We start from the raw sequence: 576,716 nt of genomic DNA on the forward strand, positions 1-576,716 counted from the left end.
TTCTCTAATAACAATGGACCTTGATTTCTTAACCTGTAAAAAGCTTTATACCACTGTGATGTCTTCAGACTAATTGACAGTAATTCACCTCACCACCCTTAATTAGTAGCCTAATGGTAGTAATGTCATCCTACATTTATATAGCTTCTCTCATGAAGGCACCCTGAGAGCCATATAACGATACACATGATAGTATAGCATGTGTTAGCATATTACAGACATTTACCACATGGCATCCTTCTCAGATAGGTAAACCAGTGTTCTCCACATTTTAGAAATAGGGAAACTGAGTCACTGAGTGACATTAAGGCCATTTTCAAAAGCAGCCACTGATTATGGGGGGGGGCTGTGTGTTTGAGTTCTCAGCTGGACAATCTAAAAGAGCTGATATTTGGAAGTGCTGCGATCCCACAACTCCAGCCAAGATCAATGGGAGCTGCTCAGAACCTCTGAAAACCAGGTCCCACCATCCATATCACAGGTTGGGCATCCAAAACTTGTGAAGCCCCAAAAAAGGGTGGCCACGTTTGAAAATTTGGACCTCCCAGGAAGCCCATGGCAGAGTCAACACTAGCATTCGGAAGTTCCTGGCTACTCTTCCAGAGCCCAGCCTACTAAAACCACACTGCTTGATGGCGTCAGACGGGAATTGCACTGAAATGAAATGCACTGAAATGCAGCCAAATGGGGTAGCAGGTGACAGCCACCTGGCTCACAGCACACGAGTGATTTGGGTCAATGGCATCAAGTCAGACCCCCCCCCACCCCAGTCTCACAAAAATAAGTGCCATCGTGTCTTTAATATCCATGTTGTCTTGAAATGCACTGCCAAATGATCCACATGTGCCTAATAACATCAGGAGTGGATGTGACTCTGCCAGGGTATGAACCTGTAATTCTAGAAAACCTGTGGACATCAGGCCTGATGTTTGCGCAGTCTAAGCCATCTTCTTGGGGAGCAAATGTCTGATGGAATAAAGGGTTGGATGGAGTCAGTGATCCAACTTCTTGGCTGCTCTGTGGCAGTTCTGAACCACGAAGTCAACCCCAGTGGCCCTGAAGCCAAGGTAGGTGGCCACAAAAGGATCACCCCATTGTAAGGGTATCTCTCAGGGAAGTACAGCTGGTGCAAGGGCTTCTATGCCACCCCCTCCTTATGGCTGGTGGCAGAATCATGGCTGGGTGAGAGGAGACGTGGCCTTGGCATCACTAGGCCCCCCTGCTCCCCAGCTGCTGACAGACAGCACAGGCTCATGTATTGATTTCAGGGCTTGGCCAGGGCCACAGCTTGCATTACTGCATGCTGCATATATACCGAGGCCTCGCTTGGATAAGGGTAAATAATTCGTCTAAAGATAACGTTATAAATCACAGGTTTCAGAGGAGCAGCTGGGTTAGTCTGTATTTGCAAAAAGAAAAGGAGGACTTGTGGCACCTTAGAGACTAACAAATTTATTTGAGCATAAGCTTTCGTGAGCTACAGCTCACTACTAAAGCTGTAGCTCACGAAAGCTTATGCTCAAATAAATTTGTTAGTCTCTAAGGTGCCACAAGTCCTCCTTTTCTTGTTATAAATCATGTGCTGATGGCTTTAACAAAGAGCAATGTTTGACAACGAGGCCTGGACAATGGCTGTATTGTAGCTTTGCAAACCGTGTCTGACTGGTGGAGGCCAGTGCTCCTGTATCCAGCTGACCTTTCCAATCTCAACAGGACTCTGTACTGCAGTTAGTGTTTGCGTAACTCAAATAATTATGATAAAGCTGGGCCATTTTTCTGCAATATTTGTAAACGGCTTATTCTTGGAAGTGGATTTAGGACTAGTGAAAGGTGCTGGATTGAAAGCCCTGGAGACTGCAAACCCTCAGTTTATTCACAGACCTAGTACAGCAGGACAAAACTGAGTTAGCCTCTCAGTGGCATTCCAGGAGCTCTACAGATAACCTTGCATGGGTGATCCCCAATGCCCTGCTCCCCTCCCAGTCTAGCTGCAAGTCCTTCCTCCCGGTCAGGCAGAACACGGAGAACCCTTCCACTTAGTTCAGGCTTGAGCTCATATGTCTTTAGCAACAACCTCCAAAAATGACAATTCTCAAAAATCACAGCCCCTGCTTTCAGACTGTCCTCACAATGGCCATGATGGAGGTTCTCTGGAGAGCTGGAAATATCTGCTGCAGTAGTAGCTAATCAAAAGTAAACTAGTCCCACTGCATTCTCAGGATCTTGCCTTGGCGAATTGATTGGGTCTGACCCTCAGTTATCCCATTCCTGGCTTGGTGCAGATACTGAGGGAGCAGTCAGGGGAAATAGCTTTAAGCTGTCTTTGCATACCCCATATTCAGGTCCATGCCACTCTCAGTGTAAGTTAGAGTAGCCTCAAGTCTGCTTTAAAGTACATGGTGCTTCCCATGGAATATGACCCCTGGGAAGCAGAGAATGACAGCATCAGTGTGTTCTGACCACACCTTTGGCATGTTCCCAATCTGCCTCTGTACCAGTCTGCAACACCCTTACACCAGTTCTACTCCCTCTGGAGAGGCCTTCTGTGGGATGAATATTCTCAGAGGGATGCTTATGATTTTATGCCCCTTTATGCTGCCAGAGAGGCATAAAGGGACCTTCATGTCTGTTATAGCTGCTGCCAAGGCAATAGCACCGGTGTGGAAAAATGCAATACATATTTGTTAACTCTAGAGGGCGCCAATGAAAAGCAATGGAGAGAAGCATGAAGAATAACAAGATGGAAGAGCTAGTACCTTTTTGCAAGTTAATGTCAATACAAAATCATGATCCAAAGTGGCACAATTATTTCCTCAGGAAACATTTCCAGCCTTGAGCCTGCAGAGTGAAGATGTAGTGAGGACTCTGAAAAGGGCTTGAGAAACGAATCAAAACCTCTGAGAGAAACGAAAGCTAACCACCAATGAGGGCCAGGAAATGTCCAAGATGCTCATAGTTCCTTTCATGGCAAACAGCATCTGAAATGCTGTAGTGAGTTAAATGAAATAGTTGGATTGAAATCATAAAGGATAATACAAGAAGAGAGGAATTGCAAAGTGTGACAAAGGGCAAGAAGATCTAGTTTCAGTTTAGATCTATTTTCAGTTAATTCTTTGAAATTGAGGCCGTTTCTCATGTAAAAGTGGCTCAAATGGATCTTCTGCTAAAGGGCAGCAGAATTGCATTCCCTCCCAGCTGAGCTTCATTTGTCTTAATGGAACAGAAAAGCCCTCACTTACTGAGAGCTCCAATTTCAATGGAGCTCCAAAGTGTGGTTTTTCAGTGTGTGAATCCCATGTAGACAATTATTGCTTTTAGCCACCTTAGGAAGAGCCTAGTGAAACTACAGGGCAAGGATATTTCAGCTAACAGGCAGGGGACTGATTTTTCCCTCCCATCCCTTTAGCTTACTTTTAAATGTAGGTATCAAATTAGAGCTCAGAAAATTAAATAGCCATGCCAAGATTGCATGACCTATACCAAGTGGACTGTTATTAAATGCTGAACACCTTTGGCAGAGATTCACTGATAATGAGTTTTACTCCCCTCCATCCCTTTTCTCTCCAGAGAGACAGGATTGCTTGACTGAGGGGACTGGTAGTAAGACAGAGAACCAGCGATCTTAAACTTTATCAGAGGCTGGATCAGACCTTAATAGACAGATCATCTCATGGACACTTCCTCTGTCATTCACTGTTGAGTGGGCCACTCCTCCTCCCAGAAATTGCTTCTGTGGGAAAGTTCATATTCATGTACTTTTAATGTTCTCTAATGCAATAAGTGTTTTATCCCTCTATTTGTGCTTCTCTGCTGCCTGGCTGTTGCCAGGTTTCACATGCTTAACTGCCTCCTCCTACCTTCCCCCATTCTTTTCTTCCCCTAGGCATACTCCCTGTCCTTGGATGCCTCATTGCCTTCTCCTCCCCTCCCCTGGACATTCCTTTCCTGTTTCTAGCTGGCAGCTGCAGTCTCACTGCTGGCTGTAGACTTTCAGGGCAAATCTTGTTTCCTCATCCACTTGCTCCCATTAGATTGGCTCCTCCACCTTGTTTCCAGATGCTCCGGCTCTTCTTTGCAATCTGAACACCAATGGAAGCAAATAGAAACAAAAAGGAGAGCCAGCACCACATGCCCAGCTAGTTCTCAGTGGACCATCAGCCCTGGTCTTGGGAGTCAGGCCACAGCGTGGGAACCACTGATAACCATGGATGGATCCATTCAGCTCTGAACTGCTAGACATGCTCTGGCGCAGGTCAGCAGTGATGGAAAATTGCTACCATCTGTTCTGAAAAGGAAAAAAACTACCCCTAGAAATACTGAGATATTATAAAATCTCCTTTACTTTGGGGAAATGGATCGTAGGGTTTTTTTGGTCCTTTGTTTATTATTGTGCATTTACACATTTGTCTTTAGAGGATATGTGTTCACAATAGTATATTTTTAGAGCCTGACCCAACGCCCATTGAAGTCAATGGAAACACTTCAATGGATGAAGTCCCGAGACAGCATCTTTCACACTAAAAGCATTTCACAAGCTAACGGGATTGAGAGCACTAAGCCATTTCACAAAGGTACTGAAACAGACTCCTGACAACTTTCCATGACTAGGGACTTGATGAGAGTCTTCAAACCTGTTAAGGGCTGATATAACGAAGTTGGTGATTGGTTGTTCTCCATGTCCACTGAAGGTAGGACAAGCAATAATGGGCTTAATATACAGTAAGAGAGATTTAGGTTAGATATTAGGGAGAAAAAAATCTAATTATAAGGATAGTTAAACTTTGGAAATGGCTTTCGAGGGAGGCTATGGAGGTTTCTAATAACAGGTTGGACAAACACTTGTCAGGGAGGTCTAGGTGTACTTGGTCCTGCCTCAGAGCTGAGGGATGGACTAGCTAGATGACCTCTTGAGGACCTTCCAGCTCTACATTTCTATGATTTTATAACTTTATGTTCATTACCAATCTCTGAGCAATCCATCCCCCATGTCTCCAGCATTCAAAACTGGGATTTCCCTCCATTCTAATCCTGCCTCTGTCCCTGGCCTTGGACAAGTCGCTTAGCCGCTACATCTGTAAATTGAAGATAGTGGTTTACTTGCATACTACCCTCACAATGGTGATGTGATGCTTCGTTACCACTGGCATGTTCATACAGTGCTTTGAAAATATAGTGATATAAGCTGCTAAATTTATTAATTGTGATGTGGTCACCTAGCTACACACCATGGCTACTCAGATCTTCAGACAAGAAGCAAGTATAAAAATTTTGATAATCGTTCTCAAAGCACAGATCCAACTTACAGGAGCTAAAGGAGAATCTCCTTTATTTGCTATCAGCATGGGGCTTATGACACATAATAGAGTAATTCTGAGTCTATCCAATAGAGGGCAGTGGTACACATATAAACTAGCCAGTTTACTATAATAATGAAGGTTCCACAGAGAGCTCTGTTGATGTCTTCCTAGCTGATCATGTAAAAAATCTCCTTAGATCCTTTATAACCTGAAAATACTGGTAGCAAAGATTACCAGCTACACTCAACCTAAAATTCAGGGATGCCAAAAGGGACTAATAAATGTCTATATAGTTTACAGAGCTGCATTAACTACTCAAGAGTATTCCTAAACTCAGAGAACCGTAGCAAACTCAGCACACTAAAATCAGCACTGAGCTGCACTTAATTTCTCTGAAATTGTGCTTAATATTGTCGCCTTGAAGCTCCATAGACACTCATGTGAGAAATTGACTGGACTACTGTACAAGCAGTTTCCTTGGCGTAATTGCTGACAACCTGGGAAAATTGCACCCAAAAACTGAAAAAATAAAATTAAAAAATGTAAGTGTTTTTAAATCTTTTCTAGTTCAAATGTGTTTCTTATTTTTTAACACTGTATTGTTTTTGTCTTTCACATACCTCTTTACCATAAGGATGTAAAAAAAAGGGGGGGAGGGAAGTGCACAGTTAATGTGGTGTCAATTACCCCACCATGCCATAACATAAATTCTCTGCCTCTGTCGTCTGATATGCCAGACTGTGGCTGACATTCTTGGAATGTGGCATTTGATACTGTGCGGTTACTAAGAGAAATGTGCCTGAGTTTCATCAAACTTGCTTTCAGAGAGAAAGCGTGGTCTAGTGGTTAAGGCATAGGAGGACTTTGTAAACTCGAGCAGGTCACTTCCCTTCTCTGCATCTCAGTTTCCCCATCTGTAAAATGGGGATGATACTTATTTACCTCACAGGGATTCTTAGAGGTTCAATTCATTAATGCTTGCCAAGCACTTTAAGATTATCCAATGAAAGGCATTATGGACACATATGGTATTATTGTTGTTACTGTTATTATTTATTTATTGATGGTTTTCTTCTTCTGATCTGAATGCCACTTCCTTTTGCTTAGCACAAATGAACTCATTACTCTACGTAGGAGATAAAGGCTTTTCCATTAGCTCAGGTGCGGTCTATCTGTCACATGTCTGCATACAAACCTACTCAAGGACAATGGGGAAAGACCTGGGAGGGTAATACACATTGTGCTATTGTTCCAAGCAAGGGAATGCATTCTAACTATGTGAGTGTAAGGATGTTGCTTATACAGCCATAAAAATATCCTACAGGTATACGATGACAGGAGGAGCATGGTGGACAGGGTGGCTCAGAATTTTACTGCCCCATTTGCACTCTTTGAGCCTGGCTTCTGCTGGAGCTGTTGGTGCTGTTCACTTGTGGCTCAAACTCTTTCATGTAGGACACCCCAAAATGAAGGTCCCCAGAGTCAGTGGCTAATTCTGAACAATGTGGCCTGGAGTCATGGATTAGTGCTTTCACTGAGGTGTGAGGGGGAGGACAAAAGTGGTGACTGCCACACCCTGCAAGGAACTTGGAGGGAGGAGTTTGGAAGAGGCCCCAGGAAGTCAGTCTGTGTGCACATGGCTCGAATGCTAGTGGCAATTGCCGCATCTCTAAAAATAATTCTCTTACTAAAGAGCCAGTTTAGCTTTACAACTATGCAGTTTCCTTGTGTTACTGTCCAGCCAGCAGTACATGAGCCAGTGGAGACATAGGCTATGGCTATACTAACGAGCTTACAGCGGTGCAGCTGCACCAGCGTTGCTAGTGCGTCAACTTAATTACTCCAGCCCCCGCGAGTGGCGATTGCTATGCCAGCGAGAGAAGCTATCCACACTGGCACTTAGGTTGGTATAACTTACATCGCTCGGGGAGTGGCTCATTCACATCCCTGAACGACATAACTTATACGGACGTTACTGTAGTGTGTACGTAGCCTAAGTCATCCCTGAGGTAACTGTTGATGTCAATAGAGTTACTCCAGGAATGACGTTGGTCCATGATGCCTCGGGTAAATGAATGATTACACTGTATCTTTAATAAGAGAGTTTAGAATCTGGAGGCTCATATGATTCATCAGTGGCCATCTTGGAGCTCTTCCAGGAACACCAAACAGACAAGATGTAACTAGACCTGCTTCTGTGTACAGACTGCAGATACTGCCATTTCTGACTGTATAATATGTGTTGTTTGCAGTTCTGCTAACTCTCTTTTGTCCTATGACTGCAGAGGTGTTAACTACCCTCTTCATTTTAAGTGATTTCTTATAACATATTTAACCCCTTATGCTTAGCAATGTGTTTCACCTTGTATTTAGCTGTTATGCTCTGGTTACTCACTCCAGATCTGTAGAAGAGCTCTGTGAAGCTCCAAAGCTTGTCTCTTCCACCAGCAGAAGTTGGTCCGATACAAATATTAACTCAGAACTGCATGCACATATCTTCATGGTTTCAAAAACACTAGTGGTGGAGATAACAAAGGGTAATGCTGCACCTCATTAAAATAATTAATTAGTCATACAGTATGGGCTAAATTTTCAAATGAGCCTAGCACATTAATGACCCACCCGTGGCCTGCGTGCCTAAATGGGAGTTGAATATTTCCAAAAGTTTGGCCTCATTTGTGGGTTGTGAACACTTGAATACCTCAGGCTAAACTAAACTATCCAAAACCTAGCCCTAACTCCAACCCATACAGAAAGAGTCTTCTTTTTAAACCTTACGCTGCCGCTCTTCTTGGTTTTTCTTGTTCTCTCCAAGAGTTGTCTTTCCCTGGCACGTGACCACACTATGATGTTGTCATAGTTACACAGTAGTCAATGTTACAGTTAAGGTTACAAACCTGTTTCAGTGATGACCCTGTTTTCACCTACCTTATAACTTTCTGAAAAATTCACTTTCTGAAAGAGGTTACAGCGCTAAGAGGATCTGAATATTTCAGAGATGAGTTAATAAAGGTACAGAAGGCCTTTGTATCTTTATTTCCACTGTAATATAAAATGGAGAATTAAAGGATATTACTGAAGGCTGGGGGGGCTGGTTTTTGGAAAATAAATCTCCAGATTTATGCTGTTCACTAACTGTAACGTCTCCAATATGTTGCTGATATAAAGGATTTTTGAATTAATCGTTGCTGGCCAACAACTTTCAATTCATTGTTTGAGATGCGACACTGTTATTTTTCATTAATAACAGCAAATCTGTTTCATTCATTTTCTCAGGTATTCTAGAGACACCATAATGGTGACTTTTTTGGTTTTCTGGGCTGAGCGCTGGAGCTAAGAGGGGTAACTGGAATGCATGGTGTGTTGACAATCTGAGGGTGTGCAAACAACTAGCAATCTGGAATCACTTGGTAGGTAAAGCAGTCACTTGCTGACTTCTTCATCACCAATTGTCAGTTGGACCAATTGTTCCCTTCTGTGCGGCCAAACGTGTACTTTATCAGGCCCAGAGAATTGGTTTTGTGTATTAATCCACTCTCTGCACCTTACACCGTGCAGCACAGGTCTGTTGTTTTAGATCCTGTGCCCCTCGTGTGCCTGGAGTTCGCTCATGGCTCGCTATGGCAATGTATTGAAATCAGAAATAGAAAATCATGAAACAGGGGCTGCTGAAACCTTTATGCGTTTATGAACTGAAGGGTGGGTTGAACAGTATATAGGTTGGAGTTGGAGTATATAGCTTTTCCCTAGAAACCCAGGAAGGATGATGTTGTGGTTAAGGCACTGGGCCCTGATTCTGAAAACCTTGGTTCCATTCCTGAGTCAGCTAAAAATATGTGACCTTAATCTCTTCATAACTCAGTTCATAATACTTCCCTGCCTCTCATAAGGCACTTGGTTATTAAGGTGTCTATGCTGTATCAGTATCTATGTAGAAAGCTGAGTGTGGTCAGCTTAGGCCTTCCTCCTTTTGAGTGATATGAATTGAGTACCATGTCACTTGCTGTGGGGGGATGAATCACTTGATGATTATCTGTTCATTCCCTTGCGGGCACCTGGGATGGCCACTGTCAGGAGACTGGGCTAGCTGGACCTTTGGTATGACCCAGTATGGCTGTTCTTATGTACTGTTTTTGGGGCTTCTGGATAACACTTTGGAAACTGAAGCCACAGATTCGCTGCATAGATCTCATGGCACTTTTTCATGACTGTAAAGGTTTAGCTTAGTCAGAATAAACTGTCCATTGCTGTGTGCACATCATTTACCACACTCTGCTCCAAAGGTGGCTGATTCTGCATGGCATTGGATGCATTTCTAGTTTGTAGGTGCGATATAAACGTAGCAATTTATTATGCTTTTATATTCTTACACCTACTATTTGATGGGTTTGCTTCACATTTTAAAGGCCAGTGTCACACAGTCAGGTCTTGGAGAGTTGAGAGCTATGAGTCACACATTCTCTCTTCCTCCAGGAATGTTTTATACATTCCTGGTTTCCAAGCTAACCCGGTCACAAAAACAAACAAAAAGAAAAGGAGTACTTGTGGCACCTTAGAGACTAACAAATTTATTTGAGCATAAGCTTTCGTGAGCTACAGCTCACTTCACGAAACCTTATGCTCAAATAAATTTGTTAGTCTCTAAGGTGCCACAAGTACTCCTTTTCTTTTTGCGAATACAGACTAACATGGCTGCTACTCTGAATCAAAAACAAACGATACCTTAGCACTCTCTTAAGCAGAGGTGTCAAACACTGAGCCCACTTAGTATATTCATATGGCCTACAGATTCTGCAGAATCTAAGCTTTCTTTTTTAAAAGTGGTAAGTTTCTAGCCTTCATGGTTGAAGAAGAAGAATTATTAATTATAATAAAATAATAATAATAATAATTAATAATAATCTTCAAAATGTGAGCCATGTGTATCTGCTGAGAATTATCCCTAAGCCTGCAGGCAGCCTGAAACAATGGCTCTGAAAGCCAACCACACAACCTTCAATGTAATTTGTGTTGTTTTTAACTTTCAAACTTAATGATGCTGCCTCACGTACTAGCCTTAACTGTTTCGTCCCTGGATCCTGATCATTTTATCACAGGGAATCTGGGAGTTGCTGCAGGAAGTGAAGAATACTTTTCCCAGCTCCAGTTGCAACTCTGTGGTTGTCAGTAAGGCCTTCTGTGGTTGTCAGTAAGGCTTGTAAAGAGGTCCCAGCTAGGACTGGGACTGGGAACTGGAGCTCATACAGATAGCTCAGCATTTACAGGCCAAGCACAGTGAGAGAGTTAGTACCTTCTTACTAGCTAACAATAATACTGACTCCACCTTAGTTTTTATGGTTTCTTTTATTTAATAAGAAGCAATAGTTTTCACAAAATGAATCACAAAAAAAATCTGCTCTTGGGACCCGATATTTACACGCCCTGTCTATTGCGATGCTGTTAACAAAGCTCTGGGTGGAGGTCACTTCCAGAGGCAGCATGCTGGGCTAGATGAACCATTGCCTTGTGTGGTGAACCTTCTATTTCACTGTGCTTCAGATTGCACTGGTTCTGCTGTGGCGTGGCCAGAATTGATTATAACTGGGGTGCTCCAGTCACTCCAAAAGCCTTTCCCGTCCAAGTTCTTGCAGCGGACTGCCAGGATGTACACGGTGTCTGGCTTCACATCATAAACATAGTAGCTGGTCTGCTCACCCACATCAGGCTCTTGCTAATATGGAGAAAGAGAAAAACCTGTTTAAATTACTTTCATTTCACTTCCCAAGAACACGAGTAATTCCTTTTCCCCCTTTATTCTTCAATTAGGAGAAATAATTGAGAGGAAGAAAGATGATAATACTTAACACTCAGCATCTTCAAAGCATTTTTACATACATTAATTTATGCACGCAACAAGGAAACTGAGGCACAGCAAAGTGACTGTCTCAAGCCCATAAAAGAAATCAGTGTCAGCGCCAGGAAAAGAACACAGGAGGTCTTGGGACCCTGGACCAATAAACCACACACTGGAAGGACTCACCTGTTTAAATAAATATATTTCTTTTTTAAACAAATTTTGATTTATTTTCAAAAACCATTGTTTAGAATATTCCATGGTATATGGAATCACAGTCTGTCTTAAAGAGGAGGCACTCATTAAAGAAAACAACTGTGATCTATAGACAGAAGGAAACAGACTTCCATGCAACCTGAGTTCCAGCTTTGTCTCCTTTGTTTACCAGGGACCTCAACCCATCTAGAAATGTATAGCACACAGAGACATCTAGTGGCTGAATGATATACTGCAAGTAAAATATCATTAATGTAGTTTATCGAGCAAGCCCTTGGAAATCTACACCTACTCTGTGGGGTCTCAGAACTGTTCTTGAAACCATTTTTATTATAGTGTGACTGTCACATTGGTTGTGTCCACAGCTAATGCATTTGCAGGCAAAACTGCTGAAGACCATTTAGGACAAAACCCAGGTCAGCATGTATGAATCTGGCCAACACTGCATAAGTCAGTGGAGCTCCACCTGCATACAGGCTCCAAGACTCACGCAGTTTATAGCTGCTCAAAACTACTCTGGCTTGTCATAACTCAAGAGGAGCCGTTATGCCAGTGGAGAGTGCTGGAACACAGCATGCTCCAGCAATACCCCTGACACCTCCATACACTGGGCTGGGTGGGGGGCTAGGAAGACATGGCCTAGAGCTGATTATGCTGGCTCTGTGCCAGCCAAGGACTCCCCTATGCTGGAAGAATCTTTAGCTGGCCAGATAGGGCAGCTTAAGGGCCCTTGATGCCGCAAGAGGGGCTGAAAGGGGTAGGAGAGGGGAAGAAAGGGGTGGGAACGGGACAGAATCTGGCCATGAAGTTTGGTTCGTGAGTTGGGGTAGTCTTTTCTTCTGAAAGAATCATAGACATAAGAGAGGGTTCAGCTCGTTAGTCCACACTCCTGGCCAATGGCTATATTGTTTCCTAAAAGGGGCCTTTCTTTTCAGTCACTTTCAGTGCTCTTCCAGAGTGTATGTGTAACCCGGACACCTCCTGGTTGTGATGTTCTGTCCCCTCTAGTGACACAGAGATCACTTAGAGATTAATGAGTCTTCTAGAGCCTTAGCTAAGAGCCACATGGCTTTTAGCTCATGCAGTAAAGGCTCATGCATTTAGCTCCAGAGGTCCCAGATTCGATCCCGCCCACCAATGATCGGGGTCTGTTGGTGTTACATATGGTCAAATACTGAGCTCACAAGTCAATACCCTAGGATACTGACCACAGGGTCAGAGCCATCTCTGATGTAAGCCCAGTAAAGTCCATGGAGCTACACCAGGGATGACACAATTGCTTATTGTTTTGCTTTACTTGTGACAGCTCCTCTGCTGCTGTAGAACACCCTATCTTCTGAAAGTTCCTAGCCCACGTTCACATTTCCCAGGCAGTGTGCAGACTTCTGCGGCACAAGGTTCCTTGCAAACCAGGCATGGGTCCCCAGGGCTTTGGTAAGGAAAGCCCCACACCCGTTATACTACAGACGCAGCTCATGGAAGGCCAGGAAAGCAAAAGTAACTCACCTCCCATTCGCCACTCCCCTGTTCTTGGTACTGAAGTTCAAACACCAGTGGGAAATAGGAGGCTGCCACACCAGGTGGGTACCCCCATTCTACAGATAAGTGGGTACCAAATCCAGTGGCCTTCAGGCCCTCTGGTGGTTCAGTTTTAGCTATTAAAAAAAAAAAAGGAAGAAGAAGGTGAAAGGAGGGGCTAAACTCACATTGTGGGGACATGGGCGGAGGGTTGGCTACATGCCCATGTGTATGTGTGTGATCAGTGGTTTGTTCATGCTCTAGGGTAAAATTTTTGAAAGCTCCTGAGTGATTTAGATGGCTAGGTCCCATTTCCAAGTGACTTATACACTCCGGAGCCTAAAGCCCATAGGTTTTCAATGAGACTTTGGTGCCTACATCATTTTGAAAATGGGACTAGACTCCAGATCCTCCAAGGTATTTAGTCATGACTGAAATCAATGAGCGTTAGGTGCCAAAATACCTTGGAGGATCTAGGCCTTGGCACCTAAGTCACTTAGTTGTTTTTGAAGATTCCCCCCATCGCAAGAGGAGGAAATCACTAAAACAAATTTATTAGCATCTTCCCCATAGCAAAGAGTAATTCATCTACAATGGACGAGGAAACTGCCATCTCAGCAGTCTGGACAGGGAGTGCAGCTCCCATTTGAATTTTGGCTAAAGCCAGCATTGTGAGTCTTGTTCTTTAAAAGCAAACCAAAGTTTCTTTTGGCTGACAGTAATCAATATAACAGCTTCTCACCAGGAGCCCATGGCCACTAGCAGTAAAATTGCCCTGTGCTATCCTGTCTTAGTGGGCAGCACTTGTGAAAAGGATGTTCCTAAAATATCTGCCAGCATCACTGCTCAACATAGGAGTCGCTGCCAGCACAAGACTGGCCCTGAGGTTTTATGGGGATCCAAAGGAACTCCCCTCCTCCCAAGCCCAACCACTGAAAAAACCCAAGTGCTGGTGATGAGCACCACAAACCACGTTGACTTCAGCAGGCTCTTCCCAGAATCTGGCCCCAGGGCTCTTAGTTACATAACTACACAAGGGCCTATAACTTCACTTCCCCCAAGCAAAGCCCTCAATTCAGGAATGCCCTGAAGCACAGGTTTAAGTGCTGCTTTCCTGAATCAGGCCACTTTTCTCAATCAGGCCAACGTCTTCGAGGAAATGGGGTGGGGGAAATCCTGAGAAATCTCATTGGCCAATAGAGAAGAGCCCTCCATGTTACTAAGAGTAAGTCTCACTGTGAGGAAAGTCTTTAATATTAATGTAATTCTTCTAGGTACAATAGGGTGGAGAAGTATTATGACTGAGTAATCTACTGCACGTGCTTCTCAATTTGGGGGTGATTTTCCTGCTCCTCAGTCTGTAGTTGTGCTACAATTGCTGGTTTCTGGAGCTGCCTCCCAGAGTGTGGAAGAGAAGAGGCTGTTTGCTGCGGGATCAGAGGGGAGAGGTTTGTGTGTCGGAAGAAAGAACCCCTCCCTTGGGGGAGACAAACCGGTCTCAGTGCAGAAGTAACCACAGCAGTCCCTGGATGGAAATGTAAGAATGGCCATACATCCATATAAGAACTGGACCAACAATGGTCCAGCTAGCCCAGGAACCTGTCTTCTGACAGTGGCTGGTGCCAGATGCTTCAGTGGGAAGGAACATAATAGGGCAATTTTTGAGGAATCCATCCTGTTGTCCAGTCCCGGCTTGTGGCAAAAAGAAAGACTCCACTCCTATGGCACACTTGCTCTGTGTATGTATGTGTGTGTGTGTGTGTGTGTGTATGAGAGAGAGAGATTTGACTCCTATCGCACACTCACTTTGTGTGCGTGACTACTCTCACAGACTCTGTGTGTGTGTGTGTGTGTGAGTGTGTGTGTGTGTGAGAGAGAGAGAGAGACTCTTATCGCACATTTGCTCTGTGAGAGAGAAAAACTCTACTCCTATCGTACATTCGTTCTGCGTGTGTGTCATGCTCTCTCTCTCCCCCGCCCCAAACCTGGCATTGAATCAAGCAACAGCCACCAGCGGAGGAAAAGGCTGAGCTGTTTCACTCTGCAGCTGGGGGGATGGGTAGTTCACGCTGCTGTAGGCTGAATAAAAAAAGAGAAAAAAAGGCAGTTTATAGCGAGGAGAAGCTAGCAGCAAAGAGATGGGAGAGAGGGAAACTGGAGCCAATGTCGGGGCATTTTAACCACCACTGCCTTCGAAGGAGGCCCATTACATTCAGGAGCTGCCACCCACCCCCTGCTTGAGAGTTAACATGCTGTCCAAACAAAAAATATAGGAAGAAACAACTCTAGTCGTGGGCCTGTCGATGCAGCATATTTCTCGGTGTCAGGGGACGGGATTAGCACGCAGTAGTGCCCCAGCTGTATTTCATTACCGCTGGGTCTTGCCTGTGTAGATGAGAACAATCCGTATTAGAATCACGTTACAGTCCTTAATAGACATGGTTAGTGACCTGGCTTAGACCCATCTACAGCGCATGCTGCGTTAGATCCCGGTCCCCTGACACAATTCAGAAGGGACCTCTATCCGACCATCGCCCTCTCTGAATGTTCAGAGGCTCTAAGCTCACAGGTGTGACATGTTGACTTTCTAGAGTCTCATCCAATTGAAATCTGACTCATCCTGGCCCTTCCACAGGACACTCCGCAATTAGTTTACTTCCTGTTATCTCTGTGTTCTGCCTTAAACGCAAGGAGGAGGGGCCTGGTTCTCTGATTCTGGAGCTGCTGCTGTATGTGAGTAGCTCCCCATCGATTTCAGGGGAAGCGGCTCACGGGCAGGGGCTGCAGAACTGAGCCAGTGGCAAACAGCACATTCACAATGCAAGATCCACGCTGCATCGAAATGGAACAGGGCAGGTTTTATGGCACCCGGACAGAGTTCGAGATATTGCACTCCTGGGCCAATAATCCTCATTTGTCCCAACCCCTCCCCTCCAAAAAGTAATTGTTCTGTGGGAACCATTGTGGGGAAGGGAAAATAAGAAAGTAAAGCGTAGCTGCAGCAGGGCACGAATTGGGAGGCTGTGTTAAATCCAGCATGTGGTCTAGAGGGATGGGGAGAGAGCAGATACCGGGTGAAGGCCAAGATAAGCGAGTGGGATGCTTCGAAGTGTAAAAAGCCCTGTAAGGAAGGGGTCTGCACAGCACCTGCCCCTGGATGGAATCACACGAGATAAGGGAGGCCCAGAGGCTTTGCTCCCTGGCTCGATGACCCCTCTTCTGTTCAGTACCAGAGACTACTGGAGCTACACTGTTGGCTGAAGCTCCTTTGTTTATAATTAGAGGAGGGCCTGAGCAGCAACACTGGGATCTGACCTTCCCTGGGTTTTTGTTCACATTGTGCCAGTGGGGAGTTTGTGTTCACACTGGGCATGGATCCACAGTAGGAAAAAAAAGTGGTGTTTTACCATGTGTTAACTAGCACCCCACCACAGACAAGGCAATTGGTAGTTTTCACATGTGTTTGCAAGTCAAACCTCAGCATGCTAACATGTGAAAACTGAAAACTGGCTTGTACGCCCCAAGATTTTAACTCATGTTAATTATGATGGGCTTAGCTAACACATGGTAAAAACATCTTTGGTCCAAGTGAAGACAAGGGCTACGTGGTCAGAAATAGCCAGTCCCTGGTCTAATAACAGCACTTCTCTACAAAGGGCATTTGAAAGCTTCAGTCATAACTATCCCTTGCGACACCAAGGTGAAGTTGTATTATTCCTACTTTATAGATGGGGAAACAGACCCAGGACGTTTGGTTTGCATATGGGCACAGAGGGAAGCAATATCTCAATTTTTTCTGGCTCCCAGTGCTCGACTAAGGGGGGAGGGACAGCTCAGTGGTTTGAGCATTGGCCTACTAAACCCAGAGTTGTGAGTTCAATCCTTGAGGGGGCCATTTAGGGACCTGGGTCAAAAATTGGGGATTGGTCCTGCTTTGAGCAGGGGATTTGACTAGGTGACTCCTGAGGTCTCTTCCAACCCTGATATTCTATGATTCTAAGACCACTGAAGCATGACACCTTCCTCTAAGGCAGGGGTCAGCAATCTTTCAGAAGTGGTGTGCTGAGTCTTCATTTATTCATTCTAATTTAAGGTTTCACATGCCAGTAATACATTTTAATGTTTTTAGAAGGTCTCTTTCTGTAAGTCTTAAATATATAACTAAATTATTGTTGTATGTAGAGTAAATAAGGTTTTTAAAATGTTAAAGAAAAGGAGTACTTGTGGCACCTTAGAGACTAACAAATTTATTTGAGCATAAGCTATTCTGTAAAATGCTTAAGAAGCTTAATTTAAAATTAAATTAAAATGCAAAGCCCCGGACCAGTGACCAGGACCCGGGCAGTGTGAGTGCCACTGAAAATCAGCTCACGTGCCACCTTTGGCACGTGTGCCATAGGTTGTCTACCCGTGCTCTAAGGGCTTGATCCAAGCCTATTAACGTCATTAAGAGTCTCTCTGTCGACTCCAGTGGGCTCAGGATCAGGACACAAATGTGAATATTTGCTCTAATTTCCTCTCCACCATAAATACAATTAAACAAAGAACCAACCACCCAAACACGCCCTGACATGCACACCCCACACACCAATGTCTTCAGTGTTAACAATCAGCTTCTCTGAAATCTGGTTCCTAGCTTCCACCCAGATTTCATAGGTCAAGTACAGGCACAGGTTGGTGCGGCTGAAATAGCAGGAGTTGGGGCCACTGGTGACATAGTCTTTGCATTCTTCGGCTTCTGTTACTCCCCTAAACCAAGTGAACAAAGAGTGAGGAGACCGTCCCACCCAGAGATCTCTATGCAGGAAGACATACAATGCCCTCCCACCCCACTGTCCCCTGCACTTTTGACATGTTCCCAAAGGCAGATACTTTTTAAAGCTGCGATTTTTCTGGGTTCACTCTTTAGGCATGTGGATATCTCTAGGTAATTTTTCAACCCATTGCACTGCTGATGGAACATGCATGTGCTTTATCAACCACTGGGACGTCCATTCGGATGCTTGGAAAGGTGCATTTGGTGTGTCCAGCTGCAAACGCCCCAGCGCCTTTCGCCGAGGTATGCAGCACATTGTGCTGCTGGAGAGGCTGAAAGAGTAGTTAGCTCAAAGGACATCGCATTAGTGTGTGTGATTTAGATACACACTTAACAAGAGCTGGTGTGACTTATTTCTAACCACAGCATTCTAAAGGAGTAATCCAGACACCCGCAGTAACAACAAGAAGGCCAATGCTGGCGAATTTATCTATATGGGTGGAAAGCTACTTAGACAATTATTCTGATTCCCACCCGCCATCTGAGGGGACAGTACAGTGCAGCTACTAAAATAAATACTGCAGCCCACACCACTCACAATACATTAGAATAAAGGGAAAGAGGGGGAACTCCGTGCAGTGAATTATATAATGTCAAAAGAAGAGAGTTACATCCCCTTGCTGGATGCCGTGGAGTCCTCATAAACATACAGTAATTCAAGGATCATGTTTCATAGCTGGGATAAAGTTTTCATCCAGTTTTACCTACCTCATCTTGTATCTGAGGTGGAATGTTGTATTGGATGCAGCACCATCCTGTGGAGTCCAGTGGCATGACATGCACTTTGGATAAAGCACTAAGCACCGCAGGTGTAAGGAGGAAGAAGCTCCTAAAGAGTGCAAAGGGAGAACGGAGTGATATATCATCAAACAGATCGATGGCCATTTTCATTATGCCACCGGAACTAGGGAGCATCTTACTGGTAATCTTCAGAATGCTCTATGTAGGGAGGAGTTAACATTCAAAAAAGCCACAATAATCTTACTGCACTTCTTCTTGCATATCCGCCGAATATACATCTATACCCAGAGGGGGAACATTGCCTTTTTACACAGCCTAAACAGGAGATCTTCTCTGCCTAGCCTTCATCACAGCCAGGCTGTCTTCACCTCCAGCCTCTAGTTAGGTGTCTCGTGGAGTGATAATTCTAAGACTCTATTTTCAGGGGCTTATAATTTAGCTGTAAAATTTGCTCCAGGCTGGACCGTGGCAGGCACAGTCTCCACATGGGGTTTGTTTTGTTCTAACTCTAGAAGCAAACATCTATTTACCTATCTTGATGGATAAGAGTGCAAAAAAAGTATCACTCCAGTTATTTTTCTGCTATGCTTAAAATGAACATTTTATGTATTTGATGTGTTTATTTTTGTGCAGGCCCTGGGTCCATACAATGGAAAAGTAGCATTTGCTATCTGGGGCAGGAGGAAGCCAATGAAAGCCACAAAGGTATTTTATTTAGCAATGTGGCTTTCTGCACATACATGCTATGTTTATCTTCCCCCAGTGACTGTGAACACCTGGATTAAGGCCTCAGGATCTTGATACACATACTACTATTTTATAGCTATTTGTGGAGCTCTGACCCCCTTTGCACCTCAGGTAACAGAAACAGCTGTCAATACCCAACCCCATCTGCCTGGCCTTCCCACTGCCCAGAACCCTTTCTACCTGCTCTCCTGGGTACCCAAAGCCCCGCCACACCCTTCCCCTGCAGCATCCTCCAAGCCAGTGGGCAGGAGTGGGGAGACAAATGGAGAGAGAAGTCTCTACGTGCTGAAGACTGTAGCTTTGACCCTGCAAGTCCTTGCCCATCATGCAGCAGGTAGGTGCACTTCAGCGCAAATGGAAGCTACATGTCCAGGCAAGTCAGGCTGAGTACTAAGCATACTGCAAGGTAGCAAGCTCCAAGCCCTTGGTGTGCTTGCTCCTTTACTTATATGCACATGCAGGCAGGCTGTGGTCAGAGACCTGGGTCCAAGCATGACCCATCATGCTAATGAGCTGCTGACCTGCATGTTTCCCTCTCTGGCTTTGCTCCTGCTGTTAGGCAGGATAACATGGCAGCTGCACAGCGCTTATGTCATCCAGGATCAGTCTCCTCACACTGTCTAGCCTGCTCATCGCTTTCCACCTTCTGTTTAGATACAACACCCCATTTCTGCCCTGTGCTGGGATCAAGCCCTCTGTCACTAGCAAGACTTCATTGAATGTTACCCATACTTGGATTTAGCATTGGACACAATGTTGTAAGCTCTTCGGGGCCAGGGCAGGGCTGCATTTGTGCAGCACCTAGCACTGTGGAGTTGGGTCTATCATTGGGATCCTGAGGTGTGGCTGCAATACAAATAATAATAGAATGATTACATCCCTATGATTAAACTTATCTCAATTGCAAGCAGCAAGAAGTATCTCCAACGGCTAATAGCTGTGAATTCACCCCTCTTTTGCTTCTTAGTTTACGGTGCATAGATCTTGTATTTTACCTTTCGGTTCCAGGTGCCTGCCAGAGATCCTCATTATTACAGCCCAGATGAGGAAGTAGTAGTTAAGCATCCCTGCCATCTGGGGGAACATAATGGATTGAGCATATGGACAATTAAAAATGCAATGATATATCGAGAGGTCTGTCTCTAGCTTATTTAAACGTCCAGGGCTTCAGCTTCCTGATGATACAATGCACTGGAAGAAGCAAGCGCCTCTTGCTCCCCTCTGTGATTTGGTACATGATCGGTGAAAAGAAAAACTCAAGGACCGGCTAGCGTTTGGTGGCTCACTCACAAGTAGCTGACACATTGATGGGTCAGACGTCCCCCCTGACGCCTGTCAGGGGCAGGGGTTGGAGAACTAGTGTGGTGGTGATGACTCTCCCTATGGTTATGAGAGGCACTTCTCTGTTCTGAGCAACTGGCACTTTACCTGTGGCCCATTGTTCAGAGCAGAGGGCTGGGAGTTAGGACTGCTAGGGTCTGCTCCAAGCTCTAAGAATGACTTGTGATATGCCCCTGGGGAGCCCTTAATTGCTCTGTCACTCCTTTTCAAAAATGGTTATACTGGTCCTGGGGTGGTGGGAGGCACCATTGATATTGCCTTCCAGGGCATGAGATGCCTGGCAGAAAGGCGCTCCCTGACTGTCACAGGATAATGGAGCATGAGTTATGTTTATTGAGCAGAAAATTGAGGCCTCCTAACAGTGCCAAGGTTCAGCCACGTCACAGTAAAGGGGGGGATTGAGTTCAAGGGGAAAGAGCTCTCCGTTCCCTTGGTGTATGGTTAGGCAGATAAAATACTGTGCAGGGTTTTTCCTCTCTTTAATTGCTAGCTATGTTCTTGTGAGCACATGAGTTCCACAGGTTAATGTGTACAGTGACCCAGCTGCTGCTGCGTTGGGATCATTTCATCATTGGAAATGAGAGCAGATTGGCTGGACTTGTCCCATAGGTCCTCTCAGTGTTAGAGCTGAAGCTGCGCTAGCAACAGCCTTGTCCAGAAAACCAGCAGGTTGTAGCAGGCTTTCCCGGAGCAGTCTGGAAAGGGGATTTTTATCCTGACATCTGTGCTGCTCAGCCCACGCTTTGGACAAAGCCTCAGGTCTGTTGCAGCACATTATTTATGTGGCAGGGACCCTGGAATCATGTGGCATTGGCCTTCCCTCTCCCAGGGCTTCTCCCTCACTGCCTCCTCCCTGCTCAGTTCCAAGCAGTGCAAGGGTTTAGAATTTGGACTAGTGAAAATTCATCTTAAGATAAATATTGGCCTGTGGGAAAACAGCTTGGCCATTATAATGATTACAGCTTCATAGCACTAGATGTTTATCCATTCAAGGCGTATTCTATGTATGGAGATCATTGGTTTGTATATAATAATTTCTAATTGGCAAGGATTATCCCATAATCTGGTCTAATTGACAGAGCTCATAGGCACTGCCTAGTTGTCTGACAGCATAGAATTTAAAGACCGAACTCCTGCAGTGTAATCCTGGCACTCTTTCTATGTCCTTAGGCAAGTCACATCACTTTTCTGCCTCAGTTTCCCCGCCCCCCATAAAATGAAGCTAATACCTGCTTACACACCTCAGGGGGATGTTGTATGGGTTAATGTCCTTGCCGTAAAAGGCCTTGAAGATGAACCAGTGTATCTGCACCTGTGCGAGAACTGCTTTTAATATTTATTTAAACAGGCCTTTTTAATACTGGAGCCTTCCTGTGCTTGATTTGCCATTGGTGATCTTGCTTGTACAATGGGGGTCCACAGGAGTGGGGCTCATAATAATCAATGATAGTATAACTGAAATGGTGAATAATACTAGTGGGGTGGATGGGAGTCCAAGACATTGCACTCATTCTGTACAGTGGGCCAACTTCCAGGCTTAATGATGCTCCATGGGCTGGGTTATAAATGGAGGACCCCTACTCCCCTCAATCCAGCTTCAGAGTCAACAAACCAATAAGACTAATGATGAACAGGGGAGTCAACACTTCTGAGAGCTACTGTTTAGGCTGCCTGAAGCAGATATTCATAGAGTCATATAATATCAGGGTTGGAAGGGACCTTAGGAGGTCATCTAGTCCAACCCCCTGCTCAAAGCAGGACCAATCCCCAATTTTTGCCCCAGATCACTAACTGGCCCCCCTGAACTCACAACCTTTGGTTTAGAGGCCAATGCTCAAACCACTGAGATACCCCTCCCCAATAACTGCATCAGTTACCCTCAGTTCTCCCAACAGGATGAAATGAAAAAATTAGATTCTGCAGGCTCTAAGGAGGGCCACAGATACATCAGGTGGGCTGGGTGTCTTCCCTTCCCTATGCATTGGTGTTCTTCAGTGACCTGAAGAGGAGCTCAGAGTAAGACCAAAAGCTTGTCTCTCACCAACGGAAGCTGGTCCAATAAAAGAAATTACCTCACCCTCTTTGTCTCTCTAATATCCCTGCCTTATGTCCTAAATGCATAGTCACAAGTATGTCCTTAAGCATCATCCAAATGCATAGGGCTTTAAGGAAATATGCAGCGCACAGCTGGTTAATAATGTTTTACCACCATCTAGTGTGGTTCTGAGCCTGCAAATTGTTCAGCCACAGGATTCCCAGTGCAGACAGTGAGCATTCTGTGCATGGAGAGCTTGCAGGATCAGGCTCTTGATGGAGAATACTTTTGAAGTCTTTTAAAAAAGAAATTACAGCACCTGTCTACTGCCCCATTGCAACTAATGTGGAATGTCTTAACTCTGTACTTCCTGTCTGACCTGAATAATTGGCAGAGGATTAAAGCTCTCGTTGGGCATCACTGCCTTGGGGAAATCACTTGTAAATACCTCCCATTTGGTGACCCCTAGTCATTCCAAAGACAAATTATTTAGCTAGGGATAAAAATCAGTCCTGGCAAGGCTGCTTTAGCTGTAACCAGAAGAGGATGAACTCAGCTCTTCTCCCTGCCATTCAATTCAAGAAGCATCAGAATGATAAGCAATAACAGGAAAGAATCTCTTACTTACCTCAGGAGAAGGTCTCCAGTCTCCTTTCACTTGTTGCAATGAGTCTATATTCACCCTGCAGGTCAGTGTTGGCTCAGGACTATTGGTGGGCTGGGTTTAATTGCAGGGGTGTGGGAGGAAACAAACATCTTCTCCAGACTATTTTTAGTACCTGATTTTTTCCAAATTTCTTCTTTAAAAAGGGAACAAAATTGTTTCAAAGGAAACCAACTTGCCCTGAACCATTCTAGTGAAGAGCGCCACCTGTGAAGTTCTCTTGGTTCTTTTAGTCTAACAGGACTTCCCCTCATTAGGACAAAGACTTGTGGAGAGTCCCTGGCTTTAGGAAGTGCCTAGCTGGCACTCTGGCTGGCTCACTTTCACACAACTGCTAAAAAACAAAACCAGAAGTAGGAAATGACCAGCAATTTACAGGAATTGCACTGTATGTCTAGTGCATTAACCCCCTGTGTCACAGATGCTACTTACTGAGGGTCTCCTAACAGGGAGTATTATTCGTCAGGTAACTTTACTTGGCAGGAAAAGGGATGATTATGCATGGTTTTCCCTTCATGGGTGTCAAATTGGTTGTGTGGAGTGGGTTGCATTCCATATTTAGTCATAGCCCATAAATGGAAGCATAAATCTGGGACTCCCATACCACCTCCATCCACAGCTGAACACCTACTGATGTCAGTGGGAGGTTTGCATGGAGCTCACGGAGGGAATCGGGTCTCTATAAAGTAACAAAATGTTTAGTTAGTTATTTTTTAAGTATTCCATTGCCACATTCACTATCACTCAGTGGGAAAGCATACTCCTGGGTGTGCCCACTGCTATTTCTGCCCTTTTTTTTTTCTTCCTTCCCCAACCTCCTTTCTGTCTCTCTCTATTCTTCTCTCTGCATTTCCTTCCCTCCTTCTATTCTCAATTCCAACCCCTCCCCCACCTGGAATTTTTTCCTATCACCAATGTTATCAGTAACACAATTGTTAATGTTGACATGAGATTGTCATCATTTTAGTCAACACTCCAATGAGATTAATAGGGGGCAGAGAAGTTCATGTGTCTGAGAAATGTTCTTTCAGACTGACTGCAGAATCAGGCAGGCATTGACATCACTTTACCCTTGGTTTGCATTTGAAAAGTTTCCTTCATAAGCAGGAGGAATTTTTTTATTTTTAGTTTAAATAAAAGCTGAGATTCTGCCCACTCTGAATGCGTTATGGAGGCCACATGAACACACCAGGTGGGTTGAGTCTGACCCATCAGCTGTATGTTTGATGCATATGTTGCACTTGAACTTAGTCTGGTTTTACTCTGAAAAGCAACGCTATCCAAAGGCCATGAATGGGGCTCCATGTATATTGTCAAATGTGCTCAATTTACAGATAAAAATAATTTTTTTCTAACTGCAGCCATGGAAAGTCACTCTAGCTAAGGTACGTTATTTTCCCCTCTCCCATGATGCATAAAGGTGTAAGTTAGCCCCATCATCTTTGGGTTGCCTCATGGTAACTAATTGGAATTTAATTGGAATGATGTTTACAACAATGGTCCTCAACCAGGAGTACACGTACCGTTGGGGGTACTCAGAGATCTTCCAGGGGGTACCTCACCTCATCTAGATATTTGCCTAGTTTTACAACAGGCTACATAAAAAGCACTAACGAAGTCTGTACAAACTAAAATTAGTTTATATTGCTCTGTATACTATACACTGAACTGTAAGTACAATATTTATATTCCAATTGTTTTATTTTATAATATGGTAAAAAAGGAGAAAGTCAGCAATTTTTCAGTAATAGCATGCTGTGACACTTTTGTAGTTTTATGTCTGATTTTGTACCTTTTTAAATGAGGAGAAACTTGGGGATAGCCAAGACAAGTCAGATTCTTAAAAGGGGTACAGTAGTTGGCAAAGATTGAGAGCCACTGGTTTACACCAAGAAGCCAGCTCACTTTCCCTTAAGTGAGGAACTTTAAGTAAAAACAGAAGTGGAGCTGATTCTGAATGTAGGGAGAAAGTCTCCTGGCTGAGACAGGGCTATTTGTATTCAGGCAGTTCTCTGGGTAGAACTGCATTTCATATTGCCTAAAATAATCGTTCAAGAAAAAAAAACAACACAACTTGGGCACCCCAGAGACAGTTCTGCCTCGAGTCGCACTTTCACTGCCTCAGCAAAGAAGAGTTTGGGGCCTCCCTGCACTTTCTATTAGATCTTTGCTCACCTTCCAAAACCGCCACACAGTTCAACACAACTTGGCCAGGTTAGGCCAAGGACTGGAGCCCAGCTAGAATATCAACAGAGTCGTGTGGGGAAAAAGCTCTCTCCATGGTTGGAAGTTCCTAATGTTTGTGATTTCAAGTTGAATGCATACATCTAACAAAGAGTGAGTAAAATTGACCTGAATCAAAAATGGAGCTGGAAACCAAGCCCTGGCCTTTCGGGAATAAAACCTAAGGACTAATGCAGAGCCTGTTGATCCTGAACTGCCTTCATGCCAGTCCAGCATACTGTTGACATGCTATTGTGTCAGCATGGTTTTGAGTGTTTAACTTGTGTCAAATGGGTCCAGTTACCTGTGAGAAGTGGATTGTGGTTTAGGCACTGTGGGTAGCAACAAGCAGACCAAGTGTTAGGTCTTCACTGAGCTATTACTCCCCTAACGATCAGTCATACATCCACCCCTAATGCTCTAGAACAAACCGTGACTCATTGCATTGCGAATAGCCATCTTCCAACATCTGACTCAGTCGTGTTTCCAGCCCACCCATCTCTAATTTTAAATGAATGTCTGTATTACACTATTCTAAATTAGGGAAGTCATTGCTTTGAAATGAATAAAAATAATTGAGTAGTTTAAGGTGTCTGGAGAATGCAGTGCTGGGCAAAGGCAGTGACCCCATGAATTTTGGAGTGGAGTGCTGCTTCAGCTTTTAATATCCATGGAGAAAAAAGGGGGCTGGCAGATACAACTGGGTGAATAATCATTTCTCTCTCATTTTCTTGGAGGAGGAGATCTGAACGCAGACTGTTGTGAACACCTAACTTACAGTCGCTCCACATGCACCAACCATCTTGACTTAGTGGCACTTTGTGAGACAGACACCACCACAAGGACTGACCAGCAGCGATTAGGAGAGATACTTCCTGAAGCAATTTGTGACACTATGACGACACGTTGGACTCCTTGCCCCATCACATTTCCAGGGCCAACAATACACAAGTTTCACTTATCCCAGTACTTGGCCATCTCTACTCTTTTATTGATTCTCATCTCATTGATTATGTTCTGTAACCAGCCTGCACCCAATCAGAACACATAGCACAGCAGAGAGAGACTGTGTCTGCCACAGCCTCAGGAACAGCATGCATATCAAGAACACATGACTCATGGCATTAAGGCAATTGGAGAAAAGATAAAAGTTTCGACTAATTAATACCCAGAAACATGTGCTGATTAAAAATAATCTGTTTATTGCTTAAAGTTGTTCACATAATCGCTCTAAAGAATTAATATTTAGTCCATTGTGGGGGTAAGAGCCTTTATGAAAGGTCGATTTACTCTCCCACTGAATTATACTTAGAGATTTCATTACATGCTTTCCTCACATTGGTACACACAAAAAACAAGCACCACTTAAATAAATCAGGAAGGAGGAGTTGATGTTTAAGGTGAGATGCTCATTGAATACCCAGCAAAGAGGTGTCGTAGCAAATCCAGGTGCAGCCTCGTTTACCTGAAGGCCTAGGGAGACATTGAGGTTTTGGGATGCAGTGGGATAAAGCTGGCCAGCCAACTTAGACTGTGCTCTGAGTCCCCAACTCTGGAATACAGTGAAGAGAAGCCCCCGCACTTTGCTAAGCAGTTAGCTCTGGGAGTACCTGGGTATTACTGCAGGGAACATGACTGAACTTGAGTTAACTAGAGCTGTCAGTCATCACCTTCACTTCTGATTGTAAACTCCCACCCCTTCTGACTGGCCCTGAACATCATCGGTACGCTCATGGCTCCTGGAAGAGACAGGGAATCACACTGAGGGCTGGTCTACACTACTGCTTAAGTTGATGTAACTTATGTCGCTCAGGGATGTGAAAAAGACACATGCACATCCTGAGCGACGCAAGTTATCGCAACTTAAGCGCTGTTCACACCAGCGCTGTGTCGATGGGAGACGCTCTCTCGCCAACATAGCTTCTGCCTCTCGCGGAGGTGGAGTAATTATGCCGAAGGGAGAGCGCTCTCCCAGATGTGCTACAGTAGCAAAGCTGCATCGGTGCAGCTACATTGATGTAACACTGCAGTGTAGACTTGCCCTCAGATGTGACAAATAGGGGTGCAAGTGATGTGTGGTTCTGCCAGTGCAAGTTGATACAACTTACATGCTGAACAGCTGATGTTACTTACATTCTGCAGGACCAGAAGAGTGGGTTTGTCGCAGGAAAGGTAATCAACAAGAAGGCATATGGCAAAGTAGGGGAGGCCTATGTACTTTTCCTGCTACAACCCCACCCATTCTGTTCCCTCAAATGTCCACTGACTCACAGATGGTTAATTTACACCACCACTTACATCTCCACTGAATTTGCCCCAGATACCATCCTGAGATATCTTGTCCTTACAATGGCAGAGCGAGTAACATTACTGGTGCTCCGTACTCTTAAAACACAAGGGATTCTCAGTCCCAATATGTGGCATAGGCACGTGAATCCCATGTCCAGTACCAGGCACTCTGAGTCACTTCTTATGGTTTTGTACAAGCGCCCTGACTGGGAGTGCACCAGTTTTCACTTGTGCTCGGGTTTCAGGTTTGTGCTTTAACGTGAAGACTAGGGCTCGCACTGTCCTGCGATATGGTGCATTAATGAGACGGGAAGAGAGATGAAAAGCTTCTCGCTCAATATTTTCAGCCAGTGGGTGATCAATCTGAAAACAGCAAAGTGTAAAATTAGATCCTTATGTTTAATAAGGAGACCAACTGATTGAAATTGGAGTTCGGTGGTTTTCAGAGTTTCTTCATTAATCAGCTCCAATTCAAGGAAATCTACTTCCCATCACATGTGAAACAGGAAGAACAATTTAATTCCACGCAAGCAATTAAGGAACAAGGCAACTTGGTCAGTCGCAGGGAACTCACTCACATCTCCAGCTGGGAGGCAGTGCTTTGCCCTCACAACAGGACACTAATCTGCAACCAGCTTTGGGTATCAAGTTCAACTGCAATTACAAACTACAGTGCACTGTCTCCATAAATTTCACATTTGATCTTTCTGATATAAGGCACCTTGGATACTATTTTCAGCTCAATCCTAAAAGCAATTCTAAGACGCTCCAAATACTTGGGAGCTTTGCCTGGTGCTATAAAGGGAAATGCAGGCTGTGTGTGTGGAAGGAGGTGTAATTAAGAATGCAGAAAGGGATTTGCTAAATGTTAATTATGAAGTTATGTGCCAAGATCTGTAATTTGGCACAGCTTAGAAATGTTATAAATAAACAATAAAGGAAGAAATGAAACCTCCACTGTCCACCACACTTTTAATTTCACTTTTGCCTTTAGTGAGGGGGAATCTCCCACATTTTTTTTTGCAGCTGGGAGACTCCAAAACATTAGAGTGTTATTATTAGAGTATTATTCACCCCCCCAAGTCCTTGCCCCATTTTATCCCCCCTCTGCTACCCGTCTCCCAGTTGCCTGTGTCTTTGTACATCCCCTTCTGACCCACTTAGTCTTTGTACCCTGTTCCCACCTGCAGATTCCCCTCTCCATTGTTCTTGTACTCCCAATTCTTGGACTCCCTCCTTTCCCCGTGATTGTCTATACAGCCTACTGACCAATGCTGAAACAAACCATACCTCTCTGATGATAGCTGCATTCTGGGGAGATTCATGCCTATGGGGGAGCAGGCAATGTTTTCCTTGCCATCCTTTCATATGAATCCTGTTTGAAGAGGGCAGTTTCAATCTCTGCCCTGCCCTGCCACTGGTGTCTCTACACAGCACTGCCTATTTTTGAAGCGGCATGAATTGCCTTGGCAGAGGGTAGACTGTAGGCATCTTGTGCCACTGCAAACCCTGTCTGTTCATACCACCTGGCCCCTGTGCTAGAAACTGACACAGATCTGAAGGGCTGGATTTGAACAAGCCACCTAGTGTATTATGGAGCCTTTCTTTTTTTATCAGTCTCTTGAGTCATTCCCACAGAGACATCCCCACTTTAACCTACCATACCCCTATTCGAAGGAGACAGGTGAGAACTCCTTCAGAACATACCATTCACGCATTAACTGGCCAGAGTGTTTGTTTTTCTTAAGGCCAGATAAAGCTAAAGAACACATTACCTTTAACTTTGCCTTGTATCTCCTGATTGCCTACCACTTGACTTGCTATTTAAAGGATAATTAATGAATAAATTAAAAGGATAATTATGATGGAGTTTAATATACCAGGCAAACTAATCATTAAGCCTTACAGCATGTCTTGTTCATTCACTTAAAGATACCACAGGAATCTAGTATTTACCACCACTTTATATATTATTGACCCCTCTCTGTACATTTTTGCAATAAGTTTTAATTTACAAATACTTAATTACTGAAATACAATTTCCCTGAAACACAGAACAACCAAGAGGTCTTTGTGTAGGTTTTATAGCTAATAAATAGTAGAATGTATAATTTTTCATATTAACGTCCTCTTTCCCTTATACGATCTAAGCATAACAGACACACAGGTGTCCTGTTTGCAGAGTGTGTAAATGAGAGCAATGTCAGACTCATTTTCACCTTTCTTTTCAATAGCCAGAGTAATCTGGGCAAAGGAAAACTAACTCCTTTTGGAAAAAAAAAAACCAACAACAGATCTCTCAATGCAGCAGCTACGTATATATACTCTCCTTTAAGCTTAAAAAAAAAAAAAAAAAAAAGGAGTATCAAGAATATTACCTCTAGTTCCAGAGCATTGCAAAGTAGCTTCCATGCATTCTTCCTGAGAGTCTCTGTTTTGGGATCGCTCCTGACTTCTATCGATGGTTTGTTTGAATAATCTTTGATGAAAGTTCGCCACTCAGTGTAAACGTCTTTTGCAAGATTGGCCACGTCATGGTCTGAATATTTGCGCATCTTATTCACCGTGTGACCTGCCAAATAGAAACAGCAACAGAGTTCGTTCAACTTTGGTGGGTAGGTAAGCGTCATCCAGACCTGTCAGTGCACATTAGTGACAAAACAGCCACAAAGCATTGTATGTCAGACAGCTTCAGCAGAAAACTAAGCACTTGACACAAATGCAAATATGAAAACACTGGGGCCAACACTTGCAGAGTCCTTATTCGCTGATTCAGTGGTGGTTTTGCCTTAGTAACATCCTACGTGCTCGGTTATCCAGGTAAAATGGGAGTAGTGTTCCCTAGATCACAGAGGTGTGTAGTGAGGTGCTCAGACAATACAGGGCTATACGAGTACTTAGAAAGATGGTAAATCTAGTGTAAAGCCTTCAGAATTGGCTCACACAGAATAAAAATGTTTGCTAAAAAATTCTTTGGGGAAGCGAATGTTAGCTGATATTTGCAATGTTTTTACATTCAAGTGAAGAAGTAACGATTTCCTATTGTTTTCCAATCACCATCAGTGACGTTTCTCATGCCCACGGAAATGCACAGGGCGCTACTGCACCCACAAGGAAATGTGCCTTTTGAAAGGGGATATACTACCTAACATAGTGGCTTTCAACCTTTTTTCATTTGCAGATCCCTAAAAAATTCCAATTTAAAAAAAATTCAATTCAATAAAAATTCCACAGGTTGAAAACCACTGACATAACACGAAGCAGAAGGCACAGTTCCTCTTCTTCTGCTCCGTATTCATTTCTAACTGATAACACTATTGGCCAGAAGGTGTCACACTTACTCCTTGGGTTTCATAAAGTACAACTGTGCTTCATCCGTCACCGGTGCAGAGCTGATATAGGAAGGCTGAATGTGCTAAAGATGACAAATTAAATTACAAAATTCAGACCAGGAAGGCAAAGAGGGCCCTCTGCATGAAGATCTACTGCTTTTGCACAGAAACGAGGGGGGTCAGCCCTGGCCCTGCTATTCTCTCCCTCCAGTACATCTGGGTTGATCTCTGCAAGATCAGGATCTGCACAAAAAGAGAGCAGGGAACTGGTGGTCTCACATCACAACCTGTCCCCTGGTCCTGTGAAAATTAATCAAGTCATGGCGGTGTTGTAAGCATGTAACCCCCTCCATGTTGGGGATTCCTTGGGGAAGAAAGGAGGACCGAGGTAGTTGTAACTAAGGAGCAGGGCCTCTATGCTGATGGCTTGGGCCTCCAGCAGAGCCTGGGAACTTCTCTGGGTTTGCAGATGGGTCCCACATCTCATTCCACAGGGGAGCAACCACCCAAAACCAATCAAGGAGGAACTTTGTGGAGATTTCCTTCCCCTCAGTCCTTCTCCCACATATTTTACCATGGAAGGGAGTGACCCAGCCCTTGATTTTAAGCAGGTAACATCTAAGGGTTTGGCTACACTTGCAAGTTAGAGCCATTAAAGCAGCCTCGGGCACCCTTGCTCACTACCCATCCACACTGGCAAGGTACATAGAGTGCTCTGACTCCATGGCTAGAGCTCTCCTGGTACTCCAGCTCGGCGAGAAAATTAATGCTTGTTGCACCTTGGCTAAAATGCCCGGGAGTCAGTGTGAACGATATGTCGCATTACTGCGCTCTGAGGAGGCTCCGTCCCATAATCCCCTTAAGTCAAGTGACCACTCTTCTCATTAAGAAAAGTAGTACTTGTGGCACCTTAGAGACTAAAATTTATTTGAGCATAAGCTTTCGTGAGCTACAGCTCACTTCATCGGCTGTAGCTCACAAAAGCTTATGCTCAAATAAATTTGTTAGTCTCTAAGGTGCCACAAGTACTCCTTTTCTTTTTGCGAATACAGACTAACAATGCTGCTACCCTGAAACTCTTCTTATTGTTTGGAATCACTGAAGGAATGCGGATATGCCCTTTGAAAGCTCTGTTTCCGACAGCCAGCTGCTTATCTGCTCCGAGACAAAGCAACCATTACTGTGGAATGCTGTGTGAGAGAGAGAGAGGCAGGGGGGAGGAGGGGTCTACTGCTGTGTGAACTTACAAGACATGCTGACATTCAGCCCCCCCAAAAACCCACTCTTCCCCTCCACACACACACACACACACACACACACTCCCTGTCACACTCCACCCCAACCCCCCATTTGAAAAGCACGTTGCAGTCACTTGCATGCTGGGACAGCTACCACAATGCACTGCTCTCTGTGGCCGTTGCAAGAGCTGCTAATGTGGCCATGCCAGTGCGCTTGTAGCTGTCAAGTGTGGACAGACTGCAGCTCTTTCCCTACTGCGCTCTATGAAGGCTGGTTTAACTCAAAGCGCTCTACAGCTGCAAGCATAGTCATGCCCTAAATAACTGTGAATAATTCAAGGAGAACTCTTTCTTTGCTGTACTAAGAATTTTGCAGACCATGTAGCTACCTACCACCAGGATTTTATTTAACAATAAGGTAAAGTGCTTAGGACCATTACAGAAAAATACTGTCAACAATTCCCATGTGTATGGAAAAATCCAACAAGCAAAGGACACAAATCAATCTCATTTTCACACTCTAAATTAGATACAAAGTGCACCTATTTTTGTTGAAAGTAACACATCCTTAGAAGGTATTTTCTTCTTTAATTCCTCCAAAGCTTCGATCAAATTATCTTTAGACTGGCCAGGAAGCTCCAGGACAGATTTCCATCTTTTTATGTCTTCTACAACCACCACTCTCTGGGAAAGAGAAAAGTCATTAGGAAAGTGGAATATTCTTATTGCGAATAAAGATGTTGGCCTTCATCTCAGCTAATGGGGTTGTTATCGACACATGAATTATTGATCATGACATGAACCAGAGCACAGAATATGTGATGGTCCAAAATGATGGGTAATTGCTTGAGAGCAGCTCCCTGTTGTAAATCAGGACAGAAATATCTAGAGGGCAAAGTGAGATTCTTAATCTTATTCTGCCAAAAACAGGGCAATTAGCTGCAAACGTCTCCTAGAAAAAGAAGATAGTTACGCAAGTGTTCAGACTTTGGGAAGCCCACTGTATAAATGGCTGAATAATGAGGGGATGAGAGGGAGTGGATGGGGGAAGCAGCTAATTATAATACTGTTAATAGCAACTTAGTACCAGGCAGGGACTGAATCTGCCCTACTTCTGTTTTCAACTTTGGAAATCTCAGAGCAGGTAGAGAAAAGGAGCTAGGGAGCACCACAGAGGGACTGAAAGAAGCCAGTCAATAACGTATCTGGCTGGCATTTACATAGTGCCTTTCACCCCAAGCATCTTGCAGTGACGCTCCCAAATAAAAGATTATAAGAAGCCTGAGTCTTGTTACATGAAAGATGTAGTGCAAGACCTTTAACAATCGTTCAGCAATGGTTATGCAGCTGATAAGCTGTTTGTATCCTTCTCTGTCTTATATTTAGATTATACCTCTTTGGTACAAGGCAAAATTTTTCTGTTCTGTTTGCAAGCACATAGCACAATAAGGCCCTGATCCAAAACTGGGACACAAGTGCTATCACAATTAATAATAAAAATCTCTTGGTTGCAAAATAACCTGCAGGGGGAAAACAATGAAAAACTAAAGGAGTACTTGTGGCACCTTAGAGACTAACAAATTTATTAGAGCATAAGCTTTCGTGAGCTGCAGCTCACTTCATCGGATGCATACAGTGGAAAATAGAGTGGGAGATTTTATATACACAGAGAACATGAAACAATGGTATCCGTAAAAAGAAAAGGAGTACCATTGTTTCATGTTCTCTGTGTATATAAAATCTCCCCACTCTATTTTCCACTGTATGCATCCGATGAAGTGAGCTGTAGCTCACGAAAGCTTATGCTCTAATAAATTTGTTAGTCTCTAAGGTGCCACAAGTACTCCTTTTCTTTTTACAGATACAGACTAACATGACTGCTACTCTGAAACCAATGAAAAAACTGCCACTCAAGAAAGCGTGTAAGAAGGGAGGGGTGAAAAGCATGCACCTCTACCCACAGATTGTCCTTTTCAATTATCTATATCATGCCCAGATGCTACAGTGATGGGCACGTTAGAAATGCTCAGATACAGACTGACTAATGGATATGCAGGAATCGCTTCACTCACTGTTGAAATGCAAGTTACTCCTAATTTTTTTTTTTTTTAAACTTCTGCAATTAGGACCTGAATGGGAGAAAACACCACCCAATTCCCACTTCTAGCAAGATTAAAAGGGGAAGGGAAAGTGTTATGGTAATATAAATAATAAATTATTAATGGCCAATTGGCCTGTGTCTTTTCCCTCTCCCCATCAAGCATGGAGTTCTGCAAATCTTAAAGCCAGTTCAGTGTGGAGATTCAGGAAAATACATGTCTCAGAGAATCTCTGTCAAATGCTTTAATCCCATGCAGGGAGGGTGGTGTTGGATCCACCTATACATTCTAAATGTGTCTCAAAATGCATTCTTGCTGCCTATTTGAACAGTGTATGCACATTTTACATTCTTTAAATACAACATTTATAAATACAATCATGCGCCTGATTAATGGCACTCCTGGATGATGATTCCAGCATTAGTGTTGCTACTTGGAGTGTTATGACATCCCATATGTTTAGAATGACTTCATATAGTAACTGTACACTGTATTGATGTATTCTACAACTAATTATGAGTCCAAGTTTCAGCTACACTTTCTTAGCAGGTGCAAAATTATGAGCACAGAAATGCATATGTACAGGAATAGATACGCAATTACTCTGTATGAGCTGCAAAATCTATATGTACAGATTTACAGGCCACCTGAGACTGGCTGAAAGTTTGACCCTATGTTTGTGTCTTGGTGGTTTTTTGTTTTGTGTTTGTGATTAATCATAAAACTTTCTAAACAAATTCTAAATCTATTGGACTTTCTTCAAAAAGCTTATATCATGCAGAATCTTGTACTCATGTCACCAAATATCTGACCATTGTTTACAGAATGCCTCTCAATCTGATGGAGAGAGCCTATCCATTGTATTGTTTACTGACAGAGCACACACCACTGAACAGCAGCCATATGTGGGGAGGAATGGAGCAGCCATTCTGTGTCAACTTTACCTTACTGTTTTCAAGTAAGGAAATAAATCAATTGTAAAATTGAAGCCACAGGTAAACTTAGACCTGGGCTGATTGTAAATACCCAAGTTAGAATTTTGGCCAGAACAACAGGAGTAACACCACACCTTGCTAACATTTGCCAAAAGATCTTCAATGACCACACATTTATGTGACAAATAGTATTTCCAGCAATCCAGTGCCCCCTCGTGGTGTGGTGGAGCACTGGCTCAGTAGGGAGAGAAGTGTCACCTAAATGACAAACACCATTTCTGGCAGCAACCTGGGCTTCCTTTGGAGGATTTTCACTAAACTATTGACCATGTCTTAGCCTAGGAGATCTGATAAGATAAAGCCTGAAGTCTATAGAACAATTGCTACTGATCATCAGCCCCTTTAGCATCCTAGAGTGCAGGGACACCACTTACACTTCTAATTACAAAGAATTCCTAATGCTCAAGTGAAAGGGCTACACTAAACTGTGCCCAATTTTACAGGATACTGAATGGGACTGTTGCACGCTGGGTTCTGAAATACTGATTAGGGATGAAAATTTCACCCTAGAGCAGGGGCAGACAAACTTTTTGGCCTAAGGGCTGCATCAGGTTTCTGAAATTGTATGGAGGGCCGGTTAGGGGAGGCTGTGCCACCCTAAACAGCCAAGCATGGCCCAGCCCCCACCCTCTATCCGACCCCCACTGCTTCTTGCCCCCCGACAACCCCCCCGGGACTTCTGCCCCATCCAACCCCCCCTGCTCATAGATTCATAGATACTAAGGTCAGAAGGGACCATTATGATATAGTCTGACCTCCTGCACAATGCAGGCCACAGAATCTCACCCACCCACTCCTGCAAAAAACCTCACCTATGTCTGAGCTATTGAATTCCTCAAATCGTGGTTTAAAGACTTCAAGGAGCAGAGAATCCTCCAGCAAGTGACCCGTGCCCCATGCTACAGAGGAAGGCGAAAAACCTCCAGGGCCTCTTCCAATCTGCCCTGGAGGAGCTGGGGAGCCGGGGACTACGGGGCTGCCCAGCGGGGCTCGGGCGCCCGGGCTGGGCAGCAGCGACCTCCAAAGGGCACGGGAGGCCAGTTACACGGTTCTCCCAAACCTACACGCGTGGCCTGTCCCAGAAGTGACTTGCCTCGTAGTTCCCGGCGAAGGCGGTTCTCCCTCTGTTTCCTGACGGCCCCCTGGGGACCACTGCCCCATCCACGCCTCCTGCTCTCAGTCCCCTGACGGCCGCCAGACCCCCTCCCCCCCGCTGCCCCATGCAACCCCCCCTTTCCTGACTGCCCCCCCAGGATCCCTGCCCCATCCAACCACCCCTTCTCCCTGACCGCCCCTGGACCCCTCACCCCTAACTATCCCCTGCCCCTAACTGCCCTCCACCACCCCATTCAACCCCCCCTCCTTCCTGACTGTCTCCCCCAGGACCCCTGCCCCATCCACCCCCCTGCTCCCTGTCCCCGACCACCCCCCCCACCCAACCCCTCCCCTCCTTCCTGACTGCCCCTCCGGGACCCCTGCCCCCATTCAACCCCCCTGTTCCCAGCCCTTTGACTGCCCTGACCCCATCCACACCCCTGACCATCACCCAAACTCCTCTGCCCTCTATCCAACCCGCTCCCTGCCCCCTTACTGCGCTGCCTGGAGCACCAAGACAGGCAGCCGCGCAGCACAGAACACTGGGTCAGGCCAGGGGCTCTGCGGCCCCGCTGCCCAGAGCATTGAGCCATGCGGCGGGCGTGGCTGTGGGGAAGAGGGGACAGCAGGGGAGGGGCCGGGGATGAGCCTCCCAAGCCAGGAGCTCAGGGGCGGGGCAGGACTGTCTCATGGGCCCATCTCTGCCCTAGAGAAAGGGGTGGGAAGTAATCCCATGTTAGTGTTAATGGTCTGAAAGGAAATTCAGAGGGGGGCCCCACATCTAAGCATCAGATATGAATGACTTGGACTCACTAAAACTGTAACTTCATAACTCAGCAGGGTAAATCTAACACATTATCCTTTCAAGGCCCAAATCTGATGTTGCCTCAGTTTATGGTGTACATGCATTAGATGAGCTTAAAAACCAACATCCTATCTGCTTTAGACACACATTAAATGTTCCATGGCCTTTTTTGTAATAGGCCACTGCTCCAGTACATTTTCTTTCTCCTTGCTGTTGTGCTGAGTGTTTGTTGTCTTCTTGGCTGCTGTCCATCTCAGAGGCAGCAGCATTTCAGTGGTGCTGTACATACTCTCTCAAGTGCTCTGTGATCCTTTGGGACAGAAGTTGCTATGTAAACTACATCAGGCCTAAACTGAAAATACTATACTGATCTCTTATCCATCCATTCCCTTTGCCCTCCCCACTCTTACCTTCAGAGATTCTAGAGTGGCTTGCTTGTAAACCTTTGCTCCTGGATCTCTTTTCCTAGGGCTTTCTTGAGCTTTGGGTTTTCGTATCACAAATCTATCCATGATGGATACTTAAAGGTCTCCAAGTTTTTGGTTTCGTGCAGCAGCTGTTTCAGTGAGAAAACAGTTGTCCGTTTTCTTTTATGAAACTGTATTGGTAATATTGCTTTAACTTAAAGACAGATCGGTGACAGGAATAACAGCAAAAATAACCTGGGCACCCGAGCTGCAGGTAGATGGGGAAAAGGTGGGGGAGGGCTTTGATGGCAATGTTACACTGAGCCACAACTTCAATGAAGCTGCAGGGTACAAAAGACAATTGGGGGAAGTGGGGGGGGGCTTGGGCTGCTACTGGGGCTGGCTGGGAGCGCAGATCTGCGTGGCTGGAGATTTGGGGCGAGGCTGACCGGTACGCAAAGGGGCGGGGCTACGAGTTACAACATGCACCATGGGGACGGGCATGGGGTGCCCAGCTCATGCCCCAGGGGGAGGGGGGGAGTCGGGGGGCCCGGCCCGCGGGGGGGGAGAGGGAGGGAGGAAGGGAGTCGGGGGGCCCGGCCCGCGGGGGGGGGAGAGGGAGGGAGGAAGGGAGTCGGGGGGCCGGGCCCGCGGGGGGGGAGAGGGAGGGAGGAAGGGAGTCGGGGGGCCGGGCCCGCGGGGGGGGAGAGGGAGGGAGGAAGGGAGTCGGGGGGCCCGGCCCGCGGGGGGGGAGAGGGAGGGAGGAAGGGAGTCGGGGGGCCGGGCCCGCGGGGGGGGAGAGGGAGGGAGGAAGGGAGTCGGGGGGCCCGGCCCGCGGGGGGGAGAGGGAGGGAGGAAGGGAGTCGGGGGGCCCGGCCCGCGGGGGAGGGGAGAGGGGGGGAGGGAGGGAGTCGGGGGGCCCGGTCCGCGGGGGAGGGGAGAGGGGGGGAGGGAGTCGGGGGGCCCGGTCCGCGGGGGAGGGGAGAGGGGGGGAGGGAGGGAGTCGGGGGGCCCGGCCCGCGGGGGAGGGGAGAGGGGGGGAGGAAGGGAGTCGGGAGGCCCGGCCCGCGGGGGAGGGGGGAGGGAGTCGGGAGGCCCGGCCCGCGGGGGAGGGGGGGAGGGAGGGAGTCGGGGGGCCCGGCCCGCGGGGGGGGGAGAGGGAGGAAGGGAGTCGGGGGGCCCGGCCCGCGGGGGGGGGGGAGAGGGAGGGAGGAAGGGAGTCGGGGGGCCCGCGGGGGGGGAGAGGGAGGAAGGGAGTCGGGAGGCCCGGCCCGCGGGGGGGGAGAGGGAGGGAGGGAGTCGGGAGGCCCGGCCCGCGGGGGGGGAGAGGGAGGGAGGAAGGGAGTCGGGGGGCCGGGCCCGCGGGGGGGAGAGGGAGGGAGGAAGGGAGTCGGGGGGCCCGGCCCGCGGGGGAGGGGAGAGGGGGGGAGGGAGGGAGTCGGGGGGCCCGGCCCGCGGGGGAGGGGAGAGGGGGGGAGGAAGGGAGTCGGGAGGCCCGGCCCGCGGGGGAGGGGAGAGGGGGGGAGAGGGAGGGAGGAAGGGAGTCGGGGGGCCGGGCCCGCGGGGGGGAGAGGGAGGGAGGAAGGGAGTCGGGGGGCCCGGCCCGCGGGGGAGGGGAGAGGGGGGGGAGGGAGGGAGTCGGGGGGCCCGGCCCGCGGGGGGGGGGAGGAGGGGGGGAGGAAGGGAGTCGGGGGGCCGGGCCCGCGGGGGAGGGGAGAGGGGGGGAGTCGGGGGGCCCGGCCCGGGGGGAGGGGGGGAGGGAAGGGAGTCGGGGGGCCCGGCCCGCGGGGGAGGGGGGAGGGAGGAAGGGAGTCGGGGGGCCCGGCCCGCGGGGGAGGGGGGGAGAGGGAGGAAGGGAGTCGGGGGGGCCCGGCCCGCGGGGGGGGGAGAGGGAGGAAGGGAGTCGGGGGGCCGGGCCCGCGGGGGGGGGAGAGCAGGAGGAAGGGAGTCGGGGGGCCCGGCCCGCGGGGGGGGGGGAGGGAGGAGGGAGTCGGGGGGCCCGGCCCGCGGGGGGGGAGAGAGGGAGGAAGGGAGTCGGGGGGCCCGGCCGCGGGGGGGGAGGGAGGGGGAGGAAGGGAGTCGGGGGGCCCGGCCCGCGGGGGGGGGAGGGGAGGAAGGGAGTCGGGGGGCCCGGCCCGCGGGGGGGGGGAGAGGGAGGAAGGGAGTCGGGGGGCCCGGCCCGCGGGGGGGGGAGAGGGAGGAAGGGAGTCGGGGGGCCCGGCCCGCGGGGGGGGGAGAGGGAGGGAGGAGGGAGTCGGGGGGCCCGCGGGGGGGGGAGAGGGAGGGAGGAAGGGAGTCGGGGGGCCCGCGGGGGGGGGAGAGGGAGGGAGGAAGGGAGTCGGGGGGCCCGCGGGGGGGGGAGAGGGAGGGAGGAAGGGAGTCGGGGGGCCCGGCCCGCGGGGGGGGGAGAGGGAGGAAGGGAGTCGGGGGGCCCGGCCCGCGGGGGGGGGAGAGGGAGGGAGGAAGGGAGTCGGGGGGCCCGGCCCGCGGGGGGGGAGAGGGAGGGAGGAAGGGAGTCGGGGGGCCCGGCCCGCGGGGGGGGAGAGGGAGGGAGGAAGGGAGTCGGGGGGCCCGCGGGGGGGGGCGAGGGAGGAAGGGAGTCGGGAAGGCCCGGCCCGCGGGAGGGGAGAGGGGGGAGGAAGGAGGGAGGCCCGGCCCGCGGGGGAGGAAGGGGAGTCGGGGGGCCCGGCCCGCGGGGGAGGGGGGAGGGAGGGAGTCGGGGGGCCCGGCCCGCGGGGGGGGGGGAGGAAGGGAGTCGGGGGGCCCGGCCCGCGGGGGGGAGGGGAGGGAGGGAGGAAGGGAGTCGGGGGGCCCGGCCCGCGGGGGGGGAGAGGGAGGGAGGAAGGGAGTCGGGGGGCCGGCCCGGGGGGGGGAGAGGGAGGGAGGAAGGGAGTCGGGGGGCCCGGCCGCGGGGGAGGGAGGGAGTGGGGGGGCCCGGCCCGCGGGGGGGGCGGGGGGGAGAGGGAGGGAGGAAGGGAGTCGGGGGGCCCGGCCCGCGGGGGGGAGAGGGAGGAAGGGAGTCGGGGGCCCGGCCCGCGGGGGGGGAGGGAGGGAGGGCGGAAGGGAGTCGGGAGGCCCGGCCCGCGGGGGGGAGAGGGAGGGAGGGAGTCGGGGGGCCCGGCCCGCGGGGGGAGGGAGGGAGGAAGGGAGTCGGGGGGCCCGGCCCGCGGGGGAGGGGAGAGGGAGGGAGTCGGGGGGCCCGGCCCGCGGGGGAGGGGGGAGGAAGGGAGTCGGGAGGCCCGGCCCGCGGGGGGGAGAGGGAGGGAGGAAGGGAGTCGGGGGGCCCGGCCCGCGGGGGGGGGGGAGGGAGGGAGTCGGGGGGCCCGGCCCGCGGGGGGGGTGGGGGGAGGGAGGGAGCTGGGTGTCCGGCAGGGCAAGGCGTGGAGTGGCAGCGATGGGCGCGGTGTTCGGCTGCCCGGCGGGGTGGCGGGGCTCGGGCGCCCGGGCTGGGCAGCAGCGACCCCCAAAGACACGAGAGGCCAGTTACACGGTTCCTCGCGCGGCCCGTCCCGGAAGTGACTGGCCGGGTAGTTCCCGGCGAAGGCGGTTCTGCCTCTCCTGCCCCGCTCACCTCCGACCGGGAAACTGCGCCTCCCGTCAGGCCGCGCGGCGAGGGAACTCTCGCGATATCGCTCGAGCCCCGTCCTTCACCTGAGGGCCGGGAGTGGGAGAGGGAGGGGCAAGATGGCGGCGCCGCGGGGGAGGCTGGCGGGGCTGGGTCTCTTTCTGCTGCTCCTGGTCTGCAGGCGGAGCTGGGCGGCCGCGGGCTCCTCCGAGGCCTTTGACTCGGCGCTGGGGAGCACGGCGTCGTGCCACCGGGCCTGCCAGCTGACGTACCCCCTGCACACCTACCCCAAGGTAGGGGCCCCCGCCCGCCCGATCGAGCCTGTCAGGCTACGGGCCTCCCCTCCCCCAGCCGCTCCTGCGCTATGGGGCTCCCTTGGAGCCTTCCCCAAACCTTCCTCTAGGTCCAGGCCTCCCAGTGCCGTCCCCCGCCCGGCACGGAGCCAGACGCCGCCCCCGGCACTCTGGCCCCAAGGCGCAGGGCCTTCCGCCGGGGTCCCCCTGCTTCTCCCCAGCTGGGACCGTCCCTGATGTGATTCAAGTCAGTGAGGCTCTGTTGGCATGACAAGCTGGGCAAGTGTTGCCGGAAGATAAGAGAGACTCCTCGGGTATTTGTCGGGATGAGGGTGACCCGCTTCCCCCGCCCGATAGCTTCTGAGGCTTGTTCACCCTGGTCCATGGGTCGTTGGTGAGTCCTTATCTGGGAGCAGGTACTTCTAGGTGTGGGGCCCTCGGCCAGGAAGATCCCCCCCCCCCATACACACCAACCCCAAGACATGCCCGGTTCCTGTCGGGGGCCCCTTCCCACGGGATACAGATAGACTAGAACAGTGGTTCTCCAACTTTTGTACTGGTGACCCCTTTTGCATAGCAAGCCTCTGGGTGCGACCCCCCCTTGTACATTAAAAGCACTTTTAATATATTTAACACCATTAGAAATACTGGAGGCAAAGCGGGGTTTGGGGGGGAGGCTGACAGCTCGTGACCCCCCCCATGTAATAACCTTGTGAGCCCCTGCGGGGTCCTGAGCCCCCAGTTTCAGGACCCCTGGACTAGATGAGGCAATATCTCTTATTGGTTCAACTTTTATTGATGGAAGGTAAAAGCTTTGGAACTATACAGATCTCTTCTTCAGGTCTGGGAAAGGAAATAGACCTGAAGAAGAGCTCTGTGTAGCAATCAGTAATCTCTCTGTAAGGAGGGGGGACGAGGTGGTTGTTGTGGGGTTTCCATGTGCCCTGTTTTCTTCTCTCTCCTTCCCTCAAAGAAACAATACCAACTTGATTTGGGCTGCTCTGGCTTTAAAACCATACAAAATATCTTTGTGTGTTGACAAGTAAAAAGTCCTGAATTGTGACACTGATAAAACATTTGAATTATAGAGGATGAAGTCTGAAGAGTTGTAAAAAATAGCACTCCAAAAATGAGCACCCCCCTCCCCCCCCGGGTTCTACTTAACTTAGGCAGAAGTCTTTCATGGTATCTGTCTTTATAAAAGGAAGGTGTTGGAAAACTGTTCCCCCTAGCTCTGTTTCATGTTGAGGTTCAGCATCAGTTCAGGATTCCATAGAATTTTGAGTTACTGTTGGAATTTGGAAAATTCATTATTCTTTTCAGTCTTGTGAATTTTTGACTGGTAATACACTGCTGCAGATAGAGAGTAAAGTATAACAAGTTGAGTTCAAAATGTGGGGTGCACAAATAACAAATGAGGGACGGGAGTAATAGAGCAGAAAGTTTGAAGTGTGGAATTAATATTTGAGTCAGTAACTGTGATGTGTATACCTCAACAATGAGTGGAAGCAACAAAGACTTGCGTGGATGGAATGAAATGGATATCAAGAATATTGGACTTTATGTCCCATGTTGAGATGTCTAAGCAGGATACCAATTGTAAAAAAGGCCAAAGTTTGGGAATTGAATCATTGTAAAATTAAACATCTTTCTTCCTTAATTCCAACCCCAAATCTTTTCCTACTGCAGATCAAATTTCGGATGCCTGTGGTTTTAGTTGGAGGACTTTGCCAAGTTTTTGAAGGAAGTTGAGACTCTGGTGTTTCTTGTAGCCTTCAGAGTTTTTAAAAAAACTAAACACTTTGAGCTCATCATTACAGTATACATCATAAAGAGGCCAATAAAATGACGCACACAATTTTCTTCCTACTGAGTCTTTTGTGACTTAAACAATCCATCCTGTGTTGATTTTAAGCACTATCTACCACTAAGCCACCACATAGAAATAGAGGTGACAGGAAACTTTTATTTTGGAAACATTCATTGTTTGGTTTAACTCATGAAAGAGAAACTTTATTAAGACTTATCAGGATAATCTGTGTGTGCATCATACCTGCCAAAGCCAATTCAATATGAATGTCAACATCTGTGGCATATTTTCTGCAGTAGGATATTTCTATTACAGACAAAAATTAAAGTTGTTAGGCTTTATTTAAAAAAAAAATTGACCCAGTTTGGCAGTTGCTTTGATATTTTATACTGCAAAAACATATAGAACACCTGTGTCTGAAAGAAACACACATCAGTTTGTTTGCAAGGGGTTATGTGGTAAGGTGTGGTGTGTTTGCCTTGTTCCTTTAATAATTGATTCAAAGTTCTCTCTTCAACTATAAAGCAGATGGTGACAACCATAAGGATGAGGACAGAGCCAAAAGACCAGTCTTGAGTTTTCCTGTTAACAGATTCACATGGTGTCAAATGCAGAACAATGCTAATGGTTTACAACAACACTACAAACAGCTAGTTATGTTGGTCCTAACATATGAGAGAGACAAGGTAGGTGAGCTAATATCTTTTACTGGACCAGCTTCTGTTGGAGGAAGGTACAAACATTCAAACTACACAGTTCTTCAGGTCTGTGGAAAGAAGTCAGACGCTTTTTGAAAGCTTGTGCTTTCCACCAACAGAAATTTGTCCAGTAAAAGGTATTATCTTACCTATCTCATCTCTGACAAAATAGTTCCACAATGTGGAATATTTTTCTAACTCTCTATTTTTATTGCTTTGCTATTAAAAAAAAAAAAAAAAAAAAACAAGCAAAATTTCTAAGATACCAGGGAAGTAGGTACTTGCCTCATCTAAACACAGTTTTTCTATCAGAATGGTATAACTACTCTCGTTGGGGGCATGTTTTTTTATCTAAATAGTTATAATGTTACAACTCCTAGTTACGCTCATGCAACTTAGCATGGCTGTAGTTATACTAATACAAAGGTGCTGTATACCAGTGTAGCTTATTCCCCTTTCCATAAGGAAATAAGCTATACTTGTATGACTGTGACCACACTAAGAGGATTGTACTGCCTTAGCTACACCAGTACTGCTCTAGCTATACAACTTTTGTGGCTAGACAAGCCCTCAAATGAAGTCTACCTCACAGACCCCATTTCTCTGCCACCTGGTACTTCTAGCAATTAAAAGAGTGCGTTTCTCACAGCTAAGTGAGTATTTTCTTGTGAAACAAAATACTATAGCACTTCATTAATTATTGGGAGAAGCATTAAGTTGTTTTTTACTTTGAGTCTTCTGAATGCTACCATACTATAATCTTGTTTGGGGCACTATACAGAGAGCTCGATATAGTCCCTGCCCTGAAGAACTTAGTCTAAGACAGTAACATATGAAAGGAGAGAAAGAGGGTGACAATCAAATAGGAACATTGATATACATTTTTTAATACACTTGCTGTGTCTTAGTTTTGTAATTACATAAAGGAATACTCTTCTCTCTTTCCCTCAGCAAAGCCATTAAATAGTATGTTGACTGGCTATTTTGGCAAGTAAGTCGCCATGACACAGGAATAGTGCACCACAAAATATACTCTGATTACTTATTTTGACAACTCTTTTTACTTCTAATTATATCCCATAACAAATAATTGTTGTTTTGACAATATACTATTCACCTGCATTATTACTCCTCCCTGATAGCATTTGCCATTAAATCTTTGAGAGGTAAGGACTGCCAACTTTCTGTATGGATTAGTGAAGTGACGGTTAATAGGTTCTACCTCGATTCTTTAGCAGCTAGTACATTTATTTTTAAAGCTGTCATTTTTCAGAAATGTATTTTTGAACTTGCTGACTTTAGTGATCTGTCTATTCAAGGCCGGCTCCTTGCTGAATAAAGAACTATGTTCTGCTTGGACTAAGAAAGTCCATATCAAAGTTGCCCAACAGTTTTAAAGAACTGGAATTTGCTTTTGTTCCAGACTGTACAGACCTTGGTGTTTGGCTGCCTTCTAAGGTTTTCTTTTTGTTTGGCGTTTTTTGCTAGAACATTTTCCCAGGTAGCTTTTATAGTACTTAGAAAAGTAGTAATGTTTGCTTGTTGCTACCCTAGGTTCTTGGGTGGAGTATTTAGTAATCTCTTTAGCAACCCTGCTTTTCTTGTAACTTCCCAGGAAGAGGAACTGTATGCATGTCAGCGAGGCTGCAGACTGTTTTCTATTTGTCAGTTTGTGGATGATGGAATTGACTTGAATCGGACCAAACTGGAATGTGACTCTGGTAAGATAATTTTGTGCTCTTTCCACAAGATGTAATGTGAAGAGACAAATGAAGGGAAGAGTGGAAAAGTATAAAGGGATACTGTCAATTTGACTTTTTTAAAATTGATATTACTCTTTTAAAAAAAGTTTGATAGAGCACTCATTACAATTTCTCAAATTTTTAAAAGGGATTTCTGCTTTGTGAGCCTTTAAAACATAAGGTCCTTTTGGCCAAGGGAAAAACTTAGGTGATGTAACCATATTAGGTGTAAAATGGTTAGCTGACAATGTAATTTTCAAACTAATAGTGTCTCTTTTACTCCATGCAACATTGAGCAATGACATAACATAATAAATGACATCAGTTGCAATGATTTTCATAGCCCTATTTGTTGGGACTGTATGGGTTTGTATTTACTTCAGCTGAAATGTTTGATTTACAAAGCACAAATCTTGAACTGTATACTACGTCACTAATATGGCCTCATTCAACCTAAATTTACAATCTCTTTACTATGGAAAGAGAAACAAATCTTAATTACATTATCTGCCTTTCATATAGTTAAACAACTTGGGAGCTGGGTGTATGTCTTGTTGAATTAAGCCATTAAATATCAAACATTCATGAATAACTAATTGTTTTAAAGGATTAATTATCTGAAGATCAGATGAAGAATGTTGATAGTTAAAACTGTGAAAATACTTGTTAGAAATTATATACCAAGCTAGTATTTCTTTGCAGTTCTGTAGTACTTCCAGCCAAGGATCTTAAAAGCAATTGATAAACATTAAGGTTTGTATACTGAGATCAAAAGCGTGGTGCCAAGCAAGCGAGGCAGGAGAGGGAGCATCTCTCCCTAAGTGCCAACGGCACTAAAAAGAGGCTCAATTGTGTGCTGAAGGCAAAAGGGGCAGTGGCAAGCTCCAATAGCAGAGAGAGTTGGGGAAAGGCATGTTAGTACAATACAGAGCTGTGTTATATGAGCTGGGAATAGGCGAGAGCTGCAGAGAAGCAGTATCCTGTGCACAGCTGTGATGCTGGCATTTCTTTTCAATTGCCAAACCCCACATCAAGGGGGATCATAAAAAGGGGTAGTGCAGCAAAAGTCCAAATGTAGAGCTGAGTTTGGATTGTTGCCTCCTTTCCTGTACAGCATTTCCACCCTGGACTGTTGCCTTCTGCCTGTTCATTTGCAGTGGTCTTATAACACTGATTTTGTTCATTGCTTGGTGGCTGTCTTGTGCTTTGTGATGCACTTCCTGATCATTCTGTTCAGTTCTGTCTCTAGGTGCTTCTGTGGCTGCCAGTTGTCTGACTTTGTGACTGTTTTACCATAGGACTGTTGCTCAGGCTCCTGAGAACTCCACACTCAGATATTTGGCTGATTACTGTGCATTCCCTGCCAGGATTTTGTCTACCCTGTTTCCATAGTCTGCCCATTTCTGGTTCTATGCTTGTTCATTTTCCTCTCCTGTGAAGAAATAGATAGTACTAATTTTCAGTATGCACTTTTACTTGTCAAATCTGTTCTTTTTGTGCCTTCTGGCCTAAGCCTCCCAATACCCTAGTGAGAGAGGATTATCCCCACTTGACTTCTGTTCTCCGGTTCCCCAGATGCAGAGACTTTTTCCAAGGTCATACAGCAGGTGGGTGGCTAAGCCACAAATAGAATACAAATCTTCTGGCTTCTGTACTGCTAGTCCTTTATTTATTTTAAATATTGGATAAGGATATTTGGAAATAAGAGCAGAACTGACTTTATATTTTTGATAAAGCTTGAAATTGGTATAGAAAGTCTGACTGTACTCATGCAACACTGATGGGCAAACCCTCCCTTGTTCCCTGTTATGCCATGGCTCTCTGAAGTTTGATGGATTTCTCTGTTAGTTTACTTCCTTCTGGGATCCCAGTTCCATCCCCTGGAGCAAAACTTGAACTCTTCCATGGTATGTGGGAGGGAAGGCCATAGTCCTGTGGGAGGGTTTTATCAGAACTTGGGCTGATAATTCATGCCGTCTCTGGAACAAAATTCTTGCCTATTCTACTGGGTTGAGGCCGTGTTAATTTACGTCACTATGTTGGAATTTACTATACCAGTAATTGCTCTTACTTTATTTTGATTGTTTTTTGCTTTTCCTCATTTCTGTGATCAAATGCTATTGCTGCACTCAGCTTTTACGCATAACCCAGTTTTATGCCTATTTTAGATGGATCATCTAGATTGCATCAGCCCAAAGAACCCAGTACCAGCATTGGTACATTGCTCTCATATCATTCCTCAGGTGGGATTGGGAGTTTGTCACTTAAGTCCTGATCAGACAGTACCTACACCTTACACTCGTGCTTTCAGTTGCTGACTTAAAATGTGAAATTATTTTCCATTTTACACAACTTTTCTTCTTTGCAGCCTGTACCGAAGCATATTCCCAGTCCGATGAACAATATGCTTGCCATCTTGGGTGCCAGAATCAGCAGCCATTTGCTGCACTGAGACAAGAGCAAGTAAGCATGTAGCATATTTGTCAAATGCCACCTACTTGTTTTCTGCCGCTCACATTCTTTTTTTTCCCCCAAATTTAATGTGTGTGTGTGTGTGTGTGTGTGTGTGTGTAGAAAGACGGAGAGAAATTCTCTATTTAAAGACTAAAACTTTATTGTTAAATTGCTCTAATATGTACAGAACAAATTGAAAACCAGTTAGTGATGTGTTTACAGTTAATGTCCCTGATGCCAAGGATTCATCTCCTTTTCCCTCTGACACTGGTGAGATCATTCTGGAGTGACATGATGGACTCGGCACAGAGCTTCATAACTTCCTCATGGACCTTCTACCTTCAAGCCGATGATGGCAAAATAGTTATATTCCAGGTGCTTGCTTGCTTTTTTACTTTTACAAGGCATTGTGTGTCCTGGGGGTTAACTGTTGATCTCCTGCTTCTTCCAATCACAGAACAGTTAGTAGAGCAGTCTCAGAAAGTAACTGCATGCTTAATGTTTGGCAGCAGTCAGTCTATCTTTGTAGTGGTCACTGGATTTGCAATGTAGAAAGCAAAATTAACTTAAATGGGTAGTGTGTCACAAAATTTTCCCATTTCTTTTGCAAATGTAAATGATGCTTATGGGATGACTATAATTTTATGGTTAATTGAAGCTTTATGAAATACAAACAAGACCTTACAATTTTCATTATTGTTTTAGTCAAAGCCAGAAGTTCAATATATTCCACAGGACACCACAGATCTGAAAGAATCGTTGTCGAGCAAAACATCCTGTAAGTTGGTTTGGGTTCTTTCGAGTGCAAACGAAAATATTCATAACGTGCACAAGTCAAATCTTCCACAAAGGGAAAAGTGCATGTCATTATGGGCAGCCTGTCACTCTCACTGTCACCCTGTGTGCATTGCAACAAAGGCCACAGTTGTAAACTCCTTTTAAAATGTATTTTAAATACCATGGTATTTATGCCCTTGCCACGCTGGAATTAGAACCATTTTAAAGAAGCTGTCTACTATCAATGCCTTTGTATAGACAGGGACTATATGAGACTAGAGTTTTTAAACATAAATCTTGGGTGGTTTTTTTTTTTTTTTTTTAATGTAACCTTGTAACGGAGCTGTCATTGTGATATTTCAGCAGACCTACAGCCAGGAGGTTCACAGACACACAGAGGATTTTTTGAAGAGGAGGAAAGCAAGAGCTTTTTCAAATGTCTTTCTATGTATGTATCTTCTATTGTCTTATAAAAGCTTAAAGGGTAGGATGACATTCCTTCCCCATATATTTTACATCTCATAGACTAAATCAGAAAATCTCAAAATGACAGAACTGTATTCAAAAAAGATGATGTTTTGGAGGAGATGTTAAAAGGGAGATTCCAAGCACTTGTGTTAAAGAGCCATTGCTGGACCTATCCTTCATTTAAAAAAAAAAACAAAAAACCACACAAAAAAACGAAACACTAGATAGATTTTTTTTTTGGAATCCTGTTATAGTCTTGGCCTTCACAACATCCTCAGGCAAGGAGTTTCACAGGTTGACCTTGGGTTGTCAAAAAATACTTCCTTTTGTTTATTTTAAACCTGCTGCCTGTTAATTTCATTTGGTGGCCCGTAGTTCTTGTATTATGAGAAGGAGTAAGTAACATTTCTTTATTTACTTTCTCCACACCAGTCATGATTTTATAGCCCTCTATCATATCCCCCGCTTAGTCGTCTCTTCTCCAGGCTGAAAAGTCTTATTAATCTCTCCTCATAAGGCAGCAGTTCCATACCCCTAATAATTTTTGTTGCCCTTTTTCTGAACCGTTTCCAAGTCCAATATATCTTTTTTTTGAGATGGGGCAACCACATCTGCACGTAGTATTCAAGGTGTGGGTGTACAATGGGTTTATATAGAGGCAATATGATATTTTCTATCATATTATCTATCCCTTTCTTAATGATTCCCAACATTCTGTATGCTTTTTTGACTGTCATTGCACACTGAGTGGATGTTTTCAGAGAACTATCCACAATGACTCCAAGATCTTTCTTGAGTGATAACAGCTAATTTAGACCCTATCATTTTATATGTATAGTTGGGATTGTTTTCCAGTGTGCATTACTTTGCATTTATCAACATCAACTGTCAACAAAATGATTAGGAGTATGGAACAGTTTTCATATGATGGGAGATTAAAAGGACTGGGACGGATCACATCTCTTAGAAAAGAGATGACTAAAGGGAGATGTGATAGAGGTCCATAAAGTCATGAATGTTGTGGAGATAGTGAATAGGGAAATGTTGTTGTTTACCCCTTCACATAACACAAGAACTAAGGGTCACCAGATTAAATTAATAGGCAGCTGGTTTAAAACAAACAAAAGAAAATAATACTTCACACACTGCACAGTCAACCTGTGGAACTCAGTGCCCTGGGATGTTGTGAAAGCCAAAAGTGTAACTGGGTTGGGTCCGTCAGGAATGCAACCCCATGCTCCAGGTATCCCTAAACCTCCAGTTGCCAGAAGCTGGGACTGGATGACTGTGGGTGGATCACTCAGTTGTCATATTCTGTTCATTCCCTCTGAAGCATCTGGCACTGGCCACTGTCAGAAGACAGGATACTGGGCTAGATGGACCATTGGTCTGACAAGTATGGCCGTTACATTCTTTAGAATTGTGCTAACCATTTGGCTGCTATTTCCCTAGCATAATGAAGTTCTTAAGGCAGAAAGAGAGATTTAGCTGTCATGCATACAAAATGTAGTTAATGGAGAGATTTGTATGCTAAATACCTTAAAGCAGGAGTCAGCTTGGGATCTAGTAAAGAAACTGCCAGACTTGATTAGTTCTGCTTCTCTATCCTGTACCTGAAGACTGGTAACTAAGGTGGGGTGGGAGGCTGGTTTCCCAGACTTCTCCAGTGAAGCATTCAACTGAATGATCTAGACATGGGAACGCAGGTTGGTAAAGGTCAGCATATGTCTTTAAGAATATCCTGTTTTCTTAAACTGTTAAACAACTTTAACGATGTTCATTACATTTCAGAAATTCTGGTTGGATTTTAACTACTACACTTGTTTTCTCCGTACTGGTGCTACTCTGGATTTGTTGTGCTACCGTTGCAACAGCGGTACAGCAGTATGTTCCATCTGAGGTAATGCTAATTATTCTATAGCTTACAGCACCTTGCAGTTATTCATATTACTTATTGCCTGAAATGCTATAAGGTCTTGGATATAGAGCTGGTTTTTTGGTTCACTGGCAGTTCTGCAAAACTAAAAATAAAATATGCTAGAATCAAACTAAAAATGTTGGCAAATCACGTCAGTGTATTTTGATTTGGGTTTAACAAAATGTTTCCTCTGCCTCAAAATGAAGCAGTTTGTGTTGTGACATTTTAAAATAAAGATGACAAAAGAAATGTATGGTCTAGATTCACAGAATGGATGGAGAAGGTGGTGGGGGTGCCTCCCTTTATAATCTTTAGCTCAGTAGATGGGGCACTTAGCTGGGATGTGGGTCCCCTCTCTGCGTGCTCTGGAGCAGGGATTTGAACTTTGGTCTCCTATGTGGCAGAAGAGTGCCCTATTGGTATTTGGGGCAGGTTTCAATCTCTCAAAGTTGTTCAACTGTGTGTAAGTAAATTAGTCATTGGACCAAGGACATAAATGTGGGTCTCCCATCTCCAAGGTGAGTGCCCATAACCGTGAGGCTATAGTCATTCTCACTCTTTAGCCCAATGACTATTCAAGCATTTTGTTGAAGCTATTCCACTTTGTATATGTGACAGAGACAGTGAAATGACTGCAGTGTCATGATTAGGATTCTCATCTTGGAGGTGGGAAACCCAAGTTTGTGTCCTTATTCCAATAACTGTTTAATTACAGTGTTTACACACAGAGTGGAACATAGTTGCTCATAGTTATATGCCAGAAGCTGGGAATGGGCAACAGGGGATGGATCACTTCATTACCCATTCTGTTCATTCCCTCTGAAGCACCTGGCATTGGCCACTGTCGGGAAACAGGCTACTGGGCAAGAAGGACTGTTGGCCTGACCCTTTATGGCCTTTCTGTGTTGTTATGGCTAAGCATGTCTTGCATTCAGAACCTGTAATGATATGATCTTTTTAAAATAAGTTTAATTATTTCAGAAGTTGAGCATCTATGGAGACTTGGAGTACATGAATGAACAAAAACTGACCAGATACCCAGCTTCTGCTCTTGTTGTTGTTCGATGCAAGACTGATGAACACGAAGAAGCAGGACCTCTACCCACAAAAGTTAATCTGGCTCATTCAACAATTTAAATAGTTTAAAAGAATTTAATAGACTAATTCTAGCAGTTCTATCAACTCCTGGTGGTTTTTTATGGTTTCTTCAGATGCGGGGCTTAGTGGTCAGTGTTTAAATGCAAATAAAGTTACAGAATCAACAAATCAGTCTGTTACGGAATCCTTGTTTCACTCTAGTAGTGAAGAGAATGGCACATGTTTAATTTGCAGGGATTTTTTTTTTCTTCAAATATATGTAATTGCTTTCACTGGAGTTTGGAATGTGTCCTTTTTGCTTAACACAAACTGTAAGCATGCTCTCTACACTTCTACCATGGCACTTTCAATCAGTCATGTCTAACTGTTCTATGATTAAAGATCAGAATTAGCTCTGTAAAAGTAGGATATAAATTCTGAGTGGGCAGAAGATGCTTAGGTCAGGCATTTTCAGTTGTGAGGAACTAAGAACATTAATTATAGAACTATTTGCAGAAATTTTGTATTTTCCGTTCATCCGTTGGTATTGTATTATCCATTTGGGAAAAACCCTTTTCCCAAAAATAGAAATATATTTTTTCTACAGTTATCAATATGCAGAGCATTAATGAGGTACTGCAGGTTGAGCTCAGACTGTCAGAAATGCAAGCTTTTAATGACTCATGGACGTATCCTTTTACACACACAAAAGTGATGTGCTTATTTATTCGTTTGACAAACTTTAGCCTTAAACTCTTCAATAGCTTGTTAGGTTAGATCATACTTTTTTCTGAAGGAACTCTCTTTGCTGTATTGATTAGCTAATTGGGTCCAGTTGTTCCATTGTCAGAAAAAAATTGATTACTGAAAACTGAGACTAGATTTAGAAAAGTAGAATGACTGTAGCCTTTTGCTATGACTCTCAATTAACCATGATGCACTCAGTATGAGACTCATCTACAGCATCCCCCCCAATATATGCCACCTGATCACATTCTGCTACATTAGTAAATAACTAAAACAATTCAGTAACCATATGAGAGAATGTTGTTATAGCTAGTTTGTCCAGCACAGTTCTGTTCTTTACTACAGCAGCTATGATCTAGAGGTGCCTGCTAGGCATCTATAAGCAAGAAGGGACTGTGATGGTTTTCCTTACAAAGTCTCTTTGCAAATGTTTAGAAACTGGCCAAAATTCTATCTCCGAGCCTTAGCTTTTTTGAACTTTGTCTGATTATGTCTACATTCAGGTAAGAAGTAGGCCATAGAAATCTACTGGTTTTGCATAGCTTTTATACTCTAGCAAAAATTATACTTGAGATGTTCCAGAGAATAGTTCATTACATGAATTAAAACCAGAAGAATAATTTTAAGTTCTGTTGAGAGTGAAATTTAGAAAAGGGTGAGTTTCTAAAGTTTGAGGACTATATAGTTGTGGTTATAGATCATGTATTATGGGTCCATAATTAGAGTGCATACCACATACACTGTGGTGCTTGCTATATGTGTTAAGCATACACAGAGCTGCTACAAATAGGTGTTCTCTTCAAAACTGTGCACTGTACAATTTTGTCATGAAGGTGTAAGAAGTTCAGAATCTAATTTTTCAAGGGGTCTAGTGTGTTGTTGTATAAAACATTGAATTTAAGCCCAATTACATAGTAACTTTTGGTTGATGTGGCATTGAAAGAGGATCTGACTTACAACCATGAAAGTTGGAGTGAAATGCTGTTCTTAACATGATGTCTTTATTAAATACTTAGGTTATACAAGGGTCTCAAAATGTGATGGTTGGTTGTGCAGTGCTTTAAAAACACTTTCTTAATCTGATGCAGAAAAATAGCTTTTTCTATATGTGTAGTAGTAATCAGTCCTAAGACTCTCATTTTTATGCAGTTATGTACTTCAGACATCAGTATACAGCCTTGTTTAATGCAGAATGCTGATGTGCTAGTATCAAATGTAACTTGTGCAATGACAGTTTAAAATCTTTAGGTGCAAATGCAGACTCTACCAGTCTGTGGCTGGTATTCTTTGCACTAACTTTGTCTGCAGTGCAGTCTCTGAAAACATTTTAATTATCCCAAATCTTGACTTATAACTAGCATTGAATATAGCATCTATGTAGCATTGAATCTGTTTTCCATGTGATGTGTAAATGCTGGAAATACTGTTTATATAGCCTCACTGAAAGTATAATTGTCCAGTTGCCTGTTTCAATACTATGTATAGAACAGCTTTCATTATGTCAATGACTTTAATTTTTAACTCATGAGTGTAAAACTGTTTTTTCTTAACTTGTCTTTCTAAAGGTGGATGTTTTCAAATGTTTAAATTTTTAATTATATTTGGGTTAATCAACACCTTCTAGTTCTTATTTTGAGCTGTAATATCTGTTAAACTTCTGAAAACTAGAAATGAAAGGAAGAAAAAAAATCAACCAATAGATATAAATAAAAGTTCAAGTCTTGGGCCTTGCTGCTTACCTGAAACGTTACTATATGATGAATAGATGCTGAAGTCCAGGACTCAGTAACACTCTACCATGGTGACGCCTACAAAAGTTGAGTTCCTGTAATGAACTTCTCAAGGTATTAATTTCTATAATATAATTTCTATAGTCCAAAGAACCAGACTTTCACAGTATTATAAATTTCAGGTTTTATCCAGGTATATCTCCTGTTATCAGAATAAAATTAATGCCAGAAGTTCCTACTTTAAATACAGACTGCAATTCAGTCATCTTGGCATTTGTAAATACAGCAGTTTGTAAACGTTGTTGGAGCAGACCTAGGTCCTATTTACCAGTTTTTAAGATGGCAGAACAATCTCTATTCCACTTCCTTATTTTCAGATGCTCTGTTTTCTGAAACACTAATTTTGTGTGCAGTGATTTGGGTTTGGGCTCTGCCCAAAAATTAAAACTTTAGCAAATTGCTTTAAGATATGGTATATGAGGGACCAACTACTTCCTCACTTTCCTCTTCCCCATATTAATATACTTGTGACCTCTTCTTCTCTTTTGTTTTGAGAACTCAGAAACATCTAAACTTAGAAACTGGAATCCTAGCATGTCTGTTGCTCAATAAGCACTGTATGATTTAAGTTACAAAAGACTGATAATTCCTGCTCCCCATGGTACAGTGGCCATAGCTTAGTTATTTTACCATCAGAGTCCTAGGTGAATGGAAGTCATAAATTTATATGCTTATCTGTTCCACTGACTTTATTACTCTGCATCCATCTAGTTAGGGCTTGCATCGCCCTGCAAGGCTGGCAAATATTACCTTAGTAGATGGAGAAACTGAGGTACAAAGATTCTGATTTTGGCCAAAGGCAGTTCCTGATTGAGCTGTTTTATATATATAATCCCACTGCGTAAACGCAAGTGTTATCTAGTAGGCTACAGCAGAGAGTATGCTGGTCTCTGATTTCTTAGTGACTGAAAAAGAAGAAATGTTCTTGCTGGGTTTTTTGACTTAACAGCAGAATATGGAGCTATGAGTATTTGTTAACTCTGCTTTGGATTCTGAATGTGATCATGCGGAGTAGGATCATTCCAGTTATTCAGAATGATCCAAGAAGAGGATGTTGGATAACTAACCTCCCTGAGCACGTGCTGTCTGGGGATTTTACTAAATTCTTTTCATTCCTATTTTGACACTCTGCTTTTTTAAAAAGCTTATGTGACAAGAGCCAAGCGGGAGGACCTATTTTTATAGAGGCACATCCTTATCGTCTTACTCTCCTCAACAGCAGCTGTAAATTCTGCATGTGTTGTGGTCATAGGCAATTACACTCAGCATTACTGGGTACCAGAACATCTAATTGAAAATCCTTGTGCATTAACTTACACCACCATTTTAGGTCTAAACTTAGAAAGTTTAGCATATCCAAAACTGCAAGGAGACAGCATGCTTGTAGCTTTGTTTGTTCAACACAGTAGTCTTCCCAAAGAGGAACAGAAACCCTAATTGAGGATATTGCAAAACTCCTTAAACCACTGGATCAATATTTTGACTATGTGTGGTATTTTCATAAATGGTTTGTATGGTGTATCTTTAACAAACTTCTAGGGCACCGGTCTGCTTCTCCCTGCCAGAGTATGTTCTCCTAGAACAGTCATTTAGGCTGTAAATCTTGCAGAGGCAGGAACTAGCTCTTTATGCCTGTACAGTATCTATCATGTTGTTGAGACTGCAGGGGGAATCTTAAAACTATTAGGGGAGCATCAGGGTGAGCCACAGAGGCTGACCTAAGATGTGCTATGGGCCTGGAAATTTCAACATGGTAGGTAAAGGGTAGCCCAAGGTGCTTAAATATATGGAAACTGCTGCATCACCTAGCATCTCATCACAAATGAAGCGTGACCTTATCTCATTCAATGTTTGCTGTATGTTTGGGCCAAGCAATAAATCTTATGTGCCCAGAGTCTCTCAAGGCTGCTTTGGGTATGTTTGATCTAGAGAGCAAAGGACTGGAAAGAAAATTGAAGTTCCCTTATAATGATGACTACATCACCAAATCAATATTTGGATGATTAAGATACAGCTTAGCTTCCCCCTTGTCAAAGAACACTAATTCTGACTGGATCGACCCTACAGAAGAAAGCAGCTTCTCAAGACCTATGTTGGAAGTAATATTCTCCTTTCCTCTTAATGTGGCTAGTGCCTCAAGTGTCTCTCCTATTTGCATTTACCTCTGGCTTAAAACAGATTTTAGTTTTCTAATTCTTCTTTAGTTTGGAATCTTTCCTTTTCACTGCTAACCTTTGTGGAAATAGAGGCACAGCAACTAATTTTGCTTTAGTGCCTGTGAGGATGATTCATTTAGTTATTTCACTGTTTCAGATAACCATCCTCTGCCCTGGGCGCTATAACATTAAAACAGACCTTAACTTCATTTAATAAACTTCCATTGCAATAGCTGTGTCAATGCCTATCCCTAAATCACAATCCTAGTTCTAGCTCACTATCTAGGTGTCTCCTTATCACGTAACCCATCCTCCTTACATTTCCAAGAAGGTGACAGGCATACAGCATATCTGGAAAGTTAAATCCTGCTCCTGACAGGCTGTTGTACTCCATAAGTTCTGTTCTACTAAGTCGCTAGTGAAATAGCATGTGGGAGAGTTGAATAGTGGCAGTGCACTGAGCTGTTTGTTTTGTAGTTATTATTGTATGCTCACCTGTTTACCCAGAATTCACATGATGTACCTGCAATGCCAGGCAAAGCTCTGACCTCTCCTCTGCGCTGCTGCTGTCCCCATTATTTACCTTCTTTCCACTAACCACCAGCATTCCAGCCCCATTTCCATCCATAGCCCTCCTCCCTATCTCTGGGTTACCGCATTTCCTGATCAATCTCCCTTTCCCCCCCACATCACACACAGGCCCCACACCCCACCCACAGGTGAAATATGGTGATCTGCTCCCACAATAGAGATGGGATTTTGGAGGAAGGGAGATGTGTGCCTTGCCAGCTCCTATTCTTTTACCTCTTGCGGAGGAAGAAATGGTCAGATGATGGGCACCCTGTAAGACCTTAGACCTAAGCCAGTGTCCTATACTAGAATAAAACAAACACTAATTCCTTTTTCTTAAGTTGTTGGAGAAGGAAGTGGCATAGGCTCTCTTCCCTGACCCAGTGACTCCTTTCTGAAGCTGTGCTGGTGCCACCGAAGTTGGGTGGGTTTTGCAGACAACAGCAAAGCAGCATCTGTCTTTTTGATACTTGCACCTTTTGTTGGGCTCACGTCCACCCACAGGGAAAGATAAAGCCTGAGTCAAATAGCAGTGGAGTTAAAATGACGGGAAAGGAAGGGGTGGAAGGAAGATGCACAGGGAAAAGTTGTTCTGAAAGTTTTGAATATTTGGCTTAAATTAATTGGCTTTTTCTTTTAATCTTGCCATCAGTTCTTGGGTTTGTTTTCAAAGTCTATGCTGAAACTAGAAAAGGGGGGAAGAAAATTCCTGTTCCATTGGTTTGCTGTGTACTGCTGTCAAAAGCTATAGCAGAGGGGCTGGAGTATTATTTACGCTTTATAGAGCGTTTTACTACTTCAAAGTGTGGTCCCAATACAAACTGAGCCTCCCCGCCCCTCCAGTGTAGGTAAGTGTTATCCCTGTTTCATGGACTCTTAGCAGGCCTGATTCTCCTCTCGCTGGTTCTAACTCTGTTGTTTTTTTTGTTTTTTTTTGAAGGAGGATCCTCCTACTTTACACCAATGTAAAAGAGGAAAATCAGGCCTGCTAAGAGCCGCATTCTCAGAAGTGCTGTGCATCTTTGAAAATTCAGATCCTAAGGGAATGTACACAGCCACAAAACAGCCCAGGCTGGCCTGGGTCACCTGACTCAGGCTCGCAGGGCTAAAAAATTGCACTGTAGATATTTGGGCTGGGTGTGGCGCCCTGGCTCTGCGATTTCATGAGGGAGGAGGGTCTTTAATGGTGTCTTTGTTTTGGGGAAAGGATCTGTCCCTTTCCTACCTGCCACACACACATTTGTCCTTGGTTGCTTTAATCTCCCTTTCAGCTTGGGGCTGCGTATCATGGCACTGCCATCTTTTTCCTTTCTAGCACTTTCCCTCAAACCAAAGGGAGCGTCTCTCTCTGACAATGAAGGCAGAAAGATGAAAAATGGACTCAGATGGGCAAGGTCAGAAGGACGAGCTTTTCCAAAGTGCCTCTGGGCCTCTGCTCCCACGGCAGGCAGTGGGAGCTCTACAGACACTTCAGTGGGAGCAGAGTCAGGCCGGTGACAAGCACTTCCAGAAATCCCATGCCAATGCTCTGTGGCAGTCACCTAGTGTCTACTGAGTAGCAGCCGTGTTACTCTGTATTCGCAAAAAGAAAAGGAGTACTTGTGGCACCTTAGAGACTAACAAATTTATTAGAGCATAAGCTTTCGTGAGCTACTTTATTTATTTGAAATGCATCCGATGAAGTGAGCTGTAGCTCACGAAAGCTTATGCTCTAATAAATTTGTTAGTCTCTAAGGTGCCACAAGTACTCCTTTTCTTCTAGTGTCTACTGCACACAATAACTTCTAGGTTGTTTGTTAACCCAGTGACACTCAGCATTCTGGCTGGGGCCGGCTAATGCAGACAAACCGCAGCCTTTCCTGCAGCTCTGCCAAAGCTCCTCCCGCCCTGCCAGCCCAGCTCCAAGTGCAGCTTTAGTTGTGCTGAGCGGTGTGGTGTTTGCTCATGTGTCCACTAGGGCCCAGGCTATGACCACCCAACTCTCTCTCACTTCTGCCCAGAGACAGAGAAAAGGCTGATGCTGCCTCTCCTGCCATCCATCAGGCCCTGTATGTGTATGACTATAGATTAGAATGACTCTTTCCTGTCTACCTCTGTTTCTCTTAGTAACCAGGTAACACAGCAGCAGTGCCCTTCATGGTGTAGACTCGTATTAAAACAGAACCATCTGAAAGACGATCTGCCTGCAAATGGCATGGCTGAACCCTGTCCTGGAAGAAAATTCCAAGGCTTTTTCAACTACTATTAAGTAAAACATTGTGGCTATACCTAAATATGAACAGAACTCATCCTCAGGTAATTTTATCCCCTTTGATAAATGTAATGACTTTTTAAAGAATGCTGATATGCATTCAGTTTGTCTGGCCTCTTTCCTGCTGGTTGCTGTACAATATCTAGTAGTTTATACATAAAAATAATTCCTCCAAAAGAAAAATATTTATCTTAAATGCTGAAATTTTATTAGCGTTTGCTTTACAAATGGGTGAATGAGATGCAAAGACAATCTAGCAACCATTTTGTTAATGAAATATCTTCCACATTTTAAGATGAAACGTTCATTCTTTTTATATAAAGGTAATGAGATGTATAAAATGTATTCCCGTATAAAATGACACAGAAGCAGCAGAAGAATGTAACTAACAGTATTTGAAATTACCTGTAAACATTGCTTCTTTAAACTATGTATTTTATTTCTGTTTTTATAGAGAAATTTTGGTAGAATCTCATTTGATTCAACAAAGTTCTCCCCTGAAGAAAGAGGTAATTAACAAAGTATAATTGAGTGACTTGGTAAAGAAAGTAGAAATCAATAGATACATTCTTCTTATCCACATAATATAAAATATAAGTAATGTTTTACAGTCTCTTGAGTGGCTTTTCTTTAACTAATGATAGGAAAACTGTCGAGAATATAGGACTGATGGGTATAAACTGCCTTTTTCTGGTCTGGAAATGGCATGCTATTTGGTACATAGTACTGCATGCAACATCTTGTAGCAACGGAATCTTTTTGTGAAGGAAGAGACTCATGAAGAATGTCTAAACGCCCTGCAAGTTCTTCATGTATTTCAAAAAAACAATGTCCTATACTTATCTGGGTGACATCTGCATTGCCAACTTCAGCCATTGTTGTTGTCCACTTAAAAATTAAAATGTAAAAATAATAAAATTCAGTAGGAAATATTTGAAAGTCAGGAAGCAATAGCACTTTATTGCTGTCATTCTCACAGTGGTAACACTGGTTGCAATCATTATACTTCATGTTTGTAAACACTTTCCTGTCATAAACATACATTCTATTTTCACATGCTCATGATTTTCTGAAATGTTTGCCTTTGGAGATGAACGGTTCCCTGTGTACTCTGTACAAAGGTGAATTGTGTGTGTTTCAAATGGGGCCAAAATCTCAGCAGCAGTGGGACAAAGACCATGCTTTCATTCCTGTTTGTACACCACTGAGCACAGCTGGCATTTGACAAATTGCTAATTAAATGCAAACACTATGTTAATGCAACATTATGATTTTGCAGATAAACACTTGCGGTCAGAAAAAAATAAGGTGGAACATGCATTCTACTCCTTTGGACCGATGTCTTATGACAGTCTTTAATTATGTGACTACATTACTGTTTCTCAAACAGCATACTGAAATAAATTTTTCCCCCCCGATTACTTTAGAAACGTGTGATTCTATGGAAATGTGATGCTGAATTTGTAGACATAATACAGTGTATAGGGAACGGAGCTAAGGGTTTGTGTTCAGCTTTAACTTTTACATTTCCTGACTTTTGGGCACTTAACTGTGCAACCTTAAGGTTGTAAAAATACAGTTTTAGCATTTCATTTCCTAGGTTTTGCTTTGTTTTTTCTTTCTTTTTTTTTTTTAAATAGACTATTACAATGCCAACTCTCTAACTTTTTTTTTTTTCTGGTCTTTAAGTAGTCATTGTGAGGGTCTATTCTGTAACAATGTCTCATTAGTATTGGCTCTGTCTCTATAGCAGAATGTAACATGCTAGTGGTGAGTGTAGGAGTCTTGATGTTCTAAGGGAACATCCTGCTCCATTAGGACATAAAAATAGCTATACTGGGTCAGACTAATGGTCCATCTTGCCCAGTATCCAATCTTCCTACAATGACCTATGCCAGATGCTTCAGAAGGAATGAATTGAAGAGGGATTATTGAGTGATCCTTCCCCTGTCATTCAGTCCTGGTTTCTGTCAGTTACAGGTTTAGGGACACTCAGAGAATGGGGTTGCATCCCTGACTATCTTGACTAATAACCATTGAAGGACCTATCTTCCATGAATGTATCTAATGGCCTTCACAACATCCCCTGGCAATGAGTTCCACAGGTTGACTCTGTGTTGTTTTGTTTAAACCAGCTGCCTATTAATTTCATTGGGTGATCCCTAGTTCTTGTGTTATGTGAAGAGGTAAATAACACTTTTTCTCCATGCCATTCATGACTTTATAGACCTCTATCATATTCCCCTTTAGTTTTTAATCTGTCCTCATATGGAAGTTGTTCTATACCCCTAGTCATTTTTTTGCTTCTCTGTATCTTTTCCAATTCTAACATATTTTTGTTGAGATGGGGCAACCAGAACTTCACGTAGTATTTGTGATGTGGGGTACCATGGATTTAGATAGTGGCATTATAATCTTTTCTATTTTATTATCTATCCCTTTCCTTAATGGTTCCGAATATTCTGTTAGATTTTTTTGATGGCTGCTGCACATTGAACAGATGTTTTCAGAGAACTTCTGTGATGACTCCAAGATCTCTTTCTTGAGTGGGAACAACTAATTTAGACGCCATCTTTTTTATGTATGGTTGGGATTATGGTTTCCCACATGTGTTGTTTTGCATTTATCAACACTGAACTTCATGTGCCATTTTGTTGCCCAGGCACCTAATTTAGTGAGATCCCTTTGTAACTCTTCGCAATCAGCTTTGGACTTAACTATCTTGAGTAATTTTGTATTACCTGCAAACTTTGACACTTCACTATTTTCCCCTTTGTCCAGATCATTGATGAATAATTTGAGCAGCACTGGTCCCTATACAGATCCTTGGGGCACTCTGCTATTTACCTCTTTCCATTGATTGGTGAGGCATGATTTCCCTTTACAAAAGCCATTTTGACTCTTTCCCAACATTTTGTATTCATCAATGCGTCTGATAATTCTGTTCTTCACTACAGTTTCAACCAATTTGCCTGGTGCTGAAGTGAGGCTTACCAATCTGTAATTGCCAGGATTGCTCCTGAAGTCCTTTTTTAAAAATCAGCATTACATTAGCTGTCTTCCAGTTATCTGGTACAGAGGCTGATTTTAAGCATTGGGTTACACATCACAGTTAGTGATTCTGCAATTTCATATTTGAGTTCCTACAGAACTCAATACATCTAGTCCTGATGACTTATTACTACGGCGCAACCAAATTCACAGTCCATTTCGGTCAATTTCATGGTCATAGGATTTTAAACATCATAAATTGCTTGAATTCAGCTATTTTAAATCTGAAATTTCAGTGTTGTAATTGTAGGTGTCCTGACCCAAAAAGGAATGTGGGGGGGGGGTCACAAGGTTATTTTAAGGGGGGTTGTTGTACTGCTACTCTTACTTGTGCGCTGCTGCTGGTGGGGCACTGCTTTCAGAGCTGCCACTTTGCAGCTGCTCAGTTCTGAAGGCAGCGCAGAAATAAGGGTGGCAATACTGTGACCCTCCTAAAATAACCTTGCAACCCCCCCGCAACTCCCTTTTGGGTCAGGACCCCCAATTTGAGAACTGGTGATCTCCCCATGAAATCTGTATAATAAAGGGTAAAAGCACACAAAAGCCCAGATTCACGGTCTGTGACGCGTTTTTTATGGCAGAGAATTTGGTAGAGCCCTGCTTATTACTATTTAATTTAGCAGTTTGTTCCAAATCCGTCTCTATTGACACCTCAATCTGGGACAGCTCCTCAGATTTGTCATCTAAAAAGTACATCTCGAGTGTGGGATTTCCCTCACACCCTCTGCAGTGAACACTGATGCAAAGAATTCATTGATGTTGATGAGAGTTTTGCCATTCATTTAATGGGCCAGGATTTCTCCTGGGGATCTATTCCTAGCCCTGCCTCTGATTTTCTCTGTTATTTAACTCTCCTGTGCCTTAGTTACCCTCACCTGTAAAATGGCAATAGCTTGCTTTACTTTAGGTTTTATTAGAGTAGCACCCGTCACCTTTGTAAAGGACTTTGAGCTTCCTTGAGGAAAGATACTGTAGCGGAGCAAAGTTCTTCTTATTTCACAGTGCACTTGAATATGTTCGGTATAGTTTTGAATTTAACCTTTCATTCAGTTCTTGTGCATTATCGCCTCTGTTTCAACTTACTGTGTCACTGGTCTGCTGGCACTGACAGCATTACTAAGGAGTGCGTTGACAGAAAGAGAACACACAGACTAAATCCTTAACAACAGATTATGCTCATAGATTTTTGAGATATTAGAAGCAGAGCTGAGGTGTAAAAAGACTTTGGTGAATGTTCATATTAATTTTTAAACCTAAATTTGCTCCGACTGAGTTCAACTCCTTTTGTGTTCATTTTGCTGGAAATATTCTAGTGAACAAGCTTAGTTAGCACGAGTCAGCTCTTTGACGCGGGAAGCACCTTTTTGTTTTGTGTCTGTGCAGTGCGTACCACAATGAGGTCCTGGTCCGTGACAAGGGTTTCTAGGCAACACCACTATACAAATAATAAATACTAATAAGTAGTTATGAAACCAAATGTTAAGATCAGATGTTCACTGAAAGGACATTCTAAATAGTAACCAACAACAATGTGAATTCTCAATTTTAAATTATACTTGATGGTATGTGCACTTTTGTTGCTCAGCACCATAAGACAGCCAATCATGTAACAAAAATGATATCACATGATCCATGAAACTAACCAACACAGCACATGTTTTGAATTTCAAATATTTCCAGTTCTTCTTTGCTCAAAAACTTAGAGAATAACTTTGAATAATGAATGGATGTGAGAATTTTGCAGTCTGTTTGCTTAAACTGCAGTTTACAATGTTCAACTCACTTTAACCCCTGCTTGTCACTTGTGAATCCTCTGACATTTAGGTCCCTTTTATTGTCACAGATCGCTGCCATGAATGCAGGGCATGTTTAAGTTGTACTCGAAGATGCCTCTGTATCTCCATTATTGCACTGCTTGCACTCGGTGTCGTAGGTGCTGTCATTGGTTTTGCCATCACATTTGGACTCCCGCCACCCACTCAAGGTCAGTCTGGTATTTTTTTCTGTCTAAACAAGTTAGTGAACCTCCAGCCAAAGTGCTGCCATTTTTTCAATAAGTTAGACATAGAAGGCGCCATTTGAAACCTGGGGACGGGAGAGGAAGAGAAGGAGAGAGATGAATTTGCTCCATTCCAAACTCTTGTTGACGCCCACTAATCGGAATGTACACTTGTCCTTGGAGCTTTAATAGGATTGTTGTAAATCTCTAGTACTTTGTGTGGGTGGCGTAATCACATTTTAATACACTAGGCTGCTAGTGTTGAAGAGCATGTTAGCAGGTAGGATCCACGTATAAATGGACCGCTGGTCAGTTCCAAGGTGGCAACTGAATTCCTGAAGTTCTTAAGGTTTTTCTTCTGGTTAAAAACATCTTTTTGGTCTGGTCCTTGTGCTCTTGGTGAATGTGGAAATGTATGTTAGATCTGGTGACCAGAGAGCAATTGTGATAAATCAAGACGGGGTGGGAGGTATTAGGCACCTATATAAGACAAAGCCCCAAATATCAGGACTGTCCTTGTAAAATCTGATCACCCTAGTTAGATCAATCTGTATCTAAGCTCATTTATGTCCTGATTTCTTTTCAGTGAACCGTTTCTGTGTGACTTCAGTTAACCAGACTGGCTTTTTGTGTGATGACAGAGTAACCTGCCTTCCAGCCAGTAGGATCTGCAACAGAATCAGAGAGTGTATTAATGGAGAGGATGAGCAGGAGAAATTATGTAGTAAGCTTTTTTTTTTAAACATCTTCTCCCTGTGATGATTTCTCCAGTCCTCCTGTGCACGCTCCTCACAACCCCTGCTTTCCTCATGTTCCCCTATACTCAAAGTTCCCTACTTTAGCACAGAATAACTGAACAGAACTCTTCATAACCCAGCTGCTGAATGACCAGTTTGTTCAAGGCTGCACCAGGAGTCTGTGGAGAACCAGAAACAGAAGAGTCCAGGTCCCTTGATTTGCACTTGTGAGCCTTAATCATGAGGCCTCCCTCCTCCTTTGATGAAGTTATTCATAATATGATTAAATGGCCCTAGTGACAGAGCTTCGTGTTAGCATGTGGAAGATCTGGTTTTGATTTATGGGCAAGTCAGTGACAGAACAGATGGTCTTGTTAAAGCAGCAGACAGGGAACCAGGAGATCTGGTCTGTACATCTGGCTCTGCTGCAAACGTCCCATGAGACTTTGGGCAAGTCACTTACACGCTCAGTACCTCAGTTTCCCTATTTTTAAATGGGGAATAAGCACATTTCCCTCCACCTACCAGGGGGGTCATGTAGTTTAATATTTTTCACGTGCTTTGAGATATTTGCATGGAAGGAGAAAATAGAAGTGTAAGATAATTAATTGGTTTCTCAGCCATTATATTTATGTCCAACTGTTGTTGAGTGAAGTTAGGACATTTCACTATCTTCAGGTGTCTCATCTTGTAGATGATTTGCCCAATAGCCTTCCAGGATACTTGATCTTCCGCTGCAGCAACCCTGTGTACTGGATCTATGCTGATAAGAAGTGTAATGGCGCAAATGACTGTGGAGACTGTTCTGATGAAAAGGGGGCCTGTAAGTGAGCCACTTTTTTTCACTGATATAAACAATAGTTAAAGGGCTTGGTGTTTGTAAAGGGTGGTGGACTGACAACCTCAGAGACTGACATCCTCCTTTTACCCACAAGATAGATCAATGGTTCTCAAACTTTTGTACTGGTGACCCCTTTCACAAAGCAACCCTCCGAGTGTGATTTCCCCCTTATAAATTTAAAACACTTTTTTATATATTTAACACCATTATAAATGCTGGAGGCAAAGCTGGGTTTGGGGTGGAGACTGACAGATGGCAACCCCCCATGTAATAACCTCTCAACCCCCTGAAGGGTCCTAACCCCCAGTTTGAGAACCCCTGAGATAGATAGAATGTGAGTAACAACAGTGCAGACTTCTTCACGTCATCCCACAAAGCTACTTCAACCTTGCCCTTCATTCAGGCGCTATGACCCTCTCAGTCCTTGGTCTGTCTGCTGAGACTGTCAACAAGCATGCCAGATATGATGGTTTTGTTATGTAGACATCTGTTAAATGGCCACTGGATTGTCACCACCAGTTTAATGTCACATACGCTGCCAAGCAGACATCTGATGCTAATAACTCTTGATCACTAACAACTTGGGCCATATTCAGACTTACGACCTAGAGGTGAAAGGCTTCATAGCCCATTGCCAATCCCCTGAGCCATTCATTCTCTGGTGTACGCTGACTTTGGATTGATTTTGTCTCAAAGAATGACGGTAGCCAGCTGTGTAAATTCAAAACTAATGGCTGATTCTTATGAATGTTTACAGCAGCTTACTAAGTGACAGCTGGAATTTAACGCACCTAAAAAAGTGCCTATTTGAAAATTGAAGCTAAAGGTTAGGATTTTCAAAGCAGCCTAGGAAAAGTAGACACATCTTCCGCTGAAATTAATGGAATTGTGTGTCTAAATCACCTAGCCTGTTTTGAAAATCTCAGCCACAACATGCAGATCTGAACTGATGCATATCAGCAGCTGCATCTAGAGTAGCTAGCTTCAGATATACAGATAGTAACATTTGAGTAATGGCATTTGTATGTCATGAATGAACTGGCTGCTTCTCTCACCGATAGCTAACTGTCCCTGACTTCTGGAGTTAGTACTGACTAAGGGTCCCCTTTACATGGCAGGTTCGTGTACCCACCCATATCTACTGCCTCTAAGAAATTAGGTGGCTGCTTAAGGTTAAATATTCTGGTGCTGGGTGAAAGCTTTTCTTTCTTGTGCATTTTCGATGTCTATTAGGTGAGAGTTCAGATCTGCCAACATAAAGTCTAAAACGTAACATGAGAAAAGCAGAAGAGCCAATGGCCCCTGTTTTCTTTTCACCCTAGTGGCTAGCTGCCCTCCTTGTGGGACTCAGTGGTGGAGCTGCACACCGGTGTTTTACGAGTATTGCACCTGCATTCCCAAGGCCCTCTGCAGAGACAGAATCCAGCACTGCTCAGACTGGTCTGATGAGTATGCATGCAATAGATGAAGTACCTAGAGCCAAGAGGTACTTACGCCCCCTCAGGAGATGGTCTGCATTCTCACCTGCTAGTCTTCTCCTGCTGCTGCTTTAATACCCTGGGTTGAAGCTTTTGTTTGAAAATGGCACGGCCTAGTGGTTTCCTGACTACCATGCAACAGCACTGAAAGGAGGAGGAGTAGTACTATATATCAGACTCGGCAGAGGACTGGGAACTAGGAATCGCACAGTTCTAATCCTGTCTGTTGCTGACTCGCTGTGAGATCATGGGCAAGTCGCTCACCTTGCTATGTCTTGGTTTCCCCATCTGTAAAATGGGGATAATATTGCTCTATCTCCCACGGTGTGGTGATGGTAAACTAGTTACCACCTGTAAAGTACTTTGAAGATACAAAGTGCTACCTATGGGTTGAGGTTATGATTGTTGAGTTGTATATGCAAGTCTGCAGGGAGAGGAGGGAAATTACAGTAGACAGGGACTCTGTTTTTCTTTTCTTTTTTAGGGAAAAAAACGACAAATACAGATTAAATATCCACTAAAATAATAATAAAACCAAGAAGTGACCTCACACTCTTTTTGGTTTTGATAACAGCAGTTATTGCTAATTGATCACTAATCTGTTAGCATGAAAGGAGGAGAAATTCCCTGAGTCTTTTATAGCTCTAAACTATATGAAACCAGGTCACAAACTCTCATTGCTGTCTACCTGTTTAAAAAAATAAATCGTGATAAATATCCCCTGAAATTAAATTGGGTCTACTTCTTTTCTGCAGAACTATTTCTGATGTGAAAATGAGGGGGAATTTTAATATAAGGCTTTTAAAAATAAGTGATATAAAAATGTTACCTGTATTCTTCCATTAGTTTGTTATTGTGAGGGATGGAAACACCATTTGTTAGCAGTACTGCATACGTTGTGTTGTAGTGTCTCCTTTTGTGACTGATCCTAAAGCAGTCCTTCCAGGTGCATGTGTAAGACCCAGTTGCTCATCCCACAGTGAAATAGTAGTGGCTTTATAGGGGGTCGGTGGATAAGATGCGATGGTGGGCAAAGGGCCACCCCAAAAAGTGAGGTGAGCACAAAAGCGTATGTTAGAGTTGGGTAGAACAGTGTGAGCTCTGCACATGTGCAAGTGTTACATGGGAGCATTTCTAGCCCTGAACTTGGAGTGTCCATCATCATGTCCTTTCTGTGCTTCAGCACTTAGGAGCAGGACCTCTTCATAATCCCCAAGCAGAAAACCCAATGCTCTGTGGCAGAAACCAGATACCTAAATGAATGACCACAGCTACCAAGCAGAACACAGAAATAGCTACAATTTCAAACAGAGGGAATTGCAGAGAGGAGAAACCCACCTTACAAAACCACTTTGCCTGCAAAGCCATTCAGCAACAACCTACTAAAGGCTATCTGTCTGTCAGGCTTCCAGACTGGTCCCTCAGGTGGAATATTGTTTGTTTTGCCTGTATTATGTGTCTGAGTTGGATGGTCAGTTTATGATGGTAGGGACCTTATCTTCCTTTGTTTGTACATTGTTCAGCTAATAATAAGGGCCAGAACAGAGGGAGAAATGGAAACAAAGATTGAAGCAAGTTTTTTCCACCAAATGCATCCGATGAAGTGAGCTGTAGCTCACGAAAGCTTATGCTCTAATAAATTTGTTAGTCTCTAAGGTGCCACAAGTACTCCTTTTCTTTTTGCGAATACAGACTAACACGGCTGCTACTCTGAAACCTTTGGGGTGTGTGTGTCAGAATACTGGGCAACAACAGCAGTGCCCACACTGATCATTATATCACCAATTAAATCACCTCAAGCTAAGCGGGGAGATAGCTGTGCCTGTTTGACAGATTAGAATGGGCTGGGGAGAGGTAAAGCACTAATTAACCGAGGGAGTAGAACAAGACAGGAAGGAAGTGGCAAGGGAAACCAGAGAGAGAGAGGCGGGCTGTGAGAGCCCAGGCCTGAGAGAGATCTCCTCCCTTTCCTAGCCTTGGTAGCCTGAGCAATTATATATTATTGCACCTGAAAGATGATGGGGGAACACTGTAAATACACCATGGGTGATGTCTATGAGCGGAGAGTCTCCAAGCAGCCTGAGTGTGCAGAGAAAGACGGGAGTGGAGGGGACACCCTCTTACATGTGGGGATTTGTACAGATTAAGGTAAGATCCTGGACAGACAGAGAGCCTCCACGTGAAGGTTTGGCAGCCTGGATAATGGAGGAGAACCCGCAATGGCTGGCGGAACAACAAAAGAGAATGCAGAAGACCTTGCAAAGCTTCCAGTAGTGTCACCACCTGGAGAGACAAGTGTTGCTCGCCTGGCAGGCAGAACAGCAAAAAAGTCTGTATGACTTCATCCAAGAGCAAACGACTGTGCAGCAGCAGTGATGACAAAGGGCAGTGAGTCCCATAGCAGGGAATGGCAAATCCGTACAGGGACTGGCCTCTGTAAGATATGACTCAAATGCGTTAATTGGCATCTTTGGAAGGGTGGATATGAGCAGGGCTCAAACTACAAGATGGTGAAGGCAGCCATCTTGGATTGGGTGGGCCTGTCTGCTGAAAAGTATGACAGAAGTTCTAAGCTGTGAGATGGATGGGCCATCTGATGTCTGAGACTGGACACCCAAACTGTGGGGGAGATTAGGAATGTTCTGATTTTTGAGCCTCTCCAAGAGCATGCAGGTCTGGGTCAGACAGCATCAGCTAGGTACCTTAGATGAAGCAGTTAAACTGACAGAGGAGTTTGGGGAAGCAGGCTTCCCCAGGAAAGAAGGCCGACCATTTAGGGAATCAGATCCAGGAAAGAAGTGTGGGGAACCCCCTGCCTAGAAGTGTGTAGAGGAGAAGAGTCCAGAGAAGCTCTGACAAGTACTCATACATTTACCTATTACCAGAGTGGGAAGCGGGGACACTTGAAAAGAGGCTGTCCATACATGGAATGCAAGGTGTTTTGCCAAGGTCGGTAGTTGGGCTGGGATTCTCAGGCAGGTGAAAGAAAATAAACTGTCTACCATTTCTGTGATGGTGGGGAGGAAGAGTTAAAGGGGCCTGGTAGACACAGCCCCAGCTTGCTTTCTGGTCCAGCGGGCATTGTGTTGGATCATATTAAAGTAGTTCTGTATTAAAATCACAAATGAGTTTTTGATTCTTCATAGTTTAAATTCCAGGGTACTACTAATTAAGAAGTCTCTTGGTTTTTTGTACTGTTTCTCTCCCTCTATGTGTGAAACTTGCAAGCTGCTAATTGTGTTAGTACATTCTAAGACAGAGTCTGTTCTCAAAGCAATTCTTTGTAATAACTACTCACACACAGAAAGAAAAGGAGTACTTGATCACACACAGAGAGACTCAAAGCAATACTCTGTAACAGTAGAAACAGCACCCAGAGACTCCCCGCCCTTTTGTTGTATTCATCTTGCTTTAACAATTGTGATTAAAATAGAGAGAGAGGATGTATGTGGATGGATGCTTGGTGTGAATAATAACTGAATGATCAGGGAAGTGCCAGCCTAAGAATCCAGTGTCCATCGGCTGAAGAAGGCATCAAGTGGAAATAACCAGAGGACCCCCGGAGGGTAGACTGGAATCCACCCAACAGCCTCAAGAATGGGAAAACCAAAGAACAAGATAACATCTGGCAGCACGGAGCCATCAGGAATGTGCCATCTGCTGATTGATTCAGCAACAGCATGATGAAGCAATTCTCATAGACTGGCATAGGAAGAAATTCCTATAAAAATGGACTCTAGAAAGTGAGAACTTTGGGGTCTGATTCTGCAAACCAACTTCCAGGAGCATCAGATGTGCATCTGACAAGGCCCTGCTCCCTCCTCATGTCCAGGCCACCTGGCCAGTGGCTTGGCATGAGCAACTCTAAGGCTGGTAACTATGATAACAACCTTGCAGAACCTGTGTGTGTGTGTGTGTGTGTGTATGAATGAATGAATGTGTGAATAAATATGAGATTGAATGGAATGTTATAGCTATAACTAACTGCTTACTATGATTCTTTCTGTATTCACAATAAAGGTGGTATTTTGCCTTTTCCCCTTTAATAAGATCCTGCTGGTTTTTATTTTATTGGTATAACAATTGGTTAAACTCCACTGGATGGTTCCAGGTAGTCTGAAATTAGTGTGTGTCCATAGGGATAAATAGCACTGCCCTGTGGCAGAGGTAACCCAGAGGTCCATGGAAGGCTCACTTAGGTTACATCTCCCTATTGTGTTGGGCATGAACTGGAGGCCCTTCTTTTTGGGAAGACAAGCTGGCACTGGGGGGTCCCAGGTAGGGAAATACCTCTTGACAAGAAGAGACAAGAGAGTTACCCCAGAGACCGAGGGGGACAGGAAGGAAAACAAGGGGGAAGGTGTAGACACTACTAGACAAGAGAATGCAAGCCAAGACATAAGGGGAGAGCCCTGAGACACTGAAGGGGCAGGAATGGAAAATAAGGACATAGGCCCAGTGGGTAAAGATAACCTGAGCTCATTAATGTGGGTTGGGTAGCCTTTCGAACCACCTGACAGGTGCACCAAGGGGAAAAAGATCAGGTTAAGTTTGGCTGGATAGGAGAACCAGGGGCATGGGGGGGAGCCCACTGGCCCCACCACAAAGACAGAAGGGGGGAGAGTAGGACAAGGGGCACTCTGGAGGGCTAATGGAGTGAGGACCTGTGGGCCAGAACAGTGAGTGGAGGTTGCCCCACAATTCTAAGTGTGTTTTCTGTCAGTGGAGAAGGGCAGACCTTATAAGGAGGGCCTGGATAATCATCCTGAATACAGAGGAAGAACCCCACAAGGAAACCCTTTTGGTAAGAGAGGGAGAGCGTGGGGTAAGAAAACTCTTTGTCAGGTGAGTGGGGGCTGTGGAACACAGTGCTGGGAAACAGTGACAGTACCTGCACTTGGATCACCAATTAAATTCTCCCAGAGTAAAACTGGGGGACAAAACTGTGCCTAATTGACAGATTAGAATGGGTCAGATTTAGAGCAAGGAGGGGGAGAGCACCAGAGCCCAGAGAGAGCTCCTCCCTCTCCTGTCCCAGGCCTCAGGGGGTGAGGATTATATGTTGTTGTAGATAAGGTGGGGGGGGGGATGTAAATAAACCACAGGTGGGGTTTACAAGCAGAGTCTAGGCAGTCTGTGTACACAGAGCAAGATGGAAGCAGAGGGGATGCCCTGGGATGAAAGAATGAACCTCACTTTCTCTCTTCATTTAACTTGTTACTGCCAGTGTAAGCCTTGTGCTAGGATTTAAAGTATATTTAATCTCTTAGAAAGCTATAGTTGTGGAGTGGCAGCTTTCTCCTCTAAGGGCAACCACAGGATTAGGCTGTTACTGTATGGTTTGTACCAGGAAGTATCAAAGTGAGAAAATAAAACCTGTTCAGTAGCAGGCCTTGGAGAAGTGGGCCACAGAAAAATCAGGTGTCTTATCTGCTTCTCTGTGACACAGAACCCATTAACTGTTCACACATCAATGAAATAACTGTAGCCGGCTCAGTGGTTGAGACTTTCAAAGCAGTCTAAGAAGTTTACACAGGTGTCTTCCGCTGAAATTAAAGAAAGATGCAATCCCTTTAGACTGCTTTGAAAATCTCAGCCAGTGTATTCCTGATTAGGGATGTTAGGCTTGAAAGACGCACAGCTTTATAGTAAACACAATAGATCTATGCTTATAAGCCAGAAATAAGCATCAGTCAGTATTTTCCCTAGTCCCACCACCACCTCAGTTCATATGTCAGTCCATTCCTTTTCTCTGTGGCCTGTGCAATCTAAAACTATGGGTGTCCCCGTGACTTGTGTAAATGGAGAATGTTGATTGTTGTTTGCAGCTGGGTTACAGCAGTAGATCTGAAACATCCTTTGTAAAATGGCTTTACTGTTTTCTGACTCGTACTTTTATCTTGAATGACACAGTAAAAGACTATGTAATGGAACAGCTACTATAGCAACCTTTAAAGCTGTATTTGATAGCCTATCCCTGCAGAGTTGTAAAACCAAGCTATAATGGATGTCTTCCTTTCCCCGTTTGTAGAAAATGCTGCAGTGTATTTAGTGCCCCAGCTAAGAGGAAACGTGGTTAGAAAGCATTAGTTGCATAAGTAAATATTTTCACTTCAGAGCTTAAGAATTCCAGTCCAAGATCAAAACATTAATCAGAGATTCCTAGCTATTTGAATACTAATGGCAGATTAATAGGATTTGAAATACAGGTCATGCTCAGTAGTTTTGACTTGAAAATCACCCTAATTTAACACTTCAGTAAAGCTGATATTGGGTTGGTAAATTAAGCCTGTTTTATTTTAATAGTTATAATCATAGTTTGTGTTCCTCATATTAAACAAGGGAGTGTTCTGTGGCAATCTATGGGGAATAATATTTGCACACTTCTTAAGAGGAGTGAGGAGGATGTGGAGATAACACTACTGGCCCTTCTGTCCTACATATGAGCTCAGTCCAACTCCCCTTGAACTCAGTGGCATCTTGTTGACTTCAGTGGAAGATGGATCAGGTCCCAGTTGGGTTCTGAAGTCCTAGGCTGTTTGCTTATGGTATGCTTTTTGACAGCTTGAAGGTGCCCATAATGAAAAGTGTTTTACCTAAGGGTTTCATGCCTTTTTTTTCCCCCCAGTGTCATAGGTACAAGTGAGCTGCAGCTAATGTGCTGCATTCCAGGAAATAGAAAGGCAGCCTATTTTTTTTTAAGATAAAAATGGCTTGTTAATCACACAATACATTATTGGCCTGTGGAACTCATTGCCACAAGATACTGCAGAGGTCAAGAGTTTAGCCTGTTTCAAAAAATGGGTTTCAGAGTAGCAGCCGTGTTAGTCTGTATTCGCAAAAAAGAAAAGGAGTACTTGTGGCACCTTAGACTAATAAATTTATTTTATTAAATTAATTTATTAAAGTAATAAATAATAAAATAAATTTATTATTAAATTTGTTAGTTTCTAAGGTGCCACAAGTATTTTTCTTTTTTTCAAAAAATGGGTTGTCACTTCTATGGATGAGAACATCCAGAATTACTTTAGTAAGGATTAAAATAATCAGTGTTTGGAAGGGATATAAACCCTGATGTTGCAGGGCATAGACCAGTGACTAACTAAAGGGAGTTAGGAAAAATCTTACCCTGTAACTGTCTACCACTGGGTTTCTTGTACCTTCTTCTAAGTTTCTGATACTGGCCACTGTCAGAAACAGGATCCTGACCTTGATGGACCATTGTTTTGATCTTTCTAGGCAATTTTTATGTTTTTGTAAAAATATTGAGTAAGTAGTATAACACCTAAAAGTGTTCTATGTGTTTTATAGAACAAATAAGAACCAAGTGCCTCATTTTAGACAGATGGTACTGGGACTCTCTCCTGGATGGCACGTGCATGTAAACCTACTTTGTTTTTACAATCCTTTTGCTTTGTAGTGACTTGAGTGCAAATATGTCAGTAGAACAAACAAGCAGAGAATGTGGGTATACTGTATATTTCTGTCTTTTTAGCAGGATGAAATAAAGACCCCCCAAACAAAGAAACTCTTATAAATTCCAAGGATGCACTTCTTGAGTATGTCTGGCTTGAAAACAGCTGTTTGAAAGAATTACCAGAGAGATATCTAAGTGCTACTAGAAGAAACAAACTGAAGTAAAATTTTGGCCTTAATAATCATGCCACAATTTGCAGAAGTCATTAGTAATTCTGGGTGCCTCAACTTTTAGGTGCCTAACTTTAAAGTAAAAAAGAAAAGGAGGACTTGTGGCTCCTTAGAGACTAACAAATTTATTTGAGCACAAGCTTTCGTGAGCTACAGCTCATTTCATCGGAAGCTTATGCTCAAATAAATTTGTTAGTCTCTAAGGTGCCACAAGTACTCCTTTTCTTTTTTGCAAATACAGACTAACACGGCTGCTACTTTGAAACCTAACTTTAAAGTGTTAAGTTAGGCACCCACAATCACTACTGAAATTCTTAGCTTCAGTGTTTGTAGGACAGACAGACCTCAAGGTAACTAGAGTTAGGAGGTTCCACTGGATTTACATAGAATAATTGAGAACTGTTTTAGATGCAGCAGATCGATTCAACATGTTTTCAACACTATCCATAGATACATCAATACTTTTCTATATAAACGTTTCTAGATAGTGATAATTACATGCTTAAACAAGTTTCAATCCACAAAAGTCTCGTAACTGACAAGTGTAAAGTGCCATTGATTGGTTTGTAAAAAGAGAACATTAACTCTATAAACTCTACCACTGTAACTCAGAGTAAAATGTAGAGTTTAATCTTGAAACTCAAACTGCAATATTTTCCCCATTTTCATGTTACAATTTTGATTCCAAAGTAATTGTCTGTTGGAAATTAGCTGTTACTTAACTTTATATCTCACCCCTCCCATAAATTTATTCTCCTTTCTTTGTTAGGCTGTACCCACAGCATTTTGGGTACAGCTCACAGGGTGAGGTGTACATACTACCTACATAAGGATTTATATAGCACCATTACAATCAAACGACACTTTACAAACATAGATTAGTCAGACTCATATTTGCTACCATAGTGATGACTTCAAACTCTGGACGTCCACAATGCTTTCACACTAACAATAGGACCTGACTAACTAGAATCTCTCAACCCAAGTAAGTTTCAAGTTCTACACTACTGGTGTTATGTAGAGTGCTACTGAGCAGAAGAGAGGCAGTTGGGCTAAGTGATAACGAGTTTCTGCCACTGGGGATGCTATACAGAGCAAGACTTAAGGGGAACCATTTCCCTCAATGTGTTATGCATGTCACAGGCATTAGTTAAGGATGACAAAATTTATTTGAAAAAATTATGTATAGAAAATATACATTAGAATGATCATCGCTCCACCTCTTGGGTCTAGCACTCCCCTCTCCCAACACGAGTAGCTATAATTTGCTGCTATGCTACTGCTGTTTAAAAAATATCTGTCTCCTTTCTCCATACACAAATTCATACTGATATTTCTAACAACTTTACCACCAGGAAAAAAGGGAACTCTTTCTCTTAATCAATCAATAGGTATTCAACAAGTCCCAATCTTCCATGGTCAGGCACGTGTGTGTCTGCTTTGAAGTTCGTTCTTTCTCCTGTTCAGTTAAACCTTTCTCTTTATTTTTCTTTAATTGGTGGCTAGCTGCAGCCTCCTTTTTCAATAAAGGGAAATGGCAGTTTTGTACTTTATCCTTATAGAACTGCAAGTTTTCAGAAGCTTTTACTTTAGTCTGCACCAATGTGCACTTGACTGGTTCTTCTATCCTGCGTCTCTTTCCATCTACAAAAAAACCCAAAACACAGAGTTAAGCCTGTTCTCTAATTCAGTATGTGCTTGGCACAAAAGCTAGTCATCATTTGTTAAGCTATGTTTAATACACCTACAAATCCTTAATATTTAGAAATAAAATCAATTTTTCAATATTTGGTTGTATTTAATCAATACAACACATAAGATTGTTTTATATTACTCATTATTTTTTGTTGGGAAATATGCTAATCATATTACAAAGGGACGATTTTGTGCTTAACTTAATCACTTTGTACAAAGTCAGATGACCAAGTGAGAATGACCTGAGTCACCAGATTCCAGCTGCCTCAAGAACTAACCCCAAACCTACTGAGGCCAACAAACTCCTGTTGGTTTCAACGCACTTGAGCTCAAGCTGTCAGTGAGTTGGATTTACCCATGTCATATTCCATCAGATAAAAAAATATATATGCACTAAAAGCAAGGTCAATCACTTTTTAGATATTTTGTAACTTTAAAGATGTACAAGTGAAAAACGCTCAGTTTCACAAGTGGCTGCAGGTGTACATTCAATATGCCACTATTTGGTTTTGATTTTTTTAAATAAGTTTAGTGTAAAAATAATAAAGATTTAATGAACAAGTTATTCAGAACCTCACACAGTTACGTACAGAAGTGTTGAGCTGCCGTTCTGGACTTCAAGTTTTCCTTGGGCTTGATGGTTTTCACAGCCAACTGCTCCCACTGCAACACTGTCTGAAACATGATTTAAATAATTTTGAATGATTTTCTAAAGGAAATTATCATCAGAAACAACTCTACACCTTACTCTTTAGCTTTTTTATGCCTTATTACCCATCAGAGATGACTTATACAGCAACACTAGTTTTCAGTAAAAGCTTTTAGTATTAGCAACCTAAGTAAAATAGTCCCTCCTCCAATTCTTATGAATACTATCTTATCAAACAGGAATTCTGATGCATATATGAAGCAAGATGAAGGACCGTGGAGAAACGGAAAAACACCTGCAGGTAACATGTCCCCTTACAACGCTTCCATTGAAGTAGGAGTCTCTATGGTTGTGATTCTCCACTTACACACTGGAGCTTCTGTATGGGCAGCTTTAAGCTGCATTATAGAACACTGAGCCACGTTTGGATGATACGGCACGCACAGAAGCTGCACCAGTTTACCTAGACTGATTTAAAATCAATTTAATTAAACTAGTGCAACTTTCCTCCCACAGACATGGTATTAGACTTGGTCTACACTCAGAAGTCAGGTCAACATAGCTATCTCAGTCAGGGGTGTGAAAAAACTACACCCCAACAGATGTAACTATGCCAGCCTAATCCCAGGGTAGACGCAGCTATGTCAATGAATGAATACTTCCATCAACATAGCTACCGTTGTTCAGGGAGATGATGTTTCTATACCACCGCAGTTGCTGAAGGCTGTGTCTATGCTGTGCAGTTATGCTGGCATAGTTATCGAGATGTGGCTATGCCAATACAGTCTCTGTAGTATAGATATACCCCAGTCTGTTCCAATGAAATCCCTGCAATTGCAATTTCCCTAACAGAAGGGTAAACAAAGTGTGCCATACCATCCAAATGTGGCTCAGAGTTCTATAATGCAGCTTAAAGCTGCCCATACAGAAGCTCCAGCATGCAATGCTTCATTTTGCTTCAAGTGACCTCACTGGGTGCACGCAGAGACTTTACAGTCTGAGCACATTATTTGACAGAGTGAGAATACCTGCACTTTGCTTTATTCTCTGCAAATGTAGGTTTGATCCTGGCTGTCAGCAAACAGTCAATGCAACCTCTGGATACTTCCTCTGGCATGTAAGAATGCAGAACATGTTCATTCTCTAAGCTCTTTAACATCTGTTTTCTCAGAACTAAGTACTAAAAAGATATAGAACCTCACTGGGTGATGTGAAATGACTTGTGACTGAAAAGGACAAGTACTTTGGTTTGGTAGAAATTAAAAAAAAACAACAAAAACAAACAAACAAACGAACGTACCTGCTCTGCCCATCCCTCTGTTTTGCAGTTACTATGATCAAATTCTTTCAGAGGCACTTTTGAATGAACTAAGCTTATTTGGGTCTGGAGCTTTTGAATGACTGCCTTAACATCCTAGTGGAAAAAGGATATAAAGCAGACTGTGTAGAAGAGCATTTGATCATGCTGTATATATATATAACAGACTTGGGTGGAAACTCTGTTTTACCTTGAGACCTGTTTCAGAAATATCCAAATAATTCAGCTTCTTGAAAGAAAAAAGGTACCCAATTCCCATATCAGTGATTTCAGGGTTACCTATAAAATCAAAAAGATTAGATTAAGTTGCATGACTATAGAAGTGTGTCCTGCAAAACGGATTTTTTTAAAGTATTAAAATGTAGGTGTGGAAAAAAGACAATATAAATGTTATACTAGCAAGCAACCACTTATTTCCCTGGTAAATATTTTATAAGCAATTCTGGCACATTTATATTAACATGCTCCATGTTTTGAAAGTTATTTGAAACTGATTTTTTTTCCTCTTCAGAGCAAAGCTAAGCTTTCAATTAGGTTAAGCATTATAAATGTATAAGCCATACTTGTGCATATGTAAATACACATTTATTACACAAGAAAACTAATGTTCTTTTAAATGTAAGGTTTCAAAGTCAAGCACCAAAAGATAGGAAATGCCAGTGTTCAGGCTGCCTGTGCAACCGTAATCCAGGCCCCTGGGGCGTATGCATTACGATCCTGTGTTTAATTACATGGTTGCATAATTTTCATTCAGTGCACGGAATGGAGGCTGCTCACTTAATGAGCAACTATTCAATATTTTCTTTTCTCCTTGTTCAACGTGTGGCCCTATACTTGATTTACTGCATAATATTCAAACCTATTCTGAAGACAGAATTATTTTTCTCATGAGCTTTCCTATGGCACTCATCACAATAGTATGAGTGCTTTACACATTTGTTAATGTTCACATCCCTGTGAGAAGAGGGGGAATTATTATCCCCATTTTACAAATAAAGTACTGAGGCACAGAGATTAAGGTCAAAAGTATCCACGCCTTTTGTGTGGCTAATTTGAAACAACTAGGACCTGATATCTGAAACTATTTAGCATTATATAGCATTTATATAGTCAAAGCTCCCATTGACTTCAGTTGTAGCTGTGAATGCTCAGCACTTGTGTAAGACAGCCACAAGGGTCTCAGGTCAGGCACCCAGAGAATGAGGAACATGCAAGGAAGTAGTCACCTCTGAAAAGTCTGACTTTTAAATGACTTGTCCATTATTATCACACAGGGACAGAATCCAGTTCTCCAGCGCAGTATTCAACTACCTTAACTGAGAGACTGTCCTTTCTCTTTCTGTAGCCTCCTGCCTCATTCACTACACATCTTCCAACTTTTGCAAATGAAGCAGGAATTCGACGGACATCAGTCTCTTTCAAAATAAAACCCTGACTCATCCCCAGAGCAGGTTCAGACCATGCATTGAATGAGGCAGGGGTGCTGTGGGAAAAAAAATAGTAAGTGCTCATGTAATTAAAGACTATCATACTGCATACTCACAAGGGGGACAAATTAGGGTTACACAGACAGGAAACATCAGAATTAAGGCTAACTTTTGAGTGCTAGACTTTGCAACCTGAAGTGTTTTTTAAAGTAGCATTTTGTGTGCAATTTTTTAGGTTTCCGAAAATAGCAAAATGGAAAAAAAATTGAATCAGACAGCTTCCTCTTTCATACTGTCTGGTCCAGTGAGGGCAGCATTGAGACCACAGGGGAGACAGGCTCCCTGATCTCACTTCAGGTGCTTAGACCCAGCACGGCGCAAAGAAGCAATTGCAGGGAAGGTTCTGCTCAGCTCCAGGTTGAAGCATGCTCAGTGCAGATGCAATTGTAGGGAATTTAACTGCTAAATCTTCAAAAAGTGTTTAGTGAGCATGTGCAAACTATAATTTTTCAAAGGCTTATAACTTGGCCAAATTTGGGCAGATTTTCACATGGTCAGCAAAAGGGCCATCTCTCACCCTATCTTCCAAATTTCAGGTCTCTGTCCAGAGCATGGAGGTGATAGAGCTTTTCAAAGCAAAGGTAGCCAGAATTTTTTAACATGGGCAAAACAACATTTTTCCCTAGCCTTGTTCTTGGAAATGGCTGAATTATTCTGGCTGAAGTTTTCCAGAAGAAATCAGCCTAAATCAGAAACCGAGCACAGAATATTTCACCCCAAATGGATAAAGTTACGAGCAACTGAACACATGATAGGAAGTGACAGGAAACCTTCATAACAGGTGGTGCTGTGAGCCCCACCTATAATCAGTACCCTTTGTTAATGTCAAGTCCTGAAAGTTTTCTTTTGACGTTGTATGTGAGGCTAAGATGACGGTCACCTTAGTGCATGGCTACACTTGCAGTTGTAGAGCGCTTTGAGTTAAACCAGCCTTTCGAGAGCACAGTAGGGAAAGCGCTGCAGTCTGTCCACACTGACAGCTTCAAGCGCACTGGCATGGCCACATTTACGGCACTTCCAGCAGCGTTGGGAGCGGTGCATTATGGGCAGCTATCCCAGCATGCAAGCGGCTGCAATGTGCTTTTCAAATGGGGAGGGGGCTGGAGTTAGACAGGGAGTGTGTTGTGTGTATGTGGGTGGAGAGTGGGTTTTTGGGAGTCTGAGAGCATGTCAGCATGCTGTCTTGTAAGTTCAGACAGCAGCAGACCCCCCTTCACCCCCCATCTCCCTCTCACACAGCATTCCACACTAATGGCTTGCTTTGTCTCAGAGCAGATAAGCAGCCGGTTGTCAGAAATGGAGCTTTCAAAGGGCATTTCCGCATTTCTACAGCCGATTCCAAACAATGACAAGAATGGCCATTTGATTTAAGGGGATTATGAGACGTTTCCGGAAGCTGAACAGAGTGCAGTAAAGCAACACCTCATTCACACTCGTGCTGTGGCGCTCCAGCGAGGGCGCAGCAAATGTTATTCCACTCGCCGAGGTGGAGTACTAGCAGCGCTGTAGCTGCGGAGTCAGAGTGCTCTACGCGCCTTGCCAGTGTGGATGGGTAGTGAGCTAGTGTGCCTGGGGCTCCTTTATTGCGCAGTAACTTGCAAGTGTAGCCAAGCCCTTAGTCTTGTTCTCCGTGTAAAAAGTTTACATGTCGAATAGTGACCACCCTAGTAGAAAGACTAGACAAAGGAAGATACTGTCAGGTTCATGTCATATTTAGTAGTAGTAAAATACAAAACTTAGATTATAAATTTAGTACTGAGTCACTCAGCTTGGCTATTGATGAGTTCGAGTTCCATTTTGGAATGCATAAATGTTCATTCAAATGCTGTATTTATGCCAATCAAGGGCCTGATTCTGCTTTCACTGACTTCAGTGCAGCAGGATAAGGCTATAGGTGCAACATGTGGCTTCTGGTAAGTTGTCGATGAAGTCCTTGTTTGGACTCCTGATGTAGGGGCTAATTTTGAACAATTGTCTGCTTTCAATATTCACTAGGAGGAAACCTAGATGAGAAGTAACAATGTTTTTCTAAATTTAAATTATGAGGCACTTTCACGCACTTACAAGACAAATCTAATACAGACAGATTTTCAAGTCCCCTTTTCATCACTCGAACTGGAGCTGTCATTTTGCGAAGGCCTGCATCTGACAAACAATTATCCTTCAGGAGGAGCCGAGTTACACTAGGATAAGGAATGTAAAGTTAGTTTATAAAGGAATAATTTCAAAGTTTTTAGTAAAATTATTAGCATTTCATGTGAAAAGTCTACAATCTTCCCCAACACCTGCTCAATCTACTACTCCTTTGCTGATGTTAAAAGGACCAATAAAACAAGAGGTCTCTTTGGTATTTTCCCTGTTGCCTCTGAAGGCTCTGTTGAAGCAATTACCTAACAAACTATTGCCAAAGTTTCACTGACACCGGCAACAGTGGAACACAACAGCTTGAACAGGCAATAAGATTCTTTGTAACTTGAAGTTAAGGACAATTAGGCTTGTCAATTTCAACCCTATTCAAAATTGGAGAAAGAAAATCCTTGCTTGACATATAGGAAAGGACAAAATTGGTAGGAGATACAAGGAAGTATTGCAAACAAGAATAAATGAAATCCCAAAAAATTTATAGATACACTTCCACAGCATCCTTTTAAAACACAACCTTGAATCAAACGCATGGAAGTCTTATGTAGTAACAGTTATTAACTAATAAACATAATTAACCTATCTAATAAAGTTCCACAATTTTCTACCTTTTAGATCTCTGGTAGCTAAAAAAGACTGTTATATAAACGTTTTAGCAAACACATGCTGGACAAAATATGTAAATTAGGAATATCTCATGCTGACATACTGATTCAGTTAAAACGATTATTTTGATAATGTTTTCTCCCAAAAAATCAATAAGCAAATTTAATAGGGAGAGTCTACAAGAGTTGGAAACTAAGTTTTGCAATATATACTATATTAATAAGCTATATATTGAGTGTATACTATAAACAGAAAATGAAAAATATACAAAAAAATTGGTCTTTATGTTGGATAGAGTACTTTTATTTCAAACTTTCATAATTGTAGATCATGTCTTATGACTCAGTACATGCTTGGTATCATACAATTTGTGTTATTAGTTCTGATGTTTGCTTTTTTCACCTGAAGAAGAGAATTCATAAACAACTAAAAACCCCAATAAAAGTGTTTGTTGTCTGTAAAACTTTCCTTTAAAGAGACAGTGTGATTGTGATTCTGTGAATTTCTTGGTGATGGAAAAGAAAATGCTGGTCAGTTATACACATAAATAAATTGGTACCTAGACAGAGCTTCTTTGGTGATATGTTCTAGCAATTCATGGTTATCTCCAAGTTTACAACAGGAAAGATCCAAGCAGGTCAGCTCCCTGAAAGACTTAATTTCTTCAAGTTTTTCAGAAATAACCAGATATCTGTAAAGAGCAGAAAGCTATCAACGTTTAGATGCACTAACGGTACAGTTCTAGAAGGTGCCTATTCATATTGGCATAATGCCAGCTGCCATGTGAAAAATGCCCCAAATGAGCATGCTCTTTTTATTATCTACCTAGGCTGCAGTCCATGTGGAACACATGCTCACGCATTTACTCAGTGTCTTAGACCAACATTGTGGCTCTGATCTGACTCAAAAAGTACTTGCTCCATAACTAGTGACTTCAAATTGCAAAGATAGCTATTACAACTAGATCTCAAGCTATATCAGTCCAGTTCCGGCAGCACTGCTTGCCAAATGGTAAAATTGATGTTTCATGGCCAAAAACAAAAGCCTTGACTAGAGAAATAAAGAGGACACAAAGATTCTTCAACAGAAGTCATCTTTCACCCATGAAAAGGGCAGTTCATGAGTAGACTGGCAAGAAATGTGATCATTCTGAGGATGAAGTGACACCTGGTTCACCTGATGTTTTTTTATTAAAACTTTCCTATATTGCTCATGCCACCTTTGGCATCCAAGAATGATGTGCCTATATGATTTGATTTATACTGATTCATATTTAAGGGACTGAAAAGACCATAAACTGTGTGAATGTACAAAAAAACCCCCAACAAATTGTTATAGCATAGGAAGGTACTTCACCAGGGACAAGGTTTTAGAGGGGTATTATCCTATTTTAAGCCTTGTAGGGAAAAACTTTTCTTGTTGAGTTAGAACTTGTCCAGAGAAGAGTGGAGAGGGAGAACATCCCTGGTCAAGGTGTATTTAATATGGAGGGCATGCAACACCTCTAGATACAAATAGTAATAAAATGTAATACTAGTCTTCTGACTTCAAAACCTGTGATGTAATTACAAGGCTATCCTTTTCTCCCCCGTGCCTTGGGGGTACTGATACCCTTAAAATGAAATGCGATAGTAGACATGGAATAGCCCACTGGGACTGCGTGCTAGAAAGTTTTGCTGGCTATACGAGTCCAAATAAATGTTTAAATACTTACAGAGAAGGGTTTTTATTAGTTCAGACACAATTTAGTTATTAACATAACACCCGTGAGGTAGTTTAAGTTAGACAAGGTAGGTTAAGTTAGACAAGCTTGTCTCTCTCACCAACAGAAGGTCCAATAAAAGATATTACCTCACCTATCTTGTCTCTCTAATACCCTGGGACTGACATGGCTAAAACTATCCTGCACCATACAAATGCCAAATGTTAGCATGTTAAAAATAAAGCTGCAGGTTTTATCTTTCAATTCAGGTTGTAGAATGTGTTCGTGTGGATCTGGAGGATTAACTGGCAGTATTACGGGTTCTGTATTACACATAAGAATTAAATCAAGTGCTATTTACCAACAATACTTTATGGAGTGAACAAATATAATTTAATAATCCAAATCAAGAAAATGTTTATATTTAAATAAAAAAATTAAACACTTAAGCAACAACACTGGCGGAGACTCACATTTACGTTACTGAATGCACTTACCTATTCTGTAAACATAATGAACAAAGCACCAGACTTCCATAAGCCTCAGTAAATTTTTGTAGTGCTCTGAGTCCTGTAACTGGTTCTGTGAACTTTTGCCTTGCTTCTGCAGCAGAAAAAAGCTTTTCAGCAATCTGCTCTGGAAAGCCAATCAACGAATCAATATGATCAACATTGTCAGAAATGTAACCCAACACTAGACCGAAGAGAGACTTGGCTGAGTACCGGAGATTGCCCTCCTTAGTATAAGTAAAGATGAAATGATCTGTTCTCTCTCTCCTTGCGCTGTCATCTTCTCTGTTCATACAAAGCTCCACAGAGAATCCTTTGGAAAACAGTCTAAAAGGCCTTGGTTTTGGAGTGGCATTTTTTACAGTTCCAGAACCCTGATTTACCATATACAGGTGCCCATTTTCACGCACATATGTTGGGCCTGTATCCAAAAGGCTTTCTGACTTGAGGCAGTAAGACATTCCCCTTGACAGTTTCTGCAAAAACAAAATGATAGATGGATAAATAATTGAAACAAATGATACTATTTTGGAAATATATCAATTCCAAGTTAATTTCCTTTGGTGCCCTAGGCAGCACATTATAGTGTACCCATACCATACAGTGAAAGCTGCATATGATACATATACACCTCAGCTGCCAGCAAAACAAATATGGGGACTAGAACTCAGGACTTTTGCTTCAGAATGACAGGTCTTTTCCACACACAAGTACTCCTTGATCAACAGTACTAACATATTTCAGAGTAGCAGCCGTGTTTGTCTGTATTCACAAAAAGAAATGGAGGACTTGTGGCACCTTAGAAACTAACAAATTTATTTGAGCATAAGCTTTCCTGAGCTACAGCTCACTTCATTTGAGCTCACGCTCAAATAAATTTGTTAGTCTCTAAGGTGCCACACGTCCTCCTTTTCTTTTTGTGAGTACTAACATAGTGTTGATCGGATTGCATTCAGCCGAGCACACTGCTTGCTATACCTTACACACACTACTCAAAAAGAAAAGGAGGACTTGGGGCACCTTAGAGACTCACAAATTTATTTGAGCAGAAGCTTTTGTGAGCTACAGCTCATTACATTGCATAGGAACAGTCCTGTACTTTTGCACATGGGGCCTGCTCGTTAAAATGGTGATTCATGAGGACTGAGGCAAATTGCGAGAGCGCCACACAAGTTTGCCTCATGCACCATCGCCTTGCTCAACGCTGCGGGGTTTTCAGCGGCACTGCCATTACCCCGGCTGGGCCTGCAAAAAGGGGACACTGTCTGCAGGCACCCTGCCCTGGCAGCGGCATGCCCAGGGGTCGGCGTCTGCCCCTTTCGGCGGCGGCGGCGGCGGCACCTGGCTTTGTCTGACGCTGGGATGGGCTCGGCGCAGCCACCTGGCGGGTTTCTGGGATGCAACAGGCGCTGCGCGGCCCGGGGGGGCTCCGGCGCGGAGCCTTTCCCCAGCGCGGCGTCTGCCGCCCCTCCGCTCAGGGCCGTGCCGCTGGGCCCCCTCAGCCGCCCGGTGCCCTCATCGGCCGGGGGACGTTCGCGCCGCTCCAAGGCCTGGCCCCTTGCCGGGGTAGGTTCGTGCCCGCTCCTGGCGGGGCAGCGGCCCCTTCCCTGGGCCCGCCCCGCGGGGTCCGTCGCTCCGAGCGCGGGGCTCTCGCGGGCGCTGGGGAAGTTTGCCCGAACCCCGCGAGGCGCTCAGCCCGCAGCCCCGACCTACCTGCCCCCGCTCGGCGCGGCCGCTCGCAGGGCCGCGGCTCGACACAGGCCGGTCCCGCCCCGGGAGCGCCCCGGGGCCACAAAGGGGAGAGCGGGGGCGCGCCGGGGGAGCTGAGCGAGGGGAGCGCGCGCGCGGGCAGAGAGAGCCGGCGGGAGCGCGCGGCGTCTCCGCCCGAGACAAGAGGCGAGTCTCTGGGCCAAGGGCGGGGACCCAGGGGAGAGAGGGGCTGGGGTGACGGGGTAATAGAGGGGCGGGGGAGGGGCTGTGGGAGAGAGCCCGGAGTATGGGGGTGTGGGAGGGGGCTCTGGGATTTGGAGGGGATGTGGAAAAAGAAAAGGAGGACTTGTGGCACCTTCGGGACTAACACATTTATTAGAGCATAAGCTTTCGTGAGCTACAGCTCACTGCATCGGATGCATCGGGGCACTGGGAGGGGGCTTGCAGGGGACGTGGGGAGGCGCTGAGGGGACGTGGGGCATTGGGAGGGGCTCTGGGATTTGGAGGGGACGTGGGGGAGGCGCTGAGGGGATGTGGGGCATTGGGAGGGGCTCTGGGATTTGAAGGGGACGTGGGGAGGCGCTGAGGGGACGTGGGGCATTGGGAGGGGGCTCTGGGGAATTGGGAGGGGACGTGGGGCATTGGGAGGAGGCTCTGGGATTTGGAGGGGACGTGGGGCATTGGGAGGGGCTCTGGGGCATTGGGAGGGGACGTGGGGCATTGGGAGGAGGCTCTGGGATTTGGAGGGGACGTGGGGCATTGGGAGGGGGCTCTAGGATTTGGAGGGGACGTGGGGAGGCGCTGAGGGGACGTGGGGCATTGGGAGGGGCTCTGGGATTTGGAGGGGACGTGGGGCATTGGGAGGGGGCTCTGGGATTTGGAGGGGACGTGGGGCATTGGGGGGGCTCTGGGATTTGGAGGGGACGTGGGGCATTGGGAGGGGGCTCTGGGATTTGAAGGGGACGTGGGGAGGCGCTGAGGGGACGTGGGGCATTGGGAGGGGGCTCTGGGATTTGGAGGGGACGTGGGGAGGCGCTGAGGGGATGTGGGGCATTGGGAGGGGCTCTGGGATTTGAAGGGGGACGTGGGGAGGCGCTGAGGGGACGTGGGGCATTGGGAGGGGGCTCTGGGATTTGGAGGGGACGTGGGGCATTGGGAGGGGGCTCTGGGGAATTGGGGGGGACGTGGGGCATGGGAGGAGGCTCTGGGGCATTGGGAGGGGACGTGGGGCATTGGGAGGAGGCTCTGGGATTTGGAGGGGACGTGGGGAGGCGCTGAGGGGACGTGGGGCATTGGGAGGGGGCTCTGGGATTTGGAGGGGACGTTGGGCATTGGGAGGGGCTCTGGGATTTGGAGGGGACGTGGGGCATTGGGAGGGGGCTCTGGGATTTGGAGGGGACGTGGGGAGGCGCTGAGGGGATGTGGGGCATTGGGAGGGGCTCTGGGATTTGGAGGGGACGTGGGGCATTGGGAGGGGGCTCTGGGATTTGGAGGGGACGTTGGGCATTGGGAGGGGCTCTGGGATTTGGAGGGGACGTGGGGCATTGGGAGGGGGCTCTGGGATTTGGAGGGGACGTGGGGAGGCGCTGAGGGGATGTGGGGCATTGGAGGGGCTCTGGGATTTGGAGGGGACGTGGGGCATTGGGAGGGGGCTCTGGGATTTGGAGGGGACGTGGGGCATTGGGAGGGGCTCTGGGATTTGGAGGGGACGTGGGGCATTGGGAGGGGGCTCTGGGATTTGGAGGGGACGTGGGGAGGCGCTGAGGGGATGTGGGGCATTGGGAGGGGGCTCTGGGGAATTGGGAGGGGACGTGGGGCATTGGGAGGGGGCTCTGGGATTTGAAGGGGACGTGGGGAGGCGCTGAGGGGACGTGGGGCATTGGGAGGGGGCTCTGGGGAATTGGGAGGGGACGTGGGGCATTGGGAGGAGGCTCTGGGGCATTGGGAGGGGACGTGGGGCATTGGGAGGAGGCTCTGGGATTTGGAGGGGACGTGGGGAGGCGCTGAGGGGACGTGGGGCATTGGGAGGGGGCTGGGATTTGGAGGGGACGTGGGGCATTGGGAGGGGGCTCTAGGATTTGGAGGGGACGTGGGGCATTGGGAGGGGCTCTGGGATTTGGAGGGGACGTGGGGCATTGGGAGGGGGCTCTGGGATTTGAAGGGGACGTGGGGGGCGCTGAGGGGATGTGGGGCATGGGGGGGGCTCTGGGATTTGGAGGGGACGTGGGGCATTGGGAGGGGGCTCTAGGATTTGGAGGGGACGTGGGGCATTGGGAGGGGCTCTGGGATTTGGAGGGGACGTGGGGCATTGGGAGGGGCTCTGGGATTTGAAGGGGACGTGGGGAGGCGATGAGGGGACGTGGGGCATTGGGAGGGGGCTCTGGGATTTGGAGGGGACGTGGGGCATTGGGGGGGGCTCTGGGATTTGGAGGGGACGTGGGGAGGCGCTGGGGGATGTGGGGCATTGGGAGGGGCTCTGGGATTTGAAGGGGACGTGGGGAGGCGCTGAGGGGACGTGGGGCATTGGGAGGGGGCTCTGGGATTTGGAGGGGACGTGGGGCATTGGGAGGGGGCTCTGGGGAATTGGGAGGGGACGTGGGGCATTGGGAGGAGGCTCTGGGGCATTGGGAGGGGACGTGGGGCATTGGGAGGAGGCTCTGGGATTTGGAGGGGACGTGGGGAGGCGCTGAGGGGACGTGGGGCATTGGGAGGGGGCTCTGGGATTTGGAGGGGACGTTGGGCATTGGGAGGGGCTCTGGGATTTGGAGGGGACGTGGGGCATTGGGAGGGGCTCTAGGATTTGGAGGGGACGTGGGGCATTGGGAGGGGCTCTGGGATTTGGCGGGGCCGTGGGGCATTGGGAGGGGGCTCTGGGATTTGGAGTGGACGTTGGGCATTGGGAGGGGCTCTGGGATTTGGAGGGGACGTGGGGCATTGGGAGGGGGCTCTGGGATTTGGAGGGGACGTGGGGAGGCGCTGAGGGGATGTGGGGGCATTGGGAGGGGCTCTGGGATTTGGAGGGGACGTGGGGCATTGGGAGGGGGCTCTGGGATTTGGAGGGGACGTGGGGCATTGGGAGGGGCTCTGGGATTTGGAGGGGACGTGGGGTATTGGGAGGGGGCTCTGGGATTTGGAGGGGACGTGGGGAGGCGCTGAGGGGATGTGGGGCATTGGGAGGGGGCTCTGGGGAATTGGGAGGGGACGTGGGGCATTGGGAGGGGGCTCTGGGATTTGAAGGGGACGTGGGGAGGCGCTGAGGGGACGTGGGGCATTGGGAGGGGGCTCTGGGGACTTGGGAGGGGACGTGGGGCATTGGGAGGAGGCTCTGAGGGGACGTGGGGCATTGGGAGGAGGCTCTGGGATTTGGAGGGGACGTGGGGAGGCGCTGAGGGGACGTGGGGCATTGGGAGGGGCTCTGGGATTTGGAGGGGACGTGGGGCATTGGGAGGGGGCTCTAGGATTTGGAGGGGACGTGGGGCATTGGGAGGGGCTCTGGGATTTGGAGGGGACGTGGGGCATTGGGAGGGGGCTCTGGGATTTGAAGGGGACGTGGGGAGGCGCTGAGGGGACGTGGGGCATTGGGAGGGGGGCTCTGGGATTTGGAGGGGACGTGGGGCATTGGGAGGGGGGCTCTGGGATTTGGAGGGGACGTGGGGAGGCGCTGAGGGGATGTGGGGCATTGGGAGGGGCTCTGGGATTTGAAGGGGACGTGGGGAGGCGCTGAGGGGACGTGGGGCATTGGGAGGGGGCTCTGGGATTTGGAGGGGACGTGGGGCATTGGGAGGGGGCTCTGGGGAATTGGGAGGGGACGTGGGGCATTGGGAGGAGGCTCTGGGGCATTGGGAGGGGACGTGGGGCATTGGGAGGGGACGTGGGGCATTGGGAGGAGGCTCTGGGATTTGGAGGGGACGTGGGGAGGCGCTGAGGGGACGTGGGGCATTGGGAGGGGGCTCTGGGATTTGGAGGGGACGTTGGGCATTGGGAGGGGGGGCTCTGGGATTTGGAGGGGACGTGGGGCATTGGGAGGGGGCTCTGGGATTTGGAGGGGACGTGGGGAGGCGCTGAGGGGATGTGGGGCATTGGGAGGGGCTCTGGGATTTGGAGGGGACGTGGGGCATTGGGAGGGGGGCTCTGGGATTTGGAGGGGACGTGGGGCATTGGGAGGGGCTCTGGGATTTGGAGGGGACGTGGGGCATTGGGAGGGGGCTCTGGGATTTGGAGGGGACGTGGGGAGGCGCTGAGGGGATGTGGGGCATTGGGAGGGGGCTCTGGGGAATTGGGAGGGGACGTGGGGCATTGGGAGGGGGCTCTGGGATTTGAAGGGGACGTGGGGAGGCGCTGAGGGGACGTGGGGCATTGGGAGGGGGCTCTGGGGAATTGGGAGGGGACGTGGGGCATTGGGAGGAGGCTCTGGGGCATTGGGAGGGGACGTGGGGCATTGGGAGGAGGCTCTGGGATTTGGAGGGGACGTGGGGAGGCGCTGAGGGGACGTGGGGCATTGGGAGGGGCTCTGGGATTTGGAGGGGACGTGGGGCATTGGGAGGGGGCTCTAGGATTTGGAGGGGACGTGGGGCATTGGGAGGGGCTCTGGGATTTGGAGGGGACGTGGGGCATTGGGAGGGGGCTCTGGGATTTGAAGGGGACGTGGGGAGGCGCTGAGGGGACGTGGGGCATTGGGAGGGGGCTCTGGGATTTGGAGGGGACGTGGGGCATTGGGAGGGGGCTCTGGGATTTGGAGGGGACGTGGGGAGGCGCTGAGGGGATGTGGGGCATTGGGAGGGGCTCTGGGATTTGAAGGGGACGTGGGGAGGCGCTGAGGGGACGTGGGGCATTGGGAGGGGGCTCTGGGATTTGGAGGGGACGTGGGGCATTGGGAGGGGGCTCTGGGGAATTGGGAGGGGACGTGGGGCATTGGGAGGAGGCTCTGGGGCATTGGGAGGGGACGTGGGGCATTGGGAGGGGACGTGGGGCATTGGGAGGAGGCTCTGGGCTTTGGAGGGGACGTGGGGAGGCGCTGAGGGGACGTGGGGCATTGGGAGGGGGCTCTGGGATTTGGAGGGGACGTTGGGCATTGGGAGGGGCTCTGGGATTTGGAGGGGACGTGGGGCATTGGGAGGGGGGCTCTGGGATTTGGAGGGGACGTGGGGAGGCGCTGAGGGGATGTGGGGCATTGGGAGGGGCTCTGGGATTTGGAGGGGACGTGGGGCATTGGGAGGGGGCTCTGGGATTTGGAGGGGACGTGGGGCATTGGGAGGGGCTCTGGGATTTGGAGGGGACGGTGGGGCATTGGGAGGGGCTCTGGGATTTGGAGGGGACGTGGGGAGGCGCTGAGGGGATGTGGGGCATTGGGAGGGGCTCTCGGATTTGAAGGGGACGTGGGGAGGCGCTGAGGGGATGTGGGGCATTGGGAGGGGCTCTGGGGAATTGGGAGGGGACGTGGGGCATTGGGAGGGGGCTCTGGGATTTGGAGGGGACGTGGGGAGGCGCTGAGGGGACGTGGGGCATTGGGAGGGGGCTCTGGGGAATTGGGAGGGGACGTGGGGCATTGGGAGGAGGCTCTGGGGCATTGGGAGGGGACGTGGGGCATTGGGAGGGGACGTGGGGCATTGGGAGGAGGCTCTGGGGCATTGGGAGGGGACGTGGGGCATTGGGAGGAGGCTCTGGGATTTGGAGGGGACGTGGGGAGGCGCTGAGGGGACGTGGGGCATTGGGAGGGGCTCTGGGATTTGGAGGGGACGTGGGGCATTGGGAGGGGGCTCTGGGATTTGGAGGGGACGTGGGGCATTGGGAGGGGCTCTGGGATTTGGAGGGGACGTGGGGCATTGGGAGGGGGGCTCTGGGATTTGGAGGGGACGTGGGGAGGCGCTGAGGGGATGTGGGGCATTGGGAGGGGCTCTGGGATTTGGAGGGGACGTGGGGAGGCGCTGAGGGGACGTGGGGCATTGGGAGGGGGCTCTGGGATTTGGAGGGGACGTGGGGCATTGGGAGGGGCTCTGGGATTTGGAGGGGACGTGGGGAGGCGCTGAGGGGACGTGGGGCATTGGGAGGGGGCTCTGGGATTTGGAGGGGACGTGGGGCATTGGGAGGGGGCTCTGGGATTTGGAGGGGACGTGGGGCATTGGGAGGGGCTCTGGGATTTGGAGGGGACGTGGGGCATTGGGAGGGGGCTCTGGGATTTGGAGGGGACGTGGGGAGGCGCTGAGGGGATGTGGGGCATTGGGAGGGGCTCTGGGATTTGAAGGGGACGTGGGGAGGCGCTGAGGGGACGTGTGGCATTGGGAGGGGGCTCTGGGATTTGGAGGGGACGTGGGGCATTGGGAGGGGGCTCTGGGATTTGAAGGGGACGTGGGGAGGCGCTGAGGGGATGTGGGGCATTGGGAGGGGCTCTGGGATTTGAAGGGGACGTGGGGAGGCGCTGAGGGGATGTGGGGCATTGGGAGGGGGCTCTGGGATTTGAAGTGGACGTGGGGAGGCGCTGAGGGATGCCAGGAGATGATGGAGGAAAGTATAATTGCCCTGTACCTCATATTTTCCAAAGCTTGGACTAGTGTAAATTTAAATTAAGTGATGGACATCCTGTCCCATGGGAAATTATTCCAGAGTCACCCTCACCCTTTTAGGAAACCTTTTTTGTGATTCAGCCTAAATTATCATGTGCTCAGTTTCATCCCACTATTCTTAGACTCCTCCATTGACATCCCTAAATGATTCTTCTCCCTCTTTGTTGGTTACCCTTTCCCAACACTTGCAGGCGGTTATCCACCCTAGTCATTGTTCTATTAAATGTTCTTGAATAAGTCCTTCCAGTCTCCTAATTATTGTTGCCATTCCCTGAATTCCTTGCAAACTGTTTATATCTTTTTGGTGTTCCGCTCCCTACAACTGAATCTGTTATTTCTGTTGTCTCAGCAATGCCACATGGAGAGAATCTATCAGTTCCCTGTTCTGTGACATAATGCCTCTGTGTATTCAGCCCAAAATGACATTGACTTTTTTTAGATGTCTTATCACCCTGCCAGCTCACATATAACATTGTTCACTCTCATGACAAAGACCCAGGACCTGTACCCACATAGATCTCATTGCAGGATTAGAGTCCAAAATACCTACAATCGGGAAAGAAATAGTGAAACTGAAGAGATACCGAAGAAATAGGGGGAATACCAGAAGGGGAAAGGCATACTTTAACTTATAAAGATATTTATTGCAAGGCTTAACTATTTTTTGTAAAGTTCACTGGGATTCTTAGGTTCTATAGAAAAGCACAAAGTACTATAATTATATATTATCATTTATTAGGAGTTTGGTTACTTGGGCAGCACTACAGCAAACACTCATGATTTTAAAAAGTATTTTTACTTAAATCCTTGTCACTATATTTCTTAATTAGGACGTAGGAGTTTTTGACTATGTAAAATGCATTTTCAGTCTTTTCATAAAGAATACAATTAGAAATGCAAGCAGCTACTTTTACTTTAGAACTGGAACTATTTTGTGGGCAGCAGTGTGGTGTGGGGACTGTTTTGACTGTAACTCAAGAAATATCAGTGGTTGAATCATAGAGATTTTAAAAGAGACAGACTAGACTGTTGCTCATAAGAGTGTAACATGGTTTCTCTGAATTCCTGTTAGGGACTGAATTTGGCTGCTAGGCAACAAGAGGACAGACACTCCCATTCAGTGATATTATAAGAACCTTCTTTTGTTTTTTTTTTTAATCTCATGCAGGCTAACAAGAAAGGATGAAATCAACAGACCTGTGCCTTAGCTCTCGAGGGGCTGAAGTTGTTCTAGCCACATCAAGTGATGAAAAATACCCCCCTGAAAACATCATTGATGGGTAAGATTTGATTTTTGGTTCTTTATGTAAGTCAAGGTTGTTGGAGAAGTAAAGTGCTTTGGAGTCATTAACATTCAATTGTTCTTTCACTGGATTTTATGCTATTATGTTTTTATATTACATTACATTAAAAGAACATTAAGGTGGCAAAGTGAAGCACTCAAAAGTGAGGAATTACCAAAATTAAGGTTGCCAGTGCAACTTTACTTTAGTCCCTGTATGTATGTGCGTTATATGATACCGTATTTAATTACGTGACCACAAACTATTTTTCTACAGGACACGTGCCTTAATCAGTGCACAGGATGGACAGTACTCAGTTAATGCACAGCTATTCAATATTTGTTTTTATCCCTGTTGTTCAGTTTGTGGCCCTGTGCCTAATTTACTGCACGTTATTCAAAGCCTCCTCTGAAGACAGAATTATTATGCAGCCCCATGCTCTGGGTGTCCCTAAGCCTCAGGCTGCCAGATCCTGGGACTGGGCAATGGGATAGATCACTTGTTAATTGCCCTGTTCTGTTCACTGGCTACTGTTGGAAGATAGACTATTGGGTTAGATGGACCATTGGTCTGACCCGTTATGGCCATTCTTATGTTCTTATTAATTTCCTTATGGATTTTTCTGTGGTGCTCATCACTATAGTATCTGAATGCTTCACAAATAGTCCTTAATTTTCACAACATCCCTGTGAGATGAGGGGGCATTATTATCATCCCCATTTTACAGCTAGGGAATTGAGGCACACAGACAGTAAGGTAAAAAATGTCCAATAATTGTGGGTGCCTAATAGGAGACATCTGTGGCTTGATTTTTCAAAGTACTTAATATTTTATTGCACTTTATGTGTTCAGAGCACATCTTCCATTGACTTCAGTTGCAGCTGTGAGTGCTCAGTCCCAGGATCTAAAGTTGGCACCTAGAAAATGAGGAATCACAGTTGCCACCTGTGAAAAGTTTGGTTTAAGTGACTTGACGAGCATCACCTAGGAAATCTATGACAGAGGTAGGGATAGAATCCGTTTCTCCAGGGCAGCATTCATCTGCCTTAAATATAAGACCATCCTTTTTATTCCTACAGTCTTCCACTTCATTCACTAGACACCTTCAATGTCTGCAACAAATGAAGCAGGGATCCTACAGACAACAGCCTCCTTCACTGCACAGTGCTGATTCATTCCGAAAGCACCATCCATCTTGTGTGCTGAATGAGGCAGGGGTTCTGCAGAAAAATAGTATGTAGTCATGTAACTAAGACTGTATCCTAATGAGAGGGTCAGTCGTGGTGTAATGTGTAGGTATGAATTGTCTAACTGCCAGAAGTTGTTGTTGTTGTTATTGAGGGAATGGGAAATGCAGCAGAAAGGAGAAGGGAGGGAATGACAATGAAGCTAATCTAAATAGGATCTTTCTAGGTGAGAGTCACTCAAACCCAAATTTTAGACAGGCTGTTGAACTGAGTGGCCAATGAGAAGTCAGATTCAAGTATCTGGGAATAGTCTGTGATGAACAGACTTGCAAGTTGTAAAGGAAATAGAGGCTATTTGTAAGAGAAAGAGAAGATATGGTAAACATTGATATTGTAATGAATCTTCAGATGTATATTGTTCCTTTTCAGAGGAGTCTAAATAGAAATTACTTTGCAGATCTCATTCTTTCAAATATATTGTACTTAATGTAACAAATAAAAAGTTGTGTTGCTTTTTTTTAACAGAAGTTCAGAAACATTTTGGACAACAACAGGAATGTTCCCCCAGGAATTCATTATTAGTTTTCATAAATGTGTAAAAATCAGCAAACTCACAATTCAGTGTTACTTGGGTAAGAACGCAATGTATTTTCATGTTTTAATTTTCATAGTAGTATCACATTCTGCAGCTAATAGTTTAAAAAATAATCCACAAGAATGTAGCTAAAACAGCAAACCAGTGACCCTTTGAGTCCAGTATGTTGCATGGCCCAATTGGGGAAGCAGGATATGCTGGAGAAAGATAAACATCTTTCCTAATAGTGCATTATATATTATGATATATTGAGGAAGAGAATTATTTTTCCTGATTTGAGCTAGTGATTGATTTATGCCTTGAAGCATGAGGATAAATTGACCTGATAATTTTAACCTAGCTAATGTAAATTTATTGCACTATTTATCTTATAAATGATAATTAATAATTTGCTTCAAACACTTATGTAAATTAATTTTCATAAAAAGTATTTTCTCTTTATCTGTTTTGAATGTGTTGCTTTTTAATTTCATAGTATGAACTTCTATCTCCTTTGTTTACATTTTGTCAAATTTCTGTAATCATGTGAGAAAAGATATTATAAAAAAGAAAAAGTAGTACTGTGACCCGAGGAACTAGGAACTCAAGCTTTAGCTGATTTTGGGCAAATCGCTTAAACTTTCTTCTTCAGTTTCCCCACCTGTAAAATGAGGATGATGATAAGATTACCTATATACCCAACAGCATACTGTTAATGAACTAATGTTGGTAAAATTCTTTGAAGATGAAAAGTGATACATGATGTTAAGTACTGTTGTTATTAGTAAAACAGTAATATGAAACTAGGTAGACTTCAGTACTCAGTCTATACTGATTTCTTTTTAAATATATTTTAGTGCGGAGTTTGAGGATTGAGAAAAGCTTATCTAAAGATCCAGCAGATTTTGAAGTGTGTACTGAAAAAGGTAAGTAATCAAATGTGGAGCAGCTCTGATTGGGTGGAAATTATGTTGGCCTTTATCTATTTGCTCATTGTCTTAATATTTCTACACCTTTAGAAGAATAAAGTTTATAACATTTGTTTGGTATACTGGAAAAGATTGTGATTGGCTGTTTTTATTACTACGGACATAATCCATAAAAAAATGAATATTCCATTAATGTTACCAGAGTGATGTACTGGAAATCCACATTAAAATTATATGTGAAAAAACAGTGTGACCTGAAACAGTATAGCAATAGAACTGCTTTGTTGAGAGTTAAAATATTTTCCAGGGCACAACAATCTATATCAGGATAATGTTAAATTGGGTACTGCTGTGTGCTCCGTAGGTATTTGAGGATAGGGACAGAGGTTGATCTTTGTTTGCAAACTTTTACTCTTTTGTTAGTTTCTCTCAACCCTGAGTTTTGTAAATTTAGGTTTATATTTGAATGTTTATTATTTTAAAACTATCAGGAAACCCTGTTTTGTTGTTTAAAAAAAAAAAGAAAAAAAAGCATAAACTGTTGCGTTATGGGCCTAATCCATACAAGTACTTTCCTTATGTGAGTGGTCCCATTGATTTCAATAGGGCCCTACCAAATTCATGGCCATGAAAAACATGTCACGGACCATGAAATATGGTTTCCCACTGTGAAATATGGTCTTTTGTGTGCTTTTACCCTATACAAATTTCATAGGGGAGACCAGCGTTTCTCAAATTGAGGGTCTTGACCCAAAAGAGAGTTGCAGGGGGGTCGCAAGGTTATTTTAGGCAGGTCACGATATTGCCACCCTTACTTCTGCACTGCCTTCAGAGCTGAGCAGCTGGACAGCAACGTCTGTCGGCCGGATGCCCAGCTCTGAAGGCAGCGCCCCACCAGCAGCAGCGCAGAAGTAAGGGTGGCAATACCGTACCATGCAACCCTTATTTCTGCCTTCAGAGCGGGGCAGCCAGAGAGTGGTGGCTGTTGACTGAGGGCTCAGATCTGCAGGGAAGTAAGGGTGGCAATACTATACCAGGCCATCCTTACTTCTGCGCTGCTGCTGGCGGCAGCTCTGCCTTTGGAGCTGGGCTCCTGGCCAGCAGCTGCCTCTCTCCAGCTGCCCAGCTCCGAAGGCAGCACCACTGCCACCAGCAGCGCGGAAGTAAGGGTAGCAGTATCGCAACCCCCGTTATAATAACCTTGCAACCCCACCCCCAACAACTCCTTTTTGGGTCAGGACCTCTACAATTACAACACCATGAAATTGCAAATGTAAATAGCTGAAATCATGAAATTTGTCATTTTTAAAATCCTATGACCATGAAATTGACCAAAATGGACTGAATTTGGTAGGGCCCTATATATAAATGTTTGCAGGATTGGGCTCTCTCTGTGTTGGCTCCTTTGACATCAAGTGACAATGGTGGCATATTGAAAACTAGAATAGCAGAAAGTTTAAAATGTTACAGCTATATTTTATATCACAGAAATTGAGTCATATAGTTTTTGACATTTAATAATCCCTTGTCTAGAAGGACAAAGGCTTTGATCCTGCCAATGCTTATGAGCCCTAAAGTTAAGCATGTGCATAAGTGTTTGCTGGATTGGAGCCTTAGCCAGTCCACAAATAATACTAAACACTGAAAGTATAATGATGATGAGCTGTTTAAACTGTGTAACCATATGCCACATGTAAGAAAAATTGAAAACATTAAATCATGTGATAAGATTAAGTGTTCATTCCTGTGTCTTTGAATTATATTTAGTGTACTGAGGATGTTACGAAGAACTGTGCCTAACAATATGGGGTCTTGATCTCAGTTTGGCCTCTATGTCCTATTCAAACAGGAATAACTTAATTCTAATCTCAGCTACGTCACTGATTCACTCTGTGACCTGAGGTGGGCATTTAACCTCGCTCTCTGATTGCCCAGCTATAAAATAGGGCTATCTATTATTTATGTATGTATTATTTGTATTACCTATATTCAATAAATGACAATTGTGAGGATTAATTATTTGTACAGTACTTTGAAGATATAAATTAATATATATGTGCTAAAAGTAGTACTTGTACATTTTATCTAATACTCAAAAATTAAAAGCATATTTGAGTAGTATAGTGTAACGCAGTTTGTCCCATAGGAACATTTTAAAAACCAGTTTAATTGTTTGTATATTTAAATTGGAACATTAATAAAATGGTTTGTATTCTTTAATTAGATTGTTTAATAATTTTTGCATACTATGTAAACTCACAATCCTTAACTTCCAGGAACTTTCAAGTCCAGTGGAAACTTATCACAGCATTGTATATATATTAACTCATTGTGTGATATAAAATTTATTTTCTAGATTTACAATATACAGAAGGGGCGCTTCAAAGGGAAGAATTTTATGTGAGTACATTCAACATACAGCATTAGTGCCACATGTAATAGGGGTGAATAGACTAGATAAAAATGCCTTCAATTAGCGCAACTCAATACTTGTTATTTTAGAAATTTGGATACATCCCTAGGTCTTGGATATGAGCTTATACATTATGGTATAAAAATCCATATAGCTAGAGCTCCTAACTTTGCTAAATATCTATCCGAAGAAGTGTGGTAATCTCTCTTGGTCCAGCTGTTGTCTTCAAAGTTTCATGAGTTCCAGGTATTCAAAGGAAAGAGAAGGGCTATTTTGGATTCCTCTAACCCAAGAAAGCTCTGAAAATTGACAGGTAGAAATGTCTTGATCCTTCAGTTGTGTTTTAAATGTTAAATTTCTTTGCAGAAGCTTGTTGAACATTTATATTATTACAATGAAAATAATAAGCTCCTTTTCTCTTCTACAGCTTCCTGAATTCCAAGCTACCTACTTGCGATTCATCATCAAATCTGCCTTTGATCATTTTGTTTCAGTGCACACAGTGATGGCAGAAGGAGTAGCAGAAAATATTTAAGATCAAATTTACACAATTGCCTCAAATATTTTGTAATGATATTTGTAGCATAAAGGATATATTTATTATTCAAACATTATATTAAAATGGATTTTTAAAATATGGCTCCAGTATGTTCCCCCCTACCCAGCAATTTAATGTGTAATGTGTAACAACTATTAAATCTGGTAATACATTTGTAGTTTTCCAATGTAGAGTACAAATGAAGAATTGCTTTTTGCTTAACCACTTACGAGTATAATTGATTCCACTTCTGAATTGCAATATGTTGATATTAAGACTATTTAAGATGCATTGTTTTAAAATGCCATTGAATATTTGTTTCTCTGTAAAATATTTCCCTCACAGAAAAAAAAAGTGTGAAATATTCAAACTTGAGGCCATTTCCCCCAACCCTAAAAGAAGTCCTTCCAAAATTCATTAACATCAGCTGAGGACCCTAGGTAAGAAAAGAGGATGATTATAACTTCTATTGAAATATTTAAATACCAAGCTGAAGCCACTTGAGATGGTTTAATATATTTTAATTGCTCCAATTTAGCTCATTGCCTCTATAAATATTTTCTCAAATCAGGTCACAGCTGCCTTTGCTTTATGCTATGACTGTCATAAACAAATATTAATAGAACCAATGCTGATGTACATTAATACAAATTGTTTCATTCATAAACCTGCTGGAGTATGTGCAAGTGAACATTTAGAAAAGCTGCCTGTAAATAATAAATTTTTTTAAAAAAAAAAAAACGGATCAGTGTGCAATCATTTGTTTTGTTTGCTAATACACTACTCCAACATTCATCCAAGCCATTTGTATGGCTTTTAATTACTAATATTTTATAGATTTCAGTTTCAAAAAGTACTTCAGTGACTTGTTATAACACGTTGTACTATTGCTGTCTCAGTGATACTGAACACTATCTGAATCTGTTGGCACCAAGATGCATTACTAGTAAAGTTTCACTGATAAGGCCACATTTCAAATCTCAAAAGGATTAATCTTAGTCCTAAAGCAGGCAAAAAACTCCTGTTAATCTCGGTGGGAATTTTACCTTCATCAGAGCTGAAGGATTGGGCACTAAATTAGAGGTACGTTGAGTGGAATAAAATATATTTTTCTTCCCACTATTTATTTCATATTTTAATTACAAGAAATCTTGAGCTAATCAAAGTGTAGAGAATATAGACACAATTTATTTTCTGTTTAATAAGTTTTATTGTATCAGATGCTACCTAAACTAATTAAGGATGGGTGTATGAAAGCCATTACACATTTGGAGTAATATCAGGGATTTTTTTTTTTAGAGACAAGTAATTTCCCTATATGAAAAATTTTGGACCAAGGGAGTATAAACAGGGTAGTGATGAAATCTATAAAAACACTTTTGATTTTTGTACTCATTTTATTCTCTCTGTTTTTGTTTTACTTGTATTTCCTGTATGCTGACCTGTAGCTGATGGGTACATCTATGACTCCATATCTGGGCTAACATTCTTAGAGAGCTTTTCCATTAATTTCAAATGGTGTTGAATCAAGTCATATTGATATGATTCTTGAATAAGGTGTAACTCATACTATATCTTTGTCTACCCATTTCCTTTTTCTCTTGGGTGAGTATATATTCTTTTTAACCTCTGATTTCTGTAATTATTTTAAAATTAACAGCAGTAAAAATATATTTTAAAAAAGGCCAGAGCAAGTTGTTTAGTGACCACATTTTCCAGATAGACCACTTTATTCTTGGGGCTTCTGATTTGTTCACCTATTTTAGTTTTTCCAAGATTGCACGTATGTCCTGTGGAGAATGATTCCAAGGTCCCACTCCACCCTGTAAAGTAAATAAAATACAGGATTGTTCAGATATACTCTATGGGGGAGTCTCCAGTGGTGCATAGTTGGCATGGCCATCTCCTGCCACACCCACACAAAAGCCTTGGTGCAGGAGCAACCTGAGTGTGTTGCACTGCAACTCTGTTCAGCTGATAGATGAACCCTTGGGATCCATTTCCAGCTGTGCATAGGTTAGAGCAGCTTGCAGCAGACTCAGGTTAGAGAAGCCTGCACCATAGCCAGCTAGATAATCAGGGAGCCTTAAGTGGCTGCCTAATGGCCACCCTTTCTTCCGCACCAAGCAGAAACAGTACAGTAGAGAGTCTGTCCTAGAGTCTTGCATACAAACTTTTAGATATATATTAGTATAGTAAATTACACAGTAAAATAAGGTTTTAAGTGCTAGAAAGTTTTTAATGCTGAAACTTGAAAGATAATCTAAATTAAATAGAAGTAGATTCTTGTAACAGGCATGGTCTCCAGCTACCAGATAATTAGCACTTTATATCTATAAATACTAAACAAATATTAACTCAAACTTCAAAACAGCCTTGTGAGCTAGGTAAGTATTATTGTCCTCATTTTATACATGGGTAGACTTTTATGCAGAGGTTAAGGCCAGCCAACAAGTTGGGGAAACAGCTGGAGTTAGAATGTAGGGTTTCTTTGTTTCCAGCCCTGGGCTCAGTAGGTTCTCACTTTGTCCCTTTAGGAAGGACTACATAAATACTGAGGCAGAGCCAAGATACGCATCAAAAATATACATCAATGCCAAGAGTTTGTTCATTGAATAATGATTAGCAACAAAAATGTGCTTAAAGGTAACTGTAACATTATTAGAAATGGAACACAATGAAAAATGTTAATCATTTGCCCATCAAATATGCTATGGGATATTACATGGCTATTTTTAAAAGTTAAAACCACACTGTAATGTGATCAGAGTTCATTACCTTATAGACAACCTTTCCTCCTTGCACCAGATAAAGTCTTTCTGGCAGAGCTGCATATTTTGAACTGCTCAGGTTTTCCATAGTATCTAAAACCACTGGGCATAAAGGATTCTCTTTCAAAAGAAATTGTGCAGCCTTTTTTCGATCTTGAAGGTTTCGGTGATTTTTAATAACAATGTTGTTTTTAAAAGCCCATCCATCTTCCAAAAAAAAAAAAAAAGGGGGGGGGGAGAGTGATTATATATTGTGTGTGTACATGCCCCAAAAATCAAGTTAATAGAACGTTATCAAGGTTGCAAAGTCAAGTCCTCAGAAATGAAGAAATGCCAGAATTAGGATTGCCTGTGCAACCTTAATTTGGACCGCTTGAGCATATGCATTAATACAGTTTTCATTTACATGATCACATACCATTGAGAGCACAGGAGACACCATCCCCCTGCTCTGCTTAGGGTCCAGCATGGGTCTCAGCAGTCCGGAGCTGCATTTGCAGGGAAAGTCTTACTCAGCCCCAGGCTGGAACATGCCCACTTTAGAAAGGATCTTCAGAAATGTAGCTGCTGAAAATCTAAGAAGTCTCTATTGAGCATATGCAAACTGATTTTTTTTTTTTAAAAGGTTTATAACTTGGCCAAAGTTGGGTGGATTTTCACAGGGATGGCAAAAGGTATATCCCTCACACAAAAGCCACCCTGTGCCAAATTTCAAGTCTCTACTAAATCTGTAAAGAAAAGATTGCTGAATTTTTTTAATATGCGCACAATATATATATATATTTTTCCTAGCCTTGTTCTTGGAAACAACAAGCATTTTTCTGAAATTTAAAAAACCGCCAGCCTGAGAGAAGACATCCAGCATGGAAAATTTCAGCCCAAATAGATAAAGTTTGGCAAAGTTGTGAGCAACTGAAAAATAGTTTATAAAGGGAAGTGTCAGAGAAACTCAACAACAGCCAGGGTTGAGTTTATAACTAGCCCTGCCTGTAATATTATGCACGCTAATCTATATATGATATAATTCCAATAGCTATGTTAATAACATGAGTAACCAAAGAATTTGCAAAACGTTTAAACTTACAGGAAGGCAGTTGTAGCAAAGAGGCGTGGCCTCCCTCAGAGATTGACAGCAAGGGAGGGTTACACATGCCTACCCAGTGTATCAAGCCCTACATAAAGGAGACAGGAAGTGGGAAACTGAGTTCTCATACCACTCTGCCATTGACTCTGGAGTAAGTCACTTTACCCTATTTTTCATAACTGTCAACATAATTTTGGGAGGCTTCAATTTTTTGGAGCCCAGCTTGAGACCTACAGAACCAGATATTGATCAGAGCTTGATCACTGACAACTCCCACTGAGATAAATAGGATTCTGTGAGTGCTCAGCACTTTTGAAAATGAGAGCATAGGGTTGTCAAGTTGGGTACTCAAGATAAGTGGACCCTTCCAAACATGCAGACCTTCATTTATCTATGCCTCAGTTTCCCCATCTATAAAATAGAGATGATAATATGCACCTTATATAGATAAATATAGATTTAAAAGTGAAACTCTCTCTCTGTATGTATGGTAGGCTTATAATGAAAGGTGGCATCTGATTATCTAGCTGTGTGAGTATCTGATATAACCACAGGGATTTGTTAACCAGTGTAAAGTGTTAAATTGTAACACCCGTGACAGAGGGAATTAATTTTTGTAGATACAATTTGAAATATGGTGTGTGTGTGTGTATTTTTATATATATATATATATATATATATATATATATATATATAGAGAGAGAGAGAGAGAGAGAGAGAGAGAGGTTTCAGAGTAGCAGCCGAGTTAGTCTGTATCCGCAAAAAGAAAAGGAGTACTTTTGGCATCTTAGAGACTAACAAATTTATTTGAGCATAAGCTTTCGTGAGCTACAGCTAACTTCATCTGACGCATGCAGTGGAAAATACAGTGGGGAGATTTTATATACACAGAGAACATGAAACAGTGGGTGTTACCATACACACTGTAACAAGAGTGATCCGGTAAGGTGAGCTATTACCAGCAGGAGAGCGGCGGTGGGGGGAACCTTTTTTAGTGATAATCAAGGTGGGCCATTTCCAGCAATTGACAAGAACATGTGACGAACAGTGGGTGGGTGGGGGAAATAAACATGGGGAAATAGTTTTACTTTGTGTAATGACACATCAACTCCCAGTCTTTATTCAAATCTAAGTTAATTGTATCCAGTTTGCAAATTAATTCCAATTCAGTAGCCTCTCGTTGGAGTCTGTTTTTGAAACTACAATCCATCGGTGATCTTCTTGAAAACACCATCCTAGCCACTGTGGATGTAGAAGCCCTCTACACCAACATTCCACACAAATATGGACTACAAGCCGTCAGGAACAGTATCCCCGATAATGTCACGGCTAACCTGGTGGCTGAACTTTGTGACTTTGTCCTCACCCATAACTATTTCACATTTGGGGACAATGTATACCTTCAAATCAGCAGCACTGCGATGGGTACCCGCATGGCCCCACAGTATGCCAACGTTTTTATGACTGACTTAGAACAATGCTTCCTCAGCTCTCGTCCCCTAATGCCCCTACTCTACTTGCGCTACATTGATGACATCTTCATCATCTGGACCCATGGAAAAGAAGCTCTTGAGGAATTCCACCATGATTTCAACAATCTCCATCCCACCATCAACCTCAGCCTGGACCAGTCCACACAAGAGATCCACTTCCTGGACATTACGGTGCTAATAAGCGATGGTCACAAAACCACCACCCTATACCGGAAACCTATTGACCGCTATACTTACCTACATGCCTCCAGCTTTCATCCAGACCACACCACATGATCCATTGTCTACAGCCAAGCTCTATGATACAATCGCATTTGCTCCAACCCCTCAGACAGAGACAAACACCTATAAGATCTATATCATGCATTCTTACAACTACAATACCCACCTGCTGAAGTGAAGAAACCGAGTGACAGAGCCAGAAGAGTATCCAGAAGTTACCTACTACAGGACAGGCCCAACAAAGAAAATAACAGAACGCCACTAGCCATCACCTTCAGCCCCCAACTAAAACCTCTCCAATGCATCATCAAGGATCTACAACCTATCCTGAAGGACGACCCATCACTCTCACAGATCTTGGGAGACAGGCCAGTCCTTGCTTACAGACAGCCCCCCAACCTGAAGCAAATACTCCCCAGCAACCACACACCACACAACAAAAACACTAACCCAGGAACCTATCCTTGCAACAAAGCCCGTTGCCAACTGTGTCCACATATCTATTAAGGGGACACCATCATAGGGCCTAATCACATCAGCCACACTATCGGAGGCTCATTCACCTGCACATCTACCAATGTGATATATGCCATCATGTGCCCCTCTGCCATGTACATTGGCCAAACGGGACAGTCTCTACATAAAAGAATAAATGGACACAAATCAGAAGTCAAGATATATAACATTCAAAAACCAGTCAGAGAACACTTCAATCTCTTTGGTCACTCGATTACAGACCTAAAAGTGGCAATTCTTCAACAAAAAAGCTTCAAAAACAGACTCCAACGAGAGACTGCTGAATTGGAATTAATTTGCAAACTGGATACAATTAACTTAGGCGTGAATAAAGACTGGGAGTGGATGGGTCATTACACAAGGTAAAACTATTTCCCCATGTTTGTTTCCTCCCGACCCCCCCAGCACTGTTCCTCATACGTTCTTGTCAACTGCTGGAAATGGCTCACCTTGATTATCACTACAAAAGGTTCCCCCCTCCCCCCGCTCTTCCTGCTGGTTATAGCTCACCTTACCTGATCACTCTTGTTACAGTGTGTATTGTAACACCCACTGTTTCATGTTCTCTATGTATACAAAATCTCCCCACTGTATTTTCCACTGAATCCATCTGATGAAGTGAGCTGTACCTCACGAAAGCTTATGCTCAAATAAATTTGTTAATCTCTAAGGTGCAACAAGTACTCCTTTTCTTTTTGGTGTTTATATAGTTTCCAACGGATAGCCATCAGTGTACAGGAGTTCTAACAACTCCAGTGACTGGCTGCTACTCATTGCTGTTTCCGGTCCTCTAGTAACAGATTTCAGATCTCTGGAAGTGGAGTATGTTACTTAAAAATTTTAAACTGATTTTGAAAATTAAGTTAGTCTGTCTTTCTCATTAATATACTAACAATTGCTAACCCACACCCATCATTTTATTACTTCAAATTGGTATGGTGTAAATACTATTTAAATATTTTAAATGTAAAATGGGTAACATAAGCAAGCTTTTTTAAAAACTAGAGAATAAGTCCTTTTCAGCTGTTCCACAATTATTTAATAGACATAGGAATGTTGGAATGTTAGAATGTTGGTAAAGTGGAGAGATTGTGTTCTGCAAGGCCTTCTCTAGCCTGGATAAATGGTGTGGTTTTAGCTAAAATTGTAGTGTGGATAAAGCAGTACATATTTTTAATTAATATGTGCTAAACTGCTTAAATTAAAGCCTAAAGTCCTCCCTTTCACACATGTTAAAGGCAGTGTTCCTTGTCTATGATGGATTTCTAAAAACTAACATGTGCTGACTTCCTAGTCTAGACAAGGCCCCAATTTTTTTTTTTTTTTTTTTTTTTTTTTTTTTTTTTTTTAACAGTAATGGGAGATGTCAACGATCCTTCAGTTGACTGGGTATATGTCACCTCAGGACAGGATCCAGAGGTAAAATGTCTAGACATCATAAATGACTGCTTCTTGGAGCAGCTTGTTACGGAAGCAATAAGAGGAGAGTCCATTCTTGCTTTAGTTCTGAGTGGAGCACAGGATCTGGTCCAAGAGGTGAATACAGCTGAACTGCTCAGTAATAATGATCATAATATAATTAAATTTAACATAGTCACGGGGGAAATTACCACAGAAACCCACCACATTTAACTTCAAAAAGGGGAAACACACAAAAATTAGGAAGCTAGTTAAATAGAAGTTAAAAGGAACAGTCTCAGGGGTGAAATGCCTATAAATTGCATGGAAACTATTTAAAAACATCACAAGAGAGGCTCAAACTAAATATAGAGAACTCCCTCACAAAAGAACAGAGGACCAAAAAAATGCCACTCTGGCTAAACAGCAGAGTAAAAGAGGTGGTTAGAGGCAAAAAGGCATCCTTTAAAATTTAGAAGTTAAATCCTACTGAGTAAAATAAAAAAAGACCATAAACTGGCAAGTCAAATGTAAAAGCATAATTAGGCAGGCCAAGAAAAATTTGAAGAGCAACTAGCTAAAGACACAATAAAGTAAACAGTAGTAAGTTACCAGGACCAGATGGTAATCACCCAAGAGTTCTGAAAGAACTCAAATATGAAATTGCAGAACTACTAACTGTGGTCTGTACCATATAGCTTAAATCAGCATCTGTACCAGATGATTTGAGGGTAGCTAATGTGATGCTGATTATTAAAAAAGCTCCAGTGGTGATCCTGGCAATTACAGACCATTAAGCCTAACTTCAGTACCAGGCAAATTGATTGAAACAATAGCAAAGAACAGAATTATCACACAGATAAACACAATACGTTGGGAATGAGTCAACATCTTTTTTGTAGAGGGTAATCATACCTCACTAATCTATTAGTATTCTTTGAGGGTGTTAACTAGCATGTGGACAAGAGTGAGCCAGTAAATATAGTGTACTTGGACTTTCAGAAAGCCTTTGACAAGGTCGCACACCAATGGCTCTTAAGCAAAGTAAGCAGTCCTGAGATAAGAGAGAAGGTCCTCTCATGGATCAATAACTGGTTAAAAGGCAGGAAACAAAGGGTAGGAATAAATGGTCATTTTTCAGAATGTCAACGTGAAGACCGGGGTCCCCCAAGTATTTGTACTGGGACCAGTGTTGTTCAATATATTCACAAATAATCTGGAAAAAGGGGTGAGCAGTGAGATGACAAAATTTGCAGAAGATAGTTAAATCCAAAACTGATTGCGAAGAGTTACAAAGAGATCTCACTAAACTGGATAGCTGGGCAACAAAATGGAAGATGAAATTCAACGTTGATAATTGCAAAATAATGCACATTGAAAAATGTAATTTCAACTATACATACATAATGATGGGATCTAAATTAGCTGTTCCCACTCAAGAAAGAGATCTTGGAGTCATTGTGGATAGTTCTCTGAAAACAGCTGCTCAAGGTGCAGTGGCAGCCAAAAAAGCTAACAGAATGTTAGGACCATTAGTAAAGAGAGATAATAAGACAGAAAATATCATAATGCCACTATATAAATCTGTGGTACACCCATACTGAATACTGTAGGCAGTTCTGGTCAAAAAAGATATATTAAAATTGAAAAAGGTACAGAGAAGAGAAACAAAAATTATGAGTATGGAACAACTTCCATAAGAGGAGAGATTAAAAATTCTGGGACTGTTCATCTTGGAAGAGACAACTAAGGTGGAATATGATAAAAAAAAATCTATAGCATCATGAATGGTGTGGAGAAAGTGAATAAGGAAATGATTTACCTCTTCACATAGCACAAGAACTGGGGGTCATCTGTTGAAATTAATATGCAGATGGTTTAAAACAAACACAAGGAAGTACTTCACACAATGCAGTCAACCTGTGCAACTAGTTGCCATTGGATGTTGTGAAGGCCAAAACTAAAACTGAGTTAAAAAAAGCATTAGGTAAGTTTATGAATGATAGGTCCATCAATGGCTATTATCTCATGATCCCGGTGTCTTTATATTTCCAACTGCCAGAAGCTGGGACTGGACAACGGGATGGCTCACTCGAAATTGCCCTGTTCTCTTCTTTCCCTTTGAAGCATCTGGCACTGGCCACTGTTGGAAGACAGTATACTGGGCTAGATGGACTGCTGCTCTGATCCAGTACGGCCGTTCTGATGTGCTTATATGCAGCGATGAGCTGCCAGAAGCTGAAGAACTGGTTCCTTCAGTCACTCCGGGTCTTCGGCGGCACTGAAGGGCCTGCTGCCGAAGACCCAGAGTGACTGAAGGACCCGCCGCTGAAGTGCCACCGAAGACCCGGAGCGACTGAAGGACCTGCTGCCAAAGTGCCACCGCAGGGCCGCCGGATGAGCAGAAATTCTCAGGGGAGCCTCCCCAGCTGAGAGCTCAGGCGGGACAGACAGGACAGTCCCGTGGGCCGCAGTTTACTGAACCCCTTTAATAACCAATTCTAAACCAGCTTCAAAATGTAACAACTTGTTCGCATGAACTGGTGCGAACCGGCTCCAGCTCACCACTGCTTATATGCAGACTAAGATCAGGGCCCCAATCTAGAAAAGACTTACATGTGCTCAACTTTACACATGAGTATCTTCATATTATTTTTGACTGAACAACTTATGTGTAAAGTTTAAACATGTGCACAAGTGATTTCAGGATAAGGGCCCAAAACTGGTTCTTCACATTGACACTGTTACTTTGAATTTCAGTAGATTTTTTCCATTCTGTTTGCAGTTTCATTCTTCTCTCAAATATACTTTATTATTGAGTCAGAGTTTAAGGCCAGAAGGAAGGACCAGATCATCTACTCTAACCTCCTGTATATCACTGGCCACCAACACCATCCAGCACCCGGACACTAAACCCAACAACCGAAATAAGACGAAAGATTTAGAGCCCAGAGGTGACTAAATTATGTGCCCCAGGCAGAGAATAGGAGAGACGCAGGTGCACCAGTGCCTCAAACCCCTGCAGTGGCTGGGAAATGATTAAGTGATAGATACCTAGATAATCCTGGCAAGTGACCCACGCCCACACGTTGCAGGGAAGGCAACCCCTCCCCCCAAGGTCACCGCCAGTCTGACCTGGTGGAAAATTCCTTCCTGACCCCACATAGTGATCATTTAGACCCTGAGCTTGTGAGTAAGCGTTAGCCAGCCAAACCCTGAAAGAGAGAGACTGGTCTGGGCCCTGGCCATCCTCATCTAATGTTTCATCTCCAGCTTTGACCATCTCTGATGCTTTTGTGGCAGGAGATTTAAAAAAAAAAAACACAACACAGACTATACTGGGGGAAAAATATTCCTTCCTGACCCCTGCGGGTGGCCGACTGAAACCCTGAAGCATGAACTTTTAGGAATATAAAACATAAACCAGAAGTAAGCTCCAGAGTGGTTGAGCCCTTCCCCCTACCATGATTCGGACAGAAGGATCCATATCTTATGCTTCATCATACATTTCAATGTTTTGCTTTCTATACTGTACCTGTTGCATGAGCTTCTTCAATATAGATTATAAGGAAATCTGCTACGGAGTTAAAATCTTCAACAAGCTTGTTGAACTCGCTGAATTTGAAAAGAAATGAAGGTCAGGTGCAGCTTCCAAAATTCAGGACTAAAGGCCTGTTGTCTGTAACAGACATGAAATGATTTTTAAGTATCATGTTAATTGGGTGATGCAAGAAAGGACAGCGTTGGGGTTAAGGCCTGCACTCAAATCTGGGCTCCATTCTTAGCCTTGTGACACACTTCCTGTATTATCTTGGGCTAAGTCACTGATCACCTGATTTTTCAAAGGTGCTGAGCTCTTCTGAAAATCAGGCCATTAGTTTCTCTGTACCTCAGTATCAGTATGTAAAATAGGCATAGCAATGCTTTCCTTCTCCTACCCTGGCCCTGTCTGGTTTATTCAGACCCAATCCTACAATAAGTTTTATGAAGGCAGACTCCTATTCCCAGGCAAAGTCTCGATGGAGTCAATGGGGATCCATACAGGTGCAGGCATCTGTCCAAATGGAGTTCATTGCAGGATCCAAGCCTTAAATGTAAGCATTTTGGGGTGGCGGAGCTCTGTTTTACTAAATGTATGTACAGCAACTAGAACAATGGGCTCTCAATCTCACCTGAGATCTCTAAATGCTACTGTACAGCAAATTAGTATGAAAGTACTTTAAAATATATTCTGCATGTACCTTAAAGAATAAACCCCATGAAGGTCCAAACTTTCAAACCTGAAGGCCTAAATTTAGGCTCTGAAATACATTTGTAGGCACCTAATTACAACAGTCTTGATTTTTCAGAAATGTTGTGTTCCTACAGCTCCAGCTGATGTCAGGGGAAGGCAGAGATTCTGAAAATCAGTTCCTTTTTATTTAGATGTCTACATTTTGTTATAGGTGCTTAGTTATAGACATCCAGATCGGAAAACTTTAACCATATTTTTGATAATGTATCCCAGCCTTTCATGCTTTTAATGTGATTCAGCAATTTTCTTGTCCAGGCAGAACTCTAACTATTTGTTGTTATTATTTATTAAATAACTTCTGTACAAGTCACAGAAGTAAATATTTCCTGCCCCAGATTGCTTAGTGCTTAAGGGCCAGATCCCGCAAACATTTATGCATGGACCTAACAAAAAGCTTCTGCACAAATATTTACAGGAACACTTTCTTGTGTTTGCAGGACCTTGATTTAAGAGTGGTTTCAGAGTAGCAGCCGTGTTAGTCTGTATTCGCAAAAAGAAAAGGAGTACTTGTGGCACATTAGAGACTAACAAATTTATTTGAGCATAAGCTTTCGTGAACTACAGCTCACTTCATCGGAATGCCACAAGTACTCCATTTTATTTAAGAGTGCTTCCAAGGACTTAAAAACATCTATTTTAGTCCAGAGTCATATAATGTAATCTGAAAGTGTGCACGATCTCCTTATTGCCTGTGTTTAATTTCAAAATCTGATGGTATCATTTTATCCCACTCTAAAAAGGTCTAATCTTGGACCCACTTCTTAATACATTGCTCATATACCTGTCTGACGTGCAAACCATGTTATATCAATTTTGAAATTGTGTTTTTGGGGGTTTTAAGCCCTGGTTAATATACTGGATACTAGAGTGTTCTGGTTAATGATTAAGAATGTGTGCTACAAAGATTAAAAGTGGAGGACAAAGTACAAACCAAATTTTTCTCTCTCAGAAGTATTTTGTAAAAAATATCCATTTTCTGGACTTTAATCTGATTAATGATGGTGGTGTACAGGCTTTCTCCACTTGTGCATAACAGTATACTAAATATATTAAGTACATGGTTCTGGTTATATTTGCCTCTTCTTTCACAACGACAAGTTATCGTATTGGTTTTCAGTAAACAGATGCTTTCCCACAACGTCCATGACAGTAGGCCACAAATTTAATAGCTGTATGCATTAGAAAACTGTAATAGTGCAGTAGCAAAGACAAACATAGATTTTCTCTCAAACCACCAGAGTGTGTACATGGTTGAGAAACTCCAGTGTTAGAATGAGATATATATTTTTTTCTACTTAACAAATCTCTCTGAAGATAGTTACTTTTAATCTAAACCGCCTTGCAGATTCTGTAATTGAACCCTCTAACCATCATTTAGTCTCCCAATTGCCAGACAACATGTCTCAAACAGTTTGAATATAATGGTCTAGTTAATTTACCACCCTAACCATGAGGACTCAATTTATTTGGATGATTTTACTGACCTTGCATGAAGTCCAAGATGTGATGCATTTCATCCCTGAAGTCTGCCACTGGGGTGTTGGGAGCATTTTGTCCTTCAAATGCTTCATCTTCCAGCCTTTTCCACTTCACTTTCAAAACAAAAAGTAAATATTTCAAGCTGAAGAAAGTCGGACCCCAGTTCTCATAGCTGAACTTTGGATTCATGCCTATGCTGCTCTTTTGCCCCTGTTTTAGAATATATCTTTTCATCATTTCTGGAAACAGTATCATCAGCATTTTACCAATAGCAACACACAGAGATACATACAAAAGAATCAAGGTCTTCTGTATAATGACCCTGATTCTGAACATTTTGTCAGAGGCAGACAGCCTGCTTCCAAAAGGGAAACAGTGTAAGCGAGCTGGAGCAAAGGTAATGGAGGAGGGGAAATGAGGCTGTGGCTAAGAGAATAGTGGCTAGAAAGTCGTTCACGTGTCCGGCCACATTCTACCCTCTCACAGTCCCACTCATGTCAGTGCACAGGGTGTGAATGAGAACAGAATATAGTTCACTACTACACTGTATATCTTGAAAAAAAATCAGGATGTTCATTGCAATAAAGAATGTTTTATTACTGTTAATTGTATTAATGCACATTTAAGGCTTATTCCCAAATGCATTGCATGCATTACAAATGAGAGGACTGACTTATATACTGGATGCTTTTCTGGCAGAATAAAGGTAATAATAAATTGGGACCCAATCCTGAAAATAAACACTTGCTTTATTTTACTCACATAGGTTGTCCCACTGAAGTCACTGGGACTACTTGTGCTTAACGTTAAGTACATGAATACATTTCCAGGTTTGGGGCCTGCTGCCTTAGCTCTTATAAAACAGTTGACATTTTCAAAGCACTGTACAAACATTAGCTAATTAATCAATAAAGGCTCTATATGTTCAGCAAACATTCTATGATCCCCGATATCGTCATTAAAGATTTAACCCCTTCTTCTACAAACCCTTTCAACATAATTCCTGAAAGGAAGATGTATTTATATATGTCAGTGTGATATAAAAAACGCATCAACATGAGTTATGCAATTCACCCCAGTAGATCCTTGCATTCTGGAAACTGCTACATAGATTTAAAAAAACAAAACAAAACACTATTTTAAGCATGTTTTGAAGCTTACAAAAATATCAGGACTATTGCTTGAATCTCTCCTGCCCTGTTACTCCTTCCCTCCAGCCCCTACTCACCAAATATATAAAATCTAATCCTGACTCTCTGACTTTACAAGTGATGCGATACCAGAAACATTTCCCCCCCCCCCCTTTTTTTTTTTTTTTTTATAATCTGTAAAAATTCTTAAACGAGTTGTACCGCGTGAGCTGTGAAGCAGCAGCTGGCTGAGGGTCTGTACGTGTATGTAAAGGTTCTGTAGGCATGAGTGGGGGGAAGGGGGCGGTGACTTACCCAGCTCGCGCTGGGCACAGCTGCCTGGCACGCCGCCAGGTACTGCTTGCGCAGGTGGAAGGCGCAGGCAGGCAGGCAGGCAGGCAGGCAGACTGACTGACTGACTGCTCCCCGCTGAGCCCCTCCCCATAGCATGCACTACCTCTTTAAGAAAGCGAGCGAGCGAACAGCGGAGCTCCTGATTGGCTGGCGTTACCAATGTGGCTCTGGCCTGTTGCGGAGGGGAGGCGGGGGAAAGAGAGTAGCTGAGCTGTTGATTGGCTGGCGCCGCTCCGGGGCTCCTGTCTCTTTAACAGGGCGGAGCGAGGGGAGCCGTTAGTTTCTCGCTTCCGGCAACACAGCTCTGGCGTGGCGGCCTTGGCGCCTGCCGCTTGTCTGCTCAACGCCCGGCCGAGCTCTTGGAGGCCGCCGCCGCCAGGTGAGAGCTCTGGGCCGGACCGGCTTCTCGCGGGCCGCGGAGGGCCTCCCCCTGCTGGCGTGTGCAGGGCAGGCCGTGCTGGGGAGCCCGGGCCGGGTCCCGGGTAGGCGGGCTGGGCTGGGCGCCCGGGTGCTCTTCCCTTTTCCCCTGTGCCCGGATCCTTCCTCGCCTCCCCCGGCGGGTGCGTTTCGCGGGGATGCGACTAGGGGAGCTAACCCCGTCTCCCCCCGCCCCCCTGTGTCTCCCGCACGGCGGAGCCGCTCCCCGGAGATGTTCCGGGAACCTTGCCAGACTCGCCCCCCCCCCCCCCGACCTAAACCGAACGGACAAGACGTGACCCCGTCTGTGACTAGCCCGGGAGGGACTATGACAAGTCCCGAGCCTCCCGTGGGAGCTGCCTGTCCGTCCGTCCCTGCAGCGCTGGCTGCTGCTTGTGGCTTAGGGCGAGCCTGAAGATGCAGGGACCCTTGGAAAGGATGGAAACTGCCCTCTGCGTGTCCCCCTCCAGCTGTTCAATAATTTCTATATTTCTTAGTTGAGCATCTGCATACATACTCCAGAAATGAATTGCGCTCTATAACACGTGTATGAGGTAGCTGAAATCTATGGAAATACACCTTTTCTGGGGTGAAACTGACTGTCTAACTGTGCACAGGAACATTGTACAACAGGTTAGGACAGGAAATGAAGAATATCACATTAATATTAACTACAGTAGGAGGAAAAGAAAGGAAAATGTAACTAGCCAAAGTGGTATTTGGACAGGATGTTAGGAATAAACCCTTGCGCTGTGGTATTGGATCTTCATTACCACAAACATCAGAACTAGTTTTAAATCTCCTTTTACGCCTGAGTATAATGACATTGTAATATCTAAACTTCTATGTTTTTGCAGGAAATCTTAATACCCTACCTATACTATTCATGCCGAAGAGAGGGGGAAGCTACAAATACCTGTTTCATCAATGTATTGAGAGAAAAACTGCATTTAAAAATATTTTCAACCACTTATTTTTCATGTTAGATGTTTAACTTTTGATCTGCTATTCAGATATTTTAAAATTCTGAATACTTGTTCTAGAGCCTAGCGAATGAATGGCGACTGTGGATGATTTAAAGTTTCAAGGTAAAGTGTCAAATTACACTTGGGCCAAAACTTTCATGTTAAGAAAAATGAACAAATGACAGTTATTGATTCTTTTAAAGTGCTTGCAGCCTTTGGTTTGGTTCCCTGTGAATGTGAATTTAGGTAACACAAGTTTACACAAATAATGCCTTTAACTGTTTCACTCTTGCATAGCATCTTTTTAGATGAGCATCTCAAAGAACTTAAGTGATTAAATGTTATTTCTATCTTGACTGAAAACATTGGTTATACCCATGTAAATTTGGAGCTGAAGCTGAGCAGAACTGGCTCACTGGGTGCAGAGATGAGAACATTCTCACCTGTACATAGGATCAGACCTTGAAATGGACATAGTGTCAAACTTATTATTAAAGATAAAGCTTATTTCTAAATCAGATATCTTTGAGGGCTAAGGCGGTCTAATCATAAATCTGTTCTTCACAGGCAGCTGCATGCACCAGTGCAGGGCCCCACTTGACTGCTTGGGATATAAAGGTCTGTCCAGTGACTCTGACTGAAGGATGGGGAACTAAGTCTGTGATATATAGTTAGCACACAGAAGGCAGACTAGTTGGAGAGAAGACACAGCACTCCATTAACTGAAAGAGCACCCAGCTTAACCTGAGCTAGTTGGAGCTTTAGGAAACCATTCACACTGGGCATGCCCAGGCTAGTAACATGAATCCTAAGGTCTTGTCTACGCTACAGAGTTTTGTGGACAAAAGTCAGTTTTCATTGACAAAACAGTGGAGGTTTATACACTACTCTCTTGCTTTGCCAACAAAATAAAACCACCCCAGCAAGAGGTGTAGAAACAAAGTTGTATTGACAAAAGCTATGTATACACTGCGCATCTTAAAATGGTGCGGCTCTGCCACTGCAGCTGTGCTACTGTAAGGTGCGCTGTGTAGCCGCTCTTTATCCCTGGGAGAGCACTCTCCCAGCGACAAACTAAAGCCATCTCCACCGAGGGGTGATAGCTTTGTCACCAGGAGCATGCTCCCACTGACAAAGCACTGTCCACACCAGTGCTTTTCATCGTTAAAACTTTTGTTGTTCGGGGGGGCGGGGGCGTGGGCGTGTTTTTTCACATCCCTAAGCGACAAAAGTTTTAATGATAAAATTGTAAGTGTAGTCACTGCGCTTGGTTATGTCACTGTAAATGGCCTCCAGGAGGTGTTCCACAGTACCCATCCTGACTGCTCTGGCCAGCAGTTCAAACTCTACTGCCCTGTACCCAGGTACACAAGTGTCTGCCTCTCCCTCTTTAAAGGTCTGGGAATTTTTGAAATTCCACTTCCTATTTGCTTGGCATGGAGAGCTCACATCACATATTCACAGCTGACCATGGTGGCTCCACGCAGCAAACACTTTCCCGCTTGGAGCACACTTGAGTTGTTGGATCTGCTGGTGCTGTGGGGAGAGGAGGCTGTGCAGTCCCAGCTCCACTCCAGCCATAGGAACTTTATGGCATGTTGGATAAGGGCAACAAACAAGACACACATCAATGCCGTGCAAAGATAAAGGAGTTGAGGCAGATGTACCGAAAGGCAAGGGAATCAAACTGTTGCTCAGATGCTGCACTGAAGACCTGCTTCTATAGGGAGCTGGATGCCATCCTCAGCGGCAGTCCCAGCTCCATCACCAAGAGCCCCATGGACACTTCGGGGAGGCGGGAGACATCAGACTGGATTCAACCCTGAAAACGAAGTGGTGGATAAGGAGGTTGAGTTGGAGGATGAGATGTGACAGGCGACAGGCTGTCCTGTACAGTGGCAGGCCAGGACCTCTTCTTGACCCAGGAGGGTTCGAGCCAGTCCCAGCACTCCATCTCTGGCACACATGATGCAGGAGAGGGGAGCTCTGGTAAGTGATCTTTCTGAGTTGATGCTGCTCAGCTATATGAGGTATAGCTGTCCTTTTGCTTTGTTATATGCTATAAGTGAGCTAAGGGGTAGAAATATACACAACTAGCTGTGTCTGTGTGTGCTTCACATTCCCCTGTGCAGTTACGCAGTAGGGCGGATCAGTGTGTTAATGCACACCAAGATTTCATGAGAATCCTCCAGCGAGATCTCTGGGAAATTTTCCTGGAGGTACTTGCCAATCCTCTGCTGAAGGTTCCTTGGCAGAGCTGCTTTATTCCTTCCCCCATTGTAGGAAACTTTCCCACTCTAATTGTCAATCACTTGTGTAGGGACCAAAGTGGCAAACGGGCAACCAGCATAGGGACCAGGTCTGAAGCTGCATGCTTGCAGGAGATGTACCCTTGTATTCTTGCTTGCTTGCTTTCAGGAGTGAGATATTGGTTTCAGTGACCCCCTCGCACATGTAGAAAATGGTGGCAGAATTTACAATTTTGTCCCTAGTCATTTGCAGTGATCCCCTTAAAAAGCTAGATCCTTTGCCTATCTTTAGTGCCCCCTTTCACCCTCGCCCCTGGCTGAACTCACCATGTTTAGGGTGTTCCCTTAGCTATGTTCTTGCCAAGGGACGGTGAGAAACTGATTTGTATTTTAAAAGAGGTGTATTTTACTATCCTGATTTGATGCTGTCATGATTCGATGCTGTGAGTGCACTAACAATCATGCTTCTGTTTATTGTTTCTTGCGCTTCTGTAGATGCCTTCAGGAGAACCCCCTATGCCCAGGCGGAGTGGGTGAGGAGGAGCAAGGAAGACATGTTTTGAGAGGTGCTCCAATCCTTAGACACCGAAAAACAAGAACACAGGGTGTCGAGAGAGACTGTAAATGAAAATTATATAATACCCAGGACAGGAGGGAGAGCCAGGAGCAATTTTACAGCCAGAAGTGGATGATAAAAGTGATGGAGGAGCAAACGGAAATGTTGAAATCCCTAATTACACTGCAGGGGCTGTTGAAAAATGGTGTGAAACGCAATTGGAAGCCCATGGAATGATGGGACAGAAAAAACTGCATCATGGGCTATTGAGCCCATACCCATGTTGCACTGTGATCCACTCTGTCTTCCCACAACTCCTAGCCGCAGAAGGTAGCGAATAGCACAGTGGGATAGGTACCCTCAGTGTACTGCGCGCTCGCTCTCTCTCTCTCTCAGTGCTAGAGCATCAACTGGGGATGTGCTCCACTGACAGAAGGAGCGTTGTGTGAACATACACAAGCAATGTAATTATAGTGGTTTTGGATTGTTGGTGTAACTTGCATCTACTAAACTTTAGTGTAGACAAGGCCTAAGGATTGATGATATATCAGTCTTAAAATGAAGCTTTTTTTTTTTTTTTTAAAAAAAAAAAACAACCTTGAAAACCACCTTTTTGTTGTAATGTGCTTATTTTCAGAATTTGATGATGCAGCTAACTTGCTGGCAGGAAACCCAGATGCCACCACAATAAGTATTGATGAGCCTAATGAAAACCCCAAGAATCGGTATGGCCTTCTGCAAGACTCTAGGAGAGAGGAGGAGGATGAGTTACTGGGGACTGATGACTCAGATAAAACTGAGGTAATAATAACACATTTATAATGCCCCCGTAAACATGATGTATCTAAACTTTTACAACAGTCAACACTTTTATCAGGAAGGAGCAAGGAACTTCTTTGGTGGCTCTGTCACTTCTGATGAAAGTGCATACTTTAATTCCCACTTACACCTGTTATAAGGTGGCGACTGGAAGAAGCTCAGATGTAGTTGATTTCAAGAGACTTGGTGGTAATACAGCATAAGGGGTGGGATTGAGGTTTTTAGACTTGAAAGGCTAGTTGAACAAGACACTTAATTATTAATAGAAGTTATATTACTTGTAAACCTCCTGACCAAAAAGGAGGTAGGAATCTCAAAACTATTTGCACATCTAGAATATGCAACCCCATAGAAAATAACTTCTGCTGTTAACAAACACCAGAGAAAGAAAGGAAGAATAATGAGAAGTAAGAATTATTTCTAACTATGGTGTAAGTAATATTACTGGGCTTTAAATGACTTACTAAGTAAATTGGATGATTGTAATAATTCAATAGAAATTATCTTTCCTATCTTAAAGTTACTTGCAGGACAGAAGAAAAGTGCCCCCTTCTGGACATTTGAATACTACCAGACTTTCTTTGATGTGGATACATATCAGGTTTGTAATTGTTCTTCATATTAGATCTTACTTCACACAAAGGGAATTACAGCGATTTAACAGTTTTAACTGTGGACCAATATTTATAGATGCTTTATAGTTATTTCATAGTGCATTTTCTTATTTTCAGTAACATGATTGTATTTTTTTCCTAGGTCCTAGACAGAATAAAAGGCTCGGTTTTCCCAATACCAGGAAAAAACTTTGTAAGACTATATATACGCAGCAATCCAGATCTTTATGGTGTGTACCAGTTGTAACGTTAACATTATTTAATAGCTACATTATTGAAGTTCATTCTTTTGTTAAAATTAGTAAAAGGGTGGGGCGCAGTAGAACTATCTTGTTGTTAAATTGATTTGTTTCCATTTAAGGTCCATTTTGGATATGTGCCACATTAGTCTTTGCCATTGCCATTAGTGGTAATCTTTCAAATTTCTTCATCCATCTGGGTAAACCTGCATACCGGTATGTGCCTGAGTTCAGAAAAGGTGTGTAAGTAGTTCTCATTCTTGTTTCCTTATCTCTTACATTTTTCTTTTAAACAAATCTGTATGTAGAAGTCATAGCTTTGCTTTATCATAACTTTTTGATAACTGTCTCTTTCCACTTCCAGAGAGATGCAAAAATAATTAAAGTTGTAGATATATAGACATCTCTTGATAGTCTTCATGTAAGAAGTTAAATAGAATTTCAGCAAATGATACAGTAATAATCATTCAGCCCACTTAACAAAGGGCTTGATGTTCCTACTTCGTGATGGGATACAAAATCAGTAAAGAAAGTTTAATCATTATGTGTTGCTCTAATGAAGTTCAGAGAGTGGGGAAGTAATTGCCTGCCCTTTGGCTCTCATTTATATTGTGAAAGAGAATGCAATAAAAGAACACTTGTTTTTAAATGCATGACATATTTAAAGGAATTCTGTCAATTTAAAATAAATGAGTTTAAAAGGTATTACACCTTCTGAGCTCTCCTCCCGGTTTTTGTGGTCCTTAGTATTCTTTTTCTATTTTTTTAAGTGGGTTTTTCTTTCCACAGTTTCACACAAATGGCAAATTGAGTACCCACAGAAAATACTGAAACTGATGTCATTTTTATATAGTCAAAATAAAAACATTGAAAACAGAAAAATAACCTTTCTCCTATAATCTTAAGCACTAATTTATAATAGTGGTAGGCTTTTTTTTTAAAGACATAAATGCAAAAGTTGCCATTGTTCCTTAAAGTAATCTTAGTTGTTCCTAGTTGCACTACTTCTTCTTCTTTTCTTTTTTTTTTTTTGTAACGTTAGCTCTTTAAAGCAAAAAATTCAATTAATGATAGTGCTTACTGTTACTAAATCTCTTTAATGTCTCTTCACAGTGTCCATAGCTGCAACAGCTATCTATGCTTATGCTTGGCTGGTTCCTCTGGCTCTCTGGGGATTCCTTATGTGGAGAAATAGCAAAGTTATGAACATAGTCTCCTACTCGTTTCTTGAGATAGTGTGTGTCTATGGCTATTCGCTCTTTATTTATATTCCAACAGCTGTAAGTATGGCCTAGAGAGCATCATCAAATGTATTTTGAAACATCTCAAGAGTTTTTATTAAATGTTGTCTGAATGGAAAGTTTACATGGCTGTGTTGGTTGGTATATGTTTTTACCCGCCAAATGAAAAAATTGGCTGGAAAGTACATGACATTCATATGTGTATCCTGTGAGACATGAGTACTCTAACTCCTTAAATTATGTAACAGGCTGCCTATTCTGTATTTATGCCATTTATCTCTGTTAGATGGAATATTAGACCTGCTCATCTGTGTGATGTGTTCCTTCAGTGGCTGCAGCCTACAGGACATAGAATTGGCAACCTAAAAATGTCAACAGATTTTTTACCACTTACACTAGAATTCTTCGTTTTAGAGAATATCTCAGGGACTGGTAAATTCTTTCAAACCAGTGGAACTCTTTTTAAAGTGCTCTCACTGTAATCTTTAGTTCTTATTTATTACAGTTATTTCATTGGTTCCAGCTAGTAAGCCTTGGTACTGATACAGCTAGTGGAGAGTCTCCTTTTAGCTTGGGTGATAGAAGCCTTTATGTTTGGTGCCAAATGAAGCGTGAATAGTACCTGCTAACGGTTCTGATGAATGGATGTGATATATGGAGCTGTAATGCTATAAACAGTGACTTAAATAAATATATCTTGATATTTAATGAGGCGCGCTCTCTCTCTCTCTCTCTTTTTTTTTTTTTTTTTCTTTTTAAACAGATTTTGTGGATTATTCCACAAAAAGCTGTACGATGGATCTTGGTAATGTTTGCTCTGTGCCTTTCGGGGTCAGTTTTAGTAATGACATTTTGGCCTGCTGTTAGAGACGATAACCGAAGGATTGCACTGGCTACTATGGTGACTGTTGTACTTCTTCATGCCCTGCTTGCTATTGGTTGTTTGGTATGATAATGTTCTTTCTTAGCATCTAAAATATATATATATATATTATTTGCATTAAATCAATCTGTACAATAACAGCTTTATATTAAAATCAAGGAGGTTTGTGGAGCTTTTTGTTTAAGCAGATCTCTTGATAATTACAAAGCACAAATATAAGGATGCTATTCTAAAAAAAACTCAATACATGTGACAGGCATGAATATTCAAACATATCACAAATTTTTTTGTAGATCTCTTAGAGTTTCTACATAAAAGTAGCAATGATGCTTACATTTTTAGCATAAATTGTTCCTCATATAGCAGTCTTAAATATCCCTTGCATTTATGACAGCAACCTTTTAAAGGATTAATCTGTATCATATGCAATTAACACCTAATTCAGGTAAGTAAAAAGGTTATTCTTTTAAAGATGATCAAATGTTCAGTATATACTGTTTTTGTACATACTACTTAGCTTTGTAATTTCTAATTATGTGTAAGATGAAAAACTTGCTATCTCTGTAAACTAACTAGCTCCAGTAGAAAAACAGGAAAACCTAGTACCAAGTGTAATGAAGAGAACAAACTACTTCTAGTGTTTTTCCCCCCCCCCCTTTTCATACAAAGCTGAGAAGACATAGCTAGATTCTTTGCACCACAGGTTCAAACCTAAAAAGGTCTGTTAAACCCTTTAGCCTTCCAAAGTACATTAAATTCAGTACAATGCAAATTACAATGTATGGAGGTCATAATCCTAGCTCCAATGAAGTCAATAGGAGTTTTACCATTGACTTCAGAGGGGCCAGGATTTCACCAGCAATCTCCAGCAGAAGTTCAATGGGGCTTCTGTGTGGTGGGTATTTTTCCTCTCCAACAGTAATATTACAAGCAACCAAATAAACTGACATCAAGAGCCTTCCACAGAAACCCTTTGAATTAACAACAATGTGTGACTTTTCAAAAAGAGCTAAAATTTGCCTAAATGCTAAAACTGTATCTGCATAAAATATAACTTGTGAAAATGAACATGTCTTATTTCTAACTCATTCTTACTCCCATCTAATAATGTAGGCATACTTTTTTGATGCTCCTGACCTGAATGTTCTTATACCTACTGCAGCTGCTCCAAATGGAACAATAGTAGCAACAAAGACTCAGTAAAAAGGTAAGAATCAAATCTAAATTTTCAGCTCTAGTCACTTTTTTTCAAAAATCTTACCCATGTTAAGAAGACAAATGTCTGGGGCCATTTTTGCTGAACTTGTGTTACTGCAAGTAAGTTGGAAAGAGTCTGTGGGTCTTATTAGAAATGTTGTGCTGATCTGTACACTATACCATTCAGTATTCAATCATTTCCCTTTTTAATATATATTATGGCTATGAAAATAACTCTTCCTTAGATGCTTTACCTTTTCTTGAAGTTTACCCTCAGTAAACAAATATTGCCAAAAAAAAATTCGACTTAGTAAATATTTATCTCTGCTAAGAGTTTTATGTGGGGGAAAAACGATGTACTTGCTGAAGGGCTACTAGAGGTTATTTAAAAGTAAATACATATTGTGCAAACCAAATTCTTTTTTAAAAATAAATAAATAAATAAAATTAAGGGATAATAAATTGTACCTTTGTTTCATTATCATTCAAATCAGAAGTTAGACATTCCCCTAACCTAACTTCTACAGAATAGTTTTCAAAGCAGCAGCTTCTGTATATAGGGAGATTGATGTTCTCTCTGAACATGTTTTTCTTGGCATCTGAGGCATATGGACTGAATTCCTTGTGTGGGATGGTGTGAATTCTTGCTTCCTGATAGCCAGGGATACTGCCAATGCCATGGGAGCTGGTCCACGGAAGGCTGAAGACCAAAGGGGGGTGGGGTGGGTGGGTGAGAAAATTTAGTAGAGCATTAGTACTTATTGATTAGCCACTGGTTCTTAGACTTCTTTTCAATGTAGCCAGTTAATCCTAGCAACGATCAGACACAATCTAATTCTTACTTACCACGATTATCGATAATGAATAAACTGAAGATTTTACGTTCCTCCAAAAAGCAATTTATCCCAGTGACTAATTGAATTCTGCAATGCTACGGCAGAACCCTTTTTAGACACAAAAGCATGTACACTCTTTTTAATCTCTTATCTGTGGAGAATTTTCATATTGATTGGTCCTACTTCTGTTTTTCAGATTACAATGCCTGTATTCCCATCTGTACAGTAATTTTATTTTAGATATTTTTTTCACTGAAGAAAATGGAAATTGCAAAAATTGAAAGAGGAAGAGCCAGTACAGTTACATGACTCATGGACATCTAAATGCTCATCAGAACACTACTAGACTTCTAATACTGTTGACCTTATTCCTTTTACAGGGATTTTCTTTTTTCTTAATTTCTGCATACCTTGCACTCATTGCAGTGTATATCTCAGAATAAAATGCTCCAGAGGGTGGTTTTGAATTTTAGTTCTTTCACAGATGAGAGATGTTTGTTAATGATCTTTTTTCCAAAGAGCTTGTACAATTTCACTTCTGTCAGTCTATTGGGATTTTTCATATTTCAGATAATTTCATTTGACAAGACTAAATTACAAACCAGGATGGAGGAGAGAATTTTGCTGAGTTAGTTTTAAATCACACTTTTTAAAAATGTACTTTTGTTTTAAAAGATCATTTGAAGGTTGCACATCAAGCATTTAATGCCAGACTTAAGGTTTCCCATGCAACCTTTATTTGGCCCCTTTGTGTGTGTATGCATTGATGGTATGTGATTGTGTAATTAGTGACAATTTTCCACAGGACCTCTGCCTCATTCAGTGAACTCGGCAAATGGTTACTTTCACTATTTATTTTTATCCCTTACATTGCATTATTTAATGCACACAATCCAAGCCCTACGTTGAATATAAAATTAATAATCTCATCCTGGGGGTTTCTCTCACCATAGTGGGTATAGCTATTTTTTGAGACTGAGGTGAAAACTTCTGGTTTGAGGAGATATACCCATGATAAAAATAAGAATGTAGCTGCCATGGCTCGAGGAGTTAGACACACCTGCAGACATCATCTTGGAGGGGTAGCTGCTCGTGCCACCGTGGCTGTATTTCTGTTCATAGTGTACTAGCTTGAGAGCTGGGCATGGGTATGTCTCTCAAGATGGAAATTATACCTCCAGATTGAAATAGAGACAATCTCAGAGAGGCATATAAGGCATTCTGTGGGTAAGTGGTAATATTGTCCTTATTTTACAGATGCAGAGTTGAGCCAGAGTATAAAGCCAGAATTGTCAAGTGTTCCCTCTCTTTGGGTTCCCAATTTAAAACACCTAAGCTCTAATTTTTTCCTGAATACTTATTTGTATAGCAGCTCATGTGTTCAAAACATGGTTCTTGACTTCAGTTGCAGTTATGAGCATTCAGCACTTCAGTAAATCTGGAACTAGGTAACTCAGGCGCTCAGATTTTTGAAGGTTTACAGCTTGGCCAAATTTGGGAACTTTCACAAGGACTGCAAAAAGCACATTTCTGGCATCAGCATGACCTCCCTACCAAATTTCAAGTACCTGTTCCAAGGCATTAAAGTGTTTTAAACTTAAAGGGGAGGGGGGCCCCATACTCAACATGAGAAACTTGAGACTAAACAGTTTGGTAAAGTTATAAGCTAGAGCTAGCTCAGATTTGTTCAGCAAATAGTGAATGTGCCAAAACATGTAGTTTTTAGGCAATCAAATTTATTTGTGAATTCCACAATTATTTTTGACTGAATTTAAAAAAAAAAAAAAAGGGGGGGGGGAGGATAGAGAGACTTTTTAGAAGTTGAGTAGAAGTGACGTTTCTTTCTGAAATGTCAATTCAAGTCACGCTGAATGAAATTTTCAGTTTGTTGGTGAGGGGGAAAAAAATGAAAACTCAGATTGAAACTTTTTTCAGTTCAGCTACCGCACTGAAAAATCCATTATTCACTCAACTCTATTATAAACAACTACCAACACACGTAAATGGGTAATGGCAGGCAGCCTTGACTATAGGTGAGATTACCAGCTCCACCTATAACGAACTCCAGAGGTTATTTAAAATTAGGGCTGTCAATTAATCACAACTCACACAATTTAACTCAAAAAATTAATTGTGATTAAAAAAAAAATGAATCGCACTTAATAGAATACCCTTTGTTTAAATATTTTTGGAAGTTTTTCTACATTTTCAAATATATTGATATCTTACAACACAGAATATGTGTACAGTGCTACTTTATATTTTTTGATTACAAATATTTGCACTGTAAAAATGATAAACAAAAGAAATACTATTTTTCAATTCACCTCATACAAGTACTGTAGTGCAGTCTCTTTATTGTGAAAGTGTAACTTACAAATGTAGATTTGATGTTTTTTGTTGCATAACTTGACTCAAACAAAACAATGTAAAACTTTAGGGCCTGCAAGTCCACTCAGTCCTACTTCTTGTTCAGCCAATCACTAAGACAAAACAAGTTTATTTACATTTATGGGAGATACTCCTGCCTGCTTCTTATTTACAATGTCATCTGAAAGTGAGAATAGGCATTTGCATGGCACTTTTGTAGCTGGTGTTGCAAGGTATTTACGTGCCAGGTATGCTAAACATTTGTTTGCTTTGGCTACCGTTCCAGAGGACGTGCTTCCATGCTGAATATGCCCCCCCCCCCTTTTTTTTTTTAAAGAAAAGTTTTAATTAAATTGGTGACTGAACTCCTTGGGAGGGAATTGTATGTCTCCTATTCTGTTTTACCCGCATTCTGCCATATATTTCATGTTATAGCAGTCTCAGATGATGACTTAGCACATTTGTTTTAAGAACACTTTCACAGCAGATTTGACAAAAGGCAAAGGAGGTACCAATGTGACATTTCTAAAAATAGTTACAGCACTCCACTCAAGGTTTAAGAATCTGAAGTGCTGTCCCAAATCTGAGAGGGAAGAGGTGTGGAACATGCTTGCAGAAGTCTTAAAAGAGCAATACTCTGCTGGGGAAATTACAGAACCCAAATCACCAAAAAATCAACCTTCTGCTGGTGGCATCTGCCTCAGATGATGAAAATGAATATGTGTCGGTCCACTCTGCTTTGGATTGTTATTGAGCAGAACCTGTCATCAGCATGGACACATGTCCTCTGGAATGGTGGTTGAAGCAGGGAGGGACACGTGAATCTTTAGCACATCTGGCAGATAAATATCTTGCGATGCTGGCTACAACAGTGCCATCTGAGTGCCTGTTCTCACTTTCAGATGACATTGTAAACAAGAAGCGGGCAGTATTATCTCTTGCAAATTGTAACCAAACTTGTTTGTCTGAGTGATTGGCTGAAGATGGACTGAGTAGACATGTAGGCTCTAAAGTTTGACCTGGTTTTATTTTTGAATGCAGTTAATTTTTTTTACATAATTCTACATTTGTAAGTTCAACTTTCATGATAAAGAGATTGCACTACAATACTTGTATTAGGTGAATTGAAAAATACTATTTCTTTTTTTTTTAAATGCAAATATTTGTAATCAAAAATATAAAGTGAGCACTGTACACTCTGTATTCTGTATTGTAACTAAAATCTATCCTATCTATCTATATATTTGAAAATGTAGAAAACATTCTAAATATATATAAATAAATAGCATTCTATTATTAACCGCGTGCTTAATCGTGATTAGTTTTTTTTAACCACCAGACAGCCCTATTTAAAATCTAATAATCCTATGTGGGTGGTAGCTTTATTATGTTTTGTCAATAACGGTATGGATTAACCGACTAAGGACCAATTCAGGAGTTAAGAACTTCTGTGTTCTAACATCACCTCCTGTCAGTGTGGCCTTTGACAAAGGAAGATTTCTTATTCCTATATATATGTGTGTGTATATATACACATTTACAAGGATTTCTGTGTCTCAATCTTTGTTCGGTTTTCCCCATTTCTAAAATGAGGCAGGTGTTCTGAGGAAGGATTAATATTAAAGTTGGTAAAGTGCTAAGTATTTTTCTAGATAGATTGTACCACTCCTTGTGTAATTCACATACTGCAATGTAAACACTTCCTCTTCTAATCAGTAAATAGATACTCCTACAGCCTTAATTTACATACTATTGGATTTAAATTTGCAGTATTTTAAGTATAAGCTACTGCTAGAATGATAGTAGCTTTCCTCATTGCACACGTGCACTGGAATTAGCCATTAACTACAGAGGAAAAAATGGGCTTTCATAAAGTCATTCAAAAGTAATAGGTGCAGAATTGTTCAGATTTTTCTCTTTAAATTAAAAAAAAAAAACACCTTGTCCATAATCCGTGATTAGATGTACGATGGGCCACGTGGGGCCCTGGCTTTAAGTTTGCAGGTATTATATCATAGAATATCAGGGTTGGAAGGGACCTCAGGAGGTCATCTAGTCCAACCCCCTGCTCAAAGCAGGATGAATCCCCAAATTAGGCCCAGATCCCTAAATGGCCCCCTTAAGGATTGAGCTCACAACCCTGGGTTTAGCAGGCCAATGCTCAAACCACTGAGCTATCCCTCCCCCAAGTGTTTGTTGTTTGATGCACACTTGAACAGAAAAATGCTGTTTATGTATTAGACCACAAAAACGCAAGTTGATGTGTGTTTAGAAAAAGCAACAGGTGTGTAATAGAAGGCACTAGTTCACAACAGATAAATCTTGTTGGAAGAAGCCCCCACACTCTGTCTTTGTAGAAACAACATACTGATTGCAAGTGTTGTAGTGTCCTCCATTTCCTTTACTAGTTTTGATTTTTAACAAGGTACAGGGAAAAAAATTAAAATGTTTCCAGGTAATAGTCTGCTTATTCTAAGAAAAGTGTGTGCACATAGGGAATTGGCTCCTAAATTTTGGGGTCTGCTACGATTCCTTAGAATAACTCTACTGATTTCACTGAAGTTGCTTTAGATTTATGCTAGTCTGAGAGTAAAATTTGTCCCAAATGGTTTGTTCTGGATGTTTGACGAATACATCATTTATGCAACAAGATGTTTGTTCATATTATCAAGTTTAATGTCTAGCTGAAACTCCTAAGAGTCAAAACCACGAGGTATTAACAAGCCTAACGAGGTATTATCTTGGAACTTAAATAAGTATGTTAAATATAATTGGCATGTTGAAGCCATTGTCCTACTGTTGTTTGTGACAATTATGGAATGAGATCTTATTATGGGAGATCACAAGTCAGTTTCTGTGCTGTGTGAACTTAAGATTTCACTTTACTGAAGTGTTTGAGTAGCAGCCGTGTTAGTCTGTATTTGCAAAAAGAAAAGGAGTACTTATGGCACCTTAGAGACTAACAAATTTATTTGAGCATAAGCTTTCATGAGCTACAGCTCACTTCATGGGATGCATTCAGTGGAAAATTCAGGGGGGAGATTTATATACACAGAGAACATGAAACAATGGGTTTCACTGAATGCATCCGATGAAGTGAGCTGTAGCTCATAAAAGCTTATGCTCAAATAAATTTGTTAGTCTCTAAGGTGCCACGAGCACTCCTTTTCTTTTTACTGAAGTGTTAGTGTTATATATGTGGGCTTTTTTTTAAACAGCCATCCCCTGTTGTTCCTCTTTCAGCTTCACTCTGTCTTCACAAGTTTTTTTTTTTTAAACCACAGAAGTGCAGTGCCTTCAAACGGATCTGGTGGCTTAGGGTCATCCCATTACTCTTTTCACAACGTAGCCTCTTGTGTCCCCTTTAGCTGAGGAAAGAGCACAGGGCGACTGTAAGTTCCTCGCATAATGACAGGTTTCAGAGTAGTAGCCGTGTTAGTCTGTATTCGCAAAAAGAAAAGACGTACTTGTGGCACCTCAAAGACTAAAATTTATTAGAGCATAAGCTTTTGTGAGCTACAGCTCACTTCTACAGCAAACAGGGAAAGATTAAGAATGAGCTCTCAAAACTGGATACTCTCATAAAGAACCAACCTTCCACATAAACTTCCTTGGGGCTGGACTTTACAAAAACTAGACAAGCCATTTACAATACACTTAGCTTAGTGTCCTTTTTCTTTTGTAGAGAAGCAATCTAAACTACTATATGCCACAAGGGGCCACAATAGTGATTCCCGTAACCCACCCAACAATATTGTTAATCTATCCAACTATACTCTTAGCCCAGCAGAAGAATCTGTCCTATCTCGGGGCCTCTCCTTTTGCCCCTCCACCCCCACGAACATGATACAGTTCTGTGGAAACCTAGAATCCTATTTTCAACGTCTCAGACTCAAGGAATATTTCCAACACACCTCTGACAACATATTAACCCACAGAGACCTTCCTGCCAACACTACAAAAAGAAGGATTCTGGGTGGACTCCTCCTGAAGGTCAAAACAGCAGCCTGGACTTCTACATGGAGTACTTCCGCCGAAGTGCACGAGCTGAAATTGTGGAAAAGCAGCATCGCTTGCCCCATAACCTCAGCCATGCAGAACACAGTGCCATCCACAGCCTCAGAAACAACTCTGACATCATAATCAAAAAGGCTGACAAAGGAGGTGCTGTCGTCATCATGAATAGGTCGGAGTACGAACAAGAGGCGACTAGGCAGCTCTCCAACACCACATTACCCTCTGATCCCACTGAGGGTTACCAAGAAAGGCATCCGACGAAGTGAGCTGTAGCTCAGGAAAGCTTATGCTCCGATAAATTTGTTAGTCTCTAAGGTGCCACGAGTCCTCCTGTTCTTTTTGTAAGTGCCCCGGCTCACGAGCACTATTTAGGAAGGGCCAGCGGCAGGAGTGAGTAATGAGTTGTGTGTGTGAGACCACACGGGCTAAAAGAAAGCTCTGCAGCCCGGGACGGGGCCAGCCGCCCCCACCCACCCCAGTCACTGCTGGACTGGAGTCGCTTTGCCGACCCGAGCTAGCGGGGGACACACAGGAGGAGCAGCGCGCGAGGCACGCCGGGAGCCCCAGGACGGCTCGTGCCCCTACAGCGCAAGCTCGGTAGGGGCCCGCTTCAGTGGCTGTAGTTTCAGCTCCCTTGCCCTCGTCACTTCCGGTTGTGGGGGGGGGGTCCCTGCAGGGGACTGGCCTTTGGAGCGCCTGATGGGTGGCTCCAACAGGCAGCGAGATGAGCAGCCCCGGAGGCGGAAGTGGGGGCCTGAACGCTGGCGGCTTTGAATGGCGGCGGCAGCGGGACTCGTGCTGCGGGGACTATGAGGGCAGGCGGCGGCGAGCAGCAGGCGCTGCTCAGACAGGTGAGGGCCGCGCCCAGCGCCGTTCGCAGGCCCCCTCCCTGTGGCAGCGTTGTCGGGGCCACCGCCTCAGGCCTCGCCCCCGGGAAGGGGAGTAGGGGTCGTGGGTCCCCTAGGCCGAGCGACGGTCGCCCCGGGCTATTCTGCGGGGTAGATCCTACGGGAGCCGGGTGCACCCTGGCCTAGCCTGGTCCCGCGCGTCAGGGCCCCTGCCCGGGGCTCGGCCGGCTGGGCTGGTGCCCTGGACTGCACCGGGTGTGTGGAGCCCGCCCTGCGCACAGCGGGGACCTCTGGCCATTGGCGGGGCTGGCCGAAAGCATCGCAGTGCCCGCCGCCTGGGTGGGTCGGTAGGGGGCGGCGGGCCTTGATGCTAGTGCCCCGCTGGGTAATGCGGGCCTCGCAGCCGGCAGGGGGTGCGCGGTGACTGACAGCCCTTGGGGCGGATCCGGAACGTCACTTAACCACTGAGAGCTGCAATTCTGAAGGTGCCAAAGGGAGTTAAATGCCTGAATCCTATTGCGTTTCGCAAAAAGAAAAGGCGGACTTGTGGCACCTTAGAGACTAACAAATTTATTTGAGCATAAGCTTATGCTTAAATGAATTTGTTAGTCTCTAAGGTGCCACAAGTCCTCCTTTTCTTTTTGCGAATACAGACTAACACGGCTGCTACTCTGAAACCTGTCATTATTGCGTTTCAGTGGCTGTTAGGTGCCAAACTCAGGTTCTTGGAAATCCCAGCCTGAAAATTAACTTCAGGGCATAATGGGGACAATCAAAAGAGATCCTGCTTCATGAACAATGAATCATGGGTCCTTATTCTTTTTTGCTATTTGCCACTAATGTGCGCTTTCGTGTGAGCAGCAAGTCACAAGCAGCATTACCAGTTCTTTCCATTTTACTACAAACCTTGCTGGAGTTGACTGATTATGTGAGACTCTCATGGTATGTTATGCTACAAGTTGCACAGCTGCAGCACTGCAGTTATGCCACTGTAATGTAGGCATTTGCAATAGAAATATAAGGGATTTTTTCATTACTGGAATGTGTCCACCCCCACGAGCAGAGGTAGCTAGGTGGATGGAAGAATTCATGTGTTGACCTAGCTGCATTTATAGAGGGGGTTAGTTTGATGTAATTACGTCACAAGTGTGCAAATTTTTTCCCAGCCTTGAGTGACATAGGTTGACCAAAGTTTTAGGTATAGACCAATCCTTGGTTTTCCTTTTTAAAAAAAATCAAACCTGTATGTTTCTAACTCTCATGGTTGCAGGGTAAAGCTTGAAAACACGATGCAATTGCCACTTAAAAGTTGACAAACCAGAAGTCAACTAAAAAGAACCCCAAATGTATTATCTCTAAAATCTCATGAATTTTAGGTTAATCTCATGGTTTATTGGGACCAGATGCATGCTTTTTGAATGTTTGGTGTGGACAATATTGCACAAGTATCTGACGTCTCTGATAAATTGGGTTATGTGGTAGTTTGGCTGGTATTTGGTTTACAGAGACAGTATTTAAGATTTGTACTGTACTGCTACTCATGTTTTCCTTTGTTTTTTTAGGTTTTGGGTTGGAGAGTGGCTGCTAGTATTGCCTGGTCAATACTACTATTACCTCTGTGTACGGCAGTCTTCATAAGTATTAGCAGCATTGATTTGTTTCATCCTGTACAATGGATTTCAAGTAGGTATCCTTCCCTACACGTGAAACGTTTAACTTTCTGTGCAATTGTTAAAGTATTCTATTTCTGCTTGCTGCTTATGCTCTGATTAAATTAAAAATAACTATATTGGCAACGGCACTGTGCTGAAAACTGAGTTTTGGAGGGCTTGCGTAGCCTGGGGATCACTTTATTTCAAGACTGAATCAAGTCCTTAATTTTTAAATTCACCACTCTTACTGAACTCTGTTTTCCAATTATATTTCCCTGTGGAATCCTTTGTAAGTGGAAGTTCATCTCATAAATCACCTTCCACTGTCTGGTTTTCAAAGTGTTTAGTTCTTTGAACTATGTTGAGGTGCTCTATAGATCACTGGTGAACCAGAGTTTGGAGAACCAGAGCTCTAGGGATACTGGTTTACCTACATTTGAGACCTTTCTAAATTTGTGGGAACTGATGTGTAAATATGCTTTCCAATATATAATTTAACTTGGTGCTTAAATGATAAAGGCTGATACTTACCTTTATCAAAGGTTCAATGGTTTGTTAAAGTGTCTGAGGAAGGAGATAAATATATGCTACATATTGAATAGATTGCAAAAGGAAAACGTATGTTTACAGGAGTGGTGTTGACGGTCTCTAATAAACACCAACTGGAAAGCCTGGTAGTTGACATTCAGCCTTTCAGGGAGCTGTCATCTTCTCCTACCCTTCCGAAAAAGGAATAAACAAACAATAAGTAATTACCAAATAACTAATATCGTAAGCCTCTCTAGACGACAAAAGTTTTGCCAACACAAGTTTTGGCATACACCCTTCACAGTTAGTATATTGCATGTGTGTGTGCATACTTGACTCCTTGGGTTGGTGATGCAAGTACCCATTAGGAGTGCTTGTGTTGATGCGCAGTGCTGTATGGATAGGTATCCCAGTATATAACCTGCTGCTGTTCAGTACACTGTCTTTTGGGTAGTTTTGTCAATGCATGGTGGGGCAGAATGGAGTCTCACAAGGGTGACTGGGAGAAATGTGGTCAAATATCCATAATACAGTGTTATCCATCCCATAATATCTCTAGCCTATAATTTTAGCATCTATTTTCAATTTCCTGCGAACCTGTGTGGGACTTGTCACTGTCTGCCATCTCTGACAGAAGCATGGAGCCTGCACAGCTCTGCACTATTGTCATGACCATTGCAAGCATAGGATGCATGATACTCTAGTATTTGCAGAGTGGCAAGAACAAGTGTGGGGAGCCTGGTGATTTCCATGTGGTCAGTTTGCCTTGAGACATAGCAAGAACCAATTCAAGGTTCTTGGTAGTGTTCACCGAGCAGCTGCGGATGATGAAGTGCCACTTCTGGGCCCGAGAAATAAGTACTGACTGGTGGGATTGGATTGTAGTGCAGGTTTGGGAGATGAGCAGTGGCTATAGAACTGTTGGATGCAAAAGGCCACGTGCCTGGATCTGTGCACTGAGCTCTCCTCCCTACCCCTGTCATCCAACGCATGGACGCCAAACTGAGAACAGCACTGATAGTGGAGAAGTGAGTAATGATCACACTGTCAACTTGCAACTCTTTGGATTGCTACCAGTCAGTGGGAAGTAATTCTGGAGTAGACAAATCCACTGTGGGGGGTCATTGTCATGCAACTGTACAGAGCCATTAATCACCTCCTGCTGTGGAGGACATAGTGGATGGCTTTTCAGCTATGGACTTCCCAAACTGTGTTGGAGCAATAGACTGCACACACATCCCTATTTTGGTTGCAGAGCACCTCGGCTTTTAGTACATCAACAGAAAGGGCTAATTTTCCATGGTTTTCCAAGGATCACCGAGGACACTTCACTGACGTTGTTGGCTGGTCAGAGAAGGTGCACAATGTTCGTATCTTTAAGAATGCAGGACGGTTCACAGAGCTACAAACAGGGACCTTCTGTTCTGTCCAGCAGATTACCGTTGGCAATGTTGAAATGGCAGTAGGCATAGGATCCAGCCTATCCCTTCCTCCCTGACTCGTGAAGCCATTCGCTAGCCACCTTGACACCACCAAGGAAAGATTCAACTACAGGCTGAGCACATGCAGAATGAGAATTGAATGTGCTTTTGGTAGATTGAAAGGGTGCTGGCGTTTGTTTCCTCACCAGATTGGATTTCAGTGTGAAAAATATCCCAGTGGTTATAGCTGCCTGTTTGTGTCCTGCATGATATTTGTGAAGCAAAGGCCGGCGGGGGGGATTATTGCAGAGGTAGAAGGTTTAAGTGAACTGGCTGTCTGAGTTTGAACAGCCAGATGCAGGGCTGTTAAATGAGCTCAGTGAGGAGCTAGGTAGCATAAGGCAGCTTTGAAAGACCACTTCAGCAGCTAGCCTGTGCTGTGGTGTACTGTGCTCAACCAGGTGCTGCAGCTTGGGGATCTGTTAGGATTTGTGCTTGCTGCACATCTGTGCATATATCACTGACATTGCAGTTAATAATGTTGTGGTGCTTGCTGTACATTTTGTGATGACAGGTGATTTATGATGACGACTGGCACTGGCCCTATGGGTTGTGAGTGTACAACAGCACTACTTTCACTGCCAGCAGGCATTATCCACCAAATGTTAACTAATAAACATGAATAATTCTCAAAACAAGAGAGTTGTATTCAGTTACAAAAACAGCTACAAACAAAAAATCTGAAGAATTTAAAAGTAAATTCATTTTAACTTAAAATCATTTAGAATCTCAATAAACAAACAAGAGCAGGGAACACTGTCAGTTGTAGCTACGCATACATCAACTGTGGCTTTCCCAGGTCAGTGTATATGAAGCTGTGGTTGTCCATGCTTTCCCCCCAGTGTGAAATGGTAGGGGTAGGCATGCAGGCCTTGAGGCCATGGTGGGGAGGCATTGTGCTGCAATTGTCCACTGACTGAAATGGCACTTGAGCCTGGGATTGTTAAACTTGGAGACTGTATCTCTCAAGGCTCAACAGCTACATCACCAAGTAAAACACATAGAGGTACCATTGTCCATATAGTAGGAATGGAAAACGAAACTTAGGATTCAGAATTCCCCACTTCTTTTGCTCCCCTAGGTGTTTAAGTAAGACTTGCTTATTGTCACTCTTTCCTCGGAGTGCTTGTTCATGGCACCAGCTATGGTGCATATGACTCGCTAGGGGTGAGGGAAATAAGGAGGGAATTGCTCGGTTGCATGAAACTGAGTACAGAGCATTGGCACCCTTTTCCACAGGTGTTGGTGGTTGTTTTAGCTGATATCTCAGTCTTGAGGGTAACAAAGGCAGAGAACACAACTGATATTGGAATCCCAAAGCTTCCCGGGCCTGTATGCCTCTAGCCTCTTTATGACTTCTTGCTGAAGTCATCACCAAATGGCATGGGAAAGTGTTCTATCACAGAGGAAGAAATAAGACTGCCAACCCTAGAAACCTTCAGGAGAGGACTGCAGAGTACCTCCATGCAAGTTTCATTGAGAGCTCTCAGGAGATTCAAGGGACGTTCCTCTGTATGTAAACAAACTGCTTTGCATGGCCATCTTTGTCTCAGTCTAGAGGGGAATGAGAAGCAGATATCAGCTCTACATCTTTGTTGTATCACTACCTTTTTATAGTACAGGTAAATTTAATGCAATGGTTTTCAACCTTTTTTCACTTGTGGACCCTTAAAAATTTTTCAAATGAAAGTATGGACCCCTATGGAAATCTTGGACATAGTCTCACCCCACGGATCCACAGACCCCATGTTGAAAACCACTGAATTAATGAAAAGTCAGTAGCTGTGTCTTGCTAAGTTGGGGGTGCCATCAGTGTAATTGGAAAAATTTTTACATGCTTATCTGAGGTTTCTTCCCCTGCTTTGGGCCTACCTGTGCTCAACTGCAGGGACTGGTTGGACTGCGGTGGAGTCAAAAACAGGATCTGACTCACGACACAGCTGGACCCTCCTGTTCGCCTTTCTCTCATATTCCTTATTCACCACCTCCTTCTCTCTGTTCATGGTAGGTGACTCTGGAGCCTTAGAGGTATCCATGGTGGTGGTCAGGATAGTGTTGGGATCTCTCCCAATGATGGTATGCAGCTCTTTGTAAAAGCAGCAGGTCTGCAGCTCCACACCAAATCAATTGTTGACCTCCCTGGCCTTCTGGTATGCCTGCTCCAGTTCCTTGGCTTTCATGAGGCACTGTTGCTGGTCCTTGTCGTACCCCTTTACCTGCATCCCTCAAGCAATCTGCTTATAGATGTTGACATTTCTACAGCTGGTTCAGAGCTGTGCCTACACATCCTCTTCTCCCCATAGACTCAGGAGATCAAATGTCTGCTGTCTACTCCAGGTCAGAGCACGTCTGGAGTGTGTAGCTGGCATGGCTAGTTGGGCAGTTGTGCACAACAACGGAGAGCAGATAGGTGTGCTCACCAAGCTGGATAACCAGGGAAAAGACATTTCAGGAATTCTCTGGGGTTTTAAAGGGAGGGCTGGGGGAGCTTCCAGTCTGTGACCCGTGGGCAGTGGAATTCACAGTTGTGGCTGGAGTGGTCTGTTGGACATTGTGGGACAGCTGCTGGAGGATTATTAGGGTCAAAAGGTAATGCAGTGTGTACGCTGATGGTGCATCGAACCCAGTACATTGACCATGACTCAACACCGCTCAGGGGGCTGGTGTTGTTATATCAGCGCTTACATTTGTGGGAGATGGATTTAAGTGTAGACACGTGTGCAACTAGGTCCATGTAAGCTGCCTGGCACCGACCTAACTTTGTAGTATAGACCAGGCCTTAATTTTCATAGTAACATTTGTCTAGGTATGGGTGCTATTGCTGAAAAGGGAATTACTTCAACTATATTAGAAATACATGTATGTGTCCAAATTAAATTGCAACATTCTGTATTTTCATAAATGACAAATCCAATTACTAAGATACACAACATGCTTCATTGAAGTATGATTGTTTATCTAGAACCACTGTGCAGCTGCACATTACAAAATATTACGTTCTCAATGAAATAAGAACCTATTGATTGTGGTTATGCATTATGTACTTAGATGCTTAATAAAACATTTGCGAGTACCATAGCGTTATACTGTACTATTGCACCTTATGAACAATGTCTTCTCTTTCATTTTAGATTCATTCAATGATTGGTATACTTCCTATGTCATCTTTTGTATCCTCCTTATGTCAGTGGTGATACTGATAATAAGCATCTTCAATGTTGAATTTTATGCAGGTGGGTTATGAAAATTGCTGTCAACAAGATATTTAACCTTTTAGCTAAATGAGAGAACTGTCTTGAAGGATTTTGTTTTTATACTTTATGTATTGGCTTTATACAGTGTTGTATGGATTGATTGAAAGTGGAATGCCTTAAAGCTTATTTTAATTAGGTATCTAATGGTGGCTTCAGTGTTAGACACTTCATAATAGTCAAATTGACCTGCTCTGGTCAGAAACACTGAATTAAAAAAAACCCTGATCCTCTTTAAAATAACTATTTTAATTTTGGATTCTTCCATAAAATTTGGGTTCTGTATGTAGTCTCAACAATCCACTTGCATTTGGGGAGTTAGATCACCAGCGGTGAATGTAGTAGTGGAGCAGTGTCCCCTGGACAAGCTCCTCATCCAATTCAAAATTCTGTACAAGCTTGTTCCAGTGCTATATATTTCCATGTATTCATCAGCCATTTTGCTCTGCCCCACTAACATGACTGCACTTTGGAGTAGGAAGGGGATCTGCAGTTATCCTTGCTACTTTATACACCTGAAACTCTTTTCTATGTGCTGCCAAGTTACTTTATCTATTTATATCAGCTTATGGTTGATTATAACTAGTGTTCTGTGGTGTCAAAGGTATCACATGCAAATGAAACTGAAACTATGATTTTTATTTATCAGTAGATGATAATCCTCCATGATTTATTTTTTTTTATTTGCAGTTGTGCCTTCTATTCCCTGCTCTCGATTAGCACTGTTAGGAAAGATTATTCACCCACGGCAAGTTATCCATTCAGTTGTTCATGCTATAATGGGAATGCTGATGGCATGGTGTGCTGCAGTTATGACTAAGGGGAAGTTCCAGTTCCTTGCTTTACCCTGCACTGCTTCCGAAAGGTGACTTTTTTTTGGTTAATAATGGAACCAAGTATTGTGCAAGTAGTACCGTTTTGTATTAAAATGAGTTCACTGGACATTTCCTAGAAGAAATAACCCTTTAACTTCTAGCAAAAGACGAGCAATTGTGTGTCTATTCTGAAACTTGCTTTAGTTTGAGTACTGGAAGAAGAAGAGTACTTCAGTGAAAAATGACAAGTGATTAGTTTACAAACATTGCTGTGGATAATTTTTTTTTTTTTTAAGTTTGACCAGAAGCCCTGACCATCTAAGTTACTATGATTATTAACAGAAATGGACTATAGAATTGTAAAAATGTAGGACTAGAAGGGATCTCGATCTTCTAGTCAGCCCCCTACGCTGAGACTGGACCAGGAATACCTAGATGTTCCCTGATGTAGTTTGTCTAACCGGTTCTTAAAAATCTCCAGTGAGGGGGATTCCACAACCTTAATTGGTATACATTACACAAAAGAGACACAGTAGTGTGAATTCGTTTATAGTAAATTTCATTTACTATAGTACTGTGTATTCATATTTTAAAAAGTATGATGGGGAAATATTTAGTTTATACACCTCTACCCCGATATAACGCGAATTCGGATATAACGTGGTAAAGCATTTCCCCTCCTCTCACCCCCTCCCAGGCTTGCACAAGCCTGGGAGGGAGGGGGGAGAAGCGGAGCAGTGGCAAGCTCAGGGGAGGAGGCGAAGCAGAGGTGAGCTGGGGCGGGGGGGGCATGGAGAGGGCTGCAGCAAGTAACTGGGGGGGAGCGCAGAGGAACTGCTCCTTGCCACAGCTCGCCTCCGCTCCGCCTCCTCCCCCAAGCACTCTGCTTCTCTCTCCCTCCCTCCCTCCCAGTCTTGTCATGAATCAGCTGTTTGGCGCAGCAAGCCTGGGAGAGGGGTGGGGGGGAGAAGCGGAGCGGTGGCACGCTCTGGGGCGGAGGCGGAGCGGAGGTGAGCTGGGGTGGGGCGGGGAGCTGCCAAGGAGTGCTTTGCACCCACCAATTTTTCTCCCTGGGTGTTCCAGCCCTGGAGCACTCACAGAGTCGGCACCTATGGCAGCAGCATGTCTGGCTCAGACACGCTGCTCTGAGCGGCATGTTAAGGGGGCAGGGTGGGGAGCTGGATAAGGGACAGAGGGTCTTGGGGGGGCAGTCGGGACAGGGAGCGGGAGGGTTGGATGAGTCAGGGGTTTTGAGGGGTCTGTTAGGGGGTGAGAAGTAGGTGGGGTTTGGATGGGGGCGGGGCCAGGCTGTTTGGGGAGGCACAGCCTTCCCTACCCAGCCCTCTATAGCAGGTTTGATATAGTGAGGTTTCACATGTAACGCGGTAAGATTTTTTTGGCTTCCGAGGACCATGTTACATCGGGGTAGAGGTGTATATAAAAAAATTTCACAGCAAAATTACTAAGTATTTTATCATTGGTTATTTTATCATTATTTTAATTGGTTAAAAAGGTAGTAAAAGCATCCCAATCATTTAATAACTTAGGTTAATAATTAAATCAGTGTTTTAATATCATGCATTGCAAAGAGCTGCAAGAGACACATAAAGAGCTACTTGTGGCTCACGAGCCTCAGTCTGAGTGTCCGTGATCTAACCTAAATCTCCCTTGCTGCAGGTTCAATGCTGAAAAGGTCAAATGACCCCTCAGCTATAAAATGACCTAAGAACCTGTCTCCTGTTCTATATGGCATCTTCAATAGATCTTATTCCCCCTCACCCCATGATATACAAGTAGCAAGAACAGGTAATAGGACTAACAGCTTGGATAAAACTTGCTCTGGTATACGTCCCTCACTGATACTTGAGAATATTTTTCATTTACACCAATCAGATGAATAAAATCAAAGGTCTGCTTAACTAAAGTTAGAAGCTAAAATGAAGTCTAGAATAGTAATTTACAGTATTATAAGTTATTATAAATCATTTCTTTACTTTAGCCTAGATGGTGCTGTTCAACACATGTGCCTAAATGAGTATCACCTCTTCCTCCTGCTGTCTGGAGCTTTCATGGGCTACAGTTATAGTCTCTTGTACCTTGTTAACAATATGAACTATTTGCCTTTTCCAATCATACAGGTAAGAGACTAAAAATCTTTATAAAGATAAATATCTAATCAGCTCAAATGACAAAGGGTAAACTTAGAGGATTTGTTTTTTTATTGGTCTGTTTCCAGTATCAAAATATATGTGGGTGTCAATGGCCAAGCACTTGCATTCTTTTATTAAACCAATCTATTATAAAATTAACAAACAAGGCTTTCAGCTTAAATCCTAGCAAAGGTCCCTCCCCAGATCCCATAAAATCCTAATGTTAAAATAAACCAAAAATCTCTTAATGTTACAACCAAGGTAAAATTTACACAGCCCTGAAGCATGGTAAATTCTGGCTCAGGTGGACCACTGTGGGTAGTGAATTCCAGATGTGAGAATGCCCTGCCATTGAATTTAACTCCAGGAACTTGCATCAGGAGTGGCCTGTGTATTCTAAGCCTCATGATGTGGGGGAAAAACAAGCTTTCAGTGAACAGGTTACTAAACTAATTCAAGCATAAATCATAACCACTTGAATCACCCTCAGAAGCAAAAAGCCAGCATCAGTCACTGCTGTTGCATGTGCATAGTGCTTGTGGGCTGCTGTATTCTGCACGAGCTGAAGCTACTGGCTGCTCTTGAAGGGCACCTGAAGAGGTAGACTCTTGCTACTGCTACTACCTCAGAATCTAGGAGAAGCAATGGATCCCAGTTGATTTCTAGACCAACGCTTGGTCTAAACACAGGTGTACTGGTTTAACTGAAGGTTTCTTAAACAGATTTAGTTAAACTAAATCTGTTTATGTGCCATGTTTAAACTAAATTTAAGAGTATCAACACTGTTTTTGTGCTGGTTTGTCAGTAAATTTACACGTGCTTCCTAAAATAAAATCTGATAGTTTTAGAAGCTTGCAGTTTCATATTGGCAACTCTCCTTTTCTGAGATTGTTTATCTAAATGAGAAGGTAAATCTTGCATACATTTTATTGGTGAGACTTTTTTCAGTTTCCAAAGGAAATATGTAATATGACTATCTGCCTCTATTTCATGGTTTTGAAGGATTGTCATAAACTTAAAAATCATACTGTTGTCTGAATTTTTTCCTGCTTTTTAGTATAGAACACCCGAGGTTCTGATTAAGAGAATAGAGAAGAAACATACTTTCCTTTATTTGCAATTTACTTTGTGCATTTGACACAAATTAATTGGGTGGGTGAGAGTGTGTGTAGTCAATTTCCCTGTTTCTTCTGTGTGGTCAATTTTCTCTACTTGTGGGTTTGTTTGTCTCTCCCCTCCCCCCCCCCCACACACAGCAATACGGGAGGAAAAAAGATTGTACAGTCACATTTTCTTTCTGGTTTCAATTGCAGAAACTACAACTGGGGGACTCCGGAGTTACGGATAACACCCGAAACTACTTCTAATTAATCTTTTAAAATTGATTAGACTTCAGGTTGACTGCATTTGTTTGAGGACTTTATCATACTTGATTTTCTTTTGAATGCAGAATTCTTCAACTAATCTTCCTTTTTTTTTTTTTTTTTTTTTAGCAATACAAGTACTTACGTTTCAGAAGATCTTTGCCCCTTCTGGTTAAACGTAGTTGTGTGGAATCACTGTACTTGGTTAGAAACATCTGTGTTGCATATTATTTTTTTGGTAAGAGTTCTGACACTTTTTTTTCTTGTCCCTATATACTAAGAGAATTATTTAACCAATTTATTAATATTTATTATTCAGCCCTAAAAATAACTTGTCCAGGGTGCATAGGTTTTTTTTTATTAGGTAAGTAAAATAAGCATTTTTCACCATTATGGTGAAGTGTAGGTGAATGGCTTACTGGCTCAGCCACACAATCATGGCAATTTTGTATTTCACTTGCCATATTTATATTCTATAGGTAATGAAGGTACTTTGGAAATGCAAAGTATTCTAGATCACTTTTCACTGAAGATTCCAAAGTCTTGTACTGACATTTATCTTTGTAACAGCCCTGTGAAGTAGATGTGCATTAGCCCTGTTACAGAAGTCACTTGGATGAGACCCTTAGAGAAGCCATTAATAGATCTAGGAGTAGAATCCACATCTCCTGGTTTAGTCAGGAGCTTTAATCCTAAAAGACATCCATTCTTTCTGTAGTCAGTCTCTGAAAAATATCACCTTTTTCCACTATACACATGTTGCCAGTCTTCATTTGTGTATAATCTACCTTCATTCTGACATGAAAGTTCTTACTAGCCTTTTTTTGTACACTTCAAAGTTTTAGAGATCTATTTTACATGTCATTCTGTTACTACTTAGGTTACATTCCAAGAGCATGGATAAGTACCACAATGGATCTTCATACAGATAGGTAAGTAGTACAAATGACTGCCTTTTAGAATACAAGAAGGGAATATTTTTCCCTCACATCACATAAATGTATTCCGTATATATTCTCCTTCTCCCAATTTTTGTAGAATCTCTTTACTTATGACAATTCCTTGTTTAAAATGGCAAATGTTGGGAGCTTAACATCACTCTTAGTTGACTGAAGAGCTTTGGATCTTACAGAACTATCAGTGCTGACAAGTTAAAAGAACTAAATGGGTTTTTGATAAAATGTTTGTCCAAGTAACTAAATTTCTCATAGTAAGCTTTAATCCATAAATATTTTGTGTTGCAGAAGTCAACTATAAGCATTTTCCAATACTAAATGTGTTGGGAGATGTATCCAATTTTTTTTTTTTTCCCCTCCCCAGTAAACTTCATCCTCTTGACACACTTACTGGTCTTCTGGATCTATCCTTGCTCTACCATACCTGGTTATGTGGTATATTTCTTCTGATTACTTGGCACATTGCATGGCTACTCTTCAAAATCTATGCTACAGAGGTTAGTATTGGGTGACTGTTCTATGGGGATGACATCAATGTTGTGGGGAAAAAATGCTTATGTTTAAAAGCAATATTCAGTTTAAACCAGTGGTTCTCAAACATTACATAGCAGGCCCATGCTTTAATGCAGAGACTAGCTGATGGATATCTCCCATCTCTTTTTTTTGATTGTTTGAACCATTTTCCTTTCCCTTTCCAATAGCATAGCAAGGTTGTGGCATCTATAGACAACTACGGTTTAAATGGCAAACTAGTATTTGGAGAATATCTGTTTTTTTTTTTTTTTTTTTTTTTTATTGCAGTAGCTCAACTTGAAATGAGAGAGTATCATGTGCTCAGCCAACATTTGGTGATCTGTACCTTTTTAGAAACTTCAGACAAAGTCCCCAAAGTACATAACTCTGTAATGCAAATAACTTTGGTTTAACAGAATACAGGCTGAGCTATTGAAAAAGATTTCAAAGCATCTTGGGAATTAATACATTTTTCTCCTCTTTTTACTTAATTGTTAAACTTCAAATTAATATGGCTAAAAAGATTTATTTCAATATGACTCATAATGTATTTAAAGCTGAGATTATTCAATTTATTTATTTATTTCTATTCAATAAAAGAAATAGTGGAGTCCCAATGGTAAAGAATTGAAGTCTTATTCCTTGTTGTCTAGTTTAGATATTTTTTGGTAAGACAGCAAAGAATAAAAATCTCCCCCATCCACCCATAACATTACATTTTTTTTCGTAGACTTTGCTGAGCTGCAGCTTAGCAGGGGAAAAAAAAGGGCTGAGGTTTTAAAACCTAAAGCAGTGTTTTCTTAAAATATGGGGCAGGCATCTCAGTTGTTCAGAGTGTCCGCTTTCATTCAAAATCTCTAGCTGTTACGGAGATGGGGAAAACGTTCAAAATGTGACTCAACTATAACTGATGCAGTGATGGCTACCTGAATTTTCAGAGATCCTGGAATGATAGCTTTGAGATTTGAACTGCCCTATTTCAATGGGTGCTAGCTCAAATGCTAATGATTAAATATCTACATTAATCATTTTACTAGTCATAAAATCAAGTAAGACAAGAGAGGAGGTGTTGTATTATGAAAATGTAAAATATGGGCAGGCCTTTGACAACTTATGACAGGGCTGAAATGGATTGTATTTGGTTTCATGTTCCTGAATGGTAGTGTGGCTTCCAAAAGTTTGGGAAGTACTGACCTACAAACAAATTCAGAATGCAAAGAAGTTTTTCTACAAACATGGGCAGGAAGTTTTAGCAATATCAGAAGAGATATGTACTCCCCTTTACTTTGAGAACACTGGGAGAATTTGGACTTTATTTTTCAAAATATAAGTAACTTTTTTGTGATTAGAAGACTGTGCCAGGGTAATAACAGTAAGGCAAGCATGACAAAAATTGCAAGCCAAAGCAGTTTATTTTAATACAAACTACTTCAGAGACTCAAATAGGAAGATTAAAGTTTATTAATGAAATACAAAGATTCAGATGGATTTATAGAAGTCCTCCCTCTCAAGTCCTTCAGGAAAGCCAGGGATATTATTACTTCAGCTTTTAGTATAATTTTAAAATAATCACATTTTCCTATGCACCTTTGTAGAATCCTTAAGAATTCCACATAATGATTTATTGCTGCCCTGCTGAGAGTCTAAAACTGGCATTTTTTATTTCTCTATTGGTCTGTTTTAAGTCCACCCTAATTTCCAAATTGGAACTGTCTGAAGAAAGTGTCCCATTTATTAAAGGCATCAAAACATGCCTCTAGACCCTGAGGTTTCCTTATAAAATATTTTTTGGCTATTCAGCAGAAGAGATCACAGGGAAAGTTTGTTTATCCATAAAAGGTGATGTGGTGGGGTTTTTTTCAGGTTGTTCAGCTCACCAAAAGTAGCTGTACATACAGTTGAATGTAGTGTAAGCTGATAGGTCTCTAGAGCAATTCTTGAAGTCATTTTATTAGCTGTTTGTTTTTTTTTTAATGTGATAGAACTTAGTTTCTATTTAGAAATGGAGGGAAGAAAAAAAAAAAGGTTTTAAATCTGAAACTGCTAGGGAGTCTACGCCCAAACTGTACATCATATTTTAAATAAATCTAATGTGAGTAGAAGTACATTGATGGATACTTGTAATGGAATTAAATCAGCTTTGTGTTAGGATTTAAACATTTCCCTTCAACATTTGCAGTCTAAATGTTGTAGCATGAGAACCAGAAAGCCAAAAGTATCAAATGTGAGCATCAGAATGACAACTAAATTAGGTTATTTAAAACAAAGAATTTTTAACCTAAGAAGTTATAGAAATGTTAAAACTGACAGTGCCCCTTTAATGACCTTGAATCCTTAGGACACAGCTAACTATGTCTAACTTTGAGCTTGCTATTTGACCAATACAGTTTTAGGTTGATCTGCCCTTCTGGTAATGGGTTGTGCATCACTTCATGTTATGTCTGTGGCTTTTTCGTAAGACATAGTAAAATATGGGATGGTGTCCCTAATGTTTAACCACAAGGATTATTTGAAGGGTATTAAGATAAATTGAGTGACTCTTCTGATTCTTGTCAGTTTAAAAGTAGATATTGAAGTCCTTTTTTGCTGCATTAAAAACCACTGGCTCATTTAACAAGATGTCAAAGCTTTTGGGTATATAGTTTTGTAGCTTGTCAGGTTAGCAAATGACAAAAATTAACTTGACTGTGGTCTCTCACTAATGGTTTATTTCAGCATTTGTTCTGCATAATATAATTAGTGATGAACAAATTTAGTTGTTTTCTCTAATTTCAGGCACATCATTTTCCTGTTCAACCAACTTTTGCTGAGGAAACAGACCAATGCCTGCCTAAAATCTTAAACAGCAACCCTCCCCTTATTATAAAGGTATCTGAACTGCCACGTTGATATTACATGTGTATTCGCTAAGCCCTGGTCTATGCTACAGAGTTAGGTTGACGTAAGCTGCCTTGCATTGACCTAACTCTATAAGTATCTACACTAAAATGTAGCTCCCGCCGAGGTAACTCGCCCACAATGCCAACTTAACTCCACCTCCACGAGAGGCATAGTTCTTAGGTCGATGCAGTGTCAGCGTAAACATTGCATGGCTTACATCGACTGTTGCTGGCTTTCAGAAGCCGTCCCACAATGCCCCACACAGACAGTTCAATCAGTGCAAGTTCTCCTTGTGAAGATGCGCTCCACTGACGCAACGAGCGTAGAGTGGACACATAAAAGTGATTGAATTACTGTGGTGGCTGTACGTCGACGTAACTTAGGTCAATATAGTTTTGTAATGTAGATATACCCTAAGACTCCGACTGCAGATAATGGGAGACTTAAGTATAATTTTTGACTGCAGCACATGTTCCTTTAAAAAATCAGCCTAATTCAGAACAGTCAGAAACATTGTGCAGTGCTTAAGTTTCTGTCTGTAGGTTTCATAGTGATACCTTATGTTTGCTGTACAGGATCAGTGTTTAAGCTGAAGGAAGATTAATTTAGGTAGAAAGAAGCAGTTTCTGGTATTTTATATCACTTAGTCAATTGTATATGTACAATACTGTACACTTCTGTTAAAACAGAGCATATATGAAATTCCATTCACTTTGTGTTAACTGCTTTTCAAGCTTGTATCTTTATCAGGTGAATAGGCACTGTTCAGAATTACATGTACGAGATTAAATATATGTACATTTTTGTGTACTCAACACTTCTGATGCTGCTGCATATCTCCTATTGTTTATCCCTGTTTCCTATCTTCAAGACCCAACATTTCCTTGGATTTTCTGTCCTCAGTAAAAATATATATATTTCTAAAAAGGCAATAACACAAAAATTAACATTATTCACAAATTGTAATGGCAAACATCTTGTGAATTTAACCATGATAAATGTAGAACTTTGCGTTCTGAAGTGACAAATATAGTGCTTGAACCAATTTACTAAAAGTTGCTCTTATTTTGAGGTGTGAAGTCCTAAATTGGTGTGTTACAAATGATCTAGCTGAGAATATTTCCTTGCACGGGCAAGTGCTGTAGTTAATGATTTCAGAGACTTGTAGCTTATTTTAACACTACTGCTGAGATGCATTACAGCTCCCAGTGTTTCCAGTTCTATTACATTTTGGAAGAGGGCTTGCAGAAGAGAAGTGACCATCAACAGAATTTAACATGTGCAAACCCTAGTTTGTAATGATTCCTGAAATTGTAATCTCATGTTTATTAAAAGCGTAATTTATAACTGTATTTTGTTTATATCTGCAGGATTTGAGAAATCACACTGGTGATACTCAGACTCAGGCTGGGGAGCAGCAAGTGGCTCCTTAATGTGTCTCCTGCTGCTTTTTGCAGCACATGATATTAAATCACTGTGTGATATAATTATTAATCAATCAGGATGCTTATGTAGTATGAATATAGAGTATTATAGTAAATGAAACAATTAATTCAAACTACTGAGGCTCTTTTGGGTAATGTTGATTGCTAATTTGGCTCCTGAACCATTGAGGTCTGAGTATCACTGAATCACAGTATTTTGGGGCATCTATTTGGTCCTTGATAAATTTTCAGAAGAGCACTGTTAGAGGCCTGACACAATTTTTAAATAGCGTGACTAACCTTAAAATTATGCTTTCATTTCAATGTAAATTCCATGATTTCTGTCTTGTGTTTAACCACTAGAGCCAGAAACTGGCACTTTAGACTGCTCAATGACAAATGAAATGGCATAAAGTCTGCAAAGTTTTCTACAAAGTACTGATTCACTCAGCAGCCCCAATATGAAATGTAATCTTTTTCCAGCGGTCAAAGTGAGGGAATCATTCTCCCAGTGTTCAGCCTGATTAAATGTTTTTCAGTCATGTGACTGAATTTTGCCCACAGTTATGGTATCTGTGCATAAATCCCATTGACTTCATTAAGGATAGCATTTTTAAGAAGAATTCTGTGCTGAAATCCAAAAACAAAACCAGTAGATTTTGACTGAAGTGAGTATAAGTGATCAACTTGTTTTTGTAACTTATTAAAGCATTTTCCTCTTTTGTAGTTCTTGGCCTTACAGGACTTGATGTTACTTTCCCAGTATTCTCCTGTGCGACGACAAGAGGTCTTCAGCCTCAGTCAGCCAGGTATTGGTAAAATTAATTCTCCATGGCTATAAACTTTTAAGAACTGTTCTAATCGTAAGATTTTTTTTTTTTTAAATCTAATACTTTGAAGCATGCTTCATAAACCATGGGGACTTGTATATACAAAACCCTGGCATCAGTTTGGCATCATTTGGAGAAGCCTTGATATTGTTGTCTCCTCTACTAAACTCACCAAATACTAGTGCCTGGTGTTCGTTTGTTAAATGATAACTGTGAGGTGGGTCCTAGAGCAGGAGTGGCCAACCTGAGCCTGAGAAGGAGCCAGAATTTACCAATGTACATTGCCAAAGAGCCACAGTAATATGTCAGCAGCTCCCCACCCCGCTCCCAGCGCCTCCCCCCCACTGACAACCCCACCAATCAGCGCCTACCCCTCCCTTCCTCCACCTCCCAATCAGCTGTTTTGTGGCTTGCAGGAGGCTCAGGGGTGGGGGGGAGAGGAGTGAGGGGCACGGCAGGCTCAGGAGGAGGGATGGGAAGGGGTGGAATGGGGACAGGGCCTGTGGCAGAGCCAGGGGTTGAGCAGTGAGCACCCCCCAGCACACTGGAAAGTTGGTGCCTATAGCTCCAGCCCCAGAGTCGGTGCTTGTACAAGAAGCTGTATATTAACTTCTGAAGAGCCGCATGTGGCTCCGGAGCCACAGGTTGGCCACACCTGACCTACAGTATCAAAAGCAGAGTGGTATTGACATCACAGAACATAAGTTTAAACCAAATGATAGAATAACAGATGTGTATAAAAGCCTACTGTGAGGATGTGAGTGAGATGGAACCAAGCATAACAAATGAATCAACCCTGCTGCTGTGAAAGCAAACGGTTGCTGTGATATAAAATAAAGTGTATGAGACTCCTAACATACTAAGAGATGCTGTAGGAGGTCCATAAAAACTGTCTTGAGTCCACTGAGGAACTTTTGTTGCACCTCATCAGGCATTTTGGTGTTATGGACTAGCTTCAAATCTGTTTATTACCATAACTGACATCACTTTTTTGGTCGTCTTAAGTCTCAAACCTACTAAGCAACTAATGGCCCCAAATTCAGCCCTCCAATCTGCCCATGAAACTCTCATTGAGATTACTGGGAGCAGCAAGTGTGACTTGAAGGTAGAATTTGGGCAACTGTCTGTCACGTATCTGGTGACTAAAAACTCAGGGTGAAAATGCAGCATGGCTTTCCTAGGAACTTCATGTTTTAGATAATTCTCTAAGCTTGTACTAAAAGTAAAAGCAGAACATAAACACAATTATCAAAACAGGCTTGGTGGTACTTGTGACTTGAGTAGAGAGAGAACATCTGTTGTGCCTTCAAATAATTTTTCTGTGTTCTGGTAGGTGGGCATCCTCACAACTGGACAGCAATATCAAAAGAGTGCTTGAATCTTTTGAGTGACTTGACGCAGAAGCTGATTATGCAGCAGGAAGCTGCAGCTGCAAATGGGAGAGTGAAACAGCCATCTACAGGAGAAGTAGGAAGATCCCTGAGATCTCCAGGTATCTTTGTATGGGAGAAGATTCACAATAGCTGTTGTGGTGAGGTTTAAACCTGCATACCCCCAAAAGACATGCTATATTGCAAGGGGTAATGTAATAATACTAGTATAAATTAATATGGAGAACCAAGTGGGTAGTTGTACTGTTCTCAAGTATTAAGGGAATACTGTTAGCTTAAAAATAATTGTTTTTTAAACCTACTTTTGTTACAAGTAACACCAAAAAGAACTAAAACAGAAAACTTGGAGAGAGAAGACCTTTTCCAGTTTTCCTAGTGCACTTGATAGCACTCTTGTTGTTGTTTCCCCCCCCCCCCATATTTGTGTGGCTTAAGGAAGTCAAACTATTACTTCTTCTTTTTTTTACTAAGTGGTGGAACCTGTTGTAGAGAGGGCTAAAATCTTGCTGTAACCCATTTTCTGACTTTGGTGCTACCTATAATTTACTGTTGCTAGTTTAAGGTGGTAAAATTAGTCTTGTTCTAATGCTGTAGGAGTTTTAGGAACGTTTATGATTCAGTTAGTGTTGGTGTAGGAATGTGCAAATAACACTTAGACATGCTGTTTACCAAATTGTCTCGGAATAAGAACTGGAAGCACAAATATTGTACAGAAAATGTCAATCTGTATTGGTGTGTATTACCAAAAAAAAAAAAAATCCATGAAGGTCCCCCTTAGCTTTTGCAATTCTTAAATCCATAGATGAGATTGAATATAGACTAAAAAGTAAGGGTTTTGAATGTAATGGTGGTAATAGACTTCCAATGGAAACCGTATATCTTGCATTAAGAACTCTCACCAGAAATTGAGTGCTGAAATAGCTAAGGGAATAGCAATTTTAGGGGAGACACTAGTAGAAAAATGGGTTGACATATGCCAGCCTGTACGTCTCCATGCAATGTGTTCTTTATCACCAGAAGCAGCTGTTACAGAAGAAATGGCCTTCCAGACACAGAGGTCTAATGTCATTTCTAGAGCCCACATGCCTTCCCTGGTTAAATCATCCCTCTTGCCTCTAAAGGCATTGTCTACATCTGATCTTGGAAGCTCTTTTGGTTCACCTTTCAGTTCTCCTGCTCTAAATCACAAGGCTGGAATTCTGGATTTAAACTCTCCTTGGCATGGATCAGTCCAAAGTCCTCATGTTATGAGAAGAGGACCAAAGCTGTGGACATCAAGTTCAGGTGGGGACCTTCGGTTTCAATCCCCTCTCATCCTCCTCTCTTTAGATATAATTGGAATATTGTCTTGACTGCACAAATCCTTGTCTTTGGAGTTAAACGAGTGCTCTATGGGGAGGGTAGCTATTTTTCTCAAACTCTATTGGATTTCTCTTGTAGATCTGCAAATGAATGGCTCTCATCAAGCATCCTTCCCTGTGATCTCTGTTGCAAGAGCTGGTAATGAAGCAATACAACCAAGCTTTATTTATACATGGCTCCAGAACAAGCAAGAGCAGGTGGAGTAAAAATTTCATTACAAACCAGTTAAAACCAGCTCCTGTTTTTGTATGTAGCATGTAAGATTGGGGTTTTTGGTTTGTTTTTTTAAAAGGGAAACTTCATTTTATTGTATGATCTTTCTCCTCAGATTATCTGACCTAATCTTAATTTAAAAAAAAAAAAAATTTTAAAAACCACCCTAATTCTTCAAAACACTCTTATCTGTATAAAAAGTTTCGGTACTATAAGGTTATGGAAGGGTTAAATTGCATATCTGAGAGGTTGCGCGCGCGTGTGTATGTGTGTATATTTCTTAATCTTCAATTTTTCACTCTTTTACCCAGGTTAGGAGTTTCTTGTCAAAACGAGTGCTGATAATGTATTTCTTCAGCAAGGTAAGGATGAATGTATGTTTTGTGACAGCATTTGATTGGGTACACCAGAGAAACATGGGCAGAAGTGGGTTCTAATCCTGTATTAAGTGAACCCTCTAAATTTGGTAGTAACATTTCTAGAACATCTTTTATTCCAAGGTCTTACTGCATTTTACGTACAGTTGTACTGAAGCCTCCAATATTGGAATCATGTATAGAGGCATTACTGTTTTTTCACACAGGTAAACTGAGGTGCGTAAATTGCAATTTCCCCAAAGTCTCATATAGCATCAGGGCCAAAATTAGAATTTAGGAATCCTGACTTCATATCACTACACTAACTGCTAGATAACAGTCTCTAGTTATACCACTTAAAACCAGACTTCTCAGAGGATTGGTTCTTGTGATGTGGACAAACCACGGGAACTTTCCATAAATCCTTTTGTCAGAGATGGTCAACCTGCTAGAAACTTTTGTTTAAAAAATCTTAATATTGGCACAAAAGATTAAATAAAATAAATAGGTAGAGCTCAGCATTTTTTTAAACTGTAGATTTAGTTTAATTGACATACATGATCCAATAATGTGATAAAATTATTCAAAGGATTTCCCTTCATTCTGATTTTAATCTTTCATAAACTTAAATGAGCATTACCACTGGGCCAGGTCATGTCCCCCCATGTCTCTGCACAGAGGAACCCTCTGCATGCAGATCTCCTCTGTCTAGGATCAAGGGAGGGGTTCAGCTGCCTCATGGCAATTTTTATGCCTCCCAGTCCTGGCCCCACAGAGACCTTTGTGAAGTCTGGGGTAGAGACTGGGCTATATTGGGCCAGTCAGTGAGCTATGGCATGTACGTTGTCCCTCAAGCACAGTGCTTAATTTGTGCCAGGGCTGAGCCCCAGCACCTCTGGGCTTGGCAGTTCATAGCCCCGGCACCTCTGGGCTTGCTGTGTCTGTTAGGAAAGTAAAAAAAAAAAAAAAAAAAACCAACAAAAAAAAAACAAAACACAAAACTGCTTCAGCCCTGGCACCTCTTTCATTACAAATCAAGCACTGCTCAAGCCCCATTGAAGTTAGTCAGAACAGATTATATAGCCCTATTTTTTTGTGAAGTCCCCACTCATGGTTTTCATGGGCAACTGCAGTCAGGAAACTGGGGGTACCACTCGGGGGGCAGAGCTAATGTGTCTGTTCAGGGCTTTTAAATGGCCCTGGCCTCCCATGTAGCTCCTGAGAGCTGCCTGTTTTACAGGTGGGTCCTGCAGCCTTTTCTGTCAGGGTGGGAGGTGGTACATAAATACAAATAGCTTGCCAGATCCTGGGTTAGGTCTGCCCCGCATTTTGAAGCGTGGTTATTTTGTGCAGGCAGGCAGATCCCGTGGCGGACATTAGCTGCAATGGAGATGAGCGTGCTATATCTATTTAGAGCAGGCAAGTCCCTGTTAAATGGTTCAGTACCTACAGTAGATGTCAATAAAACTCTATAGCAAATCTTTTCCGGTGGGGACTACACTGTATAACTGTGTATACTGGGCATGCATTTATAGTCTTGTTAAAGAATGTATGGGGTCGTATTTGAAACAAAGAACTTTGGCTGGCTGACTGGGGCAAAAAAAAAAAAACCTATGTTTTTCTGAAATCTTATGCTTTCTCCTTAGCATCCAGAGGCCTTGATCCAGGCTGTCTTTTCTGATGCCCAAATGCACATTTGGGCATTAGAAGGTAAGCAACTTCCATTTGAATTTGTGTTCGTTATTCTGGGTTTGTGGTACAGCAGCAGAGGACGTCATGAAAGGGCCCCAATTCCAGACTTGCTGTATCCATTACTATGTAAATGGATTTAAATAAAGCTTTTCTATTGTAAGTATAACCCACACCCACACCCTGTGGCTGTTTGTCCACCTCTAGTGGCTGGACTATATAGATCGGACTCTGCTATTGACTTTGAGCTAGCAGACTTGGATCTCTTAGCTCAAGCAGTAGATGTCCATGGTTTTAGATCCAAAAATCCTGAGTTTAATCCCCACAGCTGATACCCATCTGGGGCAACAAGTTACTTCTGTTTTAGTGAAGCATATGCAACATTGAACTTGTAATATAAGACCCCAAAAGGAAACCCATTTTCAATTAAGGCGCTTGCTGTCAGTACTTTTCCCTGTTCAACACAGAACCCAGCACTATACTGGTTTCCTGTTGGATAATCTCAGAGCAGTGTGAGATGCTGTAATACTAAACAATAACGTAATCTTAAGAACACAAGCATCCTCTATACAAACATCGGAAGTCTGTGCCTGCCCCAAGAAATTTATATGCTGAGTTAAGACAAACAATAGGCGGAAGTAATGGAGGGAGGTGGAGTGGAGAGAACAAAGGTAACAGCGATGAAAACGCATGGTTGCATCAGATAGCTATTTGCCCAGTTGGGAGAGTTTTTTAAATAGAGACACATGAGCAATAGATATTGTAGCAATAATTCCTGCTGGCAATCTGCCTAGTCATGACCTACATAATTGACTGATTATTTATATTATGTTAGTACCTAGAAACCCCATTGTGCTAGGCTAGGCACTATACAGCAAACTAAAGACTGCAATCCCTGTGCTAGAAAACTGGCAATTTACATAAGATAAAATTCAAAAGACAAAGGGGACAAGGTTGAGTTCAGGGGGATAAGAACTATAAATTAAACATAGTTTGGCAGAAAAACAGATGTGACAGCTTGCCATTTACCTACCGGTGCCAGATGGAAGTGACTTGTGGGTATCATGGCAGAGGTAAGTTTTGAGAAGGGATTTAAAAGAATAAAGTGGAAGTTTTACCAATATGTGGAGGAAGTATTGCCCATGCAAAATGGGCAGTGTGGGTTAACTAACTGTTAATTGTTCCTAATGGGATAATGCTTGGTTAGAGCTATGGAGCTAGTTCTGGTGATCTCTAAGTGTATGACTTGCAAGGTGATGGGGAAGGCAGCAAAGGTAGATGGGCAGCTAAGGCAGCAAATCTGGGGATAGTTTATACCATGGAGCAAGTTAGAGCAGCCTCAGGACACCTGTAACCTGCACCTGGCTGCACTATACTTCAAGGGATCTCCCCCACACTAGTGGAATCGTCAGGTTGCAGATGCTGTAAGCTGCAGTGGGGGCCAGGATCCGGCCCATTAAACGCCTAGAATTGCAGCATGCTTGTTCCGTTTCTGGAGGCTAAATTAAGATTAGTTAGGTCTTGGTTATATTAGACTTAATATTAACTTCTTTCTTTGCTTGGAGGTCTATCTCGTTTGGTAGCAGCCTCATTTACTGAAGACCGATTTGGAGTTGTCCAAACTACACTGCCAGCTATTCTGAATACCTTACTGACTCTTCAGGAGGTGAGGATCCTTGACATCTCTTTAGTGCAACACTAGTTCAAGGGGGAAGTTTTCCTGTTCAGTTTCCTGTGTCTCACTGTGGCACTGCTGACTGACTATAAAATGAAACACTTCTGTCACCACTTAAAATGGCTTATCGTAATCTTCAGTTAAGCTAAACAAAGCACCAGAGTCCTTTTTTAGACTGAATAAATACCTCATTAGATCCTTCTTAACTGACATTGCTCTTGAAAAGTTTTTTAAATAAATTATACAAAATGCTCAATTATAAACATTGTCTCATGGAAGTAACTATTATTATAGTATCAACATAAGCATTTAGGATTTAATAGTCAGCTTGATCCCAGACATCCCTCACATATAACGTTCAGCATTTCAGTTTCAGAGCCAACAAATTTCAGGAGATCAAACCTGTTTCATGTTTCTCAGCAAATATTAGAGCATTACTTTAGAAGCAATTATCATATCACTACATGATGTATTTGGGAGTGTATTAATCACACAGATGTGTCTCCAAGGTAATGTTATGTGCCATTTATTATAATCGCTGTTCTGTCTTAATGGCAGATTCTCAGAATTTTAGAGAGAATTAAAATTCGTCAGCCTAAGACATTCCAAAAACGTGCAATGGAACTGCTTCCTTATTTCTAAAAGATGAGTCATGGCAAAGTTGGAATTCTTCCTTCTACTGCAGTGTTTGTACTATGTTCAGCATTTAAAGAATCCATAAATGGAGAATCTCATTTTATAAAGTCTGTTCCTGTATTTCCATTGGCCAAGATGCAGAAGGAATGCTGGGTCAAGCTGTCTCCAATCTTTTTTTACTCGTCAGTGGTGAAACTTCTGAATTTGCTGTTAGTCTCTTCGCTTTACTTGGCACAACCACCTGTGCTGCTAGAGTTTGTTTGAAATGGATTCAACAGAACAGTTCTTCTCATTCACTTGTCAATCCAGGTTGTAGATAAGCATTTCAAGCTGCCTCATGCTTCCAGCAAACCACCCAGGATTTCAGGAAGTCTGATGGACACCTCCTACAAAACGCTACGATTTGCGCTTAGAGCATCCCTGAAAACTTCGATATACCGGGTCACTACTACTTTTGGAGAACATCTAAAGTAAGGCCTTTTGTATTGGCAGCTACCTGCTTAGTTCTGTTTAAATGAATGTAATAACAAAGGCCACGTCTACACCAGCACTTATGTCGGCAAAACTTTTGTTGCTCAGGGGTGTGAAAAAACCACCCCTGAGCGACAGAAGTTTTGCCGGCATAAGCACTCGTGTGCACAGTACTATGTTGGCAGGAGATGCTTTTCCACTGCCATAGCTTTCGCTGCTCATTGAGCTGGTTTTATTATGTCAACAGGAGAGCTCTCTTCCGTTAGCATAACATGGCTACATGAGAGCTCTTACAGCAGCACTGGTGTAGCAGTTCAGTTATGCTGCTCTAAGCTTGTAAGTGTAGACATGGCCCAAGTGTACCCATCGAAAGCGAAGTCCCATGAATAAGACCTTTACAGGACATCAAGTAACAATTTCAGCTGTTGAAAACACAAAGGGAATTTTCCCAATTCCCCCTCCTAATGGTGATGAATGTGTAGTATTCACGTGGATAATCATCTGTAGAGTCCTAATAGCCCCCAAACATGGGGCTTTGACTGTCGGGCTCTGGCTGGCTGTGCTGGTCTTGTAAAAGCAATAGGCAGCCTCATTCCTAATTTGTGGACATGCGAGTTGATGGAAGTTGCATGAACTATGAGATCATCGTTCTTCTGTTGGCATTTGGCCACCGTGCTATTAACTTTGAAAGTAACGGTAACACATGAGCAACAACTACTTTATAAGGGATTTTTCCTTTGCAGACTTCAGATAGATGTATTTAAAATAGATTGTTTACATTGGGAGAAGAGTTGCATGAATTTGTTAAATACTAAAGGAGCTTATAAGTGAATTACTGTTTAGGATCTTGTTTAAAAGAACAAATACCTTTCAGTAATTAAAACTATTTAATACTTTCATACATGAGAGCAGGTTTAAGAAGAAGTATCCAACTCCAAATCTGAATTTGCTTGTCTTTGCCCTTAATATTTGAACGTAAGTTTTTATTATATAATACAGCTGGGTTTTCTAGATTTCTAATGGACTCCCAACTATTGATTTCAACTTGTACTTAAAATGTTTTGACACATGAGGCTTTGCTCTACAGTTGATGTAACATGTTAATGTACAATTTTATGCTTGTATTTTGTTCTAGTGCAGTTCAAGTGTCTGCAGAGCATAAGAAAAGACTTCAGCAGTTCTTGGAGTTCAAAGAATAGTTAAGTAAATTAAATAGGTTCTGTTGCTGATACTGCTACAGATGGACAGTACATGTTTAGCATTTTTGAACTGGAAGAAAGTGGGACTAATCAGTCTTCCTGTCTTGTTTGGTGGCCTTTTCAAAAAGTATATTTTAAATGTAAATTATGGAATTCAACTGTTAGCAGAATTACAGAAAACTTCTGTTTGGATCACTTTACTTGATCTTTTTGTATAATAAAGCTCTTTTTTTAAAATGTCTTTGTTTAAATATTCTTGGCAATTGAAGAAACCTCAGTTCTCATTTTATGAGATTAGTATCTGCTTTTGAGGAGAACAGGGTTAATCTGTCACTTGTTTACCAGGTATGTTTTGCCTGCCAGTTCATATTAAAGAATGAGGACCAGATTTGCAAAGGTGCTTAGGCACTTAAAGATGCAGATATGCCCCTTGTAACACTTACACTAGGCACCTATGTGCATCTTTAGGCAACTGTATACCTTTGTAGATCTGGCCCTTAGCATTCTTTAGTGCAAGTAGTTTGTGCTTTAAGTGATTCAAAAGTATGAATGTTGTGCTATCGGATAAAAGGGGCAACATTTCTGTCTGATGGCAAAATAGCTGCAAAACAAAATGTTGTGCAGAGAGCCATATCTAAAGAACACAAGCAAGTACTGTTTACTTTATAAATTATATAGTTTGAGAAACTAGCAACTTAGATTTTAGTTTCAAGAGGGTGCAGAATTGTTACTGATAAGTGGTTTTAAATTAAATTGATCTACATAAAGACATGTAGAAAACATTAAAGTTAGTAAAGCTTGCCTAGTGAATTTCCAAGTAGCAATTCTAAGGCTGTGCTGGATCATATTAAAGAGGTTATGTATTAAAATCACAAACGAGTTTGATTCCCCATAGTTTAAATTCCAGGGTATTACTAATTAAGAGGTCTCTTGGTTTTTGGTACTGTTTCTCTCCTTCTCTGTGTGAAACTTGCAAGCTGCTAATTGTGTCAGTACAGTCTAAGACAGAGTCCACTGTCCACTTAGAGGCCACTGAATGCATCTGATGAAGAGAGCTGTAGCTCATAAAAGCTTATGCTCAAATTTTAGTCTCTAAGGTGCCACAAATACTCCTTTTTTTCTTTTTGCAAATACAGACTAACATGGCTGCTACTCTGAAATCTGTTCTCACAGCAATTCTTTGTAACAACAACTACTCACACACAGAGACACTCAAAGCAATACTCTGTAACAACAGAAACAGCACCCAGAGACTCCCTGCCCTTTTGTTGTATTCATCTCGCTTTGTTAACAATTGTGATTAAAATAGAGATGGAGGATGTATGTGGATGGATGCTTGGTGTGGATAATAACTGAATGATCAGGGAAGTGCCAGCCTAAGAATCCAGTGTCCATCGCCTGAAGAAGGCATCAAGTGGAAATAACCAGAGGACCCCCGGATGGCAGACTGGAATCCACCCAATAGCCTCAAGAATGGGAGAACCAAAGAACAAGATAACATCTGGCAGCACGGAGCCGTCAGGAATGTGCCATCAGCTGATTGATTCAGCAATAGCATAATGAAGCAAGTCCCATAGACTTGCATAGGAAGAAATTCCTATAAAAATGGACTCTAGAAAGTGAGAACTTTGGGGTCTGATTCTGCAAACCAACTTCCAGGAGCATCAGATGTGCATCTGACAAGGCCCTGCTCCCTCCTCATGTCCAGGCCACCTGGCCAGTGGCTTGGCATGAGTAACTCTAAGGCTGGTAACTATGATAACAACCTTGCAGAACCTGTGTGTGTGTGTGTGTGTGTGTGTGTGTGTGTGTGTATGAATGAATGTGTGAATAAATATGAGATTGAATGGAATGTTATAGCTCTAACTAACTGCTTACTATTATTCTTTCTGTATTCACAATAAATGTGGCATTTTGCCTTTTCCCCTTTAAGATCCTGCAGGTTTTTATTTTATTGGTATAACAGCTCAACTCAAAGTTTGAATTGATAAACCTTTCTGTTAGAATGAAGAAAAGGAGTACTTGTGGCACCTTGGAGACTAACAAATTTATTTGAGCATAAGCTGTAACTCACGAAAGCTTATGCTCAAATAAATGTTAGTCTCTAAGGTGCCACAAGTCCTCCTTTTCTTTTTGCAAATACAGACTAACACGGCTGCTACTCTGAAATCTGTTAGAATGGTAAGCAAGATATATTTTGGTGATAGCATTTCATCCTTTTTGTTTTCCACGTGAGGCAGATATTGAAATGTATTTTGGTAGCTTCCGAGCATTAGTTAAATGTAAGCAAGCGTGTCATCACATTTGAAGGGACCGCACTACCTCTTAAATAGATTAATACACTTGTGTGCAGTTACTTTATCTTTACCAGTGCAGGCACCACACCACAAATATATGTAGTAAGAAATTCTGAGATGCAGCTGCAATATTTTCAGCAAAAAAGCAAACTGAAAACTTACAAAAGGGATTCAGGGTGATGGTGGTGGATGTAGGTTCAAGTCTTGTTTCCATTGGTTTAACTCCGTTCCCTTCAGTGGACATACCTGTCTTACACCAAAGTAACCAAGATTAGAACATGGCTCTAACACTAACTCTTATTTGCAAAGGAATTTGGATAGGACAGATCTTGCTCATGTAACTGGCTTTTAATAGTTCTGTTGGTGTGAGGAACAAGTGACTTGATGACAGGTAGCAAGTAATACATTCTGCAGTAACCCATTAGGGTTTTATGTTTAAAAAAACAAACTTGAGACATCCATGGTGCTCTTGGCATTTACTGTAAACTGATAACCTCAATTTAAGGACTTGATGTTTAAATCCCACATAATTTAAGGTTTCCGCTGAATTTAAGGTCTGCCTGGCATTTGGGCAGGATTTTTGTTCTTGCCTGTTTGGCTTTTTGTAATTTGACCTACTCATTTTTCATTATTACACAGTTTACCTGGGCCAAAATATGGTCTGGTAACTCAATGAGTTACATCTTAGTACTGACTTGTTCAAATGGTTTTGTTAAAAGTTTCAAACACTTAAAAATTCTGCACCTGTTTTTCTTGGCAGTACAGCAGGAAGGTGGACATGAGGTGTATGTGTGCTATGAGTTGTAACCAGTTGTATTATGGCTGATACCAGGAGTCTTAAAATGCAGACTTCTGTCTGAAACTAAATGTTTGAGAGATTTCAGAGTAGCAGCCGTGTTAGTCTGTATTCGCAAAAAGAAAAGGAGTACTTGGGGCACCTTAGAGACTAACAAATTTATTTGAGCATAAGCTTTCGTGAGCTACAGCTCACTTCATCAAATGCATCCGATGAAGTGAGCTGTAGCTCACGAAAGCTTATGCTCAAATAAATGTTAGTCTCTAAGGTGCCACAAGTACTCCTTTTCTTTTTGTAAATGTTTGAGGTGGGTCCCGCTTGTTTTGCAGTGGAGACTTGTCTTCCCCCAACTACTATTGAGTAGGATTTGCTGAACCCTGTGTGAACTAGCTGGAGAGGTATTTGCAAGGCAAGGACTGATTACTGTGTGATCTCTTTAAAAAGCTACAGCTCTCTGCTCAAAAGTATCTCTTTAAATGGTATCTCTTTAAAATCCATATGCCTACTCTAACAAACGGAAGTGGTGACTACTATATAGCCCAAAAGGACATGTGGGAGAACAGATTTGCTTTAATGTGTGGTTTTTGGTTTTTTGTTTTTGTTTTTAACTGCTTGATAATTACTACTTCCCTCAGGGCCTAACAGATCAACATTTACAGCCTTTTTATATACTATTGCCTCTAAATAAAAATAGCCTTTATTTGCTACCTGTGTCTGAAAGTAAATTGGGATTCTGTGTCCTGTCCATCACTGCAGCCTCAGTCTGCAGTGTGGTTAGTGGAGAAGAACTTGCAAAACGTTTCTACAATTGGTCTCGCCATTATTTCAATTCATATAAGGCAAACTGCATATAGCAAGTGGCTAGACCTGCTTCACTAAGTTGAGCTGTTGCCCTTTACTGTGTTGTCTGTTGAAAGTGAAAGTAAATCCAACCAAGTGGGGTTGGTTGTGAGAATTTTATGAACCCCGTCACCTTTCTAAAAAGGTTAACTATAGCAGAATGTCTGAAATGAGCTGGGTGCAGCTTTAACTAGCTTCTGTTGAAGTGCACAGTGTTCTTTTAAAATAAAGGTTGAAGTTCTGGGCCTATTATATAATCATTGAAGTGGGATTGTAAAATTAACTTTGCTATTTACAAACCTATGCATCTCCTCTTACTTTCCAACTTTGAAAAGGATCTGAATGAACAAAGTATCAATAGGGGATTAGTAGGCAAAGGTAGCTAAACTCTGAGATTTAGCTGGTTGGTCTGACACTTTTCTCTCTGGGAAAATTGGTGCATGATTTTTCAACCTCTGCTCAAAGCTGAAATACATCCTTGAAATGAAGTGGTCTCAGCCTTCCGAGTAGTGTTCTTGGACAGAGACTGCATTGAGCAAGGCACAATGTCTGTAACATACAAATAGCTTTTTGTGGAGCAGCCAGCTCCCAGCCGCTGAGAGGCATGCCTGGCTTCTAGGTCAGTGCCTCCTTCCATGATTAGTCCCTCAGACACAAACAGCTGCAGAGGCTATCCGCTGTCTTTCCCCTTCTGCCCTCTATTTTTCTCTACTTTTGACGTTTGTCTCTCTTTTTTAACTTTTCAAGTCTCAACCTCTGACCAATGAATTTGTTGTTTCTTCCCCAGTTCATCAACAATTGTAAACTTCCCTAAAGTAATGGAGTATACTGAGCAAAAGTGATGGGTCATACAACAACTTGTATTAGATGCATCAGAAAGCTCCCACGAGGTGTTAAAATGTCATGCATCAAATCTATTGTATGGTTCTTAAGCACCATTCACTGACTAATGTATTTGGTACATGGTGGTAATTCTGGGGAGAACTTGGTAGGATTTGGAGAGTTTATATAGCACCTTTCAAGCTGAAGGCAGTCAAAGGATGATACAAATTATATCTAAGGATCACTTTCCACTGTAATTCAGCCATGCATAGGATACCCAATGCTAAGCTAGCATAGTGTAATTTTGTGGGGGTGTTTTGGAGAAGGTTAGCTTAATTTAATGGTCTGTGTACTTGGTGAACAGGACAGCAGATAATTCTCTTCAAATCTTTTTGTTTACCAGCAGAGGTCAGTGCTCCAAACATATTTAGGAAAATAGCTAGATTGCAGGCTGATCTGCTTTTCAGTGGTGCTGGGGAAGGACTACTGAAAACTATCATGCCAAGCTTTATTTAAGGCCCCCATGCTGCAATGAGAATTTTGTAGGTGCATTCTTACAGCTGTGTAGAGCCCCACAGACTTCAGTAGGGCTGTTATGAGCTTATTCCTTCACCCGCTTACTTCTCTGGTCCTTCTCGCATGAACAGAGAGCAACCATACCCGAAGTCCAAAGGTTCAAACAATTTGATGTTTATTGGGGTGAACTTCCAGCAAGCATGATTCCAGTTTCCTTCCTTAGTGTCCCCCTTCCCAGCTCTGACACCACAGAGTCTTATCCATGTCTCTGTTCCCATTCTTGCCCCCCCCTTAGCAAAACATGATTCCAATTCCCCCCCATTCCCTGTTCCCAGACTATATTTGAGTTCTGCTTAGCTATACCTTAACCAATCATTTTCCTGAAATTTAACTAACCAATCCTAATATACTGTAACATGATTATTTAACCAATTATATCCCACCACCTTAATTAGTTTACACCCAGCAAAATTAATTATACAGCAGACAAACAGTCACAGAACCAGACAGAGATTATACAGACAAACTATAGGGAAATGGGGACTACAGTGACAGAACAACAAAGAAAAGAGGATTTCACGTCCCAGCTTTTGATAAGTGAGTTCTTGCCAGACAGGATGCTATCAAACTAAGTTTTCTTTTACATCTTCTAGGCACTTCCCTTTCTCTGGAGGTGATACGCACTATCAGGATAGGATTGTATTCCTAACAGCCCAATAGCACCTGATTTCAATGTGACTAGTTTGGAATGTGAGGATGTGACCGGTCGCTTCCTAGCTTATAGAAAAGGAGTACTTGTGGCACCTTAGAGACTAACAAATTTATTTGAGCATAAGCTTTCGTGAGCTACAGCTCACTTCATCGGATACATCCGATGAAGTGAGAGGTAGCTCACGAAAGCTTATGCTCAAATTTTAGTCTCTAAGGTGCCACAAGTACTCCTTTTCTTTTTGCGAATACAGACTAACACAGCTGCTACTCTGAAACCTGTTCCTAGTTTAGGACTGCTTCTGCTGCTTAGCCGATCTTAGCCTAAGCACAGGGCCTCAGACTGTCACAGTGAGAGAAGGCCCTTACAGCGACAGACTGTGATTTTTGATTCTTTCTTTTATACCTCTATAACTAGCTAAGTGATAAGAATTAAATTAGAGTACAGGCCTTTGACAGGCCTGAATATCTATATCCTAAGAAGGTCTCGGAATAGGTGCAGGAGCATGCATACAAGAAATTATAGACCAGTGACTATAACTTTGTTCCAGTGTCTTTCCAGGTATCAAATTATTAAACCATCAGTTTGCAAGAACCTAAAGAATAATAGGCTTATAAGAAATAGCCAGCATGGTTTTGGCAATGGTCATACCAAGCCAGCCTAATTTCCTATATGACAGGATTATTGGCCAGATCACATTTACAGCTTCCTCCCTATCTGTCTTGATTTTAGTAAGGCTTTTGACATAGTCCCATGTGACATTCTCATAGGCAAACTAGGGATAGGTGGTCTAGATGAAATTACTATAAAATGCATGCACAACTGGTTGAAAAGCTGTACTCAAAGAGTAGTTATCAATGGCTTGTCAAACTGGTGGGATGTTTCTAAAGCGGGCCCATAGGGGCGTGTCCTGGGTCTGATCCTATTTTAATATTAGTTACTTGGACACTGGAATAGTGAGTACACTTAAAATTTGCAGATGACACCAAGTTGTGAGATTTTGCTAACCCTTTGGAGGATAGGATTAGTGTTCAAACTGACCTTGACAAACTGGAGAATTGGTCTGAATTAAACAAGATGAAATTCAATAAAGACAAGTGCAATGTACTTCACTTAGGAAGAAAAAATCAAATACACAATGAGGAATAACTGTTAGGTAGTAGGAAGTACTGCTAAGAGGATTTCATGCTGTGAGTGGATCACAAATTGAATACCAGCCAACAAAGTGGTGCAGTAGCAAAAAATGCTAATATTTTTGGTGGTATTAGCAGGAGTGTTGTGTGTAAGACACAGGAGGTAATTCTCCTGCTTTCATGAGCACTTCTGAAGCCTCAGCTGGTGTGTCCATTTCTGGGCATCACACTTTAAGAAAGATATGGACAAGCTGGAGAGAGTCCAGAGGAAAGTAATAAAAATAAGTTTAGAAGATCTGACCTATGTTTAGTCTTGGGAAAAGACGATTGAGGGGGAACATAAGTCTTCATAGATGTTAAGTTTCAGAGTAGCAGCCGTGTTAGTCTGTATTCGCAAAAAGAAAAGGAGTACTTGTGGCACCTTAGAGACTAACAAATTTATTAGAGCATAAGCTTTCGTGAGCTACAGCTCACTTCATCAGATGCATCCGATGAAGTGAGCTGTAGCTCACGAAAGCTTATGCTCTAATAAATTTGTTAGTCTCTAAGGTGCCACAAGTACTCCTTTTCTTTTTGTGAATACAGACTAACACGGCTGCTACTCTGAAACCTGTCATTATGCTAACAGGATAATCAAGTTCTGGAATAGGTTTTTAAGGGAGGTTGTCATTTTAAGAACACTTTGGACAGACACCTATCAGGGATGGTCTAGGTTTACTTTGTCCTGCCTCAGCATATTGAGCTGGACTAGATGACCTTGTGAGGTCCCTTCCAACCCTTCGTTTCTGTGATTCTAGGATCTCATTGCAGGATTGGGACCTGAGTCCATATCTTTACATGCATATAAGTGAACAAACTTGAACCCTGTTTGCCACACCACTTTTATATTAACAAGGTCGTTCTAGGAAGAACTGGCAGCGCTGCCTATGGTTAAGGTTACCTAATGCTTTTCCCAGTATAGGACCCCATTTTTAGTTGGTTGTAACTTTGCCACACTAGAAGTTTTGGGTTGAAGAGACCAGGTGGATGAGGTAATACCCTTTTATTGGACCAACTTTTGTAGGTGACCGAGACAAGCTTTTGAGCTTATACAGAGCTCTTCAGGTCTGGGAAATGTACTCAATGTGTCTCAGGGAAATACCAGGTGGAACAGATTTAGCATAAGTAGTTAACACATTTCAAGGGACCATTCAAAATGAAGAGGCTCGTTAACACCCCTCCGGTCACAGGGCGGAAAGGAAGTGGGGAAGAAGTAGTTGTGGGGGTAGTGAGTTACAGATTAGACACACTGGATTTATGTCTTATTACAATATTCAGTCCATGATTTTTAGTGTCTAGCAAAGTTATGAAAAGTTCCCAGACTTGTCTTTTTGAAAGTGTCGTGCAGGTTTTCTTTAAGGGCCCTGACTGATAGGTCAGCTGTAGAGTGATTCGCAAAAAGAAAAGGAGTATTTGTGGCACCTTGAGATCTATCCGATGAAGTGAGCTGTAGCTCATGAAAGCTTATACTCAAATAAATTTGTTAGTTTCTAAGGTGCCACTCCTTTTCTTTTTGTGAATACAGACTAACACGGCTACTACTCTGTAACCAGAAGGGGACATCAAGCAGAAAGCCCACAACGTCCACTACTCCTCAAAGACGTTTAGGGAGTCAGTGGATACTCTCCAAGGGCAATCTGCTCAGAGGTATGATTGGACAAGGGAACAGAAATAGGCCCCACACTTGCAGAACATCTGTCCAACATCTTCCTCCTGGTGTGATGGGTGGCCATCTTGGCCAGTGCTAGGAGGAGGTTGATGGGGAGGTCCCATGATGTGATGGACCAATGGATGGGGTGTGCCTGGATCAGGAGGTGCAGGGAAAAGTGCAGCTGGAACCCCAGTAAGAGGTTCTGAAGGAGCCAGAAGAAGAGCTGCAACCTGATGCACTCTACATAAATGTCTGCCAGGGTCTCCCTCTTGCCACAAAAGGGGCAGGTGTCGGGAGTTTGTGAACCACATTGGGTACATGCCCATGCTTGCAGTTCCATGAAGGAGCTGCCAACTAATGTCCCCAATGGGCCATGGAACCTGGGTGCATTGGAAGGTGTGGAGTGAATGAGGTAGAGAACTGCAGAAAGAGAAAAGGTGGACTTGTGGTTCAGGCAGTTGAATGCTGCCCTGGAGAACTGGATTCTATTCCTGCCTCTGCTGCAGAGTTTGTGTGTGATGCTGGGCAGCTCCCATAAACCAAACTTTTCACAGGTGGCCACTGTGTATGCCTTGCAATTTAAAACCTGGTGTTTGATTTGCAGAAGTGCTGAGTGCTCACTACTGCACCCAAAGTCAATGGGGGCTGTGCTTTGAACCTATTAAGTGCTATACAGTACTAAGGCTATGTCTACACTAAGAAAAGGAGTACTTGGGGCACCTTAGAGACTAACAAATTTATTAGAGCATAAGCTTTCGTGAGCTACAGCTCACTTCATCGGATGCATCCGATGAAGTGAGCTGTAGCTCACGAAAGCTTATGCTCTAATAAATTTGTTAGTCTCTAAGGTGCCCCAAGTACTCCTTTTCTTTTTGCGAATATAGACTAACACGGCTGCTACTCTGAAACCTATGTCTACACTGTGCACCTTACAATGGTATAGCTATGCTGTTGTAAGACATGCAGCGTAGCCACTCTGTCACCAGGAGAGAGCTCTTCTGATGACAAAATAAAACCACCCCCAACAAGGGACGGTAGCTTTGTCAGCGGGAGAGTGTCTCCTGCCAATAAGCACCGTTCACACTGGTGCTTTTCGTTGTTAGAACTTCTGTCATCTGGGGGTGTGTGTTCCCATCCCTGAGCGACAAGTTTTAACAAAAGTGCAGTATAGATATTGCCTTAATATGCTGAAAATTCAGGTGCAATGTCTCAAGTTTTGCCCCCTAAACTTAGGGGACACCTTTGACAATTTTTGCTTTAATCTCTGTGCCTTAGATCCCCATCTGTAAAATGGGGATACTGCTACCCCTCACCTCACAGGGGGTATTGTGAAGATAGATTAACTCACATTCGTGAAGCACTCTGATGGTATGGTGATGAGCGCCATAGAAATGCCCAGCAGGGGATTAACATTTCTGCATTTACTGCATGCCATCCACACTCTGCACTGAATATGCTCAGTGTGTGGCCCTAATGCCAATGAGGAGAAAACAAAATATTAGAATCACCCATTCGGTGAGCATCATTCATCCTGTGTACTGCATGAGGCAGACGTCCTGTGGAAAAATATGCTATTCTTTAATTATAATGCATACACACGGGGTTGAATTAATGCAACCTTAATTCTAGCATTTCCTAACTTTTGAGGGTTTAACTATTTGCAGCTTCAATTTTCTTTTAAAGTAGGTAGTCGGTTTTGTTTTGCTTTTTTGTATGCATGATGGATCTACTGTGTGAGATGAATCTATAATTGCTTCAGAAATAACTAACATAGTTTTTGCATCCAAAGTACAGTAACCCTAAGTGAATGTGTTAGGTAGAATAGTCCTATTTATCTGGAATCCTGAACAGTTATCTGCCAAATTTCCAATAAAAAGGACCGAAGGAATCACACTGAGCCTTTGATCCTGGGAACCTGGCCACCTATTACATTTTTGGTATCTAAAGTGGATTGGAGATTTTTCTTTTGTTTTTCCAAGTCCAGGATACGTTGGCTACTAGTTCCATTTGAAGAGAGATTGGCTTTTGTAAGATAAAAATCACACTGATCTGGGGGACTTCTTTCTTTATTAAACAGATCTGTAAATTATGAAGGAACGGCTGAGCACACCACTAGTTAATGGGTGGTCAGTTTGACCTTGCTGTCTGAATTTAGGAGGTCATTTGAAAACCATTATAAGAAAGGACTCATGGTTTTTGTGCTGCCTTAAAGGGACATTATCAATCTTTAAAAATGAACCCATCTCCACAGATATCCCCTTTGGTTAAGAATTTGTCTGGCTTTGTTTTTTGTACTATTTGTGTTGCAGTAAATTTAAAATAAAAACAAGCCTGGATTTTTGCATGACATTGTAAATTAATTTGTGTGTGTGAATTAATAGCACATTTGAAAATGGGATTATTTATAACAGGGTTTTCATCTCTCCTGCAAGGAATGTTTTTTATTTTAAATAGAATCCTGATGGTATCATCTACTCACTGTAACAACTGTTAAAGCAGGGGGCGTTCTAAGGCATTTCAATCTCAAGCATATCCCTTTTAAAAATTTCAAAACTCACCCACCGTTTTTTCTTACAGAAGCAAAAGCAGGGCTTTCAGTATGGAAACCAGTGAATAAATCATATCTGTGAGTTTGCTCTTCAGAGTCTATTTTAAAGGTGACTTTTGTTTTAGTTCTTTTCCTCCAGAGAAAACCTACACAGTGAAACTGAGACCCCAGAGCATGGCTCGCATCTAAATAGAATATCTTGTGGAGATCCCCTTTTCTGTTTGCTTCAGACAACATCCCTGTGGCTACCATAGCAGTTGATTACTAGTGAAGGTGGTAATATAAGAAGAGTATTTTGGAGACAGTATTTTATCCATTGATTCCAGTGGACTCCTGTGGATTTCAGGGATCAGATCATAATAGGGCTGTCCATTGTGGGGGGAGGGGAAAAATTAATTGCATCATCCCCTTTTCATCTTCATTTAATGTACTTCCTCATCTATTTTTTGTTGTTTCCTGTTCCTCTGCCCCCTGTTACTTTCTGGTCCTATCCCCTTCAGATGCTTCCTTGTTCCCTTCTCTCATACTCTGATCTCAGGGAGCAGCTCCTGTTCCCTCCTCCTAGAACAGCAGCTTGAATCAGAGACTGCTGTGTTCCATCCTCCATTTTTACAGCTGCCCATACAGGTGTTGAGGCTCTTCATTGTAAAGAAGAACCTGGGTGCCTATAGAATAGGGTTCTCAAACTGGGAGTTGGGACCCCTCAGGGGGTCATGAGGTTATTACATGGTGGGTTGTGAACTGTCAGCATCCACCCCAAACCCTGCTTTGCCTCCAGCTTTTATAATGGTGTTTAAATATATTAAAAAGTGCTTTTCATTTATAAGGGGGGTTCGCATGCAAAGGCTTGGTAGGTGAAGGATCACCAGTATAAAAGTCTGAGAACCACTTCTGTAGAAGCATCTGGAAACGGAGGAACCAGCATCATGGCATTGATGACAGTTAGCCCCAGACCATCAGTAGCAGAACAGCTGCTGTAACCAAACTTGTTCGAACATCAATCTTTCTTCCCACCGTCATGAATGTTTTTTGTGTTGGGATCTGTGCTTTTCTATGGCCCTGGTCTACAGTGAAAGCATGATCAGTCAGCTGCACGTATATCGCGGTTGTTGCTAGCATAGCTTTCCTGGTCAATGGGGTCAGGGATTTGTTTTTGGTCTCAGAACCAAGTTACATCACTGCCATGTTAAGAGCATGCAGACTTCGGAAATGCATCATAATGAGAGAATTTAATTGTTTGGTCTTGATGTAATTTGAATAGGAGCAGGGTTACTCACAATCTAGCTCTAAGGGAGTATAGAGACAGCCCTGAGCAAGGGGTGGTTCCTATATTGCACCAACCCAGAAATAGCTTCAGCAAGCTTTCTGACAAACACCCCTCTGCATTGCTCTTCCCTCTCTTTTTCCTTTTTGCTGCTGAGAGGTGCTAGTTTACTATTATAATGGTCAGTTACTACCTCCCAGTAGCTGAATACTTGTGCTGTGGCACTAAGGCTGGGTCATCTTTGATCCATCTCCCTAATACAATCAATGAAACTGTTGCATGCAAATTAGCTGCAGAGTAAGGGTAGTGATTGGTTTAATTACCTCTGATCACAATGGTCGAGGGTCCTTGGCATGATGTAGATACATGCCTTACTGTAGCAGTGTTCCAGACGGGTGTGATTCATAAAGTCCAGATGGCTGAGAACTTAAAAATTGGACAGTAACAGACCACAAAACCCAGTGCTGATTCAACCTGGTGATATTCTAACAAAAAGAGCTCTCACCCATGCTAGTAGTGGCTTCCAGCATGTCACAGTGATGTTTTAGGCTTCAGAGTGAGTCACAGAATGACAATCCTGCAAATTTATTAGAGAGCGTCCAAGCTGGGTCAGCTACTCTGCCACTGAGTAGGGGAGGCAAGGTTCTGTTCATTCCCCATCCACATCCTCGCCCTTAGCCTCGGAAGGGAATAAGCAGACAAACAGCCCTACTCCTATGTGCCTGCACCTAAGAACCAAGTCACCCACACAGGGAGGTTTTTATCCCTTTCTGTGGCCACTTAGTCCAAATCACATTCTTGCTCCTATCAGATTAACTGAAGAGTTTTGGAAAGTAAAACTAAAATTCTACCCCAGACAGGGCCACACAGAACTTTATTGGGTGTTGGGGCAAACTGAGGACCCCCCTCCATGCAGAAAAATTACCACTGAGGTGAGGTCCTGGGAGGCGAATAGAGCAAGCCTGCCCTGTACTCACATCACAGTGGGGGCTCCTATCCAGGGTGCTGAGCCTGCCTGTCTACCATGGGGTCACTGCACCACCCAGGGTTGGTCCGGCCACCTCTCCATCATGAGGAAATTTGAGCACGTGGCATTGCGACCTGCCATGCAGCATTGTAGCACCACTCCGGTTCGTGCCAGGTTGCAGCACCAGTCAGTTTGGGAGCTCTCTCAAACAAGGGGCCTGAAGCAAACTACCCCTTCCCCCCACTTCTGACTACAGGCCAGCATTGCCTGTACTCTCAGGGAAAGGACGTCCTTCCCTTCTCTGCCACTCCAGGGACAATAATGGTGACTCCATCAGAGGTGGAGAGGAGGCAGAAAGGACAGGCCTGAGCCTGCAACCTTCATACACGAGTAGCCAGTCACACTCTGAACTCAGCCCTTAGCATCCAGACTTGTGAACTCAAGTGGCTGGTGGAAAAATCATCACTGAAATAACGGAGAGTGAGAGGGCCCAATGATTCACTTTCCTGAGGTGTATGAGGATGGGATTTGATGATCCAGATCAGGGAAAGAGTGACAGTGTTGGGGTGAGAAAGCATTCACAACACAAGCCTTGCATCCAGCAAAGTCATGGTGAACTAGTGCAGGAAAGAGTCTTACCAGTAGTAAATGCACTTGCTGCCCTTGCACTCCAGACCTAAAATATATTGTAATGTGCTTTTTGGAAGCAGCCAGTGGAGGATACTTGCACACTGTCTATGATGTGCAGGTGAACTGGAGTTCTCTGCACAGGCCCTGATTACTTTATGCAGTGTGGCAAGAGTGGGTGTGAACAAGCCTTTGTCATGGCAGCCATCGGTGTTTGCACTTTGGGTCTGACTCTCCTCTCACTCATGCTGGCCTCAGTGAAATTAATCTTGATTTACACCAGTGAGAGATCAGAATCAGGCCCAGCATCTGCAGGTTAGAGACCCCATCCTTATCCTTAAGGTGTCAGGCGTTTCCTGCAGTGGTCTCTAGGTATGGGACTCGCTTTCCCCTTGAATCCAGCCAAGTCCTTATCACACCTCTCTGGTAGAAAGAAGGGCCCTTTTAGACTGACATGTTGGCCCTATTTATTATTATTTATTACTTATCTCCTCCGCCCCCCTTTTTGCACTACATTCCCTCAGTTACTTTCATTGTAATGTTTTACTCTAGGGCACAGCTCAAGGAGCTCTGTGGGTTAAGGTGAGGGGGTCCTTTAATTGATAATTACATTATTAAGTATGTGGCGGCCTCTGCTGGTATTTTATTAGTCATTTCACACTTTGCATAAGCCAGTTCACGCATTGACTTTAGTGAAGTTGCATCCGCTTACACCGGGGCTGAATTTGGCCCAGTAACTTGAAATGTCATCACTGAACTGTCGAGAGAAAACAATCTGACTACAAGAACAAATATGCTTAAACCACACAACGGCTGGATGTAAGTGGCCCAGAGCAGGAAATTCACAATGAGCTCAGTACTGTAGCAGCCTCAATGTTAAATTTCCTTCTTTTCTTAGTTTAAAAAGATTCTTAACATCTAAAAAGAAAAATCAACATGAAAAGTTATAAAACCTGTGTTCCAGGAAAAACAGAGGAACAAGGTGCGTGAGGTAATATCTGTTATTGGACCAATTTTGGTTGGTGAGAAAACTCCCAGGAAAAATACAGTGTTGGTCTGGACCTTAGCTGGTGTGAATTGGTGTAGCTATACCATTTTATACCAGCTGAGGATCTGACCCTGTGTATTTAAGCTTAATGTAAACATTAGGCCTTTCCTTTTCTAAGGTCCAATATGATTTCCCCTTACATTGTGGTATGACTTAATATTGTAGTATGACTGGTATAGCTTGTCGTGCCACTAAGAACCTATTGAATTGGTGGCTGAGTAGTTGAACCTGCTATGTAGCTGTAAGTACAGAATACTAATATGTCTATCCCTGGAATGGATGGGTGCATGTGCGTGTGTACACACCCATGTGAGATTGTGTGGCCCTTGGTGCACATGTATGTAAAGATGCACACATGCACTTGTATGTCACTGTGTGCCAGTACGGGGGTGTGGTGCGCATGGGTGTGTGGTGTGTGCCAGTACTGGTGTGTGCTAGTACAGGTTTGTGGTGTGCATGGGTGTAGTATGTGCCAGTATGGGTGTGTGCCAGTCCGGGTTTGTGGTGTGCGGTGTGCACGGGTGTAGTGTATGCCAATATGGGTGTGTGCCAGTCCGGGTTTGTGGTGTGCAGTGTGCATGGGTGCAGTGTGTGCCAGTCTGGGTGTGCACGGGTGTAGCGTGTGTCAGTATGGGTGTGTGCCAGTATGGGTTTGTGGTGTGCGGTGTGCATGCGTGCAGTATGTGCCAGTCCGGGTGTGCGGTGTGCACGGGTGCAGCATGTGCCAGTCCGGGTGTGCGGTGTGCACGGGTGCAGCGTGTGCCAGTCCGGGTGACCGGTGTCCACAGGTGCCGCGTGTGCCAGTCCGGGTGTGCGGTGTGCACGGGTGCAGCGTGTGCCTGTGCGGTGTGCACGGGTGCAGCCTGTGCCAGTCCGGGTGTGCGGTGTGCACAGGTGCAGCGTGTGCCAGTCCGGGTGTGCGGTGTGCACAGGTGCAGCGTGTGCCAGTCCGGGTGTGCGGTGTGCACAGGTGCAGCGTGTGCCAGTCCGGGTGACTGGTGTCCACAGGTGCCGCGTGTGCCAGTCCGGGTGTGCGGTGTGCACGGGTGCAGCGTGTGCCTGTGCGGTGTGCAGGGGTGCAGCGTGTGCCAGTCCGGGTGTGCGGTGTGCGGTGTGCAGAGGTGCCGCATGTGCCAGTCCGGGTGTGCGGTGTGCACGGGTGCAGCCTGTGCCAGTCCGGGTGTGCGGTGTGCGGTGTCCACAGGTGCAGCCTGTGCCAGTCCGGGTGTGCGGTGTGCACGGGTGCAGCGTGTGCCAGTCCGGGTGACCGGTGTCCACAGGTGCCGCGTGTGCCAGTCCGGGTGTGTGGTGTGCACGGGTGCAGCGTGTGCTAGTCCGGGTGACCGGTGTCCACAGGTGCCGCGTGTGCCAGTCCGGGTGTGCGGTGTGCACAGGTGCAGCGTGTGCCAGTCCCGGTGTGCGGTGTGCACGGGTGCAGCCTGTGCCAGTCCGGGTGTGCGGTGTGCACGGGTGCAGCGTGTGCCTGTGCGGTGTGCAGGGGTGCAGCGTGTGCCAGTCCGGATGTGCGGTGTGTGGTGTGCACAGGTGCCGCGTGTGCCAGTCCGGGTGTGCGGTGTGCACGGGTGCAGCCTGTGCCAGTCCGGGTGTGCGGTGTGCGGTGTCCACAGGTGCAGCCTGTGCCAGTCCGGGTGTGCGGTGTGCATGGGTGCAGCGTGTGCCAGTCCGGGTGACCGGTGTCCACAGGTGCCGCGTGTGCCAGTCCGGGTGTGTGGTGTGCACGGGTGCAGCGTGTGCCAGTCCGGGTGACCGGTGTCCACAGGTGCCGCGTGTGCCAGTCTGGGTGTGCGGTGTGCACAGGTGCAGCGTGTGCCAGTCCCGGTGTGCGGTGTGCACGGGTGCAGCCTGTGCCAGTCCGGGTGTGCGGTGTGCACGGGTGCAGCCTGTGCCTGTGCGGTGTGCACGGGTGCAGCCTGTGCCAGTCCGGGTGTGCGGTGTGCACAGGTGCAGCGTGTGCCAGTCCGGGTGACCGGTGTCCACAGGTGCCGCGTGTGCCAGTCCGGGTGTGTGGTGTGCACGGGTGCAGCGTGTGCCAGTCCGGGTGACCGGTGTCCACAGGTGCCGCGTGTGCCAGTCCGGGTGTGCGGTGTGCACAGGTGCAGCGTGTGCCAGTCCGGGTGTGCGGTGTGCACGGGTGCAGCGTGTGCCTGTGCGGTGTGCACGGGTGCAGCCTGTGCCAGTCCGGGTGTGCGGTGTGCGGTGTGCAGAGGTGCAGCGTGTGCCAGTCCGGGTGACCGGTGTGCAGAGGTGCAGCGTGTGCCAGTCCGGGTGACCGGTGTCCACAGGTGCCGCATGTGCCAGTCCGGGTGTGCGGTGTGCACAGGTGCAGCGTGTGCCAGTCCGGGTGTGCGGTGTGCACGGGTGCAGCGTGTGCCTGTGCGGTGTGCATGGGTGCAGCCTGTGCCAGTCCGGGTGTGCGGTGTGCGGTGTGCGGTGTGCACGGGTGCAGCCTGTGCCAGTCCGGGTGTGCGGTGTGCGGTGTGCACAGGTGCAGCGTGTGCCAGTCCGGGTGTGCGGTGGGCGGTGTGCACGGGTGCAGCCTGTGCCAGTCCGGGTGTGCGGTGTGCAGTGTGCACGGGTGCAGCCTGTGCCAGTCCGGGTGTGCGGTGTGCGGTGTGCACAGGTGCAGCGTGTGCCAGTCCGGGTGTGCGGTGTGCGGTGTGCACAGGTGCAGCGTGTGCCAGTCCGGGTGTGCGGTGTGCACGGGTGCAGCGTGTGCCAGTCCGGGTGTGCGGTGTGCAGTGTGCACAGGTGCAGCCTTTGCCAGTCCGGGTGTGCGGTGTGCGGTGTGCACAGGTGCAGCGTGTGCCAGTCCGGGTGTGCAGTGTGCACGGGTGCAGCGTGTGCCAGTCCGGGTGTGCGGTGTGCAGTGTGCACAGGTGCAGCCTGTGCCAGTCCAGGTGTGCGGTGTGCGGTGTGCACAGGTGCAGCGTGTGCCAGTCCGGGTGTGCGGTGTGCACGGGTGCAGCGTGTGCCAGTCCGGGTGTGCGGTGTGCAGTGTGCACAGGTGCAGCCTGTGCCAGTCCGGGTGTGCGGTGTGCGGTGTGCACAGGTGCCGCGTGTGCCAGTCCGGGTGTGCGGTGTGCACGGGTGCAGCCTGTGCCAGTCCGGGTGTGCGGTGTGCAGTGTGCACAGGTGCAGCCTGTGCCAGTCCGGGTGTGCGGTGTGCGGTGTGCACAGGTGCAGCGTGTGCCAGTCCGGGTGTGCGGTGTGCACGGGTGCAGCGTGTGCCAGTCCGGGTGTGCGGTGTGCAGTGTGCACAGGTGCAGCCTTTGCCAGTCCGGGTGTGCGGTGTGCGGTGTGCACAGGTGCAGCGTGTGCCAGTCCGGGTGTGCAGTGTGCACGGGTGCAGCGTGTGCCAGTCCGGGTGTGCGGTGTGCAGTGTGCACAGGTGCAGCCTGTGCCAGTCCAGGTGTGCGGTGTGCGGTGTGCACAGGTGCAGCGTGTGCCAGTCCGGGTGTGCGGTGTGCACGGGTGCAGCGTGTGCCAGTCCGGGTGTGCGGTGTGCAGTGTGCACAGGTGCAGCCTGTGCCAGTCCGGGTGTGCGGTGTGCGGTGTGCACAGGTGCCGCGTGTGCCAGTCCGGGTGTGCGGTGTGCACGGGTGCAGCGTGTGCCAGTCCGGGTGTGCGGTGTGCAGTGTGCACAGGTGCAGCCTGTGCCAGTCCGGGTGTGCGGTGTGCGGTGTGCACAGGTGCAGCGTGTGCCAGTCCGGGTGTGCGGTGTGCACGGGTGCAGCGTGTGCCAGTCCGGGGGTGCGGTGTGCAGTGTGCACAGGTGCAGCCTTTGCCAGTCCGGGTGTGCGGTGTGCGGTGTGCACAGGTGCAGCGTGTGCCAGTCCGGGTGTGCAGTGTGCACGGGTGCAGCGTGTGCCAGTCCGGGTGTGCGGTGTGCAGTGTGCACAGGTGCAGCCTGTGCCAGTCCAGGTGTGCGGTGTGCACAGGTGCAGCGTGTGCCAGTCCGGGTGTGCGGTGTGCACGGGTGCAGCGTGTGCCAGTCCGGGTGTGCGGTGTGCAGTGTGCACAGGTGCAGCCTGTGCCAGTCCGGGTGTGCGGTGTGCGGTGTGCACAGGTGCCGCGTGTGCCAGTCCGGGTGTGCGGTGTGCACGGGTGCAGCCTGTGCCAGTCCGGGTGTGCGGTGTGCAGTGTGCACAGGTGCAGCCTGTGCCAGTCCGGGTGTGCGGTGTGCGGTGTGCACAGGTGCAGCGTGTGCCAGTCCGGGTGTGCGGTGTGCACGGGTGCAGCGTGTGCCAGTCCGGGTGTGCGGTGTGCAGTGTGCACAGGTGCAGCCTTTGCCAGTCCGGGTGTGCGGTGTGCGGTGTGCACAGGTGCAGCGTGTGCCAGTCCGGGTGTGCAGTGTGCACGGGTGCAGCGTGTGCCAGTCCGGGTGTGCGGTGTGCAGTGTGCACAGGTGCAGCCTGTGCCAGTCCGGGTGTGCGGTGTGCGGTGTGCACGGGTGCAGCCTGTGCCAGTCCGGGTGTGCGGTGTCCACGGGTGCCGCGTGTGCCAGTGCGGGTGTGCGGTGTCCACAGGTGCCGCGTGTGCCAGTCCGGGTGTGCGGTGTGCACGGGTGCCCCGGTACACCTGCGATACGGGTGCGCGTGTCCCCCCCTACTCACAGGCGGGGAGGGGGGGCGCGCGCCAGCCCCGCGGGATGCGCCGCACGTGCCGGTACCTGCGCGCCCCGCCCCGCGCCCCCGGCCTCACGCCGGCTCTCCAGCCTGTCAAGCCCCGACCGCTGGGGGGGGGGGCGGCCCAGCCCGCCCCCTCCCCGCCCTGACTGGCTCGGGGGCCGGGCAGGCTCCGGCGCCGCGGCAGGCCAATGGCCCGGGTTGCCGTCCGTCAGACAGCCGGCCCCGGAGGGGCGGGGGCTCGGGCTCGGCGGCGCGGCGCGGCGGGAGCTGGCGAGCGGCGGCCGGGAGGAGGAGGAGGAGGGAAGCCCGCTCGCTCGCTCGCTCCCCGCATCCCCAGGCCAGGTAGGAGAGCGCGTGGGGGGGGGCCCGGAGGCGTGAGGGGCTGGGCGGCGTCGGGCGCACGCTGCCCGAGCAGCTCGCCGCCGTCCAGTGACCTCTGCCGCCCCGGCTCCCGGGCTGGTGCCCCCCGCCGCGGCTCGGGTTCGCCTTTCCCCTGGCGGGCTCTGCCAGCGCGGCCCCCCCCCCCCCGGCGCGCTGCAGTGACCCCCGGGCAGCGGCTTAGCACGTCGTGAAAGCGAAGAGTTCGGAGACGCGCCGCACAAACGCCCTCCCCGGCGTTCTTTGCATTAACGCCACCGCTCTGGTGGTCGGGGCGGTTGCTGTTTGAATGGTTCAGCTGAGCGGAACCGGCCTGAGCAGATCATTCGGAGTTTGTCTTTCCCTTTCCCTGACAGCACCAGCGGCTGTCCCTGGGCAAATTAAAACAAGCAACCCCCCAGACCTAGCGTCCGTTTGAAAAGCTAAACTCCCCCCCCCCCCCTCCTCCTCCTCCTCCCAAACAGCCCCAGAGCCTTGAAAAGTGCCTTCCCACCCCTGTATTTATGATTCTGCGTGGGGAGAAAGCGCTGGCTTCCCTTCCTTTTACAACAATTCGGGGTTTGTCAGACTCGCCACCGGGAAAGATCTCACCGAGATGGTATTCATTAACCCTTTAGGGTTTCCCGGTTTGTAGTAACCTCTTCTTTTAAGTGACCCACTGGCTAGAATATAGGAAGGTACCTGATGTTAGACCATACGTTTGGAGGGGGGTTTTTACCTGTTGTTTCCATTGCTTTAAGAGTTAAAGAGGGGCAGCTTCCATGCCATTTGACACTCCTTGTGCTGTTTTATGTAGGAGATAAGCAAGGACCTTCCAGCAGAGGGACACAAATATGCACTATGAGGTTGCAGAGTTTCAGAAACCCAGTACCAGTGCAGCCTTCTTTGAAGCAATTGATAAATGCCAAGTAGTGCCTATGAAGGAACTGCCACAAGTGACTTGTTCGAACGCTGGTAAAGCTTTTTTGAATTCTCAGATGTCCTTTAAAATAACTGTCAACAACAGCGGCGACAATACAGAACCGCAGCAAAGTCCCCATGAAATGTCAGTGCCGCTGTTAGATCTCATCCCCAAAAGACCAAGCATATTTGAGAGGCTTCCAATCCTTCAGCGGACACAGGAGTTCCGATGTCCTAAAAGCTCCAAAGAGTATTTCCAGCAACAGAAACATCAAAGCGTGAAGGGTGAGTTATAAAATGTGTGAACGAAACAAACAAACAAACCCAACACACATTCATCTGTATCAACCTTTTTCTTTCTGGTCTTCAGGATATTTTCTGAAATGTTTATATAACGTTGCAAATTTATTTTCTTTCCACCTCTAAATGCAAGATAATGTAAACCAGACTTTGTCTGCAGATGGAGTGCATAGAGTTCTTGATATGTTTCAAGAAAATCTTGAGACCAGCATCCTCTTTAATTTCCTTGAGCAGCCTCTCCTCAGTTTTGGAAAACACACAGGGGATGGTCATTTAAACTGGGTCTGCTCACTGGGATGAACTGGGATAGGTCGTCTTATTTCACACTGTTCTTGTGGCTTAAGGTAAATGCCTAGTTCTATTAAATTGTTTGTTTGAATTTGTATGTTAGACACTGAGAAGGTGTGATTAACATGTATGTAAGCAGTGAGTCCTCAGACTCACGATTCCTGATGTCTGAGAGGGATTGTATAAAATCAATTTTTTTTTTTAGTTTAGAAATGCATCTTTTCATCCATCATTCTTAAAGAAGTTAATAACTAATGATATTACATTTGGTTGGAAGTTGGTTGTTTAAACCTGTCCACCTTTTGCTATTTGATTGTGTTAGTTTATCAAGGTTTAATTTTTAAAATATTCCACTCTCTAGATAATCACTCAAGATACATATCTGGTTTCTGAGAGAGTACAAGCATCTCATCCATGTTATAATACACCTACCCAGACAGACGTGCACAGTTTATTAGAGCAAAGGCAATCTTTTCGATAATGTTCACAAGGTGATTTCTCTTTGTATAAAAACCTATGGAAGTGTCCTCTATCTAGCTGGTGTAAGATACTTCCCACTAGGAATTGCATCTGTTTCTTTCCTTCCTATTGAAAAGTAAAGTAGACTGTTCACACGTGGACTAGAAATGTTCTCTTTCGTGAGCTTTTACGTAGGGTAATGGGCTGGCCACTATATTATTATTCTGAAGTGTCACTGACTCCAGTGAGCTTTAGTAGAGTGTCCATTTCTTCCAGCCTCAGGATGCATTCATTCATCCCAGTCTAATGCAAACTGGAGCAACAGATTATAAATAACCTTTATGTTCTCTAGAGCTTCGGCATTCCCCTTCTGATTAAAGATTTTCCCAAGTTCAGCAAGGGTGAAATTTGTATCTACTGCACACAGCCCAAATACATGGGATTTGCAACTTGGGGGGAGTGCACGTTGGGGGAACGCACAGAGCTCTAGCACAGCTATGCTGAAGTTTCTACTACAGGCTGTGGAAAGGACTGCATCCTGCCAGTCTCCCTTCCTCCCCCCCATTTGGGGTGCCACCAGGAACACCTTTGCTGCTTTCTCAGCTTGCCTGAAAGCCCACCCATTTATTCCCCCACAGCAAGCTGGTGTGGAACTCCCCTCTGAGGGGCTCTCAGTCCCCATATGGTTTCCCTACACCCCCTGTCCCCATGTTGAATAACAAAAGTTCCACTGTGTGTTGGCTTCCCTGCAGCAGAAAGAAGTGGGTCTGGAGAGAGGGACACACATTCATCTTACCTGATCACACTATCTTCCCTTTCCTCTCCAGTCATCACTGGAGTTTATTCCTGTTTGTAAAGCATCCGGTTTCTCCATTTAGGGTCCAAGCCTACACATCCTTAAGCATGTAAGTAACCTGTACTACCCACATGAGCAAAATTATCTACATACAGGATTGGGATTGGGCTCTTTGCCATGTCCACCTGGCGCATAATGCTGGCATATTGGATTTTTCCAGTCTGAGTGGTTCAGCTATGCTGTTGGTTAAGACTTTTTAGCACAGACCAGAAGCTGGGGACAGGGGAAATGAAATGTTGTTGGGATAGATTCTCATTGTTTTGAAGTGTCACTGACTCCAGTGAGCCTTAGTAGAGTGTCTATATCTTCCAACAAACTACAGTGTGCGTTCATTCATCTCAGTCAAATGGAAACTGAAGCAACAGATTATAAATAGTCTTCATGTTCTCTAAAGCTGTAGTGTTGTCCTTCTGATTAAAGATGCTCAGCTTGTGAAGTGACAGCAACTGCACACACACAGTTGTGCATTTTTCAAGTTCTCTTGCTGTGAGCCTCACGCTCGTCCAGTAATAATATTGACATTTCTAAAGCACCCACTGGACACTCCATAAGCAGGGAGATTGCGGTGCTGCTGTACCAACAATTGACTGCTAATAACAAGAGCCACCTTATAAAATTAAATAATAGAATATTCAAATAATATACTAAATTGCCATCATTTGGCTTTTTTTTAAATTGCAATCTATTCGCATCCAGACTTTGCCAATAGCCCTGCAAATAGGCTAATGGTTATAGGAAAAGACAGGTGTATGTGGACATGATATAAGAAACAACTAAGAAATCAGAATGAGGAGGAAAACAGTCAAATGTACCCTGCAAAGATTTTCAAGGGAGGAACTGGTGACAGCTTGATTTCAGACCATCACATAGCGGGTCTTCTGCACTTCAGTACTGCATATGGAATACTCCCTCTTCAGTCTGGGTTAGATTACAGAATACGCCTCCTGGTTTAGGTTTATCCCTTTTTGAAGGGTGGGAGCAGGGGGGAAGGTCCCTCTTACCGTGAGCATAAACCATTTTTATAGTTGTCTGTAAACATTTTGCCAAACATGGCTTTAATTTTTTTGTTTAAAAAAAAATTAAAAAAAGATACTGCCCCATTAACTAAAAGCACAGCGTTAAGGCAATTGTAATGAGAAGGAGCAGCCTGCTGTTGCAATGTGCTCTCTGTCATTCCTCTGCTGTTGCGTGGTATTAAGTCTTGATCCTGCAAACACTTCCATACCTGAGCAACTAGTCTAACTGAATTCAGAGCAACTGGCCATGTGAGTAAAGTTACTCAGATGTGTAAGTGTTTGCAGCCTGGGGTTGTCTATATTTCATCAAAAATGCAGACTTTTTAGAAAGGGAGCTTCAAATTTGTCCCTTTCTGGCAATGTTTTTTATTTTAAATGTGACATTTTGCCCAGCCTCTCTTTCGGTGTGATTGGCTGTGCTACGCACTAAGCCCTCCTTGTTTTACCTCTGATCTCAGTGGATTGCGAGCTGTAGTGTTTGCAACCAAACATTGTTTCCTTAGAGGCACTTGTGGTCCACTGGGCATAGAATAACTGTAATAAAAGGTATGACTTACTTTACAATATTTTCCCAGGGTTATGTGGTTTTGCTGTATTTAATTTACTTTAATGCTATAATATGTGATTTGCAGGGTAGCACAGGGCAAAATAATAATCAGTTACACAAAAAATACTTGAGGTTCAGGTAGGGAAGAAAAATTGCGACAAAATACATCAAAATCCTGTCCAATATGTGTGTAAAAAAAAAACAAAAACCCAATTACAGCAGTTTTGATCATTACAATGAAATGCTCTTTTTTGCAAGTTCATGTGATATATTGGATTCATGAGTCGTGTGTGTTAACTCATGAAACGATACTTGTCCTGTCCTTTGTGCCGTTAGGGAAAATACTCCCAACTGCACAAACCTTTTTGGGGGCTACTTCAGACAGTTATTTAAATTAAGAGACAGTAAAATAGTTTTAGCCTTCAGTATTTGGTCACTTCCTTGATGAGGGTCATAATTAAATGATTATTTAAGTAAAGCTACAGATTAACATAATGCTCTATACTAGCAAACTTGCACGTAAAAAAGAAAACAAGGGGCCAGATCTTGCAATACCGTACTCATGTAAGTAAACTGATGACTACAGTGGGCTTTCTTTCCTGGATAATTACAGATTTGCAGGACTGGGACAAAAGGTATAAGGTGGTGCAATATAACTAACCCGGTTATTATACAATATATTAGATATACTGATTGTTCTTACTGGGCCTGATCCTGTAACCCTCCCTCACATGAATGATCATCATTTACCCAAATAGTTCCATTGAAGAGAATGAGATTACTTGCATGATTGAAAATTACTCATTTGAGTTTGGTGGGTTGCAGTTTTGGTTCCATTTTGAATGACAATCTCCATATTTACTCAATTTCATATGTAGTATACAGGGGTGTTCTTTCTCACCTCATTCTGATTCCCATACAAACCCAGCCCACTTCACATTTGGGAGCATCGTAGTTTTGAATAATCTCTTACAATTAAATCTTACAAATCAAATAAATCTTTTTTTTTGTTTTGGGGTTTGTGAATAATGTATAATATAACATAACTCTCCTAATTTTATTTTATTTTATTTTTTATTTTATTTTATTATATTTTTCCCCCTCCTTCCTGGAAAAAAGGGGAGAAACTGCAGCTGAAATGACATTTGCTTTAGGTCATTTTAGGTAAATTTTTTTTTCTCAAATTAGCTAAAATTGTTATACATTTCCAAAAGAGAAAATAAGTTTTCAGTTATTTTCTGCAGAAGGAAATTCCTTTGTGGCTTGTTTTTTGAGATTGGAAGTCACTGAATCGAATGTGTCCCTTTCATAGATTTCTAAATGCTATTGCACAGTTTTAAAAAAAAAAAAAAGTGGATCTAATTGCATCCGATATTTAGGATTGCTTTTTTTATCTCGGGATGCTTAATGAAACACAGAATAATTAGCAAATAAAAAACAAAAGAACTAACTACCAATATGTTACGTAAAGCCATATACAGGAACTATAATGTAAAAGCATAAAGCTTTCTGGTTTAGAAATAAATGAGCTGTTAGAAAGATGATAGTAGATATCATTTAGCAATTATATATGATAATGAGCTGTAATTATTTCACTCAGAAAAAATGAACCTGATAATTAAAATGATACATTTTATAACCTCTTGTGTTCTACTTGAAGGAACGGATTTAAATGATTAATAGTTACTTATTATGGCTTTAAAATTTTATATTGACACATGAAATGAAAACTAGGTTTACCATGTATTTTGTTAAATGGGGTGAGAGGATTGTATTTTATTGTAAACTAAAAGACAGTTAATTTAGGATTTCAGTTCTGCAAGTACGAGTTACTTTGCTCTTCTGGGTCATCCTATTGACCTAATACTCAAACTGTTCTAAATTACTCAATTCTTAAATAGATCTAATGGCCTTTCCCATTTTAGGGTCCAATCCTGCAAACACCTACACTATGAGGTGTGTGCTGAATGATTTTTAGTAGATTTAAGACCCTGTTATAGGACTGTTGAAAGATTGTTTGTAAAACTGCTGAATTTAGAAAGAGAGGTGCATGCAGATGTCTTTTGCAAGAATGCACAAGCTGTCCTGTCTTTACACATATTCAGTCGTAAACTCTGACAGTTATTCCATAGGCTGTGGGAATACTTAAAACTATTAAATGCACCCCTCTTTGACAAATTTAAATGGGAAATAAAGTGTAAATTTTAAGATTGTGGGTAATTAACCATTGGAACAATTTACCCAGGGTTATGGTGGATTCTCTGTTGCTTACAATTTTTAAATCAAGATTGGATATTTTTGTAGAAGTTATGCTGTAGGAATTATTTTGGGAATGCTATGGCCTGTGTTATAAAAGAGGTCAGGCTAGATGATCACAGTGGTGCCTTCTGGCCTTGGAAATTATGAATAGTACTTTTCTTCTACAGAAAGATACACTTCCTTAACAATGAGCAAAGATATTCAGTTGGTTGCTATTTAATTGTATAGGATGAAATCCTGGCTCCATTGAAGTCAATGGAAGGTTTGCTATTGACTTTGATGCGGGGGGGGGTGTGTGTGTCAGTATTTCAGCCATAATAGTATTGTAGATATACCCTATGCTGTCAGGCGTGCTGAACAAGTATCAGCTCTTGCATTAAATATGTCGATAAACTTGGAAGTGAAATAATCGGGGAATGTGTCTGTCTGTCTGGCAGATTTAGGGTATTGTAAGTTAACTTCCATATTTGATCAATATTACGATTACAAAATAAATATTGTAGACATGTGAATATACCTCTGTTTTAGAGGGTTTTTTTTGAAACATTTAAAGATGCTGACTGGGCAATTAGAGAGGGATTAGGGATGCAAACTGTTGCATTTCATACTCCAGGTTTCTATCAGTATATGTCAACAGACCAGAGAAGTCAATAATCCAGCAGTCGTTTCACAGTGTACGGTAACTCCTTTTAATATAGGGCTGGTTTGTTTACTTTATTTTCCAGCACACTGATGCAACTTATAAATTTAAAAAAAAAAAAAGCTTGGATCAAAAGCAGGGGTGGTGTTTGCTAATTCTCATATAGTGCAATCTTACCCTAGAAATCTGAAAACAAGAGCAAAGATGTGTTTCTGAATATGACACAGCTGTTACCTTGTATCCTGAAAATCCTGAACATTGGAATGAAGTGGACAAAATGACTGGTTGAAGCACTAAAATGGCAGGAATCATTTTCAATGTGGCATGTTAAAAATCAAAGACCATGTCATCTAAATTCAATTCCAATTCTACCTTTCAGTTTCAACTTTGAAGAATAGTTGCCAAGATTTTTTTTTCTTCACTGTACTTTAAAGCATTCAGTATGTGAAACCCCAGAGGGTATCTCCTGCTTTCTGTTTGCAGAATCCATGCTTCACTAGTAACCTGGCACAGGGATTTTTTTTCTTTACTATGGTTAATTTAGGTTTATGAAATGATTATTCATCACTGATGATTATTGGGAAAAGTGAGCTGCTATAGGAAATAGACCTACATTCTGACTTTTAGCTTTTCAAATTCTGCCTTTTAGAAGTTGGGAATTGCAAGAACTTGCATATTCAGATCGTCAAAAGTGATGATCTCGTTGTCTGTCTCTCCTTTAGATCATTGTATTTGTGTAAATATAATAATGTGAAGTATGTTTGGCCTTTTGTTTCACAGTGCCCGAATATTTTTTTGGTGTTTTACACAATTAACTAATAAAATAATAATAATATTATTATTAAATAATAATAACAAGCATTGTAATAGAATAAATCTCATTGGCTTTGTCTTAAGGGTGAGCTAATGCAAAGCATTTCAAATAGCATTGGACTCTCTTGTATTCAAGGTTTTTCCAGTGAAGCAGGAGGAAGGATTTGTGGGTATGAGAATACATTAATCTTTCTGGAATAAGTAGAAAGCAAATATATTTTTTGTGTGGTGGTTTGCTTTTTTTGTGCACATTTAACCAGAGGAAAAAATGGTTTTAAGTAGACATAATCAGATACTGTAAAACACTTTTTAATACAGATCTCAATTGTTGTTTTAAGCTTTTAAGGGGCTGAAGATTTAGTTTATTTTGGAACATTGCTGAACTGTATGAAATGTGTCTCTGGGGGACCAGGTATTTTAATACCTAGTAGAAGTTTGCATAACAGTAGATGATGTATTTAGCCTGCTTTCCAATGCTGTAAATAAATTACACATGCTGCTTTAGACAGAGAGCATCCAATGTGTAAATCAAAGGCTAATTTTTTTAAATTAAGTAATATTTCGTAACTGAGATTTTTTTAAAAGATAAGAGTTAGATTATATGTGACAATACTCGAGCCAAGTAATTTCCCAGCACGACATGGAAGGCCTAAGATTATTTTAAATATGTGCCAGTGATTCATTGCTTTTTGATAATTTGATGTGGTTAAGTAGCTTAAATACTGAAGTCAACAACCCCTGAGGCAAAGAAAGATAATACACTTAGAATTCTATCTTAAAAATGAAATTTGATAGCTTCCGCTTTCTAAGCCTAGCCAACTTTCAGTGCAGTAAAAGGAAAATAGCAGTAAACGTATTAATTTAGTTATGTAATTTTTCTTATTTGCATGTATAACATAACATGCACTTTAGATAAGAAATAAAATAGTTTGAAAGAAAAGAAACAAAATGCTGTTAAATACTTCATGCTTAACACAACCCCAGTTCCTTTATAATAAGTTTAAATATTAATTCTATGGAATGTCAGATGCCTAAAGCTAGACATTAGTGATCTGCAGTTTCAAATATCTAGGAGTGGGTTTATGAAACAGGATATTTAACTGGGAGAGATGACTAGCACATTTCAGAGTTATCAGGACACAGACAACCGCGCATGATGACTTTTTAAAAAAAAAAAAGTCATAAAATAAAGAATATTGTTTTAGGTGCACAGGGCTTGAAAAATTTAGATTTAATTATTACTGTGGAAGAGTAGCAGTGATTTCTTATGCATTTAATTTTCAGATCTGCTTGTTTTGATTTCTTCTCCTGCCCCTCTCCAGAGCAGCTGGCTTTGATTTAACCTGAATCCTACACTGAGGGCAAATGATCAGTCACTCACTTACAATTATTGTATGTAGAGCTCTTCACTGGAACATCTTCGAAGTGGAGCACTACACGAAAAAGAGTACCAAATGGGACTGGAATAATGTTTGAGGAAGGCAGCACTCTGGGTTCAAAAGGCCTCAGTTCACCACAAAACAGATCTCTCCACTTATACTTCTTTGTGCAAATCCTGCTCTTTCCCCATCTGTATCTGGTGGGGTGGGATAAAAAGGAAATTGCCATTTTATTTCCCAGTGTTTTCCTGAAAGGATTTCCAGCATGGGATTTGCATAAAAGCTCAGGCCTGGTCTACACTATAGAGTTAGGTCGATGTAAACTTACATTGACCTAACTCTGTAAGCATCTATACTAAAATGTAGCTCTCACCGGTGTAACTCATCCACTACACTGATTTAATAACTCCACCTCCGCAAGAGGCTTAGCGCGTAGGTCCATGTAGTTAGGTTAAGGCAGTGTCCGTGCAGACACTTCATTGCTTACATCTACTGTAACTGACTTTCAGAAGCCATCCCACAATGCCTCACACTGACAGTTAAATTGGTGCAAGCGCTCCTGGTGAGAATGCACACTGCCGACACAAGCAGCGTAGTGTGGACATGCAAAAGTGATTTGATTACGGCGGTGGTTGTACATCGACGTAACTTTGGTCAACTTAATTTTGTAGCGTACGCTTGCCCTCCATGCTGGCCTAACTGCTCCCACTGAAATCAAAGGAAATTCTACCATTTACTTCAATGGGAGCAGAGTTGGGCCAGCGCTGAGTGCTTTTGAAAATTCCTCCCATATTCTCTTGAGAAACAGAGAACATAATATATGGCCCGGTCCTGCTCCTATGTCCACTTTAGTGACAACAGAAGCAGGCCTATATTGGGGCTCTGGGGTAAGGCAATCAGCAACTCCATGTTAAACATTTTATTTCCTGGTTGGGCCTCACATGGTCCTCTCAGGTCTTTTCCTCTGTGGATTGCATGCTGCTAGAAGAGCCTATGCACATACATTCAATCTGCAGTCAATACCTGGACCTAGTGAGACCCAGAGCCAGGGAAGAGGGAGAATGGGACAAGGGTCATGTCAGATGAAGTCAACTAGGCCATAGTAAATAGATACCATAGTAGAGGAGGATTAAGGGGTCCTGGGTTCTATCCGAGGCTCTGTCACTGAGTTGCTGGGGGACTTTGGGCAAGTCTATGTACACCTATCCTAGTTTCTCCATTCTGTAAGATGGGGATAATGGCAGTTGCCCTATTTTGTAGAGTGCTTTGAGTTATAGATGAAAAATGCTATGCGAGTGCAAAAGGTTATCTACTATCATTATCCAAAATGTTTCCAGAAAGGCGAGAGCTCCTGGTCAGACACCCCCCCCCCTCTTGTGCTTCCTGGTATCATCCGTCCAGCTCACTGCAAGAAGGAACCTGAGGGGGAGAAGACATTCGTCATGTCTAGTTCAATGCCCAGTAGTTCAAGTTGTTAGAAATGGAGTTAGAATTATTGCAAAGTGGATTTAAAATGGACGGAGATGGCCACTGGAGTATTCTTCTTGTTTACGGGAACTCTGCCCTCAGAGAAAGCTGGCAGCGTTGACTCCACTCCACCATCCCCTGGGTCCACTCCCCCTCTCTCCTAAAGGCTCAGGGGAGATGCAGCACACCTCAGCTCCGCTGGTGTAAGCTCTCTGAAGGACCGTATGCATGTGGTGTAATTCAGAGCTACCCCTCTGCAGCTCTAACTTGCACTGAAGCTGGACAGGTTTCAGAGTAGCAGCCGTGTTAGTCTGCATTCGCAAAAAGAAAAGGAGTACTTGTGGCACCTTAGAGACTAACAAATTTATTTGAGCATAAGCTTTCGCGAGCTACAGCTATAGCTGTAGCTCACGAAATCAAGTACTCCTTTTCTTGAAGCTGGACAGTTTGGGATGAGAGAGATGCTATCAGTTCCGTGATGACCTCATCGCTTAGTCTGAGCAAGGTTTGAATGCAGCTGAGAATCTGTTCGACTTGTTTCCTAAATAAAACACAGTATCAATCATCTCATTACCTCGATTCTTATACAACCTTGATTGCTGTAGTGTCAGTCTTCAGACTTGATTTACATTTAGTCAACAACTCAGAGGGAATAGTTCCACTTTTCATGACTTTGGTGTAAATCTGGCATAATTTCATTGATATCAATGTAGTTACTCCAGATTTTCATAAGAAATCAGTGAAATTAGTCGTGTAAATGATCAAGCCCAGACAATCTAATCTGCAAACATTCTTTTTGTGAGTATAGAATGAAATTAGCTTGAACTGAGCAAATGATTTGCAGCATATAATTTATTTGAGAATGTTATCTTTTATTTTCCTTCTGCAAACTGTCAACAAGCAGCTCATGGGTTTGTCTTGAAAGTGAGTTACTCGAAAATAATTGCTAAATGATTTCCTGAGTTACTTGAAAATAATTGCTGAATGGAGCTGTCGTAGAACAAATTCTGAAATTCAGGTTATGTTGGTTGGTTTTGATTGAACACATTAATCACATGATTCTTCCTCTTTAGTGCATGCTATCAGGGAGCTCTTAGACTGAGGTTACTTGTGTGAGATTGCTAGTTCAGAAATCATTCTTTCTGGATATTTACTTAAAATGTTCTGTTTCCACAAATATTTTTGCTAGTGTCCATTTTCGCTAGATGAGTCACAGAAAGCAAACATAAAGGGGCACAAACCTGGAAAGCCGATACAAAGCAATTCATGAACAGTGTTTTGAAACATTAATTCAGCTCTAAAATAAGAGTAAAGATGCAGCCACAAGCATTGTAATTCCAGCACTCCAAAGGCTCAGCGATGCCTCTCTGCAGATTAAGAGCCTTACTTTGGGAAAGTCAAGCTAAGAAATGTATGTATTAGAATGTACGTAGGGAATGTATTAGAACAGGATTTTGCAGACATTTGCATATAAGGAAATGTGACCTACTGCTTCACTATAACCCAGTATGACTTTCTCAGGATGGGAGTAATGGTCTTTAGGGATCTTTACTTTCTGGAGGTGGGGAGTGTTAATTTTTGTAGCCGTGTTTTGTATCAACTGCTGGAGGAGTTGCTGGGGGACCCACAAACCAAGAACACAAGTAGTTCAGCCATCACTGGAAGCAATAAAGGTGATTTTATATATAGTGTAGAGGCTTCACAGTAGGCAGATTGTCCTGAGATGTCAGGGAAACAGCTTCACAGTCTAAATAATATGAGACTCAAGAGAAAAGTTGCCATGAAAAATAACTCCCAGTTTATAATCAGCTTGGATTCAGGGAAAACTGAATCATGGTACCAACTACAAGTGCTTAATTTGTGCCATGGCTGAGCCCTGGCTCCTCTAGGCTTGGCAGTGCATAGCCCCGGCATCTCTGGGCTTGCTGCGTCAGTCATGAATGTAAAGAATTGCTTGAGCCCCAGTACCTCTTTCCTAATAAATTAAGCACTGCCAACTACTGTCAAAGAAAACAACAAGGGAGATTAGATGAAACCTCCACCGTTTTGATCAACCTACAAATGCAGTCTTAGCTTGTTGAGTAAACTAGTTGTACTTTAAAGCTAGATCCTAGAAGGACTGTCATGTGAGCCACCAAAGTGTTTCAGGCTCTGTAGCTCAAAGAAATACTATGTACATGGAGTAGCCACAAATTCTTCTGATGCACTATACCTCTGCTGCTATCAATCTAGGCTTCCTACTGCACCCATCACCGTGGAGCATGACAATGGATTTTCTGTGCTGGTATTGGGTATTTTAGTAAATGAGCCAGATTTCCAGTGCCCTCTATCTTCTCCCTGCTGGTTCCCCCTAAAGAAACACTTTCCCCATTGCCATCTTCCTGCCATTCCCTTTCTCCTCTGGTCTGCTACCTCATGGTATTATGAGGAGCCCTCAAAATCTTTCAGTATCCCAGTCTCCTACTATCTGACTCACTTAACAAATGTCAGTGGGAACCTCTTTCTCCTTCTTAAATGCAGTGTGTGCACAAGACATTGGAGGACGTGACCATATCTGTTTATCAAGAAAACTCTGAGAAGACCCACAATAGAAAACAGACAGACAAAAGTGACAGGAAAGTAGGAATGGGAGAGCCAGCAATGAATAGTTGGGCGTAGGGATTATTGATCTTATGTACAAAACAGTTGGATCTGTTTTATGGCATTCTGGAGACAAACCTTTGTTAACCCAGTATTGTCTCTTGAGGATAGAAAATGTCAGCCATTATTCTGAAGAAGGCAACAGCCTCACTGATATTTAATTAGGCTAGGATTGGAATTATTATTCTTTCTCAGAGCATTCCATCTTCCAAATATTAAGAGGCACTGGCAGCACAGAAGCCCTCTAGCACCACTGCCCTGTGTGTCTTATTCATGTCTCTGAGCTCCTAGATGAAACACAGACAGTGCCTGGTGAAGGTAAATCACACAGAAGCTTTGCATCAACGAAACCACTGAAGAAGATTTTGTAGCAGAATAGTCAAGATTTAACAAGGCAGCTATTTGCTAATGTGTAGAAGAATTGAAAGGATGATGCGAGCGGCACTTAAACCTCATTAAGAAGGAAGGACTCTAAAAATAGATCAAGCAGTGTGTGATTCAGAAAAGGAAGTGAACGTGTGCATGCAGTATAGAATGCGGTGTATGAGTGATGAAACCAAGTGTGAATTGCTTTAGTAATATGCTACATCGAGAGAATTAGGGTGATTCAGAAAAGGTGGATGGTAGAAGCAACATGCATTCAGCAATGTCACCTACACTCTCTTTTGGAACCTGATGTTGGCCGGAGACCACCATCAGCTAGTCCTACCAGAAGGTGCATACACCGCTGCTGCAGTAGAGCTCCAGCAAACGCAGCACCTCAGAATTCTCCATCCTGTCTCTCTGAGAAGCAGCATTGCTATCTAAGGCCATTTTTTGCAACTTTGCATGAGACTTCCCTTGGTACAGGAGACTGTGCCATGGCCATTCCTATATCAACTTCTCTGGGACTGCCCAAACACCAGCACTCTGCAACAGCTCTTTGTTTACTTTCTACAAGCCCTGATAACTTCCCACCACATCTCACAGCTCTTCTCTTGCTGTCTATTGTTGTTCAGGGCCTCTTCCCACAGTCACTGCAAGAGGCTCTTTTCTGAGGTGAGTCACAACTCCTCCATGTCTCACTGCTGTCTCCATTACAGTGAGCCATACCCTGTATTACGCATTCAGGCAAAACTTCAGTGAGATTCTGTCAGGAAAGAGTTAAAGAATGGAAATAGAGTCAGTGCCAATCAACATTTGTGCCATGCAAAATAGATCTAATCAAACAGAACTGATAGTTTTTTTTAACAAGATCACAGGAGTGGTAGATAAGGATAATTGTGCTGATATGTTATATTTGGACATCTGTAAGGTATTTGGCTTAGTGCCACATGACATTCTGGCATTATACAAAATCAATATGGCACATATTGAGTGGATTAAAAGCTGACTAATAAATATCAAGACCTAGATGTTAATCGGGAATTATCAAGCAGCTGTGATGTTTCTTGTGGGATTCTGCAGGGATCAGTTCTTGGCCCAATGCCATTCAGTATTTTTATCAATGACATGGAAGAAAATAGAAAATCATAGCTGATAAAGTTTGCCCGTGACCCCACAATTAGTGGAATGGTAAATAATAATGAGAAAAGACCATTGATCCAATGTGATCTGGATCACTTGGTTAGCTGGGAGCAATCAAACAATGTGCATGGGTCTTTGATTAGGAAGGAGAATGCAGGCCATACTTGTTGGATGGGAGACTGTGTTTTGGAAAGCAGCGACTCTGAAAAGGACTTGAGGATCATTGTAGATAACCAGCTGACCATGAGTTCCCAATATGATGTTGTGGAGGAAAGGAGTACCGTGATACTTGGATGTATTAATGGGAATAAGGAAATGATGTTAGCTCTGTATGCAGCATTGGTGAGACTTCTGCTGGAATACTGTGTCCAGGTCTGGTGTTTACACTTTAAAAAGAATTTTAAAAATTGGAGAAGTTTCTGTGAAGAGCTACAAGAACAATTTGTGGTCGAAGAAACCTGCCTTACAATGAGAGATTCAAGGACCTAGTTTGTAGAGAAGGTTAAGAGGCAGTTTAATCACTGTCTGGAAGTGAGTATCCAGGAAGAAGATATCTGATACTTAAGGGCCCTTTCATTTATCAAAGGCATAACTAGATCCAATGGCTAGAAAATGAAGCCCTCAAAGTCCAAACTGGAAACGAGACACATTTTTGACTGTAAAGGAACTAACCACTGGCACAGATTACCAAAGGATGTGGTGAACTTGCCATCATTTACAGACTTTAAATAAAGATTGGATGTCTTTCTCAAAGATGCAATCTAGTTCAACCACAAATTATTGTGTTCAATGCAGGAATCGCTAGGTAAAATGCTGTGTTAGGCAGGAGGCCAGACTAGGTGGTCATAATGGTCCCTTCTGGATAATCTAGGATGTAAGTGTTGCAGGATTTGACCAATTAAGATGCCCCAGCACATGGGTTGTAGACCTGACTTGACATGAGTAACTGAGGATGGGTGAGGCTTTATTTTTTGGGCGGCAGGATTAGGGAGGTAAATAAATCAGTAGGCTGGAAACAGAATGTCCGCAGTAGCTAAGATAAGGGGGAACACCAGGGAACCATTTACCATGGACAAAATAAGCCTGGCACATAGGATGAAGTAGAGGTGATTGTACAAGCACAGTGTGTGGACAGAGCATGCCGTACATGGATTGGTTCCTGCAGCGTATCCAAGCCAATCCAGAAACGTGTGATGCAGTGCATAATTAAGAATGCCTGTTTTGATAGCGTTGGTAAAAACGTAAATAAGGAAAAGTTCTGCTGTGTAACTTCAGATGTGTAATGTGCCTTATACCCACCCCCTATTCTTCTGTCTGATCACCTTAGTGTAGCTTTGCTGTATGACAGATAAAGGTACCTAAGTGATGACTGGGATTGCCTACAATGGCATATGGCCCATCGGCGACTACCAGGAGCAAAAATCTCCAACAGCCGCAGGCGGGACACTGGAAGGGGAGGGCTCTGAGTTACTACAGAGAATTCTTTGCCAGGTATCTGCCTGATGGGTCTTGCCCACATGCTCAGAGTCTAACTAATCAACATATTTGGGGCCAAGAAGGAATTTCCCCCCGGGTCAGATTGGCAGGGACCGTAGGGGTTTTTCCACCTTCCCCTGCAGCATGGGGCATGGGCTACTACTAAACTAGTGTGAATGGTGAATTCTCTGTAACTTGAAGTCTTTTAAAACCATGCTTTCAGGACTTCAGTAACTCAGCTTGAGGTTAAGGGGCTATTACAGGAGTGGGTGGGTAAGGTTCTTTGGCCTGCAGTGTGCAGGGGGTCAGACTAGATGATCACGATGGGTCCCTTCTTAAAGTCTATGAGTCTATGACTGTGGAGTTGAACTGATTTCATGGGTGCCAGAGAACTAGATAAAGTGTTCTCCCAGAACTGGATGAACTGTTCTAAATAAACTCATAGTTACTTTCATTTTGCAGAGCAAGCACTCTTGGAAGAGGGATCATCTCATGGGTCCTTCCCCTTTGCTTTCTCTGGCCAAACTCACTTCTGAAGTCAAAGGGGCTCTGCACATATTCAGGGCTTTGCCCGTGTGAATCCAGTTGCAGATTCAGGGTCTAATTTTAGACATGAAGTGATGAGTGATGGTGACAAAGTGTAGGGCAAGGATGGGCTCGGGAAAGTGGGGTTTCAGCACTAAGATCACACCATTGCTCATTGTAGGAATGTGTGCATCTTGACGATTCTGTTAGTAATTAATTTGTAATTATTCTATTTTGCTAAATAAATGTTTCTAACTATTACTGTATAACCTGTCCTCCAAGGCGCCTTCCTTTATGGGTGACTGAGCCTCCATGCTGGTTTCTTGCTGGGCTTCTCTCTTATGCAGACACCACCAGGAATCCCTACCAGTGCCAGATTTTGTGCAATAGTTTTGTGATGTGGCCCACTGTCCACCAGAGGCTGAGCTGAGACCAATTAAAACCTCATGCTGGGCTTGAAGCATGGACATATTGGAGAAAGCCACAGTTTTATCCTCTCATTGCCCCCTCTGACCAGAATATTGATGCTTTTCATCTGTCTTCCCTTTCTTTGCTTTCAGAAACTAACACACTCTTTCCTTTCTTCCCAGCCCAGAGATGGTAACATACTAACACAGTTATTACAGAAAACGTGGCCCTTTCTCTGGTATGGTGTTTTCTTTCTGTGGGGAGACTGAAATACTAACTCACAAATAATATCTTTAGAAGTCTTATTAGTCACACATTTTTAAGACATTCCAAAATCATACCACACTCCTTCTGAGCTTGTCTGTTGCTACCAATGATTCAAAGTTTGAAAACTCTCCTTTAGGTTTGATTTACATTTTGGTCTTAGGCACTTGTTATTCCTGGCACATGCAAATTCAGTTTCATTAAAGAAAAATCTGTTTTACAGCCACGCGACTCAGATCTGCTGCGCTTCTAATAATTGATGGCTGGTTTCCTTATTTCCTGCATTGTAGAAAAATAAGGACCTTGTTAGGCCCAAATAAGCCTTTATAAAGTCACAGTGTGAAACACTGGATTGAGGGTGTGCGGAACAGTTGTGGGCAGACTTTACAACGTCAAGCCACAGTTGATGGAGGCAGCCAAAGGAACGGACTGACACAAATTCAACTCAAATTTGGGTGAGGTCTTAGCTCCCTGGTCTTAGATTTATATCAGTGACACCTTTTCTTCCTGCTGGTGCCTAGGCCAGGAGCACATCTGTTTCTGTCTAGGTACTTAGCTGCTCTGAGTGCTCTGCGGTGTGGCTGTTGTGCCCCCTCAAATGCTGTTATGCTACCTAATGTTTATATTTACTATGTCTGCTCTCTTGCTCCAACAGACCAAGTGTGTGCTTTGGAATAAAGGGCCTGCCATTGGGAGTGCTATAGACTGAGAGTAAATACTTACAGAATATCTGCAAGTGGACAAATTAATATCAATCTGAACTGTCATCACGGGGTTTTTTGGGTGGTATCCGTGATTTATATTTTTGTGCTGGGCAAATGGCTGGCCTTTGATGCCTGCCACAAAGGTCTATGGGATGTGCAACGTGGTTTGCAGACTGGGGTCTGCCTTTCATGGCAGAATCTGTGCTTGTATTTTTATAAGGTCGCCAGTGAAATCGGATAATACCCACATTCATTGAAAACAATCCATCACTTTTAGCGAGTTGTAATGATGTTCAGGTAGGTGTCACCAGAAGGGGTAGCCCAACAAATGCCCACAGCCCCATCATCAGCACCACTCAACAGGCCTTCTGACGTAGGTGTAATTCTGGATTAGAGAGCTACTCGGTTTAAAAAAAAAAAATTAAAACAGCAGCATCATAAAGAAGGTTGGTTCTGAATATTTTGCCCATTTGGTCAGAACCCTCCTTGAACTGCATTTTTTTTAGACAAAGTAGCTGAGTGAAGTCATTTAAAGACTTGATTCTCAACAGTGCTAAGCAGTTGAAGTCAGTGGGAACTACAGCACCTCTGAAAGTTAGGCCTTTAAATTCTCTCAACTGAATCCTTTGACATTTAATGGTACATAGTTCAGGCTTTTTGTGATCCTCCTTTTATGGCACACAATGCACAGTTTACCTGTGGAACTCTTTGTCAGAGGATGTGGTGAAGGCCAACACTCTAACAGGATTCAAAAAAGAATTAGATAAATTCATGGAGGATAGGTCCATCAATGGCTATTAGCCAGGATGGGCGGGGATGGTGTCCCTAGCCTCTGTTTGCCAGAAGCTGGAAATGGGCGATAGAGGATGGATCACTTATTACTTGTTCTGTTCATTGCTTCTGGGGCACTTGGCATTGGCCACTGTCAGAAGACAGGATACTGGGCTAGATGGACCTTCGGTCTGACTCAGTATGGCCGTTCTTATGGCATTGCGTGTGCGTGTGTTGAAATATTATTATTTAATTCCTTCCACCCTGAGCTGCAGCATTCAGTGCAACTCCTTTCCAGGCAGACAGTTGCCTAGAACATTATGCCGGGTCATAATCCGCTGCTCCACCCAGGCGTCAGGACCTCTCAGAGTAAAGTTAGGACTGGGGTGGGGGAGCTGCCCGAAGAAAATGTACCACGTTTATTAATTCTACACTTTCAAGGCCTGAAACTCTCACACACGGACTTTCCTAGAGGGGGAACAAAAATGACCTACTCTAGGAAAATCCAGCAAAACTGGGAGGTCTGTCAGTTTCCCTAGCTTTCCCACAGCTTTAGTAGTGGAGCTCCGTTTGCTGCTATCAGCTGGAATGGAGCTGAGTCAGCATAGGATGTGTTAGATAGAGGGTCTAGGGGACTTAGGAATACTATAGCTCTACGGTCATGCAGTACTGACGAGTGGAGCTTTCTGGGGAAGAATAGCATCTTAAACTCTTGAAGCTAGGAAGTGAAGTGTGATATTTACGGAGTCTAGATGCAGCTGTGATTATCAATCACAGTTGTTAAAAATGATTTACCCCTCCATACAGCAGGACCAGGTTGCTGGTCTTTAGCGAGGTTTGGTCTGTGGTATCTGAGCATGGAGCTCAGAACTCCTGGAATTCTCCCTGAAACAGACCCTCTGCACAGCATTGGTCAGCTATATGACCTCTCGACTAAAGTTTTTCTCACTATATAAAATGTGGGTAATACCTGCCTCATGGAGGGATGAAGGGCAGGATAGCATCTCAGCATTATTGTGGAAGACATTAGGCTGTGGAAACTGAATTAATCTGCCTCACTGAGCGACCCCAATGCTAGCGTAGTGACAGTGGGGAGATCTCCAGGTAAGGAGAGACTTTGGCGCTGTTGCTTCCTTTTGGCATTGTTGGCACCAGAGGCGGGCCCAGCAGTGAAGAAGCGTGATGCCCTAGGGAAGAGTTTTGTAAAGCATGTGGCAATAGTGAGGGAGGGGACACTTGCTGACACACGGGGTAGCTCTTCTCCTGCAACCCCCCGGGAGTGTCTGGCATTCATTGGCCGGCTGTGGGGAGAGGTACTGATTGATCAGCAGTTCTCAGTTCCCTGGATTTAACCTGCAGTGGGGGTCATGTGGAGTCTTTTGGCTCCGTTCCAGCATCCCAACCCTACCCACCCAAACTAGGGATGGGAACCCAGCCTGACAGATGCCGTGGGTCTAGCCAATAGCCTGTTTGGAGGCCAGGAAGGAATTTTTTCTTCCATGGGCCAATTAGCAGAAGACCAGGGAGGTTTTTTTGTTTTTTTGCCTTCCTTGCAGCACCTTCAAGCCACAGTGGGTTAAGTAGGAATGTGCAGCCCTTGTAGGAACATGCTCGCAAGGGAGTGAGTGAAACGAGAGCGCTACACCCATGGGCACAATGGGACACCCTTGCCCAAGTTGGTGGCTGAAGCCGTAGGGTGGAATTGGTGTGATTGGGGTGGGGAGAGAGAATGTTGGGAACCTTCGAGTGGAGAAAGGGGAGTAGGAATTGGAGAAAGCAGCACCCCCTAGACACCCATGCATTTCGGCCAGGAATATGCAAGACCTCAGTATCTGTACAAAGAGGTGAAAGAGGATATAGAGGAAAAATCAGAGAAATATTTGTTTAAGGGGGGAAAAGTAAAAGCATTTTATTTTCTTTGCAAAACTTAACCCATTCAGAGTAGTTTCCCCGCCACCCCCTTCAATATTTATTAGTTACAATAATACCTTGTATTTCTACAGCATCTCTGTCAATGTGAAGAATCATAAAGCACTTTATATACTTTATATAGGTTTGATGCTTCAACACCTGTCCAGAGATGCTGAGCAGTTCTCAACTGCTGCTAACATCAGTGGGAGCTGGGGACCTTGCAGGATTGAGCCCTATGTGCCAAACTCCCTTCAGTCTCTGCTGAAAGGCAGATGGTACCAGAGGGCCCAGCAAGGTGGGAGAGGGTATCCTCAGTTGGTACAAACTCCTGATATTATCTTTGACGAGTAGATAGGATTTTGAGAGCCTGATGCTAAGCCTCTAAAATCACTGTCTGTCTTTCCATTGACTTCAGTGGGCTTGGGATCAGGCCTTTGGTTTTCATGGGCCCTGAACCAAGATCCCAGATCCAAACACTCCTGAAGTCTGGAGAAGTTTGACTCTGGAATGAACTTTGTAATTTGATTTGCTGTAGCTTTTGAGGTCTTGCCCCAAAAATCCTGCACCATAAATAGCAAAGCACACAGCTTATATACGTGGGAAGGAGGAGGGGCTGGGCTGGTTGCTGGAATTCAGAGCTGTGCTGGCAGAGTCTCCATATGCCAATCTGATGCTCAGATCCACTAAACTATTCAGTGGCGGTGCTGGATACTAAAGACCTCTTGCATGGTATTGGGACTTGTTAGCAGTCAGCAGCAGCAGCAATTCCATCCAGTGCACAAGTCAAGGTGGTTAATTTCCCCCCCTCTTTTAATAACCAAACATAACGGCTTCTCTGGGTTATGAGGGGTTTTTATAGCAGAGTTCCATGGTGGAGGAAACTGGTTTTCATTGTGCAGTTCCTGATATTGGTTTCAATCCAGGAACAGTGATGTTATTTAACAGGTGCCTTAAAGGCATAGTGCTTATTTAATCACCATCTACATATCAACATTATGTAAATTGGAATTGCTTAGGTACGCAATTAATTGTGAACCTTTTAAACATTTTTGAAGGCATAAGACAATACCTAAGTTCCCATTTTAAGGCTATCCAGGTCAAAGGACACACATGTTTTTATTTTCTTATTTGAGGTATAATGTGTTCAAGGCAGATTTATGGCACAACCTTTGTTTATTGACTTGTACTTTTCCACATGAAACTAATGGAACATGACAGATGATATTTATGAGGCATGTGTTTCTGATTAAATCATGTTGGACATTACAACCTGATAAAAGAGCAAATTTTAGAGGGCAGATTAATAGAAAAGGAGGCAGTATTGATTCGGAAGTTTGCACAGAACAAGACTGAATATTTATAGGCAAAATATGTGGTTATAAAACTCTAGAAGCTGAATAAAAAGGGCTAATAAGCTTTTCCTATGTGAAAAGTTTGATTTTGTTTTTCTTCGCTTTCCTTGCAATAGGCCATGACATGCCATTGGTTTTCAAGCAGAGCTCCTCAGTGGGAAATTCTGCTAAAAACTGGTGGCCTGGTATGTTCCGATAGCTTGACAAGTGTCTATTGCTATGATTGTATTCTGTATCATTCAAGATACCCAACTACCTAGTACATGTAAGCAGTATTTTAAGCAGCAAAGGACAATAAAGGAAACATTCTAAATTCTGCATACACTGATGCGGCTTGACGTATTCTCACCTCACTGGACAGGGCTTTGTGCAGGATTGCCCCGTTAGCATTAATGGGAATCACTTGGTGTAATATCATGTGCATCAGGATTGTAGTGTGCCCCATAGCATTTCCTGCACAGGTCAATTAAAGTATTTTGGAAATATAAGAAATGGAAACAGCATTGAGTTGGTTTTAGTATTATTGACTATTAAGCCTAAAGGGAAAGCAGATATCCACATTCTGCTTTCAGTTATTCAGGTGTAAATCTGGAATAATTCGATTGATTTCAGTCAGACTGGTGTAACTGAGAACAGAATTTGGCTTGGGGCTGCATTGCAGCATTTACACTGCTGACCTTTGGGCCCTTGTGGCTGAATCTGCAGAAGCCTGGATCCTTCAGAACTCTGCATCTTAAGTGATCTGGAAATGTGACTGCATAAGCATAGTGAGATGATTTTCAGTTCACCGCATAGTTTTTATTTTTTTAACCTCTGATCAATTTAGCTGCTTTGTATCAGCACGTACTGTAAGTATAAGAAAAAGGTTAAATACACTATTTTCAATGACTAAATGCATAGACTGTGCTGTGCTGATGCATAGACTTCCCTTCCAGTTACCTTTTCATCTTAAATACACGGGTTGTGTCACAGTAAAGGCTATGCTTTTTTTCTGCCGTGGATGCAGCATCCATTCTGCATGTTAAAGCCAGAATAGTAAAAGTGTGTTTTAAAGTGAATACACATGTAACATGAATGTAGGTTTAAAATATCTGAATGAATGTAATGCTTAAATATCCTCTGTCTATAGAAGATACACAAATTCCATGCTGACTCATGAGGTGGTGTCACTTAGATGACTGAGGTTAGTGGATCAAGAAATGGATGTGAAGGGACAAAATAGTCTAAGGACATGACTATGCTAAGAAAATAGGGTGTTTTTAAAATAGTGTTATCTAATGTGATTTGATTTTAACCAGACTTTTCACCTGGGGTAACCATGGCAAGTTTTGTTTAAAAATGTATTAGCTGGTCATGGTCAAACGCTAGGATTTCCCTTAACCCAAAGGAATTATTCTTAAGAGAAATTCTTCCTATAATTAATCTCCTTTGAGTGTTAGTGGAAAGTGCCCTTGCACCTTTGGGTTATGCCAGAACACCCAGGTGAAGAGCCAGAACCTCAGCTGGAGGATACATCAGCTAAAGATAGGGTGCTCAAAATTCAAAGGTGTCACAGGCCACATGTAGCCCAAGTGCCTTCTCCTGCTCTCATTGAAATCAATAGCAAAAATCTCTGGGTCAGGCTCCATTTGAAGATTAACATCAGACATTGATGACCAAACTTCAAATACTGTAAATGGCTGCTCTTACAAATAGCCATCTCCCCAGTGGCCAATAGGTTCTTGCCTGTGGAAGTTAGAACACTGCAGTTCCATGAGTCCAATCCAGGGAATGGGCCTGATCCCAAGTCCAGTGAAGTCAATATAAAGATTCCTAGTTGATGCACTGGGCTTTGGATCAGGCCCCTCGTAGAAAACATGTGGACATTTAGTTTAAGGAATGGGGTTGTTGTGGGGTTTGTTTGTTTTTAATGTCCTCTGTCCTGCTATTCTGCATTATGACTTTCAGGACATCATTCTACAGCAGGAATTAAATTGGGGGTAGGGAATCTGAAGCAGGGATAGTCTTCCAAGTTCTACCCACAAACCAAGCCCCACCCACTTGAAATACCAAAATGAGACATTGCTCATGTTAGATTGTGCAGTTCTTCATAATACAATCATCCCTGTAACAACTCAGGAAACAAGCCATTGTAGAGTTCTGTGAAAATCTCTGCTCAATGTGCTGAAGTGGCCAGAACAGCAAACAAGATATTAGGGAGTATAAAAATGGAATAGAAAATAGTACTGGAAATATTCTAATGCCATTGCATAAATCAGTGGTATGCCTGTACCTGGGATAACTGTGTTCAGTCCTGGTCTCCATCTCAAAAGGATTTAGCAGAAACGAGAAGGGCTTCAGAGCATGGCACCGAAATTGATCAGAGTCATAGAAAGAAGTCAGCAGACACAGAAAAGAACGGGAAGATTTAGTTTACCGATTAAACAAAAGTAAGGGATCATGACAAAGGTATGCAAAATAAAAAATGGCAGAGAGAAAGTAAGGAGCAGAGATCTGGACAACGCAACCCAGTGTAAAACTCAGAGTGGGGTTGTTTCCAGACAACGGACTCAACTCTGAATTCTTAGGCTACGGCCAGGTGAAATGATACCTGTGCTTTGTTGTTGCACATGTTTTAGGATTGATGCTGTAGTTACAACTTCGGATCATCTTGGCAGGATTTTTCAGCAGTTTTTTTGCATAGACCTAACGAGGCCTGCGGCACATTTGGCAGTTGAGGAAGCACCACCCTTGGTCCCCACCAGCCTCTACCCTGGTCCTCTAGACCTTCTTATCGGCCTCTTGCTTCGCGAGCCCCCCCACCCTCGGTTGCCCCCTCTGCAGCCCTAGAGCCGGCTGCATGACCTGGAGCCGGCTTGCCTCCGAACTGCGCCTAGGAAACAACTGTACATGCTCGTGCTCTATACCCCTCATTTCCTCATCCTCATGTCCCGCCCCAACACCAAGTGGCAGGACCTCCTATCACGTGTGGAGGGTGAGGAGCCCCGGTGGGCCAGTCTGTATTCCACCCTGGTCCCCTGGCTCGCTGGGGATATTGGTTGGCCGCTCGTTCACAGAGCTGTGAGCACAGGGATGTACCTGGCATGGTTCACCTCCCTTCCCAACACTTCCCCCTTCTGTGGTGTGAGGGAGACGTGGTGCCTCGAGTGCACCAGGTTGCAGCCCCCTTTCTGGCTCCTCCAGAACCTTCTCCTTAGATTATGGCTGCACTTTTCCCCATACCTCCTTATGTCTGCACACTCTACCCATGGCCCCACGAAGTTGCAAGACCTCCTTGTCAACCTCCTCCTAGCATTGGCCAAGGTGGCCATCCACCAAACCAGAAGGAGGATGCTGGACGGGGAGGTGCCCTGTGATTGTGAGGCGTATTTTCGCTCCTCTTTCAGATTATGTATCTGTGTAGAGTTCCTCTGGGCTGCATCTGCTGACTCCCTGGATGCCTTTGAGTAGCAGTGGGTGCTGTCTGGGGTTCTCTGCTCAGTGTCCCCCTCTGGTTCCCTGGTTTTGATCCTGTGACCTCACTCCCATTCCTGTTTATCATTTGTTGCCTCCTGAACTCTTTTGACGTCTGGGTCCAGTGACTTTTCCCCTTAGGCTGTGTGTGTGTATGTGGGGGCTTTATATGTGGGTAGGTTTGTGCCCATCTGTCCCTGGTGGTTTAATAGGTGCATCGAGGACAGCCTCAGGAGTGGGGAGGGAAGGCAGCTGGCTTTAAAGGAGGTGCCTGCTCCTTTACCCACAGTGACAGGAACGTATATGGTGGGTGGATTGGACAGGACCAGTCTGGAGCAGGCTGCTTTTTCCATCTCCACTACACCTCTGCCTGAGTCTCCCCTCAGTTCTGTCTGGCACCATCCCATTGAGGACCTGACCCAAGCTTGGGTCCCCCTGCCTTAGTCTGACTTAGACATGCCCTTGACACAGAATAATCAGGGCTCTGAATAGCAGTTTCTTCCTTTCTTTTTTGCTTATTATTCCCATCCAGTCCCTCCTGACTAATCGCTCAGTCCTAGCACTAGAAGTGGCTGCTGCCGTCACAGTAATCAGGCTGCATATCATCCACTGCTGAGGGAAGCAAGATGGGCTGGAAAGGTCTCTGTTAATTACATGTGGTGGCCCTGGGATGGAAGGGGTACTACTCCCTGAAGAGATCATTTAGGAAACCAGTGTGTGTTTTGAACTATTCACAACCACTTCAAAGACAAAGGCCAAAGTCCAGGGAGTCCCAGAAGGTGAGGGGGGGAAGACCTCTGTGAATAGATTTGTGAATTGAGGATACTCGGGTGTTATGGACAGGTTTCATTGCCGTAAGCCCACTTAGACAGGGAAGTTTGTTTGATTTTAAAGCTAATTCAGAGCCTGCTCTCTTGGCTTCACTCAGCATAGGATCAGGCTACTGGATTGTAAGATCCTTGGGGCAAGAGCCCTGCTTTTTCCTTGTCTGTAATGCACTTACGATGTGATACATAATGAATGGCAATTTTCAAGCCTTTGTTCTTGAGCAGAGTAGAAGTGTCACATAAAAATCTGCTGTCTGTGATGTTGTAAACCAGAAACACCCCCAGTCCCCACCTCTCAGTGTTATTTGATGAAAGAAAAGCCATGAGACCCATGAAATCCAAAGTTTAGTAGGAAGCTTGCGTTTAATCTCCACTTCCCGCATAAACAGCAAAACAAACACGTATCAGCTAACATGATTAATTTTATGCCTGTGCTGGTGGCCAAGCACGAAAAGAACATCATGCCATATGCAGTATTTAAAACACAACCTTTTTATGAATCAAAGAGGGAAGCCATCCAAGCTCTTTTAGCAAGCTGGTGAGAAATTTGGCTATTTTTTCAGATTTAGAAGCCAGCTGGAAAAATGTAGCCAAAATTATCTGCCTCATAGTCCCAAGACAAATCATTTTCCTACTCATACAATTGTTCCTCATTAAACTAGTCAGGTTATGGGAGATTAAGCCATGAGGTTATAGCTCAGGGTTTTATAGAACATCTCACAGATTTAGTTCTGGCGATTGGTTTGACACTGACACAAGCTCCAAGTAGGGAGAATGACAGGAGGTCGTCAGAAATACAGTTTCACGGGGTGGAAAAGTGACCAAACCCCATAAAATAAAACCAGATAAAAGTGTCTATATATTTTTCAAGACATTCTCCAGTCTGACAAATGTTTCCCCTAAGCAGGTCACTGTGTTCTGTACAATAATTTTTTGTAGAGGGGAGAAAGAAAAAGACGTCCTACATACCTTAGCATCTGTTACAGTAACCAGTAAAAGTTTTGAAACGAAGAAACAAACAATTCCCTTTCAGGAAGCAGCTCTGTTTTGTTCAGAGTCTCTGCTTTGTGTTCACTAGTGGACTCTGTGAGGGGAATAAAAAGAACAATGTTCGCTTTTCTTTAATTGGAAAGAAGTTATGAACCTGGACACTTCATAAGTGGCTGCGTAATTAGGTGGATGTAAAATGTTCTCATGGCTTAAGTATTTGAAAATAATATTTTCCAGTGCTGGCTTTATTTTTAGAAAATATTCAGGAAAGAAGTGATTTCAGCTTTGGAATTGAAGGGCTTGAGTGTGCAAACTCTTACTAACGTGAGTAGTCTTTACATACCTGAACACTGACTTCAAAGGGACTACTCATCTGAGTATGCACTGTTTGTTAATAAGGGCTTAAAAACCAGGCCCGGAAGTGTATTAGGAAACACAGATTAGGATTTTTGGCCTATTAAGGGCCAAATTTGTGAATCTTTGCTCATGTGAGTAGTGCTTACTCATGCAAGTAGACTGATTGGGTCAGATCTTTGGCAGATATAAATCAGTGTAGCTTCATTAATTTACACCAGTTAATTTAAGCAGTTCACATGAGTTTGAAAAATCAGATCCCAGTTTAGCATTCGTATGTTGCTAGCCAGAATGATGTGTTTTGCCTCCTAACTCTAGTCAAATCTATTACAAATATCCTGTCTATAACATGGGTAGAATTTGTAAAAGGAGGCAGATATCGTTTAGTGCATGGCTGGGTGTTGGATATGGGTTCTAGGTCTGATTCGGCCACTGACTCACTGTGCAATCTTGAGCAAGTCACTGGATGGATCTCTCTGTGCTTGGTCTCCCCATCTATGAAATGAGGATAGTAATCCTTTTCCACTTTTGTAACGTGCTTTGAGATTGATGGAGGAACACATGGTCCATAAATATTGTAACCCACAAATCCTTGGAGCTCAGTTTTCCAGAAGAGCTGCAGAAAGCATGATTCTACTTCGTGTGGAGCTGGTGAAGCTTTGAATGCAACAGCTTGGTAGTGAGACCAAAAGTATATGCAGAAAATTAAAAAATGCTGGAGCCCAGGTTTGTTCATTCCTAACCCTACCAACTCCTCCTCCACTTCCTCCTGCCCTTTGTTGTTGCTCTCTTTGGAATGAGGTTTCTGAATGGACAGAATCACTCTCTATGTCCACTGCAAGCTCATAGCAGGCAGAGTTAAGAGCCACAACAATAATTAGCGTTGCCAGGATATGCATTTTTACAGAGGATGACAATTGGGGGGTGGACGGGTAGGTAATTGTTAGTAATAGGAAGTCATACCAGTCTAAGGCCCTTTCTAAAGCAAAGCTAAGCTGGTAAACCCCCCCTCCCTTCCACATACACACGATTCAGGGAAATACTTTTAAAGTCTGCCAACACTAAAAATCTCCTTTTTTTCATTAACTTGCAGCCCTAGGGTCTATATACTAACGCAATTCTTCTGCAACTGGGAGATGGGACTCGGTTTATAGTCTTTCATAACTGAGTAGTTTAACGTGCTCTAGAAAGGGTACGATGTCAAGTTTAAATAAAAGAAACATAGAACAAAGATGTTGATGATTCCCCCATTGACATAAAAAGGCCTTTACCGTGTCAGAGAACCAGCTGTGCTAAATTAATTCAACAATCTTTTTATTTATTTATTTGTTAAAGAAACAAATGTCTTGGGCAGATCCTGCCAGTCTTTGAATTCAGTGCGAGTTTTGCCTGAATAAAGATGACAGGATTAGCTTGGAATTGGTTTTGTCCTAGCCATCAGACTGCTAAGCAGAACCTAAAGACATTCACAAGTACCCTCCTGTCTATTTCACAGGCAAACGTCCTCAAGTTTTCTTCCATATTACTACTTGTACCCTTCTTCAACTGAGCTGAAGGTAGCTACCCTGTCATTCTTCCAATCTCTGCTCAAGACCCACAGCTGCCGTGTCATCGGCACAAAATCCACCAACCACTGGAGATTAGTTTGGGGTTAAAAAAAAAAGTACATTTGCACCTACAAATCGTACATATTTTGATGTTTGGTGTTTCCCTCTCCCCTGTCATTTGTAAATCTGTCTTAAATCTCAATCTTGCTCGTGCCTGTGAGTAACTTTACGTATGTGAGTCATCACTATTCCATTCAATGAGATGACTCTTGCGCATAAAGCATACTCACACAGTAATGCTAGTAGGATCTAGGCCTTAGATTGGAAGCTCTCTGGGGCAGGAGCCATATCTATCTCTGTGTTTTATACAGCCCCTAGCACATGGGGAACTGATCCTGATTGGGTTCCCTGTCTGCCAGCATAACATAAGTAATTAAAATAATGGGGAGTTCTGCTTTTAAAAAATGATGGCACAATATGGCCCAGATCATTGTTAAAAGGGCTGTTTCATGGCTATTTCACCCATTCCACATACATAGTTCGTGATCTGATTTAGAAATCTGATTTTTATTTATTTTTATATGTATATATTTAATTATATATATTAATTTTTAAACAGTTGTAGATTCTTTAAGAATCTAAGGTGAGGTGAGGAATATGAGCATCTTTGCAGAAGACTACAGAGATTGTTGGCGGGGAGGAATAAACAAAAATAAACCAACATTAAAGGACTATTGCAAAATATTACAGGTTTCAGAGTAGCAGCCGTGTTAGTCTGTATTCGCAAAAAGAAAAGGAATACTTGTGGCACCTTAGAGACTAACAAATTTATTAGAGCATAAGCTTTCGTGAGCTACAGCTGCATCCGATGAAGTGAGCAGTAGCTCACGAAAGCTTATGCTCTAATAAATTTGTTAGTCTCTAAAATATTACAGGAATCTCTAGAACTGCTTACTTTGGAGTACTTACTGGGTGATGGGTACGGTGCTACTCAAATGATATGTGCCATAGACTTTTCAAAGCCAAACTACTTATTAAAACAATGTTGAATTGGAACAATAGTGCAGTAAATGCAGCATACAAATAAAAGGTTAGCAGAAAGGTAACTTGATATATGAAACTATAAAGAGATTTTAGAATTAATGAAGGAGACAATATTTCTCCTGTAGAGACTTTAAGATTTTGGTTTAAGCAGTGCAAGAGCAACACATTATTTATTTCTCATGCAGCTTTATTCTTAGGCCCATGGGACTGGACAGGAAGGAATTAGAGAGCCCTATATTACAATTTAATTGCTTGAAGGAAAAATATTATTTTTTATTGTTAACAATTAGCTGCCTCTAGTTTTATTAAACTCACATCTGTCCGTGCTGTAACACCGATGTTTGCAACAGGCAATCTCGGCTCAGAAAAGTGTTCAATCTATATAAACCTGGCATAATGTTAAAAAGCAGAGTGCTGGGCCTATCCCTGTGGCAGTCCAGGTGTTAAAAGTTTAAGAGCAGAGCATTTTCTTCCCTTTAGACTAGAGCTGTGCAAAACTACCCCGATCTTTCCCTGCAGAAGAATTCATGTGCTAAAATCAATATTTTCACTGATTTGATGCAGGCTTAAATTTCTCCCAAGCCACCAGGGAATTCTCCCTTTTATGTCGTTACAAGGGCAAGTTTCCAATATCTACGTAAAATCATGATTGTACCTAGACAGATATAGCCCTATTTTCACCGAGAAGGATTGCTGTATTTGATGCAGGAACAACTTTTCAGGGAGAAGCGAGATACTTCAACTGGCAAAACTGTCTTTCATTTCTGAAAACTTAAAATTGAGGCAAAATCATAAGATGTGATGCGTGTCCATGAATTTAGTGCACAGGGAAGCTCTGCACTGACAGAACTGCAGACAAGTCATCCGTGTATGTTGAACAAGTCCATTGTGGGCTGTGCAACCATTTCCGGCTCTTTGCCAGTGCACATCAACACTGAGCTGGTGCTCTCACTGCTAGGTGTGAGAAGATGGTTCAGATGCCATGGCCTATTCCATTTCTGGCTTTTCTGCTGAGACTGACAACTAGATTAATGACTTTGTGTGATATGGCCACCGAGACTTGGATCAAGTCCATTGAACTCATTTCACAAAGATCATCAAATAGCTATCAGATGGGAGCAGCTATTCATGGATTTGTGGACCATTATGATCATCTAGTCTGACCTCCTGCATAACACAGGCTATCAAACTGCACCAAGTGATTTCTGCTTCAAGCCCATGTTGGTCTCTGAACCAGGTGTTAGTCAAACTGCAGATCTAGGGGAAGAAGGCTCTAAGGTCCACACAACCCCCCAGGCAACCTCGTTCCCTGAGGAGGAGTGGAAGTGTTTGCTTTCTTGGGCATCCGGTAAATGTGATTTCCCTCCACACCACTGGTTTTGCCAACATTGAGAATTCTTTCACACAGCTGTAATTGAGACATAAAATGGAAGAATGTGTATGTACCACAGGGGTGACAATTATGCTGTAGCTCAAAGGTGAAACAAGGTAGTCTTATAGCTGCTTTTGCTAACTTGTAATTAACTGAAGTCTGTTTAGACAAGGGACAATCTAATTTTACTCTCTGAAAGACAACACAAATTAAGGGCCAGTTTATATTCCAGCACAAAGAGGAATACATACAATATATACAGTGAATGGAAAGGTTTCAGAGTAGCAGCCGTGTTAGTCTGTATTCGCAAAAAGAAAAGGAGTACTTGTGGCACCTTAGAGACTAACAAATTTATTAGAGCATAAGCTTTCGTGAGCTACAGCTCACTTCATCGGATGCATTTGGTGGAAAAAACAGAGGAGAGATTTATATACACACACACACAGAGAACATGAAACAATGGGTTTATCATACACACTGTAAGGAGAGTGATCACTTAAGATAAGCCATCACCAACAGCAGGGGGGGGAAGGAGGAAAACCTTTCATGGTGACAAGCAGGTAGGCTAATTCCAGCAGTTAACAAGAATATCAGAGGAACAGTGGGGGGTGGGGTGGGAGGGAGAAATACCATGGGGAAATAGTTTTACTTTGTGTAGTGACTCATCCATTCCCAGTCTCTATTCAAGCCTAAGTTAATTGTATCCAGTTTGCAAATTAATTCCAATTCAGCAGTCTCTCGTTGGAGTCTGTTTTTGAAGCTTTTTTGTTGAAGTATAGCCACTCTTAGGTCTGTGATCGAGTGACCAGAGAGATTGAAGTGTTCTCCAACTGGTTTTTGAATGTTATAATTCTTGACGTCTGATTTGTGTCCATTCATTCTTTTACGTAGAGACTGTCCAGTTTGGCCAATGTACATGGCAGAGGGGCATTGCTGGCACATGATGGCATATATCACATTGGTAGATGCGCAGGTGAACGAGCCTCTGATAGTGTGGCTGATGTGATTAGGCCCTATGATGGTATCCCCTGAATAGATATGTGGACAGAGTTGGCAACGGGCTTTGTTGCAAGGATAGGTTCCTGGGTTAGTGGTTCTGTTGTGTGGTGTGTGGTTGCTGGTGAGTATTTGCTTCAGATTGGGGGGCTGTCTGTAAGCAAGGACTGGTCTGTCTCCCAAGATCTGAGAGAGCGATGGCTCGTCCTTCAGGATAGGTTGTAGATCCTTGATGATGCGTTGGAGAGGTTTTAGTTGGGGGCTGAAGGTGATGGCTAGTGGCGTTCTGTTGTTTTCTTTGTTGGGCCTGTCCTGTAGTAGGTGACTTCTGGGTACTCTTCTGGCTCTGTCAATCTGTTTCTTCACTTCAGCAGGTGGGTACTGTAGTTGTAGGAATGCATGATAGAGATCTTGTAGGTGTTTGTCTCTGTCTGAGGGATTGGAGCAAATGCGGTTATATCGTAGCGCTTGGCTGTAGACAATGGATCGAGTGGTGTGATCTGGATGAAAGCTAGAGGCATGTAGGTAGGAATAGCGGTCACCTACTTACCTACCAACCTACTGACCGCTATTCCTACCTACATGCCTCTAGCTTTCATCCAGATCACACCACTCGATCCATTGTCTACAGCCAAGCGCTACGATATAACCGCATTTGCTCCAATCCCTCAGACAGAGACAAACACCTACAAGATCTCTATCATGCATTCCTACAACTACAGTACCCACCTGCTGAAGTGAAGAAACAGATTGACAGAGCCAGAAGAGTACCCAGAAGTCACCTACTACAGGACAGGCCCAACAAAGAAAACAACAGAACGCCACTAGCCATCACCTTCAGCCCCCAACTAAAACCTCTCCAACGCATCATCAAGGATCTACAACCTATCCTGAAGGACGAGCCATCGCTCTCTCAGATCTTGGGAGACAGACCAGTCCTTGCTTACAGACAGCCCCCCAATCTGAAGCAAATACTCACCAGCAACCACACACCACACAACAGAACCACTAACCCAGGAACCTATCCTTGCAACAAAGCCCGTTGCCAACTCTGTCCACATATCTATTCAGGGGATACCATCATAGGGCCTAATCACATCAGCCACACTATCAGAGGCTCGTTCACCTGCGCATCTACCAATGTGATATATGCCATCATGTGCCAGCAATGCCCCTCTGCCATGTACATTGGCCAAACTGGACAGTCTCTACGTAAAAGAATGAATGGACACAAATCAGACGTCAAGAATTATAACATTCAAAAACCAGTTGGAGAACACTTCAATCTCTCTGGTCACTCGATCACAGACCTAAGAGTGGCTATACTTCAACAAAAAAGCTTCAAAAACAGACTCCAACGAGAGACTGCTGAATTGGAATTAATTTGCAAACTGGATACAATTAACTTAGGCTTGAATAGAGACTGGGAATGGATGAGTCATTACACAAAGTAAAACTATTTCCCCATGGTATTTCTCCCTCCCACCCCACCCCCCACTGTTCCTCTGATATTCTTGTTAACTGCTGGAATTAGCCTACCTGCTTGTCACCATGAAAGGTTTTCCTCCTTCCCCCCCCTGCTGTTGGTGATGGCTTATCTTAAGTGATCACTCTCCTTACAGTGTGTATGATAAACCCATTGTTTCATGTTCTCTGTGTGTGTGTGTATATAAATCTCTCCTCTGTTTTTTCCACCAAATGCATCCGATGAAGTGAGCTGTAGCTCACGAAAGCTTATGCTCTAATAAATTTGTTAGTCTCTAAGGTGCCACAAGTACTCCTTTTCTTTTAGTGAATGGAAAGACTCAGTGACTTCAGTGGAAGATGAATTAGGCTCATCATCCTATATATACTTGGATATAAATTGGCACTTTAATTCTACCATCTGAAAGACAACAAAAAAGATTCTCCCTTGTATAAGCTGACTCCAGTTAATTAACTGACGTGTAGATAAACTGGCAAATTCATTGACAGTTAGCAACAGCTACATACAATTTCAGCAGTGAACTACATTCCTCAACTCACTCTTAGAGTTGGGGTTAGAGTTATTTCAGCATCTGACTCGTTCTGGCAGCCCACCCTCTCTGTGGGCTCCTTGGCCCCTCATCTGTTGTTGCAGCCTGTGTGTTGCTGCATTTGGACCTTTTCATAAGCCAGGTGATTTGAAAATTTAGACTAGATCTTCACAGCTTATACATGGGTATATATAGCACTCAGGGTTTCGCTCCACCTAGGCAGCTTGCCTAGATGAGAACTGGTTATGAAGTTGTTTTGGAAATGCAATTCAAATGGGATTGATCTTGTGGGATACAAATAAAGTAAGAATATATGATCAGCCTTGAAAATGATTAGGGCTACAAGTGTGTAATTTTTCTAAGATATACCTAACATGTCAATGCCAGGGCCAGCTCTGCTTTTCTGTGTTCTTGCAAATGTTCTGAATTGAAGGTGAAGCGTTCCCTATGAATGCTTCCATTGTTTCTCATGGACTCTGGGCAGTAAGTTTACTGGGAAAGTTTCCCACCATTTGATGCACTTTTTTTTTTAAAGCCAGCTCCACTCTACTGAATATAATTTTTAATCGAGTTTCCCTTTTAACTTGTAATATAACAAGTCTTTAAATGTGTTACTATCCACCAAAGAGGGGTTTTGGGCAGGCTTTCCCACAAAATGATCCTGCCAAAGCTACTCTTAATGGATGAAGCAACAATTACTTGTGGTGCTGTGAAAATACAAGTCTATACTGTATATGTTGTGGGGTGGGAGACCATGGTGTCTGTGTCATAAGGGTCTGAGGTATTGAATAATGAATATATCCATTGATACTGACTCTTCAGAACCAAATTTCTGGTCTTTTCTCCAATTTTGCATGCAACTGATTGAGCATACAAACATGAGGGTTTGCTTTTCAGGAAGGATAGGCTTGTGGCTAATGCACTGGACTGGGAATTGGGACACTTGGGTTCAATTTCTATCTCTGCCACAGACTCCCTCTGTAACCCTGGGCATATTACTTGAACTCCATGTGTCTTACACCTGTAAAATGGGGATGGTAATTCTTCCTTTCTCTGTCTTGTCTATTTAGACTGTAAGCTCTTTTGAGGTAGGAACTGTCCCTTACTGTGCGTATGTACACTGCCTAGCTCAGTGGGGGACTGATCTCAGTAGGGGCCATGAGGTGATACTGTAATAGAAATAACCCTCATAATTTTTGCAGATGCAAAGTGCCATTTACACATGCATATTGGGCGGGCTGGCTTTCAGCGCGTTGATCTGTGCATGCAAGTGGCTGATTGCACATCTACCTTTGTGGGCAAAATCTGTTGTATGGGCAAAATTAGGCCAGTAGAAGTGGCAGCCATTGAAATGGTGTAGTTTGTTTTGGCCATTGTGAATATTTGCAGTAGGGAAAAGAGCAGCAGCAGCAATGTGACACTTTGATGCAGCTTGCTGTCAGACAAAATGAATGAGAAAATACTTTTCTTAAGGACCAGATTCTCCAATCCTTATTCAGATTGAGTAGTGCCTTCCTTTACAAGTACCCCTGCTGAGTGCCTTTTAGCGGCTGTGGGTATGACTTTTGTTTACCTATGTATGGTTTGTAAGGCATATTGGAACACGATGGAGTGAAAGGCACTATGAGAAGCCAAGAAGTACCCCTAGATCCCCAGTGCTCTTTCCTACATCTTAAAAATCAAGGACATCTGAAATTTAGGGACTGGCTTGCTCTGGGCACAGGACTGGGAACTCTACTCCTGCTTCTGACTCCCTCTGTACCCTTGGTCAAGTCACTTAACCTCTGTGCTGCCATTTTTCCCATCTGAAAAATGAGGTTAATATTTAACCTACCATCTCACAGGGGGTTTGTGAAGATTGAGTAATGTGTATAGAGCACATTGAAGATGAAAAGTGCTAAGGATGTGCTGACTATATTATTAATAACCACCTGCAATATCTCCTTGTTGTATACGATTTTTTCTGCAAAGAGCTTTTGGGTATATTAAAATAAACTCACAGCAAAATAAGTATTTGATTCAAAATAGTACGTAATGACAATATAGGTCCTGCTCCTACAGTGAACTCTGTAGAAAAGAGCACTATTTATTCTTGCAAATGAAAATGGGGTTGCAAATCAGCTTAGACCTGGGTGGACATTTGTCAACATCACAGAATCACCAACTAACTCAACACAAATGAACAGTTCTGCTCCATGGAGGCCTACTGCTCGAATAGCAGAGAGCACTGGAGATGGGGTCAGGATTGAAGTGCGTTGGCAGAAGGGTCTGAATAACTCAAGGAGTGGGATAGCAGGTCAAGACAGAAAGGTGTCAGCAGAACTGTTTGCAGACTGAGCTCACAGAAACTTACACTCTTGCTCTGTCTAGCCAGTATAGCTATTCCTTTACTTCCACAAGCACTAACATTCATGCGAAAACTTTAGAGGAAAAGAAAAAAGGGACAGTGAGAGGCACAGTTCCTCCTGCTGTCCTGAGTGTACTTAATGATAAGCAATTCCATTCCCAGGTGACCTTCCCTGAATGAACCCCAGGTAAGTTACCAAAGTGAGAGGTCTGGATTTACACTAATAGCTACTAGGTTGCTGAGATGCCTCTGAAAACTGTCCTCTTCCTGCAAGAAGTATATCAAACATTACAGTCTAATAGAGAGCCGCTTCCACTCTGAGCATAGACGACTTATGACAACCAGGTTCTTTAATGTCATTGAAGCTGCACCAATGCTTGTGGAATCAAGGGATCATTTAATCAACATTCAGGTGGTGGTAATAATTGCTCCTTTGGTTACAAAAGCAAGGCTTGGAGTGTTCGAATACTTCTTTGCTCTGCCAGCCAATGGAGGGGCAGGATAGAAGGTTGTCCTTTTGTCTTCATCAGCAGAAGGTTTTGTCCCTAGAGCGAGGCCTAACTGATTCAGATATAAGGATTAGTTGCTAGCCTATAAGTAGGATGGGGAGTGCAGAATATATGCACAATCTACCCTCCACAATTGCAGAAGAGTTGGGTAATTCATGTGACCATAGGACAGCTTTCATTTTTGCTCAAGAGTTTGGCTACTAGGCTAAATTCTGTATGCTTGGAAGACAGCCATTTGACATCATGCCAACAGAGACACCTATGAAGAAGGAGATTAAACTTCTCTGTTATATTCATTAAAGAAGAGCCCCCCCCTTTTTAAACAATGGAAAATAAAATCTCTGGTTACGACTTCAGTCTCTGGCAATCTGAATGAGCAGCACAACAGTGTCCATTCATGAAAATCATATGAAAGTGTTTAACAAAAAAACCCAACAATCTTAAACCAGGCCTGCTGTGTAAACAGAAATTATACAATGCCGGAGTGAGTTTTATTTACTTAACACAAGAAAGACCTTTTTAATCTACTGATGGAGCTTTGTCGCTCCTCAATTATCAGTTCAGTCCTTGTCTCTGGAATTCAAAGTGATCTCATGTTCAAACCCATTGGGTATCTTCTCTTCCTCCTGCTTTATAGCATGGTATGTGAGGAGCCGGCCCATAAATTCACACGCTCCTGTAATGCAGGGGATTGGAGATTAAAAACAGCAACATCATTTTTCTGGACTGTTGCTTGATAATTTTATTCAGTGCTTAGATACCAAAGTGAAAGGTGTCTATATATAATCAGTTTAAATATCTAAGAATGGTAGACGCACACATCAAACTTGGGAGAAACAAGCAGGCAACTTGTTTGTTAGGATTTCTTTCCACAGATAGAGCTTATGTCGATGGAAAGAACTCTTCTTTACCTTTTTTATCCTGTATCTCCCCCACATAACCGATCCACTGTAATATGTATTACCTGCTTCCCCCCAAAATTGCAGATGAACGTTTTTAGGTTATTCTTATTAAGGGGAAAAAATTAAAGCTGGCATTTTGAAAGTACATCCTTGGTACAGTCTTTTTAAGGGATATAGAAATTACAGACTCCAAATCTAACTTAAAAGTGTGTATTTTCTTCTAGGAAATGACTTTGAGATTCCAGAACAGATAAGTTTTTTTTTTTAACGCTTAAATTGAGCTATGATCAGCTAGGATCTACCTGACCCATAGACTCTAAACAAGAGAGCTAACAGTTGCTTGCTAGTGAGGAAAGAGTTTGTGAAATTGCAAGAGCACTTAAAAGCGTGGTGTAACTTTCAGGCCACGTAATGCCTTTGTTCAGTACTGACACCAGTGGGAATCCCATGCATGGCCCTGCGCCAGGTAAATGTGTGAAAGGCAAACTGAGGTGTTTTGTAATGTTTGTCATGAATACAGCAGAAAACTGATCTCATTGAGTTTCTTTCAGTGATGAGAGCATTTACCAGTGCATATAAAATAAACTAGTTTACTGATAGAAACCCAGGCCAAGACTGGTGCCAAGCAAATAGAGCATACAAGAACCTGAGTTGGATACATATAAAGCAAATACTGATTTACACCAGCTGAGGATCTGGTTCATTATGTGTTTTAATGAATTATTGATGATTTTTCATAGCGCGTGACATGCTATTGTATCCTCTTTACTGAACCACACTGAGTTACAAAGTCATTGGTATGTTATGGCAAGATTGCAACCAGAGCAAGTAACTTGAGAGCTAATTTTCTAACTTTCAAACCATGAGAAGCCCAGGTCTGAGTGTAACTTTGTATCCCATTTAGTCATGTAAGTATCCTGATTGCAAATGCAATCCTGACTGGTTTAAGGCCTAATTGACCTTTTTTGCCCACAAATACCCAATTTGGGTTTGTAGTTGCCCACTCAAATCAGTAGGTGTCCAGGTGCACTTGCATTTTTGTGTTTAATGTATTTTGAAAACCAGGCCTTGAATGTGATCTTGATAGAGAGAGAGAGAGAGAGAGACTCATAAAGCAAGCATTATATAAGGAGGATTCTGATTGGCTGATAAGTGGTTCCTCTGTGCAGGCTCTGGCTCTGAAGGTGTCTGGTGTAATAACCACATGTATCAGATCTCATAAGTCAAATGGTACAGAAATAAAATGCAGTAGAAACATTTTGTAAAGCTGTAACACAAGTGTGATTACTCCAGATATGCAGCCTCTTGGGAGGGTGAAAGCACCTGACTTTGTACCCTGGATCGCACCTGATCTAGCTACATTCTTTATTGTAGGTTATTGTATACTCTCCAGTTATGGTTAGGTATGTATAGACTGTGTCATTTGAGGTAGTTTTCTAACTTTTGTCTGCAGTATATAATGACTTATATTATTTAGGACACACAAAGGTTGTCTTACCCTGAATTATCTTGAGTTCATTTCCTTTGGAAAATAAGAAAAATCAGGTAGATGGGAGGATGATTTAAAGAAGACAGAGATCCTGTGAAATCATTTGAGCATGAAATGTTGAGTTTAAACAATGAAGTAGCTTCTTTTACTGTTCTATTTATCACTTTAATTGCTTAAAACATATTTCTTAGAAATAGTCAAAATACAGACTCTGACATATTTATATTTTATGCATCCCCACTGCTTCATTTTTGGATGTAAAATGGATTGGCAAAACCCATGGTGATGTTTATATAGAAAACATAGTATAATGAAAATCTTACTGTGAATTCTATGTTGATACCATTTGTAATAAATCAGAGGAGTCAATTACTTTATTCTGCTCTGTGCACAGTAACTGCTGTCATATTGCATGAAAACATTACTTATCTGTGCACTGTAAAGATGCCAACTATCTCTGGATTAAACTGTGCTGAGCTATGAAGTCAGACTCCTTATAAGGAGGAGGACTTGTACATCTCAGGAATATGACAAGATAATTTACAAGGTTATTTATTTATTGATGTATTTATTTTATTTTTGCATTCTGAAATGGTGGACAGAACCAAAATCAGATCCTTAAGTTGTTAACGCTGAAGTTGCTCTTAGGGACACAAAGGGATCAGATACTATAGATCTTGAATATTTATTGTTAGGCAAACTGCAAAGGAATCAGTCTATCAGGATGTTATGAACTCTAGTTCTAGGGAGAGAAATATACTGTGTAGGTCACACACATTCTTATTTCTAAGAGTCTGGTCTTCTCTCAACACCTCCATTGGTGTTAGGAAACATTTGCTAAACAGGGCACGGGGCATTGGTTTGAGCCAGTTTTCAAATATAGATGCCTTAGGAGGATATCAAAATCCTAACTTTGGATACTCAAATTGGCTCTTAAATCAGAAATGTATGTTTCTACCTCCCGAACATCCATATGCAGGATTTAGACAGTCTGGTAATAATGTAATTATTATAGGCATTGATAAGATGTACACATCAACAGAATATCTGTGTGCACTTCAAATGCTTTTGCTTAGGAAGAAATATGGGTATAGATAGTTATGGGCTTTGGGGGGCTTTTAGTGCCCTCCACCCCAAATATAGGGACTACATTAATAAATGTGGTGTTGGAACAGAAGGTTATTTATCTCATTTTATTAAAAATGGCAGCTTTAGTCATGGTACAAAACTGCTCATGAAAGCATTACTTTTTTTTAAAGATGAGTATAAAGAATGATTTACAAAACTTAAAAAGTTCCAGATAACCTTTGCTTTGGGTTTCTTTAAATGAATTCTTCTGCAACCTCTGTAAGCTGTAAATCATCAATGTTGTCCATGTGTATATGTAATATCCCAGCTGATCTGTGATTGTTGGATAGTGGATTGAAACCATGTTTCAATATGGCAGAGCACTGAAACTATGCTTGTTTATAGCATTGGTAGCTGGTATCAATACAATCACTTTTATCAGCTTCACCACTTTGGAAAACAGCTGATGTTCGGTTTGGCTAAATGAACTGAGATATTTTTGAACAGACTTCCAGGATCTTTCTTTAAGCTGATAGTTGGCTTGCAGCAGATGAAGCTGAGTAATCAGTCAATCATGGTTGATATCAGAACCATTCACCTGAAGCATATCTTGAACTTGCATTTCTAGTACATATGGAGTTGTTATGAGAGTTTCAAAGCTTTTTGAATTATTTTGTAGCCGTTCTGTTCAAATCTTGACTGAATTCTGGACACTGTAAAATCAATTACTTCAAAGTAGATGTACTTATTAAATTCCTTTCCTGAATTTGGGTAGGGGAGATTAATGTGTACTTCATTTTTGTACCTAGTCAAAAGTAGTTTGCACTATACAACAGTAGAAACAAGGGTCTCCCTATGCTACTGCTGGAAATATGCCTTCCAGCCTGGGTAAATAGACATGTATTCTCTCCACTTGAGCTAGTACACTAAAAATGACAGTGTGGACCCTGCAGCATGGGCAGCGGCTTAGGCTAGCCACACAAGCTTGTCCCAGGGTGTTGTGTGAGTCCAAGCTTAGGTGGTAAACCTGCATCGCTGCCTGTGCCACAATATCCATGCCGCTATTTTTAGCACACTAGCTCAAACAGCGCTAGTGCATGTCTGTGTGAGCTGGGAGGCCCGCTCCCACCTGTAGGGTAGACATACCCAATGTACACTGTTACTAGCTTCAGAATAATGGAGCCACTGACAATAGTCAAAACTGGTTGAGCAGAAAGAATGGCCTTGTTATGCAGTGGGAAAGACTTACGTTGTGGTTAATGAAGTGTCTCTGAAATGCAAACAGTATCAGATAACTAGCACGTGGTTCCTGTTGCAGGTGATTGCAGAGGTGGCTCAGTTTTACAATCAGCAGAAGTTGATCTGCTTTTGTTGGAAGTGTGGTTGCCTCCCTTTAATCAGCCATGTTTTAAGTGATTTCATTTTAGCACCTTGAAAATATATATTCTGTATTTGTACTTCACTTAGTCACTGCTGACTTTGTGAAAATGACATAGGGTTGCTGAATTAAAAACCACACACAATACTCCCTGGCAAAGTGAAATGTGCAGCTGACCTCTTGTTTGTATATAGTCACTGCATTCTTTGTAGAAGTCTAGAATATGGCCGACTGAAGAAAGTTAGCCTACACCTGATCAGTTGATTACATTGGACAACAATTGCTTTTATATTTTGCTATAATGGAACCCCGAGGTTCCTCTCTCACTCAGAGAGTTTGACAAGGAAAAGGCTACAATAATATGGCATCTGGAGGCCTGTGGACTCTCAAGCATGATGGGAGTGAGGTCAGACGATGTAAAGACAGCCAAAGAGTCATGGCCTCCAATGATGTCTGGATTTCTTGCTCCCTTTGTTAAAAGAGCACATAGAACTGGTGCAGGAGGCAGGGGAGAAGAAGAGAAGAGCCAGTCAGGAGGCTCTGGGAGTGGCAGATGTCTGCACCTAACCAAATCTCCAGAGGAAAAGAGGGGATCCGAAGTCCTTGTGCACGGAAAGAAAGAGGATCAGTAGCCTTTGTGGGGGAAGGAGGGAAACATCCAGCCTGGCTGCTGAAAGAGTGGGAGAAGCATGTAGGTGACCTTCTCCCGGGCCCACAGAATTCCTTTCACCAGGTGACCCTGCTTGTTGAGCCATTTCACACCCTAAGGCTCCCAAATGGTGCATGCTAATCATAGACTCATAGACTTTAAGGTCAGAAGGGACCATCATGGTCATCTAGTTTGACCTGCACATGGCAGGCCACAGAACCTCATCCACGCACCCCTGTAATAGACCCATAACCTCTGCCTGAGGTACTGAAGTCCTCAAATCATGGTTTAAATACTTCAAGGGACCCTTGTTGCAGATCTATTTTTGTTTATCCTTTAATCCCTGCTCTTAGGAAATGATCAAAGAAACATTAGCATCAAATAACAAACACAGTATCTAGAACCGTTAAAAGCTGGTGGGTTCAATCATATTCATTTAAAAGGAAAATGAAATAATTTCAAAATCAGAATTTAAAAAAAGTTATATTAATATAAAACCGTGAGCTTAAAAAAAAGGGTAATGAGATTATGTTGTTCCCATACAGAACAGACAAAAGCAGCCAGAGTAGGTTAAGCTTGATTAAATATAACAACATATTGCTTAAGACTGTTATCTTAGAGTGTACGCAGCCTTAACAGCTATGTAAAAAAATGAAATATAATGTCTCTGAGGCAAAAGAGCAGACACTACGTAATTTCAAGGAGCACGTGAGAAAGAAGTGGAGGACATGAAATGCTGCATAGCTCTCTAGTCATACAGTAACTCAGACATATGGCACAAAATAAAGGGATCGCATTGTATTTTGCAAACACTTATTTCCCCCTCCTCTCTGCCCATAAAGGAGTGCAAAGATGATGAGGAGACTGTTAACTAGGGGTGTTGGAACAATTTGTATAATGGGGGTGCTGAGAGCCATTGAACCAAACTGTAAACCCTTTATATAACAGAAACCGCTTCAAGCCGGGGGTGTGGCAGCACCTCTAGTTCCAGCACCTATGATATTGACTGTACTCTGTCATATTTGGGGGCAAGCGGTAGCAGCTCCCAGTATCTATGTAGATCCATCCTTGATTCATGAGATGATAGAAATGATAATGAGGAAAAGGGCGGGTATTCCCGTCATATTGGTCCAAGTCCTGCTCCCATTGACTTCAATGACAAGACTTTCCATTGACTTTGATGGGGCTAGGATTTGGTTCAGTGTATCTGGGGGAAACTGGGAGCAAATGGAAGGCATCCCACGAGACAGATGCAATGCATTTTACTTATAACTCCAGCTGGAAATAGAGCATGGAGAGTTGCCAAGGAAATGCAGAAATTCTAGAGCTGAGAGACTGAGAGAGCCAAAGGAAAAGCACACCCTTGCTAAGTTTGTGTACCAGGGCCAATTTCTCTGTTATTAAAGGAAATGGGGGTTGAAGTTAATGGACTTGTATCAAGAGAGAATTTGGCCACGTAGACTAAGTATGAGTCCACTGGGACCTGTGCCATTGTCTTCAACACGAATAGGACTGGGTTCCATTGCAAAGCAATGATGGGTTGGATTAGAGTAGGCAACTGGGAGCCAGGGCACTGGTGCCTCAAATAACCCTTTGTTATCAAAACAGGATTGCAAATGTCCTTGCTAGCTGTAGTTGAATCATTATGTCCATATCGCAGAAGGGGAAACTGAGGTATGGAGAAGTTAAGTGACTTGCTGAACATCACACAAAGAATTAAGGGCCGTATGTATCTAAATAAAGACTACCAGCAGTCACACAGTCGATTTCTATGCCCATCTCTACCACTCATTGAAAACAAGTAATTTACCACTCCATCTCTAATATAGATGAAATAATTAGAGCAATTCTGAAAAATTTTTCTGCAGAAAAATCAAAACCCACAATATTTCAGTTTGGAAATGCTGCCATGATGCCTCCTGGCAGTTGTGGTTTGGTAGCTCATGCTCCCCTTCTCCCCTATAGGCCAGTTTCCTTGGTCAGACTGCACCTTTCATGATGCATCACGATCTCCCCTCTTGGTGAGAGAAGGGGGTGCACCATAGAAAGCTTATGCCCATGGTGAATCATGGAAGATGAAGTCCTGCTGGGGAGTCTGGCCCTTAAAGGAAAATGAGGACAGGAGGTAATTGAACTACAACTCCCATGAGTCACTGGCAATATAGTCAAATCAAAATATTTAGGTTTTCCATGGAAAACTTCATTTCTCAGGTGTTTGTGTTTTTGACAAAAAATTGAACGTTTCTGTGGAAAGCAGATGCTTCTTGTGAATAATTTAATTTAGTTGAAAACCCAGTTTTGATGAGAAATTTTTGACCAGGCCCTAGTAATACTGTATGGAGTATTATGCAAATTAATTTAGTAACTAGTGTATTGAGATCCCTGGCTGAATGGTGCTATGCAAAAAGCCATTATCACTTTTACATGTTGAAAGTAGCCTCAACCCCAATAAACCTTGCTCTAATTCTGGACATTGTCTGAAACAAATCAATGGAATGGGGTTAAAATTTTCAAAAGCGGATAAGCCCCATTATCAAAATTTAGGAGTATAACTATTATTGAATGGGACTTTCCATTGACTTTCAATTAAATGTAAGCTCCTAAATGCCTGTCATTTTTGAAAATGGGACTTGAGCTCCTGAGTCACTTAGGTGCTTTTGAAAATGTTACCTTTGAATACTACTCTGCAAAGAGGCATTAGATCAGCCAGGACATTGGAAACAATTTCCAAAGTTTTGATTTTCATGTAATAACACAGGGTCATTTGAAAAAAAAAATCTGCATGGAGGAGGGAAAGAAAGTGACTAAGACACCTTGGCACATCCCTAATTCTGGATCATGCTGGGGCTGTTACTCGATCATAATAGCTCCAGCCATGCCTGCTCCCTCTCTGTAAATCTCTGTAGTAATATTAAAGAAGACAATTTCCTGCCTTTCCAATATTTGGTTTGTTACAACTGCAGTGTTTTAATAATGCTTTCCCCCCATTCTAATAATTTGGCTGTGTTTTTACCAGGCTAACAATGTTGTACAGTATTTGGAACCTTAAATAGATTTTAACTTTTTTTTAACTCGGAAATCTCTCTTTCTCTGACTTTGTTATCTTCCTTTCTCTCTTATAGATATGGAGGTAGTTAAGTGTGAATTCTAGAGAAGATCATGAGCTACTTAGCAAGCTTTATTTAGACATGTGGCAGTTGCTTTCTGTACTCACTTTAAAAAAGGCCTAAAATCTACATATGACGTTTATCTAACAATATATCTAGATAGAGCAAATACATTTTTTTAGGCCTTTTTTTATTGTGGCATAAAGAGAGTGTATAAAAGAAGTGCCATATGTATGGTAACTAAAGCCAAGTCTGCCACATTTTCTCTTCTACAATGTCAATCTTTGTAATAAGAAAAGGAGTACTTGTGGCACTCGGTGCCACAAGTACTCCTTTTCTTTTTGCGAATACAGACTAACACGGCTGCTACTCTGAAATCTTTGTAATGTGCTGTGAAAAGGACTCCATCATGATGTTACAAGGTTTCATTTTCTTGTTACATCCAAAACAAAGATGAGCCTAAACCAAAATACTGTATCCAAACCTCCTGGACTTTCAGGGAGTTCAGGTCTGGATCCAGGTTTGGATCTAAACTTGATGGCTCAAGTACATCTCTGATCCAAAGCAAATCCTCTCTACCCTAGAAGCATTAGGGACTTGGGCAATGGTGGCCTCTGTTGTGGCTGGTAACTAAGCAAGTTTCATGGCATGGCCCAAAGTCCATACATTGCACTGCAGTTATTTACAGGAGGGGTTGCACAGAGTTTGAAGATACTCTAGGAAGTAGAGCAGGGGTGGGCAAACTACAGCCCGGGGGCCACATCCAGCCCTTCAGATGTTTTAATCTGGCCCTTGAGCTCCTGATGGTGATCAGGATCTGGAGCTTGCCCTGTGTAGGGCAGCCAGGGGACTCCAGACGCTGCCCCACCCCAAGCGCCACCACTGCAGCTCCCATTGGCTGGGAAACATGAGCATTCATGGCCCACCATACAATTTCCATACCCAGATGTGGCCCTCAGGCCAAAACGTTTGCCCACCCCTGAAGTAGAGCATGTCTTCAGTCTGGGGCACAATTTATTTTTTCCAGGTTCTTTAGCAAACATAAACTTAAAACATGACCTTTATGATAGAATGAGATAATTTTGAAAGAATTTCTAGTTTCTTAAGGAGAAGCCAAGGTTTGATGGGAAAGGGGGGAATCATTAAAAACATAAGCAGTAAATAGCACTGGTTTTGTTCTGTGTTTGGTCCAGATATTTGTCCTAACATCTGGTTTCTCTATCACGTTTATCTTAAGTCTAAACAGGATTCTCTCAATAAACAAATAGCAAATTCATCAGTATGACCTTCTTTAAAAGCCTTATAAGTTATTTTAAAGACCTTTTTGGAGTTTTATTTTAATTGAACAATAAGCTTCCATTCATAACTGAGGATATCTGCTCGGGGCATCAGTGACGGTGTTTTCCTTCATGATTTCAATTTTCTTCTGTGAAATTGACCACAAAACAAAGGAAAAAAGCTCGAACACCTCTCAAATCAGATATACCAATAGGGATCGTTCTAGAAAGTAAAAATAGATTATTGAAATTTTTTTCAGGTATTTCATACAGCTGTAAATACATCTTGATTCAACTTGTGCCAAGTGGTCGAAAAGCACTTTTGAATGTTTTGAAAATGTTCAATAGTCTTATGATGTGCAGTTGATTTACAGCCAGGCTATGCTGGACTTCAGCGGTGTGTCTGAAAGTTTGAAGGTATGATATGGAAAAATATTGCCTTTCTTGTTACTCTGAGAAATCACTCCCTAATGGACTCTTCCAATATTTAGACTGTTTTATTGCTTTACCTTAAAGTAACCTTTAGCTGATGCCTATAAGTATGAGTATAGGTCCTGCACTAGCTCCTGGGGGGGATCTTGTATATGCACTGCATGCTCCCTAGTCTCTACAAATCCAGTGCTCTTCACTCTTGGTGAGCTTTGAATATGCTTTTATCATAAAAGTTTAACATGAATTAACACATAGAAAATATAATAAAAATGAAAGAAATGGAAAGCAGAGGCCCATTGTTATATGAATGATAACTTACAATAATAGTAACATTGAAATTCTCCCAGGCTGGGTCAGATCAATGGTCCATCTTGTCCAGTATCCTTTCTCCAATACTATGTTATCAAATGCTTCAGAGGAAGAAACCCTGCCGTAGTCAGTAATGGGATAGTTTCCTAACCACTAGTAGTTAGTTTGGTTTGCTCCCTGAATCTTGAGGTTTTATATCTCTCTCAACACTCTCATTTGTTTTTTAATATGTGCTGTTATACTTCTGATTTCAGAGTAGCAACCGTGTTAGTCTGTATTCGCAAAAAGAAAAGGAGTACTTGTGGCACCTTAGAGACTAACAAATTTATTAGAGCATAAGCTTTCGTGAGCTACCGATGAAGTGAGCTGTAGCTCACGAAAGCTTATGCTCTAATAAATTTGTTAGTCTCTAAGGTGCCACAAGTACTCCTTTTCTTTTTGTTATACTTCTGGATAGTCTTATAAATCTTGCTAAGCTCTTGGCTTCAGTGATATCTCATCAATGAGTTGCACAGGCTTTTTGTATGTCATGTGAAACAAGTATTTTATTTTATCAACTTTCAGTTTGCCACGTCTGTTTCATTGAACATCCCTTTGTTCTTTTTATGAGTCAGGGTGAGTAGAAGTTCCCATTCTACCTTCTTTAGACCATTCAGTAGTTTATAGGCTTGGACTAAGTCCCCCTTATTTGGCCTCTCTAAGGTAAACAATCTGTCTTTTCAGCCTCTTTTCATACGAGATGTTTTCCAGGCCTCTAATCATTCTTGTCACCTGTCTCTGACCCCCTATCTTTTTTTATATGGGTGCCCAGAATTAACACACTGTTCTAAGTGAGGGCAAGCCATACATTTATGTGCTAGAAGCTCTGTTATTTCTGCTTCTGTTCAGTTTTCTCTAGTGACCCTCTACTGAGCCAGTGGCATGGATGCATATTATCTGAGTGGACTACTTTGATCTATCAACAGGGGTGACTTTAGGGACTCACAAACCTGTGCCTAGGGGGCCAGTGACAGCTGTCAGGACAGGCAAGATAGTGTCTGCACTGTCAGAGGATGTGCAAAGATCATGCATGGATGTTACAAGGAGCAATTGTTCAAGGCTTAATGCAAGTAACATGCAAAGATCATGCTTAGCTAAGGAGACTCTGTCATGTTTATTGCGTGCATCCTTATTGCATCATCCATGATCCCTGCATGAAACCATCTGAGGTGGAGGCTATGGAAGAAGAGGGGAAAATATTATGTTATTCAGATATGAAAATCATCACATCTGTGGTCAGTAATTCCTAACACAAATGTCAAACAGAAAGAAATTCAGATAAAACTAGGCACCTAAATCCATATTGAAGAATTTGAAAAAGAGCCTGGATTTTTTCAAAGGTGTTGAGATGTGTTGAAGTCAATGGGAGCCATGGATTCTAAACACCACTGAAAATCAGGCATCCTATTTAGGAGCCTAAATATGGATTTAGGTGCCAGACTTTAGGCATTTAACTCTGAAAATGTTGATCTAGTTTTTGTCTTTGTTGGCAATCAAGCAGCATCCAGTTTAGTTAGAGAAGAAAATCAAATGATCAAGGAGTAGCTATCAGCCGCTGACATCCCATTAAAAGAATTCTCTGGGACCCCTGCTATACAGAGACAAGTCATAACAGGCCATTTTATAATTATTTTTAAGGATAGAGTTCTGACTTCCCAAGCTCTGCATACAACCTGCTGCTCTCTACGGTCCACAGGCTTTTTGTGATAGAAAATACTCTCCCCATAGAGGATTTACTGGTATGAACATGAAATGTTTCACCAGCAATTCCCACTTTGGCTGTTCCTTACTGCTGCCATCTTTTCATCAGATGTGATAGACCTTCTTAGTGCACGAATTGAGAAGAGGTGAGCTGTCAAAGATAGGATCCTCCAATAAGGCCCATTGAAGTAAATGCGTAGTCACCCATTCATTTCAGTGGACAGTGATCAGCACCATAGACTCTAGTTTCTTTTGAGAAGATTATTTTCTGCTCCAAAGCTCTTAGGACATGTCTACACTACAAAATTAAGTCAATCTAACTTACATTGGCATACAACCGCCTCAGTAATTATATTGCTTGTGAGTGTCTACTTTTTGCTCCATTTGTCAGCAGTGTATGCATCCTTATCAGGAGTGCTTGCACTGACTGAACTGTCAGTGTGGGTCTTTGTGGGATGGCATCTGAAAACTAGCAACAGTTGATGTAAGCAGAGTGTACACCGACATGGCGACGACCTAATTACATTGCCATTGACTCTACACTGCTCACAGAGGTGGAGTTTTTAAGTTGATGTAGTGGGCGAGTTATGTCGGCAGGAGCAAAATTTGAGTGTAGAAGCTTACAGAGTTCGGTCGAAATAAGTTGCCTTGCGTTGACCTGACTCTGTAGTGTAGACCAGGGCTTTGTTTCTTATATTGTGGCTAACCTGAAAGCAAACAAACAGAATTGTAATCCATCTGGGACTCCAACTCAGTGACTCATAACATATGCCAGTAGCTTGTGCACCATGGACAGCTGCATCCCCCTGCAGATAGAGGTGCCATAGCAGTGAGACCGTGGAAATCTTCCCCTGCTCAGGGTAAAGGGCCTGTTGGTTTACTAGGTACGCAGGCGATGCCAGGAGTTGGTGTAGTCCAGTGGCACAGGCACTAGCCTTGGAGTTGGGAGAGCTGGGTTCTCTTCTTGGCTCTGTCATTGACACTGGGGAAAAAACATGTCACTTTGACCTGTCCCCATCTGTAAAATGGGGATGATAATATTTCCCTTCCGTTGTAAAAGCATTTTGAGATCTATGGATGAAAAGCATAATGTAAAAGCTAAGTGTTATCATTGGCATCTAGGTGTCTTAAAAACATGGGGCATGTTTGGAAAAGGAAATAAAAGCTTTGCCATGTCGTAGATGGGAGCTGCCTCAGGATTGTACCCCAGAATGGTTGCACAAGTATTCCAGGGAGGCCCCATGCGTCCTTTCTGGTAGAGGAAGAACCAAGCTGCTCTGTGTGTGCTCCCTGCTGGCTCAGCAATGACAATGGTTGTGGAATATTCTATTCACCTTCCTTCCCTTCTGGAAGAATAAAATGCTCGGCCTCTAATTCCTCTGCAGCAGGGTGTGAGTAACTCCCAGAGGCTTTGATGCAAGTTACTTGTATCCTGTGACAGGAGAATAGGTCCCATGGAGAATAGTTACTTGCTGTGAAGAAGCTGGATGAGGCCCCAAGAGAAGATGGTGGTGAGGGATGAGGCTTTGGAAGCTACAAAATCTGAAAGCAGGGAAGGATAGAGTGACGGTGAGAGGTGGGTTGCATGGGCCTGTAGTGGGGGGAGAAAGAGCAATGTACTTTTGGAGCATAGAGATGCAAGCTGAGCCTGAGAACCAGGAAGGGAAGCTGAAGCCAAAGAGCATCGCTGAGTGATCCAAACCCTGGGAGACCTGTCTACTCAGTGGAGCAGCAAGTCTGAAGTGCATTGTATTTATTTATTTTCATGTCACAATCCATTTAAATAAAATAAAAGCGCATTCTGATTACACTCTAAACAAGGATAGCTTCCCCTTCATTTTCGAGCTTGTTTTTGTCTGTGGTGCCAAGCAGAATTCTGGGCAACATTTTAGGGCAGTATGGAAATGAGCCTAGTTGGAGGATTTTCCCTCTTTGCTCATTCTCCCCCGCTTGCGGAAAGTGAGATTCAAGGAAAGGAGAGAATATTTGGATCCTTTGTAGCGGTTTATCATTTATGAAGCAGTTATGGTATATGGCACAGTACATTCAAGCCAGAGGCACTGAAATGGCCCACAGAATGTACTCTGAAGGAAACTGTGATGCCTGCAGAGGAGACTTCGTAGTATGGATGGAGTTAACTAAAGAGCAAAAATACTAGATAAGATAGCTCTTGGGAAGATGAGACTGTGAGCTGAGCTGAGTTGCAATGCATCTGACACCTCAGCACAATATGAAGTGCTTTGGGTCGTAAAGTTCTTGAATCTGATTATAAGATGCCGGTACAATAAGAAACTAAGGATTTGTTCTTGTTTGCATTGGAGTCAGTGGGAGTAGGAAAAGAGCCTATATCTCTAGGTCAGGGCTAGTAGGGAAGCTTGCGTTGTTGCTATTTCTGCTGTATTTGGTCTGTGGATGAACTGTCTTCAGACAAGTTAGTTAGTTACTAGGACCTGTCAGTCTCCAGGGTTCTGAATCCAGCACCTCTGAGCAGTGACAATTGGCACAACTGCCCTCCCTCTCTGATAAAATGTCCTAGACAGAGGACCTCAGTCACTGATCAGTGTGAAGTCTAAGAAACAAGAAGGAAAGGCAAGAATTTATGCTGTGAAAATGAGATGGATGCTATAGTTTTGTTGCATAAGGGCTGAGTAAATGGTTTTATGATTGAGGCCAAGTGACAAGGACTATATGTTCCTGGGGAGATTGCTGTTCTTTATCCTCCGCAAAGATACAGCACGAGCAAGTGCACTCTTGCTTTTAATTAGTGGCTTTTATTTTATCATTGCATCTTAACACCACTAGAGGGATTTTCACTCATGAAGCTCATTCAGCGCTGGTCTTCATTTCTCCAAAGGCTGCTGTTAGCTGTAGCTGATGTACAGGAGGTTCGTTTAGACATGTGGCTCATGTAACCTGCTCTTCTTTTTTTCATGACTGTATAGTAATTTAACCTATAGTAATATGAAAACAAATTAGGGCCAGCATTTTCAAAGGTGGATGCCTAAAGCTAGGCTCCTAAATCTATAGTTAGGCACCAAAATAAAGGGCTCAACATCTTGGAAAATGAATTTACTTTTGTAGGCTCCTAAATGTGAATTTAGATGTCTGATTTCCGGCATCCATGTTTGAAAATTGTGACCTGTATTATTACACACACAAATACAAAGGACTTAAAGGCAAAGGTCTGAGCCAAAGAAGCAGAAAGGCATCTACATTGTAAGTTTCTGCAAATGCCAGGGCACTTCACTTGTGATCTTCACTCTAGGTGAGTGCTAGAGTTATGTTATATTGTGCTGAATTAAGTATTGAGTCTTGATCCACCATTCAAAGGGGCGGAGTAGAGTTAATCCAGCATCTTTTGCATTTATTCCATTTTTATATATATTATATAAAGCAAAAATAGACAGCGAGGATAGGAGTCAAAGCAAAGAAGTAAAGATGAAGAGGCTGAGTCAGGGAGAGCAGGAAATGAGAAAACATGCCAGAGTGACTGTCCACACCTGGGATGAGGCCACGGTGGCAGGCGTTGTTTCAGAGATAAATTTCCTAACATGTGCTTGGGAAATCTCTCCCTAAGAGATTTAGGAGAACAAGTTCTGTTGACCGGCAGTGCAAATCAGTGGAGTGAGAGCAGAATTTGGCCATCTAAATGTAGTATGAAACAGTGCTCCCTAGTTCAAGTTAATAATAATAAAAAAAAATCTACTGATTTCACCCACATTAAATTGTTTTTTTTCTTTTTCTCCTTTGGAGGAAAATGAAGCGTGGGCGGGGGGAGGCGGACTCATCCGCTTGTTCAGAGTCAAAGTGAGCCCTTTTTTAAGATGGTCACTGTGATTAGAAAAGAAAATTATTTTCCTTATCTGAAATCTCAAAAAAATTCCAGAATTTCATCCTGCAGCCTTTTTGAATCCCTTCTGTAACCTAATGTCCCCTGTAGGCAGCAAGATTATGGTATTAGTGGAAAGCTTTGCTGTAAGACATCCCTGAGCATGCCAGCATGGAGTGTAATGCACACCAAGCCTCCTCACTCGTGAAGAAAAACATGTTTACAGAAACTGAAATGACTTCTTTGCTGTTTACTTCTAAGGAGAATGGCCTTGGGAATGCTACGAAGGGATTCCAGCTTTCGAGCAGTGACTGAAAGAGAGGGTAGAAAAAATTTCATTCTTCTTTTGAGACTCTGAGATGCCACATCAGGCAGAATGCCTACTAGATATAGAGGAATAGCCATGATCACTTAAACACAAGTTCATTCTTTAGACTCAGACAATGATACTGCTCGTGGCGTCATTCAAGCAAGAGGAAGACTTAGCAATGGGTGCTTCGTGCCGTCAGACAGTTGCAGTCAAGCAATCTTTGGTTTCTGTGGCTCTAAGTGTTTCATAACTGAATGGAAACTATGGAAAGATCTTCAGGGCAGGAAAGACATGGAAAATGGTAGCCCCACTTCTGTATTGGCCCAGACTAGATTCCTCTGGTAGCAATGTTGGGTGAGTTTGGATTGTTTTGGGTTAAATCTCTTCCAAAGGTGATGTTTAGGTCAAAAATGCCTTGCAGCCATCGCTAGGGTTGGTCAACTCTGGGCCAGCAATCTATAAGAAGTCTTCATGGAACCAGTGCCGAAATTCAGGACTTGGGATGAATAATATCTAGTTACAAAAGAGACGTTAGGTCACCATTTGACTGACGTTGTGTAGATCAGGGATATCCATCGCGTCGGGGGGGGGGCACTTATGGACCATCCGGCTCTACATTGTTGCCCATGAGATAACTGTGTTGAGAAGAAAACGTGCGTTTTATTACGAAGTGAAAATGTGTTTCCTGAGTTGCTCCCTATGATTTTTAAATGGAAATGTTTGAATTAGCCCCATTGTTATGGAGAGGAGATGGGCAACTACCTCCCCCTGCTTTGCCGGCAGCCCTAGGAGTAGCTCTGAGGTGAGCCTCTTTGCTCTAACTGAACAGTTAGCATTCCTTGCTTGCTGCATGTATGTTTCACAGCTCCCTCCACCTGTGCAGCAGATGGAGGAGACTGTAGGTCTGGCTGCCCCATGGCCTGATTCCTTGCAGGAGCCCCAGGGAGAGCAGGACGGGTGCTTGCTTCACTTTACTTGAGCCTAGGGAAATAAAGCAGCGATTGTGGCCCCTTGGCTTTTATGAAATATTATTTATTTGTGTGGTGGTATCACCTCGGGGCTCTAGTCATGGACCAAGATGCCACTGTGGTAGGTGCTGTACAGACACGTATGTTAGCCCTCAGGCTAAAAAGATTGGGGGGGTCCTGATGTAGCTGATGTGCCTGTTCCATACAGCGAGCTATCCTGCTGCTGGCTAATAATCCTAGAAGGCTCTCCAGGAACAGAGGAAATGGCCAAATATTTTATTCAGCATTACCATGGGAGTCAGAAACTTGCTGTCACTTTTATATTTACATCCCCTCGGTCTGCTTAGTGGTGTTTGGGGCTTGATTCTCCGCTCACTTCGACTGGTTTTACACCAATGTAACTCAATTGATTTCGGTGGCATTACTTCAGATTTAGACCAGCATATATGAGATCAGAATTAGACCTTCCAACGTTGGTTGTGTCAGCTCTGTCTCTGCTAGCACTGAGAACTGGTATGCACAGCACTGTCCAGGTAGCTCAGACGCTCTACAATATGTTGCAGAAGAGGTCCCATTTATTTATACTGATGTAGAGGCTAGGGCTGGTTCTTGATATAGCCTCTGGTTGCAGTGGGGAATAAGAGGAAATCAGCCATTCTTCTGTTGATTTATATTTCGGGATTCCGTTTTGGGGAGTTTATTGATTTCATTTTTCAGGGTTTATTTTAAAGATATGTGTAGATGTCCAAAACCCAGGGTTTTCGGGAGCTTTCTCTTTGACACTGTAACAAGATTTTTTTCATGTTCTTCCCAAATTCTTCTTTGTTTCAAACTGCACTACATAAAAGTGCAGTAGGGAACCTTTAGAGTATGTCTACAGTGTAATTAAAAACCCATGGCTGGCCCGTGTCAGCTGACTCAAGGTCATGGGGCTTGGGCTAACAGGCTGTTGAATTGCTCCAGCCTGAGCCCGAGCATTTACACCAGAGTTATTCCCCCACTTAGTAGTTCTGAATTCAATCTTTCCTTCCTAACTAAAGTAACTTGCACTTATCTTTGTTGAATTTCATTTATTTTACACCAATTCTCCAATTTGTCAAGGTAATTTTGAATTCTAATCCAGTCCTCCAAAATTCTTGCAACCTCTCTTGGCTTGGTGTCATCTGCAAATTTTATAAACATACTCTTCATTCCATTTTTCAAGTCATTAATGAAAATAGAGAATAGTACCAGACCCCCGTAGATGCACCCTCCCAGTTTGACAGCAAAGCATTGGTATGTACTCCTTGAGTTTAGTCTTTCAACCAGTTGTGCACCCACCTCATAATAATTTCTGCTGGACCATATTTCCCTAGTTTTCTTATGAGAATGTCATGTGGGACTGTGTCAAAAGACTTACTAAAATCAAGCTATATCACATCTACTGCTTCCCCATATCCACTAGGCCAGGCTGAGTTGTTTGTCTTTGACCCCAACATCTTTTGCAGTCATTGCTTTCTAGGATTCTGTAGGAATTTGTCCCAATATGCATGACCTTGCAATATTAAAATACATATTGCTTGCACATAGCATATCAACCAATCCACATCATTCTGTGTGACTACCTCCCTCATCATCATTTAAAATTTACTTTACCAATCTTTGTGTGATCTGAAAACGTTATCAGTTATGATTTTATGTTTTCTTCCAGGCCATTATTAATAAAACAGTATTAACAAGTATAGGGCCAAGAACCGATTCCTGCAGAAACCCACTAGAAACATACCTGCCTCGTGGCGATTACCTCTTTTACAATTTTATTTTTTACTTTTGATACCTATCAGTTATCCAGTTAGTCAATTTAATGGGTGCCAAGTGCCATATTGATTTTGTATCCTTCTAATTCCTGAGTCAAAATGTCATGCAGTAACAAGTCAAATGTCTTTACAAAATCCATGTGTTTTACATCAATACTTTAACCGTCATCAATTAAAATTATAATCTGATCAAAAATTATTTCAAGTTAGTTCAATAAGATCTATTTTCCACAAACGCATGCTAATTGATATTAATAATATTACCCTATTTTATTCTTTATTGAGTCCTGTATCAGCCATTATTATTTTGCCCAGAATCGATGTAAGGCTGACAGGCCTGTAATAACCAAAGTCATTCTATTTAACGCATTAAAATATTAGAATAGCATTAGCTTTCTTCTAGTCCTCTGGAATTCCCCCAGTATTCCAAGATTTATTTAAAAACAACATTAATGGACCAGAAAGTTTCTCAGCCAGCTCTTTTAAAACTCTTGGATGTTATCTGGATCTGCTGATTTTAAAAATGTCTAACTTTAATAGCTGTTGTTTAACATCCTCCTTAGTTACTGTTGGAATGGAAAGTATTTCATCATCATTGTGTGATTTGAATTCATCATCTGGGATTTTCCCAATGTAGTACAGAAATATTTATTGAATATTTCTGCCTTTTCTTGATTATTATCAACAGCTCCACTATTTCCATCTAGTAATAGACTAATACTGTTGTTAGAGTTCCTTTTGCTCCCAAGATACTTAAAAAACTCCTTCTAATTGTCCTTAATTCTGTTGGCCATAGATTTCTCCTTGTGTCTTTTTGCTTCCTTTAGCAATTTTCTTCGGTTTCTAGATTCTACTTCATATTCATTGCTATAAACTTAATATTTTTTCTTTGTTATATATATATTTTTATTGCTGCTTTCACTTCCCCTCTAAGGAGGCTGTTTTTTTATTTTTGTGTTTTTACTTCTGTCTTAATTGCTGCTTTTGGGGCATCTAGTTAAATGTTCTTAAACGGTTCCTTTATTATCATGATCATTTTTCTGTTTAATTTCTTCCTCCTAATTGTCTGGGCTCATAACTATTTTCAGCTTTGTGAAATTTGCCCTTTTAAAACACCATGTATATACATTTCTAGTTGTGACATCATTCTGTTTGCATATAACAGATGGAATCAAGTCATGATCATTGCACTTAAACAATCACGGACTTTTTGTTCTGTGAATAATTCCTCTTTACCAGGCAGGATGTGGTCTAATAGATATTTCCACCATGTTGAATGCAACACTTTTTGAGTTAGGAAATTGTCATCTATAATTTTTAGAAATTCAGAAGATGTTTTAGTCCTGGCAGCATGAGTGCCCCAGCATATGTCACTCAAACTGAAGTCTACAATGATGATACAGTTTTTCCTTTACACATTACAGACAGGTGCATAAGGAGCTGGTCATCCTGGTTCTCTGGTGAAATTTGGTGGTCTATAGCAGACACCAAGAAATAGCCCATCTTGTGCTGTGTCTGTTAGGACATTGATCCATAAGTATTGAGATTCTTGTGTGGTGTTCAAAATTCTAAGAAATAAAGTAGTGCTACATTGCAGCCTTCCAGCAAGAGTATTGTGTGTTTTTATCTAACTTCTCTCTGTGTGTGCTGTGAACATAAGAGACAAACATTACAGACAAAATGAAGAACTGACTGGGGAAGATTCTAAGCAGAACTCACAACTTTATCTTCCTAGCTGATGGTGAAATAATTGCCCCTACAAGGCTTCTAGCAAGATGCCAGAGGAGAAAGTGCCCTGTCAAGCAATAGTAATGGAATGTGTTTGTGTTGTGAATGTCCAGTCAGAACTGAGTAAGTTTATTTTGATTAGGAGTCTAGCACACAAAATATGTATTTTTTTACCAAGAATAAAAAAGAAGGTATGATTCATAAGAATATTAGACACCACTTACTGTAAGTATGTTTCCTTAAGGAGCTTTCTCAAGGGATTGTGCAGACTCTGTAGCTCTCTTTGGATTTGTTGGTAATATAATTTAATTCAAATCTTTCTTCTTTCTGCATCTGCATAGCACTCAGTATATTTCCCCATTCAAAAATAAATAACATTCTTCACATTTACAGCATTTTCTATCCAAAGCTCTCAAAGCGCTTTTTAAGAATTCCTGAATTTTGCTTCACCCCTGTGAAGTAGGCAAAGAAACTAAGGCACAGAGAAGCTAAGTGACTTGCCGAAGGCAACCCAGTGAGCAAGTGGCAGAGCCAGAAATAGCATCCAGATCTTTTGACGGCTATTCGTTAACCACAAAGACTCAGGATGTGGTATATAGAAAGCTATTGTATGGTGATCTCTGGTTGAACATTTTAACTTGGGTGAACAAGCACCTTTTGAAAAAAACAATCTGGGCTTGTGACCTTATTGTGACCAAGTAGAGGTAGTGTTTTAGGTGGTTAACTAGGAGATTTACAATCTGAACTTTTGGGTGATCGTGAGAAAGATACTTAACCTCTGTGGGCCTCAGTTTTCCCCATCTGTAGTAAAGAGGATAGCAATACCCTAATAACACCAAGTTATGCTGAGGCCATATAATTTGGTTTTTAAAACCTTCCATTATCTTTTATAGATTGTACTATATTTTAAATTGTTTAGCCAGTACCATAAGTGTCCTGGGATTGTGGGGGTACTTTTAAAATGTAATTACGATTTATGGTTTAATATTAAATTCAATGTTTTGCAAATTGCTTTGAGATCCATATACAAAAGGGGCTACATCAATGCAAAGTATTATGAACAATGCAGTAGCAGCTCAACATTCAAGTCTGCATGCACCTAAGAGCCATGTATAGTGGAAAAATACCTGGGCCAGATCTCCAGCTACACAGATTTACTCCTGCAGAGGATTTGACCCTTACTTCTTATTGTAGTAAAAGTACAATAAACTCCTGGAAATTGTTACTCTGTGGGACTGAAGCAAGTAAGGGGAAATAGTAATTTATCTGGTCATTGCTCTGCAATTGTAAGTGAAGCAAGTGAATGTCTGTATCAAAGGGTGGACTGAAAAGCTTGCCTTTTAAAGTATAGGTAGACTCAGCAATTTAAAGGTTGTATTTTGCTCCTGGTTACACAAGTGTAAAGCCAGGGAAAATCTGCTTAAGTCAATAACTTTACCTTTCCACTCATGCAACTGGGTGCATATGATTGCTCCAGGGCCTAAAATTCTTATGTAATCCAGATCTGGCTTGCAGAACTGCACCAGAGTTGGGGAGATACATACAGAGATGAGAAGGTGGGTGGAGGGGCAGGGGGAATCCTTCCCCAACCCCCCGGCAGTGGAGTAACTATAGAACCATTAACTGGCTTCTGCTCAATGCTAATGGCCGAAGTACTCTACTCATGGCCCTGATGCAGCTTCACATGGAGGATGGGATTGTGGCAGGATCTGGGCCGTGGCAGATCTCTCGATTTAGCCTTGCCCCTCTCCCTCCCACATCCTCTGCACATGGGGTGCACCTGGTTCACCCCCACCATCCAGACACCTTTCTACTCCTCACACAGAGGATTCACTCTGGTTCTCCTGCATAGGGACCCTCTACAGCCCTGGGTGGGAAGGTGCTGGATTTGTCTCTTTAGGATCTGTGGGTGAATGTGAAAATTGTAAATAAATAGTTGTTACAATAGAATAACTGAAAATCAATCAAGATTAGGAAGCCAGAGTAGCTCTACTGACTTCAACAGAGTGCCCAGCGCCAATCAGGATTGGGTCCCTCCTTCTTCACTAACCTGTCAATACGTTTAGAGTTCTTCATTTCCAGTTCCAGCTGATGTCATTATCACCCAGTATAGGCAGGGACTGTAGCTTAGTGCTCTTGCTGTATGTGTTAGAGTTTCAGCAGGGAAAATGCAAACCCTTGACTCAGCCTTTGGTTGGAAAGTGATTTACAGTATCTTTTTGAAAGCATATGCAGGAGGAGTGTGTTTTCTTCTGAATAAAGTGAGTGATAGGAGATATTAATGCCACCTGACTTTGCAGTGCATCTTTCCCACAAGCTTTATCCCCAAATACTTTATAGGGTTATGTTACAGAGCTAGATAATAAACAGCAGAAGCAGAGAGCGTAGTTAATTTGCAAATCTAGAGATAGAAAAGACCTAGTAGACCTTCCAGTCCTCTCCATGCCAATGCAGGATTGTTCCATAGTGCAGATTTACTAGTGATTGACCCAGTTGAATCTAATGTGGGAGCAGTGGAGTTTCCACCACTTTCCTTAGGGAGACTGTTCTGTAGCCAGATAGATTTCATTATCATCCTTTGCTTTCTTGTTTTCAGCCTAAATTCTCCCTTTCTTAATTTCATCCTGTTATACAGTTATAACCTCCCCCCTTCCTTAGAATGGCTGCTGTCCAGTGTTCTGCCTACCATTGACTATCTGTGTCTCCCATGATTGCTCCCCAGGTCTATTAGCTTCCATGTTTCCGAGCTGAATCTCATTTAGTTGTTTTCAGCCAGTTTTTCTAAGCTCTCTAAGCCCCCTTTCTATTATTTCTCTGCCTTCCTGAAATAATTTTTCTTCCTGTATCCGTTCTGAGGACAGAGCTGTCTGAGCCTCAGACTGCTTCAGTGATGGGAGGTGAGTGACTGGGTGACCAAGCCACAAAAACCTGTTCTGACTATTTCCGAAGAGTCACTGGGAGTGAGGGAGAGGGGAGAGAGTTAAAGTTGAGAGAAAACTGGGACGAAGAGTGTGGGAGACAGATACACAGAGAAGGGAGGAGAGGAGAGGGGGAGTCATCTGGGGTCAAAAGTACAGCACACTAGTGTGTCACAGCAATGGCAACCTACTTCATGCTCAGAGGCCAAAGCTCTTTGTGGTAAGCAGATGTGTGACTCACGGGCTGTGCTGACTCTCACAAAGTCTGCATTAGGCTCGGGCTGTCCCAGTGGGCTCTTTGGGAGTCCATCATATTGACACACAGCTGCAGCGCGTCTGGGTGGAGGGGTGAGCTTCATCCCTCATTCCTGTGCCAGTGTGAGCTGTGGAAGCAGTGCTCTAGAACCTCGGGTCAGGGGAGGGCTGGGCAGAGAGTGCCTGCCGTGGCTCTTGAGTGACTCCCATCAGTCAACCCAAAAGCAGAATGGAGTGTCATTGGAGGGAGCTGCAGTTGGAGGGATGGGTTATGGCTCTTCTGGGCCATGGAGGAGAATAGGGAGAAATGGAACTCCCCTAAGGATTCTCCATTCCTCCCAAAACATCTCAAGTTTGATTTTTCTATTTATGCTTGAGGGGCAATGACCATCAGTTTCTGAAAAGCCCCTCAACAGTTATAGCTCCACTTCTTTTTATCATAGGCACCAATGTACAAGAGGCAGCATGGTTGTCCAGTGAAGAAAGCACTAGACTGGGAATCAGGAGATCTGGATCCTGTTTCTGATTCTGCCACTGACCTGCTTTGTGACCTTGGGCAAGTCACTTTCCTTCTCTATGCTTCCGTTTCCTCTCCCACCATCTGCCTGTCTTATCTAGTTAGATGGCAAGCTCTTCAGGGCAGGGGCTGTCTCTCCTTAGGTGTCTGTACTGCACCTATCACAAAGGGCTCTGATTGCAGTTTGGGCCATTAGGCTGTACTGTAATGTAATGTGTAAGCCAAATCATGCAATTGTTGAATGATTCATTGCAGAACCAAATAACACAACATGTTTGGGGGTATAAATTGCTTTCCCACTACTTCTACCTACTATTTACAGCATGGCAATAAAAGGGTGAAAGAGTACTGACATTGTGCCAATATTTAATATGGGTAAACAGTGATGACCGGGTAATTCTAGGCCATTAGCCTGACATCAATCCCAGGCAAAATAATGGAAAAACTGATACGAGATTCAGTTAATTAAGAATTAAAGGATGGAAATATACTTAATGCCAGACAGTATGGTTTTATGGAACATTGGTCTTGTCAAACAAACCAGATTTCATTGTTTGAAATTACAGGTTTTGGTAAAGGTAATTATAGATTAATATGCTTCAACATTTGTAAGGTGTTTGACTTAGTACCACATGACATTCTCATTAAAAAATTAGCACTATGCAATATCAGTAAAGCACACATTAAATGGCTTGAAGTCTGACTGACAGATCTCAAAGTGCAATTGTTAATGGGAGTGTTTCTAGTGGGATTCTGCAAGAATTGGTACCTAGATCTGATGCGATTCAACATTTTTAAAATATAAAATTACTGCTGCTCATAGAATCATAGAACTGGAAGGGACCTAGAGTGGTCATCTAGTCCAGTCCCCTGCACTCAAGGCAGCACTAAGTATTATCTAGACCATCCCTGGCAGATGTTTGTCTAACCTGCTCTTAAAAATCTCCAATGAAGGAGATTCCACAACCGCCCTAGGCAATTTATTCTAGTGCTTAACCATCCTGACAGTTAGGAAGTTTTTCCCAATGTCCAACCTAAATCTCCCTTGCTGCAATTTTAGCCCATTGCTTCTTATCCTGTCCTCAGAGGTTAAGAAAAACAATTTTTCTTCCTCCTCCTTGCAACAACCTTTTACATACTTGAAAATTGTTATCATGTCCCCTCTCAGTCTTCTCTTTTCCAGACTAAACAAACCCAATTTTTTCAGTCTTCCCTCATAGGTCATGTTTTCTAGACCTTTAATCATTTTTTTTCTCTGGACTCTCTCCAATTTGTCCAAATCCTGCCTGAAATGTGGCACCCAGAACTGGACACAATACTAGTAGAGCGGAAGAATTACTTCTTGCGTCCTGCTTACAACACTCCTGCTAATACATCCCAGAAGGATGTTTGCTTTTTTTTTTTTTTTTTTTTTTTTGCAACAGCGTTACACTGTTGACTCTCATTTAGCTTGTGGTCCACTATGACCCCCAGATCCCTTTCTGCAGTACTCTTTTCTAGGCAATCATTTCCCATTTTGTATGTGTGCAACTGATTGGTCCTTCCTAAGTGGAGTACTTTGCATTTTTCTGTATTGAATTTTATCCTATTTACTTCAGACCATTTCTCCAGTTTCTCCAGATCATTTTGAATTTTAATCCTATCCTCCAAAGCACTTGCAACCCCTCCCAGCTTGGTATCGTCTGCAAACTTTATAAGTGTACTCTGTAGGCCATTTTCTAAATCATTGATGAAGATCTTGAACAGAACCAGACCCAGAACTGATCCCTGATGGACCCCACTCGTTATGCCCTTCCACCTTGACTGTGAACCACTGATAACTACTCTCTGGGAATGGTTTTTCCAACCAGTTTTGCACCCACTTTATAGTAGCTCCATCTAGGTTGCATTTCTCTCGTTTGTTGGAGAATATCATGCGAGACAGTATCAGAAGCTTTACTAAAATCAAGATATACCATGTCTACTGCTTCCCCCCATCCACAAGGCTTGTTACCCTATCAGAGAAAGCTATCAGGTTGGTTTGACACAATTTGTTTTTAACAAATCCATGCTGACTGTTACATATCACCTTATTATCTTCTAGATGTTTACAAATTGATTGCTTAATTATTTGCTCCATTATCTTTCCGCGTACAGAAGTTATGCTGTCTGGTCTGTAATTCCCCGGGTTGTCCTTATTTCCCTTTTTATAGATGGGCACTATATTTGCCCTCTTCCAGTCTTCTGGAATCTCTCCCGTCTTCCATGACTTCTCAAAGATAATAGTTAATGGCTCAGATATCTCCTCAGTCAGCTTCTTGAGTATTCCAGAATGCATTTCATCAGGCCCTGGTGACTTGAAGACATCTAATTTGTCCATATAATTTTCAACTTGTTCTTTCCCTATTTCTGCCTCTTCTGATCCTACTTCATTTTCACTGACATTCACTACGTTAGACATCCAATCACCACCAACCTTCTTGGTGAAAACCAAAACAAAGAAGTCATTAAGCATCTCTGCCATTTCCACATTTTATGTTATTTTCCCCTCCCTCTCCACCATTGAGTAATGGGCCTATCCTGTCCTTGGTCTTCCTCTTGCTTCTAATGTATTTGTGGAATGTTTCCTTGTTACCCTTTATGTCTCTAGCTATCAAATATGCAACTGTGATGTACAGATTGGTTGGTGGTGGATCAGGATGAGGGTGGGGCAATGACAGAGCGCGATCTGGATTGCTTGGGTGCTTGGGCCCATTCAAGCAAAATGCATTTCAATACAGCCGAATGCAAGGTCATGCATCTAGGAACAAGAAATGCAGGCCTATAGAATGGAGTACTCTATTGCAGAAGCAGTAAGTCACTCTAAAAAAGATTTAGGGGGTATAATGGACCAGCAACTCAAAATAAGCTGCCAGTGTGATGCTGTGGCAAAAAGGTTAATGTGATCCTTAGATGCATAAACAGAGGAGTGGTGAATAGGAGTAGGGGAGTAATTTGACTTCTGCATGCTGCGTTAGTATATAGATACTGGAATACTGTGTTCAGTTCTAGTGCCCGTGTTTTTAAAAGGATGTTGAAAAATTGAAGAGGGTGCAGAAAAGTGCCATAAAAATGATTTGAGGACTGGAGAAAATGCCTGACAGTGAGAGCCTTAAAGAGTGCAGTCCGTTTAGCTTATCAAAAAGTCGACCGAGAGGTGACTTGGATTATAGTGTACAAGGGTAACTGGGTAGAAATGTAATGGCCTGCGATACACAAGAGGTCAGACCTTCTGTCCTTAAAGTATATGCAGTACTTACAGCAGTACATAAAGTTGTCATCTCCGAGTCAGAACCAGAATGATCTAGCAAGGATAAAAAACAGATATTAAGTTCCATTCCTGATATCTTCATAACGTCCACCGTCAGACTTGTAAAAGCTGCAGCTTTCTGTATCATCTTCCAAAGGGCTTCATCCACGTTGCATTGAAGTCAGTGTGAGTTTTTCCATTGACTTATGCAGAAAAGAGATCGGGTCCACATGGCATCATTTTTGCTCACAGAACAATGCCCTTTAGATATCATGCTCTTGAACATTCACTTCTAGGGACCAAAATTGATTTGCATTAAGTGAATCGTCGCCTTTGTCATACACAAGCAAACCCTACAAGTGTCATTTCAGATCAAGTACCCACTTTTCTCTGCTTGATTTTAGAATTAATGCTTGATTCTGATCTCATGCTGGTGTACCTCAGGAACCACTACGGTGAATCTCATGGAGCACCACTTGTGTAAATCTAAAGGGGAGGTCAGAATTGGACCCCTATTGTTTTCTACATCTTAGCCATCACAAACACATTTTAATTGCTTCTTCATATTTTTGGATGTCAGTTTCTTCATTGACTTTCAGGGAGTTCTGCCTGGACTTCGATCTTGAAGAATTGCGGGGAGGAGGGAGGGAGGAAGCTTGCCCGCCAGGCAGATTTCCCCCCCCCCCCAGCTCTATTAAAAAATATCTGGAGATAAATAAAAAGAAGTATTCCTAGCCTGAGTACATGAGTTACTGTTACTCATAAAAATGCAAAAATCTGGTGCCTAACTTAGCTAAAGCTGACTTTGGGCAGTCTTCGTTGAAGCACCGTACTAGTCATTTACATAATCTCTGAGCGGCATTGTATCTCTCTTTGCTTAAAGAAAGTCTGCTAACTCCTTTCTGTATGCAGGATCTGAACCGTCTGTGCTGCCACCTGCTTCCCAGTGACTTGTGGAAGAAGATACCAGATTTTGAAGGAGATTTATATATTTGTTTGGCGAAAACTCTTTGCAGCCTTGAAATCGTCAGGGTGTTTGTTTTTCCTGTGATGCACACATAACTCTTGTGAATGGCAATGAGATTTACAGGTGTACAGCGGGGTAGGGATGGGGGAGCCCTAGTGGGTCAGTACAGCATGTAAAGTGATTACCAAATTTCTGTTGGTTAGCACATTGCTATGTGCACAACACACACAATAGCAGGAGGGAGACAGACAGTACAACAAAAGCTAATGTGAATTACTTTACCTTTTTATATTGCTTTAACAGAAAGAAATGGTGTGTGTATACAATATGAAAGAGACAGAATAATTTGCTTGTAGAATCATAATCTATTATGATTACACTTTTTAGGAGATTTCTTCCCCATTCCCCATAGAATCCAATCTAGATTAGGCCAAAATCAGTTGTACCAGAGATACATTTGGCCTATTTTATTTTCCAGAGCATATGGGCACACAAGAGAAAGGAGGAGGAGGATGGTCCATAGTTTAGGGCACTAGCCTATGACATGGGAGAGCAAAGTACCTAATATAGACAGAGAGCACTGGGAGAGGTTGTTTTAGACTCTGTGTAGGAGAGGCAGCATACATCTGGACAAACCATTCACAGTGAACCTTGCAGCTGGACAGGTTAGCCCTTTTTTCTCTTGATGAATTGTCCATGACCAGGCTTTGATTGTTACTGCTTCATCTGAATTTCTTCTATAAGTGTTTTATGGGATCATATTTCAGTCTGTGGAGCTTGTTTGCAAACTAATTGTTTCAACTGTGTCTTCCACTACTTACTGGTCTTGGTAAGTCATGTGATACTATTTCTGATTCTTGATTGATTAGCAGAAACTTCATAAATGGGGGGGCAAGTACCTCCCAGCTGACTAGCAAATAACCATGTTGGCCTTGCCCCCACAAGAATCTGTGTATCCATACTGAGAGAACTTGAAAAGCAATTCAGAGCTTCCTCTTCACCCAGCTCTAAGGCAGAGTGAGGGGCAATGGGATACCTATCTGATCTACTAGAATGGCACTCTGCTGGCCTGTCTGCCTGATGGCACACGAAGGCTTTCTGACTGCATCCTGTCATTTGAACTTTATGTTGGATGTTCAGCAAAGTGGCAACTGCTCATACTTTAGTGAATCAGGCTCCAAGTTTCTCAGCTGTGAACATATAGTCACTCTTTTCAGAGTGAAGGGCTGATTCCTTTCGGCACATCCATGTGGCAGTTTGGAGTGAGTCTCCACGAGATGCCAAAACTCCACCTGCATGTACCATGTGGTTACTTCCTTTTCTGATTGAGGCGTTCAGACCATACCCTGACTTCCACAGCTGCTAAAGCATGGGAAGACTGGCACCATGACCATGTAAAAATAAGAAAATTACAAGAATACTGATTGTATCTTTCACATCTGGCTTTCTGATACCATAAAAATAATTATCACAGCAGCCTTGTTAATAACAGCAAACAAATTAATGCATGGTCAACTCCATTGCTAAATCGCACTAGCCATGAACTTACCATCCACCTAGAAGGGCATTCCTCCAATGTCAGAACCATCTACGGATTCCTTTAACCTATTTTTTAACCACATAAGGTTTAATTGTTGCAAATGGAATACTTGTTCTACAGAAGTCTCATAAATCTGCAGTCTGTCTTCCCGGTAATCAATCACAGACTGTGAATTGCATGAGGAAAAATCTATAAGATATGTTCTTCATGTCTAGTACGTTGGGTTATTTTCATGTCTTGTGGTTTGAATTTGGCCACTGTCATTTTAGAGGAATTTCCTGCCATCTGCGTTCAATTGAATTTTCTCACAGATTTGGGCTTGCTTGTAAATACTGGGATCTGGCAAAAGGAGAATCTTTGTTCTTCAGGGGCATTTTCAAAAACTGTTAACATGGTGTTGGCAATGTGCTCAGTTAGGAAAGAGGCAGAAGATGGGAAAAGGTGTAAATCCCCCCTCCTATCAATAGCTGATGATTTCTCTAGTGAGTGAAAACACCTAATACTTCCGTTAGTGATAGTTTTCTTTTCCCCTCTCCCCTAAGTTGGAGCTATCATGCTATTTTATATTTCACTTATTAGCCAGGTGTTGGTCTTGTATATGTGTGATGCAGTATTTGGGCAACAAACTGAACAGCCCAAGTGTTGCAACTAATTCCTAGGAGGATGTCATTGTAATGTACCAAATAGGTCAGGAGTCTATTTACTACCATCTGTAATTTTGTGTGTTGCCTGCTGGGTTTGCATTGCAAGTTAATATCCTAAAAGTGAACATTAGCGCTAGTGGATTTGTGGAATCAAATGTTCCTTGAGAAACGCTGGGTTTTTTTTCCTTCTCAGTAGAAGGCGTTACCTAGAATTTCATAATGTTTTGCTCTAATCTCATCATCCTAACTGAATACTGGAGGGCTCTGCATTTCTCTCTGAGAAGAGTGTATATAATCAGATTAAAAACAAAACTATGCAACGCTGAGGATCAGGTTTAAACCAACAAAAGCAAAATAGTTCCGAGTGGAGGTTGTTACTTACAGTGTCTTTAATTTTTCTAAAAAAAAAAAGAAAGGAATACTTGTGGCACCTCAGAGACCTAACAAATTTATTTGAGAATAAACTTTCGTGAGCTACAGCTCACTTCATCGGATGCATGCAGTGGAAAATACAGTGGGGAGATTTTATATACACAGAGAACATGAAACAATGGGTGTTACCATACACACTGTGTAAGGAGAGTGATCAGGTAAGGTGAGCTATTACCATCAGGAGAGAAAAAAAACCTTTTGTAATGATAATCAAGGGATGGGCCATTTCCAGCAGTTGACAAGAACATGTGAGGAACAGTGGGGGAGGGGGGAAATAAACATGGGGAAATAGTTTTACTTTGTGTAATGACACATCCACTCCCAGTCTTTATTCAAGCCTAATTTAATGGTGTCCAGTTTGCAAATTAACTCCAATTCAGCAGTCTCTCGTTGGAGTCTGTTTTTGAAGTTTTTTTTGTTGAAGAATTGCAACTTTTAGGTCTCTCGTTACAGTGTGTATGGTAACATCCATTGTTTCATGTTTTCTGTGTATATAAAATCTGTATACACACGAAAAAAGCTGTAACTCACAAAAGCTTATGCTCAAATAAATTTGTTAGTCTCTAAGGTGCCACAAGTACTCCTTTTCTTTTTGCGGATACAGACTAACACGGCTGCTACTCTGAAACCTTTAATTCATCTGTTACTAGTCATTGCAGGCTTGGATGGGTTTGCCTGTGTGCTAAGCTATTGTGCCTCAACTCTGGATATTCCTTTTGCTTTAATTCATTTTTTGGGAAGATTTTAATCTTGAGAGTATACCGTTTGGATGTAAATCAGGTTAAAGTCTGAAAAGTAGCTCCATAAAAGTGGTCTTGTGTGTTCTAGATTTATTGTCTCTGATTCCATAACAGTTTGTTCATTTTACAGGTAGAAAGGTGTATTTTAATTGCCAGCTCCTCAAATTCGCTCTGAGCATTACACAGAATTCTTTCCATCTCGTACATCATTGCCAGGTGTGATGGTTTTGCAGGCCAAATTATGCCCTTGGTGTCAGCTATGCAGCCCCAGTGCCTTCCATACATTTCCACTGATACTGCTGATTGGAATTTAACCAAGGGTTCTGTTGATGATGTAGGAGGAGTAGAATTCTGCTTGTTCTCCTTTAAATCTGCAGAGCTGAGAGGACTGAAAATTCCATCAAAACGTTGTTATGGTCAGTAAAGCTAGTAGATGCTCCTACTGTTTAGTAAATGTCTCCACCCACAATGTGCACGGAACTTTCCAGACATAAAAGAAGGCAGTCTGTATCCCAAAGAGCTCCCCACCTAAGCGCTGACTCTGAATTCATCCAGGGATCAGGTTTGTTGTATAAGAAGGGGCCATTTTTACATAGTCCCTCTTTGGAGTAGAACCACACTAAGAACTGTGATGTTACTTTCACTGTCACATTTTCTATGGAAAGCTATGTACTGGATGTGGTTTGGAAATGGTCCATTTGTGCAAGCTTTGCCTCCGTTTGTCCTGAGAGAAGGACCTTGCAATAGCAACACACACCATTGTGGCCACATGGCTTGATTACTGTCACTTCCTCCCAGCAGGGCTTCCAATAAGATCTCTCCGGCTGGTTCAGAATGCACCAGCACATTCTCAAACTGGTTTGAGCCACTTGCATTCCTGAGCCTGGCTGCCGATAGAACAGTAGATGGAATTTAATTTGGCATCATCAGTTTTTAAAGTTGTAGACAGTGTAAGGCCTGTGTGTAGGGCCACTGGCCTCTGTCTCCAGCCCAGGAAGGGCGAACGATGCACCCGAAGTACATTCAGGCCATTTGTTCAGGGCAGTTTAATTCCTCAAATACAAAAGTCACAAAGTAACACAAACAAAGCTATTCCTCTGACCAACACAGGCTGCAGGAGCCCAGAAGCTTTTCCCCTTGCATCTCCTACCCTTCCTCCCCTATTTGCTTCAGGGCCTGCCACAGTAGCTCACCTCCTTCTTGAGTCTTCCCCTTATTTGAGCGCTCTCTGCCCTTTACAGGAGTCACCTTGCCCCTTCACAGATGGGTCCAATAATCAAATAGGATGGACTAGCCCCAGACCGCTTGGCAGACCATGCTGTTACATCCAGGTTATATTGGAAATCTCTTCCTTGAGCCTACTCCTGATTGGTATCTGCACATCATTGGAGTCCCACCAAAGCCAATTTACACCAGCTCGGGATCTAGCCTAGACTTTTTCCGTATCCCATTGTTGTATCCCAGGTTGTCAGGCAACCGTGCATCTGCTGTGGTAGAACTTCTGGTGTGGAATATACCTCTAATCCCCAACACATGTCTCCGCTCATCTCTCCCCAGTTTTCAAAAACATCCTGAGACTATTGTTTAAAGGTTTTTGATTCTGACCACTTTTGGTCCTACATTTATTATCTTTCCTCTTATGACTTCACCCCTCATTCTTTATATATATTAATTCTCCCCTCACCACATTTGTATTAGGTGTTTGACTTTTTTAAAGTTATTCTTAATGACATAGTAGAATTTTAATTTATTTTTATTATGTTGTGCTGCATTACGATTGTCTTGGCTGGGGGCCGGGGGCTGGCTTTATAAATTGATGATTATTCCTTTCTTTTATGTTTAGTAGGGAATGAATGTCTCAGCAAGAATTACGTCCTTGATATTGTCAGCCTGTCCCATGATAAAACATCTGGAAACACACCTTCCAAAGCATTTCAAGCCATAATTTGCAAAGAGAGGCTCTTTTATTTAAGTAACGCTTCCAAGATTCTCTGGATCACCAGTTTAATTTGCTTGTTTACCAAACAAAGAGTTGCATTTTACACAAGCCAAATGAGCCTGGCACTGCAAATAGAAAACAGATTACATTCACTGCCATTAGTCACTCCCTCTTAAAGGGCAGCTTCTCCTGGAAAAGTGATTCTGTAAAAATGGCTTTGTGGGTTTCCATGTATATTCTCTCTCAGCAACTCCAAATCAAATGTATTGAATCTAAAAAGATGCTGTCTTTTTTTTTTTTTTTTTTTTTTTTAAATAGCTGCCAACCCTGCAAGCTCAACCTGGGATCTGAAAACCAAGCTGGGTTTTTTCCTTTATGTTCTCTCTTGCCCCTAATAAAGGCTTTGCAGGCCAAAGTAGGCCTTCAGTTTGTGTGTGTAATCCCACTGTCTCCAGATTGTCCTTAATTACATGTGTGCAAGACAATGGTCTCTGGTGTATGCTGTCAGGAAGATATGGAGCACTATTGTCTTCACTGGGTTTGTCCAGTTGTAAATGACAAGAACTTAGTAAGCAATTGTGCAGTCAGATCATATTCCTTCCCTAGATCTGACCACATCACTATCCTCTTTGAGTCCCTCCCTGGCTAACCCATATTTACTGCATTAAGTTCAAGAGCTCCTTGCCCTTGTCTTCAAGATTGTCCATAACTCTGCCTGTCTCTACTCATCTGACTATGTCATTATCCCCCGACTCCCTCCACCCCAACCCACCATATACTCCATTTACATGCTTCTCCTACATCTTCACGCTTTCTTCTTACACAGACAATGTCCTCCTTGAGCTCCTCTGCATGACCATTACATTTCTTGAATCCAAACCTCTCCTTCAGGCTCACAAAGCCAAGGGAAAAAATCATAGATTCCAAGGCCAGAAGGGACCATTGTGATAGAGTCTGACGTCCTATATAGCCCAGGCCATGGAATTTCCCAAAAATAATTCCAATTGTCAGTGATGGAGAATCCAACATGATCCTTGGTAAATTGTTCCAATGGTTAATTACCCTTACTGTTAAAAGTTTATGCCTTATTTCCAATCTAAATTTGTCTAGCTTCAACTTTCAGCCATTGGCTCTTGTTATACCTTTCTCTGCTACATTGAAAAGCCCATTATTAAATATCTGTTCCCCATGTACATACTTGTAGATCAAGTCACCCCTTTGTTAAGCTCTTTTAGTCTGTCACCGCAAGGCATGTTTTCTGATTCTTTATTCATTCTCATCGCTCTTCTCAGAACCCTCTCCATTTTTATCAACATTCTTCTTTAACTGTGGACACCAGAACTGGACGCAGTATTCCAACAGTGGTTGTACTAGTGCCAAACATAAAGGTAAAATAACCTTTTTATTCCTACTTGAGATTCCCCTTTTTGTGCATCCAAGGATCGGATTAGCTCTTTTGGCCACAGCCTTGCACTGGGAGCTCATGTGTAGCAGATTATCCATCACAACCCCTCCAATCTTTTTTCAGAGTCACTGCTTCCCAAGATAAAGTCCCCCATCTTGTAAGAGTGACCTAACATTCTTTGACCAAATTAACCAAGACAATTATTTATTTTATTTCTTCAAAGAACAAACAAAAAGAATCCTCCTTTACATCACCCTTCTCCCTTCTATATCTCCCCAAGTAGCTGCGTTGTCTTAATATTACCCTCCTCCATCCTTCTCCACTTCCCTCCCTAATTTCTTGTTAGCCTCTCAGTGTGCAATGACTGCCATTAGCATGCGAGCTCCATGGGGCAGGGGATCATGTCTCTTCATGTAAAGTGAGGCACCTAGCAGACTTACTATGGTAAGAAATAAATAATGATGATAATACACAAGGAGGAATAGATTCCAGTGTGCTCTCCTTTAACTGTAAAAATAAGTATTTGTCATTAAAATCAGTAGATCTGACTATGAATACACATGGAAAATATGTGTTTGCGTGTTTGGAAAAAACCTGCAAATAAACAACTTCATTAGACAACTTTCTTCTTCTTTGACAGAGAGATGGTATAGTACTTTCCAGCACAGAAATTTATTACGCAAAGGTGGTAGATGCTCCATAATTAAGGTTACAAGCAGGTTCCGTGATAAAGCTCTATTTTAGCATGCCTGTAACCAGGGCTTGGAAATTTTTGCTTTGGCCTCAAAGTTACTACATCAGAAGAACGTTTCTGCAAAGTTTAAGGAAAAATCATCAAATTGTTTTTGAGTTACAGGTCATTGCAACACAACAACCTTATCTCTGACTCACAACGAATGTTGATATTCCAGATCTAAGGTTATGTTGTGATGATGCATGATGAGAGACTTGGTAAGAATAATGTATTTAATTTGTGAGCAATGAAACATTTACAAAGTCCATAACAATACATTTCCTGCTTTTATGTGCTTGAGGTTTGTTAATGATGTGATAAATTAGTACATTGTTATTGCTTAGCAACCTTAATGGGTGCTTTATTTTTGGTTTTGGAGTGTGTGTGAATATCCATGTATGTACGATAGATACATATTCTATCTATCTATGAGTATATTTATCTCTGTGTGTATCTGTGTGCCCACATAATATATCTATGTATCTATCTGCAGGAGTGTATATTATCTTAGTATGTGAATGTGCAGATGTGCTACAGTTGCTTTTTTCCAAGAAGAAGCTCTTGAGGCCATGGACAAGCTGTTCACGGTGGAGTTACTGCCAATAGAGGTCAGACTGACCAAGTGGCTTGCCTGAATCTTCCACTAGAAACTTTATCGTTATAGATACTGATGTGCTCCTATATATTATTCAGGAGCTGTGTAAGGGAACAGTCAAGCTGGGTGCAGGTGTTTACACTGATTTATGGCCACATTTGTTTAAACCTCTATGAAGTTTGTCCTATAAATTTCTTTACTAAATAAAATATACTTATATAAAAAAGTATAGTAAATATCTTTAAATATGAAACAACAATCTACATGTTTAATTAAATTAATGTACCTCACACAAAAGCAGAGATTTCTTAGCTATACTAATGCCATCCACATGTGGAGCATGTAACTGTGAACTAAGACTAAAACTGCCTCTGGACATATTCAAAGATTCCCATTAAAAACTAGGGGCTGGTTCTTCAGCTGGTGTAAATCAGCATTGATGCATTGAACTATGCCAGCTGAGATTGTGGTCCAAGGTGCACAGGTTATGAGCTGGTATGCATGTGCTTACCCTTCACATCATTCACAGACCCCAAGCAAGTGACAGTTGAGGACACCATAAAACATACACTGCCCAGAAAATAAATATTGATGCATAGGGCAGGATCCTTAGCTAGTATAAAGCAGCACTGCTCCATTTAATCAATTTAAGCACTGCTCCATTTATGTCAATAGAAAATGTACACAAGCTGAAGATCTGGTACAGTATCCCCATCATAGAATGCAAAGAAATGCATGTTTTTTCACAATTCAAAAACCCCAATTTTGAAGCTAGCATATAACTCCTAGATATGAGGGAAAGCCTGAAGCTCTAGTCACAAGAGTGAAAAGAGCCTATACTACTGTGCGAATCAGCAGTGCAGGATCGCTGACTTTGGTCTTATCATTCCTTTATGAGATGTAACTTTTATGAAAAATTGTCAACATGTCTTTGGAAGTGCATAGAATACAGAAGTTTCTGAACTTCCGTGAAGCATCATTAAAAACATATGAGTAACATTTCATAAAGATATCTATCTATCCATCCATCCATCCATCCTCCTATTTGTGGCTATTCCCTCACTATGTGGCTCTTGGTAAACAATTAGCTTAATTGAAACAGAAGACTTCTCCCCAAGTGGATCATATGTATAACCCATCATTTGTGGCATTACCCAGTCACTTTGGGGATATTTATGAACACTGTTATGGCAAGTACCACTTGGTATCAGTATTAGAATAAGGAGAAGGTTTGGGGATAGAAAGAGGAAGGCTGCCTTCTTAAAACAATATACTAGCTTATAAGCCAGCAGTTGTGCTTTTAGAAACCAGAGTTATAATGCAGAGAGTCAGGTTTGCACCACGGGCTCTCGTTAGGCTGGAAAAGGAAGGTGCCCATTTCATCTTTCCTAGTTAGGATCTAAGGCCCAGATTCAGGAAAGCACATAAATTTGGGACTTAAATGGGATTTAAGCGTGGGCTTAACATTTAGTATGTGATAAAGCTTTCCTGAATAGGGCCACTTTCAATCTTGAACCAGATTGCATAAAATCTTAAGCAGCTGCATGAAAGGGGATGTTGAAGGTGCAAGGAGTTTTCCCCCGGCTTGTGCAGGGGCTAGTCACTATCTCAGGCCTCATCTACAATGGGGATTTGCCCCAATTTCAGCAGCAGTGGCCAGTCCCTGGGGTAGCTGCATTCGTGCAAACCACTAGGGTAGACGGGGTAAAACAACACAGGCCATGCTTTATAATGTTGTAGCCTGACCCCTGCTTGTCTCCAACTACCAATGACTGAAATTGTGGCAAATGCCCCAAGTAGACAAGCCCTCAGTCCTCGCACTCATTAAGCACAAGGGCTGCTCCACACTAATGCTGCTGTTGGTGCTAGTGTCCCCAAAGGCAGGGAGAAGAGAAAGAGGAGCCACAACCCCTACCAAAACAGTTGATCCAGCATGGTTTTTGGGGAGCACTCTCTCAAAGGGAGTAAGAGGGACTACTCTGGCTCATATTCCACTGCAGAAAAATATTGTGTGGGAGTCAAGTACCCCCTCAGGTGGTGAACTTTACCATGTGGCAGTGGCTCACATGCATGCAGAAGATCTGCTTGGCAATGATGTGGTTAACAAAGTATTTGTTTAAGGGACAAGGAGGGAAAACGAACATTAGTATTGGGGGGAGGGGGATTATATAAATTCCCAAAGCATTCACGACCAGCTACTTAATCGTTTTCAATGAATTAATTTCAAAATGGGAACCTTGTTTCCTTTATTTAATAGAACAAAACAACTTCCATATACTTGCCTGTAACTAGCAAGGTTATATAGCATTCCGCAAACAGAGTAGGCATTAAAGTTCCCTCTGTTCGTATGTGGAATGAATAATTTTGTGCAAAGTATTTATTATAAGCACACTATGCACTTAGATGTTTTACTATCGTGCTGACAGATCCAGCACAGAACTGGATTGTTAAGTAGTGAACACACCACACTTTTATACTGCGTAAAGATTTACCAACGTTTTGAAATGCTATAGGGTTCAAAGGAAAATGTTAGCTCATTTGGCTAAATTGTGGGTTCTACTTAAAATGTCTCTGGCTTTTAGTGTTTAAAGCAGAGTTGGAAAGTTATGGTGTGATTAAATGGATTGTTACAGTAATTAATAAAGGTGAACTGAAAAGTTTGGGGCTGGTGCATCCAAATGGCGGGGCGATATGGGGAGGCTGGTCACCTGCCAGCTCCTGGTATCTTACTACTGGCACCATCTGGCTGTCACTGGGTCAGGTAATATAGTTCAAAATGTTCTTGGGAACCATGTCTGGAAAACTTTAAGCCTTCCCTGTTACTTGGGAGATACTGGGCCAGACTCAAAGGTGACATATAAGATGGTGTGAGACTCCCTCCCACTCACTTCAGCTCTCTTGGACCTGCCTCTACCCTGGAGTCAGTTGTTGTAATTTGCACCAGAAGGAGCCATACGATGGTGTAAATTAAAGTAGCCCCTAACCTACTTTAAATTACACTTGCTTATTCCTTCCTGTTAATTGTTGGGATTTTTTTACTTCACATCTCTTCTCAGTCCTGCATGGTGCTGAGCAGTCTGGCCCCAATTCAGCAAAGCACTTAAGCACATGCTTAACTTTAAGCATGAGAAGTCTCATTGCTTTTATGTGTTACATAAACTTAGTCTCCTGGAGACTCCCTTACACTCACTTAGACTTGCGGCCCAAATTCAGAGGGGATTTGTATGGAGTAGCAGGGAGTGTAAGGTACCAGTTATAAATGGATGTGAGTCTGAAGGAGTCTAAGTCCAGAGGGAGTGTAAGTGAATGTGACATGCACATTGAGAGGTACTGGAGAAGATTTAAGTTACACCAACAAAGACTTCCTGTGGTCTCCCTTAGACTCACCTCAGAATTTGGCCCATTCTCATGCTGACGTGATCGTTGTAGAATGTTTTGGGCTTGGCAGTGCAGGCAGCTTGTTTCAGTTTGTCTCTCATTGTGCTGGTCGTGGTGATGGGAAAGAAAAGCCAAGTTTAATTTAGAAGAATTTAAAAGTATATTTCCAGTGTTTTCTGGCAGCTTAGGTACCAGACTCCTTTCTGTTCATCACCCCCACTGTACTGGTTGATCCAGTGCAAATAGCCTGCCACCTATGCCTTCAAATCCAATCACAAGATTCATTTCTTCTCCCTGTAAGCTTCCCCTAATCCAATTTTCCTCCATCCCAGCTTCTCCCTAAAACTCTGTCCTTCTCCATCCCTACCATGTCACATCTACATCCTGTAAGCAGCAACTGTAAAAGTTTGTATGCATGTTGCAGGACATCCTAGTTATTCTGATCAAATCGCTACCTCTTTAGTTGATGGGAGTACAAGTGGATGGTCTAGATACTTGTCAGTGTGGGAACCAAAGTACAAAAAGATACTGAAGAAAAAAGAAATCATGATACGAGACCAACATACGGCATGTTTATTGATATGTTGGTAAGATTACTGTGAGTTCTTTGCACATTCTCTTCTTCTAGATGAAGCATTGAGAGAAGTTCATCTAGGAGAAAATGCCTGTGACTTTTCCTTTTGGGTTTGACCTGCTGCTGGAAAATATCTTCTAGTTTTGCTATGGGACAATTACATCTCTAGTCCTTAGCCAGACACTAAGGATCATGTTTTGTCCTCACTTACACCCATTCAACCTAATGAAGTCAGTGGGGCTGCACAGGTGTGAGGACAGAATTTGGCCTTCCTAGTGGATTCAAAGTGTGTTTCCAGCTTGCTCTGAACAAAAGAATTTCCCTTTGCTCCCCTTCCTCACTAACTGCACTAATTTTGCATTCTCTTTCAAAGCTAGCCCCTGATTTTGCTTCTTTGTCATCACTGTGCGCATACTATAGGGACAAAACAGGACAACACTTAAGTGTGCAGCCAAAACTTCTCAGAGCCCCACAGAGGTCTGTAAATGAGCAGCCAAAGCCTGGGAAGTGCTGAGCATCTGTGGCTCCCTTAGCCTTTGTTTTTCAAGATCAGGCCTCTGGGCTAGAAATCTCTTGAGGCCAGGTCTTCTTATGAGACTTCTAGTGCTTCCTGGTTCTGGAGCTACTCTGACAAGTTCTGGGAGTCAAGCTAATTGAAGGGAGGACAGCCAGCACCTCCTTGTAGGCAGCACACTGAAATATTGGGCTCTTGGTCAGATTGGAAGTATTGTTTAGAGATGTCAGTGCTTTTGCTTCTCACCCCAGTTAGCAACCAAGGACCAGATCCCTAGCTGGTGTGAATGGATGTAGCTCCATTAACTGAGAGACTCATCCTATAAGGTCAGAGGCATGGTAAAATTAGAGGAGGAAAGTAGGGGGATAATAACCAATCTTTATGAGCCATAAGCAAAGTATCACTGTAGATGTCTGGTTGGTTGTGGGAGTTTTTGGTGGCGGGTTGGGGGTTGTACCTATACCCTACTTATACTTATACTTATACCCTAGCTCTTCCATCCATCCGTAAAAATTAGGGACCTAATAATTAGGTATGCACAGAAATATTTTTGAATATTTCAAAGTGATAAAAAAAAATTCTCTGGCCCAGAACAGCCTGTTTTATTTTTTAGAAACTGACATAAACTGCAGATTACAGGCAGCCAATGTGTACATCTGTTCTTATGTTGCACAATAAGTTTATTTACCATCACCATCATACTTTAAATAGTTTACAATTCATGAGAACAACAACAATGCCATTTAATTGGATGTGTGTGTTTTCTTGTGCAGTCATGTTTTTGATATTACAGGGGGCAAAAATCTGTAAAACATTGTTCAAATGGTAGATGGTGATTTCCAGCTTATTTTGAGTCATACACCTGATCTAACGTTAAGTTTTAAATTTACAATACTTATGTCAAGAAGAAACTTGAAAATAAATCATGGTTTATGGTCTCAATAATATAGTCTCTGTTCCAACTGATATTTGATTTCTTCAACCCTTTGATTCTTTCCATCTGAAGGCAACAAAAATTTCCATCAGGACTATGCGGTTGTTTCTTTTCTTAGAACTTGAATACCTTCAGTCTGGCTTGAGTAACCAAGTCCTTGAAATTTACATAAATAAATCAAACCTATACTGTATGTCTTGTGATGTTCAGTGTCTTTATTATTTGATGATTAAAGATATTGCAATTTACTAATGAAGAGATACATTTTGAAGAGCAAAGGTCAGGGCCAGATTTGAGGACTTCCATTGCCTGAAATGTCAAAAATAATTATAATCAAAGAATTTCACTTGCCATCATCAAAGCACTGTTCCTTTCATGATTCGAAAGAGCCATACTGCTGATGTTTATAATTATGGTACACCACCATCAAAATCTTTGCTCATCAAACTTCATTACAGTGATTTATTTGACATGCAGTAATACTTGTAATGCAGAACAGAAATGGAACTATTGATTTACCAGCAAATTCATTAAAATTGTGTAAGTATTATTGCTAATAGATACACCAGGAACATAAATTATTTTATTTCACTCATTGACTTTATAGTTTGTTTCGGTCTAACAATTCCATATAAAACAGTGCAGAAAGCTAACATTTTCCCCACATTAGAAAATATTTGCTGAAACAACTTTATACTGACTTCAACAGCTTGAGCTGTTGCATTTCACTTATGGAAGTATTTTTGGTTGGTGCAGTCTTCACTTAGAGACATTTTTCTTTCCTGCGATGAAGTTCATAATATGGTGAGTGAAATAACAATATTGTATAATGGATATTTAATGGGTATTTTATATAATATCAATAGGAAAAGACATTTTTCTGTTCTTCTTAGTCACTAATTTGATTGGATTGATCCAGAGAGAGCTGTGTGTTCGGACCAATTTTTTGATGTAAGAACTTCTTTAACTGCTTTTCTATTTTTCTTCTTATTACTATTAGTATGATATTATGGTGGCATCCAGAGGCCAAATATGGGTCCCATTGTGTCAGGCACAGTGCAAAAAGACAGTAAATGACAGTTGCTGCTCACAAATACATGTTCATTCATTGTGTGTTACGTCTCCATTCCCTGCCCTTTGGTCTGTTGTGTCTTTTAGATTGTGAACCCTCTGTTGTCTGTTATGTTTGTTTGTACAGCACCCAAGACAGTGATCCCTGTTCCCAGTTAGGGCTTCTGGGTGCTACCATAAAATAAATGTTTGCTACTGCTAATGATGATGGTAATGCTGTAAATTATGTGGATTTACTGTTATATTTATGCTATAGATCCAAATCCTCCTATCAGGTATGTTGGTGCAGCTCCAGTGACTTGAATGGACCTGCCCCAGTGTACCTGATGTAAGAATTTGGCCCCCAGAATTAATTAGTATTTTGGGAGCTGCCCAAATTGAGTAGGTTCCTTTGTTTGGAAAACTATGTAGAGTTTTTAGACAGGGCTTCCCATTGAGTATCTTGCTGCTTTCCTTGATTTTACTTTTCTGTTTCCTATAGACAGCTCCATTTGATGATTATTGTGGTGCTCCCAGATGCTGGGCTGATCTCAGGCCACACAGAATCTACTGCTGCCTGGGTTCTGTTGTTTGGTTTTCCTTGCCTAGCCTAGAGCATGGTTTGTTTTTTAATTACTAAGTTTTTGTTGTTTTTCTTTCCTTTGGACATTATTCAAGCAGCTATGAGTGATGTCCAAATGCCTATGACAGGTTCTCTGTGTAAACAAAAATTGCTTCTGTCCCCAGGGTCCACCCTCTATGATTGTATATCATTAAACGTTGGCTGTTCTTATAAGGTATGTTGATGAAAATGGACAATGATGTCTTGGAACATGAAGAGCTTATGTTTCTTTGTAGGCTTGGGTAAGCAGACTTCTCCTTTCCTCTATAAAACCTCTGAGTAATGGGCTTAACTTCTGGGGATTGATAGCATATGCCTTTTTGCTTCAGTCTATACCTGTAGAATAGCTACGAATCTCACTGAAACCATAGAATGAGGGTAGCCAAGGGTCATTTGAGACAATGACGCGAGTAGATAGAAATCATGAGCTGAATTACTAATTGGTCCTAAAACTGAACTTTTTTCCAAAAGAAACTGGAGTCAATTAGTGGGAGAGGAATTAGGAATACCAAAAGCTTCCTCCCCCACCCCCCCAACTTCAAATCTGTTTTTTGTCAAGGGCTTTGAAAACAAATATCAAAAGAATCCTTTTCCATGTGCTTTACTTCTTATGGAAAATCCATGCCAGTAAGACATGCCCAGTGTCAGGTGTTTGCCATGCTGTTGTAGCCATGTTGGTTCCAGGATATATGAGAGACAAGGTAGCTGAGATAATATCTTTTGATGGACCAACTTCTGTTCATGGAAGAGACAGAGCCAAGCTTTCATGTAGCACAGAGCTCTTCTTCAGCTCTAGAGGCCATGAGTACACTACAAATTTAAGTCAACTTATATTATGTCGATGATGCTCCACTGCTGTAATTAAACTGCTTTTGCATGTCCACACAATGCTCCTTGTGATGGCAGACATGTCCATAATTAGTGCTCTTGAATCGTCATAGAGAGCCGTGCACCATGGGTACATATGCCACTGTGCAACTCGCCCCCATCTACCACTGGGCATTCTCGGAAGGGTTCGCAGTGCCTCGTGGGGTAGGCTCAGCGTCCAGTGATGCAGTGTTCTCCATCCCATCATTCCATAGGCTCCCAACTACTTTGCACCGCTTTTCAATACCCCTTGAACACTGTGCGCCCACCAGCTCTGTCTCAAACCACAGATTCTGCACTGCTCTCCAGTACTGTGATAAGCATTATGAGTACAACGTGGCGAATCCTGCAGCATTTAATGAGTTGCAAACCTGATAATAAATCTGTGGGGTCTTACCTGCTGTGTGGCATGGAAAGAAACAATTCAGGATTGCTTTTGGTATTCACAGAGCAGATGCACATGGTGGACCATTGGTTCTGGGTGCGGGAAACAAGCACCGAGCAGTGGGATTGCATCGTTATGCAGGTATGGGATGATGAGCAGTGGCTTCAGAACTTCCTGGAAAGGCACCTTCCTGGAACAGTATATGGAGCTCACCTCTGCCCTCCAATGCAAGGACATCAGAATGAGAGCTGCCTAACGGTGGAGAAGCGAGTGGCGATTGCTGTGTGGAAGCTGATAACTCCAGACTGCCACCAATCAGTCTTGAATTAGTTTGGAGTTGGAAATCCCTTTGTGGGGGATGTAGTGATACAAGTATGCAGGGCTATTAATCACTTCCTGCGACTAAGGACTGTGATACTGGGTAATGTGCAGGAAATAGTGGATGGCTTTGCAGCAATGGGATTCCTGAACTGCGGCAGGGCAATAGATGGCATGCATATCCCCATTTTGGCCTCAGACCACCTTGCAATGAAGTACCTCAACATAAAGGGCTATTTTTCTATGGTCTTGCAAGCTTTGGTGGATCACTGAGGTCGTTTCATTGCCATCAACGTAAAGTGGTCAGGGAAGGTGCATGACACACTCATCTTCAGGAACACTGGGTTGCACAGAAAGCTGCAAGCAGAGACTTTTGTACCAGACCAGAATATTCCAACTGGGGATGTGGAGATGAAAATAGTGATCCTGGGAGACCCAGCCTACCCCTTGGTTCCATGGCTCATGAAGCCTTACACTGGAAACCTTGACGTTAGCAAGGGGCGCTTCCACAGGCTCAGCAGGTGCAGAATGACTGTAAAATGTGCATTTGGCTGATTAAATGTTAGCTGGCACTGTTTTTTGGCAGGTTAGACCTCAGTGAGGAAAGTATTCCCAAGGTCATCACAGCCTGCTGTGCTCTGCATAACATTTGTTAAGCTAAGGGGGAGAAGTTTCTACAGCGATGGAGCATTGAGAGGAATCGTCTGGCTGCTGATTTTAAGCTGTTAGAGAGGCTCGATATGGGGCTATTCAAATCAGGGGGGCTTTGAAGGAGCATTTTGACAATGAGCCCCAATAATGCGTCTGTCATGCATTTAGCCAGGCATTGTTTTCCTGGACCGTAGTATGAATGATTGCTGTGTGTGCATTAATTTTACAACACAAATGCACCAATTGTCACTGTGTATGACTTTCAGTGGTAATCACCATTTGTAGGAGACAAGTAAAAATTCCTTATCTTTCTATAAGTATGTTTTTATTCAACAGTGATACATACATGACTATGTTCTGCAAGGGACATGAAAATGAAGAGCACATTTTCAGATGAGGCTCTCACAGTTTGGTATCTGTCCAGCTGACATTGTGATACATGTTCTTCAGGGTGGAGTGCTTAGGGTACTGAGACAGCCTGGGAACATGCAAGGAATGTGGGAGGGATGGTGCAGAGGGCATGGCAGGCAGCTCTGTATGGGCTGCAGTGGGGGAACGAGCATTGATGTGTTCTGTCTGAAGTTCAGTCAGGGACTTTAGCATGTCTGTTTAGTTCTGTAGCAGCTGTATCATCTGCTCCTGCCCCTGTTTCCTCTCCTGGCTATCCATACACAGTTTCTCATTGATAGCCTCTCTCCATGTTCTCTGCTCGCAACTGGAAGCATCAGAGGATTGCAGCACCTCCTGGAACATGTCTTCCTTACGCCTCCCGTTTGGTCCCCTTATCTTACAGAGCTGCTCAGCTGGTGTGCAAGAGGAGACCCTCAAGGGCACATCTGCAGAAGCTAGAGAAACAATAAACAGAGGTTTCAGAGTAGCAGCCGTGTTAGTCGCAAAAAGAAAAGGAGTACTTGTGGCACCTTAGAGACTAACAAATTTATTAGAGCATAAGCTTTCGTGAGCTACAGCTCACTTCATCGGATGCAGCTGTAGCTCACGAAAGCTTATGCTCTAATAAATTTGTTAGTCTCTAAGGTGCCACAAGTACTCCTTTTCTTTTTGCGAATAAACAGAGGCACTGTTGTGAGTGCACTCACTGCCTTGATTCAAAAAAGTTAGAAACACCACTCCTGGTTTTATGTCTCTTTACAACAATCTGTAACCCACGAACCCTTCTTTGTCTTATGACTGCAGAGGTGTCCAATGACTTCATTTTGAACGGTTCCTTGCAACATGTGTTAACTCCCTAGTTTAACAATCATTCCAGCTTGTATTTAGCAGTTGCACTCTGATTACCTTTCTCAGACATGAAGAACAGCTCTGTGTAGCTTGAAAGCTTGTCTCTGTCTCTTCCATGAACAGAAGTCAGTCCATTAAAAGATATCATCTCACCCACCGTGTCTCTCTCCATTTTGGATGGGCACAGAGACCCAAACTCACATCTCGTTCCCGGTAAAGTTAAAGGAAACTACAGGAGCCATTTCCCGGTCTGATGCTAGATCAGAACTTTGCCAATATACTTGCGCTGTGACAGTTACAAGTAAATATTACATTGGAATTTTGTTGAACGGATCCTGGAAGGCATGTAAAGCATCATGGATCAGGACGTTAACCAATCTCCACCTGAGCAAGCTAGGAAGAATCTTTCCCTAGGGGCAGGTTATTTTATAATTTCCCACTTCAGGGTTTCAGTGGGCAAAAATCATACCATACCTGACTGAAACCTCCCCCCCCCCCAGCTAACCTCTGCTGCATCTCCATTCATATCCTCATCCAGACACTGTCCTGGTTTTATTCAACTGCCCAGGCACCATAATGCAAGAGAGCCTGGCTTAAGGATGTAGGTAAGTGGGGTACTTCTGATCAGCTCCTACTCCTTATAGTTCATTTGAGGAAACTAGATGTTCTTGAACTCACAACTGTTAAGCAGTTACACTTATGTAACTTAAATTTAACATTTTGAGAAGTTCCTGATCTGTACTTTTTGCAAAATTTTCTGTCTTTCCTAGCTTTCCTAGTTTTCAGTTATCCTTTAGCTAAGAAACAAATGGGAATCTTCTCCCAGTGGGGTTCCCCTTGCTTCTGTAAAGCCAGGTATATCGGGAAATGAGTTTCCTGCAGCCTCCTGTGTTTGGAAACTGAAGAATTATTGGAATCCTTTCCAAGATGCAAAAAATCATTAAGAATCCAGCTATCCCAAATCTGAATGGTTTAGGACAGCTATACGTCTTTTCTGCAAGAAGTGGAATGAACTTCTTAGACTCTCTCAAGAAAAGAACATAAGAGATCACAATCTGTGCTCAGTAATAGCTGTATGACCAACCCCCATTTATTTAAATATTTAGGGTCAGCAACTCAGCTGATGTAAATCAATGTACTCAACTGACTTCAAATTCAAATTGAAGTAATTGGAATGCTGATGATTTACATTAGTTGAGGATCTGCCTTTTGATCACCCTCAAATATCATACAACTTCATTGTGGTTTCATGAGTATAACAGAAGGCAGAATCAGGTTATCACTGGGGATCTATATCCTAATAAGGCTAGAAGAAATGTCCCTGATGGTTCATCCAGTTGCTCTGAGAGTGAGGCATGAGGACAGTTGGAAGACTTTCCTTCCTTCTGAGAATTTTTAACAGATGTGTAATTTCCAAGAATAACCCCTCCAAGCGTACAGCCATTTCTCCTGAGGTGCATAAATGTCACTGATTCTATTATTAATCGGATGGATATGATAGTTCAGCTAATTTTAAAGAGCCTACTGGTTGGAAACTGAGGGGTCCATGAGGTCAGGGGGTCTAAAGCTCAGGGAATTACAATTTGCTTGTACCAGATTTTTTTTTTCCAATTTCATGGTGCACATTAGCCAAGCCAAATACACCGACAGTAGTTTTAGTCCTCTCTGTATGGCTTTGGAATGCAATGCCTAGTGACATGGCCTCATTTTCCCCCCTCTTAGGCTCAAAGCTGCTGCTGCTGCCCACAGATCAATATGGCTGCCTGTACATTATTTAATATTTTCCCTCTCCACAGAAGGGAAGTCTTTCCTTGATGCTCTGTCAGGTTTCAGTTAATATGTAGACTTGAAACAAGCTCATTTCTTCAAGGAAAACACAGGTACACATCCTCCATCTTCTTCCAGAACAACTGTATCGCCATCAGGAAAGCCCCCCTCTCCACTCTCCTCCTGGACTCAGTCAGAGGGAGTCAAGGTGGGAGGAAACAGCTTTCATAGTTAGCTCCTTCCCCCTAGATATTGTGTGTGTGTGTGTGTGTGTGTGTGTGTGTGTGTGTGTGTGTGTGTTTTTGTAAAATCAGGTAATTCCATTATGCTCCTTTTCCCACAGAGGGGACAGGAGAGGCAGTTAATCTGAGCCCTGACTTCTTCATAGACTCAACAGCTGCCCTCCAGGCTGAGAGGAGGGTAAGGTCTCCTCCGGTTACAGCAAGTGTCTTCTCCAGGTTTTTGAATCAGTGAGCCCTAGCAATAGTCCCAGCAGAGAGCTTCTGAGAGAGCTACTTTCCCACCTACACAGAAGTCCCCCAGCTGTGAACACCTCTAAACCAGGCCTCTTCAAGGACAGTGTTTGGCTTGGGTCTGAAGCTCTTGTCTGTCTTGAAAATGTAAGTGGCTGCCCTGGGGTTTGCTGTGACTTTGCCTGTGTGCTTATGCAAGCTTCAACTCTCCCAGCAGGCGTTGTACGGAGTTTGTCCTGTAGTGGCTCCCCCTGGTGGCCAGTGCCAGGAAGAGACTTTCTCCCACGGCACTCTGTGCCACCCTGCATGTGCAGAGCCAAGGTGCACCCCAGGTGAGGCGGAGACAGAAGCAGGCAGCAGGGCCTTGCCAGCAGGAAGAAGGGGGAGATAACGGGGCTGAGGAGAATCAAGAGGGAAAAGCCCGAGGGGATGGGGGCTGAATGAGGGAATAGAGTTTTGACAGAGACTAAGGCCTTGTTCCTTCCCCCCCATACTCTGCCCAGTTCCCCCCCTCGCTGAAGCACGCTAAGGGGAGGCTGTTACCACTGTATGTTCACCAGTGTCCTACTCTCTTGTTCAGTTTGATAAAAGTGGGGTCTGATGGTACCAAGTTTGAAAACCAAGCTCCACCCGTCCTTCCTCTCTTTCCTCACCCCTCTTTCTCTGCAGCAGGGTATTTGTTAAGGTGTGGGGGGGGGGAGACTCAGAGTACTGCAGGGAGTTAGCTTTCAGTGCCACTTGTGCTCCGTTAGGGGCTCCTCAAAATCTCCCCCTAAGATTTAAAATTCATTGAAAGAATTTTTCCTGGCAGGCTGCGGGCTCACAAGATTCAGAGCTCAGGCTTAGTTCTAATATGCATCCCTATAGATACACTTCTCTGAAGTATGCATGAATTCTCCAGCTTCCCCCCTACAAAGACTTTGCAGTCCCACAGTACAGTCTGTGCCTGTGGTTTAAGATGCTTCTTGTGGGGGCTTGAACTGGCCCTGCCAGCAACTATCTACTGCAGTGAAAGGAGAGTGGGTCAAAAACCAGCCATGCTCTGCAAATGGCCTCTATGTATGAGGTAATTATATAGCTCCTTTTATTGTACTAGCTGAGCATCTCACTCTCTTTTATGCATTTATCCTCACAACATCCCTGTGAGATAAAGTGCCATTATCTCTATTTCACTGATGGATAAAAGGCACAGTGAGAGACAATTACTTGCCCAAGGTCACAGAGGAATTGAGCCCTGGTCTCTGAAGTCCTAGATAAATGCCTTAACACTAGACTATCCTTCCCTGGTCCTTCACCCTGCTGGTCCTTTACCGTGAAATGGATGCAGGTCACACAATCACCTCTGAAGTGAAAACCCTGCCTTGTGGGAAGAGACCAGAGCAACATCTGGCAGGCTTCCATCCCCATCATAATTGAGGTGACCTAATGCATGATGGTAAGAGGCTTCTTGGGTAGAGATTGATGGTATGAGGTGTTGCTGAGCCTGGGACAGGGGCCTTAAAGATTCAGCTAGTGAAAAGCAGCAAAATATATGGAAGATTATATGGAAGTTAGTGAAAATAGTACCTGTCTCTCTCTCACATTTAGTTCAGAGGGGCAGCCACCCGTACGGTGGAGTTGCTTTACAGAGCAAAAACACTCCACAGCTTAGGATGGGAAGTGAAAAAGATGACTTTGGCTAAGAGTGGGGTCTTTTTTTTTAAAAAAAAAATTCAGGGAATGCCTGTCACTTTTACTTGCATAAAATATCTTTTCGAACATTTACTGAAGACATTTAAAAAAAAAAAAAGCAACCTTGGTTTCTGCTGAATTTCAACTGGTATTCACAAAAACAATAAAAATCCCCAACCCCATCCAACGTAGTAAAAAGTTGGCAAGGTGGCAATCCAAGGGAAAATACGTAATTTGTGGCAGGAGGCACTTATTTAATTTATTTATTTTATTTACTTTTATTGTTGTTGATCTGGGAGTTCTTTGTTTTCCATTTGTTCCAATACAAAATAACTGTACAAAATAAAAGCCCTTTGTCTGGGAAGTAGTCCAGTTGCTTGTGATTAGTTCCGTTTAAGTCAACAGGACTTTTCAGATGAGCAAGGGCTGCCTTTATTATCAATAGCATCTCTTTCACTAAATGCATGCCAGCACAATTTAGAGAGCTCACTAATACAATTTCAGAGATAAAAATCGTCGAGAGAGAGTGTGAAATTTAATTGAGAGCGTGATTTGGTTTGTATTGTATTAATATGAACCCGGTCACACACATTTCAGTGTAGGTCTGTTGAAATCAAGGACACCCACTGCCACAAAACTGGTGCAGGGAAGTGGAGAATCAGGTCCATTATTTGTACTAGTGACGTGTCCGAAAACACGCTCAGTGCTGTACACGTTTGTGGGAGGATAGAGCCCAACCCAGGAAAAGCATATTGCCTATAGCCTATATATAAACTATATAGATGTATCAAAGTGTATCAGTTTTTTTAGGCGGGACTTTCTCTCCTGGATGAGTATACATCCTGTAGCACAATGGAGCTCTGATCTTCAGCTGGAGCCTGAGGTATTACTGTAATAGAATTAAATAATAAACATGATGGCAGGAGAAAGAGAAATAACATAGAAGCAAAAAGGTCAGGGTGGTGATAATTGGCTTGCATCTTGTTAGGCTTATATGAAGAACATTATTTTTGTCTATTAATTTAGGGTACTGTGGAAGAACTAATAGAAAAGACATTTACAGGTACAGCTAAATGTATCCTTGCAAGGAAAATACACCCTTTTAGAACTAGGAATGGTGTATTCATGCATGTGCACAGCCTTGTTGGCCAGCTGAGGAGAGAGATTACAGGGAGATGAAGTCATGTTGCTGGATGGTGTCCAGAATTCGATGATGGGTGGAAGTGCTAGAAGGAAAATAATGGCAGTTTAAATACACATTGTCAAGATAAAAATCAAATCCCAAAGTCCTTACTCTGTATTTATTGAGTCTTTATTCGTGTAAAATGCCCAGAGACTTCAAAGAGAGTGTTGAATAAGGATCCAGGATTTAGCCCAGTATATTATAAAATATATTTTTCTTATTAGTCACTAATCATTTAGATGATTAAATCTGAAAGAGTTTAACATTTAGGGCCTGATCCTGTAGTGCTTACTTGTGCAAAGTTCCCATTGAATGTCTAAGCCCCTAATTTATTTTTCATCATTTACGCTGCTTACTAATTTTTTGCAGATCACAGAGACTGGACAGTGAAACAGACTGTCAGTGTCAACTAATTCCTGAACAGTTTCACTTCCTGGCTTCTCGTATACTAGCATAATGATGTGGTGTTGGGTTTCCAGGCCAGCAGGGGAACTTCTAAATCCCGCCCAAAAATGTTTCATATTTGGTTTGATAAAACCTTTTGTTTTCCCACAAATCCATACGTCTGGCCTAAAATGATTGTTTGATGTTCCTTTGAATGAGGAAGAAGCTTTTTAGCAGGATAGGAGGCCCCGTAGAAGAGTGGGATACGCAAACAGAATGAAAATGCTCAGGACAAGATTCTGCCCCCCTTCAGTAAGATTACTTATATAGGAAGGTAGTATTCAATATGAGCAAGGGTAGTAGAATCTCTTTTTTTAAAGACCAGAAAGTGTATTTCAGGGCAACACAATGCATTAATTCTAGCAAAAACAAGTACTGCCTTGTCGTGTTCTGAATAGGCAATAGTAGGTAGTAATGCTTTGAAGAATCTTATTTCACAAGTGCATCTTGTCTCATAGTTTGTCTCTTGTTTTATATGTAAGTTGTAACCTGTTTGAGGCAGTGTTTACACAGCACTACTGCAGTGGGGGTCCAAGGCTATGATGGGGGCTTGTGGGCATTACTGTAATGAAAATCATAAACAATAAAAACTAGTTTATATTTGGCATCCCATCTCTTTCTTTCACTTGACCACGTCAGTGTATTGCTATGATGAACTGCTCTGCATTCAGCACGGTGCATCTCAGAAAGCTGGCTCTGAAGTACCTAAGTGTCTTGAGCTGAAATCCCATACTGACAGGCAATGCTGAATTTAGAGTGGTAGGCTATTAAAAATACAGGGTTACTAAGCAACACTGTTTATATAAGGCACATTTATTGTTCCTAGATCTGCCCTGGACAGTTGTATCTATAAAATAGCTTAAACCAACATCATTTAGAGATTTTGGTTTTATGACCAAATTAATTAGGTTTAGGGTGATCAGATGTCCCAATTTTATAGGGACAGTCCCAATTTTTGGAGTTTTTTCTTACATAGGTACCTATTACTCCCCATCCCCTGTCCCAATTTTTCATACTTGCTATCTGGTCACCCTAGACATGATTCATTTTTATTCTAATGAAATCAAGTCTCTGCTGCCTTACTTTTAGCCCAGTATTTTTGCATAATTTATGAGCAAGGCATAGTATTTTGTAATGGATGGATTGCTTTTGCCACTCCCTTTGTTTTACAAAACTTACTGTTCTATAAATATTAGGTTTTTGAATGGCACTTCACTTTGGTGGCCCATAAAATAACATAAATTGTCTCAAAAGGTAAGAACATTTGAAAGAAAATATTGGCATGAACACATACAAAACTCCAGCATAGACTTAAATATAATAATATTCTGAAGTGCAAAAGAACATTGCCTTACCCTAAAACTATGGAAAATACTCTACTCTTTTCCAAATAAAACAACTTGTACTTGTCTTTGTGGGGTATATATTCTCTTTTTTTCCTAGTTGATTTATATAGTGACTTTTACAGGCCTCATGATAGTTAGCAGAATTACCAATTGCTTTACATATGTATAAAGGGAATGCAGTGACTTTATCCATCATTGAAATGCTATTATCTACAGAGAAGGAGGATACAGCAGCCAATGGGTATTGGATCAGGATACAGATGAAGAGAATTAAATTGAAGTAGAAATTGCCTGGGTGGAACTTTGGGGAGAACTAAAGTGCCATGGGATCTGCTATGACCATAAATAGACAGAGTTTGGTTATATATCGGACCTGAAAGACAGCGTTTCCTACAGGACAGTGCCTCTTTCTCTGTGATGGAGCATCTCCTCACGGCTGGCTCTGAATGAAGGGTACCTCCTAAGGAATCATCCAAACCAACTCCTGCAGTACATCATTGGATGTCTCACATCTAAATGGTGACATGAAATAGGGGCCATATTTGGATATATTCTCTTAAAGCATCTCTTCAACTAATAATGTTATTGAAAGTCCTGTATTGGCATTGGAACAAATCCTGAAGTCCTTATTCAGGTTTTACTCAGGAAAAATTCTGATTAAAAGGAAAAAAATGTGCATGGAAGGGAGGTGGGGGTGGCTTGAGTTAACAACCGAGGACAAGATTGGGTGGGGGGAAGCTTCCCAAATATCTCGGAAGATTTTTCTAGCTAAAAGTCAAAATCAAGTGTCTTTTAAATTAATTATTTCTAACATACTATTAGACATAAAGATCCATGCTCCTCTGGGTCGACATAGAAAGAAATTATCAAACTATCCATTTCAGAAAAAAAATTGGACCAGCTAGAGCTGGGTGAAATTGTTTGACTGGCAAAAAATGCAGGATTGGCAACAAATATACAATATTTGTATATTTCATAAATTCATGTTGATTTTGCCAATTTTTTTCAATGGAAAGAAAACCTCAACAAATTTCTGAAATACATTTAATTTTGACATATCTGAAGTGAATTGTTTTGATTATTTTATTCAAGGTAACTGTTTTGAAATGTTCCTTTTATTTTATTTTTTTAATGATGTTTAATTTTTAAAAAAATGCTCAAAACAAAACATTTTGATTTGGGGTTGAACAAAACATTTAATTTGACCTGAAATGTTTGGGGCTTTTTAAATCTAGGTTGTGATTTGATGAAAATTTTGGAAAAAAAATTCTTTTCATGTTGACATGAAACTAATTTTTAACTGTAGTCTACAGTTAAAAAATTAGTTTCACGTCAACATGAAAGCAATTTTTTTGTAGTTTTCAGAATTGCAAGCGAAACGAAAAATCCATTATTCGCCCAGCTCTCATATTAAACCAAACCTTCACTTACAGTCAGATTCAATTAAAAGAAACTTTTTTTATTACAAAAAGTTTGGTTCAATTTTCTTTGTGCTATTACAATATTAGGTTCACAGGGTGTGATCCACAGCCCATTGAAGTCCAATAAATGGAGTCCTGTTGATTTCAGTGGGCACTGGTTGGGTCCCTGCTGAGACCATTGACCCCAGCTGAGTCCTTTTGATTGTATTCTCACAGACACTGAGCTTGATTTGGATCTCAATTGCACTGGTGTAAGTCAGGAGTAACATCACTAGGTCAATGGTGTTACACAACTTTAAAACTAGTGTAAGTGAGAACAGAAATGGGACCAATGTGTTCAAAAACATCTAAAAGAAAATGCTAACTCATCTAATTTATCGCAGAACTGTGCAACTGTGAAAGAGGAGGCCTAATGAGTTTTCATGATTGTTCCTGAGTTCCTTTTATTCAAGAGTTGCAACTTCTCTGCAAATTTCAGAAAGATGGTCTGAGAAAAATGGTCACAAGAGTTTTCCTTAAAACACCATAAAACTTACCAGCACAGATTTATATTTCTCTCAAGGTACTAGTTTCTTTTTATGGTACTAATCCCTTCAGCATGTCATAAATCCATATAATATTCCTGAGTACTAATGCTTGCATTGGCACATTCACATATGTATGTGCAAATCCCAGTCTTCTCCCTACTGGCTGAACAATTTAGGAGACTGCCGTGACTCAGTTACTTCTTCTAAAGCCCAAGATGACTTCCCTGCTAGACCTGGTCTTCACTGAAGTCAGTTTTAGGGCTGAAAACTGACTTAGTAGTGTTCCAGAGCAAGGTTTAGCCAAAACATATAAGGAATCCGTTAACACCAAAACAGAAAAGGTTTGAATGTATTGTGAAATATGATTTGTAATGTGGAGGAATCCAAGAGATGAAGGTTGTTTTACTCCACATGTAATTTAAGCTCCTATCTAATATCCACCTTAAAACTCTTATGCTGGAATTTATCTCTAGACTTGTTCAACTTCACTGGGAGTTTTGGCTGAGCAAAGAATGCAATACTGGACACTAAGCCCACGTCCGCAATCACATGTGAGTAGGTGCTGGCTTCCCGTGGAGCTCCTTTGACTGCAGTGGGGTTCTGTCTAAGCACACAGGTTTGGAACGAGTGGCGGATTGGGGGCCATCCTGTGTAAGAGGATCACAACTTTTGTATTAGACAATTAGATATTAGTTTTAACAAGACTTTACTATTCATATAAAAAATTGTAACCCTAATGCAAATCTTGGAAAACATTTCTGAGTTTTTTCTTCCCATGCATCATTTTACATGTAACAGAATGAGTCCAGGACAGCTGGCCAAATTGCACAAAAGGTAGAAATGGCTGTTTATAAGCAAAATAAGGTGTTTCCGTATGTCCTTCTTCTTCTAGAACATGAGTTATTTGAAAAGTCAATTTGAAATGGACATTGACAGACTCAAAACGGACTCAAAATTCGTACATAAGCTAAATTATGACTTAACTGGGATCACAGAGATTTGGTGCGATGAATCTCATGAATGGAATATTGGTATAGAGAGGTATAACTTGTTCAGGAAGGACAAGCGGGGTATAAAGGGAGGAGGTATTGCATTATACTTCAAAAATATATACATATTCTGAGGTCCAGAGGGAGGTGAGAGAGAGACCAGTTTAAAGTCTCTGGGTAAAGATAAAAGAGGAAAAAAATAGGGGTGATGTCATGGTAGGAGTCTACTATTAACCACCACATCAAGAAGAGGAGGTGAATGAGGCATTTATAGAACAAATAATAGAAATATCCAAACACGAGATCTGGTAGTAAGGGGAAACTATAACTACGTAGACATCTCTTACAAAAGTAATATGGCAAATCACAAAATTTCCAATAAGTTCTGGTAATGTATGGGGGACAAATTTTTGCTTCAGAAAGTGGAGGAAGTAGTCAAGGGGACAGCCATTTTAGACTTGATTCTGATAAAAAGGTAGGAATTGGTTGTAAATCTAAAGGTGGAAGGCAATTTGGGTGAAAGTGATCATAGAATCATAAAAAGAAAAGCAGTACTTGTGGCACCTTAGAGACTAACAAATTTATTAGAGCATAAGCTTTCGTGAGCTACAGCTCACTTCATCGGATGCATCCGATGAAGTGAGCTGTAGCTCACGAAAGCTTATGCTCTAATAAATTTGTTAGTCTCTAAGGTGCCACAAGTACTGCTTTTCTTTTTGCGAATACAGACTAACACGGCTGCTACTCTGAAACCTGTCATAGAATCATAGAACATCAGGGTTGGGAGGGACCTCAGGAAGTCATCCAGTCCAATCCCCTGCTCAAAGCAGGACCAATCCCCAACTAAATCAAAGAAAATTAGTTTTTCACCCCAGGAGGGATTTGAACCCACAGTCTCTAGTTTAGAAAGCCAATGCTTTATCCTTATCCTTGTCCTAATCCATCATAGATTTCATGATCCTAAGGAAAGGAAGGAGTGAGAGCAGCAGAATCAGGACAACAGACTTCTCTGAGTTTGTTAAAGTCTGATGTTTAGAACTGGTAAGTGAGGTCCCCTGGGAAGAAAATATAAGGGATAAAGAAATTCAGGAGAGCTGACAGTTTTCTCAAGAAGACAACATTAAAGGCATAACTGAAAACTATCCCAATGCGAAGGAAAAATAGGATGAATAGTAAGAGGCCAATCTGGCTCCATCAGGAGCTCTTTAATTACCTGAAAATCAGCAAGGAATCCTACAGAAAGTGGAAACATGGATAAATTGCTAAGGAGGAGAAAAAAAGAAAAGCACAGGCATGTAGGAGAAAATCAGAAAGGCTAATGCACAACATGAGTTACACCTAACTCTTGACATAAACGGCAACAAGAAGAGGATCTTTAAATGCATTAGGAGCAAGAGAAGGACAAAAGGAAGTGTAGGTCCTCTGCTTAGTGGGAAAAGAGAGCTGATGACATCAGAAAGTAGAGGCGTTTAATGCCTGTTTTGCTTCAGCCTTCACTAAAAAGGTTAATGGTGAACAGAAACTCAACACAATTAATGTTCACAACAAGGAGGAAGTCACACAAGCCAAAATAGGAAAAGAACAGGTTAAAGAATATTTAGATAAGTTAGATGTATTCAAGTCGGCAGGGCCTCATAAAATTCATGCTAGAATACTTAAGGAACTAGCTGAAGCAATTATCCTTGAGAACTCATGGAGCCTTGCTGAGGTCCTTGAGGACTGGAGAAGGGCAAAAATGGCATCTAACTTTAAAGAGGGGAACAAAGAGGACCTGGGAAATTATTGCCCAGTCAGCTTAACTTTGATACCTGGCAAGATATTCGAACAAATTATTAAGTAATCAGTTTGTAAGCACCAAGAGCAGTGGTGGGCAATCTGCTGCCCATCAGGGTAATCCGTTGGTGTGCCGCGAGAGAGTTTGTTTACATTGACTGTCCGCAGGCATGGCTGCCCGCAGCTCCCAGTGGCCGCGGTTCACCGTTCCCGGCCAACAGGAGCTGCGGGAAGCGGCGCAGGCCACAGGGATGTGCTGACTGCCGCTTCCCACAGCTCCCATTGGCCAGGAATGGTGAACCACAGCCACTAGGAGCTGCGGACGATCAATGTAAACAAACTGTCTTGCGGCCCACCAGGGGATTACCCTGACAGGCCGCAGGTTGCCCACCACTGATGTAGAGGATAATAGAGTTATAAGAAATAAGCTGGCATGAATTTGTCAAAAACAAATCATACCAAACCCAGCTAATTTCCTCCTTTGTCAGGATTACTGGGCTCAGGGATGGGGAGAGGCAGTAGATGTGATCTATCTTGATTTTAGTAAGGTTTTTGATATTGTCTCACATGACGTTTTCATGAGCAAACTAGATGAAATTACTATAAGAGTGGAGGCACAACTGGTTGAAAGATGTACTCAGAGTAGTTATCAATGGTTCACTGTCAAACTGGGATGGTGTATCTAGTAGGTCCAACAGGAGTCAGTCCTGGGTCTGATACTGTTCAATATTTTCACTAATGGCTTGGATAATGGAGTGGAGAGTATGGTTATAAAATTTGTTGATGACAGCAAGCTGGGAGGGGTTGCAAGCACTTTGGAGGACAGTATTAGAATTCAAAACAACCTTGACAAATTAGAAAATTGGTCTGAAATATGAAATTCAATAAGGATAAGTGCAAAGTACTTCACTTAGGAAGGAAAAATCAAGTGCACAGCTATAAAATGGGGAATAACTGGCTAGGTGGTAGTACTGCTGAAAAAGATCTGGCTCATCACAAATTGAATATAAGCCAACAATGTGATGCAGTTGCTCAAAAGGGTCATATCATTCTGGGATGTATTAATAGCAGTGTTGTATGTAAGATATGGGAGGTAATTGTCCCTCTCTACTCAACAGTGGTGAGGTCTTAGCTGGAGAACTATGTCCAATTCTGGGCACCACGCTTTTGGAAAGACGTGGACAAATTGGAGAAAGTCCAGATGAGAGCAACAAAAATGATTAAAGCATAAAATCTGACCTATGAGTAAAGGTAGCTTGATGATAATCTTCAAATATGTTAAGGGCTTTATAAAGAGGATGGTGATCAACTGTTCATGTCCACTGAAGATAGAACAAGAAGTAATGGGCTTAATCTGTAGCAAGGGAGATATAGATTAGATATTAGGAAAATCTTTCTAACTAGAAAGGTAGTTAAATCCTGGAATAGGCTTCCAAGAAAGGTTGTGGAATCCCCATCATCTGTTTTTAAGAACAGGTTGGACAAATACCTGTCAGGGATGTACTCTGTTTATTTGGTCTTGCTGCCACAAAGGGAGTGGACTCGATGACCTTTCAAGATCCTTCCAGCCCTACATTTCTATGATTCTGTTACAGATGTTTTTAAAAATGGACATAAATAGCAATAGTTAGCAAATCTGTGTTTTTATACATTTAAAATGCATTGGTCTCAAGTGTTTACTGTGGACAATGATTCTTAAAGCTGGGTAATTGTATGTCTTTGTCTTTTATCTGTCTTCAGTGAGACCAAATAATGGGGCATGAAACTTGCTCACACTTTAACTGCTAACTTGGTTATAGTACTATAAGTAATTAGGTATGACTTTGCTTTGCAAAAATAGTGTTGGTTTGTTTTTCTATATCTCTTTGAGATAATAAATATGAAAAAACATTTATTAACTTCTTATAGACTGGCCATCTGATTTATGGCTTCAAAGTGTCTGCAATTAATCTGTCAAAACTGACTTTAAACTTCATCTGTCTTCTCCTTTTGGCAGCTTTCTCTACCTTGAATTCAACTGTTTGACATGTATAGTACCAGAGTCACATTTTAAAAACATTTATAGAATGCTGCAAAAAAGTTCAGTTTGCACATCTGTTTTCAATATTCTGCATCTACAAAAGTGAAAACAACTTGAAAGTTGGCATTGGAAATGGATTTTTTTTCTTCTGTAGCTGTGAGGACTGCATTTAGGTAATTTCTAAAAGCAGAGGAATAATTACAGAAAATGCATTGTCACTGAAATAAAAATCTCATGTGATTATCACCAATTACAGTTGTCAGTGCTGGCCATCTGCTGGTCAGATGAGAATACTCTTTCTCTTAAACGGAAAAGATAGTGTCTAAGAAGTGAACTAGCTTTTAAATTACACCTTTAGGGCCAAATTGTGTCCCTGACTATAGGGAATGTATAGCCCTCTCACTCCCTACATGGGCAACTTGTGTTGTGGGTTGCAGTGTCATGAGGGGAACAGCCTCTGATGAACCACTCCTCTCCCTTCTTCTGCCAGGTGGGCAGGGCCTTCACACAGCACCTTCCCCAACTTACTGGCTCCATCAACTGACCTGGCCCACTAAGGGAGGGCTGATGCTGATTACTTCCCCCTGGAGCAAAAGGGAACGAGAAACCAGATTGTGACTTTTTTCATTAGCAGTAATGATGCAGGAAGCAAGCACAGTTGTAGGACAGAGGTCTTTATTGAACATGTGTAGAGGCCACTGCTGCATGCTCAGGGGCTGGTATTTGCCTGGTAAGCAATGTTGCCCCTTTTCGAGCTGAGCTGCTAATCAAATTTTGGGATCCTGGGTTTGTTCCAGTTGGAAGTAGAAATTGATGGACTCTGGTATTTTCTTGCGTGTAGTTTTGTTTATTTACAAAGAACGTACAAAGTCCCATGTCTCGAAATGCAGAAGAATCAAATATCAGGAAACCACTTCTTTTGTTCCCATCGCCACAGTGCTTTCAGCTGCTCCTTCAGGCTGTGTGGGTGTCTCTCATCAGTCTTATTCAGTTTTGTATGAGTTTTCTCTTTCGCTCTGTTGTGAGTGTAAAAAAGTCACACCCCTAACAGAGATAGGTAAGTCGACCTAAAGCCCCACTATAAACAGCAGTAGGAGCAGGTCTACACTACAAACACTGCATAGTCAGTTGCACCGATGCATTTGTGCTGCTGTAGCGCTTTGATGAAGATGCTTTAAGCTGACGGGAGAAAGTCTCCTGTTGGTTTAGGTACCTCTCTCCACAAGAGGTGGTAGCTATGTTGGTGGGACAAGCTCTCCCATCGACATAGCGCTGTCTACATGGGCGGGGGGGAGGGATTAAAGTAGGGGTAACTACATTGCTCAGGGGCATGGATTTTTCACACCCCTGAGCAACTTAGTTATACCAAAGTGTGTAGTGTAGACCTAGCGTAGGATGTCAGAAGAATTATTCCATCAACCTAGCTAGCACCTCACAAGTCAGTGGATTTACTACAGTGACAGAAAAAACCCTTCTGTCGCTGTAGCAAGTATATATACTACAGCACTGTAGCAGCATACCTGCAGCTGAAGCACTTGTAGGGCATGGCTACACTGGAAACTTCAAAACGCTGTCGTGGGAACGCTCCCGCAGCAGCGCTTTGAAGTGCAAGTGTGGTTGTGCGCAAGTGCTGTGAGAGAGCTCTCCCAGTGCTCCTGGTAATCCACCTCCATGAGGGGATTAGCTCAGAGCGCTGGGAGCATGGTTCCCAGCGCTCGGAGCCTGTTTACACTAGGGGATTGGCTTTGGAGACTGTAGCCTGTTTTGCTCATGGGTATCGATTTGGTTTGTGTTACTTCTTGAGTTTTTGTGTGTTTAAATAAGAAATTGTGCCCAAAGGCCTGAACCAGACTCAAGCATGGATGGCACCGGTCCTGTCCTGGGCTGGTACGAGAGCCCACCAGTTTACCGAGACAAGCATGGAAAAGGTAATAAAACAAGACCAAGAGTTTAGTGGAACCTTCAACAAGCACCTTGTTTGGGTTAGTTTTAAATGTCATTTTATTTATAGCTGAATGTCATTAGATAGTCTGGGGGCTGGGTCACATATAGGTGGGTGTGTGTGAGATAGCTGGGAGGAGAGGAGTCAAAGGTGTAAGAGAGTGGGAAGAAAGAAGGATGAAAAGGCAAGACAGTATACACCCCACTTTCTGGGTGTCCCTAAACTTCTGACTGACTGGATGACGGGATGGATCACTAAATTAAATTGCCTTTTTCTTTTCTCTCCATCTGGGACACCTGGCACTGGCCATTGTTGGAAGACAGGATACTGGTCTAGCTGGACCTTTGGTCTGACCCAGTATGGCCATTCTTATGCTCTTATGAGGTTGAGAGGAGCGTGGAAGACTGAGGGAGAGCAAGACTGATAGCAGAGGGACCCTGGTGACTGGAGAGTAGAAGGAGGAGGTCAGAAAAATCCCTGAGCAGAATGTGAGGAATATCCAGAGTCCAAGGTGTAAAAGTGGCCTCAGGAGGCTGGGGTGGGCGGTGAGAACGCCTGATTATACAGATGAATAACACAGGGAGCTGGGCTTTTAAGGCTGCTCCTGAAACTCCTCCTGCTGTTGCTAGGTTGTGGAGGATGCCATTGGGACTTAATGTGTCTGAACAACTTCCAGTGGGGAGGACTGGTAAGCCTGGACTCATCTCCTGCTTCTACTGCTGAGGAGCTCCAGTGGGACTGGGGTTTTAGCATCCCCTGAAATAATAATGCTATGAGATTCTTGGATGGAAGGGGCCACAGATCACTTGCATCTTAACTAACTAATTCAGTCACAGCATCCCGATTGGTCAGGGCACCCCAAACATTTTAAGCCAATACGTTTAATCAAAAAAAGAGGAAAAACAATCTCCTTTTAAAATTTCAACCTGTCATCATTTCAGTTTGAAGATCTGCTCTTTCCTTCTGCGCTTCTGCAGTCCTTGAGCTCACGAGTGCCAGCTTTGTGATCAAGTGACATCTCCAGAGCAGCTGTCATGGTCTGGCCTACCGTCTCTGTGTATGGACATTTTATACACTTTCGTCAAGGGCAGTAGAAGCAAGTTGCATGCTCCACAAGGTCGAATAAGGATGTTTTATGTATGTCGGGGGAGGGAGGAAAATAGAAGAGAAGAGCTACATATACAAGTGCATTGTGGAGATAATGATCCCAGTTAGTCTGTGTGTTCTTATAAAAAAAATATATTTGACAAACCCCAGCATCTGGTAGTTCAGCTGTGGGTTTCCGTTGTTTGTTTTTCTATTCCAGTGCTAAGCTGTTGGCACACTATCATCCCCATATACTGGATGTACCTGTCTGTGGATGGAAACTCCAGGCTCAGCATCATGCACCTTTTAAAAATTATGCTTTAAAACCTTTTTGTATTAATGAAAATCTAGGCAATAATTACCCCCCAACCCCATCAATTCATAGGAGAATTTAAGTGGATGACTTCTATTAACTCCCTCCCAGTAGCATTGTCTGCATCAGTCCTTGAATTGCTGATGATCACGTTCCGTGAACAAAGGCATTGTGTTTTTAAGGTCTCTGAGCTCTACTGTTCCACCTAGTGGGAGTCATGAGTGCCCCGGTGGTGTAGAAGCAGTAGCTGCTGAGCAACCATACTTTGGAGCTGTGGGGTTCTGGCGGTAGGTACAGGATAGAGGCTAATTTCCAACATGGAGAGGAAAGAAGGAACAGAAGGGTACTATGGGGGGTCTATAGATAGAAGACCCATACATGCCACATCCAAGATATCACCTCCAAAAGACTGAGTGATAGAGAAGTCCAGTGAAGAAACATGAAATTCATGCGAATATCTGCTTGGGCTAATTTTGGCTTGTCTTCACAGATAAACGCTAATGGGTGGCACCTTTGCCCCCGTCACTTTAGTGAGCTATGAGGAGGGATATTGTATGGACAACATTAAATATTTCCTGTGTTGTAGAATCAATCATATTAATGCTGTGAGGCAAGGAAAGTTTAGGGAACTCATTGTACCTTAAAGGGAAAAAATAGACCAAAAAAGTGGTGACTTCTGTATTATTGGCCATAGACTGTAGCAGCAAGTCTATGTGCACCTGCATCTAATGTACAGGACCTGAAGAAAGGTTAGGAGAGATTCCTACCAAAGCCAGTAATTGCTTTCTTTTGTATCTTGTTTATTTTATTTGCAGTATCAAAAGGTGGGGCATAATTCTAGTCATTTGCTCTGTTTGTGTGTGTGTATAGTTAGAATTCCATTACACAGAAGCAAGATACATCTCTAGCCCCTGTTACTACAGAAGAGAAAATTCATTGAATAAATAAGATACAGCCTCAAGCCCCGGGAAGTCATGTGTGTTATTTGCAGACTTCGACCTAACATCAGTGGGAGTCATGTACATGTCTCTGAGCCCAGAATTTGGCCCTATTGGTGCATAGAAGATGACTGTACTTAGTTGAATCTCATTCACAAGGTTGTAGTTCGTGCCCAGCCTCTTCTTTCCCTGCTAGTGTGTATTCCAGCAGGAAAGTGACTGCAACTAACTCCCATTAGAAATAATAGATACTTATTCCCACAGTATCTGAGGTGCAATTTTTAGAGCCGCACTGTTCTCTTCTCTCTTCTGGTCAATGTCAGCATCGGCTCAGATGAAAAATGTGACAACAGAGAGAATCTCTGTTCTTTTTCATTTCCTCAGTTTTCTCTTTTGGCACTTCTAAGGGCTGTCTTTCTTTCACTCCCCACTGTCTCACTCTAATATTTCAGTCAGCATGTTCAGGAGCACACAAATTTCTGCATGGTGAATCTGTATTTCTGTGATCTGTATTCTGATAATTCTCTCAGCAGTCAGTTCTGAAGGGCTCGGCATGATGCTGAAACTTCACACAATTTACTTCTTATAGACTGCTCAGTTCCAGGCTCGTTTATTTTTTAAATGGCTTCAATTAGTTATGTTCTGCCTTCTGTTGCCTGCCAGCCTTAGGGTTCAGATGTACTCTTGCTAAAAGAAAACAAGGCAAACCAAAAAATGACTTAATTAAAAAACAAGAAATCTCATATTCAGTGAATCTTTGCTGTGAATTGCTGGGGCCTTTCTGCGTGTGTATGTGTTTTTGTTTGTTTCTTTGTTTTTAAAGTAAAATGCTGAATTTTCTCACTCTGAGTGACCTATGCAGTTGCTACATTCTTTTTTTTAAAAAAAAAAAGGGGGTGATTTTGCTAACCTATCGTTTACACGCTGGGTGATTCCATTGACTTCAGTGGTGCATATTGTCTTTAGTGGAGTTAGTTAGCCCCCTCTACAGCAGGACCTAACCTGGCTCATTATGTTTGGCTGCCAATGTGGTATAAATTGGTGACCTCATTCCAGTTGTTAGTGGGCTCATGCTAATGTCACAAAAACACACTGCACACATAGTGGGCTAGAATTGGCAGCCTCAGCAGAAACATCAAGAATTTAACCAAATGAACAGGAGCTCCCAGTGTGGCAAAAAAGATACTTGGAAGTATAAATGTAGGACTGTCAAGCAAAAGTAGGGAGGCGATATTACCTCCTTGTATGGCATTGATGGGACTAATGCTGTATCCAGTTCTGGTGGTGACACCTTAACAAGGATGTTGAAAAATTGAACAGGGTTCAGAGAAGAACTATAAGAAAGATTCATGGTCTGAAAAATATGCCTTGCAATGAAAATCGAAAGCAGCTGAATCTATATAATTTATTGAAGAGAAGGTTAAGAGGTGACTTGAGCATGGTCTATAATTACCTACACAGGGAGAAGATATCTGATACACAAGAGTTCTTTAAGTCAAAAGGGAATGAGATCCTCTGGGTGGAAATTAAAGTCACCAAAGTTCAAACTGGAAAGATGCACCTTGTGAGTCAGAATTAGTGGAACAGATTACCGGGGCGGTGGTAATTCTCTATCATTTGGAGTTTTCAGGTAAAGACAGGATAACTTACTAAAAGATGCACTGTAGTTCAACTACAAGTTATTGAGCTAGATCCAGGAATCACTTAGTGAAATGCAATGGTCTGTGTGTGTTACACAGAAGGTCACACAAGACGGTTTGAATAGTCCCTTCTTTTCCTAAAATCTGTAAACCAAATGGGCCTGTCTTATCAATATTGTTATGCTATGGCCATTTGCTGTAGGGTCTGAGCCCCATTCATCTCATTCTAGGCCTCCATGTCCCACCTTCTGATTTCTCAGCCTTAGAAGTGGTTCTCACAGTATACGGTTCAGGCACTTGGACAGGGAAGTATGGGGAGCTTGCACTTCTGTGCATACTCTACGAGCTATGAGGATAAATAGAAGGTTTCAGTCTACAGGGCTCTTAACCTGGCAGTTTTCTCCTGCAATGAATTCACATAAAAATACACATTCCAGACATAAATCATCATCACCCATCATTATCAAAGCTAGCAGAGTGCGAAGATGGAAGGAGGAAAGGGATGGGAAATTTTCCTGAAATCATAGCACGCAAGCCTTCCTCAGCCTGAGGCTCTTAAATCAGGTCTGTTCAAACAAGAGCCTTCCCTCTATGGTTCGCTACTGGGTTTGGTCAGTTGCCAAGCTTTCCAGAGTTGCTAGCTACAACGTTAGCATCTGTAACTACGCTTGAAGCTTCCTTTAAAATGGAGGTGTAGGCTCCGACACTAATGTGAACCATCACATAATCAACTATAGACGACTTTATTGGCCTGATCTTACTTATACCAGTTTCATAATGTTGTTATGCCATTGTCTTTGACAGTTACTCCTGACTGACAACTGAACTGGACCCTGTGACCATATGCTAATATACTGCGGGCTTTATTAACATAGTATCAGTTTCAGTAGATCAACTGGATCAACACGTTAGAATAATTTCACACAATTCATGCATTTCCAGGTCTGGGAATGTAGAGGGAGAAAGTGTCATGATTGTGCTATGACATTCTAAAAGCTGTAATTATGGCTACACATATTGAATTTGCGTGTGTGTGTGTATGTTTACTTTTTTCATGCTACCCAGGCAAGGTATCAAGTAATAAGAAGAGTGTGGAGATGACCTTAGCCTTTGGGAGGAGTAGAGTTTGTGGATGTGCATGTTTCTTCTCTGCTGCTTGTAAGCGCCCCTTTCTCATCTGTGTCTCCTCTGTTCTTCCCTCTGCCTTTCCTTCCTCGCAGCTACTCCCAATTCCCACTTCCCTGTGAGCATGACTTGCACCCTTTCCCCAGTTCTTCTGGTAAAATGATCAGCAACAGAAGAGGTAATGCTGATGTCTTATCACCGAGCTTTAGAGCAACCAATCCAATGAGCTTAATAGGGGTAGGGAAGTTCATACCACTGAGTTATTGTCTGAAGTGCCTGCAGATGCAGGGAGACTTGACTACATCAATTGCATTCAGTTCATATATGAAAGATTTTGTTCACAAGCCTAACATACTTTTTTAAAATGAAAGCTGAGGTTCTGTGCAATCTGATAGTGTCTTGCTTTAGAGGGAGAGTTAGGGTTGGTTGCCTAACTTTGATTACGCATATCCTGACTTTTCAACCTGTACATTTAGATAACTAATACTCTAATAGTAGTATAACATTAGGGAGAAATATATCCTGTGCAGAGAGCTAGCACAAGGCCTCTTCGCTATGTAGGTATGCTTCACCCACTTCGCAGAGGAGTGAACTTCTCTCCTAATGTATAATTATTCACAACCAGAACTTTCAGTTATAATACCTCTTCTGTGAATTATTTGGCTTGAAATGCTCATGGTCAAACCATAAAATAAAGCCAAAACCTCAGCAAAAAGTTGTCAAGAAACCAAAATAACAAATGTACTTTGTGATAAAGCAGAAGAAATAGGCAATTGCTTTAGAACCTATGTTGGAGGAGTCTCATATGAGGTTTGAATTCCATTTTTGCCAGAGGTCATGACAAGCTGCAGAGAAATGATTTTTTTTTTTAAATGTGAAAAATATTAAACACACAGGTCTTGGGGAAATGGCTGCATGTTAGCAGCTAGCAATGGGGTCTGATTGTGGAAAATGTGTACACGTGTGATTGGGGATGTGTGTGACGTGGGGAGTGTGAGATGAAGTGGCTATTCTTCAACAAAAAAAACTTCAAAAATAGACTTCAGTGAGAAACTGCAAAGCTGGAATTAATTTGCAAACTTGACACCATCAAATTAGGCCTGAGTAAAGACTTGGAGTGGCTGGGTCACTACAAAAAGTAATTGTCTCTCTGATATTCACACCTTCTTGTCATCTGTTGGGAATGGGCCACATCCACCCTGATTGAATTGGCCTCATTAGCACTGACCTGCCACTTGGTAAAGCAACTCCCATCTTTTCATGTGCTCTATATTTATACCTGCCCACTGTATTTTTCACTCGATGCATCTGATGAAGTGGATTATTGCCCAAGAAAGCTTATGCCCAGATAAATTTGTTAGTCTCTAAGGTGTCACAAGGACTCCTCGTTGTTTTTGCTGATACAGACTAACACAGCTACCACTCTGAGATGAAGTAAGAGAATGGGGAAACCATAGAAAGAGTTAACAATGCTTGCTAGATAACAGGAGGAAGGTGCAGCCTCCAGGAATCGGATGCCTTTGGGCAGTGGTTACTTGTCCCAGGGAGAGTGCACTGGGAAAAGGTCTTATAAGCAGATGAACTCAGAGTGAAAAGTTCAGTGGAGAACAAACAATCACAAAGTGTTTCCTAGGAAAGGAACTGAATTCTTACCTTTGGGAGGGCCAGAGAGTTGAGAGGAGATGGCTCTGAACTGGAGCGCGCGCGTGCGTGCGTGTGTGTGTGTGTGTGTGTGTGTGTGTGTGTGTGTCCGTTGACATTATTTTTCTGTAATAAAAGTCTGGATGCTTTTGGACATCAGCTGCTTCTTCAATTTAAAGTTTACCTCTCCCACATGACACTGCATGAGCTTGTGAGATGAGGCTGTCTTTGTAGAAATGACTTTCCTTGGCTGTTGGTGGCCTTGCAACACTGTACTTCCACACTTCTGAAGCCTTTTCTTGGTAACTGAATATCATGAAGGAAGCATTATCGGTCTAGCTATGCTTGGCATATATATATTTTTTAAATACTGTTGAGTACACGTGTGGCACCAGTGTCTTCCCGGTGGGGGGTAGGGGAGGCAGAGGTGGGCTAGACAGAAAATTGGGGGGGATGCGCTATACATCTTGTGGGCACACACTTTTTTAACAATGGGGATGTGGAATGTATTCGGGGGGACGGGTGAGCTGCCCCACTCTGAAGGCTCAGCTGCTGGCTGGGCACCCAGCTCTGAAGGCAGCGCTGCCGCCAGCAGCAGCATAGAAGTAAGGGTGGCAATACCATACGAAGCCATCCTTACTTTTGCATAACTTTTTACCTTTGCACTGTGAGGGGTGGCTACAGGGGAGCTAAGGCAAATTTTGTGGTGGCTATAGCCCCCACAAGCCTCCCCTCGCATCACCCCTGGTTGAGAAGGATGGTGCATAAGTTCTTTTTTGGGCTATGTGGACAAATATGTTAACACAATGCATGTGCAAGGTGCCTTATGGCAACCCCCAACCTCTGTCAGTGCACACTCTTGTGTTTTTAATGTCCATAGGGATGTATACCTGGCAGACTATCTAGAAGATCCATAGAATAGAGAGAGAGTAAATGGACTAAGTTAAATATATGGGAATAGAGACCTGTGAGTGTAAGGAGAATTTACTAAGCAAATGGGAAAGAAAGGAGCCTGCATGTGAGCCATAGGAGACGTATGTTGGTTATTAGTGAATTAAATGACTTAAAGGAAAAACCAGTAAAAAATACTCATGCTTAATTTGTATGTATGAAAAGATACTTTCTATTCAAAGGAGTTGCATTAAATTACTATGAAAGCATATCCACACTAGAGAAAATTCAGGTGCTCTTCATCAAAAAAATGTGTGAACTTCTGTATTGAGAGAACCATTTTGTAGTTCTCATCTCTTGGACCTGTCTGAGTACAGTCTGCTGTAAAAACCCAATGTTTCAAATTCAGAGTAATAAATAAAGACAAACTGAAGACGGAGAGATGTGTGTGTGCGTGCTGTAGGGTTATGTTTTCTTATATGTATTGATATGCACAATGAAATTGGTTCAAAGTGTTGGATTTGTCATGGTTCCCTTGGACAGTGGGAGCACAGGATTGCCCGTTGACCTGATTAGTAGGAGCAGAAAGCTGAAACCCAAACAGGCTGTCAGCAACTGCCAGTTATTATACAATGCAGTGAGTGTTCCTGGTGTTTCAAATGTAATGGGCCAGCACCCAAACGGTGTGATGGGCTTCAGCTGCGGTTGAGAACTGTGAATCCATGCAGAGCAAGGTGGAAGTGCCAGTATTATATAGTGTACCAGTAGAATGCTGTATTTCTCTGCTGTCTGAGCTGTGTATTTATAGGTATATGGAACTATAACAAGGACTGGATTATGAGTGCCCAGAAAAGGAGAGAAGGTGGGGACCCTTCCCTCCATTTTTGTAGGCAGCAGCCAGGATTCTGATGTTTGTTCTTCCTGCAAGTAAGATCCAGGGGCAGTGTAGCACAGTCGGTGGTGCAAGACATTGGAAAGGGCGCATGACTAGTTGGAGCAGGGTGTGACCATTGCCTCATTCTCCCTTCCCTATTTGGGCCGGCACTGGGAGAAGCATGCTCTGTACACCTCTAACCAGCACTCCCCAAGAGGCATCCTGCCAGCGTCTGTCCCTTGTAAGCAGAATGCCTCTAACCACTGACGTTGGTGTGGTACCCCTCTACATCTTCCCCGCAGTATGGCTGTTGGATTGAGGTCGATTGGGGTTCACTTACTCAGCAAATAGGTCTAACAAATACTTATTATGGCAAAACACTCAGAGAATAGTGATCAAATACCCACAAGTTGGAAGCTTATCTGGATAGTCTCATCACAGTAACCTCCAGCACCAGACAATACAGCTTCGACTCCCCTTTGTTACACAAACTTATTTATAACAAATTTTTTTATACATATGTATTAGTCTCTCGTTTCCATGTTAACTCTCCTCCCCCATCAGTACAGGTTTAGTGTTAGGCCAAACCACTTTTTTCTGGCTTTTTAGTTACCTTATCTTTTCTTGTTCTCACAAACACGATCACACTGTAGTTTCTTACACATGTGCAACACTAAGCATGATTACTTTAAAAGAAAAGGAGTACTTGTGGCACCTTAGAGACTAACAAATTTATTAGAGCATAAGCTTTCGTGAGCATAAGCTGTAGCTCACGAAAGCTTATGCTCTAATAAATTTGTTAGTCTCTAAGGTGCCACAAGTACTCCTTTTCTTTTTGCGAATACAGACTAACACGGCTGCTACTATGAAACCTGTCATGATTACTCTGCAATTTCTGTCATGTACCCAGTTCTACCAGTTTTTGCTGTTAAACATTATCAGGACAGACTCTTAAAATTCACAGCAGGCATCTGTTAGGCCTAAATATGTCTCTTCCCAACAGTGACAATGGCTGTTAAAGATAATATCTAACCATAACTACATAACTGTACAATAGAATAACCTAATTCCATCCAGGGAACTTGTATTTGGAATATTGCAAAAGCTTAGTCTTTATTATTTTTCTGACGTCAACTGAACTCACTAGGAGTTACTCCCATATGCAGAAATTGTCCCATATGTTGATGGCATATTTTATACCACAGGACTGGAAATGGAAGGTTATGCCTATTTCAAATCTTTTGGATTAATTAAGAGAGTATTTCCTGCCTTTAAAAGCCACAATAACTTCTTTTTGCAGTTCACATTTTCTTGTCTATTCTTAGTCTTGGTTCTCTTGTATTTCTTTTCAGCTTAAGCAACAACATGAACTTGATCAGACAAAATGAGCCTATTCCTCCTTTCTTTTGTTTATGACTAGCTAATGGGACTTCTTTGCATGGACCAGCTGCTGGGGTGAGGAAGGAAAAAGCCACCTGGAGCCTAGACTAGTGCTAATGTTTACTGCATTAAAGGAAATGAAAGTAAACAACATTCATCTTGTTAACTGGGCACAAACTCTACGTCACAACTAAATACATTCATATGACTGTGGCAGAAAAAAATGCATTTGTGGGGCCCTTCCCATCACTTTCCAGTGTTTCAGGGCCTGAAGATGATAGAAGGCCTTTCACTTTTAAATCTACTCTTCTGTTAGAGGTCTCTATGCTACAGTTTTTTCCCCAAGTAGTGGTACAGTCCATACATACCACTATTTTTCCTCTGTTCCCATTGCTCCTGGACATTGCTTCCATATCTTGCTCATGATTCCAAAGTGTTTTTCAAAAGTAAAGAGACAGCCACCTCCTCTGGTGTTTCTCCAGTCCCTTTGAAGTGCTAATCCCTCTAGCAGTCCCAGGCTAGTGAAGTCCTCATTCCAGTTGTGAATAGCTCCTTTTATAACAGATCTGTATAAAGGCAGGACATATATATGTGATGTGCATCTAGTTAGTCAATATAAAGACTCTTCTGGTGTACAAGAATATGCAGCTTTGTAAGGATGTTGGTTCAGTAAAGCTGCTGTTCACTGCAAAAAGTTTAACAGCCCCTTCTTCATGGAGTTTTCCCTCTGTATGTACCCATCAGCTGATTAAATTCTGGCCCTTCACCATTTTATCACAAAGTATGTGGATTGCTACAGTGTCTGGATCATAACAAATTCCTAGCTGGATGAGAGAAAGTTAGGAGTGTGTTCCTTCTCCACTATATTGAAGACATTAGTTTGAGGCATTCTTCAGGCACATTAATGGCTACCCTCTGCTAAAGAGTTTCTCAGTGTTATTAGATTGTGTTGGCATCAGGATTGTACATAGGGTTGCCAACTTCCAAACGCACAAAACAGAACACCCCTGCCCCACCCCGTCACTCCACCCCCCCGTCACTCACTCTCCCCCCACCCTCACTCACCTTCACTGCATTGGGGCAGGGGGTTGCGGTGCGGAGGGGGGTGCGGGCTCCAGCTGGGGATGTGGGCTCTGGAGTGGGGCCAGGGATAAGAGGTTTGAGGTGCAGGAGGGAGTGCAGGCTCTGGAGTGGGGATGGGGATGAGGGATTTGGGGTGAAGGAGGGGGCTCTGGGCTGAAGGAGGAGGTTGGGGTGCGGAGGGGGTGTAGGCTCCAGCTGGGGGTGTAGGCTCTGGAGTGGGGATGGGGATGAAGGGTTTGGGGTGAGGGAGGGGACTGGGGCAGGGGATTGGTGTGTGGGCAGGGTGCAGGTTCTGGGAGGGAGTTTGGGTGTGGGTGGGGACTCCAGGCTGGGGCATGGGTTTGGGGTGCAGGAGAGGGTGAGGGGTTTGGGGTCCCGGCAGCACTTATCACAGCTCCCATTGCTCATGGTTCCCGGGGGGCAGTGCATGGAGCCTCCCTGGCCACCCGTGAATCTAGGGGTGGTAGGGACCTGGAGGCCACTTCCAGGAGCCATGCAGAGCTAGGGCAGGCAGGGAGCCTGCCTTAGCCCAAGGCTCCCACTACGCAGCTGACTGGACTTTTAACGGCCCGATTGGCGGTGCTGACTTTTCGACCAGGTGTTCTGGTCGAAAACTGGACACCTGGCAACCTTGATTTTGTACATGTTGTTAAGAGGCAGGGGAGCTCACTTAAAATGAGTACACTCTCAGCTACGCTCCCGGAAAGTGCAAGGTGAGAATAAAACTGATTGACTGCAGGGTTTTATTGCTGGTGGCCTCCAACGAAAAGGAATTGCTGTTCATTTATCAAGGACGTTGCAGGTATTACGGTTTTGTGCATTTATTTTTTTATTTTAACGTACAAAATTGTATATGTGAATTAAAGACCTGATCCTGCAAACATTCCAGCATGTCATTCCATTCACTTTAATGGCACGATGTGTGGGAGTAAACCTATGCAATACTTAAAAGTTTAGCTATGCCAGTAAAAGCCCTAGTGTGGGTGCAGTTATACCGATATAACTGTGCTTTTATACTGGTGTAACTGCATCTACACTAGAGTGTTTTAGCGATATAACTATGGCAGTAATAATTATATGGGCAAATCCCTCCTCGTGTATAAAAGGGCTAAGTGTTTGTTTACTATCATGCCTTCAATACAAAACTCAGGCACCTGGCAAATTATGTAGGTGGCCCTCGGTGCACAGGGTTGGACGTCCCTACTGTCTAGGATTATGTTTGCATCTTCTTAGAAATACTTGTTGATGGGTCCAGAGAGGAGCCCCTCTTTGCTATTGTTCTGCAGAGCATTGACAAATGTATAACTATAGCCCATGTATCAAAAACCTTGAGAATTACACTTCTATTCATTCATGCTTTTTATGTTTTTTAAAAAAAATTACACCAAGTTTCACTAGACAAAGCTTATACTCTCCATGTGCCTGTTAGCAAGGTTTAGGATTTCCTTTTTAATGAAAATCATGTTATGAGAGCTTAATTTTCCTAAAACATGTATTTTAACATTTTTCCCCGTTATTAAAATACAAACTGTGAAGAAGTAAAATACGATCACAGAAAAGGCCAAATGAGCTTCACCAGTGATTTTATTGGGGTTGCCTTCACCAATGACTGAGGTGAAGACCAGACCTATATTTTGTGTGGATTGGAAAAGACTCTCTACTACATCTAGGTTTGATGCCCATTTTTGGTCTTGTATCTCTATTCTGTATGGGAGCATGAAGTCTGGGGATCTGAGGTCAGGACTGGGAACCAGGAATTCCTGAGTTTCAGTCCTGGCCATAATACAGACTATGTTCTTGGGCCAGCCACTGAACTTCTCTGAGCCTCAATTTACCAATATTTAAAATATTACACACCTAGGTTCTAATGCAGGAGAGCACTTAAACTTATGAAGTCAATGGGACCTAAGCGCATTCCTGAATAGGGATGGACTTCAGCGATTGCTTAAGTGCTTTCCTGAATCTGGGCTTTGCTCACCGAGTATATATGGGTGTTATGAAGAGTCATTTCGATGTTGTGAATTAGCTAATGTTTGCAAAACCCTTTGAGGATAAAAAAATATTAAGTATTGTTACTGCATTTTTATGCTGCTGCTGTTTGTATGTATTGGACTCCATATCATGCCAGTACTAATAAAAGGGTTACCGATCTCTAGAAAATATTGGAATATTTTCACGCTGTTTTAGTTTGGACCAAGGTAAAACTAAATGCAATCTCTTTGCTGCAGTAATGTTGTCCCACTTTTTTTACTCTTTCAGCATATTATGTGTAATCTGTAAAAAGAAATCCCACACATTGCGGGGGGGGGAAAAAGGACAAACCAAATAGTTTTGATTTAAAAAAATAAATTGAACATGAAATAATAAATATAGATGGGGCCAACATTTGTGGTCCACATTTACAAAAAAAAATATACATGGAATATATTTATTTTTCACAAGTTTTAATAGACTGATGCCGTATGAGTTATTTCAACAGGTATTTTCCCTTGATTTTTTGAGTTTGCTTGAGTTCCCCAGTCCTCTTGTATTCAGTCTCACAAATAAATCAGTAACTTGATATCTTTTATCTTTTATTTTTATTACGCTAACTAGATATCTTTTTAATAAGATTACTAGTTTAATTGATAAAGGTAATAGTGTTGATGTTCTATATGTAGACCTATGTCATTCATTTGATTTGGTACCATGTGACGACATGATGTTTTGACTAAAAAACTAGAACGATAAAACATTAACATGGCACACATTAAATGGATTAAAAACTGGCTAAGTGACAAGTCTCAAAATGTAATTGTAAATGGGCTGAGGAATAGGACTGAGTTTCTAATGGGGTCCCACAGATACGGGTTGGACTTCAGTGATTGCTTAAGTGCTTTCCTGAATCTGGGCTTTGCTCACCGAGTATATATGGGTGTTATGAAGAGTCATTTTGATATTGTGAATTAGCTAATGTTTGCAAAATCCTTTGAGGATAAAAAATATTAAGTATCGTTACTGAATTTGTATGCTGGAACATTTTTGTCAATGACCTGGAACAAAACATAAAATCAGTACTGATAAAATTTGCAGATAACACATAGATTGGAGAAACAGAACTGGGCATAAGCAAACTAGGCATTTTAATATGGCCAAATGTAATTGTATCGATCAAGGGACAAAGAATGTAGGCCCGGCTTACAAGATGAGGGAATTCTATCCTGGGAAGCAGTGATTCTGAAACAGACTTGGGGAGGAGGGGGGGAATGGTGGATAATTAGCTGATCATAAGCTCCCAGTGCTACACTGTGGCCAAAATGTCTAACGCAATGCTTGGATGAATAAAAAGGAGAATATCAAGTTAGGAGTAAGGAGGTTATATTACTTCTGTATTTGGCACTGTTGCAACCATTTCTGGACTACAGTGTCCAGTTCTGGTGTCCACAATTAAAGGAGGAGGTTGATAAATAGGGAAACTTAGCCCCAAATTCAAACTGGTTTTACCACTGATACAGCTAAACCAGTGCAGGAACCATAGTTTAGAAGAGCTCCAAAGGTCTGAACTGTTTCCACAATCATTTTGATTTTCCATGTTTTTTCAGCAACTTCAACTAAAATAATTGTAAAAATGGTTCTGAGCCACAGAGCCCTACTTACACGGTGGCTCCCACCAGTCTTAACACTACTTTAGCTTAATCAGTCCCAGAATTGGTCTAAATTTTTTTTTAAAATTTCCCCAGTGTAGATATGACCTTAGGTGACATTTCTCTCATCATGCCACAAACAGAGCCAGAGTAAAGAAGCTTTCTGTGGATTTTGTGGGAGCGATGGAGTACACTGCGTAACTCACAGTCAGGGCAAAAGCAGCTCTGCAGCCTTTCTGCAATAACTTTTAAAATTGAGGTGTATAGGGGTCACACTGGCTTCTGCAGCTACACTGTAATTATGACCCCAGTCCTGATACTAGACTTACCTACTTTGATGTGCTATTCCTAGCTGATGCAGAGCTCTGCTCTGCCAAACATATGGTATATAGAGTATCTTTGCATCCCTTCTCCATGTTACCCAATTTTGGTGTGTTGGCACCCTGGCATTAGCATTTCTGTTGCACTGGGGGCCTTTCATGGTCTGTTCTATTACTGATGAATTTCACCTTTGAGTGAAAAATTCAGTAGCTTTTTGGTCTTCCCCAAAAAGAATCTGGGACCAATAATGGTGTTCGTTTTTCAAAGATGTCATAGGTATATTCTGGATGTTGTATCCAAAAAAAACTCCAGGGATGGATGGCAAAATATTTAAAAATAAAATTGTAATTAAAGAGAATGAAGCAGCAAGAAAAAGCAAATGACCTAGTTTAGCAGTCACCACAAAACCCACAATGCTCTGAGGATATCTAAGTATGTTAGGCAAATATTTCAAACCTATCTCTCTTTTGAATATGAGTCATTTAAATTATATGTCATTTCAGTTATTTGTTCATCGGCCTTAATTAGGTAAACTCTAAAGCACTGCAGCATATGTTTGTTGTTGAGCAATTATCCTTTCAATAAGCCTTTAATCCCATCTGGCTGAAAGCCTAATGGTGAATTTTATCAACCAGAATGAAACCTCCATATACACAGCCTAAATGAATACGGAACAAGGTGTTCCCTGGGGAGGGACAAGAGCTACTGCTATTTAGTTTTGTTGGTTTTAATACTTATTATTCTGGTTATTCAGGCAGGTTTACACGGGTTGGGAGGGGGGAGATATTCTATTTTTGAACATTTCTACATAAAATTCACAGAGAAGAAGAAATTTAGGACTCAATCTTGCACATTCTGATTGATGAGAATAGTTTTTACATATATAAATTTCCCTTACTCATACGAGCAGTCCCTTTAAAGCCAGTCGGTCTGAATTTGATCTAATTTATGCTGGTATAAATCCAGAGCAACTCCACTGAAGCCATATGTTCAGTGGAGTCAATTCCATTGACACCAGTTACACCAGAATAAAAATGGGGACAAATCAGAATCTGAACCTATTTGATTATTCACGTGGAAAGTTTTGCAGGATTGAAGTTTTTTATACTTCTGGATAAATCTTTTATGTTTCCTTCTTAAGCATTTAAACTAAAAATACAAAACCAAACCTGGCAGACAGAAAAAAGAAAAAGAGAGAAAAACGTTAAATTGATGGATTCCACTTCCATGAGATCCTTCTGGAAACCAAGGCACTTTCTAGTTTCATTAGGTTTACTCTCTGTAAATTTGGATTCATTGTTAATATGGATTTATGGAATTATTATGGTTCTGCTGAAATGAGGGTTAACCTTTCATACAAGGTGGGGAATATGTGCTCTTTTTTCATCTGTCGTTGATAAGTTACACAGTGTAGGTTAAAGGTCCCCTAATGCCAATGAAAGAGGAACTCCAGTTCCAGGCATGGAAAATATTTCAATCTCCTGTGTACCAGCCAATGATGATAAGATTGTACAAAAAAATCAGTTGTCAAAAGGCTAGGTTCTACTCTAAGTGACACTGATGTAGATTAGACTAAATCTGTTTAAGGCAGTGAAGTTGATTCTGTCTACGATGGTGTAACTGAGTGCAGAATCTGGCCAGCTATATTCAGAGGCAATTCCTCTCTAATTTTAGTTTGCTGCTGGAAGAAGGTGATACTTTTAATGTCATTACTTGTCTGCTGTTGTGTCAGCTGCCATATGGTTGGCACGTTTTTAAAGATGCCATTGTGCAAAGGTGACCCGATATGAGATTGTTAGACAGTCTGTTTGGAGCCCAGGTTAACAAATCTTCAAGGTACTTTGTGAGGATAAACATATGGCAGGTTGGCTGAAATTCTAACATGCATAATTCTGTGGATTTGGCTTTTGAGTACTCAGTTTCTTTCTGTGGGGCACGGGCGGGAAAGAGTTTCATGATTTGACAGCTATTGGAAAAAGATAATTGTTTTTGACAGCATGGGGATAGTGTTAATGTTATTCTAGGAAATCTCCCTCTTCAAACAAATCAATATCAGTGTTTTCTGATGTGTTGCTACAGGTTAGTACTGCTGAATTCTGAATGGAAGCTTCAAGTTTCTGTTTTCAGATAATACGATAAAATTGATAAAATGCATGTTTAGAAAGTCCTTAATGAATTTCAGACTTGTATCATCCAGAGACTGAAAAAGAAAGAGAGGCTGCTTTTAGTACTGGTCAGGTATAAATGAAAAAACATAAGAGACAATTGATCGTATTCAGGATATAAAGAACACATTCAATGGATATTCTGTAGCCAACATCTTACTTTCAGCTAGTGAAATAAGTAATGACCCATGGCTAAGATGTCAGGAACCAGGGCTAGGAGGTCATAGGAGGGATATATTTCCCAGCTCTGCCATTATATCTGGGAGGTGTGGCTTTTAAAGATGCATAGAAACTTCTTCCCAAGAAAAATTAACAGTATTTTAAAACATTCAATACATAGAACTGTATGCAAATTAACAAAAGTTAGGGATCTTATTATGCCCTTGTTTTGGTGGTGCCTCATGAGAGTTGTAGTTTGGATGCTTAATGCTCCCATTCCCCTCCATGGTCCCTGGGCTACATCTCCCATGGTGTACCATGGCCTCCCCTCTTCCTGAGGCACAGTGGTGCATCATGAGAGATGTAGTCCAGCTGGAGAGTTCAGCCAGTGGAGCAGAATGGGCCAAGAAGCACCTAAACTACAATTTCCACGAGGTAACATAGTAGCATTTCCAAATCAAACCTATTGGCCTAATGTTTTTGGGTGGAACTTTTTGGTTTTCAGACAAAAAAAAAAAAAAGAAAAGAAAAGAACTTTTCAGTTTTTGGATTGTTTTTTAATGAAAAGTCAAAATTGTCCTCAGAAAGCAAATACTTTTTTCACACACACACACATGCACGCGTGCGCGCACAAAGTTGAGTCAAAAACCCAATTTTCTGTTGAAAAATTGTTTTGATGGAAAATTTTAAGCCATGTCTAGTGCTGACAACTCTGAGTTCAGTAAACTGGAGTAACACCACTGATGTAAGTGAAAGGAAAATCAGTCCTTACTTGACAACTCAGCCTTATGTAACATGAGTAGAGAGAGAAAGTGAGTGACTTGTTTTTGTAGATTTTGCGATAGCATAGTTTAGAAGTTTTAAAGCTGAATGGCAAATACTCTGTACGAAGTCTTATTTCAGTTTTTTGCTTTTTATCGTGGCCAGAAAGTTCTTTTCCCATCATCTGGCAATTTTTTACTTCGCTTGTTTCTTCCCTTAGCAATATCAGGAATGTCAAGCCCGGTGTTCCCTAATTGAAAGGACTGTGTTTGAATCTTTAACAAAGTTCTGATTTCCCCCAAAATGTAAGTTAGTCATTGAAGTGAAATAGGTATTTACAGAGTAAACAAAAAACGTAGTTTTAAACAGTGTGACTAAAAACCTCTTCCCCTCTAAGATCTCAGGTTTGATTTTCTTGACTCTTGCATTGCCATCTTTTTCACTATTTCTCCAGTTATCAGGGAGTCTTCCAGGCCAGAAAAGATCTGGATTTTCAAAGTTTATCTCCAAGATTTACCTGCCTTCCATAATCATTGGTTTCCCAGACTATTGCCTCTCTTATATTCAGTACAGCCCTGAACCTGGTCCCATTTAAAGTCCATTGACAGCAACTCAGTGTCCTTCCTGATGGCACAGGGGGCAGCCATCTTCCTAGAGAGTAGCATAGTTTCTGTCCCATTGGAAACATGGGAAAGTAAAGCCATCTTTGTTAAACAGAGCTTCACAGTCAAAAGCTGTAGGGAAACGTTTTAACAGAGCACAGCCTGTGGCTTTGATCCAACAAAGGGAAATGGCAGCCATTTCGAAAAAGTGCAGAACTTCATATATTCACTGTTAATTACCTTTACCTCATGAAAAGCTTTAAAAATGCTATATACCATGATATTCCTGATACTATCACAACAGAGGCTAATAAGGTGAATGTGAATGTTGGAATGTATGTAAATATGAAAGAATGATATAAATTGTATATAAAGGTTGCATAGAGGTAATTCCACTTACATATATGTATATGAGAGGAGAATCTGACTCATTTCAATGGGTTGTTCCTGATTATGCATATACACACAGACACATGCATACAGAGATGTATCTAAGTTTGCAGAATAGGTATTTTGCAAGTATTTCTTTGCCAGAAAGGATTGTTTTAACATTTTCAAGAAATATATTCAATTAGCAGCAATAACCCAAATTAAGATGGTACGTTAACTTCAGAAAAAATGTGCACCTGATGTTAACATATGCCCCAAAACTGCAATGGACGAGAAAATCAGGCCATTATGCTTGGAACTTTCTTCACAGTTCCAGGCTTGTGTGCCAACCTCTTAGAAGTGGTTACTTCAATTATACTATAGTCAGTGCATTATGAATACTGTTTCTTTTCCCATACCATTTTCAGTGACATTTTAAAGTGTGAATTGCCACATATGGAACTAAGCCATTTGTTCCACCTTATGAGTCAAACCCTACATTGGGAAACTGGCATGTTACAGAAAGTGTGACCAAGGATATGTCTACACTGCGAGATGGGAGGGTCCCAGAGCTCAGCCTGCTCTGCAATTAAATAGTCCTTCAGCCTGAACTGCATAAGCCCAAATCAGTGGCAAGGGCCAGCTGTGGGTGTCTAATTGCAATGTAGACATACCCTGAGACTTGGTGGAGTCATGTTGCAGTCACACTTTCTGTAATGATATTGAAAATGGTTGTGTTTCATCTACAATAACACAAACCTTTTTCAACTCTAGTTCAGGAAGATCTATTGCTGACAGCCATTCTTTGCAATAAATTAAGTGAGCTGTAGCTCACGAAAGCTTATGCTCTAATAAATTTGTTAGTCTCTAAGGTGCCACAAGTACTCCTTTTCTTTTTGCGAATACAGACTAACACGGCTGCTACTCTGATACCATTCTTTGCAATGGATCGGTTTCTGAATGTAGATGGGGCTAATAAAAGGAAATGTTTTAAAATATTTTATTGTGGCACAAACACATTTTCTGATCAAAGCTCCAGTCCTACTGTGCACAAGCAAGACTCCATTTGACTTTTCCTGCCTAAGGACTGCAGGATCAGGGCTTTGACTGCAAATTCCTGTTGGTGTTTTTTGTCTGATTTGTTTGTTTTTTCTTTTAAATTGAATTGATTTTGTCTTAAATGGATGTCTGTACTACACCTTCATCCATAGCACAATATGCAGCTCAATTGAGATAGCTTCAAACAACACTTACGACGTTCCTTTATTGCCACTCCGTTCACTAACAAGAAAAGATTCTGTTTAGACTGTTGATTTGGTATGGAAGATCAGAAAACTGGTCAATAGCAAATTATTATTAGTAGAATATCTGATGGGTTTTGCTATCATTTTTGTTTATTAAGAGGAAAAATGAAGTGAAAAGCAGTCAGAACTAATACAAGTACTTTACCTGCCCATAGTTCCTTTGATCTGAAGATCTCAAGACACGTTTCAAACATTTATTAAAAAAAAACCCTCACAAAACACTTTTGAAGTAGGTAAATAAGTACAATTCTCCTCTCTGAGGTTAAAAAAAAAAGTTAGTTGTCATCGATGCTCTTCTAAACTGATTTTTGTATGTGTGATTTTAATTCCTTTCTCCTTGATTATATATATGGTTCATATGGGAGATTCCCACACATGAGCCATTCTTTTTAGATGAAAAATCTGAGGAACTGTCCCAGATTGAGGTGTCTGTGGAGGAGGTTTTGAAACAAATTTATAAATTAAACAGTAATAAGTCACCAGGATCAGATGATATTCACCCAAGAGTTCTGAAAGAACTCGGATATGAAATTGCAGAACTACTAACTGTGGTATGTAACCTACCACTTAAATCAGTCTTTGTACCAGATGACTGGTGGATAGCTAGTGTAACATCAATATTTATAAAGGCTTCAGAGGCAATCCTGGCAATTACAGGCCAGTAAGTCTAACTTCAGCACCAGGCGAACTGGATGAAACTATAGTAAAAGGACAGATTTTTTCAGACATATAGATGAACACAATACGTTGGGTTTTGTAAAGGGAAATCATGCATCCACAATCTATTAGAATTCTTTGTGGGGGTCAACGAGCATGCGGACAAGGATGATCCGGGGCTATAGCATACTTGGACTTTCAGAAAGCCTTTGACAAGGTCCCTCACCAAAGACTTTTAAGCAAAGTAAGCAGTCATGGGATAAGAGGGATCCTCTCATAGATCAGTAACTGGTTAAAAGACAGGAAACAAAGAGTAGGAATAAATGGTCAGTTTTCACAGTGGACAGAGGAAAATAGTGGGTTCCACAAAGATCTGTATTGGAACCAGTGTTGTTCAACATATTCATAAATAATCTGGAAAAGGGGGTAAAGAGTGAGGTGGCAAAGTTTGCCGATGACACTAAATTATTCAAGACAGCTAAGTCCAAAGCTGACTATGAAGCGTTACAAAGGGATCTCACAAAACTGAGTGACTGGGCAAGAAAATGGCAGATGAAATTCAATGTTGATAAATGCAAAGTAATGCACATTGGAAAACATAATCCCAACTATACATCCAAAATGATGAGGTCTAAATTAGCTGTTACCATGCAAGAAAGAGATCTTGGAGTCATTGTGGATAGTTCTGTGAAAACATCTGCTCAGTGTGAAGTGGCAGTCAAAAAAGCTAATAGAATATTAGGAACCATTAGGAAAGGGACAGATAATAAAACAGAAAATATCAATGCCACTATATAAATTATGGAACTCCCACACCTTGAATACTGTGTGCAGTTCTGGTTGTCCCATCTCAGAAAAGATATATTACAGTTGGGAAAAGTATAAAGAAGAGCAACAAAAATGAGTTGGGGAACAGCTTATAGATGAGAAGAGAAAAAAAGACTGGGACTGTTCAGTTTAGAAAAGAGACAGCTAATGGGGGAATATGACAGAGATCTATAAAATCATGAATGGTGTAGAGAAAGTGAATATGGATGTATTATTTAACCATCATATAATACAAGAACCAGGAGTCACCCACAGAAAGCAATAGGCAGCACGTTTAAAATAAACATAAGGAAGTACTTCTTCACACCGTGCATAGTCCATCCATGGAAATTGTTGCTAGGGAATGTTGTGAAGGCCAAAAGTATAACTTGATTCAAAAACAAATTAGATACCTTTATGGAGGATAGGTCCCTCAGTGGCTATTAACCAAGATGGTCAGGGCTGCAGCCCTGTGCTCTGGGTATCCCTAAACCTCTGACTGCCAGAAGCTGGGACTGGATGACCGGGGATGGATCACTCTATAATTACCCTGTTCTGCTCATTCCCTCTGAAGTATCTGGCACCAGCCACTGTCAGAAGACGAGATACTGGGCTAGATGGACCATTGATCTGACCAAGTATGGCCATACTTATGATCTAGTATTTTAAAGGCATGGCCCATGTGCAATAAGCATATCATGGTAAATATCTATAGTGATTTTTTTTTGTACCTAGCAGTTTAAGGCCCCTCCTATTCTGCAGATGTTTTCCCACATGCTTAACTTTTAGCTCATGAGTAGCCCCATTAAAGTCAATGGAATTACTCACATACTTAAATGTAAGCATGTGTGTTAAGTGTTTTCAGGCTCAGGATCTAAGTCCTAGGCTATATCTTGCCATCTGCTTTTAAACACGTCTATCTTTTTTGGATCTATGCATCTAATGTCCATGGATACATTTGAAAGTGTGTCCAGAATTCTTTTTCTTAAAATAATTGCTGTATCTTTGGTCCATTTCCCTCATCTTTAGGTGTAAGAGGGAAATTAAACATGTCCAAACCTAGCCAGAGCAGAACAAGAATATAGAAAAATAATTGATTATTTTGAAAATATGAATAAACTTAAACACATGACAAATATTTATTTTTTTTCCCATTTTTCATCAGAAAATAAACTAGAACCTCCTCACTAATGCCCTGATCATGTATATTCTAAAGGCATGCTGGTACAGGAAAGTTTTGCCAGTATAATACTGCTACAGTTCAAACAGTATAGTTAAACTGATATAACTCACTATGTGGACACTCTCATTCTGTTATTAAAGTGGCTTTTTTTTGTTTTTGTTTAGCTTAAAAGTGACATAAGCTAAACCAAAATTTTTAAAGAAAGGCACTCAGGTCATGTTAAGTGTATCTACATAGCGAATTTATGCTGCTGTAACTCTATCAGTTTTAAATCATATCTTAGTTTTCACATCTTATACCAGTATAACTTCCCTGTGTAGACCAAAAATACAAAAAATAGACTTCACTTGGACTGCAGAAGACCCTTTCATTAATATTGTCCTCATTAATTTCACTAATAGAAAAAAATCCAACAACCAATCCCACCAAAATAAATGAATAAACCCCAAAACAAAACTAACTAACCAAAAAATGTAGGAAACACTACCTTCCACTGCCCCCAAAAAACGTAGAAGAAAAGGAAACTCACATTTTTTTTAAAGCTAACATACGAAGTGAAAAACAGCCTCATCTTTAAAAAGAGGAGCAAGAGCAATAAATTCTGGACGCTAATTCCTTTGGAATTAGTTCTTGGTTCATTGTGAAACCCTTAACATTCTTTGCTGTTGCAATTATAATGCTTTCATGAGAGGAGCCAAAAGTGGGAACAACCGAGAATGATAACTGATATAGCAACATCCATGGGTAGAAGCTTATGGTTATTTTCTCTCACTCGTTCTCTCTCTCTTTTTTTAATTTATTTAACAGTGAATGGTGGATACAGCCATTGTAATTTGATCTCCGAGAAGAAGAACATGATGGACATGGAAATGACAAATAGCTCAGTACCTGTCTGTAGGCAGAGTCTGCTCATCCACACAGGAAATCCACTTACCCGAGACCACCCATTATCTCGTGAGAGATTGCTACATGTCGGTCACCTGAATTTAACACATTCGGATACCAGGTATTGTTCCTGTTTTTGTTGCTTTATATACCTTTCCCTTTTGAAGCCCTTTATTGCTATAATCTTTTTTTCCCAGTAGCAACCTTTCAGGATTTGGACATGGGTTCTGCCCTCATTGGGCCTGCTTGAGTGGCCTGATGTGAATGCCAGGGTTGGATGATCTCTTTGGCTTTTGCCTCATCTTCTTCTTCCTTCTGGGGCAGCCATTTAATCTTTCCTTCCAATCAACTAATTCCATTACCCATTAGCAGCTGTCATAGATGGTACCTTACTGCTGGGCCTGAGGCATGGCCTTTCTGTGCAGATGCACTCATACTGCTCCATGAGCCTACTACTAGGTGATCGCTCTAAAGGCAGTGGCACCCTTTACTTTCGGAGTTAAGTATGTCTCCTCTGTGAGTACAATCCCAGCATCCACTGAAATGAATGATAGTTTGCCAGTGACTTAAATAGAAAGAAAACTGCCTCCCCTCCCTTCTCACCACCCACGATGCTTCCAAGTTCCAGCCAAGGAAAAAAGGATGGTAGAGTCACTCCCAAACTGGAGTCTTCCATATGGCAGTCTGGCATGCCACCATTAAACCTCCAGGAAGCGGGTGCCACTCTCTTTCTACAGTGTTTCCTTTAACAAACCGAGCTAAATGTTCCCACAGAGCACCATATCCTTGGTATTTGCTTTTAAGGCTATAATGTAAAAATCTGGGCTCTGGATTTGATATATGCACAGTTCTTAGATTCTGTTCATGGCAGAGCCCTACTTAAACATTTGCTATAAATTAATTATACGAAAATGTAGAACTCTATTATTTTTTGTGTTGTTGTTACAAATTTAACATTACCAGATTTTAAACAAATACCCTAAACAGACATGCATTGTGAATAGAAGCCTGCTCTGAATTAAAATATGTCCATCTATTTTAATTACAGTGGTTTTTGGCAAAGCTTATGATATGAAATGATCTTGACCTTTTTTGAAGAGATGCAGAAATAAAAAAACTCAATAAAGTTGCAGGCTTTATCTTAAATATTTGGAATAATTGATGCTTTCTGCCTGGAACCATCAAATCCAAATTTCCATAGACCCAGCAAGAGGAAATGTTGACTGTGTAACTTAGTCATGGAAATCTGGCTGTTTTTGATTTTATTATACACATTTATGCATTGTTTTCCCTTTTTCTTTTACTAATGGGACAAGGATATCTGCATTTTCAGGAATAAAAGGCACATCAATGTGACAATCAAGTGGAAAGAACTTTAAGGAAAAAAAGCAAATCATTTTCATACCAAATAGCAAACATATTCTGCTGCTGGTATTAAAACTTTTATGCTTCTGCTGCATTTAACTCAGCTCCGTCTCAACCCTTTTATGTCTCAGTGCGGTGCTTGCAATTATCAGGCTGTTTTTATTCTGTCCTTGAGGATAATTATGAAACAAAGATAATTTGGGCAGGAGAAAACAAAAGGAGAAGGAGAGGACCCTGCTTAGATCTTTTTGAAGCTTTTTGTAAAATCCATAATAGGGAAATGACAGATGCGTGTATACTGGGGATCACAGTACTACACTCAGAAATATGAACTCCTTCCATCTCTCTCTGAGGGAAGATTCCCAGAACAACGTAGAGGATTGTATGCAACAGAATATGAGAGGGCTGCTATTACAATAAAGCAGCAGGTGATTTGAGGTAATTCTCTTGTGTTTGTTTTACAACATGTTCTAAAATCGTCAGGTTTCACCATTTCCTGAGTAACTGTTTGGAGAGCATCTTGAGGTACATTGTGGTTGCTTTCCTTTCCTTCATGGGCTATTTGCTCTCTGTTTGTATGTACACCCTATTTCCACAGTTTTGATTTGTACAGGATTTGCAGTGTAGTGTTCGTGCCCTGCTTGGCTTTGTGAGCTTGACAGACATACAGTAACTAATCCTAGCACAGTGAATGCATCTGTCTTTCCTAACAGACACATTATATGGAATCAAAGCTACTTCTTGGTATGAAAGCGAAAACAGACAGAATTTATTATTGTTACTATTCATTATTTACACAGTAACATAGTTTCAGAGGGTAGCCGTGTTAGTCTGGATCTGTAAAAGCGGCAAAGAGTTCTGTGGCACCTTACAGACTAACAGAAATATTGGAGCATAAGCTTTTGTGGGTGAATACCCACTTCGTCAGATATTCACCCATGAAAGCTTATGCTCCGATATATCTGTTAGTCTGTAAGGTGCCACAGGACTCTTTGCCACAGTGACATAGTTGTGGTTCTTTACAGACAAACACAAGATGACAATATCCTTACCCTGAAGAGTTAAAAATATAAGAGCCCAATTTGCATCGTGCCGAGTGCTCTTGCTTTCAGTGAAGTCAGTGGGAGTTGAGGGTGCTCAGTGCCTTTCAGGACTGAGCCCTTTCCTGGACAAAAGAGGGTGGGAATGGATGTAACAAAACATACTATGGACAGCACTGACTGTACTTTGCAGTGGTTGTTCTGACCAGCTCTGATGTCCAATGCATAAATAAGGGGAAATGCAAATTCTGACAAGGATTCTGGGTTAATCTTTGAATGACTAATGTGTACAACCACAAAGAAAACCCAAACAAACAACGACACCTCCACCACAAGCTCAAAATACTGCCAGGAATTCAGTGTTACGTCTGGCTTCTGCTGTTTTTCTCAGCACACTGAAATTCATTATCCCCATCAGCTCCCCCCATGTCATTTTTTCTCAGGAACTGTATTTCAGTGATGACTGCATTAATCCACAGATAATACCCCCTTCTCTTCCATCCCAAGATCAGTTAATAGCTTTTAAGTTATGCATCATTATTTCCACTACATAGTATTTGTAAATGAGATGTGTGTGTTATACTGGAAAAGTCCTAATACCTTCTTCACCACAATTGGCCTCCATGTACAGCTAATGTTGGCCATTTGTCAGATAATCCATTATCAGGCATGGAAAACTCTTCCCACATTGTGTTCTTGTTTTTCTGTGTAAAGGCAGTGGTGCAGACAAAAAGCAAGTGTTGCAAAGGGCCCGTAATTATGTAGCAGAACAATATCCTCCAGCTTCTTAAAACTGTCAGTAGTAAGAAAAGACTTGCTTGCAAGGGAAATTAAAGGCACGTACATTTGTTTAGCTAAAATCTTCAGATTATTTACTCTGGTGCTATTTTACTGTGAGGCTGTTTTTAAACTAAAACACTTCTGGCATAGTACTACTGTCCTTGTTCTCTGTATGAAAGTCTCTTTAGAAGTACGACATCTCTTGCCACCACAAGACTGTAACATACTGTACAAAGGCCTTGCTTCCTTGTACAGTGTGCTGTAACATCCTGTGCAATTGGATTGTTGCTTAGAGTGAACATTTAAAGATGTCTCCAAACCTATATGTATTCTGCTGGGGAGTCAATAAGAATTCCTCCATCTCCAAAATTCACCACCGCCCTCAATTCCTACTGCATATCCCCCGTGTCAAACCTACCCACTCTGTCCCGCCTCTATCCCCTGCATGTTGGCACATGTTCATTTTACTGTCCCTTCGTCATCCCACCTTCATTTATTTGTTACATTCATGTTTGCAGCAAGTTATAGTCCCTGGACCAGTGGTTCTCAATCTGTTTACCATTGTGGGCCACATATGCAGCTCTCTGTGTTATGTGGGCCACATCCACACTGCCTGTATGGCCCCGAGAATGTCACATGGGCCGCAGCTGTGTGGTGATTGGGCTGCAGATTGAGAACCACTGCCCTGGACTGTGAGATCTCTGGGGCAAGGACTGTCTTTTTATCTGTTAGCACAATGCCTAGCATAATGGGGCTCTAATCCCTGACTGAGCCATCTCAAGGCTATCTCAGTACAAATGATAATTAATAACATCAGAAGGAGCTAACTAAAAAGCTGCTCTCCAGGAATCCTGTCCCTCCCGTGCCTGCTCAGTAGAACTGCACCAATTCTGCTCCAGTTTGGGCCCCACAATGGCTGCGGCGGCCCAGAGTTTGCCCTAGAAGGGTGATGATAAAATTCTATAGTAAACGCAGAAAATTTGCACTAATGCAACTTTAAGGTTGAAAATGTCCACACCCAAAAGTTGGGAAATGAAAATAATGCAGCTTCCTACAGCAATGTTAACTGACTCACGAGGGCATAAAGTATATAACATGGTGCACATATCTAGAAAGCTATAATTCTTATGAAGAATTCTGGTATACAAATCTGCATTAGTAGCCAATATTTATATTTATATTTAAGCAGAACCTCTGTAACACAAAGCTGTGTGGATGAGAAATGTGAATTCATTCTTTCTTGATTGAAATCATCCACCCCAGTGCTTCCTTTTGTTTCTTTTTAGAAATCACACTCTTTTTTACTCTTTATGCATTTCATACTCCATGTGATACAATTGTCTTCATCACAGAAACTACAGTCCAGATTCTGAGTAAGGTTGAGCCCTGGAAACTCCCATTGATTTCACTGCAAGATTTGGGAGCATAGTGCCTCTTGGGATCAGTATCTCTGTGCTGCAGGACCAATCACCATTATTAAGGTCACAAAAGGAAATTATCCCAATGCATAGGAAAGATAGAAAGCATGGTAAGAGACCACTCTGGCTTAACCAGATCTTCAACAAACTGAAATTCAAAAAAGAATCGTACAAAAAGTGGAAACTAGGTCAAATTACAAAAGATGAATATTAAAAAAAAACAAAAACACAAGCATATAGAGACAAAATTAGGAAGGCCAAGGCACAAAACAAGATTGAACTAGCTATGGAGATAAAGGGTAACAAGGAAACATTTTACAAATACATTAGAAGCAAAATGAAGAGTAAGGACAGGAGAGAAAGATAGTAACAGAAAACGCAGCAATGGCCAAAGCATTAAATGTATTTTTTGTTTCAGTTTTCACCAAAAAGGTTAGAATGGAGGACTAATGTAGTGAACATCAGTATAAATGGAATAGGATCTGAGGCTGCAATAGGGAAAGAACAAGATAAGAATTATTCAGACAAGTTAGATGTCTTCAAGTTGATGGGGGCTGATAAAATACATCCAAGAATACTTAAGGAACTGGCTGCAGAGATATCTGAGCCATTAGCCATTATCTTTGAGGACTCATAGAGGAAGGGAGAGATCCTAGAGGAATGGAAAACTGCAAATATGGTACATATCTATAAAAAGAGGAATAAGGACAGCCCAGGGAATTAAAAACCAGTCAGCTTGAATCAGTCCAATCAACATGGATTTGTCATGGATAAATCTTGTCAAACCAACCTAACATCCTTCTTTGATAAGGTAACAAGCCTTGTGGATGTGGGGAAGCAGTAGATGTGATATATCTCAACTTTCTAGTAAGGCTATTGATACTGTCTCACATTACCTTCTCCTAAGCAACCTAAGAAAAGAGAGCCTACTATAAGGTGGGTGTACAACTGATTGGAAACCATACTCAGAGAGTAATTATCAGTGGTTCAAAATGAAGCTGGAAAGGGCATATTCAGTGGGGTCTCATGGGGATCTGACCTGGATCCAATTCTATTCAATATCTTTTATAATGATTTGGCTAATGGCATAGAGAGTATACTTAAGTTTGTGAATGATACTAAACTGGGAGAGGTTGCAAGTACTTTGGAAGACAGGTTTAGAATTCAAAATGATCTTGACAAACTGGAGAAATGGCCTGAAATAAACAGGATGAAATTCAATAAGGACAAATGCAAAGCACTACACTTAAGAAGCAATAATCCATTGTACAAATACAAAATGGTAAATGACTGCCTAAGAAGGAGTACTACAGAAAAGGATCTGGGGTAATAATGGATCACAGACTAACTAGGAGTCAACAATGTAACACTGTTTCAAAAAAAGCAAACATCATTCTGGGACATATTAGCAGGAGTGTTGTAAACAAGACACCAGAAGTAATTCATAGATTCATAGATATTGAGGTCAGAAGGGACCTTATGATAATCTAGTCTGACCTCCTGCACAACGCAGGACACAGAATCTCACCCACCCACCCCTGCGAATATTGCCAGTACAGAGTCTCAGTGCACTGTAATCTTTCTGACAAATCTCTCCTTGTTGTGAATAAGAAACATTTTTGTGGGTGTGGGTTTTTTTTTTAAATTCATAGCAGTTGGAAAGCTGTCCATAGTTGGAGTGTTAGAATAGCTGCAGCAAAAATGGATTAGGGAGCAGAATGCAGTTGAAATAGTCAAGTTGTAAAATAAATGAAATCTACCCCAAGGTTCTGTGATTTACCCCATAAATATCTCCATTACATATGTGCACAGTAGCTGCATGTTTGACTCATCAGTAGCTATCTGGCTATACATGCTGCATATACAGGCATTGCTTGCTCTTGAAAATTTTTCCAATTTTGTCTTAAATGTGGTTTCCTTAAAAACTTGCTGAATAACCATAGTTGCCTCAGTGTTTGCAATATTACCCACAATCCTCTGTAGTGTGAAATTCACCCATGTGAAGAGGGCCAGCACCAGCCCCATATATTACATAAGCTGTAGGAATATCTTGGGAACAGCTGCTAATAGTGAGAAATAATACAGACACAGTTATATCAGCTATGATAAATATTTATAAGAGAGATAAAACTTTGTGCTTTAAGGCATAAGCCAATCACTGATTGCCTGGAAGAAAATATTAGGAAAAAATTTCTCCTATAGGCAGGTTATTTAAAAATTGTCTGTTACGGAGTTTTTTAGACCCTTCTGTGTGAGCCAATTTGTATTGCCCAGTGTCAGAACAGGACTAAATGGATCATGGATCTGATCTGATATGGCCATTCTTATGTTCCTAACCCTATTTAGTTACCTAAGGCATGGGTTCCTACCTTGGGGGTTGTGACTCTCGGTAGGATCTTGAACAAATGCCAGGGAGTCAGTGCTAACCTATTCTCACATTACCAAATGGCAGAGGGGGCCTGGCTAGATCCCAGCTAGATAACAATGGGGTGCTTTGCTAGGGAAAAGATTGAGAATCACTGATCTAAGGCAACTAGCAGGGTTTTTTAATTAATGATTATTGTACATTGTAATAGTGGCTAGCAGTTCCAGTTATTTCTTTACATCCACCTTTTTTCAGCTGATCAAATTTTTTCCTCAAACAAATGCCTTGTGAGTTGAAATGTTGTGAATTTTGTAATGGTGAATGTCTCTAGAGAGTGAATAAAATGAACGCCACCACTGTGAGCTATGTGAGAACTCCAAAACACTTTCCCTATGTGCTCTAACGAAAATGCTTGAGTTCAAAAAACTAAAAAAAAACATCACACATTTTGCTATGGTTTTTTCCAGTCTGTACATTGACCCTATAGATTGTGATTGATGAGTTGCCAGTAGTGGAGGTGGGGGGAATTTGTACAATGTGTAACCCACAGTGTAAAATTAATCCCATGTAAAATGATGCTACCTTTACAAGGCCACAGAGGAAACACTGCAGGATTTTTAAAGTTAATTGTTGGAAGACACAGACAACGTGCAGTAGAGAATAAGTGGTTTCATTCTCCAGGGCGTAATAAATGTTGCATCTTGTACAAAAATCATAAATTCTCCCACAGTTGGTGATGTTTAATGAAACTGTATTACAGGTCTCCCAGGTTTCAAGACTCCATCGATTCTTCCACTTTGTGCATGAATGGAAGTCACCCAGCTCAGCACATTAAGCAAGAGTGCCCAGGTGATTATAAGGTTCTTTCGGAGGTTTCTGCACATAGAAGGACTACAGAGGGAATGGAGCTGCGAGCCTCTGGTAGTCTGCATCCTGAAATAGACCTAATGAATAATAGCTTTACAAATTCACTTTCATCATACTTGTTTAATAATGAACATAGCTCCTCCCTGGGTTCATTGTCATTTGGCAGCCCTCAACATTCAGCCAGGCTACAATCAAGCAACCTGAAGAAAAGATGCATCTCTGTTATGCCATCTTCAGCTGAAGGAATCGATATTACAGCTATTATCCGCACATCACAGACATCACTGGTCACCTGCGTGAATGGTCTGCGGACTAATTCGGCTGGCATTTCCTCTCATCCTTTGGAGATCAGTCACCACAGTGCTCAGAAATCTTCTCGTCCCCAGTCTTGCTCTCAGCCTGGGAACCCTTGCAGTCTTCCCTCTCCCTCAGCATGCCTTGTACCTATTTCCACTGAATGTGACAGAGTTGACTGTGATCCGCTACAAATGCAGCAAATAGAGGAAAATGCAAGTCTTAACCTTATGATGAATGGTACTGGTATTCCTCAGCAAGACGCCTCACACAGCAGCCAGAAGGTGAGTTTCTTAAAACAAGAACCGGTCGATGATTATTCCTCTAACACAGATCTCTTTCGGCATCGTCAGGGGCTGCCGCCGCCGCCTTATCATTTACACCAGCAGCTAAGCCAGACTCAAGGGACGTTGCCTCATTTACATGTCTCCATGTCTCCAAAGTCCCTTCAGCCCAGTGAAGGAGATGAACAAGAGGTCAGCAATGGCACACAGGTCTGTCGGTGGATTGACTGCAATGCCACTTATGACCAACAAGATGGACTGGTCAGACACCTAGAAAAAACGCACATTGACCAGAGGAAGGGAGAGGACTTTACTTGCTTCTGGGCAGGCTGTGTCCGTCGGTATAAGCCTTTCAATGCTCGTTACAAACTGCTGATTCATATGAGGGTTCATTCTGGAGAAAAACCAAACAAGTGTATGGTAAGTCTGGAATCTGTTTGTTTGAACAGAAACGTGCTACTCTGCTCACTCACTGGCTCTCTCTCTCCAATATTATTCAAATATAATTATCGTACTTTCCTGTAGCTTGGTTTGTTCTAAGGAGAATTGGGGAAGGAACTTAATTTTAAAGGAAATGTTTGAGTAATAAATATTGTAGCTCTTGGAAAAGAGATTCAGTCCCTTTTATATGAAAGCTTAACTTTTAATACAATGGTTTATTTTTTTAATATTCATTAAAGCATTAATAAAATGATGATCAAAGCCAGCAGCAGTCATTTAACGTAAAATAAGGATCACTGAGCCTCGGGTGACATTTTAAATAAAGAAACATAAAACACATCTAATTAAATTCTTTTCATTCTTCCTTCTTAACAATAACCCATGGAGTTAATAGTGCAACAGTTTGAGATGGTAGTTGGGAAAAGAAAAAGAATCATATTAAGGATTTAAAATGATTAAAAAATCAGCATATCTTGAGATTTTCTAAGGTTGTTAGGGGTTGGTTTTAGAGGGGTTGGTTTGTTTTTTGAACTAGGCAAAACAGAGTGTTCTAAAAAAATAAAACCCTTTGTTCTCCTCTGATCAAGCTATAGTAAACAACATCAGCATTCCAAAAAGGAGATCTTGAGAACAGCACTGTCTGTTCATCTGCATCCTATGACGATAATGTGGCCAAATTAAAATAAAAGTTAATGACTTCCATAGAGCTTTCCATATGCAGGGAGCAGCGATAATATAAGACCTTGAATAGACTAGATAAAAGTAAGCAAGTTTGACATGAGCTTCCAAACTGAGCCATGAGATTTTCAAAGCTTTCTTTGTGTACTGCTGTAAAAAAAAAAAAAAAATTTAAAGGAATAATTGCACCAGCAGGTGATGGTACTCAATTTACACAATTTCCCCCCATTATTGTATTGGTAGCAAAATCTTATGGCAGGAAATACTCATAAGAAAGTTAAGACAGGATGAAGTCCATTATGGCATGTGTGTGTTTTTATATCTATATATGTAATTTGGTGCTAGAAATATCTCAAGGCGTTGTCAAGTATTAACGATCGGTTGGAGGAGAGGAAAAGTAATATGCAACATTTTTTGCTTTGCCAGAGAATAATGCTATTATCATCTTAACAACTTTTCATTTGCCTTAGATATCTTAATAATGTTATCTTAATATTAGTATTATTCAGTTAGTATTCCCGAAACTATGTATATAGAATAACAGTGGAAATAATAGAAATAGTGAGGCATCATTATCTAGTTGCTTGAGGTAAAATGGCACATTTTAAGAGTGACAACTGTATGTGTCTGATTTATCAAGCAAGAGTACTTATACAAATAATTACCTTTTGCCTCAGTTTCATAAGTAGCATCAACATCTCTTGTAAAAGCACTGAGGAATTTAAACTCTTTACAAAAAGAAAAGGAGTACTTGTGGCACCTTAGAGACTAACAAATTTATTAGAGCATAAGCTTTCGTGAGCTACAGCTCACTTCATCGGATGCATTTGGTGGAAAAAACAGAGGAGAGATTTATATACTTATATATATACTATATACTATATATTATATACTTATATATATACTATATATTTATATTTGTATATAAATCTCTCCTCTGTTTTTTCCACCAAATGCATCCGATGAAGTGAGCTGTAGCTCACGAAAGCTTATGCTCAAATAAATTTGTTAGTCTCTAAGGTGCCACAAGTACTCCTTTTCTTTTTGCGAATACAGACTAACACGGCTGCTACTCTGAAACTCTTTACAGTTATTTTTATTGACATAAATGTTAAAAGAACAATGAAAACCCCTTTCTTATAAATAAAAATGTAATGAAACTGCTAAACCATCTGGATTTCTCAGTGGAACTGGCTTTTTAATCACTTACAAAGAAATGAAAACAATCTCTTCTCTTGATTTCTTTCAGGCTTTTTTTAAAGAAAATGATAAAATGGGGAAACTTGGTTAGCTTTTCTATGATGATGAAAGACACAGTAGAGAGTGCTAGATTTACTCAGGGAGGAGATGGAGACCCTTTTTCATTTTCACTAAGATGCATATTTGACAGCTATTGTATAGCAAATTTCTAATGTTACATTCCAGTCAGTGTTTGTATAGGACTCTGTGTATGCCACAGAAGTTAGTTCATGTAACACTAAAAATGTTAGTCTGCATTAAATAATAGGCTATTGACAACATCTCAAGAATTTAGTGTTGTGAAAGGCCCGACGAAAACCTGCATATTGGACATGCTGGAAATATGTATGTACTCTTGGCATGTAAATATATAAAGCTCTGTTTCATTACAGCTGACAGTGTAATCACTCCAATACTCTGTGTGCCCCAGAGAGAATTAAGAGCATAACATCACACAAGCAGTTAACTCCTTCCATAGCCAGAACAAAAATAGTGACCATCAGCAAGTAATAATAATTGAGACCTGGAGTCTTATGCTATAGTAAAACTGGACCTTTGGGGCACATTAAAAATGCATCTTTTTTGCAAGTCTAGCTTCCTGCTGTTGAAAATACTTGATCTAGCAATGCAAGGTCTTAAGCCACAGACTCATCTCCTTAAAATTATTATCCTCAAACTGGGATCGTTTGCCTGCTGAATTACATTCCATTTTTTAAAAAAGATTTCTTTGTGTTTTCTTTGTGCTATGATGTTATGCCATTTTACATTATTGGTTATCTTTTGATAGGGTAATAATTGTGCAGTTACCCCTGGAAATTAATAAGGCAATTCATTTTTCATCAGTTGAGTTCTTAAGTTTGTTTTGTTATGTTTAGTGGATTGCCCTGTTCAGTAACTTTGCATCTCTTGGTTTTTGTAGTGGGGATTTTCTTTCATTGCTTGCAGTTACCCATTGTGCACAATTCTACTTCATTTTTGAGGGTGCTGATTTTCTTCTCTCTTTTGCCTGTTACAATTGCTGGCTAAGTAGGTTTTGAGACTGTTTGGGGCGGTTAGCACAAATAGCGCTCAATCCATATAAATAAAAGTTTTCTTCCATGTAAAATTATTAATTTCTTATGACAGGCTTTGCTACTATGCACTGTAATAGACAAAGGAATTTTGGAATTCAAGCCACTTGAGAACAGGAAATACATGAGACATTTTGATTGAAAAGTAAATGGTCCACTAAAACTGCAGTTAATCCTTTTATTATCTTTCCAACAGCAGTTTCCACAATACTTTCATGAGGTAAGCTTCCTCCAGTCCAACTGTAACACTCTCATCATTACAGCTGGTTTAAATTTAGCTAGCTTGCTTCTTTCTCTACTACCAATGGTTGAAAGGCAAAACGACATCTGCCGTAGAGGAACTACTGAGATTTTGGGTATTTCTTGTGCTTTCTGTATTTTGTTGCCAAAACCTGTACTCTGAGTATTCTGCTTTCCTATTCAGTTAAATATTCTAATTAAGCTGTGTCTTCTCTTCATTGTGTTCCTTGTGTTTGATTTTTCCTTGGGCTCTGCAAGTAGTCTAAAGGAAACTACCTAATCTCTCTGCAATATCCTGTTATGTTTCATACTTAACTCATGTTGTTTTAGTTTTATTAAATTTGGGGTTCATCTGCATTATAATCAAAAATATATCCAACAAAAATAATGATGCAATGTACTTAAGACTTTAACTTTTGAAGATTAATTTCATGCTTTTTTAGATTTGATGTCCTAGACAATTGGAATTTTGATTGTCTGAGACAGCAAAAATTAGCAAGCTTAAATGGTTTTCATTTAAAAAAAATTTCTCATAGCTGCATCTTTTGTCTTTCAGTTCTAGCATTTTGGTGTATGGAATAATAGTGATTCCTAAATATTGTAAAAAGAAAAGGAGTACCGGTGGCACCTTAGAGACTAACAAATTTATTAGAGCATAAGCTTTCGTGAGCTACAGCTCACTTCATCGGATGCATTTGGTGGAAAAATTTGGTGGTTTTTTTTTTTCCACCAAATGCATCCGATGAAGTGAGCTGTAGCTCACGAAAGCTTATGCTCTAATAAATTTGTTAGTCTCTAAGGTGCCACCGGTACTCCTTTTCTTTTTGCGAATACAGACTAACACGGCTGCTACTCTGAAACCTAAATATTGTAGACTAACCATAAATCCCTGTTTGAGAATGTAAATATATGGCTGCTCATTTAGTCTTTTTAGGCCTAAGATTGTTTGATTTGGATAAAACCACTACTGGGTAATCTCTTTCAGTCCCTCCTGCATGGTGGCAACGTCATAAAAAATAGACAACAAGGCTACCATCTGTGTGTGTGTGTGTGTGTGTGTGTGTGTGTGTGTGTGTTTTCAAGGAACCCAATTTTCAAACTTGGGCAACTAAGAGTGAAGAGAAATAAGAAAATCTCATTTCTACTTATGCAATTTATTTATGTTTATAGAAACTAGGCATCATAAATCGCTGTGCTACTGTAAACCACCAGTGATAATAGCTTGACAGGTGGCCTGTCTCTCAAACATTAATATCTCTAGTTCACTTATCTTAAAGAAACAAACTATGTAGCCTTGTTTTCACTCTTCCTTTCTCTTGTCCAACCCTGTGGTGTCCTATACCTACTTGTCACATCTTGTTCCTTCTTTGATTGCAAGCTCTTTGGAGTAGACACTCTATTTTATTTTATGTATGTACTGTATGCAGTACACAAGGGGGGGACAAGTAGGGGCATGACCCTCACCCCCAATAATTGGTAGGGACACAGAATTCCTCCATCCACGGGGCCACGTAAGGGAGAGTGAGCTGGCCCAGTGGCTATAGTGGGGATGCACAACATGCCCCACCAAAACTAGCGAAATTTTAAATTCCTGAGCATGCCCTTGGGCCTGGCTGGGGCCTTTGGTTGCAACTGTTGTACCCAAAAAAAAAACTACTTATGTTGTTAATAATTAGCCCTTTTAATCTAAACATAGTAGCTTGTTGATCAGTTCACATGGGTAGGTATTATAATGGCCTCATTACAAATAGGGAAACTGAGGCATAAAGAAGTTAAGTCATTTGCCTAAGTGCACTTAAGAATATGCATCAGGGGCAGCATTAGAACTCAAGAGTTCCTGACCACAGATCTTGTGCTCAGGCCAGTACATCACATTAGCTAACCATCTACCACTTTAAAATTGCTACCCGTGTTGTGGTTCTCTGTACAAAGAGCTATATAAATAAGTAACTGTACTACTATGCTTTCTCTCTGTATTTTGTGTGGGTGGTTTAGAATTCCACAAGCCTTTTAAATCTTTAAGCATCAAAAGGGCCTGATACATTTGGTAACTAATCAGTGGTTTTAGCTTGATTACTATACCTATGCTGAGTTGGGCATTCTAAGCAGATTCATACTGCTAGCAGCCAATGGGAAATCTATGATCTCAGCAGCTAGTGAGTAGTTTCCAACAGCAGTCAATGAGCAATCTATTTTGATCAAAATGCAGCAAGGTGTGTTGGGTACTGTAGTCTCTGTAGGCTGTGGCTCCAGTCACGTATAGAATAGGGGACGATCCTTTATCAGCAGGTAAATTCTCTACTTGTGCATGCAGTTACCTGATTTACACAACTATATGTTCATTGATATGTGTGTGTGGTTTAAGGAAACTCAGATCCACCTCCTTCCTGTAACTCAGTTCCTTCATCTATAAAATTAAGCTAATGCTGACCTACCTTAAAGAAGTGTTGTAAGGACTATTTCATTCATGTTTGTAATATGTTTCCAGATCTCTGAATGAAGGGTATTTTAGGAGCACACAACAATAATGCACAGATGCCAGGGATAGTATTTTCAGAAATGCCAGTGTTGGCCTAACTTTGCTGCTATTAAAGTCAATGGTAAAAAAAAAACCACTCATTCTACCCAAGAGTATAACCACATTCCCAGAGGTCTTTTTTTTTTTTTTTTAAATCTGACATACACATCTCCCATACAGCACTTCTTGATGCTCTCTAGGAACTGGAGGGTTAAGAGCTTTGTGTGGTTAGGAGGAGGAGGACAGCAAGAAAGTGGTTTGGTGATGATGCTAAGTATATTTGTTTATTTAAACCATTGCAGATTGTCTGACATTACAGATAGTCTTAAATGCACTGAAAAACTGGTCAGCAGGATGGCACATGGAATTTAACTTTGCATGTAAGCAAGTCTGAACTTTTTATATGCTATAGGTGGTTGAGCTCTGAATTCGCAGGATTCTGTGAAGCAAATGGTTTAGAAGTGATTGTGTGAAGTTGGCTCAATGAGGGTGATTATTCAATGATCAGAGGCAATTAAAAAGAAAATGAAATTATTTAGTGCATTAAAGAGAGAGAAGATAGCACAGACAATATTTTTTGTCCTAAAAGGCTTGGGACCTACCTACTTGAAGGACCACCTCTGTCCTCAAGCTGTACTGCCATAGGTACAGTCAGCAGAGATTCTTGTGCTGGATTCCCCTCGACTTCTATGAAGATCACCAGCTTCCCTCTTTGGGCCAAAATAACCATAATTTGTGGACCTTCAGGGCATGCATGCATCTATTTGATCAGGCTGATGCAGAGGGAGTGGCTTGATGGGGGTTAGATGTGTGTGGGGTGGGATTTATGGGACCTCTACAAGAAATTGAGTTTTGGTGGTTGTTATGAAGTTGGCTGCTAATTGTTATCTGTGTTCCTCTAATTTGTGTCAGGAAACCTAGGGTTTTGGATAGGTGCCTCTCTCTTTACATTTGCATAAATCTACATAAATCTAAAAAAATCTATTCCAACTGCCACTGTTTAATGCCCTCTTTTAAAGGACTGTGTTCAACTTTGGTCATGCTACCTTCAGAAAGTGACACAGAAGATTGAAGAGATCAAGAGAAGGGTAATAAGGAAGGTTAGAGGTACAGCATGGGACTTTCATAAGAATTATTCCTTTCATAAGGAAGAAGACTCTATGTGCATGGGTCTTTATTTCAATTGACTTGATCAAATTATTCTGGGATGGCATAGTTAAAACATAAGTCACTCCATTCATTTGCTATCTATATGTCAGTCGGGCTGTGATGTTTATGCAGAACCAATCACCATGGCATGTAGGCATTACTATTGAGTCTTCATGAGAGAACCGAAAAACATCTATGAAAATGAATTCAGTGGGTTTAGAATCACTAAAAGGAAATACCACTCTAATACAGTGTGTACTCAACCTGTCAAACTCATTGTCATAAGACCTAGTCAAATCAGATATTGTACCTGGGTTTTTAAAGGGCTGCGTAACTTCCTTACCACTAATAAAGTTTGTAGTTATGCAATCTAAGAAAACAAGAGTAATGAAGTACAGTTGTGTAGGAGGTAAGCTGATCACCTGCTGGGTTCAAGGATGGAATTTTTACCTCTCTGTACCACATTGCACAATTGGCAAGGTATATTTTAGGTGGGGGGAGGTCACTTTCCTCCAAAGCAGCAGGTCTTAGTCAAAAAACTAAATACTTCAGGATGCTGAAAAAGCCTAACCAATGGCCTAGTCCAGTGTGAGGATTTTAATGAAGAGGGATTTTAATGTTCTCCCCAGTTACTGTGCTATTTGTCACTCCCATGTCATATGCAAAAGTGAACTAGTCACTCCAGAACTCTCTTCCAACATTGACCAGATTCATTCAAGCTCATTTTCAGATAATATAGGGTAAACTATGCCCAGAGTCAAATCTTAAAATATATTAGCTGCAGCCTGCCATCTCTGGCTGCCAAAAAACAAAATACCAGGCAGTGCTCCCAATCCTCCTTGGAAAATTTCTCTTAGGCTCTCTCTACCTCCTTTTGCCCAACTGGCATGCAAAAATAACATCTCACTATCATTATCAACTTGTCACACAGAACTCAGGGAACAGTGATGCTTTCTCATTGTAAGACATTAGGAATTATTTGCAGCTCTGCTATGGCCAGACTCTGGGTGATATTCCAAACACAAATTCATTTGAAGCCCATTCTTAGCACAGATCCCCAGACCTCTTGAGGGGAGTCTCCTTTTGAAGATATCCTGGAACCAGCCTCCAACTCCCAAATCATTCCAGCTGCAATATCACAATATCAGTTTCTTTGCAACCCAGATCAATGGATTGGACCAAATATTCGCATCTGAGGATGCAAAAGTTGAAAGTCCTTCCCAATTCCAAGCAGCTGGTTTGCAATAACTTCTAAAGATTTTAGCGTAGCTCACTATTTCCCATGTTGCAAAAATGTGACAAGATTTCTCTCTCTCTCTCTCTACATCTCATCTGGGATTGAATTGCCCATTCACTATATTGAATCTGCCCAGTGGTAAAGACCAAGTGATACAACCTAAACTAATCAGTTTTATTCCCCATCTAGTCATAAGTATTGCAAAGCTATAAATATAATTGTGAGTTTTCTGTTCTCTATAGGAAAGTCTTAATATTACAAAAATACCTAAAAGATATGTCCAACAGCTCAGTCCTAAAAGTGTAATTTAGCTGAGTCTCCACACCATTTCAATAAGGCAGATTTTCTCCAGAAGTTAAGAAGGCTGTTCATAGTGGGCTCAACTGCAGTTGTTGAGCAGAGTGCAATAATCTTCAATCTGGAAGCAATGTGAGGATACTCATATTATCAAAAATAATTTCACATTGCTCGTTTAGTCTTGCATCTGAATATTATTAATTTTATAATACAGAGGTTTGGTAGCTTTAAAATTCTAAGCTCTAAAATAAAGCATTAGGGAATGTATTCCTGAGGTTACGTGCTTTGCTTTACTTGATTTCAAAGCGTGTGCTCGATGGGAATTATTAAAAATGGCATAAGATTCTTCTGAAATTTCAGTGATTTAGCCTTTTTAAAAACCAATTAACCTCAAAGGGAAAAAAATAGCTTGGATCACCCGACTGAGGGTTTGGTCAAATTAAAAAATAGTAAAATTAAATATTGTTAAAAAATTTGACAACAATATACTCATTAACATCTCTTCTTAGGCCAGTACGTTTTAATGCTGTGTATTATGAAATACGTCTTTTAATAGTTATGCTAATCTGCATTTGTAGTCAGCACAAAGGCCTTATAGTGGAGTCTCAAGGGAGAAGGAGGAATTTAGTGCACATCAGAAACTTTATACAGTAATGTATACAGTTGGATCTCCGCTCTAAAAAGAGATATTGTTATTTCAGGAAAAGCCAGCAATAGCTGGCCTTTTAACAATCTTATGAGAAATAAAAAGCAATGGTTGTCAGAGCATGATCTTTGTATCTGTGTACAGCTCGCTGTGGGCCAATTCCAATACTCTTATACTGAGGAGTACTTTATTGGACAAGTAGTTTTGTAGATTTCAATGGGGCCACTTGTCAGGTAAGCATGGGATTCACAAAGGTATTTAGGCGCCTAAGTACGTCTTTGAATTCAAGGTGCTATTCAGCATGAGTGAATGTGTCAGAATCTGACCCTCTGTGAATTTTGGCAAAACACCTATTCCAAAGTTACCAAAAGCATCCATCAATTTTGGATAGCTCTTTTTGCGGGAGGGTGCAGATTGATAGTGCACCTGGATGCTAAGCACCAATGAAATTCAGGTTCTAGATGTCTCAGACTAGGCATCCAATAATTGAGTCACTGAAACTCAGTGGACACTTCTGGAAATTTTGGTATTAGTCTTTCTGTCCCTGAGATTCCCCCAGCGTAAAATGGCACAGGGGTGTTGTGAGGACTAATGAATGCAAAGTATTTTTATTATTATCATGCATTGCATTAATGGGCCTAATAATAATAATAGATCAATAATAACACTTTATGCATCAATAGCTCCTTTCATTTAAGGATCTCAAAGCTCTTTACAAACAATAATTCTCACAATGCTGATAATTGTGACCACTTCACAGGTAGATAAACCCAGGCACAGATTCGGGCTAAATTCTGCTCCCATTTACACAAGTGTGAATCCAGAATTACTCTGAATTTACACCTGTTCAAATGAGATCAGAATATGGCCCAGAGAGCTTCACCTACAGCTTACTCAGAGTCACACTGAGCCCTTGACAGAAATGGGAAGAGAAAGAACTAGTTTCTCTTTAATTGTTTTCTGTTCCACCTATTTCTTAAGCCTGCTTTGGGACCTGATCCTGTAAACCCTTATTCACACAAGGAGCCCCATCCACTTCTATAGCATTACTCATATAAGTGAGGTTTGCAGGATCAAGCTTTTGTTTGGCTTTTGAAGACAATACTGTAGCTAATAACTGATCTGACTCTGTATAATGTCTTCAGGACACTTGTGTTTTTTGTGTAGAAAGGTAACTCAGGGTGTGGAGGACAGTTTTTTTTGCTGAGATACATGGTAAATAGCTATACATTTACATCACAGACATCTGTCATTGCCTGCCTTTTCTATTCACATCTCTCTGCTAGTCACTGAACCAAAGAACAATGAGTTTTATTTCTGAGACTGGACTTGCTGTCTACAGCAGTATGCCCTCTGGCTCTCATTTTTTATTGTTGTGCATAGATAACATGTGTGAAGAGATCCTACAGTCAGGTACAGCATAACTGCAATGTTAAATAATTGATCCTGATCTTTCTTTTGAAACTGCATCCAAGACATTCAAAAGTGGGAAATGGAAAAAGCATGTTCTCATAATCCTGCTCAGTAAAGTTTGCACAACTGCTCTTTGTTTCATCATCCCAACAATAAATCTTTCATTTTTGCCAATTGAGAATGCCTACCAAATCTGCAAATGATTACTTCCCTGAATTGTGTTGGTATTCTTGCAATACATTTTTCTTACATGGGTAATGATAAAATAGGAGTCCATCAAAAATATTTTATTACCTGGCTGAGAGCCTTTTACGAAGCACTTTTGATTCAGGGAGATTCTTCCAAGTGTTTCAGAACCAATGCTTACAACTTTCCTTTAACCCCTGCAATGAGGTCAGGCAAGCAAAAACATTTCCTGGGAATGTCAAAATCAAAGTTAGTCAATCAGTGACTGGTAGAACATCAGTCTTGGGTATCAATTTAACCAGCAGCCCCTGGACTGGCAGTAAGAGCATGTTGCTTCAACATGTATTTGTAAAGGATATTTTGTTACTGTTAGATTATAAGGCTGATGAATGTCAGACTGGTGGGAACCTTGTAAAACTAATCTGCTATATCCATATTGTATTGATATCATTTCTCTGTGTGTGTGTGTGTGTGTGTGTGTGTGTGTGTGTGTGTGTAAGTAAGACAGAGAGTGTGTATATATTACTCTCTGTCTTTCTCTCTCTCACACACACACACACACACACACACACACACACACACACACACACACTAGAAATATACAATACCTGTCTACACCTATGTATAAAATATGGTATCTGTATGTATAAGAGACGGAGGAAGCATTGTTGATGTCCTAACCAATGGCTTGGAAGACAGGAGCCTGAGATCCAGTCCTGGTTCTTACATTGACATGTGTGGTTTTGAGCAGTTCACTTCTCTTCTGACTCAGTTTCCTCATCTTCAGAATGGGGATAACAGTATTTATGTGCCTTATTGGGGCGTTGAGAGGACTGATTAATTAGTGTTTGTAATGGGAAGCATTAGCCAAATGTTTGGTACTAGTAATCATTATTTTTGTTATAGAGCTCTATTCTGACGTACTAAGATTACATTTTTCATGCAGTATGAAAGATGTGTGGGTTGTTCAAATAATGCCAAAGGAACACAGTCACATACCAGTGTCTAGACGTGATTCATTAAATGGTGCAGCTGAATGCAAATATGAAACACTTTGCACTTTAATGGCACCTTTAAGTGAGGAAGATGCATGGATTTTTATCCCCATTGGACAAGATGGGAAAGCTGTGACTCGGAGAAGTTAAATGGCTTTACATAAGATCACACAGCAAGCCAGTGACAGAATAATGAATAGAACCCAAATCCCCAGATTGCTCTAACAGCTAAACATGCTTTTTCCGTAGAAAACAAGGGCCTTCTTGAATGACACAAGTCATAATACTTATACTCATAGGTGCTATCAATGAGTCTGCATCACAGAACTTTGCATTTATAGGAAACGGGCAGCAGACCTGTCTCAGTATTGTGTATCCTTGACAGTGCCACTTCTGATGTTTGAAAAGTTGCCTGCTTGCCTCTCTGCAATCAGTTCTCTCACAAGCCAAGACACAGGGCCTTTAAAATGAAGCAGGATGTCAGAAAATGTATAAAACCTTTTTTACAGTTATTTTACAGATAGTGCCATAAAGTATCTATGATTGCAAGAGATTGTAGGATTTAAAGATTAGACATGCCTATGTATATTGACAGCATTCAGGGCTACAAACCTTCATGCTTCAGGTCAAGAGCCAAACATAGGTCAAGAAACTTCCCCCAAGGGTAGGCTATGCTATAATATCCACCACGGGTTTCTTACATCTGCACTGACGCTGCTGGTACAGGCCACTTTCAGTAGATCAGTCTCTGTAATGGTGTGAACTAAATGGACCACTGGTCAGATCTGCTATGGGAATTCCTATATTGCTAGTACTAGGATTGAAATATGATCGATCTTTATGAAAAACAGCTATTCTTTTGCCTCTTTTAAAACATGCATATTTGGATTAATATTTCTTTTTGATATTGTAAAAAGCTTATCCAATGATTGAATAGCAGCCTTCGGCTCTCATTTTTTAAACTGCTTGGAATTACAGGAGGTCTATTTCTTCATGGCAAATATCCATCTCCTAGGTTAGTATCTTTGACACTCATCTAAAGGATGGGAAATTTAAAAATGGTTGAGCGGATGGAGAGAGAGGCTTTTAAGGAATGATTAAGTATGTCTAGCTTACTCAGACAAGGACTAAGGGGGAAAACAAGGAAGGGGAGGAATCATTTAGGAGGATGCAGCGGGTATAAATAAGAGTAATAGGAAGAAGCTGACCAATGGGAAATTTGAAGTTGACCTTCAGTAAATATTTCCTAACTGCATCTACTAGAGTATGGAATAATTTTCTAGTGAAATTAGTAGAAGCCCCATCATTTGAATCACTTAAAACTGGACTGGACAAAGCATTGAGAAATATATTGTAGCAAACCATCTTGAACTTTAACTGGGCTACATGACTTAATAGGTATCTTCCATTTCTGACTTAGGCTGTTCTATGAAATTCAGTGTCTGAATAATGAGGCACATGATAAAGATGTGCATGAATAATCTACAATGCAAAAAAAAATCCCTGGCTTTGCGTCTCAGAGCGCAGGTCACAGGGCTCGCACTACAGCGCTAAAAATAGCAGCGTAGATATTCGCGCTCAGGCTCTGAAATCTGGCAAGTGAGGTTGGTCTCAGAGCCTGAGCTCCAGCAGGGGTGGAACCTCTACTCTGCTATTTTTAGGCTGTAGCCTGAGGCAGAGTGTGTAGAAGGATCTGAGAGACTCTGCCACAGATTTTTTTTTTTTTTTTTTTGCAGTGTAGACATACCCGTAGAAACACCGCTTGACAATCAAGAACCGGTGAGCATCTGTGCTCCAAGGGTAGCATTAGTTTATGTAATCCTCCTCATATTCCTTTGATGTCAATAGGAATTGAAGATGACTGGTGATAAGCACCACTCAGGAAGCACCCAGCACTGTGTAGGATGGGGCCCATATAATTGTGTCCATCCAAGGATCCCAGAGCATTTTACAAATGTTTTTTAATTTCCCAGTGTTTAAAAGGGCACTTTCAGAATAGAGCAAGTATGAAAAGTAGCAACTATGGGATAGAAAAATCGGTTTATTAGGGCAGCTGCTTTCTATGTTTCCTTTTTTATTATCAGATTCAGCTTATTTTGGGATAAGATTTTTCTCCTTCCCAGCTTTTCCTTCTGCTGGATGCTAATGCAGCATCTGTTCTATGCTTTTGATCTAGCCAGCCATTGCCACAGAAAGGAATGTGATATGACAAATGGACAATTTTGACTCTACTGCGGAGTCAAGGATGTAGAGAATGTGGGCTGGGTATAAAGACCTAAACTGTAAAGCCTGGTCCAAACTTCCTCAGATTTCAGGGATGTTCAAATGCAGGCATTGAGGCAATCAAAGATTCACAGTGAGCTAAATCTTCCCAAAATTCTGGGGCATTTGGGTCTGATTTTTTTGGGGGGAGGGTTGACCCATCTCTAGTTAGGAAGAAGCAGCTCCTCACTTAAACACTAATATCTGTGCTGATGAAGAGACAAGGCAAGAAAATTAATGAACAAAAGAGTATGTGACTTTATATTTTACTTGGGCATGTTTGAGATTCTGTGGAACTTTCTGGTGTTCATGAAACTTGCAGCATTCTAGTTCATCTTAGTAGCTGTAAAAATGACCTTAATATTTGCACCAGCAGTTTTGAATGAGCGGTTCATTTTTTTTGTAGATGCGGGCAATCTTATTAGGTATCTATATGATGGATTTGCGTGTGCAACATGGAATTTTTTGTACACACAACTATAGGTTGAGGCCCACTTTGAACATTCTCTCCCATAGGATGTGGGCTTCGATACATACAAGTTATTCTTTAAGAAATACATCCTATGAATTTCTGAATGGCGTACATTGTTCTAGGAGAGAAATGGGTGTAGCAGTCCTCCTACAGACTTTCATTCCAATTATTTATAACAACCCTGAAGAACCTAATGTTATGTGTTGAACTGTTTTTTAGCTGCTCTGTTTTCAATGCTAATGAACTATGGGCCAATAGAGTTTTGCCAGCTTACACCAGCTGGTATTTAGCCCTATTTTTGCTGGTAGTAAAAGGTGTAGGGTAAAGAAAATGTTTGAGAGTGGGTTTGTGGGAATCTGTGACAGTTGTCTTCTCTTTTCTGCTTTGGGAGAACGAGTCAAAATGAAGCCTGGCTATTTCTATATTATGCTTAGTAAAACTGTTGAGTTTTTCTAAGTGCATCCAATGGAAGGCAGTGGTAGACATAAAACTCTAGCCAGTTCATTGCATGTCTTTCCCTCAGTGGTACACTTTGTGACTTCACGTTTAACAGATGTGTACAAATTAGAGCATGCCACTTTGGAGGGGTTGGGCCAAAAAAAAATCCATCCAGATCTTAGCATATAAGTCTATGGTACCTGGGAAATTTTCCTTTTATCAAGGCAAAAATATATCTCAGTTTACAAAGTCAAAGGGACCAAAATATTGCAGTAATTGTAAAGAGAGTCCTTAAAGACTAAGACCATATACTACTGATTATCTACACAGAGGTGGAATTCACATTAGTGTCATTTATATTAATTAGATTTCCATATATGGTTCTAAAACAGTAAATGGCTCTTAGACTTTTGAATGCTTGTGTATCCGTAAGTACATGGCAATCCTAATTTGATGAATGTTATTTAAGTTCACACTAAACTAATTTACTTTGGAGTTTTCAGGCTCAGTTTTCTAGAGACAAATTGTAAAAGCATCTAAATGTAACTTAAACAAAACCATATTTTTTCATAAAAACATGGCACTGTATTACTCCAAATCTATGGTATTGTGCCTAGGAAGTACTTAAAGTACAGAAATCCAGAGTGCAAAATAAGTACCTTAGACATAACAGAGTATTAAACCAGTATATTACATTGTATGCTTTTGATTGCAATGTTGCACTGGAAATGTTGTAATTGTTTTAACTCTGTCTCTTCATGCATTCAAAGGCACTGATGTGTATTTAAGAAAATAGTAAATATAGAATACTGGTGAATTTAGCTTAAGTGCAGTTACTAGTAAACAACTGCAGTGGGACTGTCTAATTTCCAGGACTGATTGCAGCCAATTTTAATTAAACCTGTGAAAGATGAAGAACACAGAGCCCTTAATCCTGGTTTCCAGTTTGTTCCCACATTTGTGCATGTATAATAGCTTTATTCATGGCCTGAGTCAGGTTCTGATAAATTTTGATAAATGTTTTGTAATGTCATAGAAGCAGACACAGCATTTACCTTTCAAATTGTTGCAGGCTTTTTTGTTTTTATTTGTTTTTTTGGGGGGGTGACATGGTGGTTCTCGATAAATGTATAGAAATATTTTCTAAAATAAGGGTAGATTTCTGTCCTCAGGCATGGAGGAGAGGATGCAGAGGGGTAGCAAAGCAGCTGGAACCCTAAGGAGGAATTCTGGCTAATTCAGGCAGCCTGGGAGAAGGTGCAGCCTGCTCCCCGCTCTGCAGACTGGCACTATGTCCCTACCCCTCATCCTCTCTTGGATAATTAGTACCTATGCGAGTGCTGTGAAGAGGAAGGGACTGTACTCCCCAATGGCATTCTGGCCGGCCCTTGTCTTGCTCCTTTGTGCACCTGCACAAAGTCCATCCAGAATCTAGCTTTAACTCTCTGCAAACTCCTAGAGCCAATTCCTTACTGCATTGAAATCCCCTTGCAAAACTCCCCTTGACCTCTAGGGTGGGAGAACTGGAACCATAGACAAACTACAAAAAGAAAAGGAGTACTTGTGGCACCTTAGAGACTAACAAATTTATGTGAGCATAAGCTTTCGTGAGCTACACAAAATCTTATGCTCAAATAAATTTGTTAGTCTCTAAGGTATCACAAGTGAGCTACACGAAAGCTTATGCTCAAATAAATTTGTTAGTCTCTAAGGTGCCACAAGTACTCCTTTTCTTTTTGCAGATACAGACTAACATGGCTGCTACTCTGAAGACTAACTACTGTACAACTTTGACTAACCAAACCCCAGTTAATCAAAGTGTGGTTATTAGAGCTGGGTGGGAAATATTTCTCCCATCCCATGAGAATTTTCAACATTTTGAATTTTTTTCCCATCTCAAGCTGGGACAACATGTCAAATTCCAGTAATTGAAATTCAAAACATATTCTAACATGGGGTGAGACAGTTTAGGAGGCTTTGAAGGGCAGGTTTGGTAGATATGTAACATGCATCTCATTGCATCGTCTGCTTGCTTTGCTTTCTTGGTGAATTCCCTGGTGATTGCATATTAAGTTATATACAGCATGAAACATTAGCATCACACAGAGCCCTGTGTTATAGGCAGTTATGTCCCACTGAGGCCAGTTTTCCTTTAATCTAAGCAGAAAACTCACGCATGGCTCTTTTGCCAGCACTGTACTTGTATTCCCCAATATGGACCATGTTTTGTGCCTTAGGGTATGTCTACACAGCCAAAAAAAGGACCCGTGACAGTGAGTCTCAGAGCCTTGGTCAACTGGCTTGTGCTTGCTCTGCAGGGCTAAAATTAGCAGTGTAGATATTCGTGCTCAAGCTGGAGCCCAGGCTCTGAAACTTGGTGAGCAGGAAGGGTCTTAGAGCCCGGGCTACGGCCCAAGCCGGAACATCTGCCCTGCTATTTTTAGCTCCACAGTACAAGCCCACGATCCCGAGTCAGTTGACCCAGGTTCTGGGACTCTCTGCCATGGGTTTTATTTTATTTGCTGTCTAGATGTACCCTTAGTGGTTACTTCAAGAGAATGTGCAGAAAGCCAAAACTGGAGGGAAACCACAGGGAAAGGAACAGTCCAACCTAAATTAATAAGTGACATCAATTTAGGAGTAAAATCGTGGGTGGTGACAGCAGCAGCTGTTGCCGCTGCTTTGGGCTGTGCTAGAAGATTCAGTTGCATGCCAGGGTGCTTCTGAGGGTATCAAAGTCAGGACTAAAGAGAGAGGTCACAACTAGGGTTGCCAACTTTCTAATTGCAGAAAACTGAATACTCTTGCCCCACCTCCTGCCCTCCCCTACCCCACCCTGAGGCCCTGCCCCTTCTCTGAGCCCCTCCCTCTATCGCTCACGCTCCCCCACCCTCATTTACTTTCACTGGGCTGAGGCAAAGGGTTGGGGTATCGGAGAGTTGTGGGTTCTGGAGTGGGGGTTTGGTGAGCGGGGGGGGGGGGGGGGCTCCAGGCTGGAGCCAAAGGCTTTGGAATTCAAGAGCAGGCTCAGGGCTGGGGCAGGGGGTTGGGGTGCAAGAGGGGGCTCAGGGATGAGGCAGGGGTTTGGGGTGTGGGAGGGGGTGCGGGGTGCAGTCTCTGGGAGGGAGTTTGGATGTGGGAGGGGGCTCTTGGCTGGGGTAGGGGCTAGGGTGTGGGAGGAGTTATGGGGTGTGGGCTCTGGGAGGCGGCTCAGGGCTAGGGAAGGGGCCTGGGGTGTGGGAGGGGGTTCAGGCTCTGGGATGGAGTTTGGGTGTAGGAGGGAGTTCTGACCTGGGGCAGGGGGATCGGAGTGTGGGCTCCTGTTGGGCAACGCCTACCTCAGGCAGCTCCCGGTCAGTGGTGCAGCAGGGCTAAGGCAGGTTTCCTGCCTGCCCTGGCTCCTTGCTCCTTCCAGAGGCAGCCAGCATGTCTGGCCCCTAGGTTGAGGCATGAAGCCAGGCAGCTCTGCGCGATGCGGTTCCCAGCCAATAGGAGCTGCAGAGCTGGCAGTGGGGGTGGGGGCAGCGCATGAAGCTTCCCTGATGGCCCCTGCACCTAGGAACCGTACATGCCATCCACTTCTGAGGAGCTGCGCAGAGCCAGGGCAGGCAGAGAGCCTGCATCAGCCCCGCTGCGCCACCGACCGGACTTTTAACGGCCCGGTCAGCAGTGCTGACTGGAGCCTCCAGGGTCCCTTTTCAACTGGGCGTTCCGGTCAAAAACCAGACACTTGGCAACCCAAGTCATAGCACTGGTAGGCAATGCAAGTCTGCAGATGGGTTCACCCATTTGCCAATGGATTTTTGTTGGTTGCTGAAGTCAGTAAAAGGTTGAAAATCCTGTTTTTACTCCTCCTTTGCAGTGTCCAATATCCTGAGGGAGCTGAGGACTTCAGCGTGTTGCAGTAGAACACTAAGTACAGTAGGACTCTAGTGCAGTAAAGAGGATTTCTATTTTTAAGTGTTCAGGAGGCGCTTAACCACTGTGGTGATGGGGTTTGTACTTGGAAACAACATACATGAAGTATTCAGTACAAGAGAGAAGAGTAAGTTCATGTTTCAGGAAGCAGGCTTTATTTCTTCTCTTAAGAAGGGAGACAGCAGCTGTGTATGAGGCCTGTGACCCAGCTGCAATCCTGCCTATGTGTTTTACTTGGATATTTCTGATCTTGCTACCTTCTTGATTGGCTTCTTTGATTTGAATTGCAGAGCTGTCTCCAAGGTGGTGGTGGTTATTTTGGCATTGGGCTTCCTGCATTGTTCTGGATTTATTTCTTAGTAGTAATTTTGAGTCCAAAGGACTTTATATATTTGTTAACAAAGTAAATGTAGAGCCTAAAGACTTCTCCCCTGGCTTTGATCATATGGGAGGCCACATTATGTGTGTTGTTTAGATTTTCACTGATATCAGTATTCATCTCTGCTTGTTGTTAGAGTACCAGTTCCAATGAGGAACAGAGTTCAGATTGTGAGGAAAGATTTTTTTTTAATTCAAAAATCCCATCAAAGTTTTAGAAAAATAAATAAAAGGTGCATGCAGACATAACGTAAAAATACAAACACCAAATAGCCTGAAAACAGGGGGAGAAAGGGAGGGGATATCAGCAGTTACATTATATTATTGTAAGAATCCATTGTTTGGTCTTTGAAAGTGCTGCTCAACAACAGTGGTGAGTCCTTGAGTCATCCAGCATTTGAACATCCAAAAAGTCTTGTGGTTATTCCATCGTTCTTTTCACACAGTCCCAAATGGTACAATAGTTAATGGCAGTAATTTATTTTTTGCATAAAGGGCCTGATCCAAAACCTACCAAAGTCAAGGGAAACATTCTCATTGATTTCAACAGGCTTTGGAGCAGACCCATCTATTTTCAAACTTGTATGTATTCAATTAAAGAAAAATGTGTATGTAAACCACTGGTTACAAAGTTTGGAAAATCTTTCCAATCCTGTAGATTCAGTTTAAGAAACATTGTTGTAAAACTATCTAGGAACCTTGGGGGGGAAAGCGGGGGAGGGAAGGGCATGCTGTGCTGGCCGTATTAGGGTGAGGCGCCTGGCTGGGTTTACAGCCTCAGCCTACGTATGCAACAAAGTGTGTGACCCTTTAGTGTATATATGTCACATCTTTCAGCCTGTTATGCTCATTACGTGTGTTCTGCTGAAGTCTGATGCTTTGCTGAAGTTGTGTGTAAATGTGTATACACAGAATCATAGAATTGTAGGACTGGAAGGGACCTCGGGAGGTCATCTGGTCTAGTCCTCTGTACTCATGGCAGGACTAAGTTATAATATAATTACATATAATATTAACTATTCTAACCATAATTGTATCTATAGATAGGTGGATAGATAGATAATAAAATGTATTTGTATTATAATGCCATAAATGGGCATAGTGTGTGTGTGTGGATGATTTACATATAAATGTAAGTTTCCTATAGTATACATAGCCAATATAAATAAATTCTTTGTCACGGTAGTGGTTTTTAATCTATATATTTGCCTTAAAAACTAGTAGGTAATAATTTAATGCAAAAGGTCCTTCCAAAAATGCAATTAATGTCTTTTGTTATACTTTCTCTGGGTTTAATAATCCCCTCTTCCAGATTTATATTGGTTTTTGGAAAGTAATGCTTATTAGAGTGTTTTTCCAAATTGGCCACAATAATCCACTGAAATCTGCCAACTGAATCATTGCTATGTTTGTGACATTGCCAGGATTGCCTGACGGTTATTATTGGGGTCAGAGGGGGAGGCGGGTAAAGGCTTCATAATATGTTACTGTTATTGATACCTCGGCTATGGTTCTTATACTTGGATTGAAATGTTCACAGAATTATATGTGAAAGAGCAGCATGGTTATGATGGAGGCCTAGATTTACTGATTTCCTTAGGCAATGGTATTTTGTTCTGAGCATATTTAAAATCCTTTTTGCAGATCAAGGAAATACTTGATAATGTCCCACACGCAAACGCCCCACTTCCACCACCACTGGCAAGCATCATACCAGGCCACTATTGAAAGCTGGCATTTGCTGGCTGTTAGACACATTGGCATTTGAGACCATTAGTTTTCTTTTATATGTTGCATAGGAGAGACTTGCCATAACTGGGTAGCAACACTTGGCAAAAATTTATGTATGTGTTTAAAGCTTCTCCTGAACTTGCAGGTTCACTTACAGACTCAGATTCTGCAGCAGCTGAACACACAGAACTTTCATAAACATTAATGGGCAATCCACATGCTGAGCTGTTGCAGAACTGGGCCCTCATCTAAGGTTATGTCTGCACTGACCATGGTTTGGACTGCAGGGGCAGCAGCACCAGTGAGCACCAAAGTGCTGTGCCATAACTCCCTGTGTAGATGCTGCATGCAGACACGAACTAAAGGGTTCCTAGTTCACTTTAGCGTGGTCCTCTTCAAACAAGACTCCATTAATGCAAACTAGGAAACTTAGTTTGCGCCTGCAGCATCCACATGAGGGAGTTACAGTACAGCACTTTGGTGTGCACTGCTGTTCACACCCCTATAGTCCAAACTTCGGGGCAGTGTAGACATAGCCTAAGGGGCACACTTTCAGCAGGTCTCACTTGTCTGGCCTAAAGATAAATAAAATAAAGCCAGGGGACAGATTTCAATGGGAGTTGGATGTAGTGCTTAGTTTGTGCCAGGGCAGACTGCTCAGCACCTCCAGGCTTGGCAGTTCATAGCCCCAATATCTCTGGGCTTGCTGCATCAGTTATGAAAATAAAAAAAAATTGCTTGAGCCCCAGCACCTCTTTCATTACAAATTAAACACTGGTTAGGTGCCTTAATTTGTTTAAAAAACTGTCTTCAGGACTGTGTCCAGCAATTCCATGGTTGTGCCAGTGGGGGAGAGACATAATTGCAGTCTTTCCACTGAAGACGCACCAGGATTATGCAAGGATGGTACTACTGTTGGCACTGGCCTCACAAAGGCAACAGGGATGGGCAGAAAGTGCCTTTCCTCTGTGACCCTCTGGAGTGATTTGTCTCTCTTCCAGGCAAATGTCTCCTGACGGTTTCCCTGAGGCAGTGTGTCTATGCTCCTGCCCCAACAAAGATCTGTGCCTTAAAGGAACAATTGAGCACCTAAGCCTACTGGAGTTTTTGAAGATGGAGTTTATATTCTGCATTCATAAATATATTTTTGTTTAAACATTCCAACTGACTAATGAGAATTACCTTTGATGTAAGAAATAACAGCATGCCATGCAGATGACTGACAAAATAACACACAGAAAAGCTGACATGTAGACAAATGTTGTATGCGCCTGTCGCAATTCTGTATCTTCTGCCATCCCACTCAGATACATGGGTGACCATCACGTTGTTGACTAAATATCAAATCTAAAGCAAATGTAATTTATATGAAGGAGGAAGGCAAAACTTTTGTTTATTCCCCTGTATAGTGCTGGGTTTGGTCAGACTCAAAATATCAGATCTAGGATCCACATGCAGCCAGTTTTATCCTATAAAATGTACCCATGGAAGTCACAATTTGGAAAAATAATTAGTGCTTTTAGGTGCCTCAATTTTTGGGTGTCCATCTTGAGACACCATAAGGGCGCCTAGATTTTCAGAAAATACTGAGCGCGCCCTGTGAATATCAGGACTTTTGACCAACACGAATAAGAAGCTTTCCTTTCTTAAAAGTGGCTTCTGTGATACAATTTGTCCTTCATGCCTCTTGTGCATGTCTACACCTTTTAATCCCAGCAAGCACTAGTATGACTCTCCCTTCTCATTTCAAAGGTACAAGGCATAAGAGCTTAGATATTATAATTTTGTGTCAAGTATTTTTATGTATTTATTGGCAACTCCATCTTTATGATGAAAACTTGTTTTCCTTTTTATTTGTATATTGCAAACTAAATGATTGGATCATGTCAATTCCATTATGGTCAGAAAAAAATTCTCAAACAAAGATCTGACATAACACCAGCTCTGGTTTTTCGAATGCAAAATAATGGTTTAAAGCAGTAAATTTCCTCTGTGTTGTTTTTGGTTCTGATTAATATTCCCCAACGACTGGCCAATGTGAAAGTCACATCCTTGTTGGGATGCTTTCCTGATAGCCATTCCCCTCTGTGTCACTTTTCAAGCAAGGTTCTCTTCCATTTTTCTTAACTTTTGAAAATGAAGTAAAATATGTATGCAGTTAGCCCTTTATGCATCTATCTCTGCTATGGCAAGCTTGAGCTACAGACAAGGTATGAGGGACCAACAGTGTTTATACTTGATCACTAAATACTTCAGTTAGTACAAGTTAATCAGTCTGCTGAAATAGAACTCTTTAATTTTAATAGCCCTATAATTTGTAACAAGTTTTAGTGCTCTGATTGGAACAGAAGCATGTTTTAAATGTTGTTTATATCATTTCAAACTTAAACATAAATCTAATTTAGCTTTTAAGGGGATTTTGTGGTTTTCTAGGCATTATGAATTTGTTCTTTCTGCATTATGCAGGATGCATTCTGTAGAAATAGAACCAAAATAAACCTGAGAAAAAGATTGATTCCTTTTCTAATGTTTTTTATTATTGCATCCTAGCTTCGGACAAGAGTTTGCATTGGTAGAGGAGGATACAACATTCTATTCAGGCTCAGCCTGCTGATTTACGCTGTGTCATTATAAAAGTCATAATGATCCACAATAACTAGTAACAGGCATTGTAAGGAAAAGCTTTGTAATACAATGCCTCTGCCCCTTTTCACTCAGGGCTTTGTTGGTGGTCCAATCCTAATGCTTAAATGTATTAGATGATTCTCGGAGAAGAGGGTACTAACTCTTTTATTATAAGAGGATAGGCTGATATCAAGTGATCTTCTTCCTTATCAGTTACGTGTGTGGTGTTTGTTATCAAAAGGAAATGGATTAGAAACAGTAGCTGTTATTTTTCAAACAAAGGAGACCTGGGACTATGAAGGGATAGTTTGTCAGTATTTGGGGCAAGAAATGTGAACTACAAAGTGCTATAGCATAGGGATAACATTTAAGATAGGGGAGAGTATATGCAGCAATATATGCCCATACAGATGGGTAATGCTAGAGCGGGTTGAGTGGCAGTGGGCTGAGCCGCTCAGCCCGCTGCCGGTATGGAGACCTGGCTGCCAGCCCTGCTCAGCCCGCTGCCGGTCTGGAATCCTGGCCCTGCCCACATAGAGTGGGTACCTATCTTCTCCCTGGTTCTAGCCCATTCTCTTCCTAGTTCAAAAAAAGAGCTAGATAGTGCCATCCAACTTGACTTCTACCATTCAAAAATTATGATGTTATTCTAATGCAATTACATTGGCAACCACTTGGAAATGGAACTCTTGGTCAGTGTCATTCAAGAGCTCATATTCTGGGTATTCCTTTGATATGAAATCACAGTGGTTGTCATTAAAGAGTCAGCATTTGCCAACAGTTGCCACATAGTGGTAGGTGAGGTTTGACAGTTTTCCCTTTACTTAAATATAGAAAACAACGGTGGTAACTGTTGGCAGATATCAACTTTCTAATGCTGCCCAGTATAACTGGCTACTGTTTAATCAACATTAACAAGAAACTGATTAATTTTTTAAATTTTAGGATAATCAGTTCACCTCCCAAATAACAAGTGTAGCCTACTTAATTTTCATCCTCACACACCATATTTATTAAACTAATTTGCTGCCTAGATCGGGGTGGGCAAACTACAGCCCATGGGCTGAATCTGGCCTGCAAGCCGTTTTAAGCCGGCCTGCGAGCTGCACCACACGGGTTGGCCCCACTCTGCTCGGCCCCACTCTGGCCAGGGCCCTGGGTCAGGGGCCGCACCATGTGGCTTGGCCCCGCTCCAGCTGGGTCGGGGGCCGCACCAGGCAGCTCGGCCCCACTCCAGGGCTCTGGCCAGGGTGCAGGGTCGGGGGCTGCACCAGAAGCCATAGCAGGCCCCACTCCGGCTCCTACGCGCTCCAATGGGAGCTGCAGGGATGGTGTCTGCGGATGGGGCAGCGTGCAGAGCCACCTGGCCACGCCTCTGCATAGGAGCTGGAGAAGGGACATGCCACTGCTTCCGAAAGCCGCTTGAGGTAGGCGCCGCTCGGAGCCTGCACCCCCTGAGCCTCTCCCCATGTCCAAACCCCCAGCCCTGATTCCCCCTCTGGCTCTCCAAACCCCTCAATCCCAGCCCGGAGCACCCTCCTGCCTCCAAAGCCTCCCCCAGAGCCCGCACCCCCAGCCAGAACCTGCACCCCTTTCCACACCTCTGCCCCAGCCCTGATCCCCCTCCCACTCTCCAAACCCCTCGATCCCAGCCCGGAGCACCCTCCTGCACCCCAAACTCCACATCCCCAGCCCCACCCCAGAGCCCACACCCCGTCCTGCACCCCAGCTCAATTTTTTGAGCATTCATGGCCCGCCATACAATTTCTATTCCTTGATGTGGCCCTCAGGCCAAAAAGTTTGCCCAGCCCTGGCGTAGATCTATATCCTGTACATTCCATCAATTCCAGTCTTGTGTATAATTGCCATTAATGTTAACTAGAGTCAAATGTATATTGAGAGGCTAATGTATTTCAGTTCAAGGCTTTTAGATATAAACAAACTTAAATAGTGTAATGTAAATCTTAAAATGAATTCTTTAAAAATCATTGCTAGAGTGCAGATTTAGAAAAGTGACCTCTAGACTTTCACTTGGAGATCTGTGTCTGCTTTTTTTCAGGGCTAAGAGTTTGCCTGTGTTAAAAAATGGGATTTGTGCATGCAAACCTGACATGAGAGCAGAAAATGGGTTGAACTTGCTAGACTTCCAGATGTACAAATGATATTTGCAAGAACAAATCTGAGTTCTTTGACCCGCACAAATTTAGAATGTCCATTCAAACATAAGAGCAGAGGCCAAATTGAAGCTCCTTTGAAATTTTGTCCCTGTGAGCCAAATTCCATTCTCGGTTCCAGTGATGTAAGCCTATGGAAGTCACTGCAGTTGCACTGCTGCTACTGAGAGCAGAATGTGGCCCATTATGCCAGTCCTACATTCTGTAATTGATTATATGGAGCAAAAGGCACATACGGCATTAAGTTGTTTTAGCAACTAATATTTGACAATTTAAAAGGGTCCCTTTTAGGATGAGTTTTATGGAAAGTTGTTTCCATTAAAGTGACATCCAATTAAAACGTGTCATATAACCCACATCATAGTTGAGTGCAGATTTTCTGTTTTAACTGACATATGGCCTTATTTATTAAACTAAAAATCATCATGTTTTGATGATATGTTCACATAATTTATGTGGAGAGCCACGAGGGAATGCTTTTACTGTGTAAGCTATTATTTTCTGTGATTCATTATATCCCTTTTAACCCATGGGCACAGGCAACTTCCTCCAGCCCCCGCTGTTCTCTGCACTGGACAAAAGCAGCTGATGTTAAATTTAGGGAGAATAGGAATCTCATGCCATAGGTACAGTCAATATTTTGAAGTGTGGATCCATTTTGATTCATTTAAATAAACAACCTTTAAACAAATTCCAGAACCGGTAATGAAGGCAACCTGCACATTCACCAGGGATGAAATCCTGGCCTCATGCTGTTCATGGGAGTTTTGCTATTGACTTTGACTAAACAAGAATTTCACCCTGGTGTCCAGTCTTGTTCCCACTGAAGTCAGTGGGTGCAGGACCCGACCACAAATGTGTGTACAATTGCAGGGGCATGTACTGTGTCATTTCCAGTTACCACAGAAATGCAACACTCCAAGGTACAAAAGATGTTTGCTGCAGGAGACACCTCTTAAAATGAGGGGGGCATCCTCATTTCTTTCTGTTCGAGCATACGGAATGGGCTTTATCTTAGAGGGTTTGCTCCTGCTATCACAACTAGCTAGTCTTTGATGCTAAGGATACTTCTGGCTAATAATACTCTTTTATGGCTGCTGCATCAGATCTACTATTTCTTGTAAATACCAGCTTTTACGTGAGGTTTGAATCCAGGACCTTTGTGAATATTGCTTGCATGTTATCAACCCAGACAGTGGAGACACCTGAGAAGCAGAATTTCCTGCAAGGTGGGAACTCTGTATTAAAAGTTGCTATATGTTGCTTCTTTTCTTGCATCAAAATCTTTGCAGAGTCTGGCATTTCTCCACACTGCAGTTCATTTCCCACCGCTCATAATTCTCCACTGTTCTGCTCTTGTAAGATATTTCTTAGGCCAGAGCAACTCCTTTCTCATGGGTTTGTTTAGTGTTTGCATGGGATGTGACACCAAATGCAATATTCTGCAATGTGAATGTAATGCATTTGGGAAACCTTGCATCTGTTTTGGGATATTCCATGTTCATACCTTTCTACATATCTCTTGCAAAAAAAAAAATGCAATCATATTAAAGATCACTTTCCAGATTCATAACATGTCATTTGTGCTGTCTGTAAGTTATCCAAAACCTCCAGTGTAAAATAAATTATTTTCAAATTTCAGATGCCCTGCATTTATAAATATTTAAGAATGAACTGCCTCTTCACCAGAGACTGTTTTATGTAAATAGCTTGTAGGCACATAGGTCCCGATTCAGCAAACTACTTAAACCCAATCTTAAATCGCATTGAAGTCAATTGGATTTAAGCTTATGGTCAAAATTCAGTATGTCTTTAAATGCTTTCCAAAATAGGGATAGACTTAAGCACATGGTTAAGTGCTTCCCTGAACTGGGGCCTGAGAGAGTTGTTTCGTCTTATAAGTAACCATTAGCCCTCTGAGCTCTTGGCCCAGGTGCTGCAATGCAGTTGTAATATGCTAATAGAAAGAAGGGATTAAATTGATGAAACAAAGGGTGGCTGAACACCCTCCAATCACCATTTGAGTAGACTGTACTCTTTAATAGCTAATTCAGGAAGGTTAGACTCCCTGGGTGAAATTCACCCCATTGCAGAGGGCCCATATAAGGCCCTATGCCCAATGTAATCCTGTCAAGAGGGGATTTAATGGCATATAGAAGCTTGTATAAGACACTTTCCTTGGGGTGCATTTCACCCTATGAGCACATGCCTGCTTGGGTTCAGACTACTGGGCCGAGGAGCCTTGCTTGGCTGTGTGTCTCCTCCATAGCCTCTGAGCTGCTCTGTATTTCAGCTGGACATTTTCTTCTGTGGTTCTTTCATGTGCTTCCCGATCCCCAACCAGCTTTAAAGGGACCATACACACTGGAGCTCTGGCCTTAACCCATGTCTGACTCAGTAGGTCAATTTCAAACCTTTGTCATTAGAATATGTTCAAAATTCTTCATAACACGTTATTGCCATTTCAAAAAAAAAATCCAACTCTGACTGCAGTGGCCACAACTGGATAAACACACAAACATTTCTGATGTAGAGTAACTCCGATGGGAGAATACATGTGAATATTTCTGCACAGCCTGAATTTAATGACAGATCATATTTTAAAGTTAACCTACTGATGATGATAAATACTGAATCACATTATTCAGTCTCCGTAAATCAGACACATCTAAGGTATCAGCATGGTTAATTCAAGATGTATGCAGCACAGACTGCAAGTTTGATATTGGTGCTCACATTCTGTAACAGGGCCTGATTCTAGTCTCACACTGGTGCAAATCAGCAGTACCTGCATAAAACAGAATCTGACAACAACTTGGAGCGTATGGGTTTGCAAAGCACTATTTTAAAAGTACTTGGAAACGTATTCAAATCCATGGGCCCATTTCTTTTATGTACTGACATTGGAGAAAAGTGAAGAAAAAAGGACCTATTGGAGAGCAAAGGGCAAAATTCCCCTTAGGCTGAGGATCAGCATTTATATGGTGCACAGCCATGTGAACAGCAGTGACTATCACCCAGAATAAGTTTTTGCATCTTTTTGTGGTTGCTGTGGCCATTTTAAAAATATTCAAGACAAAAAAGCGCAGGATGTCATATGGGCACCAATGCAAGGGTATATATAGCAGATTGTATTTACATTTGGACTCTTCTGGACATGTATTTCAGGCAGACCTAAGCATTCAAACATGAAGCAATGGCAGCAGATGGAGAGTCAGTTGTTACCTCTGTGCTGTGTACCTGCCAGAGGTAACCACATAGTATTTTACATGCAGATTTTGGGGGCAATAGTAAAGTAGCGATTATGTGCTAGTGCAGTGGTGGTATTCCAACATATTTCTAGTAAAAATCTAAAAACTGTTCTAACAAGAGACATGGGTCAATTTCTGGCTTTCCTAATGAGTATTCACCTAAATTGATGAGTTGTACACGGGCTTGGGAGGGTAGGATTTAGCGTGCACCAAAAAAATTGGGACAATAGATTCATAGATACTAAGGTCAGAAGGGACCATTCTGATCATCTAGTCTGACCTCCTGCACAACGCAGGCCACAGAATCTCACCCACCCACTCCTATGAAAAACCTCACCTATGTCTGAGCTATTGAAGTCCTCAAATCGTGGTTTAAAGACTTCAAGGAGCAGAGAATCCTCCCTCAAGTGACCCATGCTACAGAGGAAGGCGAAAAACCTCCAGGGCCTCTTCCAATCTGCCCTGGAGGAAAATTCCTTCCCGACCCCAAATATGGCAATCAGCTAAACCCTGAGCATATGGGCAAGATTCACCACCCAGATACTACAGAAAATTCTTTCCTAGGTAACTCAGATCCCATCCATCTAATATCCCATCTCAGGGGATTTGGCCTATTTACCCTGAATATTTAAAGATCAATTACTTACCAAAATCACATTATCCCATCATACCATCTCCTCCATAAACTTATCGAGTAGAATCTTAAAGCCAGATAGATCTTTTGCCCCCACTGCTTCCCTTGGAAGGCTATTCCAAAACTTCACTCCTCTGATGGTTAGAAACCTTCGTCTAATTTCAAGTCTAAACTTCCTGGTGGCCAGTTTATACCCGTTTGTTCTTGTGTCCACATTGGTGCTGAGCTTAAATAATTTCTCTCCCTCTCCTGTATTTATCCCTCTGATATATTTATAGAGAGCAATCATATCTCCCCTCAACCTTCTCTTAGTTAGGCTAAACAAGCCAAGCTCCTTAAGTCTCCTTTCATAAGACAAGTTTTCCATTCCTCGTATCATCCTAGTAGCCCTTCTCTGTACCTGCTCCAGTTTGAATTCATCCTTTTTAAACATGGGAGACCAGAACTGCACACATTATTCCAGGTGAGGTCTCACCAGTGCCTTGTATAATGGTACTAAAACCTCCTTATCCCTACTGGAAATACCTCTCCTGATGCATCCCAAAACCGCATTAGCTTTTTTCACAGCCATATCACATTGGCAGCTCATAGTCATCCTATGATCAACCAATACTCCAAGATCCTTCTCCTCTTCCGTTACTTCTAATTGATGCGTCCCCAACTTATAACTAAAATTATTGTTATAAATCCCTAAGTGCATAACCTTACACTTCTCACTATTAAATTTCATCCTATTACTATTACTCCAGTTTACAAGGTCATCCAGATCCTCCTGTACAATATCCCAATCCTTCTCCGAATTGGCAATACCTCCCAGCTTTGTATCATCTGCAAACTTTATGAGCACACTCCCACTTTTTGTGCCAAGGTCAGTAATAAAAAGATTTAAATAAGATTTGTCCCAAAACCGATCCCTGAGGAACTCCACTGGTAACCTCCCTCCAGCCTGACAGTTCGCCTTTCAATAGGACCCGTTGTAGTCTCCCCTTTAACCAATTCCTTATCCACCTTTTGATGTTCATATTGTTCCCCATCTTCTCCAATTTAACTAATAATTCCCCATGTGGCACAGTATCAAACACCTTACTGAAATCTAGGTAAATTAGATCCACTGCGTTTCCTTTATCTAAAAAATCTGTTACTTTTTCAAAGAAGGAGATTAGGTTGGTTTGGCACGATCTACCTTTTGTAAAACCATGTTGTATTTTGTCCCATTTACTATTGACTTCAATGTCCTTAACTAATTTCTTCTTCAAAATTTTTTCCAGGACCTTGCATACTACAGATGTCAAACTAACTGGCCTGTAGTTACCCGGATCACTTTTTTTTCCTTTCTTAAAAATAGGAACTATTTTAGCAATTCTCCAATCATTCAGTACAACTCCTGAGTTTACAGATTCATTAAAAATTCTTGCTAATGGGCTTGCAATTTCAGGTGCCAATTCCTTTAATATTCTTGGATGAAGATTATCTGGGCCCCCCGATTTAGTCCCATTAAGCTGTTTCAGTTTCGCTTCTACCTCAGATATGGTAATATCTACCTCCATATCCTCATTCCCATTTGTTATGCTACCATTATCCCTAAGATCCTCTTTAGCCTTATTAAAGACTGAGGCAAAGTATTTGTTTAGATATTGGGCCATGCCTAGATTATCTTTAACCTCCACTCCATCCTCAGTGTTTAGTGGCCCCACTTCATATTAATGGTATTTATAGTATATTGATGGAATGTAAGTAAATCCTTTGTTCTACCACCAGTGAAATTAAACTGCTATACTTGCATGACAGTTTCAGAGCTCCGGCAAATGAGTGGTAATATTCAATCATGGAGATTCAAGAGGATGAGTTCACACCACATGCCTGCTTCTTAAGCCAGTGAATATGGGCATGTACATAGACAGGAGGACACTTGTTATTTACAGTCTGAAATTTAAATCTGCCATGTACAGCCTGCACAATTGACATCAGTAGGAGTTTTGTCATTGACTGAAGTGAGAGCTGAATAGGTACCTCAGTGTGGACAATAACGCTGACATCTATATTTATAATATGCATGGATATTGTGTCAAAAATAAAGGAGGCAGACATTAGTTTTGGCCTATACATTTCCCATGCTGAATATGGCCAGTGATCCATCCAGTACGGTAACTTGGCTTTGGCAGTGTCCATCCTTAATTTTTCAGAGGGAGGAATAAAACCTTGGTAGTTGTGGTGCATTATGGGAGAAACACCCTTCTCCTTTTGCTCTCTAATGGTTTCTAGAGTCATCGTTCTTGATCCAAATTAAAAAAAAAAAAAAAGAAAATGCCTATCCACTTGCCAGAATCCTTTAACAATTCTGAAAACTACTAAATTTATTAGTTACAATTTTAAGTCCAATGGGACATAAACACATGATGATAATATTAATTTCTGAGAAATGTAAAAGTTCCAATCAAATGTGACAGTTGTTGGCAGACCCCCTTTTTCTAAAGTAATTTGCTGTACTATGTACAGTTGGATGGTAAACCTAGCCAGGTTACTGAGATCTGTGCATTCTGGTCTTGATTATTGTTACTGAGATTAAATAGGCCCATAGCCAGGATGTTGCAGGATAATAACCCATGAGCAAAATAGGAGGGAATGGAATGGTGATATTTATTGCTTTGATTAATAGGGTTAGCAGTTACAGTATTCAACAGAGGCTCATTTTCCTTAAGTGGATGACCATTTAAAGAATGAAGCTCGTGAATGAAGACTGCCTGTCATTTTAGAACAAGAAAAAGCAGTATGAGTCAATGGCTAAGCTTCTAGGTAGCTCCAACACCAAAGCAACAAGCTGTAAAGAAAGCTGTGAATATGCTTGGTCTGTTTTTGTACATTGGCTGGTTGTAGGTTTGTTTGCAGGAAACCATCTGCCTTGGGTAGAGGAATTGTTATTTTCCAAATTTTAAAAACACAGAAATATATTGTATATACTAGTCAGTTTCACTTTATCCCAGAGTCATTAAATCTGCATGGAAAGGAGTATTTCTTGCTAAGTCATCATCACCTTAGAAAGGCACTCAGGTTCCTTCAATAGGAATAGTAAGATAGGGAACCTGCAGTCTGTTTCTAGTCTATAATTTGATTCCATAAGCATTGGAAGTTTCTCTGAAAAAAAGAGGGTTTTTCAAATTAAAAATATCAGGGAGTTTCATCAGAGAAACTTGTGCATCCATCCAATGGAGAGAAAACAAAAGCCAACATATTAAATCATTCTGTAAAAGCTAGAGGTAACACCTACAACTAACAAACATAAAACTGTTTTAAAGATTCAATTTTACTCTGACATGGAAGTGATTGCCCACTGGTGGGTCTGTAATATCTCACCTTGAGATCACCAAAAACAACCATATGAATGACAATCTAATAGTTTATTTAAAAAGACTCTGAACAGACTGTTCCACTTTGTTATGGAATCAGTGCTAATTATCAGTCCCCCCAGGAAATCCAGCACCAACGAGACCCTGTTCTTAAGGGAACTGATCATTATGAAGCCTGCTGCTGTTTATCTGCTGTTTGGCGGACAGGGGTTGCTTATTGACTTCACCTGATCCAGTATTGAAGAAGATCTTTCGACAGCTGAATTGGCCCAGGCAGCCAAAAAGAGAATGAGTGTGATTGTACTCACTGGCTGGGGAATTGCTCTAACCTCTGTACCTGGGGAACACTGTACAGAAGCATGTATAAAAGATGCATAGCCAAGGGGATTGGGGGAAGAGAGAAAGAAGAGTCCCCTCTCCCCAACTTTGTCCATATTTGAGTTAAAAATGGTGCATTTGGGTTGCCTGCCATGTAATAAAAATCCCACCCTACAGGACACTAGGATCAAAATGTTAATACTTGGGTACCTAAAGAAAGGCACCTGGATTTTTTCTGAGGTACCAAGCACTCATTGCCTCAGCACCTATAAAAACCAGGCCAATTCTTTAGGTGGCTAAATATGAAGTTAGGTGAACAAGTTGGCCTGGATTTGGTTGAAATTAAAGATCTACTGCATGCCATATGAGAAGCATCAACGCAAACAGAATTGCTGGACAAAAACAGAGAATGCAATTATGTGACAGTTAAAAAAAAACATGACTTGAATTGCAGCTCGAGTTCAGATGTGCGGTTTGTGGGTGGCTGAGCACATTTCTAAATACAATCCCTCTTTCCAAATTCTACTTTCTATGGAAAGACTGTTTGCCAGGTACAGTAATTCTTTCCTCTGCTGCTGAGATGAGAGCATCTCACACAGAGCCCTGACGCCTTACTGGAGTTAGGCAGCTACAAATTTGCATCTGATTAAATTTGAACAATATACTTCTTCCTCCGATTTTCTGTTTGCCAGTTCTATACTAACAATTTCTAGAGGGTATGGAAAGCACATGCTGCACATTTGGCTTCAGTGAGATGAATTATTTCTAGAGATCAGTGATATCACTAGGTCAGGGGTCGGCAACCTTTCAGAAGTTAAGAGCAAGAGATGTTAAGAGTAACAAGAAGGGTTTCTTCAGGTATGTTCGCAACAAGAAGAAAGTCAAGGAAAGTGTGGGCCCCTTACTGAATGAGGGATAACCTCCTGAGGTTCCTTCCAACCCTGATATTCTATGATTCTAAGTGGTGTGCCAAGTCTTCATTTATTCACTTTAATTTAAGGTTTCACATGCCAGTAATACATTTTAATGTTTTTTAGAAGGTCTCTCTCTATAAATCTATATATTATATAATGAAACTATTGTATGTAAAGTAAACAAGGTTTGCAAAATGTATAAGAAGCTTCATTTAAAATTAAATTAAAATGCTGATCTTACACCGCTAGCTCGCTGCCAGCCTGGGGTTCTGTTCACCTAGGCCGGCAGCAGGCTGAGCGGGGCCTGCGGCTGGGACCCTGGCTGGCAAAGGGCTGGCAGCCAGAACCCCGGGCTGGCAGTGGGCTAAGCGGGGCTGGCGGCCGGGACCCCAGACCAGCAGTGGGCTGAGCAGCTCAGCCCGCTGCCACTCAGCCCACTGCCAGTCTGGGATCCCGGCCCTGCCCACATACAGTGGGTACCTACCTTCTCCCTGGTTCTAGCCCATTCTCTTCCTCTCTCTCTCTGCACTGAGTTGAGAGTGGGAGTATACTGAGCACAGGGCTGGGAGTGAAGGAGCCAGCTGGGGGTTGGGGTGTAGGGTCTGGCCAGGAGCTAGAATGAGGGAGGGGGCTCAGGGTTGGGGCAGGAGGTTTGGATGTGGAGTGCTTACCTGGGCAGCCTCCATTTGGTGCGAGGGTGCAGATAGGAATGGGGGGGGTGCAGGAGCTCCCATTTGGTGCTCAGGGTGTGGGTGAGAATGTGGGGGTGCAAGAGTCAGGGCATGGGGTGTGGTGGGGGCTGGGTGGGGGTTGCCAGGGTTAGGGCAGAGGGCTGGGGGTATGTGAGGGGGGTGCAGCAGTCAGGGCAGAGGGCTGGGAATGTGAGAGGGTGCAGGGATCAGGGCAGGGGGCTGAGGTGTGGGGGGGTGTAGGGGTCAGGGCAGAGGGCATGGGCTAGAGTCATGGGGGTGCTCCCAGCCCCCTACCCAGAGCAGCTCACAGCAAGGGGCTGGAGAGGATATGCCCTGATTCCACCCCCCGTCCCCAAGGCCCCATCCCCACCCCATCTCCGCCTCCTCCCCAGAGCAGCGAGCACGCTGCGGCTCCGCTTCTCCCCCTCCTCACAAGGGCCATCATCTGATGGGTGTCAGGGAGGGAGAGGAGGAGGGGCAGGAGCCCAGCACGCTGGGGGAAGAGGCGGGGGAGGGGGAAGCTTGCCTGCCCTTGAGCAGCAGCCGACAGGACCAAGCTTTTTCACCCTACCCCCATGGGGGGGGTGCGGCACTGAGAAGAGTGGGTGGGGCGGGCAGGATTCTGAATGGCACGCTGCTGCCTGCCAGGGTCCCAGCCTGGGTTCGGCAGCGGGCTGAGCGGGGCTGGCGGCTAGGCCCCAGGAGGCAGCAGCATGCCATTAAAAATTGGCTTGCGTGCCCGTCTTTGGCATTCCTGTCGTAGGTTGCCGATCCCTGCACTCGGTCCTTCAGGCATAGGCTATAATCAAGAGTCAGGATTATACAAAGGAGAAGGATATGATCCCTCTCCTATTTATTCTTCATGACCTTATTCGTCCTCCTTTATTGTATCCCTTTTCATTCTCTCTCTCCTTTTAAATTGCTTATGAATATTTTCATTAATATTAATTGCCTTTTTCCTACCCACCTTTCCATAGGCCTCCGGTTTGCCTTTGACTCACAATGCTGAATGAATTGTTCTTTGCTCAGAAGTCGCTCCTTCTGTTGGTCACTTTGAGACACTGCGTGTCAGCCTGAGGGAGGAAAGAGCTTTGGCCCCATCTAGTACTTCAGTTAGCCATTTCGAGGCAGGCACTGCCATCTCATAGTATCTCAGTTGCTCAAGAGAAACCTAAAAGAAAGAGTCACCGGTTTGCTATGACATCTTTGTCATAAAAAAGAGAATAGGTTTCAGGGGAATGGGTGAATAGACTCAATACAGAGAGATTCTTCAGCACCTTATCTGCTTAGCAAGGCAGTTTACTCTTTTCCATCTTTATTTCCCTCTCAACCCTGGAAACACAACTTTACTACATATGGCTGTAGCTAGGACAGTCCAAGGAGGGTTTCCCTGGCCAGTGTAGACAGCGCACTGTGATTCGATCATGCTGCTGAATCATCGTCCTATAGTCTGGCCCCTGCAAATTCCAGCAGTTTCAGAACATCGATTGGTCCTGTTGTCACTGCAAAGCTGAACGTTGTTTTAATCATGCTGGTGGGCTGAGTTTTAACAGGAGCCCCATGTCTCCCCCACCTGGCAGTTTTCATAGTGTAGATGAGAGCATAGACTGGCGGCCGGAATGATTGTCTCTAATTAGGGCTGTCAAATGTTTAAAAAAATTTATCACAATTAATCGCTCTGTTAAACAATAATAGAATACCATTTATTTAAATAATTTTGGATATTTTCTACATTTTCAAATATATTGATTTCAGTTACAACGCCGAATATAAAGTGTATAGTGCTCACTTTATTTTTATTACAAATATTTGCACTTTAAAAAACAAAAGTAATAGTATTTTTCAATATACCTAATGCAAGTACTGTAGCGCAGAGTCTTTATCATGAAAGTTGAACTTACAAATGTAGAATTAGGTACAAAAAATAACTGCATTCAGAAATAAAACACTGTAAAACTTCAGAGCCTACAAGTCCACTCACTCCTACTTCTTGTTCAGCCAATCGCTCAGACAAGTTTGTTTACATTTGCACGAGATATTGCTGTCCGTTTCTTATTTACAATATCACCTGAAAGTGAGAACTGGCGTTTACATGGGTCTGTTGTAGCGAGATCACAAGATTTTTCTGTGCCAGATACATTAAAGATTCATGTCCCTTCATGCTTCAGCCACCATTCCAGGGGACATGCATCCATGCTGATAATGGGTTCTGCTCAGTAACCATCCAAAGCAGTGCATACCAATGCATGTTCATTTTTATTATCTGATTCCGATGCCACCAGCAGAAGGTTGATTTTCTTTTTTGGTGGTTCGGGTTCTGTAGTTTCCGCATCGGAGTGTTGCTTTTTTAAGACTTCTGAAAGCCTGCTCTATACCTCGTCCCTCTCAGATTTTGGTAGGCACTTCAGATTCTTAAACCATGGGTCCAGTGATGTGGCTATCTTTAGAAATCTCACATTGGTACCTTTTTTGCGTTTTGTCAAATCTGCACTGAAAGTGTTCTTAAAAGAAACGTGCTGGGCCATCATCCGAGACTGCTATAACATGAAATATATGTCAGAATGTAGGTAAAACAGAGTAGGAGACATTCATTTCTCCCCCGCAAGGAGAAAGAATTTAGTCACAAATTTAGGTAATGCATTTTTTTAACGAGCATCATCAGCATGGAAGTATGTCCTCTGGAATGGTGGCCAAAGAATGAAGGAGCATATGAATGTTTAGCATAACTGGCAGGTAAATGCCTTGCAATGCCGGCTACAATAGTGCTATGTGAATGCCTGTTCTCACTTTCAGGTGATATTGTAAATAAGAAAGGGGCAGCATTATTTCCTGTGACAGGGTCGGGCCAGATGGCTACAGGAGAGTGATAGAAGGCAGATATATTCACCCCAGGTTAAGTAGTTCCCTTTTCCCTAGGTAAGGTAACAGGGAAGGTTCCAGAACAATCAGGAACTTTCTGGGAACAATTAAGGCAGACAGGCTGATTAGAACACCTGCAGCCAATCAAGAAGCTGCTAGAATCAATTAAGGCAGGCTAATCAGGGCACCTGGGTTTAAAAAGGATCTCACTTCAGTTTGTGGCATGCGTGTGAGGAGCTGGGAACAAGAGGCATTGGGAGCTCAGAGGGAGAAGGCATACTGCTGGAGAACTGAGGAGTACAAGCATTATTAGACACCAGGAGGAAGGTCCTATGGTGAGGTTAAAGAATGTGTTGGGAGGAGGCCATGGGGAAGTAGCTCAGGGAATTGTAGCTGTCAGCTGTTCCAGGAGGCACTCTAGACAGGGCCCTGGGCTGGAATCCAGAATAGAGGGCGGGCCCAGGTTCCCCCAAACCTCCCACCTCCTGATCAGACACCGGAGGAGTTGCCCTGGACTGTGGGTTCACGAAAATGGCCAAACTGAGCACTATCGTGAATCTCCGAGGCAAGCAAATCCGCCAATAAGTGCAAGACCCACCAAAGTAGAGGAGGAACTTTGTCACACTCCCATAAATGTAAACAAACTTGTTTTTTTTAGTGATTGGCTGAACAAGAAGTAGGACTGAGTGAACTTGTAGGCTTTAAAGTTTTACATTGTTTTATTTGTGAGTGCAGTTATGTAACAAAAAAAAATCCGCATTTATAAGTTGCACTTTCACCATAAAGAGATTGCACTACAGTACTTGTATGAAGTGAATTGAAAAATGCAATTTCTTTTGTTTGTCATTTTTACAGTGCAAATATTTGTAAGAAATATAATAATATAAAATAAGCACTCTCTACTTTGTATACTGTTGTAATTGAAATAAAAAATATTTGAAAATGTAGAAAAACATCCTAAACTATTTAATAAATTTCAGTTGGTATTCTATTGTTTAACAGTGTGATTAAAACAGCCATTAATCTCCATTAATTTTTTTGAGTTATTTGTGTGAGTTAACTGCAGTTAATCAAGAGCCCTATCTCTAACACAATGTGGCTAACACAGTGCTCGGGACAAAGTCCCTGGCCACACCTGTCCCATTCTAGGACGGTACTAGCAACAGACAGATATAAACTGGGTTGTAGCGGGCATGATTCTGCTCCCAGGTGGACACTGCCTTATTGCGTAGTGTTTGCAGTTCTGACTTATCTATTGAAGGGATGGGAAAGGAATCTTTCTCCTTTTAGTGATTACTAGGCCATAAAATGAGGCTCATCTTTAGCTGTACAGGAGGCCAATCACTTTGTTTCAACTTCCATCCACATAGGATTTATTACATGAATTGCCATGCGTATCATCTGAGTTTAACCTAACATCTGACACCGGAGAAGGCACTCTGACTAGCTGAAAGCAGCAATGTGGTGGTCTCAGCCTAGTCCCTATTGAGCCTACACGTGTCCACTTTCTGTGCCTACCATGCTTCAAACGGCTGCTGAAAGCAGATATACTAGTAGGTGGGCCTAAGGTATTTTTCATAGTCCTGCATATGAAAACTCAGCTATGCCACGCTGGGGAAGAGCAGGGAGTGTGTCACCCAATTGGAGGTGCTCCCTGGGCAGGGGCAGTTGTTACCCCTGTATAACACAGCACTTTAGGGAGCTGACCCCTGACAAAGCATACATCAGTGACTACAGAAATCTTTTCTGTTTATACGGCTCCCATCACGGTAGTATCTGCGGCCCCACCTCCCATTTTGGGTGTGCTGGAGGTGGTGGCCCCCTGTGATGTCTCCCCACAAGCATGTTCCTGTTGGAGCAGCCCTAAATGAGCTCTAACAATGCCTTAGACAGCACTCTCAGTACTGCAGACTGAGGAGCGTATGAACACAGAAATAGCCATTTTATGAGGGCTCTTTTTTTCCCTCCTTCGTGTTAGCCTATTTTATAAATTGGTCCCTGATCTGTGGGCTCCAGCACCGTTCTTCATCTCCATGGCTGACAGCTCTGTTTCAAGCTTACTGTGGGCTGCAGCCCCTTCAAATTTATTCCTTGACTGACTGACTGACTGACACAGTCTGCTGCCCAGAGACAACCCTCCGCCTGGGTCAAGCTCAATGATCTGGAAGGAGGGAGCCCCAGGCCACTATCCTGGATAAAGGAAACCCTCAGAATTTACAGAGTTTCTGAGGTCCAGCAGCTTGGAGACTCATTTGGACTGGATAGAATCCATGTAATATAGGAGTGAGGGGTAGATTCCCTCTACTCAAACTGGCTGTTGAGACACTAAAATTACTAGATAGCTTGATCAGAGTTAGGCCAGCTGTTCTCTGAAGAGGAGGTGGAAGGAAACATGTTGAACAGATTATTAAGTTTGCCTGACAATGAGTACTTGCTGAACGGTATATCAAAAAGTGAATACAGCTTTTAAATCTGGGACACATGGCCTGTGCCTTGATGCTCTCCAGGTTGACATTTAAACAGCATCACCACTGCTGAGTGTTTTTTAAAGCCCTACAGTCATTCTTGCTGCTAGAAAATACTGAGAAAAATCAAAGGGGTTTTCAAAGATTTGTAATACGCCGTTGTCTTCACAACAGATTTTTAAAAGAGATTTGAATTTCCTTTCAGTGACTAGAGAATAAAAGACAGACGCGGTGCTTGGCATATACAGTCGACCTGGGCTGCATTATGTGCAATAGGAGGCACTGTCTTTCTTCCTCCTTTTCATGCCTTTTAACACATGTGGGTTTTCCCTCTGCCTATAGTTTTGACTGGAAGTTTTTCTTTATGAAAAAGATGCTGAATCTCTTCCTTAAATATTAACATCCTTGCCAGGAGGAATGAGTCAGATATCCTGTGCTGCAGGATTGAGGTGCACAGCCTGGCTGTTATGGTTACATAGCCTGACTGGTTTGGTTTCAGAGGGCCTGATTCTACAAGATCCTTAGCATCTCTTGAGCTCCTTCCACTCCCAAAGACTACAATGGGAATTTAAGACATTTGGCACCTCTCAACGGGCACTCAGAGCCACACAGGATCAGGCCCAGGACAATTTGCGAGCTTCTATTCCTGTTGGTGTTTGTCACCTTGATTCCCCACCGGGCAATGAGCTGTTGCCCCTACCCCCAGCCACAGCTGTGGATGGAGGGGAGAGAAAAAGCTATTTGAACAATTGTTGAGAAATAATTTTTAAAATCACCTTGCAGAACGCTTCTTCATAAAAGCTTGTTAGAGGTGTTGTAAAACCCTAATACACAAGTTCATTCCACACAAGAACATGGCTGTAAGATTTTAGCTCCAGGTGCCAAAAAGCTAGCCCAGGCTGTTTAAAATGTGGTAAGCTGCAGCATGCTACACACACTAATACCAGCCTTCTGCTTTTTACCTGTTCTGTGTGGTGCTGTGCCACTGCCAGCCACTTACAAAGCCCTCTAACCTGATTCACTTGAGGGGATGAGGCTGCCAAGCCAGATATTTACCTTGGGACCGTAAGTTCTTATCCTGTAACATTTCATCAGTCACAGCTAAAGAAAAGATTTATGGACTTTGTAACCCTACAATTATTTAAGTAACTTGTTAGCCAAAAATAATGTAAAGACATACAGTGCTTGTTTCAAAAAAGTTTGTAATTAGGAGCCCATATTTTGGTCTGATTTACAATGTAAACTTGGTATCCAATTAGCAATAATAGTGTTCTTTTAACTAAAACACATATCCTTCCAAAATTATGCAGACTTTCCAATTACCGTGCTATGATGAAATTATAGCTAGAGACTCATAAAGTTGTGCATAGTTTATAAATGCAATATATTCTTAACTACCTTGCCATACAGTATACTACCAGGGTTCATATGTTCTCTGTGTTATAGAGGCTTGTTAAAAAGTATGTATAAGATTATTGAAAAAAGTATGTCAAAGCATATTTATGTGCTTTCAACCATTATGATTTGCTGTTACTTGACTGTTCTTGGGGCCACTTCTGGTTAGATAAAAAATTATCAAGTGACTTAAAGTAACTTATTTCAGAGTAGCAGCCGTGTTAGTCTGTATTCGCAAAAAGAAAAGGAGTACTTGTGGCACCTTAGAGACTAACAAATAATAAATTTGTTAGTCTCTAAGGTGCCAAAAGTAACTTATCTAATTCTATACTCAGTTTAGAAACTTCTCTTCAATAAACCTTGCAAATTTAAACCAAAGTTTAAACAAATTGATACTGTTTGAGTTTATTTGAATTTGTCATTTATTCTTATGATCTTCACTTTGTTTTGCAAAAACATTATTTTTTAAGTAATACTCTGTATAAAGCTGTTCAGTGTAATGCACCACTAGCTATAAATGAGGCTCAATACTATACAAAGACTTGCCTCTAAGGTCTCCTGCTGCTCTCGTTAATGTCAATGGCTAAACTCCTGTCCTCTTCACTGGGAGCAGGATTGGGCCTATAATCCTGAGAGTGGAAATTTAAAAGTACATTCATGTTAAAATTAGCAAGAACAAAACAAAAATCTTTTATAGAAAGGTAGGTCAACCTTTTATTGCTGTCCGTCTGGTGTGATAGACCACAGAGCTGCTTCATATTCAGCTCCTAATAACTCCCTTTTGAGCATAACACTCCAACAGTTTTGCAGAGAGATTCTTGTACCCAAAACGGTGTCTTTTATGGACTAAGGGCCGTTCAGTATTTCAGAAGTGTTAGTAACACTTAATAAGATGACTAAGTAGACTTTGCTGCTGAGCTCTAGCCTTTTGGGACAGGGGCTTTGAAAAGTATTTATTACTATTTATTCCTCCTCAAAGTTTGCTAAGGAGTATTGGCTGCAGCGTGAAACTCCATTCTGCTGGCAGGAAAGCAGTCAAGTGAAACACGGGACTGATAATACAGAATAACGGTGAAGCCTGGGCCAATCCTGAAGAATTTGGGCACTGTTAATTAGAAATATAGAGTTTCTTAGCATTATCTGTTGTTATTTATCAGGGAATTATTTACTTTAGACCATAAAAACACCCTTTTATTCCAAAGGTTCCTGAAAATTCCAAACAACTCTGGCCCATCACTACTTTACATAGTTATTAGTCTGTAATCAAAAGTGACAAAAGACAGGTGTCTTCTAATCATCCCTTCACTCGCACCAAAGAGACAGAGGAACATGAGTTAAAGTTGGAGGGCCAAATTCTTTCCTGATCTAACTCCAGTGAACCAGGGATGAAGCCAGCTTGGCATGTTGTTGAATCCCTCCAGACAGCTGTGGGCTTGTGGCCTAACCATACTCTTTTTATTCAAAAGTACATGTCACATTTAATTGTGTATGCAGTGTAATTTTGTAGCCGTGTCAGTCCGAGGATATTAGAGAGACAAGATGAGTGAGGTAATATCTGTTACTGGACCAATTCCTGTTGGGGTGAGAGTCACCCACAGCTCTTCTTCAGGCCTGCCTAAACCACAGTTCTGTGTGGCTTGAAGGCTTGTCTTTCTCACCAGCAGATTCTGGTCCAATAAAAGACATTACCTCACTCACCTTGTCTCTCTCATATTTAATTCTGAAAAGATTTGAGACATACCTTATCTATTCATGAGACAGGGTCTATCCTGGATCCTCAGATGAATATATGCAAAGAAGGCCTTGTACGGTATATTTAGGTAAGATTAATAGCAAATAGTTAAAGATGGAAGTCAATCTTTGTTGCGATAAACATCGTTGCATTAAGGAGATGGGGACAGATTATTGTCTAGCGGTTAGCACAGGGCATTACCAATTGTGATACCTAGGTTATAGTACCAGCTTTGCCACTAACTTGCTATGTAGCCTTGGGCAAATCATTTAACCACTCTGTGCCTCTCTTTATTCATATATAAAATGGGGATAGTGTTTACTGTTATCTCAGTGGTATCAAGTGGCTCAGTTAACTGATGTTTGTAAAACTCTGAGACACTTGGATGAAAGGCGCTATACAGATAAGGAGATTCCTTTTTGTGCTTTCTGTAACTTCTTGACATATCATAGTGTCACCTTAACTGGCAGTTTCTATTCTAATTTGTAGACTGATGACGAGTTGTAGGTGATACCAAATTTGTGCACTTTTGCATCAGTGCCATCATCTGAGAAGCAAGGCAGCTCCCACCTAAAGCATACTGAAGACTGCGCAGTCTCCTTGCCCACTGTGAAGTTCAGGGAGGGATTGGGCCCTGCAGCCATGCAGCTGTGGCTGAAGGGTACAATTTAGCACAAGGAGAATTAAAATCAGCTGTTTCTCAATTGTGTAAAGTACCATTCTGACAGGACGAACCATAGCCCCAATTCCTACTATGTTAGGTGCGTTTTGAAACGGAACAGCAATGTGAGTAGGCAGTGCAGCCTTAAAGCGAATCCAGTCTTTAAGACAGCAAAAATCTGCAGCTACCATGAAATCTGTTGTCACTCCAATTACAATTGTGAGTACCTCTCTCTCTCATTTGTTTCCTGTAAAATCAGACAGACTAGGTAAATATATATCTTTTTTAATGAAGCACAATATAGTTTTTAAATGGTTTATATCAAATTGTTTCCAGTTTCTTATAAACTCCTGATTTCTAAATATCCCATTATTTGTTCCATGTGTTCCACTGAAGTCATTGTGAACAGTACAGCAAAAAGTACATAAATAATCTGGTAATTTAACATAAGTTTGTGATTTTACTTAAGTTACTGCCAATCAAACATCATTAGTATAAACTGAAAATCAAAGCAGAGCCAAGACTTGTAATTAAATAAAGGATGATGTACTGAGATGATGAGAAAACAGGGAATACTCATGAAGACTCTGGTGTGTACAATTGTCATTGTGTTTGTTGGCAGAGAGACAGCAGAAACCTCGAATAGAAGGTATTTTTCACGATGATGACTAGATCTTTGTCAAACAGGTTTGAGAGACGAATCTTGGCAGTTGGTATTAATCCATTAGCAGTGTTTGTTTTTCGCTTATATTAAGTATGCAATGTAATAAAAAGAATAAAAACAGCTTACTTTGGTAGAGGAAGGGAGGAAAGTAAAACCATCCTCAAAGAGACTCCCGTGAATCTATTGCTACTGAAGCTAAGTTGAAAAGGGCAATCTGGTGGAAATCCTCTCTGGTTTTGTAAGAATCTGGTCAAAAAAGTATGTTTCGTGGAAAAAAAAATTAATTTGTAAAAAATTTTAAATGAAATAATTCAATTTTTTCTTATCCCCCCGCAATAACCCCAAAATATAAACATGGAAATTGAGGGGGGGTTCAGTTTTTCATTTTTGTCTCACACTCTCCCTTTTTTTCAGTGGGCAAAATGAGGGGAAGGGTGGAAAAAAGGGGAGAAGCAAAATTTGAAAACATGAAACCAAAAAACAATTCAGCTTTTGGATCCAACAGCAATTTTAAAAAATGGATTTGGGTTTTTTGTTGGAAAAATAGACAATTTGAATTATTTTTTTTAAATCCCAAGAGAAGTTTTGGTTTTGGAAAAAAGGTTATTTTTATTCAAAAATGAAATTTTTTTTACCAAGTAGCTCAGCCACTTCTGTTAGATGGGGCCAAGTTCTACCATACAGTGAACTAACCACTCTCCTGCAGCATTTGCTGGTGTCACTATAGTTATGGGTCTTCCAGTGTTTCTGTTCTAAGCCCCATTTTTCAGGGGGTTTATAACTTGCCTATAAAAAATTATTGCAGGCTGTAATTTGCCACACAAGGTTTTAGCCTGGGAGCAAATTCCTTCTCGTATTTAAACTAAATTTGTTTTATTGATATGTCTGTTTTCAGGTTATAGGAATTAAAAAATAAAATAGAAATCCAGTTGTTTCAGTTGCTTTTTTTATACTCCTATAACCCCAAAACTGCTTTAAACATGTACTAGTGCCTTTGAGTGTGTCAAAATATTAAAACTAGTTAAGAAATTCATGTTTTTAACAGTGACTTCTCTGCATAGTGAATAACCTACATTTAGCAACTTTCATCCCAAATGACCCCAAAGCAAATTCATACATAGAGAAATCTATTTGCTTACAACGGAAAGGGAGACATTGCTGAAGTGGAACAAAGCAGCTGCTCAACTAGTAGCATACAGTACTGTATATTGGGACTGAATTGAATTAGGCCAGCTCGTTCAGGTTAGCACCTTTTATTCTTGTAAAAGTTGCCCTAGGAGGTCCAGAGCCATATTTTCAGCCACTGCTCTCCCTATTGGTGGGAGCAAAATTTAAGTCACTGGTGTTAAAGTGTCCCATTTGCGAGCTCAGACTTGGATATCTCATTAGCCTAAATTGCAGGCACAGTATTGTGCACAGAAAAGTGAAGATCAAGTGAAGGCTGGGCTTAGAATTTGGCCATTTCTAAGTGCAAGCGACTGGGATTTTGGTTTTGTAGCTCATCTGAATGACAGAACCTCTAGCATCACAGGGACCCTTAACACAATAGTAAAGTCTTGGTTCAGTACTGACTCAAAGGGAAGGGCACCAGCTATTGAAGTGCTAGCACCATTTCCCACCACACCTCGCTTTGATATCTAGGTATTTCTAACACTCCTGCTGTCACCATGGTATGTAAATGTTTTCCTGGAAACCATGCTGGCTGCTCCTTAGTTTGTGAAATCTGATGAAATTTTAGAATGTCTGCTTAAAGGTGGTATTTCTTCCAAACTAACCCTATTACCTAATACAATTTCAGTTTTATCTGAGATTTTACATGCTCTCAAAGACAAATTTTCATATTTACTTTTTTAAGAACAAAAATGGAAAATAAGCATTGTAAAGTAAGTCTCGCTCTGGTGTTTCTACATAACCAAAAGAAAATTCTGTGGCAAGCCTTTCTGGGCTGTCCTTATTTCATGCTGTTGTACACAGGTTCTTCAGGGATCTTGGAACAGTGTTACGCTCTTATCGTAGGCAACGCAGCTAGCAACATCTATAGGTAAGGTTGCCTAACACTTTCCATTATAAAAACCTGTTTTCAGTTGTAAAAAGAAAAGGAGTACTTGTGGCACCTTAGAGACTAACAAATTTATTAGAGCATAAGCTTTCGTGAGCTACAGCTCACTTCATCGGATGCATTTGGTGGAAAAAACAGAGGAGAGATTTATATACACACACACAGAGAACATGAAACAATGGGTTTATCATACACACTGTAAGGAGAGTGATCACTTAAGATAAGCCATCACCAACAGCAGGGGGGGGAAGGAGGAAAACCTTTCATGGTGACAAGCAGGTAGGCTAATTCCAGCAGTTAACAAGAATATCAGAGGAACAGTGGGGGGTGGGGTGGGAGGGAGAAATACCATGGGGTATGCCAACATTTTTATGGCTGACTTAGAACAACGCTTCCTCAGCTCTCGTTCCCTAATGCCCCTACTCTACTTGCGCTACATTGATGACATCTTCATCATCTGGACCCATGGAAAAGAAGCTCTTGAGGAATTCCACCATGATTTCAACAATTTCCATCCCACCATCAACCTCAGCCTGGACCAGTCCACACAAGAGATCCACTTCCTGGACACTACGGTGCTAATAAGCGATGGTCACATAAACACCACCCTATATCGGAAACCTACTGACCGCTATTCCTACCTACATGCCTCTAGCTTTCATCCAGATCGTACCACTCGATCCATTGTCTACAGCCAAGCGCTACGATATAACCGCATTTGCTCCAACCCCTCAGACAGAGACAAACACCTACAAGATCTCTATCATGCATTCCTACAACTACAGTACCCACCTGCTGAAGTGAAGAAACAGATTGACAGAGCCAGAAGAGTACCCAGAAGTCACCTACTACAGGACAGGCCCAACAAAGAAAACAACAGAACGCCACTAGCCATCACCTTCAGCCCCCAACTAAAACCCCTCCAACGCATCATCAAGGATCTACAACCTATCCTGAAGGACGAGCCATCGCTCTCTCAGATCTTGGGAGACAGACCAGTCCTTGCTTACAGACAGCCCCCCAATCTGAAGCAAATACTCACCAGCAACCACACACCACACAACAGAACCACTAACCCAGGAACCTATCCTTGCAACAAAGCCCGTTGCCAACTCTGTCCACATATCTATTCAGGGGATACCATCATAGGGCCTAATCACATCAGCCACACTATCAGAGGCTCGTTCACCTGCGCATCTACCAATGTGATATATGCCATCATGTGCCAGCAATGCCCCTCTGCCATGTACATTGGCCAAACTGGACAGTCTCTACGTAAAAGAATGAATGGACACAAATCAGATGTCAAGAATTATAACATTCAAAAACCAGTTGGAGAACACTTCAATCTCTCTGGTCACTCGATCACAGACCTAAGAGTGGCTATACTTCAACAAAAAAGCTTCAAAAACAGACTCCAACGAGAGACTGCTGAATTGGAATTAATTTGCAAACTGGATACAATTAACTTAGGCTTGAATAGAGACTGGGAATGGATGAGTCATTACACAAAGTAAAACTATTTCCCCATGGTATTTCTCCCTCCCACCCCACCCCCCACTGTTCCTCTGATATTCTTGTTAACTGCTGGAATTAGCCTACCTGCTTGTCACCATGAAAGGTTTTCCTCCTTTCCCCCCCCTGCTGTTGGTGATGGCTTATCTTAAGTGATCACTCTCCTTACAGTGTGTATGATAAACCCATTGTTTCATGTTCTCTGTGTGTGTGTATATAAATCTCTCCTCTGTTTTTTCCACCAAATGCATCCGATGAAGTGAGCTGTAGCTCACGAAAGCTTATGCTCTAATAAATTTGTTAGTCTTTAAGGTGCCACAAGTACTCCTTTTCTTTTTCTGATATTCTTGTTAACTGCTGGAATTAGCCTACCTGCTTGTCACCATGAAAGGTTTTCCTCCTTCCCCCCCCTGCTGTTGGTGATGGCTTATCTTAAGTGATCACTCTCCTTACAGTGTGTATGATAAACCCATTGTTTCATGTTCTCTGTGTGTGTGTATATAAATCTCTCCTCTGTTTTTTCCACCAAATGCATCCGATGAAGTGAGCTGTAGCTCACGAAAGCTTATGCTCTAATAAATTTGTTAGTCTCTAAGGTGCCACAAGTACTCCTTTTCTTTTTGCGAATACAGACTAACACGGCTGCTACTCTGAAACCTGTTTTCAGTTGTGTATAACTTTCATAAGTTTAACCATTCAGGCTGAAATCTTCCATGCTACATTTGCCTCAGGCTGATTATCCTCTCCCCCTACCCTCCCTTCAGCAAAAATGATTCAGCTATCTCTCAGACTGAGGTTAGGGGAAAACGCGTTGGTTTGCCCACATTACTGTTTTCTTGAGAACCTCTAGTGCAGTGGTGGGCAACCTGTAGCTTCCCGCCACTCCCACTGGCCGGGAATGGTGGCCACTGGGAGCTGCGGGCGGCTGAGCCTATGGACGGTCAATATAAACACTGTCTCACGGCCCACCAGTGGAATACCCTGATGGGCTGTGTGTGGGCCACAGGTTGCCCACCACTGCTGTAGTGCCTCCATGGTTTGGAGCAGGGATTTGGAATTTGGCATGGGGGCCACCCTAGAGTCAGGGATGTGCCTTTTGCCTTCCCCATGAAAACTTGCCCTAATTTGGCCTAAATAAGAACATGTGAAATTCTCAGTTTGTACCTGCCCAGTAGAGACCTGTTAGAATTTGGCAGCTAAATTATCTGAAGATTATGTCTGTACTGCTCCATTCCAGGGATGTAAAGCTGAATAGGACTTTCTGTGCAATTGTTTCTCCCGCCAGCCAAGGGCCACTGTGCAGGAATTGAGCCCAGAGAAGAGAGCATGGGTGGAAAAGTGAATAGGAGATTGAAACAAAGAGTTTTGGGGGAGACTGAGACAAGGAGTCAAAGGAATAGGGGAACTCGGCTGATGAGCTGGAGAGCGGAACTGGGGAGAGGGACTGGGACATGAACCCGAGGGCAGATAGGGGGCAGACTGGGATGAAGACAGCTTTTGCCATTGGCTCTTCCAGCATATCAGGCTGCAGGGGACAAGGGCAAAAGGCTCTGTGTCCACCATAGTATTCTCCCCTCAGAACCTACAATAGAGAACCTAGGATCCCCAAGTCTTAGTATTTTTCAACTGTAAACAAATATCTGTGCAATCTACTGGCAAAGTGTGCATCTCATCTCCCACTAGTGTTTGATGCACCCAGAGGATGTCACCCTGCTACTCCTATTGCTTACTCCTTTAGTTCAAGTAGCTGAAGTCTGTGCCATGGAGCTAAAGGTTCTAGTTCTAGTTATGAACTATGGAAAGCAATATGGATCCCCATGATGGAATTTCTGGTTTTCAGTTTTAAAATAAAAACCACAGGAAAATACATTTAAAATAATAATAAGGTTGCAAAGTCAAACACCCAAAAGTCAGGAAATGCCAGAATTAAGGTCACTCATATTCAGCCCTCTTGTATGCTTTATGCTACAGCTGGTCTAATTTTTTTTTCATCAAAATGTTTTTTCAACTAAAATTGGCTTTTTGGCTAAAATAAATATTTTAATGGAAAATTTTATTTTGCTTGAAATTTTCTGGGGGGGGGGTCTTGACAAAAAACCTGAAACCAAAAAATTTTCAGTAAAAATATTTGCTTTCCTGTAAAAAATTTCAATTTTCAAAACCAAAACTGAAAATTCTGCTGAAAATGCTCCCCTTTTTGTTTGTTGCATTCACTTGTTATGTTGCACCTATAACTTAGATTGTAAGGTCTTTGGAGCAGGGACCTTGTCTTTTATATTCTGTAAAGTATCTAGCCATTTTTAGGCATTGTAACAGAAAATAAAGTAAATAATAACACTAATTAATATAGGTTTCAGAGTAGCTGCTGTGTTAGTCTGTATCTGCAAAAAGAAAAGGAGGATTTGTGGCACCTTAGAGTGTAACAGATTTGTTTGAGCTTAAGCTTTCATGAGCTACAGCTCACTTCATCGGATTAATATATAGAGTTAAACGTGTCCAAGTTTGTGAGAAATGGTGTTGGCTATTAGATGTGAGAAAGCACCTGGTTTTCCCAGTATGTCTCTGCATTTCATTTGGCTCTGAAATATAGCAAGTGTTTTTTCACAATCTAAGCCAATGTAAAAGTAATAGTATTTGTGAAAAAATGTATTTTTGAAACGGCATTCCGAATACTTTTTTAATATCTTTTGGCAGTGTATGTAGCTGTGTTGGTCCCAGGATATTAGATAAACAAGGTGGATGAGGGAATATCTTTTATTGAACTAGCTTCTGTTGGAGAAAGAAACAAGATTTCGAGTTTACACAAAACTGTTCTTCAGATTTTATAATACCTGGCATCCATACTATTGTAATTTGAAATAGCAAAAAGAAAGATTGGCATTTAATTCATTGGTTTCAGAGTAGCAGCCGTGTTAGTCTGTATTCGCAAAAAGAAAAGGAGTACTTGTGGCACCTTAGAGACTAACAAATTTATTAGAGCATAAGCTTTCGTGAGCTACAGCTCACTTCATCGGATGCATGAAGTGAGCTGTAGCTCACGAAAGCTTATGCTCTAATAAATTTGTTAGTCTCTAAGGTGCCACAAGTACTCCTTTTCTTTTTATTTAATTCATTGTTTCACTGCTAGGGCCTTGCAGGTGGATTTATTAGACATTTGAAACCAACACACACTGTTGAAAGCCTGATTACACCTTTACCTTCTGTAATGCAAACATTTGGCTCATACTCGCAAGGTAACCCCTACTCCCAAGTTAGTCTGTTGTTTTCAGACTTGAATCCTGCATGTGAATTTTCACAAATACCTAAGTATTAAGGCAGAGCACCAGCTCTTCTATAGTTAAGGTTGAGAGGTACTTTCTGTTTCAGGGACAGCACTCCTAAGTGCTCTAAAATCTACATGCCTACTCAGATTGTCTTGAATTTTGCCATGCCTCATGGATATGCTGGGTAGTGTTAGTGGTCCAGATTTGGGGTTATTTGAGCAAGGGGTTCCCAAGACACAACCATTGAAAAAAAATCAGCATTTTACAAAATCATAAGGTACTTATCAATTTTTCCCCCCGCACACCTGGAGCTGTACTGTGGCTCTGATTGTCCTCAAATTGATCATAGTCACTTGACATTTATCTCAGCTAGTGCCTGGTACCCACTGCCCCTTTGGGCAGGCAATATTGAAATGTTATTGAAGGAAGAGTTTGGCTGTCCAGAATGTTGTATGTCAGACATTCACATGACACAAAGATTGAAATCCGCATGTGCAGCAAGTTTGGGCAAGAGGGCTTGAAGACACAGTAACTTGGTGGATCAAAGGGACCTGCTGTCATTGAACTTGAGCTACAACTATACACAATAAATTCAAACCCTACCTTTGGAAGAAATCTGAGAATAATTGGTAGACACCTAGCTACTAGCCACCTCTATTAATGGTTGGTTATTTTACTTTTGGGAATTGTGCCATGCTAATTTGTACAGCTAGTTTGGAAGGGGATCTGACTATTTTCTGGAAGGTAATAAATTACACGTGCTCTACAGAGATATATGAGATGATTGCTGGGCATGTTGCTACTTTTCCACCTTGGGGGTTACTGTAGCAGAGAACCAGCATGGTTTCAGAAGTTAGCATTGATGAAGCAGAGGGAAGATGAAAGTCAGCTAGATTAATGTTACCCATCAAACACCCCCACACCACTTTCATATCCCACCTCACTGCTGACAATCCACAAGAGAAAAAAATGCCAGGGCACTGCTACTGATGCATGCTACACAGCTTAGTGTTGCTATGACGCAAACTCACCCCTCAGGTACACGTGCATCTGTTTCCTTTCATCACACACACAAGGTGAGGGGCAGGCAGAGGCACTTAGACTCTCCCTCCCTTTACCAGGGGTAGGCCCCCCCCCCCAGATTGCCTCATATGACAATCACAGCTCTGCCAGGTTTCTCTACCATTCAATACAGCTATGCCTAACACAATGAATACAGCTGAAGTGCCTGGGGGTGGATTTGCCAGATCTGGGGGGGGGCAGAGTTAAGGCTGCATTTGATGTATGTCTTAACTCTTTTTTTCCTGGTTTTCAGAGGTTTGAGTTTTGCTAAACTTGACAGTCTGGAAGGGCAGTCTGGAAACCTTAGCAGCTCAATGACGGTTTTTGTCAGTGAGTATTAGAGGAATACATAATCCCGGCCAAGGGTGAAGCACAATCTTGTGATGTGGTATCTGGATGCACTCTCCCTGTAACTGCAGGGTGTGAACATAGTGGAGAAACTTTAGCAGCAGTTTTTATTTAGCTCAGCAATATGCAATTTCTATTCATCTATCATATTAAAATTCAATTACAAGAAAATAATGCATTTATTTGAAAATGTATGTAACTTTACATCCAAATGATGTGCATCTCCTACCAAGTCATCACTGTGGCCCTCCATGTCACAAATGTTGGGTACTCCAGGAATATGATGCAGGTTTTGCTTTGCAAGTCATGCATGAAATGAATTTGCATGCAATTTAGGAAAGAACATGCAGTAAATCTCACTGTCTGGATTAGAAAACCCCTAGTCCAGATTACTATACATGTAAGTATACAATGCACTTTATGACTTAAAATTTGAATTCTAGAATCCTTTTCTTCTCTTCGTACAAAGCCATTATGAAGGTGCTTGTTTTCTCATGACACTATGACAAATACACATGTTGTACTCATGAAAATGCCACCTTCTGAAATCCATATGAATTAGAATAATAATGATCTGTAATAATAATAAACAAATACATTATTATTTGTAATAAAAACCTTTTATCTCACTGGATCCCAAAGTGCTTTACAAACATTAAATCAGGAATCAATTTGGCTTTCACTGGAATACAGGCATCTTTTAGTACTGCATGGCAGATTATCAGTTTCAGAGAAGTGAAAAATATTATGTATGTGTATGTAGGCAAAATTTAATTGCACAAACCAGAATTTGGGCAGGACACTGGGGCTAGTTGAAAAGTGCTGTGGTTCCTTTCATGGAGCAAATCCAGCTGTCCTTACTCTGAGAAAACTTCCACTGAGATGGACTGGATTTAATGACCACAACTAATCTGGATCTCCCTAACTTGCATTTATTTATGCCTCATACTTTTCTAAAGCTAATCTGCCTTACTTGAAAATGGTCCATAATTTATACCTGTTCTGCTATTATTCCTCCATTGCTTAAAAGTAAAATAGAAACAAGCTCTTATTCAACTTGCTTTCTTGTTCCAAATGTCCTGGTTGTCCAAATAAGTAAATGCATACAGCTGAATCTGGCAACCATAGAGTAGCGATGAGTAGTAGCTATATGTTTTTGATCACATCCCAAATAACGAAGTCATATGTTCAATATTTAATTAAAAGCAGAAAATTTGATAACAATTAAAAAGCTGGAATGCAAAGCCTTAGGAATGGTGGCCAGCCTGATACTTTTAATACACCAATTGACAAATCTTGCTTTACAGCTGCATCTGGGACCAGTCTTTGTATTTCCTTTATCTCTTTAATTCCTCTTGCATGGAATAAAATAAATGGTAAATGAAAAACAATGGCTTATTGTATTCATCTACAGACATGGTAATTCAAAATGATTGCTTCATAGTGGGCTGCAGTCATAAATATGTGCATCTCTTTTTCTGTCTTTTACACATAAATCCACTGAATATTTATGTAGAAATTATTAGGTCAGAAGGAAGTGAGATCAGCCAACTAGAAAGGCACTCAAGCTGCATGCATGTAATGGGCCAAATCCTTATCCCAGATCCTTTGTCACAGAATAGAACGCCAGAATCTAAATTTTCATTTTAAAAAATTATGTTTCTACCTCTCATGGTGGCAAAGATAGCCTTGAAAATTTGAACCAGAAAAAAAGACCCGAGCTTTCCTAAGCCTCTAAAGCATAAATACCATCGGCTTCTAGATAGACCTGGAAGGTGATTTGATAGACCAATTAACTATGTTGTATGGTGTCAGATGGGATTTTCAATTTCAACGATAAACAGAACATCCTGTGACTGACAGAAGGGGAAATACTTCAAAACACTGCAAGAAAGATGCACTTTTAAAAACATAAAAATGTAATTTTTATATTTACAAAAATAATTTTCCAGACCTTGGGCCAAAAGCTAACAAGATTTTCCAGGTTGACTCGATTCTCTCACCTGAGTGACCCAGTAGAAAGCACTTAACATTGCCTCATTTTTTTAGATATCACATAAAATTTACATAATGTCTGTATTGCAGGTTGGTGTCCACTTAAAGGATGAAAGTATAAAAAGGAGTTGATTGATATTATAAATGATCCAGTGCTCTAAAACACAGAGACTTTAAGGTGCATGTGCTAAAAAGTACAAACTTTTCCAGTTAGGAGTACTCTGTGCACAAACAGAATATAAAGTCCTATGCAGAACAGTAGATCAAAGAACAGCAGTAACTTTGTTTCAATTGAAAACTGTTTCTGACAGATCACAGATACATAGCAATAAGTTCCTTCATGGCTAAATTACCAGTTATTGAATGGTGGCCAACAGCAAAAAGCAGGTCATAGTGACATTTCTTTATTGTGCTGAATTACATGTTTTCATTATCTTGTTTGTTATCTCTATTATTATATTGCCATTTTGCTCATAGGTCATTTCCCTAGTTTTGTAAGGGCACAAAAATTGGCCGCCATTATGCACAGGGTTCAGCACTTCACAATTTTTCATAACTCCCCAGCTGGCATAAAAAATGCTTTTTGACCTATTGTGCTGTTCAGCTTCTCCTCCCTGCCTCCAAATTCGCCTTCCCAAATATTAGCATATATTTGGAGCTGACTTGTTATGTTTGGCGTGAAAATCACTCAAATGTTTGTTTGTTGTCATTTTAAGATATCAGATGGAATGCCAATGGGCTTGCATCTGGGACAGCTGTGTCGACGGTATACTTAAAAAAGCAATCACACGAGTTAAGGGGGGAAAGAGCAAATGTAATGGGAGTAAGAGATGGGTGCCATTGTAATTCTGTACAGAATGTGTGGATTTTGAGCATGTTGTGGTATTCAGTCGGTGGCAAGCTATTTGTAACTGGATTTATGTACAAAAAGGATAGGAGAGCAGTTTTGATGGTTACCCATTCACCCTTGTCATATCCATGATCAGAGGCGTGATAACGCATCTGGTTGAACCAAAGAGAATTCATGTAACTTTTATGGTTCCACTATGAAAAGTGACTGTGTAAAACTGACATTGTGAGGCTCTATGTTTATGCTCTCTCAGTGATTCTCCATTGAATGCTCTTGGTATATAAGCAAAAGGATGTTTTTTCTAGCTGCATGGCCTGCAATAAACTCATTCGGGGCTCTGAGAGCTAACCCAGTTTCTTTCTTCCCCTTCAACTTTAATGAAGGTTCTGCAGGCCAAACTAGGGGTTCAGTTTCACCTGTGCAACCCCATTATCATCAAATTGTGATGCACTGACACTGATACATTTCTGTGGGCTCCAGTAGAGTTCTTCAGGAGTAAGTGATTGGCCCTGCAACTAATTCTTGATAAATTGTGAAACTAAAACCTCATTGTCTTAATGATGCCCAAGATGGAATGCAATCCAGCCCCCTCTCTCATAGCTCATGCACTCTACATATCAAAGAGGAGTAAAAAACAGCACAAGCTTATTATAGTCACTGCAGCAAGTGACTGGGACTGAATATACACAGGGAGCAGTTCTGTTGGGCAATAAGATGCCATTTTTACATAGTTATTTTTCAGTGGAGCCATATGTTATGGCATCATTCAGAAAAAAGTGTGAGCTCCTTGGGTCTGGCCAGTTCTGAGGCTCATCTGACATAACCTTCTTGGTGGAATCCAGGAGCAGAATGATTCCCTGTACTAATCCTTCAGAAAATGTTCTGTTCTGTTCTGTTCTGTTCTATATAGGTTTGTATACCACGCTCATCATGGTAGCAATTGAGTGCCTTCCAGTAGTGCATTAAGCAACGCGACTAATATCTGTCGCATGTTGTTTGTTCTCTCATCCTCTCCCCACCGAGAGAAGCATTGCAGTGAAAGGTCTTGTTTTTGTAGGATGTTGCTATGTATTTATGTTAGAGAAGGCAAGGTCAGAAAAATATGCCGTACACTTGAGGCAGATGGTAGTGAGATTTGTGGTGGCCCTCCGTTTCTGGGGGAGTCCATTCCACAGTCTTGCACTGGCCCTAGAGAAAATTCCGTCATTAACATAGACAAGCTTTACCCTTGCTGCAGAGTGTTCCATTGGGCCAGTTGTCAACCAGGCTCTTCATCCCGGAGCGTTAGGCTGTCTTGTAGATACTCTGGGTCCAGACCATGGAGCAGCTTGAAGACAAAGACCAAGAACTTGAAGTTGATTTAAAGTTCTTTGGGAAGCCAGCGTAGAGAGCAGAGGACAGGTATGATGTGCTCAGAGTAGCCTGCGTCAGTCAGGAAACGCACTGCAGTGTTTTATACCAGCTGGCATTTCCTAGGCACTGAAGGCTTTATGCCTGGGTATATCACATTGCTATAGTCCAGCCGAGAGGTGATGAAAGCATGAATAACTGAAGCCAGGTCAATATCTGCTAGGATGAGAGAGTCTCCTAAGCAACCAGAGATGACAGATTTACTCATGCACGCTGCTATGTAAGATGATCCTCCCAGTCACTGTTGTACATTCAAATAGTTCTCATTTTTCCCCCAGAGACACAAGACCCTGCAGCCCATGATGCTTGATCAGATGATCTGGTTCATACGGGTTACAATGCAGAGTCTCAACTGATTTTCAAAAATGACCGGACAATAGGGAGAAGAGAGATGATGTTACCTTTGGGGGTTTGGGGTTGGTTTTTTTTTTACCCAACACAGTTAGAGGTGCTCCTCACTCCTGCCTGTATGAAAGCGCATTTCGCACACTCTGTTGTTCACTAAAGTTTGGTGCCTGTGGCTTTGTGGGGTGAGCGCACAACATGTCTGTTTCAATCTGCTAGTGCAATCCTTTGTGGTTGAGTTTGTTCTCAGTGCTGTTGTTTGCCAAGGCTTGCTTTAACCTAGAGAGCCTGTGGGCTGTACTCTTATGTTTAAGGGCTGAGATTTTGACATGGTACATTTTGAAGGAAAATCATGGATTAGTCATGGTAAAAATGTCAAATGTTATAGAGAACCTAATGAAATCATGAAAAGCTGGGGTACGTTTTGTACTAAGAGACAGTGGGTGTTCAGGTACGTGGATGTGTTTTGTACTAACCGGACTTAGCTTTGTATGTTAAAACTAATAATACATACATTTTTCTAAAAAGCATTTTGGGGGCACCTTGTACCCTTTGCATGCATCATTTCAGCCCCCATCAGCCCTTAAAGGCTTAGACCTCAGTGTACAAAGAACTTCATATTTAGTGGGCACTATATGTCCCACTGGGTCCTCTGTATTTGCCCCTTTCCATGCCATCCTGTGCTGTCGTGATTTCCTCATGGTGGCATACAAAGAGAGTGGGCAAGCCTTAGGGGAATTTCCTTAAGACCCCACTGTTCAGATGCTTATCTAAAACTTTTGAGGTCTTCTCCCCCTCCACACCATGTCTTTTTCCCCTCTCTGCCCTGTCTAACCAAGTTCATCTCTCTTCCTCTTCATTCTCTCAATCTAACCCCTCCTAGTCTGACACTCTGATCATAGTCCTCTTCCCACATTGGTACAATCAGCTCTCTGGCTAACTTCTGGTCTATGCCCAGTGGCTGCTATTCTCTTTATCTTTCAAAAGCTTCTTTCTGCACCACGACTGAACCGAAAGTCTGAGGTATCACCAACAAGTCCTTAACTGGAAGATTCCACCAAATCCATAGTGCCATCTCCTCCTCCTCCTCTGGTCTGGCATTATATATGAGATCTCATACCTGGTAAGCCCAAAAGAGCATCTGCTGTCAAAGATCCGGCAAACTATCAGCAAAGTAGAGGGGGAATTGTTGGTGCAGAAGAGATGTGGGGGAGGGCAGGATTGCTTGTCTGAATGAACTGAGCCTTCAGAAAAGTTTATCTTCAATTCAGAATGTTTATTTTTCCAAACCAGATTGTCTGTCTCATAATGCTTGCCACACAATCTGGTGACCACATCCTATGTTTGTCCACGTTGTTGCTGTTGATTAGCCTAATGGGCTTGTTTTGGAGCTTATGGGGAATGCTCCATTAAAACTTAGTAAAACAGGTTCAGCTTTTCATCCACCCCATACTCCCATTTACCTGCCAACTCACAGCTTGGATAATTTACTCAGACTTACTCATGTCCGAACATAGAGAGTCAGATTAAAGCAGCACAGCAGTTTGAAATGGGAAAGAACTTTTGGATCGTGTAGTCTATCCCTCTGCAAGGACTGGGTAAGGAAACCAATATTAGAATATAGAAACTGCCATACTGGATCAAACCCGTAGTTCATTTAGTCCGGAATCTTGTCTCCGACAGTACCTGATGCTTCAAAGGAAGGTGTAAGAACCTGGGAGCAAGCAGATGTGCGATAATCTCCCTCCTACATTGTTTCATCATGATCTCAAATAACTAGAGATTGGCTTAAGTCCTGAAGCATGAGGTTTGCTATCTCTTCCAAAAACATTGTTATAATTATTGATAACTCTGGATACTCTTGTTATCCATAAAAATGTCCAATCCCTTTTTGAATCTTGCTAAATTGTTGGCCTCAGTGACTTCCTGTGGCAGTAAGTTCCACAGTCTAATTATGTGTTGTATGACAAAGTATTTCCTTGTACTGGTTTTGAATTTGGCACCTTTCAAATACATTGAATGTCCCCTTGTTCTTGTGTTACAAGACTGAGAAAACAGATGCTCCCAGTCTGCCATTTCTAGGCCATTCATTATTTCATATCCCTTAATTGTGCCCCTTCTTATTTGTTTTGCTTTTAAAATTAAATAATCCTAGTCTTTTCAATCTCTCTTTGTCTGCCTGTTTTTTCTCTGCCCTGTCATATTGCCCTTTATCTGAGCCAAAAGCCTGTATAGAATTGGATTCTAAAACCTGTCTGGTGGGAGATAGTTATGCTATGGAGGAAACACTGGCTCTCAAGGGGAGGAAGCACTCTGCAGCAACCCTGTTGGTGACCTTTCATGAGCTCTGGAGAGGACCATGTCTAGCCAAGATAGAGATTAATTTATTCAACCAATCATGGAGGTCCAGTAGGGTCCCTGAATGTGAATAAGAAGGAAGAATGGTGATAGAATGCTGGAGAAAAGTAGTGATCATTTGGGCTGTGTATTTATCTTTGTAGGACTGGGGTACTGGGTTCACGGAGGGTGGAAAGGGCCATTCTGAGTGTCCATAGTAAGTGCAACAGGCACTCCTTATTGGCTAAAACTAGTTCCCACACAATGGGCATGTTTTTACTTAATACATATTTCAAGACGAATGAATCAGGGCCATATTCCAAGGCCAACTATTTCCTTTGTAGACTTGTATATGTCTAAGTGATGGCTAGAGATTGTACTGTTGTTGATTCACACACTATGATTTTGTCATTACGGCCCTAGAGCCAGCAGTTCATGCATTCTGCACTCTGTAGACATTGGCATAACAGTATAAGGAGCATGGGAGAGAATCTCTACAGGACACACATGTCTTCTCTGGGGGTGCAGGAGGGCGTGTCGAGACATACGTGTCTGCTAGGGGATGTCACGTTCAATCTGGGAGAAGATAGCTTACTCTCTCCCGGCTTTGGCATACTAAAGGCTGGCTTTAATAAGATGACTCTCCAAGCCCAGGAGTGTTTTGGAGACACTCAAATCAGAGGGAACAGTGCTGCTCTGATGGTCTTATGTCATCTAGTCGGTGAGGTCATGTGCACATAAAAAATCATGAGAACAGGAAAAACTACTGGGGGTTCACCATTCATGCCCCTTTTATTTTCTTTGCTTACATTTTCCAGCTGCACGTTCTCCCTGTTTCTCTTCGGCTTCTCCATAGTTAGGGACTAATGAAAAAGGCACTGGCCTCCAAGCTAAAGCATGAAGGAATATTTCATGTTCTGACATCTTGCAGTAGAAGAATACAAAGGGCTGGCAGAGGGAGCATAGGTTTTTTTCCCAGTTTAGAACATCTGGAAGGAAGGGGTGAGGAAGGTTAGCTCCCTCCGTGGCTGCATCTCCCCCTCTGTGGACTCCTAGAGTTCCTGGGGTTAGAATCCATGGGATGGGGACTGCACAGACCGGGAGTAGATGGCCTCCTGTTCAATGGTGGGTGTTGAGTGGGGGAGGGCTCCGCTGGGAAGAACGCCTCTTAAATGAGAGTCCCAGGGCAGCTGTAGCCAGCGGGAATCCCTAGGCTCAGGACCATGCTGCAAAGGAAATGGGGCAGGGTTGCTAGAGAGAGAGAGCGTTAGGCAGGTAACCCTGGTTTTCTGTGCATCCCTAGCATCCTTTGGCTTTTGAGGTGTGTCCCGTGGCTCATTCTGAGGGGAAGCAAACTGCTTTCACACAAGAGAATGGTCAGGGAATCCTCACTGAGCTTTCTTCCCCTTTAACCGCCTCTTACAGGTTTTACCACAGGAACCAACTAATAGGAGCAACCTATTTTTTGGGCAGTGCCATACCTTCTCACAGCCCTGTACAGACAGTCCACACAGCACTCGGACAGACCTGTAAACACCATTATGTCTGTCTTACAGGTGGGGGCACTGAGATCTCAGAGGGATTAAGGGATTTACCCATAGGAGCTGCTACTTCTTACATTGTACTTCTCCAGTTGCCCTTTAAGGCTCCTTCTCAGACTCTAGGAAGGGACTTTAAAATTTGAGTGTAAAAGCCAAAACAGAACAGGTGACAGGTAAAAGGTGGCTTTGCTGAGGGGTGAGGGTTTGGTATGTTTTGGTCACTACTTCATTCTCGTCTCCTTCAAGTAACACTGGCAGAAAGACAGTGGTTATTCCAAACCCACCCTTCTTTTGCTGTTATGTACATAGTACATATGGGGAACAAGAATCCCACATCAACCAGCTATGATTTGAGAATCAGTAGCTAGGTTAGTTTTAGTTCATTTTAATCTGAAAATCGTCATGTAGTTATTTGAGGGTTTGTTTTTCTATAGTTCCTCTATCTTATATTCCCCTCTGGTATGGCAGTGGCATGGCTCCATTTGGTAGAATAGCATGCTGGAGGCTTTGTCGGATACATTTTCCATTAAAAGGTCAAAAAGATAAAGAAGTAAATAAACACTCTAATTGTAATATATGCAGCTGCCTCTCAACAAGCTGAAAGAAATAGACATCCACCTCAGAGTACTAGAATTTTATCTCATGTCATGACCATAAAGCTGACCCAGATTTTAGTAAGCTTAAATGTTGTCTTAAGAGCTGAACCTGTCCTACCTACAGGTAACCTCACTAATCCCTCCTGGACCACTCATTTCCAAACAACTGCTCTCAGTCTTCCTCGTATGCCTTGTACTCAAGAATTAAACTCCTGTGGCTGGCCAGAACAAGTTAGGATCTGAGATCCAGGAACTAAAGTAGTTAGTACTAGTTTGCATTTGTCCCGTTCTGCTTTAGTTCCTCTTCTCTTTCATACCATCCGGCCATTTATCCTAGAGTTTTCTATAGGACCCATTGCTACTGGATCTAAGGCCCTGCTCCTGGAATTTACAAAGCACAGATGGACTTCTGCATCCATGTGGACCCCCACTGAAGTCAAGCAGTTGATTTTCGGAGGTACTGCTCCATTGACTTCAATAGGACTGGTGGGTCCTCAGTGTCTCTGAAAATCAGGCTAGCTCTAAGGCACTGATCCAAAGCCCATTTTAGTTAATGGAGATGCCCATTGACTTCACTGGGCATTGGATCTAGCGCTAAGTGCTTCCCAAGTACCATCTGCCAAGACATCACATAGTGAAGGCTCTCACACCACATGATGACCCTTTCCTTGCTTCCACATTTGTGTGACTGGGGGGATTCTTACATAGGAAGAGTGAACAGAGTGACCTCTCTGTATTTGTCTATTCATTTGTACCTGGAAGGTGTGAGTTGTTTCGGGGGGGAGGAGGGGATTTCTGCTAAGGGAGAAAGGGGTATAAATGTTTTGAAAAAGATTGATAATAGCAGATGGGAAATGTCCTAATTATTTACTGAATGTGAAGATTTGTTTTTTGTTTAGAAGAATTAATTGTGGTCATGTAAATTAGCATTAAAACAAAGCAAGCTGAGCCCCTGAACTCATCTCTGAAAAAGTAAAACAAACTGATCGTATTGCTTTTCTTGAAAGCATTTTGTTCAGTGAGGCCACACACAAACAAATCCAACCTACAGGCCTGATTCTGTGACTCTTACTCCCATTGAGTATTACTTGCCTGAGAAATATCTTTGAAGTAAATGGGAATGGATAAGTACTCTCAGCATGATGAGAGGTTGCAGAATTGGGCACAAAGTTTTTGCAAAAGCAAGCTTAAACTAATGGGAGAATCTGAAATGAAGCTACTGGGGGAATTGGATTGAAAAAAAATCTTTAGAATGTATTTAAAATTAAGAGGGAGATCTGGACATTGGCCACAGAGTGACATAGCCAGAGATTAATGACAAATGTATACATTTTATTCTCATCTTGATGTATGAGAAGTATGGCTGTGAGTATATCTTTGCTTTTCTATAACACTTTTCCTCCAAACATCTCAGATTATGCTATACCCATTAATGACTGAAACCTAACAGCAGCCCTGAGAGGTAGAGCGATATTAATATCCCCATTTTACAGAGGGTGAATTGAGGCACAAGTATGTTAAAGTTTAAGGCCCAGACTTTTAAAGCTATTTAGTTGTTGCTGCACTATGTCATATTGCCTAACTGATTTAGGAGCCTAAATCTCATTTACAAAATGGATTTAGGCACTTGGAAGTCTAAATTCCATTGCTGAGGGCAGCAATGCCTAAACAGCTTTAAAAATTTGTGCTTAAATATTTAAGGGCTTAATTAAAATTCGCAAATACAAAGTTGTGCAGACCCAGACTGGTGCCTGTACCTTGCATGTGAGCTTCAAATAGCCTAATTCCTGCACACATGCATGTAGTTTTTGCACCAGCAAAACTCATTGGGGCCACTTCAAACGGGCTTACAGGAGTCTGAAATTTTGCCTGTATAGGTGTGAGGCTATATAAAACGGGTGAGCAGGTGATTATACCCGCAAAGCGCTGGAGCACGTGTATGCACATCCAGTTTAGGTGAAGGACTGAGTTATTTTAAAGGAAATACAGGAGCAGGTGGGCCGCTTGGCATTTTCCCAAAGATAGTTTAAAGGAGATGTACCACATATGTACCAATGGATCTGTTTTCATGATGTGTGGATACAACACTGAATCAATGTTTGTTTGTGTTATATTTCAGAGTGGTAGCCGTGTTAGTCTGTATCAGCAAAAACAACGAGGAGTCCTTGTTCCACCTTAGAGACTAACAAATTTATCTGGGCATAAGCTTTCGTGGGCTAGAACCCACTTCATCGGATGCATGGAGTGAAAATACAGGAGCAGGTATAAATACATGAAAGGATGGGGGGTTGCTTTACCAAGTGTTAGGTCAGTCTAATGAGTTAAATTAATTAACAGCAGAATACCAAGGGAGGAAGAAAAAGTTCTGAAGTGGTAAGAGAGTGACCCATTACAGACAGAAAGGTGTGAGTAACAGTAGGCAGAAATTAGTAGTGGGGAAATTAAGTTTAGGTTTTGTAATAACCCAACCATTGCAAACTGGATACCATCAGATTAGGCCTGAATAGAGACTGGGAGTGGTTGGGTATTATAAAATAGATAAATTTGTTAGTCTCTAAGGTGCCACGAGCACCCTGGAGCAATACAGTGAGGCACCATCCCTTGCCAATATTCCTGGTGCATACACTACACCTGGCAAATTCCAAAGGGCTATGGTTCTCTTTTCAGTGCAGTGTGATAAAGTTAGGAGGCGCTAACCATTTATTAATTAGTATTATTATTTAGTTGTATTACCATAGTGCCTAGCAGTCCCAAGCAAGAATGGGATCCCATCATGCTGGACACTGTACAAACATAGAGGAAGAGACAGTCTGCCCAAAAGAGCTTACAGTCTAAATAGACAAAAGACAGAAGAAGGGTGGGAAGAGAAAACAGAGAGGTGAAGTGACTTTCTCAAGGTCACAGAGCAGGTTAGTGTCAGAGATGGGACAGAACATAGGTTTCAGATTCATAGATTCTAAGGCCAGAAGAGACCACTGTGATCATCTAGCCTGACCTCTTGTATGACACAGGACAGCGAACTTCCCCAAAGTAAGTCATAGAGCAGATCTGTTAGGAAAACATCTAATCTTAATTTATAAATTGCTAGTGATGGAGAATCCATCACGACTCTTGGTAAATTGTTCCAGTGGTTAATTATTCTCCCTGTTACCAATTTATGCCTTATTTCCAGTCTGAATTTGTCTAGGTTCAACATCCAGCCATTTGATCATGTTACACCTTTCTCAGCTAGATTGAGGAGTCCACTATTAAATATTTGTTCCCTAATCCGGTGCCTTGCCCACTAGACCACACTGTCTCTCACTTGGCTCATTTTCAGATCTGGCTGCTTCCACACATCCAGGTATCTTAGCTCCCATCTCCAGTGCTCTGACTGAGAAGTGGTGTTCTCATGTAGAGTGAGCAGAGTTCAGGCATCAGCCGAGAGAGAAGAGTAGGGGTGCTGGCTATGGCACAGTCTGGGAACTGTGGTGAATTTGATCCATGTTCATATGGATTTACATCTATTTGAAGGGAACACTGGAGACACTAATGGCCTTTGTGTGGCAGGTGTTTCAAGAAATGTCATTTGCTCTGGCTATGGAAATCTATTCTAGGCAGAGACATGGCTCAGTTTCCAAACCATCCTGTTTCAGAAGGCTCTGTGAATCAAGACCCTAAAACCAAACATTCAAAATGATAAACATGCTTGGGAGAAAGGTTCTCCCCAGATGCTCACCTCCTGATCTACCTCTGTGAATGGTGTCTCACAGTAGTGCAGAAATGCTTTTGTTAGAAAGAGGGTTTCCTTGGAGGAAAGATGCTGGCCGGTTCTATAACTGTGCAAGCTAAAAGAAAGAGCAGCCCACACCCTTGCATTTCATCTAGGCACCTAGATCTGGTGGGCAGGGAAGTGGGGACTGAGCACAGGCCTTCACAGAGGATGGAAATCACAAGGCAGCCACAACTAATGATGGGTGAATCTCAGCATTATCATCATTTATGATTTGGTTATTGCTGGCAATGTGCTCAACATTGTCTATGGCACAAAACAAAGACAGTCCAGGCACAAAGAGCTTACAAGAAACAAAGAGCCTAAATGAGGACCCAGATTTAGTCTTGCTCAACCCCCATTGATATCTGTAGACCAGATCCAACAAGGTGCAGAGCTCCCTCAGTTCTCATTGAGTGCAGTGAGAATTAAGGGCACTCAACTTGCAAGATTAGGCCTAAAGGGAACTGAAGATGCTTAGCATCATCTCCCAGGAGGAGCTGAGTATCTTGTACCAGGGGCTTCATCCACAGGAAGTCATCCAAGAACCAGCTATATCATGGTACCACGGCACTTCTGAATCTGATCCCAGCAGAGCCAGAAAGTGCAATATCAACATGCAAAAGTGAAAAATAATGATTTTTGTTACCGAGAATGTATAAAAGTCCATGGAAAAGTTCTGTTTTCGGGTCACTTCTTATTTGACCCAAGCTGGTTTGGCCCTGGCCTGGACCTCCTCAATCTGCACCTTTAACAAAAAACTGAGCGGCACATTTCAAGACACAATGTGCCGCCTGGTGCCGTTGCATAGATAATGTCTGGCAATCTGGCTCCAACAAGTACAATAGTAGGCATAAACAACTTAAAAAAAATACACTCAAATTGTTCTTATCCTAGTTATAAACTGAGCTGTTCAGCACATCACTCTCTGATTTTTATATTTAATTTTAGAAGCTGAAACTAAATGTTTTAATTTTATATTATTCTCAACATAATGCTAATTTGCTCCAGATGTCCACTCAGAGCTGAACGCTGCAATTTTGCATAGAAAGCATGTGCATCAGTGATTTATTCCAAAAAGCTTCTATTTTACTGCATTTCATTTTATTCTGAATGAAGTACTTAACAACATGTTTCTCTTTAACAATCTTACTTAATCATATGGATATAATTTTTTCAATTTACGTTTTCAGTTCTTTAGTGTGGTGGCCACAGGGTGTTTCTTAACCTAACCAGATTAAATGCACATGTTGAAAGCTGCTTGTACTCAAGTTTGAAGCACTTGCATTTCAAAGTGCTTCATGTAAGGTACAGAAGTGATTGTGGTTTCCTGGTAGGTTAGGGGATGGAGGTATAAGTATCAGGAAAACTTTGTAGATCCCTTCTAAAAGTTGGATAATCATGCATGACAATAACATAATTTCATTTCTTTAAAAATGTGGTCTGTGGTGAATGTTTAAGACATTTTTTATTGGGGTTCAGGAAAAAAAGTTTTAATTTTCTTGTCATTTCTGGGCTACAGTTCAACATTTCAGTTTAAAACTTATTTCCATTGAGTTCCATTTCCAGTTTTCCTTAAGTATTATCTTGGAAAGCTTCTTTTTAATTTTTTTTTAAGAGAGGTATATAAAGTGTGAGGCACTTCAACGTGAAACCTTTGACATGGGAGCTCAGCACATACAGTTGTTCCTATGTGGAGGCGGCTGTTGCTGAAGTATGTGAAGAATGGCATCTGGCAGTGTTCTCTGGAACTGCGTCATATGTGCAGTGCAGTTCAGAATAGGGAGTTAGCATGGACATGTGGTGCTGATCAGAACCTGAGAAACAAAATCCTGGAGAGGTTCCCTTGCTCTTAAAACAAAAAAAAACAAAAACAAAAAACAAAAAAAACCCCAGGGCTAAACCTGACTGTAGTGAAAGCTCACTACAGAAAGCTAGAATTATCCTTGTGCAGTGCATAGATGTATGTTCTAAGCATAGCACACTATTTTTCTAAGAAATCAAAAGGTAGCCTTTTTTTCCTTTTAATAATCCTTTCATCGATCTAATCCCTTTCTCGCTCAGGCTTTTCTGTAGTACCTATGACCATGGTATGTGAATTTCCTGGGGCTATTTCATTTGCAGGTCTAATATTCCCACCTGAATAACTTTCTTCCACTTATTTATATTCATTTACATATGATTGTTTTATTTGTAAAAAATTGTAGCTTTTAGTTTTTCCCCAAATCCTCCCTGTTATTTCACATTTGTATTTATTTATAATGTTGAATTGTTGACACAGCTGGGAGCTAAGTGCTGTGGTTTCACACAATAACATTTCAGGCAATATGTGTAGCACTTATTTTTTATACATACCGTTTGAAAGCCATATGATTTATCAGTATGTTTTATTGTTACCCATCCATGTGGGCTGCAATCTATTTCGAATTAGTGAAGTGACTTGCTAAACACCCTCTAAACAATAGTCTGTGGGAAAACATTAAGTGCTATTCAAGAAGAACATTTCTGTAGAGCCTTTCATCCAAAAGGATCCCACAGTGCAGTAGAGAATGTAAGGATCGCTCACTCACCACTGAAATGCAGTCAACTCTGTAGTGGAACATGACAGCTGTTCTGCACACAGCTACTCTACACCACAGTTTGTAGAAGACAACTTCTCCACTTGAAATTGAAGAGGAATTTAGATAGGCAAAATGTAATTAAAAGTGTTTAGTACCCTGCCTCCTGTGAAAAATACCAGAGTGACTTTGAGTGTAAGTTGGCAGGATCTGAATTTTATGTCTCATCTGCAAATGGCACTTCCAATAGCACAGTACCTCTCACACTAGGCTAGCGTTTTGGTCAGGTTTGGGCTCAGTGAGAAGAGTACAACCTACTGATTCACCAACAGCCCTTTCTGCAATTTTTTCGGTTCATTCTGCAGATCTCTCGTCCAAATAATGAACGTGGCCCATGTGCCTTAGCTGAGGAGAATACAGTCCAAAATAGCAAGGCTAAATTAATATCTAAGAGTGGAAGGAGGGAAAGTTCCTGCCTGTGGAAGGGAGTCTGCGCCCACCCACAGTAGATGAAGTACTCCTCTGGTATATGTTTCTCCCACTTTATTCTGACCCCCACAGAAAACCATCTGCAGGAGGGTGAAGCTGGAGTGGAACAGTGATGGAGGGAAGCATCTGGGTGTGTCTGAATTTTTCTCCACAAACTATATGGGGAAGGCAGAGCAAGTTAATACAGCCTGAGGCAAATCATACTGAATCCCTTCTGCCCCACCTTTAGGGGTGACTCCAGGGACAGCCATGTAGGGCTCTTGCAGAAGCTCTGCTGTCCAAGACCCAGTGGGGCCAAATGGCAGAGCAGAAATCAGGGCATCTGAGCAGATCCCCCAAGATCCCTTGGCTAAAGGGGAGGAACCCCAGCTTCATTTGCAGATATTCAGACTAGCCCCTACCTTGATGTAAGAATAAGCAGATAGCCCTAGGAGCTGTAGCTGTCCCCTAAATTGGTTATTACTGTGTAGGGAGGAACCGTAAAGAACTGAAACTGGCCCAATCTTATGTTGAGAGTTAGCCATGCAATTCCTACCTGCTGTTCCTCACAGGAATTCAGTCAGTATTTGAAAGTTCATTTAGATCGGGGTGGGCACACTACAGCCCAGGGGCCACATCTGGCCCTCCAGACATTTTAATCCGGCCCTCAAGCTCCCGCCGGGGAGTGGGATTGGGGGCTTGCCCCGCTCCCTGCAGCTCCCAAAAGTAGCAGCATGTCCTCCCCTTCGCCTCCTACTCATAGCGGTAGCCAGGGGGCTCCACACACTGCCTCCGCCCCAACCGCTACCTCTTCAGCTCCCATTGGCTGGGAACCACAGCCAATGGGAGCTACAGAGGTGGCGCCTGCAGACGGGGCAGCGCACAGAGCTGCCTGGCCGCGCCTCCATGTAGGAGCTGGAGGGGGAACATGCCGCTGCTTGTGGGAGTTGCTTGAGGTAAGTGCCCCCCCAGAGCCTGCACTCCTTCCCCCCTCCTGTGCCCCTGCTCCAGCCCTGATCCCCCTTGCGCCCTCCGAACCCCTCTGTCCAGCCCGGAGTACCCTCCTGCACCCCCAACACTTCATCCCTAGCCCCACCCCACAGCCTGCACCCCCCGCCAGAACTCGCACCCCAACCCCCAATTTCATGAGCATTCATGGCCCACCATAGAATTTCCATACCCAGATGTGGCCCTCGGGTCAAAAAGTTTGCCCACCCCGATTTAGATATACAAATGTTACAGATTGTTTGAGGGGAAACATTGAACTTTATTCTTATTTTATGATGCTAGAAATCACAGACTGAGAACAGAGTCCCCTTATTTGCAGAGAGAAATGAATTAGAACAGTGTATGGTAGGGACAGTGCCTTTTAAATACAGGAATGTAAATCTATCCACTTTTGTGAAACAGATTCTGTTTTGAAGGGAACCATTGAACTGTGTCGTACCATATGTAAAAATGCAGATTCATGAAAGAGCTCTGTAGACAGGTAGAGCATTATTTTGCTGCTGAACTTCATATTTTCCTACAGGAAATTTAGTGATGACAAATTAAGGGACTAATAGAACTGGCAACAGCCAGAGACGGGTTCTGGAGCAATTTGTATAGTGAGGTTGCTGAGAGCCATTGAACCAAACTGTAAACTTTGTATATGATGGAAACCATTTCAAACGAAGGAGTCCAGCAGCAACACCCTAGTTCCAGCACCTGTGGCCAGAGATGATATAGCAGCCATTGTATAAGCTTTTTCCCATACTTCAGCCCATATACCACAATCTTGACCTGCAGTTCTATCACTAGTCCCCCCGAGGGCAGAGATTACTAATATAATTACTATAATATAATATAATATTACTATAATTGGATCAAATGTGTGTGATCGTGATCAAATGTAACAAAGGTTTTGAATTGAGCTCACCAAATTCATTTTCTTTTCTGGCCTGAGCAGCATTTGAACATAGGTTTTCAGAGGGGAAAAGGTATTAATCTATTGCCAGTGTGATAAGTAGCCAATTCCTGCTATACTTGAAGAGATGTGTGAAGGACTCTCTTGTGCTGCACATAATTGCTAAGGATCAATATAGAGTTACTTGCAGAAATCAGACCTGGGGGCAGGATAGCAAGAATTATAATAGTTAATGCTAAGAAGAAGAGATTTGGAAGGAATTTAAAACTTCACACTTCAAGGTTTAAGCCAGTCTCTGACTCCTAGGGGTTAGAGTAAGACCTTCATGGGAGGCAGTTTATCATACATTTGCCGAGTGCAGGGTTTTTTGCACCTTCCTCCAAAGCATCTGGTGTGAGCCATTGTTAGAGACAGGAGACTGGACGACATACACCACAAGCCTGATACAGTAAGTGAATTCTTATGGACTATTGACATGTTCCTAATACAGTTTTATTGTATACAGAATAGTTGATGATGGCCTGTTCAAAAGGCAGACTGGACTGTATGCAGATCTCTCCATATTAATTCATTCAAAGGAAAAAAGTTATGAAAAAAGAGGGAGAACATCGTGGTGGACTCTGCTATAAAAATGTTAGTTATAAAATAAATTCAAATTATTTAAATAAAAACTGAGCTGAGGATCCAGTGCCAAACTATAATAATTTAATATATTTTACTCAACCTAAAAATGTGTTTATCTAAAGGCTGCACACAACCAGAGTCAGTTATTGGCAAACACTTCAAGTTTCGGAATTCACTCTTCCTCCCACCCACCCCCCAACCTCCTTTCACATTTTAAACTAGGAAAGGCAATTTCTCTTACATCCTCTTCTCCTAGCCACATTGGAATGTTATCAGCTAAAAGTGCCCCAGTTCTGTGCAGCATAGAAGGGATTAATGAATTGCAAAAGCTCCTGTCGATATCATATCTTGGAAGGGAGTGTTCAACATGTTACATAAATAGGTCACTGAATCAGGGTGTATAGTTTTTAATGAACCAAGATTAAAATTTGAAATAAATTTTTGGTGGCATCTTCAAAATATAAATGCCTTTTTCTTGTCTCTTTTATTCCTTTCCCCTTATTTTTGTCTTTCATCTCTCCTCCCTTCTATTCCATTAAGCTTTGCTGTACTATAATGTATTGCAGTGGACTTTTTTCAGTTATGTTTTTGATTATTTCCTGCTTGTTACTATAAAACTCCAGATGTTTTAAGATTTCATGGTTCTCTGGATATTTTTTCCTTTATTTTAATCTTCTTTTGTAACATGCCACACATGTGGTATTTTGGCCTTTTAAGATGCTATGCTATGCTAATCAGCCATGGTTGTTGGGTTTTTTTTTTTTACCATTTTATCTTCTGTATATTGTCTTCTGTTGAAATGTCTTTATTTTGAGATATGGTAAACCATACACAAAGTATTTGATTTAGGTTTCTCTCATCCTGCTGTAGCATTCATTATAATGGCAAAATTATTTTTAGGCCCAGTCTTGCAAACACACTTGTAAGTAAATTATTTGAGTCAATGAGACTACTCATATGAGTAAAGTACTTCATGTGCATAATTGTTTGCAGGATCAGGGCCCTTAAGGATGAAAATCATGGTTTGTTTTGTTTGTTTGTTGAAAAATAAGATTAAAATGCTGTGCCAGATGAACAAAGTTTAGGCAACTAAACTAACAGAACTTAAATGAAGTCTCAGTACAGATGGATGTAAATATGTTGGATGTTAAGTGCAAACTTGAATGGAAATACTTTATTTTCCTTTAAGATTAATTAAAACAGTGATTTGCTCATATAGATGAACAGGCTTCTGAAGTGCAGGCATTAACTATGTTATACTTTTTTGTTTAAAGAAAAAAATGTAAAGCTGAAGAATGACATTTTGTGTACTTTTAAACTTAGTAATTGTTGACTCAGGTTTGGATTTTTTTAATGAAACTTGTTAATCATATTTTCTTTCCCAAAATGAGCAAATCTGTCTTTAAAAATTGGAACAGAGAAACAAACAAACAAAATCCTTGGATTCTGTGTTGTCCTTTAATGGCAGATAGCTTGCAAGCTTTTCACAAACCCGTAATACCTTTCCAATGTACTTTTGCTAGAGAAAAGAACATTGTTGTCTTCTTGTTTGCTCATGACATGGCTATCTGAATTTTTCATCTTGTACTTTTCAAAAAAACATGCTCTATGCCAGGGTTTCTCAACTTTTTTCTTTCTGAGGGCCCCCCAACATGCTATTAAAACTCCACAGCTCACCTGTGCCACAATAGCTGGTTTTCTGCATATAAAAGCCAGGGCCAGGGGGTAGCAAGCAAGGCAATTGCCTGGGGCCCCATGCCACAGTGGCCCTCACTGAAGCTTCAGCTTCAGCCCCAGGTGGCAGAGCTCAGGGCCCTGGGCTTCAGCCTCATGCGGTGGGGCTTCGGCTTTCTGCTCTGGGCCCCAGCAAGTCTAATGCTGGCCCTGCTTGGAGCACCCCCTGAAACCTGCTTGGAGGTCCCAGACCCCTGGTTGAGAACCGCTGCTTTATGCAGTGTTATTTTTTTACCAGCAAGCCAAAATACTGCATCCAAATCAACTGTAATGAAGTTTCAAAAAATTCTTTAGTTGCAAACAGAATCTTTTGGCAAAATGGGTGGCGGTCATACAATTGACCGTAAGTCATCTTCAAGGTGTTTATATCATCTTCATACATTTCAGCAAGTATTACACCATGGCACCTCTTTTCAACAAATGTTTATCCTGTAGCATATATTAGGAAGAGTCGCCTACAAGGATTTCAGAGATAGCAGAGATAGATTTACACTAACAGAAGGGATTTTTCCATCCAAACTCCACCTCCCCAAATGACGGGTAGCTACATCAATGGAAGATACATCTGATATGAAAATCAGAAGCTGCTTCAGTATTTTTTGAGACAATTTGTATTTTACTGGAAAATGTATGATAAAAAAGATGAAAAAAGACCCTGGGATAATTAAACATTCAGTTCCCGGTGTCTGATCTAGTAGTACAGGATGAATTAAGCCTATAAATAGTTCAATGTGCATTCCTTTGGCAGAACAAGTTTCTCTTTCCTTTTCGTGACAGGAGGAAATTTAAAGTTCAGTAAATACAATTTTTAAAATGATACATTTTATGTAATTATCATTACATTTTTGAGAACTCAAAAATGTGCTTAATGCTGCACAAAAACAGGTAAAGATGTAAGGCTGTCCTGAAGAGCTTGTAGTCCTAAATCAACATGACACAAGTGAGGGTCATAAACCAACAAAAATGGCAAGAAGGACGAGAATTACAATAATAAGATTATATGATTATCTAATAAGGCACATATGTCCATGATAAAAAAAAATTCCCTTAAAAAAGAAGTATGTGACCAAGAGTCATCTTCAACTTGACATTGGTTATCCTTTTAAAACTCGTTGACATTGGTTATCCTTTTAAAACTCGTTTAGAAGTTTGTTCAACAGCTGGATTTGTGTCTACACGGACTACAGATGTGTGGATCAGTTGTTGTGCATATATATTTCAGTGCCTAAATTTAGATATTTTATAAATTGGTTATGTTGTGATACTTTATAAATTAGTTGGAACAAAAGTTTCATGAAGCCCAGAAGAGTTTTCAGCCTGTTCCTTCTCCCATTAACCACAGCAAGAGCAGAATCTATCTGCATATCTAGGGTACTGATTAAGTACCTCTCATTGTAGTGTCGGGAAAGGTAAGCTGAAGTAAGGTTTGCATTTGCTTCTGAAAGTGGCTTGGTCTGTGATCATACTTACCTTGGGAGTGAGTTCCACAGTCTTGATCTGGCTTCTGTGGAAGTTTTGTCTTTTGTGCTGAAGAGTCTTAGTCTCTTGATTGTCATTGTCCTAGTTCCAATGCAGTATAGCTGTCAGGGAGGTCATAGTTGCCCAAGGAGAAGACACAGCCCTCTAGGTAGTTAGGGTTAGTCCCATGTAGGGATATGAACATCGGGACAGTGACCTCAAATTAGATTTTGCAGTCAGTGGGGATAATGAGCAGAGAATGGAGCTGTGGGGTGATATGTGGTTCTTAGTAGATGAGCTGCTGAACTTTGAAATCAATGGGATCTACTCATGTTAGTAAAGTAACTCATGTACGTAAGTGTTTGAAGAGTCAGGACCTTATACTGTGAGCAACTCCATGACTTTAAATGTCTCTGTTGGGCTAGTTCTACATTCTTTCTGCACCCAAAACTCTCAGCAATGTCAGTGGGGCTTTTAGGAATGCGTGGCTGGAGCTTGTAAAATTTACAAAGACGAAATACAAGGGGCAGAAAACAAATCATTGTTTAACTAAATGAAATATGTTCACTAAACACGTTTCCTTGACCCACAGTGTATTATGTTTTTTCAAAATGAGACCCATCCAACATTAAATGTAACATGTCTAAACTGCCTAACCATGTAAAGCAGAGCAAAATACACAAAGCAAATGAATAGCTGCAGTTACTCTAAAACTAGACAAAATTAAAAATCATATTGCATCTACCCACCATTTTATTTTTATAGTTTATGTTTTAATTTAAGGCTGCCTCAGTATTAGTTACAAGGGAATTTCAATCTTCCCCTGCTGGACCCTTTCACATTTTCTTCTCGTGGGCACAAACAATGGTACAATAACAGCTGGCAAGAACCCCAATGATGTTTTTACAAACTTTTTACACATAATAAAATGAGAACAAGTAAGGCTTCTCAAGGCACAAATGAAATATCATGAGAGGGCTCATTTTGCAAGTGTAAATTGTTCAAAGCTTCACAGAAAAAAATAAAAATTGGAAGCCCCTTAATTTATAACAAATATCTTCCACCATTGTGCTGCTGTAAAGAAAAAAAAACCCTGCAAATTTAAAACCATAAACTAGTTGTCTGAAATGGGCTTCTTAGGGGAAGTTGAGGGCCCAATTCTGCAGACACTTGATGCATGTGAGTCGTTCTGTTGAGATTGATAATTAGATTCCTTGCATGAGTAAAGTCATTTGTGTATTTTCAGGATCAGGTTCCTACATTGTAATGACTGTAGAGAATTTAAAGTTATTCTCATCACGAGTTATCAAAAACCATTTTAAAAGGAGACTATCTGGAATACTTTGTTACAGACTTGGCCCTAAATCTGCAAACAGGCACATGAGAAACCCCGCTGACTTCAATAGGACAACTCACATGCATAAAGTTACTCACAATCATAAGTGTTTGCAAGATTGGGCCTTATATATGACATTAAGCTCAAAGTTATTTAAAACTTTCATGCTTTTAAAGACTCACATAAATGTTCTTCCTTCGTCTGGATGGAATACACATACTTAAAGGATTTTTTCCCCATAACATATTTCAATAAATATTCATAATGTTTTGATACTTGGTAATCAATTGTGAAGAAAGAACATTTCATGATATTGAGAAGGACCTTAGATATTTTGACCAGACATAAGATTTCCTATTGATACTATTAAATGCTTTGGAATGAAATGTTTTGGGTTTTCCACCCGTAGGCTGTCTGAGATGTCAGCAGCCAATATGACCTGCTCTTTCCCTTTTAGGTCTATAAATAAAAGGCAGCTTGTTTAACTGATCTTGCAGCAGAGAGCAGAGGTGTATATTAATGAGCTTTTTCTAATGGCACACTGGACCTATTTAGCACTACAACTGTGAAGGCTTCTCTTTTTCAGTCATAACTCATTTCCGATTAAAATGTCAGTTATTGCTCCACCTCATGGTCTGAGCTATTTAGTTTATAGTTTGTTTCTTCTGATCTATACCACTGACAGACATTCTAGACATGGCTGTGATTAAATATACTTATGGAAACGGCAAAAATTTGATAATATAAACCCTACTGGGAATGCACTGTTATTCTGTATGGGGGACATTTTCAGGTGCATTTAAGATGTAATATGGAAGCAAAGAAAAACATTTTAATCAATTACTGTTATTTATATTAAATTATTTTTGTAAGGAAAATTGTGATGCTTAGAGCACTATCACATAATTTGGTATTTTCATAAATACACATTTTAAATTGATTACATTCCAGCAATTGCACTGTTGTGTGAGTTGTAGCATTAAATAGACTATTTAGTATTTGTGTAGGGGGAAATGACAGTTGATGAACAAATCTGATGACCTAAAAATAGTACGATTTATTTGCTTCTGGGGAAAGCTTCACATTCATGTACAGCATTAAAAACCAATTAATTGCACCATTTTATTCCTTGTACCTGAATGGCAACATTTTCTAATCATGTTTGTATTTATATAGGATTCTGGTTTCTAAAGCATGCATTAATGATCTAAACCAAAAGTAAGTTCCAGAAGTATAATTATTATTTTTATTTATAAACCTGTTTAAAGGCTTAGTTGGCTTTTACCGAAACAAAGGATTGTGGAGCATTTGTTACAATTATCCCCGGCATCAGATCTCAATTAAAAAAAAAGTATAAGGTAGTAAGATTAAGTACTGACAGATTGATACCAGATGTCTGGGAGATGCAATAAGCAGCCTGCTCAGTTGATCCGGTAGTTCATATGATCCCAATGTTCTTTCGGAACTATACATAGATTCTGAGATCCAACTACAAGGAATTAATCAAGCATGACTGATTGCTCTTAGTGGCAGATATTTGGAGTGAGGCAAGGGTGCCCAGTTTTCTCCAGTAGAGGGTACACTGTATGGTCAGAGGATTTGGGCTAAGGTGTTGCCTGGTGGCAGGAAAGGTACAAGTAAATAAATATCCCTGCTAAATTTAAGATAGTGCAATATCAATAGATAAAACTGATGGGACACAGATAGGGGCAGTGAAGTGCCTCGCTGCTGACGATACTGTTTCTTATAAGTATGTGTCAGTGGGAACCAAAAATAGAGGGTTTTGGTCAAACTAAGAGAGAAATGAATCCATATTTGTTTGGGTGTTTGTGCTGCTACAGTAGCTTACAGCACGTAGGGTGTGCTCCTACTCTTCCTAGGGCCTGGATTCATCAAAGTGTGTTTCTACGTAACTACAAGTACAGTATGTAGATAGTCCCACGGAAGTCAATGGGACTTCTCATAAGTTTCAAGTTATGCAAGTGCTTAAGGGTTTTGCTGGACTGGGACATTGGCCAGTGGAAGTTTTGCCACCAACATCAGTAGTTGCAGAATGGGACCCTTAACTAGTTTGCATTATTCAGAATATTTTGTACTTTGCATTTGGCCATAGATATTGGAGCTAATTAACAATGCTCTAGAAATCACATTGTAGGTCAAGATCCTACACTGATTGATGCTCTCTATTTCATTCAAGAGTAAAGTGGCTTTAGTTCATACATATGGGGGCTTAACATGCTTTAACTTATGTGCTTTGACTACATACTTGTAGTTGATTTGCCTTAACTTTCCTGACTGTTTCTGTGCAGACCTGGCCTGAGGGGAGAATGGAGGGATACAGTCCTGGGGACTGCAGAGCAGGGTTTGTAGACATGAGCTGCATTTTCAAAATGTTGCCTTTAAGGAAGGTGTTTTGGGAATGCCGGATTTGCCACTATTGCTTTTTTTTTTCAATGAATTTCAGCATATTTGTTGACTTGTAGCTTTGAAAAATTTGCAAGTCTCAGGTTGTTTATTTCTGAAACTGTTTTCTGAAGTTTTGCAGTATTTGTAGCATTTTTCCCTTTTATTTATTTATTTAAATTTATTTTATTTATTTTGCCGTGGCTGAATGGAACCTGTCAAAGCTCCTCCCATCTCTCCAAACAACATCAAATGTTCCGAGAGGATCCCTGACCAAATAGAATTTCTGAAGTCATAGGTCACTTGTTCCCTGCTAGTTTTGAGGAGCGTTCATGATTGCTTGTGGGGAGAAAGTTGGCAATGTTGATATATAACTTCTGATCTCAGTCTGAGAGTCTGTGTAGGGCCAGGTCTGCCATACAGACACAATAAGCAACTGCCTAGGGCAGCACAATATTAAGGGTAGCAAAAGCTTAAGAGAACATTTAATGTATGAGTGACTGGGAAAGGCAGAAGCTTTACAGTTTGCCTAGAACAGAAAAACCCTTGCAGCGGGCCCTGGGCTTGTGTGTTTGTGTTAATTTGTCATATGCAGCGCTGCCTGTGCATCCAAGAACAAAATATGGTCCACAAAATAAAAGCCATTCTGGGAATGCAGATCACTTTGTCCACTGTATTTAAAGGATCAGCCGTCATCAGTCTGTGTTTGATGGCATGACCTTTTCACTGTCAATAGCTAGAGCTGTCATTTTAAGGAACTGGGAGGCCACTGTTACCCTTGGCTGATTTTGGAAAAAATGTAGGGCTAGATTCAGAGCTGGCATCAGTAGGCACAAATCCATTTGGCTTCAATCGAGTCACTGGTTTCTGCCAGCCTTGAATTTTCCCCCTAATATTTTACCCAGGCTTCATTAAACTGTCATGTACTTTTTTTCTCTATTTGCTTTCCTGTCATTGCTGATTACTGAGATATTTGTGTGTAAATAGAAGCTTTTTCTCTGCTGTATAATTAGTCTGCTCCTCCTGTCCAGTTCATTCATTGATCCTGAAATCCAGTGTTTTCCTTTATTGTACAGAACTGTGGAATCAAACATCACAAATGAAGACTGTGCTTTACCAAGTTCCAACAATAATAGAAAAAAGGGTGTCTTCCTTGTCACATACTCCAATAATATGCCAGCACAATGATGCTAGACCAATCCTTTCAACACCTGTACCGACTCATACTGATCCATGAGTGGTGTCCGCTCATGTAGAATTTTGTTCCTAGGCACTAGACTAAGACCACCATCAGATTGTAATGACTTCAGGTCACTGCTGATCTCAGCTACATTGAGCTGGACTCTAGGGGATGACCTAGAGGTGAAAAGCCCCATATCCCATTACCAATCCCCTGAGCCAGCCAATTACCTGAGGTTGGGCCACTGTTTTCTTTCTTTTTGCCTCCAATTTACAGTACTTTCTAGAACACAAGTGATCCAGCTCCCTGGGGATGCTGAAAGCAGCTGCTGGGTCAGCAGTTCAAAGCAATATTTTATGTAATCATTTCATATGTGACACAGTAGTATTTAAATTACCCAGCCAAGCAGGAGCTGGAACATCTGCATATCTGGCTAGTTTCTAGTACGAGTTGTGATCATTTTGTAGTTGGGAATCACTTTCAGACCCATTCTGACAATGAATAAGGGAAATCTGGGATTTATTTCACACCCCGGCAGCAGTGATTATCGGCCCATCCCTGCTTCCACTGAAGTCAGTGGGAGCTTTGCTATTGACTTTAATTAGGGTCAGGCCTTGCCTTTCTGTTAGTTAGTCACTCATTGGAAGCCTGCAACACAATCCATGTGTATGTGTGAGAGAAACAAAGAATGTGCCGGAGTTTGGTCGGTTGCACTTGGATAACTAATGTAAACTCTCTTGGTGAAATCCTGATCTACTGAAGGTAATGACAACCCTTCCATAGACTTCAGTAGAGTGAGGAATTCACCCTCTCTCCTGTCTTTGATGTCTTTCATGCAAGTCTCTAGTAAACTAGCATCACACCAGAAACTTAGTTTCTGTAAATGATCATTTAAAAATACACCTCACTTTTAAAAACTCCTCCATGCAGCTGAGTTCAAGGCTAACGGACTTTGTTTCTCAAACTATTTGAGATCCCAAATGGGTGAGGGGCAACGTCCTATCAGTGCAAGCAGGAGCACCCCTAGCCAGATGGAAAATGTGTTCCACACCATTACCCCCACCCACACTCCTGCAGCTGAGTCAAAAAAAAAAACAAACAAAAAAAACCAAACCTCACAGCCTCCCGGTCAGAGCAAGGCAGGGGAGTCGGGGGGAGAATGGCAGAGCAGTTTGCTGCTCTTTGGAAGCTTGCACCTAGGGCAACTACCATGCTCACTTGCCCCCGTAGAACTGGCCCTGTATGCAAGGATGATGGAAAATGAGCAATGCAGTAAAACTGTAATGGAGAGTAAGCTGGGCAGGGAGTGGAACTCACCCGAGTGCAATACACAACACCTATCCCTAGGAAAACAGTAGAGATGGTTGAAAAAAAAATTCCCCACAGCAAATTTTAACTTTTTGGCAAAAGAATGAAAAATTGAAAAATTTCAGCCAAGAACTGAAAAATGTTGGCTGAAAACGTTGGCCTGAAAACATTTCTATTCAGAACTGCTGCCATGGTGCTTCATAGGAATGTTAATTCTGATGCCTCATGCACTCATCCTCCTTTGTGGGCCAGGCTTCCGGACTATATATCCCATGATGCAGCATAGCCACTCCTCTTGCTGAGCCATTGCAGTGTAACATGGAATTCCCTATCTGCAGTGCATCACGGGAGAGGTATGATGTAAAAACCTGGCCCACAGAAGAGAATAGAGGAATGGGGCACCTGAACCACAGCTCCCATGAGGCACCGCAGCAACGTTTTTATTTTTTGGACAAAAGTTTTCAGTTTTGGAGTGTTCAGTTTTTCAATGAAAAGTCCAAATTTTCCACAGAAAGCAGATGCTCTTTGCAAAAAATGGCCTTTTGTTGAAAACTCAATTTTCTTTGAAAAAAAAATTCAAGAGACAATTTTCAGCCAACCCTGTTAAACAAAAGAGCAGTGCATAATGATTTATTTATGTCAGGATTTTAAAGTTCTGACCATTTGATCTTATTAGCACATGTGATCATCTGAAATTACATGAGAGGATGTATTTGTAAGGCCTGATCCTGTAAGGTGTAAGTATCTTTAACTTCCATTAGCACTTCATAAGAGCAGGCTCCTACTAGTGTTACAGTAGTTACTAGATGGAAAGGCATACAATAAATGTATGACATGGAGTATTTGAGGAGAAAGTGCAGCTCCAGTTAATACAATCTTGGATGAGCTTAAATTTTTGCAAAATGCAACAAGCGGGTCTAATATATCCTTGGTAGTCTCATTTTACTTCTTGGAAATATCACTTACATTACAGGAACCTGAACCAGATCCTCAGCTGGGGTAAATCGGTGCGTCTCCTTTGAAGTTTATGGAGTTTATACCACTTTACACCATCTGAGATTCTGGCCCATAGAATTTGCCATGCCAAATCAGATATTTGGCATCCAGTTTTATTTACTACAAGGAGGGGAGGTTCCTTCTGTTTTTTGTTGTGTAAAATAGGGACCAGGCAAAACATCTGGAAATATGAAATGTAACAGGCTTTTAAAAAACAGCTGCAGTCTTGTCTTGAAGCAAAGCGAAACACAGAAACGTATTTCAAAAGTGTGATTATATACTTCTAAGAGAGCAATGGGTAATGCTGCAAAAAATACAAGGTACCAGGGTATATTTGGTTGATTCTAACCACATGTGTTGGGAGAGCATCTGAGTCTGTCTCTCTAATTTTTTGCATTGTGACAAAAAGATGCATATTAGGTTCAACATGTTTTATTCAGTAGTACCGTGTGTGTGTGTGTGTGTGTGTGTGTGTGTGCAAGAAGCAAGCTGATGACCAGTTAGGAAATTCGTTAAGACCACCTGGTTAATTCAGCCCTTCCTGATATGTATCAGACACCAACAAATTCTATCATTGCATACTTCAAACTACAGATTAGCATCCATACTAGAAACTGATAAAAGAAACCATTCTAACCACTTAGTTTTGTAGTGCAGTGAAACAGTACCAGAACAGAGGCTATGATGCTTATGTTTAATCTTTAACTAGACTCCGTATTTCTTTCATACCAAACCATCTGTATTTCAGCCCAAGAGAGGGGTTGATATTTCAAGGGAAAAGAAATTATATATAGGATCACAAATACACCAGTTCATGTTAATAACATACATTTTAGAAATGGACCTTGGAATCCTGTAGTATAATAGAAACAAAGCTAAATAGGAAAAGGTGTCATATTTTGGTAATGTCACTTGCAGTTATGTGGTATGTTCCTTCAAAGATCTAACAACCCTTTCAATTTACTTCTGTCGGTTTTGGATCAGGCCTTAAGTACCCTCTACTTTGTCCATGGGAGTTGAAGGCACCCAGCAACTATTAAAAAACACTTTGTACTGTGCAAAATCAGTTAAACTCTCCCATATTATTTGTACAATCAAATTCTTTTTCAGATCTTACATTTTTATAATAGTAGAACTCTGAGTGTAATAATGATAATTCTTATTATGCATGTGTCTATAGAATCTGAATCAGTATCTGTTTCTCTGTGTATACGCAGATACTAATTCACACACGCACTTGCGAAATTCTACTCACCCACTCTCCAGTGTGGAGAGTATCTGAGCTGGTGAGTTTTTATGATAATTTTGTAAGACTGACATATCCTCATGAACACTAGTATTTTTACATCTGCAATTGCTAGCTATAGCTCTTCATACTGCTTGTCCACATCTGTATTGGCTCTTGACCTATAGGATTTGTAATAGATGCTACACAGCACTATAAACTACCACTTTAAGCTTTCTTAATGAAACCAGAACAGTAAAAGCCAGTATTGCTCAGGTAACCGGCTATATCAATGTGGAGAACAGAGCAAGCAGTTGGGGTGCCAGGTTCAGGCAGGCTAGAGTTAGCAACAGGAGAGTTTGTTTGAATGGATCAGGAGGTGGATCAAATCATCTTCTGTAGTCTGTTATATACTATGTACCGTGCAGCATTTCAGTTCTCTGAAAACAGGTTCTTCGTGCCACACAGATTCTCTCCGTTCAGTGTGTGGCAGCGGATTGTTATACCCCACAAAGTTTCTTGTGCCAATTCATTTTATACTCCTGGGGGCATTCTGTCCCAAAAAATTAAAAATGCCATGCCAAAAAATTAAAAATTCTGCACACAATATTTTGAAATTCTGCAAATTTTACTTGTCAAAATAATGCTATGCAATCATGACACTTTTAATTACTTTGGTAATTTATTTCAAAATACCTGTCAGCAAGTATGTCTGTAACAATACATGACACACACAAAAATTCCACCAGGAGTAGAAAGTTAAAGAAATGCCTATGACAACGCAGTTCATGTTTCTCTGCCCCCTATCCTTCTAGAGCCTAGCCGGGGGGGGCGGGGGGGAGACACCCACAACCCCTCCTACCAAGAGCCCAGCTTCGGGACCTCCCCAGCCCAGATACCTGCACCCCCTCCCTGTCAGAGTGCATCCGCAGCGCCCCCCCCCGGCCCCAGCCCAGACACCCGTCCCTCTTGCCTCCCCAGAGCCCAGGGATCCAGAGGGAGAAACAGCCTGATGCTGGATCCCAGGCTTGCATGGAGTTTCCTGTGTGCTGCCCTCTCCTTCCCTTGGGGTGTGCTGGGAACTGCAGCTGCCAGAAACCCTCTAGCTCCCTCTTCCTCCCCCGCAGCAATGCCTTCTATGTGCAAACTGGGCTCTGCCGAGTCCAGTGGCCTCTAGTGGTGACCAGCAGCACTGCAGCCCATTTCTGTGGAGGAAAAGAAATTCTGCGCGCACAATGTTAATTTCTGCAAAATTCTGCATTGTGCAGTGGTGCAGAATTCCCCCCACAGTAATGTTAAAAACACTGTTTAAGAGAACACTTCAGAAGCTGAACGCTTGTTCTTTGTTTAAATTTCCTTACCAAAACCATATCTTTAAGGTTCAGTACTGCACACTGAAAGTGTGAGATATTTATAATAATATAGTAGTATCTATCCACACACCGTGCCTTTCATGATAGATTAAATTAAAGCACAAAATGATGTGTTTCACCCATAAATTTCATCAGATGTTTGAGTTTTGGTTGATTTATTACATGTCTAGCTTGGGTTTTAACTGTACTCATTGTGGCTGCCCATGGTTTATTTAATAATGCTTTACAGAGATGTTTTATGGCTTTATTGCAGTTTGAAGGGTGCAACAAGGCATTCTCTAGACTTGAAAATCTTAAGATTCACCTGCGGAGTCATACTGGAGAGAAACCTTACCTATGTCAGCACCCTGGCTGCCAGAAAGCTTTCAGTAACTCCAGTGATCGGGCAAAGCACCAGCGCACACACCTGGATACTGTAAGCATTACCTTATTTCATATTATGGCTTGCACAGAGAGTTTAAACAGGCTTTGTACAGGATCTGCGTTGAAACTGGCATATGGCAGCTTCCATTTCATGAAAATGTCTAAATAAGAAGTGAAGGAAGAGGTGCTTTGATTTTTAGCTGCATGTATTCATTTAAATAATGGAGGATTTGCTCATTTAACCATTGAGGGCAAAATTCTATCACCCTTACTCAAACCGAGGAATACTTTACTTTGGGAATACTCCTGGAGTAAGGTGTTGCTCACTTTGAGGAACTGTTTGTAGAGTAAGATACTCCTCTGTGTGAATAAAGGGGGCAGAATCAAGGCTTAAAAAATTGTCGCTGTAAGAAATTCAATCGTTTTCTTGCTTATTTTGACAAAGTCTAATCTAAATTACCACAGGAACATGGCAAACACCTTAAGAGAAAATAAATTAATGGACACAATTTTATAAACCCTCTCCCCCCGCCCCAAAAGGCAAAAATACATCAACCATATGTGATATGTTAATAATGCTAATGATTAACTTCACTGAAAATGAACCATAAGTACCAAGTTCTTCTCGCATATAGACATGGTAGACCTCGACTCTAATGTTTTGCTCTTAATGCATGCATAGCACATGGGACCTGCTCCAAACCCTACTGATGTTAGTGGGAGTCTTTCTGTTGACTTCTGTGATGGGCTTTGGATCAGGCCCTAGAAGAGCATGCAAGGAGGGCAGAATACCTTCAGTGTGATTCTCAGAAGAGGAGTTTTACTGAAGTGTATCTGCAGTGGGTGAACCTGTGGAAGAAGACGCACAATGTGCCTTTCTCCTTGATCCCTAATGAAAAGGCCATGTTAGCTGGCCCCTGTTCATCAGGGTTTTTTTTTTAAGTAGCCATTCTAAAAATTTTAATTTGTGCTGAAGCTGCCCTAAATCCTGATACGATTAACTCGCCAATTTTATGGCAAAGGAAGCAAACAGACATCATAGGCCAATTAAGTCCCCAGCCTAGAGCTTGTGAAGAATAACAGCAAGAGTCTTTCCTTTGTCTTTTTCAAAGAGGTGAATATATGATTTAACATTTGGCCGAGCGTTTATAGGGCAGAACTTTTGAGTTTAATTGATATTTACTCTTTAAGCAGCTACACATTTCAGACAGTGCAGCATTAAGGAATGCGTAATGTACATTATGCCTTGCAAAAACAAACAAGCAAGAGAAGTGAGTCAGTCACATTTTCCAAACCCAAGCACACTTACAATAACAATGTTTTATTTATTTGAAAGTCAACCTGAAATATTTGAATTTGTAATTAGTTATAAAATGTGTCTTTTGAAACTGAATATACTGTATGGGATTCACATTTTTGAAGTTTAACTGCTTGAAGTTAATATAAAAACATATATACAAGTTTGACTCACTAATGGAATATCTTTAGTAGAGCTTTTGTACAATTATATAGTACACTGAACAAAATAACCCAGAGTTCTTGTGTCTGTTCATCTATGTGATATTGCAAAGAAATCTCTAAACTTAGCTCTCTCTTTTCTTCTCCTTTTCTCTCTGTTTCTTTAACCTCTGAAATGCTCATACATCAGCACAAAGGTACAGTAATCATTTTTGACTAACTTTCCAAAGTGTCTTGAACTGTTGTTCACATTTCCCTGCTACAGGTTCTTTGAAATTCTCACTATATTCATATTCTGACGAAACTGACGTTCATTTGCCTGCTTCATTTAAGACCTGTGGTTTTTATTTAGTGTGTTGCCTGTTTTAGAATGTCAGTGTAAACAATTAATGATGCATGTATCGTTTTACTATAAAAACTGGAGCCCAAAGGACCCAGGGACCCCTTTAAAAACTGACTACATATCGAAGAACTGTGTGAATGTCCAAGCAAAAAAGATTAGGCTATTAAAGATGGGCATTTTTCTGATCTATTTTCCCCATCACTAATCGTGGTACCATGGCTAGAAAAATATTCTGCTCATTCTTCTATTAAGGAATTTATTAATGGTTTCCATAGTCCTTCCTCACATGTCTGTTCTCTGTTTATTCTAAAGACTCTCAATAAATCAACTTTCCTATGTAAGTTTCTGAGTAGATATTGTGTTAGCCTTTAAGGCTTTGAGTTGGTGAATGATCCTATTATTCCTTTGGAAATTTCCTCCTGGTATAAGGAACAGAGTTATTTATCCTCTGGAGGCACCTAGAAAGAAAAAGGATTTACATGGATGCTTATTTCATATGGAGTGCATTTGGTATTGATTTAAAACTCTGCATGTAGATCAATCCATCGTTTATCTTCTTAGAAAGGAGAATATGTAAATAATTACAGTGACCTGTTAGTTTGGGTTGGTTTGATTAAATAACTGAAATTACTAGGTCACATTTCCCACGGTGAAAGCAGAATTAGGGAAGTTATCTGTGCTGCAATTAGGAAGGGGTGTCATCACTCTTCCAATGCTGCTGAAATTCATTTTATTTGTACCAAGCCATAGCTACTGGGCTTTATCCAAATGAAGTGCAGGGTTTTATCTAAGCAAAACCATAGCATGGGAATGCAGCTACAGACTGCAGAATCATGACTCCATCACTTTCTTCTGCACGTGACCCCTTCTGTGCAAACCAATGGTGCAAATGCCACCCCTATATTGCCATTCTGCTGAGAGCCCCAATCCCACTCCTCCCTTGCTGCCTTTACATAAGAATTTAGTGGTGCAATTGGGCTTGTGTGCACTTTGCACTGCAGGTGAAAGTGACCATGTCGGAATGCTTTCTATGAAAAGAGAAGAGGTTCAAATGTGTGACTCTGATGTCAGCTCTTGAAGGTAATCAAATCACAAAGGTGAGAGGCCAACCAAACTTCCTGGGAGGGCACTAAAAGAACTTACTGGCACATGTACTGAGGCCCTTCTGTCATATACATTGGCATGATGGGTGAGCAGGCAAGCAAGCTCCAAAAAGCCACAGGAAAAAAACAGCAAAATTAGGCTCTGGTTAGAGGCCTTGTGAGGCTTGGCATGAGGAGATCATTTGTTACCACCTGATTGTGACCAAGTACCTTGGGAATAACACATTCATTTAGGATTTCCCCAATAGTTTAAAGGTTGCCTTTTGTTGTCAGGGCCCAGAGGTGGTGCACAGCCAAATAAGGCATTTGGTCAGGCTTGCATTAGCTGGAAGCTTACCATGAGGGCCCTGCAGCTGTTCTGTTTTAATAGGAAGGAGCTTTGATACTCTCCAGATAGAGAGAAGTGTTCTTCCTACAGGTAGGAGAAGTATCTTTCTACCACGTGAAAGGAATCCATTGGGGGAACTCATCAGCTAAACTAGGCTTTCTTGCCACTGGAAGATCTTCATGTTCTGCCATCTAGGAAAGGTAACCTCTGACAGATACTATTCACAGTTGGAAAGGGCTTTTCCTGGCAAGGTCAACAATGCTGGGTTTTTCTGTATTTGTTGATTTGCTGTAATGTTTGTGTTTAGTGTTGTTTGTATGAGTATAAGTAAAATGTAAATAAAGCATTTGTGTTATTTAAAACAGGAATGGGAAGAATGTATGAAAGCACTCCGGTGTTAATGCCTTTAGCTTTTGCTTTGCAACATATGTGACGCTATCTGTGTAAAACCAGTAGGAAATCAAAATCAGGAACCAAGTTTTTTCTTTTTTTTGTAATTATACTTAAAGATCTTTGCAATACTGTGTTACATACTGAGTGGATTGCATACAAAGTAAATACCTCTCCAAAGAGGCAAAAAGGTACTATTTTTGTACTTCCAAAAAGTGGAAATACTATAATGTTCTCAAAACCCAACTATTTATTTCTATTATGATTTAATTCTGTCCAGTAATCAATACCCAAAAGTGTACGAGTACAGATGTGTTAAGTGCTCTCAGGATTTGGACTGACTTCAGAATATGAGCTGTCATTGCTGTTCTGTGTGCGCCACAGCTGGCCCACAGCCAGACTTGTTATACACAGAAGTATTTGCAAAACTAGAGGTTGCAAGCTGAGCAAACAACTTGGGGTTTTACAATACGTTTTCACATAAATTATAGTCTCTAGCTATTTTGTATTCTAATTTGTTGAACTCAGGCTTCATATTATAAAGGTAGGTGCCTATAAAAGCTGAAATCCTTCCCTTTCTTTCTTTTTTCCATGCATTTACAGAAACCATATGCCTGTCAAATTCCCGGGTGCTCCAAACGCTACACGGATCCAAGTTCCCTGCGCAAGCATGTGAAAGCTCATTCTGCCAAAGAACAACAGGTGCGTAAGAAGGTAAGGCCATCGATCAAAACTGTGGCGTGCTCAAATGAACACTTACTGAAATTTCATCAATATATTTGTATTTAATTGGTCTGTGATTTATGTTTTTTCAAATCAGGATTTTACTGTGTTGTTGCTAGGTGAAAATTGAACTTCAGTTCAGTTTCCTGATGGTTTTTCACTGTTGCCAGTCAGACTACCATTTTCTTGCTGTAGTGATTTTCAGTGCTATTTTTTTCCCCCTTGCAGAGTGGTTTGCTCTGCACTATTAAATCAGGCCCTTCTTTCAAATTATCTCCTGTTCATCCTTCTGACCTATGACTCCAAATTCTGCTCTCATTCACACCCAAATCAAATGGGTCGCTTAGTTTAACAGCTCATTTAAAATATGGATGAATCCCACACCTGAATAATTTATACATGTCAGGAAAGATGTGATATTTTAGTAGATTAGAAAAAACACCCTCTATAGATCATAGGGCCTTTGTTTTAAACATGTTTATAGATCATTTCAAACCCACACTGCTCATTATGTATTTACTAGTATTCCATCCAGCCAAATATTTTATTAAAAAACCCATGGGTTTCTATGGGTTCAATCCTTAATTCATTGTTGTTTTTGTTGTTATTGGGATAGCACCTGAAGGTTCCAGGCAAAGATCAGGGCCCTATTAAAGTAAAGCATTGTTCTCTAGTTAATGAAAGGATGGTGGCTGCCCCAAATAGCTTACAGTCTATGTATATGAGAGGAGATAACATGTGGATACAATAGACGAGGGGATGTGGGGGATTATAAGATAACAATGAGGCAATTGTGATTAGCATAATTAGCAGCAGTCACAGCACACCAGCGGCCTAGTCATTGTTCAGAATTTTGTAGGCATCACAGCAAGGTGAGGTTTAAGGATGATGGAGCGGAAGAGAGGTGACAATATAACAAGACACAAGAGTGGATACAGGTAGGGAGCAGCTAGTAGTGAAGAGCCTCAAAGGTGAGGACCAGAAGCTTGTACTTAATGGAATGGAGTGCAAGAGCCAGTGAAGGGACTCAAAGAGAGAGGTGACAGTATCACAATGGAGGTTATTTTAACAGCAGAATTTTGAAGGGACCATGGAGGAGCAAGATGGGTGTCAAGAAGGCCAGAGAGAAAGCGGTTGCAGTAGTCAGGACAGGAGATAAGGGACTAGATAAATGTTCATGATTTGGACAGAGAAGGGCCAAAATTGGTCTTGGCATGGAAGAGGAAGAGGCAAAAGCTTTGGAAATGGCCTAGGTGTACATGTCTAGGAGAGGCCGGAGTCAGGGATGACTTGCAGGTTACAGGCCACAGTGATAGGGTGTCCTTATCTGGTAGAACTCCCAGTGAAGTTCTGAATTCAGCGTGGGTTTTTCCTTGACAAGGAGTGATACCCAAATGCTCTGGTCTCCCTCTTCTTGTGGAGTGGCTGGGAACAGACCAATAACAACAAAAAGTAAAGGCAGTAGGAACAGGAGATGAAATAACAGCAGCAGCCCATGATACCACCAATAGCTCCCTACATGGGGTTTCAGATCTACAGTTCCAAGGGTTCTGGTGTAAGAGGTGATGAAGAAGGAAGGCAGTGGAGCCAGGAGGAAGATGGATTTCTGTGGCGTCATCCCCCATGACCCTCTTGGGCATTTGCAGTGCAAAATAGCCCTGTCAGCACTATATTGTGTGGAAACACCCTCTTGCTCCATACCTGTCTCCCGTGGGAGTAGCTGAAGCTGACTGCTGGAGGGGTTCTCATCACAGATTGTGTCCGAGTGGAATGACTCTCATGTGTAGTCTTTCCTCTTCCCCTGGAATTCTGTGGTTTTGCCTCTAGCTCCTTTAGAGTGCTTTATGTGCACCATTTTTTATAGTGGCCTGTAAGAGTGTAGCAAATTCTGGGACCCTAAATAGAGATACAGAGCTCTTCTACTGACTCATGCTGATGTGAGGACCCTGCAAAGAGAGGCAGTTATCTCTGCTGATTTACCCTGGCAGCCAGATCACATGGGACCTATTATCTCCAAACTCGAAGTATGAAAAGGTTTAAGAGCCCAGGAGTTTCCAATCTCCTCTTTGGATTTTCCCCATGAAGGAGGTGTTTTCACTAGTATTCAGAACTTTGTGATTGGGCCATAGGGCCCCACCCTGCAAACACTTCTGTACATGCTTAACTCTAGGTATGGACGCAGTCCCTTTGACTCCAAGTATATAGATAGGTGTTTATAGGATTCGGATTTATGTTTATACAGATCTTGGAGCCATTCAGAATTTTTATTAAGACGACTTCTAAAGATAGCAGCAGATTTATAATGTATTTTGATCAGGCTTCTATGAAAATGAAGTAAGGCAGGTATCATCCATAAAGAACTAATAAGCAAAATAAATATTTCACTTAAACATATTGGAGGGGGGAAATGTGCAACTGAAAGTATAGTTCAGTGTTTCTAAAACTGACTCCAGTCTCTTCCCATCTTCAATCTGAACCAGGAAAAATGAGCAAGGGGCTGTTTTTACTTGCTTCATCATTTGCAGTTTTTGACTCAGCAAAGTCCATTGTTATCTTTGTTTGCTGATTTCTAAGTAGAAGTGACTTAGCCAAGAAAGAAAAATTAACAGGCTGCTCTGCCCACATGTCTGAGGCATCCAACCAATAAGCACAATCTTTGATTTTTTGAAAAATGTTCTGAGCAGAGATTTATATCAGAGGAGCCCTGAATATTTAGTCCATATCTTAGAGGAGGTTTGTTAGATCTTTCTCCATTTTTCTTTTTTTAGGAGAACAAAATCTAGGATGCTAGTGGTTAATTTAGTAGTAGTTAAAGTTTTATTGGCTTCAGCTGCAGATTGTTATCCAAAATGCTAGATATTTATCCTAAAAAAAACAAATGCCTGGATAACAGAACCCTAAATAGGTTTGCCTGGACCTTGCATTTAGAATAACTAATCCCAGGGGAGATTAGTATGCAAAACTGTAAACTCCAAAATAATAACTATTAATGGCCACAGAATACGATGGCTGTTTGTGTAATTTGAGTACTATATTATGACAAACACTTGGCAACATAAGCATGTTTGAAGGAGAATTAGAAATGCTTTTCTTTCTTAATTCTCCTCTCCTGCTGTTTTTAATATGATCGACATTGTGGTTTTCAGAGCATGCTTCAGACACATTTGCCAGAGCATTAATTTACATAGAGACCAGCTGACATATTGCTGATACCTCTTACACATTACTGACAGTGCCTTATTTCACCAGTTTTAATCTGATAAGCACAAACTCTTTTCTTTCCCTATCAAAAGTCTTTCCAAGTGTCACAGTTACAAAAACGATGCAAACCTTTTGCCAAAGAACCCAAAACACTATAGAGAGCTAGAAATACATAGTGAAATTATACCATAAAATTGAAGAAACATAGGGTACTTTATGTTTCTGAACCAAAATGCTGTTGATGTAAGATTAGCACTTAACTTGTGTGCTTAAGAAAACCCAATGACCTCTAATTAGAAATACTTAGTACCAGGTATATCCTCAAGTACACTAAGTTCCTAAGAATGACATTCTGTTCCTTCCTTCTATACGTAGGCTATAACCAAACAGACGTATGAATTCAATTAGCTACAGTTTGGTTTACTTTGAAATAAGATCTCTTTGTTTTATCCTCCTCTTGCAGCTACATTCATGTACTGATATTGAACAAGATGTACTAAGTGAATGCTTAGCTATACAGCAGCTCCACACATCTTCACAACACATTTTGGATGGGAAGTGTGGTAGATCTATAGGTCACCATGATCTAATAGCAGGTAAGAATAATTCCAATAAATATGGTGTTATATGTGTCATTTTAAGTAAGGATTATTAAAGAACTTGGACCACTATGGAAAATCAGCCCATTATGTTTAAGATTGTAAAAACCAGAATGTAGGTTATAAATTAGATGAAAAATGTATAGTGCATTATTTCACTAGTATTTCACAGGTTACCAATGATAAATTTTTCAAAGATGCCAAGCACCATCGCTCTCTTTAATTTTATATGAAGTTCTGGGTTTTCAGCATCTTTGAAAATCATGCTCAATGTCTTTACGTTTATGTTGGTCTCAGCATTACACAACGCACAAGCTATGTTAAAGCACAGCAGGAGCCCTAACAAAGACAGAAATTCACAGATAAAGTTACTGTTATGCTCACAAACAGATATCCCACAGTAAATATCTCTCTTTTTTGGCAGTGGAGATATACGTGTTATCTGGAGTGCAGGAGTTGCTTCCATTACAAAAATATCCCTGCTGCCTCTTCATGGGTGAGCTGCCAGAGGGGTGAGGGTACGGCTTTGTGCATGCCCAACAGGGGAAATTTTACCAATGGAAACTTAGGTACCTACAGGGCTGGTCTAAGCAGGAGTTTGGGGGAAATCTACACTTTTGGATTTAGCCCCCTAAAGTGGAAGTTCGTCACCTTGATCTAGTGCTTACTCTTTGTTTTTAAATGATGAAAACAGTTTAGCCCTGACACTTATACATTCCCCTTCCCAGCTGATCAAAGCGGGCCCCTGGCCTCTGATTTTCACTGACCTCATATTGGATTCTTATGTCACTCTTAGGTATGAAGGTGATAATGACTACTGCTATGATACATTATCTATGGAACTGATACCATTCTTCTTTTGATACTGCCACCAAATACTGTGGCAGTTAGTAGCATAGGATTTGCCAGATTGGATCAGACCTATGGTCCATCTAGTCCAGTAGTCTGTCCCTGTAAATGGCCATCACCAGATGCGTCAGAGGAACGTGCAAGACACCCTGCAATAGGCAAATGTTGAATAATCTTCCCCCATCCTACTTAGACTGTAAGCTTCTCAGGACCAGAACAGTCTCTTTGTTCTGTGTTGTACAGCATCTAGCACAATAGGGGCCTGGTCCAGAGGCTCTTGCTTCAATACAAATAATAATAATCCCTAATAATTAGAGATTGACTTAAACTTGAAACATGAGGTTTTATATCACTTTTTTGGTAACTTTATTATATTATAACTCTGGATGTTCTTCTTGTCCATATGAATGTTCAGTCTTGTTTTGAATCTTAAGTTCTTGGCCTCAACAACATCCTTTGGCAGTGAGTTCCAGTGTCTACATGTTTTGTGAAAATATTTCTTTTTATCAATTTTGAATTTACCAACATTCAATTTCAGTAAATGCCCCTTTTTTCCTGTTACAAGAGAGTGGGAACAAAAGCATCTTCCTTCTCTAGACCATTCACTTTATATACTGTTAACAAGTCCCCTTGTATTTGCCTCTTTTCTAAGGTAAACAGTCCCAATCTTTTTGATCTTTCTTCACAAGAGTTTTTCCAGGCCCCTAATCACTCTTGTCACCTGGCTCTGAATCCCCGTTATATCCTTTTTGAAATGGAGTGACCAGTACTTTACAGAGCATTCCAGATGAGGCCAGTCCATTGATTTATATAATGGCATTATAATATTTTCCGTATTATTCTCCATCTTGTTCCTTATGCATCCTAGCATCTTGTTTGCTTTTTTGACCACAAATGCACATTAAAAATGGAAGAGATGTATTGCCTCATTTTGCATCCATCACCTTGTATGGTCTGGATAGAGTCTCCAGAGAGAGGATGTAATAAACATTAATTTGCTGTTTTCATTCTGTATTTGCTTAAATAGCTATCCACATAAATACCAGTTATGGATAGACTGTCCATGGTCCTTGTAGGTGTGCACAGAGGGATGAGGGACTCCAGGCATAAGAGCTGAGGCCAATTTCCAGTCCATGTAGTGGGGGGCATTGTGGGTTTCTCAAATTGGGTTCCTAAAAGTGAGCCACTCAAAAGTAGAGGAGGTCACTTCTGAAAATGTGAGTCTAGGGCTTGGTCTATATTAGAAAACTTGCCCTGGTGTTAAAATCAATCTAGTTACATAGGTGCAAACCCTTAACACAGACATATTTAAACCAATTTGGATTAATATAGCATTAACGTAAGTCACTTTAAGCATGACTTAAACTGATTCAAGTGAAATTTAAACCAGTTTAAGTGCATCTATATAAGATGTTTGCACTGGTGTCATTGATCGATTTTAAACTGATCTAGTTATATTGGTGCAAATTTTCTAATGTAGTTAAACCCTAAATGCCTTTGTTCACAGACAGACATGAAGTCCATGGTGAACTGGGGTTACAATACAAGAATTCCTGGTGCTGAGTCCCTCACACATCACAAGGGGTCCTAGTGTCCTTTGTGCGCTTTGTTAGAACAACTCTGAGAAGCATCTGAATCTGCAAAAGATCGTCAGTTTTTTACCAGTCCAGGTCTTCAAAAAACGATTGTATCCTGGTTGACACCTTCTATAACCGCTTTCAGCCTATTGTAAATTAAAATAGCGGAATTATAACTCCTTGAGAATAAGTTGCAGTGGGAAAGGATAATGCTTAATGCTCATGATGTTATTGGGATTCTGTGACGACACACAGAATGCTCTACAGTATTGTTACATTCCTTCATTCAGTGTGGCAGGAAGATGTAGGAACTATAGAAATGTGGAGGAATCATTTTAACTTTATCACCTGGGCTCTTCAAACTCATGAGGGCACCAGCAGCACCTCCAGGATTGGCTCCTTGGTCTGTGCCATTAGCTGAGAGCCCTGTGTGGATTTCCCCAGCCACTTCAACTCTTCTGTGAAGAAACTGAAGGATCATTTATGTCTCCACAGGATGGACTGCGGTGAGTAGTCCCAGGACCAGTCTAAGATCCCAAAAGTCCTCAGTAAAACAAAATGTGTTAGAAAACAGGGAGAAAATTGAGCTCACAGATAAATGATACAGAGACCATACCTAGCTTCTGAGCCTAAAGCCTGAGACACTCCTCCCTCCACAACCTTGCCCAGCTTGCTCCACCCTCTGACGTTACAGAAGAAAGATCAGAGAATAGGATGCTCATATTTCTCCAAGCTCTGAAAGCCTCATCCCTTTCTCCCTGACACACAACATTTTCAGGTTAGCCCTGGTGTTTGATCCTCCAGAAGGCTGCTGCTGGCTCTCCCCTCACACTGTCAGACTGTGCTGTTTTTTGGTATATAAATGGAAGCTCAGCTCGTTTGGAAACCTGGCTTTAGGCAGCTCTGAGTTATAGTATTAGAGGTAAAATTGCTCTAGTTCATGAATATCCTGTGTTTCTCAATAATACCAATTCGTCCCCAATATGATTTCTTGGCTGACTGTATCTAATCTGTCACTGGGGTATTTTTAAAATCTAATTTTAGTAAATCTCTTCCTATACTTCCACCAGGTCACATTACTCCATATGAGAAAGAGACAGAGGAAATAAATCAAGGTTGAGAGACTGTTTTACAGTGAAACAGAAGTTACCTCATATTACCTGCCCCATTATTACAGTGGCAAAAATGATCAATCATCATTTAGAGCATATATAATATAATGCTGAACATTACAGAATCAAAATAAAAGGATATTCACACAGTTGCCTATAGTTTGTAATGATACGTTCACTCTTTCAACTAAGCAACAGCAATATTTCAGGACAAGTCAGGCTACAGCATGGTATATAGTATACCACATGGACAAATATATAATGTCCTTTTCATTCCACTTGAAAATGCTCATGTATTTTTTCAAAGAAACCACAATATTAATGTGCAGAGCCTTGGGGCTCTGGGATTACTTGAATTACTGTGGACTCTTTTTTTTTTTTCCCCAAGTTAAAGCTGCAGCATATTTTAAGTATGTCAGAGATGAAAGCCAACAATGCAGAAATGAAATGTTTAAAAAGTTCCCATCCCCTGTGTCCAACTTCAAAGCAGGCTTGTGCTTAGACCAATGGCAGATATTACGGGGAAAGAATGCTCTGTGGCATAAAGAGGAATCCACAGTACGCAGCTGCTCAGACCTCGTTCCTTTTTATTTCCATTGCTAGATTGCTTCACTGTTGCCTAATTTAAACCTCAAATATGCCACAGAAATTGTTGGAGGAAGAGCACTATGGTTAGAGACTGAGCATCGTCTACGGCAAGGGAAGCTTTACATGCTGCTTCTATCTTCATTCAAGTCCTATCTGGGCTTGCATTTTTATTATTGATTTTTGCTCTTACTTGGCACACGTCATGAAAAGGCACTAATCACAGATGCTCAGAGTACTGGTTTGGGAACAGATGTTAAGGCTAAAGGTTAAACCATTTTAAATTTTGATTGATGACATGTATTTATAAACTGAAGTAGCTAATGTGTTAAGAGGCCTGAGATGCACAGTCCCAAACTGTGTCCGTAATTTATAAGGCTTTCATGCAACTTTCTGCAGCTAGGAGATAGTTCTCCATTTAAAAAAAAAAAACCTGGAAGAAAAATTTTACAAACATTGAGAAAAGACGAAATTGCAGCCTTTTGGAAGATTTGCCATGGTCACAGATAGCTTTTCATATATATAGATTTTCTAGAAGAGACAATGAAATTTTGCAGAATTTGGATCCGAGTCTGCTTCCATTAAGAGAAAAATTGACTTCAGAGGGAGCAGGATTGGGCCATAAATAGTCAACTGTTATCCCTAGAGATTGTCTGATTATCATCAATTTACTGGGTGCTATCCACGCATATCGGAAGACATAGTCCCTACCCCAAAGAGCTCACTTTCTTCCCTTCCTGCATAGTAAACCAACTTCACATGGAGGACTCTACCATGGCTGGAGGATGGAATTCACACCTCCAACCTGTTCAGGCTGCGCTATCCCAGTTGAAATAGCCAGAGCTGGAATAGCAGCTGCTGCCCCATGCACCATTTTTTGCAATGTAAATATAGAGTCTGTATTTTCAGGCTTTATGGAGCCTCCATCCCCAGTGCACGAGAGGTGCCAGAGTTCCCCTCCCTTTGGCCCCTCTGGCCACCTCCCACTTTGCAAGCAGATACTTGGTGCTACGCTGTGCAATACTATATATATGCATTCTTCTCTGCCAGTGTGACATCTAAAATGTTATGTGTACCCCAAAGAATGCAGGACTTGCTCTTTCGGTCCTCATGCAGGCAGAGCTTCCAATGGGCGGTCTGCCTGAGGAAGCAATCAAGATACCAAAATTACAACAAATTTAAACTTCCAGCATGTCTTGAAACTGAAGTGAAAATATGCAGTTCAAAGCACTCGATGGTTAATAATGAATTCCATTGAGCAATGCTGATATTTCAGAATAAGACCTAACACTGTGAAGGAAATGAAGTTAGTGTATTTTCTAAGTGGCCTTTCTTTGCAGTCATAAAATAAATAAAAATGTATTTACTTAAATAAATAGAACCTTGGTTCACAATGACTCAACAGAAATGACTGATTTCTTGTTGCAGCCTAACATGGAATCTACTAGTAACTCGTCTATTTTTCTGTGTGTGCCACGTGGCCCTAAATGTACTCCTAATTATAGGCAAAAACCCCATGCTAGCAAAGTGAACAATAGTGTCAGTTATTTTTCTGTATTTCAGCTTTCTTGCTATGCACAAGCTCTACATAGTTCAGGAAATCAAGCCATGCTTCTCTTTCCTGCACTACAAGTTCAATGAATGTGCACAGGCCCAGAGACACCCTATAACCTTTAAACACATTTAATCTTTGCATCCTTGTTTTACTGGAGACTAGATAGCAACTTTGCATAGTGAGAAGGATGGACACATGGGTGCACTGCCCCAGGAGCAACCCAGGGATAAAATGGTGATTCAGAGTCGCAGTGCCGCCCCTGGTCCCTCCCGCATTGCTCTAGTGGGAAGTCATCTGTACTGGTTCATGCCAATGAGAGATTAGTTATCCATATGGGACATCCCAGCTATACTGACTGGCATGCTGGGAAGGAACAGAATCAAAACTCCACCCATTTCTTGCCCATCTCTGCATACTTCTCATCCAAATGCATTAAGGGGGAAGAGCAGCTCCATGGAGCTTGTTCAGTTCCCTAGACCACCCAGGGCAGCGAGGGCGTTGTGTGTTTTATCCCTTTGCTTCTCTGTGGGGGCACATCAAAGTTTATGATTTGTTCTTAATTACTTTGGCCCCAGTCCTGGGAGGTGGTGCGCATCCTCCAATCCCTCTGGCTTTTATTTATTTAATTGAATGTGATCTGAGGTCAGACCATGCTTCTTAGGCTCAGGTCTTTTATTAGCACCCAGCCAATAAGGAAGAAAGTTATCCATCCTTGAACCAGACCCAACAAAGAACTGAAATTGTAGTCAATAGTTGAGACAATAAGACACTCCATGAGAAAGCCATTAAGCTTTAGAGACTCCAAACTCCGTCCAAGAATGTGGAATATTCATGCATGTTCACCAGCTGCTGCACAGATAAAGCTATCATTCACTTCGTTTTTAATTTTTAAGTGAATTATTGATGGTGAAAGGTGCCAGTCTCACAGCTGTGGAGAGAGAATGTCTATGTTTATTCCTGGAACAGGTACTGTATTTTGCTCTACACTGTCTCTCCAATTTATCTGAGTTCAGTCTGTGTAAGAAGCACATCTAGATGTGATCTTCTGACTCAAAGTCTACATCTGATGATCACTTGGCATGGCTTCAGACTGCCAACAAATGTGTAAACTAATAGGAAGACTTTTGCAATGTGAAAATCAGTATGTTGTAAGGGGAGGGGATCTGAAACCCCCTCTAGGACAGTGACCATCTTCCTGCCATTAACCTTCTGTATTGAAATAAGATTGCTGAGAAGGTGACAACAAATCAGTTCCAGCATCATCTGGAAGCATCTGAACTTTCCAGACCTTTTCAGTCTGTCTTTGGATGCTGAGACAGAGCTGATTTCATTGGCCTAGTTGATCATTTCCCCCTAGCAGTGGGCAAAGATAAAGTGCCCAAGTTTCATTTAGGTCTGTTTTTGACACTGTTGTTCATGGGGGTGTCAGGGCTTTTAACTCATCTGCAGACCCTGGCAAAGGTGTATGGAATCTTGCTTTATGGTTCTACGTTTTAATCTAAGAGAAACAAACAGACATTGATGATGAGCAGTTGCTCGTCGGAGAGCTCGCTCACAGATTCCATGTGGATCTGACTTCTTGCTTACCAATTCAACATCTGTGTAATGTCCATGCGAGAGGTTTGGATGTTGGTACCATCAATACACAAATGACACTCAGCTCTCCATTTCCCAGCGTACTCAGCCTGATTGACTGGAATGTGCGCTTGGTGGGGAGGAGAGACCCTAAGGACTAGGGAGGGGAAGGATCCAGTCCTCCCTACTGTCTGGTTATTCCCTCCTTCTTCCCTCATGTCTGTTTTTAGCTTGTCAGCCCTTCAGGGTAGGGATCATGTCTCTGTGTGTGTCTGTGGGGGATTTAGCATACTTGTGGGTGCTGTGAGAAATAATATACAAAAGCATACAACTTTGTGTACATTTATTGGGGGGGATTTTCAAATGTACTCAGCATTGACCTAACTGCTCCCATTCAAGTCAATAGGAGCTTTACCACTGACTTCAACGGGAGCAATTAAGCCAAAAATCATAACCCTAGTCGAGTTGATTTGTCCCATTTGACGGCAAAGCTCCCATTGAAGTCAGTAGGCACAGCATCAGAATCTTGTGTATTATGGAGTCATGGTAGCAAAAGAAAAAAGTTAAATGGCTACGAATGTAATTATCATGTATATGTAATAGCTACTTTTCAAGTCTCAATATCTCTACTGCTATTTTTTTTAAATGTAATTTTTTCAAGTCTAATTGTGGCCTGGATATTTTTAAAGCATTCAAGGTCCTGTATAACACTTCAAACAGATTTTGTTTTTTACAAACAGAAAGTTTGTACAGTATTATAATTATTATATTGATCTTTTCAAAAAGAGAAATTTACATCAGTTTATTCATATTAGAAAGTTAATCTTTCTAGCAACCCCAGAGATGCATACATGAATGTGGTTCTCAAAATTGTATGTAAAAGAAGTAGTATATACAACTCTAAAGTTAAAACAGCCACAGGTAATCCAATATCAGTTTAAAACTAAATAGTACATATGGATAAGGTCACTGTAATTAATCAGAAACAAACCCAGTAAATTATTTATTTCCCTTCATATTTAAAATTTCAACTCATTCATCAAATCACTTTCCAAATCATTAGAAGCAGCATCACAAATGGCCCCAAACCTACACTTGCTGAACTGTAAACATGTGAGTCGTTCCATTACCATGTTTGTGAGTCTTTACAGGATTGGGACTTGAGTTGGCTAAAAAATTTTCCTTTCACTCTTTAATAAAATGAACCAATTGATCAGAGTCATACAAAGTCTATATACTATTATAGTGTGAAACTAGTCACCAGCAAGGAGAAGCTCATAAATATATGTTGTAATAAAATTGTCTGTGATTAAATATAGGCAGATCATCTGTATGTTGATGACATAACTTGATAAAAAAAACTTTAACCAACAGAGTGCACTATTGAACCTACAAACATCTGACACAGCAATAGAAACAGAGGCAGAGTTATCTGTTGTGGAAGATGCTGATGCATTCTGTTTAAGCAAAGAATAAATGAGAGTTGATATAAAGCTATTTTCTCCATCAGTGGAAATATGCTGTCATGTATTCCTAAGGTCTCTGTCACATAATAACATACATGCTATTAGTCAAATGGCTTTGCAAACGAGTCCTCTTCTTACAAACACGCATGTGTGTAGTCCCCTTCAGCTCAGTGGTGCTACTCATAGGCCTGATCCAAAATCAAAGGAAGAGCTGCCATTGACTTCAATGAACTTTGGTCAAGGACTCGTGTGTATGTGTTCAGAGGATCTGGGCCTATCTTTGTAAAAGGCAGGCAGCAAGCTTCCTTACATATTGCTGCAATCCATTCCGTAGACCAGGTGGGACCGCCTAAAGCGCTACGTAAACTCATCATAACTTTAAAGAAAACATCACTTTGTCTCCGTGGCAACTTGCAAGTCGTCATACAATTTTTATTATTGGTATGCCTCATCGTGTAACACAGGCTGACAGCCCTGATGTGTAATTTCCTCATTTTTGAGGGTATGATTCTCCTAAACGCTATCCTCATTCCATTTTTTGGTTTAATTCATTGAGATTCCATTTACTTCAAGATGTGTTATTTTAAAATTGCTTCAGTATGTCTGCCCATGCTTTACTAGAAAATTAGTTGATTTATTTCCAAATTAAAGTGATTTCTAAATGAAATACTAAAACTCCGACGTTTTCTGTGTAGCAGAGAAAAAGCTTTTGGTTCTGGGACTTTCACTATGTGGAGTGATGTAGCATTATCAAGGAATTATATATTTCAATCAGCACCTACTTGCCAGTCCTGCCACTTTTTCCCCAGGAGAGTAGTCCCATTTTCATCAATTGAACTGTTTGCTAGAGGATTACTAGTCATGTGAGTAAGAGGCTGAAGGCTCAGGCACCCGGATTGGGAAGTGGCCTTGGACCAGCTCACTCCACCTGATGGGGTCCACCACATGCAGATTTCCCCCTCTGTAGAGAGCGAAGAGGCTTGTGTGTCTCTGCAGCACCAGAACTAGCCCCAGCTCTGTGGAGCCAGCTTTCCACAGTCCAGAGTCTATGGGGAAAGGGCTGGAGAGTCAGGGCAGACCAGGGAAAAATGCATCTTCCCCCTGCTGACCTTGCCTCCCGCTCCATGTCACTTACATGAAAATATGAAAAAGTTAAACAGATCCCAGAAGTCTGAACTTTCCCACAGGCACCTTCCCATGAGAGACCCTAAGGAAGCCACAGTCTGAGGGCATCGGTGGTAGCCTGCCTTCATTGGCAGAGAGCCAGGAGGACACTGCTGGGGTGCCAGAGTTGAAGTATGTGTACATGGTCTCTGCACAGATGGCCTTTGCCTCACACAGATCCCAAGGGCTTTGCCAGATTTAGTGGCAGACCCTGAGCCTATACCATGGAGAATCAAACCCTGGTCCCACATCTGATAATGGCAGGATGCAGGAGAATCTCTGCCAGGAAATCTCTGGGTGATTTCTTCATCCAAAAGCTCCTCTGCCCTGTCCTCTCCCCCACGCCTCCAAAAAAAAAAAAAAAAAGGCAAGCAAACTTTAGATCAGTGATTTGGCTACCAGCCTCCACATGAGACTTAGGACAGAGTGATCTCTCATCAGGTTTACACCATGGGCATCAGTGGAGTTACTTTGAATGTACGATGGTGCTAGCTAAAGGAAAATTAGACACACGCAGTCTAAAATGAGTGGTCATAGGAAATACCACTGATTAGATTCCAATTTAGAAGAATAATGAAGGTGCTGTATTAAATTTAATCTAGAGCTTTTTGTTGTTCTCAATTAAGATAAAGGTCACTTCCATGCTGAGAGGTGCTTTAGAAGTTGATAAACACTTTTTTTTTAGGTTTCAGAGTAGCAGCTGTGTTAGTCTGTATTCGCAAAAAGAAAAAGAGGACTTGTGACACCATAGAGACTAACAAATTTATTTGAGCATAAGCTTTCGTGAGCTACAGCTACAGTTGCATCCAATGAAGTGAGCTGTAGCTCACAAAAGCTTATGCTCAAATAAATTTGTTATTCTCTAAGGTGCCACAAGTACTCCTTTTATTCATTTTTTTTTAATAAAAAGAGGTTATTTTTCAGTGGTAGGCATCTAATCTAATAGGATATGAAACAAACCTTCCTTCTTCAGGATGCTCATTTTAGTTTGCAAAATTACATTTGTTTGCTTCACAGGCATGTACACTGGTTCCAGCACTAACCATAATGGACCATCACCAGGTCTCCTGCCACCTATTCACGACATACCCTCAAGACACCATCCACTGGAATCAACCCTTGCCAGTCCACACCATCATCTGTTACCTTTGGAGACTACCAGGGAAGGGTATGTACTTTAAGCAAGCATGCCATCACTCTACAAAGATGTACTTAATCCTGTGTCGTTGAGTTTATGATAAACTCTGTTCAATGCATTGAGAAGGTTACTGAGTACGGTATGAATACTCAGAAAGGGTCTAGATTGAACAATTTCATTTCCTTGTTTTAAAAACAATTTTAGATTGTTCTTCATACTGTGTCATTGCATTGAGATTTTATAATCATTTTATTTTTAAATACTCTTCCTTGGTGGCATGTTATAGCTTTGATTATGTGCACAGGGCTCCTATTGACTTCACTGGGATACCCACCCCTATCTCAGGAGCCAGAGTACAGTCTGTAGAATCATAAGGCAATGGCTGCCTGAGTGAGAACTATATGTTTAAGGATTGCAGACTGTCTCTCTCTGGTACTTAACTGCTGTGTTGAAGTGCTGAGAGTGGGACCCAACTCAGTGAAATCTACATGAAGCCATTCATTATATGTTGTATTAATAAATAATGTTTTCTTACAGTATCTTACCCCTTCTATACAAGGCTCTCAAAGCACTTTACAAACAGGAAAGAATTACTGTAAGCCTCACAACTCCCCTCTGAAGTAGGGGATCTGCCTCTCTGGCTAGATTCCTAGCTGGTGCTCGTATTGATCATATCTGAAAGCTCACATAGTAATGAATTTTAATTCCAATGCCCCCACATCATAGACAAGAGCACTCTCCCCATTTTACTGATGATTAACTGAGACACACAGGCTTGCCCAAGTACTTAGCAGTGCTCAGCATTTAGATTTCTTCAGTCCCATTCCAGTGTAATCATCATCCCTCCTGAACCCCAATATGTAGCTGGGGAAACTGAAACCCAGAGAGATTACAAATTTAATTGTACCTTTAAAGTGTAGTCCTACAGTAGTGGCATGTGGCAAGGGAGCAGGCTCCCAAGGAGGAATTCCTCCTGGATCATTTGGGCGGGTGTACACTGCAATAAACCTAGACTCCTCCTCCTCCAGCCCAATCTTCTGGCCAGTGCGAAGGATGGAGAAAGTACATTTATCCTCCCCTTTTAGGCAGAGAGTGGCAGTACTCACCTCACATAGAGCCTGTACGCCGCAGCCACATTACAGCTGGCCCCAGTGCAGAGGCACATGGGGGTGGGAATGGTCCTTGAGCACACACATGCCCCCACTCTCTTTTGCACCAACACAGGACCAGACCCCATCTGTCCCTAAAAGACATACCCAGTGTCATGTAGGATGCCTATGGGAGAGCCCAGCTCTCCTGCCTCCCTGTCCTGTGTTTTAACCACAAGACCATTCTCTCTATCCCCCCCAAAAACAGGAGTCAAACTTTTATTTTGCTCCACTCATTTATTTTCACCGTAACAATTTCCATGCTGGTTTAACAAGATGGAGGGATCCGGTTCTAAACTATGCACTGGAAAGCAAATTCTCACCTCTCTTGGCCAGCAGCAAACCCAGCATGATTCTACAGCATAGGCCTGAAGTAGGGGTCTCCATTCAGGGGTCACAGATCCCCTACCAGTTGTGGAGCAGTTTCACGAGGGTTCGCCATACCCACAGGTGGAAGTGAGAACTGACAGTAGGAATGGGGTGAGAAAAATCCATGATGAAGCAGATCCAAGGGCCATTTTTTTCCTCCTGTGGGAGGGGAACACATCAACCTAGAAGAGGAGAAGGATCTCTTCCTCCTACTTACCCCTATGTAAATCCTCAGGGCACCGTCCAGTGACTGAGTGTGGGTGGTGGTTCTGGAAGTGCACCTTATGTGAAATTAGCACCAAAAATCCCAACGGAAAACAATATAACCAAACTAAGGAAGTATTTCATATGCCAGCTGCACAGGTGAGTTCTGAGTTTGTTTTCAAAACATTTTAACATTTGAAACATATTTGCTCACCTCCATAACAATAATAAAACCAAAGACATGGTTAACGTGAGAGCATAATATAGCAGCATTTCAGACTCTATAGCTGAGCGCTCTGGACTGCATAGATTCACTCTTATTGATGCTTCTAAGTTGTCTTCATTCTAAGAAAACCAGTTCCCTTTGAGTTTAAAAAAAAAAAAAAGCTGAGAGTCCAGTTTTTAATTGGAACCTTCTCCACAATTGTTGATTGCTTAGTGAGTGCCAGGAGTGGATAACTATTCATTTGCTTTGGTTACAATTTGAGTTTCACATTGAGTTTAGTACCATTATACAAGGCACTGGTGAGACCTCACCTAGAATACTGAATAATAGGATGACTATGAGCTGCCAATGTGATATGGCTGTGAAAAAAGCTAATGCGGTTTTGGGATGCATCAGGAGAGGCATTTCCAGTAGGGATAAGGAGGTTTTAGTACCGTTATACAAGGCACTGGTGAGACCTCACCTAGAATACTGTGTGCAGTTCTGGTCTCCCATGTTTAAAAAGGATGAATTCAAGCTGGAGCAGGTACAGAGAAGGGCTACTAGGTTGATCCGAGGAATGGAAAACTTGTCTTATGAAAGGAGACTTAAGGAGCTTGGCTTGTTTAGCCTAACTAAAAGAAGGTTGAGGGGAGAGATATGATTGCTCTCTATAAATATATCAGAGGGATAAATACAGGAGAGGGAGAGGAATTATTTCAGCTCAGCACCAATGTGAACACAAGAACAAATGGGTATAAACTGGCTACCAGGAAGTTTAGACTTGAAATTAGACGAAGGTTTCTAACCATCAGAGGAGTGAAGTTTTGGAATAGCCTTCCAAGGGAAGCAGTGGGGGCAAAAGATCTATCTGGTTTTAAGATTCTACTCGATAAGTTTATGGAGGAGATGGTATGATGGGATAATGGGATTTTGGTAAGTAATTGATCTTTAAATATTCAGGGTAAATAGGCCTAATCCCCTGAGATGGGATATTAGATGGATGGGATCTGAGTTACCCAGGAAAGAATTTTCTGTAGTATCTGGCTGGTGAATCTTGCCCATATGCTCAGGGTTTAGCTGATCGCCATATTTGGGGTCGGGAAGGAATTTTCCTGCAGGGCAGATTGGAGAGGCCCTGGAGGTTTTTCGCCTTCCTCTGTAGCATGGGTCACTTGAGGGAGGCTTCTCTGCTCCTTGAAGTCTTTAAACCATGATTTAAGGACTTCAATAGCTCAGACATAGGTGAGGTTTTTCGTAGGAGTGGGTGGGTGAGATTCTGTGGCCTGCGCTGTGCAGGAGGTCGGACTAGATAATCAGAATGGTCCCTTCTGACCTTAGTATCTATGAATCTATGAATGGTTTTCCATTTTTGCTGAATAAGCGTTTGTTCTTGTGTGAGAATAGTGTGCTGATTTATTATCTCCCAATGCTTATGTACTTAAGAAATGCAAAGTGGTTACAGAAACGCTATAGTTAATTTCCTATGACATAATATAAGGTTGAGACAATAACAGGGTTCTAACTATGAACCAGCCATCAGGAAACTAAGAATGGAACATATTCTTTGAATGTCTATTTCAAAACAAGGCATTTTGTTCATTACACAGTGACTGGAGATGTTTCAGCATTTAAAATAGCCTTCACTATATTCAAAGTAACCTGTTATTTTAGGCATTGTATTAGCTAGTCCATAAAATACATTTGCTATATTTTAATTGTTTTCACTTTCATTACATACTGAAATAAAGACCATATTTTAATAGCATTTACTTAAGATAGAAAATATAGTCTGAACTAATCAAAATCTCATACTTTACACAAAACCATACTAAATGAAAGTATTCATCAATTTAATCAACAAACCACTTTATAATCTAATGCTTGGAGCTGCGGAATTATTGGGTCTGTCTTTGTCAGTTAATAGTTCTGTATCTTTATTCAGATAAAAACGTACACTGCATGGAGAGAAATAAACATTTAGAACTCTATATGAACTGCTTTACATGTTTGACATTCATATAGCATTTTGCCTTATTCATCACCTATCTCTGCATCCATGTTTAGGTACATTTAAAGAATTTCTGTACTGTGAATCAATGTGATGACAAAATTGGATTCCAGAGTTTGTCTTTGGAGTGGACCAGAATGATTACTATCAAAAACTGTAATTATTAAGTCATCAAATATGTGAGATGCCAAAAGCTACATGGGGCAGAGTACAAATAGTCTACTCAAGGTTGACAGAAGATTCAGAATTTGATTTAAAGGCTTTTAAAAAAACCAAAACAAAACACTAGGTTATACCATCCTTTGCCAAAGTCAATACCAAGTGTAGCACTCAGTTTTCCCAAATGGTTTGCTAAGACATTTAAATAGTTTGACAAAATTATCTAATTCACTTGAAAATGTTCTAACAGAATCTGACTTCATTACCAAATATATTTACACTGGCTTTATATGATATGTATGGAATTTTTTTAAATTCTGGTATGAAGTGCACAGCTTGCTGGATCAAGTAATTTTACATTAATTTATACTAATATTAATTAAAGTAGAAGTGTCTGATTTAGAATGTAGGGTTTGTAATGATCCAGATTGTTTTTCTTTGTTTTTTAATTTCAGGTAGTGAAGTGTTACTTTAATATTATTTATGGCAAATGCTACAAGTAATGTCAAAACTGTTTAACTTCAGCAGTTGCAAAGATAGTACATTTTAATTTGTAGCACCCTGAAGATAGAAAAACAACTCCTAGTATTAACCTTTGGCTTCCCTATATTGATATTATGCCTGGCCTGGTCTATACTACAAAATGTGCATGAATATAATTAAACCAGTTTAAAAAATCCATTTAGTTAAATTTGTGGACACCCCAGTGTAGATCCACGTGAACTGGTTTAGCCTACTAATTTAGCTTGCACTGATAAGTTACCAACTTTAACCTTCGCTTATATTAATTTAGCTAAACTAGTCTGAGTGGGTTCCATCAGGAGTTTATAGCAGTTTAACTAGATCAGTGTGTGTATTGATTTAATTAAACTGGTGCACTTTTCTAATATAAACAAGGCATCTGTTTTGCTATATCTATATATATAGAGAGAGAGAGATCCCCCTCTTTTGTAGAATATGCACAGAAATATATAAAGAAGGGCCCTGTTTATGAATTAATAGAGAATAGGGTGCTTTATGAAATACAGTTCTCTATACTTTTATTTTCAGATCACTAAACTATTGTAGAGTAGTAGTCATTCAGACTTTATGAGCCATTTGGTATAAATTGGTACAACTATTGCAAGATCTTGTTCACTCTGGAGATAATAAACACCACACAGTATAGTGTAATCTCCACAGCATTATGACATGGTTTTAAAAGGAAAAGTAGATAATCTTATAATTCAGCATACATTAACAGTCTAACAGCACCAATTATCATGTAATTGTAAGCCTTGCTAACAGAAGGTCATGAGGTTTAGGTACTCTTGCTCAGGTTCATTACATTTTTTGCCCCATGGATAGGCAAAACTGAATTTCCCTTCAGTATATGGAGTTGGAGCAAGGTTCCATTAAAGTCTTTGAACTCAACCATTTTGCATATGACTATGTGACCTCAGTCACATACATTGCACATAGCAAATAGCATTTACATTCCTGGAGGAAGTCAAGGGCTATTGACAAATAATGACAATTCTACCAGTAAGGATGATTTGTCCCTTAGGAAGGATTGAGACACTAATTGTTCACACTTCTGTAGCAATTTAGGTCATATCTACCATGTAAAATCTATGGCTACTGAAGAATTAATGAGATTATGACATCACAAAAGTCTTAAAACTGAGCAAATGATAGGGGATATTTTTAGTTAGATCGTTTAAAATGCTAATTTATTTGTGCTTGCTAACAGCTGTTTAACCAGGGAAGACCAGACTTGATATTCCTGATATTTTTAAGGTAAAAATGTGCAGGAGAAAATACATTGCTATGACCACTTTACAACATGCTCACAGTGTAAAGGATCCTCCTACCTTAGGGCCTCTTTACATTGCCAGAGTGGCGTGAAGTGGGCATAGTGCAAACAAGAATGAGGCCTAAAGGGTTTCCTCCCCACAAAACCAGCAGTGGAACCACCCAGTCTTCCCTCCACCAGCTCACACTACCCTCCTGAGATGTGAGCCTTGTAAAATGTCCTTGTTTCTTTCCCCCACTTTGAGGTTGTGGTGGTAGCTTGAGGACTGGGGAAGAAGAATTATGTTAGTGGATAGCAGGAAAGTAAAGTTAATGTCTGTAGGGGTGAAAGCCTTACAGGGGAGGGAGTGGGGTGGCTAGATAGGTTATCCTGGCTCTGTGGCAAGGAGGTGAGAGGAAAACAGGGATGGTTTTGTGAATGAAGGAGTTCAGAAGGGTTGTATCATGTGAGGTGGGATCAGACACATGCAGCGGCTTTAAGGGTTTAACTTTACAAGTAGTTGGTTTTCTGAAGTGTGATTGCAGTGTATGATAGAATTTAGCAAATTGGCTCCAAAAACAAAACAGAAAAGGATAATTCTTTAATAAACTATTGCAGATCATTTTTATTTTAATAGTTCTTTCTTTCTTGCATTTTAAGGGCCAACCCCTGTCGAAGGCAGTGAGATCACATGAGTAAGGCAAGTAAGATTTGGCCCATTATTAGAATAGTTGTGGGAAACAAACAAGCCTCTACTATTTAGAGGATGGAACTAAATACCAACACCTTTTTTATAATAATTCCTTGGACCAGAAAAATGTATCATTCTTTGTTTGTGGATTCCACTGGGACTACTCCTCATTTATAATAGAATACACAAGTCAGTGTTTTATTCTCCTGTAAAAGCACTAAAACCCAATAACAAGAAACAGATATCTCTGAAAGCAGAAAATATTTTCAGTGGAAGTAGCCAAGAACCCATCATAATTTATCTCAGTGTTATGGATCTGAGCACGCAAAAGGGGCATCAGTACATCTGTCCAAAGAAAGAACAATGTACAGGTGTGGAGCTGAGGTTTATGTAACAAAGAAAAACAGTAATTAAAAGCATCTGGATTCGAATCCCAAGTCATTTATCTCATTGTAGAAAATGTGAACAGAGTTCGTTTATAATCATATCCAGATAGGCTTATCCTGGTTTTAGCAAAATTGGCATTAAAGTGGCCTCACTTCTGCAATATTTGGCTAAGAAAAATGTAGCATCTGATTGCAGATAGAGCACTGATGTTTTCCTGACTGTACCAAGACGTAGGTGAACATTTATTTAATATTACATTTTTCTAAAATAGGTGGATTGACATTTATGATGTTTATGATAGTGTCTTCCATCTGAGCGTCTAAAAGCAAGCACTAACAAATAAAGATACCGGTCTCAGAGATGAGGTGTAAGTGATACAGTCTCAAATTAAGAAATAATAATGCTACAGGGAGAAAAGAGAGGTTACATGAGTTACTCAGGAAGCCTTTGACTGAGCGGTGATTAGAACCCAAGTTTTTAGACTTCCAGTCATGTGCTGTAACCACTAGTTAATGTTTTCTGTGATAGTCAGAAGAACAGAATATTTAGTCTCTGTAAACCTGATATTCTTGTAGCTTTTTAGCAAATTCAGTGGTTTGGTAGTAAGCCATACAAAGAGAATGCATGACATCTTGTCCTGAGGTTAAAAAAATCATACAATCATGTCATTGCAGGGCTGGAAGGGACCTTGAGAGGTTATCCAATCCGGCCCTTTATGCTGAGCAACTAAGGGCCAGATATTTAGGTGCCTAGTAGGGTTTTCAAGAGCCCACAATGGTTGGTTTTCCTTAGCCTCTTTTTAAAGATATGTCATGGAGGTTAATTTACTTGCAAGGTCACACTGCATGTTCATGACAAACCAGGGCCTCTGACTTCCAGTTCCCCACTCTCAATACAACCAGTGTCCCAACAACAAGAAAATGGAAACACACTGGAATAACTTGCAATCCCAGAACAGAGCCTCAGTCTATGTAAAATGTGCAACATGTTACAACCCAGTAATTTGTTTGCTCATCATTTGTAGGAAAGGATAATAAAATGCAATGATGCCCAGCAAGGTGAGCTACAATGAAGGATTTATTATAGAGGTGGAAAAAGATTCCATGCATTTCAGAGAACTAGCCAAAGACACCTGGCAGTGATTAGTGCAAGGTTCACCAAACTTCAGATAGTCTGTTGTTGTTGTTTTTTTTTTTTAATGGTATAACTGTTTCCTGAGCATGTGCTGACAGAAATTCCCATAGGGCAAGACCCAGAACAGAAACACTTGGCAAGAGATTGGGTGCTATCCAAAGACCAGATTAGCAGAGCTTTACACATCATTTTTAATATATAGGAAGAGATGAAAATCAGTGTTAACTCTCCCCTCCCCCCCAAAGAAAATCTCCTGATTCTGGAACTGAATTGCACATTCTCATAGTATAAGTAACAAAACTGGTGAGCAGGCAAGGTTTTATGAATGAAACAGTTGGAATGAGGAATTTTATGGTGGCACCTGGTTTCACTGAAATCTATCAGCTTTTGAAACTAAATATAACGTGCCTCTAACTAGAGCACTTTATGGAATCTTTCCTTCAGACTAGTATGTGGTAGATACAATTATCAAAGTCAATATTTTGCAATGTGGAATTAGACTGGACTTGAGAAGCAGCTTTGAAGTCCAGTCTAATAGTACAATATACACAAGAATTTATTTGAGATAAAGTACAGACATTTCACTCTGGATCTGATCTGGTTCCCCCGAGCTCAATGGGAAAAGGATTGGGGCCTATTGTCTAGCAGAGGAATCTGCCAGTCAAGATTTTCTATCAAAAAACCCAACAGTGAGCCACTGTTCATATTGAAAACATCCATGCCTTCAGTATTTCTATGCTGTGATTAGATTTCATCCTCAATTATTATGATTCAAAAAGTATCCTAGGTTGAAGTGAATTTCATTATTTTTCAGTTCCGTGCAAGTAGTTTCCAATTAAGCATATTGTGCTGTATTTTCAGTATTCAGGAACAGAGTAGAAAGATTATCCGAATAATGGATCATGAAGAAGGTTGCCTTAAAATGGCTAAAAATATAGCTTTATTATTTGCTGTTCTGTAGAATTTGTCCAAGAAGAGTTTTCGAACAGAGTGCGGCTAAAGCAAAATATAAAGGCCATTTCTTATTCAGGCTACAGCAATATGGATAAATTCGGGGGGCTATATATCCCTGTCCTCTCAGAAGGTTTTGAAAAATCAATTTGGCTGTGTATTTATTCTTGGTTCTGTAAGTTTAATAGGTTCTAGATAAACTCTTATGTAGTAATAACATTGAGACAAAGAGGTTTAGTGTAAATTGTGGGAATAATACAAAGTAGTATATGCACCCCCAGCTACCCAAATGGGGATAGACTAAAGACAGAAAGACAGGACAAATAATGCAAACACACCAAATACCATAGCTATATTTGATGCATATGAAGTGTCTAACAAAGGGATGTCTGTTAACTCATGAGACACCTAGAGAAAGAGCCCTGTGCAGGGCTATTTTTTTAATCCTGCTCCCGCATTGTTTGTTGAATTTTTATCTCGCTCCTGCTATTATGGCAATGTGGTGGGGCAACTGCCCCACACAGGCAGGGTTAAGGCTAGCCTTGGAGAGGTTGCGCAGAACCCAGCCAGTCAAGAAAGGGTTTATTGGGAGAGCCAAGCAGGATAAGGCTTGCTGGAGCAGCCCATATATAAAGGGCTGCTCAGCAGAGCAAGAGGCAGTCTCTTCCTGGAGGGCAAAGGGGAAGGACTGTCTCCCGAGGAGTACCAGAGATACTGCAGGGCTGGGCCGGGTAGTGGAGCAATAGGTGAGCTCTTGGCTGGAGGGCAAGGGGAAGGACTGTTTGCCGAGGAGTACCAGAGATGCTGCAGGGCTGGGCCGGATAGCGGAGCAATAGGTGAGCTCTTGGCTGACCATGGCCCGACTGAGACCCTGAAGCAAGGGCAGGGAAGGTGCTACGGCTACGGGGGAAGTGGCCCAGGGAATGTAGGCAGTGGGAATAGGAGGAGGGGCAATAAGTGGCTGCCGGCTATAGGTTTCCTGGGCTGGAACCCAGAGTAGCAGGCGGGCCTGGGTCCCCCACCTTTACCCCTACTTGCCAATGAGGAGAGTGACCTAAATCCAGACTGCAGTTTGCCCCTGAAGCCAGGGGCTAGACGAGAGACTGCAGTTGGCCACTGAGGCAAGTGGAAGGACTGAGGACCACCTGTCCCACCAAAAGTGTGAAGACAGCGGGCTGGGGCACAGCTGGAGGGCCGTGTCCCAAAGAGGACACCGCAGTCTGGGAGCGATGCGGGTCCAGATGGTGGAGGAAGTGGAAGTAACAGCAAGTAAATCAATGCTAGTAACAGGCGCACTGGAGGTCAAAGAGAGCTAATTCCTAGCACGGCCAGCAGGAGGCACCGCAGCGGAGAGTCGGAACCACTATAGGCAGTGAGACCTGCAGGACCCCAGTCCTGCTGCAGGGCTTTACCTACACACTTCACTAAAGTGTATCTCATAGTTTAACCGTATATCACAACAATCAAAAGTATATTCTGTGGAAACAAATTTAATTGAAAATTCTGCAGCATTTTTAATGAGGATTTCTTTTTCTATGAGATATTCATAGATGCATTTAACTTTACAAAACAAGAGAGCTATCATGTTGCCTATAACTAGAAGGGATCTTAAGACACAAGATACCTTATGTAATTTCAAACTCATGGAAAGGAATTAATTTGTTAATTTTCCTTTTAAGCAGACCTAAATTTACAGGTGATACAGAATATCTCTTCATGAACTACACTAGATGTGTTGCCTGAGTGTGTGGTCCTTATATAAATCATTGCTAAGTCCCCAGGATCATAGCTGATCCACCCTGAGATGGGTCTGCTACTTTTACTCACAACTAAAGGAGTTAGGTCCAGATTTTTAAAGCTGATTAATCATTGCTGTGCTCAGCTGCCACCTAGCCAGTTTTTCCTCATTTTTATTTGTGCATTTGTTTTTTTCTTCCAACGTGTAGTACTTTGCACTTATCTTTATTGAATTTCATCTTGTTGATTTCAGACTAATTCTCCAATTTCTCAAGGTCATCTTGAATTCTAATTCTTTCCTGTAAAGTGCTTGCAATCCCTCCCATCTTGGTATCATCTGCAGATTTTATAAGCATACTCTCCACTCCATTATCCAAGGCATTAAGGAAAATATTGATGACTACTGGACCCAGGACAGACCCACAGGGCAACCTTCATCCTCCCAATTTGATGGCAAACTTTTGATGATGATTCTTTGAACACAGTCTTTCGACCAGTTGTGCGTGCACTTTACAGTAATTTAACCTACACTGTATTTCCCTAATTTGCTTATGAGATGGTCATGTGGGACTGTGAAAAAAGTCTTACAAAATCAAGATATATCATGTCTACACCTTCCCGCCATCTACTAAGCCGGTAACCCAGTGAAAGAAGGAAATTAGGTTGGTTTGGCATGATTTTTTCTTGACATATCTATGGTGGCTGTTACTTAATCCTCTAGGCACTTACAAACTGATTGTCTAATTATTCATTCTAGTATCTTTCTTGGGTATCATAGTTAGGCAGACTGGTCTATAATTTCCTGTGTCCTCTTTGTACCTCTTTTGAAAGATAAGTAGTATGTTTGCCCTTCTGCAGTCTCCTGGGACCTCACTTGTCCTTCATGAGTTCTCAAAGATAATCACTAATGATTTTGAGATTGCTTCAGCTAGTTCTTAAGTATCCTGTTGTGAATTTCATCATACCCTCATGAATGAATATATCTAACTTATCTGAGTAATCCTTATTCTGTTCTTTCCCTAGTGTGGCTTGTGCTCCTTCCCTCTTGTTAGTTGTGTTGAGCATCTGGTCACATTTATACTGGAGCAAAATAGGCAATGAACACCTTGGCCTTCTTGCTGTCATCTGTTATTAGCTCTCCTTCCCTGCTAAGTAAAGGACCTACACTTCCCTTTGTCTTTCTCTTGCTCCTAATGTATTTCTAGAAACTCTTATTGCCTTTTATGCCCCTTGGTAGGTGTAACTCATTTTGAGAGTTTGGCTTTCTGATTTTGTCCCTACGTTTGTGCTAGTCTGTTGTACTCCTCCTTAGCAAATTGTCCACATTTTCACTTTCTGTAGGATTCCTTTTTGATTTTCAGGTCATTAAAGAGCTCTGGTTGAAGCCATAGTTGCCTCTTACAAGTCTTCCTGTCTTTCCTTCACTAGGATAGTTTGCTGTTCCTTAAATATTGTCTCTTTGAGACACTGCCAGCGGTTCTGAGCTTGTTTCTCCCTTAGAATCTCCAAGATACAGCTTTGCTGTACAGCCAACTAAACACACACAAAATGACTGACAGACTGATAGAAATGTGTTTTTCAGCTTAACTGCTCCATAAGAGAAGACGGACATATATGGAGAGAACACCCACACTGAAAGGGAGAAAATTAGGTATTTTACACAAAATGCATATAGCAAGAAAAGTGCTCCCACCCCTAGCAGTGACTTTGTCATCACAATCCTCAGTTTTAGGCTGTGAATGAAACTTTGGAGGCCCGGGGGCGGGGGGGGGGGGGGTTCCTGCTCTAAAAATATGTTCTGTTGGCACTTGATCTGCCTCTGGGTTGTTAAAAATAGACTAGAAACAGTCTTATTCTCCCTTAGCCTGGGCTCCAGTTCTCATCTCTGCCCTTGTTCTCTTTCACCAAATTTCAGCCTCCTCAATTTCCCTGATTCAGACTCTCTTCTCTTAGTTCTCTCATCCTTAACTCATGTTTCCGATGGTTCAGTTAGTTCATTACCACAGTTTTGGTCTTGTCTACTGGCTGAATCTCTATAATTAAATCTGTTCCTGGTTGTCTTCTTCAAAGACCTCCTGCTCCTGATTGCCTTGAGCTTCATTGTGGATGATTGACTAGCTGCACGTTTATCCTCTGGATTTTGACTGTGATGGAATTAAGGAAGACGATGCTTGGTTTACTTGGTTTGGGTCATGGCACTCTGCTGTGGAAATAGTCTTTCATTGTTCACTGTTACGTGTGTTGCCTGCTCACAAACCACTCTATGATCCTTCTCAGCTCTACAGCCTGCAGACCTATCCTCCAGGCACAGACTCGGCTTCCATGCCCTGCCCACCCTCATCACGTGCAGTGGAACTATTGTGTTTCTGATGCATTTTGGCCTTTTCATGGCACCAGAGGGGGCCAAAGGATTTTAGCTACAATGTGTACAATCATGTTAGTTCAAATTTGTAAATATGGAATGAAAGGTGCTACGTTAAAATGTAAGATTCTTATAATTGCATCCCTAAATTGTTGATTGCCTGTTGATGAATCTTTAGATGAGGAACACATTGGATGAGCAATATCAGATCAAATCTCTGGTCCATCAAATCTAGTATTGTGTCTCCACCTGTAGCCAATATTTGATGCTTCAGAGGGAGTGTTGGGGGGGGGGCAGGATCATATTACCTGGTCAATTGTGCAATATCCTGCTAGTGGGTGGAATTCTTCCATGATGTCTTGAGGCAATCAGTTTGCATCCTGAAGCACAAGATTTTACTACCCATTATTTAGCATATATAGGAGTAAATGTAATCTTTGGACATAAAATTGTTTAACCCCTCTTTAAATCTACCTGCAGTATTTGATTCTATGACCTCTTGTAGTTATGAATTCCACAGACTGACTACATGCTGTGTGAAGAAATAGTTCATTTTGTTTTAAATTTACCTGCCATTTACTTTGCTAAGTGGCTTGTTCTCATTTTATGGGACTGTGTGGAAAGAAGAGACTGGATCCTTTATTGTACCATTCATAATCTTAAATACTACAAGTAAGTCCTCTTCTCCTTTGAAGGGTACATAATCCTAGTTTTTGCAGCCTCTCTTATAAGAAATCCTTGCTATGCTGCTCTATGGCTCTTCTCCAGATGTTTTCACTCTCCACTCTCTCTTTATGTTGAGGCAACCAAACCTGAATAAAATACTTCCAGTTTTACCATACTTTGATATAACATCCTTATGTGCCCTGGATACTTTATGCATCCAAGCATACAATTTTCTTTTCCATATGCCACTTCAATGAGCCATTAACAATAATTACAAAACCTCTTATCACCACCACCCTGTCTCGGTCCCTCAAAAAGATCATACAAGTTTAGAAGCTAGCAGCATCTGTAAGAAATTCAAAATATTTTTGCTAAACAGCTTATACTTATCCAAGTTTAATTTAGTTTGTCATCATGTTGTCCAATCTCCCAGTATACTCAAATGCATTCATTGTCTCGAAATCTTCTATGGGTTTTGACTGAGCAGAGCAACTTAAGTGTGATCACGAAACTAATTGTTCACTTCTTCCTCCCAATCATTAATAAAGGAAATAAATGGCATAGGCAGATAACAAATACTACAAGAAAATAGTAAAGCACTGAAGATACAGTTCCAGTTCCATGAAACTTATGGTTTTAGTGGAGAGACAATATAGACCAAAGAGTTACAGGATGACCAGAGGGAGGTTATCATAATGTGTTTCAGGGTTTCTTGTTCTGGCTTATTTTTTATTTAATGGTGTGTATCAGAATTTCTGATTTAGGTGGGTTACCATAAGTGCTCAGATACTATAGTAATGCATAAGTGTAAGCACCAATATCAAATAGAATCTATAGTCTTAGAGGATGGGGTTTTAAGGAAGAATTTGAATGGAGAGAGGGTGGTGGATTGGTGCACCAGGGGTTACGAAAATTCAGACATCAGTATGGACGAAGGCACGAACACAAGAGTGGGAAATGGATAAAAAGGGAGTAGTTAGGTGGAAGACTTGGACATAACATGAGTAGTAAGACGTGAGAGCAGAGATGTAGAGAAAGGGGGGAGGGCAGATTAGTGCATTTTTACCGTATATTAAAATCTGGTGAATTTGTTGATTATATCTGCAACGGTCTGATTTCACTCACCTCTGTCCTGAAATACAGCCACGCTATGTGAGCCAGAGTAAGCAGCATTTTAAAAAGCATAATGGATCCATTAGGGACTGGGAAGAAAGCACTCTCTGCCTCCAAATGTAGGAGGAGGTTGTGAGTGGCTGTTTAATTGCTCTGTGGCTGCTCTCACAGCCCATAAGCTGTTGTACAAATTCTGGGCTCCTGTGCCCGACATGGGTTTGAGTCTGTGGGAATGAGGGCAAGTGATCTGTGTAGCCCTGGATTTGCTGACCTGTCCTTTGCCCATCCTCAAAGCCACTCTTAATGCTACAGAAGAGAACATGGGGTGCACAGTCCTTTCACATGTCTTCTCAGCCTACCACAATAGGGTAACAGATCCATGGTGGTTCTTGGACATGTATCTTTGCCCATGAGAAGAGGTGGGGTGGGCAAAAGATTTTACCCTCTCTGAATATAAATATTCAATATAGTCATGGGACAAATTTTAGTGAATTAGGAAGGATCTGGGTTTTATTTAATATCTACATTAAAAGTATATATTAAAAAGCCACAAGACGGCAAATTTGCAGAACTATATAAGCAAAAATGAAACTAAAAAATGTGGTATATACGTATTTATTATTAAAATCCAACCCGAAACAAATTGTGGCTATAGTACAATGTTAACAGGAAGTGTCCAAACTATTAGCTCTTGAAGCAGATATGCCTGAGCAACTGCCTGGGAGTTTCTGATGCAAACAGCTGTCCATACTGAGGTCCTTCTTTAAGTAATTTAGTGTTTCTTCTTCTATAGAGAAGCCATCTCTTTTAAAACTGTTTCCTGTAGCTAATGCATAATTTATTTAATCTGTATCTGGAATGATTTCACCTGCACACCAATAGCAGCTGTGCCAAGGCAACATGTTTAGAAGACAAACACTCTAGAGAGAATTAGAAAAGGACACCAGAAGCTTGAAACTGAAAGCTAGGTCCATGAAAAAATTAATGTCTTCCTCTATCACACATACATACACAGGATTGTGTTTTAGGGTTGATCTTGAATTCTGGGACTCTGCAATTAATATTTTGTTAAGAAGAAAAATTCACCTATGGGTCATTTGTTCAAATTTAAACCTAGTCTTAGTGATAGAAAGTTATTCCTTGGCCTAAGGAAAACAAGCTGGAAGGATGCAGGGGATCTTCATTCAGCTAGGTGCCCATATGAAAATGAATACCAATTGATATCCTTATTTGCTGTCTTACAAAAATGGGGAAAGATTGCAGCATTGTGCCAAGTATTTGGTACTCTGCTATAGCTGTTCAGACAGGGTGAAATCCACTTCACCCACATGTAACACAAGTTTAGAGAGGTGATTGCAGACCAGCCAGGGAAATTAAACCCCGGCCCACCACACAGGACTTTAATGGGATTCACCTCAGGCTCCAGTTATATAGATTACTATACTAGGGCCAGGCTCCAGTTGTATAGATTACTATACTAGGGTCACTGGATTGCATAGAAGAGTGGTTTTCAACCTGTGGGCTGCAGACCCCTGGGGATCCTCAGACTGTGTCTCAGGGGTCCGTGAAAGATTGTCGTTACCATAGAACAGTGGTTTTCAACTTATGGTCCGTGAACCCCTAGGAGTTGACAGATTATGTCTAAGATTTCCAAAGGAGGCCGCACCTCGATTTGAAATTTTGTAGGGGTCCACAAATGAAAAAAGGTTGAAAACTACTGGCATATACGGATGTTCTGTTCCTCCCCTCCCACCCCATTCCCTGTGGAACCAACCATAGGCTGTAGTGAGCAGACAGCTCTGCCTGGCTGCTCAACCAATCTACCCCCAAGAGGCCTATATGCAGGGGTGAAGTAGTGTTAAGTTACCACTTGGACAATGCCTTTCCTCCCTCTTTTAATAAGCAGAGAATTTCAGTCTCTAACATTCAGTATCACAACCATTACAGTCACTTGTAGAAAAGGGGGGAAAAGTTAAGCATTTGTTTAAAAATATAATTACATTCCTCCCACACATTAAATATGTGAACAAGCTATAGAAAACAAAAGAGGTTAGAACAACTGTGTACTTCAAGATTTTCTGTGTCCCTTTAAGACTGAACATTTGGCTTGAAAAGCATCTTGACCCGGGCCATTTAATAACTGCTTTATTTCTTGCCTTCCCTTTTTGCTTAGGGACATGCATGGTTTCGGTGACCCTGTTATGCACTTAATTTCCTTGTTTTTTACTTTAGTGTCTTTTTGACTAGCTGTTTTTTTTTCAGAGTAGCAGCCGTGTTAGTCTGTATTCGCAAAAAGAAAAGGAGTACCCGTGGCACCTTAGAGACAAACAAATTTATTAGAGCATAAGCTTTCGTGAGCTACAGCTCACTTCATCAAATGCATCTGATGAAGTGAGCTGTAGCTCACGAAAGCTTATGCTCTAATAAATTTGTTAGTCTCTAAGGTGCCACAGGTACTCCTTTTCTTTTTGTTTTTTTTTAATTCCCTTTCATAAGTTGTGTCACAATGGTACCTTTTGGCACCTTTACTGTTCCTGGGCTGTTGAATTTCATTATATTCTGATCACTATTATTTCATAGGTTAACTATATTTACTTCTTGAACCAGCTCTTACATGTTATTTAGGACTAAGTCAAAAATAGTCTTACCTCTTGTGGGCTACTCCAAGGAGCCATTTCTACAGTGTTGAGAAATTGCTTCTCTACGCCATGTATCATTGTGACATTTGAACAGTGTATGTGGGTAGTTGAAGTCACCCCATTATTACAGTTTTATTAGAGTTGGTAGCATCTTTGATCTTCTGCAACAATGTGCAGTCAATATCCTTTTCCTGATCAGGTGTCAACAGGTAATCTACAAGTATATTTTTATACTTATGCCTGGGGCTAGCCATACAGATTCTACTGAGTGGTTCTTTCCATACAGAAGTTTTGTTTCATTACATTCTATGGAATCTATTAGATGTAATGCGGCTCCTCCCACCTCTATGACTTAATCTGTCCTTCGTTTTCATTTCAGCCCAAGACATATGAGGTTGGAGGGCAAAGAAAATACAGCATCTACACAGTACAGTAAACTCTAGACAGTATCTACATTCAAAAGATCAATATTTGAGGCTACCAATCTAGAACCAACTGATCATTATTTCTACTGATGCAATGAGAGCTCAAAAAATGAGAGGTCTAAATGCCCCAGCAAAACATTTAGATAATTATTGTTAATTTGTAGAATGATAATATAAATCTAATGGGGTTTGCACAGGAGGACCAGATTCTTGATTCTGCTCTCTGCAAAGCAGCAGGATTCTGGCCATAAGTGCCCAGCAGATCGTTCTGCTGACAGAGGGGATAAAGCCAATTTCTGTGCTGGCTGCCACCTCTGCCCACAGTGGAGAGGACATGCTGGTGGAAAGGGGAAGCATGCTGAAGCTCCACTATGCTCTACCTATTGGTGTAAAGTTCCTTAGGTACCTTATGCCAGTGGTGTAAGGTAAAGCAGCTCCTAGGCTGGGGTGGCAATGCATGATTAGGGAGCTGCAACCAATTGTCTGACTAACCTCCTGTGCCAAGCACATCACAGGGAAGAGGTTTTACATCTGAAGTACAATCACTTCCCAGCCTTCCTCTGGGGCACTGCAGTAGCATACACATGTTTACCCAGGGCTGTGCTTTTGAAGGACAATCTAGACCTCTCTGTTTAAAACTATGCTGTTAGATGAGAAACCATTGAAAACAAATATGCATCCTTGACTTGGCCGAACTTTTGGGTATAAATGTTTAGCCCCGTTTTAGCTAGTAGTGCATTTAGACAATTCCGACTCAGTAGAGAACCTCCTGGGATGAAAGGAGCTCACCATTAGAGCTTGAGTTTCCTCGTATTTTAGAAAGAGGTAAATTCAATATCAAAATAAGATACTCCCACCTAACATGCATTTTAGATCCTTATGCCTTGAAAGAGGAGTCTTTTCGGGGGGGGAGAGAGCAGGGGTGAAGCCTCCTTGATAGAAACAAATTGAAACCTGAAACTTCTAAGCACTAATATTATAGTTAATGTTGGATTTTTTTAAGCGCTTCTTTTATAGTGTACAAGACTGCTGATGGTTGAGAAGGGCAATAATTTTATATTTTGTACAGTAGGTACAATGATTTGCAAGGGTTCTGAGACACAATAAGGTGCCACAAGTACTCCTTTTCTTTTTGCGAATACAGACTAACACGGCTGCTACTCTGAAACATGTTTAAAGAAAGTTTCCTCTTGCTTTTATTTTTTGTACAAATAGAACAAGGGGGAGGCACTAAAGATATTCATGAGGTTATCTATTAATTAGACATAATCATGAAATGCAAAATTCTGCTATTATTTTACTCCCAGATAGATCTATTTGCATCAGTGGCGTAATGAAATTCAGAATTAGATCCTAAGAGATACCTTTTCATTGTACTACATAATAATTTAATCAAGGAATACCTATTAGCATTAAATTAGTCTCTACCTGTATTTTTAGATCCATTTGTCAGTTAATAAAGTTTTTAATTAAACGTGACTTTGCATCTAATTCTGAAGTCAGACAGCTTGACTAATGGTGTCACTTGTGACCCCAGAAGTGTGAACAGCATGGGAAGCCAGTGTAAAAGATTGTAAATTAGTTTCTAATTTGCTTTACTACTGGCATACAACTGAAAGAAACATTTTATTGTTTATTTTTTTAAAATATCATTTATGTCAACACAAATTGTAAATAAAGTTCTCTATATTAAATCACTATGGAAATACTGCCTAGGGACTTTCAAGTGTTTTGTTTTTCTCATATTGTAATATAAACTTCTTCTCTTTTCTTGTTCTAGGCTTGCTCCAAATATTCTTTCACCTCTTGTCAGTCCTCTGAAAACACTAGTTCCACCTTCCCTATTGCAGAAACATGGTTCATCATCACCACACAGCCAGTCTCCAAATGGGCAACAGTTTTCAGGAATACCAAATAAACCATATGCTCAGTATCAAAACCAATCTGTACAAGAGGGACTGCAAGGTAACTATATTTTGAGTTTTCCCAGCTGCTGTATTCGTGTTTTAATTATTGCAGTGTTTGGCAACACTGTCTGACAACATTTCCATGGAAGCTCCTATTTTTTTGAGTCACATGGGGCTGTAGTTTTCATCAGTCAGATCAGTTCATGCATTACCTACTTATAATGGGGACAAATTATAATCGGTAATAAAGCTGTGCATTTATATAGCACCTTTCATTAGGGGATCTCAAAGTATTTTGCAAGCACATATTAATTACATCCCAAAATACCTCTGATTTAAAGACACTTTAAAAGATTTAATTCTGGATCACCCTTGAAGCTGTAATTGTTTAGTCCATCAGTCTATGTAGTATTTAGGAAGCTTTAAAGTGCATTGTTTATACAATAGACTATAACGGCACTTTCTGGCATTGTACCCATTTAGTATGGTTCGAGTACTACAGAGACAGGAGGTCTTGATTCTAATCCTAACTCTGTCACGATCTTGTGTAGTTTAGGCAAATTATTTATCCTCTGCATTTGAATTTCCTAGTCTTTAAAATGGGGATGATGCTTATTTTCCTACCCCAAAGTTGTCTTGTGGGGAATTAGTGTGTCTACAATGTTTTGAAGGTATACTTTAACACTTATTATCACAGATTACTGTGGTAATGGAAGCTTGGATATTTAGATAACATATTATATAATCCATATATTATATTACTTATGTATGGTAAATATTCATCATATTAGAGATGTGCAGGACAGCTGTCTGGTTGCAAGTATAACCAAGCATATAAGTATATCCGGGCAGATAACCAGATTCTCAACTCAGTTCACAATTGTACCATTGTTTGAATAAGGCATTTTTCAGAAACGCACAGTTTCATGTACGATAAATATACCAAGTGGGCAAAATGACTTGCCTGCTATTCTTTGATTGTTTTAAGGCCAAGTTTTTATAAAGTTTGAAAAAACAAGATTCTGATATAAGCCCAATGGTAGGGTACATCTCTAATACCTAGATACTTACCTCCTTTTCCCTCTTGGTCTCCAGGTAGTATTTTAGCCTCTAGACTGGGTCAAGTACCATAAATACTCTAAAATTACTTGCTTAGTTTTTGCTGTTTGGACTTTGTCTGAAAGGCACAAGCATGTTATATTAAATGATTTGTGTCAAAGAAAAAAACTCACTAAACCTGCTGCTCAAGAGATTATTCAATTTTAAAATGACTAACTCTGAGAGGGGAAAAGTGGCAGATTTATGATAGCATATAATCATATATGATTGTTATTATAATGAGCTAAATAACTACAAACCACAAGAGGACAGATTAGCAGCTCATTATAATGACAGAAACAAATACATAGACAGAACAAGTTTTGAACCACGTAAATAAATTGACTTTATTCCTTAGAGAAAACCACATTTCCCATTTCAGCAAACCATTTCTTTCTGATTGCCGTGTTGTGTGGTTTTGAAAAAGGCAATAATTTTCCACTGTAACCAAATTTTGAATTATTATTATAATTTCATTATGAAAAGTTCTAAAATCAATTTTGAGTTATAGCCTTTGAAATGAATTAATTTGTAACCCTTACTTGGACTTAAATTTACTTGATGTCTTTGTTTCAGTTCTTTAATGGCAGCTTTTTAAATGGGAATCTTTTAGTCAGGTTTGTTATATTTTTACTGTAAAAAAGGAAATTCTAAATATCATGATCTGTAAAACCAGTCAGTCTTTATAGAAGCACATTAATGTTGAGAATTGCTATGGGTTGTCGATAATGAGAAGAATGATAAACCACAGTATTTGTGTCTTTAGCTAGTTATAGTAAAGTCACATGGAAATTATTATACACTGAAAGAATTTGGCAAGCAAACAACATACTGCATTTATTTATATCTGACATGATTTCTTGTCAGAGATTTTATGGAATTTGAAGAGCTTGGATTTATTTGCACATACATTTAAATGACATGATGTATATGAGTTGTAGTTTAATAGACATATTCCAGTCATTTGCTCATTACATCATTCATTTAAAAAGTGCTTCAGGTTTTTTAGGTTATGGCTTGGGGAAATAGAGGCAAGCAATGTGTTTTCTGATGTGGTTAACTACAGCTATTTTGTCACAAATGATTTCAAAGCAAAATTGGAGCTAAATGTTATATTTGGAATGCAGTTTATTCCTTTATTAACTGTTATACTTCTACGTTTACTGTACATAAAACATTTAATAGTGATCATTTAAACTGACAGGCATTTGGTAAATTCTTCAATTGGAACTTAACCTCAGAAAATTTGATTTAAATTAGATAAATAGAAGGAAAACCATTTGGAAAAATATCAGCAGAGCTCCTGTTGCCAAATGGGTACTACCCCTCTGCATACTTAGAACAGGAAAATTTCTACGAAAAAATAATTCTTGCATGCTTCTTATTTTAGCTGCTTAAGAGATTTTTTTTTAAGAATCTTTAAAAATGTTCCATGTTAATTTGTGTTGAGCTATATGTGGTTGTTAATTGAACCATAGTTATAGGATTTAGGCCTCATCTTAGCTCCTAAATACTACTCTGTATTGTATTGAGAGACAGTTCCATGTAGAAGCAAAGCTTTTCATAGAACTTAAAGGAATCAAACTAAAATGGAATGAATGAAAAGAACCTTTCTTACAAAAAGAAATTTAAAAATTATATATTACATGAAGACCCTGGCTTAGTATTTCCTAAGCATTAAAGTACAGTGCCCATAAACAGTAAGTTTCATTTCCTGAGGTTGCCTAAAATAGTTTTATTCAAAATCTCATTCATTTATGACATGTCTTATTTGGCTACCGCACACATTGTTACATAGGTTCCTTTGCCACTAGTACATATGCAAATGTAAGCTAAACACTCACATTGTCCCAGTTGTAGTGCTACTGAAACCAACTCCTGGACTAGCAGATTTACTTTCAAACCAGTTTCGCTTTCATCTGTGGTCTAATGACTGCTTTTTAGCAACACTTGACATTCACACAAGCTGGTGATTAACTGCCCTTTATTATCAGCATGGAAGATCGCCAAGGGATTTGAGCCCCTAAAAATATTTGCTGGCCTTCTGAGCCATTCCAGGTTGCTGATCTAGCCTCTCAGAGGAAAGGATAGTTTGTTACAAAAGCCAACCCATCTTCCCACCAAAAGAAGGTATCTCTCTGTATCAGAGGATTGCATAACTACCTGGCATGGAAGTGGCCCTACCATGTTGCAAAACCTGTCACCAGGGGGCATAGGGAAGTTCTCATCTGAGAAAGGGCCCTCAGAGTGGTAGTGGTGATGCTGAATGAAATGAAGAAATATGAAACAGTTATTTCAGTCATCGTGGGTGGGAGTGGGGGCTTCTGAAAGCTTTAAAAAAAAACAACACCTGCCTCAGGGCTGAGATGAATGGGTGTCAATGAGCTTCCTGCCTTCCATATCTCCTAATTCCCAGGAGACTCTGTCTACCCACTTAGGGCCACACATCCTATGGATGTTACTGCAGGTGGTTTGGCTGAGCTGATGAAGAGTGAGAAGGATTATTATACTGATAGTAATTTAACCCTTCTTTTTCTCACCTCTCCCCTACATGTGCTCAGAGACCCTTCTCAGTGAGACCAATCATACATTTAGAGAAACACTGATCTAGAGTATAGAAAAATCCTGTCAAAATCTCACTCATGTATAGACATAAAATTGACTTTGCTGTCCTGCATCATTTAGCATTTATCATATCAATGTTTAAGTGTCAGGAAAATCTGACTTTCTCATAAATTAAATTGTGTATGTGCAAATCAAGTGCATTAGCTACAACTAGTTGCTTACAATTCCACAGGCTAGGATGAAGTCCCTTTGAATGAATATCAGCTCATCTTGTCATTCCCAGTAAAAATGCCACAAAATGAGTCATTTGTGATGTTGTTCCAAAGATGATGATTCATCTTATAAACATACCTATAAGTAATAAAATGACTGCTTGTTAGCTGTACCTCTCAACTGAAGAATGACATGTTGTATAAAAAGAAAAGGAGTACTTGTGGCACCTTAGAGACTAACAAATTTATTTGAGCATAAGCTTTCGTGAGCTACAGCTCACTTCATCGGATGTTGTACAGAAAAAATCAGTGCATGAGGGGCATAGAAGGTGTTGCCTCATCAACTGTCTTTCTGGAGAGCAAAGCTGCCTTGAGTATCCTTTTTGGTAATTAAAAATCTCGGTCTCTGCTTCTCTAGTTGAAAAAGTTATTGGGACTCTGCCAGCTTAGACACACTCTAGAAGCTGCCCTACCCCTTCTAATTTTCAGCCTTAAGGAATCAAATGTCTAGTCTTGATGCCCTGTTTGTCCATTTCTCCCACAACCATTTCCATGTCTGTTACCATGTTGCTTCCTATGCCTGGAATACCTTCCCGTCTGGTCCTATCACTTTCCTTATTCAAGTCCCTCTTTAACACTCGTTTCTTCCACAGTGCACTCAAGTGAGCGAACATTTCTGACAACTCTACTCATTTGAAAAGAATTAAAACTCCTACTACTGCCACCAATATTTGCATATTCCTAAACTGAGTAATTGCATGATCATATTGCTGTAACTTTTATCCTTCTTCATTCCATCTCCTTTCTGCAGTTTTCTACACTCACCAGTCACATCACATATACAAGCTCTGTAGAGAAGGGGCCAGGTCTTTTTCCTTGCATTTGTACTGGGAAGCATTTAACAAACACTATAAAATCCAATAATCGAATATTAAGATGTTTTCATGACACTGCCTCGCCCTAGAATTGTCAAGCTACAGCCACCTCACCAGTGCCATATCAGGCTGCCTGTCTAAGGCACTGGTATACACCCAGCTAGTACAAAACATTGGTAGCTGCTTTTGGTAGCTATTTTCAGCACTCCTCATTTTACTGAGCGTGCTCTCTCTCTTTTCCCCCGCCCCCCTATTTCTTAATGACTAATTATAGAGTACAACCTCAAGCAGTTCAAAAGAAACCTTATCCATAAATTTTGAAGAGCAGTGATGGATCCAGCTGCCAGTGTAAAAGCTTGTCCAAAGTGAGTTTTAATTCAGTTGTGTCGTGTTGGTCTATTGGCTGATTTTCTAAATCGCAGTGTCTTAGTCTTAGGGACCATAAAGATATTGGTTTAATAAAGCATGCTGGCTGAGCATGATGAGAGAGACCATGATTATAGGGTCATAGAATATACACATTGTGCCTTCCCTAGAAGTGATTTGTCTAGCAGGCAGTCTGGAAAGTCTGATTGCTCCAAGCTCATAAAGTGCTCATTTGAGCCAGTAATGCCTCATTTGAAGCCAAGTGTCTAATGGTTTCATTGCTCATCCCTAAAGTTATATACTGATTTTAGAAGGTGTGCAGAGAGGATTTAACATTTTGTAAATATAAAAATCTGGATAACTATTAACATCACTCAATAAGCTACTGTACCTGAAGCTTCATCACAAGATAGTTTAGCAGCCTCTCATAAGAGCTCTTTGATTCTTTGAGCCAGTCTCTCCTAGCATTAAATAGAGGTGGCTGTTTACTCGTGCCAGGGAAGGACACACATCGTTTAATATTCAACATTCCAAATTTCTAGGCCGCCTTGCCTACTGCAGAAAATACTTGTACCGTTGGTAAAATGTGCTTGGTATCTTCCTCTGGAACAGTCATCCCTTAGTACTTCAGTCATGAAATATCAAATTGTGCTTTTTGTGATGAGGGACCATAGTTCTCCAGAAGTAGGACTGATGCTTGCAGGGTCAACCAAAAGCCATGTAAAATAGACAAACTTCCATAAAAAATCTAGGTTTCACCCCAACTAGATGTGCTGCATCATTATTAAAGAATTTAACCAGTTAGCCTGACGTATAACAGTCTGCGGTAACTGTCAGAATCCGTGCCACTGAGTTTTGTGAACAGGAAGGAGTTTGTTACAGTCTGTGGATTGGTAATTGGTGTATTTGAGCAGTGTAAGGCATCCAGGTGCTTTGGTGATGAGCACCACTGTTACTTTTTAAACGTACGAAATTAACCCCATGGTTGAAACAACAGGCTAGTTCCTCAGCTGGTCAGTGGGCGATGCAGATTTATAGCAGCTGCAGATCTGGCCTGACATCTTCCTTTGATAAAATTGAAGAGAAGTCATGTGACTTTCCTGAAAGAAAAGTTTCGTTCTGCCTGAGTGTGGGCAGGAGGAAAAAAAAAAGTGCCACTGCCCTATTCACGGGAAACAGAGAAATTCCTATGACACTTACTGCTAAATGGAGAGAGAGAGAATATGAATCCATTTAGACTGGCTGTTAGGAGAAGTAAGGATTCAGATTAGAAAATAATTAACTTTAACTGTTTCATTAGTGTGATGGTTTCAGAGTAGCAGCCGTGTTAGTCTGTATTTGCAAAAAGAAAAGGAGTACTTGTGGCACCTTAGAGACTAACTTAGTGTGATGGATGCCCTGAGAACCCCCTAGTGCACAGCTTTGCCGACTGCTCCGAGCTCACATTGGTGAGGCTGAGTCATCACCTTGTTCTTTCAGGACACTGGCACAAAACTGTAAGGAGTAAAACTCCACTCTCCATTTACAAGTACTTAGCGTGTTCTTTACTTCTAAGTGACTTTCTGCATGAGGCAGGATTTACCCCTAATTTTGGCAGGTTTCTGCTGGTGCAAGACAGCGCAGGACCCCTGGTAGTAGAAAGCATGTGAGGCAAGAGATTCTAGGGAAGGAGGAGACACTAATGGCCCCAAAATGAATTTTGCTGGCTATGGAGGGAATGGGCCTATTCAAAACATCCCCTCAGCAGCTTCCAATGGTGGGATTGCCAAGGGGCCCCAGCTGCAAGCTAAAGAGATCCTCCCCTGGCATAAAAGTCCATCAGAATGCAGGGTAGCACCTCTGGGCCAAACTCTTCTTGTCAGATATGGCCCACTGTGACTAGTGAAATTTTCTCATTTCAAACAAGATAACACTTTGAAAAAGGAGAGGGTTGAAGTATTCTAAAAGGTATTTGTAAATACAGTTATCTCCTGCAGTAAATAATTCATGCTGGATGGTAAAAGGCCTTTATTCAGTTACAAATCCAATAATATATCAGTAAAATACTACATTATTTAGCTCAAGTAAAGTTAACAGTAATTCATTATAGGCTCAATCCCACAGTGTGCTGAGCATCCTGGCCCTGATCCAGCAAAGCATTTAAGAACATGCTTAACTTTAACTAATGAGTAGCCCATTAACTTCAGTGGGGCAACTCATTCAGTTGCTCAAAGATAAGCATGTCCTTATGTGCTTTGCTGGATAGGGCCAACAGTGCTCAGCACCTTGCAGAATCAAGACCAATATAGGTTTTATATTATATTATATTTATTATTACACACAGTGTGTATAAATATGTAAGTAGAATAAAGGCTGAGGCTTGATCATTTTTCCATAGTTAAAACCCTAAGGATCTAAAACCCACAGTAGTAATGAAATGCTATGACATAAATGAAGCTAATACCATCACAGCAGTGTTAAACTGTATGCAATATCTGTTTTCAGGTTACCAAGGCAGCTTTCACTCAATACAAAACTGTTTCCACTACGGAGACTGCTACAGAACAGTGGAACAGTCTGTCAACGGTGATGTGCTAACAGGGGAATCCCATTGCTTTAATCCTTTGAGACAGAATGGGTGTCACATACTCAATGCACCTTTAGCTTCAACAGGTAATTTATTCTGATTATGAAGAGTTAACCTTATGATTTTTTTTAGAAATAGAAAAAAACACTTTGTCTTACTTAAAATGCAACATTTCATTAAACTCAGTTCTTTAGGAAAGTAGATTTGTTTTCTTTTATCCTCCAGTATTTCACCGACAGCTAAATTTTCCTCTTACTTGTATGGGTAGACCCAGTGATTTTAGTGAGCTTTTGGACAGCTCACTAAAAAAGGCAATTTTGCCCTGTTCCCTTGACATTTATTGTAAAGATTGTGTCAACATTTACACTACAAGCCCTACCTTCAGGTGTGTATAAGTCATTTCAGGCTGCAGTTCATTGTCAGGGTCTAAGTCTTGAAACTGGATTTTATATTCCCATGAAATTCTGTTAAACATTACTGGTTTCGGGGACTTCTAGTTCACTTAAGAATAAAAAGTGGGATGTATATTTTTATACTGAGATGTACCAAATGGGAACTAGTGACTATGGGAATTTTGTTTGGAAAAGTGGCTATTGCACATGTGTAACTTTTTTCCCAGCCATATATTTGCATAATGGTAATGGGCCTAGAGATACACTAGAATCATTACAGTCTAGTGGATGAGCTCCCATATAGAACTGCTCATGTTTCTGAGTGATTCTTTTCTATTTTTAAAAACCACAGTGAAAAACCATGGAAGTAACAAAACCCAACATATTTTAAACAATGCCATAGCAGTTAAATAGTACCAATTCCTCACTCTTCAGTTAGGAAAAACTCACTGATTCCAAAGATGGTTTTGCTGGAGGTCCTGATTCAGGAAAGCATCTCTGGTCAGGACATTACTGAAAACATTTGCTTAAGTGCTTTCTTGGCCTGGCGTCCGAGTTAGGACTGCAAAATAAGAGCTGACATTCCTGCCCCATTGTGGGAATCTCAGTTCAGTGTGTGTGTCGTGTTACATACTAAAAAGTACATGCAGCAATCACTAGCAAAAGGGAAGAGTTAACGATGCAGTTTCATCCTTAAGCTTGATTTTTTTGTGTTTTATTCATAAGTTTGATGTTAATAAAACAGTTGTAAAATGTTGAAATTTGATGTTCAGTTTAGACATTTAGAGAACAGACCAAATAAACTTTCCAAAAGAAATTGTTGGAGCAAAAAAAAAAAATAATGTGGCAAAACACCAACTACCACAACATTTGCTATTTTTGTCTGGGGCTAACCTATTATGGTTTCTCTGCAATAAGTTTATTTTTAGAATGGTTATTGAGGTATACAAATACTTAGTGTCTGAAACAAATAAATATATGGAATATATAAATCTTAGCTCATCTTTCTGTGTAAAATAGAACCATTCAGGTTTGCAAGATTCATCAAGGCTGTGCTTTAATTTTTTCAGGGTTTTATAGCACCATTAATATTAATGGAGATCTCATCTCACAGGAATGCCAAATGTGACTGGCAAACAGCTGTTCCATGAATCACATTAACAGTCAATAAATTTTTTATTTTGTGTTCAGGGCTTTTGGATGGTTTACACTATCTGGAATCTAACAGTGATTTCTGGGGTGTGTGTTTATCTTGGTTTTTGTCCATTTATGGTTGTGTACCCCTTTGTATGTAGGCCCTGTCAGATAGAAAATTAACATAATATGCACCCTTACATAAGTTAATAGAATACTGTGCTCTTCAGTTAGGTTATATACACAGTGCTGACTAGACAAACAAACTGGGATATTTTCTACTCTCATTTACTTCAGATTTACTCTGTGTATCAGAGAGCAGGATTTGATCCACAGATTAGTCAACCCTTGGTTAACTAATACAGTAAACTAGTATAAATCACAAGGGGTTGCATAAGTATAAATGAGTGCAGAATCTAATCTCTAATCTATTAAAAACAAACACCCACCTAACTAATACACTTGTAAGGACCTGATCCTACAGTCCTACTTAAGGCAAATCTCTTTGATATCAATGGGGGACTTGCTTACATAGGGCTACAGGGTCAGGGACCATTATTAATTATATTATGTAGAACCTAAAGACCCCAACCAAGATTGGGGTCCCATTGTGCTCACTCCTATAAAAATAGAAAGTAAGAGACAGTCCCTACCCCGATGAACATGCAATCTAAATAAACAAGAGAAACAAAGTGGGAGAAATTAAGTATCATTCTCATTTTGTCAATGGGAAACTGAAGCACAGAGAGATTAAGTAATTTGCCAAATCTCACCCAGAGAGACGGTGGCAAAACAGAAAACTGAACCCAAATCCCCAGAGTCTCAGTCCAGTGTATTAACCGCAAGAGCATCCTTCCTCACATACATGTGCAGTGGATATGGATGTGATTTGCTGTAAATATTAATATGTTTTCCATGTCATCCAGTCAGCTGCAAGTGTCTCAATAACTGAAATACAGCCTTCCTTCATATGCATAATATTCGGTAATCTGTGCTGAAGAAATACTGATATGTCCTTGTTCTGAAGAACATACAATCCTTTATAAAGATATAACCAAACATAGACAATGCTGTCTGAGATGAGACAGAATGTGCAGAGTGAGCATAACACAGCATCAGTGCTTCATGCAATAGGTGGGGTTTGAAATGTATTTGGAAGGAGGAAGCTTAGCAAGCTACTCAGGGTCCCACAGAAGAACACTGGGCTTTGGAGTGGATAAAGGAAACAAAGGGGTCAATGAAGAGGGAAGCTTGGGCACAGAGAGAGGAGCAGGTATAAGAGTAGTGGCAAGATTTGAAAAGGAGATCTTAGTCAAATATCATTTTAAACTGTTTCTGGGAATGGGATTTAAAGAAACCATTTTACACAAGGGAAACTGTTCAGGTATATTGGACTAAACTGAAATCCACTTACCTATGTGTGTTCATAACTATTCTTGCTGCAGTCAGCATCAGGCACAAAGTGCATATACTGTTCCTTTTCAAACAAGGAGTATGGAGCGATGTGTATCATGTCAATAAAAGTTTGGCCGGATTAAGAAGTGAGGACAAAATCCTGCCTTCACTCAAAGACATGCTACGAGTAGGGCAGGAGAAGAACAGTACCAGCAGAATGGAAGGTCCATTGGAGATTCTGCCAGTATCGGCAGCCAGAGGGCACCATGCTTCACAACACTCCTTCCCAAAGGAACACCCTGTGCCCCTGATACTAACTCCAGAGTGCACACGGGCACCAGGAGCCTGACAAACCCCCAAATTGTAGAATGCAGGCCACACCCTGGGGAGCCAGCCAGTGCATTAGCCAGATTCCTCCAGGATCTCAAGAATGTATGGGGCACACATGAAACATTTCCATACCCTCAAAGTACCTTTAAAAGAGAAAAATGTACAGCACAATCTGTCTGCAGCACTTTCAGAACACTATCTAGGATCTTTGTCCATTCATTGCTTTGACATCATGTCCTAGTAACAGTAAGGCATACTCTGACACACCCACACCAGTAGCCAGATTATAGAGAAGCCTCATTAGGGTGACCAGACAGCAAATGTGAAAAATTGGGACAGGGGGTGGGGGGGTAATAGGAGCCTATATAAGAAAAAGACCCAAAAATTGTGATTGTCCCTATAAAATCGGGACATCTGGTCACCCTAAGCCCCACTGTAAATAAACTTCACTACCACAGTGGTACCTGTACAAAACAGTGAATGGAAACTCATGCACAATGACACAAATTATGAGGTTAGTTTTCATATTGCCTAAGTGAGGCGTTGGTGGTGAAGTCTGCTGTCTGATTAATGTGAGGCTTCATTACGTATCTCTGTGACTCAGACTTGTGCTTCCTGCTGCAGCCCTAAGATGTACTATGGTGCTAAATCATGCTCATATGCTTTTCCTGCTTTCAGGCTACGATGTAATTTCTGAAGCACAATGTGGGTCTGAAGAAGCAGTCACCAATGGAAATGAAGAAAATGGATTTTTCCAAAATGGTGCTTTTGATCATTGTTTGAATCACATTCCTTCCATCTATACAGATACCTAAGAACAGCTTTATCCTTTGTTTCCTTTATTATTACTATAACTGTATACATAGTAACAAAAATGCTCTCCCAGTACTTTTATTTAGTCTGTATCTCTATGTGCTCATTTAAATAAACACCTCACATTTACCAATCCATTTTATAAATGAATATACTGTATAAGAAAAATTATTGGAACCTGTTCCTTTGCTGTGGCACTTTGAATTTCATGCTTTAAGGGAATGAGGAGCATTTGAAACAACTTGTTTTATAATTTCTTACTAAGAATGTAAATGTAAGTTATATAATAACTTGTAAAGATTTTTTTCTGAAATGTATGTTTTCAATTTGAGACTGTTGCTCCCTTTAATAGTTTTAGTTTCATTCATTGGACATTTTCTTGACTAAACGGACTTTTTTAATCACAGACCTCATGTATATAAAGCCTTCATTTGCTCAGCTGGTTTTATATTTTCAGTTTTACAAGAAAGCATTAAAAACTGGATACAAGTATACTGTTTCTTACCTTCAGTCTGATAAACCCTGATCTATTTAAGAAACCTGCTCAATTATTTAACCTAATAGAGATATTTACTTCTTAGATCGCTGTATGGTCTAGGCCAGGGGTGAGCCAACTTTTTGGCCTGAGGGCCACATCGGGGTATGGGAATTAAATGATGGGCCATGAATGCTCACGAAATTGTATGTAGGAGTGTGGGAGGGGGTGAGGGCTCCGGGGTGGAGCCAGAAATGAGGAGTTCAGGGTGTGGGAGGGGGCTCTGGGTTGCAGTGCGGGGCTGAGGGCTCTGGGGTGGGGCTGAGGATGAAGGGTTTGGGGTGCAGGAGGAGGCTCCAGGCTGGGACCGAGGGGTTCGGAGGATGGGAGGTGGATTAAGGCTGTGACAGGGCATTGGGGTGCGGGGCGGGCTCAGAGGTGCAGGCTCTGGACGATGCTTACCACAAGCAGCTCTCAGAAGCATGTCCCCCCTCCAGCACTGAGGCGCAGCCAGGCGGCTCTGCACACTGCCTCATCTGCAGGCACCACCCACTGGCCAGGAACCACAGCCAATGGGAGCCTCCGCATACTTGCACCGTTAAACAATAGAATACCAATAGAAATTTATTAAATATTTTTGGATGTTTTCCTACATTTTCAAATATATTGATTTCTATTACAACACAGAATACAAAGTTGTAAGTTACACTTTCACAATAGAGATTGCACTACAGTACTTGTCTGAGGTGAATTAAAAAGTACTATTTCTTTTGTTTATCATTTTTACAGTGCAAGTATTTGTAATCAAAAATAAAGTGAGCAGTGTATACTTTGTATTCTTTGTAATTTAAATCAATATATTTGAAAATGTAGAAAACACCCAAAAATATTTAAATAAATGGTATTCTGTTATCGTTTAAGTGCGATTAATCGTAATTAATTTTTAATTGCTTGATAGCCCTAATATATATATAATTCTCACAGCAAAATGTCTGACCAAGTATTATTATTTTATCAGCTACAATTGATTAATAACATAGTAAAAGCATCTTGATTGGTTAATAACTTGGATTGGTTAATAATTAAATCAGAGTGATTTAATATCACGTGCTGCAAAGAGCTGCTTGCATGCCTCAGTCTGAGTATCACTGCATGAGAAGCAATGGCACTGAATAATAAATAGAAGGAAAGAATTTAAAGACACAAGGGGAAGCCAGGAGGGTAGAAAATGTCCCTTTACTTGTTAGTTTTACAATATTCACTCAACAAACAGATCCAACATATACTCGCTAAAAGGGCAATAGGAGGTTGGCTGCTGCTGTTTTCCCCCTTGCTCCCACAGGCACTATGAGGGAACAGAGAGGTGGTCAAGGCCACCAGGTCCTTGAGTGAGTGGGCACATGGGCATGCCAGGCCTGGGCCCAGTACACCCCGATTCTGATCTCAAGCCACAAATGGGCTCCAAACAGACAATGAACCACTAAGTGCCACTCATTTCCAACCCACCTCCCCCACACAACTCTAGCTCATAGCTGAAAATATTCACCGATGTAAAACTGGCCAATGACTATTTCTGAGGCTGGGTTTCCCCCCTCCCAGGCTATGTTCTTCATTGGGGCTGGCTCCACTCCTTTGGCTCCTACGATATGGTCAAGGCGGCCTGGCTCGGAACCTCCTTGCTCACATGTGTGCCAGAGGGGACCTTGCAGCCAGCGCCAGCAGCTCATCTCTTTAGGCAGTCCAGCTCATCAGTCAGTATTTCTGGCTTCCCCTGCTCCATGGCTGCAAACTTGGCCTCCAGGCCCCAGCTGCCTGGAACAATGGAGGGAGGGACCATGCACTGTCATCTAACTAAGTCCCAGATGTGGAAAAAGCTGGTGAACAAGAGGAAGCTTCAGGTTGCTCCCCACAGATCTGGGCGACAGAAAGCAAAATGTCAGGCACCTGACTGCAGAAAATCAGCAAATTCTACAGCAAAAAAAAATGCTCAATTTGATGGCATATTGAAAAAAAATACCATATTCTGGAGCTGCATAATCAACGTCCACAAACCATTGTTTGATGAATGGGGCAATTCATAGGCAGGCATCCTTATACTGGTTTATATGCTGTTCACACAGCTGAGGTTTCCGCCACAGTCGTCAGGATAAATAATCATCATGCATGCACTTTTTTTTAAATGAAAATAAAGCACAGGTCTATGGCAAGGAGTGAATTCTGCAGCCACATTAGCTTGGAATATATATTAGTGCCTAAAGAAGTAGGAGGATACTGCTAAACCCTGAGGTTTCAGTCACCCTAGCCGCTTGATGTATGTGTATGTCCCATATGTCATGTTCAGATGCTCCAGAACGTACACATTGCACACAAAAAAAGTTTCTAGCCTTGCTGGTGGTGATGACAGTGTTCCCAGTGTGTTTTGCATGTAAAGTAATGGCGTCCCAAGTCTGCAACTAGCCTAACAATAGCTCTGAGGGGAGTATACGTCCAAGTTCCTTACCACCCTGTTGAGATCAGTGTAACATCACGAAAGCCCAGTGCTGAGACTTTAAAAATGGCAGTATTAACTATTTCATTACTGATCAGTTTAACAGATAGGGTAGAGAACGGGTTGCGGGGGGAGTGTACCCCACAGAGGACAGAATTGAAAGTTGCCACAGAGAAAGAACTACAGAGTAAGGAAACTTCCTAACTGCCAGCCTGGTTAAGCACTGGAATAAATTGCCTAGGAAGGTTGTGGCAGCTCCATCATTGGAGATTTTTAAGCAGGTTAGACAAACGCCGGTCAGGAATGGTCTAGATAATACTTAATCCTGCCATGATTATAGGGGACTGGACTAGACGACCTCTTGAGGTCCCTTCCAGGTCTATGATTCAATGAAACAGAAGAGGGAGAGAACCGGTGAAAGGTGGCTGGGGAATGAAGCGCAACAAAGGCCAAGAATAACTGTGCTCCTGAAAGTGCACAGTGTCCTACCAAGAGCTGCTGAATGTGATGTCATACAGGTGTCAAAAAAAAAAAAAAGCAGGAAATCTAATGCAAAAGACCATAGAAGCTGCACGCCTAACTTGCGTACCAGGCCTGAAGAGCAACACAGCTTGATACAGCAAGACATAGCAAGACGCAGGAGCCACAATCGATGCCACACATACTAGAAGCTGCCTTGCCTCATGCCATTCACCAGTTCTCGTAATGGCCTCAGGGCTAACATTTGCGTAACAGTTTCATGTCTTTGTGATCTTGGGAAAACTGAAACAACTTTGTGAGCCCATTCTCAATGTAGTTGTATATACATCACATTAGTTATTTGCGCTATTGTATTTAGCTACATACACATATTCCACCCTTTTGTAAACTGACATAAAGATAATCAAGTTTGTATTATATCATGAAGAACATTAAATATTTCATTGAAAAGCGCCTTGATTATCTGACTGGAGAACGTGACCTGGTTTTGGATAAGAAGGAGCATAGGCTAACTGAGGGCCTAATAACTGAGGCTGTACCATAGTCCTGTGGAATAAAACCTACTGTCCTGATATGTCTGCACTGTATTATTTTTTAAAAGCTAATACCGCCTAATAATAGTCAGGTGCTGAAACTGTACTGCCATCATTGTGACCACCTCTAGAATATTGAGAGGCAACGCTAAGGGTTTATATAGCTTGTCGATATGCCTATAGGCCAACACTATTAGTTTGTTCTGCATGCATTCTGGGCAGTAAAGTGCATTGTAAACATTCATAGTGCCACTTTGCAGGCCATGCTGCTTACAGATCACTATACAGTGGCACACTGCAAGAATCGAAGGTATCTGATGCTTGACATTAATGTCAATGCAGCTGTGATCCCTTGATGCCCTCTAGAAGCCTGTTTCTGTATTACAGTACGTACAGATTCATTATCTTGCTTGCAGAACACAGTGAACTTGAACTTGCATTCATCACAGTGGCCATTCATCCTGTAGCTCACGAAAGCTTATGCTCAAATAAATTTGTTAGTCTCTAAGGTGCCACAAGTCCTCCTTTTCTTTTTGCAAATACAGACTAACGCGGCTGCTACTCTGAAAAAAGTAACATTTCTATGTCCTGAATATTTAATAGCTAAGTGATAATAAGGCCTTATATTATTTATGTGAATGAAGGAAGGGATTCAAATTCTACTCTTATGGAAGCAAGCTTTCAGGCTGGTGTTTGCTAAAAGAAATGCTCAGTCTGCACCTCATTGCACAGAACCATATTAAAACACTATCTCCCATGTACGCTACCCTCCATCGATAGCGTACTAGGTAATCAAGTTTCCTGATCCACCCCCAGGAAGGGTAACACCACTGCACAAAAAAAGTGCTTGGCTTATCCTACAGTATGGCCTACTGGGAGGTCACTCCAAAATCACTGAAATTTTTTCCACTCTCCCCAATTATATTTCTTATTGGTATATTTCCCTGCAGCTGCCTAGTGAATCACAGAGCAGATCCGGGTAGGTATGATGGCAGAACACAATATTTTCAGCCAGCAAATGGAAGTTCACTGCAGTTCCTCAAGCTGTGAATGATCTATGATGATCTGGAACATACTGACCATGGGGCAACTCCACGAGTTTAGAAATAGAAAATCGGCAGACTATATAGCAGGCTCTGTCCCACTAATGTCTCTATAGCCAAACCAGGCAGTTTGCAGACCTTCTTGTATGTTTATAATCTTTACTGGTCTGGTGCCCGTGACTAAGTTCTCTTTGCTGCCTTCTAGGCCACAATCATGAACACCTCTGGCTCCCAACCATGAGCTTCCAATACAACATGAAAGGAAAAATAGCCGGTAGTTTGCTTGGGTTCTGATGATCTGTTGTGAAAGCTTGCATGGTTCTAGCATACAAGCTAATGTTTTGTTCTAACACTTGTTTCTCATTATACCTTTTACAAACAGAACATTTTCAAGGGCACATGTACCGTGTAACATTATCATATGCATCTTTTTAGCTGTAAACAGCTTAAGTAATCTTTGAAAAAATACCAATATTGTATCAGATATTAAAAACGTTTAGAGGCAAAAAAATATAAACACAGTGCTTAGCTCACCCTGGGCATTTAAAAGTGTGACAGATTGGAGTAAATTCAAACCAATAGCAAAATCCTGCCACCTGAAACCGACTCTACATATGCCAACATAAAAGCAATTTCCTATAGTAGGAGCTCAGAGAGGGAGGTGCTAGCTTTTAAATAAGATAGCAATATTCTTTGTCCACTATTCTCGTCCTCTAAACAATAGTCTCATGGTTTAGCACAATTAGAATAACGGTATTTTAGGTGCCAAACTAAGCACTTTTACCCAGCACTAGTACAAGTAAAAATTCCATTAAATTCAGTGAGAATTATTTCTGTGATGGGGTGTCCCCCACAGAAGACCCGAAGGGGTTGAAGTGGCTGGGTGGGTCAATTAACTGTCTAGGCTGCACCTGGAAGAGGAGCCAGGGAACAAGAACTAATGGGAGCTGAAGCTCAGCTGTACAGGAACAGGAGGGGCTGTATAAAGTTCAGTAGCTGAGACTAGAAGGGGGCTATAGGTAGGATGAACTACAGGATAGGAGTACAGACTTTGACTGCTAGTTGTAGGGTACCTGGGCTAGAACCCAATGTAGAGGGCGGATCTGGCTTTCCCTAATAGACACTAGAGGAGAGCCATTGTTAAGGGGCAGTGGGTCCTGAGAGACTTTGATGTGTGTGATTTCCCTGGAATGGGAAAACCACAGTGATCTGGCCATAGGGCCAAGCCACAAAACGAGAGCAGGCAGTACTGAGAGTGCAAGACAGAGTGTAACTGCAGGATGGGGCATCAGACTGGCAGAGCTAATCCCCAGATGTGTGCTCCAGCGGTGAGTAGCGCACCCTGTGACAGGACCAAAGATGCAACTAATAGCCAAGTCCCTACATCTTTAGTCCAAGCTCTGAAAAAGATCAGCAGTGGATGCTTGCAGGCCGTCACCAGAGTTCATCCTCTGGAAAACACAATTGCACTGTAACTAAATGCTGTACAATCTTCTTAATCCTATCGTGGTGCGGGTTGAGAGTTTTTAGACCAGCTGTTCTCTTTTCACCTTTTGTATGAACCTGCAAACCATATGTATGGATATAATTGTGTTATTATCTTTTCATGCCTAGATAAGTGTTAGGAGTAAGGTCAAGGATCAGGATCTATTCTGTTTGCCCTAACATAAAATGAACCAATTAACGGTATTATCTTCTAATAAGATAGCTATACCCAAGATAAAAGTCAACCAGACACTTTCTTATGTTCCTCCTGTTAATGGAAGCTATCCAGGTATTTGGACCCAAATCCACAAAGGTATTTAGGCATGTAACTCCCATTGATTTCAATGGGATTTAGGCACCTAATTATATCTGAGGTGCCGGGTCTTGGAATCATCTTAGAGAGTTGTAAACATATATACAAGTGAAGCTCTGTTCTCAGTTTCATTATTCAGATGTAGTCCATCCAGTACAAAACAATATCCATTGGCTAACTACTATAAATAGTTTGCAGTAACACTTTAGGCCAAAATTTTCAAAAATGCTTAGGAGCAGATTTTTAAACGTAGGAAGGCACTCTCAGGTTAAGCACCTAACTCTCATTGGAATCAATGCACCTGTCTGCATCTTTAGGCACTTAAGTACCTTTGCCCTAGGTGATTTTGTGTATCCAAATTGAGATCCCTTAAAGGGACTGGATCTTCAGAGGGCAAATGGTTGGCACTTCATTAAAATCAGATCTCTTTAAGGTGACCAGTTTGCACCCACAATGAATAGTCACTTTTTTAAGATCTTGGCCTTAAGTTATAAAGGAGTTGAGTCAGACCATCTAAGCACAGGGATTCCATCACCCATCCCCAAAGTATGTGCAACCAGGGGACTATATGCAGTGCCTGCACCACCACCCTCTTTACCCACAGCTCCTACAAAAGGTTTAAGAAGCTTTAATATGCAGCCAAGGCTCCCTGTAAGCCCCACTCAGGAAGGCTGCCTCTGAGGCATTATAGGGCAAAAGCCACTGGGATATCTCCTCCTTGATTTAGAAGAAGGAGCTTCCCATTTGTAAATGAATGGTTTGAGTAAGAAACATATTAATACATAGAAGTTTAACAAGGGAACCACAACTAGATCTTGGATCAGAAATTGAGGAGACAAAATGCAAGGGACAAAAGAGTGGTTGTCTATCTTAGCCAATGGTTTGCAATCTAGTTCAAAGCAGAGGGAACCAGCTTTATTGCTGGAATGTTACTTACGAGAGACATCATTTGAAAGTGGATCTGGAGCATTCTTTTCAGAATGATTAATGCAGTTAGATCTGGGACAGTTATTAATGCCTACCTGCTGGCATAATGGAAGGAAGAGGAAGCGGAGCAACCAATAGTTTAAATACCAGCAGTCAACCAAGCTGCAAGAGGTGTGGGGTCAGCAGACACACAGGAAGATGCTCTCAAAAGGAAACCAGGGCAACGGCTTTAAGTCAAAATCAATAGAGACAAACCATTGTTCTACCACCTCTGATAGAATTAATGGCAAGAGAGTGGATAACCAGTCAATGTCTCAGTATGCTGAAGCATCTGGGTTTTCTTTTGCTATATTGTTACATCATAATAAAGCAAGTGTGTAAACTCAATTCCCTGCGTGAGGTAAAATGCTCACAAGTTCTACGGCTTTTGAAATAAGAACACAGGAGGATCTAAGAGTACCATATCCAAAGTCTAACAGAGCTTTAATACTGGCAGAGACAAAGAACAAGACAACTTGTATTAACTAATGACAGAGATATTGAAGGGAAATGCATTGCCAGCTTTTGAATGGTGGCTTATAAAGGGCAGTTTGCTTTTAATTTTTGGAAAAAAGATTCTTTTTTAAAAGGATAGCTCTGTCAAAAATACAACTCACCAAACATATTTTATCAATTATTTAAGAAGTAGATCATGACAATCAGCTTATGCGAAACCACACAATGATTCATATAGGTCTGGAGTATTTAAGCATAGCAGCTGTAATGATTACTTCATTTAAGAATCTGTGTGATTCAGGTTTCCTGTAAACTAAAATAATAGGTTCAAAGAAATACCTCAACTTTTTAATTTGTGATGGTGTGGTTTGGGAGGTTATCCATAAGAGATAAACTAGACAATATAACAAGATAGTTACTTGTGTGCTTCATTATTCTCCTTTATTATATTTAAACAGTGAAGTGTCTAATATATGCTTCTCCTTGAGATGCTTACTGCTTGGCAGCTTTCTCTTGGTGGTGCTGTAACCAGTAACTGCAAGTATATAATGATTGGAATTAGGCTTTATAATAAAACACTATTGCTCTATGGAATGAAAGTGTGACTTGTGGTTTTATTGACTATCATGTTTTCAACCCAAGCACACAATTTAAATAATAAATAACTATACAAAGGAGCAATGGTTTTCCCTCTGAAATTAAAACCCCAGTCATTATCTTTATATATGTGTCTGTACAATACACATTAGGAATGGGCCAAGAGATGTCAATCACATCCAGATTACGTTGAGTATAGGAAATGAAATTCAGGTTTGAAGTTTAACAATCTTGAATGGTACAAATCTTAGGAAACCTGCAGTTCTTGTGAAATTTCCACATTCTTGGGCTGCATCCAAACCAGATCCATTAAGTAGGTCCATTCCAATTTTTTTTATCTGATCCAGATTTTTATTGTGCAGAGCCAATTCCCCCCTCATTTGTTAACTGTAGTACATCACAAGCTACAAAAATGGTCCTCCTCTTAAAGAATTATGGCAATGCACTTGCAAAATAGGATAAATGTGAAACTTTGCAAATGTATGGTACATCATAGAATGCTAGAACAACAACTGTTTGTCATCATTGTAATGATGCAACATCACACAGTAGTTCAGATGATCAGTCAATCAGGTGTCACCTAAAAGGTATATATAAAGAAGTATGGCACAAAAGTTATCAGATATCATGCCCTAAAAATATAAATTTAATAATTGTAACTTCTAGCTCAGGGGGAAGATTTAGCTGTTGCCAATGGAATAGGATATTGTTTCTCTGAGTCCATGTAATCATTTCAGCTATATTAGATTCAACTTCCTGCTGCCCAGTTGGTCCAACAATCAACATTTTCCACTCAACCTCTCCCAGATACAATCAACTGCAGAATGCATACTCAAAATGACATGCAGTTTTAAGGAAGAGAGCATAAAGGGGACACTCCTTATGGCATTAGAGCAACCCAGAAGAGAGCTGCAGTCCAAGAATGTGCAGAGAAGGGACCTACAGCTGCACACGTGAGGGAGACATTGGAGAAACCATTGGGAGGTTCAACACAGGTCCAACCCCCACCTCTGGGTCTAGCTTCCTTCATATTCCTCTTGAAGGACCTCCTTTTCCCATTTACTGTCACAGGTCTCCTGGGATTCTGCTCTAATCCCTTTCTCGGTTTTAGCTCCTTGTCAACCAGGCTTTCTGGAGACATCCTCCAAGCTCCTACCCTGCCTGACTCTGGAAACATGCCCCTGCTTTATATCTTCTCAGGAAGGGAGAATAACTAACCCAGTTTCTGAGGATAAACTTTGAATTCTGTATGATAACTTTTAAGGTAACTACCATAAATAACAAGGAACTACAGAGTGGGTTAACGAGAACTTACACATTTTCTAGATATTAATAATGAATGATGGCAGCTCTGCAAGCAACATCAGGGAAAAAAAGAACTATAACTAAAAGAAAATGAGTACTTGTGGCACCTTAGAGACTAACAAATTTATTAGAGCATAAGCTTTCGTGAGCTACAGCTTACTTCATCGGATGCATCCGATGAAGTGAGCTGTAGCTCACGAAAGCTTATGCTCTAATAAATTTGTTAGTCTCTAAAGTGCCACAAGTACTCCTTTTCTTTTTGCGAATACAGACTAACACAGCTGCTACTCTGAAACCTGTAACTATGACTAAGTTATTCTTAAATGATGACTAACTATATGGAAATAATTAGCTGTTGTAAAATTCTTTTAATCTAGATTGTATAAGGAACAGTATAAAATGTCATTGTTACCATCTTAATAAAATCCATACAAGTAAAATAAGAAGAAAACTAAGAAAGAAGAAGTGGGGCCGCTTAACACTGAGGATGGAGTGGAGGTTAAAGATAATCTAGGCATGGCCCAATATCTAAACAAATACTTTGCCTCAGTCTTTAATAAGGCTAAAGAGGATCTTAGGGATAATGGTAGCATGACAAATGGGAATGAGGATATAGAGGTAGATATTACCATATCTGAGGTAGAAGCAAAACTGAAACAGCTTAATGGGACTAAATCGGGGGGCCCAGATAATCTTCATCCAAGAATATTAAAGGAATTGGCACCTGAAATTGCAAGCCCATTAGCAAGAATTTTTAATGAATCTGTAAACTCAGGAGTTGTACTGAATGATTGGAGAATTGCTAATATAGTTCCTATTTTTAAGAAAGGAAAAAAAAGTGATCCGGGTAACTACAGGCCAGTTAGTTTGACATCTGTAGTATGCAAGGTCCTGGAAAAAATTTTGAAGGAGAAATTAGTTAAGGACATTGAAGTCACTGGTAAATGGGACAAAATACAACATGGTTTTACAAAAGGTAGATCGTGCCAAACCAACCTAATCTCCTTTTTTGAAAAGGTAACAGATTTTTTAGATAAAGGAAATGCAGTGGATCTAATTTACCTAGATTTCAGTAAGGCATTTGATACCGTGCCACATGGGGAATTATTAGTTAAATTGGAGAAGATGGGGATCAATATGAACATCAAAAGGTGGATAAGGAATTGGTTAAAGGGGAGATTGCAACAGGTCCTACTGAAAGGCGAACTGTCAGGTTGGAGGGAGGTTACCAGTGGAGTTCCTCAGGGATCGGTTTTGGGACCAATCTTATTTAATCTTTTTATTACTGACCTTGGCACAAAAAGTGGGAGTGTGCTTATAAAGTTTGCAGATGATACAAAGCTGGGAGGTATTGCCAATTCGGAGAAGGATCGGGATATTATACAGGAGGATCTGGATGACCTTGTAAACTGGAGTAATAGTAATAGGATGAAATTTAATAGTGAGAAGTGTAAGGTTATGCATTTAGGGATTAATAACAAGAATTTTAGTTATAAATTGGGGACGCATCAATTAGAAGTAACGGAAGAGGAGAAGGACCTTGGAGTATTGGTTGATAATAGGATGACTATGAGCTGCCAATGTGATATGGCTGTGAAAAAAGCTAATGCGGTTTTGGGATGCATCAGGAGAGGCATTTCCAGTAGGGATAAGGAGGTTTTAGTACCGTTATACAAGGCACTGGTGAGACCTCACCTAGAATACTGTGTGCAGTTCTGGTCTCCCATGTTTAAAAAGGATGAATTCAAGCTGGAGCAGGTACAGAGAAGGGCTACTAGGTTGATCCGAGGAATGGAAAACTTGTCTTATGAAAGGAGACTTAAGGAGCTTGGCTTGTTTAGCCTAACTAAAAGAAGGTTGAGGGGAGATATGATTGCTCTCTATAAATATATCAGAGGGATAAATACAGGAGAGGGAGAGGAATTATTTCAGCTCAGCACCAATGTGGACACAAGAACAAATGGGTATAAACTGGCCACCAGGAAGTTTAGACTTGAAATCAGACGAAGGTTTTTAACCATCAGAGTAGTGAAGTTTTGGAATAGCCTTCCAAGGGAAGCAGTGGGGGCAAAAGATCTATCTGGTTTTAAGATTCTACTTGATAAGTTTATGGAGGAGATGGTGTGATGGGATAATGGGATTTTGGTAAATAATTGATCTTTAAATATTCAGGGTAAATAGGCCTAATCCCCTGAGATGGGATATTAGATGGATGGGATCTGAGTTACCTAGGAAAGAATTTTCTGTAGTATCTGGCTGGTGAATCTTGCCCATATGCTCAGGGTTTAGCTGATCGCCATATTTGGGGTCGGGAAGGAATTTTCCTCCAGGGCAGATTGGAGAGGCCCTGGAGGTTTTTCGCCTTCCTCTGTAGCATGGGGCATGGTTGACTTGAGGGAGGCTTCTCTGCTCCTTGAAGTCTTTAAACCACGATTTAAGGACTTCAATAGCTCAGACATGGGTGAGGTTTTTCATAGGAGTGGGTGGGTGAGATTCTGTGGCCTGCACTGTGCAGGAGGTCAGACTAGATGATCAGAATGGTCCCTTCTGACCTTAGTATCTATGAATCTATGAATCTAAAAATCAGTTATAAAATGATAACATTGTTATTAATAATTAAAAGAATTAGAGCAATAGAAGAACACCCAGAGAGCTGACAGCTGTATTCCATTTAATTTCAATGTTGGTAAAAAGTTATGGGCCAAATTCAACTGTAGTGTAAACTCTACTGAAATCAGTGGAATTATACCGCAGATTAAAATTTAAACACACAGGGCTAGATTAAAGATATTAAAGCAGGGTGCAAGTATTGTAGAATCATTCTGAAGTCAAAGTGCTCTCGTTTGCAGATGAGACCTGAAGGCTCCCCCTTAGATGGGAGCCTTAGATGGTAGCACAACTTTGCTTTATGGTCTGTCCAACTACTCAAGGCTGCAAAATTAGTCAAACCAAGATAGACATTTTTCTTCAAACATGTATCTAAAAAGTAGAAAGCATTGGGGTAGCTGGAGTCCTGATGCAACTGAGGTTTCTGCCTGCTTTGCTTTGAGATTAACAGAGTTAATCCATAACCACAGTAGAAGTATTTTTATAGTGGATGACAAGCCAGGAAAAAAATTAAAGTAATTCTTCTGTGCCATCATGGAGTTTTGGCTGTTTTTGGCTTTCCAACAGCTCTCATTCAACAATTCACCCTGCCCACACCCAACCCACCCAAGCTGATCGATATTTAAAAAATAACAGCACTTCTGGCCTTCTGCAATTTAGAAATTCCTTCCTCATTTACTAGAAAATGGTTCTTAATTTTCTAAACATTTGCAAGTTTCAGGCTCAGAGTTAACTGGCAAACAGAATGAGGGCACAGCACCCAGGAGAGCCCACATCTATAAAACACCCCTCTAGATCCCTGGCGCACACTCAGTACCTCTTCACATCCCAGGAGTGGCACTAATCTATTTCTGGCCATCTGCATGTATGTTTGAGTGCACAAGTGGAGACCTCTTTAGAACAACAAATTCCTTGCTCAGAGTACCAGTCCCTTTTCTGGAAGGTCCATTGGCAGTGGAACTAGTACAGCTGTCTAGCACAGAGGGTTGTGTATCTGGATATAAGGGGGCTTGTGCGCACCTAGGTGCCAGGACAGGAGGCAGCCTGCCTTACCACCCCTGCCCACTGCGCCGTGGACCAGGAGCTGCCAGAGGTAAGCCAGCGTCCCACCCCTGAGCCCCAACTCCCTGCTCCAGCCCTGAGCCCCTCCGCTGCCCCAGATCTCCCTCCCGCACTCGGAACTCCTCATCCTCAGCCCCAGCCCAAAGCCCTCACCCCCTCCTGCACCACAACCCCGCCTCAACCTTCAGCCCCATCCTCAACTCTGAATCCCTCAGCTCCACCCCCCCAGCCTGGAGCCCCCTCCTACACCTCAAACCCTTCATCCTCAGCCCCACCCCAGAGCCGCACCCCCAGCCAGATCCCTCTTCCCTCCCGCATCTCAACTCCCTGCCCCAGCCCACAGCCCCCTCCCGCACCCTGAACGCCTCATTTCTGGCCCCACCCCAGAGCCTGCACCCCCTCCCACACCTCAACCCCCTGCCCCAGCCCAATGGAAGTGAGTAAGGGTAGAGTAGAGCAAGCCACCAAGGGAGGGGGAATGTAGTGAGTGGGGGTGTGGCCTCAGCAAAGAGGCGGGGCTAGGGTGTTTGGTTTTGTGCGACTAGAAAGTTGGTAACCCTATTGCTGAAGCAAGATTAGATTCTACTGGTACCAAGATAGATTCCCCATGAACCTTAGTTTAAATGAAATAGAATCCAAGGTGACATCTTCAAATTCTAAAGATGTTAGGGCCAGATTTGAAAGGCATGTAGGTACCTAAAAATGCAAATAGGGACCTAGTAGGATTTTCTGAAGTGCCTAGGTGTCTAACTCCCATTGATTTCAATAGGAGCAAGGTGCCTGGACACCTTTGAAAATCCCAGAGGAGTCTATCTGAATATTTACAGTCCTAAATTCATTTTAAAATCTGGCCCTTATTGCATAATGATCTTCCTTTCCTAGCTCTTTAGGAGATGTGCCACACATTTTGCTAGAAATTCTCTATGGAACACAAATCTGTTAAAATTATAAACCTAACACTAGTTGGGAACAGACATTGGAAACTGCCAAGAAGTGCATGTATAGAAAACAGTGATTCTAGTCACTCACTCGATACCCGATATAGTTGGCAGGGGTGCAAAACTAAACAAATGCAGGTTTACATTTTACTATTTAAAGAATAAAATATTCAGCATGAGTTACGTTAACACCTGTCAGGATTTTGGTACATACTCAAATCCACATTTCTAATTTTACTGCTAAGTAATCCCAAACTTGGCAGCTACTAGGTAAAGCAAAACACCCAAATGAAACATCTGAAGTAAATTTTAGAATTCTGGAAGAGCCATTTCGGGTATATGAATGGAGGTCATATGTATAAATGATTAGAAGCTTAAGGAAAAATAAATCTTCTGCTTTTCTAAATTGAAAACATACACATTTCAGTAATATCCCCATAACAATTACTGGATATGTTCTCCATTGTAAAAGTTTTTGATAAAATGTTCAATAACCCCATGGAATAACATTCTTATGCTAGCACAGTTTATGGAGGGCAAAGTAATTAATTTAGTAAATTACAGCCATGCTGATAATACAAAACTACTACTATTACATTCCCCAGCATTGTCCTGTACCACTCCAAAGAAGGGGCTCTTCCAGCAGGTAAAGACAGCAGCACACTAAAATTATAATAAATAAAAGACTCCTGCCCTTATATTATATATCCTCTGTTCAGCATGTGGAGGCAAGTTGCACACTCACTATAGTTTTTTCTCTTAATCACTTTTAAATTTCAATCCCCTAATCTTGAACTGAACTGTGAAGCTGGTAATTTTCTCCCTCTGATTCCTGCTACAGTGAGCGGTCTGTAGGACCAGCTGCTTGCCTGTCTTGTGGAAGCAGAGAGAACAGAAACTGACAGCATGGATTTCACTAGAAAGCTGGAGAAAGACCTCCAAGCCAGAAGTCTTCACTCCTTTCAACACACTATGATTCCCTCTAGAAACTAGAGGGCCAAGAACTCTGAATTTAACTAACTCCACAGCCATCAGTTCTCATGCTGTGCACTCTGCCATATTCACCCTGATGTTTCCTAGGAAGCCTGTAGAGAATGGGGCAGAAATTACTGCAGGGGACCATTACTGAGCTAGGGATTAATGGGAGTCTCATTCCTTGTTGGGAGTTTGTTGCTGGGAGCTGCAATGCTTTTGATGACATGTTCTGTCTGGAAAGGACACAGCAATATGCAGTGCTGTGTTCCTGTATTTGCTTTGAAGGCAGTGGCAGTGTGACATGAGCGGCAAGTCTGTTTGCTCTCAGAAACAATGGATATTTTTGAATGGTTACGGCGCACAAGAACACTTCTCAAATCAGGTTTATACAGGAGCCTGAGATTAATGAAAAGTAGTCTTGCCAGCTCCAAAAGTATTTTTTTTAAATGAATCAACCTCCAAAAAAGTCAGAGGATATTGGTGGAAAATCATAAGATTTTTAAAAGATTAAATCAGATATTTAGTCCATCTTCTGATTTGCAATTACCTTCCCCAATGGTGGGGTTATTGCACAGTTGGCATTGCCATCTGTCACAGATTTATCATGAGTGATGCAAGGTCCTGTTTCAGGAGACCCTATGCAGGTTGGTGTCCCAATGCATGAGGCACTGTACAAATACTTTGGATGTTCTTCATGGCAGGGACTTTTGTTTTTTTAAATGTTCTCAGTTACCTATCTGTGAAATGAGTGAATGATAGTACCCCCCCACCAAAGGCAGTATGAGGACTATGAATCATGCTCTCTCCCTTGCAGTTTAATACAGCTGCCCTTAGGCTACAGGGTACTTCCTCCCTCTCCTCTTAGAATCATAGAATCATAGGACTGGAAGGGACCTTGAGAGGTCATCTAATCCAGTCCCCCTCTTGTTCATCAAAATCATATAAAGGCTAGAGTTTGTCACATGACATTATAAGATTGCCTGAAGCAGTGGCCAAAATAATGTTCCTCCTGATAAAATCCTGAGAATTGGCAAAACTCTCATGAAATTACCACTTTTTCAAAACACTTCACTCCCTTTCCCCCACGGATTGGTCATACCACATAGAGTATGTGGTCTGACATAAAAGATACAATGAAGAAAAAAGATGGATGTGGGGAAAGGTTTCTTTAAGATGTAAAGGAAACAGGGTATGCCTTAAGACATTGGTAATTCTTTGAGTCCCTTAAAAATATGGTTTTATTTTTGAGAATTATTTTCAAGACCAAAAATAGTGGCCCAGAAGCTGCAGCATCACTGATCTGCACAGGGTGCAGGTCAGGGTGTGTGCACAAACGTGCTTCAAAACTTTCGTTTGCACCACTCCGATCTTGCAGCTCTGTGCCTGGCTAGTCCATGCCCTAGGCTGCTCTAACTTACATCAGATGCAAACAGCCCCAAGGAGCTGAAAATACAGCCAGAGATGCAGGGAGTTTCAATCACTCTCCTTTTCCTCCAGCCACACCCCTCTTCTCCATTCTGTGCCAATAGCAGCAAGGGGGAATTGGGATACGCTGGTGGCATAGAGCCAGAGGATCGCGGTAACACAGGAATGATTTTCCCTGGACCACTTAAAATGGTGTTGGACCCAGATCGCACCAGCAATGTGGTTCAAAGCAGATTCACTGCACTGGAAAGTCTGGCCGAGTGTGTGAATTTTACTGCTATGTATTTTCTGTTAAGAGTTGTTGAATGTGGTTACTTATGTGTCCAAGGGTATAAGGCATTTTTGAGTGTGATGTATTTAAATACTAAATTGCACCAGTGATTTATAGTGAGAAATGTGTTTTCCAAAGAGTTAGGATTCATATTTGGCAATCACTGGTGCTCTCACTGAAAGCACTGTTATTCATATGAATTAAGTTTTCCATTGTCAAATGACTGCCTCAAATCTAGGTGAACTATCCAGTTAAATCAAGTGATAATATCATCCCAGATGGGCATACTTTAGGGCACTCCCAAATCATATGAATTTTTATAGTACTATAGAAAATTCTTTCCTGGGTATCTGGCTGGTGAATCTTGCCCATATGCTCAGGGTTTAGCTGATTGCCATATTTGGGGTCGGGAAGGAATTTTCCTCCAGGGCAGATTGGAGAGGCCCTGGAGGTTTTTCGCCTTCCTCTGTAGCATGGGGCATGGTTGACTGGAGGGAGGCTTCTCTGCTCCTTGAAGTTTTGAACCATGATTTGAGGACTTCAATAGCTCAGACATGGGTGAGGTTTTTCATAGGAGTGGTGGGTGACATTCTGTGGCCTGCGCTGTGCAGGAGGTCGGACTAGATGATCAGAGTGGTCCCTTCTGACCTTAGTATCTATGAATCTATGAATCTATGAATTATTTGTATTGCAGTAGCTTCTAGAGATACCCACCAGAGATCTTTTGTGCCCTTTTAATGAAAAGACAGGCCCTGCCCAGAGAGTTTACAATCTTAATTAGTTAAATTAAAAAGCCTTTTTCCTCTTGCCATTTCCAACATAGGTTTTAAGGGAGATTTTAAATCTGTATAGTAAGAATTAGATGGAACTCACTAGCTGTCTGGTGCTAATGCCCAGCTTTATGGTCTTTTGGAAATCTAGCAGCTTCATATATTCAATTGGGCCCTCTGCTTCTTCCATGAAATTAATGAACTTGAGGTCTCTTTTGGAACTTTTCCAGATAGGTTTTTGCAGCAGAGGAAACAGACAGAGTGCAACCCTCTAATGTATGTGATGTAATTCCAGACATAACAAATCTAACACACCCCAACACTAGGGCTGCAACCCACCAGCTCAGACTGCTTTCTTGGTGACAGGCCGCTAAGGGACCAACTGTCACTGCAGCAGGGGAAGGAGAGACTCACTCCACCATCCAGGTCTACCTTGGGGGTGACAGCGCTCCCTAAGAGACCTATGTAGTAATTGTCAGGGCAGCCAGAGAAAACAGTGTCCAGATTGCTCCCACCTCCATCAGCTAGGATTGCATGTGGTCGGGGCAACAGGGCCCCTAAAAAAACTCAGCAAAATAACAATGCCACTGCAACAGGGAAGCAGGCACCAGGAGCCACTCCAGCACCGTGGGTCTTCCATTCACTAGTGCAGCTCAGGGTAAGAGGCTGTCAACTTAGTGTATCTGTCTGTTTCCTTACAGCCTGTGCAAGCATTCAGTACGTAAGACTTTTCAACATCCTGCATTAAGCATTTGGAAAATAATTATCTGACTATCATAATTAAGCTTCAGAACAATCCTGCTGCAAAGGGTTAGTATGAAAAATACAAGTTCACTAGAGAAATCTGAAAAATCTCTGGTGGGAAGCTTTAAAGATGCCCCATGTACCATTAGATTGTAATCTGTGGTTACATTTTAATCTGTAAAATAAGATACCAAAAGTTATTTTGGCTCTGACACTGGAATGCCAAAAAGTTTGATGTTATCATACATACAGTTAGCAAATAACATTTATGTAGCATTTTCTAATCAACTGTCCAGTCAAAGGAACTGTCATTTATGCATTGAAAACATATATCTAATTAAGTGATATCTTGCATTTATGTATATGTAGGAAAAAGGAATATTTCATGCAGCTGATTCCACGTGCCATGTATATGCCTTTACAGTGAAATACCGGGTATATTGATGTAAGCCTGTACTTTTGAGCAAAGGATACATGTCAAAATTACTAGACGCTACAGGACAAAACAATCCATGTATAAGGCTACTCAAACATCTGCTTTCTCTTTTTAAGGGCAATTCTTTGTTGGTAGCTGGACCACCTCCACCGCCGAGCTAGACTCTGCCACCAAACTCAAGGACAATTTGTAGAGGTTGCTGGGCCTGTGATACTTACCCTCTTTTTGCCTATTGCTAAATCATACCTGCCAGACAGAATTTATCCCTGGGGCTCAAAAATCCTTCAGAGGGGAAAAGGATGCTTCAGAAGTGCACCAGATGTTACTAAATGCCAAGTATTTTACCAAATGTCTGGTCTACACTACAGACCTATATCAGTATAATTAGGTTGCTCAGGGGTGTGAAAAATCCATACCCATGAGCGACAAAGTTATACCGACCTAAAACCACCACCACCCCTTTGCAGACACTGCTATGTCGGCAGGAGAGTTTTTCCCACCAACATAGCTACCAACTCTCGGGGAAATGGATTAACTACGCCAATGGCAGAGCTCTCTCCCATTGGCTTAGCACATCCTCATTAAAGTGCTACATCGGCGCAGCTGCACCGATGCAGCGTTTTAAGTGTGGACTTGCACTAAGTGTTCCCAAGGTTAGATACATGTATTGTCATCCACAACGTCTTTACACATATGCATATTTTATGTATGTATGTTATTATGCCCCCAATAGCTAAGTTCATTAGAAGATAACTCTTCAAGTAGAACTAACTCTGCAACATCTAAACTTACAACATGTTCCACCCTATCACCTGTTGCAAACACTTTTCACAAAGCAATTACTTCATATCTGACCTATCAGTCCTCCTCCTCAAAGGAAACCTGCACAACACTTCCAAAGATGAGCCTTGGAGCTTAAATTCATTACTCTCCTAGACAGCAAAAATTATGGATTGAACAGCAACCCTGGATTTATGGTTTATTACAACAATCTTTAACCCACTAACACCCTCTTTTTGTCCTGTGACTGCAGAGGTGTTAACAGGCCACTCTACTTTGAAAAGTCCCTTACAATATCTGCTAACTATTTATGCTAACCAATCTATTCCATCTTGCATGGCGCTGACTCCCTGGGAGCACCCACAGAAAAATTAATGGGTGCTTAGTACCCACCAGCAGCCAAGCTCCCTCCCTCTCCCTAGCGCCTCCTGCATACCACAGAACAGCTGTTCAGGAGTGTGCAGAAGGTCCTGGGAGGGAGGGGGAAGAGCAGGAATGGGGTGCGCTTGGGAGAGGGGTCAGGAAGAGGCAGGGAGGGGGAGGAGCAGGGTCAGAAAGAGGTGGGGAAGGGGTGGAGTGGGGGCAGGACTGGGGCAGAGTGAGGGCGGGAAGAGGCAGGGCAGGGGTGGGGGCTTGGAGGAAGGGGTGGAGTGGGAGCAGGCCTGGGGCAGAAGGGGGAGACAAGCACCCTCTAGGTAGAGAGCCAATTGGCACCTGTGCCACCTTGCATTTTGCTGTGACACTGGGGGTCCTTTTCCCAGACCTGAAGAAGAGCTCTGGGTGGCTCAAAAGCTTGTCTGTCACGAACAGAAGCTGGTCCAATAAAAGATTGTGTCTCACCCACCTTGTCTCTCTAACATGCTGTAGAACTCAGGCCATGTCTATGCTAGAGAGCTTACAGCAGCATAGCTATACCACTACAGCTAAGTCGTTGTAAGATCTCCCATGTAGCTGCTCTATGCCGATAGGAGAGAGCGCTCTCGTTGACATAATTAAACCATCTCGAACAAATGGTGGTAGGTATGTCAGTATTGTCCACACCAGTGCTTCTGTGTTATTTTCACAACCACTGAGCAACATAAGTTATGCCAACAAAAGTGCTACGTAGATATATCCTAAGTTATTAAGCTCTGATAGAGGATAGCAGGAAACTTGCAGATTTATCATTGCTGATTATCAATATAACAGACCCTAAAATGTCAACAGTATTGATCACTTACAGATTTATTCGCAAAAAGAAAAGGAGTACTTGTGGCACCTTAGAGACTAACAAATTTATTAGAGCATAAGCTTTCGTGAGCTACAGCTCACTTCATCGGATGCATTTTCCTTTTCCTTTCCACTCCTTTTCTTTTTGCGAATACAGACTAACATGGCTGCTACTCTGAAACCTTACAGATTTATTGTCTGCCTTTCATCCTCATCCTCATTAGCTAAGGTGATTCTATCCTTTGTGATCTAGACAGCTGTCAGAGAGAAAAAAGTATTTGCATGCATAAACTTTTATTCTTCTTTTAAAATATCATCACATATCAAACATGTACTGTAAGCTTGGTGTATATACCAATACTACACTGACTATTTAATTTTTGCAAGAACGTATCCACACATTTTGTCTTTTCTTTTCAGTGATGTGTGTGAATATGAGATATTCACCTTCCTAATGTAAACACCTGACCCCACACCACAGGTTTCGATTGATACTAGAATAATTTTTTAAGGTTTCAGAGTAGCAGCCGTGTTAGTCTGTATTCGCAAAAAGAAAAGGAGTACCCGTGGCACCTTAGAGACTAACAAATTTATTAGAGCATAAGCTTTCGTGAGCTACAGCTCACTTCATCGGATGCATTTGGTGGAAAAAGCAGAGGAGAGATTTATATACACACACACATTTTTCCACCAATTGCATCCGATGAAGTGAGCTGTAGCTCACAAAAGCTTATGCTCTAATAAATTTTTTAAGCTTCACTATTTCCACAAGAGGGAGCTCTGGTTCTGGAATAATAATAAAAGTTCTTCCTGAGCAAGTTATCTGAGCACCCGTCTTTCTATCAATATGTGCAACAATTTTACAGGTGTACTCGGTACAAACCTATTAGTTATGTATGCTTTGGTTTGTTATCTACAACAACGAAGAGATGAATTCTTAACCCAGCAATCCCATATCAAAGACTTGACTGACTTGTTGATTATCAAAAAACTTGGTTTTGTCATAACCTTTTCCAGATGTTTGCAAAGTAGGTTTGCGGTTTATAACCATTCTAGTGACAGTCATAAATGTCAAACGTTTGTTCTCAAGAAAAAAGCTAACCAATTAAATATGATGAGTCAAGAGAAAAGGAAAAGATCAGAAAATTTGACCAGTGAGAAAAAGGACAATGACAAATATAAGTGATTAATGTTTTGCTGACATGAAGACGTCCAAAAAGATGCCAAAGAAAGTAATCATTACACTCCTTCCTTACTTAAGCCTTCTCTAATGGAATCACATTTAAATCTTGCAATAGTCTCATGGGACTATGGGCTACAAAAATCGTGAGGTCTTTAAATGTTTTAGATGAACTGTCAGAACAGCATCTGTAGTCATGGAAGTTAAAATATTCGAGGCCTTACTGGAAAGATTCAGTCACAGTGACTCAGAAAATGGATCAAAAGGTGCTCTGTCTGCATGACTCCTACTTTGGACTTTTTGTGATGATTCAAATTGGTGTAATGCAAAGGCCTTTGATTGCCCATGTAGGCAATAACTGAGGGTTTAGGGCCAACCTGTGCGATAGCACTAACCAGTTAGACAAGATATAAAAGTCAGTTGCAAAGCATAACTTCTGAGCAGCAAACAGGAACTGCTAACAGAAAACATTGGGTGGGAAATCGGTGGGAGTGAGAATGCTTTCTTTCTCGGTGCATAATTCACCATCAGTGATGAGGGAACAGTTATCGTGATCTGCAATGGTTGTGCCATGTTACTACTTGAACCTGAACAAAGAAGAGACTTTTTGTGTAAGACGTAAGTTGACGGCCATGTTAGAAGAAAAGATTTTTGGGCCTGAAGAACAATTAACCTTTGGTAGCATCAGAGTGCTAGGAGCTGAGGTGACAGGCTGCGAGAGGAAGCCAGTTCAGTGCATGACAACAAATGTTGGTCCTACAAAACCCAGGAACTATGCTACATGCCCTTGAATGCCATTTACTCCCACCTTGACTGTTCACATATATGCAAATAGAGCACTACTGTATGGCAGAGAGACTAAAGATATCTCCTCAGACAACCAACTGTAGGCATCCCCATCACCAATTCACAAGAGGAATCAGTCAGGGAACAACAGGAGAGTATAGAAAATGGCTGGCAGTTTGTGATTTCCAGAGGAAAGAGAACCAGGATGCTTCCTGAATGACTGGAAATATCAGATGAAGCACTCAGCTTGGCAGCCAGAGAGAGAATGTCTATGAGGAATCAGCTAGATGAAGGGAACTGCTAGAAAAATACCTGAGACAAGAGCTGAACAGCCATCTTCAAGGGCCTCAAGCATGCCCAAGGGAAGATCTCCTACCATTCAAAAGCAGAGGACAATACTTATTGGGGACCACATGTTAAACAGAGTGGATGAAACATTCCAGAAGGGAAGCAGAATGGTACACAGTTTTCCTGAAGCTTAGGACCTCAGGGAAGGTTACCAGCTGTGTGCCTGAGTTTTCCCAATTGTAAAATGAGAATAATAATGCTGCCTACTTGTGTGAAGCACTTTTCTATCTATGGATAACAAGCACTATTTAAGTGCTATTATTACCATGATATCTCAGTGCTCAGCTCAAAAGTGTTTTCTCTGAGACATCCATCAGCCATGTGGGGAATATGTACTGGGATCTATGCTTCTCCTAGAGAGTGCTGAAAGACTGGTTGTTTTAAAATGGGTATTGCTCAGCCAACTACAGAGATTATATTAAATTTTAAACATTTTTGGAAACATTAGCAATATATAAAATCTTTCCGTTCATTAGATGATATAACTTCTATAGTTTCTACTAACTTTATTTTATTATTTCCAAAATAATTTTATTTACTAATGCACAATTGTGTGTGTTAAGAAAACCACACTTTTAAATGACTGTGCTAAAAACTAGTACAGCCGTAAGTTTGTAATTCATGAATATCTCAGAAATGTTTATATTACAAACTATCAAATACCATAGTTAACATAAATATGCTTCAATATGTTATGTTACGTCAGTGGTGTTGGCTTTAAAGATCTGCCAAAGTAACTTTTTCATTTTTCTCCAACAAAATTACTCCCTTGTTTCCTTCCTAAGATTCATATTCAACATCTAACAGATTCCAATTGTTACAATTTGTGTTTGAAAAAAATCCAAGAGAGTGGATTCGTCATCTTGCTCAATTTAATTAAGAATACAGAAACCACATATCACAATCTAAATAAGAACTGTAAAATGGGGAACGTTTTGCCAAAGTGGTTCTTTTGATTGGAGAAAAATCATAAAAACAAAGGGCAATGTTCACTTGGCAAAAAATTTCAATTAAAGTGCTGAGGCTCACATTGAGTCATCTCCCCCACTCCCTGCATTAAAAAGTTTGGGGAAAAGATGAACTGGCTGATCACATGTGATGAATCAGCTACCTGGATTAAATTCAGAGGTATCTAGTTAGTTTCTAATATTTTTTAGCCTCCAAGAACCAAAAACAGTAGTTTCCCTTCATATCACTAAACTTTCTACATAACCTCCTAGAGAAAGTTTCTGCACTTATTACTGTCCCATTTCTAAGGCTATGTACACAAGATCTTCAGTCTCCATGAAATCTCCACCATGATAACTAGCAAGCTCCACAGTTACTGGTTTGCTGGAACACTACAAAAATTTCCACTAATTTTTATGTTTAAAATATAATAAACTTATAATAAATATGTCAGTGTGGCTTACATACCTATTGTGTAAATATGATGGGGTGTACTCCACACTCTAGCCCTGCAAGAGCTGAATTAGGCCAAGTGGGCCCAATCAGCCAATTAGGCTGCAAATGAGGCAGATTTGGGCTGTTTGGAGGGACCTAATTAGAAGGAAGCTCACCTGTGAGGGAACTGGTGGGGTTTCTATAAAGCCAAGAGGCTGGCAACAAAGGGAAGCTAGTAATCCTCATCCCTGAGGTAAGGGAGGAGTCTGGTAGGAAGGAGTCTGGGGTGAGAGCAATAAGGTAGTGTAGATGCAGACCTTGAGTGTTCGCTACGGGGCTCTGGACTGGAACCCAGTGTGGTGGGTAGGCCTAGGTTACCCTAGCAACCACTGAAAAGGGGTATTGCTAAGGGCAGTGGATATGAAGGCTGTCTGAGTTACAATTGGAGTGACATAATGAGGGCAGCGGGCATGAGGACTGCCTGACGCTGTTTGTGAAAAGAGACGTTGAAAGTCCCTCTCTTTCTCCCCTCCCCTGGAAGGGGAACCTGCTCAGTGACCTGGCAGGTGGGCTGAGTCACAAAGAGGAATCTGGAGCGACAGAGGGGCAGCATAGTGAGAAACAGACAGTGTTGGCCTGGCAGAGCTAATCCCCAGAACCACCAGGAGGTGGCACCAATCCCAGTGAGTAGAGCACCCTGTCACAGTAAACCACACTCCTGAATTATAGGCCTTGTATCTTAATTCAAAGAAAAGATCAGTTGTATAACAGTATCCATAGATGTGAAACTAGGGTGATTAGACAGCAAATGTGAAAAATTGGACAGGGGATGGGGTGGCGGTAATAGGAGCCTATATAAAGATCCCCATTTTATAGGGACAGTCCCAATTTTGGGACATCTGGTCACCCTATGTGAAACATTTTGTCATGCAGTAATCTTAAACATCACATTCTCAGCTGGCATTATGCCAGGGTGGAACAGTTTCTGTTTATTACTACTGGTATTGCCATAGCATCTAGAAAACCTAGCCCCATTGTGCCAGGTGTGGAACAAACGCATAACAAACTGTATAAAGACATGTTTCATAGTAGCAGCCGTGTTAGTCTGTATTCGCAAAAAGAAAAGGAGCACTTGTGGCACCTTAGAGACTAACACATTTATTAGAGCATAAGCTTTTGTGAGCTACAGCTCACTTCATCGGATGCAGTGAGCTGTAGCTCACAAAAGCTTATGCTCTAATAAATGTTAGTCTCTAAGGTGCCACAAGTGCTCCTTTTCTTTTTGTATAAAGACATATTACTGTCATTGACTTCTTGTGAAATCTGAATTAGTAAAATGTATTTAAACTGTAAAGTGTATTTCTATGTACCAAAGAAAATTCAGATTTATCATTTCTTCAGCTGTATATGACCCTCTTGTTAGCTTATTTGGAAGCAAATAGAGCCCATCTCTAGTATACAGATAGTTTGTGTGAAGGCTAGGGACCTCTGCAAGGGGTGTGTGGCACAGAGGGTTTTGTGAAGGTTCTCCAGTGTGCTGAAGTTCATAAACTGGGCTACTGTAACTGTTGTGGGGTTCCTCTCCTAGATATGCTGTTAATGACAGAACACATTTGACTCTAGTTTGTTTAAAAAAAAAAAAAAAGTGGTGGGGGGGGACGACAATTTGGGTGAGGAAACATCTTTTATTGGGCCAACTTCTGTTGGTAAGAGACAAGCTTTCAAGACTTGTATCTCATATCCTGGAACCAACCAACCCTGCTACAACAATTGTGAACAAAATAAGCAAAAAAGGCAACCCTCTGCTTATAAACAAGTATGTCAACTGATGCAAATTTCAACAAGTTCATTGTGCTACAGCAAAGTGAAGCATACCTCAAAAATCTCTGTGGGGAGGGAGAGTGGGCATCCTTTTTTTGTAATATTTTCATACAGCACCTAGCACAATGGGAGCCTAATCCATAATTAGGGCCTAGAGGTGCTACTTTAATAAGTCTGACAGACTTAACTTTTTAAGTTGTAGCTCATTTTGTGTCTCTGGTGCTTGATTTTTCCAGAGACAAGTTAAAGGTATCAGAACACTCAGAGAAGAATAATAGAAACAGGACAAATATTTATTGGCACAGCAGGGGTGCTATCACCTGCAAATTAATGACACAGTTCTCATTGTCTGACATGAAACCTTCTGATTCCAATATTAAGATGGTCAAAATATGCTTCCTACATGAGCTCTAAAACACACATGCACAGTAATGATTTCAGGCATTCAGTTGTTTACAGAACTTTTTTCTAGAACTATCCTCTAGAAAATGTCATCTTTATACTTGGATTTAAAAAAACAAAAAACCACCCTAAAACTCAAGTTCACTGAAAGATGGAATTAAAAAAGAGGCAGAATTAGACCGTTCCCTACCTGCAGTGTATCCGAGGAGGGTCAAGAGCATAAATTAATATTTCCATTGTCAACTGTCACTTACATTCACCAAACTGGCTCAAGATCTATGACCTAGTTCAGATAATAGCTTATCTAAATTATGCTTTTTGCTTAAATAGCCATTTTTGTACAAAACCTACCCCACTAAAATGGTAATAAATATATGGAACTGAAGCTCAGCATTGTCTATAGGCTGGAAGAACACTTGTAGAGCATAAACTCACTAAACTGCAGAAACTTCTCTGGTCCATTCAGGGTTTTTTCAGAATAGAGGTGACATGATGTACTCTGAACACTGTGCCCCTCCTTTAATTCCTTTTGAATATCACCGCAAATGTGTAACATCGGCTAGGATTTCTGAGCTGCTGTCATCATCGTAAATGTTTAATAAGTTAGTTTATATTTCAGAGAGCTCTGGCGTGGTATACAGGGGCTGACTCACTAATAGCACCTCCTGGTGACCAGGCATAGCAGTTGTCCCCCTTCAGGTGGTTCTTGGCCAACAGTCACTATAGTAGTCTGCCTCTCCTTGGCCCTCCGACTGGGTCATTTTAAAGACTGTCCATTTCCAGGATAGTCAACAAACAGGAAACAAAGTGAATTAATGCAAGTGAATGACCCCAAAGTTGGGCTAAAGCTCTCTCCCTTCGGAGAGCAGTCCCCATGCTATAGCATTAAACTGAGTACTCAGGTAATACAGGGGAATGGTCCCCTCTCAGATGAGTCGGCATTTGGCTCTCACTTCCTTCAGGGAAGGGGTCATTGGGCAGCAGGCACCTGGGGCGCTCCTCAGCTTTTGAAGAGAGGGCTGACTGAAAGCAGGAGTGAAAACCTCTTCTCCTCCCTAGTCGATCACCCACTGAGCCGTGTTCTTAAGCTCTTCCCTCAAAACCTGATATCTTTCACAGTGGGGCAGAGTCACCTGAGCCCACATTAACTCAGGTTAGTGAGTTGCACAGTATGGGGTTGTATACACCATTACAGATGGGTATGAAAGCAAATTTTGGCCCAGTTTTGTGAAGGTAGGTAATTCAACGTACACATTCCATCTTTAGTGCGCCTAGATCTGTTTGCCATCACAACATTCTATAGGTAATCCATGAGGCATATTTTAAAAATAAATGTTGCATTACTTCTCCAAAAGAAACCATAATGGCATTTTGTAAATAACTTTTATCCACTGTGTATCTACTAGTCTTGCTATGATATATTTTATATATGTAGCATATATTGTTTTACAGGTATTACTATTGTGGTGGAAAATACAGTAAAACACACATACTGAAATCATTTTTATCTGAATTTATAGTAAACGTCTGATCAATATAAAGCTTTTTTCAATTTCTAGTTTAAAAATTAGGATTTTTTTCTGAGTGATCATAAGTCTCATCCTCAAAGTAAAGTTCCTCACCCCTGTTTTTTCAATGTTACCAGCTTTTTATTTTTACTTTTCAGAAGAATATTCGTATAAATCAGAATGTTTACCAACTTTTTGGTTCTCACTGGAAATAATGAAAACACTTTAGTGCAAATTTTGCAGGCAATTAAAATGTAATGTGAATTCCAAAAGCTGAAATTCACATTTTGAAATAGCTAAGGACTTGCCTATGCAGGGGAAATTGACTGGAATTCCACAGTAGTTCCCCATGGGGACACTATTCTGGAATAAACTGATTTATTTGGGAATAATTTGTGCACTCCAAAGCAAAATAAGTATTCAGGAATAAAATCATAGCCACGGGACAGGTAAGAATAAATGAAACCCAATGTGAAGGAGGATGGTGTCTGTGGTAAAAGTCAATTCCAGGGACAGGGAGGTGAGGAAAAGGCTATGAAGTATGTGCTCTGCAGACAGGTAACTATTGTTTGGGCAGAGCTGAGCATTTGAGGCAGGAGCACCTCTCTAGGAAGCAGAGGCCTTTGTGACTTGCCTCACACAATCAACCTTGCCAAAGGATGTTGTGAAGGTCAAGACTATAACCAGATTCAAAAAAGAACTAGAGAAATTCATGGAGGATAGGTCCATCAATGGCTATTAGTCAGAATGGGCAGGGATGGTGTCCCTAGCCTCTGTTTGCCAGAAGCTGGGAATGGGCTACAGGGGATGGATCATTTGATGATGATCTGTTCTGTTCATTCCCTCTGGGGCACTTGGAATTGGCCACTGTTGGAAGACCGGATACTGGGCCAGATGGACCTTTGTTTCTGACCCAGTATGGCCATTTTTATGCACTTGTATGGAAGTGCCAGCAGCACCATAGCTGCCCTAGGCCGGGGGTTAGAATCTCTCACCACCAGCCACACAGAGGCTCCCTGGAGGCAGGAAGCTGGCACCAACTGCCACTGACCTCCACAAGCAGGAAGAGCAAGGCAGAGTGTGTGAAACAGAGCCCTGGACACCAAGGGGCGGCTCAGTGGGAGGGGGAAGGCATGAGCCCAGTCCACCAAAAGCCATTGTTTTGGGGGGGGGGGTCCATTCAGCTTCCATTTTCAGACTGCCACCAACTCTTACAAAATTTAAAATTTCCATCAGCTGAGTCCCGCGCAGTACAGGTCTAGTGAGACTGCACTGGGAATGCTCTGCTCTCAGTATGAGTAAAGGCATCATAATCTGGCCCCTGTATGGAAATATAAACACCAAGAAGTCACTGTTTTTAAAGTGATACAAAAGGCAATGACAAAGAATGGGATGAAATTATGAAAAGGAAAAATGAGGATAAATGTTGGGGGGGGCAAAAATTCATTACAAGATGTATGGTAGCATTAAGTTATGGACTGGTCTTATGAGGAAATCATGGAGGGGCCTTTACTTTGGACATTTAAAACTAGATTGAACAAAACACTTTAAAAATGCAACTTCTATGGCTCTGAGATCCAAAAGCAACAGGTATTTTCAATCTATTTTTGCATGGTATTTTCCACTTGTTTTAGTGTGAATATGAGTGAAACATCTGGAAAGTCTATTTAGATTACCTGTCCCAGTAGTAAAGCAGTAACTCTAGCACATTTTCACATCATTGTTAAATTATGTTAAAGTTTTGCTATTCCCACAAGAGGGAGCTCCAATTTTGGAATCTAAAGCAAAATTCTTCCTAATCAGTTTGCTTGAGTAATTGAACAGGTTTAGTTTCAGGTTGTTTGGGTGAAAACATATGTCCAAAATGAAAAATTGATCATTCTGTGGTTTCTAAAATCTCATGTTTCTCACTCATGAAAAGATGGTTAAGGGAAAAACTTGATGATGATTTAGAATGCTGAGGGGTAATTGCATTCATATTTCTTTAATTTCCTATTATATGTGATACTTTGTTTTACATTTATTTTTTCTTTAGATGTATACAAGCTCTAACAGAACACCCAGGGGCAGTGCCAGCCTCTGCCTGGTCAGGGCAGCTGAGATGGGCTAGACAGAAAATTGGGGAAGCTGCGCTATAAATCTTGTGGGCACACATACTTATTTTTATTAACAATACACACACTTAAATGTGTGTCTATTATCCTCAAAAGGAGACTAAAAACATATACAGACCGATCAGTTTTAAATGTCCTCTATGGCAGCTCACTGCTGCAACATTTATTCACAGAAAATCAATATAGAAAAAACTAAGCAATAAATAAACTAATACTAATAAACAAATGCAAACTTCTGCAGGAAAATACTGTTTAAATACTAATTACTTTAATCAGATAATTACTGTATTCTATTTTAAAATTGGCCATTTGCACACAAAAATGAATCCTTACACACACACACACACACACACACACACACACACACACACACACAATTTAAAGCAACATAAACAAAAGTGCCACGCAAATGCCTGTTCTCACTTTCAGGTGACATTGTAAATAAGAAGTGGGCAGCAGTATCTCTCGTGAATGTAAACAAACTTGTTTGTCTTAGCCATTGGCTGAACAAGAAGTAGGACTGAATGGACTTCTAGGCTCTAAAGTTTTACATTGTCTTATTTTTGAATGCAGTTTTTTTGTACATAATTCAACATTTATAAGTTCAACTTTCATGATAAAGAGTTTGCACTATAGTACTTGTATTGGTTGAATTGAAAAACTTTTTTTACAGTGCAAATATTTGTGATAAAAAATAAATATAAAGTGAGCACTGTACACTTTGTATTCTGTGTTGTAATTGAAATCCATATCTTTGAAAATGTAGAAAACATCCAAAAATATTAAATTTCAAATGGTGTTCTATTTTAACTGGGAGATTAATCATGATTGATTTTTTTTATTGCATTAATTTTTGAGTTAATCATATGAGTTAACTGATTAATTTACAGCCCTAATTAAAAGGTAACCTTGAAAAATATTATTCAGAGACTGAGGGTGTCACTTTAACTTTCTTTTCACTACTTTGCCTCCTTAAAATTTTTAGAAACTAATACAAATATTTAGACATTTCTGGGTCAGACTATGCTTCATCAAACAATGAAATAAATGATAAGGGATAAAAATGAGGAGAAAGGTGTTTGGGTGATGGAATTACACTGTTAGCCTTGATTATCCTCACAACAGCTTCTTAAGCAAAACCAGTTCAAAAATATTCATCAGTCTGACCAGGGACTTACAAATGTCAAACTGAAATGTACAGGGATAATATAGAGGCTTTCAAAATCAAAGAGCAATGAGACAAGTAAGATCTTCTAGGTAGTTTACATACATGCTGGCAGATTAAACTTGAGTGAAAATATAATTGTTTCATGTTTTGTTGGTTGGTTTTAGCTGAAGTTGTGATGCAGTCACATTTTTACTGAACGCTAACCAATGTATAAAGCTGTCAGTACCTAACCAAGTTTTGCTTGTACATGTGTTTAAATAGCTACAGCTGAATAATAAGACCTAATCCTGCAAAATTTGGCTAGCACTGCTAGTTGCAATGACTTCAGATGAGTATCCCCACTGATTGTGTAAATTGATCCAAATTCCTAGTGAATAGCAATACTATTAGCATTCAATGTATTCAGTTTTTCTATCCAAAAACAAGCTTCCACAACATGATGGCCCTCCAGGGATGATGCTTGCTGCAAATATCACTGCCACATCACCTACATAAGATAAGTAAGGGCATGGGGAAGTTCTTAGCTTTTATTAGCAACTGCACCTTGGGGCCTGATCTTGCAACATGCTAAGAATGCCCTCAGCTTCCTTGCAAGGTCAGGTCCTAAATACTGTATGCTACAGGTAGATCTAAAAGTAGACTTAAGGAAGTAGGGGGCATTCTGATCAGCAAATCTTGGGAATCTAATTGATAAGTTTGAGGACAAAACCTTTTCCTGAAAGGTTGATAGACATGCAGCATTCACTATTAGCTTTGTCTCAAGTATCTAGTTCCCAGTGGATCAATTACTAACATGGAAGGGAGCAAAACCCCAGAAAAATCCTGCAGCTGGCCATATGGAAGAGCAATAACCTATGCAGAATGGAGAAGGCCAGAAGAGAGGGGAGAACCTGAGAAGAGCTACACTAAACAGAATCTTCTCTTCACAGACTGTAAACAGCTTGCAGGGAAAATTGAAAACCAACCCTCGTTATATTTGCTCCAGGAAAATGTGGGAACCACAAGAGCAGTAATAAGAAAAGACAAGTGGAATTGATAGCTTAGCTTAATGAGCACAATAGTCTCAGAAGACAAAACTGGATCAACACCAAGCAATGCTAACAACAAAATGTGTAGTGTGAATTCACATCCAGGAAGATATTAAAAAATAGTGTCTCTTCAAATGACCAATGTACTGAACTACTACTTAGAAGGGGAGCGGACAGGAGGAAGTCAGCCATAAAACCTTGCTCTGTAATCTGCTCATAAGCGAAGCATTATTAGGAGTGGCAGTACTTGGGTGGGAGACACCCCACTCCCCAACACCCACACACAAACCCCAGGAAGTATTTACAGAATACATGGGACACTTTCCTTTGTCAGTACTGCACTGATGCCCACTTTGGTGCAAGGGGAACTGGGAATCTTTCAGGTGAGAAATATAACCAAACTCCTGACCACTCAATAATAAGATTACTTCCTGGTGCTTTTAGAAAAAGGATGTTAATCCTGAGATCTTGGCCAACTTACACACACGCACACCATTTTTTTTACCTAAAAATTCTCCCTATAGTTTTAACAGGAGTTACTTCTCATTCATCCTCCCATAGATTGTTGTGTACTGTATGTCACTGGTGCTGAATAACTAGTCTTGTATCCCAGAGGTGGTTAGGCTTTGGTGGGTGAGTGACCCCTGTGTATGTGATGGGTCAGATTCATGGGTATTCTCTGACTGGTTTGTGCCGCTCAGGTGACGCAAGGCAGCTGTAAAACTGCATTATTAAACTAGATTTAAGGTTGCTTTGAATCACTGGAGCACTCCAAAGCAGTTGCAGCACCGCAGTGAATCTGCCTCCATTCGTAAAATAGTTTGGGAAATGTGATTTTTGGGGTGGGGGAGTGTCTACCCCCACACAAGGCCTGATGAGATAAAAAGGGCTAATTAACCCGGTGCCAGGCTGGGGGAGAGAGTGGGCTGATAAGATCTAATGGCTCATGAACACCAACTAGAGGAGGAGCCAGAATAGGCATAAAGAGAAGAAGTTGGGAGTAAGAGGGATGTAGGGAGAATCGCTGTAGTCTCTCCTTAGAGGAGGAGAGTTTGCAAGAGACAAGGTAAGCGAGAAGATAGGAAGGAGCCCAGGGGAACAGCAGCAAGATCAGAGCTTGAGCAGACCATGGCTGCTGGGCCTCAGAGCCAGCACGGGGCATAGGCAGATGAAGTAATTGAGCAGCTCGGGGTGGTGGTGCTTCACTTTTTATGATAAGAACTTGCTTGTTTTAGTATGGGGGGGGGGAGAGTGCCCAAAATTATTCCTGTTTAGGGCCGCCAATGGGCTAGCACTGGCTCTGCTGGGTGAAGGATCCCTAGCCTGGAACCCAGAGTATTGGGCAAGTCTGAGTTTCCCTACCAGCTACTAGAAGAGTGACTGACAGGACAATGGAGCAGAAGGCTGCTTGAGACAACTTGTCCTGTAAGGAACTATAGTGACCTGGCCAGATGGCCATGCCCCAATGAGGGAGCACCCTGAGCGATCAGAGGAAGTAACCTGACACAAAAATAACATGAGACCATGGGACAAGAAACCAAAGGAAGGGCATCGGACTGGTCATGAGCTAATCCCCAGATTGGCCACAAAGAGGTGCCACAGTAGTGAGAAGTGACCCTGCCTCAGGTGCTTTCCAGATAAGACACTCTATAATGTAAGATTTCTCATTAACCAGAGGCTGGTTCTGGGGAAAAGACTGACATTTCAAGGAAGAGCAGAGACCTCACTGGAATAGTGTAGGCTTGGGATGACTGATCTAGATTAGATCTCACAGCCTAGGGCTTCCAAGGTGGTGGGGGAATGGATGAAAAGAGAAAACACGTTGAATAGTAGATATTCTGAAGGTATCTTATTTAAAACACAAAAAAAAATTAGGAGACTCTTCAGGGAACAGATGGAAGACTTAAAGAATACACACACAATGCATCTGATGAAGTGAGCTGTAGCTCACAAAAGCTTATGCTCAAATAAATTTGCTCGTCTCTAAGGTGCCACAAGTCCTCCTTTTCTTTTTGTGGATACAGACTAACACGGCTGCTACTCTGAAACACATAATTAGGGTGACCAATGTCCTCCCTTTTTTTTTAAAGGGACAGTCCCATATTTAAGCCCTCCTGCAAGTGTCCAACTCTTTGTTAAAAATGGGCAAATTGTCTTGTATTTTGTCTCCCCTCTGCCTCCTCCTACTCCCCCCATCAGTACAGCCGAGTCTACTCCTGCTGCTGGCAGGATCCCCGCTCACCAGCTGCCTGCCCACCAGGGGTGAGTGGGAGGGTCCAGTGGCCAATGATGGAGGTGGGTGTGCAAGGCTGGCGGCAGGGTGAAGATGCAGTGCGTGGGGCTGGCCGCTCCCCTGCTGGTCTGTCACTGCAGTCCCTGCTGCATGCTGGCTCTCAGCAAGCAGGGGCCAGTCTCTCGTTCCAACTGCGGTAGGTGATGAGTGCAGGCAGAACCAGGTGGCGGCCGGTTACACGTCGCCTCTGCTGCCCACCCATTAGCCCTTTACGTTCTCCCCCCCCCCCCCCCACTGTCCTCTCCTGGTTTTGCCCCTTCACCCCCGCCCCCACAGCCCTTCTGCTCCTCCATAACCCCCGGCAGTGTGCGTCCCATTCCCAGCACTGGGTGGAGAATCAGCCCCTGGTCGGAGTGCTCGGGTCACCAACAGCCTGGCTGGCAGACTCCTTCCTTCCTTCCTTCTCCCACTGCCTCTGGCTGGCCTGGTGCTCCAGGAAAGCCCAAGACCCTCCAGCCCGGGGCGCTGGTGAGGAGGAGCCAAGCCCTCCCTGTGCCAAAGCCCCGCACAGCGCTGGCATGGGGAAGCCTCTGTGCCCCTCAGCTAAGCTCTGGAGTGGTTGTGGTGGGGGAGCGATTTCCAGCCCGTTTACGCCCTAACCCTGCAGGCTCCACAGCACCCTCAGGGGCCTTCACACCCTCTTCACCTGTGCCTCCCAACCTACCCACCCTGGGTCATGCCCCCAGGGCATGTGGGGCTGCCCTGAAGCCCCTGCAGTCAGGTTCCCTGGGCTCTTGTGCACAATACATCCTGAGGGCTTAACGCTGTCCTTCCCACGCTGTAGCCGGGGGACAGGAGGTGGCTGGGTTATGTCAGTGGCCAGCATCAGCCTGGAGGTGTTAGCTACCTTTTGACACTGTGCAGGCAGGAAAGGACAAGCTGCTTCCACCACGTGGTGGGGGGAGGGAGATGAGCTCTTCAAAAACATGGGCCCGGTCATCCCTTCCCCCTCTGCCGTGGCTGGAAGCAGCTCCCATCCATCCCCTCCTACACGATGCTGAAAGGCTGCTGCTGGCCACATTCTGACGTGAACCCTGGCAGAAATCTGGGGAGGGGGGGCATGTTACCCTACATGCCTTCCCCCATGAGTTGCCTTGGGAAGACATGGTACCAGGACAGGCAGATCAGTCCTGGGGACCCAGCCAGGCATGGAGGGTTGGGAGTGCTGGGCAGGGGGGGTTGGGTTGGTTGGTCACCCCACCCCAACCCAGTGTGAGAGAGGTGTACGGGAGTGTCCCGTGTTCAGCATAAGAAAATATGGTCACCCTACATATAATGGGAAGAAGTGCCTGAACAAACTCCATGCTTGAAGCAGTTAACAAACTATGATGTGGATGCTGGCTGTAGTGGCAATGTTACCAAGATATTTTGGCAATAGGAACAGGGTTTAGAGCAGTCAATCTCTAGGTGCTATAACCACCCATCTCAAGTACTGAGACGTGTCGGATCAAGACACCATTTTCTAAACCAATCTCTGTGCAGCAGTCGCTAAAAATGCAGTCAAGTATCCGCACAACACAAAGGAGTCCTAGCAACTCTCTCTTTCCTCTGTGCATGACTCCTTTTGTCTCAGCCATCATAGGATTGCCCATACTTCGGGATGATCCTCACTGGACCAATTAAACTGGCTTTAGGGCCAGATTGTGTTAGTGGAACAAACTCCAAAGTATTACATTTCTATGAACCATCTACCACTCTTGAGCCCCTTTAAGAAATCAAGATGAAAACATTTGAAAAGTTAAGGAGAGTTCAAATACAGGCTACCTTACATGATTCCTGTCTGTGATCTCAGTCAGGCCCCTATTCCCTTCCTTATTTCTTTTCTTTTAATATTTGGGTTTTTTTAAACAACTACATTATAGTGCAGTAACTAAAAATCTAAAGAAAAGTGAATAAACACAAAGATCTGTGTTTAGGGATTTGGGGGTATGCAAACCAGCGATCTTTGCAAAATGTAAATGGATGGAAAAATTCCTATCTGACACTATAGTCAACACCCTGAGTAAAAGCTTCAGTTCTGTAGAGTATCCTCTGTACATCTGACTTCAGGGTCAGCATGCAAAATTAAGTTTGATGTGTTATTTTCTGTCAAGGACCTGGTTCAGTTGGCAGCAAACCACTGGCAGGACGGAGCAATCCTGTCAATCTCTCATATCTTCTCAGCTTTCTTCTCAGCTGTAGGTCTTCCTCAGTAGACAAACTGGAGATAATTTGTTTCATTTTAATTGCCACTCTTCTCTACCGCAGAATGCCTACTCTTTTTGGATCTATGGTACTGACACTATTGAGGAAGATTTCAGAGTAGCAGCCATGTTAGTCTATATCTGCAAAAAGAAAAGGAGTACTTGTGGCACCTTAGAGACTAACAAATTTATTTGAGCAAAAGCTTTCGTGAGCTACAGCTCACTTCATCGGATGTATCCTCAAATAAATTTGTTAGTCTCTAAGGTGCCACAAGTACTCCTTTCTTATTGAGGAAGGTGGTGAAATAAAGCCCTTTGTGAAAGCTCACTAGTTTGTTGTTTTCCAGTCTGCCTGCACAAGGCAATTGATGGACAATACTTTGCCTGCTGTTTACCTGTACGGGTTATTCAACCTGTTGCTGGCTCCCGCTTTACCCCCCTCCCCCCACCGTAATATATACAAGGGGGTCAAACTTCACTACTTGTTGCACTGGAACACTTCTGTGAAAGTTATACATAGTCTTTTATCATTGTGCAGTAGAAAGGTTAGTTTTTCAAGATACAGGGTTGGGGGGGGCTACAGGGAATGAGGGAGGGAAAGGATGGAAATTTTCCATCCGTTTTACTAATGCACTCTAAAGTGTCTGAATCTGAGATGTTTGTGAATATCTTATTAAGAAATGTGATTAAAAGCACCTGGTCTGTCTCAAACAATTGTTAGTTTCTTCTATGGGAAGTGAAATTTTCTGTATGATATGGGTATAAACAAAGTTCCATATTATCTTAACACCTCATTCACTATAATTCACTCTTCCAGATCAAGCTTAAATACTACTTGGAAAAAGCACAGTGATATACATATGATATCTTAAAGACAGATCCTTTTATTACAATTTAGCAACAACTAAGTGGCTATGGCTAGTGAATATGGTGTAATGAATGTAGCCCTTAACATGACATGCTGTATGTTGTAAGATACTAGAGGATTAAAGCTCTGATTCAGCAAACCCCTGAAGCATACACTTTTTAAGTATGTGAGTAGTCTCGTTGAAGTTCAATGGTTTATGCAAGCCATCCAATAGAGTTACCTCAATAAGTCATGTTTCAGAGTAGCAGCCATGTTAGTCTGTATCCATGTTAGTCTTAAGCTTTCGTGAGCTACAGCTCACTTCATCAGATGTATGCAGTGGGAAAAAAAAAAACCCAACCCCGATGAAGTGAGCTGTAGCTCACAAAAGCTTATGCTCAAATAAATTTGCTAGTCTCTAAGGTGCCACAAGTACTCCTTTTCTTTTTGCTCAATAAGTCCCATGGGACTGTGATTGGTTCCAAAATGTGTCCTGCTCTGGCATGCCTCAGCCTTTGACATGAGTGGTTATGGCTCCTAGAGACTGATTGTCCAAGGCTGAAAACACAGTCCTTCAGCAACAGTCAGAGGATGGGAAGGTGAGCTGTGGTTGTTGATGCCCTAGCTGGGTCATGCTTTCCTAGCATTCCTGACTGGGGCTATATAATATCCAAATAAGAGTGCGGTTTCTTTGTCCATCTGCCTAACATCCATCTTCATCCTTCTGCAGCATTTCCAACGATTGACCATGAGTTTTAAAGGCTTGCCTCGGATCTGTGAGGAATAGCAGTAAGAAAATAACTTATTCCATTTACTTTGACTGGCCAAGAGATCATGCCCTGTTCTCTCAGCTGCAGACCTGATCACTGCATTTGTGATTTCCAGGTTTCATGACTGCTATGGACTGTACATGGTAATGAAGCCAGAGACACTAGTGAAACTCCAAGTACAGAATGTTCATGAATACCTCATCAGTCCATTGTTCCAGGCACTACACTGGCTACCAGTCAAATATTGAATCAAGTTTCATGTATTTGTCTTGATATTCAGATCTTTGTTGGGCTGAGCCTTCACTATGTATCTTAGAGACTACCTCCTCCTTCACCTTCATGTCTATGAGGGTTCCTTTGTCTCTGAGGATCATAGCAGCCAAAGGCAAGGGTGACTATTGAGAACAGGAGTTTTTGTTGGTTTTGGTGCGGGTTTTGTTTTTTTTTTTCTCTTGGCTACTGGCTATGATTGTGGAAAGGAGTTCCACAGTCAGAACTGAAGATGACCACAAAATTGACCGCTTTCAGGACAAAATGTAAGACCTACCTCTTTTCTATAACATTCTTATAAAACACCACTACACAGCTCTGCATGTTCTTGGAATGGGGAGAGAAGTGATAAGAGAATTTCTAGGATATTCTCTCTTTTCTGTCAGTTTCTGGGAAAGACAGAACTCAGATGTGTGTAGACCACACATGAGGATTTCTGTAGTTCTGTAAGGCACTCAGCTATGATGGTGAGGTACACAATATAAATATCTAGTTATATTAGCTAGACAGGCAGAGACATTCAACAAGCAAACATTAGAACTTTAGTATTAAATGTCTCCCTACTTGTATGGTCTTTTTCAATGTGTAAGGAGGGCAGTTTGCATTAGGGAATATTTAATTACAGTGTTTTGATTGGGATATGTTACCTCTCAGTCCCCCAAAATAATAAAGTAATCTCTCTTTTTAAATGAAAAACTCAGTAAAAATTCCATAAATCAATGGACCAAACTCATCCTTAGTGTAGCTTACTTCTGTGAAATTATACAAGGGATGAATTTGGCCCCTTGTAATAAGAGCAGATTATTTTGTTAAAAATATAAAAAATGGAATAAGAATGTTTTGTCAGTCTCCACTTATTGTTTCTATTTGAAGCATATACGAAATCTCAACAGAATCTTAATAGCCCATAGGACTCTTGTTCTGTGTCTTACTAAAATTGTTTTGTGCAAATAGTCCTACTGGCTTCAATGGAAATACTTGTGAATTAACTGAGTAAAGATGGCAGAATCAAGATCCTATCTTTATAATTGGATTTATATATTTATAGGCATATTTTTGCAGATCAAACTTCTTAGGACATATAGCTGGGTGTTTTAGTACAAAGATTTGTTGAATTATGCAGCAATGAAGAAAACTGTATTTCTTTAACAAGATCATGAAAGGGACTGAATGGAAGTTGAAAATTTTAACCTCTATTCCAAAAATTATCCACAATCCTACAGATTTAGTTTAGTTATCAGAAGCCTCTTTCTGAAAGGAAGCTGGAGTTATGACAGCGTAAGAAAAATAATTCTGCTGTCTCTGTAGATCATTTTTCACAATATGCAGAATTGAAGTTTTATTCATTTTTTCTTGCAATCAAAGCATTTTTAAGGCATTAGTTCAGGTTAGTGTTTATAGGAGTTTCTAGGATATTAGACAAGATAACTTTACAGTCTAGCCTGGCTTACAGACACAAATGGGCTCTTAGCTCTCCTAATGAGTTGTGTAAGCACAATGCATTAAGAAGAGATTGCATGTCATATATTTCTCCTCCCCAGTGCAAAGCATTGTTTTTATATTTTACTGCAGCCATAACAACTTCATCTTCCTAAGGCAAAAAAAAAGCCATCCAATTACACTAAGTTTAACCAGGCAGAATAGGCTCTGTTCTGCATGCCATTGTGTTGTAACAGTTAAGTTAAGAGGTCAAAAATGTGTGTGAGAGAGGGAATTGTGAACAGAGCTGGAGCCTCATCTTGCACTTACTCATGTCAAGTAACCTTTAATCATGTAAGTAGGACCACTGAATTGATAGCACTAGTCAGAGACATAGGTCAGTTTAATCTATAGGTCACCATCTAGGAGTCAATTGAACTCAGATCTGTTGCTGGCTCTATCTCTGACATGCTGTGTGACCTTACTCAAGTCTCTGTGAGTTTGCCCTCCCACCCTTTGTCTTTTTTGTCTGTTTAAACTGTGTAAGCTCTTTGAGGCAGGGATTGTTTTCATCGTGTATGCATACAGTGCCTACCATAATGGTGTCCTGCTGTTGGCTGGGCCCCGTAGGTACTATTTTAATACTGTTATCTATTTGTATTTGTAACTGGGTTGGAGGGTGTACCCATTGCCTGGTCTGCCAGATGATAAATCCTGCCCACCACACACAATTTAGGGGAAACTCAGCCAGGGAAGCCTCATGTTGTGTCCGACTCCATAACCCCCTTCTGTGGCTCTGTCCATGGGAAAGGACAAATAACCCTTAAATCGGAAAGGGCATTTAAATAGTCTGCTACAATTTGTGGTTACAACAGCTGAGAGAAATGCTGCAGCTGTAAAATTGATTTGTTTTGCCATTTTTCATATTAACAGTCTCTGGGGGTAAATATTCAAAAGGAGGTATGTGACTTAAGAATATCAGTCCCTAGGCACCAACGCTAGAACCACAGGGGATTTAGGTGCCTAATAGCTACTTTGGGTGCCTAAGTCCAAAATTTAGATACTCAAAATTCCCACTCAGCTGCTGCCCAATTTGTAGATGCCTAAATTTCTGGGGTGTCTACATTTGACAGGTGAATAGCTCAGTGCCAAGTCCCCTTCAGGATCCTCAAATGAGGCGAGATAAGCTGGTAGGTGTTTCTCAGACACCTAACCCACAGAAATCACAGGCAAGGAGGAGAAGGTTGCATCCTTCCCATACCCAACAGGTCAGTGCTTAGAGCACTCACTTGGGATGGCAGAGACATATGCTCAAGTCCCTGCTCTAAATCAGGCAGAATGGATTCAGGGTCACTGGGCTATTGGGCATGAGGGGGACCACAGCACTAGCTCCTCCTTGACTGTGTTTTGTATCAGTTTAGCCATGCTCTGACAACTGCCACTAGATCAGGCCCCACAGGCAAGTTAAGCAGACAATTCAGAACTCCTACTTGGAGGATCCCACTGAGGCTTCAGTGCTGAGCAGCTCATTGCTGTCAGCACTTAGGTAGCTTTGTTCATGCCCTTTGTGGATCTAGTCTGTAGTATCTATAGCAGCATATTGCACTGCAGAGCATGATATTTCAGCGGTACATCTGAGTCTAATGGAGCCTTCAAGATATCCTTCTCATTCTGCCTGAACATGCATCCATTAGGTAACTTTACTTTATAGGACTTGGAAGCCTTAAGAGCTGTTTTTAATCAAAAAACAAACTCCCCTCTGCTTCCTTTCCATAGTCTCCTCTACTCATCTTGCTGCCTTTCATCCTTGCTTTTCTGCATTTGTCTGAGACGTCAGCTGCTTCTTAACTGCATGCAATTATTTTCAGATTGACTCTGCTGGGATTATGCAAGTGCTTAAAGTTCAACACATGCCTCAGTGCTGGGATGGATTGGGTCCAAAATGTTCAGTGTATTGCAGGATCAAGTCATCAATGTTTCTGTGCCTCGGTTCTCTATCAGCAAAATTAGGATAATGCTTCCTTTCTTCCATCCTTTGTCATGTTTATTTTGACAATAAACTCATCAGAGCAGGGACTCTTCTTGTGTTGTGTTTTGATAGTGAAGCCCCATTGCACTAATTTAGCCTGTATATGCTACAGTAGTACAAATGAAGAATAAATCCAGTGTATGATTTTGGATCCAGTCTTGCAAACCCTGTTTTGCTAATGCTCCTTACCAACGTGAATAGGGACCACCTGTATGAGTAATAGTCTACACTTTAATATTAAATAATCCCTTGATGTATACATGCTTACCTTCTGATTGGGCTAGGAATTGATTAGATTAAATATACAGTCTATGTGCCAGATGCAAAATTAAATTAATTTTGCATCTGGCACATAAATAGCTTGCAATGCCGGATACAAAAGTGCCATGTGAATGCCTGTTCTCATTTTCAGGTGACATAGTAAATAAGAAATGGGCAGCAGCATCTCCCGTAAATGTAAACAATTTGTCTTAGCAATTGGCTGAACAAGAAGTAGGACTGAGTGGACTTGTAGGCTCTGAAGTTTTACATTGTTTTGTTTTTGAGTGCAGTTATGTAACAAAAAAATCTACATTTGTAAGCTGCACTTTCATGATAGAGATTGTACTACAGCACTTGTATGAGATGAATTGAAAAATATTTCTTTTACCATTTTTACAGTGCAAATATTTGTAATACAAATAATATAAAGTGAGCATTGTACATTTTGTATTCTGTGTTGTAATTGAAAGCAATATGTTTGAAAATGTAGAAAAACATCCAAAATATTTAATAAATTTCTATTGCTTAACAGTACAATTAAAACTGCGATTAATCATGATTGATTTTGTTAGTTAATTGCATGAGTTAACTGTGATTATTCAACAGCCCTATTTATTTTATTAAAAACAAAAACCAAAGAGCATCATACCACAGAGACATCCACTCCCCTATCTGAAATCAGATACACTTTTTTTTATCACTATTGTGAATGGGTTCACCCTTCAGCTCCTGGAAACCTGGCTGGCAGTACTACACTACAGTACCTCCATCAAGTGTCTCTATTATTAATACTATAGGTACATCATCACATAGCAGTTGTCATGTAGAGCCCCCTTCCTGCTCCTTGGCTCAGCCTGGTATCCTGCTTGCTTGCTTCTCTGAGGTACCTAGCTGGAGAGCTAATCAGCCCATCAGGCTCCCTATCACTGCAAGTGATCCCTTCTACTCTTACAAACTCCTCCTCTAAGTACACCCAGTGCCCTGTGTGTTCTAAGTGACCAGGGTGCTAGCTTCCAAAGGACTCAATTCATAACTACTAACAGCATCCTGACACAAATCCATAAGGAATCCATGCTTTTGGCCACTGTACAGTAATACATAACTTCAGTATCTCACATGCCCAAACCTGTTTGCATTGACTTGAACAAGAACAGGATTGGGCCCCACATCTGTGATTTTACCCTTTTTCCAAAGCAAATGTCTCTGGATCAGTAACTGATCTGGAGCAGCTGCAACAAAACAATTTAATTGATTTGCAAAAGTAAAGCAAACACTTTAAAATTGGTGAAACAGTTCTGTTTCCAACTAGTGCCATTGGTAAGAGCTAAAGAAGGAAAGTCAGAAACACTCTCCTTCTCCCGCAACCCCCGCCAAGATTGTGCAATCCTTACTCATATCATTGACCATATCCTCACCCATAAGGGTAAGTGATCATCAATATGAGTGAACATTGAACTATGTAACCCTAAATTCCAAACAGGGCACCATAGTTTGTCTTGAATATTTTTTGTTTAAGAATTTGAGTTGTCATTCTAACAAGTAGTGACAGTTTCTGGGCAGAAAGAAGTGCTTTAGTAAGCTCTTGTATCTGATATGAATTATGTAATGGGGATCAAGAGGGGTCATCCAAGTATTCCCGAAAAATTGCAGCATGGCTCCTTAAGAAGTATGAGGTATTGTAATTCACATTGCATCAATGTACTGCATAACAAAAAGCTAAAGAGTGTGCTGTCATTTTAGAAGTGGCAACTGGGTACAGGCAGTCAATTAAAGGGCAATCATTTAAAATTATACCACCATAGTGGATTCAGTTCACTTCACACGCTAGCTTGTTCCAAATACATTCTAAACTTGAATTTCTGCCCAAGCTTTTTTTAAACTTAAGTGATGAACAAAACAGGTCAGATTGTGGAGCCATCCACTCATTATTTCAAGTAAATATTATTTCAGCCAATATGACCACTGAAATGGACAGCTTTTTCTATCAGAACTGGCTTCAACTACTACATACACTTAACAAGTTAAATCCAGGCATTAAAAGAGCTTAGCAAAGCTATGTATGTCAATGTCGTCCTACTACAATGCACATTTCTACTGTAGTTAGAGAATTAACAATGAAAGCACTTTTCAGTCTTCTGAATGAGATTTTGGGACATTTAATAAGTCTTGGCTCAGGACCGACAATTCAAGAATTGTAAAATGCCAGCAATGTTGACATTGGATGACAAATTTGTGTCACTCCATTCAATTTTCTAATTGGCACAGATTGCAGCTGAAATCTGAACCAAAGTATACAGGTTTAATTGGCACCTGTTTTGTCCTTACTATTATGTGGCATATAGCTTTTCATAAATACTTATTTAACAGTGCAATAGATTAATTTCCCCAATAAAAATACACTTTAATTTTTAAAATATAATTCTTTGTTCTTAACTTCCTGGATAGCTATATACAGCCAGTTTGAACTATAATTGATGGAAAACTACATTTCTCTAGTGTCCAGCCAATGAACAAAACCAACTGATCAATCTGTATTAACAGTACATGATGTCCTTACTCTTCAAACTCTGCCAGCCTCACTGAAACTATTGAAATCCTGTAGCTTATTTGCAATACTATATTTGTTCAATTGAAAGATTTTTCAAAGACATTTATGATTTTTCCTGGGAAAACATTTTACGATTTGCTCTGGGGAGGTGGAGTTTCAAGGTTCTAATTACTACCTTATTTAACTCTGAAGAGAAGATGCAAAATTAGCAAAACTTCTTGCAAAAACTTATTCTGAGCATGGGTCTGATCTCTCTCTCCATTTGATTTCAATGGAGTTACTCCAGATTGTGTTCTCATGTAAACCAGTTTGTCAGTCCTGTTTTTGTTTTTAACTTTACTACTTAAGTGTAGCACTGAAGGAAAGATTCGTTTTTCATTTATTGTATGCATTACATTAGCAGCAAAAGGTGTGGTGTAGTGAAAACTGTCACTATGACAAACTATCACTTTAAGGGTAAGAGGATTCCTGGTGCTGCTTCCAGGCTAGGGGATTCTGTAGGGAATCATGTGATGTGTGCTTCCTCAGGAGTCTAGGCTGGCTCTTTGCAGACTGAGTAAGGTGGGTTGAGTTGTGCCTCTCTGCCTTAAGTAGCAGCCTCCTTTGTCTCACTCTGGTTTAGGCTCTTGCATATTAGAGTTCTGGAATCTAAGAAATACAGCAGTATTACATTGCAGCCTTCCAGAAAGATAAACAGACAAAATACTCCAACTTGTCTTTGTGTAGGCCATGAATATAATAAAAAGCCCCAACCAGAGTGGAGCCTGCATTGTGCTAGGTCAGGGGTGGGCAAAGTTTTTGGCCCAAGGGTCACATCTGAGTATGGAAATTGTATGGCGGGCCATGAATGCTCATGGGAGCTTCGGGAGCTGCCTGGAGCCACGGCACGTGCGGAGCAGGGCAAGCTCCAGACCCTGCTCCCCGTCAGGAGCTCGAGGGCCAGATTAAAATGTCTGAAGGGCCGGATGCGGCCCCTGGGCCGTAGTTTGCCCACCCCTGTGCTAGGTAATGTACAGGCATAGGGCTAGATTGTTACCGTTTATTCAGTTGAACAGGGGAGTAAACCCCTGTAAGCCTCTACTCCACCTGCTTAGAGCGAATGTCTGGTTATGGTGTGTAAAGCAGGGGCTCCTAGCCCATTATGTGCCACTACAGTGCTGCAATCAAGTGGGTGAATAAAGGGAGGGGAGTTGTAGGAGCCCTGGATTCATCCCCAAGTCCCTTACTCTCATTGAACTCAATGAGAGTTAGGCGCATAGGCCCAGATCCTCAACGGTAAGTACAGCTGAGGATCTGAACCTTGTTGTTTTTGAAAATCCCACAAAGCATTTATCTGCATTTTTAGGCATCTAAATACTTTTAAAAATCTGGGCCTTAGGGCTTGATCCAAAGCCCATTGAAGTCAGCCCTGTTATGTAAGGAATGAAATAAAACCAAACCAAACAAATCATTTTCCTATGAGAATACAAAGCATGGATTGCTGGGAGAAGAACTTGGTCTGGATTGGCTAAATACATATATTCTTTTTTGCCCTTTGATAGGTACACTGACAGCAGTGGTTCTCAACAAGGGGTATGTGTACCCCTGGGGTATCCAGAAGTCTTCCTAGGGGTACATCAATTCATCTAGTTCAGTGTTTCTCAACCCCTAGAGTGGGTTGCAGGACAGGTTTAGAGGTGTCACAAGTGCAGGACCAGCATTAGGAGATGGCAACCATGTCACAAGGGGCCCCATGAAGCTAAATAACGTGCTTCCATGCTGGGCGGTGGACTTCAGCCCCTTGCAGCAGGGCTCGGGCTTCAGGGGTACAGTAGCCTGGAAAGGTTGAGAACCACTGACTTGGAGGACTCCTATCTATCATACTAGATCTAATGACTACACTAACCTTCTACCAGTAGTTAGTCAGTATTAAATAGACATCCAGGGAAGTATGGTGGTAATCATACACCAGAGATAGACACAAATCATATTAGCCCAAACAACTTCTCAGCTCTACGCTCTAGGCCACGTTCTGTTCTCACTCACCTCTGTGTAGATCAAGCATAACCCATTGAAATCAATGAGTTACACTAATGCGAGGGGAGAATCAGGCCCTCTTGTTTCAAAACAGTTTTCAAGCAAACACTAAACACATCCTGATCAGCCTCTGGGGTGCAAAATAAAACCATATTACTTGCTTTTTTATACTTCCTTTTAAAGAGAAGCACTTACACTATAGTTATTTTCTCCAAGGCTGATTGGAATTGTGAGTATTTTTTCAACCTTCTTGGAACACCACAACTATTAAAGACCTACTCACAAGGATCATTGTTGTCAGGATTACATCCATATTTAAATTTAAAAACCTATGTGCAAGGATTTCCTAACTAACTGTGAAAATTTATGCCAAATTAATGAAACCTATAGTATCCAAGCTCTTAGCACAGGGACTCTTTGGGGGAATTTCTTAACTGTGTTTTTAATTTATATAAGAACAAAACTGTTTTGGTTTCACTTTCTGAATTGAAATTTTGTTCCATAACCCAACTAAAATACACTGGGTATGATTTAAAAAATCAGCATTTACCTAGACCTACCACCCCCTAGGACCAGACATATTGCAGTAGGCCTGGGCCTTGACAAAGGGTGGAAAACAATTATTTTACGTAACTTAGAATAATCTATTACAACACTAGATAGAGATAGCAACAGACATAAAGGGTATCAGTAGTTTATCTCTTAATTTCTTTGGTCTTGTTCATTTGATTTACAACTATAATACTGCCTAACCATTATTTTCTGTGTGCATGTATGTTAATTTCCTCAAGTCTTCCTCATGCAAGAGTATTACATGAGTGGAAATGTTGTCTAATAATTAGAGCTATGTCTGGGCATGGGTTCCATTCACAGCTCAGCCATTGACTCATTGTATAGTCTTAAAACAAATAACTTAACCTCTCTGTTCTTCAGATTATTCATCTATGCAACTAGTGTGACAATACTCACTTACCTATTGGTTGTACTGTGACAATCAGTTAGAATTTGTAAAGCACTTTGAGATCCACAAATAACATTTTGCACATTATGGCAACTTTCATTATTATTCAAATTACTCATTTACATTCTTGAAGAATTACATGATCTAACTCACTGGTTTGTCCTATATACAAATAAATAGTAGTTGAATTCATTTTCACTTTACTAAAGTGAACATTTAAACTTTCAAACTTTGACTATAGTCTAATTTCATTATTTTTTATCATAATAACTTGGGCTTCTGGGTAATTGGAACAATTAGGGTGATTAATTGCATGTTTGCAATAAAAACAGAAGACTAGGAGGGTTGCATTACAGGCTAAATATTTTCAGAAAACTCTGTCAGCTGGTAGACATAACAAATGTGATCAGCCCAGTGTGCAATATGAAGCTGAGCAAGTTGCTGCTAACGGGTTTGCTCTGAAACTTAAATCTCCTTAAAAGAAGCCAAAGTGTTTAAAAAAATAAATAAAGTCTGAGTGCATAGGGAGAATAAAATATTGACATGTGAGGCCACTATACTTCTAACATAAAGAAACATTGTTTTCCCTCTAGTCTTTTTTTTATTGTGTAAATAAAAAGTGCAAAGCACCTGAGAAATCACACAATAAGGCAAAGTGCATTAGGGAAGGTCACTAGCTTTAGCTTGAAGTAGTTATGTTGGAAGGAAAATCAATAAAGCACCAACAGGATACCCACAAATATTTACATATTTCTTAATGGCACTAAATTTACCTGCCTGTCCCAATAATCCAAGCACAGGAGTGAAGGAGAGAATGTTTGGTGCAGCAGGACTTGACCCAAGGTCTCCACCCCCCTAGAAGGGTGCCCTAACCACTGGACTAAAGAGTTATTCTCACTTGTGTGCTCTCTGACCCAATCATGCTTTCATTATTTATCTACAGTGAAGAGCCTCAACAGACTGAAGGAACCCGACATCCTAATATCCCATATCTTAGTGGTTAGAGCCTGCTTATGGAAGTGGGAGACTCTGCGCAGAGCACAGGGAATTGAACCTAGGTTGCCCACATCCCAGGTGAGTGCTTTAACTCCTGGAATACATGTTACAAGGGAGGTGTGGTAGCAGCACCACCTCCTCTGGCCGTTTTTTGCAGGGAGCAAGGCAGGTGCCTAACTCATTCCCAGTGCAGATGGGCTGCTGAAGCACTTTAGTGAAGACATTCCTATGCCCACAGCAGAGTTTCTCCCATTGGCATAATTAATCCACCTCCTTGAGAGGTGGTAGCTATGTCAATGGTAGAAGCTCTCCTGTTGACCTAGCACTGTCTATGTGGGGGGCTACGTTGGTATAACTACATTGCTCAGGGGGGTGAAAAATCCACATCCCTGAGCAACGTAGTTAAACTGATGATGGGTCTGTAGCACATACCTGGCCTAAGTGTAGCAGCGCCTACATCGCTTTGTGGATTCCATCCTAGGAATTTATAACAGAAGAGGGAATCATCTCAGCCATGGCTTGCTGCACCTCTTCCTCTAGTCCTAGGAGAGCCCTGGCTGAGGGAAAGGTGTAGGGGACACTGTGTGACTGTGGAGGGAGCTGCAGCCTGGGGGCGGGAGGGAGAGAAGCTAGAAGATGCCAGTATCTTTGGGGAGAATGACACCTTTATTAGTTGTAGACTCCGAATGTTTAGAAACACGGCAATAAAACCTTTTATAAACAAAATAATAATTTTCCTTGGCTACAAGGTTGGCTACAAGAATTGTGCTAGGTCAGACTACTATGGGAGACTGGACTGATAGGCTACCAAAACTGAGATCTGACAAGGGTTTTGAACCACTTGTCACACATTTCTCAGTGTTTTTTGTGTTTGCCAACCTGTGAACTAGAAGGTTAGTCTAGGAGAATGCTGGGTTCACCAGGAGCTCAGGTGCAGTTGGACATTTCTAGAAGGCTGTATGTTCTGAGTATTTTTTTAGACTGAATTATCTGCGTAGTATAAAAAAATCCTTATGTAGAAGTTACCAGTTTGAAAGACAGTGTTGTTTAGTGGATTAAGATTAGGGCTAGGAGTTCTGAGATCTGGGCTGTAGTCTTTATTTTTCCATTGATTTGCTGTCTGGCTTCTGGCAATCATTTAACTGCTCTGTGCCTCAGTTTCCCCATCTCAAAAATTAGGAATAAAATAGTTACTATCTCAAAGGATTGTTGCAAGCACTAATTTAGGTAATATTTTAATGTAAAGAATTAAGTGCTATTGTTTATGGTCCTGTAATTTGCATACAAAAGAGTATGAAACTGATAGTGGCTTACTACTAAAACTGTTTCAAAAGCCCAAGGCAAAACCTACTACTGATATGATGCCATAACAGCTTGCATACTAAATGGGCTCATGCAGAAGATTTTCAAAAGCTCTACAAAAAATACAAAGAGGGATACGGAATGTGACATCATGGAGGTATAAAGAAAGTCAAACTACTCTGTATAATGCCCTTGAAAGCAATTCAGTTATTTCAAAACAGTAGTTTTCAACCTCTCTTCATTTGCAGATCCCTAAACAATTTTGAACGAAGGTGTGGAGCCCTTTGGAAATTTTAGACATAATCTATGGACCCCCAGGGGTGCACGGAACACTTGTTGAAAACCACTGTTCCAAAACAATAACTTACTGCAGAAGTGGCTGCTAAGTTACTGCTGATATAAGTAGTAGTACCATGCCCTCAGCAGAAGTCTGAATCTTTGTACACAATAACAATACTGGTTTTTAGACTGATCAAGAAAAACATATAAGCATACAAATAATCCCATTGAAGTCAATGGGACTGCTCATCGGCTTCTGAGTTAAGGACATGATTAATTGGTTTGCTGGATTGAGGCCTTGGTGATTTCCAAGCATATTAGTGCCATCTGCAAAGGGCAGGAGTGCATGAGTTCCATGTCAAATTGAAAAAGGTTTAAAAAAAATAGCTCACTGCATATTTACAAATGCCTTTGCCCCGTTTCATATGCTATCATGTTTACTGCAGGGCTATGGATCTGTCCTAGCAAGATATCCCTGCTTTTTAGCAGCTCTACTGCCAGTTACTACAGATCACAAATATTCTCTCATGCCTGGATGGCATGTTATGTGCATTAACTTAGTTAATTCTTGTAGAAGATTTCTACAGATCCATGCCCTTGTGTACATTTACTGCAAAGCATATGGCCTTTATCAATTGTGATCCTAGTCTTCATCAGATTACTTGAATTTTGAAAGGTTTTGTGTTCCATTTCTATGATGGTGGACTTTGTATTGTAACATAAGCATCAAGGTCATGGGTCACAAGAACAGTGTTTTCTTTCCAGTCAGCCTGAAACTGACACATTAGATTTATGTTTTGTTCTATTTATTTTAAGCTGATTACATTTTTAACTCCATTCAGTGGGCTTAGAAAATTTGACAAAACACTCCTGAGATTTTAATCAACTTAAACTTACTTAATGGATGAACACTTTGTAAAAACCCCCTGAATGTTTATCAACCAGCATGTACACAAAGCATGGCTCTACCAGTGCCGCTTTACGCTGCTTAGTAAGCTGTCTAGGTTCCAGCCTAGATTAAGTAATTGAACAGTGACTTTGAGAATGGTGGGCTAAAATCTGTGATCCTTAACTGAGAGAAAGTGCTCTATCAATAAGAAAAGGAGTACTTGTGGCACCTTAGAGACTAACAAATTTATTAGAGCATAAGCTTTCGTGAGCTACAGCTCACTTCATCGGATGCTGTAGCTCACGAAAGCTTATGCTCTAATAAATTTGTTAGTCTCTAAGGTGCCACAAGTACTCCTTTTCTTTTTGTGAATACAGACTAACACGGCTGCTACTCTGAAACCTGCTCTATCAATGGGAGTTTTGTAAGATTAAGAATAAAGGGTAAATTTTTTCAATCCTTAATTTTACTCCGGTGTTTTAGATGGATCTTTCATGATAAAGATCAGGACATAATATTTCACTATTGAAAAAACATTTTGTAAGGATACAAACCTAGCTGCATAACTATGAAAGAAGTTAAGAGAATATTTATTATTAGACATTATTAATCTAAACAGTGTGCTTTTGTGAGGAGGGACTGTCCTTTAGTATACTAGTACACTGCCCACCACTATGCGGCCTGCATCCTGATAGGAGTCTCTTAGCACAAATGATTTATTACAAATGATAAATGAGTACAAGATGCAGACTGTATAATACCAAGTAGTCAAAATCTTATCTCCTCTTTTTGAAAACAAATGGAATTGCTTTCAATTTCAGATGTACTAAATTACTTGTCTGAACCCAGGAATGGCCTTCTCACATATTTATGAGTTCTTGGATTCACAATATTTCCGAGCGTGCGGCTACTCCCATTTATCGTCTCCATTGCATTAGATAACAATTGGTGCTCTGGGTCACATTGCCAACTAAGCTATGATTACAACTAGAGTTTCACTGTGTATTGTGCAAGTGTTCAGAATTTTCTGAATATCCACATCTGGTGATGTTGGTTGTTTTTTAAGATTCTTATTATTAACTGATATTGTGGTAGCACGTAGGAATCACAGTTATAGCTCAGGGCCCCACTGTGCTAGGCACTGTATAAACACATCACAGAGATGGTCCCTCCCCAAAGAACTTACTGTGTCTATGACAGCTGTCAAATATTGAAGTTGTCCACAAAATTTTCATGGTAACGCTGTCAGCTATGTGCTCCAGCCCAACGCTTTTGTCATTCCTGGATTAATGTGAAGAATGATTACCTCCATATTTTTCTGCCTTTTAATGCAGGAGCTAAATATTCCCTCTTCATATCCATGGGAGTTTTGACAGAGTTAGAATCAGGGTCAATAAATGTAAAATTATCAGCACCTAATAAAATACATCATAGTCAAACATTTTGAGCCTGATCCTGTAAACCCTGTGTGTGCATAAATCCTATTGAAATCAATAGGACTTCAGATAGGACTGTCAGGGGACCACTGAAATCTGTTAACATATTTGACTGTGTTTCTGAGTGGCATAATGTAATGTGTTTGAACGATGGTGAAAACCTGGGCCATTTGTATCCAATATAGGCACTCGTATTTTTGTTGGGTTCTTACTATTGCTACTGTTTTCCAGAAACCCTGCCTGTGTTCTATTAGCTATCCTGCCAAAAAAAGATAACTTCCTGATCTTTGAGTGAGATCTTGGCAAAATAAACCTTTGAATTTTGCTGCTTTACTCAGGAGCTAGTTGCTGTTCAAATATGAGATTTCTCATTACATATGGGAAGGTCTGTTCCCCTAGAGAGAACCCCTGTTCTTACCACAGAATTAATCCACCACTGCGACACAAAATGGGGAGCAGAATTTGGGGAAGTCATGAAAGGGGTGTGCAGAGGCCACTGCCATAGGAACCCCTTCTGAGATTTTCCTTTGGGGTAGACTACCAGCTATTACATTATTCCTGCACTCCTTCGGCCCTGCTTAGCAGGGTGAACAGCAGATTGACTCTACTGCCACTATGACAGGTTTCAGAGTAGCAGCCGTGTTAGTCTGTATTCGCAAAAAGAAAAGGAGTACTTGTGGCACCTTAGAGACTAACAAATTTATTAGAGCATAAGCTTTCGTGAGCTACAGCTCACTTCATCGGATGCATTTGGTGGAAAAAACAGAGGAGAGATTTATATACACACACACAGAGAACATGAAACAATGGGTTTATCATACACACTGTAAGGAGAGTGATCACTTAAGATAAGCCATCACCAGCAGCAGGGGGGGGAAAGGAGGAAAACCTTTCATGGTGACAAGCAAGGTAGGCTAATTCCAGCAGTTAACAAGAATATCATAGGAACAGTGGGGGGTGGGGTGGGAGGGAGAAATACCATGGGGAAATATTTCAGAGTAGCAGCCAGTGTTAGTCTGTATTCGCAAAAAGAAAAGGAGTACTTGTGGCACCTTAGAGACTTTGTTAGTCTCTAAGGTGCCACAAGTACTCCTTTTCTTCATGGGGAAATAGTTTTACTTTGTGTAATGACTCATCCATTCCCAGTCTCTATTCAAGCCTAAGTTAATTGTATCCAGTTTGCAAATTAATTCCAATTCAGCAGTCTCTCGTTGGAGTCTGTTTTTGAAGCTTTTTTGTTGAAGTATAGCCACTCTTAGGTCTGTGATCGAGTGACCAGAGAGATTGAAGTGTTCTCCAACTGGTTTTTGAATGTTATAATTCTTGACGTCTGATTTGTATCCATTTATTCTTTTATGTAGAGACTGTCCAGTTTGGCCAATGTACATGGCAGAGGGGCATTGCTGGCACATGATGGCATATATCACATTGGTAGATGCGCAGGTGAACGAGTCTCTGATAGTGTGGCTGATGTGATTAGGCCCTATGATGGTATCCCCTGAATACATATGTGGACAGAGTTGGCAACGGGCTTTCTTGCAAGGATAGGTTCCTGGGTTCGTGGTTCTGTTGTGTGGTGTGTGGTTGCTGGTGAGTATTTCCTTCAGATTGGGGGGCTGTCTGTAAGCAAGGACTGGTCTGTCTCCCAAGATCTGTGAGAGTGATGGGTCGTCCTTCAGGATAGGTTGTAGATCCTTGATGATGCGTTGGAGGGGTTTTAGTTGGGGGCTGAAGGTGATGGCTAGTGGCGTTCTGTTGTTTTCTTTGTTGGGCCTGTCCTGTAGTAGGTGACTTCTGGGTACTCTTCTGGCTCTGTCAATCTGTTTCTTCACTTCAGCAGGTGGGTACTGTAGTTGTAGGAATGCATGATAGAGATCTTGTAGGTGTTTGTCTCTGTCTGAGGGGTTGGAGGAAATGCGGTTATATCGTAGCGCTTGGCTGTAGACAATGGATCGAGTGGTATGATCTGGATGAAAGCTAGAGGCATGTAGGTAGGAATAGCGGTCAGTAGGTTTCCGATATAGGGTGGTGTTTATGTGACCATCGCTTATTAGCACCGTAGTGTCCAGGAAGTGGATCTCTTGTGTGGACTGGTCCAGGCTGAGGTTGATGGTGGGATGGAAATTGTTGAAATCATGGTGGAATTCCTCAAGAGCTTCTTTTCCATGGGTCCAGATGATGAAGATGTCATCAATGTAGCGCAAGTAGAGTAGGGGCATTAGGGGACGAGAGCTGAGGAAGTGTTGTTCTAAGTCAGCCATAAAAATGTTGGCATACTGTGTGGCCATGCGGGTACCCATCGCAGTGCCGCTGATTTGAAGGTATACATTGTCACCAAATGTGAAATAGTTATGGGTGAGGACAAAGTCACAAAGTTCAGCCACCAGGTTAGCCGTGACAGCATCGGGGATACTGTTCCTGACGGCTTGTAGGAACAGGCAACAAAGCCCGTTGCCAACTCTGTCCACATATCTATTCAGGGGATACCATCATAGGGCCTAATCACATCAGCCACACTATCAGAGGCTCATTCACCTGCGCATCTACCAATGTGATATATGCCATCATGTGCCAGCAATGCCCCTCTGCCATGTACATTGGCCAAACTGGACAGTCTCTACGTAAAAGAATGAATGGACACAAATCAGACGTCAAGAATTATACCATTCAAAAACCAGTTGGAGAACACTTCAATCTCTCTGGTCACTCGATTACAGACCTAAGAGTGGCTATCCTTCAACAAAAAAGCTTCAAAAACAGACTCCAACGAGAGACTGCTGAATTGGAATTAATTTGCAAACTGGATACAATTAACTTAGGCTTGAATAGAGACTGGGAATGGATGAGTCATTACACAAAGTAAAACTATTTCCCCATGGTATTTCTCCCCCCACCCCACCCCCCACTGTTCCTCTGATATTCTTGTTAACTGCTGGAATTAGCCTACCTTGCTTGTCACCATGAAAGGTTTTCCTCTTCCCCCCCCCCCCCCCCCCCCCCCGCTGCTGGTGATGGCTTATCTTAAGTGATCGCTCTCCTTACAGTGTGTATGATAAACCCATTGTTTCATGTTCTCTGTGTGTGTGTATATATATATATAAATCTCTCCTGTTTTTTCCACCAAATGCATCCGATGAAGTGAGCTGTAGCTCACGAAAGCTTATGCTCTAATAAATTTGTTAGTCGCTAAGGTGCCACAAGTACTCCTTTTCTTTTTACTGCCACTATGTGGCTAAGTGGGAGGATTCACTCGTGTCAAGACAAGCTGCTCAGGCAGGCACTGGGGAGAGAAACTTGGCCCTAATGTTGTTCTCATTAACACTCATATAACTTATTTTTGTAAGTTGAATTTTAAATTCATGTAAAACAGCCCTGGAAACCAGAGCTCTTGTGGTCCTTGTCTTCACAAGGAAAATCATGTCTGTTTTTCCACCAGCAGTGCAGCTCCAGTGATGATGGGGGTTGCAGGGGAGGAACCAATCTTTCTAGTGTAGATGCACTCAACTGTGCATAGAACAGGAATAACCCAGTCAATACATGGGCAAGTTTCTCCCTCAAGCTACCCTGCAAAAGCTCATTTTCTTGTAAATTGAATGAGATTCTCACATGTGTAATGCTTGAATTCCCTTCCTTAAAAATCCATTTGGATACAAGTCATTTTTTAAACAGAGTTCCCTATTACCTGCTAGTGGAAGTTCTAGTTAATCAATGGCATAATGTGGCCCTGTGGGAGGAGTGAGCATGGATCTTTGAAGCGATTGGCAAGTCTTTTCCTCTCCCCAACGGCACATCACCCTATGGCATACTCCCTCCAGTTTGGGACCAAATTCTGCCTGTGAATATCTACTAGGCTGCTATTAGGATGTTAGAGATTTCATCTGTGTGCATACCAGCTGAGGATGTGTCCCAGAATCTGTCTTGTAAAGTCAAACCAGAGTGTACATATTAAATATGATTACATTATTTTGTTTGCTTGAATATTCTGTTAGGTATGCTGAAAACAGAGCAAGTGCTGAACTTTTTTTTTTTTTTTGGTATGCATTTTAGGGTTTGATTCTCTGGTCATTTAACCTCACTAAAAATCAATGGGACTCTTTTCAATGGACTTTAGTCCTGGCTTATACCAATGTGACAACTGAATGATGCCCTAAAATCTGGAACAATGGTGTAAAAATGTGCCCTTGTATCATATTACATCAACAAATTAAGCCTTTGTATCAACTAAGCCCATTTTATTCAAATAAACTGGTTTTCCATTTCCACAAAATGAAATCTTAACACTTTTATTCAGTATGCAAACACACCCATTTACACTGTCTTGCAAAATACATGCACTAACAAGTAATTTTTAAAAAGCCAAAATATCACCCCAATACATGTTTAGTTTAAAATTATAAAATCTACAGTAGTTCTATACATTTTGTTGATAATATTTTAAATAAAGAAATTAAAAACTACAACTATTTTATATACAGACAACATACATTGTTAGAATAACAAACTCTTAAAATAATGACAGGTTTCAGAGTAGCAGCCGTGTTAGTCTGTATTCGCAAAAAGAAAAGGAGTACTTTTAGTCTCTAAGGTGCCACAAGTACTCCTTTTCTTTTTTCTTAAAATAATATTACATAGATTCAGAGTGCTGACTGTGAGTAAAGAAAAAACACAGTATCTTCAACATTGAGCCTGACCTTGCTATTCTCACTAGTAGTCCCATTTGGACTCCAACTAAAGATTGGATGTTTTGCATTGACTTCATTGGGAGCATGATGATCAGACTCAAGTCAATGGGCCTACTCATGTGAGAAAGGGTTAGAGAATCAGGCACACAGTTGATACACTGAGTCAGTAAGATTTTGTCATTGAATTCAAAAAAAGTAGAACTGGGCTCTGAATACTTGTTTAGACTTTTAACAAGGATTCCACTGAAAATGACAAGCTCTGATTTTTAATTTTCATTTCTGAACAACATTCTTGGGATATTCTAGCTAAGTGTCCGAGGTTCTCCTTTGCCACAGAACACTTATTTTTCACATGTTGGCTCACATGCTGTTTTTCTGGTATGGAAGGATCATTTTGTAAGATAAAACCTTCTGAGCCAATGCCCTGCTTCTGGTTGGACACAAAATGTTCTTTACCTTTTTCAAAACTTGCTTGTGTTTTTGTTGCCTTCAATCTCAAATTGCTCTGAAAGGATCCAAGTTCTTTGGATAAAATATTGGCCTGAGCCAGCTCCTTACACACTTGTGCATATTTCTCTGCATTCTTAGTAAAGGTATATTTCTGTAAAAGGTTACTTTCGATTTGACCTGATGTAAAAGTAGTTACATTTGGCAGGAAAAAATCTCTAGTCTGAAAAAGCATAGTGCTTGAATGTATCAAAGGAAACCAAACATTTATCAAATTGTGGTTAAAATATGTTGAGTCACAAAGCTGGCTGTGTCCAATCCTAAATGGGTTTGTTTCTGTGCCTGGTAAAAAGTCTTCATTTGGTCTTTGTAGACTTTGAGCTACAGCTAATTCCTTTAGTTCTCTCTGCCTAAGTTCTCTCTCCAGCATTATGCATTCCAGCTCTTTATCTGCAAATGTTCTTCGTTTTCTCATTCTCTCACTCAAGTTAGAAAAGAGGACTTGGCTTTCCTGTGAAGGAGGTTTATACCCTAGGAGAACAAATGAAAAGCTTCCTTTAGTACTCTTATCATTATCATTATCATCATCATCATCATTTGATCATTACTGTAGTGTACTGTAGATCCTAGCTAAGATCAGGGTCCCTTTGTGTTAGATGCTGTGCAAACATGTAGTAACAGACATCTCTGGACCCTGCCTGGAAGAGTTTATGGTCTAACTAGACAAGTCAGACAAAGGATGAGAGGGAAAATGCAGAGAAGGAAAGTAACTTGCCCAGGTTCCTAATTCCTAGTCCAGTGCTCTGTCTGGTACACCATGCTGTCCCATAGACTAAGAATTTATCTTAATGGACTAATTATTTTAGTGCCTCCTAGAAACATTTGTTGAAAGGTTTTTATTAATTTAAAAAACAAACAGTCACATAGATTTGACTTCATTTTTACATGGATCGTGTAACGGATAACTTGTCTAACCCTCTGAATAGTCTGGACTATCTAACAAAGATAGAAATTAGAAAGTAGAAACATATTTTTGATCATTAGCAGACATAGAATCATAGAAATTAGAGTTGGAAGAGACCTCAGGAGGTCATCTAATACAACTCCCTTCTCAAAGCAGGACCAACCCCAACTAAATCATCCCAGCCAGGGCTTTGTCAAGCCGGGCCTTAAAAACCTCTAAGGATGGAGATTCCACCACCTCCTGAGGTAACCCATTCTAGTGCTTCACCACCGTCTTAGTGAAATAGTTTTTCCTAATATCCAACCTAGACCTCCCCCACTGCAATTTGAGACCATTGCTTCTTGTTCCATAATCTGCCACCACTGAGAACAGCCTAGATCCATCCTCTTTGGAACCCCCCTTCAGGTAGTTGAAGGCTGCTATCAAATCCCCCCCTCAGTCTTCTCTTCTGCAGACTAAATAACCCCAGTTCCCTCACCCTCTCCTCGTAAGTCATGATCCTTGTCCTCTATTTGCAAAAAGTTTACTAGCAAGGCTAGGATTTTATGTTTAAATGGAACTACACCTTTGCATTACGATTAAGATTTAAATAACTATTCAGTGCTATAAAATGTACAAGGGGCTTTACAAACATAGGACCTGAGCATTCTCACTCCTGTCAATGCAGGTAACATAGCTTCTTGCCTGTGGCCCTACTACGTCCATCACTGACAATATTTTAGGAACATAGGAATTATCGTAATGGATCAGACCAATGCTCTGTATGGTCCAGTATCCTGTCTTTTACAGTGCCCAGGACCATCTGTTTCAGAAGACACTTATAGAAGAACATACCCAAAAGGAAAAGTTTCTTCCTAAGTCAAAATGAAAAAATAATGAATTTTTCAGTTCAGGGGCTGAATGAATCCCCCAAAGAAATCCAAACCAATTCAAATCAAAACAATGTAATTTTTTCATCAAATCAAATCAGATTGTTTTGAATTAACCAAATCTTCCCCCCCCCCCCAAGTTTTTTTGTTTCAATTCAGCTAATTCAGGTGTCTTCCCTTTTTTTGGTTGTGTGTTGTTGTTGGGTTTCTTTTTTAAATGCTATTTCAAATCAGAGTTGAAACAAAACATTTCTACTTTTTCAAAATAAAAAGTCTAAATGAAATGTTGACTTGTTCCAAAAAATAAATACAATGCAACCAAAACTGTCAATTTGATAGGTTTTTTCCTGAAAAAAACCCACATTTTTCTATGAAAGAATTTTTTGAGAATTTCGCCCAGCTCTATGCCTAATCCCCATTCAATTCACACACTAAGACTAAAAGGAACCATTATGATATTCTAATCTGACCTGCATAACACAGGCTATAGAATTTTACCTCATAATTCCTTCATCAAGTCCAAATACAATGTGGTTGAACTAGGACATATCTTTTTAGAGAGACATTCAGTCTTGATTTAAAGATTTCAAAATGACTGAATCCATGACATCCCTTGCTAGTCTGTTCTAATAGTTAATTGCCCAGACTGTCAAAATTTTTCACTTTTGGCCTTGTCTACACATATTTGCACCAGTTTAAACTGGACAGGGCACTTGTTTTGGTTTAACAGTAACACGTTTAATTTTAGCTTAAATCTGTTCCTCAACTGAAATATGGGGATGTACTCTACCTTGAGACAGAGAGCATCCTTCTTGGAAATTCCAAAGGCCAATTGTTACAGAGGCTAATTTGGGATGGCCATAGGATGACTAGATGACAAGAACAAAATATTGGAACACATGGGGGGGCAGCCACAGGCTCACGCCCTGCCCCCCTGGCCAGCTCTAGGTTTTTTGCCGCCCCAAGGTTTGTTTTTTTTTTGTTTTTTTTTAAAAAAAAGGCCAGAGTGCTGCCGAAGCAAAATATTGGGACAAATGGTGTCCCAACCATACATCGGTCAGGACGTGGGACAAACAACTATCAGGACATCTGGTCACCCTAGATGGACAGTGTCACAAAAGGAGAATGTAGAAGTGTAATGCAACCACTGATGACAATGGAGCTGGTGGGTGTTCAGCAATTGAAAACCTGGCTACTTGTTTAGGTAGCTAAACACAGATTTACTATAGGAGCCTAACTAGTGTACTATACTCATATGTTCAGTAGGTCATCCGGTTTTCACATTTGCAGGAGTAGTGAAGAAATACAACAGAATTTAAATCAAATATCAAACTACAGATTATTTAACAGGGGACACAGCAGCCATGTGATTTTTTAAAATTTTTGTGCGTTGTATCATTAAGGGCCAGATTGCCGAGTATCTATCTTACACTACAGGCAGCCTCTCTGAAGTAGGGTACTACTCTACATGAGTAAGTATCACAATCTAGTCCTAAATAAGTGTGCTAAAATTAAAATCAACATATCCCTGTCATATTGATTTAGTGTAAATAAAACAGATATAGGAAGGACTTTGTGTTGATATGCATTTGTTTAAAAAAAAAAAATCCTGATTCAACAACATGCTTAACTACATGCCTGACTTTAAACACAAGAACAGTCCTGTGGAATTCAATGGGACTACTCACATGCTCCAAGTTAGGCATAAGTATCTTGCCAAGTTGAGGCCTTAGATAGACAGATTCTTACCTGCCGGTATGCTTTTGGTCCAGGTGTTGGTATTCTTGGGATACTGCTGATAGTTTAATCTGCAACTGGTTGATAGCAGAGAATGTTCATCTTCATCTTTCTTAACCTGTGCCGAGTCATTGAAAGAGAAAAGAAGATAAACCACACAATCCATTTTAGGCCATGTCTATACTATGGGCGCCACAGTGACATGGCCACACCATTGTAGCTATACTGGACACCCCCTAATGCAGACACAGACTACCGCAATGGAAGGGGTTTTTCCATGGCTGTAGGAACTACACTACCACTAGTGATTGTAGCTAGGTTGATGGAAACATTCTTCCATCAACATAGCTGTGCCTACAGCAGAGGCTAGATTGGGCTAGCTACTTCAGTCAGCAGTGTGGATTTTTCACACCTCTGAGCATCATAGCCATGTTGAACTAAGTTTTAAGTGTTGATTGAGGGCTTATGTTTTCATTACTAAGATACTACTAAAGTTAGTATAGTAAGAATATTGAAAGTATTTTGAAGGGTGGGGGAAAATATCACTTCAAATGAAGAAAAAAATGTTAGGATCCTATTTTGTGAATACTGAGTATGCACTCAACCTTGTTAAATGTAATGCTTGTTAGAAACTTAATCTAGCTACCTGAATAAACACTCATTCTGTTGCCAATTTAAGAAAGGGAAATAACTTTTGTCCATTACTCCATCCTCCTTTACACCACTAAGGAATTACAACAGGATTCTGCCAATAAAAAGCAGACTTGCTACTGCACCATGATTTCATTCAACAGGAGATTGTTCAGAACATCACAATCTACATTTCCTTTTCCAATAGGATAGCAAATTCTTTTGGAAAATGCTTGTCAGGCTGGCCTATTGGTACTTCCCTCAGTCCTTTAATACCAAGATAAATTACAGAGGAACTGAGACTTCAACCCTGAAGTTTGAAGTTTGTTTGGGGCTGCAGTCTAATTCTACAGAAATAATGCATTAACAGTACTATTTTTGTATACACACAGCAGCATTAAAGAGTCCGGATCCTACAGTTCATACTGAATACCCTGAGACAAGGTGGGTGAGGCAATATCTTTTATTGGACCAACTTCTGTTGGTAATAGAGACAAGCTTTTGAGCTTAACCCAGAGCTCCATTTTCTTGAAGCCTAAGTAAAGCAATTACATAGTAAGAAATACCTATGCCAAGATGTTTAAGAACAAAAGTTTAAGGGAAAAATAATGATACTTTGTAAAGTCCTTTGTGATCTACTGATGAAAAGTGCTATGTAAGAGCTAAGTATTTCATAATACATTTAGGTTCTGACATCCATATTTGGGCATCTAAGTACCTGGATCCGTTATCAAGAGTGCTGAACACCCATGGAAGTCAGTGGAGTTGGTGGGTGTTTGGCACTTGAAAATCTGGCTACTTGTTTAAGTAGCTAAATACAGATTTATGGTAGGAGCCGAAGTAGTGTATTATATGTTCAGCATTTATCCAGTTTTCAAATTTGCAAGAATATTTAACAAATCCAATAAAATGTTAATTAACCTTTATCATCCTAAAATGTACTCCTTACAGTGTGTATAAAACCCATTGTTTCATATTCTCTGTGTGTGTGTATATAAATCCCCACTGTATTTTCCACCGAATGCATCCGATGAAGTGAGCCGTAGCTCACGAAAGCTTATGCTCTAATAAATTTGTTAGTCTCTAAGGTGCCACAAGTCCTCCTTTTCTTTTTTGCTAAAATGTACTAAAACTTCAGCCAGGGCCCCAAAGGGCAAGGCTGTACAAAACTAAACCAAGCAGGGGCCAGGGGTAGAGCTACTGCTAATGTAACGCTAACTCTTACCCAGTGCGTTTCATCCAGCGAACTCAAACCACTTTACCCAGGAGGGCAGCACCATTATCTATCCCCATTTTACAGAGGGGGAAACTGAGGCACACCGGGGCCAGGAACAGAACCCAGCTCGCCTGAGTCCTTTAACAACTCTCAATACAACATTTACCTCACCAGGCGGGAGATTTACCACTCCCCTCCCGGACTCTACCTTCCGCCACTGCAGCCCTGCCTCAGCGCCGCTGCTTCCGCCCGCGCCCGGCGGCGAGGGGCTGCCCCGTGCTCACCTGCCCGGCGCGCTGCTGCCGCCGCAGAGCCACCTGCGCGGCCGTCACGCGCTGCCGCTCCAGCACCAGGCGGCAGGCGGCGCACGCGCAGTCCCGCCACCGGCACAGCCGCTTGTGGCCCTTCAGGCCGGACACCACGCCGTGGTTCCTGCAGCGCGCGCACTTGGGCACCCGGCACGAGCGCCGGCCCGCGGCCCCGCGCTGGGCCGGAGAGCCGCTGCGCCGCCCTTGCTCCAGCTCCCCGGGCGGCATCCGGCCCCCCCGCGGCAGCCCCAGCCCGCGGAGCGCAGGGGAAGCGAGTCCTCTGCCCGGGCTGCCTCAGGCACTAACTTCAGCGGGATGGGGCGTCCCCGCTCCTGCGGCGGCTGCTCCCCTCTACAGCCGGGCTGGCGTTGGCACCGCCTGCTCCTTGAGCTTGCCGTGCCGCGGCTCCTGCCATGCCCCCCGCTCAGCCCAGCCTTTAATGACGGGCCAGGCAGGCCCGCGCTAGACCTTGACGTCAGCGGCCTCCCCCTCCAAGACGGGGGGGGGAGGGGGGCAGCACCGGCGGCGCAGCAGGCGGCGGCAGTAGTGGCTCCCTCGGGGCAGGGAGCCTTCAGCCCGGCCCCTGGGCAGACACCCGCACCCCCCTCTGCTGCCTTAGCCAGAGCAGGTAGGTGAGCTGATAGCTTGAATTGGACCAGCTTCTGTGGGTGAGCAAGACAAGCTTTGCAGCTGCCCAGAGCTCTGCTTCAGGTCTGGGACACTAACTCAGGGGGTCACTGCACAATACAAGGTTTGAACAAATTGTTTCGCAAAAGTAGGGCCCATTGGTTCTAGTCATGGGGGGGAAGGAAGAGAGGGGAGGGGAAAAGGTAACTGGGGGTGGGGGTTGTTAGTGGGTTATAGATTGTTGTAATAAGAAGTAAGCCCAGTGTTTCTATTCAGTCCATGGTTTGTAGTGTCTAGCCAAGTGTCTTTAAATTCCCAGGCTCATCTTTTGAAAGTTTTGTGCAGGTTGTCTTTGAAGGTGAGGACTGATTGGTCTGATACAGAGTGATGGCTGTGTGAGAAGTGTTCTCCCACAGGTGATGTGGTGTGTTTATCACATTTCCCTTCTTTGTCAACTCCCCAGAGTGCATTGACAGCTCCAGGATTCAGCTCTTTCCTGCTTGGAAAGAGGAAGGGCTCAGTTCCCAACTGTCTTCCAAAACCTAGGAATCCCCTCCTGTTGGAACACAGGCTCCCTGTGCTCTGTAGGTGCCACAGCACACCTGATTTTTATTACCACCTGCCTGCTGTTACAGTATAAATCAGCAGTATTAGGATTGAGTAAAATAGGCTGATTTGTTCCTTTCTTCTTTCCAAGAATATGAGCAACTATTTTTATAGTTTTATAGAAAAAGGCATTGGAGTGTAATAGTAAACTCCCTGATGAGACCCTGGAAGTTCAAAACAGTTACTTAAAATCCAAATAAAGTTAGAAACCTGGGCAAAGCAGGAGCATTCTAAGCAACTTCCCCCCTGCCCCTTCTCCAACAAATGTCTCCTTCATCTGGCCACCTAACAGAACAAATCTGTCTAGATGAAAGGTTGGGTTGTGGTCAGCCTAGCTGAGAGTCTGAAATGTAGTACATTCAGTGATGCTTAGAGAGTGAATGGAATCAAAGATGTTTTGAGATTGATCAAGCTGTGCTTCTGTTTGCAGTGTTGAAGAAGAGATCTGTGTAGATCAAAAGCTTGTCTCTTTCACCAACAGAAATCGGTTCTATAAAGGATATTACCTCTCCCACCTTGTCATCTGAGACTTAGATCTTTTTAATTCTTCAGTCAGCTGCACACACATCTTTACACGTTACATTTTGCTGTGTGTGAGAGAGGTGTGGTATGAGCACAGAAGTGGGAGCCAGTAGTCCAGATTTTAACTCCAGGCATGACAGTGTCTCCATGTGTGACGTGCAAATCATTTAATCCCCGTGCTTCCATTTTTCTATGGGCCAATGGAGATTATACATTTATCACAGGGGGGCTGTGTGAATTAATAGCCCATGTTTTAAAAAGTAACTAGTAATTTTGAGTGCCACAATTTTTTAGGTTTCAGAGTGGTAGCCGTGTTAGTCTGTATCAGCAAAAAGAACGAGGAGTACTTGTGGCACTTTAGAGACTAACAAATTTGTTTGAGCATATTTGTTAGTCTATAGGGTGCCAAAAGTACTCCCCGTTCTTTTTACAATTTTTTAGGTTTCCAATTTGAAACACTGTTTGAAGGGGGTCTGATTTTCAGAAGGTGGATGCTTAGCATTTTCTGTTTATGGTACTGTAATGTCACGTACCCTGCATGAGAAAGATCTGCTAAAATTTCAAGATGGACTTTCAGGGCTGTCTAAATTACACTAGAGACTGCAGGCCAGCTCAGGATTGGAAATGCACAAAGCTGCTTTAAAGCTACCAGAGCCCCCTACCTCCACTCCCTGGGCTATGAGCTCTGAGATGCCCCTCTTAAAGGATGAAGAGGAGTTATTTGATGTAATGCACTGGTGTAACTAGGAGCAGCAGGATAGAATTAAGAAAAGAAAAAAATGAGCTTGAGTATATCAGAAAAAAGCTCCTGACTATAAATTTGTGATAGGGAGTATAGTCTCCTGAGTTCCAACAGATATGCTGGAAGTCCCAACACATGGGATTTTTAAAACTATACAGAACAAAACACTGAACAATATACTGCAGGAAACAAACCTACATTGGTAAGCAGATGGATTGGGCGACCAGTAGGTCTTTTCCATCTCTAACTTTTATGAAACTATGCTGCACTATGACTTGTGACTTTCCCCAAAGTTAAACAAAATGTCCCTTGTTGCTCATTCTCTTACACAGTATGCTGTCATATACTAACATATCTGCTTTCAAGACCCATCTGTGCCATATTTTGCAATTTACTTTATGTACATATATGATTTTTCCCCTTCCCCATCTCTACTTATAATACCTCTTTTGGACAGGCACAGTCATTTGTTTTCTTATAGCCCTGGGCACTAGGGCTGTGCTCACCTGGAGAGAGCCAGACTGGAAGTTAAGACTAAGAACAGGAAGGATTTTTTACTCTGAAGTAGTGTAGTAGGGTAATAATACCGTCATTAAATCAAAATGGCACCAGTGATAAAGAATCTAAGTCAGAAAGTTTAAGGAAGTTGAAGTTATTCTCACTGGAAAAAGACTCCAAGATGTCCTAAGGGGCAAATTCTGCTCTCAGTCTACCCGATTATAACCAGAATAACTCCAGAATTTGGAGACTATCCAATCATATTTAGTTATACTGGGGTAACTAAGATAAGAAGGTGGCATGATTCCCCCACTTAGTTAAATTTTCAAAACAAGAACCTTTGTGCTTTCTCCCATGCTGCCCTTCATGCCCCATAAATATTTAAAACTCTGCTTCACTACCCCGGTACCCAAGCGAGCTAGATTAAAAATAGCTAGGGTATGTCTACAAAACTGCAGTCACACCCTGTGTTTGCAGTGTGTAGACATACCCATAGTCCCATTGAAACCAGTATAGCTGCTTGTGAGAGTCATGTGCTCAGCCAGGTGAGGGAGAGTTCCACTGTGTGGCCCTATGTGATGAAATCATTGCTCTAATGAAGGACTGTACTGAACTAAGGTTTCAGAGTAGCAGCCGTGTTAGTCTGTATTCGCAAAAAGAAAAGGAGTACTTGTGGCACCTTAGAGACTAACAAATTTATTAGAGCATAAGCTTTCGTGAGCTACAGCTCACTTCATTGGATGCATCCGATGAAGTGAGCTGTAGCTCACGAAAGCTTATGCTCTAATAAATTTGTTAGTCTTTAAGGTGCCACAAGTACTCCTTTTCTTTGTACTGAACTAAGTTGTTTAGTGATGCTCTGATTTTAAGAATAGATTCCACAAGACCTTCCCTTAAGTTTAGATCCCTCTTGAAACATTTTGGCAGAAACAACACTGGCATAGCTCTGTGACTAATGCTAACATTGCAGTAGTTAAAATACTTTCTGAAAAATAGGAAAACCAGAGAGATTTGCCTGTGAAGAATGATTTAAAGTTTCCGCTGTTCCAGAGTAGGTATTTTTCACATTATAAATGGTTCAGTCATTGAAATTATTTTTTTAAAGGGGAGGTAGAAATTTTTCCAGCAAACTGTTGACTTCATTTGTCAGCAATTAAATAGTTCTTCAGTTAGCTGGATTAACTGTTCAAAATTAAGTATTCATTAATGTGGAAAAAACAGGTATATTCTTCCTGGGCTTTCTATAGACTGCATCTAATTCCAAGAAGAGGAAGAAACCTACATTCTGAGTCTATTTTTTCTTTAAATTGGAAAGAGTTAATGTTCCCCCATTCTAGGCACTGTCATAAGAAAGCATGCCTTAGTCCAGAAGCAAAACTAACACTGCAAAATGTTAACATCTTGCAGTCTGCTCTTAATACATGGCACTAAAACAGTGATAAATGATTTTTACATATGTTTGCTGAATGCAAATACTATTCCCCTTTTTGGAAACCGTTAGATTGTTTTTCTTACCCCAAAGCTCCTACAGAAAATGCAGAAGCAAATTTACGATATTCTGAGCTTTTGGACAATGTCACAGACACCTTTGTACAAAACTTGGAGCCCAGTCTTGCATAGCTTAAACTCGCATCAATTGCCTTTATATTCTTACAAGTTGTTCCAGAGAAAGCAAGAGGACTATTTGTGTGAGTAAGGTTTGAAGCATCAAGGCTGTAATTTTAACTTGTCTCCCACGGTATGTAAACAATCATTAGCATTTCATTCATTACAGAATGACAGTGGTTTGTAGGAGAGAATGAAACATGTCAAATATTAAGAGCCACATCTTCAAAAGTGCAGGTACAGAAATGTGCACACAATGGAAGATTTGATCCTAAAAATGCATAGAAACATAATTATCATGTACGCGTGTTTCACGCCCACAATTCCCACTGCGGTCCATGATAGCTTTGCATGCGGAAGGATTGCAGGTGCTGTGCCATAGATGACCATTAAAAAAATTTAAGTTCTGTTAACTTGACCAGCATTTGTGCAGTTTCAGCTCCAACATAAACCAATAAAAATCATAGAATTATTTGGATTGGAAGAGCCTTCTAGTGATTTGTCTTGTCTAAACCATTCCATCCTGCTGAAACTGGTTTCATTATCCCTAGCAGTGGATTAATTTAAAAAAATAAATCAGAAAAAAACTTGTATATATTAAATTTGGAATTGCAGTGATTTGGTGAGGAACCTTTTAACCTACTGTGTTAAAATACAATGAGCTTTTCTTTCTTTGGTTAAAAGAGGGTCAGGTGAGGGTAAAATGGAAGGCAGAACCAATGCCATGACATCTCCAGATAATCCCCATTGTCAGCTAAAGAGTCATTCACTGTGGATCTATTACCGGTTTACCCTGATTTTTAGTATAATAGTGAGCACAAAGGAAATGCTGAATACATTTCCTGAAAGTGTGAAAAACTAAGTGTGTTTTGCTCAGATAACACAAAAGCAATTGGTGGGATTGTGTACAAATGTTTCCTAAATAAAATATGTATGTTAAGTAGTTCACCTTTAGAATGAGACTAACCATGAGAAATGTCAGCACCGGGGGGTAAGCTTTCCAAAAATTAAGTGCTTTAGAACGAAAGAGTCTTGTCAACAAATAACCTCACTGTGAATGAATGGAAGGGAATAAAAATAAAGATAAATAGGAGCACAGTACCACTCCCACAGATATAGCTGGGAAAACTCCCATGGACTCAATAGAAGCAGGTTCAAGCCCCATGTGGTAAGATTGCTAACATATCCAGAATGTATACTGGGTCATATTTTAAGTGCAGGTATATGGGTGCAATCTCCATTGATTTCAGTGGAAATAGCACCCTACTAAGTGCCAGGAGAATTTGGCCCATTTTATTTAAAAAAAAATTATCTACCAAACACTTAACTGTCTCTCCAACTGTGGCTGTCTCTATTAACTTTCTTCTCCAGCCTCCTATCTGGTGATGAGATCACTAAGAGTTTGGTGGGGAGCCATTCTGAGCAGTCCAACCTGCATAGCTGTGGCCTGGAATGAGTTACAGCAGATACTGGGAAAAATTAATAGAAATTCTTCTCTCCTTGGACTACTTGGAGGAAGCTCTAATCAAAAGCTTCCCAAATCATGGTCAGCAAGACACTTGCTGTTGGTCTACAGAAAGCTGGCTGGTCACATAACTGGCTTAGTTCCTTTTTAGATTTTTTTCTAATGGAAATTTAGCTAAGGGCCTGATTCAAAGTCTACTGAAGTCAAATGAATTAGTCAAGCTTACTTCATTGTGATTTAGATCAGGGCTAAATGTTTTTTTTCAGGCTTGGAGTTCAAAAGCCAGGATGGTGCTACGTTTCTGAAAGACAAGAGTTTGTTCATATTAATGCCTCATTATACCTGTTCCATAGTACCACAGGGGGTGGGGGCGGGGGCGGGGCAATCATTCTGTGTGAGTTCCCCCACCCAAATGAAGCAAAGAAGAGTAGGCAGCCATGACAAAAGTTTCTCCTTGACAAGTGTACCAGAGCAAGTGTTGTAAATCTCCAGTGACAGTGCTTTGCAGTCATTGAACAAAATGTGCTGCAGTCTACCTTGCTTCAGTGTTTTAAAGAATGAAATACAACATGGAGGGTGAATTATGAAAAATATTTGTAACAATGCTTAAAACTTCATTCAGCACTGTTTGTATGTTGTCACTCCTTAATATAGCCTTTAATCTTAATGTAAAAACTATAAATGACCTTGTTTTATGGCTGTTGTTGGCAATTCTAATCAGATGGCCTGATTTTCAAAAGAACTCAGCTCCCATGTAGATACTTAAAAGAAATGTCCAGATTTTCAGAAGTCCTCAGCATGCAGCAGTTCCAATTGTTGTGCTTGGTACTCAGATCTTTTGAAAATCTGACCAATATTGTGCAGTACAGCAAGTTATTCACTATAGGAAAACAAGTTTTTACCTTTTCCTCTTGGCAATTCAAAATAATGCTGTCTCCATTTGTAGCTCCCCAAACACCTTCCACGAGTGCTATAAACCATTTGAACTGTTAGTTTACTACATTTTTGAAAAAGTAAAGTGATTTTGCAGTTGAATTTAGTTTCTTTAAATCTCTCATTTAGCAAAAGATTGTTAGTACCGATACCAAACAGAAGAAATGGAAGAGTGTTTATCTTGCCTTCTTATTTTTCACTTCTATAATAGCATTCAAAGACTGCAGAAGCAACATTTCCAAGACTAAATAGCATTGTAGGCTGGTTTGTTATAAAGAATTGTTCTTTGGAACGTTTGAAAGTTGCCTAGAGTAATTATTTATAAATATACAACTTCAAAACTTAAGTACAGAACAAAACATTTTAATATATCATGTTTAATTGTGCCAAATCAATTCAAACACTAACAACTGATCTACTTACTACAAAACACATTTTCTTGAGAAAGTACAGAAAGAGGAATGTTCCATTCACTATTATTCAAACATTATTGTCCATAGATGATGATATTAGCTGATTTATTATTGAAACTGGTGTTTTGCCCTAGTTACTTCATAACCAGTTGGCTAGCTAATCTCTCCACATTTTATGTAGTTCACCATGCAATTCCAATCCATGTATATTGGGCAACCCATACACACACCTTAAATCAAATCTGGTGGCCAGCTTCCATTGTGTGGGCTCCCAGCATAGTGTGTTTTCCTGGAACTGATGTACAAGGTGTCTCAGGCACACAAAATCCTGTAGATTGAGCGACCAGACTTAACTATGTGCCATCATGCTGACAGTTTAAAGTGAAGGTGCCCTGTAAAGGCAGCAGGGCCTCGAGTTCATCTGGAAGGTGATGAGGGGGCCCTGGATGTCAGTACAGAAGATCAGACCCTCCCAAAACTATTTCCACTGCCTCACTGACAAGCCTCCCTAACCTATTACGCTTCCAGCTTCCAAAGCCCACCTGAACTCCAGTGTATCAAGCCCTGACTCTACTACATGTATCAGCTGCCAAAACCTTCCTCTCCCCATCACCCAATTTTCAGGCACTAAATCTCATCACTTAACTGTTCCACAATATTCAGAACCAGCTTTTCTTGGTAGCAAACAGACATATAAACAATACCTTTTTGAACAATGCCTTAAACATAAAAGGGCTAGATTGAGCCTTTATGCTCAGCCCCCAACCATGGGGTGTCACTAAGGACTAGTCTCCTGCACTGCATCTGGTGAAGGTGCTCTGTGCTGACAGGAGAGAGCTCTCCCATCAGCATAATAAAACCACCTCCGCGAGCAGCAGTAGCGATGTCGGTAGGAGAAATTCTCCTGCGACATAGCCCTGTCTACGCTGGCACTTACATTGTTATAATGTACATTGCTCAGGGGAGTGGCTTATTCACACCCGTGAGCAACATAAGTTTATACCAACATAACCTGTAGTGTAGAGAAGCCTCAGGAAAGGAACTGTACCTTGAAGTCACAGTTCCTCCCCTCATCTCCACTTGCTCCAGAAGGGAGTAATTTACTGTAACCCTGGGAAAGCTTTGCCAGTTGGTAAGGTAGGAGCCAGTGGAGCAATGGCAGCCCTGGGGCTGTACGCAGCAAGGGAGCCAGAACTGTGTTTCTAGTAGCCCTAATGCAACTGTGAAGTGAGATAGGGGGCTTACTCTCCTCTCTTCTGCCCTGTGTGGTCGCATTAGGGCTAGTGTCAATCTAGCCCAAAATTAACTAATGATATTCTCTCAGAGAGAGAGAGTGCTGCATGCTCTGCAGCTGTTCTCTAGTACACGTACATACATTTAGTGTTTAGAATACGTGGCATGGTCTCCACTGGTTTCTTCCTGAGGAGATGGCTGGTTGCATTCTGCAACCCCAGAATCCCGGTTATTAGTGGTGCCAGCTAAAACACAAAAGCAGAATATAACATTGTAGTGCTTTTTAAAATTGCACTTAAATTGACATTACATCCAGTAGAACTCAACATTTTTAGCTGTAAATGCTCAATATAAAATAACTTTAGTTAATACAAACCAGTTTTCCCCTCAAACAAGTCAAAGGCACTTGAGATAATGAGGACTATGGCTGTCTAGGTCAAGCTTCATATTTCAAACACCAGCTGATTTTGCTGCAGCCATGTCTAAAGAAGTGCAGCGAGACTGTTTTAAAATGGCAAAGGGCATGAATTTCCCTCTTGGCAAGTATTTTAGGAATTTAAGCGCATATGAAAACAGGATTGTAATGTGAGCTGTTTTACAGCCTTAATGACAGTGAGCCTTATCGCATGCCCACTATATACACTTTCAATTCTAAAGGTGCAAAAGCCTTGACTGAATAAACAGACCATAAAACAGAAGGAAATAAGTAGGAGACCTCAGTTCTTAATTCATAATGTTGATTTGCTAGTTTGTATTTAAAGTTCTCTCCTTTTCCCACATAAGACAATTCTTTCTTCGGCTATGGCTACACTAGAGAGCTTACAACAGCGCAGTTGTAAACTCTCTAGTGTCGCTGCTCTAAGAAGAAGGGAGAGAGCGCTTCCATCAACTTAATTAATCCATCCCCAATAAGTGGCTGTCCCGCCAACATAGCACTGTTCTTTAAAGAAAAAAAACCTGTTAACGGCTTCTGCCCTCAGATACTACTCAGCACGAGCATTGGTGGGCAAATTGGGAAAGTTAGCAAGAGTTACAGCATAGTATCTCTTATGTCAAAAGAATTACTGTGATATTAAATTTTATAATAACATGGTATATATTACAAGTCACCATTATAAAACCTGACTGAGGAATGAATACAGACTGTGGTCATTTAGCTGGAAGGCCTACGATTCAAGACTCTGTTGTTAGCTGAGGAGAAGCCTTTTCTGCTATGATATTTGTAGCTCCCTGTGTCTTGGAATTTCCATCAGGCCAGACGCTCAGTGGCATATTTTTTCCTGTTGTACTTTTCTATATCAATTTTCTCCTAATTACTTTACCAAAGACTACAGGAGGAGCCCCTGTCACCTTGACTGCCCCAGTTTGACCTGAGTCCAGCAGATCCCTTTGGACAAATGATCTAACAAAGTAAGTTTGAACTTGACAAGATCCCTGTGGGTCTGTCTGCTCTGATTTTCAGTGGGTTTTTCACTTTGTTTCTTCACTATTTATTAGTCTTTCACCGGATTTGAAACCAGAACAAAATGCATCTTGAAAAATGGAATCAGACACTGTTTAGTTTCACTGTAGCCCCTCTCATTACTTCTGTATCTTCTGCTGAAATGCTATTTTGTAACCTACAGAAATAATCCCTCACTGATTCACCGTTGATAGTCCTACTCCCCCTGAAGCTGAAGTACAATATGGCTGAGTCAATTTTCCCTAATCCCTAACTCTGAAAGAAAAAAACACAAAAAAGTGCTAAATGAAGACACTGGCCATTTAAGATCGATACCGGTAAGTCCTGTACTTAGAATCAAATTCTACTATCAGGTACATGTTGGGGTGTCCCACTGATTTCAATGTCAGCTCCAGGCAGGTACCTGAATGCAGAATTTCTAACTATTCAGGCTGGCTTATAAATAGCGATGGACCAGAACTAGAAATTGAACCCTGATTCTGAACTAGGACTCCCAATCCATACCCCTAGTATCCTGGAACTCTAGAAAAGTTTGATTCAAGAGCTGACCTTTATGGCTTAGGCTGTCCCTGAAACTGGCCTGAGCCGGAACTTCTAATCCAACAAATATCCCCAAACCCAGGAAAAGTCTGAAACCAAACCTCACTCTCTGGGTCCATCTCTGTCTCTAATGATTGATTCAAATGAAATAATGTTGATGATTACAGTAAAAATCCTCACAAACTCTCAACTGTTCCACATACTATGACTAGCTACAATCACTATTATTTGATGCAATGAAGATGATGTATTCTTCTATTTACTCCTCACCTCTACTCGAGATACTGGACTTTTTCCAATAGGTGTAAGAAACGGATATTATTTGTAAATCAGCTGTAACAAGAACACGGCATTTAATCAGATTCTCATTTTTCCCTAATAACCCAAGCATTGAAATATAGAAGTGCACATACAAATATTTTGAACTAGAGCTTGAAATAACCCAAGCACTTCATTCTATTGAAACTGGTGATTTATTCTTTGAGCAGTTCTTCCCTCTTGTGGCCACAAGTGGCTATATTTGGATAGAAAACTTGTCTGAATTTTTAAAAAATCATTACAGACATACCTGCCATGCCCCAAATGTGGGATGCAACATGTGACAAAGACCCAAACTGAGAAATATAAAAAATTATTCAAGCAGTAAATGTAAATTGCTGTGGGATATAGCCCTTTGGTGTGCACAACTTTCTGTGATCTCAGTTTCTGAAGAAATAATTATTACTGATGTACATCATTTTCAACTACAAGAGTGAGAGGCCACTATATTTGTGTGGAATGTATGCAACTTTGGGATGAAAATTAGAGCCATTTGAGAGGTTTTATTACAGATAATAAAGGTCAAATTCTGCTGTCCTTCCAGGCACAAAATTCCCGTTGATTTTAGTGGGCCATGATATATTTAGTAAGGGAGATACAAATGCACAGAATTTACCAACCAAAGTGAAAACAATATAGTTGAGAGCTTTCGTTGTATTTTACATACCAATGAGCAGGACACATCAGACATTTGACCATATAAAACAGCTCCCTGAGCTCTGATATGCTTCATGCATAATATCGCTCACCTCGCACTTACTTACCAGATGTTTCCTTTGGTGTTTCAGCTAGAAGTGGCAGGGGTGGTGGAATGTAGTGAATCCCTGGCAGAAAGCCCGGAGGTATAAACTGAGGAAGAGTAGGGTAGTAACCTTGTTGGAAATCTCCACCTGCATCTTGCATCTGCATGAACACATAAAACAAAGCTTCTTCAGTCTAGATATTGTCTTAACCACCCTATCAAACCACCACCCTCACTTCCAGACCAAATGCAGTGAAATCAGTGGCATTACATATGATGTGTTAAAATGAAAGGCCATAATTTACTTCACTGGTCAGTATTTTTCTGTTTGTTTTTTTATTGTTAAAACCCTGCTCCAGGGGAAATCATAGAATTTTTATTCAGGCAAAACTTCATTGAAGGCAGCCTACCTGTCTAATATAAGTTTTATACCAGCAATGGAATACGAGTGTCTGAGTAAAGACTTAATGATTTGTCCCAAATATACCTGCAGCATAGAACACAATAAATGCAGGAAATGCTTGTTATTAATGAGACACTGAATTAAAATCCATATTTCCAGGTATTACTAACCCTGGTTCCATAACTAAAAAACAGCAGCTGTTGATGACTTATTTCCTGGTTTGTATTAGGGATCCTTAATGCCAAATGAGTCATAGGAAACTTTATGAAAAGTCAGTCATTACTGTGCACATGCAGGAGCCACTTTTAATCTGCAGCTCAGTTGTTTCCTGTTTTGTTTTTTGTTTTGAAGTTCTCATAAAAGTGAGCATCTGTTAGCAATGGCTGGAGACTGGCAGAATAACACATGGAAGTAGGTACTTATATGCATGCATAATTGGATTCAAGAGGGACAAAGTGGGTCCAATATCTTGTACTGGACCAACGTCTGTTGATGGAAGAGACAGGCCTGGTCTACACTAGAAAATTAGGTCAATTTCACTATGTCGGTCAGGGGTGTGAAAAGTCCACACCCCTGAGCAGTGTCCTTAAACCAACCTGCGTCCATGGGTAGACAGCATAAGGTGAACGAAAAAATTGTTCTCTCAACCTAGCTACCACCTGTCAGAGAGATGGATTGCCTACACTGAAGGGAGAACCCCGCCCTTTGACATAGACACTGATTCTCAAGCAGCAGTTTTCAGGGGTGCCACAAGGGACTGGGCTTCAGCTGCCAGGGCTTGGACTTGGGGAGGGAGTGCCACCGCCACCCCTTGACTCATCTCAGAGGGCACCCAGCCTGTCTGGGTTGGGGGTGGGGCGCAAATCAAAAATGGCAGTGTCACTGCAGAAGAGAGATCTCCCCCTGCCATCAGACGGGTCTGCCTAACAGCCAGTGACTCCATGAACAGGCAGCAGCTAGCCAAGGAAATATACCGCTTCTCTGCTCTGTTACATCAGGACTTCAGGGAGCAGGGCCAAATGGAAGGCAGAAATTTGGGAGCATCCCTCTACACTTTGCCTCTGGTTGATGGTCTGCAGGTTTGTCTATAAAAGCTTAAAAGTTTCTGGGTAAAAAACGGTTGCGAACCACTGGCGTAGGCAGTGTCTACACTGAAGTGCTACAGCAGCGCAGCTGTGCCATTGTAGCATTTTAAGTGTAGATAAGCCCAGAGACAAGTCTTTGAGCTATGGCAGGCTCTTCAGGGCTGGGAGAGGTAATTAGAGTGTCAAAGCTAAATACAAGGTGGAACAGATTGTTAAGCATAGGTGTTAACACATGTTGCAAGGGACCATTGAAAATGGAGTAGGCTATTAACACCTCTGCAGTAATATGACAAAGATGAGTTAGTAGGTTACAGATTGTTATAATGAGACATAAAACCAGTGTCTCTGTTGAGTCCAAGATTCTTAGGCCTTGACTACTGTACCACTTATGTTGGCAAAATTTATGTCGCTTGGCGATGTGAATATTCCCATATTATGGTATATGTGGTAGTGTGCTTAGAGCTGTGTCGGCGGGAGATCTATTCCTACTGACATAGCTACCGTCACTCATTGGGGGTGGTTTAATTATGCCGATGGGAGAGCTCTCTCCTCTCGGCATAGAGTGGCTACATGAGATCTTACAGTGGCACTGCTGCATGGGTATAGCTGTGCTGCTGTAAGCTCTGTAGTATAGACATAGCTTAAGTCTCTAGCAAAGTTCTGAATTTAAGCTCTCAGGCTCATCTTTTGAAGGTACTGTGCAGGTTTCCTTTGAGGACAAGGACTGAAGGTATGTCTATGTTGCAATTAAACACCAGTGGCTGGCCCATGTCAGCTGACTCAGGTTCATGGGGTCAGGCTCAGGCTATGGGGCTGTTTAATTGCTGTGTAGACATTCAGGTTGCAGCCTGGGTTCTGGGATTCCTGAGATTCCCTTCCCCGCTGACCCATTCCTCACCAACTTCCCCTTCCAGCTGACCTCTGACTAGGCTGTTCAAAAATGTTCTGTTGAAACTGTTTTTTGATGGAAAATTAATTTTCAGTTGAACACATTTTTTCAGGTAAAGTGTCTACTTTCTGCAAAAAATTTCAATTTTTGTTGAGAAACCAAATGCCCCAAACCAGAAATATTTTAATTACATATGCTGCTGTAGCGACTCATAAGCAAATGTACTGCAATTCCCATGTCCCCATTTTCCTCTCAGGGCAGTGCTCCTTGGGACTACACCTCCCATGATGCACCAAGGTAGTGCATCCCCCTACAGGGGAGACCAGGGTCATTGTGAGAGATGTTGTTCAACCAGGGAGCCCAGCCTATAGATGAGAATGGGATTATGGAGCACCTGAAATACAAATCCCATGAGACACCACAACAGCATTTCTGAATCAAAATATTTCAGTTTTTATTGACATTTGTTTTTGATTTTTTGCCAAAAAATCAAAGTTGTCTGTTATGAAATTAGACAAAAGCTAATTTCTTTCCATTTTTGTTGACGTTTTCTGCTGATTTTTTTTTTAACCTGGCCTCTACTCCCACCTTCCAGAGCAGCAGAGGGAAGAGCAGAAGGCTCACTACTTAGCATCACATTTCTCTCTACTGTGTCATAACTGCTTGGCAAAGTTTTCACACACACTGTTGCTCTCAAAGCAACCCCTCAGTCTCACACAGAAGCAAGATTCATAAGCTCTCCTGGGAATCAAGTTAAACCCTCTTTGAAGGATTTGGTGGCAGAATAAAAGAAAAATGACAGGGAACCAGAGAGATTTCCTCCCTCTCCAAAAAAAAAAGATACAAAAAATTAATACAGAAAAATATGAAAATACAAGCTTTTTATCATATACTGGTATTTGTGAAAAGCTATTGATAATAATAGTGATCTCCTTTCTAAAGCACTTTGAGCTCTACTAATGAAAAGTACTATAGGTATAAATATATTATTACTATTATTCTTATCTGTGTGATTAACAATACCTAACTATTTTAGATTGGTGGGAAAATCCATATACTTTTCACCATTTATGCTGTTAATTTTTTTAAAAAAGAATTTAATTTTTTTTTGTGCAGTTCTCTCAGTTTGGAGGCCCTAAATCGATTAATCCATTTCACTTTTCATGTTTCTTGTCAGTGCCACTTTCTGGTTCCCACACAGTAGCACACTGCTGCACATTTGGCTTGCAAACATGCAGGGGAACACAGTTTATTTAAATCCAAACAAAACACTGCTTTAACTGTTTTTGTTTTGTTTTTTTAAAATTTGCCAAGCCCATTTCTGTTAATTGTTAAAATATTTTTATTTAAAAAAAACAACAACCAAAAAGGCTGCTGGCAGTGTCTCAGATGTCAGGTTTTTGCCACAATGACCTAAGATACCATACATATGGCGATAGCAAGAAACATTTAAACATGGATCTACAATTTTAGGGTCAGATTCATCCCTGTCTGATGCAGTGGCAGAAGAGAAGTTATTCTTGCTGCTCCTATTTTGCTGTTGCTAGAGGCTAAGACATAGGCTAGGGCAGCTATAGAGATCCCTTAAAATGTTCCTGCCTGTCATAGCCCCAGGGGGTTGCAGCAGATGGGAATCACAGTCATAGGTGCCGACTCCATGGGTGCTCCCCGGAGGTGGGATGGAGTGGGGGCGGTGCCTGGGGCAGAGCGGGGTGTGGGAAGAGGCGGGGCAAGGGTGGGGGTTTAGTGAAGGGGTGGAGTGGGGGTGGGGCCTGGGGCGGAGCAGAGGTCGAGCACTCCCCCCCCGGGGGGGGAACTGAGGAAGTCGGCGCTTATGATCACAGTGTAGTAGTACTGCCTTCTCCCACACCGGATCTGCCCTCTCCCAATTCTGGCCAGTTCCTGATCTGCCCCACTCTAGATCTTTCTTATGCCATAACTTCCACCATGCAGCCAGTTGTCCTGGGGGGGCAATCCCAATTATATTAAAAGGATTTCACTGGGGAACCCAGGAGATGTTTTGTGATAGCTATGCTGACACAAACTGCTCACATTTTAGTGGTTAATTTTCCCTCCGAATCTTTATCCTTCAAGCCTTCTGCACACAGAAATGCCACCGAAGTCAACAAGAGCTGTGAGCACAGAGGGCTTGCAGAATCTGGCCCACAACTTTGAACCCATTTGATTTTGCTAGGTTCAGGTCAGACCTTTAACATTATTATTTGTTTCTGTTTTGATCAGCTTATGTATCAAGATACCACTGAAGTAATTAGTGTCCAGGCTAACTTGTCATGGCTGCTCTAATGGCAAGATTGCATCCTACAATACAAAGAGCGATGTATTCGGTAGCAATTAAAAGAAACCACTACTTACTGACAGAGGAGCAGCACTCCCTGGTCCATGGTTGCTAGGGACAGGTCTGAAACCTCTTTGCAGGGGGATCCTTGGAGATACTGGTGCTCCTCTGCAGCTGGGCTGATTGATGGCAAAGCCCATGGGGAATGGGTGGTATGAGTACATACCAGAGTACCCAGGATAGAGTTTTGGACGTTCTCTCTCCAGGTATTCTGGGCTGACAACACATTCTTGAGGCAAAGCAGGATGGGCTATGAAACAAGCAGCAAGGAAAAATAAAAACAAACAAGCAAAAATATCACTGCTAACAGTTTGAAGGTAAATAGAGAGTCATGGTGCCAAAATCTGTCCTTAGCCAGTGCAACAGAAGGCAGAATCTGGCCCTTTGGTTTTACAGTCACTTCTTATTCAATTTCTTTTTTTTTTTAAATTTGAAAATTAGTATTGGGAAGGAAAGAAGGGAGCTCAACAGTGATGGAAGACAGGTTAATACAGCTTTGGGAGAGCAAAGTCTGCCTTGTGCATCCTGAAGCAAGTGTCAGCAAACTACTGATTGCAGAATCTCTAATACTTCTGCTGCTGTAACAGGTATGACAAACAGCTTGATTTCTAGTTTCCTGTGGCAACAGTTAGAAAATAATCACCTTTTAGACTTGTAAATCAAGTAAAATTTAATACTGAAATCAATGAGCGAGAATAAAGAGCTCAGTACCCTGTGATAGCTGTCATTTCTACAGAGTTGTTTGCAGTGTTGTAACCATGTTGGTCCCAGGATATGAGAAAGACAAGGTAGGTGAGGTAATATCTTTTATTGGACCAACTTCTGTTGGTGGAAGGGACAAGTTTTTGAGCTTCACAGAGCTCTTTCTAGACCTCAGGTCACCTGCAGAGCTGTGAGACTTGAAGCTCCACCAACAGAAGTTGCTCCAATAAAAGATACTTACCTCACCCACCTGGTTTCTCTCATTTCTACAGAGTTAATTTTCAAAGAACCACTGTATTTTGCTATTAAAAAAGATCTTGTTCACAAAGTGATCTTCCAAAGTAGTGGAATCCCCATCATCTATGATTAGACTATATCTGTGTCTCAAGGCCTCATCCATTCAAATCCCTCCTAAAAGCCCACTTTTCCTGTGAGGCCCATACTCATAAAAATTAAATCATCATTGGTAGATGAGGCAGGGCTGGAACTATCTAAAGCCATTCCTTCCTCCCCATCTCCCAGGGCATCTGCTCTTTCTTGTGTTGTCTTCTAGATCATTAGCTCTCCAGGGTCCCAGTCGAATGACTACTGTGGTCAGTGGGAGTTTTAATAAATAATAATAATGGATTAGACAAGGCACACCGTACAGACTCTACTGTGTATAGAACAATGTCAGAAGGGATGGACTAAATGATCATAGGAATTTCCCATCTCTACATTCTATTTTCTGTTCTTAAATACAAAATAAACTTTTACGTCAACTGATTCCAGCCAAATCTAGTCTGTGCTACATAAATCCAGCCCAGGAGCTTTCCTTCTCTTTTTTTATGTTGCTACCATAAAATGCCTGCTCTAAACAACTCCAGCAGAAACTCCCCAATTTATCTGTACTTTCTGTTTTTCTGTGTTTTTTTTTTTCTTTTTCTTTTGCTGGAGGGCATGTTTGTAAATGTAAAAATAATAACAGCTCAGAAGAAAGTGCTCAGGGTGCTCTACTGAATAATCAGGATCCTGTCACAGACTCATTTCCCTCTTAAACAAGGACTAGTAGTGTGAATCTATCTTTGCAACAAGGAAACAAGCTGAGGAGCTGCCTACAGTGGTTCCTGCAGCTACGAAGTCCATGAGCACAGCTTGGAAACTTTGCAAAACCAACAATAAGTGTAGCACTGCATACAAAACACACTTGCCTGAAAACATGTCCCCGGAACGGGGAAGTAGAGTGAGAGCAGCTTCAACAGCCCTGGGGAACAGGTCACTTGGGACCTAAAGATTTCTGAGACACTACACAGGCATGGACGATGGATGGACAGACACTGACCCCAACAGTACCTACTGATAGATGGACAGAAACTGAATGATGGACACAGACAGACAGATGAACACAGAGATAGAAGTTAATCATCTTGAGTGGAGGCCTAAGCAACAGACACCCCAACGCTGAGCTGGTTCCTACCAAAGTCCCCGAAGAGCGGGGAGCTGGGAGCAGGTAGTGCCCTGCGGGTCCTGGTTCTGCTGCTGCTTGCTGCTGGGGTGGCTTTGTCTCCTTCACACCCGGCCACGTGGCTGCTGTGTTCAGAGGTGTTGGGGCCAACTGCAGGAACCTTTTGACCTTTACCATGAACTGGGGTGCAGGCCACAGGCAGAGATGTCTCTTTGGGTGGGGCATCCGGGTCCTGCCCCTGCATTGCCTTCTGAGCCGCCATGATCTTCTGGCGCTCTGTGATGAGCGCACACTTGTCGCAGGGGCAGAGCTTCCAGCGGCAGTGGCCCGTATGGCCCTTGACTGGCACCACAAAGCCATGGTTCCGGCAGCGGGAGCACTTGGGGGTGCGCAGAGCTGCCTTCTCTGCCATCACTGCCACCTCGGCCTCCATGGCACCCTGAGCCAGGCAGGCGCCTAAAGCTCCGTGTGCAGCAGAACTTGAAGAAGCTCAGCACGGGGGCAGGGCGGGGCAGAGCCTGGGGGTGCCCACAACCACTAGCTACAATGTCACAACTGAGCCTGCTGGCCTTTCTGCAAGGAGGAGCAGATGAGCTCTGCTCCCAGTAAGAGGTAGTGTGCATAGATCTCAGTGCTGCTGGGACAGCAGCAAGTGAGGGAAGAGCAATGCTCCAAATATCTGGGCAAGAACAGTTCTGCACTTTCCGGCAGCTGGCATCTCCAGCACTGTGGGGCCCAGACCTACTCTGAGATAGAGCCCTCCATTCCAGCAGGGCTAAGTGGGCAGATCTCCTGCTGGGGATAGAAGTAAGCACTGTGCTGGGGTTGTGAGTGCAGCATGTTGACTTTTGTCCCTTTTCCATGCACTTGCAGGTCCAAGATGTGACAGTGAATCAGGGTGGTTTTGAAAAGAAGACGTACAGGGCCAAGTTTGTAAAACCATGACTCCTGATTCGGCACAAGCAACCATTTGTGGGCACATCCCTTGCATTTGCATGTGCAGATTGGAGGGTAACACACCTGATTTACACATGAAAAAGCAGTGGTTGCAAAAGGGTATTTTTGGCCATAAAAGTGGAATTTACTTAGGGTCCTTTTAGGGTTGCCAGTATTGGTAGGACATATTCCTGGAGGTTTTCGTCACATGACATAATCTTTAATTAAAAATGAATCTTTAATTCCTCGAGACTCCAGGACAGTCCTGGGGGGTTGGCAACCCTGGGTCCTTTCTGCCTTTCATTTAAAAAGCAATCTCCCCCTTTTGATACCCACAGTTATCATCATATTTTGCATGCATCTTATTATACTGGAATCATTATTTCAGTTCCTTTTTGCAAACTCAAATGTATTTTTCTTGAACAGGAGGGAGAGTCTCACTCCTTCAGTAGAAAAAATACTGATTTCCCATTCTGTTTTTTACAATGTTCATCTTATCCAGTGTATCATGACGAGGGCAGAAAGCATGTCTAATTCCTCCAGCCATCCATCTCCCTTTGTAATAATGCTCTAGTTTCAATATTGCTTGTAAAACTACCCGTGTTGTTACTGTTCCACTGGGTTAGCACTAGTATACAGTAGCCCATTTTCAGGGCAAAGCTAAACCCCAGGCAATGGAAGGGAGAATACAGCAAATCTTTTTCAGATGAGAAGAGTTAACCTTGTGACCTTGTGGTGAATCAGTGGCCTCTACATTTCCTTCATTAAAAGAAAAAACTGTTTAAAGTAAAGCAACAGTTAACCATAAAATAGTCCTTCATTTACGCATCAGCTTCAAGAGCATTGTCACAAGGTGAAGTATGCTTGCTGCTTTGTGAGAGTTTTAATAAGCAATAGAATATGTTTCAAAGTGACATAGATCCTTCCTTGCAGGGATTGTATGCACCTCCCACCCCCTCTGGGTGGAAATCGTAACAAAAGCTGTTGACTTTGAAACTAGTCTCCTGTCAGACACTTAGGAGCTTTTGAAAATGCCATCCTAAGTGACTTTCATGTGTGAGCCCCACTGAGTTCCACTGGGGCTTCCGTCTTAGCTTAGGGAAAATTTTCAAGAGTGCTCAAATGACTTAGATGCCTAAGTCCCATTGAAATCTGAGAGTTAGGTACCTAACTTGCTTTGGCACTTTTGAAAAGACAGCTATTGAAACCTTTAGGTGCCCAACTAGCTTTGAAAATCTGGCCTCAAAGGGTATGTCTACACTGCAATAAAACATTGGTTTGTCAGGCATCCGGTTTTTGACCGGAATACCCGATCAGAAAGGGACTGTCGGATCTGGTACGCACTGCTGACTGGGCCTTTAAAAGTCTGGTTGGCTGCCTGCAACAGGGCAGGCAGGGTGCATGCCAGCCTCTGCTTGGCTCCCGGGAAGCTGTCAGCATTTCCCTCTGGCTCCTAGGTAGAGGGGAGGCTGTGGGGGAGGTGCTGTCCCCGACCTGAGCTCCAGCTGCGCAGCTCCTATTGGCTGGGAACCCCAGCCAATGGGAGCTGTGGGGGCACCACCTGCAGGCAAGGGCAGCACGCAGAGACGCCTGGCTGTGCCTCCACCTAGGAGCCAGAGGGAGATGTCGCTGCTTCAGGGAGCCACCTGAGGTGAGCACCTCCTGCACCCTGTGCTCCATCCTGCACCCAAACTCCCTCCCAGAGTCCGCGCCCCCTCCCACACCCTGAACCCCTCATTTCTGGGCCCTACCCTGGAGTTCACACCCCCAGCCCAGAAGCCTACCCTCTCCCCACACTCCAACCCCTGTGCCCCAGCCTGGAGCACCCCCCTACCACACTCCAAACCCCTCAGCCCCAACCCCCAGCCCAGAGGCCCTTCCTGCACTGCAAGCCCCTCATCTCCAGCCCCACCCCAGAGCCGCACCCCACCACCAGAGGCCTCACCCCCCTCTCGCACCCCAACCTCTTGCTCCAGTCCTGTGAAAGTGAGCGAGGATGGGGGAGAGCGAGTGACAGAGGGAGGGGGGATGGAGTGAGCAGGGGGTGGTGGCCTCAGAGAAGGGCTGGGACATGGGTGCTCGGTTTTCTGCAAATAGAAAGTTGGCAACCCTAATAAAATACCCACATCTAGCCCACGTCAGTTGAACTCAGGCTCACAGGGCTCAGGCTTTGGAGTTATAAAATTGCAGTGTAGACATTTGGGCTTGGGTTGGAGCTCAGGGTCTGGGACCTCATTAGAGGGGAAGGTCTCAGCGCCAGGCTCCGAGCCCAAACATTTACACTGCAATGTATAGCCCTGCAACCCAAGCTCCACAAGCCTGTGTTAGCTGATACAGGCCAGCCATAGGTGTTTTATTGCAGTGTAGAAATACCCAAAGTCTCCTTGTCTATACTGCAGCCATAAGCCCTGGATTAGTAGAACTTGCGTTAGCAGACCCTGGGTTTGTTAACCTAGGGCTTGAGTGTCTACACTCACTTGTAACCCCAGGTTAGGGATTGTTGAACCCTAGGTCCCAACCTGGGGCTCCAGCACCTACACTGCATTATGAGGGCCCGAGTCCAACCACCCATATCCTAGACTTCCTAGCACCTTCCCAAGATGTGGCTACTCTATGTGGGAAAATTTAACAGCTCACCAAAGTTAACTATCTAGAGAGCAAAGAAAGTTGGTCTGTGGGATGCTTTTGGTGGACTCTCAGAGCACAGTTTCAGTGGGGCTGCAACTACACTGCAAAGTGACAGGGCTTGAACCCTGGGTCCAACTTGACTCAGGCCCAGACCCTCCATCTCTGTGGGGTCCTGCGACCCTGAGTCCAAGTCTGGGGTTAGCACGATTTGTGTTTAGACCGAAGAGGGGTTAGGCTTGAGCTTGAGTTCAAACCCTGGGCTAACATAGCAGTGTAGACATAGCCTTAGACATTTTTGAAATTTTTACCCTTAGGTCCCAGTTCAGGCGAGAACTGAAGCACACGGTTAACTTGACTTCAGTAGGATTTAAGCACATGCACAAGTGATGTCCTGAAGTACTGTTTTCCTGAATCAGGGCCTTAGAAAGATGGAGGATATTTCTTTAATTATTCTTAACATTAATTCTACTCTATAGCAATTTTTTGGCAAATTCTATATCATCCGTTTAAGTGTTGTTGCCATATGTTGTGTACATAAGCATATTTACCTGTAAAGTTTAAAAAAAAAAGTATGTATCTTGCCTTAGATACATAATACATCCAAATTCATTGGGATACTAAAAAGTAGAGGGTATTGGTGGGTTATGTACATTTGCTATGATAAATGTTATCTCTCAGTCACATAATATTATATTCAGGATATTTAATCAAGCATATTATTTATTTCTCTTATCCCTCAAGACAAGCTGTGGACATTAATAGTTTCTACATAAATAAAACCAGACTTTTGAAAGCTTTGAACATTTTTCATCTAAAGTATAGAGGAGTTATTACACATTCCATATAATTTGTTTCAAACATGGCAAGACTCTGTAAAGGGGTGAGTTTTTTATTTTCCTTGTGAGATGAATATTCACTTCTGCAGACAATTGAGGAATCCTGCTATTCCCCATCTGCTATAATTTATATATACATTTTAATTAGATACCCTATACACAGAATTAACAAAACTACCAGACAGAGAAGATACACACACAATTTGTCACAAATCTGAGTGGAATGCAGAATGCCATGTGAATAAGGTGAGCTGGATTTGGCCATAAAGACTATTATAGTTTGTTGGAAAAACAGTGAAGCACAATAAAAAAATCCTGTTTTCCCAGAACTGGCTTTTAGATTTACTTCAATATGTGGAGTAAATATATAGGAACCATAGCAACAGTATATACAGATAGCATTTTGTAGTAATATAGAGTTGCTAGAATGATTTTTTGCCAAAATAAAGAGGAGGCAATCTAGAGGTTTCATAGTATTGAAATCAATAGCAATAATGTCCTATATTTCCCTCTGACTTCTGTACTGTGTAGAGTATAAAGCGTTGGTTTTGGTACACAGATAATTCTGTATGGAGATCTATGGGCAAAACACAAAGAACAAAAACAATGCTCGTTACCAAAAGAAAGGAACAAATCAGGAAGTTGGTTATCATCAAATTAATGGCAAAAACAGTGGGTTTTTTGCCCTCTCTGACTTTCCTACTAATATTATATGATGTAAGTGTATTTTTGGCATTGCAAGTTGTTTTGCTAGCTTTTGGATTTCTGAAGGTCTGCAGCACTTCTCAGAGCTATACTAATGTTTATAACAAGATGTATTAGCAGATGACCATTTGTAGCACATGCCTTTGTTTTTAAAAACTGTTTCGGTAATATTACTAAATGCAAAAACCCAAGTGAAAGCAACTCATTCTTGCACATCCCTTGGTTCTATACTGAAAACATTCCAGACTCGTTTCCGCTATAATGAGCACATTTTTCTATTAATGCCAATTCAGTATACCTTTTAAAGTTAAGAGATTCCTTATTCCTCTTCTTCTGTATGGCAAGAGAGGTGATTAGCAATGTTCAAATAACCAAGTACAGCTCAGTGAGCCAATGTGTCGCTTCAGAAGTGTCTTGTTTTAAGTCTGAGATGACACCAGCAATCAGTCAAAGCAGGCACTGATTTACAATGTGTTCCAGTTTGCAACTGGTGTTCACTGTCACATTGTGTCTCATCTTCCAGAAGTGCAAAAAATGACAGCATCTGCCATGTGATGTTCTGAAAAGATTGAGTACAGACCATTATTTCCAGGGTAGATTGAAGCTTGGAAGTTCTTTTTGTGGCATAATACTATACTCCTTGCGGGCAGCTGGAAACAGAAGCACTCTTCAAAGTGTATGAAAAGAGTGGTGAACCAGATACCGTGAAAGAACTAATAGTCATTGAACTCTGCCCACCTGAAGAGATGGAATGAGACAGTGAAGGGTCCTGACTTCACACATACCAGTTGCAAAGTCTGGGCATGTTTCTGTAAGCTTGATGCTGCTAACCCACTAAAACACTGTCAACCAAAGTGATGGCTAATGCTGTTGCCTCATATCTTCTCTGTAATTCAAAGACAAAAACTGACAAGCTGACTAGATGGAAGATTCAGAAAGTGCTTCTTCTAAATGTCTAAATGTCTGACACAACCCCACACCTTTATTGTTATCTTCCCCATACAGTATAGAAAAAATAAACAAGGCTTTCGTGGCCACTAAAAGCAGAAGAGCGGCTGGTAAGGACAGCATTTATCCTGAATTCCTCAAGGATTTGGGGCTAAAGGGACAAGCCATGACTGGTAGACCTATTCACTAACGTACATTTGAAAGGGAAGATTCCAAAAAGCTGGTGTAAGATGATATTCGTTTCCCTCCTCAAATGTGAGAAACCGTCAAAAGATGCCCGATATCACTCCTCTCCACAACTTACAGGTGAATGAAGGGTTTTACTGACCCAATTTCATCCCTATCTTGAGACAGGAACAGGCCGGTTTCACACTGGGGCAAGTTGCTGCGATCAGGCTCTCACCATTACTAGTCATATTGAAGCTGGCTTCCAGTGGAGGTGAAGATAAAATCTTGTTTTTAAAATTTCTGTTTGTATGTTGGATGCTCCGCTAGTTGCAATAAGACATTGATGGTGCTATAGTAGCAGCTTATTATAGCTATTTCTTCATATTCATCATATAGTACAGTCCTTGTTTATAGCTATTAGATATGGTATAATTGAAGTAATGACGTAAGAATACATATGGCTGTCCAAGCAAAGATTTTGAAATGTACTCGCCTTCCTGTACGCCTTTGAGATGCTCACCACCACTCTTGCAATATCCTGCGCCTCCCTGCTATCCATCCTAACTCAAGTACCTTGACTCCAAGGCTCCCTGATGGGCTGGTAGATGGCCTCCTGCCATCACTGATTGCTAGTGTCTTTGCTGGCTTCCTGCACTGGCAGATAAGCTTCTGGGCTAATTTCCTGATCTCCCTGCTGGACGGTAGACAGGTCTTCTGGACCAACACCCTGGCTGAAGGAATGAATGCTCTAAACCAGCAAGGAACATCAGAGCTGCTCTTCCTGTCCTGTTACTAGAAGGCAAGGCTTATTCAGATCCATTCCACTATCACTGGGTTACATGGGTCTCCCCTTTACAGATAAGAGCTGTAATGCCTTCTTCTTGGCTCTGTTAATAAAATGAGTAATCTCTGATGGGATCCCTGGACTTAGGTTCCCAAGCACTTGATTGGTCGGTTGCTACTTTACTGCATTGAAGGTTCTCTTTTCATAAGTGATGTGATATGGAATATAGGGTGAGGTAGCAGAACATTTTAGGAAAGGAAAATATGAATACGCCAAACAGCAAGGCATTCTCAACACAATAGTGTTTCATCAAATTTTCATCAAATAGATATTGATTCATTTATGAGTCATGATATTCAGGTTCAATGTGGATTTTCTTTGGTGGTTATCATTTTTACAATTCTTTAAGGACTGATCAGATCTTTGTTTTTTCCAGCTATTAGCTACATAAATACATTATCTCCCTTTTCATTTTTTTCATTATAAATTTGATACAGTTCAATATGAGAGAATGCACCACAGACACCATAGCATTGTATCAGAATAAATGCAAACATTACAGTGACATTTACAATTGAGGACGATTTTTCCTTTTGTGGGTAAATCATCTACCCCTCTACTCCAGATCTATCTTTTTTTGCAAACTAATATCTCAGTCTGTTTCTCTGACATCTTCTTGTGAATATCTAGCCATCAGCTCAAGCTCAACGTAGCTAAAACTGAGCTTGTAATCTTTCTGCCAGACCTTCTCCATTACCTCCTTTCTTGATCACCGTGGACAACATCACCATCCTGCCTGTCATTCAAGCCTATAACTTGGGCATCATCTTTGACTCAGACGCCTCTAGGTCCCCACATCCAGGCTGTGTCTAAAACTTTATTCTTTCTGCATTACATCGCTAAGATACTGCCTTTCCTATCCATTCAAACCACGAAACCTCTCCTCTAGGCTCTTGCCATTTCACATCATAATTACTGCAATAACCTTCTCCCTGGTCTTGACAAATGCAATCTTGCTCCACTGATATCCATTCAGAATGCTGCTACAAAGATCATTTTCCTAGCCCGTGGCTTTCACCACGTCACCTCTCTCTTTGCATCCACTGGCACCCTCTTCTCTAGTACATCAAACATAAGCTTCTGTGTTCACTTTCTATCTTTTACAACTTATCCCATACTTATCACCTCTTAGTCATTATTGAGATGTCAACTGCTGCCTCCAGTTGGCCAATCATGCCAGCTTCCTGGCCCACTTGTTAAATTTTCAGACGAGTACCTTTGTGCTTTCTCCCATGTTGCCCCTCATGATTTGGAGACACTCCCCGTAAACATCCATAAAGCTACCTCATTATCATCTTTCAGATCTCTCCTTAACATTCTCCTTTTCCATAATGCCTACATAAACATAACCATAGTCAGGCTGCTGGTGTGCTGAGATCACTGCCTATCATGCTGACCAATGCTGTCTCCTTGTTGCCTTGTAAAGGAAGTATTTCTTCACACAATGCACAGTCAACCTGTGGAACTCTTTGCCACAGGATGTTGTGAAGGCCAAGACTATAACAGGGTTCAAAAAAGAACTAGATAAGTTCATGGACAATAGGTCCATCAATGGCTATTAACCAGGATGGGCAGGGATGGTGTCCCTAGCTTCTGTTTGCCAAAAGCTGGGAATGGGTGACGGGATGGATCACTTGATGATTACCTGTTCATTCCCTCTGCGGCATCTGGCATTGGTCACTGTTGGAAGACAGGATACTGGACTAGATGTACCCAGTATGGCCATACTTATGTACTCCCATCTATCTCTGTCCATCAGTTATCTCTCATTTTATACTTAATTTTTAAGCTCTTCGGGGAAGGGTCCATCTTTTCGTTTTGTGGAGCACCTAGCTCTTTGGGGTCCTGGTCCATGATAAGTCTTCTAAGCATTATGGTAATAGAAATAAATAATAACAGTATTTATGTTCCTCAGTGCTTTGGAGTATCTTCCTGGTAAAGAATCTTACAGGTTCCTTGAGTGCTCATGCTACACCCCTTAATATAGCTACAATATACAAATGTTGATACAAGATAAAAGCGATCCTGGGACAGTTCTTCAGTGTGTGTAGTTCGGTGTAGCTCTATTGCCTTCAGTGGCGTTAGTCTAATTTACACCAGCTGAGGATCTTGCCCAAGCATTTTAATACAAATTCCTTCAGAAAGGCAACATTAGCAGACATTGACATAAAGAGAAATTGCAATTTTAGAATACATCACTCTCTTTTTGCTTCAGATTATACACAGCAATGACATCTGCTGAAAGCCATCCTAATTTAGATGTGTCAGAAATTTGGTAGGATTTAGCCCTGATTCCAAAACACTGCCTGACAATCGATCTTCTGCCCTGAAAAATAAACACACTTTTAATCCAGAGTCCTCATTCTCCTTCCTCTCAGCTATAGTTCTTGTCAACTTACATTAGACAAGAATACCACAAAATAAAATTTAAATACTTCCAAACACCACAAAGGCACTTTATGCAGAAACAACAGTACTTGCGGCATCAAGCAGGCTGGCCATCTAGATTCATCTGTGCTTAGCACCTATCTAGTGAAACTGTCATATCACGTTGTCAGCAGGCCCACAGCAATGGTTATAGATGGGTCAGTGGAAAGGCAGCTGAAAGACTACTATGAACATCAAATGTATTTGCTGAGGGCAGGATTCCAAGCTGGGAAACTGTTGTACATCCAGTACTTCTACACATAAAAACATAAGAACAGCCATCCTGGATCAGACAAACTCTCCATCTAGCCAGAATCCTGTCTTCTGACAGTGGCCAATGCAGGGTGCCTCAATGGGAATTGGCAGAACAGGCAATCATCCAGTGATCCATCCACTGTCGTCCACTCCCAGCTTCCATCCCTGACCATCCTGGCTAATAGCAATTGATGGACCTATCCTCTGTGAACTTACATTGTTCTTTTTTTAGAGTAGCAGCCGTGTTAGTCTGTATTCGCAAAAAGAAAAGGAGTACTTGTGGCACCTTAGAGACTAATAAATTTATTGGAGCATAAGCTTTCGTGCTGTAGCTCACGAAAGCTTATGCTCTAATAAATTTGTTAGTCTCTAAGGTGCCACAAGTACTCCTTTTCTTTTTGTTCTTTTTTTAACATACTTATGGCATGTACGTTGATATGTGATTATCTCTCCAAATCAGAGCTGAATCAGTTTTGAAAATATCTGAAATTTCTTACATAGTATAAAGTAAAGTAATTTAAAAACTAGCTCATACTTTCACCTAAGAAACACTTGGGTGAGAGAGAGAAATTATAGCAAAGTCTCCCTCCCATTCCTTACCCACTCTAGTTTGAGCACTTCAGATATATTCTATATATTAAACCAGCTAAAAACACAAAATGGCCAAATAGCAGCAAACTGATCATGTAGAGCACCAAGCACATTCTTGGTACTTAGTAAATAATAATAATAAGCTAGACAGAGCACATCCAAGACTCTAGGAAACAATCTGAGAGGGGGATGGACTAATTAATGATCAGAGGTATTTTCCATCTCTGATGTCTATTTTCTATATTTAAATACAAAGCACATTTTTACACCAACTGATTCCAGCCAAGTCTAGTCTGTGCTGCCTGAATCCAACCCAGGTGTTTTCTTCTCCCTTTCATGTTGCCAACATAAAATGCCTGCTCTAGACAACTACAGCAAAAACTTCCCAATTTATTTGCATTTGCTGGGGTATTTTTGTGTTGTTTTTCCTGGAGGGGGTGTCTGTAAATTTTAAAATAATAACACAGCTCAGGAGAAAGTGCCCAAGTGCTGTATTGGATAATCAGGGCTCTGCTCCCATCACATACTCATTTCCCTCCTGAACATCTTTGCAACAATGAAATGTGCTGATGAGCTACCTTGACTGGATGTTGCAGCTGCAAAGTCCATGAGCATGATGTGGAAATTGAAAAAGAAAAAATAACTGCGGCACTGAACATAAAATGCACTCACCTGACAATGTGGCCCCCTCTCCCCTAGGGCCACTGGTAGACCAACAGTGAGTGAGAGATACTGATATGGACCAGTAGCAAATTATCATCACCCTGGAGGCAAAAGGGAAGCCAAGGAGGATACATCTACTTGCTACCTCCAGCTCTGTATGTGATTGAAAAATCACAGTTTAGCCCATTGCAACCAGTGGGACTCCTTGCAGAGAAAGGTGCTATGCAGCGTAATGGTTGCAGAATCAGGTCTTGAATTATTATTATTATTTTATTATTGTCTTAGAACCTGTTACAAAAAGTGACTTTGAATCACAGAAGTTTAGTTTGACCATCTCCAAAAAATAAATACAAAAGATTGAAAATCATGTCAGAATCACCCCAGGAACTGTGGGACCCAACTGTCACAAAAGGTTGCCAGTTGCTACAGGGCTGTGATGTTGGAGAGCTTGACCTACACAGCAGTCACTCCTCCAGGAATCCCCCTCTCTAGCTTTGTCCCTTCAGCAGTGGAGCTGTCTCTCAGGGCAATGAATAAGACCAGCTCCTCTGAAGCACTAGTGCTTTGGGCAGCTGTATAAGCCATTCTCCCCGCCCCTCAATACAGCAGCAGAAAGAAATGAAAAGGCAGCAAGCCGCCTAGCAGCAGTACTCCGACTCTTCACACATCTCATAGAGTTAAGTCACAAATTTAACCTATCTGTGTGAAAAGTTTTTATACTCATGCTTCATTTCCTCTCTATTTATATTCATATTAAAAATCAGGAAATGAAATACAAGGTCAGTAGTGATCAGAAGTCATTGCCTCCTGCTGGATGTTTGGTGATTTATGTGTAATTGTCTCAATCCAATTTCTAGTGAACATAGAATCATAGAATATCAGGGTTGGAAGGGACCTCAGGAGATCATCTAGTCCAACCCCCTGCTCAAAGCAGGACCAATCCCCAATTTTTGCCCCAAATGGCCCCCTCAGGGATTGAACTCACAACCCTGGGTTTAGCAAGCTAATGCTCAAACCACTGAGCTATCCCTCCCTCCCAAACAAATAATTGAAATCACGTGTTTCTTTGTATTCATAAGCCAGAAAGGAATTTCTTGAAAGCCCCATAGTGAAAAACATATCCCCTTCTGGAGAATGCGGGCATCGATCCCACTACCTCTCGCATGCTAAGCGAGCGCTCTACCATTTGAGCTAATTCCCCCGGCTACATCTGCCTACCTCACAAAACTAACCAACCAACCAACCAAAAACCTTACCAATTAGTTCTAATTTGCATCTGGACAGAGACCAAGAAACCAATGGTCATAAGGAGTAAATTCTTTGAGTCCAGGAGTGGTTCTTCCAGGGCAGGCATGAGGCACACTAAATCTTCTCCAGTTCTCTTTGCATCCCCAAACTGCCAGTAAAGTCAGGGAAGTTCTGGTGTGTAAGGAATTCAAGCCCATAAATAAAGCATGGCAGAGAAGCTTACATTGAAGATATTGTATTCTAAGATTCCTTGGTAGGGGGAGTATTTCTTATTCTGTGTTTGTACAGCACCTAGCATAATGGCCCTTGATCCTCTGGCCCTGCTGTAAAACAAATAATAAAATAATAATAAAAAAGAACAGTAACAGAAATTAAATATAAATATCGACTGCTACATAATATCAAGGGTCTGAATTATTCTCATAAAGGCAAGCAAACTCAAAGCTGATTCTGCAGGTCAGATCTTTAGCTGCACCAGAGCTCAGAGCTGAAAGAGGTGGGGAGCACAAGTGACCGTTACCCAACTTTGTGCTCCTTTGATCCTTGAGACCAGTTCTTCTCCCTGTAAAACTTAGGGCAGCTTTAGAGCTGCTCTAAATTACACCTGGCTGCAAAAAAGACTGTTTTACAGCCAGGGACTGCTCAAATGCAGCAGGGTTCTAGTCTTCACCTCTTTGATAGCTCTGACATGCCCCTTATTTCGGTGTAGTGAGAGGGTGGCATAGAGTTAGTACTGGGGCCCTATACAAACAGTGGGGCTTCCTCTACACCAGGGGAATCCTGACTGTTTTGAGTTACCAAAGCAGCATTGCCAAGAACTGGGATCTGGCCCTCCATTCTCAGCCCATGCTGTTGGGAGGGGACCACAATGCTCTGGTCAGTTTTTCTGTATATATTTATTCATCCTTTTTATATAAAAACAAAAACAAAATTTTAAGCTGAAAAAATTAATTAGATCCTTGAAATTTCTATTTTCTATAATATCTGTAAAGCTCAGGATATTAACTAGAGTATCAAGGTGAAGTGAGGCTTTTCTGCTCTTATTGAAGTTCTGAAGTAATCAATACAATAACCTCAAATGAGTTTGTGTATTTGATGGATGTTGTACAACTGGATGTAAAAGGCACAACATGCTGCATGATAAGTTATAGCCAAGTGATAATGGTTGTCAAAATGATGATTAAAAAATGGCTGTGATTGACCACAGCCTGTGATTGACCCCATAGGAACGGCCTGGTGGGACCTGTCATTTCTATAGACTTGGGGCTCCAGATCAGGATGGATTGCTATATATTGGGACCTGCTGATTCCATGGGCCTGGACACTAGGATCTCAAATGGACCACAGCAGCTGGGAGTTGTCTCACAAACTGATGCTGGGTCCCACTGTTGTAGAAGAGTGTTACGGATGAAGTCCCAGAAACTTGGAGATTTTTTTTTATGGAAAACCCTTGTTTGCATATTTGCAGGATATTCATCACTTTATTTCCACAAAAATCCCCACCCTCACTCCGCCAGTCATTTCTGCCTGCGCCTCCCCTTGCATTTTCCCTGTAGCCCTCAATTTGGGTCTCCGCCGTTTGCCATTTCGGTGATACCAACAGGCTCTCCTCTCCCCACTCAACTCTCTCCCTCTCCACCACTTCTCTCTAGTTCCCTACATCTGCCCTCAAGTTTTCTCCTGTCCTCCCCATCTCCCCTGCCACACTATGCTCCCTGATGCCGCATGGAGCACGAGTCCCCCACCCACCCAGGGCCATAGAGATATGGCTAGAGCTGACACACTGTCACCCTGTCCGTCGTGCTGGCGCTCTACCCATGCTTGTGGCGGACGGGCTGGGCTACACTCTAGGCAGAGGCTCTATGGTTAGAATCCTGTGGCCTCCGAAGGGCACTGGCAGTTGAAACGAGCCTGAGGCAGGAGGCCACGACGACGGCCCCAGAGACGCGCAGCCCCCCCCCCCCGCCACACCACACCAGAGGAGACGGCAGCAGGGCCCCTCCACACCCCAGAGATGGCCCAGCTCCCAGGGGACCCAGAGGGGTGCAGGCCCCAGAGCAGCTGGGAGATGGGCAGCAGCCCGGCCTCCCCTGCTCAGCATCCAGCCTGGCTGTGGGCAGCCGTCTTCCCCACACTCTGCAGCCTGGGGAGGAGTGACAGCAGCACCGCCCTCCCTCAGCACAGTGACCTGAGCAGCCAGGAGGAGGTGCATCTAGGGGCCCCAGAGAGGAACAACAGCAGCACCGCCCCTCGTCCTGAGCGCCAGTTCCGGCTATGGGCGGCCGCCTTGCCTGCCCTCTGGGGCAAGGAGGAATACAGCTGCGAGCATGGCTCTGCGAAGTATCTGGCCCTGTGTGGCCTAGGTGGCGTGGTGAGCTGCGGCCTGACCCACACGGCTGTGGTGCCGCTGGATCTGGTGAAGTGCCGCATGCAGGCAGAGCCTAGTCGCTACCGGGGCATGCTGCAGGGCTTTGCTCTCACCGTGGAAGAGGAGGGGATGCGTGGCCTGGCCAAGGGATGGGTCCCCACCTGTGTGGGCTACTCTATGCAGGGCCTCTGCAAGTTTGGCTTATATGAAGTCTTCAAGCTGCGCTATGCTGACATGTTGGGACCTGAGCGAGCCTACCTGTGGCGGACCAGCCTCTATCTGGCCGCCTCAGCCAGTGCCGAGTTCTTCGCTGATATTGCTCTGTCCCCCATGGAGGCAGCCAAGGTGCGAATCCAGACGCAGTCAGGTTACGCCAACACATTACGGGTGGCTCTCCCCAAGATGTACCTTGAGGAGGGGTTCTGGGCCTTCTACAAGGGGGTGGCTCCACTCTGGATGCGCCAGATCCCCTACACCATGATGAAGTTTGCCTGTTTTGAGCGCACCTTGGAGGCCCTCTATGCCTATGTGGTGCCCAAACCGCGCACTGAGTGCTCCAAGGCTGAGCAGCTTGGCGTCACCTTTGTTGCTGGCTATGTAGCCGGTATCTTCTGTGCTATAGTCTCCCACCCAGCTGACTCTGTGGTGTCTGTGCTCAACAAGGAAAAGGGCAGCAGCGCTGTGGAAGTCCTCAAGAAGCTAGGCTTCATAGGAGTGTGGAAGGGCCTCTTTCCCCGCATCCTCATGATTGGCACCCTCACAGCCCTGCAGTGGTTCATTTATGATTCAGTCAAGGTCTATTTCAGGCTCCCTCGGCCCCCACCACCAGAGATGCCTGCATCACTGAAAGAGGGGTTTTTCTTTAAGTAGATTCAGCCCATAGATGCTGCATTGAGAGTTAAGTTCCTGCTGCATTGTACTGTTTCATTTGTGACTCTGTTTCAGGCTCCTGGACCAACTCCCATCTCAAAAAGCTACCTCTCCAGATAGAGACTGATGGGAGTGGTTAGCCTTTTCCCATAGACCTTGCAGTTACACTGTCACTTCACTACATCGTTCATTCTGCCAATTTCAGGTTCCAACCATCATCTTAGATGCTCCCATCTCTGGACTTTTGCCTAGACATGAATTTACATTTAGCAGCTCTGTTAAAGATCTGTCTCTGCAAAGGCTTAAATCTATCATTATGTGGCTCTTAATGCCTGTGTTTATTTTGTTTGCCATGGATAGTGACTCTGAAAACTTTGAAACACAACAGAGTCATATTCCCCTGTTGTAGAGAAAATTGACATGTATTTTAAATGGGTGCTTATTTTACACTCATATACAATATTTAGTGGAACCAAAACATTAAAAATGGCTATGAATAATATAAGTTAATATGTTCAGAATATAATAATTTACAGTATCCCTAGACAAAAGTGTTTATCCACATCGTTTATTGGAATTGCATATTTGCAACTTTGTTTACGGAATGTTATATTTTGAAAGGTTAGAATATTAATGACAGTTATTTATGTGTGTTTGATATAAAACTGCTGAGATGTTTGAAGGAGTATTTGTTAATGGTTGATTATACAAAGGTGTCCTGGCTCCCAAATTAGAAAAACTGGGCATAAAATAGAGTTAATCCTGCTTACCTCTCACTTACATACCTTATTTTTAATAAATAATTTGGGATAGAAAAATAAGTATAATATGCCCTAATTTGGTGCCATTTCTATCTCTTATGTGGCAAACACCCTCCTTTATTTAAACATAGATCAAATTGATGTGTGCTGTGGGTTTTCTTCGATAAAAGGGATATGGGCATGGTGTAACTTAAATGAGATATGGCCTGCAAGTCACTCATTTATGCAAGAATGCCAGACATAATATACATCTGAACATAATTTTTCCAAGAATGTTATTTATTAAATGTTTAGAAATGTTATGTGGAAATTTAAATAGTTAACAAAGCAAATAAAAATGCTTTTTGTCCTGTGGGAAATCATTATTTATAAAAGTGTTTTAGTCACTGTGGAAATACAGAATCTTTATGGAATTGCTGCTGTTATAGTAAGACAGTAAATTAACTGTAGTACACAGATCATGTGCTGTGGGCATTTACAGTTGTTTGAATGGAATGACTAAGACAATTCTGCAACATTTCTAAATAAATGTAAAAATATAGTGTTCTGTTCTTGGGGCCTAATCCAAAGTCCAATGAAATCAGCTGAAAGATTCCGATTGACTTCCCTGGGCTTTGGATCAGTTTCCTGGAGAATTAAAATAGCCACAAGAAATGGCCAAGAAAGATGTGACCAGAAGTGTACATTTCTTTTACCTTTTTGAAATGCTTGCATGGTATATACTACATTAGACAAAACATCAAATGGCCCACAACAAGCTGCTGTTCTACATCTTGAATTCACTGACATGCTAAAAGGGTTAAAAATCTCAACATATATATTACATGCCAGTGTTTCTCAACCAGGGGTCTGTGGCCCTCTGGGGGGCTGCAAGGAGGTTTCTGGGGGTTTGCCAAGCAGGGCCAGCTTTAGACTTACTGGGGCCCAGGGCTGAAAGCCAGAGCCCCACCACATGGGGCTGAAGTCCTGGACTCTGAGCCCCACCACATGGGGCTGAAGCTAAAGCCTGAGGAATGTAGCTTTGCCAGGGCTCCTGTGGCATGGGTCCCCAGGCAATTGCCCTGCTTGCTACCCCTTAACACTGGCTATGGCTTTTATATACAGAAAAGCAGTTGTGGCACAGGTGGGCTGTGGAGTTTTTAGAGCATGCTGGGGGGGCCCCAGAAAGAAAAAGATTGAGAACCCCTGTTATATGCCATCTTTCAGGTAAACAGTTGTAAAGAATAAGCAATGACAGAGCTGAAAGAATCAGTTCTTTAGCTTGATGTCAGAAAAAATCCAAAGACACCTTCTATTTTCAATACACGTAATTTTGGAAGCACAGAGAAATGTTCATTAACTCTCATTTATGTTTTGCAATTGAAGCTGAAAACATATGAGTTTTACAATGATACTAAGCTTAACTAAAGTTTATTGGCATCCCAGCAATTATATTGAAATTAGCAATTGTTTATGGAGCACAGTAATTGATAGACCAGGCACTAACATCCCAGTCCCATGGAGATGTGGGAGAAGTATTCATTTAAAAGTACATGTCTACATGCATCCGACGAAATGGGTATTCACCCACAAAAGCTTATGCTCCAATACATCTGTTAGTCTATAAGGTGCCACAGGACTCTTTGCCATTTTTACAGATCCAGACTAACATGGCTACCCCTCTGATACATTTAAAAGTAGTGAGAACTGTACTCTCATCAAATATGTAAGCAGCTATCACTTTCCATTCATCTTGTTCCTCTCACCATTGTTGCTGTTATACATCTTTTTCCAAAGATGATATTAAAGTGGAAGAGGGAAAAGAAGGTGCATCTGAATTGTCACTAATGGGTCCTGCGTAGCATAGTAAACTTGGGAATTCCCAAGTTTGCACCCTGTTGCTGGCCTTGAGACACAACACAAACTGGAAGTCAGTTATACGTAAGTGCCAAACCATTTCAGTCTTCTCTGTACTAATTCATTTTTAAGTGAAATAGCATCTATAATTAAGCAGTAATTCTAACAAATTATATATTTTAGGCTCCTGATATGTTGTCTATAATGTTTTGTAAATGAGATACTGCACAAATCTCATGAATTAAGTTGATCAACCAGTAAATGTTTTAGAGTCCTACTCATTTGATTAGCAGACTGGAGAAAGATGACCATGCTTTTAAAAACTCAGCACAAACATTCTCTTGATTTTGGGGGGGGGTGTCAAAATACAAATTGTTTTTAAAAATTGCAACTATATTTTACATATTTTAAGTTTAAAATGAAATGAATATTTCCCTTCCTGCACCACGTGTAGTCATTTACACCAGTGCAAGCTGAGTGCAAAATGGATGTAAAATGTAGCAAATCAGAATGGTAGTAATTTACATGCACTTTGCACTGATGTCATTGCACAAGGTACAAGGCAATGGTGAATTGGGCCTGTACAGTCCAGAGCACTAGATGCACTTGGATACCACCTATCATTTGTACTGCTGCCAGCTGCTATGGGTATGCCTACCCTGCAGTCACAGGGTGTGACTGAAGTGTAGACATTCTAGCTGCCCGAGTAATTATCCAGGGTTCCCGGCAGGTTTGTACGGCCTGCAATGAAGCCTCTGTTGTTGTGGCTTCACAGTTCTGGTACTCAAGCTAGGTAGATTAATGCTAGCCTAGATATGTCTACGCTAGCTGCCATCACACCCTCACTTTAATTTATGAGCTACTTTTCGTTACATTACATTAGCTCTTTTCGGCTTCCAGGAAATATAGAGACAAGTCCACAAAGACTCAATGCCAGAAGCCACGACAACAAATTATTACTCTTCCCTCATGTGCATATATTTTGGTAACTCATTAGTAGGGTTTATTGCCACCCTCCCTGGGCCATCTGGCCAAACAGAAGATACATATCCACATACACACTGTATAATCTTCAATTCTTCCACAATAAAACATGATTAGCAACTAGAGAATAACTATAAAGGCGAGAAGATATGCTCCCAATTGATCTGAGTGAGACTGTTATGTGAGCATCATGGCCAGGATTTTGTTTGAAGCCCATTATATGTTCTTTTGTCCACACTTCAAAACAATCAATGACAATAAAGAATCTATTTCCTCTAGAATTGATTTGTAAAATTACCCAATATCTTGGGAAAAGTATAAAGAAACTATAGCATGAAGTACATACAAGTAATATTTTGTAGCAAAATATAGTTAAAGGAATGATTATCTTGCCAAAACGAAGAGAAACCAAACTGGAGGATTTATGTTATTGAAATCAATAGCAATAAAGTCTGTCCTTCCTTTTGGCTTTTGTACAGTTTACAGTACTGTTGGCAAAATAAGTCAACAAATCAGGAGATGTTTTTCTCTGACTTTCCTTCTAATAATTTATGATGTGAATGTATTTTAGCATGTAAATTGTTCTGCTAAGATTTTGAATTATGATAAAAATGTGCTTACAAAAGCCTGCAACTAATTCTTGGAGCTCTTACAATGTTATAATGCAATGCAGTTAAGTGGTGAGCATTTGCAGAATATTACATTCACTTTTTACAAAATGCTTGTGTTCTAGTCCTGAAATTTCAGTTATTAACATTCTAAAACACAAGTGAAAAGTGCTTGTCCGGGCAGAATTCTTGTTTTATACCTATTCTCGTGAGTGGTCTTGATTTTATATAAACAAAACCCCTCTTTCATTAATGTCAATCAAAAATATTCTCTAAATATTAGGAGATTAAATCTGATACTAAACCCCTGTCTTTAGAATTCGTAGTTATGTTTTGGATGTCCATTCTAACATTGTCTCAGTAAATCAGCAGTTCTGTAGTTGGTACTAGCTGTTCTTTGTATTAATCATATATGATTATACATGTTTTAGATCTAATATAGCTGAAGCAATGACATAACAATGCACACAGCTGCCCAAAAGTGAACTTTGAAGTTGGCTCCTCCTCCTATGCAAATTTTGAAATATTTCCCAGCTACCCTTTACCAAGTCCTCCCCTCCCCCGCCCCCCCATCCAAAACAGCTATCCCATCTTGACTGTTTGGCTTGCTACTGGGCTGGTTTCTTGGCTCCTGGCTAGAACTCCTTGGTCCCTATTCCGTGCTTTACTGTGACCACTTTACATGATGTAAAGAATGGAAATGGCCCCTGGGGACTACTGTATTGAATAAAATGCACCAGACAGAATTGCCAGAGTAGTTTTAAGCCTCTCCCAGCTCCTGGCATAGCTACCCTAATGCTGCTCTAACTAACGCCAGGGGCCGGACAGGCCACAAACAGCCTTTGAATATAGGAGGAACAAAGTGGGCTATTCCCTTCATTCTTATGATGAGTGTGGGTCCAGTGGAACTCAGAATCAGGGCCTATCATGTCTAATTTGGTGCAAACTTAAGTTAATACAGACCAAGCTTTTACAAAACACCATGCTTCCATGATTAAAAAGAAATCCAACTGAAATAATTAACAAAAATACAATTCACTAGAAATTGACCCTAAACACATCTGGAATTAGTCTATTTTCAGAATACAAGGTGCAAGAATGCAAAAAAACCAACAAATCTCAATAGTGAAAAGTTAATTAGATTTTAAAATATTATTCCATTTTAATAACCATTGTTAGTAACATAGAAAACTGAATTGTTAACAATATTTTGCGGTCTGATTCTGCTCTCCTGTAAATCACAAACATCTCCAGAGTAACTCTACGGAAGTCAATAGAGTTATACAGGCACAGGTGAAATTAAAATCAAACCCATTGTTTGTAGCGATATGTCCCCTTAATTTGGAGGTCTTGATCGAAAAATATAAAATTAGATGTATGTCAATATGAATGGATCTCTAAACAGTTTAATATAGTATGTACAAATGACTAAAAATTAACAGGAGTGTTGTGCAGATGGATGACACAGGCTAGTTTATTATGTTACATTTCTCTACTGTATATTTTTATCTTTAATTACAAAATGTCTGGTAAGATAGTTACCAGCAGGATTTATTTTCATAATAAAGTTCCTTCGTTAAGTCACAATTTTATTAACAATGAAATGTATTAGCTTTTGCCACAATAAATAAGAAATTGCAATGCTTTTGAACTTTTGCAATTCTATATATGAGCTTTAATGTGAAAAGTCAAGGTATATTTGTGCTATACATGCATATAATAGTGCTATAATAACATGGCTGCTATCAGATTATGAATTGTTTAAAAATACAACTGGAACTGAAAAATAACTGGATTTGGGGAATGAAAATGGCTGAACAGAACAGAAAACACTAAAATTAAATGACTGGTTGGATTCACTGGCTTGATTCTACTCTCACACCATCTACCATTGATGGAATGCTATTGACTTTGGAGGAGTTATTCCTGATTTACACCAATGTGAGTGTAGAATCAGGGTGTCTTTTGCTCTTTACACAAGTGAAATATGAAAGAACCCACAGTCACAGTGGGATCCAGATACTTGTGTTTACTAATGATATGCAATATGTAAGGCATTGCTATATACTACATACATTACTTTGCTTTCAGTATATAACTTTGTCTGGACAGGCAGTCTTTAACCAAGTGGAAAGCATGGATCAACTACCTCAGACAAAACTTAGCAATGAAGTTGATAGTAGCACAGCACTCACAGAGCACCCAAGCTTTGAAGAAAAGTAAACCACAGCAACCTAGTTGGTCAATAATTAAAATATAGGGCCTGATTCTGATCTGATTTACACCAGTTTTATAGTGTGTCATTCTGTTGGGACAGATTCTGCTATGAATTACACCAATGTAAGTCCAGAACAGTTCCACTAAACTTACTGAAGTTACTCTGGATTTACATCAGTGTAACTGACAGCAGAATCCAGCCTACTAGGATTGTATTAAAGTAATTTTAAATTAAAGGAGAATCAGGCACACAGATATGCATGTTCCATACTTTTATTTTTCCACTGAATGACTGATAGAAGCATAACTGCAGTGCCCATAAAATTAAAAGACAAGGTAATGGAAGTTGTCAGGGTATATATAAAAGCCACATTTTCATACCTGGGTGCCTAAAACAAGTCATCTAATTTTATATTTAGATACCAAAATGACCTGGTTTTAAAAGTGCTGAGCATCCAGAAATGTAGGTGTTTTCTGAAAACCAGATGCCTCTTGGATGCCTAAGTATGGTTTTAGATGCCTAAATTTAGTTGCAGAATTTTAGACAAAATATTCTAAAGAAACCTACATGAACCTCCTCTTCTTAACAACCTTTTATGTCACTTCCCTGTGCTGTTGCTCCTTCTCTTGGGCCTGCCTGGTGTGCACTGCAATGCACTGGATGGAAGAGTGGCTCCTCCTAGTCCCCTAGGGCCACTGTGGCTGCTGTTTTTGCCTCCATCTCCCTGTGTTCTTTACATTAAAGTAGGGGTTCTCAAACTTCATTGCACCACGACTCCCTTCTAACAACAAAAATTATTACAGGACCCCAGGAGGGGGGACCAAAGCCTGAGCCTGCCCAAGCTCTGCCACCCGGGGGGCAAAGCCAAAGCCCCACCTCCCTAGGCTGGGGGCCAAAGCCCAAGGGCTTCAGCCCCAGACTGGGGGCCTGTAACCTGAGCCCTGCCACCCAGGGCTGAAGCCCTCAGGCTTGGGCTTTGGCCCCAGGCACCAGCAAGTCTAAGCCAGCCCTGGCAACCCCATTAAAACAGGGTCCCAACCCACAGTTTGAGAACCACTACATTAAAGCAATGAGAGCCTGAATCAATCCATATTATTTTTTTAAAAGATAACAGAACCACAGCAGAAACCACATCCTGCAGCTCGCTCTGGCCCTACAGACCAGGGCCCTGCCTTAGTTCCAGTATGGCAACTTCCACCTTCTCTCTATGTGTGTATATATATATGTATGTCTATATATATCTATATATCTATATATCTATCTCTTCTTACTATATGTTCCATTCTATGCATCCAATGAAGTGGGCTGTAGCCCACGAAAGCTTATGCTCTAATAAATTTGTTAGTCTCTAAGGTGCCACAAGTTCTCCTGTTCATTATGCACAGTGACCCTTCTGACTTCTGCAGTCACAGTCTACTCCTGTCAGCAGCTGCTTTACATGCTGCCGGCTCTCAGGCCTCATAGAGCCGCAGCTAAGTTGCCACGCAGGAAAAAGGGAGCAATCGCAAGGTGAGGAGAGAGCCCCCCCACCAAATAATCCTTAGTACCCCAGGCACCCACCAGGTGCTTCCTGCACCTTCCCTAGAGATAGGACTCAGGGGGCTGAGTCTCCCCTACCAGCTGCTTCCAGTGAATGTGTAGTATGAGAAGGGGAATAGCTACAGCCTCCCATTCACTCCCAGTACTCTGCAGGGGTTTGTGCCTCCCTGCCCCTTACTTTGTCCAGGTTGGTTGGGAGGGGCGACAATCAGTGACTACCTCTCCTGGGAGAAACGTTCCACATAGAGCTGCTGCTAAGGGGAATTGTGGGGTGTGCAGGCACTGGCTCAGAAGTGAGACGTGGTCCTTCGGCTGGGGGAAGAGATGGGATTTGTTTGGGGAGACACTGAAATATTGGGGGGAGCACTGAATTCATTGAGGGAAGGAAGCACATCATGGATAAACTGGGGGAGTGGGAATAAATGAATTGGGGGGGGCTCTGTGATGGGGTATTTAAACCCTATAGAGTAGTAGCCATGAAGGAGTTAATAGGCAGAACAGTTATTTTTCCCAGGTGTGACTAAATGGCTGACCAGCGACAGCTGAGAGACAAGACTGCTCCTAGAAAGAGAAGCCTCTTAGCGAGAGAATAGAAAAGGGACCTTAATGAGAGACCTCTCAGATAGCTGGAGGAGGCCCAGCCTGCAAGGGGTTGTGTGCTGCTAGGGAGCCTAAGGGGGCTCTGTATGAGCCTGAAGGTTGGAAGCGGCCCAGGAAAGCACAGTGAGTCTATGGGAGTAGACTAGTTGCTTAATACGGGCTCTCTGACTTGGAACCCAGAGGAGAGGGAGGGCCTGGGTTCCCTGGCCTACTGAACCCTATCCCTACACCAGGAAGGGGAGGTTTAAACAAAACAAACCAACCCAGACATGAATGGGGACAAGGACTATCAAGCCCAGGGTGGGGCTGAAGGCTTGGAACAGAGTCACTAGACTTTTACTTTGCTGGACTCTGTGTTATCTCCGAAGGGGTGGGACTACAAGTGACCTGGGTGGAGGGCTGAGTTGTGAGAAGGGGCAGGCTGTAGGGACTGAAGTGACTAGTGATGGTGGGTACCCCACAGCCGAAGAGTCTGCTACACCATGCTTGGCCAAGAAGGGGTGCACCGGCTGGTGAGTGACCCCTCTACAGGCAAAGAATAGGAGGGTTGAGGGAGCTGCTGGTCTCTTCCCTGAGCCTCGCCTTGTCCCTAGGTTGACTGCTCAATGCAGCTGGGGAAAGAGAGCGTCTCGGCAGCAGCAGCCATGGGTGGGAGAGTAGAGCCCAGTGAAGGGAATGGCTGTGCAGTGAGAAGAGCAGTCCAGTTCTGTGAAGCAAGAGGAGAACTGCTGTAGCCTGAGCAAGTAAACCCCAGCTCCAGGGCTGCCCCACCCCCATGCCATGGAGGAGTAGCTGTCATGTGTGGGAGAAGGGATTAGGAGAACTGAAGGGATCCCTAGCCTTAGTGGGAGAAGTGGCTGTGGAAGGGAGGCTAGCTATTTTATTTCTTTTCCTGGGTTGGTTTCCTCAGTTCTGGTCTGGTGGTTCCCTGGATTCTAGAGGCTGCTGGGTCTTTGTCCAGCTGGGTCTGAAAAGTAGCAGCAAAAGTGGGGGAAAAAGGCACTGTTCTGAATACGCCTCCCCTCCTTGGCTGAACACTGGCATGGATTCAGGCTTCCTAGAGCCTGAACCATCTACGAACCTTCCCTGATGCAGGGATTTCTTTGGCCTCTTTTGCCTGACTTAAAGATTTCGAGGTCATGGATCCCATATCAGCCCTACTGAAAATACAGGAGCAGGTGGAACTAGCCCAAGTAGCCTAGAGGCAGCAATGGGAAGCTGCCTAATCTGTAGAAAATAGCCAGGCCCCTACAGATGTGCAGAGCCAGATTCTCCAGCACAGCAAGTGGTTGTTCCAGATGACAGTACCCTTATATGCACTAATTGCTGTTTGGTTTGGCAGCTAGTGTTTTACTCACTTTACAGCTACTTCTCTGCAGTCCACCTCTTTCATTGTCCATTAACATGCATCGCAAAACTTTGCTATTATTACGGCAACATGAAACTGAAAGGGCTTTTCAGTAGTTTAAACAGTGATGTTAACTCTAGAATTTCAAATCAAACTAGTCACTTATGGCACTGAAACATCTAGCTAGGTCTGCTTCCGTCTTATTTCTTTATTTCATGCATTTGTGCTTTGCTTCTCTCATAACGCCTGGTGGCAGTTTTCTTGTAGGCAGTAATATCTGAAAAGATTAATTAGAAAAACATTGTGGAGTAAGTAGCTGTTTCCTATATGGGGCAGAACCGTAGCAAAACTCAATTAAAAAACAAGAGCCCACACTGATAGATCAGTTACTGATGCTTCTGTTCTTAGTGAGCTGTAAAATCAGCTCTTAATGCTTTGTAATGCATCATACACATTAAAGAAAAGCATTAATAAGGAAAAAAATAAATGTACAATAAACTTGGGACATGATCTCAAAAGCACTATGTCAAAGAATGCAGCCAGTAAAAGCTATTGAAGATACTACTTTATCAGAGATGATTCTTGGTCTAATGACTTGTCTGACAGCACAATCTCACTTTGACCTCTTATTGTTTTATATGATTTTTAAATGTCTGTCTGACTGGTTTAAGGGTTGTTGGTTATTACAATTTGACTTTGCGTTTCCCTGATGCCCTCAAAATGCAGAAGCGTGTGGGGTGGACTCTATAAATATTTAATATCAATAGCCATCAAAGACCTCTGATGGGAGGATAGAAAGAGTTTCCTGTGAAGAGCAGTCTGTAAAGACTTCTGTTTTACCACCTCTTACAACTGAGACTTATGGTGGGCTTTAGGGTCACCGTTTTTCTCTCTTATATTCTTATCACTCTCTTCATGGGTCTGCAGGTGTATGGGCCAGAGGTCATCTGCCTCATCTCCCAGCTGGCATCCTGAACAGAATCTGAGGATCAAGGACAAGGGATCTGATGTGGTCATCTTGCTGACATGTGTAAGTTGCACTTATGTATTGCATGGTTCCCTTACTCCTGGTATGTGTAATGGTGTGTTTTGTGACTTTGTATGTCACATTCTCAGTGTTGCCAGTGGACTGTGTGTAATATTAGTGTCGGTTGGGAAATCTATGCAAGCCATAGGCACCATTCATAGACCTCCACTTTCTTGATGAGTCACTATAACCTCAGCAGAGCATCCCAAGGCATCCTTGCAACTGTACCAGTAGAGTGTTGCAGCTGTTACTTCAGTTTTGGGCTACAGTGGCACACAGCCCTCACTATGGATTGCTGAATCTCCTGTATTATTCTGTGAGTTGTATCTAGACTGGAGAAAGCCTGGGATATTTGAATGCCTTGGTTGCCAACAAGGCTCATAGAGGCCATAGCAGCTGGGGTTACAGTTGCCAACTTTCTAATTGCACAAACTGAACACCCCTGCCGCTTTGAGGGCCCCTGTCCCCCACTCACTCAATCTCCCCTCCCTCCCTCTGTTGCTGGCTCTCCCCCACCCTCACTCGCTTTCACCCAGCTGGGGTAGGCGGTTGGGATATGGGAGGGGGTGAGGTCTCTGGGTGTGGGCTCTGGGGTGGGGCTAGAGATGATGATGATGAGTTTGGGGTGCAGGAGAATGCTCAGGGCTGGGACAGAGGGGGCTGTGGGGGAGGGGGGGTGTGGGGTGTGGGCTCCAAAAGGAGTTTGGGTACATGAGAGGGTGTGGGGTTCTGGCGGCGCTTACCACGGCTCCCAGGAAGCAGCTGCCAGGTCCCTACGGCCCCTAGGCAGAGGCATGGCCAGGCAGCTCCTTGTGCCTTCAGGCGCTGCCCCCGCAACACCCATTGGTTGTGGTTCCTGGCCAATTGGAGCTGCAGAGCCGGCCCCCAGGCGGGGGCAGCGTGCAGAGCCTCCCTGGCTGCCCATGCACCTAGGTGACACAGAGTCCTGGTGGCTGCTTCCAGGAGCCACCCGGAGCTAGGGCAGGCAGGGAGCCGCCTTAGCCCCGGGCCCCTGATATGCTGCCAACCGGACTTTTAACGGACCCATTGGCAGTGCCAACTGGAACCACCAGGGTCCCTTTTCGACCAGGTGTTCTGGTCGAAAACCAGACACTTGGCAACCCTAGCTGGGGTTCAGGTTAGGGCAGCTGTCTAATCTGTTCTGATCAGCAATTGCTGCTGAACTAGTCCCTGGCAGTCACAGGCTGGAGGGAGGCTTGAGCTGTCTCTTCTTTGTCCTTGCACTGGCACAGGGAGAATGCAACTCCCAGACTGCAACATGCACTTCCTGAGCAGTTAGGTTTGACAGGCATCCAGTTTTCAACAGGAATGCCTGGTCAAAAAGGACCTCAGCGGCTCCAGTTGGCACCAGTGACAGGGCTGTTTAAAAATCTGGTTTGCAGCGCAGTGTGGGTCTTGGGCTAGGACAGGCCCCACCCCAGAGCTTGTACCCCCGGCCCTCTCCTGTGCCCCAGCCCCAGCCCAGTGAAAGTGAGTGAGGGCAGGGAAGAGTGAGTGATGGATGGAGCAAGTGGGAGCGGGGCCTCCAAAAAGGGTCGGGGCAGGGCCTTGGAGAAGGGGCTTGGTAAGGTTTTTCTGTTTTGTGGGATGAGAAAGTTGGCAACCCTATGAGCAATCTGTAAGGAGTCAGTCAGAAGAGGTTTGTTGCATCCTTGTTGTTCCCTGGTCAAACTTTCAGCCCTTTTCCCTTTCCTACTTCCATACAAGCTCAATTTCTCCTATGTAAGCAGTTCCCCATTCACCTTTTTAAAATGATCCTATTGTCTATAAAGAGAGTTGGTATCAAATCCTGCTGTGTGGTCAAGATGTTTTAAGTGGCCTATGCCTTCTAAAACATAAAGGGAAGAATCATTTTTACAGAGGTGATAATGGGCCAAATTGTGATGCCCTTATTCTGTCATCATCTTCCTTTCCAAATGCAAACAGATGGACATCAGGAATGCATCCGATGAAGTGAGCTGTAGCTCACGAAAGCTTGTGCTCAAATTTTAGTCTCTCAGGTGCCACAAGTACTCCTTTTCTTCTTACTCTGAGTGACACCTTACTCCTCAAGCAGTCCCACTGAGATCACGTAGTCTTCGAGGAGTAAGCTACTATTCAGTTTGAGTAAAGGTATTTGAATCTGGCTGAAAGTGATTTCAGTCTTAGCAGAAAGAAGACCTGCATTCAGTTTCCAAAGAGGTGGGGTTGGGGTGTGTGTGTACATGCATGCCATATTTTCATTGTGATATGTTAGATGTGTGAACCAGTTGTGTCTGTTAGGCCTTGTCTATCTTCTTGCTCCATTGTAGCTACACTGGTGTTACTGTACCCAGGCGAAAAGCTAGTGTCCATGTACTGCCCAGGTGTAAAAAGTGACTTGCATCAATGTGGCTACCGTGAGTTGAAACAGAGCTAAATTACAGAGGGGCAAGTTACTTTTTACACCAGTGCAGCATGTCTGCATTCAGAGTATGTGTACACAAGATCTGTGCTCCAGTTTTAAATTGAGTTACTAACAGTTAATTCAAGTTAATAGACACAATTGTAAATGCTAATCTAGACACTCAGCAAATGTTTGTGGTTTATTCTATGGTTCAGTTTATGGTTGCAAGTGATTAATATTAATGTAATGGAGATGCAACCTACAGAAAAATATATTTGGGATTAGTGGAAAGATTCCAATTATGGACCTGATCTAAGGTTCATTGAAGTCATTTGGAGTTACTTAAAATGACATATTCTAGAGGGCAAATGCTTTCCAAAGAATAACAGTACAAAAGTCACAATTCTTTGTTTCTAACAAATTATCACTCTTGTGTCAGTAGGTGGGGCTCCGAGGTAAATAATTCTAGTCCTGAATCACTAGTCAGCTAAACATACAGCGGTTTAGAGAGTACAAGAGTAAATTATATCCTTAAATAATCACTAGGGATTTATGCACCTTATTCTTAAATTATATTCTATAGGCATAACATTAGCAATGGGTCTCTTGTATCTAGTCCACCCATGCAGGTATGTAAAGTACATTTTCCTAGTGTTTTAAATAACCCAAGTGCTGTTGCTTCCACCAATTCCTTTGAGAGGCTAGTCAACAGCTTATGACATCTCATGATCAGAAATCTGTTCCTAATAATTTTACCTTTCTTAACTTCATACTATTACTCCTAGTTATAATTCTTGTCCCACCATAAATGATTCCTCTCCATCCTTATTGTTTCTGCTCTTCAGATATTTGTAGGTTATCATGCCTGCCCTTACTCACCTTTTTCAGACTAAGGTATACAGTATATTTAGGTCTTTAATCTTTCTTCATAACTCGGTCCCTCCAGCATTGTGATACTTTTTGTTATTCTTCAGATCATTCGCTCCACTTTTTACTTGTTTGATAACTATCCCCACTAATATATCTTAAATCGTTGTTTAAAATTTGGGAAGAGGGGAATACTGAGTTTGATAGAGGAAGGGGTTGGAATAAAATCCATATAACTCCAAAATTAGCACCACGAATTTTCCTAAAAAACAGAAGTTCATGTAGTAGTTTCAGAATTCTGCTGGAACTGTTTGCCTTTAAATCACACGCAGTCTTAATGTAATCTACCAAAAAGAAAAGACGGAAGCTTATGAGAGTTCTTTAACATATCAGAAGATAATGGCATACTGGGACCAGAGGCAAGATGTCCAAGGAAGACTAAGTGATTTTTTTCAAAAAGAAAAGGAGTACTTGTGGCACCTTAGAGACTAACAAATTTATTTGAGCATAAGCTTTCGTGAGCTACAGCTCACTTCATCGGATGCATTTGATGAAGTGAACTGTAGCTCACGAAAGCTTATGCTCAAATAAATTTTAGTCTCTAAGGTGCCACAAATCCTCCTTTTCTTTTTGCAAATACAGACTAACACGGCTGCTACTCTGAAATAAGTGATTTTTGAAGCCCTTAATAAAATGGCTGATGGGATAAGAATAACTTGTGTTGGAAAATTATACCTTGCAAATAACTGTTCAGATAGATGAGAACTAATTAGAAGTCCCACAATAAGAAGAGGATCCTCTGAGTTTTCTCTTCGTGATGTTTGTAATATCCTTTTGTGTGAATTCTGTAGTAGCTATTCCTGGGTAGATTCTGCGCACAAAATTTTAAAATTCTGCAAATGTTGTCAAAATAACACTGCATAATCACATTACTTTCAATTATTTTGGTTACTTTATTTCAAAATACCTGTCAGCAAGTATGTCTATAACAATACAGATGCACAAAAAAATTCCCCCCGGAAGTAGAGAATTAAAGAAACCCCTATGACAACCCAGTTCCTGCTTCTTTGCCCCCCTCCCCCACAGAGCCCAGCCAGAGGCCAGCTGTGGGGGGCATCCCAGCCCAGACACTCTCTCACCCTCCACCCAGAGGCCAGCTGCACGCAGCTCCCCCTCTCCCAGCCCCAAGCCCGGACACTTCTAGATCCTACCCTTATAGAACCCAGGAATCCAGAGGGAGAAACACCTCAATGCTGAGTCCCAGGCTTGCACAGTTCTCTGCATACCACCACCACCTCCTCCTTCCTTCAGGGCATGCGGGGAGCTGCAGGTTCTGGGAACCCTCCAGTTCCTTTCCCCCCCTCCCCTCAGCAGTGTCTGTTTGTGAGCTGGGCTCTGCCAAGCCCAGTGGCCCCTAGTGGCAGCCAACATCTCTGCAGCCAATTTCTGGGGTGGGTAGGAGGGAGGGGAGAAAATTCTGTATGCCCAACGTTAACTTCTATAAAATTCTTCATTGTGCAGTGATGCAGAATTCCCCCAGGAGTAACTAATATGCTGCTAGGCCCATCTGTTTGCCCAGACTTTTGGGGAGAAAGGGGCATAAGGGCTAAATTTGTGGAAGAGCTGGGGAATTGTTGAGGTCCAACTTCATCTTGAGGTTATATCTTGGCTTATTGTGGGGAGAAGCTGCTGATTTTGTGTTGTCTGCTGAACTGATGCAATACCCATGAAGTCAATGCAACTATACAGACTTAGACCAGTGAAGAGTCTGGCCATGAATTGTGTGTGTACACCCAGCATGACTAAAACTAAAATAGGTGCTCTTTTATACTTTAAAAAAAAAAAGGCAAAAAAACAAACCAGGGATACCATCACTACATCTTGCTTTATGGGCTTTCAGATAGATGCTAACAAACTATTAAAGGCAAGAACAAGGTGAGCCAGGCTGTGTGACCCAATGGCTGGGATGCTGGAATGGGGTTTAGGTGACCTCAGGTCCATTCACACCTTTGCTGCTGAGTCTCTGTGTGGCCTTGAACAAGTCACTTCCTTGTTATGCCTCAAGTTTGCCTTTCTATAAGATCAGGGTAATGTAACCTAGCTTTGAGCTCTGTAAATGGATGTGCAAAGTATTTTATGGGGAGCAGGGTTCATTATAAATGGTACTTGTAAAAGGAGCTATTAGGGGCCTGAATTCTGATCCAACAAGCAAAGAGATGAAATGGCTTTTCTCATAGGAAGCGTGCTATGGTTTGTGGGGATGGTATGTTCCTCACACAGGCTCCTACTTGGTGGGGTGGCAGAAACTACTGCAGATGATAGGAAGGAGTAGCACATCTGGATCTCTGTGCTCTGAGAGGACATGTTGCCCTGGTGGAGGAATATAGTGGGAATCCTTCCATAGACTTCAGTGGCTCTCGGACCAGGCTGGACGCATGGAGGATTGGTTGCACTTTTTGCTGCAAAGATTTGGCACCATGATCGCTGATGGGCAGGAGTTGCAGCATTTCCCTGGGGGAGTCTCTACTGTTTTGATCTCCCTTCAGCTTCTGGGCCAAGTTAGTGGACCTCTAAACGTACAAGAAACTTGCACACAAAGTTCCAATGGGTGCCATTGGCTTTGAGTCCACTAATATCCATGGGCTGCCAGACTATGGCAGACTACATTAGTCAATGGCAAAACTCCCATTGACATCTATGGGAGCAAGAGCAGGCTCCTTACAAAGTAAATTCATCAATTGGAAAGCGAGCTGTCTCCTAATTGTACTGCCATGTATTGTTCTGATTTTAAACAGCCTTTCTCTATGTAACTGATCTCCAGTAATTCTGATGCTGATAGTAGAAACTCAAATAAGCATTGCAGTTGGCTGTTGATGTAGCAGAAATCCCTTGTACAGCAGCACAGTATCACCTCTAAAACTTGCTCCTCAGGTACCCTGAAGGAGCGCTGGATCTGCTAGGAATAATGCAAAACATATATTTTGGTTTTCTTTAGTTAAAAAGATTAAAGTAGCAATAGCAACCTCAGTGCATAGCATTGGCTGGGGACTGAATGACTATCTCTGGAGCTAAAGGTCCTCAGCTTCAGCCATCTACTGGCCCAGCTGGCTTTCGATTTCCCCAGGAAGTACTCTGGTTCTTGATTGTTATCGCTCAGTTATTAAGTGTAGCATCTGAAATTCGGGCAAGACCTGAAATAAAGGCTTTTCAATTAAACTACTTAACTGAAATACATTTAGTGGCTGGAATTTCCATCTGTCCAAGTCCTCTGATCTTTTTTTTTTAAAGAAGGGGAAAAATAGATACAGACAACTAATTAAGTTTATTCAGAGGAATCATTGATGCTTGGTAGGAAAGCCCTGTGAAACTCTGTCAAAAGAGAAAAATTAATAACCTAGTACAACTGGAAGTTAACTTATCTACAGATCTGCCAGAATTGACCCTAAGATCTGAGAAAGTTAATCTGAGACAGAGCTACTTGGAACCCGAGGGGGGGGAAGATGTATTGTCTCTGTACAGGGTTTCCTTGCATTCCTGTGAGTTGACTCTAACTGCCTGCAATAGAACAGTTGGATGAGAGTGATGTCAAAAAGTTTCACAACAAAGGGGATAAAATATATATATATATCTGATATACTGATCAGGCATCTGTGACTTGTCCTCCTACTCCTGGCAAAAACACCTGCCCAGTACATACCTCTTATAACCAATAGTGTAGGAGAATCCTAGAATATTAGGGTTGGAAGAGACCTCAGGAAGTCATCTAGTCCAATCCCCTGCTCAGAGCAGGACCAACACCAACTAAATCATCACAGCCAAGGCTTTGTCAAGCTGGGCCTTAAAAACCTCCTAAGGATGAAGATTCCACCATCTCCCTAGGTAATCCATTCCAGTAAAATAGTGTTTCCTAATATCCAACCTAGACCTCCCCCACTGCAACTTGAGACCATTGCTTCTTGTTCCGTAATCTGCCACCACTGAGAACAGCCTAGCTCCATCCTCTTTGGAACCCCCCTTCAGGTAATTGAAGGCTGCTATCAAATCCCCCCTCACTCTTCTCTTCTGCAGACTAAATAACCCCAGTTCCCTCAGCCTCTTATAAGTCATGTGCCCCAGCCCCCTAATAATTTTCATAGCCCTCCACTGGACTCTCGCCAATTTGCCCACATCCCTTTTATAGTGGGGGGGGGGACCAAAACTGGACGCAATACTCCAGGTATGGCCTCAGCAATGCCAAATAGAGGGGAATAACACTTACCTCGATCTGCTGGCATTGCTCCTACTACTACAGCCCAATATCCCATTGGTCTTCTTGGCAACAAGGGCACACTGTTAACTTGTATCCCGCTTCTCATCCACTGTAATCCCCAGGTGCTTTTTCTGCAGAACTGCTGCTGAGCCAGTCAGTCCCCAGCCTGTAGCGATGTATGGGATTCTTCCTTCCTAAGTGCAGAGCTCTGCACTTGTCCTTGTTGAACCTCATCAGATTTCTTTTGGCCCAATCCTCTAATTTGTCTAGGTCACTCTGGACCCTAACCCTACCATCCATTGTATCTACCTCTCCCCCCAGCTTAGTGTCATCAGCAAATTTGCTGAGGGTGCAATTAATCCCATCATCCAGATCATTAATAAAGATGTTGAACAAAACTGGCCCCAGGACCAACCCCTGGGGCACTCTGCTTGATACCGGCTGCCAACTAGACATGGAGCTATTGATCACTACCCATTGAGCCCAACAATCTAGCCAGCTTTCTATCTATCTTGTAGTCCATTCATCCAGCCCATACTACTTTAACTTGCTGGCAAGCATACTGTGGGAGACAGTGTCAAAAGAATCCTAGGATGTACATTTTTATCATTGCAACACCTACCTGCTCCCAGGCCAAATTTTATTCAGAATTTTAAACAAGCTGTTCCAGGCAGCAATGTCAGAAAGCAACCTTGGCATCTATAAATGCCACCAGAGTGTTTCTGGGGGAGATGGGAATTACATTAAGATAGTGTATTAGCAGGAGGACCTCCCAAATAATACACATAGACAGATCTAGGGTTAACCTGAGGAAAAGGGCTATTGAGCATAGATGCTAGAGGGCAAAGTATGTTGTGCTAGCCCTGGAAGAAAATTCCAGTTTGTCCCATATCTTTTTCCTCCCTGTCTTACAACAAAGAATCCACATGGAGACTTAAAGCTCCCACAACCAGAAAGCAAAGGATGCAAAAAGAACAATCAGTCTAAGCCAGTATAAAGGAATCATCCCATCCATTTAATACTCAGTTTGCATCCCTTGGCTGGAAGTTGTGGAAGCTTTGCTATCATCATCCAGTATCTGATGTTTGGAAAGAGTCCGATGGAATTAGGCTAATTTTCTCACTTTCATATGAGTGATTTCCCAGTTCCTGTTTTCCTCTCTTAAAGTGCTTGCTGGCCTAAGCTTTAGCCAGAATGTCAAGGCAAACGTTAGTGGTCTGAGAAGAGCCATAGTCCTGGGAGATTTTTTTTGTGGGGGGGGGAAAGGGCTGTTAAAGAAATATTATACAAGGTGCAATGAATGCTTCAGGAAATGCTCCACTTCAGAGCAAAGCATCAAAAAGGGGCAGGATGGGCTCTGTTACTTTAAATGCATGTGGGTTTTAGCCCACAAAAGCTTATGCCCAAATAAATTTTAGTCTCTCAGGTGCCATAAGGACTCCTCATTGTTTTTGCAGATACAGACTAACACAGCAACCACTCTGAAACTTGTTTAAATGCATGGTTTCTCTAGTAATCTACCTTAAATCTCTTTGGGCTAAAGAGATGCCTTATGTTTAGAGATAGCAGGACATTCTCAGTTGGTGGAAATCTGCATAGCTTCACTGACTTCACATGAAGACATGGCCTGACAGTACAACCTCTTCAGCCCAGTGCTAGGCAAGGAAGTGTAGGCACTACTCCAGGGGTCAAAAAGAGGAGGAGTCTGGCAAGCACTCTTCTGGGATTATGGAACTCTGCCAACAGTGACGGCTTTCTCTGGAGGAAGACAAACATTTAACTGTAATTGTATTTGAAATTGGTTCAATAAAAGATACCATATCTACCTTATTCACAAAATAACTATGAACTTTGTACAAGGCTGCTGCCCCGATCATGAATCTCCATCTCATTTCACAGTGCAAAGTACTGAGTAAAATTTTACAGTTCTGGCCAAAAAACAAAACCTGCATGAAGTAAAAAGAAACAGCCCCAAGAATTTTTGTCCAGCTCTAGCTTGGTGGAGTGATTATTATGAAACAGCTAATCAATAGCTTTGTTCCTTTGGGGTCATAACAAGTAGAAAGATAAAGCCAGACAGACTCTGGGGCTATAAATCATTAATATAAAATCCATGATTAAAAAACACCTCCCCGAATTGGCTCCCGAGGTAGGAATCTGATTGTAAAGGCTGATTTGCTTACATTCATAATCGGAAAAATGTCATTCAAGCTGTGTTCTAACTGGGTGATATTTTACTTCAAATGTACCAAAGACCAAGGAAGCATTTTGTATGCAGATAAGCTATAGAGAATGAATACTCCATATAAAAATGCTTTATGTAGTACCCAAGGAAAAAGTTCCTTGTACTGCTTGTTCCTTTAAAGAATCCAGCTGGGTGATTTACAGGACCTCCCTAAAACAGAGCTCTACAAAGAAGAGAGCACAGCAATTGTAAATCTGGGTGGCAGTAAAGGAGATCAGATAGTGGGGGAAAAAATTGGCGCCTGGTCTAATTTTGTAGTGTGTCAGTCACCAGACTAAATCCTCAGTGATTTCCACCAGAGGTGGAATTGGCCCAATAACTTTATTTAGAAGGACTTGCATGAGCAAACATGTGCCAGAGAGACCTCTGAAGTGGTAAGAAATATAACCCATCCCTAAGGTCTAAATATGGAAATGGAGGCTCCTCTGACTCGCTATTCACTTAACAGTTTAGTGGATCTTTCCTAGGAAGCTTTGTGGTCAATCTGTATCCCGAAGCCTGCATTTCTAGTGTTAGGATTTACCCCTACCACTCCCTGCAAAAGGGGATGGGGGAGAATTCTCCCCTCCCCCCCCACCCCCATAATGTAAAGAAAACTCATGGTTCATAATCCTAGCAGAATACAAGTTTAGCCACAACCTTCCTATGAGGTGACAATAAATTGCATTATTTTTAAGGAACAGCATTCCCATTATGTATAAAATCCATTAAAGATTTCCATATAGCCTCTGTTAAGTCCTCTTTCTTTCTCCAATCTCTAGAGGAGCCATCTGGGACCTGCATGCAAACCATTCTGCTTCAACCAGAGCAGACTTTAATCAACAATCTTCATGTCATTAGCTCAATTATCAACCAAATATTCCACCATTAGCCCAAATGGGCTATATCTCTATACTTTAAGATTGAAAAAGAATGAGTGAGGAAAACCTTTTATGTCTGTCAAGAGAAGCCTTTGTTTCCAGGTATTTTAGAGTATGGCACTTATAAGACCTGGTGGCGTGAATTCTCATGACTTATCTTTGTGGAAGACAGTGTGATATTAGATCCATGGTTCTTGTTGACTTGACTTTCATGTATGGTGGGGAATATTGGGGAAAAACAGGAAGATGAAATAATTTCACATTCTGAAATAAGTGAAAACAGACCTCCCCAAGAAGCAACTTTAAGTGCCTTGGAGAGTCTGCAGTAAATTTCTGCGGCAACAATGTGCTCACTTCCACAAGCTTTATCTTCTCTTGCTGTCAATTCACTCTAGTCCCATAGATATAAGCAGTTGCAGATTCACAAACTTTGTATATGCACCAACCATTCCATATAGTGCTGTGTAGCAGATGGCCACACAGATAGAGCAGGTGTGAGACCTGCAAACTGAACCTCAAGGAAAAGGCCTTTTCCAAGAAATGAATGCTAGAGAATGCTCGTGGTACTGAATAGAGGGGGGGGGGGGGGGAGGAAAAAAAAAATTGCAGTGCCCTCATCAGTGATTGCAGAGCCCTGGTTGTCACAGAAATGCATGCAACCTTTGTTAGAAGATTGTTGGTCTTTGCCCCCCTCTAGTGGCTGGCTCAGAGATGTGGCTTGTAAATCTGCTACTGCTTATACACTTTCTAGGCCCAAGGACAGATTTTCAACGACGTTTAGACGCCTAAAGATTCTGGTAGACACCTAGTGGAATTTTCAAAAGTGCCAAAGCAGGTTAGGTGCCAAACTCCCATTGAAATCAATCAAGCTTAACCTGCTTAGGTGTGTGTTTAAAAATTCCACTAGGTGTTTATCTGCCTCCTTAGGTGCCTAAATACCTTTGAAAATGTGGCTCTGAGTCCTTTGGCTCAAGTGATAGAGGCTCTTGCTTTAAGCACTACAAGTCGTAAGTTGGCCTAAATGGGATCAGTTATACCAAGCTGATAAACGTAGTCATCAGGGAAATATATTGTACACACAAACATGCATATATAGGTCCAGAATCACCTCTGCTGCTTTGTGCAAAGCAGCCTTAAACCAGCCTAACTAACCAGGTAAATTCAGTGTCACCAGAGCAGCATAAAGTAGCCTATGTACTGGTGAATCCAGCTCATAAACTGCATGCTGTGTGTGTGCAAGCAGATTTATATTATTATGCTCTCCTGTGTGGTTCTGGGGGAGAAAATCTCTCCCTGAGAGGTGGCCTTCCACAAATTTCTTACGAATTATTCCATTTTCTATCCCACAATAATGGAAGACAGCAGTTCAGCGCCCAAATCCCGCAGATCCCTGAAGAGCCAAGGGTCTTTTGGAGACGCTAGTTCCAGAACCCCCTGCCTTCCCTCCTTCTGTCTCCTAGTTCTCCTAGCAGTGGAGCTCCAGAGAAGTCCCTGCACTGACAGCTGCCCAGAATCCCCTCCTACTAATGTTGGTGGTGATTTTGTCAAAATTTTTGTCTGGACTGCACCTTCAACCCAGTTATTTGTTGTTATACTCTGAAACACGGGTTGCAGTCATCTGATACTGACTTGCTTGTCTTCCTTGTATCTAAACATGGTACAGCAGGTGGGAGAGGAACATAGTTTCAGCTGTGACCACCTTGTCTCTGGATGTGTAGGATGCTGCTGGTTTATCATAATTCCTTAAGGCAAATCCAATTATCTTAATTTCAATTGTTAGCTCATCATTGCAGGCTATTATTAAACTATTGTACCTCTCTCCTAAAGCATCCAGAGGTATCTTGACATAAGGTGTTCTATAAAGGGAGCTTGTTACTTTCCAGTGCAAAGTGGAGTCAGAAAAATCTTTTTCCACCCCACTTTTAGCTTGCTTGATATATGGTAGATTGCTTATCTGAACAAGTGTACGACAAAAGAAAACGAGCCATGGTCCCTGGCACTGAGGACATGGATGACCTCAGTTTTGCAGATAATGCACTATCGAGTGCATTAAGAGTAGAGATTTTGTGGCAGAAAGAATGTGTCACGCAAGAGTAAAGTATATCAACTGGGCCAGAACTCAAATAAGATGAGTGACTGACAGTCCAGTAGTTATCGCTTAAAAAAACAAAACAAAACCACCTTGTATATACCTGTGCAGTGCTCTAACCATTGGTGAAAGGTATACCAAAGAGATTAAAACATTATCACTGGGAAAACAGAAAGACCACTCTGTGTGTGTGCGCGCACACTTGTGCATATGCCAGGAAATGGGAGTGGAGCAATTTGCCCACAGCACATATAATTATTCGGTATTTTACAACAATCAAGAAAAATTATGCTGGCTATCTTGTGATCCAGGAATCGGTTCTTCTTATCTGTATCTTAAGGAATTGAAGGAGGAGAGGGAAGTGACATTGCAACCAGCTCAGAGAGGACTGTAGGAATGTTTTGTAATAATAGTCAAAGAGCCAAATTGCTTTCAGTTATGCCATTTACCTACTGAAATCAATGATGTTCCACTGGTGTAAGTGAGAGCAAAATTTTGCGCATAATCTTTCTTGTGCTATGAAGAAACCTCTCACATTGCAAAGGAAAAGCTACTTGTCAGAATGGCTTCATTAGAATATAGGATGCAAATTAGGAAAATGTGGGTGCCTGAATCAGGGTGTCCAATTCTTGATTGTGTTGCCCTAATATCTATTTTAAGAATCTGAGTGCCAGTTTAAGCACCTAGATCTGGAATCAGCTGCCCAGACATAGGCATCTAACAATTGTGTTCATACACCAGCACAAGCTCTATGTATGAAGACCGTAAACATGTCTCAGTAACAGAGTTTTCCATGAGAAGACAGAGGGAAAGTTGTGAGGGTAACCTGTGCTATGTTGCCTGCCGTACACACAGATGTATTAGAATTTTATTTTTATTCAAAAGCTAATTCATGTATTCGTCAGAGGAATGGATGCCAAAAAACCTGGACTATAACAATCAGTTACGTTTTAGGCTGCCTCCCTATATCCTAAACTGTGCTGTGTCACACATGCTGAGGAAGACAGATAAGGTATTTGGTAATCTAGACCCCTTCTGATGCAGCTGTTATGAGGGAATAACTGAATTTCTGCTGACCTGTACTAACGAGCCCTCCATTGCCTGGCATGGTTTCTCTGCTGAATGTGACAGGAATATTTGTTTCCTCTAAGACGTTATTTGAGGCTCCCCACAATTCCGAACAGTTGTGCTAAACAAAGAGAGAGGTTTGTGCAAAATGCAAGGGAATACTCGGATAAGTGAAAACAAAACTGACTGGACTGGTAGTGGGGAATATAAATAAATACTAGTGTTCCAGTGTGAGCTTTACTAAGGCCTTGATTTAAAGCCTGTTGAAGTCAGCGGGAGTCTGTCCGTTGAATCCAATGGACTTTCAATTGGGCCCAAAGCAAGAACATTCAGATTTAAGGTCAGTGATGCTGCTTTTACTCAGCTTATTTTGTTTAGGCACTACAGGACTCTGAGAACTGTGTGAAAGTCTCTATCATCATACAGTAATACCTAAGTAGAATGGGATGAGTGGCACTCCTGGCTATAATTTTTTTTTTTTTTTGCTTTTGTTGGTGTAAACTTTGTCTTGCTCTCATCCATTTTACACTGATGAAACTCCATTGATTTCTGTGGAGCTACTCCTGATTTACATCAGAATAAGGGCATGTCTACATGGCAAGTTAGTGTACTGAAAACCAGGATGTACAGCGCATCAGTTTGCTGCACAGTAACATCCTATATGGACACTGCTACAGCACAATGAATATCCCTGGGGTGTACTGTAGCTGTGTCAACATGGGACGTTTGAGCATAGCAACATGGTGTGCTGTACATCCTATCTTGCAGCATAGTTACTTGCTGTGTAGATAAGCTGTAAATAAGCTTAGAATCGGATTCTGGGGGAAAGCAAGAGGGAAAGGAGTCTTTTTATTAGGAAACGGAAACTAATGTTCTGTTTCAAATTTGTGTAGAGGATTGAATGTATTTTTGAGAAGAGTAAGACCTATTTGAGCAGTCTTTGTCTAATGGGTAGTGCATTAAAATAGTAAGTAAAGTGAAATGATATTAAAGTAGGTGGAAGCACTGGAATAGTAATTAAAATAGATCCTTCAATAAATTTTTTTTTACAGTGTATAGGGTTTTTTGTTTTTTTATTTTATTATTATTATTTTAACACTTTACATTGGGAATGCTAAGATCCAGAATGGCAGTGGTTGGATACCTCCTTTTTCAGCTAGGGGCAGTACCGGATTTACCATGGCGCCGGGCCCATCGTCCAAAGGGGCCCCGGCCCCACCCTCTGTGGGGGCAGAAGCTTAGTGCTGCCAGCCCCTGCTGCAGCAGGGCAGGCTCAGCCAGCAGTCAAGCTCCTCCCCCACCTCTTCCCCAAGTGTGCTACGTTCCCTCTTCCCCTCCCCTCCTGCCACCAATCAGCTGTTTGCCAGCAGGAGGGAGGGAGTGAAGCAGAGCCTCAGCATGCTTGCTGCTCTGGGGAGGGGGAGGAGAAGGAGAAGAGGCGGGGCCTTGGGGAAGGGGCTGGAATTGGGGCACCCCCCCACATACCCAGCCCCCCCACACCACCCCTGCCCTGACCCTGCGCACGCCCCCCCACATCCCTACCCCCATCCTGAGCACCAAACAGGAGCTCCTGCGCGCGCGCACACACACACACACACCCCATTCCCACCTGCACCCCTTGCACCGAACAGGAGCTGCCCCAGGTAACCGCTCCACATCCCAACCTCCAGCCCCAACCCTGAGCCCCCTCCCTCACCCTAGCTCCTGGCCAGACCTCGCACCCCAACGTTTTTTTAGAAATATTTGGAAAGATCATTAAGTGGTCCATCGAGACCCTCTGCGATTTTTAAGTGGTCTGTGGAAAAATAAGTTTGTTCTTGTAGTCTGTCAAGGTACCTCACTTTATTTTAATTTACTTGCTATTACTTATAGGGGCAGGATGAAGGAAAAAAAGAATGAAAAACGCGGGCAGGGGGAAATAAGAGAGAATGTTCTTTTTCTTAGCTAGGTCTCAAGGAGGGGCCCCCAAAATGAAGCTGAGCACAGGGCCGGGGGGCCCCCCTAACTCTAAATCCACCACTGGTCGTCACGTCACCAGGGCTGGGGATACTGTGTCAGCTGATCCCCACAGTCTCCAACCTACCTGGGCAGTACAGCAGACATGGCCCTGCCCGTTAGCTCCTCTCCACTCCCTAGCCCCCTACCCCTTTCTTCCCACAGCTTAAGGCTTAGCCCTCTCACTTTTAAAAATGATTGCTTGCCCCCCCTCAGGCTTTTTTGGCATCCCTGTTGCCAGGTATCTAGTTTTAGACTGCATACTCCAGTAGAAAATGGGACCTGGGTGTCCGGTTAGCAGTGCTGACTGGAAACTAAAAGTCCAGTTATAGGAGTAACCACATTAGCTTCTGCTCCTCTCACTCTCAATATCCACCTCAGAGGGCTGGAAGAGAACCTATCCTGCTGCTTCTGGATGTCATGGAGTGTGGGGGAGTCACAGTCCTGCACCCCCCACTTCCTGCGATTCACTGTGACTCTCAGCCAGCCAGTAAAACAGAAGGTTTATTAGATGACAGGAACACAGTCAAAGCAAAGCTTGTAGGTATGGAAAACAGGACCCCTCAGTGAGGTCTGTCTTGTGGGGTAGGGAGCCCAGACACCAGTGCTGGACCTCTTTCCGGTTCCCCAGCCAGCTCCAAACTGCAACCCCCTCCAGCTCCTCCTCTGACCTTTGTCTCTTTCGCCAGGTGGTCATTTGATCTTTGCTCTCCAACACCTTCAGTTAGCACCTTGCAGAGGAGGGGCCCAGGCCATCAGTTGCCAGAATGAAGTGAGCTGTAGCTCACGAAAGCTTATGCTCTAATAAATTTGTTAGTCTCTAAGGTGCCACAAGTACTCCTTTTCTTTTTGTGAATACAGACTAACACGGCTGCTACTCTGAAACAGAAGACAGGGTGTCAGCCATTCTCTGTGCAGACAGCATCACACCTGCCTAGGGCTCTGCAACAATCACACACCCATATCCCACCACCTAGATACTTAAGAAATGCATAGGGGAAACTGAGGCACCCACACAGTATTCAGAGAAAACATTAAGAACATTCCCACTTTGTCACTGGAGGAGAGGCAGCTCAGTGGAGAGAGAGAGAGACGAAGAGAATGGGCTGGAACCAGGGAGAAGGTAGGTACCCGCTCTATGTTGGCAGGGGCTGGGGGGAGTGCGTAATCCTGTTTACCCTCTTCCCAGCCTTGCTGCGCTTGCAGTTTACCCCTGGCCCCTCTCTTGCTCCAGGGACCAACCCTAGCTCCTGCCTCACAGTGCTTTTGCCCCTGGCCTCTTTTACAATCATGGGGCCCCCCTGGGGAATAAATATGTTTGGAGCTGGGCCCACAAAAAGTTAATCCAGCCCTGGCTAGGGGAGTAAATCCTGCAGTTACAAAGGATGGACTGACTGGAAGTCTCAGTTGTATTTTTTCCATCTCTACTTACTGTGATCCTAACTGGTAAATTGATACATGCACTGGTCTGTGGGTAGACACTTCTCCTGCAGACTATAACAGCGGTGCCCAAACTTACCCTCCAAACTGCATATGACAGTCTTCAGATGTTCAAGAGTTGGGGTGCACCTGCCAAGGCTTGGGGCTTCAACCCCATGGGAAGGGGAGTCCCAAGTCTGGTAGGCAGAGAATGGGTTGGGGAATGTGTGGGGGAGGGGAGCTTTGCCAGCTGCACTTCAACTGTAAAAGAGATGCATGCGGCTCACAAGCCCCCCCATAGTTTGGCCACCCCTGGATTATACTATTGCCTGTTAAATAAAGAATTAAGTATGAATGTCTGTGGCAGAAGAACCCAACCACCTGCTTATATTTTCCCAAGTTTATTTATGTGCCAAGAATAAGTTTTCTTTTATTGAAGATATGGTACTATTATGAATAAAGCAAAACCCACATAGGAGTGTTAAGTGAGTACTTACTAGAACAGAAATCCAGCAGTTAGGTCACCTGGGTTGTATTGTTTACTTGCTGTATGACCTTGGGTAAATCTCTTAGCTTTTTTGTGTCTCAAGTTTACATGTCTATAAAATGGAGATAAGAATATTTAATTGTTTCACAGGGGTGCTGTGAGGCTTAATTGTATACATTTTTTACACACAGAGAGAGACAATTGGAGATTTCCTTCCAGCTGTGATCTTATGATGAACTGATCAATGAGGAGTAAAACAACACATGTAAGATGCAAAGCTGTATATGCTACAATGCATCTGTTATGATATCATTTGAAGCTGGATTTGGTTGCATTTTTGCACAGTGGAACCTTAAACAGTTGTTGACCTTCTGTCGTAATTGCTCTTTATTTCAGCAGTAGCTATTAAACATTCTGACTTCT

The 576,716-nt window shown here is 41.9% G+C and overlaps 13 protein-coding genes, 1 long non-coding RNA gene and 1 other non-coding gene across 48 annotated transcripts; 8 read left to right on the plus strand and 7 right to left on the minus strand.

Moving 5' to 3' along the window:
* Positions 1 to 10,621: 10,621 nt before the first annotated feature.
* LOC119860698 (cytokine receptor-like factor 1) lies at positions 10,622 to 23,298 on the minus strand. 2 transcript variants are annotated; one of them, XM_043490964.1, is made up of 7 exons: positions 23,173 to 23,218; positions 21,751 to 21,821; positions 20,164 to 20,242; positions 18,389 to 18,509; positions 17,453 to 17,613; positions 12,853 to 13,001; positions 10,622 to 11,007 (listed from the first exon to the last, which is right to left on the minus strand). In XM_043490964.1, the coding sequence occupies exons 3-7, from the start codon at positions 20,240 to 20,242 to the stop codon at positions 10,822 to 10,824; spliced, it is 696 nt and encodes a 231-aa protein (XP_043346899.1). In that variant the 5' UTR covers positions 21,751 to 21,821; positions 23,173 to 23,218; the 3' UTR covers positions 10,622 to 10,821. The 2 variants fall into 2 exon arrangements, with proteins under 2 accessions (XP_043346899.1, XP_038270666.1); XM_038414738.2 differs by lacking the exon at positions 21,751 to 21,821 and having other exon boundaries at positions 23,173 to 23,298.
* A 3,314-nt stretch (positions 23,299 to 26,612) lies between these two features.
* TCEANC2 (transcription elongation factor A N-terminal and central domain containing 2) lies at positions 26,613 to 41,398 on the minus strand. Of its 4 annotated transcripts, none has more exons than XM_038412818.2 (5): positions 41,263 to 41,398; positions 37,695 to 37,840; positions 32,833 to 32,974; positions 30,099 to 30,292; positions 26,613 to 28,083 (listed from the first exon to the last, which is right to left on the minus strand). In XM_038412818.2, the coding sequence occupies exons 2-5, from the start codon at positions 37,794 to 37,796 to the stop codon at positions 27,895 to 27,897; spliced, it is 627 nt and encodes a 208-aa protein (XP_038268746.1). In that variant the 5' UTR covers positions 37,797 to 37,840; positions 41,263 to 41,398; the 3' UTR covers positions 26,613 to 27,894. The 4 variants fall into 4 exon arrangements, with proteins under 4 accessions (XP_038268746.1, XP_043346901.1, XP_043346900.1 ...); XM_043490966.1 differs by having other exon boundaries at positions 41,216 to 41,355; XM_043490965.1 differs by having other exon boundaries at positions 41,187 to 41,306.
* TMEM59 (transmembrane protein 59) lies at positions 41,376 to 54,856 on the plus strand. 4 transcript variants are annotated; one of them, XM_038412815.2, is made up of 8 exons: positions 41,376 to 41,549; positions 45,673 to 45,778; positions 48,168 to 48,262; positions 48,476 to 48,628; positions 48,959 to 49,031; positions 49,394 to 49,478; positions 51,290 to 51,398; positions 52,398 to 54,856. In XM_038412815.2, exons 1-8 carry the CDS (start codon positions 41,376 to 41,378, stop codon positions 52,551 to 52,553), a joined length of 951 nt encoding a protein of 316 aa, XP_038268743.1. In that variant the 3' UTR covers positions 52,554 to 54,856. The 4 variants fall into 4 exon arrangements, with proteins under 4 accessions (XP_038268743.1, XP_038268744.1, XP_038268745.1 ...); XM_038412816.2 differs by having other exon boundaries at positions 52,401 to 54,856; XM_038412817.2 differs by having other exon boundaries at positions 49,397 to 49,478.
* A 4,585-nt stretch (positions 54,857 to 59,441) lies between these two features.
* Positions 59,442 to 71,426, plus strand: LDLRAD1 (low density lipoprotein receptor class A domain containing 1). Of its 2 annotated transcripts, XM_038413641.2 has the most exons (7): positions 59,442 to 60,051; positions 60,462 to 60,516; positions 64,902 to 65,042; positions 65,644 to 65,781; positions 66,489 to 66,617; positions 67,958 to 68,121; positions 69,297 to 71,426. In XM_038413641.2, the coding sequence occupies exons 1-6, from the start codon at positions 60,031 to 60,033 to the stop codon at positions 68,101 to 68,103; spliced, it is 630 nt and encodes a 209-aa protein (XP_038269569.1). In that variant the 5' UTR covers positions 59,442 to 60,030; the 3' UTR covers positions 68,104 to 68,121; positions 69,297 to 71,426. The 2 variants fall into 2 exon arrangements, with proteins under 2 accessions (XP_038269569.1, XP_038269567.1); XM_038413639.2 differs by lacking the exon at positions 69,297 to 71,426 and having other exon boundaries at positions 67,958 to 68,845.
* A 5,484-nt stretch (positions 71,427 to 76,910) lies between these two features.
* Positions 76,911 to 87,715, minus strand: LRRC42 (leucine rich repeat containing 42). Of its 3 annotated transcripts, none has more exons than XM_038412697.2 (8): positions 87,582 to 87,715; positions 85,857 to 86,344; positions 84,217 to 84,348; positions 82,974 to 83,092; positions 79,613 to 79,701; positions 79,405 to 79,518; positions 78,046 to 78,130; positions 76,911 to 77,404 (listed from the first exon to the last, which is right to left on the minus strand). In XM_038412697.2, the coding sequence occupies exons 2-8, from the start codon at positions 86,327 to 86,329 to the stop codon at positions 77,145 to 77,147; spliced, it is 1,272 nt and encodes a 423-aa protein (XP_038268625.1). In that variant the 5' UTR covers positions 86,330 to 86,344; positions 87,582 to 87,715; the 3' UTR covers positions 76,911 to 77,144. The 3 variants fall into 3 exon arrangements, with proteins under 3 accessions (XP_038268625.1, XP_038268626.1, XP_043346902.1); XM_038412698.2 differs by lacking the exon at positions 87,582 to 87,715 and adding an exon at positions 87,210 to 87,340; XM_043490967.1 differs by lacking the exons at positions 76,911 to 77,404; positions 78,046 to 78,130; positions 87,582 to 87,715 and adding an exon at positions 78,973 to 79,284.
* On the plus strand, positions 77,403 to 81,319 carry LOC122455547. The gene is made up of 2 exons (XR_006273795.1): positions 77,403 to 77,795; positions 78,344 to 81,319. It is a non-coding gene; the product is annotated as an uncharacterized LOC122455547 (long non-coding RNA).
* On the plus strand, positions 87,298 to 101,287 carry HSPB11 (heat shock protein family B (small) member 11). 3 transcript variants are annotated; one of them, XM_038412701.2, is made up of 6 exons: positions 87,298 to 87,434; positions 95,307 to 95,418; positions 97,134 to 97,240; positions 98,040 to 98,108; positions 100,468 to 100,511; positions 100,952 to 101,287. In XM_038412701.2, the coding sequence occupies exons 2-6, from the start codon at positions 95,321 to 95,323 to the stop codon at positions 101,057 to 101,059; spliced, it is 426 nt and encodes a 141-aa protein (XP_038268629.1). In that variant the 5' UTR covers positions 87,298 to 87,434; positions 95,307 to 95,320; the 3' UTR covers positions 101,060 to 101,287. The 3 variants fall into 3 exon arrangements, with proteins under 3 accessions (XP_038268629.1, XP_038268628.1, XP_043346912.1); XM_038412700.2 differs by lacking the exon at positions 87,298 to 87,434 and adding an exon at positions 87,637 to 87,764; XM_043490977.1 differs by lacking the exon at positions 87,298 to 87,434 and having other exon boundaries at positions 95,102 to 95,418.
* A 511-nt stretch (positions 101,288 to 101,798) lies between these two features.
* On the minus strand, positions 101,799 to 115,914 carry DIO1 (iodothyronine deiodinase 1). 11 transcript variants are annotated; one of them, XM_043490971.1, is made up of 5 exons: positions 115,765 to 115,914; positions 114,325 to 114,427; positions 112,082 to 112,225; positions 103,841 to 104,040; positions 101,799 to 102,885 (listed from the first exon to the last, which is right to left on the minus strand). In XM_043490971.1, the coding sequence occupies exons 1-5, from the start codon at positions 115,897 to 115,899 to the stop codon at positions 102,820 to 102,822; spliced, it is 648 nt and encodes a 215-aa protein (XP_043346906.1). In that variant the 5' UTR covers positions 115,900 to 115,914; the 3' UTR covers positions 101,799 to 102,819. The 11 variants fall into 11 exon arrangements, 9 of the variants coding, with proteins under 9 accessions (XP_043346906.1, XP_043346905.1, XP_038268627.1 ...); XM_043490970.1 differs by having other exon boundaries at positions 115,672 to 115,914; XM_038412699.2 differs by having other exon boundaries at positions 114,325 to 114,432; positions 115,765 to 115,913.
* Positions 115,915 to 116,052: 138 nt separating this feature from the next.
* YIPF1 (Yip1 domain family member 1) lies at positions 116,053 to 126,278 on the plus strand. Of its 5 annotated transcripts, none has more exons than XM_038414658.2 (10): positions 116,055 to 116,182; positions 117,078 to 117,308; positions 120,628 to 120,791; positions 121,330 to 121,410; positions 121,566 to 121,653; positions 121,785 to 121,901; positions 122,776 to 122,942; positions 123,667 to 123,849; positions 124,900 to 124,993; positions 126,016 to 126,278. In XM_038414658.2, exons 2-9 carry the CDS (start codon positions 117,278 to 117,280, stop codon positions 124,987 to 124,989), a joined length of 921 nt encoding a protein of 306 aa, XP_038270586.1. In that variant the 5' UTR covers positions 116,055 to 116,182; positions 117,078 to 117,277; the 3' UTR covers positions 124,990 to 124,993; positions 126,016 to 126,278. The 5 variants fall into 5 exon arrangements, with proteins under 5 accessions (XP_038270589.1, XP_038270586.1, XP_038270583.1 ...); XM_038414655.2 differs by lacking the exons at positions 116,055 to 116,182; positions 117,078 to 117,308 and adding exons at positions 119,121 to 119,174; positions 119,930 to 120,320; XM_038414657.2 differs by lacking the exons at positions 116,055 to 116,182; positions 117,078 to 117,308 and adding exons at positions 119,121 to 119,174; positions 119,930 to 120,320 and having other exon boundaries at positions 123,667 to 123,804.
* A 6,325-nt stretch (positions 126,279 to 132,603) lies between these two features.
* NDC1 (NDC1 transmembrane nucleoporin) lies at positions 132,604 to 160,127 on the plus strand. Of its 6 annotated transcripts, none has more exons than XM_043490978.1 (18): positions 132,604 to 133,057; positions 134,617 to 134,737; positions 139,847 to 139,948; positions 140,657 to 140,831; positions 142,781 to 142,919; positions 144,425 to 144,533; positions 145,176 to 145,227; positions 145,616 to 145,748; positions 148,540 to 148,632; positions 150,796 to 150,877; positions 152,232 to 152,429; positions 153,307 to 153,573; positions 153,730 to 153,848; positions 154,176 to 154,226; positions 155,867 to 155,930; positions 157,475 to 157,575; positions 158,530 to 158,690; positions 159,827 to 160,127. In XM_043490978.1, the coding sequence occupies exons 1-18, from the start codon at positions 133,016 to 133,018 to the stop codon at positions 159,888 to 159,890; spliced, it is 2,073 nt and encodes a 690-aa protein (XP_043346913.1). In that variant the 5' UTR covers positions 132,604 to 133,015; the 3' UTR covers positions 159,891 to 160,127. The 6 variants fall into 6 exon arrangements, with proteins under 6 accessions (XP_043346913.1, XP_043346916.1, XP_043346914.1 ...); XM_043490979.1 differs by having other exon boundaries at positions 132,668 to 133,057; positions 153,310 to 153,573; XM_038414357.2 differs by having other exon boundaries at positions 132,673 to 133,057; positions 152,232 to 152,390; positions 153,310 to 153,573.
* Positions 160,128 to 180,001: 19,874 nt separating this feature from the next.
* On the plus strand, positions 180,002 to 449,715 carry GLIS1 (GLIS family zinc finger 1). 3 transcript variants are annotated; one of them, XM_038415007.2, is made up of 11 exons: positions 180,002 to 180,138; positions 180,971 to 181,359; positions 304,863 to 305,061; positions 312,669 to 313,773; positions 398,284 to 398,445; positions 402,619 to 402,717; positions 406,403 to 406,535; positions 417,439 to 417,589; positions 437,315 to 437,499; positions 445,042 to 445,209; positions 449,053 to 449,715. In XM_038415007.2, the coding sequence occupies exons 2-11, from the start codon at positions 181,008 to 181,010 to the stop codon at positions 449,187 to 449,189; spliced, it is 2,691 nt and encodes an 896-aa protein (XP_038270935.1). In that variant the 5' UTR covers positions 180,002 to 180,138; positions 180,971 to 181,007; the 3' UTR covers positions 449,190 to 449,715. The 3 variants fall into 3 exon arrangements, with proteins under 3 accessions (XP_038270935.1, XP_038270933.1, XP_043376235.1); XM_038415005.2 differs by having other exon boundaries at positions 402,619 to 402,729; positions 449,053 to 449,691; XM_043520300.1 differs by lacking the exons at positions 180,002 to 180,138; positions 180,971 to 181,359 and adding exons at positions 262,272 to 262,291; positions 266,115 to 266,181 and having other exon boundaries at positions 402,619 to 402,729; positions 449,053 to 449,691.
* A 57,587-nt stretch (positions 449,716 to 507,302) lies between these two features.
* LOC119860142 lies at positions 507,303 to 514,174 on the minus strand. The gene is made up of 4 exons (XM_043520302.1): positions 513,923 to 514,174; positions 513,612 to 513,891; positions 511,494 to 511,599; positions 507,303 to 508,442 (listed from the first exon to the last, which is right to left on the minus strand). Exons 2-4 carry the CDS (start codon positions 513,861 to 513,863, stop codon positions 507,685 to 507,687), a joined length of 1,116 nt encoding a protein of 371 aa, XP_043376237.1. The 5' UTR covers positions 513,864 to 513,891; positions 513,923 to 514,174; the 3' UTR covers positions 507,303 to 507,684.
* An 8,249-nt stretch (positions 514,175 to 522,423) lies between these two features.
* On the minus strand, positions 522,424 to 532,653 carry DMRTB1 (DMRT like family B with proline rich C-terminal 1). Its single transcript, XM_038414325.1, has 4 exons — positions 532,233 to 532,653; positions 530,092 to 530,324; positions 525,364 to 525,502; positions 522,424 to 522,524 (listed from the first exon to the last, which is right to left on the minus strand). Exons 1-4 carry the CDS (start codon positions 532,651 to 532,653, stop codon positions 522,424 to 522,426), a joined length of 894 nt encoding a protein of 297 aa, XP_038270253.1.
* Positions 532,654 to 544,349: 11,696 nt separating this feature from the next.
* Positions 544,350 to 544,422, minus strand: TRNAA-AGC. Its single transcript has one exon. It is a non-coding gene; the product is annotated as a tRNA-Ala (tRNA).
* A 14-nt stretch (positions 544,423 to 544,436) lies between these two features.
* On the plus strand, positions 544,437 to 550,238 carry LOC119860528 (phosphate carrier protein, mitochondrial-like). Its single transcript, XM_043520301.1, has one exon. It carries the CDS (start codon positions 546,484 to 546,486, stop codon positions 547,705 to 547,707), a length of 1,224 nt encoding a protein of 407 aa, XP_043376236.1. The 5' UTR covers positions 544,437 to 546,483; the 3' UTR covers positions 547,708 to 550,238.
* The last annotated feature ends 26,478 nt before the right edge of the window (positions 550,239 to 576,716 follow it).

Source organism: Dermochelys coriacea, chromosome 8 (assembly GCF_009764565.3).
Source record: "Dermochelys coriacea isolate rDerCor1 chromosome 8, rDerCor1.pri.v4, whole genome shotgun sequence".
Classification (NCBI taxonomy): Eukaryota; Metazoa; Chordata; order Testudines; family Dermochelyidae; genus Dermochelys; species Dermochelys coriacea.

Coding starts and splice junctions, on each gene's coding strand:
- LOC119860698 (XM_038414738.2), bottom strand. CDS start 20,242: ATGGCAGGGATGCTTAACTACTACTTCCTCATCTGGGCTGTAATAATG. Junction 18,510..20,163: donor CAGGCACCTGGAACCGAAAG/GTAAAATACAAG, acceptor TGCACTCTTTAG/GAGCTTCTTCCTCCTTACAC. Junction 17,614..18,388: donor CACCTCAGATACAAGATGAG/GTAGGTAAAACT, acceptor CACTTGGTTTAG/GGGAGTAACAGAAGCCGAAG.
- TCEANC2 (XM_038412818.2), bottom strand. CDS start 37,796: ATGGATAGATTTGTGATACGAAAACCCAAAGCTCAAGAAAGCCCTAGG. Junction 32,975..37,694: donor CCACTCTAGAATCTCTGAAG/GTAAGAGTGGGG, acceptor TCTCTTTCCCAG/AGAGTGGTGGTTGTAGAAGA. Junction 30,293..32,832: donor GTTACTTTCAACAAAAATAG/GTGCACTTTGTA, acceptor TCTATTTGGCAG/GTCACACGGTGAATAAGATG.
- DIO1 (XM_043490973.1), bottom strand. CDS start 114,655: ATGTTCAGAATCAGGGTCATTATACAGAAGACCTTGATTCTTTTGTAT. Junction 104,041..114,324: donor CATCTTGGACTTCATGCAAG/GTCAGTAAAATC, acceptor TTTTTTTGGAAG/ATGGATGGGCTTTTAAAAAC. Junction 102,886..103,840: donor GAGGAAAGGTTGTCTATAAG/GTAATGAACTCT, acceptor TTTACTTTACAG/GGTGGAGTGGGACCTTGGAA.
- TMEM59 (XM_038412815.2), top strand. CDS start 41,376: ATGGCGGCGCCGCGGGGGAGGCTGGCGGGGCTGGGTCTCTTTCTGCTG. Junction 45,779..48,167: donor CAAACTGGAATGTGACTCTG/GTAAGATAATTT, acceptor TCTTCTTTGCAG/CCTGTACCGAAGCATATTCC. Junction 48,629..48,958: donor GCAAAATAGTTATATTCCAG/GTGCTTGCTTGC, acceptor TTATTGTTTTAG/TCAAAGCCAGAAGTTCAATA.
- GLIS1 (XM_038415005.2), top strand. CDS start 181,008: ATGCACTATGAGGTTGCAGAGTTTCAGAAACCCAGTACCAGTGCAGCC. Junction 406,536..417,438: donor TCACCATGATCTAATAGCAG/GTAAGAATAATT, acceptor TTTGCTTCACAG/GCATGTACACTGGTTCCAGC. Junction 445,210..449,052: donor TGCACCTTTAGCTTCAACAG/GTAATTTATTCT, acceptor TCCTGCTTTCAG/GCTACGATGTAATTTCTGAA.
- LOC119860528 (XM_043520301.1), top strand. CDS start 546,484: ATGGCCCAGCTCCCAGGGGACCCAGAGGGGTGCAGGCCCCAGAGCAGC.
- LRRC42 (XM_038412697.2), bottom strand. CDS start 86,329: ATGTCTTACTGCCTCAAGTCAGAAAGCCTTTTGGATACAGGCCCAACA. Junction 84,349..85,856: donor TCATTATGTTTACAGAATAG/GTAAGTGCATTC, acceptor TGCTCTTTACAG/ATATCTGGTTATTTCTGAAA. Junction 77,405..78,045: donor AACGGCAGCTCAACACTTCT/GTACGTAACTGT, acceptor GTTTTTTTGTAG/ATGGAAAGAGACGCAGGATA.
- NDC1 (XM_043490978.1), top strand. CDS start 133,016: ATGAGGGCAGGCGGCGGCGAGCAGCAGGCGCTGCTCAGACAG. Junction 142,920..144,424: donor TGCCTTTTCCAATCATACAG/GTAAGAGACTAA, acceptor TTTTTTTTTTAG/CAATACAAGTACTTACGTTT. Junction 144,534..145,175: donor TGTTGCATATTATTTTTTTG/GTAAGAGTTCTG, acceptor GTTACTACTTAG/GTTACATTCCAAGAGCATGG.
- HSPB11 (XM_038412701.2), top strand. CDS start 95,321: ATGAAATCAACAGACCTGTGCCTTAGCTCTCGAGGGGCTGAAGTTGTT. Junction 97,241..98,039: donor CACAATTCAGTGTTACTTGG/GTAAGAACGCAA, acceptor AATATATTTTAG/TGCGGAGTTTGAGGATTGAG. Junction 100,512..100,951: donor TTCAAAGGGAAGAATTTTAT/GTGAGTACATTC, acceptor TCTCTTCTACAG/CTTCCTGAATTCCAAGCTAC.
- LOC119860142 (XM_043520302.1), bottom strand. CDS start 513,863: ATGCCGCCCGGGGAGCTGGAGCAAGGGCGGCGCAGCGGCTCTCCGGCC. Junction 511,600..513,611: donor GGCAGCAGCGCGCCGGGCAG/GTGAGCACGGGG, acceptor GACTCGGCACAG/GTTAAGAAAGATGAAGATGA. Junction 508,443..511,493: donor GACCAAAAGCATACCGGCAG/GTAAGAATCTGT, acceptor TTGTTCTCCTAG/GGTATAAACCTCCTTCACAG.
- DMRTB1 (XM_038414325.1), bottom strand. CDS start 532,653: ATGGAGGCCGAGGTGGCAGTGATGGCAGAGAAGGCAGCTCTGCGCACC. Junction 525,503..530,091: donor GGAGTGCTGCTCCTCTGTCA/GTAAGTAGTGGT, acceptor GTGTTCATGCAG/ATGCAAGATGCAGGTGGAGA. Junction 522,525..525,363: donor AACACCAAAGGAAACATCTG/GTAAGTAAGTGC, acceptor TTTGTGTTTTAG/CTGGCACCACTAATAACCGG.
- LDLRAD1 (XM_038413641.2), top strand. CDS start 60,031: ATGAACAGAACTCATCCTCAG. Junction 60,052..60,461: donor TGAACAGAACTCATCCTCAG/GTAATTTTATCC, acceptor CTGTTTTTATAG/AGAAATTTTGGTAGAATCTC. Junction 65,782..66,488: donor TGAGCAGGAGAAATTATGTA/GTAAGCTTTTTT, acceptor CTCATCTTGTAG/ATGATTTGCCCAATAGCCTT.
- YIPF1 (XM_038414655.2), top strand. CDS start 120,224: ATGATGGGACAGAAAAAACTGCATCATGGGCTATTGAGCCCATACCCA. Junction 121,411..121,565: donor TTGATGTGGATACATATCAG/GTTTGTAATTGT, acceptor TTTTTTTCCTAG/GTCCTAGACAGAATAAAAGG. Junction 123,850..124,899: donor TGCTTGCTATTGGTTGTTTG/GTATGATAATGT, acceptor CTAATAATGTAG/GCATACTTTTTTGATGCTCC.